Source organism: Balearica regulorum, chromosome 1 (assembly GCF_011004875.1).
Source record: "Balearica regulorum gibbericeps isolate bBalReg1 chromosome 1, bBalReg1.pri, whole genome shotgun sequence".
NCBI lineage: Eukaryota > Metazoa > Chordata > Aves > Gruiformes > Gruidae > Balearica > Balearica regulorum.
In genome coordinates, this window is record NC_046184.1 from 72319021 (window position 1) to 72895736 (window position 576716).

General features: G+C 40.2%; 4 protein-coding genes and 4 long non-coding RNA genes across 16 annotated transcripts; 6 read left to right on the forward strand and 2 right to left on the reverse strand.

Moving 5' to 3' along the window:
• Positions 1-27436: 27436 nt before the first annotated feature.
• On the forward strand, positions 27437-30560 carry LOC142600074 (uncharacterized). Its single transcript, XR_012833537.1, has 3 exons — positions 27437-27620; positions 28214-28263; positions 29459-30560. It is a non-coding gene; the product is annotated as an uncharacterized LOC142600074 (long non-coding RNA).
• Positions 30561-37471: 6911 nt separating this feature from the next.
• On the forward strand, positions 37472-56718 carry LOC142600075 (uncharacterized). The gene is made up of 4 exons (XR_012833538.1): positions 37472-37593; positions 52699-52925; positions 55799-55917; positions 56392-56718. It is a non-coding gene; the product is annotated as an uncharacterized LOC142600075 (long non-coding RNA).
• Positions 47564-97987, reverse strand: LOC142600076 (uncharacterized). Its single transcript, XR_012833539.1, has 4 exons — positions 97868-97987; positions 48480-48542; positions 48170-48284; positions 47564-47959 (listed from the first exon to the last, which is right to left on the reverse strand). It is a non-coding gene; the product is annotated as an uncharacterized LOC142600076 (long non-coding RNA).
• A 42720-nt stretch (positions 97988-140707) lies between these two features.
• On the forward strand, positions 140708-187459 carry LOC142602566 (uncharacterized). 3 transcript variants are annotated; one of them, XR_012836315.1, is made up of 9 exons: positions 140728-140795; positions 142121-142203; positions 170461-172194; positions 175489-176604; positions 179028-179179; positions 179912-179969; positions 180172-181907; positions 184491-184722; positions 186582-187459. It is a non-coding gene; the product is annotated as an uncharacterized LOC142602566 (long non-coding RNA). The 3 variants fall into 3 exon arrangements; XR_012836317.1 differs by lacking the exon at positions 142121-142203 and having other exon boundaries at positions 140708-140795; XR_012836319.1 differs by lacking the exons at positions 140728-140795; positions 142121-142203 and adding an exon at positions 165657-165774.
• A 7521-nt stretch (positions 187460-194980) lies between these two features.
• PDE3A (phosphodiesterase 3A) lies at positions 194981-469735 on the forward strand. Of its 4 annotated transcripts, none has more exons than XM_075758081.1 (16): positions 194981-195306; positions 363026-363076; positions 419638-419898; positions 422739-422893; positions 427373-427488; positions 431233-431452; positions 434789-434874; positions 435334-435503; positions 436791-436928; positions 442152-442263; positions 445698-445811; positions 447282-447481; positions 449707-449910; positions 453922-454077; positions 457930-458170; positions 462367-469735. In XM_075758081.1, exons 2-16 carry the CDS (start codon positions 363029-363031, stop codon positions 462612-462614), a joined length of 2469 nt encoding a protein of 822 aa, XP_075614196.1. In that variant the 5' UTR covers positions 194981-195306; positions 363026-363028; the 3' UTR covers positions 462615-469735. The 4 variants fall into 4 exon arrangements, with proteins under 4 accessions (XP_075614196.1, XP_075614185.1, XP_075614176.1 ...); XM_075758070.1 differs by lacking the exon at positions 194981-195306 and adding an exon at positions 195352-196568 and having other exon boundaries at positions 431338-431452; XM_075758061.1 differs by lacking the exon at positions 194981-195306 and adding an exon at positions 195353-196568.
• A 14358-nt stretch (positions 469736-484093) lies between these two features.
• SLCO1C1 (solute carrier organic anion transporter family member 1C1) lies at positions 484094-506049 on the forward strand. Of its 2 annotated transcripts, XM_075757972.1 has the most exons (14): positions 484094-484237; positions 487594-487735; positions 488554-488686; positions 489296-489417; positions 490341-490487; positions 491602-491700; positions 492483-492728; positions 493593-493757; positions 497109-497304; positions 498369-498534; positions 498971-499155; positions 503393-503457; positions 504674-504791; positions 505827-506049. In XM_075757972.1, exons 1-14 carry the CDS (start codon positions 484109-484111, stop codon positions 506047-506049), a joined length of 2136 nt encoding a protein of 711 aa, XP_075614087.1. In that variant the 5' UTR covers positions 484094-484108. The 2 variants fall into 2 exon arrangements, with proteins under 2 accessions (XP_075614087.1, XP_075614077.1); XM_075757962.1 differs by lacking the exon at positions 490341-490487 and having other exon boundaries at positions 484109-484237.
• On the forward strand, positions 504599-539926 carry LOC104642034 (solute carrier organic anion transporter family member 1C1-like). 2 transcript variants are annotated; one of them, XM_075757951.1, is made up of 15 exons: positions 504599-504791; positions 521596-521750; positions 524084-524225; positions 524314-524446; positions 526599-526714; positions 527532-527678; positions 527795-527893; positions 529136-529381; positions 530270-530434; positions 530949-531144; positions 532603-532765; positions 534776-534960; positions 536224-536288; positions 537645-537762; positions 538646-539926. In XM_075757951.1, exons 2-15 carry the CDS (start codon positions 521619-521621, stop codon positions 538860-538862), a joined length of 2124 nt encoding a protein of 707 aa, XP_075614066.1. In that variant the 5' UTR covers positions 504599-504791; positions 521596-521618; the 3' UTR covers positions 538863-539926. The 2 variants fall into 2 exon arrangements, with proteins under 2 accessions (XP_075614066.1, XP_075614057.1); XM_075757942.1 differs by lacking the exon at positions 504599-504791 and adding an exon at positions 517248-517364.
• Positions 539927-551745: 11819 nt separating this feature from the next.
• On the reverse strand, positions 551746-574279 carry LOC104632164 (solute carrier organic anion transporter family member 1C1). 2 transcript variants are annotated; one of them, XM_010297947.2, is made up of 15 exons: positions 574121-574275; positions 571749-571894; positions 570953-571094; positions 570710-570842; positions 569124-569251; positions 568755-568901; positions 564764-564862; positions 563729-563965; positions 562411-562575; positions 560690-560885; positions 558214-558379; positions 556234-556415; positions 554719-554783; positions 553432-553549; positions 551746-552675 (listed from the first exon to the last, which is right to left on the reverse strand). In XM_010297947.2, the coding sequence occupies exons 2-15, from the start codon at positions 571857-571859 to the stop codon at positions 552453-552455; spliced, it is 2112 nt and encodes a 703-aa protein (XP_010296249.1). In that variant the 5' UTR covers positions 571860-571894; positions 574121-574275; the 3' UTR covers positions 551746-552452. The 2 variants fall into 2 exon arrangements, with proteins under 2 accessions (XP_010296249.1, XP_075614311.1); XM_075758196.1 differs by lacking the exon at positions 563729-563965 and having other exon boundaries at positions 574121-574279.
• Between the last annotated feature and the right edge of the window lie 2437 nt (positions 574280-576716).

Here is a 576716-nt window from a genome sequence, read left to right on the forward strand (position 1 = left end):
AAAGTAGCATGCCCTCTGTTTACAAAAAAATACTGTGTTTATTTATATAGGAAGATATATAGTATACACACTTTGGCTGATGACATATAACACGAAGATTTGGGAGGTTATATAGTAAGTTATGTTTAATTACTCTGTGTTTTCAAGGCTGTTTCCTGCAGTTTTACTAAAGATGTTTTGAAAGTCTGTACCACTACCAGATTTCAGGAGACTTAATGTAAAATGACACCCATGCTTATGCAACAGTTTAGCCCTCTAATTTTTACAGAATATAATCCCAAATACTGAGGTTTTACAAAAATCAGCATGATTCTAGTTTTTTGCTAATTTCTATTCAGAATAAAAAATAACCTCAGAAACATACTTTTTATTAGAAACAGCAAAATTATAATATGTTTTTGTTAAATTGAATGTTACTTGTTTTAGAGTTACAGACATTGTTTTCTTAAATCCAATTTTGGTTTAGTTTTGCTTTAGGCTTTTTAAGTTCACTTGTGAAATTTCCATACAAAAAGTGAAATATTTTTCGATGTGATAGATTTTTACCTGGACTGGTAATGAAATTTAAAACTTCAGCATGCAGATACAAATTTTAACTTTTAAAACTTTCACAAAAAGAGAAATAACAGCATAATGAATTCTAAGAAAAAAGAGTATTTTTTTCCAACTGTACATATTCTAATTAGATTTTTGTAAACCCCAAGAATTGTTTCTAAAACCATGCTTTGCAAGCCATCCCACTCCTTCTGAAAGTACAGTGCTTTCAATCAAAACAGTTCAGTTTATCTTTAAAAAAATAAACACTCAAAATCTTGCAAAAAAGGAAATGTTGACAGATATTTTTAAATTACTACATCTGATTAGTCTATCATGTTAAAAACATGCAATATGGTTTGTAAGTGGATATGAACAACTTTAGGTGGATACTTTATAGTACACTTGTCACATTTCCATACAAAAAGGGAAACATTTTACAGTAATTAATTTTGATTTCATATTATAAAAAAAATAAAGCTTTGATCCTCCATTAGCACTTAGATATTATTAAGTATTAAATATTTTAGATATACACATGGTACTTCTTGATTTCAAAGGAACTACCCCTGTCTTGGAATTAGTAGGAATATTAATTCTGAATTATTTGAATTATCTTAACTGTTCGGGGATTTAAGAAAAAAAAAAAAAAGTCTAATATCTCCAAAAAAGGACAGTGTTTGTTGTGACATTCTTTGGTAGGAGAAATCATCTTCCATTAAATAAACAATAATATGTTTACTTGTAAAGATTAAAAGTTCAGAGACATCAAAAAGTTAAACACAAAGAAAAACTGATAACCCACAGCTTCAATACTCCTGAATTTCTTGGCAAGACTTTATGGCAACTTCTGAAATTCTTCTATCTTATTGTTCTTTTTAAAACATGCTTTGCATACTGCTCTATATAGATTAATCCCCAAAATTTTCATTGTCAAAGTAAAGTACAGCATTTCAAAATAGATTTTTCTTGGCACAGATAGTCAAGATGTCTTTTACACAGAAATTTCAATTCAGAGGCACTGGATAATTTCAGGTAAACATCTAGGCTGACCACCATGTTTTTACTGCAGTGCTCTCACTGGTGCAAGCTTCCACACTAGCCCTCTGCACCACTGAAGCAAATTCCCTACATCATCCATCCTCTGCCTCTTTCTGCAGTGTGCTGTGTCCTTCTCTGTGGCTTCTGTGCACCGGAACATTTTGACATTCGATCATATTTGGGTCATTCTGACTTTTGGTTGTCGTCTATGGCTAGTGTGAAAAAAAGGTTGCTGTGCACGTGCAGGTCTATCTCAAGGTGGAGTTTTGCAGATCTGCAAACTGATCTGAACGTGCACTCAGAGCCCTATCTCTGTACATTCAGAAGGCTCTCACAGATTTAACTGTCTTGCCAACAACTTCAGTTCATCAGTAAAATTGGCTGGCTCTTCCTGGCCTAGGAAAAAGAAGACAAGGTTAGAGCTGGTCCTCACTGGAAAGGGAGGCTGCAGCCCTACTGAAATGGTTAAGGCTTTTCTGTAGGTCTTAGCTGTGACTTTGAGCTGGAAGCTGCATCAAAGCTGTAAAGAATGTTGCTCTGCAAGCTGAAAGAGGAAGATTGATTAGGCAATGTACACAAAACCAAAACAATCCTTCCCTTTCTCTCCCCTCTCTCTTCGAGCCCTTTCCTTCAAATAACCTCCTATGAAAAGATAAAAAGTATTATTTAAAAATATGTGACAAGTTCTGAGGAAGATTGCTAGACTTAATTTTAATTTTGTTTTTCTTTACCTCCCTATATAACCTTTAATCTCAGAGCTCAGAAGCTGTTTTTGGCAAGAGGCAAGGGTTGTCTTAAGAGCAGAGATAGCTAGTGATATGCTTTAGTGTATCACAATACACATGCAAACACATACCTTGGGTAGCAGGTGAGAAAGAACAGAATGAACTTGGGCAATGAAAAGTGACTCTGTAGAATGTCATCATGCTCTTGATGTTGCAGTTCTTGGTTACATCACGGATATTTTTTTCTTACAAATAATTTTATTACACATGTAAGTTACTTTTGTAGTAATAGACCACACAAAGACGACTGGCGGTGAACAAATCTGTCTCTTCCATGTAAAAATGATTCAAGTAACAAGAAACTGCTGCCTCAAAAGTGTAGTTAGTGCCACGTTAGCAGTCTTTGGGTCTTCACATTTACAGTGTAATTCTCTCAGCATCACCTTCAGCCCAGTATGATGTCAATGGACGTTAGCTCCCATCAAACATTGCAAATGGCAATGACTCATGCTGAGGCATATGTAATTAGTTCCAATTGCATTTTTGATGCTGATACTTCTGTTGGCTCTTTTTATAAAAGAAATGGGAAAGAATTAGGAAAGAAGAAAAAGGGACAGCATTCTCCTTTCTGGTAGCTACATTATAAAGTATTTGTAGCTTTCAAAATAAATGACTGTTTTTTTCCAATTTTTTTGAAGGGGGAAAAAAAAAATCCTCCTGAGATGCAATCTTAAGCAAAGTACAAGAAGTTCCCAAAGGATGCTGAACACGAACAAAAACATTTCCAGCATTCTTATAATAAGGCTGTGTTTACTTTGTCAATTAATGATTCATTACCCAAAACAGCTTGTGCATTACAAATGGCTCTGCACTGTATTTATGGAGCTGCAAACTGTAAAAGGCAAAGATGGCTTTACTTTTCTTGCAACCATTTGTTTGTCTGAATACCGGAAAAGAGAGTTGCAGAGAGCATATAATTTATCATGTGTTTGTTTACTTACTCCTTTAGTGCCTTTCCTCTTTGATGAGTAGCTCCTATCCTGTAAAGTTTACTGTTGTAGGAACTACCAGATCTGGATTATCTTTATTTTCCTTTACTAAATGCTAGTAGGAAAGTAGGCAGGGCTTGCAGACTGGAGGTACAGTCTGGAGTTAGTCACCTAAGTCTAGGAGTATCAGGCAGAGGGTGCGATATAGTTTCTAGTCCTGTTTCTTTAGATCTAGAGAGCCTTAGCACAACCTCTACCACTGCCATGGGTGAACAGGGCCTTCTGTTGGCTTTATGCAAGGACACCTGGGCCACAAATAATGTCTATTTCCTTTTCAAGACGATATGTTGCCCCATTACCTGCATGGGCAGAGGGACAATGTGACCCCATTGTTGCAGTGTGTCTGGAAGGTAAAGGCACAAAGGCAATTGGTTTCCAAGAGCTATTATAAATTGGCCATGCAATTTCTGCAAGACAGGAAAGACATCAGACCAAATATTCTGTTGGTGTAAATTAGTCCAGCTTGTCACTGACTTTAATGGAATTGGTTGATTTATATCAGTTGAGAATCTGACCTATCACACACAGAGATGGAAAATGTAACGTTGTTGGCTTCAGTGGGAGTTGTGCTCCCCTGTCCAAGGCACAGTGTAGTCACGTGTATAATATAACTGAGTTCCTGCAGCTGTGGGAGATACATCTCAGATTTCTCCACTTTGGTGTTCTTAAAATTATAGCAGAGCTTTTCAATCACAGAACATTTTAATTTTATTTTATTACCATTAGGCCATCTGAGCTTGGCTAAACATGTGGTTGTAACTTTATTAGACTTTTTCTAAAATTAATTACACCCTTTGCACCCTTGATGGCTTCCACCTCAATAAATTACGTCATAAATGGACATCGGTGAAAGCTGGAATCTTCTAGCATTCATCTAAAATAACAGATTTAATGATTTTATTTTGCACATAATGGTTACAGAATTTGTTCAAAAGCCCAACATGGAGAAACTCTTGTCTTCAAAAGGACATACTAAACAGAAATTGCCATTGCTGGTGCCAAAAGGTTCAAGTTGTTTATTTGTAGTCTTATCTTCAGTACAGTTTGTTTGGCATTCAGACACAAGTCCACAGAGGGAGTTACTCAAAAAGCCTCAGACATCCGACTCTTCCGAGAGAGTCCAAGGTGCACAGACTTCATCTCTAACATCCAAAGGAAGAGTCAGTAGTTCTGCATGAATTGAAAAACACCTCGGTATTTCATACCAGCAGGTAGAGAAGATGGAGGGCAGCAAGGATCTTATATCTGAAAAGGAGGGGAAGGACACTTTGCTCAGCATCTCTAGACTATACTTCTCTCCACTTGGGATTCATGTAATGGAGCTCACTTGTGAGTTGTGAGAGACAAGAGCTTCGGATCCCCTTACAGAAGCTATCATTGCTATAAAAATAAACCTGCCATTTCCTGACTGTTGCATATTTGCACATTTGTTGAATACTAGTGTATCAACACAGTGATATTAATCAATAGTATCAGTGTCTGCAAGACATCAACTTTTTCCCCCCAGAATTATTTTTTGTTCTTATTGTTATCAGTTTTTATGAGCATTTTGTATCTTGTAAATGCTAGCTAACTAGGGTGATATAAATCTTAGAGCTGTGAGAACTCAAAAGATACTTGCAAGCAATTATGCAATAACTATATTAAAATAAAAGAAATTGGGGCCAAAGTCTAGTCATTTGCTTTTCAGTTATGTGGTTCTTATCTCTGTCATTCAGTTTCCACATGGAGGTTGTAAGTGAAGTCTCCCCACAGAAGAAATGATATAAGGTCAGCAGCAGAGTTGGCCAAACAGTACAGTTTAAACTGGTATTGTATCACTTTTCCTTATTGAGTTCATAAAAAATGTAGAGCCAAATTATGCATTATTTTCTTTGATAAGCCTTCTGTATATTTCACTAGTAGCTCTTCTGAAGTCCAAAGAACCCAGGTACAGATCCAATACCTTTTAGAAAACAGTAAAATGATGCTAGTTTCCAGCTGAGCAAAGGTTAGACTCACCTATGGAAGCTGAAGAAGGACTCTACAGGTTGGGATTCGAGTAAATTTCAGGGTATCACATGCTCTCCACTTGATGTCACACCGTCCTTTGGCAGAACCGCTCTCTTCAGGATTTCCAGAGACTTCCAGACATTTCACCAATGTGCAGTTTCAGGATGTGGAATTACTGTTATCTTCCTGGAAAGGACATATGAGGAGCTGGATGGAGGAAAGGTCATACAAAATTTAGATCTTCATTTGAAGATGATTTCCTGTGAGTATGCTGTGTGTCTTTGCACGCTCTCGTTGGTAGCCTTTAATTTCTTCTGCAGAATTTGGCTCAGTGACTTGGCTCAAGGGCTTTGCGTGAATTAACACATGTTGTAAGCAAAGAGTACCTACAGGTACAGAAAAGTCTCCAAGTAATCTTATATAGAGTAAAATGTATGCTGTGGCCCAAGAGCATGTTCAATTTGCTTATATTACCAGTCCTACAGAAGTCACTGGATATTGTCACATAAGTGAGGTTAGGACAATTTGGACTAATTGAATTTTACAGCTCTAAACCAAAATATTGTGAAGTGCTTTAGACACTGTAGAGGCGCTTCTGTTCTCAGAGCATATAGTGGAGGAAAGAGCAAAAATACTCAATCTTCCTGGAGAAAACAAAATCAAGAGAAAGAAAACAGTCTGATAGGGTTGGTACTGATCATAAGTCTGATAGGATCCAGTTGTCTGTTTTTCCTGAATACTTTTCTCTGTTTCCATGGTGTTTTGATTTATGAAGAACACTTGTGGAAGCTTCATTTTCTGGCGATGGAAATTAGACAGCCTCGGAATACAGCTGATCTATTGTTTCTTTAATGTCAGACAAATAGATAGAAGGGTGGAGAAGTCCCATGCTCATATCTTTCTTTCCAAAATCCTGCTTCCTTAGGCTACCAGAGTTACTAAGCTACAGAGGTACTAAGAAGAAAGATTAAAGCCTAGTGGCTATACAGAAGGGTTTAGGACAGGTTAGATGGCTAACACAGCCACTTTCGTGAACTTGGACTAGTGCCTTCATCTGTAGGCTATCTAGGTAAGTTTGTATTGCATTCATAGATGTCAGGGTACTCCAGTCACATATTGTGATAACTTTTTTTTTTTTTGAAAGCATATTTATAAAGTATATTATTTTTATTTAATGGTTCCTCCTTTTGAAACTCTGGATAACCATTAATGTGAAGGCACTACTGACGTTTTTTTTCTACCGAGTATTTAAGTTTTCAGTACTTGAGTTAGTTTGTTTAAAGCTACAGCAGTTTTATCTACTTGAGCTGCAGACAATTCTCTTGATCTTTTCTTTTTTGAAGGGAAATTGGAAAACAGTTCTTAAGAAAAAATAGTTTAATATGTAATAAGAAAGAGGATCATATGATAAGAGAATGGCAGGATAATTGCTCACAACACCTAACAAAGTTAGGTCTGAGGGGATTAATCATTAGGCGGTAGGTAAATTAACTTGATGTTTTGACACAAAAGGGAAATCCTTAAGATATGGTAGAAATATTGACTGTTAATATGTAAAATGAGAAGCTGTGGTTCTCATGGGTTCTTACGAATTGGCAAGTTCAATAAAGAAATGTTTTCACTGTTTCCACAAATTTTGCTGTTTTGAGAAGAGAACAGATTTGAATGTGCTCAAGCAAAACCACTACGTGCTTTTACAATTAAGTTCACAATTCCCAACTCAGTTTGCCCCCTACTTTATCAGTTTCCTCCCACCATGATTTCTTATCACAAACAGGTACTCAAGACCTACGAATAAATCACCTGCTGTCACCTCAGATGTATTGTTTTGAGGTTGTTTTCTAGCTTATTTCCACACTGAAATCTCACACTCATGTTTCTCTCTCCAGCCTCTAATATTGCTTTTCTGAGCATTGTTTCTTGAACTACTTGAGACTGTTGACAGAAAACCGTTTACTGAATAGCTCTAACACTACTCATAAGAATACCAGAGTAAAAAAGACAGAGGATACTGTCTTTATTGGTTGAAATATTTGTATCAGTAAAAATATTAATTGTCTTCTAGAACCACTTGATTTCATCCTAAATTCCTTGTTTAGCATTGAGTGAAATAATGATAGAAGTTATTTCTTCTTGGGTTATTCTTTTTTGCACTTAATTTAGGTGGGGATCAGGGCTATTGTCTTCTTTTGGAATGTTTCTCTCACTGTTACATCTCCTTCTTCCAAATTGCTCAGCTAGTGTGTTTATAATCACGATTAGTCTCCCACAAGGGCTTTTCTTTTGAATGTCTTTTTAAAGAAAGCAATTTATGCGATTACCCTGATAAAGTATGAAAATGTACTTTATTGCAAGACAGACATGGTTCAGCCTCTCTCATAACTGAACTCGAAGTGTTGGAGCCAGTGACAATCTCTTCTGGGATTTTTATTCAGTGAATTTTCCATGGGAGCTGTGTTCTGTCCAACATTCACGTAAGTGTGTGAATACAAGCAGAATAAGTGAGTGCCAGCCCAAACATTCTAAGCACCTTCTGACACAACTTCAAGAGAGGCAAATAATATTTTAAGTTTTGAACTATAGTAATTTAATAACCCACCACTGCTAAGATTGGCACTTGAGAGCTTGCATCCACTCTGATACTGGCAGATGAGGGACTTGGCATGTGTAACATTAAAAATCCTTCTCTTTGAAGTCCACGCTGTCAGTGCTGTGCTTGGATACAAAATGTGTTTTAATTTCATACCTGCCCTCCAGAGTATGGCCTGTTAGCATCTGAGGTTTTGGGTTCAGGCTCATTGCTAGTGGATGCATTGTCTCCTTTTATGAACCCCATAGAGTACTGCAATTAAACAACCTGAGCTTTTCTGAAACTCCAATACCTTCCTCTTCTCAGTCCTGGACTGAAAAAAAGGAGAAACAGCATATTTCAAACCCACTAGAAAATAACTTTTGGCATATGATAGTTAAAGCTCAAGATAGTCCCTATCTCATCCCACTGTGTATTTATAATCCCTCTTGAATTCTGGCACGTTTTGTTTTGACATTTTTCTCAAGAGTTACTGAGACAAATACAAGTAGATTTAATCTACTCCAAAACTCTGATATAAAATAAAAGACACCAAAGATTTAAATGATATAAACAGCTACGTAGTAAATACTTAACTAAGTCATGACAGGAGAGCTTAGGGACTCAGTTTCAAAATGAAGGTTTCTTCTTCAATAGCTGTTATAATGCATGAAGTCAAACCATGAAGCACAAAGTCCTGAATGTACAAGACATCTTTAAAGGTTTTATTTAACAATCAAGAGACCTATAACAAATGATCCGAGGCTTTTATGATAGGCCACCCTGCTGCAGGAGCTCTGCTAGCAGAGCAAGTGCTTTTGTGGCAGAGCCCTTTTCCTCTCTCCCCACAGCAGCCTCTGTGGGAGATCCTGCCACTCTCATCTTGGTTCAGGCTTAAAACTGAAACCAGTCTCATTATGTTTAGACTGGGGAAGATCAGCAGCTGCCCTGTTAGTGACAGTTGTCTGAAGCAACTTGGTAATTTTGCAAGATGAACCAGTATTTCCCTTCCTCCCCGCCCCTCCTCCCCTCCTCCGCCTTCTTTTGTTGTTGCTCTATCGTTCAAAACCATTCCAGAAAAACACAGACTCACTACGTAGCCAACGCATGCAGCGCTGTTTCCTGTTCACTACTTACCGTATTCCCTGCCTTTGGGGGGCTGACACTTCAAATATGGCAGAGCAAAGCAGCTGCTGCCCTAAAGTGGCTGTTGGAAAACACGCTTTTTAACTCTGTAGCTCCTCGGATCAGTGAGCACCTGGTATACTTTCCACACAGCCTAAGACCTGTGCGTACTCTGCAGTATTGCACTTCAGTCAGGTCTGCACCATGGAGACTAAAAATGTTCAATTGCATGAACAATTCTGGGATAAAATCCCTGAGTTGTCTCATCCCCCTGGACTTCTTTTCTTGTGGGAAGATGGAGAGCTGTGCCCAGTTGTCCTCACGGACAGATTTTGAAAGTATTTCAGGAGCAAGGCTGAATTGACACTTGTGGACAATCCTACTGAAATGCATTTTAGCCTTGTACAAAGTTAAACACTTGCATAAATGTCTTCAGATTTAAAGTTGTCTTAGGAAGCCTGCTTGGACATTATGCTGGGAAGTGCTTACAGTGCTCTGTTTGGAACTTGTGTAACCACACCTGAGGCACCATGTCCTGCTTAGAACCCCGCCATGTAAAAGAGGTATTAACAAACTGGAGCAAGTCTACCAGAAGACTCCTTAGACGGCTAGGGGGGCTGACACATAAAGGGCGGCTCAGGTAACGGAGTTTATTCAGTCTGGAGAAGAGAAGGTTAGGGGAATCTAGTTGCCCACTTCATCAACCTAAACATAGCAGGGTGATAGAGAAGATGAGGCCAGACTCTTCTCAGGGGTGTACAGGAGAAGGTCAAGTGACAGCTGTCACAAGTTGCAGCAAGGCAAATCCTGACTTAAATGAAAGAAGTAGGAATTTGCAATGAGGGTAGTTGAACTTTAAGCCAGGTTTCCCAGAGAGGTTGTGGACAAAGCCTTCAGGAACCTGACGTAATAGTGACATCAACTGTGTTTTGAGCAAAATGTTGGACCAGATGACCTCCGCAGGTCTCTTGCTCTTAAATGGCCCTATGATGCATTGATCCTCCCAATGCTATGTTACTGATATTTTCAATATCATTGTCAGATTATTCCTAAATTATGGTACTTTAAGTGTATAAAGAAAATGACAGCACATGGCCTATTGCTGCAGCAATTACTGCCTGAAAAAAAATTTAGGCATATGATTGCAAATAGTTGTACTTTTCACTGAAACAGGACTCAGTAGTAAAATAAGCTCTACTATTACCTGCATTCTTTGTCTTGTGCTTTAATCACAGAGGTTTGTATACATACAAATTAAAGGGACGCTATATGATGGATGAGTTGTTTCTTTTTTAAAAGTCTCCAGTTGATCAATTATCCAAAGAAAAGGCTTTCTAAAATGCAGTCCTAATTTCTAAAGTTCTGCGCTTGTCTTTTTATATTTTATTATTGAATTGAGATGTTTAGATTGCCATTTTCTACTATCATCTTGCAATTAGACCTGGCTATTGCTTTTTTATTATTTGTTTAAAGAAGTTTGAAACTGTTGTGATTTGTTTTCGTTAAATTTTGCATGATTTTACTTTGCATGATATTACTTACCTCTAGCTTGTAATGTTAGTGCTGTAGACCCTGTGAGAAATTGCACCCAAACCAAAATTACTTTAGAAGGCCAGTGCTTCTGTCACTATTACATATTTTTTTTCTATTCCTACAAAAATGTAGGATAAAATGTTCTAAATTGCATAATCCCTTCCTTTTAGGGCAGATTACAAAAGGAAGGGCTCTTCCAAAGGACTTATTATTGTTGTTTCTTATTTCTGTTACAGTCATCTGAGGCCTCAATTACGGTAGTGTTATTCTAGGCATTAGTTTAATACATAGAAGCAGTTCTTGTTCAGTTAACTTGTATTTAAGAGACAATAAAAATGGATAAAAGGAAAGAAAAAGTATTATCCACAATTTTATAAGCAATTTGAACTTTATCTTCACTGCAAAAAGGCAACACAAAAAGTGTTCCTGAATCAAGATTGCTAACTGAAATGAAAATTTTAGTGAATTGAAGGAACAAAAGTCATAGTTATCTCAAAGAACATAGCTGCAATGGCGGAGATGAGGTTGATAAGCATAAAATGTGCTGCCTAGAATTCTACTTTGACCAAAATTTCTTGACGGAAAAACATCATCCTTCTAACCCTCCCTTGTCATCCATTGTTGTTAATAATACCTTTGCAAAGGGTTTCAGTGTTGCTTATGAGGTCTTCTGTAGTGAGTAAGAATGAATCCGTGTCTCTGGAATCTTAATTCAAAGATTTACTAACTAGATCACCCTCTTTCTTAAATAAAAAATGTCATTAGGATGAGTTCTGAACTCTTGCAACTTCATATTCATTTCGTAATGTTATAGTAGGTATAGATACTGAACAGAGGTGAGAAGCAAGCTAAATGTAAATCATCATATAAAAAGGGTAAAAGTGTCTTTGTTAAGGTCTTCCTTATCCTGTGAAAAGATACTGCCTGGTTTTGGTCTATGTTTTTATGAAAATCACTATACAAAGGGAATTTGTATGAAAAATGCAATTAAGAAGATCAGTTAAGCTCTTATTCACTTTCCCTGTCTGACTGATCTTAACCACATCTCCATGTATAGTATGTCTAGTTAATTGCTATGTCCAAAGCTAAATATTGATTCTGACGTTAGCTGGCTAGATACGAGAGACTACCTTTCACAGAATATCCGTGTTCAAAACTAACTTTCTCATATAACAGGAACAAAACAAATTCATTATTCATATTCAAATTCTATTATAGGTCTTTATAATTTATTCTAATTCTATTCCATCCTGTTATGGTTCCAATGGGGTACTCTTCTTTGCTATTGCTGACCCACTTCCAATAGTGCATTAAGCTATGTGATTAACATCTGTCACATGTTGTTTGTTCTCTCATCTTCTCCCCAGGGATGTAAGTGTGTGCAGTGAAGTGTCTTGTTAATTTGTTATTTTAAATATGCATGTTGCTATGTATTTATTATCGAAGGCAAGGTCATGGAAATGGGCCTTACATTTGAACCAGAAAATGAACAGGTTTCTGATACATTTTTTCCTCAGCCCAGATGTAAAATAATGAGTAAAATTAACGTTGAGATTTCATTTTATAGGAGCAATGTGATGTCTGTCACCTGTTCTTTTTAAAGATTCTGTCAATGTTTTGATTTACTACGTTTGTTCTACAGAAACACGTCTACTTACCAGTGAATTATCCCGAGTTGAAAATGCTTTTTGGATTATTTATTATCTTTTACCTGCAGCAGTAACACTGAAGATATCATAAGCACAGTATAGTACTATCTGACAGTATTTTAACCTTAGAAGGATTAGGAATGCCAGTAAAAAAAACAAGCCTTCATCAAGAAGTGATGGGCACAGTTTTACAGCGGTTTAAATTTTTATCTTATTTTTCTCATCTGTGGTTTCTGAAGTGGTTCCTCGTGCAACTTGTCTTTGTTTTCCTTACTCATTTTTTGTCCAGTTTATTTCTGGTCATCTTCGCCTGCATAAAAGCTAGAAGCTGTGAGCCATTAGCTTTCAAAAATATGAAAAGTTGATTTTGTAGTTACTGAGCTGTTTCAGACTGAAGCGTTGGAAACAGCTGGGATGCTAATCAGTAACTTTCTGAGAAATACTAATTAATGAAAAATTTAGTGGTCTGGATTGCTTTTAGAAAAAGAGGCTCATTCCTTGTCAGGTTTCTATATCCACTGGATGTTTGCTTTGTTCTCCTAAGAGTGCTTTCTAAATGGAAAAAGGAAAGTTTGAAAAAGAATATACGATAACAGAAAATGAGAAGATTATAAATATGAACTCTGGCTTTCTTAAATGGAATGGCTAAACTTTAATTAACCTCATAGGGGCCAGGATTTCATTCTGAAGGTTTCTGATAATGTTTTTCAAGCCACAGAACGCAAGTGTGAAGAAATGCTGTTATCAGTGATATACAAAAGTGGAGCATGCCAAGAACTACAATGTATTTTATGAAATTCAGAAAGCTTTCTCTGTGTCTTTGCACTGTCACCAAACTTCCCACATGGGACTGATTTTCTCTGTCACACTTAACTCTTTGAAGCAATCACAGTTGTGAAATTTGGCATATCAGATTTCAGTACTGCCACTTATATCCCTTCTTCTTCACTCTTTGTTGCCTGGTCTAATGCAATTGTTCGTCTTGTTCTGTTTTTGCCCAGGACACCCTGCAAACTACAAAAATATCCATTAGATTTGATGAGGGTTATCTAGGTTTTCAAAGCTTAGCAAGCTGATTTAACAGTTCCTATTTCAGGTTTACATTTTTCAGCTCAAATGAGACCTCTGACCCACTGTTTATATAGCAAGGACAGCTAAGATTACAACAAGGAGAAGACCTGGGTACAGGAGAGACTATTTGCCCCGCAAAATCAATTTCATCATTTACCAAGCTAGGCTGGTAAGCTGTCATTCATTAAGCTGCTATAACAAACTACCTTTGAGTGACCCTATCCTCAGGCAAAGAGGCACAAGATTAAACCATTCTGTCAGAAGTTAAAGCAAAATAGAAGATAACCTTAAAATTGGAGAAGAATTTTCAAGATTGAAAAGAAAAATCAGTTCCTGATGTTAAGCTGAAAGGCTGTCAACACTTCAAGAGTGTACTTGAATTAATCTTTCTCTCCCATATCAGGCACGTAGGAGACCAGAATGAAAGGTCTGTTTTGTGCCATAGGCTCTCCTCAGTCTGCCCCTGGGATTTGGCTCTCTCTTCTGAATCCTCTCATGCTCTGCAGCAGTAGGAGATGATAGAAGAAGTCTTCACCTGCAAGAATTTAGTACTACAGACACCTGGGCTACCCAAAAAATCCCAGGCCTCTGTAGTCTGGGTGCTGGACTTCCAAACTTTGTGTCAGGTACTTAATCATTGAGCCAACAGGAACTTTATGACTGCACATAATACTGAGCATGAGTTACTGAAGAAGCCATTGCTTCCTGTTGAGTATTATTATAGGGGTAATTTCTCATGTAGTTAATTATGTCTAATGTCAAATTAGAATTTGACAGTGTTGATTATAATTGGTTGTGTTTTGCTGCACTTGGAAATTCTTAATGCTGCGTTGTTTAAATCATAGTTCTGGAGTAGCAGTTAAGAGGGATTCTTCGTAGTGAAGAACTGACAACTGTAATTGTGCAATAGATTAATTGAAACAGGTTAAGCAATTAAAGAATTCTATTTATAGCCAGAACACGTTTCTCATTCTTCTTCCCATCCTCCTTCTTTGTTACCTTATGTATAAGAGAAAGAAATAGCACAGCTTATGTTCCCACAGTGTTAACCAGAAATGATGAATGTTTTGCATAGGTTCAGGGGGCAGCATTGAAATCTGGATTAGACAAAGCTCAGAATTTGGGTTTCATGGCCAAGTCAGGGTCAGAGCTCAGGTTCTGATTTATATGAGTCAAAGAACTTGGCAAACTTCTTGATGAGATTTCTCATAGGAATGGGAGTGCCATCCCTTATGCTCATCTTCTGGTACAGTCCCCATCTTGAGCAATGTGGGTCAGCTGCTCCTTTGTGAAAGTTTCATCACTTGTCTCAGTCTCAGGAAAGTGACAGACTGTTCCTTAAAGATTTTGGCAATAGCTGAACTTCACTGGAAGAGGGGCCTCTGCATTGTTTGCATGGGGGCCAGGGCCAAAACCATGAATGTGGTTTCTGATTCAGAGACTGGAGTCTGAATAATGTGGAGGAATTTGTATTTGGAGTTCTGGTTTTGGCCTACTGTAACTACTTTCTTGTTTTTATTTCTTATATCTTGATGAGGTGTTTGAGCAGTATAATTCACAATGAATCAAGAAATATATGACCCAGCCTGGGGCAAAGAACATGGGGTTTTGCTTTGTCCTCCAACTGCTACCTATCCCTTGGCCTCTGTTTCAGGATCCTAGGAAGACAGGGTCCATGTTTCATGGGGAGACGATTATCACTAGCGCAGAGAAGGTTAAGAGATTGTAATGAAAGATCTAAGTCCATGGCATACAGGTGAAATAAAATTTTAGCTGCTGTAAAGCTGGTAACTCTTTAGCAGTCAGGAATTATTTCTTATGAGTTGTACTTTAGTCTGCCATTGCAATTTTGTGTCGGAGCAGGGTGCATATCACTGAAAAATCACTGTAATATCTCTCACGTCCCATTTATTTTGCTTATTTTAATTATGGTTCTAAATGATACCAAGGGTCTTCTCTTGGATCACTCTTCACATCAGATATAATTTATTTGCTGGATCATTTCTAGATCTTGGTGTTTTCATTTAAAGGTAAAATGACTCTTCTTATTGTGGCAGCAAATTCCTGTGCATTTTGTTTCATAGTGCAATTAAAGTTCTTTTCAGTTGAAAGAGATTTAAGGACTGAAATACTAGTAAGACTTGAAAATTGTTCATTGTTAACTCAATTTTTCTTCAGTAATAGATTAACATTATTTTTCAAACACTTGTATCCATTTTTAAGTTCTTAAGCTAAACATTAAGCAGAGTAAATGTTACGGTCAATTGCCAGCAGTCAAGCTAAGATCTGGCCTTACCTTCTGGCTGTTTCCAAAATGACATGAAAACTGTCCTTCCCACTCCTCTAAAATTCTAAAAAAAGAAACAAAAGCTTTTAGGTATTTCTATTTGTCTAGACATAAGCCCAGGTATTTTTTTTCCTACAGTAAAAACTTCTGCTGTTACTATTATGCTGGTATTTAGAGACTAACCAAGGACAGAGTCCCAGAGATGATTTCTGTCCCAACAATCTTATTGTTAGAGCTGGTGGAAAGCAATCTGGCAAGTCGTTTCCTCACTGTAGTCTCCCATTTTGGCAAACTTTCATGAGGAAGGCTGATTTCTGGTTTTAGACTTTAGTCTACCAAGTGGGTTTGGTCTCTAGGCTGTGTGGCCATAAGTCTCCCATCAACTCCTACGTCAGATGGGTTTCTGGGCTTCACTGGTGAGTTGCCACAAACCCAAGGTCATTAAGGTTTGACCCAAAGTAGCACTTTGCTCTGCGGGAAATATTTTTTTTTTCTGTTTTGGAGAGGAATTACTTATTTTTGTTGGTTTTCACTCCAGTGAGATAGGCATGAAACAGAAGTATTGCTGTTCCTGTGAGAAGCCCAGCTAAATTGTAGCCTCAGTAAAGAGGAGGCAAAAGCTTGGGGAGCCTTCAGTGTGCACAAGAGGGTACCCTGGCCTGTGGACCAGGTGGACTTGCTGAGGAGGCAGCCCTGTGCCCCCAGGATGCTGTGCCTCACTCTGTGGAGAGAGCAGACCAGACCTAGGTCCTCTCACTTTCTTTTTGCACGGCAGCAGCAGTTGTGGAGTTACAGGAGGGCCCTGTCTCTGTGCTGTTGGTCACATCATTGCTGGTGATAAGACAGGCTTATTTGCTACTAGCTGTACACAATACTGGGTTTCCAGGTCATGGGAAGTGTGTGGATGAGCTATAGAAATATGAGGCCATTGCCTTGAGTACAGCTGGTAAGGTTTCTGGGGGGACAAAAATTATATGGGATCTGAATGACCATTCATCTAGAACTTGATACGGCATTGATGGGGGACACGCCGAGGAGTGTGACTGAAGTCAGCCAGTATTGTGGGAATCTTAATCACGAGGACACTCATATTATCTTGGAGCAAACAAGACAGGCAATCCCGGGCAAAAATAGCTGTATAGCCAAGGTATTTGCCATTATACTGTCACTGTGGGCCTGCTGTGCTTGAGACCAAAATCATTATCTTGCTGAAGGCTTCTTTATTGTGTACACCGTTTTTCATTGTCCATATTTCAATTTCACAAATGAAAATTAGGAATCATCATTGCCTTTATTGCTGAGCTGTGTTTTGTTGGTAAGCATTTTAACTTGTGTATTTTGAGCCTAAGATCAAGACAAAGCATTTCAGTGTCATGTCTTTGCTAAATCAATCTCTGATGTTTATGATGATTGCAGACAAAAGGGCCTAACTACTGAGTCAGCCTGACTATGTGCTAATATGAGTTACGCTGAAGAAATATGAAGGTTGCCTTTCAAAATGTGAAGCATGATCTTCATCTGCCAACACACCAGAACATTATGAGCTTATGAACATAATGGTGTAGGACACAGAAGACAAGATGACCATCATCATTCCTTATATAGATTTAAAGATGCTGACTTCTATATACGAAACAAACAAACAAACAAACAAAACCCCCAAACCTATAAGACAAGTCAGTCAGTCAGATTGCCAATCAAATGCCAACAAATAGAAGCAAAAAGACCATGGCAAAAATTCTTGTCTGCAGATATCAAATCAAGAGCTATTTCCCTTGACAATGAAGTGGAGAATCTTTAGACCATTCCAAATACCCAGAGCAAGGGCTTGGAGACTCTGACATGTTTGAACTGGTGGGTGTTTTTACATGGGTGCAAACAGAAGATGATGCTCTGGGATGACTGTTGTAAGTGAAGATGCATTCTGTCACTACCCTCCTATGGCATCAAGTTGGTTACACAGTCTTGGACACTACAGTAGTTAGACTATTGACATTGTAACCAGTTATGAAAGGAAACTTTTGACAGTACCTTCTATGAAAAGTTGCCTTTCGTTATTTTAGTCATTTAATGCAAAAGCCTGTGGGTAGGAATTTGTGCATGCTCTTGGGAATCAAAATCCAAGGCATTCATTGGCAATCTTTCCAAGGTTTTCCATTACCAAATCTCTGAAACATTTTCTGGACAACTGTGAGACTGTCAGGGACTGCCAGCATTGCCCCACCTGTAAAGGCCAGGAATATCCCACCTCTATACCTGAAGAATGGGGAAGACCTTGAGACTCCTGCTGAACAGGGAGCTGTTTAACTGGTCACACACAGAGAACTCTCTACATTGACAGCAACATTTAATAAGCTTAATGGCAGTATGGGGATTTGTGGGGATCACAGGTGCTGTATGAGCAAAGCATTTAAACCATTCCTGTATCCACTATTTGCAGAAGGAAAAGTCTTTCCAGTACTGCTGCACCTTGCCTAGTGTATTAGCGAGTGATAATTGACATCAGTGATACCAGATGACTACCAATTTTTTAAGAGCTTCCTACATCAGTATCTCCAAATTGGAATTTGCACTATACCAAGAGCTTCAGGGAGTGCTTGCCAGAATTATAAGCATCATAGCATCTTTCAATAGTGTGCTGATTGTAGATGCAGCTGAGCCTAAACTTGCTAAATGAGTCAAAAAGCTCTAGGTGAATTTGAAAAATCAGGTGTTCTGAGTTAAGAAGGAAGAATATGCAACTAGATGAATCAATGTTGTTTTCTTGTGCTGTGACAACAAAATAAATGGCAAAGATGCATCTGAAGCTAAATTCAACAAAGGCAAATATAAGTCCTTCATCTAGATGGAAAAACTCCATGCAACTGTACAGGTTGGAGGCCAAATGGCTGGAATGCAGCTTCCTGTCCCCCCCCAAAAAAGACCTGTGGGTCCTAGTGGACAACAACCTGGACACAAATCAGCAGTGTGCTCTTACAAGAGAGGAGGTCAAACACATATTGAGCTGTATTGGGGAGAGTGGAAGCAGGTCAAGGGAAGTGAGCCTTCTCCTCTATTGCTCTAATCACTACTACAACAACTTTGTTTCATGAAAGTCAGCAACCATTAAAATGCCTTACTGCCTGTTAGTGAGGGAGATCCTTAGAGATTTGCCAGCATGTAGAAGCATTCAAAAATATCAAGTGACTGCTGCCCAACTCCACACTCATCCATTACAATGAACAGAGGCTGTTGCTGATTACTAGCTTTGCATCTTTTTGTGGTTTTGGAGCCATTCTCTAAGAGATGGAATTGAAGCACCTTTTTCTTTCTATTGAGGAATGCTGACACCAACTGAACAAAATACAAATTGATTAAGGGCTTGCCACTTCTAAGGATTTACTTCAAAGACAAGCCAACAGCTTCAGTCATATTGCTGTGCATGCAGCGATAGAGTTGCTTGTATGCAGTAATTGAGTGTTACACTAAGCGCTTATGATCTCACAACTTTTTGTGAGCCAGAAAAACAGATTATAAATGCCAATGTGTGGAAATGACTGCCGTTGCATATGCCAGATTGTGCTCTTCCACCTGCAGCTGAATTCTCAGTGCTGGAATTTCTCCATTGCCTTTTCAAGCCAACCATGTCATGAAAATGGCTGCCAACGATCTATCCAGAGCTTGGCATGAGTCCTTGGCTGGGTGGGGAGGAAGAGGTTGGCCAACAGAGTAACTGAATGGAGTTGAAATAATTTTTAACTCAGCAATCTGATCTGTCTGCTTATGAAGAAAGCCTTTTATTTTGCTGTTCCTACAGGAAATAAACAGAACATTATCTGTAGCAAATTCAGTTTTAGTGCACCTAAAAACATTGACTAGAACTTCCATGTGATGCTCTGGAATCAGTGTTATGATGGTCACAGTGGAATGTGTCAGCTACCAATAACTACAGTGTTTCCTTGGGATATGGTCAACAATCAATTTCACTGGCTTCTTCTTTTGAAAGAATTTCCTGAGTGTTATAGATTTCTGTACAAAATAGCTTGAACTGATTTTTATTGTCACCATTAATATTCATTTCAACAGCCTCTGCTGTTTCTAAGAATCTGTGATTCTGCTGTTTCTCAACTATCTGCACATCACAATTACTGAATATGCTGTATTTGACATTAGAACTGCCTTCAGTTCTGGTAAGTTCAAGGGCTTTCCCAAAAGCAACCTGATTTGACTGTTACTACTGCATCATGCCTCTTCCATGGAAACAGTCTGATCAACTGAGTCAGGGACGTTTAAAAAGGATTATAATAGGCTGATGACTCATTAATCAGCATAGTTACTCTTGTCCAACTATGGGAGTCAGCCCAGATGAGCTAAACTTGGGACAGGTCAAGCCAAACAACAGTCATCTCAATGCTGCTTTGTCTGAAAATTGTGATACAGGTAAAAATAAGCTGTGAAGTTGTCATTTTACTTCATTTGTATTTGCAGAGTAAACCAACTCAGAACTGCAAGAATCTGTGAAGCTGGACCAAATTAAGTTCCTTTAACACTTATTGATACAACCTTGTTAAAGCTCATTGGATACTACTTAGATGGAAGGAACACTTCCGAAGTGTCAAGCAACATACAAAAAGATCACAGCAGAAGTGAATGCACACTGACAGATGACTATATTATCTGTTATAGAACGGTTTGGGTTAGAAGGGACCTTAAAGATCACCTAGTTCCACCCCCCCCGCCATGGGCAGGGACACCCTCCACTAGACCAGATTGCCCGAGGCCCCGTCCAACCTGGCCTTGAACACTTCCAGGGATGGGACACCCACAACCTCTCTGGGCAACCTGTTCCAGTGCCTCACCACCCTCACAGTAAAGAATTTCTTTCTAATATCTGAATCTATCCTCCTTCAGCTCAAAGCCATTTCCCCTCGTCCTATTACTCCATGCCCTTGTAAACAGCTTTCAAAAAAAAAAAAAATCTGTAGGGGAAAGTTATTTGGTAATTGCACAAAGGGAGATCATAGGACAAGAGGCCATTTGTGATGCTCTGTTGGTATGCACAGGAGTGTTTTCTCTTGTTGCAGAAAAAGTTAATAAATTAATGAATGTTGTTCTTTCTTCTCTCTACTACCACAGCAGCAACTTGAAATACAGGAGAGCCTCATTCATTGGTTTTTTTTAATATATTATGTTGGTGATACCCCAAAGGTCATATTCACTTGCTCTTGACTGCATCAGTTTGTGTCATGCTTCTCAAGCATAATAGGGAGAGATAACATATAACAAGCAGAGTAATGATGTGAAAACATTGCATTATTTCAATTAATATTTAATTTATCATTTAATTCCTTCAGTAGGTTTTACAGAAGATGGGATCAATAGAAAGAGAAAGGTATTGAGAAAGATATCTGGAAGAAGAAATGAGGTTGTCAGGGCAGTCAGAACCTGGGTGGCAAGTTAAGTGTGAAAAGCATGTAATGTGAGACTAAGATGACAGACCTTTTATGTTTTGCTGTTGAGCTAACAACTGATGGAAAAAAAAAAAAAAAAAGGAGGAATTACACAGGCCTTCTAGGATCCAATTAGCTGTATAGACACATTGCTGGTTTGGTGGGACTGATACCAGCTCCTTTGCTGGTATATGTTTGTTTGCCAGACCTGCTTGAGCCCTTAAGTTCAGGCTTGTGCTAGAAGTTGGGGGAGGGAAGAAGGGTGAACTGCAATACTTCTGGGGTCTGGGCTAGTAAGAATAAAATTTTGGTGGTTCTGAGAATCCACCATCAATTGTCACTGGCCCTGTACTGACTTCTGAGGCTTCTTAAGTGTTAACCACAGTTCCTAGCATGAACTAACGTTCTTTCTCTGAACTTAGCTTGCTAAATTAGTTTTGACATAGAATATTTAACATACAAACAGTCTATAAAATGTTAATGAAAAATGGTCTCTTTTCCGTAAGATTAACAAACCCATGCAAAACTACCAAATGCTGTGCAGCTGTATCTAAGCTGAATAATATGAGCCCTTACAACAAACTTCAGTGCATAAATGAAATTTCTCTAAGAGTTTATTGATTTTTCCCATTATGACACAGTGCATATGGTTCAATTCCTTTATTAAAGTTTTATATAAAAAGAAAAATAACCTATAATTGTTCCATTAACTGCCAGAAATTAATATTACCTCTGTAGAAGGAAAGTCCCCTCAGTTTCATTCTTGACAATTCAGCCCCAGAAATCAGTAATTTATCTTCATTTCGTCTATGCACCTTAATCAAAACCAGACAATGCAACTACTTAAAATTATTTCTAATTTAATGATATGCTTTTAAAAAAGGATATTTCATATTAGTGATTTCTTATGATGGGAGGAAAAAAAAATCACTTTGTAGCCTTTCAGGAAACACAGTATACAGATAACAAATCTCTTGATCATATTTTTCTTTTCACAAAACTTCATCTATGAAGTGTTTTGAGAATTAATATGTAATCCATTCATCTGAGTAATGGCACAATGGAGGTCTGTTTTATGTAGCCTCACCATAACATGCCTATGAGTCCTCAGAAAACACTAGAAGATCCCTACCTTTGCAAACATGGGACCAAGTTATTAATGTTTTTGCTTCTAATTATAAATTAGGGGGTTTTCTTCTTTAAAGACTATAGAATTTGGACCATATGAAAGCAAGAAAAGAATAATAAAGTCATAAAGTTCACCAAGAAAGAACCATCCTGAAACTTTTTTTGTCTTTATAGGAGAAAATTGAATTAGATTTACAACTAGCTTTTTACCCTTTTTGATTTTGATGCATGTGATATAAGGTTTCCTACAATGAAGGATATTTCTATGTAAACCTTTTTTGTCCACAGTAAAACATGTATGCTGCAACTGTTTTGCTAATAGTGTGTAATACAGTATTTTTTCTCCTCTTTGTTTAATTTCCAGTAAATAGTTGCATTAACTGTTAAACAAAATGATATGAAAAATCATAAAACAAAGAAAACGCAAAAATAATCCCCCGGAATAGGTAAGTCTATGTATACCTCAGGTGAGTTTTGCACAAGAAAGATTCAAAGAATGTATGCATATCTTTGCCACTGACTCACTGGAGGTGATAAGAAGAGTAGGAGTTCAGAAACATGACTCTAAATGCCAAAGCTACTGTCCATCTGATATATCACACCAGGTTGGCCATATATCCTCACTGAAGCTCAGGAGTGCTTCATGGCTTACCCTGGGGTCCTGATGCAGTGATCATTCAGAGCAGGCTGGAGCATGCTGTATATCCATTTCGGTCCTCTCTTCTTTCTCCAAGAGTAAAGGTGTCAAGAAGGAGCTGGTATGCATCTGGATTTTATCATAATATAGGGCAATATGTTCAATGTTTTCTTTTTAAACACTTCCAGAAACAACTATTTATGTATAGCTGGTGAAGAGATAAAGAGGAGTTACAGATTGACTTTGATAAAATGAACTATTCTCATGGTATATGATGTATTCCAGCACCATAATGCTGGAAAATAGCCCAAACCAATGAGTCCTGGGAGCTGCAGTTTCATTCATTCAGCCCAATGCTGCCAGCTCCAAACCAATGCCTAATGGAGGCTATGTAAGAAAACCATTTTGTCACACTGCCCAGTTTCGTGAGTAGCATCAGAGGAGGTGGGGCAAAATTTTGTGCTGACCTTACCTCACCACCCCTGCTACTCATAGTTCAGATACTCCTATTAGATAATGTAAAATCATAAAAGCAGAGGAATCTAAACGACCTGATGATAGACTGAAAGAGATTGTCTCATCCATCTGTTTTTCTCATGTCTTGTCAAGGTTGTCTAACTTGTTCTTTAAAGACCTCCAAAGATGGGAACTTCCCAAATAGTGTTATATGTTACTTCGTGGTTTTTTCGAATACTTTTTCGTTTCTTTTTTTTTCCACTGTCATTCAAACTTGTCAGCCAGAGCAATGAAAAAACTAATCCTCTTCCTTTTTACAGCTTTTGCTATAGCTGAATATTTTTGTTATGCCTTCTCTCGGTTGTTTGGTTTTGTTCTGTTGGGTTTTTAAGTGGAGCAACTCCATTTTCTTCAGCCTTCTCTCATGTGTTATATTTTCTTCGCTTATATTTATATTTGGTGTTCTGTCCAGAGCCTCTTCACTTGGACTACTTCTTTCTTGAAATGTGGTGCCCAGCACTGAACAACTACCGCTTGCTCTAAATAGCCTGGAAAGAGAGATTGTCCTTGTGCTTTTGCTCTGATTGCACATCCTGTTACATTGCATGCCTTTTTCGCAGCAGCGTGGCCCTGTTGGCATGCAGCTTGAACGGCATGTGTCTTCTCTGCAGAATTCAGCCAGTGTTTCCTCCCTCCTGTTCACTTTTTCAACACAAGATGTGAGTCATGTAGTTACCCCTATAAAATATTGTCTTGTTTTCTTAGACTTTCAGTTATCCAATTTGCCATTCTAAATTGCCCCCTCCTCCAGAATATTGGTAAAAGTTGTCAAGATAACCTGTTCTGGAAATATTTTTTTACTCCATCATTCTACAGCTGCTTATGGTGATGATGTCCCTTTTTTGTAGCTTTGTTCAGAATTTTGAAACTGGTAATGGAACTCTTTTTTTGGAATTCACATCTTTTTTTTTTTTTTTTTAATACTGCAACTGAAAATATCCCTGTATATCCTAGAAGTCAGATAGGTGTTTAGCTGAGCTTTTGGGAGCTGATATTGCAAAGCACTACATCTTGGCAAGAAGCCTCCTTTGGAAGGTGTTAACATATGACCTGTTCTGGATTTTGGTGATGGAGAGAGAACTCTTAATTAAGAGACACCATATTGTCATAGTTGTGTAAGACACTGTCTGAATTTAGTCACATCTATATAGACAGTGGAGCCTTCAGTGCTAAGCTCGTGGGAGTCTCCGCTGACACTATGACTACCTCAGATTAGGTGCTTAAAATTAGATGTTGTAGCATTTTTCCCTCTGTGCCTCAAAGGTCCTGTGAATGTAACTCATTTCATCTAGTTTCAGCTGCCTGGGAGCTAAACGTGTCTAGTTTAAGCTACATGTCTAAAATCGCACTGTAGCCAGGGGACCCTCCAGACTATCATTCATCCTTTCTCACTTATAACTGACATCTTCCCTAGACAAGCTTATTATATTTTCTTAGGCACTGAAGGGGCCTAGATGACTCAGATTGAGACTGGTAACATTAGGATTAACATAGGCTTACATTTGAGGTTATTCATATGTGAAGCTAGATAATTAGACTTCATGAGGACATTTAAAGCCTAAACGGTGCTACTGAATGGACTCGGTTGATAATATATTTTAGAAGCGTGAAGGTAAATCATAAAAGAAAGAAGGTATGAATCTTGTACCTTTAGGCACACAAAGACTTTTTGTCTTGCTTTTGGAGATGATCCATGAAATGACAATGAACAGAAGAGCCTCCTGGTAAAATGAACAACTCGTACATTCTACTGTGCAAAAATTTGTGTTCAATTAATGGAACAATATGATATGGCTCTACAGGCTGGAGCAAGTTTTGCAAAAGTATATTAGGTGACTTTTGTTGTCTTTTCCTTTTGTGGGATTCTTCAGTCTACCAGAACAAGGTTACTTTAGCGAAATTAAGCTTTAAGCAGCTCATTTTTGTTTGTATTAGTTGAATTCTGTCCTGCATTCTGTGTGTCGGAAGATTCTTTTATCTAATTTTTTTGTTTTAAATCTGATTTAATATCTTTTAAATCAATGACTTTCAGAGAAAGTAGTAAAATAAAGCACTGGTAATTTATGGATGGTCAGAGGAGTGAGAAGAAAGTGGGACATGAAAAAAAGGAGAAATAATGAGACTAGCATCATTCCTGCTATTAGGGGTTAGCATACATACTAAGTAGTGCCAGTTATGTGGTGTTGATACTGAATTAAAAGAAAAGTTGTTTATTGAAGATCTGTGAACAAAAAGAGAGGTTTGACTGGGTTTTTTACACGGAAAAATGCTGCAACATGCAAAAAGAGCTACATAAGTTCTTATATAAATGATTGTCTTAGAACTGTCATTACTCCATCTAATAGGAGTTTTATTTTTCATATTTATTACTTTTCTGCGTAGTGGAAGATGATAAATAAATTTCTGAAATTGGGAAATAAGCTATACTTTTTATCAAATATGATTTATGAAAATATGCTTTTCTGGAGACATAGTAAAAGCGTGAACATAAAAATACCTGTTTATCTCATATTGACATGTGCAGAATAAGGTAGTCTGAGTAATCTCATCCCTATACATTATCTACATTTTTAAGAATTATTTTTTTCTTTTATGGAATTAATCCTAGCAGGTAGTGATTCCAGAAGAGAAATCAGAATCTTAAAGGAGCAGAAAAATAAAAGAACACTGATCACATGAATATTTATGAAAATTATGATTAGAGATAGCTTTTAGGTACAAAAATTAAATTACATCTTGATACAAATTTACTAAAAATGTATAGATGTTTCTCAAGATATCCCTGAGTGTTCAAAGATCTGAGTAGTCAAATATCCAAATCATTCTCTCTAACTTGGAGAGTTTGGGCTATCCCAAAGACCAACTTTTTCCTTTTTTTCCCTCCCTGCCCCCCAAAATAAAATATTTTGAAATTAATATATACCTTCTATTTCCAGTCTGTTACATCCTATGAGACAGTCATTGGCTTCTGTGCAATGAATCTAGGGTATTTCATGTGAACAAACTGGGAATAGGAATGCAAGATCAATACATTAGGTTACAATAGATAGTTGAAACTTGTGATACTGGTTTTTTGACGTTTCTTCGGTTGGGAAAGGCACCATTCACTTTCTGTGTTTATATGCCTGCTCTGATGTTTTCTCCCTTCAGAATTCCTAATCTCTTCAGTTCCTTTCCCTCTTTTTCTTTGAGAAAAAAAAAAGTCTGGCAGTTGGGATAGCAAAAGCTTCAGACACACACTGTGAATATCTGGGAAAATTGACAGTAGAGTGTTGAGTCCAGCAGCCAAGTCATTGGCCAAATCCTTTGCACTGCAATTGCTGGGTTATCTCTGTCCTTGGAGACCAACATTAAGTGTGTCTTTTTTTTAAGAGAATTGGTAGAAGTATCATCATGGAAGCATTTGCTCATCCTTTCTGACACTCTACCGAGTTCAACGAAGGCTTGGAAGAGGTTCAGAACAAACACTGTAACAGGAGACTTTTTGGTCCGTGTTCTGCCCAGCTGTGATTCTGTCCCCAGGCCTGATGTAGCGGTGGCACCAAGCACACACTGTGTTTGTTGGTCCTCAGCTGTTCTTCATTTCCCCACACAGCTGTGGCAGTAGTTCTTATGTTGGCATAATCTTTCACCAGAACTAAAACCAATTCAAATCTTCACCCTGAAGTCTGATATTTTTTGTCTGTATTTGTCCCCTTCTATATCTTTACCTGTTGGTGTTTGTTTTTTTTTTTTTTTTTTAATTATTTTCTATCAGAATCATTGCTTACCATAAAAATTGCCATTGCTCTAGTTTATCTCAGAAAGCAATCTAAGTTTATTGCCTTACAAAAAAATTGCAGATTCTGGGGGCTTAAGGCTTTCCTGAGTAGCTTGTCTTAGCACATAACACAACTAAAACCAGGCAAAACGGGGAAAAAACACAAGGCAAGGAAGATGTTTTGCTGCTTGTCTTCTACCACACCACACTGCCACCAGCATGGCTAAATGGTCAAATGAGATGAGTTTGTAGATGAAGAACAGCTGGTAATAACTAAACCAGAGGGAGACAGGAGAACACTTGCAGAAGTTTGATCCCAGGAAAGTTGTGTCTTTGCATTTGTTTATTTCTTTTCTGATTTTTGCAGGTCTTTTTACATTACCTTTCCATCAGGTTACGTAGTTGTTATCATGCAGCAAATCAGAGGCGATCACAACACTTGATTAAAAATAACAAATCTAACCATGATTTTTTGGATGTCAAAGAAGTAAAATTGAAAAGCCTACAGGGGAAACGCAAGAGCGCTGTAGAGACACCAGCAGGGAAGAACTCAGATCAAGCCACAGAAATGGCAGGTGAGCAGCCTGTCTTAGTTTCACAAAGTTTACCACACTGTACTGCAATCTGGCTTGTGTTAGGTATTTGTTAAAGCCTGCACAGTGCTGTGAGGGTGCATGCTTTATTTAGCATGGGTTGTACCCTTTGGTAGGATAATCTCTCTGCAATTTAACTGATATCAAATCTGGTTTCCATAAAATCAAAGCTATGAAAGAGAATTTAATTATTCATGTCAGGGCCCTGGGAGGCCCAACTGCCCCAGCACGCTCCCCAGGGCTCCCCCCGCCATGCGCGCAGCCCAGGACCCGCTTCAGCGCCGTCTGCCCCGTGTCCGTGGCTGCTCTGCTGGCCCAGTGTTCCCCTGCAGCCCCAGACCCCCAGGGAGCTGCCAGCCCACGCTGCACCCTGCCAATGTGCTGTTACGATTTCCCCAAAAGATAGGATTATATTTCACACACACCCCCCCCCCCCTTAAATTAATCTCAGGGAAGTATTCACAGTCTCCTATCTCTCTGAAACGTCTGTCTTACTGCATCATACTCTGAAATACAGTACCTGGAGGCACTTGATGCTTTCAAATACAGTAATGCCTCTCTTCTTCATTCCTCAGAGCTAAAGACCCAGAACCTTTAAATGTGCCCAGAATGCTCCTTTCACACAGTAAGTAAAAATACTTTTAAAAGCCTGTTTTTATGATACAGTTAGATATAGTTACAAGCAAGGATTGAAAACATTACCAAACTTAACTCTTAAATGGTGTTTTTCATTGGTGGTCTTTTTAATGGTGTCAAGAGAATAAGATAAAATTAAAAGTACAGGGAATAAAACTTCAGCTTTTTAATTTTGATAATTATAGATAAGTTTAATTGTGCTAAACTGTCTATCTATTCTGAGAGATACATCTGGAGGACTGCAACTACTGCTAAGCAGAGTGAAAATATAAAGGGAAAATTAAATAGGGGCATAAAGAAACTCTGAAGGTTCACATTATGCTGTTAGTGTGAATCGCTAAATCACAGGATATTTTAGAGGTGAAGAAAATAACACAGATTTATTAACATATTTCATACAAGTAGTAGTAGTCTCATTTACATGAATATGAGTTTTTACTGAGTGTAAATGGCAACATTCCACAAGTTCTATTTCATGTGATGCACATCTATGCCGTATTTCACAAGTACTGGTAAACATCCAGTATGTTTGCCTGGTTTTTTTTCACCTATCAGAGCATACAGATATGTTTATAGTCAGAAGTCTGTCAACCAATTATTTGGACTTTAAAAATACAAAATTTTCCATTAAAGCCTCCTAAAAACTGTCCTGGTTTAAATTAGCTCCTATGAAACCTGCAACTGGCCTCACACTCTGCTGGTTCTGTGCCCTCTGCTAAGAAACGGGCCTTCTCTCATCCCAGTTTATCCAAAAGTCTGACAGATCTGGGTGCATCAGAGAACAGATGCAGCTTTTAGGCATCTAGGGGATGCTAGTGAAAAAGCTGGATACTGCGTCCCCCTTTTATGTACCAGCAAAGCTCCAGCTCAGATGTGGTCGCCCATAGATGTGACTGTATGTAGGTTATCACCAGGGCCGAGACAAACTGACTCGTTGTGCATCTCTGCCAGCAGTCTACGAGTGCTCTGTGAATATTTCATTCAATTATTTTATTTTGAGATTTTTAGTTTGTTTTTGAAAAACTCCTTGATTGTGTCTTATAGACTGTTCTTAACAGTATACTTGACTCCTATCTCTGCAAGTGGACAACTGAAACATTTTGCTAAAGTCTCTTCTCTTTACAGTTTCTTGTTTAAGTTCTATCTTAAGAATTCCAATGCCTTTTTCTTTACTTTTTTTCCAGACTTCATACTAAAAAGCCCTCCAGCTGAGTTATGCCCCTTCGTCATGGAATTCACACCCCACCCCCTCCACTGACGCAAACTTTGGAGAGCAGCTCTATAGAGGGTAACCTAAGTGCTGCCTCCAGAGCTAAGTGTGCTGTCCTTGCTTGTTATTGTAACATTGATATACATATCTCCCTTTCCTCATTTGTTATACCCTAATGTCATTAGGACAAGCCTGCAGCAATTTTAAAAGCTGGCTGCACAACCTCTTTGACGTCATTACAGAAAGGTCTCGACTGCAGACCCTGCATATACTGTCTGTGATATAGTGTATAAAAATCCATGTCAGTGCTGGCTCTGGGGGAGCACTGGAAATGATTCAACTGTCTGGAATGGGCAGATGGCTGCTATCAAAGTTTTATTATCACCATCATTATTATTACAGTGGTTTGTGATACATATTGAACTTTCAGACTAGTGTTAAAGCTCAAGTATTTGAGCAACACTTTCTGAAATTCAAATCTTTCAAATCCTTTCCAATCTGAATCCAAAAAGAAGGAGTAAGTTTAAAGCTAATTAGACAGATTGCTTGGTTCCACTTCCAGCTTTCAGAATAATTATCTCAAAATTCTTGTTCTCGTGTAAACACAACTGTTAACTATTTTTAATTGCCTTGATTTATTGCAGAATTTAAATTCAGTACATGTTGAATGTTCATCAGGGTGGAAAAAAAAATTGAGTTAGTTAAGGGTCCATATGGATTGGATTGTCTACCATGGCCTCTGTTTGGAAAAGCTTATAGTTAACCTAGGCTAATAGATACTGCCTGCTGGAGGCATCCTCTATAACTAAGGATATTGAGGAATATAGGATTAATTGGTACAGGTTTCTTTTAAACAAATGAACTTGCAATGTGAGTAGATTTGCTGGGAATTCTCCAAGAGTGACATCTTGTTTTTATCTTGTAGCTGCTGCCTCCATTCTGTTGGGTGTATATGCATTTCACCTCTCATTATTTTCTTGTGATACATCAGCAGATGGCTGAGGCTTGTTCTGGTTCACCCTGGTAGTGGCTCAGACTGGATTGTGTTGGTTTTCTGTCACTGCTTTGTACTTGTCTTTGGTTTTGTCTCTACTGCTGTCCCGTAGCTCACCTGTGTGAGGTATGCATAAACCACCTCTGCTCGTGCCTTTGCCTTTTGTGATTCCTTTTGTGATTCCTTTTGTGATTCCTTTTGTGGTTGTATTTAGTCAACGACCTGAATGCAGTGGCGTTGGCTTTCGGATTCTTTGTTCTGGTCAAATTTCCTATTTAACTTGGTGTGCTTTTCACTCTGCAACTGGCCTGTCAGCAGATGTCCCCTCAGCAGAGGGGGCATGTTAATTCAATGGCATATTAATTTCTATTTCCAGGAAGGCCAGGATTGCTAAGAAGACATCTTCTCCTGTTTTTTTTGCCTTCACCATCAACCTCTTTTCCTCCACATAGTGGCGTCTCGGGCAAAGTATCTAGTGGGCATACTTTCATTTCTTATTGACTTAGAGCTAGTTTGTATCACAGTTATCTCCTCTTCTTAACATCATCTTCTCCAGTACCTTCATAATGCCCTGGAGTCTTTTTCAGTGTCAGGGTCAGTGTCAGAAACCCTGTCATGCACCTGAAATTGCTCTTCTAGCGTAAGTTGGGTCTGATATGCGCTTTCACAGAGACAAAGGGAAATAGAAACAGTTTTCATTCCTCCTCTTCCTAAGTCTGGGTCTATTCTGTCTTCTGTAACAGAATTTTGTATCCAGATAAGTATAACAGTAATTACATATGTCATCACACTACCCTTCCTCTATGCTACAGTGGTGAAAAAGTCCATTGCAAATAAAATAGTCCTCCTGATTTTGAAGGGGGCAAGGAAGGTAGCTCTATCACCTGACTGACTAGAGCTGCTGTGCTGTGCATTCAGCACATTCACTTATAAACGATACTGAATGAAGTTTCCCCCTAAACCAGCTTTTCCCAGGCATTGATTGCCTCCAGTGACAGAAGCTGCAATCTGTAATGGATCTAGAGGTCAGCTTCCAGTGACGCAGTTTTGAGGAACATGAACAGTCTGAGCTCCAGAAAATCAATCACAGGGAAATAGCTTCCAGTTTGTAGCCAGCAGAAGTGGTGGCAGTGGTGGGGCATTGTGGGGCACTACCCCACAGCTTGTGAGCTAAGTGTCTTTTCCAGAAGAGCAGGGTCAATCCCTCCACAGCTGTTTGGATGCTGTCACCTGTAATCAGAGATAGCTGAGCTGCTAGAAAGTTAATGTGAGGAAGGACTAGTGATTGCCGCGAATGTTTCCTTTTCCTCTGTCATAACCGTCTGGAAAGCTACTCTTCTTTATACCTGGCTTTCGGCAGAATTGGCTGTGTAACTCTCAGCGGTGCCAGAGCTCATCTCCTTCTGCTGTTCAGGGAAACTCACTGTGTCTCAGCCTCGTTCCTCCCCTTTGCTGCCTGCAGAGCATGGCTCCGTAGCGAAGGTCACAGGCACCGCACATCTCAAACTGGGAAGGAGGGAGAAGTGTGTGTTACTCACTATTCCAATGCGACTGCTCTCAGAATCATTGAACATATCTTATCGCACTACATTTAAGTGGAAAGGAATCTCCTGAGAGATTTAAAATAACCTAATCACCAAGTGAAGGCAAGTTTAGTGAGCCTACATCTGTGTTGTTTTCAATTAATATGTCTAGTGACCTTGAATGGTTGTCCAGGAAGCTGTGTCTGTATTGCCTGAAGTTTTTCTCAGACTCTACTCCCACTTGATAGCAGGCAAAAAATATATTTTGCTGACATCTTTCATATACATTCTCTTGTCTTACCCCAATAATTAACATGACAGATAGTGGCACGGAGAGATAAAATGGCCCATGTAGACTAATTTACACAGTGCTTAGGGTTCAATGGATAGCTTACTAAGATATGTGTCCTCTCTCCTACCCCTTCACCTAAAATATTCAGCCTGACTTGGATCCCTACATGACAGCTTACTTCTATGGTTGTGCAAGCATAAGCTACTTGTCAGATGTGTATCTGACCTTGCTTTCAGAGGAAAATGAGGCTGCAAGGAGATTTGCAATCAAAACCAGTCAATGATGAGATGAAACTGCATAAGAAGAATTGACTCAAAAGGATAAATGAACTCAGATTGAGTTGTGTAATGCTGCAACTGGCCTACTAACCGCACCCAAGCTAGTTCACTAGCAGCTAGTTCAGGAAACTCCTTGCTTATTTCTTGGACAACTGGCTTTTGACACACCTTCATAGGATGTGCACGGGGTGGCCAGCTTTCCACACCCTCTGAGCTGTATGCCCAAATCTTCTTATGATCAAGACCACAGACACATATTTCTTGAGCTATGAGAGGGTGATCTGGAGGAGACTTTCCCAAGCAAGAGATGATGTTAACTCCTGAGAGGTCCCAGCACTGCACTCAAGAGAAGTGTCTGGTGTGCAGCTGAGTCCCACAGCAGGCTGGCAATGTCTGCCGTGGCAGCTCCTTCTGGCCCACCTGCCCTCATAGCTGGGGATGTGGATTGCCAAAATGTGCTGCTCTTGGTGACGGCAAAGCCATGTTTAGACTGCTTGTAGACAGCATCTGCTTTGGCAGCAGTAGCTGGGTCTCCTAGAGAAAAGAGATCTCCCAGTGAATGGAGAAGTGAATGAAAAGGGAATTCTTTTCTGCAGAGGTCACATCTGTGCCAGGCAGGTTAGCTCATAGCCTAGCCATATCCAGCGAGTGGTATCACTGCGCAGGGCTCCTGAATTCCAGCCCTCACTCAGCAGCCTGTTTCTTGATTGCTCATTCATCTCCAAAGACCGCTATGGTGGGCTGGAACTGGGACAGACCATTCAGTTTAATTCGACTGTGAGCCTGGAATCTACATGGTCTGAGTTAAGTGTGTTCTTGAAATACATTTGGCCCAGATCAAAGGGAAATAAAGCAGAGTTTGCATATTTTGCTGTGGGATTAGAATCAGAGAAATCTGAACAAAAACAGAACAGGATTTTTTTTTTTATATGTTTGGATTTTTATTTTTTCATGGAAATCCTGGCAGACTGCTTCTTTCCTATTCCTTTAAAAAACGTTGGCACTTGACCTATTTTCTTCTCAGGTTTACGTACATACAGCATTTTCTGTAGCTCGGGAGAACATGTCAGCTGCAGACAAGAAGAAAAAAGCATTAGCCTCATAAAATTACAATATGGTCTCTGAGTCTGGCTGGTGACCATGGTCTAAAAGCCACAACAGTCAGGACACAGGGTCAGTCATGAGAGACACTTAATATTCTCAGACCTGCTCACATAAAGAAAATCATTCCTTTATGAACAATGAAAATGTGTGTGTATGCACACAGGTTTAGTAGTCCAGAACCAGATGTATGATAGGTGAGGTAGCATTTTAGGGAAGGGGGAGGGAGAGCAGGGGAAGGAAGGAGGGAAGGAGGGAAGGAGGGAAGGAGGGAAGGAGGGAAGGAGGGAAGGAGGGAAGGAAGGAAGGAAGGAAGGAAGGAAGGAAGGAAGGAAGGAAGGAAGGAAGGAAGGAAGGAAGGAAGGAAGGAAGGAAGGAAGGAAGGAAGGAAGGAAGGAAACAATGAGGTGAATGAGGTGCTCAGGAAGGTGGAAAACTTTCTTTCTGTAACAAAATAGTAGATGTTTAAGTTGGGGGGTCAGTATTTCATAGGTATCTAATTTCATGGATATATAGCAAACAGTATTTTTGTAGATGCTAGAAATATGTCCTTGTGTACTTTTAAAAGCCCTGCAAAACAAACAGTACTGGGATTTTAACTTATTTGATTTGCTGGAGCTTTAATGTTGAAAGAATCCCAAAGACCAAAAGATGACATGGCATTTGAAAGAGATAGATGAATGGGACATCCAGTGTATGGACATTAGTTTTCATTTGAGATTGTTTGGCTGCAGCCCTCAAAAAGAACATTTTCATCAGTTATTGCTCAATTAGAATTTAAGAGTATGGGAAAAAAAAGGGGAGGGGGGCAAAAATGACTCTGTAATACAGTCTCTAGATATAGTTAGATTTTTGGCCATCTTGGTTTCCTGGTACTCTGTATTCTACACACAGTACTGTGGCCAGAACAAGCTACTGTAGATGTGAGAAGAAAATGCACATCATCCTGATCTAAAGCACATGTCTCAACCACTCCATCTTTCCTCAGAATTTAGCCAGTGGTAACACATTAAATACTTATAAGTCCATTCAGCACAGGGCTGTGTTACATATGTATGCTGGCCTATTCATTAAAATTCATGAGTAGTAGTGCCTTAAACTTGCCTACTACAAGGATTTTTTTGTTTGGATAGTCCAGACAGGCTCATAAAATCCACCAGTGCTTTATATTCTAGATCCAACTCTGAAACAATAAAGTTCCTTAAAATCACATATATACAGAACTAAAATAAATGCCACAATATAAAGAAAACCGTCAAAGCCCCACACTGTATTCTTAAACTTTCAGGTTTATCATTCTCTGTAAGGTTAGTATCTGTGCACTGACTGAATTAAAGCAGTTCTTATATTTCATGGCTGGAGTTCCAGTAAAAGTGGAGCATGATATGAAAATATTTTCCTGTCCATTGAAGACTTTATGCATAGCCTCAAAATTAATCTGGAAAGAGATTTTTTTTGAAGAAAGGCAGCATGAATAAGTGCTTAAACTAGGCTAGTAGGATATATAATAGACTGCCACTAATCCATTTGGCTAATCCATCTCTTTTATTGTTCTCACCTGAGAAGAGGTCTTTTTTCTTCACTTCTCATGGAAGGTTTAATGTTGGATTTGCACATTCTACAAAAGACATAACCAGGTGTATAACATGACAAACGTGTAATCCTGCTGATGTGATAACCACTGTGAATGAGATTTCGGACCTTGTGGCAGAGAATCGCCTGTGACAGCTTAAGACTGAGTCTGCAGGCAGGTTTATGTCTAGAAAGGCTTTGCTTAAAATGATGATATACAGAGTACCTATTGGAACAAAGTGAAGTAACTAATTAATTAAGACAAGAATAGATTATACGAGTTTCCCAGCTAAAATAATGATTGTAAAAAATGGAAGAACCATGGAGTCCTGGATTATGGAAGAATTTCTATATTTTTTTGTATCATGTTTAACTTAAATTCTCATCCAAGATTACCTTATAAATATATACATAAATGCACATGTACATACTTTATTTTATATGTGCAGGCTATAAATTATGCCTTTTGAAGGTGACTTCTGCAACTACCTAGAGACTTTGTAGCAAACCCTGTAAGCTAGAAAATGCAGCAATGATGAGTAATCACTGGTATTTCCATATGTTTTTAATTTTTATATTTCAATTGAATTTATTTTTTAAAGTTCCCTACATTTTCACTCCTACATTTCCTCCTTTTTTTTTTCTTTTTTTTTTTTTTTTTAATCGATAATCCATAGTTTGAACAGCTCTTAGGAAGGTACACAGAGGTTAGTGAGGGAGTTTGATCTCTGGGCATCCCTGCAAGAGGAGATTTGCAGTGTTTTGCACATCAGTAGCAGTAGATGCTTGGACGATTAGTGGAAACGTGCCGAGGAGCACCTTTACTCTTTCCATCCCCTGTGAACCATGATAAGTGACTGAGTGTGTTTATGGGTCACTTGAATTTCTGGTGCTTCCCATGTGCCGTAGGTAGTCTCCACTCTCCTTTTTTTATAAGACCTACACTTTGCATGTCCTCTGTGTTTTTAAGTTTTCTGTCTATCATGCTGTAATGTTCCTGTATTCAGTGCTGCTTCAAGCTAATTAAACCCCATAGCAGTGCAAGCAATACAGTGATGGTGGTGCAAAGCTTGGTGAGTCCCAGCTGCTTCGGTACTTACCCAGCATCTCAGGCAGGCTGGGGGCTGTGTTTGAGTTCTTCATCTCTTCAGCCTCATGAAGAGCACTCTACCTGAGCTGCTGGTTTTCAAGGTGGCAGCTTTGCAGTGGTGGTTGCAGTGGTTTCCGGCAGTGCATGCCCATGGAATTTCTTCCAGATACTTCTTCAAACAGGAAATCTTAATGTGGCATGTAGCAGCTTCTGACTGTCTGCAATTTGCTTTTTGACTTATCAACATAATTTGTGATTTTTCAGTTAATATGCCGCAGACTCCAGTAGTTCAATGCATGTCCAATTCAGCCTCATCCTGGTTGGGAGGATTATGGCAACCTCTGGCAGAAGAGCAAGTGGGAGGCTGGGAGTGATGACTTCTGTAGCTGTCCCAGTGCCAAATGTGATGCAACAGGTTGAAGCTGGTTTGAGAACATCTGTGAGCTGCACTTCAGTAAATGACAATTCTGCAGGTATCTGCTTGGAAGCACAGCTAAAAGCATATTGTTCCACTGGTGGAGTCCTAAATGAGATGTGGTATCAGATTTATTGTCATATGATATTTAATAAGGTAGGCTAAAGGAAAAAAGACCCCTCATTTTTATAGCTACGTGAAACAAAAGGTAAGACAGACTCACCAAGGTTTCCCCTAGCTGTATGCTTTTCTTCTGAACCGTTTAAAAAACAAAGCAATGGACTCTGTGCGGAGATGTAACTCAAAATCCCTTTTCCCTTTCCCTTTCCTTTCCCACTTCCTGATAAAGCTGCTGGACTTTGCAAGTAGCAGAGCATTCTACAGGCAAGGAGAATGCACCACAAATTACTTCATGTGAACATAAAATATTATAAAAGCCTGGTCTTTCTGTAACTTCCTTTCATGCTGTGTAGCCAGAGAAGATGGCATAGAAAAGGTATCTCTCCCTCTGAGCTCTGTCACCTTGAGAAAACCTGGAGCCTTTCCCTTCTCACAGGTCTGGTGTTCGTTCTTCCCCATTCCCACTCTCCGTGTTTACTATGTGCTGCTTTATTGCTGCTAGCTTAGGCTTGCAATGTGAATGAATCTTTGACCGACCTTCCTCATACCTTTTGCTGTGGCATATAGCTCTCTCAGGTCTGAAGGCGTTTACGGATTTTATTTGTTTACATAGCTCCAATGCGAAGATTACTCTGTGAAAGTTCTCAGAGCATCCTGAGTGAATGCAAGAGTTCAGCCCCTCCTTCAGGACCCTTTGTAATTGATATATTTTGGAAGAAAAAAGGTAGGTTTTTTTCTTGTGGGCTATCTGGGAAAGTCTTACTTTCTCACAGTAAATATTAGAGTACCTTTCATTTTTGACCAGTCAGGCGGCTTACTGACAGGACTATGGTTTCTTGTGTATGTAGTAAACTCAGTCTGAAACTCATACCCTGTCCATCACATTGTTATTACAGGCATAAATATAAATAATATATATCTGTTTCAAATAAGTTGAATAGTTATGCTCTTGCCTTGCTTTTCTGCAGCATCTGGGATCCATCAAATTATTATACAGCTGGTTAGATGTCAAATACATTTGTGTACTCAGTGCCTGTATTTTCTGTTTCTGTGAATTGTTGCTGGTTTATTGTCTCTTTGTTTCAAATAACCAAAATTTTAATACTCTATATTTAGATGGTGCGGACAGCTTAGTTTGGTAACTTATATCATCCTAACCAAATTTCTATTATTGAGAGAATTAGGTGACATTTTATAATGTGAATCTATCATTAATTTGAGTCATTATGAGAAGCAACAGTATAACTCCTCATAGGTACAAATAGATATGCAAACACGAATTGACATTATTCTGTTTATTTGTTATTGGAAATAAATTTTAGTTATGCTTAGAAGTATGGAATCACTAGTTTTAATGTTATGGTTCAACTATGACTTGGTTTGAATGTTGTTCGGTTTTGGGTTGGTTTTTTTGGGGTTTTTTTTTTTCAAATTAGAGGAGCTAATTGGAGAGAAGAATTTGTCTCAGAATCTGAACCAGATGGTTCAGGCCAATAGGGACATGTACTCCTTTACTCTGCCTGCCCTCTTTCAGATTGAAAGCAATATCAACACTAGTAGTGCCAGCTTCCATGACCTCAGTATTCAATGATGTTTTTCTTACAGTCTCACCATTTTTTCAATCCCATAATTTTGGAGTAGCTGAGGTTAACAAAATGGATTTTCACCAGGGGTAATGACTATAGAAGGTGCCTGAAGTCCAACTTGTTTTAGGACCGTAGGAAAGGCTTTCTCGCTTTCTGCTTTTTATAATGCTGTATGCACTGACAGTCTTTCCTAGAGCAATTCAGATGTTTCAGTCAAGGGATAAAAAAACTCCTCTCTCACTGACTGCAATACCAAATATTCTACTTGTCTTTGTATTCATGAAACAATTCTGGTCGTCTCACTGCTGGTGGAAGAGTTAAGGAGTCTTTCACTGATTTTGAGCTTCATGAAACAATGCCCTGCCTGCTTTATGTCACGAACTGTCAGGTTAATACCATTGTTTCAGATCACTGTGGTAATGAAGCTTATGTAGCCTCATGATGAGGGACGCACTGGCCCTCAAGAAGAGTACATGGTTTAGGAGACTCTTAGATGAGCTTGGCAGGCAGAATCTCAACTCCTAAAGGCAGTTTGCTGTGGGATCACATGGCATTTGTGCAGTGATGTGTTTGTTGACAAATCTGACATAAAGAAATTTAGGAGGAAAAAGAAACCATATTTTCTTAAAGCATTTTAGATCACTTTGTGGTCTAACCACATGCTCAGAAACTTCCTGAGCTGGAAACAGTCTCCAGATGACCTACAGGCTTTAAAACTTACCAAACCAAAAAGTTCTCTACCACAAAAGCATTCCAATGATTGTGCTCTGGTAGAATATAATTTCTCATCATATGCTTTAATACGGAAAAATATTCTGTTTCCTTCTCACCTTTTCTTCTTCTGCATAAAACATAAACTTGTTATAGTTTAACATAGCTTTTGGCTTGAGGAATAGCTTTGTATACACAGCAATAAATTGGGGTGTACAGCAAAACTTTTCGGTAAGTTTTTCTTGGCATCAATTTCAGTAGCATTTAAACTGCATAATGCACATTTCTAACATCTCTTTTGTAGAAACAACAATTTCACTGGAAAACTTTAATCCACTGGGAATCTGGGGAATAATTGACCACCATGTCCAACAGTAATTTCAATTTAACAATCCAATTTATCCATTATTTCAGTGGGGCTTTGAGCTCGAGGGTTTATCATTGAGGCTAGCATGGGTAGAGATTTTTTTCTGATCTTTGACCTGCATGCTTTCTTTTACAAGCTCCTACACTGTGAGGGCATCAACACTTCCACCTCAAAAGACCCCATTGTACAGTTCCTTGGGATTTTGGGTTTCTTTGAACATGTTGAATTGTACAGGTTATGTTTCTCCTCTATACTGTTAAGTGTGTCTGCACTGTAGTGAGATGTAAAGGCACCTCAATTAGACTCATCCGGCTTTAAATCAAATACCTTGGAACAGATAACCTAGAGCTGTGCACAGCCTACGTAACCTGCTGAAGAAACTTGAATCTATGCTTCCAGGGCTACATTGTTATTGATACTGAAGTAGCTGGTTTAAACCCCTTTTGGGAGCGTTCCCGTGAACTATTCACACCTCTCATTACAGGGTAATGTACTTTTAACAAGTTAAATGTTTATTAAAATCCAAGCTAACATTTGGAGCCTGATTCTTTCTCTAGTCCTCTCAGTCCTATCTTGGTGGTTCAAAGGGACCTTAAATGGGATGTGTGTTACGTTTGTATGGAGCTATGCAGAATCTTAGCATGACTAACTGCTCAAAGTTTAAGGCTTCTTAGCTCAATATTGTAAAAGTATTCCCTGCATGTAAGTACACTTGTGCAACCATCTGTAAGCTTACATAGGCACAAGACTTCAAGAATTGTGGTCACTGACGAACTGCAGCCCTTCCCTCCCTCTTTCCCAGTAAGCAGCTGATCTTGACCCTGCCCATCTGAGAAAATAAACATAGGACATCCTTCAGACCAGGTCCCTCCAATTACAAGTTACATTGTATGAGTGTGTTTTTCACCAACTGACCAAGATTCAGTCTGAAAGTGTGCTCATCTGACTTCCGATCGGTAACCTTAATCATTCTGAGGATGTATCTTTACATGCATCAAAGGTCTTTAGCCACCTCGGTTTTATCTGCGGCTTCACATCCGCTCCTAAAAAGAAAATTTTTTGGAAAACCTGGAAGTTAAACTCAAATAGTTCAACAGAGTGGCTTCAGCTTTTCTGTGAAGATGACTATCAATGATCTAAAATAAAAAAAATGGTGAGTTTCAAGGTCAAAAAGGAGCTAACTTTTTCAGTCTTCTTCAACCTGCCAACTTTTAAAATTTAGGTCAATGGTGGAGATAGAAACCTGCAGAATTTAGACCAACAGTAGCATATTTTTTAATCATTTGTGACTATCTTTTATTCCTTAGAAATAGTGTGCAGACTGCCAGAGTTGAATATCATTGGGTTAGAACTCAGACTGAGAGGTCTGGTTCTTGGTGTCCATTTTGATCTCAGCAGGAGCTGACCCCTGCTTCTTGTTAGTTATATGGCCCTGTCTTTACTTTCTTTAAACTTACAGATTCCTAGAACTGGGAAACTTAGCTACCCCCTTCTAAGAGATGTTGTTAAGTATCATTATCAGAGAAACACTGGCATCTTTCAGAGTAAAAGGTTAAGTACATCATTAAAAATTAAGTAAAAGTGATTTACTTAATAAAGCAAGTAAAACTGAACTCAAGTTTTGAAAAAAAATTAGTGGTAGGACAAACTGTATCTGACCCATGTAGTTCTAACACTTGTAATTCTGCAAGATGAAGTGGCACTGTAAGTAAAGGATTCTTGTAGTGCCTTTTTAGACACTTATAAGCAAAACATCATAAGATACCTCTCCAAGTATCATTTGTTTGGGGTTTTGTTTTTGGTTTTTTTTTTTTTTTTTGAGGCAACACACATGTTCAAAATATTGCCCTGACTGTGGGAAATATATTAATCAAATTTCTATAATATATTTCAAATTTCCTTGAGCTTTATATCAGTTCTGAGCAGCTCTACTGCTATGCCCGCTAGAAGTTGGACTACAATAAGGTCTCAGGAAAGAGCATGCCTTCAGTACATGCTTACGCCTGCAGTATGAGGTCCTGCTTTCTGCTCCCAGCCTCCCTGATTTTCAGATCTATTGCGCATAACACCTCTGTGGTTCTGCTGACGTCTTTGCCTGAACTTTGTGAAGTGTTTTTTATATACTTTGTTATAGCTGAACACAATAGAGGTTTGTGTTGGTTTAGAATTAAGTGTACAATTAACTGTTCTCTCCAACAAGATAAACGGCACTGATTAACTATTTCATTCTGTATAAAGATAAATCACCATAACCAATTCCTGATTCTTTGTGCTGTGTAATACATCAGCCTGAATACTCAGTTACACAAAACAGAACAAACATGTCCACTTTCTTACTTTCCTGCTTTCCTTTTTTTTTTTTTTTTTAGTGAAAAATGTGGTAAGTAAATTAGAGACCACATTTTAAAACTTGATCTTTTTAGTGTATTATTTCACTAGGCAGATTCTATGCTATTTGGGAATAAATGAGACAAGTGTATTGACAACAACCCAGTTTGCTGGACTGGTCTTAGTAAAAATTTCTGTGCTAATTATTCTGACTCAGTGCTACAAGTTCACTTTTTCTACACAGAAATCTATAGTGTGTTATGGTCTGTTGCTTTCATCTCATCTTAGAAAATCTTCTAGGAAGATGGAAGGTGTATATCTTTCTGCATAGTTACTGTTCAGAATGGCAGTATTGCTTCAAAATCCCTCACGTGATCCAACACTTTGGGATTGCTGACATTACCTAATGAATTACCTAATGCAAACAAATAAGATCTTTGAAAAACTACTAGTTCAATTCCAGACATTTTATACTGGGAAACTACTGTGCCCTTGTGTCATTTTTTTCTGTCTTTGACAAAGCAGTGGTTCAAGTTTAGTGCTTATTTCCTTTGTGAACTGATGAGCAGTACATTTGGGTTTATATTACCTTGTGTAAATCAAATCAACATAAAACTAATGTGAAACCCCTGAACACAGTTCCCTTCTCTCCTTGTGACACATTTCCTGCACCCTGAATTTTTATACTGTGTGAAAAGTGAAGCAGATATGCAACAAACGGTGGCTTTCAGTATCACTTGAAGCAGAGGCTACAGAGTGACTGACAAAGAGCTTGCACTCGTGATCTAAAACTCTCAATAACTTGCCACGCACTGCTTCTTCTCATATGCCCGTCTGTTTGTCATACCATTCACATTCATATCAAGGAATTTCCATTGAAAAAAAAAAAATCATTTATGTCCTCTCCAATTTTTCTGCAATGTGATTGAATGCGATTTTTCTCTAATACATATGTGTTTCTTAAAAAAAATACGTATATCTCTCTTTATGTTGCTATTGATTTCAAAAGAGATAAGGCCTTTTATTGAATCCACCACAGACTTGGGACTTCTGATATATAACACACACCCTTGAGTTCACAAAGGGTCAAATACACTCCTGCGCAGAGGGTTAGCACAAATCTTATCGCTGTGTAAGTAAGTGCCTCATAAATCTTGAAAACAGGAATTTTTCTTTTTGTGGGGATAAATTTTTGCCTAACTCAGAGTATACCTTGTAGTGAATGTGGATGTTTGGAAAGGTCTTTCAACTTTCATTATAGTTAAGAATTTGAGAACAATGCAGATATCAATATTGCAATACAGTCTCTATTAATCAATGATCACAAGGTGGATTTATTCATGAAGTTCAAAAGATATAGGTATGTTTTACTAGACCAGACACTAGGTGTTCCTGAGTGCCTAGTGCAGATTTGCCATTGTTTTGTGCATAATTGTGGTGAAGCACTTTTGTAGATATGAAAAATGTACTATAGTATGCAGAAGACTATTTTCTTTGTGCCTAGCGTTGCAGCAGATATTAGTTAATGTGTCTACAGCTTTATAAGGTACAAGTAATACATAAAAGCAGCTCCTGTGGAGTTCTTTCCTGAAGGCACAGAAAGCCATGTCTACTTTGGATGAATTTTATTTTCTCCATGTCAGCGTTTTTAATCTTAAAAGGCTGGAATTCAAGCTGTGTTTATGGATTGTGACTGGTCACAATCTGGAAGACTTGTATATCCCTGACTATGCAAACCTAATTGTGATTCTGTGTTTCTAGAGAAACTACTTGTGGAAGCAAGATTTAAAATTTGTTTTCTATTAGTATTTAAGCTTGAGATTAAATTTTTCAATAATGAAATTCAGATGAGTGATTTTACTTAGAAGCCAAATATGGGAGGATCACCAAGCTGGCTGGAAAAAAAACCCTATAAAACTATCAGGCAAGTATTTACAGGAAATAATTAGACATTACTTACGTAGGTCTAACATAATTTAGAAGCAAAAGGTATTGTCGTGGATTTTATTACTCTTTCCTATCATCTGAGGGTTTTTGGTTTGTTTGTTTGTTTTCAGGCTGCATTGATTTACATTCAAGCTAATCTGGGATCATAGAGCCACAGAATCGCTAAGGTTGGAAAGGACCTCTTCAGATCATCTCACCCAAAACCCCTACTCACGTAGGGTTACCTACAGCAGGTTTCCCAGGACCATACTCAGTCAGGTTTTCAATATGTCCAAGGACAGAGACCCCACAGCCACTCTGGACGATGTATTCTAGTATTTGATCACTCTCACAGTAAAAAAGAGTTTTCTTGTATTAAGATGGAATTTCATGCGTTTGAGTTTGTGCCTGTTGCCTCTCATCCTGTAACTGCGCACTATTGAGAAGCAGTTTGGCTTAATTTTCTTCATTCCATGTACTGGTGCTTGAGGTTATTCCTCCCCAGGAGCAGGACTTGGCACTTCCCTGTATTAAACTTAATGAGATTCCTGTTGGCCTGTTTCTCCAGCCTGTCCAGGTCCCTCTGAACAGCAACACAACCATGTCGTGTATCACTCACTCTTCTACTTTTCATATCATCTGAAAACTCACTGTGGGTGTACTCTATCCCATTGCCCAGGTTATTAAAGAAGAGGTAAAATGGTAAGGACGCAGTATTGACCCCTGAGATACACCAATAGTGACTGGACTTTCTGTGTCTGATTACACTCTTCTGGGCATAGCTGTTCAGACAGTTTTTAATCCACCCACTGCCACTTATGTAACCTGTTACTTCATCAGCTTGTCTATGGATATGTTATGGGGGAGAGTGTCAAAACCCTTACTGAAGTTGAAGTAAACGCCATCCATTGCTCTCCTGTCATCCACCAAGCTAGTCAACTCATTGTACTGGTCTACCAGGTTAGTCATGCTTGATTTCCCCTTTGTAAATCCATCTGACTGCTCCTGATAACATTTATGTCCTTCATGTGTCTGAAAATGGTTTCCAGGATTATTTGCTCCATCACCTTCACAGGGATGGAGATGAGGCTGACCAGCTTGTAGTTCCTCGGATCCTCCTTCTTGCCTTTGTTGAATATAAAGATGACATTTGATTTTTTTCCATTCCTCAGGAACTTCTTCCAATCACCGTAACCTTTGAAAGATAATTGAGCAACAACACCAGCCACGTCCCTCAGCTCTCATGGCCACATCCCATTAGGTCCCACAGACTTGTGTATGCCGAGTTTGTGCTTCGCCCTCCTCAACTGAGGGCCAGTCTTTCTTGCTCCAGAAATAAGTCCCTTAAAATCAAGATAGAGCAGCATACAGCCATTAGTATCAAGCCCTTTGATTTAATATAATGGGGCATTCTGACTTTTTTTTTTTTTTTCTCCATCTGAGCAATCCTAGAAGGTGCTGAGCATCCCACATTCCTCTGGGAGTTTCTTAGCATCTCGATTCCCAATACCATTTTGTAGGTTCAGCCTCTCCAGAATTGCTCATGAATCTCATGTATAAACTTGAGAAATTAATCTTGTGATATGACATACATTTTGTTTGTTATTTTAGGCCACTTTATACTTGATCTGATCTTCTAGGTCAGTGTTCTTGTCTTTATTTTAGCATAAACAAATCCATATCCTTCTTTGACCAGGACATCACATCTTGAAAGTATGTGTGACAGAGCTGCAGTTTACATTACATCTGTTTCAACAGTTGGTTCTGATAGCCAATAGAAAAGGAGTTGGAAAGTGTTGTTCCTTGCCTGGATTTATGACTGTGCCTTCATCATTTCTATAATTCTTTATCTCAGCAACGTCCTGGAAAAGTTTTTATCTGACTAGGGTAGGTGATAGTGGTCACACCAATGTGAAAAAAAGGTAATGTTAATGTACAGTTAGCAGGGTTTGCAAGCTGTTGCTTTCCCTCCACACCCTGTTTGTGCTCTTTACCAAGAACCTTCACACTGAAGGATATTCTTATGCTATTCTAAAATTTCCATGCTAGACCTTTAACCGAAAGAATTAGTGACAGGTATCCAGGCAATTTGCATATGCCTCAATATATTTATGATGCAGGGGTTTTTTGTGATCTCTCTTCTCTCACTTTTCAGTTGGTCCATTATGACTTTCTGGAGTTTTCCCATTGCATGGTCCCCATGGACCAAAAAGTAGGCTAAAATCTTGGTCAGTAAACAGAATTTGGGGTGGGAAATGCAAAATTTTAGAAATTCCCAAAATTATAAAAACTCTGAAAATATTCACAATTTATTGTGATTCATTGTTTAAACATAGTATTTTATGTAATACAATATTATTTAAAATAGTGGTGGTGCAAAGGAATCAAAATTACAAAGTTCAAACTATGTGCTTTCTTTAGAAAAGCTAAAAAGGGATACCAAACCATAAATAATGGTAATGCTTAATTTGAACTTTTTTTTTTTTTTCCATTGAAAATATAATTGGCACATAATTTTGATTTTAGTAATTTCTCTCTGGGAAACCGATCCTTTTTTATTATCATTATTGTTTTATCAGTAGCAGCATTTACGCACATTTTTACATGATCTTTTTTGTGTTCTGATTGGGGAGCAAGAAAAGACAGGAAAAATTCTCAGTATTTAAAGGGAGTTCATCCGAACTCTGTAGTCTGTTCTTCCCCAGTTCTCTCAGCCATTTAAAAGAAATTCTAGATACATTAACGGAAGGTCATTTCTATGGGAGACTCTGCTGGGAAGAGCTGGCAATCTAACCAGAAAAGAGAAAGGGGGGGAGAAAGGCTAATGGCACCATTTTACTAATGGAGTTATGATAAACACACTGAAGTCACCGATCAAACCTGTGACAGAGCGAGAAACTGCACCCTGCGACCCACTCCCTGGCTTTAGCAAAATAATACCATCTTTTAATAAGGAGCTTTGCCATAGGTGGCAGTGGGTGAGAGGCAGTAAAAACTGACCATCTTGCTGTTTATTTTTTTGTGATGACTTATAGCTTACACCTGGAGCATTATACCATTATACGGAATAAAGCTGTTGTCTCAGCCATAATCTCTTTACCATTTAGGATAATTTTATTTCATTATTAAGGCACCCTATATGATGTAGTACTTTTTTTTTTTTTTTTTTTTTTTTCCCCCACAAATATTCCTGGTCCTGATCTGACAAAAGTAATTAATGAAACGCTGGCCCCTGCTTCACATGGTAAATAGGTTTATTTCTCTACATCAGAAAGCTACCATTGTAGTGAAGCAATGAGAACTTCCATCTATTATTTGTAAACTGCAGGAGGCTAAATAATCTATTGCATTATAAACAGCACGCACACACACAGATATTCACATACGCTGTGAAAGAATTCGTGCTTTGTCTGGAGTAAAATGAAGTCCCAGAGGTAATTTCTGTACTGTGTGGGAAATAATGTCTCCTGCAGGAAATTTATAGCCATGATTGTTTAAAAGAAATGAAAAATATAGTGTTAAATGTTTTTAACAAAAGCATTCAATTGTTTCATATTTTTCAGCTGAGTCCTACCACTGCCAATTTATAGAAGTTATAAATCCTGGGTAAAGTTTTAGGTCACTTCACAGGAACTAGTTTGACTAACTCCAATATATTGTTTTGGTCACATTATAAAATGATTTATGGAATATACATTTAATTTAAATTCATTGCTGGCCTACACTGAAAATAATAAACTTCAGATAAAGCCATTTGGGAATAACATTAGAAGATATTAGAAATAATTGTTTATTTCAGTTTATGAATGACAATAAGAATTGTCCAAGAAATAGCAGATTATTTGAATTGAGAAGACCCTTTTCCACCCTTATTTAGATGTAACTGAACGCTATAGGTATGATGACAAAACAGGCAAATCCTGTCACTACAAACCCTGAGGCATCCATTCAGTTCTGGTCCTGGGCTGACACTGCCAGCCTCCTCGTACGACGCCGCTGTGGTCGGGCGGGAGGCTTGAAGGTTATCAGATGTGATAATGGTTATATGGTCCCTTGCATGCTGTTTCCTGTAGAATCTGCTATTGGCCTAACCTAATGAGTTTTCTCATATGTTATGATGAATTTACAATACAGTTAAGCTTCATCTTCATCTGTATAGAAAAGGGGAAACTCTGAAATGAAATACAAGTTTATACTCATTCTCTTTAATCAGAACTGAGCATGATTTTTTTTTTTTCCTGAAAAGAACCAAGTGTGTTTTCCCAACCTTACTACTCTCTGAAAAAAATTAGAAATAATCCATTTGAACACGTCTTTTCCTCTGCTTATCCCAGAGTGCTTAGCACATTTTCAGGGAGGTGGATCAAAACCCACTCTCTTACCTTTACTGTCCTTTCCTTTTCCAGCTGCCCTTCCCTTCTGAGATCTCTGACATGTTTCTTCGGAGTTTTGGGTGACTATCAGCAGGTGTACAATTCCCCTTTTGCTTTAGATTCTCTGTCAGTAAAAGGAGAATGAAAACAGCTTGCTTGTTCCACAACAGCTGTGAGCCAAAGCTCATGCTTATAAAGCACATTAAGCTCAGTACATGCTAATGTCAGGTAAGGGTAGGTTAGTGATTGTTATTTCTTTGGTTTAATTGATAATAGGGATAATTCAAAGTGAAAATAAAATTTAACCCTTTAGACTTACGTAGATTTGAGAGGCTGTATTGTTTTTGTCCACTGACTTTTTCTGCTGAGGTGAATTTTATCCCTGGGGAAAAAAAAAATCCAGCAGTAACCCTAAAGAGAAATCCTGTAATATGCAGAAGAAAAAACCCAACAGTCCTACATGCCCTTTAGATCCTCTGTCCCTTTATCCTCAAGTCTGAATCCACTTTTCCTTTACATGAGACTGCCATTAAAGTATGAAAAGCTCAAGACACTTATGATCTTGCAGTCACCATTTAAGGGATGCTGGGAGTCGGAGAGCAGCACTAAATTGCTTGTCTAGTGATGAGCCAAAGCTATCATTCATTGCATGGGTTTTGGACCAGGCGAGGGGCTTATGTTAACTCTATACTTGCAGAGATTCCTCGCAGTATCTTTTCTACTGCATTTAAATCCCCTGCTGTTATCAAAGTAGCTCGCTGTGGCCCAGAAGAGGTTTTTTTTTGTTGGGCTTTGAGGAGAGCTGGGAAGTGTAGATGGATGATGCAGACACAAACAGGTATTTCCCTGCAAAATATCTATCCAACAGCTATTCAACCTCTCTTGTTTAGTTAAACTAATAATTTAAAGATAACCATCAGGCATTTTTCAGCAAACCCCTCACTGGAACAATTGCATGTTTCATAGTTTCCAAAAGCTTCCACAAAAGTCAGCAGATTTATGATTTAAAGAAAAACACCCTATCACATTCAACAGCTTGCAAAAATAAACTTCCTCCCAAATTTGACGTTCTCTGATCATGGTGTAAGCTTGTTTAAAGGGCAATTACTGCAAAAGACCTTTGTAACTGTTAAGTTGAAAACTGCTTGTTGTCTCAGTGAATTGTTCACACTGAGTATCTACTTTAGTGCTCACAGCACTAAATGCAGCTCATTGCGAATAGGTTGTGTAAAAGCTGACCTTTAGCAAAGAGGAAATAATCTTCAGCCCTTGAAGACTTAGAAACTTCCCGTATAAATTAATCATCACTTCTCTGCTAGCTCACCAGGCCTTTTGGGGTTGGACTGTGCTTTTGGGACCTAGTCCTAACCTCGCAGGGTCACAGTTCTTCCCACGCACCACTCTTGTTCTTGAGAAAAGTAACTGCGGGCAGTTCTGGAAAAGGGGCAGATTATTTTCTCTCCAGGTACCCAATCCAGTCTCTCAGGTGGAAGTATCGCCACGATACTCTAATTTTTTAACATGATGACTAAAACTGATGTGAGGAAAATTCAGCACTAGGCCCAACCCGGTATGTGGTTAAAGCTAGTGTGTAAAGTTAATAGGGTCTTCACTGTCTTCTGGCTCTTCCTTATAAAAAAGAGATGTGCTCTCTTCTTTGCATAAATAATTTTCCTTTGCCTAATGCATGTATTTTTCAGTTATGGTCCCAGTGTTTCCCTGCCCCTTAGGGAGCTAAGTCTACTTCAATCAAAAGATGGCAGCAATGTTTGAACTTGCTTATATGGACTTGGCTAAAAATAAAAGTGTGAACAAAAACGCTTTCAGTTGCTCAGCAAATCATAGCCCATAGAATGCTGCATACTACTTGGGAATATAACCACAGTAAAATCAGGAAGCTAGGAGGTCTCTCAGGAAACATAACTGGTCTCTATTTCACTTATTCTCTAAGGTTCCTTTAAACATTTAATTATGTAATAAATGTGGTCAGGAATTATCTGGTGAAATGGTTTATATGTGTGTTGGAAAGTGGTACTTCATCAGAACCACAGCTTTTTTTTTTTTTTTTTTTTTCCTGAAATATTCCAGCTTCAATAAAACTTTCAACAGCGTGGATTCTTTGAGTCCAAGGCAGAATTTGGTATAAGTGGAACTGGGGCTGGTAGCTGGGAATGCCTGCCCTAGAAAAGTTGCTAGCCCAGAGGCTACAGTGTTTGCATAAAATGTGATAACTTGTACTCGTATTCCTGGCCTGATTAAGCATCAGTGTCCTAACTACCAGCATCTTATCTAGTCTGTTACAGGCATTCATTTCTCTCTTGCATTCACTGACGTAAACAGAAACAAATGAATGTACATGGCCCATAAGTATAATTTAACTGGAAATCAAAAGACAATGTGTAACAATGCAACGGAACAGCTTTCCAATAAGAATAGCAAAAATACTAATCTGATAAGGCACAAATCCTAATTTAATTAACATAGGACTTCATAAACTTCTGTTGGTGAAAGGGATTATGTATGCATTTTCCTATAATTGCAGAGAGGGAATGAGATACGCTAGCAGGCCCATGCCAATCTCGTATTTTTAAAAAGCCTCCTAAATACTTGTCTTCATCTTGCTGCCATATAGGGACAGTTTTTGAGCTTAAGGTGAGATTGAACAATAACACTGCTCCCTTCATAAATCTATTGTATAAAGAGTTGTAAACTCAGGCTTTATACAAGCATTGAATTAGTTGCCCAAGTGGCAGCTAAGTCATAACATCTAACTTTTGTGCATTTGTGCTGTTGCAGTTGTACTTGTACTTGCATTTCTCCAAGTACTAAAGCCCAGGTACAGGGAAGATGTGACAAAGAGCTGATGTGAAAGACAGAAATTATCAACCTAAGAATCCTAAAATGCCTAGAATGTTCTTCGTTAGCATAAAAATTCTACACCTTCTCTTTTCCATCTGTTAATTCTGGTCTGAAAAACGTGTAAAATTTTAAGAAGGAATGAGTCATTTTCAGCGGGAAAAATCTGTTAAAACCTTGAAAGGCACGATTACAAGTGTAGTAAGGCAGATTATATTCTCCTTCTGTTCCTTTGAAATGACAGACAGAATTAAGAACTTGTTATTTATGTATTGTGTAATTTTACAACTTAATGAAAACAACTCAGTGTTGTTAAAAACATAAAAATTATCTTTGAAAAAGTTATGGCACACTGGGTTCCAGTGAACGTCATTGTCATCACCTGGCCAAAAGTGACTCTAAAATTAAATTTCAAGTCTATCAGTTTTAGGCTTCTAAGAGAGCATCAATTCATTTGAATCTTAAGAGAGCAATAGAAAATGGCATACACTTTGGTCTGTATTCTCAAAAAAAAAAATCTCCTGAGAAAAGAAGAGTGTGAGAACTAGATAGCCTACTCTGATAATGATTTATTATATGGACTACTTGTTTTCAAATTTACACAGGAAGACGCGAATATTTACGATTAATTAATCTAAAATATTTGCATGCACATTTTATTTGCTAAGTGGTTTGTCATTCACATTCTATAAAGCTAAATAGTTTTAGCACCTAAAATGCTAACAGAAAGAAATGTTATCTGACAAGATGTACTAACAAACGTTTATAGAAATGTACTAGATAAGGTGAATTGAGGTCTTTAACAAAATAAAGTAACTATTAATGAACTCTCATTTTTCCTTTCACTTTTGAACACATGATGATATACTGACAGGATACAAAAGAGCCCATTTCTTCTTACACGATTTATGAGAGGTCAGTTCCAGTAATATGTACTAGTTGTATCATTTTTAACTGACAGAATAAAAACGTAAGATTTTACCAAGTCTTAATTTAACTTAGTTATGTCCATAAAATATCTGGTGCCATGAACATGGCCATGTTATTCATTCCTCCCTCTTTCACAGTGCTCTCAACCAGCCCAAATCCTGTGCTAAAGCCCTGACTCAATTGCTGCTAAGCCTTGGAAGTTTGATTTTGATGGTAATTTTTCTAAGTTTTCTAATTTCTCTTCTGCAGTTCCAGAATACTGAGGCTATGAACTGGCTTCACCGTTCTTAACTTTGGCCATCTGAACATTAGGCCTCAGTCTGAGCTGGTTGTCCATGTCCAAAGTCTTCCAACTTTGTCAAGAGACCAGAGAGAAAAAAAACCCCAAGTACCAGAGGGCAAATTTCCCTTATTATTTGAGAGATGTATTTTAGGGATGGGCTCAATTTCTCCATCTCTCTCTATTAGTCACAAAAGGAGCCTAGATTAGTTGTAGGGCTTCATGTGGCAGAGGTGTGCTCCTCCCAAAGCTGTGCTACTGCTAGCTGAAACCCAAGAGAGACCTTCTAGTAGTGCAGAGCTAGCACAGCAACTGCAGCCTTTATGTTTACCTGAAAAGTCCAGTTAATGTGTGATGGAAAATGTGTGATGAGATTAAGTCACTCTGAATATTGCTCTTTTCTCACCATTGCCATTTTTTCCAACCACAGCCTCGGTTCTGGTTGTTGAGGCTGTCTTCTTGTGTCTTTTAGGAGAAACATAACCACCCTGTGCAGAATTGCAGCTCTTTCTGAGAGCTGTTTCTCTACTATTCCTAACATCGAAATAGACAGAATGAAAATCAGCAGAGTCTGACCATCATGGCTGTTGCTTTACGTGTCCTGTTACACAACCAATTTGAATTCCTTCTGCTTATTAGCTCTCTGTGAAGTCCAAGATTTAAACTGGCAATTCTCAGAATGCTCAAGGATAGATAAAGGTATGGATTCACTAAAAATCTTGTTTCCTTAGGACTCTTTAACCATCCAGTTACTTCTTGGTTTTAATTGAATTAATACCTATTTCAATAGCACTTGAAACAGATAGTTAATTTTGGATTTTTTTGTACTTTTGAAGGGGGGGTGAGGTAGGGGAAGAGGGAGGCATCCCTAAATAAAAAAGGTGGTTTACACTGTGGTTGACCAGTCACACAACCAACAGTGGTCACACTCAGAACTGAGAAGGAAAAAGGCACTACAAACATGCATTAGTATGTGGTAACATTAATCCTACTGCAGAACTTACTGGATAAGGGCAAGGCAGAAAGGTTTCCCCAGTTTGTTTTGGGCAGCTGTTTATTTTACTTTACTTTTTGTTAAACGTTGCAGAAGCCTTCATGCTGAGATGAGGAAAGGGGTGTGTTTGAGAAAAAGGGCCATCAAGAGAGGATCATCGAGCCACCACATCTGGGACTTGGAGACCTGTGCTCAATTTTCACCTCTGACAAGCTTTCTTGATTCAGTGTCAGCAATTTGCTTTTTATTGGATTGCTTCTGCACATAGAAAATGGGTCTACTCCCTGAACAGACATGTTGAAAGACTACATTAATCTTTGTGGGGTGCTCAGACATGGCACACTGAGCACCTGTATAAATGGCTGACAGCGAAGGCCAGGCAACTTATTAATTGCTTTCTTTCAGCTCAGGTTTTTGGGTTGCTTTGTGACCTGTTGTGTGGGAGGACACCAAGATACATGTTTTAACCATGAAGTATGTGACTGTAAAATATATCATCATTTATGACAGAGCCATGATATAACTGAATGACAAGTAGAAGCTTCGCTTTTCTGCTCTATTACTTTTCTTTACACAGCAGAATGAGTGTTGGTTACATGAAGACTTGAACAATACTGCAGAGGCAAAATAGGAAGGAAATTGGAGAATTCTGTCAAAAGTACTTTTCTGGGATGTGATCCCTCTCCCAAATAAAATTCATAGTGCAATGTTGTAACACATGAATTTCCTCATAAAGTAGCTGAGCCAGCTTTTGATTGCCTGCTTACTAAGATTTGCATTGAACTAGAACTGATCCTAGTATCATTTTCCTTTCAAGGAACTCTATTGTGCACATTTTCTTGACTGAGTGCCTGCTGTATTTTTGTATTTTTGTCATATGCTAGCATCTGATTTGTTTAATTAAATACCTTGTAGGAGTTACTGTTCCCCAGGAAAAAAAAAAAAAAAAAAAAAAAAAAATCCCTGAACTTCAGAGTAATACATAAATCATGCTTCTGACACAGTCATTGCATTTTTAAAAAGTAAGTGGTAACAAAACTAAAGAAACCAAAAATAGGTGGATTGCCAATTCTGGAGGTGAATTATCACAGAACTATTGATACAATATAGAAAAACAGAAAACCCATTTTGGTGCTAAATATTAAAAGCAGCAAAATAGTTACTGTTACTCTAAAATGTTGACAATGTGAATCCAGAGGTAAGTGATATACATGTTTCAACTGTTTGGGGTTCTGCCATTTCATTCTCCCACCTATAACCTGGAGATTTATGGCAGAGTAATTTTTTTAATCATAACAATCATATTTTCATTTGGAAGCTGGACCGACTGTCAATAACCATCAAAAGAACTACCTGATCTTCAGAGGACACCTGTTAAAAGAGACTGTCCACGTGTCACAGAATTGCTAGAGTAAAACATTTTTGTCGTGTTGCTTGATGGCAGTTATCACTTGGGAACCTTGCAAGTCCTCCCAGACATTGGGTAGCTGAAGACTTAAAACCTCTTTGAGGGTTTTTATGCATGCGTCTATTATTGGCATGCATTTCAGTAAGGTCTTCATCTTTTATATTAATTAGAAGTGGGGTTTAGATCTTGGTCTACAACTCCTCCAAAGACAGAGTCTTTACAAAGTTGACTGAAGTTGGCTGGTGTTGGTGAGTATGCCTCACATGCTATGGAAGCAGTCCAAAGCTCATTAAAGTCAACTGCAATCTTTCCACTGACTTCTGTGTGTTTTGCCTCACATCCTTGGGGAAAAATACTGCCGCTGTGAGTCACATGAGTATATTTTGCCCCACAATTAATTAAAATGCATTGAATTCCTGAGACTACTCAGGAGATCAAAATGGTAATCAATATGGGAGTGAGGAGTCTGCAACGAATGTTGTCGTTACCACTACATAGTCCACATTTCACATTTATCCTTTGGCTCTTGTGTTATTTTATGATCAGGAAGTAACAGTTTTATTTTGGGAGTATCCTGCCTACTCGTGTTTGTGCAGTGTGCATTTTTATAATATTTATGCACCAATGGAATTTGCGATATTTAGTTGAAGATGAAAAGTTACATCTCTTTAAATTTTAAGCAGGTTTAGTGCAGAAATCCTATGATATTGCAAAAATGTATAAAATTTAAGGCACTAGAATTACAAACATAGCATTGAATTAAGTGGCCTGAGCTTCAAAATTATTCAATCCTTTGGATACTAGGATAATCATTTAAATGTTTGTATTTGAATGCACCTATTAAAAAAGGGCTTTTGTTCAAGAAGCTTAATCATCTTGGCAAGAAATAGTTTTGGACTTGACAGGCCATGGATTTTACGTTCCATTTATGTACAGGATTTCTAGGTGCCCAGACCCTACTCTTACAGAAATTAAAGTTGCTTCTCTTTGCTGCTAGCAATACAAATACTCATGTACATCTAAATGCCCTTTTCAAAATTTTTATTGTCTAATTGTGATGTTTAAAAATAAACAGCTTAATGCAACACCAGCTGTGAAAAAAAATCAGTGGGGAATGCCACCCACGCTCCTAACACTATCTCAAGCGAAGTGCGCCTTATGTTTTCACAGACCACTTCCGAATGGCTTCTTAGACAGACCTGGTATCCTGCTTCTCAGGTGCTCCAAGTCCTTGTCATCAAGCTTACTCCTGTGGCCTTCCTACCCCGTACGCATACTCTGCCGTCAAGGTGACTCCAGCATGCGACAGTGTTCCCAGGTTTGCTTGGGTCTAGGTGCTTCACACAAGACTGGTATGATTTGCACTCCAGTGTGGGAGGTGTGTGTCTCTGGGAGTACTTGAACAACTCCGCACTCTACTCACACTCGTGTTTGCTAGCATCCATGCTGTATTCATACTTTCCGGCCGCTGCGTAGACCTGCCTGTCAGAGCGTGCCATCCAGTGAGTGTGAGCACAGCATCCAGCATCCAATAATAATATTCTATGATTTTCAACAGTCGTTCCATTTCTGGTTGTAAACAATTTGCCGCAAAACCCAAAAGTACCTACTGTCCTCAGAACTTTTTTTCCGCAAACTCATGCTTCTTTAACCTTCCTAGGATTTTTCTCAGTTTGTTTTTCAGGAGTTTATTTGATTTATGGTTTTATTAATTTTCCAAGAACTTTTGCTAGTAGCATGATTTGCCTGTGTTTTTCCAACAGGAAATGAGATCAAGAATGGTGCATGATGCCAATTTTCAAAATTTTATTAACAGCAGAGAAATGTTTCTTGGAGAAAAGTTGAGTTTTACCACCTGTGTTGTCAGTCCTGCAGATAGTTTTCTGTGAGGACCTGGGCAAATTTCTTCACAGCACTCCGCCTCAGCTTTCTTCTGCATAAAATGGGGATAACAATGCTTTATCCGGCCTAGAAAAATGTTCAAAGTGCAAACAGAAAGCCTGGTGATAGGAATGAAAGCTGTTCTATCATCTGAGCTAAATCTTGGAGCCTTGTTGAGGTTTTTACAAAGTAGGTTTTGATGTCCTGTTCATGATTCTCAAAAGTTATAAATAAATAAATAAATAAATAAATAAATAAATAAATAAATAAACAAACAAACATTAAAAGAATAAAGCCAAACTGAATTTGACAGAATCCTTCACTCACTTTTCACTTGGATAACGTAAATTTAGAATTTGCTTACGTGCATGCTGAGCAAAAACTATTAGGCCATTATTGCTGGCATCCCTAGAGGGGTGAACCATTTTTTATTGTAGTCTGTGAGAGTGTCCTCTCCGTCATCCACTGTATCGGATGAGTTGGATTGAGTTGTACAAAAGAGAAGAAAAAAGGCAACCAATACCCAAACTTAAATACCACCTTACTGAATGGAAATTTGTTTCCAAATGTTTTCAGTGTTTTCAGGGTTACCCTTGTTACAGAACAGCAGTGGCTTCTTCCAGCTGGATAGTACAAAATGTCTCCTTGTACCAAAATAATGCTAGTAAAAATCATATTTCTTTACTAAAATACGTTAGTTCTACTGTGGCTTTTTTTTTTTTTTTTTTTTTACTCCTAGCTTACAGTTACCCTTTTTAGCATTAATACCAGTTTCCTGATACAGGTAAAAGAACGGAGCTATGTCCTGTCTCCTGAATTTTGTGCCTTGAGTCATTCAAAATTCCAGGGAAAATGTAGGAGTGGTTATAATCCAATACAGCTATGGCATTGTTTGAAGCTTTGAGTGCTGTAAGAGATGGACTAGGGCCTCACAGTGATAGGACAGGTTTGTTAGCAAACTCCTCAACAGCAGTATACTGGCTTGCTTAAGATAAACTAAAGCAGATATTAATTGGAACGATCTGTATCCTTGACAAAATAAAAGAAAGAAAAGTATATTAAGGAGAGACAGAACCAAATGAGAAGATTGGGTCTAAAACATATATAATAAAATGCTGACAAGCCTGAGCAAATGCACTGGAACCTGAAATATAATCCAAACCAGCTTTAACTGAGGTTCTGAAATTGAAGACTATAAAGCATATCATGTAGTCTGACAAACAATCTGATAGCTGTTTGAGGGTTTGGCACTAAGCCATCCAAGTATTGAGTTCAGAGCAGATGGTGAGGGTGTTACAACTCTTAATCTGCTAGAAGTAATATTTAAGAAAATTGCAATAGACTAAATAATCTTAAAAACAATGTTAAAGTGATACTTTTTCTTCCTGACACCATCAGCAACAAGAAAAATATGAATGTAAGTGCTGTTTTTTTCTTCCACCACTGATCAGAGAGCTTTTCTTGTCTCTACTGGATTGGCTCACAAAATGTCTTTTTAGAACTGGTTATTTTGATTGCATTTTCTGCATATGAAACTTTCTTCTGTAAAATGTGTGTGTATTTGCATTCCTAGTTTATTATACTCCTGTTGCTGTTCTTAATGGGCCTGTAATTTTTAAAGGGTGAAGAGGGAACTTGTTTTCAGCATGATATTCTTTGTGTCATTTGATACAGAATTAGGGAAGAGTGATTTGGGTGCGAAAGTTGTGCCTGACAGGCCTGAGATAACATGCTGCTATTATATCCACAGGGAGGAAGCAGTGAGAAAGTCCTTGGAGCTCTATATAAACAAAATGAGGATTTTGATGGCAGTATATGGAAATTCACATTTGCTCTCCAGAAGTACTTTCTTTCTCTTGTAAGTTTTGGAAAAAAGCCATGCAGGTAGTAATATTTTTTTCCATACCAATGGATCCCAAAACACCTTATAAAAGCATACATATGTAGCAAAACAAATATGCCTCTGTATGGATTGCAGCATAAGCCACACAGATAACCAGTGCAGAGCAAACTTACAGACACAAGATTTTTTTTTGTCTCTCCACCCTTTTTTATCCTTATTAAAACAACCTAAATTATCAATGTACCACAGACATAACCAGAATTGTTAAGGTTTGCCAATTAGTTATGTTAAAACAACAACAAGTTAAGCATGTAACATCAGATTTGCCAGTCTGTGTTGTACACACTGGCATAACTGATGGAGTTAAAGCAGTGTAACAGAGAAATGAATTGAGCCCTTTTTTGAGCTGTTTTTTTGGTTGGGTTTTTGGGTATGGGTTTGGGGGTGGGGTTTTTTTGTTGTTTTTGTTGTTTGTTTTTTTTTAAGCAAGTTTAACTGTTATAAAATTGAATAAGACATTTGTGAATTATGAATTATGGAATTAAAAATTTTGGATCTATGTAGCTAGTACTTTAAGGGCTACCTCTGCCATTAAGTTAGAAAGAATCTCCTTGAAAAAACACATTTAAGTCTGACTAATATTTCATAGGAAGCAGAGACTGTGCCATAGGTTTTTTTATATGGAACAGAACCTATTAAGCACCTCATGATGTGGAGGCAATTCCAAATTATGTGAACAGAATTTTCTTGATTTACTGGTAATGTTATTTTTCAAAGCTACAACTAGTGGCCACCAGCATGCTTTAGAGCCAAAACAATGTTCAAGTAGTCCCACCCTGGTAATTTTCTAGCCTGGTTTTGGATGCAGTCACTTAGAATTCCATGTCTAGTAAAAAAAGCAATAACAACTTGTCTGTTCCTTCTTCACAGTTCAACAGTATTGTCTTTCTGGAAAACGTACTCTTGTAACTCAATGCTATATTAAAGGAAAATGGCCAACATAATCATCTTTTTAATCTGAATCATATCTCCTTTTAAGAATCCACTAAAAAACAGTACATGTTAATTCATTTTGGTCTCCATGACGCACGCAAGATAGGGCAGAGTTGACCAGCTGCAGTTAACCTACTGCTAAGCTCGGCCAATAGATTGCTCCATACTCCAAGCAGATGTTTCTCTTTTAGGCTAATGGAACTCTTGTAGACCATATCCCTTCCCAAGAGAAAACACCAGCACAGTTGGAAGCTGGAAGGATTCATCTCAATAACAGAAGCAAGGTGCCAAAGCATCAGCAGCATTTTAATAATAAAAATGCATGAACGGAACAGCAATTACATTTTGTTTTAGCTTGTTTTTTAAAAAAAAAACACCACCAAAACAACAGCAAAACCCACCCTTTTTCTTCTCTGCACGGCCGTCTTAGATGTAGCATTTCTTTTTGCTATAGCAATTGACTTCTGGGTGAGGGAAGAAGAAATTAATCTCTTGCTGTTAGCAGTACCGTTGCTGTGTGCCAGTCACAAAATGAAAGAGAAAACTGCGTTTATGTAAATATTCGTTGTTAAAATTCACACGTCACAGATGATAATTGATATACTGTAGCTATGTCCTTCTCTAAAATAAGGAGAACTTTATTATACTTCAAGAGCATAGACTGGATTTGAGTTGAATCTTATACCAGAAGTAGCTTTACTAATGTCAGTCAACCCATACTTGTTCGTGTCACTGCAAGAAAAGTGTAATGCTCATTATATTTGCTCTAGAGGATGAATGACAATGAACAGACCTAGGCTTCTATATTAGACTTTGAATAAGAATTGTTTCCAATTCCTGGAAACCTTCTCTTTTCTCTTGGGACTTGTACATCCGTTTTTGTCCAGTCAATGGTACTGAGAGTTACTTATGAAATGGTAATTAACGTCAGGGTTTTATATCTGATGTAAATGTGACCTGAACCAAGTTTGAAGAGCCAAGTTTCATAGAAAGGACATAAAAGACAGGGAAAATTTGGGAACAGTTTGTCTTGCTTCATTACTGTTTTCTAGAAGCAGTGGCAAAGGATTGAATATCTTATCTTGCTATGGGTGTTGGAGGAAATGTTACAAAATTCTGCAAAGTCTTTGGAACAAAAATATGTCTCTCTCTCTTTCTTTTTCTTTTTCAGTATCTAACATAGTGGGGTACAAACTCTACCTGGCTCCTACAATGCATACATTTTTACCTGGGGAGAAGTGATGGGGGGACAGGGCAGGTGTTAAGAATCTTCTCCAACAGCATGAAGACAGGAGTGAGGAGAAATAAGATGTTTGTTAGTATCAGAATACTGCTTTTCAAAGTGTTTAGAGAAGGTAGAGCACCTAAGAGAACTTCACCACAAAATGGGAACTGCTGCTCCTTCCAGCAGCCTGGAGTGGAAGCGTTGGGCAACTTGCTGCTCGTTTTCTCTTGCCATACACATTGTGTTGTGGGGCAGGTACTGCTTGTTAGCACTCAGATGTGTGGGTTCAGCCGAACAATGAGGACTACACTGTGACTACCAGCATCACTTGTAAGCCACTTTGCCCTGGTGAAACATCTGCTATCGATGTTGAGGGAAGGAGTGGGGGAATAAGTAGTTTCCATTACAGTCCAGTTGAAAGGGAATGGCAAACAACACTGTATCTCACTTTTCATTGGCTGTGTAGAAGTGTTGGCTTTTAATTACATCTTCTTAAGATTATTTATATAGTCTATTTGCCATTATCCATATCAGTTCATGCCCTTTGTGTGTTTTAGATAACATTGTTATGTTTCCTTTGACTTAACATTTAGTGTGCTGTGAACTTGCCAATAGTCAGAGTAGTTCTGGGCTGCCTCTGGTCTGTCTGATCCCTTCCATAAGCTGTTTATTAAGCAACCATTCATTATTACAGATTGTAAATTCAGCTTTCACACTGGAGGACTCTGTAGCTATACTTGCAGGTTCTCTCTGCCTGTGCTGCTTCTGGTTAATTTTATATCTGGTATTTAAATGCTGAGAAATCTTTCTGGAATGAAAGGGAAGAACTCGGGCAAAGCTCAGCATCATCTCCAATGGATTCTGGGAGATTGTGCAAGGGCCAAATCTGAAATTCCCTAAAGCTTGATCTTGTTCTGTTCTGGGATTTAGACTTGGCTTTCTCTAGAATCGGCTACCCACATCAGTTGTAATCAGATCCAAACTTCTTCTGCCTGCTATACGGCTCCCCAGCCAATTTTCATGCAGGATCCATGAAGATCCATTGAATACACTATTCAAAGCAGCCCTCTGTGCATCAGTAATACTGCCGAAGACCTAGGATGGGTCATGGGACACAATCATCTGAATCAAAAAAATGTTTGTACAAACAAGCTCAAGATACCAACCAAACACGTGGCAAAAATGAATATGAATATTGACTGGATTGGTAATGACATACTGATGCTGATTGCTAATGATTAAAAATGTAAGGAAAAGAAAGAAAGGAGGCTTTCAGGCCCTACGCAGTCTAAGTGCTTGTTATACCTGCAGAAAGAGGTTCCTGATTAGATAGGATGTAAACGATCACAGTTCTCCCTGCCTACCTAAAAGTAAATATAAAAAGTATATGCAGCAAAGACAGAAAATAGCTCTTCTCGGAGTACTTTTCCCTCATTTCTAACTCCTCAATCATTTAGGAGTCCAGCCCTTGTTACAGGATTAGTACAGTCCTTTAGGATTTGTGGGGATTAAGAAAGGTATTGTTTGTTTTGGTTTTTTTCCTTCTGGATCTGATATTGCACATGAATCTGATGGCCAAATCATAACTGTGAGACTGCGGGAATTTAACTTGTGCTGACAGCAAGGGGCATGGCATTTTGTTTGTTTGTTTGTTTTTAATTTCTAGTGTTTTTACAAAATATTCTCCAGCCTAGAGTTTAATTTGTTTTACAAGACAGCTTGCCTGTACCAGAAGAAAAACAATCTTTGATACAGAAATTCTTCCTGAGAAATGCTTCCATAAAGGAAACAAATGACTCTTCCCAGAACCTGTGCTGAGAAAGACTCAGAGCAAGCTCCCTCAGAGAGAATATCAAAGACAACATTTCTCTCTCTTTTAGGACCAGAGAAGCCAGCTAGGTTGCTCTTCCAAGAACAGGAGAAGCATCATTTGGGGCATACAAGGTCATTGCCTCCCAATAGTGACCTGGACCCAAAAAGCAGCCAGTGCCATGTACCGCAGGCAGGTTGTGTTGTGCTGACTGCCCTTTAGTCTTGCGATAAACCTGCCTGTTGCCTCTTGGTGTGCTGGAAAAAACAACAGTGTGCCACTTACCATTGCACTGGCAATACCCACCATCCAGCTGAGACAACAGCTGGAGCAGGTGGCATTGCACTAGGACTGAACCAGGGAAGCACAGGGCTAGTGACACATTGTTTGAGAAATGACACCAAGAGTGAGTGCCATCTAGCAGTTCAAATCTGGATCAGAGAACAATGTTGTTAGCAGTTGGAGATGGGCATTTGTGCCCAAACGAGGGACTCCACTAGGTCATCAAACCATGAGGGAAGTGCAACAGAGAAGGAAGGCAGTATCAAGGGCCATGGAAAGAATGATTGACTTTGGACAAGCCTACCAGGCTAGCTATCAACAGTGTTTGTGCAACAGATGACAGCTGAAAAGAGGCAAAGTTTTACTTAATGTTTGTACAAATATACAGTTGATCCATAGATGTATTTTCCCAAATCAATGCTGTGATCCTTTCCCCTTAATAAAGTTGTAGGAATACATACTGAGCTTCTGAGCTCTGTTTGTACACTCAAGAAAAGGTGTTTAGTGTTTCCTGTAGGCTGGGTAGGGTTTTGAACCAACAGTGCTGATAATTTAGAAAAGAAACATGGATGTGCAAATCAATATTTTTCCTGTCAAGTACCCTTGGCAGAAGGATTACATTTCACTGGTCTATTCACATTGACACCTTCCCACAGCTCTCTTGCAGCCCTTCTCTGGTTACACCTATGTTCTTTCACCGAACAGGAATTCCTTGTCCCCATCCTGAAGGCTCTTCACAGTTATTTCTTTGCCTGCCTCCCGACTCCTGTCCTCCATTCCTTAGGCTCCTCTACTCCTTCAGCTCATTGCTCATTGTCTGCTTTTACCACACTGTTTTGCAGTTTTATGTTCTCTCCCACTTCTTGTGCAACAACCCTGGCTCCTTCTTCAAAGTTTGCATCAAAAGTCTGTCCTGTTCTTCATTGACAGTGTCTTGATTGCTGGGGTCCTTCAGTAAGTGAGATGATGATCCTGTTGCCCAGAATAGATTTTGAGTGCTTGATACAGGAAACAACTTTGTGGTTTTATGTATTGTAAAACAACAACTCCATTTTCAGCTCTTCAGTACTAATAAATGACACGTAGCACAAAGGAGTGAGGTAAAACATGGTGTGGTGCTCCATGCTCTTGATTTCATTGAACTGGTCTGAATGTGAAGCTGAGATATGCTCTAGGGCTTTGTGATAATGGAGAGCTGGAAGAGTATTAATTCGTGGATTTCAGGACAGAGTTCACATTTACTCACTTATTAACCACTCCCATTTCCTACATCCATTCAGCAGATAAAGCTATCTAAATCAATAGCTGCTAGGCTTAACGTATTTCCTATCATAGTTCTGGAACAAAAACAATTTCATTTGTTTCAAATTGGAGTCATTCCCAGTTCTTAGTGGTAAAACAAATATATATACGTACATGTCTATGTATATGCACACGTGCACAAAGATACACGTTAAGAGTTGCTCATGCAGTAGAGTAAGACTAGATGTATAATGTGAAAAATGGAACTGGAATAAACGTTATTTATTAATGAATTTTAACGTCAACAAAAAGTATTAACCTCTAAAGGATGCTGTTTGTTCACAAAACAATTAAAAAATGAACCTTTATCTCAACAAAGTAACGCTTGACTTGTGAGACATTTGGAAGATTTATACTTTAACGTATACTTATACTACTTTACATTTTTATTTTCACTGTAGTTTAATTCAGTGCTAGAGTTAGGATTTTAAGAGCAGTGGTCAGACCTAGTTTCAGTTGAGTGTTTCAGCAACTACCGTTGCTGTTCTGCTCTTTAGCAGAGTTGTCCTGGGTGTGACTTAGATGTCACTTTCTTGCCTTTCCCCTAGAAATCTCCCACAAAAATTCTCAAGGTGTTGCATGCCTCTCCAGCATTGCATGCAATTATTATCTTATTTTTCCTTCTACTTTGTCTTCATGCCTTAATTCTGGAGGAGGACACCCAGCTTTACAGCCAGCATAATCAAGCACAGAAATCCAGACTTTCTCTTGTCAGAGTACCTGTTTAAAAAAAAACCTTCCATCTCTGCACGCCACAGTCCTTTCTCCGGAGGCTCTGAGTGTTCACTTTGCTCTTTGCTGATTCCTGTCACCTTTCTCTGGCTTCATAAACTAAACACACTTTTTCAAACTGCAATTAGTAGCATATAGCTGACTCTGCCATGCCAGTTAGACAAAGTCACTAACAACTCCACCTTTACCTGTCCTGTCTTCTGCTGTGTTTCAGTATTATACCTGTGCATTCTGATATGCCTCACATTTTTTTTCCTCTGCTAGAAAATGGTATGCCTTTCAGAGTCACTTATGCCAATCTCCATGTTAAATATACTTTGCTTTTTATCCTATCTACTCTGCTTGAAAGGCTGTTACAGGATTTCTTCTTTCCAACATTTAGTGCTGAGTGATTTATAGTCTACATTTATTTGTAGCTGGTATATACACTCACATTTCAATTTGTCCTATAGCTTTAATAGCTCTTAATAGCAAAGTATTTATAGACATATCCCTTAAAATAACTTTATGCTAGCCTAAACAATTCAAGATTTTGCTGTTTTCTTTTAAAATAGACTTTCTATTTCCTTGCTTATTCTGAAAGACTGTATCTGTTACAGTTTGAATTAATATTTACTGAACGTGAATGACCATACATGGGAATTACTACTATGCTTTAGTTTATTTATCTAGTAAATTCCAACTTCCCTTCATCCATCTTCAACTCATTTCATTTTCTTCCATAACTACTATTTCCAGGATTGTCTGTCTCAGAGTCTCTTTACTGAGCCATTCCTGGTCTGATTAGTTTCTAAATTTGCATGCTAATATCCAGGTGTTGTTTTTCTTTTTAGTCTCAATCCCTGCCTTGATCACTTTGTCTCCATTTTCATTTCTCTCTACTTATATCAAGTTTAACTCAGCAATCAAATCAGGCTGTGAGGTGGGACAACGTGGTTGCCAAAGATCCAGACCTTTCAGGTGAGGAGAATAAAGCTCAGTCAATCAGCAGCAGTGCACTCGTGTGCCCACACCTGGAAAATATCTAGTGGAGAGTGAGTCTTTAAGAAGCTGATTTAGTTAAATGAAACCAATCTCTTTTAACTTGTGTTAACTGTGAATTTTCAAATTGCTATAACCTGGCCACGTTTGGTGACTTTTCAGAGGATGAATAAAAGACCAATGTAAAGACCTGTTCTTTTTCAGTGTCAGAATTGCTGCTCCCAAGCATGAGAACATTCTCTCTTTCTTGGAAAAAGGTAAGTAAACTGTTCTTAAAAAGAATAAGTAGTCTCATTTTTTTTCTGCTGTAGTTTTTAGCAATGATTGGACTGTTTTGGCTGAAACCTTACGTCTTCCCTCCCATTTAACTAAAACAAAAAGTCAGTCTGAGACAGAAAACAAGCCTGGAAACTTTCAACCAGAACAGTTAGTTTAGTAATGTTGTAAGTAATGGGAATGTGTGTTCAGTGAACTTTAATAGTATAGGTAGTTCCTATTTTATTTATAACAAGAATTTTAGTGTGGAATGTGTGTGTATTTCATTAAATGTGGTAAGCCGAAGTCCTTACTGGTTTACTATGTAATGATTATTGTATATTTAAATCCAAGAAATGCACTGAAACTTACTGGAAATTGTGAGAGCATGCTAGCTCTCCAGGTGTTTCAGTTTAATAAGCTACTTCTGTAGGATATATTAGATAGTAAAATTGGGTGTAATTCCTGAAACAACGTGTATTTTAAAAAATAATATCTCATTAGAGCAAAAGCCTGGAGGAAAAAGAAGAATTTTAGCTTCCATTCTTGAGTTTGCTATGGGTTTCCTGTGAATCAGGACAATAATTTAGCCTTCTGCTTTCATTTGCTTTATCTTTAAACACTTCTCTATATAGAATCCTTTTTCCTCCTCTGTTTCTTAAAAATGCTTCCAGAGCCAGAATTGTTCTCTAAAAGGGCCTGTAGTAACTTGCATGCTTGCTGGTCCTACTTTTTCTCTTGACTATTGGCAGAATTTATACACCGCTGACAGCTAGTTTTTTTCAAACCTAGTCCAATTCCCCATGGCAGTGTGCTTGGCTTGAATTTTGGTTTAAAGCAGCCCATTGTTTGGGAATCACAGAAGTGATACTATATTGATTCTGGGGTCCTTCACTAGCCTGACTGGGGCAGTGTGTATTTTGTACTTGCACAGTGTTATTGACTGCTATTAGTTTGTTCCTTGCTCCCAGACAATAGACAGATATTTTGTCAATTCTCTACAGCCTCTGTAAAACTTCAGACTGAGTTGATATAATAATGTTTATTAACGTGGCTCTGTGGCATACATTCCTGGAATACTCAGCTGAGTGCTGATCCCATAAATGCATGTGTGTTACTCATTGTGAGATGCACGCTCCTGTTCAGTGTGTGCCAAGAACTACTGGGCTGGATGAAAGGGCTTCATCCAACTGTTTCACTAGTTGTTAGGTATAAGTTGTTCAATACGCTTATATACAAATCATTCAGCCCAATAGTTTCAAACAGATGCCGCGGGAATCTGAGCTCACAAGAAATGTCTTTCTGTGGTCCTTCTGTAAGGATCTGCATGTTGATTTAGCTCAACCAGAAAGTCACTACTGCATGTGTACGTGATTAAATCTCTTTGATAAACTGTTCTTTTATAGTAAAATGGAGTAAGTTACCTCTAGTAGTCTGGAGTAGATTTAGAAACCAGCAATAAGAGGGAAGATGGTGCATGGCATCTTTTTTCATTTTGACTTGTTAAACCTGAGTACTTGAACCTATTGTTGTCTGTGTCCTTACTGATGAGGCTTTCTTCAGGCAGCAAAGACTCCCATTAGGATAGCAAAATTTATGGCTTGTTGAAAAAGAGCCACGTTGACTGAGGCGCCACAACGTGATTTGATTTTTTTAGTAGACAGGTAAATTTTCTATGGGCTCAAAGTCCTGTTTAACAAAATCACCTTGTTCCAAAACCATGTACTTCAATAAAAACAAAAAAGTGTTATATTTATCTGAATGTTTCATCTGGGGCAATAGAAGCATTTAAGCTTTTCTTGCAAAAGAACTTTCCTCCTTGTCTTTCTTTCCAAGAAAAACTCAGGAATCGTTGCATGAGTGTTTTCAAGAATTATGAAAGCGGTAGAAACCAAGGGGGGCTTGCTTGGTTTATAGTAGTGCTTATACTACTAGACTGCAAGCTGGGATCTGTGTGTCTATTTCTACCTCTATCCTGCTTCATATGTTCTTTTAATTCTTCAGTCCTTTGCTTTTCCTCTCACTTTTTGTTGTTGACCAAAATGGAATAAGTCACTGTGCAGTATGTAAATGCATGGTTCGTCCACACAGTTTTGGGTAATGAGTAAATTTCTTTTTTTCATATCAAAAAGGATGTCATAGAACTGGAGTGGGTTCAAAAAAGGCAGCAGGCATGATTGATTGCACAGCATCTACATGAGGAATGACTGAGTAATTCAGATTTCTCCACCCTGAAAAAGACACAATTGCTAAGAGATAACCTAGAGGTTGACAGTAGTAGCAAGGCAGTTGATATAGCTGTTTACCATACTTTTCAATTGAGTGGACCCAACAGGCCTCCAGCTCAAAACAAAATGGGGTGGTTCCTCAGGAAATTGAGAGCAGACCTATGGAAGTCCTTGAAAAAGGATGCAAGTGTCCTGTCCCACTCAGGGGGTTAGGGTGAGGTTAACTTTTTAATTCTCTGCATGGTAATCAGGAGTAATGACAATTACTTTAGAGGTTCAAACCAATCATAAATTTACTTAAAACTCAGTGGAACTACAAAAGATAGAGGCTTGGCAAAAGCCATAACTATGCTCAAAACTTAGCAGAACTATGAAAGGTAAGGGTTTAGCAAAACGTGTGACGCTATTACCGTAATGTGCCGAAAATTAAGTTAGAGACAAAGAGAGTGGTAGAGAGGAAAAGAGAGAAAGAAAAAAGAGAAAGAAAAGATATCACCACCCTTGGATCTGGTGATGTTCTCTGCTCGTAGTTGTATTCTTCAGGTGATGGGTGCACATTGAAAACTTATGTTTCCCCTCTTTATAACTCGATGTGCCTCCCCATAGGCGGGGGTCTGTCATCACTGAACAGGCACACTATGTGCTCAGAAATGTTCTAGAAATGAGTTGGTGGGTTGTGGGGCTCCTGGGGTTCTCACTGCCCTCCCCCACCCCCCCCACCCCAGAGCTGACCAGGTGAGTGGTGATTGGTCACAGGCACATGGCACACAGGGCACAGATGGTCTTTGTTTACATGTTTCAGGAATAGAGGAGTGGTCCCACAACACAGGCTCTGTTCTTGTTCAACACTCCCCAGTCATCAGTCCATCCCTGCCCATGTCAAGATGGGTGTCTGTGACATTCACTTGTTTATCAGGGCCTTACAGCAAGTGTGAGACATTTGTGTGTCAAGGGAAACTTCCATGAGTGTTTAGAAGACTTAAATTCCATCAGGTTCAAGGTATAACCTGAGCTGAAACTCTCAGAGATAGGATACTTAGTGAAAGTGTCATACAGCTTTTCCTTTCCCTGTTCTTTCTTCATTTACTTAATGACTGCTGTTTGCCACGTGATCCAAGTTCAGTTGAACCTTTAGTATGAACCAATATGGCTATTCTTATATTAGCCTTTTTTTTCCCCCGAAGTTCAGTACTCAGAATACTTCTCTCGTATCAGAATTTATGGTCTTTTTCATAATGACAACGTTATCTTGATCACAACAGCACTGTTGTGTCAGCAGAAACCTTGGCCCTCTTATGGCAGGGGACAGCTTGGACAAAAAGCATTCTTGGAAGGCATTCTGGTCCCTCTCTCACTTATAAAAAGGCCAAAACTCAACAATTACAAGGGGCCTTCTGCTTTGTGTACTAAGTGTATGTGGAAGCACAACATTTTCAGTATTACCTTACTAACTGTTTGGTAGACAAAAAGTTAGTTCTCTAAGTACAGGTCTGAACCTTTACTTAGCCTGGGGGAGGTGGATCACAATGTACTGCTGGGAGTTACGTAGAAGTCTCGAGAGGTTTTACAGATAGCAATTGATAATATAACTTGATAATTGGTCAGGAGGTGTTCTGAGCCATATAAAAAGCAAGCTTGAGAAAACAGCCACAGGGAACTCATAAAGTCTCTGGTTAGGTTTTGAAAGCTTTTGACTATTGTGAGTGTAATCTTGGCACTGTCATCCAACAACTGCAAACTGAGATTGAAATATCCCAAGTATTTTGGTTTCTTCAGCTTTAAGAGTAAGCAGGAATTGCTGTAATATGTCCACAATCACATATTGTTGATATGTACGTGGTGGTTGGAAATCCCCCGGTGAGTGGAGTAAGCAGAAGACTGTTAGTCTCAAGCAGGTGAGCAAACTAAGAATTATTGAAATCTTTGCAACTGAGTCATGTGGCTTTAGCTAAAACTAGTCATTAAGAATGTGTCCTTTGGAGGCATCAGAGTTGATTTGCATTGGCTGTGCCAAGCTAACAAAGGTGTTTCCTGTTAGAGTAATCTCAAGAAAGCAATGCTACATGGAGATTTCTGATCACACTTCAATCATGTTGCTGTTCTTCAGGAGGAAGAAGACAAGGTTAATTTGTGGTCAGTCATCTTGGTCCTCCTTTCTTCTCATGCTTTGCTTCATAAATCTTCTTTAGGCATTTCTTCAGGGAAGCCATGAGTCTGTGTGCTTATGCATGTTTTGATACATGTAGATGAAAGTTTCCATATGCTTTTTCCCCTAATTGCTTACCTGTTGAAATATCTCTTCATTTTGAAGCAGACATTCTGGAGACAGAGCAGTTCCTGGAAAAGTTGCTTTTCTGCTATCTGTTTTTGTGGGATTTATTCCATTTTCTGGGGTGAGCTTGCTTTATGATTTTTTTACACTTGTATTAGTTTCATCTGAAGTTGCTTGTAATATGAACTAAAGCAAAATCTAGAAGCTGAAGCCTTAGTAGGTAAGTTCTCACGCAGGCAAAAAAATGGTCCCAGTTTAGAAGACCTCACAAACTAAGTGTAGGACAAAAGGTAAAAGGTGGATGTGACAAGTATATGGCAAAGTGAGAACACCTTGCTTCAGTTCAAGTAGGTAAGCTGATTTATTTGTGGCTGAAGATCTCTCCCGAGATCTTCATACGAGCTATCCCGTATGACATACAGATGCCACAGGAGGTAGTTCAGTAATGTAAGTGGGTGAGTTTGATAAGTGAGCAGTCATGGTATATCTACTAGTGAGACTAAGATAGGAGCTACCAACTTTACATAGTTTGTAATGATTGAGAGGGTACAGATATGCTGTGAACCATGTTAGAAATAAAGACTGGGATCTTGCACCTGGTGCAATTAATTTTTTTATTTGTTTTTCCAAATTTTTTTGAACATAAAATTTTACATAATTTTTGCTAAAGGTTCAAATCAAAATAATCCAAAGTTAAAGTGAACATCCTAAAATAGATTCAAAGGTACAGATGCCAGTTATACATTACATATTTCAGCAGAAATACCTTTCAGGTGTTATAAACTAAAAGCTAATTTTTCATTCTATCCTGTATCAGGAGGATGGGGACCATAGAGAGGTATTACCTTACAGTCCTGTTCTATTAAGTGACTTTTATGAAGTTTCCTTTTCTTTCCCTATAGTATTGAGTTTGAATTCCATCCACTCACAATTACCTTGGCCAAGTGATACTGCTGGTCTGAGTAAATATTTAATAAGAAAAAACTTCTTTCTATCTAGAGAAATTTTGTGTCTGTTACATCCCATAGAAGTTCTGCTACTGAGTGAGAGAAGGGATTTGGTTTTAACTAAACTGGCTCAGGGTATTGTAGTGTTTTCTAAAAAATAACTTTAGTTGTTTGTGGTTTTTCATTTGTTTGTTTCCTGATTCTAAGGCAATGCTTGCATCTGTATCAATCTTAGCCTTTAAAGCGCTTGAATCTAGGGAGCATTCAAAGCCCCTTATGGATCCAAATTTCTAGTCTGTTTCTCATTTAACTTTATTATACTTTGAGATTTGAAAGGGCTCTGAGAGCTCTGGTTGTGTGGGTTCCAGCAAAGCAGGAAGGGAGTGAGGAGCACTGATGGGCAGTGTCCTGCTGAGGCTCTGGACATAGAAAGCTGCAGAGAGATACAGAAGGTAGCGAGGCAAGCTTGGAGCTGGTACACCAGAACATCTAGATAGAACACAGCTTAGCATAGCAAAAAGAAAGAAGTTTAGTAATCAGAAGAGGGATACCCTTAGATTATAAAACATGGCTCAGGGGTGTCCTGAGTTTGTTTGCTTTTCTGTGACATTGCTCCAAGATTTCATTATTAAAAAAAAAAATATTTACTCCACTAATAGAAATTGTTGGGTTTTTCCAATTAAAAAAATTTCAGTATATGCATTTGACCAATATATATTATGACTTACTTTCTCAGGCTCCATGTCCTGGGAAGAGATTTTACCATATCTGTTTTTAAAATGACAAATAGGATTTTAATCTTGGCAGATAACTGGCAGAAAGTGGCTTACTATTTGACAGGTATGATGATGAGGAAGCTTACAGCGGTCTTACCATTATCATTGGTGACTGTCCTTTTTTGTTTGTTTCAAATATTTAAATTTCAGCTGGACAGAACTAGACCCATAAAACTAGCATTTTTGGTGTTTGGGTACGCAGAGCATATAATGAACTTTCCATAGCTTAAATTAAAATATTGAATTTATTGTAATTGAACTACACTGTAAATAGATTATGTGTTGCATATCCTACTGTGTCAAAAGAAACAAAAAATCATGTAATTTATAGCAATAAGTACAAGAAGATCTTTTAAAATATTTCTGGCTACTAAAATACACAGGTCAAGTATATAAACAGTCTGTAAATTTGCATACACTTCCAATAATGCAACACTAACTCTGTGCCTTTACAAACACACTAACTAAATGTCAGTGGTAACACCCAACTACTTGAGATACGGAGGCTCCAGTGGAAGAGCCAGAACTCAGTGTTGTGCTACTGCTACTCCTCAAGCAAACACACTCGTCCTTTTTCCATTTATTCATCTGAATGCTGGGTGCTAGAAAGCTGCCTCTTACACAAATGTCTCTGAAGGCTTCCATTTTTATATGTGTGTGTGTATATATATATAAAAGAAAGTATGATACATGAATGAAAGGTTGAGCAAGTGCTGTTGCATATTCCTTAAGCCATAGCACTCTGCAGTTGATTAGAGTTGTCAATATTGGTGGACCAGAAAACAGTTGTTTGAAAGCCAGTTTCATGCTTCATTTGTATTAGAATAAAACTAGGCATTCAAGTTTCTTAACCTTCTTAAAATCGCTGAATTAAATATTGTTGCTGTGTTTGTAAATTGGATGCACTTTATGGGACTGTTTGGCTAGTTGTCTTTGTCATATCGCTTTCTTCTTGTGATTAATGACATAAGTAGTTTTAAATTGTGCTTAATTGAAAATGTTTGAAATCAAGCCATCCAGTTTGAATAAATAAAAATACAGTATAGACAGACAACCAAAAATGAGTTGAATATAAAGTGATGACTCAGTGTTAAACGCTACATTAGTTTTAATATAATTGTACAGATATATCTATTTTTAAGCAGAATTTCTGGTGAAAATACATTATCAGCATTTATAGGAGATCCTATTTACATCTAGTGATATTACTCAATCTGAGTCGAGTGTATTCAAGCCTAATGTAAATGAACATCTGTAGCACTGACATTGCAATTAAAGTAATCACTTCAATAGTTTTCCCTCTACTTTCAAAAAGTTCTTGTAACTTTTTTCAGCCAAGACTGTTTTTTCTAACATTCTGAATATACTGTTAATAATAAATGTTGGATGTTTGGGGTTTTTTGAGTGGGCAATCATCAGATGAAATATCCCATAGTTTTGCGGGAATTTTTTTTGCTTTAATTCCCTATTCAAAATTTTCATGTTCATGATCAAACTAAAGAACTGCTTACTCTTCATCTTAATTCCTTTTAGAAATGTTCCCTTTTTTAAGGATTGAACCGTAACTTATACTGAACAGTTGGATCTATGTAGAAGGACCTTCAGAACAATGTGCATTTAACAGTTACGTTTACATAATCTTAAATTATTTTGGTGAATTTTGATAAACAATCTAATTTTCCATACTATTTACTTCTCTTTAAAATATTATTTAATGGAAGATACAGCACTTAGCCAATTATTTGTTCTTTCTTACCTAATTTACAGACTTTACTGTTTATGTTCAGTTCTAGGGCAGTAGAAATAAGATGTTCACCCATTTCCAAAGCAGCAGTGAAACCTAAGTGGGTTATTATTTTACTTTACCTTCAGCTACTCATTACAGTTCTCTTTGCTTGGATAAAGTATGAGGAGTCCCTAACTTTCATTTTCAGATGTTTTTTTGCTCAGAATAACCAAACTTAACTTAAACAGTGGGTCATTGCTAACCTGACACAGGAATGCATTGTTAACACCTTGGAATCCAGGCCGTAGTCCTGAGTTGGAATTTACTTGTTTCTATGTGATTATATTCTTATTAGTGCTGATATTTCTCCTTTTGTTGTGCCTGGGGGCACAAAAAAAGTCTGCAGGCTGCATGTAAATTACAGGCATTTATGGATCCTTCAGCAAGAAAGATATTATAGGAATGCAAATCATTATAATTACTGCTGTTATAATAATATACTACAACATGCTCCTTTTGAATGGTGATGGTGATTCAGACTACTTAGAAGAATAAATCAAAAGCCTTTTTGTCCTCTTATTCAAACACAGTACTGTGAATTTTACTCACAAGTAGTTGCTTACTATAGAAGGGTATGTACTACCACTTCTTAACATTAGTACAGCATAAGCTTCTGCTGCTCCCTATTTTGTTATTCCACAATCTGGAAACAAATTTTCAGGAAGGTTTTTAACATAATTGTGTTGGTTATTAAAATATATTCATATATGAAAATATTAAACTTTGGTTATTTACACTGTGTATCACCAATTATAACCAAATATAAGACACCTGGCCTTTATCAGAATAATCAGGCTCCTGACAGTGCCTGACCATGGCAGTGTTGTTTCTGTAAATTACCCGGCTGCTTGCAATGTCTCTGCTTCCAACAAAGACTAGCCATCTCTCAAAGATGGTTGTAAGAGAGATAATTTGTTTTCATTATCGAACTTCTCATGTAAACTGAGTGGATTCTGAATATTTGGGAATGTTTTAGCCGTGCAGAGCTCATCTATCACTAGTCTACTCAAATTAATTAATGGCTGCTGCAAACTTGCTCAAATAATTCTATTTTTGATATATTTTTTGCTCTGTAAAGTTAGGTTTTTTCCCTTTTCTGATGATCATAGAGACTATTTTGCATTTTGACATCATGTACGAGTTACAGTTTCTAAACTTCAACTGTTGAAAATAAGTATCCATCGCTTTGCCCTGGCAGAACAGAGATCTGCTCCTGAAAATATTTCTTCACTTATATTTTAATGTCATGATAAAACTTGTTCTCAAAAATGTACAGAAGTTACTCAGCCTGGTCATAGTACTGTGAATTCTTTAGATGATAATGTCTTCTGTATTTGCTTCTACATCTGGAAAATATTATATGTATCAATATTTTTTTGCTTGACTCACAATAATACCCCATTCACTTTGAGGTGAATGTTCATGCTCAATATTGTTACTTTTTTTTTCATTAAATATGCATTAGTTAAAAGAATGGAAAAACTCTCAGATTTTTCTTCATCTATGTCCAAGTATATAATCATCTGGTTTTAGATGCAGCAGTTGATTCCTGTGAAATAATAATATCAGTCATGTTCCATTTGTATCGTGCTGATTCCAGGAAAGGTGTTTTGGAGCCAGAAGGGAAACGAATGGAAGTCCCTGTAGCAGCACCATTCTTGTAACAAATGTCAAAATAGCACCTTGTTTGGTTTTGGAGAGGGTATTAGTATAGTAATAGCTGTGGTTTGGGTTTGTTTGTTTTGTGAAAACTGAAACAGGTGAATGAGATGAGAAATAATGTGCAACAATGAGTGTTTGCTTGAAATCAGGCATTTCTCAACAATTAGAGAAAGCATAGGACTTGCAAATAATTTGCCTTTTTTTTTCCTTGGTGGTCATATGCTTCAGGAGGGGCTACTGTGTTAAATAGAGGCATTTGCTGCATAAGTCTTGTGTTTTTTTTCCTCTAAATGCTTCTTTATACTCAAGGAATTGAGGACACTATTCCTTTCAGACTTAAATATGTTGAAAACTTCATGTTGTTACTGATAATTAATATCCTGACCAAAGCTACTCTCATTCTTTGTCTTGCCTGTAGGACATTCCTCAGCACCCTTATTTTTGACCTATTTACTCTTAAGCTTCCCTCAGGCTAGACCAGCTCCTGCAGTGTATATTAAACAGTTATGGCTATAGCCTCTCTTATTTTAAAGATGATGAACTTTGTGACTTGAGTCTTTCCCTCACCTAAGGTGCATGCTTCTGATGATTTTTCCACCTTTTGAGCATTATGGTTTTCCATCACAGATGCAATACAGCTGAGATGCGTAACACAGATTTTTGCAAGTTTCTAATATGATATTTAATTAGAACTAGAAAATATCTAAATGAAGCAATATGGTCAGAGTATGTATATCTCTACTGGATTTTCTTTTTTCCTTGAGTCTCTTATTCTTCCTGTCAACTTTCTGCTTCTGATGTGTTTTGGTTTGTTTTTTTTTTTTTTTGAAATGGCCAAGTGACCCTGCTTCCAGGGAGTTCCAGTTATTGAAATTGGTTTGCAGCCTTTGGGCTGTGTGTCTGAAATGCCTCCCTTTTACTGGACTATTACTAGAGTTTAAGGACTTGGTACAGGGTTATTCATTCTCTTCTAGATTTTTTTTTTTATGCAGCCTTAGGGCAGAGGATAGTGGGCATCACAAGTGGATGCAGCCTAAAGCAAGTACATTGGGAAAGCTTGTACTAACTGATAGTTTCATAGCCTAACAGATGCATCCTCCAACCATTGCACTTTGTGCAATACGTAATATCCAATCCTAAAATAAATGTGTGTGTGTGTTTAGAGGGAAGTGGAAATGCGGTGCTACTTTAGTTTAGAAGCTGTTAAGTTTATCAAATTCCTTTATGCTCTGCTTCATATTTCCTTGTAGTAATATAGCATCATTTTACAGTGGTTTACAGAAAATTGAATTAATTCTATCTTAGGGGTATTTGGGGTATTAGGAAACTTGTCTACATTTTCAGTCTGAAGGGTTGAACTTCTCTCTTTCTCCAAACTACCCTTTCTCCAAAGGGAGTAAAATGTGCACCTAAGTAACTGGGAAAGCCAGTTGCACTAACTTATACAGCCTTAGACTTGACTGAAAACCAGTGTTAAATCCATGAATCATGCATGAAAATTATTTCTTTTGGCAGAGCTCTTTATCAAAGAGTTGATGGCAAACATGCCAGATAATGGCATGATGTGAAACCAACCAAAAATAATCATACTAAACATAGGGTCTGTGATGCCAGGGAAATTCAGTAGCTCGCTATACCCTGATTATCTGAAAGCAATTGTATCAACTGATTGAGAGAGAGTAGCAAAAAGCTCTGGAATATATAATTTAAAATTTTGTGTAAAATGTACATCTCCTGTACTGTAGGTGTGGTTTCATTACCTACAAATGTTTGATTCTCTTATGAATTGTGCTTAACAGCTGGCATTAACTACATCTTGTACCAAAGAATTTAATTACTTCTGAATGTAAATTTGGACCTCCTTGGGATGGACCAAAGGTAATCTCCACTTGGGGGGGGGGGGCGGTGTGTGCAGAAAAGGGCTCTGAGTAGACTCCATCTGTCTCTATACCCTGTGTGCTTTTAACTATTGGGTACAGCTACTGTACAGCTTGTGGAGTGTAGCTGTGTATGAAATGTGCAGGATTAAAGAAGCAAAAATGTTTTGTTGTATACAAATACTGAAAGGAAAGAGTTTTCCATAACTGCTTTTGAACCTCTTTAGGCTCCTATGCTAAGATAAGCTTATATATTATTCAAACACATTATGTCCATGTTATGTCTGTGCCTATTGGGCCATGTTTCTAATAAGAATATTAGACAGCAGGTAATGGTATACAAAGCATCCCAAAAGCAGCTTTTTGGAGTAACAGTTGTACTTCACAGGTTTTAGCCCAAACAATGATAGTTACTCTTTGTCCCATTGGGCTTCAAAAGGTTAATGTAGTATGAATAAGGGAAAAGCAATATAAATCTCAGGATGGTGAGGAATGGAGGTTTATGTTGGGTCTGGTTTTTGGGTTGGTTTGTTTTGGTGTGGGTTTTTTTTAAGAAACACATGGTAAACATATATAACACCAGCTTCCATAAGTGACAATAAAGTTGATTTTTTGGGGGGATGGTTTTTTTAAAAAGTAACAAATCTGGACCAAAGCAGTTAGGGGTGCGTGGTATTAACTACTATTTGATATACAGAGTAATTAGTGCAAGACTAGTTCTATTTTTTTCTTCCACGTATTTGCTGTTTTCTTACGTCTTGGCATAAGTTTTTGAGTAACAATTTATAGACTGTAAGCTAGTGGAGATGAGTAAAATGGTCAACTAGATTCTCTTCCTGGGTACAAAATATCACTTACCAATTTGTCTAGTGAAATTGAACCTCATAGCTCTTCCCTGCAGTTAATCAATCTATTTTCTATGTTTTGAGGCAAGATAGTGAACTCTGTTCACTAGACAGAAATGGGGCAGAGCTATGGAGTGCCTGAAGTTGCAGTGAAAAATGTCCTCATAATAACTGAAGTTGACTGTGTTCTATGCCAGGATATTGGCTGTACTGTGATGCTGTCCAGGCTTAAGTTTTAAGACCCTTATTCAAACATATCAATGACTATCTCAGAATCCTAGAAATCCATGACAGCATTGTCTAACATTTTCTTAAAAAAAAAAGTGTCCTCAGTCTTTTTTGGTAATCTGGCCCTCTGCTTCAGTGTCCTTGCTGTTAAAAAGTTTTATTCTTGTGCCAATGCTTAACTGCTCTTCCCAGCAATTTAAGCTCATTACTTCTTGCCTTGTTACAAAGGAAGAAAAAAATACCTTTTTTCTGCAGTTACTTTTTGTATATTTGAAGACTGCAGTTCATCTCAAAATGTCTCTCTCGGATTCAAGTGCTTTGGTCATTCAACCTTTCCTTGGGGGCCATGTTTTCATCAGTTCCCACAGTGGCAATAAGAGCTTATTTTGCCATTTCTTCTTAGTGCTTGTACGTGCTACTAACTCGCAGGTGCATAAAGGCATTGTCAGGAAAGATTCAGTGCTCAATGTATGTGATGTGCTGACGTCAATAACCAGGCTGCAAAACAACCTTATAACCTGGAGAAAACAGAACAAGTCTATAAAAGCTGTGTGAGTAGAATCAGTTTGTTTCTCAGTGCTGCATAATCCTTCCTCAAATACAGTAACCTCCTGGCAGACCCACACAGCTTGCTCAGCCTCTAGTTAATCATACATGTTCAGACTTGAGTCTTTCTTCAAATAAGCAGATGAAATAACTGTGTTCAAAGCATGTCTTATTTCTTTGCTGAAAACCTTGTTGGATGGGTTTCCTTGCACTCCTTCAAGGCAGGGACAGGTTCATTCTCTCTGGCATGAGACAAAGGAGCACACAGTTCAGTTGCTGCCGCCTTCTGGAGGTTCTCTGATGTCCTCATGTCCACCTTGGTCTTGTGTGGCTGAGAACCCATGATCATCTTGCACAAGACAGCCCTTGAAAACAAAAGCTGTGCAGGAAGGGTTTTCCAGACCACCTAGTTCTTAAAAGCTACCTTTGTTTTTCTTTTGGAGTGCGCAGTTTCGTGTTTGCTTTAAACCCGCATCCCTGGGGCCTATCAATAAAAGGGATGGATTTCCCCATCCCTAGCCACAGATTCTCCTTTGTGTTGACCGTATCATTTGTATGGTGAACAAGATCATTGGACTGATCCAGCTGAAAATGAATTCAGCAACAAAACTAACAATGAATTTTCTACACAATATCTTCTCTGTTTTGCTGTGGGGTGGCACAAGCACTATTGGAGGAATAAGGAATAAATTGGGACTGGCATGGGGCCAAGGCAGGGCAGCAGCCCTGACTTAAATGCACTGAAGTCGCTGTGCATCACCAGTCTTGAAGGAATCTGATCTTTATTAATCTCATCCAGATCATTAAATCTCATCCTTATGCCCTCAGTAGAGTGCTGCAGTGGATTAGGCTTCCTCCTCCACCACACTTCTGTGTGACTGGTGTTCTCAATGTCATTCCCACATGCTGTCATCCTATTAAGCAGGACATCACCCTCATCTGCAGTAAGTGCAGCAGCCTGAGAGAAGGGGACACATGCACATCTTCACTTTTTCTGGGTACCAGCAAATGTCTGTATGCCAAACCAGTTCTGCTGAACTGGTTCTGAAGTGCCAGGTTTTGGCATTGCCCTGATTTCAGTGGGATAGTTAATTTTCGTCTTAGCAGCTGGTATAGTGCTGTGTTTTGGATTTAGGATGAGAAAATATTGATAACATTAGTTTTAGGACTAGGACTTTTCAGCTTCTCATACTGGCCTGTCAAGGAGAAGGTGGGGGCTGCCCAAGAAGCTGGGAGGGGACACAGCCAGGACAGCTGACCCAAATTGGCCAAAAGGATATTCCATACTATATGATGTCATACCCAGTATATAACTGGGGGGTTGAACAGGAGGTGGTGTGGCTCAGGAACTAGCTGAGCATTAGCTCTGGATGGTGAGCAATTGTGCTGTGCATCGCTTGTTTTGAATATTCTATTATTTTCCTGTTCTCTCACATAAAACTGTCTTTATCTGAACCCACAAGTTTTACCTTTTTCTTTTCAGTTATTTCCTTGATCCTGCTGCGGAGGGAGTAAGCAAATGGCTGTGTAGTTGTTTTATCTGCCTGATGGGTTAAACCACAACAGGCATAAGCATAACAGACACTGCATCCCTACGCCAACTTGGGTGCCTTGCACATTGCTTGAGTTTTAGGCGTAGGCATTCATGTGTTGTTGAATTTGGGTTTCACTGACTTACCCTTCGTAGGAGGTACGTGGCCAGAAAAGCAGGAGAGGTCACATCTAGATTTTCAGCATAGCACCCTAGACACAAGATGTTGGTTCCTTTTTGCATCTTTTTTTGTGCAGTATTGTGTTCTGAATCCTATGGGACTGTCTTTTCAGAGCCAGGTAATTTAGTTAATGTTCATGTGCTCTGCATCTAACACAATATACTGTACATCAACATGATATTTTTCATCCTTGCTTTCTAAAACATTACATTTCAAGAGTTGCCTCCTACTTGTACTGGTAACAAAACAAAACGATGCCCAAGTCTGCCACTGAATAATTTTTCTTATCAAAGTCCTTTTCCCATAAAACCTTATGTTGAAATATTCAACAACCTTAGGAAACCATGTGACACACACCACCCCCACCCCCCCATTACTGCCTGCCAGAAGTTGGCTCCCCTATTTAAAATGAGACCTTTAGACCATTTGGGGTTTATCTTATTCACAATCAGCCAACAGATGAGGTTCCTCCTTGACCCTGCAGCTGATCGTGAAACTGTCAGGAGAGAGTTATGAACTTCAAGAAAGCGTTAATCATAATTAAACCTGCAGAAGTTAGACAGGAATCAGTTGAAGGCACAAAACTGATTTAGCAGCCATTGCAGCTGCCTGTTTTGCAAATCCATCATTTGGAAAAAGACAAGCATTCAAGAAAAAACAAATGCCTTGAATACACACACTTCCAATACAGAGGTGGTTGCCTTGAAATCCAAGCTCTAAATAATTTTGGTTTTGTCAAAACATGAATTAGAGATGAAGGTGGGTGGGGTTTTTTGTTTTGGTTTTGTGGCATTTTTAAGCTTTTTTGGTTGTTTTTTTTGAGGCGTTTTGTTTTAATCATACTTAAAGTTCCCTATTCTGCCTGACCTAACAGAGATTATTGGAAGAGGTTTTCCAGACTTCTAAAATCAATTGGATATAGGATTGAGGGAGCACAGAACTGGGCTTAGAGGGGATGTGCAAAATTCAAGCCTGACTTTTCAATTTGCAGCTGAAATTCAAAGTGTAAAACTTTCTGCACTTAGAGATTTTTTTTTGTCTCATGTTAGAATTTCTGTCAAAAGTTTTTCCTGTGGTTGTTACTTAGGGACATCGAGCAAATGCAGTATTGATACAGCTGAACAAAACTACAGAAAGCAGGGCTTGGAACAAAATAATTTACTGCTTGATTGAAGGGGGGAAGGGGAGGGGATTCCATTTCCATACTTAGACAAAACTAAGCCCATTACCTTTATGTATGTATTTTATGTTAGTGGTTGTTTAAAATAAAAAAAAATTGTAGAGAGGGAGGAAGAAGAACAAGAGATCAAGAATCAGGTCTCGAACCTGAGTGTGTCTTGTGCAGGGTGAGTGCCAAGATCAACTGTACTATTAGCTTTTCTGTCATCTTTTCAAAAAATCTTTTAAAAAATCATTCCATTTTATGTAAAGAAGTATACATTGGAGAAAAGGATTTATACCTCACTGGATACAATGCCCAAGGTAAATCAATGTTCTGTTGCAAGTGGAGTGTGGGAGCATTTCACACCGAGGTCCAGTGGGTGTTAGCTGTTTATGCAGAATAAAAGATCTGCAGTAGCAGAAGGAGCAGCCTGCTAGTAAGCTCAGCCACCTGGTACGCTGGCATTAAAGTGACTTCTATGGGCACGTTTACTTTTGACCAGGAAAAGGGGAACCTGAAACTTGATCATGTTATGGAAGTGCCTTAAGCAGTGGACTTTTCTGCTATTATTTTTCTCTCTGTTCCTCTTATCCTGTCTGTGATTTTTTTTTTTGACTGGAAATCTCATTTTTCTTGATGCAACTTGCTTTGTGCCTAGTACTGTTCCATGAAAAGTTTTGCTCTTCGTATGTCAACAGCTTCTGACAAAAGAAATCATTTCATTAGAAAAACCCTTGATCAAGCTGTAATTGGCGTACTGCATCCCAGAGTGCTTGTCCTGCTTCTGTACAAAAAAGAGAGAATGCATATTGCTCTGCTCTACTCCTTATGGTCCTCAAATCTAATTAAAGATGCCTTGCCATCTGTGAAACAGTTGCAGCAAGAAATGTGAAGGCAACTCCAGTTACGGTATAACCACTTCTAGCCTAAAAGTTCCTTTAATGATTGCTCTCTTTGTCTCCAGATAGTTTGGGAATAAAATCCTTTGTGCAAACACTTTTTGGGCATGGCCGTTTCTGAAACGTCTGGGTTACTGCTCTGTGTTGTTCAGGACTTCAGACAGGATGATCATAGTGCTGCCTTCTGGTCATAGGCCCTATTTAAAATTTAGCCTTTTCCTTTCAAAGTGTGAAATGCAGACTTGATGCTATGCAAGAGTTCTGTGTGGAGCATCTCTTGTTATCCCTCCTTTTTTCTATATATTTTCAGCTAGCACTTCCCAGCAACTCTCTGGGATAACATGTGCACTGGAGGTCTACTGTCCCGGGAGAGTATGGTCAGCTACAACAGGTCTGAATTCAGTGTACTCAACTCCATTTGGAGAAAAGACCTGTAGAACTGATAAGAATGATAAAGGAAGTTGGTTAAATATTGTTAAGGTGCTACAGTTGGGTTTTTCTTTTTTTTAAACAAATAAACAAAAAACCAAACCCCAAACCAAAACCACCAAGATGTAATAAGGACTCTACTTTGCAAGAGAGATTTATTGGAGGAAAAACATCCTCTTTCATTTCAGAGGATTGTTTAAAAACTTACAGAAAAGTAGAGCTTTTCTGGGATGGTTTTCCAGCACCTGCTAGTGTCCAGCAGATGGTGCTGAGGAAAGTAAATGCTGCTTATTTACAAAAACAATAGTGGATATTATTACTGGGTATGCTTCTCCCCATTGTCCAGTGCAATCTTTACTGCAGCTGCTGCATATGTGCCAAGTGGCGTGAAGGAACCTTCCTCAACCATCAGCCACTGGATATGGAAAAATTAAAGCTCTGTTCCCCCACCAGGTATGTAACCTCCCCTGGGGAATGTTATGCTCTACACTTGATTTAGCATACAGCTATAGATTTTCATCTACTGTAAAACTACAAAGCCAGCTATAGGTATTTTGCAAAATGCATCCTATTCGCCGAGGGATAGGGGTTGGACTACACTAGCGCAGCTATGTTCCCAAAGCCATGAGTTTGACTTGCATGGATTTACCAGAAAGGTTTCTACCTTTGGCTTGTACTGACAATGATCTTATTAGCTGGCTGTACGATACATTGCAGGAAGAGCTGAACAAATAGATTAAAAATTTTCAAAGCGCTTGTGACATCAAGGGATAGATGAAATCTCCAAGACAATTGAATCATATTTGCAGCAGAAGATAACATTGCAAAATGATTAAATCCACAGGCCATTTTGGCTGCCTTGTTTATGCCCTATGCTTTAAAATATTTAGGCCAAAAATACCAGATGCCTCTGCTGCTCAAAATGCCAGCTTGAATGGTTGTCTAGGGCTATCAAGTCTCCTCTGGAAGTAAATGGTATAAAGGTTTCAGTGCGAATAAAAGTTGAGACATGAGGTGTTTACAGACCTTGTTCAATAAAGACTGATCCAAAGCACTTGGTGGAAGGGGGATGGATGATATCCCCATGTTTGCTTAACTGCTATTCTATTTGTACTTCAGCCTTGGTTAGTCCTAATGGTTAATCAACTTACTGGGTTACCCAGGTATCCGGACAGAGCACCCACGTAAGTCTCGTGTTATACCCTGAGAAAAACCAGTCCAACATGCAGTAGAACTGAAATTGCAGAGGAAAGATCAGAGGCTGTGTGAAATGAACCTGAACAACATGTGCTATGGGACTCATGGGAAAAGCTGTGAACATAAAGATGATGAGGTCTGTGGCTTCAGGAAGTAAGATGCTGCCATGGAGGACCCCAAGGAAGACAGTGGAGAAGGTGGCAGGAGGTGGCCACTGCAAACAGTGCAGGCACTTGTTTCAGAAAGATCAAGCCGTTTGAGAAAGATCAAGCCATTTGAGATCTTTCAGAAGGGCTTATATGCCTGATCTTTACTTGGATGGGAAATGTAAAGGGCAGTGTCCTGGGGTCACAACTAAGGCTGCCATGTTGTTTGGGGTTAGGGCTTATAAACCTGTGTTTAGTTCTCTTTCATGCAAATTCTTTCTGTGATAACAAGCAAACCATCTAACCTTCCTGTTTCTTGCTTCCCTATCTATAGTATGCATTACTTCAGCATGGACTTAAATTAATTAAAGAGTGGGAGGATCTGTTCCCAGCAGTAGTAGGGGATAGAAGAATATATGCTGGACATAATGGAAAAAGGATACTCCTGGAGAGAGAGAAAAAGATTGTCTTTTTAGAAAGTAAACGCAATTAGAAAGGTCTGCAAAGGAAATTATCTGATGTTTAAAGACAAAACAGATTTATATTTTTTCCTCCTCTTTGATTCCTCTTGATTATCTGGAAACTGTTTCTTTTCTGATTCAGCTGTTTACTGGTTTGGTTTAATGTCTTACCACCCTTTGTTTCTTATTTGCTTTGATATGGCTCTAAGTGATAACATCATATCCTGTGTTAATTTGACTTGAGAAGAAAAGTATTATATGGTTCTATTCTGTAATCTGCAGAATAAAATAAAATATACATACCCTTACTGGATAACCGGAACATTAAGCACCTTAATGGTGGGTTTAGCAAGCTGAAATATCAACACATACAACAACAACACATATGCAACAAAGTTCAGTGAGATTCCAAAACTAGTGCTGCCTACGTTGCACTGTACTGTGCAGGAAAACTGGCTGGAGTCCCACAAATGTGGTGGCCACAGCAGTGCAGTAGACATCTGCGCTAGTAAGTTCTACCTTGCAATTACTGCTGTGCCTGCATGATTTGTTTCAGGTAACACTGGTGACTTTCTGCGGTAGTAAATGTATGAGCACAAGGAAGCAGCGCTGTAAAGGGGGACTAAGGCTGGGATCTGATGTGCTTCAGACCTGGGCATAGGGCGCGCAGAGGTGCTGCAGGGCAGCATGGCTGGTGGGAGCCCGTGCGCTGCCATCAGTACTGCGATGCCTGTGAACCCTGCCTTGCCTGGAGAACTATAATAGGCATTTCTCCCAGAATGCAGTATTGCTACGTTACCTGGCCCGAATCTACAGCTGAAGTGTGAAGTCCTCTCCACCTATATGATCAGACCTGTTCTTTGAACACTTTGCTCGCATTTGGTTAAAAGGCTGATGACACACAAATGGAGTATTTTCTTATCCTTTAAGGTGCCTTTTCTAAAAACACTGCTTATTCAGTGGTGTTTAAACATGTATATGCCCAGCTGCTTGTACATCTAATGAAAAAGGAGTCAGTATTTTGATAAATAGCAGAAGAGCCATCTATATATTGCAAACCAAAATGACAAAATAACTTGGCATATTTTCCTAGCACGGTCACATGGTATTAAGAATGTTTTGTGGAGGAATTATTTTAAGCTATAAAATATTCTGTTTGTTTTTTCTGTCTACTGAGATAACAGCAGAATGTTTTGTCTACGCATATCCAGTCTTCATTAGCTGCTGGAAGATGTAAAACTGATTCAAACTTCTTGGAACTTCAGCTCAAAACAGCCATAATTTATAATGCTTTGGATGGGAAGTCTCTGAGAAAGGAACTTACTTTAATAATGGGGGGGGTTGTTGTTTTTTCTTTTTTTTTATGGTTGTTGGTGTTTAGACTATACTTTGCCTTAATTGCTGTTACTGATTGTGTTACTTTGGTATGGTTTCTATCTATATGGCTAGACCTCTTGCTCATAGTTGAACTGTTGGTGTTATTAATTAGCCTAATTGCTGGTGGTTATCTTTATTACAGTAAGACCTTGATGCCATTTAGGAATATAATTTTGTTTCACTAGATCCTGTATAAACAGAGTAAGACGGTCAAGGCTGAAGACTTCACAGTTTAAGTATGCCAGAGAGCAGAGCAAAGGATTATAATAAGCAAGCAGAATAAACATTACATAGGGACAGCAGGTTTATTGATTTGATTTATTTGATTTGGTTTAATTAATTTGTTTAAATTTTAAGTAGGTGGTGCTCAGTAAAAATGGAAGATCATTTGATTAGGAAAACAAACACTAGTGAAGATGTGGGAAGGGAAGCACTAAAGTGAACCCAGCAGGGAATAAGAGAAAGGGAAATAAGGCAAGTAGATACACCAAAGGCTAAAGTGAAGGGTCAAAGAGAAAGTTGGAAGAAAAGTTGAAAACTATAGTAAAATTCCTGAAGGCATCATGAACATATGGTATTTTCAGTTGGTATTGTACTGCTCAGTCTCCAGCTTAGGCATGCATTTTGTTGAGAAAGGCCTGTAAATGTTTCTAACACCAACTTGCTTCACGATGCCCGTGCAAATGCTGGTAGAGGGCTTTGGCCATTCTTGTACTGCTCGAGTAGTCCTCCTCTGCTGGACCAGTGCTTCTGGGCTCTTGGGAGTCTGCACAAGCTTTACATGTGACTGTGGGGCTTTTCTATTAAATATGAGGGACCAGACCAGCATAAACTGATCTTTACACCAGGAACACAGAAGGAGCTCAAATTCACTTCTGTAATCCTCATTGCAATTAAGGATCTTGGTGTCTGCAGTTTGCTCTGGTAAAGGAAAGTGAAGGAAGCTGTGGTCATCCGACAGTTAGATAAGAGATCTGTTTTCCATCGTGTTTCAATGCTTGCTTTCCATGCCTCCACTTATTAAAACTCTGGCAATGACAGCATGAAAACTGAACGTGTCCTTTGGCATTGGTAATGGTTCAATTAGTAGGTAGTGCCTGTATTAATACACACATGAATATTTGGATAAGTTAGTTTTTTCCATAGACTGGTTTTAGAGATGAAATCTTAATCTGGAGCCTGGTCTCTCACACTGTTGTTTTTTAATGAAGTTTAACTTGTGCTATCTGCTAGCCATACAGATTTCTTGGAGAACTTTCTTGTTGCTATTAACGTAATAGTTGATACATACTTTATGTTTTATGCTAGATAATTACCTTGAGGCATTTCTTCACTGATTCCAATGAAGATATGTTATCTTTTGCGGTAGTCACTGCATCATTGTCATTATTTTCTAACCAAAAACTTAAAAATGTTAAATACATTTCCTGTCATAAACCTGAAATTTTGAGCCAGTACCTTAAAAGGCAAGAACAAGCCATTAAAAACTGCCTACAAACATGAAACAACTGTTTTAATTTGTTGCCAGAAACAGTTTATCAAATTAAGATAGCTAACTGGCCTTCCTAATGTTTGTGCTTCAAACTTTTTCTGGCCTGTGGTTTGCTGTGTGGGATGCTTTTGTGTCACTGGTTTAAGAGTCTGACCTTTAGTTACGAGAAATAAATATTTAATTTTTTTATGACTAGAACACAAAGAAAGTATAGCTTCATTTTCACTATGCTACCTTTAACATAAAAACTAATACAGCTGAAACTACCAGATTTCTACAGTCTACAGCAGTGTTATTGAATCCTCCCTTACCTCTAGAAGGATGTTGAGTATTGGCCTGCCATGTAGAAGAGAGGGTCCATTTCTACCCCAGAGATCTAGTATCTTTAGTAATTGTTTAGCTACTCCTACGATGCTGTGAAAATGAATTTGTGTTTGCAGAGGACTCTAAGATGAACAGATGAAAGGCTCTGAATAAGTCCAAAGTATAATTATTAGCCAATGTTTAGCAAGGATTTATGATTAGCATACTGCTTGTGTAAACAGTATTTAACCTAGAGTTAGCATAGAGTGAGGGCCAGGTGCCCCACTTCACTATGTGCTACTTTTTTTACTTGTGCTGAAACTCATCTTAAAGCATTTGAGAACTTTGTCTTCAGTTTGTTGCAGCTCAGGCTAAAACCCTCAAATGAGGCTACTTTGTTGATAAAACATTGTTTACTTAAGCCTTAAAAATAGGCAGGAAAGAACCACTTGATTTCAACAGCTGCTTTTACAAGGGTGTTTTGGCAAGTAGTCATCATTTATTCAACTAGCAACGCAGAATGAACATGTTAAGGTAAAATTGAAAAGTTTCCTTAGGTTCTCTAAAGAAAATGCATATTTAAGAGCAAATCTCTGTAAGTTGGACATATTCACGTACACACTGGATGAATCTTTCTGGCTTAAATTAGCAGTTCTTGGGTTTCTGAGGAGTTTTGCTGGTTTGCAGCAACTGAGTTTTTAATTCCTAATTGCTGTTGGTATTTGACCACCCCAGGAACAGGTTATATGGCATACATCACCTGGCAGTGGTCAAATTAAAAATACTTTGGTTGAGGAGTTCTTATCCAAAGTACTATGCCAATATTTCTTGTGATTCTCAGTGCTCCAAGTATCACTGTGGATGCAATTCATGCACTTCACATTTTAGAAAGGATATTTAAGGCAATAAAAATCAGCAGGTAAGAGGTGCACTTTCAATTATATGAAGATTATGATCATGTGTGCACGTCTATTTCTATATCTCACACTGAGTTGTTGCTCACTGTATTTAAGATCTGTGCAATAGTTTTGATGGGAATAAGAACTCCATGTGTCTTTCTGCTCCCTGTCAAAATTGACACTCAGAAATTTCTGCTTAAACACCTACAAGTTCATTAGAGCTTCTCTGTAAGCTACTTAAGCTGCTTTTTACCTCATTACTTGAGAAGAAAAATATAGTTGTCTTAATACAGCTGGACAGAGGTTAAAGAGAACAATAAAATAAAAAAAAAAAATTAAAAGGGTATTTTAAAGACATAGTGTCCAAGAGAATTCTTTAGGTTTCAGTATTTCACAGCATTTACCAACTTCATCTTGTGTTTTCCTCTTTGCTTGAAACCTGTCTGATTTCCATTCAGAAGATGCAGCTGCTTCTAATGCCTTTTGTTCACTTATATGTTCAAGCAATTCCAATGTACTATAGAGGAGAAGTGAGAGGAACATCCTGACAAACCTTAAGGTTTTGTCATAGCTTATCACAAAGTTAAAGGTATATTCCTGTGAAGGTCGCCCCAAAGATGGTCAGAGCAGCAACATGTCCACTAGCTAACGCTGCCCAGAGCAGCTATAAACAGAAGTTCTTCTCTCCTAGTGCCAGCTAGATGCTAGATTTGGGATTGCTGCATTTACAGTCCAGCTCAGCTCAAAGAGATTCTGTGCCAAACAGTAGGTGGAAAAAAAAAAGGCAAGCAAGCTTCTTCAGATCTCAGCGCAGGGGATGTAGAAAATTAAATGATGAATTTGTTATAAGCACAGTCTTTGCGGCTGAAGTAAATATTACTCCTGGGTCAGGTCCCTTCCTATCTTCCCTGAAAAATGAACTGGCATCACTGAGTATATTATGAAGGCTTTATGTTTTAGTTTATTCAGACATAAACAAAGGAAAGTCATGCTTTTTTTTCACTCAGCCGAAGACCTCAAAGAATCCTAGCTTTGAGTAAGGTCTGAGGATCCAGGTCTAATTCACTAATGATTTAAAAAACATAAAAATTTAAAAAATACAGTGTTCTGCCTTTTATCAGTTTGTTTTACAATGTGCAATTTGGCGCTCTGTCTCTGTCCCCAAGAGAGAAGCAAATATTAGTAGATAACACTCAGAACAAAGAATTTGCAGCACTGAACATAAGCTGCTGATTTCCCGAGCACATCTCTTTTTTTTTTTTTTTTGAACTGGAGCACTAAAACTTTGTGAATCAATAGCTTCTTATGGTGGAGGGTGGGGTTTTTTATTTGAATTATTTTTATCAACTCAGAAGACTTCTGGCTTTGAGTGCTGAAAAAAACCCAAACCAACAAAAACCCTAGTTTTTGTGCAGGTCTGCTTAGAGACTGATGTTTAGTGGCTAAGGCAAGTGTTTGCATAGGAGATGATGGTCCTTACTCTTGTAAGCTTACAGCCCAAAGGAGAGGGGAGAACAGCAGGAAATATGACAAATGCAAGGGAAGCTCAAAGTAAGAGCAGAGCAAAAGATTCAATAAACAGCACTTCCAAAACAGCAAACATCTGTCTGTTAGCAAACCTCTGTTGCAATAGCATCTTTAGGGGAGAAAATGAAAGGCAGTCTAGAGATCTATTAGCTGTGTTTAAACAGCTGTTAAAACATTAAAACCATTCAATTTACACGATTAAAAACATGGGGGGGTTATGTGTTTATCAGTTATGATGCCTTGCCTGTGCTACCGAATTTGCTCTTGGTTACACCTGTGCTACTCCATGGCTTTTAAATAGGCATCAAGTGATTGCACTTAACTTTAAAAAAAAAAAGTATCAACAGACAAAAGGAAGCAAAGTTTACCTTGCTTTTACTAAGATTTGACTTTGTAGAACCAGCAAAAGAAAACATAATATATTCAATACCATCCATCAATGATTTGGAGTGCACACAACAGATGTGCTAAATAAATTGATGTGTTGTATAAAGCTAAGGTTAGCTTCTGCATTAGATGTAAGTATTGTCAGTAGTACCAAAACCTAATTTGAATTCTTTGAGGGCAGTACTTTAGGTCATTCAGGCAAATTTTCCTGCTTATCTAGATACTGATTTTGTATCATAAACAACAAAGTTCCAATCTTTTTAGCTTCTGAAGTAGCTTCCAAACCTGTTTGACTTTGTCAAACCTTTCTGGCTTTTGCCTCTTTGCATGGCTGTACCAACTCGTCTGAGTTGCTGCCATTTGAGGGGGCTGTTATTATATTCTAAAATGTTTTGTTGGGGTTTTTTTGGGGGGTGAGGGGCATAACTATTTTAATTTCTGTAGTGGGTTGACCCTGGCTGGGGGCCAGGTGCCCACCAGAGCTGCTCTATCACTCCCCTCCTTCTCTAGACAGGGGAGAAAAGGTGTAACTAAAAAAAAAACTTATGGGTCGAGATAAGGACAGGGAGAGGTCATTCTCTAATTATTATCACGAGCAAAACAGACCGAACTTAGAGAGGGAATTCATCTTGTTTATTACTAAGCAAAACAGAGTATAGGAATGAGAAATAAAACTAAATCTTAAAACACCTCCCCCCACCCCTCCCATCTTCCCGGGCTCAACTTCACTCCCGGCTTCAACCTCCACCCCCCCCAGTGGCACAGGGGGACGGGGAGTGGGGGTTATGGTCAGTTCATCACACGGTGTTTCTGCTGCTTCTTCATCCTCGGGGGAGGGCTCCTCTCATCGTTCCCCTGCTCCAGCGTGGGGTCCCTCTCACGGGAGACAGTCCTTCACGGCCTTCTCCAATGTGAGTCTCCTCCACGGGGTGCAGACCTTCAGGAGCAAACTGCTCCAGCGTGGGTCCCCCACGGGGTCACAAGTCCTGTCAGCAAACCTGCTCTGGCGTGGGCTCCTCTCTGCACGGATCCACAGGTCCTGCCAGGAGCTTGCTCCAGCACGGGCTTCCCACGGAGTCACAGCCTCCTTCAGGTGTCTCCACCTGCTCCGGTGTGGGGTCCTCCACAGGCTGCAGGTAGAATCGCTACACCCCCTCATCCTCCCTCCATGGGCTGCAGGGGGACAGCCTGCTTCACCATGGTCTTCACCAGGGGCTGCAGGGGAATCTTGCTCCAGCGCCTGGAGCACCTCCTCCCCCTCCTTCTTCACTGACCTTGGTGTCTGCAGATGTTCTTACATCTTCTCACTCCTCTCTCTGGCTGCAAAAGTGCTAACTGTTTTTTCTTTCTTAAATATGTTATCACAGAGGTGCTGATTGGCTTGGGCTTAGCCTTGGCCAGTGGCGGGTCCGTCTTGGAGCCAGCTGGCATTGGCCCTGTCAGACACAGGGGAAGCTTCTAGCAGCTTCTCACAGAAGCCACCCCTGTAGCCCCCCCCGCTACCAAAACCTTGCTGTGCAAAACCAACACAATTTCGTTCTGTGCGGTAAAGCAGTCATCTGTTTCCCATGGGTTAGAGAGCTGTACCTATTACAGGGTTGGGAGTGTCTACTGTCAGTGTAATGAAGTTGCACCTACAGCTGTAGTGGTTTAATGAAAGACAGGAGGTGATAATGGAGTTACCCAGCCTGCAGTATGGGGAGTTTGGGTACAGTGTGTTCCTGTAGTCTCCAGTGAAAGCTACTAATTTATACCTCAAGGGACATATGACTTGCTGTAGTGGATTAGACTGTTCTTAGCACCTTCTTAGTTTTTCTTATGGTGCTGGAGTGTTAGTACTCAGTGTTCTTTTCTTGGTTGGAAGCTAGGACTAATTGGGTCTTCCTAATTTTTTTTCTCTGAATTTCTCTGCACTTTTGATTTTTAGAGTAGCTGCTTATATTCCTGTCCAGGAGGAGCAGGATACTGGTGAGTGGTCTGCGGTTAAAATTCTGCTGAGTGTCTTAGGAGATTTAAAGGAAAGGATATATTGATAAAGGTCTTTGAATGAAACTTTAATAATAGAAATTTAGTCAATTCCTGGAAAACTGAATATTACTTCAGTGTGTTTCTAAGCTGCCAGGAGGTTTTATTTACATGGGTGAGTTTTGGGGATTTTGGGGGGCAAGGTTGTGTGGTGGTTTTCGGGGTTTTTTTGGTTGGGGGGAAGGTTGGGGGTGGCTTTTTGTGGGCTTTTTTAGTTGTGGTGGGTTTTTTCTGTTTTGGGTTGTGGTGGTTTTTGTGTGTTCTTTTTTATTTCCAATAAGAATGGAAATACAAGCAAGCCAGTGGATGAAGAGCTGTGCTTGAGTGTACCCTTGATTTCCAACCCTGGCCTCTACCAGTTAAGGAACCTTCTGTTCTCTAATTTAGGTCTTTTCTTGAGCTTAGGGGTGGGATCCAGGATAAAAAAATATACCACTTATCCATTTATAAAAAGGCTTCTTAGAGTGTCATGCTAAGAAAATTTATGAGCAGCTTCTGGTTGACTCATTAGCAGAAGTTACTTATACTGACAGTCAGTAAAGGGGATAATTGATCAACATTTGTGTCCATTTTTCTAAAACATCATTTGTTAGGTGACAGATTATTAGGCTTGGCTGAAGAAAAATTCCTGTGCAAGTAACTACAGGATCAGGTTCTTTAAGATATGATGGTATAAATCTTAAGAAAGTCTGCTGACCTGTGACAATACGGTACACTTCATACAGCCTTACACATAGTTTACAATAGTAGACGCCTTTGGGCAAACAATCTATGCTTCAAGCTTTACGCTTGTCTATCTCTCTTCTAAATTGTTTGTCTAATAAAAGGTGCTGGATTAACTAAACTGCCTTTTGTTAATTAAGCAAAGGCTCGCTCTGCAGTCATGTAGCCTTAATTGGCACAAAAGCTAGTGAAAAAACAAACACAATTACTAAACAATTGTCCAGACTATCAGAGCCTTCCCAAAAGAAAATGGTGCCAATAGTACTGTCCTTAGTTTTGTTAATTGCTTTAAAAATGTTTACAGTGAGGGCAAAGATTTTTAATATGCCAAACAAGTGGTTTATTAAAATAATCATTGTTCACATGCTTATCTGAAGGATATAGTATAACTTGCCTAAATATGAGGATGTGACAAATAAAATAAGAACATCTATCATTTATGTTCAATAGGCCCAAACTAACTGTGAGAGTCATTGATTTCCACTGTTTAATCTCTTTGCCTTAATTTTGTCAGATGGATTTTCTGTTTGTGTGGTGGTGGGTTTGTTGTGGTTTTTTTTTTAAAGATGGGCTTACAGTCAGACGTGGGATGCAGGAAGACATCATTATTTCTATTTCATAAATGAGCAGTCTCAAACATGATATCTTCTTGGGTTTTAAAATACTTTATCTTCATTTTATGCTTTGAACCCACCTCTTGTTTTCCAAAGAAAACTTTGTGTTTTGTGCCAACCAGTAGTATAGCAGAGCCACAACCAGATAACCAGGAGTTTCACCTTCCTATACCATGTTGCCAATGGCTGCTCCCAATCTGAGACATCACAGACCTTCTATCTAGTGTCTATATTTTTAATTATGGCAATGGACATTGAAAATCCTCATTCAGGACTTTCACCTCTCTTTAGGAACAGGTAGATGTCAAGTGGGGCAAAGGTAGCAGCAGCGCTCACTGGGGAAAATGACAGCAGAAGATGGGGAGGGTGAGGAGACAGACTTGTACCTGTCCCGTCTCCATCAGAACTGCATGATGAGGAATTTTAAAGCAGATTATCAGAGCTTCATACACACATCTTTGTGTGTGAAGCTACTCCATCTGCAAAGCAAGTGGCAATATAGTGGACATGGAGGTTCTAAGGTGCTTCATGAGACTTTCTGCCCGTACAGGTGCTGTTCTTGCACAGTAGGTAGAAATGGGGAAAGGCTGTGGACAAGGACCTGGTTTTGAAAGAGTGGGATCTATGTATTTTTCACCATTTTGATACTAATATACCATGGTACCTAAGGCATCTGTGAGAAGAGGCGACTGCTGGGCTGTCTGAAACAATTCCTGTGCCTGTGTGCTCTGTATTGCATATCCCAACTCTTCCAAATCCTCCTCCACCTTCTCTGGAGAAATTGTCTCCTTCATTTCCCTAAAGAGCCTCCCAGCATCCTGGCCCCATATACCGTATCTCCTTGTAGACCTCTATCAGGCACCTTCCCTAGGCTTCCCCATACTGATGCCATAAATGGCCTGCTTGCCGATGGTGTTTCTGCTTTTTAGCTCTGGACAGCATTCATACAACTGTCAATGTGAGTGCACAGCCAAGAACTGGTGTATGGGATTTGAGAAGGGACTCAAGCTTTACATTTTCTTAGGGAAAAAATCTCTTGCGGAAGGGTCTGCCTGCCAAGGCTTGGGTTCTGCAGGGCGAGGTGCTCACGCTTGGCTCAGACGTAATGGTCTGCCTGCAACCCTCCCAGTGGCTGAGGCCTAAATGCCTCTTTGTAAAGAGTGTGTTTACTTTATACAAAGTTAAGACAAGACTTTTGAAAACTTGATTTTAATAAAAGCTAAAGGTTAGCTAGATATTTAAAGGGGTACAAGGATGGTTTATTTTATCCTACTTTTAAATGTTAAGGTTAGTTGGTAGAGCAAAGACAGTGCAGAAATTAATAGAGTGTATACATAAAATGGGAATGCTGTCAGAGCCAATTTTCTCAAGCATTGTGAATAGTACTGACGTAAAACGAAAATCTTTTTTCATTGCTGTGCTGTTATGAGTGTCTGTGAACTTGTTGGCAAGTCAGAGATGAAATTCTGGGTACTTTTTGGAGGGCATGTACAACGAATAGGTGCAGATTATGTCATTTTATGTTTATAAATCACTTCAATAGTCTTGACTCAAGTTTATTGAATGTAGTGCTATCTTTCATGTAAAATAGTGTGCCTATTGTCTACAGCTTTTAAGGATCCATTTTTTTCTCAACTGTATATTGTAGAATTGTATTCTTTCCTAATACGGTGTTTGAGGGATGTTTTAACAAATTGGATTTAAATATAAATTTCAAAGGTAGGAACACATAGCTTAATATTTTGGCAAGATGTTCATCTGAGTAGTACGCAATGAAAACAAAGTTTATGAAATTTACGTTATTCAAGGAGGAGCTCAAATATTTAAGTTTTCAAGAATTTGTATATTGATATGGAAAGAGGTCAAAATAGTTGTCTGTTGAAATTGACAACAAACTCTTAGCCCTCTACAGAAATAAACCTGTGGGGTCTACACAAGTTACTTGAGCTGAGGAGCAAATGCAAATTATCTTTCCCTCACCATTTATTTAGAGGATTTTGTGAGAGAAGAACTAGAGAATAGTTATAATACAGCTGAATTTTAAGACAGTATTGGTATATTGCTCATCTTTGGCCAGTGGTATTTCAACATATTTCTTGCAGCTCCAAAAGCTCAGAAGGATTTCTGTGTCTCAATAGATACTCAATAGACACTCCATAGATTGACTTTGATTATTCTGAAGAATCAGAGTTGAAGTGTGGTTAACAGATTCTGCATGATATAACTGTTGTTCAGGTCCAGCAATGGCTTAATCTGTTCTTATCCCATTGGTTTACTTTAGAAAACCTGCTCTTCATTGGACGGACAGCTAGCCTTCAAACTGGAAAAAGACCACTGTTTTGTTCCCTTTCTTCCAGTCACAATGAACAGCTAGTGACAGAGGAGAGTTGGGGGTGGAGGGGGAAGGAACAGATCTCAAGGGATAGTTCAGTGGAAAGTATAGCCCAATGGATAGAGGAGGCAAGTTTGGCTTTTTGGTTGTGTGGTGTGGGGGTGTGTGTTCAGTGTTTTGTTTAGGGTTTTTTTGGGGGGTGGTGGTTTTTGGTTTTTGTTCTTTTAAAAAAGGACAGTACTCCAAGAAATAACAATGAAGCTCTTTAGACCAAATTATGATAGGGGTAGATCTGAGCCCAGATCATTACAGTTGCTCTGGGCTACATTGGTTTTCACTGAAAATAAAGCCTACTGAGATACTTATCAAACTTTCAATACTAAAGTGCTCCCCATGTTTCCAGTGACTGAATACTTATTCTGCAAACTCATCAAGGCAAATCCTTCAAAAGACAATTAAATTAGATATCTTACTTTCATAGGTTGTGGTTTGGGTTTTTTTTATTCAAACATTTAATGAGATATCTGTGAGATCTAATAAGATTATAGCACAAACTTCTTTAGCAATTTGAGATAAACTGGAGAGATGTCAGATAAGCTTCCATTTTAATTACAGCACCAAATCTGCACTTCTGAAGTTGTACTTGATGTTGCTGGCCATATCTACAGTGACTGAAAGGAGTGTGATTATATCCCATAGCATTTAAAGGTCAGTCTGCATCTGAGGAAATATTTTTATATGTTCAGAAAATAAAAATATTTTAGTCAAGCTTAACCTTTCTCTGTCTTACATGCATCAAGCTAATACATAAAATTTTTTTTAAAAACTATTTTCCATTAGATTTTCCAGTATAAAGAATCCAAAAAATGGTAGTTAGGATCTTTGGAAAAAGTTATTCTATAGTCTATAAATAACTTAAAATGCTGAGATCCTGCTGGATCTCAGCTATTGAATTATGACATATTGTCTACTAAAACAGAGATACTAAAGTATTTTTCCATACTCTTAATTTTTCATGTCCACAATTTAATAATTTTTAGTATTTTGTAACTTATTTTATACTTCTATGCTATAGTCTTATACCTGATATATTAAAGATGTCTTGCAAAGCTTGTGCAGTTTTCCATCGCAGTATCCCTTTTTATTACCTTGATTCCTCTTTTGCCAGTACACTTCATTGCTACGCAAGTGGTACAAATCCTGGATTAAAAACCAAAGAGTATATCCTGCATGTAGGAGAGATGTCATGAACTGTAAGGCAACTGAACTTCAGGGATCTATGGACTCTCACATCTGCCTGAAAAGCAGAGGAATTGGTTTTTGGGTTTTTTTTGGGCTGGGGGGGGGGGGGGGTGTGTGTTCCAGATTTACGTTAGTATGAGTAAAAAAGGTGGCTTGGGAGTTTTACCCAAATAACAATTGAAAATAATCTACTAATAGAAATAAAAATTCTATGCACTTGATAATCATCTAGAAACAGTTATCAACATTAAGAGAAGATAAGGAAGGAGCCGAGAGCTGCCAAATGCCAGTGTACTTTGCACGCTTCTGGTTAAGAAAATAGCCCCTTGACCCAAAAAGCATGGTAGTTGCCTGGTTTTTAGCAGTAGGAATGCTACACCCATCAGCATCTATGGCAAGCAGCAGCAAGTCTAAAATACATTTCAGTGGCAATTTCCTGTCCTGGCTTTCTAATATCAAAATTGCAAATGTCTGATTAAAGTACTTCTTAGAAATGAAATAAATGGGAACACTGGCATAATGGGTCCAATATTGTGCTGAGCCTGGTTTTAATGAGGCTTTGTCTTCAGCAGAGGTTCAAAAATAAGAGCAGCAACTGGCCCGTATTTGGAGCGTCACATTCAGAAAATGTACGCAACTGTTGGCTGCTGGTTTGTAAGAGAAACGAAGGAATTAGGAGTATGGTAGTGATAAATCAGGATAGACACTCTTGTCTCTGAGAAATCCCAAAGTAGATGTCTTAAAATGTGTTCAGTTTTGTCTTGTGACGGGTTCATTATCCCACAGAATGGAGGAGAAAACCACAAAATATGGTGCGTTGCATTTATCCATTAAATTACTTGTAGCAAAGATGTGATGGAAGGAAATAATTGAAGTTTTTTCTGCTTGTTTGCATATTCGCAGTGCCCTCCATACATCCAACTGACATGCCCTGGTTTTAGTTCAGTACCTACAGATGTACACTGGGCTATCTGCTTAGGAAAAGGAAAAAATATTTTTTTTGTTTTAAATCACAAGGCTTTTACCATCTTCATAGAAATTTCTATTTGATAAAGCACCATCATTATTCAGTATATTATCACTTTAACTTTCTAGCAACAGGTTAGTAATTCTGATATATTTTTACCCTCAACAATGAAAAAAATATTTGGAGAATCTGTAACTTGTATCCCATCTACATTTGGCTGTTTCTGTTTGTATTGTGTAAATATTTTGAATGCTTTCACTTAGTCTATTGGAGGATATTTGCAGTCTCTAAATGATATTAAAAGGCTTTTGTCTGGAGACTGCAAAGGCTCAACTGTGTCTAAATTTTATGTCAGCTTTTAGAGACTGATAATACAAAATTATGACGTAAAAAAGGGGGTTTCCACTGGCTTGTTATTTAATAGTGATATTTCTGCTGACAGGAGGAGGATTATTTTCTTGCCGAACTGTTTGCAAACTTTTTTGTGTTGAGGAGGTTTGGTGTGATAGAAAAGATATAGCAAGAAAATTGGGCATTTAATTCCCTTTAAAACCCATTACTTTAATTAGTAAGCAGACTGCAACAGGAAGATCTAATGTAGATAATGCAGCACGTAATCACCTGTGGAAAAAAATCAATCTTTCAATTAAATAGTGAAATTAATCAAGAACTTTAAGTTCTTTTCAGGGTTGGGGGGTGTTTGTTGTTTTTAAATTTCCTGTAATGATTACACTCCTTTCAAAAACCAAGGAAGGAATAAAAGCATCTATCTCTTGTTTATTACATAATCCTTTGAAAAAATCAATTTTAACCCACTTGTACCTTTCTTTAATTCAAATTTTTCAGAAGAACAACAGATACTCTGCTAGGTGGTGCGATGGTTTCCATTCAGTGTGACTTGATAATTCTTTCTGTTTGCCTGGAAAGAGAGGTCGATACCTAAATGGATTTTCATAACACTTGTGCACATCAGTGCAGTTTCATTAAAGGCAGGACAACAGTGACAGGCAAATCAACAAAATTGAGAATCATTGCTAGTATGAGTATAGAGGTAGAAGACTGACAGCAGACTAAGAGTGTGCTTTGGGTGTTCTTCCAAGAAGGATGCCAAATGGATATGCCTCACCCTGGCCAGTTCTTTCAAAAAATTAACTAAAGAACTGTTAGGAGCTTGGGGGAAAAGTAAAGGAAAGTTTACATTAACTTTGGGTAGAGAGAGAAAAAAGTGATTCTTCTTGGGTGCCAAAATGTTGTATGTTTTCAAATCATACTTAGTTTGTAGGAATTTTCAAGGTTTTAGCTGCCTTCTATCTCACTGGTCCTTTGAAAGAGATATATTGCATTGCCAAGAGCCACTTTAAAATCCATTAAACATAAGTAAAAGTGTCAAGCCCATTTCACTGCTGCTGTCTCTTCCATAATAAGCAAGAAAAAATGTTTTTAAGGTACTCACTTGCTTCCTTTGTTTTGCTGTAGCTGAGGAGCTCTGCTTCTGAAATGCACAGATTTATAACAGTTCGTATTCCGGAGTGGTAAAAAACTAACACAGTGATCCAGACAAACTAGTTTGGGTTGACTGAAGCAAGCTTGCACTCCTGGTTCCAGACCAGAAAGCTATGTTTAGAGTTGTGCATTTGTTCCTCCTGGAAAGCTATAATAACTTGAGCATTCCTTCCACTGTCCTATTTTTTTGTGGTTTCCTTCACACTCTTCTTGATATACTTCCCATGTATAGGAATGCAAGATCTGTCGAGGCTGCCCTCTCTTCTCCCGCAGAGTACACCCTTCTCTCTTCTCTCTGATGCTGCATATACTCACTGAGCATCCCTGGTATTTTGCACACTCATAGAAGAGCTATGAGAGTAGCTGAGACCAGCAAACCTCTCTAGAGCTTCTCTAAGACAGACATTCAGTTATGGCTTCTAAAACTATCATTGCAGCTTTTAAAAATTGGAATGCTGGGCCAGCTAATATGGCTCTTAATGATCCCAGCAATAGCAGATTTCAGTTTCTGCAGTTTTGTTTCTCTATATTAATGTAGTTGAGCTTATAATTCGTAGGAAACAACCTCTTTTCCTTAACACGCCATTTCTAAAAAATAGGAAAGGGTAAGGCAAACACCTTTTTTTTGCAGGAAGTTGCTTGCAGATCTGCATTCTCAGGCCTTCCCTTGTCTTGCATGGGTTATCTATCTGTTGCATCCAAATTACAGAGCAGCTGCTTGAATTTCCACTGGTCTGTTCCACTCAATGTCTTGTTAAGGGCAGAGGAAATGCACCTCATATGCAAAGTTCATTGTTAAGCTAATTAAATTTTTAACAGTCTAATCAAATACTTGTTATTAGTCAAGTTATGATGATACTAATACTTATGGTTGCAATTATATGCAGTTAACATACAAAGAAACTGTAGTATCTATCCTTTTTTTCTGATGCTATGCTTACCCTTCCTCTGCCTCTTTGGGTCCTAGGGTTAAAGGCTTCAGTATAGCAAGGGCACAGGGCTTGGTGAGTGATCAGCATCCCAAGTCCTTTATCAGGAGGAAGAGGATGTATGTTGTTTCTTTCTCCTTTTTTCAATTTCTATATGTGGCCATTTTTATGTTTGCCAGTGTGCTCTGCACCCTCCTTTTTCTTCATTGATCTGCAGTTCCATGTTGCATCCAAATTTACCGTATCTGTTTTATAGATATTGAGTAGTTGTTCTTTTTTTACCTCTTAAAATAGTGTTTGCCCAGTTCTTTGACTGTGGTAGAGTGGTTTATAGCCCTGGAATTATCCCGTACCTGTGCTCCTATCACTTTGTGCCTGTAACTCTTCCACATGGCTCCTCTTCTGCTATCATGCTGTGCCTGCGTTCCTCCAGGAAAAGTTTTTGTGCTGGGGTGATTGATACTTCATTTTTCACAAATAACTGTTTCTAGCTACTATTAGTTACAAAAAATACGTAGTTTAAGAAGAGTTTTGTCACACAACTATACAATGCTAAGCAAATGAAACAAACTAGTTTAACAGTCATTGGATTATTAGATAATTTCTCTTATAAGCAAAGCTCTAGGTGTAAGTCAAAACAAGTCCAGGCAAAGCCTCAGAAAGCCCTGAGGCCTGGGTTGTCTGGGTGATGCAAAAACCTGCTGCCTGTTACAAGCATGGCCATCACCATATCTGTTGGTCTACAAGGATTTGGGTGTTTAAGTACCTCCAGCGGCACAACTTTTTAAGTGTTTCTCTTTGTGGTACCCGAACCCGCCCCAGCTGTCAGTGATGCCTGCTGCTGCACGTGGCCCATCGCAGGGGATGTGGGGCCTCCCCTCCTGTGGAGGGCAGCTGCTCTGCCACCGACCTCCCTGGGCCTCAGCCCTCCTTCCTCTGCTCCATGCTCACAACTTTTCCTCCCGTTCATGGGTATGTTCCTTCCTAAAATTGTTTCAAGATCACTGTAGCCAAAGGATCACAGGCTTTTTTCTCTGTACTTTCATCTGGAAGGACTGGTACTCTGAGGGGAGACCATTTCATTTTGGTATAATAAGGTAGAGCCATACCATTTTAATACAGTAGGCTCTGTATGTTTGGGTATGCTTGCAGGGAGAGGTGAAGGTAAAGGGGATGCCAGAGACAACTGGCATCTGTGAAGTAATATCTCATCCCTTCCTTCTGTGTGGAGATGTGAAAATAAGGCATCCTCCTTTTTTTATCTTTTTTCTGATGATGTTATTTCCAAAGTCTGTGTTGTTTTATTAGCTATTACGTGCCTTCTATTAGGACAGCATACTTCAAAGGGGATTCTTCTGGATCCCTAAGGGTTTGGAAAGGAAATATTTGGAATAGAGCGTACGTTTGGGACAGCCAGAGGAAAAGGCTGCTGACAAAGCATACCAGTAACTGTAGCTATCAAAATTGCCAGTACTCTTGGAAGTAAGCTTCTTAAGGAAAAACCTTTTTTTAAGAAAGTATCTATTTAAATCTAGTTCCTGCTTTCAATGTTGCAGGTAATAGGTGTGCATTATTTTCAGTAGAACATAGGGCTAGTTTCTCTGGTGAAATGATTAATTATTATTTACACAAACAGCCAAAAAAGTAGGCTGTATCAATAAAGATGTGCTTGTGGCCTGTTTTTCACTTAGCTCAACTGCTACACTCACCATATACAAGCGAGATCTAATGAATAAATCAGGCAGTGGCGTTAGGTGGTGGTATGCCGGGCATGCCAGCCCAAGCATTATGTCTTGCAATTGTAACACTGATTTTTTTTTTTAACCATGTTGCTACTTGGTTTATTTTTAATGTCTTAAAATTTGACTTTTAATCTAGATACTGTCACAATGATTGCAACCTGGAGAGTAGCAGCGTATCACCTGGTTTATTCTAACTCACACAATTTTCCTAGTCTGCTGTGTTTATGCAGCCACTTCAGGGCATTCTTAGCCCAATCTGCATGAAATGATTCTTCTTATGAAATATATTTATCAGGAGCCTGAGAAATGTACTGTTTTGAGGTAAAAGGCAGTCAGCAGAGAGGCAATTGTATGAAGGAATGAAGAACAGATACCTGTCTGTAAATTTGGGGCTATGAGTCAACAGAAAAAATGGCTCCACTGAAATATTTCAGTGTAAAAAGTAATTTATAAGATTGAAATAATAATGTATCTTATGTTTTTCAAAACATAGGCAAAGGATCAAAAAATTGAGAAATGTTATGCATGCTTCAACTCAGTCCTACTTAATTTTTATTAGTAGTATAAGATTGTGGAATGCGACAGGTTATGAGGAAGTAGGCAGTGTTAGAAAGACCTTTTGAATGGTAACTTTAAACATAGTCTCTTTGCTCTTTGGTTATCAGTGTATTTAGGTGTGTTATAAATAGCAAAGATAGATTGTTAGATACTTTCAATAGGAAAGAGCAGGGGCAGAACAGGGAAGTAATAAGTTACATGAGATACTAATCATATTTCCATCAACAGAAAATGACTCATGATTCATAAAAGCCTTCTTTATACTAGAATACATTGTTTAGAATTTTGTTTAAAAATTAAACAGAACATCTAACTTTTCAACAGCTGCAACTTCCTGGCCTGATTTCCAAGGGGCATTCTATAAATAAAATATATATTTCAAAGTCTGAATTCTCTTTAGAAGAGCCTATAAGGCAGCTTCAGGGGGATATAGTTTTTCAGCACAGCCTTATTAATTTGCCAACTGAACAATGCTTTTGCAAGGAAATCAATGAGTAAGAAGTATGTTTTGAGTTGGCAAGTCAGAATAAGGCACCTTGTGAAAACAAACGTGTAAAAGAAAGATCTCTGCAAAATCCAAAGCAAAACTTATGCCCAGGTTGCTGTTTGGAATAGCAGTATACAGCAGCATGGTGAGATTTCAGTCAATTCACCACCTGTGAATAATCCTCTAAAGGAATAAATTTCACAGTAAATCCTTCTGCAAGGCTTTCAAAGCCCTCCGCATTAACACGAAAATATACAGTGCACAATTCAATATGATCTATGGGGGGAAAGGAAGGCTAGAAGATAATCCCTCTGTCACTTTCTTGTCATACAGGCTGTTTGCACTTACTGACATAAAAGAACCAGTTTCTTTCCTGGTGCCTTTGCTGAGGTACCATATGACTCCATAATACAGAGTGCATCACAGGCACTGGAGGGCAGGCCTTAACTACACACTAGAAAAAAGGAAAATTCTCTCTGAAAAGGCTTTCCCACCCTTTATTATTAAATTCTGGTGTCAAGGATGGAGGTTCACAATATTTTAGGAGCAATTGAGCTACTTGGAGCTATCAGAGGCAGAAGGTGGACACATCACACAGTGCTTGTTGGCAGGCTGTTCTAGTGTAGGGACCATGCCCCAGTGATGTTTTTCTGTATCATGGTTTAACCTCAGCCAGTAACTAAGCACCACACAGCCTATCACTCACCCCTCCCTCTCAAGGGGAGGGGGAGGAGAATGGAAAAAAACCTTGTGGGTTGAGACAAAAACAGTCTTATAGAATAACAAAGGAAGAGTATAATAATATTAACAACAACAACAATGTGATGCACAAATGTAATTGCTCACCACATGCAGAAAGAGAAAAAAACAAACAAACAAAAACCCCCAAAAACCCTGACCTGATCCCCCATGTTTCCAAGCAGCGATCCCACCTCCCGGCTCGCTTCCCCAGTTACGTGCGGAGCATGATGTTCTATGGCAGGGAATGTCCCTTTGGCCAGTCCGGGTCATCTGTCCTGGCTGTGCTCTCCCAGCTTCTTCTGCACCTGGCAGGGCCTGGGATGCCGAAGAGTCCTTGACTTAGTGTAAGCACTACAACTACCCGGCAACGACTAAAACCATCAGCATGTTATCAACGTTATTCTTGTACTAAATCTAAAACACAGCAGTATACCAGCTACTAGAAAGAAAATCAACTTTATCTTAGCTAAAACCAGGACACTCTTTGATGTGTGTGGATGTACAGTTGTCTTATTATTTGCTTGATTTAATTGTGTATACTTAGCCAGAACAATGTATGAGATCTGGTGTGTCTCCTAACTTTAATGCCTATATCTGTACTAGTTAACAGACCAGGTATGACTGCCTGGCCAAGTGGCACAACGTAGTGTGGCTTGTGTCTGAGCACTTAAACTCTCATCCTTCCTCATGCCCCCTACCTCCCGCTCCCCCAAACAGGGTGGCTACATCCAGGCTGCTAACCACGAGCAGTGCCTCGCGTGAGCTGTTCCCTGAAGCAAGGCCAAGTGCTGACTGGGAGCGTAAGTCTTCGAACGAGCCGTACCCATGCCAGGGAATGTGCCAAGATTGAGGAGGTACAGATGACTGTGGCCCAGCGCTCAGTCTGTGTTCTGGCCTTGTTTTGTTTACTGGAATAGACAGAGCACGTAGCCAAAGGGGTCAGGATGAGAGAACTGCACTGAATGTTTTTAGCGCATGAGGGATATTTGCCCTGCTGGCCTTGGCAATGGTTTCTCATGCACTAGTTCTGTGCGTATGCTCATTTCCTTCCCCTCTTTGCTTCCCCCCCGTGTGCACCCTACCTTTTCATGCATGTCTGAGATGGTCTGAGCAAAAAGCCGGTGATTATAGTTTGTCCTGATTGTGTCCTCTAGTGATTGGAAATGTTTCTTGAATTTTAATCTGCACAGCCATAGGAAGGCCAAGCACATCTGGTCCAAGGGCCCCAGTCACAGACTTGGAATGAAGGACTGAGACTCTACCACCCTTTAAAAAAATAACATTCCCAGGAACGTACAGGGCTGCAGAAAGGCTGCCTGCTGCCCTGCAAATGAGCCTGCAATAGCGTGTGTACTCCTGTGAACTTCTGCAGAAATCACGTAGTTTAATTTTTTACTTGGTTTGATTCCAAGGGAATACAGAGCTCTAGCCCAGGCCACCCTGCGTTACACATCAGTAAGTTTCCCACTGACAGGCAATGTGTGCCTCTGGGGCACAAACACAAGCTGGGGGCAAATGTAAAGAGAACCTTGTTAGAGTAGAATAATTGCTATCACAAGTAATAATACCAGAACTGAGTATTTTCTCTGTTAACGTGGCAGCAGTGTGGGTAGCAATGCCATCACAGAAATGGCAGCGGTGGAAAGGATGAATTTACTGTATGGGTGACTAAGGTGAATTCTCTCCATTTTACGTAGGTGAGTTCATGAAGTGAATAAAATGCTCCCCCAGTGATCTACGAGTTTATGCTCTGATGCCTTTCAGCAAGACAAGAGCTCCCTAGTGTCCAAAGCATTTCTCAAAATACTGTATAGGATCTTAAATCACTTGAAGTATTTGAATGCTTTCCCAACACTAAATTTATCTGTGATGATGGGAAGCCTGGTGTAGTAGGAAGAATTACTTTCAAGGTGTCCTGGGCCAAGACCTTAGAAGCTGAGAGTGCAGCTTGAATTTGGCCAGAAATCCTATGGGCACAGGTTGGTTAAGACATGCAAACCATGAGCAGCATTTAGAGGAATTGTCAGTAAAGAAGTGTGTGTGCTTGGACGCTATTTAGTTCTTTTTATAGTTAATAGAGCAATGTAACGGAAGAGAAGTTGCTGTCTTAACAGAATGTTGCTGATGAGTTGTCTTCACTTGTCAAAATCCAGAACAGGGATCTGGAGAACTAGAAAACAAAAACAGAAACATGGACATAAAACTATGCAAGGGGGAGGAGGCATGCAATTTCACAAACTCCAACATGGGAGAGCCGATCCTGTTCATGTTGACAAACTGTCTACTAGCTTTGAATCAAGAACTGGATCAAAATTAAGATTATAGGAAAATTTCCTTTTTATTTGCATCTTTTTTTTTAAGTGTTCATTATTTTGTTCATTCAAAAAATCTATTGCCTCCATTCTAAGAAAGTTTTTTTTACAGGATCAGAGGTGTCTTACATTCCTCAAGTGCAATTCATTTCCAGTAAAACACTCTGTTCCGTATCAACCCTTAACATTTCCAGATTGTAAACCTGACAGGTTTAGCAGATTTAATCTTGTTTTCTATTAGGGTGAAGCTAAGATTGTGAGGTTAACTTTAGCATGCTGTGGAGACTCAGCCACTCTTTCTGTGTCCATGACTTTGCTGTGTGATGAAACTGCCAAAATAAACTGGGAAAAGCAACTCTTTCCTGAAGTGGCTGAGGTTTCAACAATTGTAGTTTTAAGGTTCAATGCAACAAACGAAAAATGCAAAATATAAAATCTAGTAATACCCCAAAAAGCAGACATTTAACAAGAAAGTATCCCATAACTAAGTTTACTGGACAACAAATGACTACCTCAGAAAATAGAGGTAGACGAGAACTATGCAGAAAAAGCTAGGCTAGTGCAAATTGTCATTAATTCCTTTACTATGAGTTATGATACCAGGACGTAACACCATTAACCATGGACAGCAAAAGCCATGAGGGATTGCAAACCTGCTGTTCCCTGGTATTGCCAGAGGGCAGATGGAAATCTCCCATCAGTTTGTTCCTGTAACATCAAGCCACAGCGTGAAAATGATTGAGACTATCCCTTCGCTCCAGCACAGAACTGGTCAAGAACTGTATGGGAAGGCTGGGGCAGAAGGGCCACCTCGTGTGCTGACCAGGGAGAAATGAAGTCATAGAATCCTAAAATGGTTTGGGTCAGAAGGGGCCTCAAAGATCATCTAGTTCCAACCCCCCTGCCATGGGCAGGGACACCCTCCACTAGACCAGATTGCCCAAAGCCTTTCTACTTGTCAATGAGGAGCTCTGGTTGTACCTACTGAGGCATTACCTAACCCTCCCTTAAACATGCAAGTAAACAAAACTCCCTTGTTACTCAGTTCCTGGTTAGTGATTGAAACTGGTTTAAGTATTTAGAGTAAGCTGCATTTGGATTCTCAGTGGATGAACAAGCTATTTTTTGTGTAAACCTTGTGTCCATAAAACAAACACAAAATCTGATTCATTGTCCCAGCATGGGGAAAAATGCAACTTGTTATGAAAAATCACACTAAGGGCTTTTATTTATTTATTTTAAATAAACCCAAACCAACCTAGAGCTAGAAAAATAGTTGTAGGTTCATTACCAGGAACAGCAACAAAGTAACACAGAACATAGGGTTTGATACAGTGTATCGATACAATGTCAACAAACTAGCTGGTTCTGGATGTCTTAATACTTGGGCAGATAGGCTGCCGTATTTCCTGCCTAACCCCCACCACTTAAATGCCTGTTGATGCAGGAAGAACTTTAAGTCATTTTGAAAACAGATTTTAGTGCAGCTTGGCTCGTAGAGATATTTTGTTAAATTTTCTATGACACTCAAAATGTAAAGGAGTGATTATCTGATACTGGGAACAGGTAGTAGAGCTTTTTAAGAAAGTAAGAACTTGATGTTAACTTTAAGGTTAATTCAGTGCACTTAATTCTATCTCCCCAGGAATAACTGGAGAGGTGGAAAAGAAATGATAATGTGAATAGATGTGACTTAAGGAATTAAAATAAATTGCATGAAAATTCTATAGCCAGAGAAACTGACCTTTGTTGATGGAAATAATGTAGTAGAGAGATTAAAAATAGTAAGGGGCTTCAAATGGTCTCACATTTGGATCCTAAGATTGCAGCTTGGTTTCATGTCTAACATCGGAGAGGGTGGGTGCATACCATGCTCAGCCGGAGGGTTACAGTAGAAGGACCACTTTGGATGTGCACCAGTCATGATTTAAATCTTTATTTGCCTAAATAACAAATATTTATAGATTTTTTTCTTCTTATGTTTTGAGGTGACCCTAAGTGAGAAAAATATGACTCTTTTTTTTTTTTTTCCTTGTTTCCCCAGAAAGCATATAGCATGGTTTTGTATTCATCTCAGTAGAGTGTGTTTAATTGGGTTCAGCACTGTCATAAGTTAACAGTACAGACTTCTGGTCTGGAACCAGTTAATATTTACTGCAGATGTATCTCCAGACTCAGGACTGACATACTGCAGATGTATCTCAGGACTCTTAAAGGCCTGCAAAAATGGAGCTGCTGAGGGACTCTACAAAGCAATATATTTGTGTTCTTAGTGGAATAAGTAAGCTGTAATTTAGGTGTATTGGATTACTTGACATGCTTCAGAGGTCAACTCATGGATTAATGTCAGCTAAAATCTCCTGACAGTGATCTTCCATCTCTTTCTCTTTGACCAACTGGGTGAAAAAAAAAAAAAAGAGAGAATTCTGGCAACTGTAATCTTTCATATAGAGGAGGTTCTCTTCGACTTGTAGCAAACAGTTCATCACCCTTTTGTTTTCTGCTGTGTTTTTCTCATATTCATAGATTTCAAATATTTCAGTAGTTTTACTACTTTAGTAGCTAAGTCATGGATTATTCATCACATACTTTTAATATGGTTTCTTTGCCCTCAATTTAATGTGCATACTAAAACTGGTTTACCGCAATATGTGAGCATGTGTGAGAATTATGATTATTTTTTAAGTACCAGCAGCAATACTTTCAAGAATTTCAGATCCTGACTACTGCACCTAAGATGCCGAGTAGCAAAATTTCAGTGTTCAGGTTGTACAGCACCTGGAAGTAACTTTGTACAAGGCTGGTCTCACTATCTGCATTGCGTATCAGCTGAGATGCTTAAGATGCAAGATTCTTTTCATTCCTAGGAACTATTATTAATTTATCCTTTGTGTAAAAGAGCTTGAAGTGTTTTGAATGAATATGAAAAATATTGAAATAGTAAAAAGTGAACAGACAATTCTGTACTCTTATAAATGTGTTAAACGTATATGTGAAGGCGCTAAAAAAAAATTAAAAATCTTAGTATTGTGTGCAACATTTACTCAGAACAGAACCACGGGAAAACTACTTTATTTCATCTTTTTCTTTTATACAAACTGACAGCATTTTTAAACCAGCTCTTTCACGTCAGCTCTGTGCATAATTGTTCTGTTTTGTCTGGCTAGTATTATTTGCTGAAATACCACTTCTTATCTTCCATCTCTTTGCTGGCTGTTGTCCACTTCTCAGCTACTCCTCTGCATCTTCTGACTTGTTGGACTTCTTTGTGGGACAGACAATTTATAGAACTTTAGATTGTCTTTGTATGCTGCCTGCTTTTGTTAACTTTTTTTAGTAGTATGTCACACTTGTATTAGCAAGGAGCATTCAGGGGGTTTTGTGATTAACTGTGGAGGTGGCTCTCTGTTGCAACTATGTGGCAGTGATGAAGGAATAAAGTTGTTTAGTTTGGAGCCATAGTTCTTAAGACACTAATTACTTAAGATTTTCTTCTGATATGACAGAAAAGTTTCTATGCTTGCATTTCAAACTGGATGCCTTACTGTTTTCATTGTCACCATTCTATAGTTGTTCAATGACAGTAGGAACAAGAAACATCTCATACTTTCTTTTGCAGGAAATAATAGAGAAAGATGTCTCCTCATGAGGAATGATAGAAGACAGTAAGGATTTGTTGTAATTTTTCTTCTTTTATTAAAAAAAGAAAAAGAAAAACTGGTTTTAATAAGAACCTGGAATTATTTGTGTGTAGTCCATCAAGGCTTTTATGATCTTCAAAACAGGGAATGCTTTTTGTTCCAGCTGAAGTCACATACCAGAGTGATGAGAGGCAGGAAGACAGATGTCCTATAAGGTTAAATTCTTTTCTTCTCTGTGTTGACTTTTTCTGTAGAACATACCATGATGTGGCATTAACTCCAGCTCTCGCTTTTAAGAGTAAACTGAAGTTGTTATTTCAGGCCAGGTTCTTATTGTCCCTTGTTTTAATTTCCTATTTTACATGTGTTGTAAAGCTCAACAAGATGATTTCTGTTGTGAGACCTAAATACAACTTTATCATAGTGTATTAAAACCCATGATGACGGTTGTTTGGTTAGCCACCAATTTCCTTTCTCATGCTCTCAGTCTCAGATTACTAAACTATCATCTGGCATTCTCAGACATGCTAACTAATTGCCCTGTAGTAGACAAATAAAGAGCACATTTTACAAGTAATGTGTGGGACGTACACACTAATGTCAATTCATATGTTGCCTGGATACAACTTTTATTTGTGTTTAGGATTATTTAATTAACTTTTTAATTGTAAAGTACAGAGAAATGAAGCATACAGTACAAAGTCTAGTCAATGGAAAAACTCGATAGGCTGTAATGGACTTTGGCTCAGACACCTACTGCCATGGTCGTGAACTATACTGTAGTTGCAACATAAAAGAAAATTAGAAGGAGCTTAGATGAAGTTGAAGGAGGCTGTGTAGAGGAGGAGGATGTCATTAGGCATACCAGACTAATGAAAATGCATTTGTAGAGAGCATTGTTCAATATGTATCATATAGAAGGGTAAAAGAGCATTGAACAGCTGCTTAGGTGAGCATTGTTAGCCTTTCTAATAGGCTAAGTATGAAGGTCCTGTGGCAGAAGAACTATATGTGGTAACGGGTAGTGATCTCTGTCTGCTTTATATTGGCCCTTCTAATGTTTTTGGGATGCAAGTTGCAGGAAATAGTACATGTTTGATATTGGCATATACTGCTCAATTTTCAGTGAAGAAACAGAAGGAAGTACAGAGCACGTCTAGGCAATGTTTAAAAGTGAGTCATGGCTCCTTCTCTGTACACTTCTAAAAACAGAGTTGTAGAAATGGATCTGATGTCTGAGTGAGTTGAGGAAGATGGCTGGGGCAGAGGCCTCTGTGTTTAGAGATGTTGATCCAGGAAGAAGAGAACTCTTGATTCACTTGCCCTCAAGCTATGGTGAATTTCTATCCAAGAGGAGAAGGGGAAATAGAACAATATAGCAAAACTGTCAGATTTAAGGAGTCTATAACACCAGCTGGAACATGAGTGTATCAGCAAGCTGCACTAGGCTGCCTGTGCAAGATGAGATGGAGCCATATGAAATTAAAGGATCCATGTACTGCCTTGACAACCTGGAGCCAAACACAATCCCATGAGTTATGATGTGCAGAACTGTTGGACAGTAAAATTTCTACCATATTACTCTAATGGTGTGGAAGGGGGAGAGATGGCAATGGGCACTGAAACTTCGAAGGGTAATGAATGCCTGGTGCAGCTGATGGAGAGGATGCGGAGATGAGGGTCAGGAACCAACAGGCACAGAGCTGGTGGCCCCTGTTCCCTGGGACTGGATGCAGAGGCAACCCAGAGCAAAGTGAGCTTTTTCTGCTCTTCTCTGGAGGCATGACTGATGGCTTGCTGCCTTCTGTGTTCATCTGTGTAGGTGCAGAGACTTTCTCCTTGCTCAGTCTACTTTGAACCTGCAGCATGAATTAAAGCAGTGGGAAATTTATGCATGGCATGGACAGATGAGCTGCCTCATCTGAAACAGAGCCATCTTGATGGGATATAAAGTCACTGTATTAGTTTTCCAAAATATTTTTTACAGAGGTTATGGTTTACTGACTGAATACTTTCAAAGACCTGCTTAAACAAAAGCGGTGAACTTAAACCAGTCTGCTTTATTAGAAGCCAAAGGTTTGCATTTGCTGTACTGAATGGAATTTTCTACTGCCCTAATCTGACTGGAACAGAAAGTAAGATAAAATTTGCACGTTTAAAAATTAAATGAAAAAACATCTTTTTCAGTAGTTAGATAGCTATGGATATGCATACATATATACATAGGTCGAACATCGCCTCTTTCTACACTACTCCAGAATTTTGCTCTCACGCTGAATCCCTTCTGACTTGTTGCAAAAGGGAGGCTGGACTCCTCTGCAGCGATGATGTGCTGGACTTGATTCACAGCCTAGCAAACTTAAGGTGTTTCATGCACCATAACTTAATAAGAAAATAAAATTCTCAGGATGTTTATTTGAGTGTTATTTACCAAACTTTGTTTATACTGATACCAAATCCATCTAATCCACTGGATTTTTTGAGATTATGCACAGCTGAAATATTAAAGACTGAAGTATTTCAGAAAGATTTCCTTTACTTCGGTACAATCTGTCCCTAAACCAGCTTTTACAGACTATTATGGTAGCTACCTTACAGCCCATTAGTCCTTCAGAAAAGCTGATCCAAGTTTTATAATCTGTCTTCCCCCTAGTTTTATAATCTCACACACACCCCACCCCCCCGATGATTTTTCAGAAGCCAGGAGTTTCTCTCTAAAATCTCTTTCTTGCCTCATTATTTCCTGGCACTTCTGAGCTGGTTCTTGGTTTTCTATTCCAAGAGTCTGGAATGCCACAATATTTCTTATTCAATTTTTGAGGAAGAACTGTCTGGCTGTCATGTAAAAGTTTGTGTCCTGTTCCAAAAAAATCATAATAATTTTATTTAATATTTTAACACACCAGTGTTTCACTTAAAACAATAGTGTTTTTGTAACAGTGGTATAAGTAAGGTGTGTAAGCATATATTGCCTCCCCTTCTAGAATCTGCTTCTCTTAGGAGAAAAATGAAAAGAAAATTGCTTCACACAGTGGTGCCTTGTGCGGTTATCCTACAGTAACTGGAAGAATATATTTTTAATAAAATATTTTAGAAGTGCCCAGTCATTCCTGAAAGCCAGTTCCTGTCAGAAGTTCCCTCTTCACCTCTTTGTTGCCACATTCTGCCCTTCTGAGCTCATTGGGATAATGAAAAACTTGTTTCTTTTCCCTTTTTTTCATGTCTTTTTTTCCTTTTTCTTTAATTTTGTGTGAGTGGTGTCTAGCATACTGTAAGTATCAACATCAAGACACAGAAAAAAGTGGCACGTAAACCTGGAGGCCAGTATGTCCAAGACACATGTTTGCATGGGAAAGAACATGTCCCTAAACCCCCTGTCTGTCATCTAGTGCTTCAAGCAGTTACGGCAGCCAGATTGCTGACTTGTTACAAACATCTTACCATACAACCTTAAGTGTGCAGGCATGGATGGCACTCAAGGTCCACTAAATATCTAGATGAGATCAGCAAAACTGGCCTTGTTCACCATCAAATAAAATACAAAGTCCTGAATCCAATGTGGTTTAGTGTGCTAGCTGTTTTGTGGGAAGAAAAAAAAAAAAAAAAAAACAAAACACCAACACAACCAAACTCTACTTTTTTGTCATGGATTGACATAATGGAAGAGATGTTACTAGGTCTTTGCTATGAAGGAAGTTTACAATATGGAAGTGTTCCACAAGGATAGCTTTCAAGGTTCTTTTCCTCTGAGCTTTGGCCTTGAAAATCCAAATAATAAGATATTGAAAAGAATAATGCTCTAACTTGAAAAAATTGTCTAAGACATGCACTGTCTTAAAAAAAAACAAAACAACTCAAACACACCCAAACATTCTGCCTCTCACACTCTCTCCTTCAAAAAAAGCCCTCTGGACAAATCAAAGAAAATACTTTCCTCTGCCCATTTCAAGCTACAAACTAGACAACCCCTTTGCTTTTTATTTTGGTTAGCAGCTTGGACTCCCTTACTCCACAACTAACCTGAACAAATATTATGCCTTAGATCATTTCAACAGAACAAATTCCAAAACAAGCAAAGGAACAATAGAAAATAATTTCTTTCTCATGGAAAAAACAGGTACTTAATTATCCTTCTAAGAAGGATAGATAATCATTTGCAGACTTTTTTAATAAACAAAAGTAAAAATTATGTAGATTAAGTCAGGAAGAAAAAAAACCATACACAGTAGTTTTAAACTAGCTTCAGCCCTACTGTGCTGTGTACACAGTGTAATAATATCCTTAGCAAAGCAAGGAATCATTTATACAGCCTCATGTTGCATAGGAACCCTGTAAATATGGGAACTTTACATAATGTAAAAGTGTCATGCTTTATAGAAAGTATTACATACTTTTGCTACCAGGAATGATGTTTTGTGGTCAGTAAAAATATTCATCTACAGACCTGTTACTGTAGTTGAGAAATATTAATTTTTAGAATACTTGCTCAAGTTCAGACCCTTGCATATCTCCTGCTAAGCAAAATGTACAGACTGATGGCAGCACCTCCAAGTGTGTTGACCCTTTCTCATTCCTTGTGATGATCCCCTGACACAGACACAGCAAGGCCCTGCTGATTTCATGCTTCCTTTGAAAGGGAAGGGAAATAAAAGGCTGCCTTACATACCCGTAAGAGCTCTCAAAATCTGATTAAACTTTGGCTGTGGTGGGCAGTTTCCCTGGTAGCCCTGAGGCACAGCTCATGCTGTCTCTGAAGGAGGACAGAAAAGTCTCTTCCCTGAAGTCGGGAGTGCAGTCACCTGCAGGTACTGCAGTTTTTGCACAGTGATCCAGCCTGGGACTAGATAGGCCTAAGCGTTTCTTGCATGTGATGACTGTTCGTAAGTGTTTTGTGTCACTTGTTATGTTTTGAGAGCTGCTCTGGGGAGCTCCAGTCTTGTTATGTGCAATGAGGGGGAAAAGAACTCTGTGAGGAGGTAAAAAAGGTTTGCTGATCAAATTTGGTGATCCTGGCAAAGGTCAGGCTGGCAAAGAACAAGTTCAGGACTTTGCCGGATCTCCTGGATCTGCAGATCTATTGCCATGTTGGGGTATGAACTGTCTGTGGCTAAGAAATTCCTCAGGAAGGCTTGCGCTCTTTGGTTGTCTGTCATATTGTCCTTTAAAAGTCCGACTAGAAACCAAAGATTTACAGCCCCAGTACAAGGCATGGTTGTCTCCAAGTGAGTATACCTAAGTGGCAAGAAAGCTGAGGAGGAGGATTGGATCCACTTGTTTGGGGATTCAAGGTACATGCATTGCAGGACCCCCCTGTCGGAAAAGGTCCCAGGCACGAGGTTTCCATAACAAGAATGTACTTGGAGGTGTATTTACCTGGATACACGCAAGCAGTCACGCGTCCTTTTCACCCACAATTTGAGCTGTCCAGGCAGAGGCTGGCTCAGGGGGTATTTAGTTAAGCTGGTGTGTTACCGTGTAGAATACTCATTAGCTGCTGCCCATGATTGCATTAACATTGCTGGCCAATGTCGGCACAGGGATGGCTTGCCTCCAGCAGGTGCAGACAGGCAGTGTGACAAATACATGAGCACCTCACACCAACAAGAATGACTGGCCCATAGGAGAGGGAATTTGAAAGCCTGTTAAGTCTGTGAACAGCAGGGAGGCACAGATGGTCAGCACCTCTGAAAATCCTGTTACTTATTCAAGTTTCCCATATAGATCTATATGCCTCATTTGAGGCTTCCTATCCCTGCTTATGTTGTCTCTATTTCTCACCTGGGTATCTTCACTGTTTTTCCTGAGCAGATCTTTCTGTTTATCTCTTACTAGAATATTTTGCCTGATATTTAACCCAAAACAACTCTGCTATTGCAGTGGAAGATGAGAGCATCGCTGTTCCCAAGGGAATGTTCTCTTCCCATGACTGTAACAAGATTCTTCTGAGGAAAAACTCAAAATAAGCTGTGTTTTTTTAATTTGATGCAGCCTTGCATTACACTTTCCTATCTAACACCCTGTCTTATACTATTCATCTGTCTTTGCCTTCCTGCCTGCAGTGATCTGCCTCCTGTGAATTTTTGTGAAGTCTTCCCTTTCCTGACACTAAGAGTGAGATCACATGAAGTGTGAACATGACAGACAGATTGTGGAGTCTCAATGTAATGTGTTGCAAAGTGGGCACGCTCTGTTGGGTAGCTCAGTTGTGTTTTTAAAAACATAAGAAATACAGAGTTTAAATATAAAACTGAAGAAGACCCGGCTAGTTAGAAATGTAGGGCACTTTCACACAGTGCACTAGGACATGAGCACAGGAACAATGATGGTTTTTTCATCTTCCATGAGATATTTGGGACCCAGGGAGGCAGGGATAGCTATTCTGTTCTTATGCCATACTGCTGCCTTAATACGCATAAATAAGGATATATTCTGGGCTTTGGGTCTGATCCTCTAGTGTGCCAGAAATGCCAAGTGTCATCCCATTCCCACAGGGCCTGAAAGGGGGAATCTCATCACAAGGTAGTGTCTGATCTCCAGAGTTAGAGTGTTTACATCCATGTGTGACAGACTGTGCCCCTATGAATGTTTGGTTTCCACACAGCATCTTATGGCATGACAGTAGAATTAGGTCGAGTATGATGAGCTGGGGCTGATGTTATTTTTTCAGGACTGGAATGCGAATCTAAGTATGCATTCCACATTAGACTAAGAGACTCAAGTCAGTAGATGTTAGGTCCATTATTACCCTCAATTGCTGTACTACTTTGAGAATTGCTTAGTTTTTCCTTATTTTCACTATTTCAACTGCTGAATAAGAACAATATTCTCTCAGTTAAAGTGCTTTGATAGCTTCCAAATTGAATTTCTGTAAGCACACTGTGGGTTTATTATAATACTAGACTTTAGATTTTCCTCTAGGGAGAGTGGATTAATTATGTAAAGCAGTCCAAAATTTAGCAATGCTGATGGCACTCAATCTATTAAAAAAAAACCTGAGAGATGTGTTGGGACTCTGAACTTTTGAGTCGCTCTTATACTTTTGAGCTGGCTCAGAGATGACACCACAAATCTGTTCTGCTGTTCAAGTGCTGGGCTGAACATCATATGCTCTAGTTAATTGTAAAGGCGGGTAAGTGGAAACAGACTTTGTTACTCTTTGAAAAAGAGTGGGATGACAAGTCTGTGTCGGATGTGCCTGTGCTCATTTCTGTCCTTAGCCTTGTAAGCCACATGGAAAATCTGTCCTTAAATATGGGACCAAGCACCAAGTGGATCCTTCTAGCATCCCTTTGCAGTGAGATAATAAGGGGAATGTGGGCAAGCATTCAGTCTACAGCATGAACAAGCTTGAATGTCATGAGTTTCTCACTGGCACAGAACAAGGAGAAAGTATTCACTGACTCCCGCAGTCTCAGGGCTGAGGCACAGCAACCAAAGCATTGTTTCTGAGTGAGCATCTTGCAAAGATCATAGACTAGAATCCCCAGTTTGAGTGCCCAGAAGCTCTGACAAAACTTAGATCCTACACCTATGGCTCAGGTCTGTTTCTGAAACATTATCTGCCTAAGTGAACATTAAAAATCTAGGAACAGTTTCTGCTTTGCTGTTTTCCTGCATTGTGGACAAAAGCACAAAGCTCCCACAAAGATGATCTTCATTAGCAAGCTGAGATACCAGAGTTGGAAGACATGGGAAGGAATTACCATAGTCTTGAGGAGGGAAACTGACCCAGTTCCAGAAGATAGTGATGCAGAGACAGAGCATTTGGTTTCATCAAACAAGATGGGTAAATCTCTGGCAGAAGTGTTTCCAAACTTTGGAGGTCAATCCAGTTAATTTTTATTTTTGAACTTAAAACCACTTGTTTAGAACTAACATCATAAAAATCCTGTGGCCAGAGTATCTTAGGATTAGACGTTATGGGAAGTACTCACTTTTGAGCTAGAATTCTGAGGTTTTTTAACAGTAAACAGAGAAGGAGAGAGGAACGTACTTAGTACTAGGACTGCCTCATTTGATCAATTTTAGATACTTATTTAAGGATGAAATTAATCACACCTTACAAACGCTTTCCACTGAGAAGTCTAGGTGAGTGTCTCAAATGTAGGCACATATATTTGTTCAGATGTACCCCACTGCAGACTATGATTGATATGGATTTTCTGTAGTGTTTTACACAGTTCAGCTGTTCAGACAGAACTCGCTCTCTCTACTCCTCTCTCTTTCAGCTGGAGAGCTGTTTTCTGAATGTTGACTATATAATAGAACATTGCCTATAAAATCACCAGGGAAGAAAAGCAAATCAAAATCTATTTGAACAGCTCTCTAAAATCAAATGAAAATTGTGCCTTCGCAAAATGGGTTGTTTTAATGGATATTCTAAAAAGGGAACGTTTCTTGTTTAGTTTAAGCAAGTAACTTTCAACAGATTCTTCTGTAACTCTATTAACAGGAAACAAGGCAATAGAGAGTTTAGAAAGTGTATAATATGGGTGCTAGACTGCTATGTGCATTCCACATCTATGTTATAAGTAAACACAATATGGATATAATTGAAATGTGTTTTTTCTCTTTCTTTTTTTATTTTAAAATTGTCTGAAAAATACTGTCCATAACAGTATTTTCTCTGTATAAGGGAGCCACTTAAAAACCACTCTAATTTGTTGAAGCAATAGAAATTTTTAAGTGCAACATACCACACATGTACTCATTCATATTTTTCATCCACGCTAATTTATACTTCCACCTAGAAAACAGTACTTTTCCCCTCGCATACCTCAGATACCAAAGGTGATAAACTATTGAAAAATAGCGTGGGGTTGGTTTTGGTTTGTTTTGTGTTTTGTTGTGGGTTTTTTTTTTTTTTTCCTAATTGTACTTTCTTTATATGTGCATTTCCAGGATTACACCAGGACAAACTTGTTCTAAGGCAGATGTACTAACTCCGGTATGTTTCCTAACTCTTAAGTGTTTGACTTTGCATCCTTAACATTATGTAATGTCATTTCTGCATGTAATATACATCCTGCTGACAGTCTGAGTGCTTGCTGAGTAGCTCACACACACCGGTTCCTGGCCAGTGAGTGAAATGGCCACTTCTTTTTTAATGCTCGAAACTCCTTTAATCTTCCACTCCTTTCTCATCTCCCGAGGCGATGTAGCTGGCTGACAAGTAAGAGGTCTCAGCCTCCCTGCGGCATTCTCACCATCTGGGATAGGTGTGAGCAACAATTTACATTTTGTCAAAAACAGAGAGGTGATTTTATGGTGTTTTGACAAAAATGTAAAAACGTGAAGTAGTTCAGCTTTTGTTGCTTGTTGGAGCCAGGCTAAAAGCCCCACAGGCACTGCATATTGCTCTAGTAAGCGGCTGGCTCAAACTGAGGAGCATCCATCACCACCCCAGTACCAGCGCTGGGGGCTTCACCACCCTCCCAAATGGGTACACTCAGTACCTGTTTAGTCTGTGCTTGTTCACCTCTGGTTTCTTTTATTGCTCTTCCGTGCTCTTTGTGTTTCTGACAGCTGGGACATTTGTACACACATTGCTTGTTATTTGAGAAGGGGATTCAGCATGAGAGATTGTCAGTCCTGGCTGAAGGGCCTCTGTGTGGTGTCCCCACTGTGGCTGGGCTCTTGAGGGCCATGTTCCCCTTGGGAAGAGGAGGAGGAAAATGTTCTGACAGGCTGCAATGTTATCTGAGGGATGTAAGGTGTGGCAAGACTTAATCCTTTTGAGTTGAGTTTGGTTTTGGAAGGACAATTGTCCCAGACACCAAGGGGTCTGACTACCCCTGTCCATGCCTCAGGACTCCCCCTCTGCTGCTCACAGCCCAGGACCTCATGTCAGCCCTGGGGCATCCCCCAGGGCCATCAGCCCCTTCTCCAGTGATGCTGCAACAGCGCTGGTCTCCAGCTCGCTGCAGCCCTGCCCACCCACAGGCCCATGTCCCAGACTGGCCTCAAACCATCCCCATGCTCAGGGATGGGGCTGCCCTGGTGACCCCAGCTGCCCTGCTCCTGGCTGGGGTGGTGGGATGGCTTGCGTTTGCCAGCCCCTGCCTGGCCAGCCTCGGGGTACCCCCATAGCTCCCGGCCCCCAGGGAGCCACTGGTCCTTGTTGGTCCCTGATCAGCTGGCCTGGGACACCTTTTTGATGCTGGCAAATTAGCCACCATAAATGCAGGTGGGTAGGAAAATCCTCTTGACCTGAGTGCAAATAAGGGACATGCACTGCAATTCCCTCATTCACAAATCCACTTATTTTATTATCAAAGGTCAATCAGGCTGGTCAGGTATGATTTACCCTTGGTAAGTCCATGCTGTTCCCAGTTATTTTTTTCTTTTGTCTGTTCAAAAGTGGTTTCAAGAGGATTTATTCCATGATTTTTTCCAGGGACTGAAGCGAAGCTGACCAACCTCCCAAAGAGGAGTCCCCAAACGACCTTTCTTTTTTTCGAAGATGGGCATAAAGTTTGCTTTTCTCTAGTCACCAGAACTTCCTGTGATCTCCATGACTTTTCAAAAACTATAGACAGGCCTCACTATGGCACTGGCCAGCTTCCTTAGCACCCTCAGCTGCAGCCCCTTGGACTGGTATGGCTTGAGTTCTCACAATTAACCCCTGACTCCACCTGCACCCACTGCTGGGATTTCCTTTCTTCCTCCAACCTCGCCTGAGGAGACCTGGAGGACCTTGTTAGTAGAGGCTGGGACAGAGAAGGCAATGGGTATTTCTTCTCTGTCCACTGTCACAATCACCTACTCCCTTCAGTAATGGGCCCTTATTTTCCTTGTTCAGCCTTTGATTTTTGGTAACTACATTCCCCAGAGGTTTCTCAAGAAAGCTCAGGCTTTTTGAGCTAGACTGTCCTTCCGTTTTTCAGCTGGTGAAGTCTCAATGTCTTTATTTTCAGAGGTTTTTTGAGTGCATTATTTTGGAATCTCAGTGATTCCTTTAACCTACTTTTACTTTTCTGTATGTAAAGGAATTGCTATGCTGTCTCACAGCAGCATTCTGAACTGATTTAAAGGGATTTCAGAGCCATAAATGTCATGGAAGTGTTTATACTTGCAAACATTTTCTTATAGTGTACTTATTGCAGAGCCACAATCCAAATTCTGCCTGTAGAAAAAACTGTTTGATGCCTTCCAGAAAGAAGTTGTTTGTAACTATACATTTCAACGTCTACATTCAAATATAAGATCTTTTCAAAATGAAAGGTGGTTTTAGAGTTGTTTTTAAAGATGGGATGTATAGTTCTTATGTATGCACTTGGTGAAAATTATAACGTCTTGTCTTCCTGTATATTTGTACAGCACTTAACCTGATAAGCTTTTATTCCATTTAATGTCTTTGCTCCTTCCATATACCCAGAATTATCTTATTATTGTGTATGTGGGCACCTGTTACGAATTATTTCTAATGACCTTAATTAGGCTTATTTAAAATTTGTAATTATTGCTTGTCAGCCTTTATTTAGAATCAGATTCCTGTGAATTTGTCAGAAATTGCAGGAGTTGTAAACAAAGTTCAATGCATTAACAACTGCTGTAGCAGCTATAAACAATATGCCCTACTCCCATAATGTTCTTCTAAGTCATAGTAAATGCATTTCTCTGCCTGCCTCAGTGCTTTAAAAGCTTGAAGTTAAAATTTTAAATTAACCACCTTTTACTAAATCATTGCCAAAAATTAGTGTAATAAATACCTCCTTTAATGGTCAAAGAGTGCAGCCAAAACTAACAAACCTCTTCACTAAAGGAGAACATGTACTCATTGATATAAAATGTAAAAACATGTTATCAATTACTGTCTTAAATAGTCTTCTACTATCTTAAATAATCCTGGTGGGTTTTTTTACTGTCTTTAAAAATACTAGGCTGAAAGCCATCCTGTCTTTCCAATTCATGGGTAGTCGTGTGTATGACAGTGGGCACATCTGCAAAAACCTATGAAGTCCATATATGCTGACAGAAAAGAGGCATATATGAGTGACCAGAGGTACTGGTCACTCATTTCTTCAGTCTGATTCTTGTTGGTTCCCTTCTTTTTCTGCACAACTCTCTTCTTGCAGTTGACAGCATATTTGAAATGGGAATTGTGGAGGTCAAGTTTTGATCATCCGTTCAACTGAAAGGAGAACCTGCTGTAAATCGTTGCTTCTGCCTTGTCCTATATCCCATCTTTCCTGTACATCAGCCACTTTGCAGACTGTGGAAACTTAACTTTAAAGGCTAGAGACCTGCTGTGTCAGTAAAGGCCAGATCAACGCCAACAGGGCTTTATAGTCCTTCCATCCCCCTCTATGCTGCCCTGGTTTCCTTTATCCATTCCTGCTGGTGAAAGAGGAACTGAGGCCTGGCTCTGTAGGGCCCTTACTTCAGGCAGAAGGAATGTGGCCTGCAAAGTTCAGCCAAGCATGAGCTACCAAGATACAACTCTCTTAAACTGTAAACTTTCAGCCCGCAGCACCTTATTCCACACAATGCAGACCTGCTCTTTGCTGGAGAATGCAGGCAATCCTGCAGAACTACTGATAGTACTGAAAATTTACCAGAATTACGTAGCACATATCTTTTGTTACAATGCTGTGAATGACTGTGTGAGGCTGCAGATGAATGAACCAAGCTTCTTGTGTAAGCAAAACTTTCTGATAGTCAGTAGTAGTTGTATCTCCACCCTGATTAGATAAAAGTTATCTTAGTAAATGTTTCTTGTTGATTGCACCAGTTTATAATTTTGCTCAGCTAAGTATCAGACCGCTTCAATGTTTCTCTCAAGCTCATTGACGAGGAAGAATGCTGGGAAATGAAATAGGGTGGCCAGTCAAACTTTTGTGTGTTGAAGGTACTTCATATATTAGTTTCATTTGATTATCACTAGTCAGCACTCAATAGTAGGTTACATATATTTCAAATCCAAATGAGTAATTTGGAAGTAAGTTATTCTAATGGACTCTGATTTCATTTCACTTAGACATGATTGCCAAACTCCAAGAGTATAACTTGAAACCAAGAGTATTTTTATTTTTCCAGGATAGGGAATTACAGCAACTTTTCAAAATACTGCAGAAAAGTTACTACTGAGAAATTTGCTTGGGGATTAGAAATAGACTGTGGTTTTGTACATTTACTGTGGAACATGGTCAGCATCAACTTGGGGGCAGTAGTAATCCCTAGTGGAGTACCAAATATGGTTCTTTTGGTTAGCCTTCTGGTTTTATAATTCCTTTAAAAATGAATCCCCACATAGTTGCTTTCCAGGGAAGAGCAGTGTTTTACAGATAGATGTAAGAAGTTTGTTTCATAGTAGTGTTTGCTACATTTTACTTATATTTCTTGTTTCCATTTGAGTCAAGGAGGACATGTTACACAGCCTTTTGTTCAAGCTGATAGCATACGGTGATTTAACCGTCTGTATTCCAGGATTTGTGCATCTTTCCTACCATCTGACACCTACAGACCACAGTGTGCCTTTAGTTTATTCATTACAAATGTCTTTCCATTTTCATATAACATCTGTCCTTTTGGGTTTTCGGTCTTAAAAGACTGTATTTTTACATATCTGAATTTTAAACCCAAAGCGTTTATATCCTTACATCACTGCAAATTCTTAAAAACAAATGTTTCCTGTGCACATTACAGCTTAGAGAGAAAAATGACCAGGTAACTAGTATTGCCAGTAAAATATTCCATCTTTAACAAAGGCTTTCTCTAATGGTGACAGCAATTATAGTGTTAGTCAGGTATGTGCCAGGAAGCTTCAGACAAATTTCAGCTATGCTATCACTCGAGATATTTAGATTTCAGATTTTTTTTTTTGTTTGGGATGATATATCTGACCATGTATTGGACCAAGTAAATATGAGATCAAAGCATTTTGTTATCATCTGAAGATGTTGGTAAATAGCAACAGCAGCATGGTGTGGAACAGAAGGATGTTCTCACTTGCTTAGCAGGTGAGTAATTTCTCTGCAAATGGAAGGCTTTCAGCTCAGCTCTGTGGCACTGCAGCATAGTATAGTGTACAGTGCAGAATATGGCTATCTGCCTAGCTTACTGGGAAAATGGTGAAAAGGAATAACCAGTTCATGCTTAAGAAAATGATCACCTAGATGGAGGAGGAAACCAGCAAAAATATCTGAAGGTATCTGAGTTGGTGAGAAACAATGTGATGGAATATTTCTAGTAAGATTTTCACTGAGAGATATTTGACTGTGGTGCGTTGAATTTTTAGCTTACTAAATTAGTATTATTTTCAGATAATAATGTTTCACAGGAAAATGTATCCTGTTTGGAGGGGGGGGGGGGGAAAAGTCAGAATGCTTGTAAGTTTGCTCTTTTTATGAATAGTATTTGCATTGTAAATTCTGTCTGGTCTTATTTTCTTGTTTCAAATTTAATGGAGTAACAACAATCTGCCTGTGGCTTTTTTACACAGGACTTGTTACCAAAGTGATTAAACACAAGGGACTGCAGTTCAGTTTCTGCCTGTTTAATCCTTAGCCACTTAGTTGTTCTGTTACGTGTTTTGGACTAGCGATACCATAAAGCTACATAGCATCTATTAAAACTAAATTGTAAGAGACAGATAGAAAATGTCTGAAACACTAGGCAGAGTTAAGACCTGGAGTCTGTTAATGTGAATAATTACTACCTCGGGCAGGTCAAGTGTCTCTGTTCAGGCCATCGGCCACAGCTCAGCTGAAGGCCTGCAGAGCTCACGGGTAGAAAGAACTGGTCTGTAGGACACTCTTGGAAACTGCTGTACTTTTGTGAAAACTTCAGATGATGCTGTTTTCTATGTTATTTGTTGTTAAAACAAACAAGCAAATCCAAACTCCACAAATCTAGGAATAACCTGGAATATGAAAGATCAGTGGGTTCCAAAATCCCAACAAAGGAATCCAAGTTCAGGACTCAGCTGCTAAATCAGGACATATTACAATGGGCTCTGGCTATGTATTCAAAGATGTGTAAATGTATACAAGAAGTTATACTGAAAGTGAAATCTAGTGAATATTACGGTAGTAGTTATTGGGCTACACTTGTACCCAAATCTTAAAATAATTCATTATAAAAAAAATTAAATCAGACAAAAAATGATAGCGCCTTTACAGCTTCAGCAGCAGCAAAGATATTGGGCAAGGTATACAACGTATAGAATTCACGTGTGGTGAAGTGAATGCTTAGAGATGTTACGCAAGATGGACCATTTAGAAATATACAGCTTTCTCTCGTGCTGAAAGCTCTATTTGTTTCAGGACATGAGAATACGATTTAGTTTTCTCTTTTTAAAGCCTGATGATATTGGGATGGAAGTTCTGCCTTCCAGAGTGCTCCAAAAAGAAGCAAATTTTTGTTATTTTTTTTCCTATTTAGAAGGATATAACATGGAAACTTAATTTAATGGGACTATACTGATCCTTCCTCCTGAAGTGCCAACTCTTGGGACTGCAGTCCCAAGGTGGTGCGCTCAGTGGCACTGATGCCAATACTGAGCAGATATCATGTCTAGGCAGTTGGACTGTTTGCTTTGGTTGTATTTCCAAAACTTGGCCAAGAATAGCTGGCACATGTACATACATATGTGCCAAATCTACAGGAGAGTGAAAGAACTCCCTGGCAGTTTGACTGCTTTTGGAGCAGGGTTACTTTGTGGCTTTTGTTGGCTGGTTCTTCTTAATCTTCCCCCGCGCCCCCCCCCCGCCCCCCCCCCCCCCCCAACTACTCCAGCACGATAATGCTTCTATTATCAAAATCATAGAATTTGAGTGGCTGTGAACTTAGCATGAGCCCGGTACCCAAAGAGGTACCACTCAGAGTAGTTTGATGATGCCAGTAACAGGGTAAATAGCTTCTTTTAAGGAGGTGTCCAAGTATCCAAGCCCTCTCGGGAATGAAACAGCACGTATTGCTGAGGACAGACAGAGAGTCCTGTTTCCCAGCTTTCAGTCTTAAACAGAACTTTGAATTGCACTCTGGCCCCAAAGGAGTAGAAAAAGACTAATGATATAACTCTTAGAAAGAGATTTTTGGGTAAGAGCTAGATTCAAATGAGTTGTCTGTAGCTGGAGTTTTCCTTCTGAACTGAATTGAAAGGCCTAACTCCAAGGAAAGTGGAGAGGAGGGGATTGTTCATTGGGATGAGTTTCTCTATTCTTTTGTTTGTTTTCTGTAATAAAGCTTGATTGTTCAATTACAATCCATCTCATGAAGTTATTAGGCATAATGAGAAGTAAACAGAGACATGTAAACCAAGGCAGTAGGACAGAATATGGGAAAGGGCACAGTTTAAAGTTCAGAGATAAAAGAAACAGTGATAAGAGGCACCCCAAGATGCCAATGCAGAACTCTATTAAGCACATTAAAGGGCAGACTTTTTGAAATGTGACAATAAGCTCTCTAAGTGGTGTGATTTTTTTTTACAAAAGGTTGCTTAAAATATCTGTTTGATGGAGAAGACAAGAAGTACTATGAGTCTGGTACAGCCACCAGCCAGGTCAGTTCTGTATGCATTGCCTATTGGAGTTATTGTCTACAGGACAGACTTACAATTGTTGCTAAGCAGCTTAAATAAATTGAAAGTGAGGTGGCAACAGTGCCATGAAGTAGCATATGCAATAATTCTGATATGCACTACCACTTTTATGAGCCTTGTGCATAAGCTATCCAAACCAAACATAGATATTTACATAGTAAAACCATTAAGAATAAGAAATGGCTGCTGATTTCATCTGAGTTTGCTGGTACAGATTGAGGACACCAGCATCCTGGTGTCAAAAGGAGAACTAGCTAATTGTTGAGCAGGACTTTACTGGATAAGAAACCACATAATATGTGACCTAGAAAATATGATGTTTTTCCACCCAGCCTTGGAAAACATAAAAGCAGAGTTCCTAAGGCAAAGGACATTAGCTGGTGCTGCCAGAAGAAATTAGGAATATTAAAAGTGACTTCTTTATGCTTCAGCTCAGTTTGAGAAAGGATCTTGCTACGCTCTTCTTGCTGGTTTGTGGGGGGTTTTGGGTTTGGTTTGTGGTTGGGTGTTTTTTGGGGTGGTTTGGTTTTGGGAGGTTTTTTTGAGTGTACACCCCAAAACTGTTGTTAGTGGAAATACAAGGCTCAGTTTCTAAGAGAAGTAGAAACCCTGCTAAAGTCTTAATAAACTGGACTCTTGTGCTGTTTTCTGCTGCCATACTTTATTAGTTGCACAGTCATGGCAAAATTTTGAGAAATAGAAATTATATTACTGACAGATGGCATTGTTTCTGTTTAAGGACAGAAGCTTTTTATACAGCATTTATTTAAAACTATGGAATTTTTGAATGCTTGTTTATGAAAATTTAAAAGAGAAAATTAGCACTTTCTTCATAAAATATGTTTCCCTCAGTAGAATCTAGTTTTCAAGGATCTCACACACTTATGTAACATACCATATAACTAAATTAATTACGTAGCCAGTATTTTTAAGATATTCAAATGCTGTTTGGGGGAAAAAAATACTTCCTGAAATAACTCCAAAAACTCTTGGGCATTCTTTGCTTATAGATGGATAAGTCTCATCCCTTGTAATAATAAGGATTCCACAGTAAAACTTATATAATGAAAATGCATTTTTTGTTGTTCCTATAGTAAAATAGAAGAAAGGTATGGAGGAAACTCAGTCATCCTGAAGACCGAGCAACCACATATGAACTGTGGGAGAATAAATAAAATAACAATGGGAATTTATCATAGTTGTTGTCTGGGCTTCATCTCCCACAACACACTCCATACCGTGAGTCTGGTTAATGTACCTTGCAGCTTGGTCCCCTGCATCTAGATAGATTGAATTCTGGTAGACGTCAGCTCTCAGTACCAGAGCAGAAGGTAGCCAGATACAAACGCGACCTTTGAAAGTGCTGTGCTACATCAGAAAGGACACATAAGTGAAAAAAACATTTTGAGTCAACTTAAAAAAAACCCCAATGTTGTTAATTTTGGAGTTAAAAAAAAAAGTTTTCTTTTGGTTTTCTTGAAAACGTATTTTTTTTAAAAAAATTACTTTCATTGCAGAAAATTTCAGTTTTGAGGATACAATATTATTTTTGTTATGTGGCTACTCAGCAGAAAAATTCTGTCTGGCTCTTAAAATGGTATTTACCTCAAAAAGTAACTCTGTCGCTGGTAAATGAGAGGTCCAGTTGCATGTCTTAGGTAGCATAGCTAGTTGGTGTCCTTCCTGTATTAGAAGGAAGATGGGGTTTATGAACTTCATACACAAGAAACCCAAGATCAGGCTGCCAACCTGCTGGGAAATTTCAATAGAATGGGAAGGTGGTTAGGTTTTTCAAACTCCTCCTGTTTTTCTTTCTTTTGTATAAGTGTGGATTGGTACTGGTTTTTAATATAAACTACAAACCTTGGCTGGCTAAGCTTAATTTCAGTGAGAACAGATACCTCTGAGAGAAAAACCAACACCAAAAGATACTTGATTTCTAGATCTGCCTAGTAAGACCCAAACAAAGGTTAATATTAAATGAGACTTTCAGCCATGAGGTAAACAGAAATGAATATGCCTGTGTCATAGGGAACACCTTAGTTATATTTGTGAAGCCCAAGTACATATCTGCTGTAGACTGTAACTCATCTTCCAGTGACTGTCTTAAGGGTTTCAGCAGAACGTGTGGCTGAAGCCCAGTTGCAAGATGCATCATCAGAGTAATTTATAATATGTATGTAGTGTTTATAAGAATATAAATATATAAAAGATAAAACACACATACAAAAGATAAAACACAGAGACAAGTTGAGTAAGCTGTGCTGCCTGAAAGCAAAACATCTTCAAAGAGATATATTGTCAGGCAAGTAATTTCAGAACACAATAAATGATAATCGGATTTATAAAATAGTTTTGGGCGTTGCCATCTCTCATCCCATTGCATTGACTTTCACATGTCTAAGGAGCAGCTACTTTTTTATGCTGATGTAACTTCAGCAGTTTATTGGGAAACGAAGAAACACAGGTCATGTGGAAGTGAATTAAATCAATTACAAGAGGGAAAATTGAAATAACTGCATATGTGATCTTTTGATGTGTTTTCTGGGGAGAGGTGGTTTTGCTTTCTCCTTCACCTCTTCACTTCCAATTCTTTAATGCTTTATTCTTTTTAAGGAAGATAGCAGAAGGCATACTGATTTTTTTAAAGTTAATTTTGACCAATAAGCAGTGCTTAGTACAAGATAGACAAAGGTGGCTTGGCTAAATTATGAGCCTTTGGGCTTGATCCAAGCTCTGGCTCCACAGTTGCACATCCCCTGATAACAGCAGAAAAGGAAAAACCTGATATACTGATCAGCAGTCATTTCTTCCTCCTCCTTTTGGGAAACTCAAAGGAACACAGGTACAGCTATTGCTCATGATATGGTTGCAGGATGTTGACAGTCAAGTCCGGTGCCATTTTATGCCTGTATTTCCTTACTGTTCATGCTCGTGAGCAAGTTTTGTTTGAGTTACTTGCACTTCTTTGCCCCAGTAATCTGGATAGTAGTCCAGGTGCCATACAGATGGTGAGTTTAATCTCTTCATATGTGCTTTTAAAATCCTGATGGTATTATTAGAGCTGTGCTTTGTCTTACCTCTGACTTCAAGAGGACATTAATTTCTCTCTCATGACTGGGAAGAATACATAGTCAATGTGAAGTTCTTTCATTTTTTGTGCCTTGTAAGGGGGAATCTAAACGATAACGTTCAAGAGGTTGATTGGGTTTGGGGTTTTTTTAAGTCTTACTCCTCATGTATGCTCTAATCAGATCCTTCATAGAGGGTTCATTTTGTCTTCCTTTGCATTAACATATTGGGATGGCTCCAAGGCCAGTAAGAATGTTACTGAAGAGTAAGTGATTGAGATATCTTTCATCTATGGTTGAATTCATCATTTGCTTTTTCTCTCAGATGGTTATATCCCAGTCTCTCAGGGAACATCTATCTACTCTTGATAGGCTGAAAATTAGAATAAAATTGAAATTTTGTCTCTCTGATCAAGAGTATTTCCTTGCATGTGTTTGTGGCTTAGGAATACAACCACGCCTGTAGCTATCCTTGGGTGACAATGATCAAACAGTGGCCAGGACAGCTTTCTTTTATTTGAATTTGGCTGCAGTTGGCATCTGATCTTCACTTTTGGCTGCCAGATCCCCATCCCCTAATCATGCCTCCCTCATCTGAAAATCTGACTATTGTAGGCCTTTCTGCTTGGAACTATGTCTTAAATATATTTGGGAGAAGATACATAGTTATTAGCTGAAGTCTTTCCTGATCATTATATCATTAAATTGGCTAACTCTGAGATTTTGAGTGGGTTCCGAGATGTTGGTCTTGCTCTCAAAGCTTCTATATAATTTGATAATTGACTAACCTTCTGCATACCAGTTTTAGACAGAAATGCTAAAGTTGCAATTTCTTTGATTTGAGAGGGCCTATGAGCAAATGTGGGCTACGGAAAATTTCTTCTTGTCTCACAGGCTTTTTTTCACTTAAAATATCATCAGCAATAATTGAGGGGGATATTTGTTCCTGTCAGTTTACAAGAATATCAAATGTGCCCAGAGCACAGGATAAATGTTTGCATGTCTTCTCTTGAACCTGAAGAAGAGAAATAAATAGTTGTAAATGAAAATGTACAAATTATGCTTTAAAATGCTTCTTGGAGTACAGCTTTAAAATTGGAACTACGCTTAACATTCAGCTATGCAGCAGTCTCTTCTTCATTATGGAGCATATTCAATCCAGTCAATGCAAATTTTTTGTATAGGTGTCAGTGAGTTCAGTAGTACAGGATGCAGGATCCCATGAGCAGCCTTTGCTTTTCAAAGAACAGCTCTTTGTCACTTTTGACAGACAGTCTGCTTTATAAAGAACAGACTGAAAAAGTCTGTGTGGGACAAAGTGTCTTTGAAGTGTACAGCTCCAGTTTATTTTTTTCCTTTTTGTTTGCCAGTTCAACAACAAAATTCTAAATCATGTCATAATTTTCTATTCTGTTATACTGGAAAAGAAATAATGGTAATGTATTTTTTGCTGTTAATTAAAATAAGGAAAAAAATATGGTCTGAGACTGCAAGCCCAGAACTTCTGAGTTATTTGTCTGATTTCAAGTTTGCAGTTGGTCTCCACCTACAAAATGGGATAGGAAAGAACCCTAAATGTAACTCTGACCTCCAGGCCTTGTAGATGATTAGATCTGGCTCTGATTTACACAGAATTGTAAATATAAAGCCTAGTAAATATGAAGGACCTGCAACTGGATCCAGAAAACCAGTTGCATACAAAATTCAGTGGGGCTTAATTGTCAGCTTTGATCATGGGGTAGGGGCTACTTCTTTTTTTTTTTTTTTTTTTTTTTTTTTTTTTTAAATTTTCTTGAAGTCTTACATAAGTGCACTTTCAGAAACCTCACTGTCTGTGTTTTGGAACCCAGTAGGGTCCTATTTTACTTTTCAGCTGGAGTGGAATTATTTCAGGAGGACCTCTGTTCCGGTATTTGGTTTAGTTCAAGAGGCCACAAACTGAACTCAATGGCATTTCTCTGTATGTCTGTAAAACAGTAACTTCTGAACATCACATCTGACCACTTTCAAAACTTTAGGGAAAGTTACAGGTTTTGATAGCCAAAACCCTGTTGATTACACAGAAAAGCAATAAGAGAAAATAAGAGACACATGGAGCTCCTGCTTCCTCTCAAGTACAGCCAGTTTCAGTCTTTTTAAGTCAAAGACCTGGTTAATGGTTCCTGTACAGCAGAGCAGAAATGTCGTCTCCTTCTCACAGTTGTTTAATATGTTGTTATTCTGATGGACTGCCTCCTATGAAAGTGTCAGTGGTGGGAGATGGAGGGGAAAATGGAAGATACCAGAAAGTGTGGAAGAGTAGTTTGTGGGGTTAGAATATTCTGGTAAAGAGACACAACAGCTCAAATACCATCAGGGACAGAAAGAGTGAACAGGAGTATGTAGAGGCAAGGAAAGAGACTGCTGTTATTGGAGACAAATGGGTTGCACAAAAGCAAATTTCTCTGGCCCTTGTAGACCAGAAAAAATTGGAGATTTGGCTGCCAAGAAAGAAGGAATACTGGGACAAGTTCAAGGCCAGTAAGAAGGTAGTAAGAGGTGAGGTGGGGACTGGAAGGAGGGGGTCTGCAACATCAGGAGTTTCTATAAGGTACACCTGGAGGATCCTGCTATGCCGGAGATGAGGAGGTGCTGTGCTGCATGGGGAGGACTCACTGCTGTGGAATGGGACAGTGCAAGCAAATGGGGACAAATTTTGCATATTAACTGGGACAGTAGAGGAGACAAAGATGTGGAAGACCCAGCACCTCTGGGAAGGGGGAAGGAGGCTTTGTAACAAAGGTTGATTTGGACAGATGGGGAGTGTGGAGGAGAGACTCTGGAGGAAGGCAAGAAACCTCTATGTCATGCTGCAAGCTCTACTTACAGAAGCTACAGAGTGTGTGACCCTCTCGTTAACTTCATTTCACAATGTTCCCTGCATGCTTTGTGTGGCTTCCAAGTAACGCATGACATCAGCAATCTTAATAAAAAACACCTGCTTAGTACACTTTATGTTCAACTCTGTTAAACTTTCCTAGTCCAAAATATCCAGTGCTATCTGGAACAAGAGTATAATTAGTTTTCTCTAAATTTGCTGAGTTTTGTTAACTGACTTCTTTCCTTAGGGAGAAAAATGTGAATTTATATGCTTTAACTCTACATATTGGAAAATCATCTTTCAGCTGTTCAGCTTTGTACACTGATAAATACATCTGCCAAAATTAACTCCTGGTCCTTCTCTTGAACCTAGTCTACCTCTAGCCATGTTCATGACCTGTGTTTCAAGAATGAGTGAATGACCCCTATGCAGTGGGGAAGTATAGGATGTAAATGGCCATAGATCTAGTGGGAGGAATGTTCAACGCACCCCAGAAGACCTCTTTAAGCTTCAAGTTGCCTGAAGTCTTTCAAGTCAAACAAGAAGCTATGTTTATACATCCCTCAGCACAAGGAAGAAGCTGCTGTGGGCCAGAGGTAACTAATATCAGCAGTTAAACTAGCTGCTTCCAGAAAATAAGTAGCATTAGAAATAATTGCTTAGCTTTCTACTACTGTGCTCCAAAAAGTCTCAGGTTGTGGTGTCACTATCTGTTAAATATTAGCTTAATATCTCTCAATACATAACAAATATAAGAAGGATCTCTCTTTTTCTCTAGGCTACTTTGGAAAGTTTATTCCAAATTTTGTTAAGTTGTGAGACAGGTTCACTAAGTTCTCAGTACTGAGACAGGGGACTATCGCTTTTGAGGAGTCTGAGTTTTCACCGTAGAGTCACAGACAGAAGTCAGAGCTCCTCCCTTGCTCTCCTGTTCAATCCGGTATTAGTGACTGAAGAGTGCTTGCCTCCAGGTAGATTTTTCTGTTTTGAGTGAATGGAACCATTTGCAGGAATTCTTTGAACCTCTCTTTGTTTTATCAAAAAAGTCGGGCACAAGGCTGGCCTCTGCAAACTTATTTTAGGACAAGGAAAGGGGTCATGACCCTTAGGCTTTGCTGTTTAAATCAGCAGAAGTTCTTTGGAGTCTAGCTAGGATAAATGAAAGGGCATGGGCTCTGCTGGTTGTATCACAAATTTTCCAGAGTGCTTTTTCTGAACAAGCCAGAAAAAGATTTGCCTGAAGGGAATCATGAATATGGGGCACACGAACAACTTTTTAACACAGAAGTTCTGTTTTTTTAAGAGGCAAAAATAAAAGGACTAAAACACGGGTACCATAGAGACTGGTGGAGAGGAGAAGGCATGAGGTTGACCTCTGTGTGCTTGCAGTAGGATGTGCAGCATAGCAGGGAAGTAGGATGGTCTTCTGAGACCTCTGAGCCCTCCTTGAAATCTGCTGCCAAAGCTCAAAGCCTCAGGTAGTGAAGTCCTTGTGCCAAGCTTAAAACATGGGGCTCAGTCTGGAAGTAAAAAGTAGATGAGATTCTATTTCCTTGGCCTCCTTTGAACTACCTGCAGTGAGGAGACAGAAAATGTCTCTGTCTCTGAGGGAGGATTTCTTGTTCAAGTCTTTTGGAAAGAAATGGAGTAAATTGATCTTTGTTTACACTTAATAGTAATAATATACTCCTCTCCTTTGCTGCCTTCTTGCAAATGTTGGTGTCTTTCAGACTCTTTTGAGGATGGACAAAGAGGGCATTACCACACCTAGTACAAAACAAAAAAAGATTGTAAATAAATCTCTACACATAAATGCCCCAGACCTCTCTAGACACATACTTTTGAACCTATTTCTTCACCTTTCCCCCCTATTTTCACATTTAGATATGGGCAGCTGTAGTGTAAAACAGAGGTATATATTTTTGTCTGCTTAGGACATGAGAAAGGGCACAGTGCTCTCTGTTTCAGCAGCTGTTCTCAGAGGCCAGTGTGCTAACTGTATTTATTAGTGGGTTGTTTTAGTTAGGCTATTTTTTCCCCAATATAACTTGTTGCAATTCTGATGTAATCAGTGTACATGCTTTCCCTTTCTTACACCAACAAAGAGATTGGCCCAAGAGAATTTCACGGATTATTCCCTTTTGACCTCTAAATTCCTCAGGTTAAGATTTTTTCCTACATGGTTCTTTCATTATCAGCTAGTTCTGAGTGCATCCTCTTGGTAAGTGACATAGCAGAAGTATATGCCACGTGTTTTCTGAAGACATGAGCCATAGCCCTCAAATGAATTTGCTGTTTCTCTAACCCAGAAAGCCATTGAAGAAATTACATCTGGATGAATAATGAAAATATATTGCAGTTAAAGAAAAGCTGCAGATTCTTTTTGACAGCAACTGTAGTTTCTAATACTTCCTTAACTTTCACTTACATGTGTCTGAAGTGACGATTAATAAAATGTATTGTGCAAAATTGCCCATGTAAATGTGACTTTCAGAAACAGGAATTATCTTAAAGTTTGATAAAGTGTTCCAACATTCAAATCTAAACTTACTTTTGTGATGCAAATGTCACATGTATATCTTCACTTCTCAAATTTCATCCTCTTGAAAAACAGCATCTTTCTCTGCAAAGTTTTACTCATAGTAAGAGCAACTGCTTCTCCTGAACAGTAGCAGAAATGTGTTGCTTGCCTCTAGATTAAAAAAATCTCAAGCTGAAAACTGACTTCCACTCTCCCTTCCCATTCAAATTGTGAAATTGGCCTGAAAAAATAATTATTTTTTTCTTTCCTGTTGCTGAGTTATTCTGATGCTCTGTGTTATGATCAGGAGAAATGGGTCGGTATTAAAAAATGAAAATGTGAAATGCTGGTTTTCTTGATTCCAGCTGTTCAAGTCTTAAGATAAAACAAATGTCATGCATATAGCAATAAATCCTGAAAGCTAGTAACACAATGGGAAAACGTGATCAGAAGCTGTGCAGAAATGCACAGATGGAAAGAATAGCTTGAGGGCTGATAAAGTTTTTGCTGACTTTTCTTCTGGTGCCTGTCATGTGACATCTACTGCCATGGGGTGGAGAGAGCAAGGAGCCACGTATTCACCCTACAGCTGTTGGGGCCTGTTGTTACCTGACCTCCCTGGTTCTCTGCTTTTACTTCTCCAGTGATAAGTTGGGGGAGAAAAGCACAAATTAGTATATGAGTTTATACTAGATGCCAGTATATAGCCACCTGTAAAACTGTTACTTAAGCACACCAATTTTCAAGAATGTGACAGTAGCGTCTAAAATTTCTCATGAATTTTGTAGCGGTGGTCTGTGTTCTGGATTTAAGTCTGCCAAAGCAAGAGATCTTCTACCCACTGTGTATTTTTAGTAAATACAGCTATTTGGGCTCTGCTACCTCAGTATTTTTTCATAAAGGTTTGTTGCATAAAGACTTTAAAAAAAAAAAAAAAAAGAGGACAACATTCCACATAAACATTTCTGAGACAATAGACTCTGAGGTTGTAAACACATGCTTGTGACCTTATTAAGATGAAGAATTTTGGTTTGGGAAGAGGAAAAGCTGAAAAGCTTGTGATTGAGCAAATACAGTCACAATAATAAGAAAGGAAAACAGAAAATTACTGTCGGCATAATTACTTTGGAAGTCTCACTTCTCTGTCCTGCCCAATGCTGCCTCTTTGTGACACCCTTTATTTCAGGACAGAATACGTAGTGCATCCTAACTGAAATCTAGAAATGTCATAATTTTGGTAAGTAAATTTTTACTTACCGTATTATTCAAAGGAACAAAGCTGTACCAAATTAATTTTGCAATCCGGAATAGTTATGAAATGGAAGTCAGTGAAACCACTTCTGAGTATTACCAAAATGACTGTACCTTGAAGGATCACAGATAGGAAGATCATTTGTGTAACTCAGTTCCCATCAGGCTAGAAAGATACATAAAATGTGTGGTGAGGCTTTAGTAATTCAGCATCATTCCTGTTACTAATTAACCCTACAAGCAGCACGAAAGATCACTGCAAAAGTAATTTAGTGACTCCACCTCTCTAACATGGCATTTCAAATAGATGATGTGTAAATGTTTGATTGTTTATTTTCTGGCCTTTTGTTATTATCAGCATTGTGTTACTTTCCATTATACTACCTGTGATGAAGATAGCATATGTAAACAAACCTGAGAAAACATGGAGTCGGGGACAGCTTGTATATGTCAGTGGTCATTTAAGTGAATCAACCAGCTGGTCTTTCATCCCAGTTCCTTATTCTCCCTTTTTTCCTCCCAAGAGCAAGAGAGAGATTCATGCTTCCTGACTGCCCGCACGAAAAGGGTGGATTATGTCATTCTAGTGGCCAGATGGTCTGACCACAAAATCCACTATGTCAGCCTTAACAGTCTCAGAAAGGAAGCTCCCAGCCTCAGGACTGTCCCTTAAGGCCCGGCCAGTGAGGAAGCCCAGTGCTGCAGGCATTTTCAGAAGCTGACCTGAAACTTTGCAGGCAGCACTTGTTTTATAGAGCGTGCTATTCATCTGACACCTCTAGTAAGTGGCGACTTCTCCAGTGTTCCTGATATATTGGTATGAAGGAAGTGAATTACCCCAACAGTGTGCACGGCTGTTGCAGGGACACATGCAACGTTGCACTACCAGCTAAGCGTGCATGCGTGAACCCCTGCCATCCTTAGGCTGAATTTTGGATGCAAATTTTGTTTTGGCCTATCATCGGACCAGGGCTAAATTTTGTTGTAGATGGGGTTTATCTTGCCCTAACTCTTGTAATTCTTTTGCGTATATAGTGCAAGCACACCACATTAAGAAACAAAACTAAATGCAGGAATTTCTTTTAATTGAATCGGAGACACTGATGGAGAGAGAAAGTGAACAGAAATAAAGCACAGAGATGCAGTGGGAAACTGTTCTTACTATTCCTGTCCCTGTCATTTTAGCTTGTTTTCCTTAGATACTGAATTACATCTTCAGCCAGTATACAGAAACTCTGTTGCACTGACACCAGCCTTGTTCTGTTGCTGTTAACTTACAGAGGCTTAAGGTTCAGCTGCTGTATTTGTCCAGCCCTCAATTTAACAAAGGCTTTTCCTCTTTTAAAGCTCACTTGAGTGTTGGTATGAAGATGCTTTGGAAAGAAGGGCTTCTGACAGGCCTTGTTTAGTATACTGTCAAATTAGTTCTCTTTTTAAGGGAGCTTTGCAAGTTTTAATTATGGTATTTCTACAAAATCCTTGAGATAAAGTACTAGTTTTATGCATTTTCTTACTTTTCAAGAAGGAGAGAGCAGCTATGGCTCAACCACAGAACCTAAGATGTTTGTTTAAAAATATATATCGTAAGATTTCTGCAATCCAAATCCACATTTAATGAGTGTACAATATGTATTTTCTAGTCTGTTTGCATTGCTGGTGATGTGTGACAGAAGCACAGATTTGCTTAAGCTGTAAATGAAATCCATCTCCAAAAGCATAGGTGACAAGGCAGTGTTAGATTTAATTCCCATCGCATGAGTCACTTCATTTTCATGTCTCTTTACACTTGATTGGACACACTGATATTTTAAATGCATTACAAATTTAATCAAAGGCATCAAATAAGATACACAATGTTGAAATTACATCCAGAAAAACATCTGGCACTATGGAGTGGGAATTATTCTTGCATAAAAAAATAGAGATTCTATACTTTACCAGATTAATTGAATAAATAAAGGAATACTGAAGCTCCTAGGAAGTTTATACGTGAAGGTCAGCTCATGGCATTTCCCAGATTGCAAACCAATGCATTGATCTTGAATAGACGTGTATTTGAATAACTTCAAGGAAAACTCCACTTTTTTTTTTTTTTTTTTTTTCTGCAGTCTGTTGAGAGTACCCAGATGAGATCAAGATGACTGATCCTGTGTGCAGAGTCATTCAGAGTTATAAGTGTTATTGGGTTTGGGGAGCTAAAGGTTCAGCCTTGCAAATTTCATTCACGCAGGTATGTCTATTCCCCTTTGAAGAACTATAACTTAGAAAGGAACAAGCTCTTGAAGTCAGGTTGATGATAAGATTGTTGCTTTACTATCAAGATAGAATACCCTGAAGGTATCTGAAGCTATAATCTTTAGCTTCCTCTATAGTACATAAACTTACGTTTATAAAATGTACACTTTTCTTTGGAAACCAAGCTCCAAAACATTATTTATTTTCTCTTCAGATTTGCTCCATATGGAAAACATGCCAGACTATGATAACAGCAAGAAAAATCAGAAAAGATATAAGTTCAAAATTCTGTTCAGCTGACTAGATAATTTCAAATACTTCAGAAATGGCCTTCTCCACAGTCCATTCTACATTATGGATACTTTTGTACTGATTTCCACACATACACAACACACACACCCCCACCCCCACCCCATGATTTAGTCTTAAGAAGTAGAGACTGAAGAGATTAAAATCAATCAGAGCAGAATAATGAATATAAATAATTTTCTTTCTTACTGTGCGTGGAATCTACACAGTTACCTTTACACGTTAGAATACTATTAGAACAAAATTTGTAAGTTGAAAACATCACAAATCTCATCTTTGACCTTGTTTAATGAAATCTCAAGTGTGCAGTGCATGTTGAAAGATATAGATTGACTAGTTTATATAAAACAAAAGGTGGTAAAATTAATTGCAGCTGACTTTAGAAAAATTTTCATTCGTTGCTTATGAAACAGGTTATGACAGTGAAAGGGAGTTATATAAAACTTAAATATTTCTGATCAACTTCTTGAATTCTACCAAAAAACTCCCCATACTCTACTCACCCATATGTCTGACCAGGATTGTCAAGTTCTTGTGCTAGAGGCCTTTTCTTTATTTTTTGTTTTCATTATTTCAGAAATAATTTATACTATCTCAGCTTAGGTGTCAATATGTAAGTTTAAATAAGGAAACAGTAAGTATTGAACTGGTATAAATCAGTAGTAAGGGGTTTCTTGTCCCATAGTGTCCTACTCTACAGATTTCACTGCTGCAATTTGCATCCTAGGCGGTTTCAGTGAATGCCTGTGCTGTTTCTTAGTCATAGACTACTCTGGAGATACTTTAGGAAACAAAATGCCCAGATGTCTCTTTGTTTTCTTATTAGGATCAAGTTTAGGGAAAGTGAAAGAATTTAAAATTTTGGTAAATGGAAGGTTAATTCTGCAGAACAAACAGGCGAGCAATGACGTACTCTTCCATAATGTGCTGTTGAAACCAGATTACCAGAACTGAAACCAATTATGAAATCCAGGATGAAGAAATACTGTAATTTACAGGACAGTTATTCTGTAAATTCATGTTTTCTTTACCATCTTTCACATAGCAGTCTCTGAGTTGCCTTGCTCTAGCCTAAGCTGGAAGATATATTTCGAAGCAGGTCAGTCTTTCATTTAATTTGATGTAGCCATATTCAAACCTATTGTTTTCAGCTCTGATTATGTAAAGGTATCACTTTAAAAGTTGCTTATTACTTTAGCGTGATTTGTTTTGCACAGAAGAGCAAACAGAGAAAAATCCAAGATTCAGTTTTCCATCAGGTGTGGAGTATTCTGTCTTTTTTGTCTTTTTTTTTTTTAACTCAAACATGAATAGGAGTCTTCTGTGAATATTTCAACAAAATGCCCAAAAGCTGGAAAGTATTTCAAAACCAGAGATTTGAAAAATTTCTAAAAAAGTTCCGTCTCCTGCTGCTCTGATCTGCCACAAAGACTGAGCGCCAACATTTTGCCTTTCTTTCTCTTAGGTTAAGAAAAAAATGTTGAAAATTACTTTCTTCATATCTAAGGCTGGAAGGAAATTGGCCTGAATGAATAAATTGAACAGATGTGTCCTTCTATTATGCAGATAAAATAAATAGCTATGCTTTGTGAAAGCACTATCAAATTACCAACTACACAATGCCAAAATACTCCTGTAGAAATGAGCAGGTTCGTAACGCCCGTGGTAAGCTCAGTAGCTGTAAACCTGACTCTTTCTATAGTTATGTGCTGACTTTATGCCCCTTTGATACTGAACAGTTTATAAGCTCTGTCTTTGGGTTATGAATGTCTTCTAAATCTTGAGGTGTTTTTTTAGTTTAATTTTGTCTCTTATAATCTGATTGTAATGAGACAATGTAAAAAAAAAGCTGCTGTTTTCACTGTAAGAAGAAACAGAGGATCATCAGATCTGTTTGTCTGGGGTTTCTGTTTATTTTCCTGTTTTGTAGAGGATTTTTTGGCTGAGGAAGCTTGCTTTTAAAACAGGAGAAATCAGAAGCCATCCCTACATCTAGTTTAGAGAGACATGAACAATGAAAAATGGATTCATTGAAGTCTGGTTAAGGACCTGGTTAAAATTCTGGCTTTCTCTAACAGTAGGGAATGTGTTCTATTACTCACTTTCTTGGATTAGAGCTAACAAATCCGTCAAAGCAAAAATACAAGTTATTTCCTTCTTGCATTTGTAATAGAAGCTGTTTCGAAGCTCATACTGAATTTGTGCCTCAGAAAACTTTCTTGCTAGAGTTGCAGTGTTTAGGGTGATAAGAAAAACCTAAAGTCTTGTCTGTTTCTGGAAATGTAAGCATCTCATTGCATTTTTTGGTTTTGTTTTCGTTTAGGTGTGGCAGTCTTAGGGTGCAGGGAAAATTCCATCTTGGTTAATTATGTTCTGTCTTTCCAATTGTCTGCAGTTAGACACAGTCATTTCCTTTTCTTCCAGCCCTGTTTCTCACTGTGATGTTTATATGAGATGTTAAACAGCTGCTTTCTTAAGATCCAGAGGTGGATATATTTACAAGACAGGTAAAGTAATTCCTGTGAATGCTCTGTACTCTAGAAGGTTTTGTTGTGGGGTTTTTTTAACCCAGAAAACCTTAAAGTATTCCATAAGCATTTGTGACAAAATTCAACATCCTTTTGGGAAAGATGTAAACATCCTTCAGTCAGTCATGCTTTTAACCTCTGAAAAGAAAATGACCTTCAAAAGAGGCGGAAAGGTTCATTTAATAAACAGAAATTACTTTGACACCTTTTGTTAAGGAAACTATGGAATTTAAGAGCGTCACTGCTGTACGAGGTGCCTTGCTGAAAAGGGAGGAGCTGACTATGGACCATGTTAAAGTATCTAGTGTAGAGTCAGGCATTTGGAGTACATAACAGATGTAAGTAGGTTGTATACAATTGGGAATATGCATTTTATGCAAGTCTGTGCTCATTATTGCAGCATGACCTAGCTTTGACTCTGCATAGTCAATTAAAAGAAGAGATAAGTCAAGTGAAAAAGGCTGTATAGTGCATGGAGAAACTATCCATTCCTTCATTGTAGATTTTAAAATACTAACAGTAAGTGAGGTTTTAAACAAACAACCTTATTAAGCCTGCAAAATGAAGAATCCATGAAGTAATTCCCAGCCTGCACACTCCTGCCTACGCAATTTTAATTCCGAGTTTCTGCCATATATAAGGCCAGTTTTAATTATGATGCTATACTATTTTTCTGACAGGGCCCCTGCTTCATTTGGTGCACAAGAAAGATGGTGCTCATTTAATAATCTTGTACTAATTTCACTGTTTGGCAGAAGGCCTTTTCTGTACCCCATTACTAAAACCCTATCTGAAGAGAGAATTAATTATTTCTCCTTGTGCTTTTTGGCAGTGCTCATCACTGAAGGTCTGAGCACTGCATAGGCTTTCTTCTAGCTTCACACCAAACCCATTAGGTGAGGGACTGATATGGTTCCCGTTTTATTCCTAGAGAACATGAAGCCCAAGGCAGGCTTGAGTTGAAATTACGCACTAGTTTTTAATATGGGAACTCTGCATTTTTTCAGGTTCCTGGCTGTTGTATCAGGATTTTATCATTTCAGTGCCTAGCTCCTCATATGAGTTGCAGCTAGGATTTCTGCAGAATCGTACGTTTGACATCTATAAAGCCAAAGCACAGTATTAATGACTACTGCTAAAAATTATATTTTTAATGATTACTCAGGCTTTGACAGATACAGGCTTAAAATCCAAGTTTTGGTCAGCCTTCACCTACCACAAGAAAAAGGCTTTTCCTTTTCTTCCTGTAGAACTCTGTTTTAACACCGGATCCAGCCAAGAAACAATGTTTCAAATATATGAATATTTTCTTGAGCATCAGGAATCTTTTCATTCAAATCCAAGCTGACACATCTTCCCTCCACCTTTTCCCCTAGCACCCAACAACTGCTTTTTTTTGCCAATCCAAAACTCAGCAATATTTCTTTTCAGAAAGCAGAGACTGTTTCCACAGCACAAACACTTCAGTGTTTCAGAAGCAAATTATATTCTGCTCTTTCCCTGGCTCTTGGACTGAGGGATTATTGAAACACCAGAAATTCTTTCTCCTCAGTGGTCTACTCAATCACATGGAAATCCAGCCCCAGTGCCTTTTCTCCCCTTTGTCCTGGTCCTTGCCCAATCCTCTCTTTTCCTGCCCTGAAATCTCTTTTCTGTGTTGCATTCAGTGAAATGGCTACTTGCTCACAGAGCTGGAAGGTGGGGGAATGGAGGGCACAGAGGATGACCTTCACATTTGCCATTCAGGTGCCCATGCTCCAGGAGCTGGAAATGCTAGTTGTGTGCTCAGTACTGAGCTCTTTGGGGGGAGCTTTCACTGCAAAATCAAAGAAAGTTCTGCTCGGCATGTGCAAACTGTTTTTTCAAGTGTTTTTAACGTGATTGAATTAGAGCTCAGTTCAAGGGGGTGAAACAGCGTCCCTTCCTGACATACGACCACTTGCTTCCAAATGTTAATCTCAGCATTTCAAAATTTTATGAATGCTTCAAAACACTAAAATGACCTGAGAGTGCCACCTGATTTTTTTATTATTTTTTTAAACAGATGAGGAATGGAGGGACAAGTAACAACAGTTATTTCTCTGACTTTGTGCTTAGAGATGACCAAACCATTTTGGCTGAAAATGTCCAAACAAATTCAGCCTGAGGCATACCCTGAGCATGGGGAACTTTAATCTCAGTGGTTTCAGCTCTTTATGACTTTCCTGGACTTCAAACAAGGTCACATAAATCGGAAGTATCACGCACTCTTAATAATAGGCTATGTTACCAGTCTGCTCGCAACAAACCAGTCAGCATAACTGAAATTCCTAGGTGTATAGTGTGGTTATTAACAATGAGTTTTCTGTGACTTGCTGCTGGTCTTCCAGCATGTCATAAATATATTTTTTAAAAAGAATTAAAATTACATCTTTGCTCTTAAAGCTTAACCTGATTTTCTGCAACTTTCCCCAAACCATAGTGGATCATGTATTGCAAAACAAGTTTTAGTTGTACTTGGCTTCTTACTCCACCCCGTAAATGATCCCTTTCTTTCAAATGATGGCCTCTGTAAACTTGACGTTAGCAAAGATGAAACTATCAGAGACTGATTTTTCACCCAGACAAGACAACTTTGTTCTGGTTGTATAAGAAGTCTGGGGAAAAGGCCCTAGTGACTACTGTGAATAATTCAGTGATATAATCTTAGAGTTTACTATCTACAGGCATCAGTATCTAGTACTTTTTTTTTTTTTTTCCCCCTGAGGTGCAGATGGAATTCCCAAATAAAGCAGCCATTGAGATGAAGTTTGTCTTCTGAAACAAGCTTATGAATTAGCCAAAACAGGCCTCAGGCACAGATATTAAAAGCAAACTGAAAAACTGAAATAATGGCTGCGCCAGCAATAACAGGACCTGGTTTTATCTCAATACTATTAGCAGGCAACTCAAGATTGTACTGAGTTGATCTTGTGGATATATGCTGTGGTCCCAAATGACTGTTTACTTACCTTGCTATCAGCGGTGTATTTGTACTACAGATAAATGAAGGCATAGTGAACCTGTGAAACAAGTTTATTGGATTTTTAGCTAAGTAAATAGCTGAATTCAAGCTCAGATTCTCTCACAGGCTTGAATTTCTACTGAGAGCTCAGTTTAAATGACAGATTTCACTGCTGTTTAAAATTGAGGTAGCCAACCCAGGTTAAGCAACCACAAAGACAGGCGTTCCTCCAGCAAAGACAGGATATGAAGCATATTCCCGTACAGTACGATTGAAGTCTTGGAAAACTATTCATTTGGAGAATTGGTGAAAGAAGTTGCCATGACTCACAGTCTCCTCTGAAGCTATCAGAAAAATATGGTTTCAGCCCCGAACGCTGTAGGCTGATGATTTGTCTCAGCTGCTGTATTTTGTCGTCTTGTTTTCTACCATTCCAAGGGATTATCACAGTCTTTCTTTTATCATCTTCTGTTTAGTAGAGATATTCCAGGACTTTCCTTGAACATACCCGCTGTAAGAATAATAATAGACTGATTCAAAGGCAATTTTGGGAAACTTGGATGTGGGCATTTTTCAATTCATTAATCTTAACGGATGCTGAGCTTTCTAAGTTCGTTTTCAGAAACACATCCTATTTTCTTAAAGTGTTAAATTCAGTGAGGCATCTCTGGAAATTAAGAGATATGAAAAACGTTCCAGGCTCTGCCACTGATCCACTGCGAGACTTGGAGCCAGGCATCCTCTGTCTCAGTTTTCCCACTTGTAAAACATGGATAACGCTACTTTTTACCCAGCTGTGTTAAAGTACCTGGAAATCTAGATGCAAAGGATCATACTGATGATAAAATGACCCTTACTGCATAGCAAAGAAGTATGTGTTGCAATGTTTTATGTTTTATTAACAATCTTGAAATCTCTGCAAGGTACTGTTTGTAGCACTGGGAATCTATTATTACTACGTACTTATTCTGGGGGTTTTTCTTTTTGATTTTGCTGACATTTCATGTGTTGGAAACATTTGGGCATGTCTCTTTTACAGTTAGGTCCTTAAATCCACTGCTTATGAATCAAAATAAAGAAATGACGCTATTGTCACACACACACAAAAAAAGAACAGCATTTATATCATAGATTGATGGAGATTCTCAACCAATGTGGAATAACATTTTGTAAAATCACTTTCTTCTAGGTGATGACAGATTTCAGGGATTAAAGGTAAATACAAGTTATATAATTCCATTTCCACTCTTGCAATTCCTTCCATAATAATAGACTGATTACTCTTTTCATTTTAAGCTTCTTGGCCTATTTCTGAGTGGTGCTGAATATCCACTGCTTCCAAGGAAATCAGAGTTGTGCATGCTCATTACCTCTGAACTAAATGTCTAGAGCACAAAGCTTTGTGATGTAGTCATGGATTAATTATAAATCACAACAGCAAGCATGATGAATTGGTCTATGCATTTTAGTTTATTCTGATTAAGATAATTTGAACCATTTTTATGATTCTTCATTTAATACAGTCTTGTCTGTTAAGTAGCTGTACCACTGATCACCGTCTGTACAATAGGGCAGAATAGCAATGACTAAATTTTATTGTATTCCTGGTTTTTTTTCAGAATTTACACAAGCAGATGCAGTCTATTGCATTAGGCTTGAATTGAGTCTCATTTGTGGTTCTTCTGAGTGAATTTTGTAGAAGGGAGGAAACTTTTTACGTCAAGAAGTATCCTTACATCCTACTCTGCATGAAGTATTGCGAGAGATTAGCTATAAATTGCTGATAAAATGAGATTTTTAGGGTAACGGGTAGCAAGCTATTGTTATGCAAGACAGTTTGGTTTACCAAAAGTTAGTACTATTTCATGTCCAATGGCTTGACTTTATCACTTCCAGAATTGGGGTCTGAGTTACAAAGTTTTTTAACTCGAGTTGAACTTCAGTTAGAGTATAGAATACCTGGATTCTACTTATGTAATACCCTCTTTATTTTGTTTAAATCTGGTTTAAGTTTTAGACTTTTTAGAAGCAGACAAAATCAAGCAAGTTCTGCATAGATTTATTTTTCATAATTCAAGCAAATGCTCTGCATATATTACTGCTGCTGAGCTATATTGCCACGGAAGCTTTAGAAAACCACTAGAAGAATCAGCTGAACTCGTCACTGTTTCTTTATAGGTAACACTGACGTACATGGTAATTCAAAGAGTTTACTGTCTACATTAGAAAGTAAAATATTTTTCAGTTTGTATATAAATAGATAGAATCATTCTTGCATGAATAATTTAAGTTATAAGTTAAAATAATGGAAAATCAGTTCTGTGAGGGGAAGACTTTCCTTTCCAAAAAACAGCTGGAGGAAAGGTATTTGTGTACTAAAGGGTCATATGCTACTTGATGACAGAACTATCAAAAACATTTTTAAGGTCTTGGGTTTGGGGTTTTTTTTTTAGTAATCTTTTAAGAACCTTGATATTTTTCCTAGAATTGAATTAATGTCTGCACAGAGAGCAAGTGTTAAAGTCTGAAAGGCAGGACTGCTGGGAATTTGGGTAAGCAACGCAGAAGTGAAGGACCGCTATAACTGCTTCAGTCTTTAAGCAGAAAAAATGTTCAGCCAGCCACAAACTGGAGCTGTTGAGAAACAGCAAAAATTTTATGAAAATGAGGACCTCGAGTGTCCTCTGCCAATTGGGATTAATCATATTGAACAATCTGGTACCTTTGCAATTGAACTAGAAGTCTGGCCAAATTTCAAATCTATGTCCTGCCTTATGGTTTCATTTAAGTCTACAACCAAAGAGCAAACCTGTGGCTCACCTGTAACTTTTAACAGATCCCACTGTGGCTCTTTCGTCTTAACAGAAGGAGACCTTGGCACTGCACCATGGCTGTGTTCCTTTCTTGATTGTGGGGATCACTATGGAGTGCTTTGAAAAATTTAGTTCAGTTGGAAAGAGTGCTAAAGGCCATGAATTCTCACTCCTTTTCCCAAGATTGGCCACATTCTTTTCCAGGCTGCAGAAAACTGTACTACCACTTCTTGCTACAATAAATTATACTCTCTAGATTAAGAATACCTTTACTTTCTTTACAGGGTAAGTTTAGCAAAGCTGCAGTAAGAGCTCCCTGATGGTACATATTAAGGAAGGAGCCTCCCTCTAGCTGAGTCTGTGGGAGCTGCACTAGCCTTTTGTCTGCTGGAGACAGTTATTTGCACATCTGATGTGCCATTAAAATGCCAATGAAGACATTTTATATATTTTGGAGCTTTTTATTGCTATCATAACTTCACACAGAATGAATAAACGTAGTTGTAATTCTAGCTGGAGGTGAGCTCATTCAGCTGAAGTAGTGTAACCTGCAGCTTTCTTTGTTTCCAGCTTTGGAAATTCAGAACATCCATTTGGTGCTCAAAATCTGAGGATACCTCTTCCAGTGATATCTGCTTGGACTGGTGGATGCCCTGTCAGCTGTGTGCTGCTCTTCCATGCATCTGCACTTGTGCACATCACTGGTTTCACAGCATGGCACTGTGATACCGCAAATCGGGCTCATGCATCAGCATGAGAGGCTTCAGGACTCTCACTGTACTGCTTATATGGGAAAGATAATTGTTGTTAATGGTGAATTACATGAAGGGAGCAGCACAGGTTCAGCCTCTGCTGCATCCGCTGTACAATGATGGCCTAGATTAAAATGTGCAATAGCACATGGCTGTCATTAGCTATCTTGTGTTCTCAGTGTGCATATTTGCAAAACAACAGGAAAATCTCCTGCTGTGGACTAATATGCTTAATGTATGGTGGCTATTGAACTTTCACTGAATATTAACTTCTACTGCACTTTGCAAACACACTTAGCAAAAGGTGATCATACCAGCCTGAGCTATTGATTATAATGTAGCTCTACTACGCTTACTACTGCCAGTTCTTATAGAGAATGCCAGGCTAATGCTCTGATACGCTTTTCAGTGTCATGGTGATGAGGACCTGTGAACTGTTCTTTGTCTGATGTCAGGTGGTTTCATTTGCCTTCCAGGATAAAGCCATCTTTTCCTGCTAGTGGTAACTGTTAGCAACTTACAGTTGAATCTGTTTTATATTGCGCTTTTTTTTGTTTGAACTATTCTACAATGCCGATTAGATTAAGGGTCAGATTTAGCAGTCTTTTCCCATAAACTCTAGAGTAAGCCTTTCTGATATCAACAGGATTGTTTGCATGTAACTAGTGGAAGAATTGGATCCTGTACTGTTGCTCAAGAGAGAAGTCAAAAGGTCGAAGTCCACCTAAAGATTCATATTATCATCAGAAATGCAAACAAAGGAGATGGGAGTCACGAGGCTAAATGAAGGATGATGGGTCAGCATCTTGGGCACTCCCAGATGATGGCATGTGGAAATTCTGGAGGGCACTTTCAGACACTGGAATATCGTAAATTAGTTAACTCAGTAGACTAGTGAGTTAAACTAGCAGTTCTCCACAGTGTGTGAGATCACAGCAATGTGAAGTTTTATTGAAATATTTCTTGCGCTCCAGGCTGGAGAGGGCAGATGAGGCGTCCTGTATGTGTACCTGTCGTGGTTTTACCCCAGCCGGCAGCTGAGTACCACGCAGCCGCTCGTTCACTCCCCCCCATCGGGACGGGAAAGAGAATTGGAAGAGTTAAAGTGAGAAAACTCGTGGGCTGAGATAAAGACAGTTTAATAGGTAAAGCAAAAGCCGCGTGCACAAGCAAAGCAAAGCAAGGAATTCATTCCCCACTTCCCATGGGCAGGCAGGTGTTCAGCCATCTCCAGGAAAGCAGGGCTCTGTCATGTGTAACGGTTACTTGGGAAGACAAACGCCATTGCTCTGAACGCCGCCGTGCCCCCCCCCCCCCCCCCCCCCCCCCCTCTTCCTCCAAGCTCCTTATAAACTGAGCATGATGTCATATGGTATGGAATATCCCTTTGGTCAGTTTGGGTCAGCTGTCCTGTCTGTGTCTCCTCCCAACTCCTTGTGCACCCCCAGCCATCCCGCTGGCAGGGCAGCGCAAGAAGCAGAAAAGGCCTTGGCCCCGTGTAAACACTGCTCAACAATAGGTCCATAGAACAAAAACATCTCTATATTATCAATGCTGTCTCCAGCACAAATCCAAAACGTATCCCCACACTAGGAACTATGAAGAAAAATCAATCCTCTCAGCTGAAACCAGGACAGTACCCAAGAAACCTGCCATGCAAATCCTACACCCATTTCCCATGAAGTAGTTCCATTGACTGCAGTCCACTAATTTATATTTGAGCATCATTGAGCATTCAATATCATTTCATGGCATTTTATGTTGAAGAGTATTAACTCTGCAATATTGTAGGTGCAATTAATAGGTTAGACTTAATCCTCATAATGTATTAATAATAGGCATAATGTATTTCTTGATTATTTGCCTTCTCAGAGAAGCTGTGGCTTGAAATGAGTAATCTGCATTTTATTAAACTTGCAGAGATGCATTTGTAAAGAATACTTTTTAAACAACAGGGCACCTCAGTTATCTGCTTTACAATCCACTTTAGTGTGATCATGACTTTGAGGACGAGTGACGCAACCTTTGAAAGCTGGTTCACTTGGACAGCTTGTAATAAAAGGCTTTGTGTCAGTAAGCATTATATATCTGATAAGAGTCTGTGAACTGAAATATATGCAAAAGTGAAATGGTGTTTCTATTGATCATGATATGCAAGGTCAGTACAAACTACCAAAATATTAAATTGCAAAACAATACTCTCTTTGGCAGCAAAAGTCCAAACTCAGTACAGCTTGATCCTTATAGGGAAGTATAGAGCTGTGCAATAAAATTAACACTGTATTTAAAGTCAGTTTCTAAGAAAGGGTTATGAAATCTGAAGGAAGTTTAAAAGTGGTTTAGGGTTTATTTGGGTTTTTTTTAAACATTCTGAAATCCTCATTTCTGTGCCTTTATATTTGTGCACTTCACCTCAGTGACAGTAGCAGCTGAGGAAGGAAGTCCAGCTGAAGCCCAAAGGATTAATGAAAGGGAAGTAGAGGCAATTATCTTTTCTTTTTGAGTGTGTTAGTGTCTTTTCTCAACACCTAGTGATGAATGTGAAAGCAATAAAGACTAAGAAGCTAAGAGACTGGGACTTGAGAGAAAGAGCTACTTCCTATAAGGACAGTAAACACAGGAATGTGCTGTTAGTGAAAATGCTGGAAGCAAAGAATAGAGTAGAAGTTAAAAAATCACCCACATTTTTTTGTGAAGATACAGGATGATAAAAGCAGGACAGTGGACTTACAATTGGAAAAAGAAAAGAAGTGAAAGCAAGCCAGAGGCTACATCCTGTCCATAAATTTCATATGTTCTTTCAGCCATTTTAAGTGCTTTTAGCTCCAGTAAAACAATGGTCCAAAGGACTAAAGACTTTACCATATTAGTGGAAATTTCACTGAAGTTAAAAGAACTGTAGTATGAAGTTCTTGCTGAATGACTCATCATATTTGATCATTTCATTAGACCCCGAGAGGAAGGAAAAACTGTGAGTCTGTTTGTTCTCTCCTTTTTAATCCCCAAAAACGAATAGAGATTTTGCTACTTATCTAGCTCTACAAAAGATGGTGGCCATATCATGCTTCAATTTGTAACCTGAGACTCTGTTTTTTATGCTCTTATTTATATGAGTAAAAGGCACTGGCAGTGCTGCTATTCCTCTAGTTCCTGGATGTTTGCTGATTTCCTATCTGGCTGCTAAAAATGGGGCTGGGGTGGAAAACTTGATTAGTAGTATCTGTCCAGATAGCTGAAGAGACCACAACCACAAAAAAAGAGGGTGGCAGGCCTAGCCAAGCCTGGGACACACAGCAGCAGAGCTCCCTCAGCTTAGGAGCATGGGAGAGGTCTGTTCCTCCCAGAGGTGCTCCTCTCATGAGAAAGCACTGCAGTCAACCCCTGAATGGTGGTGGTTACCTTTGTTAGCAAATATGCATTAATTTTAATGGCAGTGTGTCCCAATGCCCCCAGTGAGTTGGTCCGCATAAATGACGACCGATAGGATAACCCTACAATTCTGTGTGGCAGAAGCCTGATGTGGTGGCTTCAACAGGTCCAACCTAGCTAGCGGCCCAAGGTGGAATTTGTTCTTTTTTCACCCTAAAGCGCTATGTGTCAAAAGGACATAAAAAAGGAAATAAAGCATAGGAAAACCCAATGAGAACTTAATTCCCAACCCTCTTCAGCCACAATTGCAGTGATGCTTGCACAGTAATGTTAACTGTTTTCCCTGTGCCTGCAGGCATGTCACCTCTCCCATTTACTCTTAAAGAATGAGAATTTGAGTTGACTTTGCCGAGAGATGGACTCCCAGTTCCAGGAAGGAGGCTTGATGTTCTCCCAGCCCAAAGTTTAAGGCTCTAATCCATCCCCTGGAGCTAAAACAAGACAATGATAAAACTTTCCCACTCCTTACAGAACATAATTGTTGTCAGAATATTTTGAAATGAATAAAGGTTACAGTTAAAAGTTTCCATTCACATGTCTTCCTATTGGCTTGGTTGCTGCCATTGTTCTGATTTTGAGAGTACAAAGGTTCTGTAAAAGCAACTTATTTGTCATGGCACTAAAGAATTACTGCTATTCACAGCTTGGGGAAACACCATCCTCCTCCTCCTCGGCATGGTTATAGTAGTTACTGCATTTGAACTTACTGCCAATCCTTCATCAAGATCCATCTAGGGCCACTAAAAGTGCCCCAACTACCCAACAAAGGGCAAACATTGCATGAATATGTGTATACATAAAAGTTCCTCCTGGGTTCCCTTTGTTACTTCGACTGAAAACCAAATTTATAAGGTCAATTTAAAAAAATTACAGAAGAAATTACTTTCTTCTTACATGTCATCTAAACATTGTTCCTAGCATCTCTGGACTACGATTTTATGTAAGAACTTTTCTTCCTTGTTCCTCTCTTCAAGTTTTGCTGTCTTTTATACCATGTCATGAAGGATACTGAGGAAGTTCTAGATTAGCTTAGCTGAATCAAAATCAAGTGTGGTTTGGCCATGTTCCTTTTAGGACTCTATTATCATAATGTGTCTGGCCTTTTTACATAGCTAAATTACTCTGTGGTTTGAATGGTGAGGAAAGAGTTCTGATGTGTTTGTACCGTCAAACTCTTCAACACCATGCTGTACATTTCTCATAAGAGCATACTTGGAAAGACAAATACCTTGTTGCCACATGGCTGGAACTTTTTACAAGAGCAAGCACCTTAGCAGAGCCGGAGCTGAAATTTTTTTGTCTTGAAGAATTGAATGCAGTCTCATAGGATAATTTTATTGAAATATTTAATGTAACCCTGTTAGGCTGTTAGTTGTACCACATAGTTCTATCTCCTTGTATAAACAAGTCATAGAATCACAGAATGGTTTGGGTTGGAAGGGACCTTAAAGAGCATCTAGTTCCAACCTCTCTGCCATGGGCAGGGACATCCTCCACTAGACCACGTTGACCAAAACCCGTCCAATCTGGCCTTGAACACTTCCAGGGAGGGGGGTATCTACAACCTCTCTGGGCAACCTGTTCTAGTGTTTCACCACCCTCACTGTAAAGAATTTTTTCCTTATATCTAATCTACATCTACCCTCTTTCAGTTTAAAACCATTCCCCCTTGTCCTATTGCCACATGCCTTTGTATACAGTTCCCTCTCGAAAGTGAACCTAGCATGAGCATAGCTGAGCTAAAATATGCCTATAACTTGCAACACTAAAGCCTCTTCTCACAATAGCACCTTCAAGCAAAAGCCATAAAGTTCAATCCTATAATTCTTACTGATGATTTAGCTGGTGGATTATCTAGCCTGATAATTATTGAAATCAACGTGCTTGCCAAGTTCTTATGACCTACCTCATCCACTGGTAACATTAGCAGATTTGTAAATAGCTGGACTGAACTTTTAAGGCCATTTTCTATCCTGTAGAATAAAACCTGTGAGCTAACCCCTTTAGTCAGTCAGTTAAGTTTTCAGTGTATGGGAATTCAAATACATCTTTGATCCCAAACTCTGGGGCCTGGAGAGGAAGTGAAATCCACAGTGAACCTACAGAGGAGTATCAAAGCTCCTGCATTCTCGGGCCTAGACCTGCTCATTAAGGAGATAGTAGTAGGAGATTGTAGTCTACCAAGTACTCTAATTAGTAGATCAGCAGTCTTCAAATTCCAGGGATTTGTGCATCAAACTCAAAATTGTAGTTTGGCAAAAGACACACTCATAGCAAGCCAAAACTTCTGCTGCACTTCTCCCATGCACCCATCCTGGCCTTTTTTCTGGATTTATTGGTTAACAAAGATGGAGTTTAATTTTAAACAGAAAAATGAACTACAAAGTTTTAGAAAATCAATTGAGTTGTATTCTGAATTTCTGACAAAGAAAAATCAGGCATTAATTTCTCTTGGATTTTAGCAGAGTGTTTTGCTAGCTGTGGATCTGACTGACTCAGAATCAGCCTTGAATCTTTGTGTAAAATTGCCTTTTAGGTATACTTCACCACTGTTTTATCAAAGAGATGATTTAAATACTGTGAGGTTTAGTCAAAATAATGGAAATTTTTAATATCTGTCAGTATGCAAAGGATATTTGTAGCTGTATTCTTCCAAGAGCAAGAATTGTCAATTTAAGACTCCAGATAACATGATAGCTTTTATTGAAAAAAGAATAATTAATCTAATCTTTACATAATAATACATCCAGAAGAGGAACTTCTGGGCCCTCAGTCTTGAACGTTCTAAAATATTATTGTTCCAATAAGAAGTATCACATTATCTACCTTGTCTATTTAAACACATGTTCAAAATGAAGGATTAGTGGCTATTTTGGGTGCATTTTAACTGTGGTGTTATCTTGAGTCTCATTTAACTTACGCAACAGTTTTCAAAATTATAAACATGTACTCTTTATATGCCAAACTGAATTGTGATCTCTTCTCTTTGCTCTAGTCACACTTTCAAAAGAAGTATAGTTTATACAGTTACAGAGTGTTGCATGAATATATTCTTGGTTTATTTTTATTATGTTTTACTTTATTTTTGTCAGTAAGATAAAATACTTCCAAGAAATGAGCCCAGCTTTTAATGAATTTTATGCAGGAAAACCAAGTAAAAAACCAGCTAAGAGCCTCTATAAAGTGATTATTATTGGAAGTGTGATATCTGTAGACATACTACAGTCATTTTGGTGTAGAGGAAAGATTGTGTTAACAATCACTGCAATTATCAGTCACTGCATGATTGATAACATTTGCAGATGCCAACCCTTTAATTGCAGCCTTTTTACTGTTTGCCTCACTAGTTAGCTGGATCTGAGAGATATATAATAATAGATATAGCAAGCCTTGTCCGCATCAAATAGAAACTTACGGCATGAGAAAGTTAGAGATGCATAGTTACAGGAGTAACTATGGCAGAAAGGAATCCTTGGTTAGTACCCTGATGCTTTTACATGGTAATATTCCCAGGGATCAGGTTTTGAAGGCCAGTTAGATAGCACCATTAAGAGGAGTTAGAAGCTTAAGTGCAGTTATGGATTTTGTCTTTCACCCAAAAGTAGTCTCACTGAAGTAAGAGGACAGTATTCCCTACTGAATAGCAACGTAAAATAGCAGGTTCTCTTCCTGAAGACCTTGCTGACAAATGCATCGTGTGTAGGCCAACACTTAACGTTACTATTTGGTAGGGGAATAAAAAGTAAAATAGAGGACTTGTTCAACTTAGCCAGTTTGGGTTCAGAAAGAGCTTGCTCAAAGGATGCAAACCGGTCCCCATTGCACTAACAGGGAAATCCTAAGCAGAAGCACCTTTTTTTTTTTGTCTCAAGGTTTCACTGAGAGGAGTAGTTTGAAACTGCTGCCAGGCTTCCCTTGGAGCACTTCTAGGCTGGTGCAGCGCGTCTCTTGAACAACCCCTGAGCATCTTCCCCACCAAGCGCGAACACTTTGTCGCCTGTGGCATCTGGCTCTAGGCCTTCTGGACAAATGAAACTTGCAATGAGCTTTCGTCACTTCATGATCACAAAAGACACAACCCTGCTAAGTGAATGATATAAGGCTTCAAGATTCACAGAAGCCTTTATAAGGTGCTTTGTTTTTTCATCTGAGGATTTCACAGTGTTTTATAAATCTGAAGTCTCTTCTGGAAAAGTGATAGGTTTTAAAAACTGGTTTCCTGCTGAAGGAGAACAAAAAGTACAAAGTCTGAGTATATACTATGTTGACTAGGCTACTGATAGGTGGTTAGAGGAAGTCAGACAATATATAGATAGATTTCTCCCCGCACCCCCTTTTTCCAAATTTCAGTAAAAATGGTTGCTTCTCTGGAAGCAACTCTGCTGCTAGAGTCTTGTGTGCCTGGAGAAATTCAGCACTGTATACTCCTTTGCTTTTTGACAATGTAGTCCTTAAGTATTTCTTCTGGTATGAAAGTGTTTTAATAGCAAGAGATGTGTACCTCTGTAACAGTACTTTCTGGTAAATTCTGCAGTAGCAATTAATCTTTGACACCCTCAGGAGGTCCTTTAAATTTGTAATATGCAACGATCACATGGTACACCTCTGTAGCTTAACTGCACGTATGCTATGCAGGAGCCTTTTCTAGGAAGCAAAGAAGAAGAAACAACTGAAGTTGTCAGGAGTACAGGAAGCCAGCAGCAAAGACAAAACTAGGGGGAAAAAAATCAGGAACGATCCTAATGTTGCCACATATATTATAAGTCTGTTAAGGACCACAAGAGAGCTTGAATTAGAACTTAGCCAAACCCCAAATGAAGCTGAGATCAGGTATGGCATAAGTGGGATGGCAGCGATCAGCTACAGAGTTCCTGTTCAGCCATCAAAACGCTCCTAGTAGAGAAGCGGGAGCTTAACTGCTGAGCAAGAAGCCAAGTTTGGGAGGTGTAAGGAAAAACAACAGCTGCCACAAAACTGCTAGTTTTGCAGTTATCATCTATACTGCTAACTTCTGGGCTTTAGATGAGGAACCTTTTGGGGCACCCCTACATCTGTGGGAAGGGAGCAGACAACGCAGCTGGATTTCTGTTTGGCGGCCTGAACGTGCATGTCTTCTGTGAAACTAGGGAAGGGAGTCTGTAAAAGCAGCTACTTCCACCTACGTTTATTCTGGCTCCTTTCAGTTATCCATTCCTAGATAAATTCTTTCAAACGTGGTGCCAAAACTGCAAGGTGTTGGTCAATTTTTTGCAAGCTGCCTGAATGACTCACCTCATTTCTCAGATTACTGACAAAACGGGGCAGGGGGGAGGGAGGCTAGTGGGATCGAAAGCATTTGGCAAGCCTGTACTGCCACTTTTGTGAATAGGAATGGCTCATTTATAGTATCTTTCTTTTTCTGTAGCAGTTTTTTGATAGTGGCTGTCAAGATAAATATATGGCAGGGGCTCTGCTAAGTGCAAGGGGGTGTAAAAGCAGTTAGGCCTACTGTGTTAGGGAGACAGTGTTGCTGCAGATGCTTTCCTTGTGACAATACTGTGGTGACTATGCCAGGTATACAGACAGCACAGGAGATGAGGTGTGCAACCATTTTGGAGTTTCTGGCTAAGGCTTTCAGGTGTCCCCTGATGCGGTAGGATTCAAGAGAGAATCCCAGAGAATACGAGTATGGAGTACCAGAGGCAGGTGGATCCCCTGGGAAGCCCCACTGTACCAGGGTACAATAGGGTCTGTTAACACACCCAGCAACCCTGGAGCACTCCCAGCACCCACTGTGCTACCAAGGACTGCCGGGGATTCCCAGTCAGGGTAGGGAAGCCACATTGTTTCTGTGGGATTTGAGTAGTGTTGTGAAGGGCTTTGCGAAACCCCTCCTCTGACCAGTCATTGGAAGAGCTGGGAGGTGCCTGTTTATGCCAAGCACCCTCAAATGCAGGGTTTTTTTTTTTTAAGAGAAGAGTCCTTTAGGGTGAAAGGCAGTTCAATGACACAGATCTGGTCCCCACGTGTGCTTGCTGCGGATGGCTCCCATCACTCATTTTGCAGGCACAATTATTTCTGGCTGACACAGGCCTGTGAAACACGAGGCTGAACTCATAATGGAGGCGGCTTGGGCTGAATTAGAGGGATTCAGGTTAGTGAACAAAGTCCTGTCTGTAGACATAAATGAAACAGCTGGCCTTGAGCTCCCCTGTTGCTGACTGCAGTAGCCCTTTTCTCTGAATACGTGCAGTAGAGGGCACTAGTATGTTAAGTCGTATCTAGTCACACATTTTGTCTTTAATGGGGCTCACCAACAATATAGTGAGGGCTAAAGGCTAATTAATAGTAATCGTGCATTATTAGAATATATGTTAATCTCTGTTAGAGAAATAGGTTGATTACTCATGAGTGAATAATTGATCATCATCTATGTGTGCAACCTTCTTTTGAACTTTGGGCTGAATCTCTACATGAAGTCCTGCTGAGAAATGGGGATTTCAATGAGTTTGTACGAATGCTTCAGTTACCACTTGCTTTGCTACACCAAAATGGTTGACAAGATCTCAGCAATTGGTGGGGGTACAATTTAATTAAGACAGCTGAGGGAAAGATTCTGCTAGGAAGAATGTTCCTGTATGTAATTTTACTGTGGCCCTAGAGAGCAAAACAAAGGGTAAAAGGCTACTCTATTCTTCTAGTGAGCGTGCAAAATTTAGTCGTTATCAAGGACAAAGGATGTAGCTCATGGATAAGAATTCATCGCTTGCTTGATGTACTTTTAATGAAGCATCCCAACAGAAGTCTCCAAAGCAGCAAATAGTTCAGTCAGGTTGCTTAGAAATCATGTCAGACTGCCTAAGGGAATTGAGAATATGATACAAAGCCATGAAGAGTGTGATACAGATCAGCTGTTCGCATGCGGCCCAATTCTTTGGTAGCTGGACTTTTCATTTTCTCATGATGGCTCTGGATCTTTGTGAAATAGGTTTGCTAGCCTGTTTTGTTGTAAATGTGCCTAGGTATCAACGATTCTATAATAAGCAGCATTTGCTATACAGAAATCAATGAGCAAATAAGCTAATTAAAATTTCTGCTCATAGTAAGCCTCTGTAAAGAGAGCATTCAAAAGAATTCAGACAGTTATCTCTTAACCAGATCCTTCTTGCCCACAATTGCAATACACTGCTGATCTAGGATGGGAAAACTCTTCCCTGGCTATTGTTCATTACTAAGAAATGGACAATAAATGAGCTTTAAAAACAACAGACATCAACCTGGCACCTTTCTCAGGCATTGGAATTAGCTTAGTAAAACTGGGAGGAAAAAATTAAGGTTGGCACTTGGTAAATTTATATGCAAAGAAATTAGAAAAGGGACATGCTCCCAGCTGGATTTTTCCAAGCTCTCATTGCTTTTTTTTGTTGCTTTGTTTATTGAACATTTCAGTATATTCATTTGTCTTCATAAATCTGTTGTATACATTGAAGACAATTATAGTTGCAGCAGTGTGGTTTTGGCAGAGGTTAGTGTCAGAATTGCGCAAACATTGTTCATTTTACTTCTCTGCATCATGTTATAATATTCTGGAGTCCTCCTTCCTCTGTTTGTAGCAAATTTTTGTCATGTGAAGAGATACTAGCTTAAATTCTGGGAGGAGAGGTCATTGCTGAGTGATGATTAAGCCCTTAGCTTCAGCATCCAGAATTCTACACTCTAAAGATGCATATCTGAGTTTCTTACATCGGTGTGTCTGTCCTCACATGTATGTTCTCCTTTTCTCCATAATACTCAGCAAAGAGAACTCTCATAATTCAGACTGAAAGAGGAATGATGAAAATTCCTGATCCAGATACAGATGAGAAATGAGACAAGGAATTTTCTTGTATACTGCAACCAAGAAAGACCAAACCAGCCCTCAGTTTCATTCGAATCCTTTAAATTCAGCTGTCATATCTATAACTGATACAATTTCAGGAAAAATGCTCACTGTAAAGATGGGCAAAAATTTTGTGTTAATTTTACCACATGTTCTAGATAATTCATTATCTTTGCAAAGATGATGTCATCACATACAGTAATTCAGACACTATATATAGCTGAACAGTAAGAGGGGTATCAGCATATGTCTCAGGCAGGTGTGGAAGAAGGACCCTAGTGAGGACCATTTCATGGTGTGAGGGAACAGGAAGGAGGAATGTGCAGGTGTGTAAGTGGAGGGAATGATGAAAGGTCTGTCAGCTAAAAGGTCATTTGGGGCCACCCTTTCTGGGTAATAGGCTCAATAGATTTAATATCAACTTTGAGGATGTGTTAAAAAAAAAAAAAAAAAAAAAAAGAAGGTTGGTTTTGGAAACAAAGCTAAACTTTAGGAATCCAGAATTAAAAGAATAGAGGTGGAGTACCAGGGAGAAGTTACAAAAATGTTCAACCCTTGTGTTATAATCAGGTTAACTTTGTAAACACCTTGTTCTCATCACAACTACTAGTAATTTGAGTAATTTTTATAATTAATCTATGATATGTGCATACTTTGGAATAGAAACACATTCCTGATGGTTTAACTATGTGGTTAACTGTGATTAGCTAATATTTTTTTCCTATTTATGGCCTGATTGGTTTCTTTTTACTGTATTAGTTACAAAAGTCTCCCCTCAATATACAAAACCCCAATGGACATTACAGTAAACATTGCACCGTGTCATTTTGGCTCTTGAAACAAACAAAAATAATCATGAAATAGAGGCAATAAAGAAAAGGAACAGCATAGTAATTTTGATCTGTGATTTTTGTTTCTATGACTGACTAGTATGACCACCAGAAAATCCTTTAACCTTTCTTGCTGCAGTAATAAGTCAAGCTTACATATGTCTGTACCTGTCCTGAGCTTAATTTGGCTTAATAAATTTCTAAAAAGTGCTTTGATTGGTTTATTCAAATGCAAGGCATGACTGAAGCAAGGTCTGCTCTTAATGTTATATTTTCTAGTGCTGAGATGAATGTTGATAGAACCAAAAAAAATGAGAAATACAGAAGGAACGCTACGCAATAGCCTGGAAAAAATGTTCTGTGCGTTCCCTGTATGCTTTACCTTCCTTATTTTCCCCCAAGGAAAGAAAAGTAAGATGTAATGTCAAAAAGTAGGATATTTGGCCAATTTATTATAGAGGAAGAAAGCAAACTGCCTTACTGAAAAGTAGGACAATTCTACCAAAAGTAGGACAGCTTACTGCACATTAAGTACCTTTGGATTACATATATTGTATCATGCTTACTTTACACACACAATCAGTTTCAGTGACTTCAAAGTGAGACTTCCCACATGAGCTAACTGAGGAAGATTGATCCTACGTGATAAAGCTGTGGTACCATATCAAACAGGGTCAAAATACACACCCACCAAGAAAAGAATCTGGAGAACAGCTATAACTGGTTGAGCTCATGTAAAAAAAAAAAAAAAAAAAAAAAAAAAAAAAAAAAAAAATTCATTGGCACTTAGTCTAGGGATCAAATCAAATGAGAAAAACAGAGTAGATCAACGATGCCGGAGCAGGTTACACAGATTAAAATTCTAGACCTGAGCAGCTAAATTTAATCTCAGAATAACTGTGCAAAACCTGTGAAGTTTGCGTGCCTTCAAGGTAAGCATAAGGATGAGATCATTTCACTGCTGGCAAAGGATGCAAAAGACAGCATGATGGAGAAATTTTTTTCTTAAATGCATTTTTCTCTTAATGCATTAATGGGTAAATGAATTTTTAGTGTTCCAATGGGCATTTGGAGGACAGTGTTTGCAGGAGCCCTTCTCCAGAAGTAATGGATCTGTAAGTATATCACATGCAGATTTATTATTTATATTCCATAAGATAGGGTGTTTGAGTAGTTGGGCTTTGCCCTGTCAGAGGCTGTGTGTGCATGGGCCAGGTAAATCAGGCTAGACCTACAAAGGAGCCCAGTTCCAAAGGAGAACCTAGACCTTCCACTTAGGCTACTTAGCTCCTTACACCGCACATAGGGAGTTAGTTCATACAACACAGGATTCGTAAGGACAAATAGGTATTGTCTGCACTGGAAATAGAAGCTGCCTTCAGGATAACTCCTGAGTCCTGTTCCTCTTGGGAGATTAATGCCACCCCAGTCAGCTGTGAGGTGTCCTGTCAACCTGGGATTTACAGGCTGAAACTCTCACTAGAGTGGATTCCTAAATTACTGTCAGGGAGCAGTGTGAGTGGGCTGCCCCATGAGGAGGGGACAAGCTGGGAACCAAGGGCAGCCCCTACACAGGCCATGTCCTCACTGACAAGTGCAGTCCCATAGGGCTAAACATGATGAGGGAGGGACTGGGGGCTGAGACTGGGGTCCATTGACAGCCCCAGGGATAGCAGGTGATGAAGCAGGTCTGGGTCCATCCAGGGAGTCAAAGCAGGAGCAGCAGGAAGAGGCCAAAACAGGGATGGAGACAAGGCTACATGCTGGCTGGACATATACAGGTGCTGTTGAGACTTCCAAATATAGATGAAGTCCTGGGTATAGACAGTAGCCCACAGTTAGGCACTTAAGAACTAGTGAAAATTCATGTATCTACAGACCTTTAGGCTCTTAAAGCAGTGGTTCCCATAATGTGGTCTGTGGCCTACATGATGTAGGCTGCAACTCAACCAAGAGATTTAAGATGTGACTTTCATTTCTACATGATGCTGGTTTTAATGTTGGTAAGAAGGATAAATAGAGAGCTCAGAGAGAGATAGAGTGGTTAAGTGAGAGGATTTGGAGGTTGGTAATGGTTACTTGATATAAAACCTTTGATCTACTACCTTGAAGGTTACAGCAGGCAGTGTGAAAACATCAGTCCTTGGCCCAAAGTATGCCAAAGTCCTATTTAGTTGCCAGAGCCCTTATTTGGATGTAAGCCCTATGCTCTGGGTCTCGGATCCCAATTTATAAAATACTATAGTCAACAAAGCAAAGCTATATATAGTGTTTTACACAGTACCAGGACCTGAGGGCACTAATAGACCTTAATGAGTGGCGCAGTTGGTATGCTTGAGGGAAAGGATGCCATCCAGAGGGACCTTGAGGATTGAGCCCATGTGAACCTTATGAAGTTCAACAAGGCCAAGTGCAAAATCCTGCACCTGAGGCAGGGCAATCACCAGTCTCAGTACAGACTGGGCTGTGGATGAATTGAGAGCAGCCCTACAAAGAAGAACTTGGGGATACTAGTAGATGAAAAATTAGATATGAGCCAGCAATGTGTGCATGCAGCCAATCCTACCCTGGGCTGCTCCATTCTTGTGAGACCCCACCTGGAGTACTGCATCAAGCTCTGGGGTCCCCATTACAAAAAAGACATGGACCTGTTGGAGCAGGTGCAGAGGAGGTCTATGAAAATGATCAGAGGGCTGAAATGCCTTTCCTATGAAGAAAGAATAAGAGGGTTGGGGTAGTTCAGCCTGAAGAAGAGGCTCCATTGCAGCCTTTCAATACTTTAAGGGGGGCTTGTGGAATCATAGAATGGTTGGGTTGGAAGGGACCTTAAAGATCATCTAGTTCCAACCCTGTAAGAAAGTTGGAGACTTTTTACCAGAGCTTGTAGTGACAGGACAAGGAGGAATGGTTTAAACTAAAAAAGACTCGATTTAGATTAAAGTAGGAAGTTCTTCTCTATGAGGGTGGTGAGACACTGGAACATGTTGTCCAGGGAAGTTGTGGACACCCCATCCCTGGAAGTGTTCAAGGTCAGGTTGGATGGGACTTTGAGCAACCTGATCTAGTGAAAAATGTTGCTGCTCATGGCAGGGGGGATGAATTATATGATATTTAAAGTTCCTTTCCAACCCAAACTATTCTACAATCCTATGACAATGGCCTTGACCAGTCTCATCTGGGACCAACACTGTGCCCACGGTCCCAGAAGCCCTATTTCAGCTTGGCTGTGCCATGTTGCAGGGGTGCCTGGGCCCAACCCTGCCTCTTGCTGCTCTGATTTTCTGCTAAACCTCCCTGGATGGACCCTGAGCCCATGCTGCAGGCAGCCTGCCTCTGGCCCTGACTCCGAAGTGCGCCTCAGACTTATGTGACAGGTGTTTCTGTCTCCTGGGTGGATCCCAGACCTGACTCGTTACCTTGCCTTGTCTGGGGCTGTTGATGGGACCTGCCTGTGTCACCACCCTGGCCCTGTTGAACTGCACCATCAGCATGGGTGGCCCTTGGCTCCCCTCTTGTCCCTCCTCATGGGGCAAACCCACTCCTGCAGTTCCCTGATGTGTAGGCCTTTATGCAAGGGGTCACCTGATCTATGTTGTACCAAAAATTGTCCAAGACTTTGATTTTATCTCCGGGAATTATCATTCTCTGTCATTCTCCATAGAAGGGAAAGCTTAAAGCCTACTGACCTGCCTCTTCGCTTAGAAGGACCCCTTCAAACACACCCCTCTTAGCCGTGTTTTCAGCAAATGCTTAATAAGTCTCTCTTAACACAGAAAACCTTGTGGATATTATGCATAACTTCAACTTAATCCTTAACATTATCAGTCTTGTATGTGCCAAGCAACAATATCAACCCTGGCTCCTGTGCCTCTCCTCCATGGAGACCTCCTGAGGCTTGAAGCACAGTTAGAAATTCGGCCTGATATGAAGACTGCTTTTCTGACACAACTTCTCAACCCTTTTATCTCATTCCATTTCAAAATTAGCTTACGCAGACATATCTGTGATTTTTTTAGGAGGTATGCTGAAATACGAAATGAGTGTTCCAAAAGTATGTGGGAGAGTGAAGGTGAGGGCACATTAGTATGCAGAAACTTAATATAACTCCAGTGTGCTACTCCCTTCCTTCAAAATAAAAAGATACATTTGCAAGCAGGGCCTGCTTGGCCTGTCTGTCTGAACCAGTGATCTTCTAGTTTTGTTTGTGTACAGTCAAAATGATGCTTCTACTGGTAGGAAGCAAGAGCTGGCGCTCCTTTATAAGATTATCTATATCTATAATTTTAAAGTGGAAATGTCCCTCCATCTGTGTCAGAAACAAACGTCAGCATCCAAGGCACAGAAACCATGTTTTTCTTTGATTTAAATTTGAAAGACTTAATAAAATGAGTTAAGAAAGGCAGTGGCTGTGAAGAGAAGTCTCAGAGCACGGAGGTGGGAGTCAGTAAGATCCAAAATGTAATTTACATTTGAGAAGTGGTGTAGCTAGAAATTAGGTTTCCCTTAGAGTTTTTCAGAAATTGAAAGAAAAATGTGAGTTCTCTCTCTGGAAAAAAAAAGCTGTGTCTGACCCACAAAGTGTCTAGTTGGGATTTAAGTAAAACAGAGAGAACTTCAAACATTACCATGGTTCTAAGATAATGAAAGGATTTGCTGTGGGGAGAGCCAATGTCAATTGAATGCTGAAAATTGTAATCTTTAGTATCACCTTATTTCTTCAAGGAATGAAGGCTTAGCCCAGGTTCTCCATTGACAGGGAAGCACGAATAAGATGGTTCACCAACCAAAGATACCAATCTACAGGTATCTCCAAAGACATTGAAAAATGAAATGACGACCCTTCACAATCCCCTGTGCACCAAGCCAAACCATCTTTGTCTAACAGGTAGGAAAATGGGGTAGACCTCATATTAAGTGCTGAGACTATACAGAGAAACTAAAACAGATTCACAATTTCCGGGTACTGTGCTCAAGCTACACCCAATGATTAGATTTAGGTCTTACAATATGCTCAGCTGTGCTATGTATTAATAATGGAGAATCCAAATGTTTGAAAGTCTCCATAACAATTGCATGGATCTGGTGAACACATGGGTTACCTTTTTCAATGTGAAATTTGGTACTTTAAAGGGGTAGTGAATGGAAAGCCAGGTAATTTCTAAGTCTAATTGTTCATTATAGCTCTTTGTTGACTCAGTTTTAAATTGCTGTCTCTTATTAGTTTAACAGTAGATCAAACTTAATGAACGTGCTCATTAATAAAATACTGCTGAGCCCTAAACTCATCCATTTCATATACTATTTTACTATGTACCACTGTAACAATATAGATGTTTTAAATGCCTGTTAAAAGAACAGTAACTGAACTGAGCCGGACTGCCTACAAGCAGCAGTGCTATACTGAAGGCAGAAATGGTTGACAACAGCAAACCAGATGCAAAGAGAACTGGAGTTTGCATTAAAGCCAACTAATGGGCAAAAAGTACATTTAGAAGCTCAGCTGGAGGGATGATCAGCTGCCCTTAATGTAACAAAAAGTGCTGCGGGGATGGATCTACAGTCTGTGTAGAGCTTTACAGGCTGCCGTAAACAAAGAGCCCAGTTATCACCCGCTAACTCTCTGTGGTGAAAGTAGAAAGCCAGGAGAAAAAGGGTTGGGGGCATTTTGCAAAGTGTATCATAACCCTCAAATTCTTCCTTGAATATAAAGAATCTCTCAAAGCTGTGAATTTTGACTAGTGTCTCAGGCCAGAGAGACTATTCTCTACATGTTTTTGACTCCTAAGGTTTACAATGGGGTATGTGAGACCACTCAACTGGCTTAGATGAAATCTGAGGAGCAGCATTTTATTTCCTTTGGTTTGGGGTTTGGTGGTTTGGTTTTTTTTGGCTTTCTACATTTTTGTCTGAGTTCTTCATCTTGCAATCTTAATATTGCATTATTGTTCAATACAGCTAGAATGCTAAAAGCAGCTATAGAGAGATGCTACTTTACCAACAGGCAAAATGCTTTGTAATATGGAATTGAATGGCCCTCTAGAGCTCCTAGTTGAATAAATCAAAAATTTTACTTTGAGAAAAGGATTGAGGGAGCTTAGGGGAAGTGATTTTTTTTTATTTTATTTCTGTTATATAAATTGTTTTCTAAAAAGACAAAACTAGAAATTATCATAGGCTTCTAAGTGGAAGAGTTGGAGTCTCTCCAGCAAAGAGGGAAACATTTGTCAGCTATTAGATGGACTAATCTTCAAATGTTTGAGAAAATACGATCAAGGCCAATCCTTTATTCTTCTTCCTGCCAGCCCTTGTCTGTTTAGCTGATGGGAAAGCTTCAAGGGGGTTATGCCACACAATGGAGAAGACCTATTGGTCCAAATACGGTAATATCCCAACAAAGTCAAAGTTAGCATAAATGTAATGCAACTTTCTTCTTGCCCAAACGCTGTGGCTTCCGAGACACTGGAGCAGCTTCATTTCAAGATGAGGATTCCAATAACTCAGATAACGTGCTTGTGATCTCTGAAGTGCTGTGATGACACTGAAAATATTTTCCCCAGAATTAAATTAGTTTCTTACGTAGATGTGATTTTTAGTTACAATTCTTTAAATAACCATGTTTTGATTCTGCAACTTCTCATTTGTATATAAGTAAAACTGAAAAATGTATGCATTATATAATGCCTGTATGCATCCTTCTGCAAGTGAAAGATTATTCACTATGCTATTTTATTTAAATGAACTCATTCTAACCCTTATCCTGTTACTTTCAAGTTGATTTCTAGTCACAGTACCTTACTTTTGCAACAAGTAACTTCCCACTTCTTGTGATTTTTCAAACATGAATACATTCATTACGTCTTGTCTAGTTACTAGATGATCCAGCTACAACTATTTAGTAAGGCATAATAAAAGACTCCATTTCCGAATCTCTGCAACTACATCAGTGATACGGAGTTTCACAGATGCATTGAAATGATCTCTGATTTGAGTAGAAGTTATATAAATAAAAGTTTACTTAAAAATAAGGAGTGTTTTTTCCTGCCAGCCAAAATCTCCCAGTCCCCAAATTCTGCATGATAGAAAATATCATACATACAACATTTTTTCTGCTGAGCATGATATGACTTATTACTAATGATATTCCCCTCTGAGTGATTCTTGCCTAACTTCATTGCATATAAGAACAGTAGATTTACTGCGGTCAGCAGAGATTCAGCTTTAAGGGGGTTAATGCCATAGAGAAGTTAAAGAACTGTGGTCTACAGCTCTAGTGAAGTTTTTGTCTACAGTTATTAAAATATTCACAGAAATAGGTACGTTTTTGCAAGCTGAAGTGTCAGGTATATCTAAATAAACAAATATTTAGGCTCAGACACCTCAGACTTTAAATCAAACAACATCTCATAAGGACTTTGCGACTTCTAAAGGGTACAGAATCATTTTTTTATTTTAATCTTTCCTTATTACTTTGTCCCCTCTGACCTTTGCATGATGAGGACTTTCGGGGGGGGGGGGGGGGGGGGGGGGAAGTTCAGCATGCAATTGGTGAATGAAGAGCTTTTAACTGTCATTTCAGCAATTCCATTATCTGTTTAGATATTTTTTATTAGATAATAAAGTCATGCTTTCTGTACACACTAACCCTAATGACTATGGTTGAAACAGTCATCTGCACCCTGAGAAGTCACTGAAGCCCTGAACGGATGCAATCATTTCTCTGCAACCTCTGGAAATCCTTTTTTCAGCACGTGCTTACCACCACTACTCTTCTCCGCCTTTGCGGAGAGATTATGTAACGTACGTACTACCCCTTTGCTTGCCCTTTCATAATGCACAGTTCCTTTCCAGGTTTCTGCCAGAGTTCTTTCCACTATTTTATGTGTGTCCATCCGCCTTGTAATTCTCTTCTTCCTTGATTAGCGTCTCAAAGGGATTCCTTTCTGCAGATCATAGGAGAGGTTTGCATACGTCTAAGAATAAAAACCACTGCCAAACATGCAAATTGCGAACAGGTGCCAAGATGTCTTGCTCTTTCCTAGCATAAGGGAGAGGTTCCCAGTACAGCAAAGAAAGATCATCACACAGGAGAAAAGTGGGATCTGTTGACAGAAACTACAGTTTGAGTGCCATCAAACATACCTTATTCCCTTTCCCTCCCAGTCTCTTCTCTTTCACATGACTGCTGTTCAGGATTTCACTTTCAAATAAATATTTGGCACTTGTATCCAAAACGACAAACAAATATGCAGAGAAAATTTTGCCTAAGTGAACACTCCTATTCAAAAATTCTGTGGCTAGATGAATGGATAAGTGACAACAGTGATGAATAAATAGTGCCTGGGCCTGCCAAAACCCAGCATTAGAAAGTATAAACAAAGCAGCACTGAAAACAGATGGATTCATTTTAAGTTTTATCCCTCTTCAGTCAAGAGATGCTAATGAGGCAACTTCACTTTGTACCATGACCCTGACACATTGTGCGCTAACACCAGCAAGGAGCTGGACTGACGGTGGGTCTGAGTGCCAGCACGCAGCTGCCTTTCCTCAGGACTACGTAATTATTACCAAAACTACAAAAAGCACAAATCTCCCCCCGAATAATGACAGACGTGAATTGCAATAGGCATCAGAGCTGTGTAATTCCAGTAATTTGTGAGTATTTGCACTGGATTCATTGCGGAAAGCTAAAACATGGGGATTTGATTGCTGGAGGGTGGAGAGGGGGAGGGTTGCTGAGATGAACTAGAATCTGATGAGATTTTACAGGCATGGGAACCGCTCTATCAAATCAGACCCGTTGCCTGTTTACTTTGACGATGGCCAAAACTCAGTGGGTATTGGAGGCAGGTGCAGTCTGTTTGGCAGTTGGCAGCGATATGGTATGGCGACTTTTTCCTGAGGAAATCATTCTTTTAACTGCTCCTTTTAGAATCCAAGTAACAAAGGTTATTATGAAATACGTAGGTTATAAGAGTTTCAATTTCTAACTGGTTAAACTAATTTTTAAATATATATAATGAAGTTATGCTTGAAATAAAACTCCACATTTGAAAATTATGTGTATCTGGGAAGCTCTGGTCCAAATACCCAAAATATAATAATGTGTCCGGACAAGAAGCCAAGAAAAAAACGTATCTACTTATCTGGATGTGTGGATTTGGATGCTGTTTCTGGAAGGAAAGTATAAGAGAAATAACATCTCAGAATGACAATCACTTATTCTTAAAGTTCATAGAGGAACTTTCTAGCAGTGAGTCTCAATTTTCCTGTGGTCTCATTTCCCCTAGAGACTGCTGCTGCCTGCTGCTCTTCTTCTGCCTCTTCTCTCCGCCCTGTGCTGCACCTCTGTCCCCTGTCACTTTGACACTGTTTCCTTTTGGAAAGGGCGTTGTTTACCCGTTTTGCTCTATAGGTTTCTCCTTGCACTGCTGTCAGCTCCAACAAAATAGTTTGTATTTAAAAAAGAAATTGTATTATATAGAAGTGATGTATCAAGCCTGTGCTGCTAACACGTGAAATACCTTCCGATAGAGCTACGTAAAGTTACTTTTCACACATGTTTTCCTTCCAGGTGTGAAAACTACTCCTGGCCTTTGATCCTGTTCTGGGAGGCTCACGTGTGACCCACATATAATTGTGGCCTTTGTAGCCAGCACTGGTGGGATCTGTGTTGGGACACCTGCAAGCTGGAATGTGTCTCACCTGTTGAAATAAGTATTTTATAGCTACATGAAAGGTAAAGGAAATACATAGCTGTAGAAAGTAAGATTATTTAAAAGACAAGCCAAGAGAAACCAAGCTTGTGAGTTCTCAGCCAGAAGGGAAAACAAAATGTAAAACAAAAGTATTTGAAAACAAAACCCATGAGATTCCGTGCTGATGTAACTCACTTTCAATATGCTGTTATCTCATCAGGGCTGCTGTAAAGGCAAACATTCATATACTATACATTTGAAGTATATTTTCCCTACAATATTTTTGTAGTAGTTACTGTTATTGCTAAATGAAGAATTGACCCTAATTCTTTGACTGCATTAGAGCAAGAGGGAGATCTATTGGCTTTTTTTGTGCTTAGATACATTTGCTGAAAGGAGTTTAATAACATAATAATGTTGCTGCCTTCTGCTGTCATTTCTTAGGGTATCTATCATCTAGTTGATTGGACCAAGCTCCTGAAAGATTTCTGGTATTCTAGATCATTTCCTAATCAAATATGGTGATGTTACTTATGTAATTTTCCTCATCCTACAGAAGGAAATGTTTATTATTGTTCATTCTATGGAGATTTTGAAATCAAAATCATATCATAATCCCATTTCCCATCCTTCCCTATCCTTGATTCACTTTTGTGTAGCAACTTGAAGAATGCCATCATGCTTGCACTTTCTTACCAAGGAAACTGTGTTGTCAAATATATATAATTTGTTGACCAACAGTGGGGAGATTGCAAAAAAGCTGTATAGTATATTCCCCATCGCATCTGGTAAGTTTTCTTGATTGTTGTCGCAATTTTGTTGAATTAGGTGGCTCAATGGGTTTCCATCAACAAGAAGATGATAATAGTCATATAAGGCAAGCAATTACTAAGTTTCCTGGGGACAGTCCAACCACAAGGAGTATTCCTAATTTAAAGAAGCTATAACTGCCAGAAAAAACCTTTCTAAATTTGGCTATCGAATGCAATAATAAATTGTATTCCCTGATGTTCTTGTTCAGAGACTGTGCCTAATCCTGGAATTACTGGCATCTGTATATCATTTCAATGGTAAATTACAGCTGGGATATGCTAACCCCAAAGCGTGAGTAAGAACTGTTTCTAAATGACTGGAAGCTTCTTGGCACTTTATAGTTGATTTATAGTAATTAGCTTAGTCTTCATTCTCTTTTAGTAGTTTGTGTAAAATTTGTGCTATTTTCTCAGCACTAGAGCTGATAGACCATTCTTCTGTTGAGAAAACATTCTGGTAAAAATTAGATTTCAACTAAACCTCATTTTATGTTAATTGCCTTCCCTCATTGACAACTTTTTCTCCTTCTGCCCTCCTCCCAGTATTAGCAGAGGAATGATGGAAACCTGGAATACTAATTTTTCATTAACATTTCCATGGGGAAGGTGTAATTTCCTGACCGGCTCCAAAATAATTTCAAAACTCTTTTAACTACTATTTTGACCAAAAAGTAATAAATAATATAAATATATTAATGGGTAAAATTTACTATCTCATTTACGTATCTTCTGTCTAGTTCTGTAATAATGCATTCTGTGATTGCTTAACAAGAGACTGAGCACAAGAAATACAAGAGTGTAACTCAAGAGTAAAATTTGTGCTACTTATCTCTATTGCTAGCAAATAAGATTACAGTAAGTGTTTATACATCTGTTAAAAGCTACTCTCCTTGAAAACAATAATGAATAATGACCTCAGCATTTGGAGGATGGTGGGAAACCTGGAAAGAGCTTAGAAATTGACTTTATTTCTCAAAACAGATGGCTTTCAGGGCTTATCCCCATGACATGGCTGTCCAAGGAAAAGTAAAATTAGAGCTTTATTTAGACAAGGGCTAACATTTTAAATACTAATCTAATATATATATGCAGCAGTGCATTTTTCATTTGACTGCCATATTTTGTATTGTTCAGTTGACTTGTTTCATAGTAATTATAGGATGGCTTTGTTCACCATTGGAGATGCATGTTTTCATAAATCTACACTGTTAACTGAGAGCAGGATGAAAAAAATGGGCCACAGGACAGAGAATGAGACTTTCATTGGCTTCATTAAGAGTATCATGTGCTTAATTGAGAAACCCTAATGAAATTCAGGAAATTTTTTCCAAATTCCTTTCCTCCTTGGAGATGCCTAAATTTTGAAAGTTTGGAAAGCTTCTGAAACTTCTCGACAAATGATATTTTGTAAGTATGAACTAGTGCCTGAGGAATAACAGTTAGAAGAAATAAAAAACTAGAAGCTAATTTTAGAAGACAATCCTTATTGTATCTTTATACATAAAGGACATATTGAAATCATACATCAAAAAAATAAGTCTTTCTGAAACCTGTAGGATATATTTCCATAACGTGCTGGGACGTTATGCAGACGATAGCTAAGTCAACCTCCAGTAGTTTAAGATTATATTATACATGAGTCAAAAAAATTGTTTCTTCTTATGTGACTTATTCTATTCAGTATATATGTTCTCCTGTAATGACCTTTAACTGGTTTTTAGTGTTTTTCAATAAATTATATAGCAAGAGACAGCTACAAATAGTCTTTTACCCCTACCTGAAAAATCTGAACCTCCTCTAGAGAGAGTAGCAGAAAGAATGTTAAAAAATGTGAAATATCTTTATTGTTTCTTTAAATATATGTACATTTGACTCAAGGGTCCTCTTTCCCTTTTTTCAGTTCTTTTGTTGAGTTTTTTTTCCTATACCTCCTAATATTCTTTTGTAAGGTCCCAATTATATGTAACACTTCAGAATGCGTGTCAGTTTAAGGACACTAGTAATGCTGTGTCTGCCCAGATAAATCAGTTTTGCATGCGTTTAATTCTTATATTAACTAAGTGTATTCTTATTCAGTACATGCCTGCCTAGAAAAGAGAAGACTTAAGAAAATTCAATAAGCCTGAGCACTTTGGTGGAGTCTTGATTTTAGCATAGATGTCTAGCTACACTATAATTGTATGTATTTTATCTTTCTAAAACCTACCAGAAATAACTCTAACCCTTTCCTAGCTCTGGTAATTATTCTGTGCTTACTTCTTTTTAATTTCAACTTTTGTTCACTCTCTGGGAATAATCACCAACACCAAAATTTTACAAGATTTTTATAATTAAAAGGGTTCCTCCCTTGTATATTGTAAGCTTAAACATTAATGGTAAACTGTTTCAAAATCAACTTCTGGTTGTTTCTAGGAAGATCCCTTAGTGCTATATGGAGTTCTTATGAATGGTGGACATGGGAAAAGAGTTTAATTAAAATATTCTTTCTTAATCTGAGAGTTCTCAAATGGTCTTTGAGAACTTCCCAGAAATTAGATTTTCATAGTCAGGATTCAACTTGGATTTCCCCTAAAAGCAACCATTAAAGGAACTAGTGAATATAAAATGCATATAAAGTGACGCAGAGTTTGATAACTTAGCAAGATAATTCTGTTCTAACTTAGAAGAAAACAAGAGTCCAACTTATTAATCATCTTGAAGCAGCAATAAAATTCTAAATCTCTTCACATCCTCCAAATACTCATAAACTTTAATGAAAGTTATACTAATCAATAAGTTAAACAAATAGCGCCAACTGTGAAAACAAGCCATAATAATATGTCCTTAATAATGCGAAAGATATGGTACAGCAAACCTGATCGCACGAGTCATAAATTCATTAGTTCGTTCATCCTAAAAGAGCTGGGTTCTAAATCAGAAATATGGATAATGCCAACCATCGGTGTGGTTTATTTTGGTTTGTGAAAAGTCTAAACATCCTTGCCATTCCATCTTCACTGAGGGCCCAGTTTACGCTTACTGAAATTGTAACTGGAATGAGTTTTCATATATAATCTACAAAGGCATATATATACACACATATATATGTGTATATACATACATCTATGTATATATAGGTACATAAATATTTTTAGCTTGATCCAGTCAAGTATGCAGTTCACTAAGCCTGCCCGTATGCAGAAGTTCTGTACATGTATTTGTAAGACAGGGAACTAAATATTGAAATAATAAGTTAAACATTGAATGGCATACATGATTATTGGTTTATGCTAGATTGGATTTTTGCCAGTATCTAAAAAAGCATCTGTTTTACATAAAATATTAAGAGGCAAAATAGCAACAATGGCCGTATGTCTGAAAAGCTTGTTTTATTTCAAGTAGCCAGGAGCAATATCTTTCCTCCCTCTTGTCCCCATCATTTCATTTTCAAAACTGGCTCTAAAAATAATTATTGTCAATGTCCAAAGTGTTATAATGTGAAGATACAGTTTTATATCGCTGTTGTGTAAGCTTGTTTTTATTATTACCATTAACGTAAATTTGTATGTGTTTTTAGTCAGTTACGTATCAAATATGAAAAATAAATAATGCTACAATATTGTATTTAAATGGCAATATATTTCTATTATTCATTGCCCATTGAATGAAAACAGCAGTTTTTAAAAGTAGACAGATCTTATATGATTTGGCGCTGCAGTCCATGTCAGATTGAGGAAGGCAAGATGCAGCTTTATTTTTATTTTTTTTTAGAGTCATTATTTTTCTAATGGATGTATTTGCCCCGAATAAGGCAATTCTTCCTCTGTGTCAAACATTTTCAGAATCATAAGTCTTATTTGGGGAAAAAATTTAGACACTGGATGAAAATTCCTTCCCTTTCTTTATTAAAGTTTTTAAGTAGTCTGATGAAATAATCTGTTGGAGACATATGCTCCAAATATTATGCTTAGAAACGTTTTCTTCATGAAAAGTACAGGAAAAACTGATGATTTTGTTCTGCTATAATTATATAATCTAAAGATTTTTCTGAAAGAGAGTAATTGACTTCATATCTTCAATTGATTTATCTTAACTTTGAATATTCCTTTGCAGACGCAGCTCAAGAGTAGAAATTTGTATGGAACAAGTAACTGTTCCTCTGACCACATATGTAGGATACAGCAATGTCTTGTTTTTCTTGTGTGTTATTACAGTCTAGCATCATAAGGAAATATCTCATGATGTGCTATGATGTAAGAACTATTTTTATATCCTGAATGGATTTTAATGTCTTTGGAAGAAAAGTGCTCTCTCTCTCATGTACACACACATTCTGCATGTTATCAGAATAAGATGGGAAAACATACTCAGATCCTTCTGAATATTTAATGAAGATGTGCTACTGACAACTCAAAAAAGCAAAAGAGGCTACATAGGACTATTATACCATTCTTCACTATCCTGCTCAGTATTTCAATGTACAAGTGGACTTGTTCTCTAGACTCTTTTAGATAGGCTTTCGTGTTTTGAAGTGTGCTGAGCGTGATTTTGTTAATGGTGGCATTAAACACATGGCTGGTGTTTTTGTGTTGTTTTTTTAATCTTGAAAAGCAACTTTCAATTGTAAATTTCAAAGTAAATTCCAGTTTGGTGGTTTACTGAGGATAAATTCTTCCACCAGCCAAGACACAGAGCTTGTTAGGGTTTTTGTTGTTGTTGTTGTTGTTTTGGTGGGCGTTTTTTTTGTTTTGTTTACTTCAGTATTTTCTGAAAGTAGTGCTGTTTTGGTGCCTGGAACTCTAAACTTTCAGAGTTTTCTTTTTTGCTTTTGCATTTGAAAGAAAATAAAGACCTGGGATACTATCGTAGCTGTGACTGGACTCCAGGAATATCTGTATTTCAGTCTTTAAATGATGATACCTAAGAAGTATTGGTTGGGAACCTATATGGATGTGTCCTCATCAGTATACTCCATCATGTGAATGCTAAGATTTTCTTGTTTGTTTGTTTGATTTTGTTTACCCTCTTTTTTTCACTCCCTGGGATTTCAGCTTAAGTTGATGAAGTGCTGTAAATCCCACTTTATGTTTTAAGGCACTAGGCCAGACAGTTTTAATAAGATGAACCAAGCCTGTAACAGGAAATAGAAGAAAAAAAAAAAAGAAAGAAAAAAAAAGACCCTTGAGAAGTTCTGCACTTTCTCTCCTGATGCTGGCATCATCCATGGATGTTAGAGCACGATAACGTACTGTTAGAGCACGATAAAGCACTCTCTGAGGTAGAACTCATTCTGTCTTTTTTAATTGAACTTTTGACACTTTTTTTTTTTTATTTACAACAATAATCATCTGTTCTATTACCTTTATCTTTCCAAAGCGTGTGTTCTGAAGAACAGAACGATGGTATTAGAACATATTCTGTGGAAAAAGAAAGCCTATGTAACTGGACTGAACATCCATCTTTGAAAGAAGTTAATTTCTCTGGATGTTTAAAATTAGAGATAGGTGCTCATAAAGGAAGGCAGCAGTATCCTCCTCATGAAAGGTAATGAGACTTAGATGGCAGAGGACATCTTAGACATTAGTAGATCTTTGTGGCTGAATCCCCTTTCAGAAAAGGTAGTAGTGAGATGGATTGTCCCTGGCTCTAGAGCCCCTCTGGAGGCAAGCATGACTTTTAGCCTTGATTTTGGAAACTGCATTCGAGGAGCAGTCTGCCATAAATCCTGTGTGCTCTGCTCCATTACAGTTTTATTGTCTATCAGCCAAAATAACATGGGCAACATCACCTTCAACTAGGGAGGGAGAAGGAAATGGCAATTTGAAATGCAAATCATAGCCTAGCTTTTTGCTAGTTAGTCTGGAGATTAGTCTGGAGAAAAGGAGGCTGAGGGGAAACCTTATTGCTCTCTACAACTGCCTGAAAGGAGGTTATAGCCAGGTGGGTGTTGGTCTCTTCTCCCAAGTAACAAGCGATAGGACAAGAGGAAATGGCCGCAAGTTGCACCAGGGGAGGTTTAGATTGGCTATTAGGAAAAATTTCTTCACCAAAAGAGTTATCAATTTTTGGAACAGGCTGCCTAGGGAAGCGGTTGAGCCACCATCCCTGGAGGTATTTAAAAGATGAGTAGATGTGGTGCTTATGGATGTGGTTTAGTGGTGGACTTGGCAGTCCTAGGTTAGCGGTTGGACTCGATGATCTTCAAGGTCTTTTCCAACCGAAATGGTTCTATGATTCTAGTTTTTGTTAACCAAGCCAAGCTCAGCATTGGAGATTTTCTCCACAGTAAAGGGAGGGGAGAGATGTTCCCCTAAGGGGCCATTCAGAGCAGGAGTCTGACCTAGTCGCTTCAGTGCCACCTAGAAGAACCTCTGTCTCCTCCTCCCTAAGCTTGTTGGAGGATTCACAGGAGATTAATCTTACTAGGATACAGTTATCCTTTGTGAATATCTCATGACGTGTCATCGATGAGGTGTAATCTTGCTCTTCGTGACACAGGACACTTCAGCGCTGCATAAGGCTCTGCACGCCACCCTTGGTTCACAACCTGCTATCTGACCACGTTTGTGTGACAGCAGACATGAACGTTAAAAGTTTTGCGTCTGTGTTTTATGAATGTTCCAAATCTGGGTTTAACAATATTTGCTCGGGCACTGAGAAAGTCTGGGAATTTGATCTTAGCATGCACTTGGAGCCAAAAATATAGAGCAGCAAATGGGTATATAAAAGACCTGGCCAAAATTCATCCCTGTTATCCCAAATGTCACTCTGAACATTCTCAGAGACTTTTAGACTCCCGATAGACTCAGTCTTGCCAGTGTATCTAAATGTAATGTGCTGGACGTGTTAGAAGCAAGTCTCAGTCTGCATATTAATTCGCTAGCTTTACAAATGTGATTCTTTAAAAGATTTTTGTCTTTGTAGTATAGATTTTTGGAATTTAAACTTTGAATTAACACCTACTGCGATATCTGTCTTAACAGCCTGTGTCCCATTACGCATACCTGCAAGAATGCTTAGGAATGCAAATGAATTACTGGTACTGGAGGGATATTTTAACCACCATCATTCAGTAAAACACATTCACTAAGCGGGAAACGGTGTCTAATTTCTCAATGCTCTAGCAAAGTCTCCTCAGTTGTTCCATAAGATAATACAACAACGATATCCAGAGCATGGGTGTACGCTTAATTTTTGTTTGCTCAAGTACCACGTGACACTTTAAGCTGGCCTTCAATCCACAGTAATCTTTTCATACTTTTCCTTTGCCTTTATTTTGAAAGTTATGTGCAATGATATATGGCAGTAGATGCCAAATTCATCTTGCTACACTATACCTACTCTGAGTAGTTAATAGCTTCCCGATCCACCACTGATGTGTGTTTCTTGCTTTTCAGGTAACTATCTTGTCACTTTTGAGACCAAAATATCTATTTGATTTTTTCTTTATCAATTGTGTTTAGATCAGTGTCAGTTGTTTATGAAACCTGTTTGGATTAAGATTTCTTTAGGAATTTGAAATGGCCCAGATTCATTTAAGAGATTGTCTTAAAACATCTCTGATAGACTTGGGCAATTTTTATTATGCTTCTGAGCCAGCTCCTGACTGAAGTAAAAAACATCTCACAATTCACAGTTTTGTTTGGCTTTAGGCTTAAATCCAGTGCATGGACAGGAAGGGCTGAACTCTCTACTCCAAGATTCACTCATCTCTTTTGGACGTGTAAAATACTGGAGTGAAGTTATTTTTAGCAATATCACTGAAAATGTTACTTTCCTCCTACATAAGGCCATGTTTTAAATAGTAAGTTATTCTGTAATTATTGTGGTATTGTTGTATTGCTAAAACACTCTATTCAAATATGAATGACATTGCAGTAAGTCCTCTAGGAGGAATACAGAATCATGCTACCATCATAAAAATATCACAGTCCAAAGCAACTAAATGCAGAGGAAAGGGGGGGGGGGGGGGGGGGGGGGGGGGGGGGGGGGGGGGGGGGGGGGGGGGGGGGGGGGGGGGGGGGGGGGGGGGGGGGGGGGGGGGGGGGGGGGGGGGGGGGGGGGGGGGGGGGGGGGGGGGGGGGGGGGGGGGGGGGGGAGGGGGTGGGGGGGGGGGGGGGGGGGGGGGGGGGGGGGGGGGGGGGGGCAGAGGAAGGAACTAAAATGCCAGTCCGGTTCCCAATGTAAGCCCAGATATTCTTTATGGAATTAGCCTTTGTTGAGAACTTCACAGTCATTTCACTTTGCCTAAGAGCAACTTAAATTTGTTTGATTCAATGCGTAGTTGTGTAAAGCAGATTTCATTTAAAAATACATTGTGTCTAATTTATTCTTTGACTCAAAATGCAACCTGATATTTTTTCTTCTTAAGTAATAGATAAAGCATTATTTTTTCAATGATATATATAATTTTCACTTTCTAAAAAGATACAATGTGAAAAATTCCACAAGCTCTAGTAGTGTTGATGTTCTTGTGTCTTACACTAGCACAGTTATGTTCAAAAAGTATCTAAGATGTGCTTTGTTTTCCTTTCAGAATCTGTTTCTTTTTCAGAAAGAATTTTTATTTGTAAAATCTGAGAGGCAAAAGCAAGGTGTGTCTCCTACGTTTTTAGATGTACAGATTCTTGCCAAGTTTTATTGCTGTATTTCAGTTAATACAAATATTCATGATTAGCTAGAAGAAAATAAGATGCAAAGATGAATGCTTAAAGTCAAAGTATATTAGTAAATATGTTGTGAGTGAACCCTTGATACTTTTAAAACCCAAATATAATTTTCTGATCTACATTTCAGATCTCTGGAATAGATCCATAGCCAGTGCTCAGCTCAGGTACATGGTCTAGGTGCTGAAGCTCTAGAGCTAAGAAATTGCCTGAAATGTCTTCATGCACTTGTATTATGGTTACGGAGAGGAGAGGACATTTGTGGAGTAGTGGGTCCTCTAGTCTCAGCCTTCTGACTTTTGCTGCATTCTCCTTGTGTGGATCTTCTATACGTTTTCCCAGTACTGAGTTAGGCCTTGTTGTTTGAAGTATACAACTCTAGATTTTTTTCCTATTGTACACGGTTTTGAAAATGCACATAAGTTGTTGAAGAGACTGCATTTCACCTAGGTTTAACCTGAAGTAGCAATCTTCAAATGCTGCTGTGAATGGGATTTATACAGCAGTGATAACTTAAACCTACAGTCCCCCTCAGACTGAAGGTTCTCAACATATTTTACAAACTCAAACTATAAATGGAGAACATAGAAATTAAAAAATAAAGTTGCAAAGAATACCATGCCAATACAGATATTAGGTAGACAGCATTTAACTGCTGTGGCATGGGAATTTATACTTCGTAACCAATCACAAAGACTTACAAGAGTTTTAAAAACAGCAAATGGTCAGACATTGACTATAGCTTTATCAGAAAATGGTTTTTCTATCAAAAGAATATCTAACATGACAAAAGAAAACCACCTATTCTCCACTTGTAATATTAATATTATTAATATTATTTAGTAAAGACAGACATTAACTAAATCATTGGAATACTTTACAAGGAAAAAACTATGCATCATCCATGTGATGGCCACCAAACATTGGTGAGAAAACCAATGTCTTATTTAGTGATTTTATTTTGCACTGTATTTATGAATGAGGAACTCTAATTCCCATTTCAGTCTCCTGCTAGTGTACCTTCCCTTTGAGGGAACCACACTAAATTAATCCCTTTTGTCTCTCTGCAACTTGAATTAACTAACATGTTAATGGGTTCCTGCCTTCTCTGGTTCACGTCTGTATATTCAGAACCCAAAGGCCATTCAAGTTCCTCCGTTCTAAATTATCAAGATGAGATGGGCTTCCCTGAAGTTCTAGGATGAGTGAGGATGGGTTGACTCCACAATTCACTTGGGCATGAAGGTTCGTTTAGCCTGCATTGGACTAAAATGTGGGTGGAGCCCCTGCTCATGTTGTTCTAAAACCAAGAAAAATACTACAGAAATTGAAAACAATTATTAAGGGGAAAACAACATTATTCACTCTCTTAGGGTGAGATATTGCTAATTCAAGGAGGTGCAATTAAAATTTTAGAAATGTTGTGGAAGAGTCAAAATTGATTAAAATATTTTGTGAAACTTGGCAGATGTGGTTCAGGTTCTGAGTTTGTGGCAGTCCAGGCTCTGGTTCACTTGTTTCTTGTACCTTCCACACGACATTGAGTATGTTCAGCAGCTTCCAAATTTAATGGGAATTTTTAAATAATGTAACAGTCTGTTACAGACTAAATCCCAAATTTGGGCCTGTCATTCTGCATTCAGTTTAGTTACACACTGAAATCTGCAGTCTGCAAAATCCATCATGCAGTGCATGGGAGGGAAGCATCTCTCCTGCTGGCTGAGTCAGCACAGGAGCATTGCTGCTGCCTGCCTGCTGCCAATGTCACTTCTGCACAGGAGTCGCAGTTACAGCCCAACTCCCATGTTCAGTCACCATACAAGAACTTCAGCTGGACAACTAATCTGCTCCACAAACAGGCACCAGGTAGGAGATAAACACGTTACATCTTCTAACTGTTCACAATGTTTGTTCAGAAATGGAAGATCACCCAAATCCTGAGAACCAGCTACCAGTGAGGTAAAACTGTATCCTTGCAAGACTGTGTGTGTGAAACTGAAACAAAGAAGATCCAACAAAGTGGGGCCAGTTATTTATGTCTTATTGAGAACCTCTACAGAGGTCATGAACTTATAATAAACCAAGTTTAAGGAAGGATACCTAAGTAATTTTCAGATTTTCAAGTAAGGTTAGAATATCTCCTAACTTTGTTTTGAAAATGGTTATTCAAGGAGTGCTAACTAATGAAAGGACTTCAGTCCATAGTGCATCTTTGTTGTTCCCTTATTTCACAGAAGCTTTTTCTTAATCATTCAGGCTTTTTCCCCTCTTAATCCTGAAGCAAAGAAATGGCCTTTTGTTGGTCTTTTCTACCTTCCTAAAACTTTTGATTTTGCTCTTTTTTACTTAAGAAAACAACAGCAGACAAAGACTTCTCAAAAAAACCTAGCCCACCACAACTACTAACAACAGTACTGGTAGATACCCCTTTGTTTATTTGGTTAAATTAAGCCTGTAAACAATGAAACCCAAGGTGTTTAAGGGCTTGCCTCTCTTGCTGACATCTTGTGTGCCTTCAGCTGCCCTTCGGGGCATCGCAGCCTTGCTGGAGGATCTGCAGTTTAACTGTTGACCACAGCAGCTGCCCTCAGTTAATGGCTCAGGTTCTGCAAAGTGGCTCATCAACCTCCTCCTTGAGCAGACGGAGAATCTGTTAGAGACACAAGTGACATCAGCTTGTATGGACATCCTCTAAGCCTTCCTTCAAATGTATGGAGCGAGTGATATGTCTGAGAAGTGAAGGGACATCTGAATAGGGATGTGGTGGTGTGGAGACGCTAAACATGGCTCCAGCATCAGGTATCCCACAGTCAAGATCCAAGAGGTTGCCCAAATTGGGATAGAAGGGTCTTTCTCCAGCCAAAGGCTGGATAGTTACATGTCACACAACTTGCACTGTGATCGCTTGGTGATGTTTCATTAGTTGAGAACAGAAAATAAAGAAGTACTCATCTTTCACATTATAGCGAAAAAGTGTGAACTCTGTCAGAACACATACCAACCAGACATTAACTTCCTAACAGTCTCATTTCTATGCCTATCACTGCTGCGTCATCTAGGCATTTTCATTCATTCTGAGCATTTGTTATTTTAATCTTAAAATGCCTCTCTGTGCAATTCAGTTGAGATATTCCTGTTTCAATAACACATATGCCATAATTCTTTCCTTCCTCCTTCAGACATCTCTGAAATCGAGCACTGCAGTCCACTGACATGTTGACAGTTTTGAATGAATTAATAAAAAAAGGAGTTAGAAGTGGCTGACAAAGATGTATTTATTATTATTAAGCTGTGTATACAAGTTGCTCTTCTGAAAAGAAAATTAAGAGAAAAAGGAACTGAAAAAAGCGTTCAAAATGTATGATTTAGAATATATTCTGTTCCTCAGTCTACAATGTATGATTGTAAGAATCAAAGCTGCAGTATTGAGGTGGAAATTCTTGCTCAAAATTGTAAGCAGGACTGCCTTACTGGTATTGCTTAATATGCTGAGAGGAAGTGAAAACGGATGTTTCCAACACTGGGAAGAACATAATTCCAAAGTTGGTCATTTAATAGATAGGGGCTAACTTTTATTTAGTTCCTTTTGCTTAAAAATATGAATCATCTTGGTAACAAAAGGCAAAGATACATGCCTGCTGAAAATTTTGTTATATGCTTCTTTTGATAAAAAGCTAAAATGCCTGTTTAATTCATCCAAGCACAGAACTGACACCTAATCTTTTTGAAGCAACGCACTGTGGAACGTGTTAAGTTAGTATATCCTATAAGGCTTGTACTCCCTTCATTTGCATGCGCTCCTATTTCACAACCATATTTCCTTTAACACTTCAGCCTTCCCCGTACATTCTGTATTTGGCTTTGCGCTCGCCTGGTCTGTGGTAATAACCCCAGGCAAAGAGCACAACAGCGGCCAGCTGCCAGCAGCAGAGGTCTGGCGCTGACTAGGCGAGTATTTGCGTGGCACATGCCAGCTCAAACACGGACACTTCCTTTTTCTGTTTTCCTGCCTTTAGAGGCCAGCCAACCAAAGATGAAATTTCTCCATTCCTGGAACATCTGGCTTAGACTCTCAATGCTCATAATTATCCTCCCGTTCCCAGCTCTCTGCAGGTGCAGGAAAGCGCAGGGCAGGTTCTCTGAGAACACAGCTCTACAGTGGATAAGTTCATCTATAAATCTTCAGTAAACACATGCCATATCGTTTAACATGCGTTTATATTTTTATAATTTATGCTGAGAAAGGGTCTCTCTGATAAAATGTCAGTCGGAATAATATTACATTATATGGTTATGAAACATAGGGCAAAATCTCCAACTCTTATTAAATATAGGGCTTTGTATTGCAATAAAAATCTGCATGTCAGCATTTTACACATCTTATCACTTATACCTTTACCATCTACCCCTATATCACTCATTAACTTTTTATCCCTTCTCTCAACACAGGCTTTCACTTCTCAGGCACTTACTTACCTTCATCCACTGCTCCTCCCTTGCCAGTCAACCGCTTGCTGTCCTCATCTCGCACGGTAACCCCAGGAAAATCTTCCCATGCGTTCCCTGGCAGCCAGATGCTGTTGTAGTCTATATTGGGTCTTAGACAGGCTCTGACCTGTGAATGTCGTCGGAGCTGTGACCCGACCCTTGTTCGGCTCAGCATGGCTTGCCTAAACAGATGGTGAGTAATGGCATGCAACACCTACTTATCTTTCTGTGCCTCTCTCCATATGGTTCGTGTATTAGACCTGGAAACAAATTAAAGGAGTTAGTGTGACTAGGAAATGAATTTCATTAAGCTCCACAAAGTTGCTGTTAAAAATTCTTGTGATCTTGTACTGATTCGAATGGCTGCGTTAGTTCAGATTTGAGATGGGAATATGCAGTTCCCTTGATTTTATTGGGGTTAACCCACCTGTACCATGCCTAAATCTTACTCTGTGGTGTGTGAGCCTGCAAGCCACTTGAGCATATACGTGAGTATCTCAGCTTCCCATTAAAATAATCTCATGACAGGTGTGAGATTTTGCAGCATTAGTATCTGTACATGCACATTACATAATATTTGTAAATGTTCTGATACTACACAGGAGCACACAGTCTTAGACATGGATAATGTTACTTGCTCCTTTTGGTGGTGGTAAGGGAGATAGTATTTAAACATATGAAACAACCTGATATTAAAATGGATATGTTTAGATCATCTTAGATTTAGTTATATCCTCTTTGTGCTTAAAAGGGACTGATTAAAAATGTCAAGATTTCAGGATTTAGGATAACGTTCTCAAACGGAGTCTGTAAAGGCTCATGAGTCTAGCTGTCATTACAAGACATAGCTTTCAGTGAGACTTAACCTCAAAGGCCAGAATTATTTTACAGATATCTCTGACATATTTGTTTCTCAGTTAGTCACTTGGGACCAAATCCCCAAGAGGGAGCTACAACATGAGTGATGCACAAAGCCCAAGAGACAGTGAGCAAGAAAATATGATCCTGCAGCAGCCCAGTAAAGAAGGACTACACCTGGGAGTAGGGGAAAGCAAGTCTTGGCTTCTCATACCTTCTTCAGGGTTGGCTCATGGATCTTACATTGAAACGTAACAGAAAAAACAGCAGAATCAACTGGGTTTAATTTCCTTTCCTGACCCCAGACCTCTCTTGCACTTTCACGTATCCTGCCTTAATCACTAGTCTGTAGTAAAAGCTGTGGAGGAGGCCATTTGCCCGCCCTCTTCTGAGATGAAATGGGGCCAACCTACAAGAAATAATTAAGGATTCTTTGTTTTGAAAGACAGCATGATTACCTATAAAACACTGACATGTATATGATATACTACTTAAAAAATTTGTTCCCTTAACCGTTGATGTGTGGCTAGAAGTTCTTTTCTAACTCAAGAGAAAATACTAGGGAACTCTCCCTCTTGAGAAGAGGCTCTCACAGCCCTGAACCACGTACAGCTCTTCAGCAGGTCAAGGATAGTTTCTAGGGGCATCTTGGTTGTGTAATTAGCTCTGGTGCTGTGAGTTGGGTTGTGGAGTAATCTGAATTTCTGTTTGTGGGATGGAGTCTGGCAGCCCAGGCTATTGAAAGTGATATTATTACATTTACGTGATTTAGGACCCAACTGCATCGCTCATAGAGTCTGACCCAGTAATGGGTTGGTTGAATTCCTGAAGAGCCACAATCAGCTCCTGCTGAGAACCCCTGCTTCCCTCCGCTTCCCAGCATATGAGGCATGGATGTACATTGTGGCTTCCAGCCATATGAAGGTTTGGGTGTGCAGTTCACATGGGCAAAGAAGCTGGCAACCATAAAAAGTAGGGATACTTATGAGGTAGTAGAAACACCTGTCCCTGCTCCAGTGGTTGCTTTATGTATTTTAAATATTTTTTTTATCTTATATTCAATATTTACATTATAAATCTTATATAAACCAGCCTCTGGAACAGAAGCTGGGATCCAGGTGTCTCTGTCCCTCAGTGAACGTTCCTCCCACAAGGCTGTAGAATTGTACTCGTTGCTTCTCTCTTTTACCACAGGTATTTTTTATTCATCAATGCAAAATGAAACGGATTCATCAACAAAGGTTGCAAGATTAGCAAAATATTCCATAGCCAGGAATTTAAGGCACTGCTGAAGAATGAGAAGAATTTGCTACCCAGCACTCCACAGTTTGTGACTAGCGACTTTGGGAACCCGCTACTTGTGCCTACCACGTGCCTCTGGGATACAGTTCCTCAGGCGATATAGGTGGAGGAACTGTGCTTGTGGATCCTGCTAGGCATGAATTAGACATGGAGAAGTCAGCTCTGCTGACAGTTAAAGACTCCTAGACATGCCCAGAAGTGAAACATTAGCGACCTGGTTTAACATTGGAAGCAGAGGACTGTAGAGGCAGCTGAAGAAATTTTGGATGCAGGCACCTTAAGATGACCAATGTCTTTGAAAATCCTACTTATTTGCATCTTTAGATACCTATCTAACTGCAACAATTTGATCCCAAATCAATTTAATATCTTGTGCTTCTTGCGTGTTATTGTAAGACAAATTTTACAACTCTTACAACTTTTCCACTCTAAAAGCAGTTTCTTATTGTGACTCAGAGTCATTAGTAAGTCATTAATGAGCCTGTAATTTTCTGTGCATTACATGTCAAGTGAGAATTATTTAAATGAAATTGGTTAATTTTGGCTAATCAGTAGGACAAGTACTCATTCTTAGCATCCCTTTACTCTGAGAGATTTGGTCATTTTTGCTTGGAATGCACTAGTTAAAAGTTACTTTCAGCCTGCATTTCTGTTTCTCAGCTCTTTAAGCAGAGACGCTTTTTTTTTTTTGTCTTACTAGGAAAATATCTGTCCCATTTCCTAGGGTGCCTTGTTAAGAGGTTGTATACACATTTATAAATCGCAAAACCCAGACACCCCCACCCCCCACCCCACCCCCATAAAATCTAGTGTTCATACAGAACTGTTTAAAAATGATAGTTGTTTGCCAGCATTTTTGGTAGTGTGAGCTCTGGGAGACAAGGCCGAATGGAACTGGCACCAAAGACAGTACCACACGTTAGTAAATATCACACAATTTTTCAGGGTCATCTCCCAGGTCTGTCACAAAACAGGTTATGTTAAAGAGGCAAGCTCAGCATCAGCATTGAAATTCCTGTTTGATGAACTTGTGACCTTCTTGTACCTTATGCATAGTATTTTTAAGCATCAGAAAAAACATAGGTTAAGACAAAGTCCAAGAGAATACTTGGTCTTTACAGGCCAAGTAGCTGGATACTACAGTGAAATGAAAGCCTATGGGAAATAGGGCCCCATCCTACAAACATTTACGTATCCACTTAAATTTGCTGAATGAACAGATTGTTAATAAAATCATGCATATCTAGGAGTACCTGTACGTTAATTCAAAAAAGGAATAGTGGAAGAGTCAACCTTAACCTAGCTATCAGGAAAATAAACACCATTTGAAGCATAAAATAAACAGAAGGTCCTTTTCAGATTTGAACTAAAGAGCCAAAGTATTTATAATTATTAATTTTAAAAGGATTTGAATATTTGCCTTCAAAACTAGTACTTATCAAATGATACTTCAGGCAGTTTCAAAACTATAATATACATAATTTCTTCAGTTATTTTTTCCTGAACGTACATGTATGATAGAAATATGGCATAGTTATCTAATTTTAGCAAAAATTAGCAAACCAAATTTCTGGCACAATCATTCTAATATTATTAATTCTGATTACTTTCCAAAAAAAAAAAGTGCTTGTGATCACATCACTATATAATATTTCTTTCAAAAATAACAAGACACTGCTAAAAATATTTGTGTTCTACCTACTGAAACAAGCAATACCTGTGGCAGTGTCTTAGAGAGCTAGCCTGTGTGGATGAGGTTTGGTGCGCGTCAGTGGGAACGGACTTCTTTCTGCCAAACCCTGGGGGGAGATAGGCTGTGCTCAGGGCAGGAAGGGGTTTTTTTGAAAGATTTCTGCCTGCCTGCATATACCTCCTTTTCCCATACGTCTACTTGCTCTATGACTTGTTTGTATATCTGTCGTGGTTTTACCCCAGCCGGCAGCTGAGCACCACGCAGCCGCTCGCTCACTCCCCGCCCCCCGTCAGTATGGGGGAGAGAATTGGAAGAGTGAAAGTGAGAAAACTCCTGGGTTGAGATAAAGACAGTTTAATAGGTAGAGCAAAAGATGCACACGCAAGCAAAGCAAAGCAAGGAATTCATTCCCCACTTCCCATGGGCAGGCAGGTGTTCAGCCATCTCCAGGAAAGCAGGGCTCTGTCACGCGTAATGGTTACTTGGGAAGACAAACGCCATCACTCCGAATGCTGCTGCCTCCCCCCGCCTCCATTCCTCAAGGCCCTTATAAACTGAGCATGACATCATATGGTATGGAATATCCCTTTGGTCACTTGGGTCAGCTGTCCTGGCTGTGTCCTCTCCCAGCTCCTTGTGCACCCCCAGCCCACCTGCTGGTGGGGTGGTGTGAGGAGCAGAAAAGGCCTTGGCTCTCTGTAAGCACTGCTCAGCAACACAAACATCTCTCTACTATCAACACTCTTTCCAGCACAAATCTAAAACATAGCCCCATACTAGCTACTATGAAAAAAATTAACTAACTCTCAGCTGAAGCCAGGACAACATCAAAGATAAACATGCTTTGTTCCAGGACAGTATGTTGTTAAAGTATTGTTTATATGCATAGACAAAAGCACAGGTAATTAATTTTCTGTAGACCAGCATCATGTTCAACATTGCAGTAAAAACCTATGCAAAATGTGAACTGTCAGTTGTGATAAAAATGGTATCACTCTTTGAAAATTAGTTTCCCTTCACAGGCATCATAAAATATACTGTATTTTTAATAGCTTTTTAATAGTTAATTTTAATAGCTGTAATTTTAATAGTGTAATTTTAATAGCTTTTTAATAGTTAAAATTATGTGTCAAAGATGAACATCCTGTGACTTCCCTGCAGTTGAAACTAGGTGGAGGTTTGCATTTAAAAAGAAGAAATGGAGAAGAAATGTCTGAATACATTACCCCAACCTTATAAGGAGGTTGCGTTATCTTCACTGGGAATTCACCTGAGCACAAAATTCCATATACGTGTATGGACAAAAGATACACAGACAAAAAACAATATACAAAAGATACCCTACAAAAGGCTCCAGTCACACCCTTTCCTTCCCCAAATCAGAATTTTACTCTTTTATTATAGCATGACCATTCTATAGTAAGCTAAAAGTAATCTATTTGTTTCTTAATAATAATAATATAATATTATAATAATACTTATTTTTAAATATAAAGTCTGTACTTTCTTAAATGCCCCTAAGGAAAGTATAATAGACTTTCAGAGACTGAAAAGCTCACTTCTGTACTTCAGTAAAACCTGAATCACAGCCCACTCTTCACAATGCATGAATATTGTAATTGTTTTCCTAATAGAGTAATTGTAATTCTTTCTATGTACACCACAATGAAAGGCAATGGAAATTTTCATGAATGAATAAATTTGATGAAGGTATTTGTCATCAAATGGATGCTCTCCACAATACAGGACTTCATTTTTGTTCATTACATACCTCAGTCATCCCATTATGAAGAAAACCTTGAAAATGTGAGTTAAATGAAGCAGATGCAGTGTGGGTGTTGTATGTCGGCACTCAACCCCAAAATAACATTATTTACTATTTCCCTGCTGAAAAATTGTATAAAAATTAATCTAATTCATATGGTAAATATGTTTCAATGCCACATTCACTATCAAAATCACTGAATCAGTGAGACAACTCACATGATAAAATCTTTTACTACCTAATAATCTGGATACTTACTGAGTTACGTGACAAATGTATCATTTTCAAAACTTTGAATTTAATTTCATGTGATATTCTTTGTGAAATGCCACTGAAGTCAAATAAATGCTCATGTTTATAAGTAAGCATATTTTTAAGCACTCCAGTAGACAGACACCTATAAATTTGTCATGCAACCTACTGGTCCTCACCTAAACTTCTGAGGATTTAGATGACTTAAACAGAGGTGGTGTGAATTATTCTTTAGTGTTTGTAAAATAATTTGAAATCCTAACAGAGAAAAGTGTCAATAAAGTCCAGAACATTACCATCATGTACAGGTTTTAATCACAGTGTATTTCACAAATCAGGCAAACTTAACTTTCCTTGGTAAACTAATATTCACCCAGTGGAATTATAAAAATTCATACAGAATTATCCACACACGTTGTGCAAGGTCATAAGAAGGTGAGAAAAATCTAATTACAGGGAAGAAAGAAGAGAGAAAAATTATCTAAAGGTATGTATGTATAATCACCTACAGTATAGACCAAGAGTGATACAGGTGAAACTGGATGAACAAGTCGTAGAGACCATCTCTATTTGTCTCTCCCCCTGTGGCACTCTCCAGTATGACGTGGTGTGGAATTTACTTAGTTTTGTCTATTGCTTCTTCACCCCTAGAAAAGCCTCTTCTCACTTCAGCTCGATCACAACATTTCTGCATGATTTGGGACTTTCATTTTGTTGTATTACTTTTAGGAGGACAGTCTATGTAACCTGTTATGGGATACAGCCCTGTACATGTCTATTGTGGTTTCCTAGGCCAGCTGTGGCCAGTTTACTGTGACTGCAATCCAGCTGTGGTATGAGAAAAGACTGTGGGGAAGTGTGGACAAGCCAAATAAATGGTGGTTGTTTGATCTGTATGGCTGGGCTAAGCAGTTCCCTTATAAAATCTTTCCTCCTTTCCTTAATGGTCAGGGAAAACATTTTTCCCTATTTAGATGGAGAATCAAGTGTCCTGCATGGATGCTTCATGAAAAGTCCCTTGAGTGGATTAGGTAAGAGTACAAGCTGCTGGATATAGTAACGAATAAATGGCATTTCATCTTGTCCACTAATTTACCATTTAACTTTGGAGAAAAGATGGGTTGCTTTATCAAGAAATGACAGCAGACCCCATGATTACTAAGGAAGAAGTGATTCTGAGACACACGATTATGTCTTGGGGAACTGTCAGCTGTCCAGAACCTCCCTACTTCTCCTCCTCCTTGTTGTCCATCTCCTGCTCTTCACTGTCCAGAGGAAACATTTTTCCAGGTAAATCTATTTTGACTTTCTTATTTAAGTAGACATTCACCTTTATTTTTTTCCAGACCTTTCTGTGATGGTAACCGTGAAACTTCCTGGGTTTGTCTCCTTTGAAGTCTCTAAGAAGTCTCTGCTATTACTGTGGAAGATTGCTCTCCAAAAGGAAAATAGGAAGGGTATTGCTAGGTTTTTCACTACAGCACAATCTTCTGCAAGCAGCGGTTTCTTTGGTGAATGGATGATACTGCTCCAGCACATTTATACAATGACTTTATCATATGTAACGGTTTCCATTTTCTTTGGGTTATTATAGACACCTATTCATTATAAAGAACCTGATTCTGCAAAAGCTGAAAAGCCTACGTCCCCAGAACTCCAAGGAAGTCTTGAGCTGTTCTCTATTTGCAGGGGTAGAGTCTGCCTTCCCAGAACTTCTCTGTACTAGAGAAGAAACATAGGATTTTCAGGTGCCTGTAACTACATGTTCAACATACTGTTTAAGAGGTACCTATCATCTGTAGACAGCCCAGTCTGGTGGAATCATATCCTGAAGAATAAACAAACACCAATATCCTCCTCCCCCTTCTTTTTGTGTGTCTTTGCATGGGAAGTCTCTTAAATGGTCACTATTTGTCATCTTCTGTGAAACTCACTTTGGCTCATCACCTACCACATTCTCCCAGCTGGTGTTGATTTTGATAGAGATGCTGAAAATTACATGACTGCTGCCTTTTTATTAAAGAAATTCACAACTTAAATACTTAAAACACCCTTAGATAATCAGAGACGAATAAGAGACAATTACCTTCCTTAATTCGGAAGCATGAAGTAAGTTTGATCAACTCCTACGTAGCAGAGAGCACAGCAAAGTTCAGCTTCCTGTGTACGGCTCAATATACAACCTCAGTGCTCAGAAGAATGAACTGGTAAGAGTCTGAGCCGTGCTTCTAGGAAATCTAGAGGTTATCATGTTCGTGCTAGCAGTTTTTGCGAGCCTTGACTTTCATCATGTTATCAAAAGCCCCCTGATGTGGAAAGCAAGATACCAGGAAAAAATAATCAAAATTTTATTTTCTTCTGTAAACTTCAACATAGAATCTAGGAGATGGCTTGAGGAGGTCTAGTCCATTTCATATGTGACTGGAAAGATGCTGTCTCTGGCTTAGAGTTGCCAGCTTCGGGCAAGCTCAGCCACTGATGGCTCAAGCCCTGATCCTCAGTGAAGCCTAACACTCATAACCCCCACTTTGCCAGCTGGGCTCACAGGAACCTCAGAGATCCAGGCAGGCAGAGCTCAGAAATGTGTTTCAATCATTTAATGAGTTTGAAATAATCTTGAAAAAAACCCCTTGCTATTAGGCTCAAACCACTATTGTTACAGCTATTACAAAGAGTACAAGCTTCTCTACACTAACCTAGAATCTGTCCAACCAAAAAATGCTGCTGCTTTTAATCTAAAGTGAATACTTTGTCTTTTAGCTTAAGGAATTAAAAGAATATAGACCATTATCCTCTTTGACCTATCTAAGTAATATACATTTAAAGGGGGTGTGCAGCAAAAAATAAAGGTTAAAGGTAGGGAGTGTTTATTCTACTTTTTTTTTTTTTACGTTTATGACTGTATTTAAAGTGTCAACATTTCTGATATCTGTAAATCTAATTGTAAAGTAACAAAGTGGAGATAAATTAAGATGTAAGCGATTACTACTTGGTATGAAGGATTAGGTCAAAGGTCTGATCTGTCTGAACTGCAGCAGTTGCACATGTTATCCAGTATTGCAGTATCAATTTATTTGCACTGTTTTGATGCATCTAGACTTAAAAAAATATCCAAGAGATGCACCTTATTTATAAAAAGCTGAAAAAGAGTTAGGACTCATAGGATTATTGCTATCTAGGCCCTGATTCTGCCTCTGGGATGTTGATGCTTGGGGTAGCTATGTTTTTCTAGGTGTATGAGGCAACCTGCTGATTGCTGTCTCACCAGAATAAACTGTAAACCTTTCCAGCTGTTCTTAATCTGGACCCTTAACCTTTAAAAAAACCAGAGGCTTTCCATTTCTCAGAGCCAAACTTTGCTAACAATATCTAGGTTGTTTTCAAACCAAGCTTCAAACATAAAAATGACTAATAAATCCATATTCCATAATAGGCTGGAAAAGTATTATTTAAAAACATACTCAGTTTTTATGACCCATTTCTAGTAAAAATCCCAAACGTGCTTCACTAATGCTACCATTTTGGATATCCAGATCCTGGATGATAGGCATAATATCCAGATAGATACACCAATAAATATGTAAAGGCTATAAATCTGCCTCCAATTAGCATATGTGTGAGGGGGAAGAGGGCTGGGAAATTCTGTTTTCTAAACTGTTTCCTGACTCACAATGTTCAGTAACTTCACAGCTGATGATTGCATTTTTCTGTGGCTTATATTATGATGTGCTAAATACATTACTCCATGCCCTTCGGTGGGACCGGGGGCTTTAAGAATAAGGCCCTGATCTCGCACGGGCTTTTACTCCGCACCTGAGCCGCACTGGTGCAAAGAGCCATTTTCAGCAGCCCAGGGGTCCGGGCCCCAGTCAGCCCCTAGTAGGCTGCCAGGAGCCCTCCGGCGTGAGGGCGAGGCAGGTTGGAGGAAGGAAACAGTGGGTTTTGGATGGAGCCACAGCCTAGAGATTCGTAACGTTTCGGAGGACCGTAGCCCGCTGGTTTTGGGATTCCAGTTCGGGCTTCCCATTAAAACAACAACAAAAATAGTAATAATCATTCATAAACATCCATCTTTTTGACTTTTTTACGGCCTCGTAATTGCCCCCCTCCCTGACAGGCAGATTTATGCCCCGGCCGCCAGCGCCCGGTGGCAGGGAGCTCCGCCGCCCGGGTGGCACCGCCGGCTCCTGCCGGGGGTGGGGGGGTGGTGGGGGCGTGGGGGTGCGGGGCGCTCCCCGGCCCCAGGCGGAGACGCGGCGGCCCCGCCGTGCAACTGCGGAGTCTCCTCCGCGCCGCGGGCGGGCAGGGCCGGCGCAGCCCTTCCCCAAGAGTCGGTCCGGCCGTTTTGAAAGTGGGAACCCCCAATTCCCCGGCTGCCTGCTGCTTCGTTATCGCCTCCAACACTTCCCCTCCGCTGCTCCTTTTTGGTTTGTTGTTCTGTTCGGGTTTGGGTTTGCTTCTGGGGCCTTCGGCAGCCGCCCCTCCCGGCTGGAGGGGGGCCCTCACATCACTTCATTTTTCCATGCAAAACTCAAGCACTATCCCCGCAGCGCTCAGGAGAGAAATGCTTTCCTTCTCTTTCTTCCCCTCTTACCAAGCAGCCTCCCTTCAAAGTCCCTCCCGCGGATCTCTCTCTCGCCCTCCCGGCAGGACTTCGCAACTTCTGCCCGCGGCTCCGCTGGCCTTTTTTTTTTTTTTTTCTTTTTTTTCCCTTTGGTCATTTTTCCTTCCCTGCGGTCCGCAACGACCGGGAGGCTCCTTTCCCGCGACCACGGAGCGCGGCCGGGACAACCACGGACCGGGCGCGGAGTCTCCGGCGGGCAGCGCCGCCCCCTCCTTCCCTGCCTCCGCCAGGAGCGCCCGTGAGGGAAACGATGGCCTAGAAATTAAGCAGCAGCACTTCTGAGGTGGTACATCTGCCTCTCCCCTGCCCCCCCCCCCCTTTTTTTTTCCTCACACTGTTTAGGATTTCTCCGCGTCTCACTCCCTCGCGCACTTTTTTTTAAATTTATTTTTAATTTACTACACCCCCCACACTTCCAAGCCCGAAGTGGTCGCGGAGGAGGCGAGGCGCTCCCCAGCCCTTCATGCCCGGCGCTGGGCTCTCGGGGAGGACGCAGGCGGGGGGCGAGCACCGCGCTCCGCAGGAAATGCCGGTGCCGCGGCGGGGAGCGCCCCCGGCCCGCCGCCCCCCGGCCGCCTGCCGCTGACCGCCGCCGGGGGGGTCGCTCCCGGCCCCTGCCCGGCTGGGAATAAGCCCCGGGGCGGGGGCCCGCGCTGCCGGGGGTGCGCAGGGAGGCCCGTCGCGGCCATGGGCGGCGGCGAGGCGCGGAGCCCGAGCTGCATCGGGCGCTGCCCGCCGGCGGGGCGGCAGCCCGGCACCCCGCGGGGCGGCGGCGAGGCGGAGGGGGGGCCGGCCTCCCGGGCCGCGCTGCCGCTGCCGCCGCCGCGGGAGACCTGGCGCCGCCGGAAACTTTCCTCGGCGCTGTGCGCCGGCTCCCTCTCCGTGCTGCTGGCCCTGGTGGTGAGGCTGGTGCGGGGGGAGCGCGGCCGGGACCTGGCGGCGGAGGGCGGCGCGGGGCCGCGGGGCTGGGGCTGGCTGCCCCCCGGCGCCGTGCCCCTGGGCCTGGCCGGCGCCTTCTTCGGCGCGGGCCGCTACCTGCTGCGCGGCGGCGTGCGTCCGCGGACGGCGGCGCTGCTGCTGGCCGCCTGCTGCGGGGGGGAAGCGGTGGCGCAGACGGCGCTGGCGGCGGGGGAGGATCACTTGCTCTCCCTCGCCGCCACGGGGGTGGTGCTGAGCTGCCTGGCCGCCGTGACATGGCTGGTGCTGAAGCTGAGGCAGGGCGTCCTCATGCTCGCCGTGACTAGCGCGGCCAGGACCACGTCCCTCGTCGCCTTGGAGAGGGTCCCGGCGTCCTGGCGGCCCTACCTGGCCTACCTGCTGGGGCTGCTGGGCATCCTCCTGGCCGGCTACGCCGACCGGCTCTGGCCCCCGCGGCGGGCCGCCCCGCTGACGGAGCCTCCCGCCGCCCCCCCGGCCGCGGACGAAGCCCCGGTGCTCAGGCGGCGGCGGCGGTCCAGCTCCATGATCTCCCCCGAGATGTCGGGCGGCGGCGGCAGCAGCAAGACCCACCGGCGGACCTCGCTGCCCTGCATCCCCCGGGAGCAGGTAGGGCAGGGGCTGGGGGGCGCGGGTCCCAAACTTTCTTGGTGCCGGGTGGGGGTCCCGCCGGTGCCGGAGGCGCGGGGAGCTCTGTCCTCCCGGCCGCTCCGCGGTGAAGGGGCCGAGCACGGTGCGGGCTTTTCCCCGGCGCCCCGCGGTGCGGAGAGCCCCGGGCGGCAGCCCCGGGACGGGCTGGGGCCGGGGGGAAGCGGGGCTCTCCGGACCCAGCCTGACTTGCGCCGGCTGAGGGTGACGGGGAGAGAACTTGGGGTTTTCTTTTCTTTCACAGCCATCACCGGCGCTTGCTTTTCTGAAGCCTGGCAGAAAGTTGGGGCGGATGGTACTCGCTTGGCTCTTGGAGCTGGTGGGAACCTGCCCTCAACACAGCCCTCAGGTTTCCCAGCATCACTTCCGAGCCTTGCTTTTTCAAACCTGTAGTTTCCTGGAAAGGTAGTTTAGCCTTATTTAAACTTGCTTTAAGCTTTAAAGGTCTGTGAGTGTGAGCCCAAGCAGCTTGTCCTCGGTGGGAGAAATCCCTTATCAGGGCGATAGCTTGTCCTCTGAGGCTGGCCCGCACAGTGCGGTGCTCATCTTTGCACTTTGCCTCCCCGGGGCTGTTCCTGTGCGTGTAATCAATAGCTCCTGCTCCGCTACGGTTGTGGGAAGCAGTACGAGGCACAAGCGATTTATCGCAACTTTGTTTCCTTTAAGAGGTCGTGATTTGAATGGATGAGTGAGAACTCACCGGCGATGCGTTCTTTTAAATGCACACCTTAAAAAAAAATGGAAAAAGAAACAAGCAGACACCATTATCTTTACTGCACGGCTGTATAGAGTCCTGCCATGGACACAAGGTCAGCTTAGTTCTGCGCTCAAAGCGTTTTATCAATTTTTTTGAGATTTAAGATTGCCCTGCAAAAGAACCGTTTGATGGGTCGAGCGTAAGCGAGTGTACTGAAAGTCAGTGCAACCCTCGCTGAGCAGTGGAAAGGGAAACCTGGGGGAAAATAAGTGGCAAATGGTGTTAGGCTTTCTTTTTCAATTAGTTCTGAAATTGATTCTGTGCGCTGCGGTCAACTGAAGCATATTGCCATACACCAAAGGTTTTCTTTCAGGTTGCTTGCTGGATGAGCAGCTAAGTATTTTCCAACTGATGGCATCTAACCATATGGTGTTGGTGGCTAGTTTGTTTCTGGAAATGGTTTGATTACATCCCTTTGTGGTTGGTTATGGCATTTTCTAGAAGAGGGCCTGACAACCTTATATACTTGAGGCTTATTTTACAACAAATGTACTTATTTAGCATTTTCGTTTAGATAAAATAAATATTTACCACAGTGTCCAGGCAAATACAGTGTGAAAAAGTAGAACACTGACTCAGTTCTGACTTTAATAGGAACGGAGAGGGATGTAAGAATAATTTGTAAATACAATATCTAAGGCAAGAAATTAAAACTCTTTATACTTACTTGATGATGCTAGGTGGTTTTGGTGGTTTCTTACAATAATCATTTGTAAAGTTTTAAACATATTTCCACTTACTTTTGCACTTCAAATAAAAGCAGCTTTTCAGCTAACATTTCTAAATGCAATCATTCACTAGTTTGTGATCATGGCCTTCTCTTTTCTTATGGAGGGAATTCAATCTATGTATACCTGGATGTTAAAATGGTGATGGATAACAAAGTAGATTTCACCCTACCTGCCCCCCCCTCCAAAAAAAAAAAAAAAAAAAAAAAAGTTGTTTTACTTAGGGACAGTGGTCAGCTTTGCCTCGAGCAATTCCCGCTTCCAAGTTGCGGAGCTGGACTGGAGTTGGCTGGCTGTTCAGTTTACCCACTGCAGGATTTTGGCAAATTTCTCTTTCTTTTGTTCTCACTCACTATTAATCAATAGCGAGATCTGGTATTGCTTGCGTCACTGCGTGATTAGAAATGGATGACTACTTTCGAGTTTGGGGAGGCTTTTGTCTTTCCTTTTTTTAAAGCACAATGTGGCTGTGTGTATGTGAACTTCCTAAAAGCTGTCCTCTTAAATAAACGTTAGCAAGACAGAAAAATGGAAAAGCTGAAATAAAGCTCTGCAAAGATCTTGAAGAAGTGCTGGGAGAAGTGGGACTCTCTTACAGCAAAGTTTCTGTTTATAGCAAAAATCAGTTCCCCATAGACTTAAGAAACCATAGGTAAATGTTTCTCTTTTGGATAGTTTTTAAATATAACCTGTTAAAAATAGAGATGAGAGCTTTATAAACAAAACCAGGCCTTCCCTCACCCCGTTTTTAAAAAACATGTCCTGAATGTTTCTGGTCCAAAAGATTGCTTGTTAATATGTTTGGGAGCTGCCAATAATTTTCATCAGGAAATGGATCTACTTTATTGCTTTGAAATACATGCTTTCATTTGGTGAGTAACATTAGGTGAAGTTTTAGAGATGTTTCCCATCACCTCTCATGTAATCTTTCCTAGTGCTGAGCACTTAATTAAGCTTTTTATTTTTTTAGAGTTCAATTCCCTCCCTATTTGTGATCCCTCCCTGTTTGTGATACGAGATTCCACAAACTTTGGAGTTTCTGAATTTATATTTTTTTAGTCGCAGGCATCTCAGTTGTTATCTGAATTTTTCCCTAGTAGAATAGAGAATTGAATCTATGTGGCCTTGTGATGTAAAGGACAGTTCCAGGAATTGCAAACTAAAATCACAGAGATATTAGCATATTTAAAATTAAAAGTATGCTTCTGTTTAAGCTGCTAGTAAGAGTAGCTGGAAATGTGTATGTCACTAAATTACTACTCCTGTGGAAGCATCTTGTCTAGTTGCTAATCACTTCCCAAAAGAATTTAAAAAGAAAAACTGTTTCATTAAAAAAACCCCGCCATCCAAAATAAAACCACTTTTGTTGCTAAAAGTGCTCTTTACTGGTTTTTCCTTTAATTTTATTTTTTGTGGTTGATTTTTGTATATGTTCTTGCACTTTCTCAACTTTGGCAAATTCTTTGGATTAAAAGCTTCCAGTTTGGCATGTGTGTAGATCTCATTGAGAAATGTGTGCTTTGTAATAGCCTGATCCTGCTCCCAGCTGAATGTTCTCTCCCTGTGATTTCATCAATGCCAGCTGAGGATGCTCAGCTCCTTGAGGGCTCGCTCACCCAGATTTGAAAGAGGCTGCAGAAAGAAATTGTGAATGGATGGATAAGATGGTGAATGAATGAACAAATGCGCTTTTTTTTTTTCTTTCCTGGTAAATGCATAGATACCGCCAGGGCAAGGGCTTTTGGAGTTTCTACTTCACATTTTTGCAAACATTTTGGTTTTTCCTAAAAGTGTGGAGAGGAGGTGGGGTGGTGGTGGTGGTGGCAGAAAGGTATTCTACGTCTTGGTGTTTCCTGTTAAAATATTACACGGCCTGTGTGTTCTGGAGCTTGTGCCTCTGATCTGTGTGTGTTAATCCTGACATGCAACAGTCTAAAGGGATGACTTTGCCTTGGTGGGTAAAAGGAGGTAGTAACTGGGCAATTATAAACTGTGCTGAAGAGTCCTGAATTTGCTTTTAAGCCTTGCTTGTTGTTTGTTTTGTTTGGGGGGGAATGGGAAGCTTTCAGCTAACTTGGATTTGTTACAAGTGTGTGTTAAATGAGCTCGAACAGCTGCTGCAAGTAGTTCAATTTGCTTAGCCTTTTTAGATTTCTTTTTTCCTTAATCAGAAAACTGTCACAGGTACAGCATACAGCGGGGTCTGAAGTACTTTCTAATTCCCAAACCAACGGGTGACACAACCCCATATGAGAAGGCAGAAGCGAGGTGCTGAGTCTTGCCCTGCTGAAAATCCATGCAGGAGGTAGCACCGGGATGGAGGAGTTTCTCCTGCAGCTCTGATGTCTCCAGCTGCCAGGCCGGCAGCTCCATGTGCAAACTCCTGTCCGTGTCCTCTGGCTCCTGGAGCAGAGAGGTTTTCCTTCCTTCTTTCCCTTTGCTCTTTTCCTCCATATGAGCAGTTGGAGAAGTAGAAAGCTGTTTGCCTCACTGAGGGGCATCTGAGGGTCTGTCATTTATTTTTCATCGGTTTGAGATCTTGGTAGCTGTTTCGTGCTGCCACATCTTTCCCTGCCTGTTTCTCCTTTTAAAAAGTTATTTTTTTCAGATAAATAACTTTAGTGCCAGACTCCTCTGTCTTCCTCCAGCAGCCGTGGAGCAGTTTTAGCTCGATTTGACCATTTTTTGTGGGGTTCTGGATGGTGACTCTGCCTGTTCCCAGTCTATAGCCTGGGAAAGTGGTGAGCCTCCGGGACTGTCGTTATCGCTGCCTGTCTGTGGAGTTGAGAAGACAATGCTGTAACAGTTCCCATGGTCAAAGATATCTCTTCAGCGATAAGATCTAAGAAACAGAGGAGAAAAAGAAATGTATTTGTTGGGGTTTTTTTCAAGGGAAAATTAAGGCTTTATCTGTTCTTCTCATTGTTTGACAGTGAGAGCTTTGTAAGTGCCAGGAATATGTTGCTTCCCCCCACCCCCATCCTTTCCTGGTTCTCTATCATTCTGCCCTAAAGAAAGGAAAGAGGTACCCTTATAATATAGCCAATTTTTAATATGATGTATCCTGCCCTCTGGTCTGAAAGTAGGAGAGATCAGAGTTGAACATACAGAGATTTAATATTTTGGAGAAGATGATAGATTACATTTAGATATTGAACTTTATGTCAAAGTTATGGTCTCCTATTAGCCATGCGGTGTTATATACCATATACCTCCTTCTGCTAATAAGCTTTACTGAACTGTAATTACTCTGATAAGATTTTCTGGCATTACCATTTAGGTCATAGAAACCGAGGAATACTGAGGAGTTATGTCATCTGGTGGCTTGCTGAAACACAGCCGTGTAAAATATTTAAGTAAGGCTCCAGAAAAAAATCACCCAGGGATTCCAGATGTAATACTTTATTTTTTTTTTTTGCATGGCTTCATTTACGCAAACCCGCTCTACTTAGACTTTTTTCTTTTTTCTGTCAAGCTCACAAAAATGTAAAAAACTGCTGCTGGAACTCTCATGATTGGTTTAGAATCTATTTTTGTCAATCGGTTAAATCAAGAAATGTATATTATAGCATATTGGCAAAAAAAGTAAAATACAGTAGTGACTTTCTGCTCTTTTTGCCTGAAGTGTGAAAATGCGAAGCTGGGGAACTGAAAGAAATCCTGTGTACGCTGGGTTGTCATGTTAATTAAATAAACAGCCAGAACAGTGACCCTGTGTATGAAATGTGTTTTGAGAAGCTTGTTGGGGGTTGGAGGGGAAAAACAGTGACACATGATGTTTTGGACGTTAACTGCGACATTTGTATGATTTTGTCCTAATCTGCTGTTAGTGTGCTTACGTTCCAACTCTTTTTTGCAAGAAACTGAGACATAGCTGTATTTTGCAAATTGAAAGAACATTGCTTGGGATTTTTTGTTTAAAAAGTAATATGAAAAAAATAATAATCCCAGCCTGGAAGTGGAAAGGCTGCTGGGCTCTGGTGCCTGCAAACTGCAGGGCTCGAAATGGGGGTGAACTGACTGCATCCTAAATGGTTTGAGAATAAGAACAACACTACTGCAATTAAAGCTTTGAGCCAGTTTCTGTGATTTACTTAGGTAATCTAATGGGAGATGTACAGCCTGTAGCGTACTGCTTGACGGCTAAGGAAATAAATGTAAAGATTCAGCTAACGAAGTGGAAGTCGGGTTTTTCTTTGTGCACGTTTTTTCTTCTCTGCTTGGTTTTGAAGAAGTTTCTCGATGAATTATCAAACCATTTCCTCAAAGTCTCTTCTGTGTTAGTCAGAGTGTCATTCCGAAATACATGCTATTGGACACTGTAGTTTTTCAGGTTTATTTGTTTGCTTTCCAACTTCGCTGCCTCTAATAAGCCCTGCTGCAAGTACAGTGGAAGCATCAGGAATTCTCTGCATCGGGGTAAAGATTTGAGAAATAGGAGGGGGGGGGGGGGGAGGAATGTGATGTCTGTCCAAGTTTTAACTTGTGGGGAATATCGGTGTTTTTCTTTCCGAGTTGTCTTTGGAGACGACATGAGATTGTGCGAGGAAGAACTGCTATACCCCTTTATCAAGCTTCTCCTTTTTATTCGTAATGAAGAGTTTGAGTTTCTTTTCTTCTCCTTCTGCGTGGCTGTATGGAATTGTTATAAGCCCATTGTTATTATTATCATCATCATCATCACGATGACGGTGATGCAGTCACCGGCCGCCCCGCGTGCCGAGGGTGAGCGCTGGCGGGGCCGGACCCCTAGAGGGCACGAGAGCGCCGGCACGCGCCTCCGGAGCCGGCCCCGCCAAATCAGTTAAAAACATAATAAACAAAATCTGTCCGTGGTACTTAACTCAGCCTTTATATATATATATATATATCTTTACATATTTAACATTTTCCAATCTATCCGCTGCAGTTATTGCAGTTGCGTTTCTCGCTCCTCATAGCCCTTCGCTTCGGTCTGTCAGCGGTGAGGCTGGGCGCGGGGCTGAGGACGTCAGCCGAAACGACGGACGTCAGCCTTTAGCTGAACACCTGGGGAAGAGCGATGAGGTAGGGGGCAAATCACCAAACCTGCCGTAAAAGACGACTGCGCTTCTCTAATCTGAGCTTTTTGAGTGTGCTAACAAAAAAACCCCCAAAAAACCAAACCAACCAAACAAACAAAAAATTGGAAGAGAAGCGGTAGTAGGTTTTGGCCTTCGAAAAGCCAATTATGAGCGTAATTGGAGATCGTGGTGCAAAGAAGAAGCTGCATCCTGATCTGTCAGGAATCCGGAAAAATAGACTAAATCACCATTGCTTTATGTATTGTGGCACCTCATGACTCTATTCACACATGTAACTATTTATAAATAAGATGAGAAACAGCACATGAAGAGTGCAATAGCAGGGTGTGCTGATGAGACAAATGGTCCTTCGTTACCGTTGAACACAGGAGGCAGCTGGATGGTTTCTTAATGCTGCCTTTGGGGTTGCCGAAGGAAAGGTAAACTGTTCAGCGCAGGAAAGATACTGGTTATAAGAGTTTGGTTGGTGAAATTACATTGTTAATTTTGGAACCCGTCAGGAAAAAGACTTTATGTCAGCTGGCAGTGCTGATCACCGAAAAAGTCTCTGTGTGTGAAGTATTACAGTGAAATTAGATTAGCAAAGTCCTGGTATGGAGTGCTGTATTGAGTTTTGGTCGGCCACAGGGACTGGTTGGGGCCCACTGGTAGCCCAAACCTCTGATCATCGTCTAAGGAGAGGCTGGAAAGATATATAAAAATACATCTGACCAACCAGTACCAAATAGGTATTTTCCTAAAAATGGAAGAATAGAAGGGAATTTGAAATAAAGACAAAACCACCCCCCCACCCCCAAGAAAACCATCCTTCAAACAATTCCTCACCCAACCCTTTAGTTTTAAAATGCTGGGAAGAAGTCTGGATGTGTGAGATAGAAATAGATGCTAACTGTGGAATATGTATGTCACAAGGTATGAGTGAAGCTATTTCTAAAATCCTTAGACATTTGTATTTATTATTTATTGAAGTTTAGAGGTTTCTTGTGCCAAGCAGGTTGAGGATTAGAAAGACTGGCTTTTTTTCTTTTTTTTGTAATCTGATACTAGTTAGGAAGAAATTTCCCTGTTGGATACCCTGTTGTGGTATGATTTAGTGAACTTACTGTCTTATCTATCTGAAGTGTCCACTGACCAAGACTTACTGCTTCATGACTGTGTTCATGTTTTTACTACAATTAACTACTGAAAACAATTAGGGAGAAGATATTTATGAGCATCAATATAGCTATATGCTTTCCCTCTCCTCCTGTACAAGGCTGGAAAAATACGAAGCCTCCACACATCAGAAGTAGTTCAGACCGTAGCCGAGGCTTCCTTCTCTAATGCCCCTCATCCGCCAGTGAAATATGCTGGGTTAAAGTGACTTGTTTGCATTTTGTAGATTGCTTAAGTTGTCTTTGTTTTGTAGTAAGAATTTATGCTTTGGTTTGAATTTTAAAATAAAGTAAAATTATATTCTACATCATTAAATTTTTTTAATGGGATTTGTGTGTGCATAACTGTGTAGGAATGATGCTTTTCAGACATACTCAGGATGCTTTTCTGATGGTTGCTGAACTCCTGAGACAGACCCTGATGACAGTTTAAAAGCAACCATTTCTCTTAGATTGGTTGGTCCTCTTAGAAATATCTCAGCCTCATTAAAAGCTGTGTGAAATACAATGTTGACGAGGTGCGATGGAAAGCTGTATCACTTGCTGTGTTTTGAGGATCAAGTCACTGATGGCAGTTGGATTTATTTTTTTATTTCAGAGAAGCTTCTTGTTTCTTTGAATAAGCTTGCAGACTGGTTTTCTTTGTGTAAATGATAATAGCATAGGGGAGCAATGGTTACTCCAAAACTGAACGCTACTTAACCTGAGCAGCATCCTTCTGACTGATGTTTGACTAAATTTGTCCATGAGCATGACATGGAAATGAATTCCAGAGGGGGAAGGAGTTGTGCTTGAATGCTAAAGGTTAACTATTTTTTGAATTGTTGCACTCCCAGCAGGTTGATGATACCTTGCTAGCATCTCTATATGCTGGAATTGTGGCCAAATCACCAGCAATAATCAAAGTTATTCCACACCGATACTTCTGCTAGTCTCTTACTTTTGCTATACAGTTGTAAATAAACTAATGTATGTTTTGTTACCTATGTTACGTTGCTCCTTAGTAAAAATGTACACCCCAAATTTACTTTAAAATGAGAATGTGGGGCAGCTGAAGAGGCCGGAGTGGTGGGCTGTCTGCCCTGTGGTGGCAATGAAGCCGCTCACGTGGCAGTCTGCAAAGGCACCCTCAGGAGTGTTTATGTTTGCTGTCTGACCAGCAATGGATGAAGGCAGTTGGAAAGGGTGATGAAAGGTTGAGAAGCTACGTCCAAGCAATATTTTCTTCAGTTCTGTGAGCAGTAATCCAGATATGCTTGCCCAGGCTTTTCGTTGCCTGCAGAATAAAACTTGTGAAACCTTGTCTATGTTAATGTATTAAATCTCAATTGAAATGACAGTTGTAGAAAGGTGCAGACCGCTTTGCAAAAATGTAGGTGAAAAAGGGCTGCACAACTTTGTCTTATGTGCTGTCCCCTCTCACCCCTGTTTTTGCAGTTTCAAGTGCTTTTATTAGGAGATTCTTTCTTTCTTCTTCCTATTATAGCCTGTTAGAGTTCACCAGCTAACTGATCTAACTTGGTTTTCCTTGCAGAGTAGACCGTGCTGCTTCATTTCCACCACACCTCCCCAGTGCAGACAGGGCTATTTCTGTATTGGTAATACTGAAATCCTTCCCCTGGCACTCGCTTGGTGAGTGGCAAAAAAAGTGTTGGATGCTGGTAGAGTTCTCAGGTGCGTTCCTCTTCCGTTTTACTGGTGATGCTAACCACAGGTTACTCTTGACAAGGTCTGTTCACTGTATTTTGTGTTGATAAGGAACTTAAGCGTGTTTGGGTGCCTTTATAATTGCAAGGTAACTGATAAGATATTTTACATGTGGCTGGAGTTTTAGTTTGAGTCCGTGAGTGGGATTGTTACAGGAATACCTGCGCTGAGACGTAGCTCTGCATCTGACTCTTGTGAGACAGTGAACACCTTTAACTCCTCCTGGAGGTTGTTCAGTGATATTTTAAAATTTGTATTGTGCGAGTCAAGGTTGGTTAAAAAATGCTCTTTTCTTACGTTCTTTTTGTAGTGATTACTGATAATCTCCTCCCTGCCTCCACTGACTTCAGTGGGAATTGAGAGTGCTCAGTCCTCCCAGGGAAACAGGCCGATCCTTTCAGTTGAATCATTAGTGCCAGAGGAGGGTGTGTTCCCATACACAAATCTGCAGATAGCTTTTTTTTTTTTAAATTTTATTTAAACAGCTACCTCTTCTTTTTCTTATTTTAAAGTAATCCAAAGCTGATGTTGGTTGTACTGCTCAAAATGTGACTTGAGACCTTGTAGCATGTTTTTATAGATGTGTGTTCACACACGCATATACATATAATTTATAGGTGTGTGTGTACACACGTATATACACACTCAAATTAATATTGTGTAGCCTACAGGGATGGAATTCTTCGTTTGACTCTGACAGCACAGTCTGCAGCCTGAGTTACATATGACATTGTTCTTTCTGGATGTTTAATAATACTTTCTGCCGTTTCCAGAGGTAGGCATGTTTGTTAATATGCAAGCCTCTGTAACCATTGCTTGACTTTCGATTTGTTACAGTTTTAATCTTTCCTTTTCTCTAGGAAAGAAAATTTGCAGTCTTTCTTGACTTGCAAATGTATGCCAAGTTTTGGAAAACTTTTCTTCTTTTATTTGTAAATACTTGAACAGTGATTTTGATCAACAAATAAATACTTGTGTCTTACTAATGCATGCTATTCCAGTACTCAAGCTGGATCTTGGTGCTACAACTCTGTTGTAGACCTGCAAAGCCATATAGGTGCTTTACGTGGTATCTCTGGTGCCTGGGCTGACTTGCCACTAGCTTTAGCTGTGACGTGGAGCTCGGGACTGGCTGGACAAGGGGAGCTGATAAAGGTCCCTGTGCAGCCTGAGCCAGAGTCGTTCTCGTGGGCGTAAATGGGGCTTGGTGCATTGCTCTGCTTGGTTAGAAGTGTGATAAGACCAGGTGAAATAAATAGGCAACTTAGATTTTTACAGATAAGGATGATGGGTTTTAGCCAGTGAAACTCACTCTGTTATATGTAATGGATATATTATTGCTGTGATGTACCTGTTCTCAAGGAAGCTGTGGACTAGTTCGTATTTGTTATTTATTAAGACAGTTCTGAAAATGTATTTATTACAACAGTTCCCTGAAATTGGCTACATTCCTGTTGATTCTGAATTCTGTATGAGGTGAAATGTTGCAACGTAATTCATATGCCATTACTGACTTCTTTTTTTAAGACCAGCTTAATTCATATGCAAGTCCCATTGTTAAATGCAGTCCTAATTGTCTACTGATTATACAAAACTGCAAATGAATAAACATTTTCTATTAAAGGATTTAATGCTGTACTTCCCTTGTGTTTGTGAGGAACTGAGCTGGGAGGATGACTCTGCCAGAGATTCAGAAGTTAAAAGGGGGGGTAAGGGTGGAAGGGGAGCCCTACCCTTTCCAGTAAAAGACTTCTGCTCAGAGTTGCACAGCATTCGTCTTTCCTCTGCCTTGTGGAGAAGCAAACGCATCTCGTACTGCCCAGAAGCAGGCAGGTATACCAACAGGTGTACACAATTTGATTGTTTTAGGCAGCGCTGGCTCTGTACGTGCCTCATTACAGAGACTGTCCTGAAAATCTGTTCAGCGACAAAGAGAAATATTGTCTGTGCCATACTGATACTGAAAACTGACTTCTGGGTTGCAGAATTCGAAATGCTAATTCTTACTAAGCTTGCTGTGTTTGTGTCAAGCGGTGTAATAGAGGAGCATGGGATAACAGCGCGACAATTAGATGGGTTGGGGTGCCAGCACTACAGCACATAGTCCAGCTTAAATTCCACTTGAGGATCCAAGCCTGTTGTTTCCTCTTGGCAAGGCACCTTTGGAGTCAGAGCCAGCTAATAGGAAATACTAGGCACCGGGGCTTAACTCAAGTTTAGGACATTTAAACCTAGCTCTCTGGGTGCATGTGATACAGAGAGAGATGGCAAACCCGAGTGTATCTTGGACAATTCTTGAACATTTTTAAGTGAAGTAGTAAAGATATATTGCCTATCTCCTTCCTCTTAAATCTATCTAATCTTTATTTCAGCTTTCTCTTCTACTGTGTGTGATGTATAAATCTAGTCCTAAAATGTGTGATGTTCTTATTCAGGGTTGATGGATGGTATATACTTGTGGATAACAGTGACTGAGGCATAGATTCAGTGTTTTTCATTCCAATATTTTAGCTGCCATCATCCTTGGATCTAGAAGTTTCTTTTACTTTTGTATTATACATAGACAAGAGAGAAGATCTTTAAGATTAACCTTAAGATTTCCTGACTTGGGCTGTGATCGGCCACTCCAGTAGATTTCCCCCCCCCCCCCCCCCCCCAAACTCAGAATTTTAAATTCTGTGTTCATGCCCAGACATGCTGTCGTGTTTAGATCTTTATTTTGTAGTTTTCCTTTGGGAACTGCAACTGATCTGTGATCAAAAAGGATAAAATTCTTGGCCATGAATTAGTACAACTCCTTAATGGAAGGGAATTTGTGGCTGCAAATATACATGCTTATTTCATGTTCTGATTTGCTTTATATATTGTCTCTTCTCAAGTGAAAGTGGAAACATGATGCTGAGGAAAACATTGATTTTTAAACTGAAGTCCGTGTATTGCAAAATTTACTGATATGCACTTAAAAAAAAACCCAGCCCAAAAAATCCTCAGGTAGTGGGAGCGATGACAAAACAGTTCATTTACAGTCATTCAGTGTACTCATGAGAACTTGGCCTAGGGGCCTCTGGGTCTTTTATTTGGTTAAGGTTTTTAGAACTGAGATAAAAGTAATCATCAGATTGTCTTAATCATTCATAATAGCAGGTGAAGGAGATGAGAACTTTAGGCAGCAACTTGATAGCCCAGAGAGCTGCTTTCTATCTTGCCTGTGATCTTAATGGATTGCTATCTAAAACAGCGAATCAGTGTTTGTAAGCATAATTATGTTGTACGCTATCTTTTGAATGCTTGAATTTGCAATCGCAGATGTTTTTAATGAAATTTTATATATCTAGCTTAGATGTATGTAGGTTTTTTTTCCCCCAAGTGTTTATTTAATAAAAAGCAAACTTAAAGAGAAGTGTTATGATACTGATGCCACATGCTTTGAGTTAACAGCTTCCTTAGTGCCACTCTTCTGAGATGTGATGAATGGTCAAATGTTCCTTTTCGATCTAGGAATGTTTACATCAATGAGCTGATTATTCCTGTGTCATCTTCTAGCCCGGCAAATCTAAAACCCCTTTCCTCTCTCATGGAAGACAGGCCAGAGAAGTTAAGGGTGGGCTTTGGACACTTGATTCTGCTTTCACGTGTAAGAAAGGTGGGTTAGATTTGTTTCAGACTGTGAGTGACACCCAAGAAATGCTGCAGTTTTGTCTGATGATGTATTTTTTTTTCCTTAGCTCATCTTACTTCTTTCCCTTCAACCAGATTCAAGAGCATCTGGTGATTTTGTTTGTTTGTTTGTTTTTTGGTTTTATTTATTTTGAGGGGTGGATGTTTGTTTGCTGAGCCAGAGAGATCCATCCATGGATTTGAATCTATGGAGATGTTATCTGACATTTTAAGAGATAACAGAGTTACCTGGCTCTAAATGCAAAAGCTTGAATGCAATAATTCGTTGGTGCCTTGGAGGACATTTCCACACATCGATGACATATGCTCTGGTCACAATATGGGATACAAACATGAAGGGCTTGTAAAATAAATAGAATAATAATAAAAAAAAGGCAGTTTCAGATAAGCACAGGTAAAATTTCCAGTTAGTGTGTGAAGTCTGTCTTAAGAATGTATATTAATTGCAGAAAGATGCTCACTGTTTTTTCACTTGTTAACACAAATTCAGGAAATGCATTTAGTTGACCTCCACTGTTATTTCCCCTCTCCCTCTCTTTTTTTTCCTTTTCAGAGTCTCTTAATTCTAATGATATGTATATATATTTTAAATCTTTTGCTTTCCATAGACTGCAGCGGCCTTTCACCTTTTGGGACTGTTTGTTCTGAGTGATGGCTGGAGTGATAGTGCAGCTTGTGTGACATCATAAACATTTGTGTTGGCAGTCCTTCCTCAGGGATGACTCTGAAGTCTGACAGTGGTGAAGATGACTAAGTAGAGACAGATTTATGTGGAAATCTTATTAATACCCATAAAATAGAGAATGAAGGCATAAGAAATTTGGCTCCAAATAAACAACCAAAAAATGCTCTGTTCTTAGAAGCATTTGGCACAGCTCCATCATGCCTTTTGTGGGAACTGGCTCTTTGTCTGGCCTAATCTTGACGTATTTTTTTTTTTTCTTCTTCTTTTTAAAGATTACTAAAGACTTCCACTTTTCCCAAACTTTCTCACAGTAGAATAAAATTAATTTTCACTTTGGTAATGCACAAATCAGTTAATTATTTCAAAGACAATGTAAAACAGATGTCTTGCCTTGTTTCTCCACAAAGATTTAACAGTAGCCTTGCTGTGAGATCTTTCACTGCCACTAAATGTCCCTAGATGTTATATAGTGCTCATCATCAAAGCAATTTACAAAGAAGGGGAAATATTTTTCAGCTACAGCATGTGATGGCTGGAAAGAAATTGTATCAGAGGTGTGAAATCATAATTCAATTTTCTGGTACTTGGATCGAAATTTACCCAGACTTTTTTAAAGAGGAGGTCTGAACCTCATAGCAGAGGTCTGGCTGTTCATAATGGGGCTTATGATAAGGGGTTCTGGTGGGGAGTCCCTTTTTGATTCGGCTTTCTGAAAGCAGAAAGTTAGCAACTAATTGAGCATTGTGTCTTTGTTCTGTCCTGCGTATATATTCTTTTGACCCAGCCTGTAGCTCTGAGTGTCTCACAGGATTCCCTGCCATTGCTGTCAAGGCTCCCAAGAGCAGTGCCCTGCTTGGCACACCCGGCACTCTTATTTCACATTTGCTGTTGGCAACAGAAGTCGTCCCTCTATCATACTGCTGGAAAGAAAGCCTCCTTCAGTCTTAATTCAGTTCAGCCCACAGGGTGGTGAATATTGAAATGCATGTGCAACAACAGGAGAGAGAGCTCAGCACCTGTTGGGAAAGACTTGCCAGCAGTCAGATGAAAGGGTCTTCATAGGAGTTTTGATATCGGCCTTGGGAGAGGTGCCTGTGATGCTCGGTGTGTGCTAAGACATGTGCTCATGTCTGTGCAGCTGCAGTAGGGTTTTCTGCTTAGAAAATTCATCTTGATTTTTACTATAATATATCGTATGTACAGGCAAAATTCTTTTATAAATTAAATACCTCCACGTGTTCCTTGCATGTGGGAAGAGCTTTTTGTCCTGGAAATGATTTCTAATATTCTGAACACTGTTTCTTCCCTATTCCTGTTGAATGTGTAATTGAAACAATTTCTGTTTTCCTTTAAACTGTTACTGTAATGACCTAGGCATGTAGTTCATCGAGCCATTGTGTTTTAGATCTTTAACTCATCCATGAACCAGTGAGTGTCTTGTATTTTTTCCATGTGTGTATTATTTTTCCCAGCAAGTACAATACGCCAAGCTCACTCCTGATGTGAGCACATACTGATTTGAAATAGGAGCCAATGAATTAGCTTTCAGGGTTGGCTTACGAACAAGATCTCGTTCTTTATTTGTTTACTTCTACTTCTTGAATGCATGTAGTTTTTAGGCCTGCTGTTGGCACTGTAACCATTTCAGGAGAACAAAGCAACAACAAAATGAAGAAGAAAATTGGAGAGAATCCCTGTCTGGGTGAGAAGATCATTTGTATCTTCTGTTTGCCAAGGTAAAAATCTTCACTGTGAACTGTTGCTCACAAATCTGGAGAGACAGCTCCCATGCACTGGTGTGCGCTCCCTTTTCCTCATCTGGTAGCAGTGGGAAGAACCCTGCATTGAGCAGTTGTAGGTGGGATTGATATCCTGCAAATGGCTCCTTGGCCAGGAAGTGAAGTTGTTATCTTGGATCCTAAGTCCCAGCGCTGTGCTGCTCAGGTTCCTGAGATGGCACAGTTCTTTTTATTAACTCTTGATAAGATTTCAGAACTGCCATCTCCGCCCGTCCTCTACTTCTGTTCTTGCACTTTTGCATCATTTTGGAGATGATGCAAGAAAATGTAATGTTGCAAGAAAACATGTTTCCTCAGGCCAGTAGGTTTTATTAAGTGGTTTTGTCAGATGCTTCCAAACAGAGCTGCTGGTACTGAAATCTTTCATTCCTTTGGTGTTTGAATATCAAATGACAAATTGGTGTCCCCTCTGCTAATCTGGCTTAGCATTTGTATTGTTCTCCTTACTTTTAGAAAACCCTGTAGACTTCTGGCCTGACGTTATGCGATCTATCATGTATTCAACTTGTGCTGAACTGGGTGGACAATAAGGGCATTTGGCATCTCGCAAGAATGAGTATGCTGACAGATTAATCCTGTGTTAGCTTTCATACTAAATGTTGCTGTGAAAAAGTTGTGGAAGCTAGTGTTATTTCTTGCTGGGCCAGAGACATGGTGAAAGGGTGGGTACTGAAATTGTTAGCTCTGTTTTAACGATGAGCTTCTCTGAGCTGCTGTCTTCTGAGTTAAAGGGTTGCCACGTATGTCTGTAGGTTTCTAGGAAGCTGAGAGAGGGAAAGCCTGAGAGCTCTTCCTGTTGGGTGGACTGTATCTTGTTGGCCATACTTGAAGCAATTGAAATACTAAATGGAGTGAGATGAGTTAGTGCTGTGTTCTTCTTCTGTCCCATCTAACTTCCTTGCTTCAGCTCTGTGATTTATCTGAGACCAGCCAGCCTCAGCTGGAACCAAATGAGTGCGCAGAGGGTATTTGGATAAAATTCAGTTTGAAGGGAAGCGTGGTTCTCAGTCTGCCCTTGTTTGCCATGGAGGCCAAAAGCATCGCATCCGGTCTTTGCTGGATGAAGGCTGGAAGTCCAGCGTTCTCTCTGAATTCTTCTCGTACTTTACAGCTCCTCCCTGCTTTGTATATACAAACAACATTCTTTGAGAAGACCAGAGGGCGGAAATGGCTATGAACAAAAACCATATCTTTTCTGATATGTCAGAAGATACCAGAAAAGAATAGCGTTCTCCGTGTCTGCTGGTAGCTGATTTCTTTTCATTCTATTTATTTTGTAAGAAAAGAAGGCTTGGTTGGATATTAGGGAAAATTTTTCTAACAATAATGGTAGTAAAGCACCACAGCAGGCTATCTAGGGAAATTTCATGTGTGTACATGAGAGGTTCTTTTAGAATAGCCTTTTAGATGTTTTTCCAAGTGGGTCTAGATACCTGCTTTTTCTTAGGCAAGCGTAGTTGTTGCTGGCAGTGTTTCCCCCCCAACCTGCACCTCCACCGCCTACATCTGCTTGCGGGCTGTCTCCCCCAGCTGCTGGCCAGCATCTTCATGCAGTGCCAGTTGCCCCCGCTGTCGGGATGCAGAGCCCAACTAGTAAACCCCATATATGTTCCACTTGGTGCCCAACATGCAACGTTAACGTTACTCTGGAGCCGGGAGTTTGCATTTAGGTGCCTGCCCTTAGACAGGATTACTGAAGAACACATAAGATTTCTTGCGTCTCTGCTGGTGTTGCCCTTCTCTGATTCAGGAGTTGCTATGCTGTTTGGTTTACATTATCCAGTTGTGATTGCTGCAGACTTTTTTCCCTTTTTCTTCCCCTTGAATAATAGTGTTCAGTTCCCAGGTAGGCACCTAATTGCTCTTCGTTTTGGCCAAGCTACAAGTTGATTTATTGAGTCCACTTGTTAGCTTAATGCTTTTATGGCTGCCAAAAGAGTGCGACGTGGTGTAAGTGAGATGAAGCGGCCGGGAGTTGTTGGGCTTTACATTTAGGGTGGTTTCTTAGCAGCCGGATAAGAGACAGCAGTTTGAAGGACACGATAGAGCAGCGGAGGGCCAGACCTCCCAACCCTTGCTCACATAAGTTAGCAGCGTTGGACTTAGGAGAGAGCTCCTGCAGGAGGAAGGGCCTGGGGATGAGCGCGTGTAGGGTACAGCACCTTCTCTGCATTATGCCCCGCTGCCCAGCCCGGAAGTTCTTGTCTGCTTGGTTTTTAATATGCTCATTGTCAGTTTGTGCTGTGGGTTTTTTTCTTCTTTTTCCTTTTTTGAAGTCATCTCAGTCTGAACTAACTGGATGGTTCTTAAAGGCTGTTAAAATCTCAGCATGCCAGCTGTAAAATTGCCTAATCAACTCCAAGAGATAATCTTTCCTGGGGGAGACCTTTGAATGCATTGACTGTCGGTGGGAATAGGTCAGATGCCTCCAGGTAGCTTTCTGGGAAGGGACTCTTGTTTTCAAAACTTTATCTACCTGCTTTGTTAAGAACGAAGTAACTGGTTAGTGGGACCTGTAATAAAAGTCGTCTTTTACGTTTGTGCTAAATCCTCTTGAAGAAAGCAAATAACTCTCTTCTTAATGCTGCTCACCATAGAAATAAAGCAGCTGTTGTGACTGTCAGAGGCTTTAAGAAAAACTTCAAATGGGAAAGAGTTTCTAGACTTGAGCGATTGATGAAACTCAGTGAGCTATGGCAGTGCAGTCTGGTCTGCAGTTTCTCCTTGGAGTCTGGAAAGTGTGTTGAGTTTTGGCTCGAGAACTAGTTTAGAGTTGTATTTTAAGTGAGTAGGTGACACCTGGGGGAGATAAGCTGTAATAAGAACTAAGAGTTTCATAATTCTCCTGTAAGTCAAATGATTAAAAAAAAATGTGAGTTTTGGTTTATCAAAACTGAAGAATAAATCCTTTTCTTCCTATGCTGGATTCCAAAATTCAGCAGTGGAAATACTGGAGAATGTCATTTGGAAGTGATGCTGACCATATTGGTGGCTTAAAATACCTGGTTAAAACTACTTCCAGAGACTTCTATAACTTTGAAATTGCAAAATTGAATAGCTCTGAATTATACTGAAGCTTCTTCAGATATCTCTTCTTCCTCCCCCCAGAAATGGTGAAGCAGAAGGAAAAAACCCACAACAAACAGGCAATACTGCTCAGGCTTATGCTTCTCTCGTTCTGGCACTTCCACTTGTGAGCCTGCATTGGGTGCAGGGCTGTGAGTTGAATTACCTCCTCAACGCCTCTTGGCTCTCTCCGGTGCACGAGGCTCTGTGCAGTCTAGGATGTCCTTGGGATCCTGGGCTCACAAGGGGGAGAGTGGGGTCATGCTGTGAGCTCAGTAGTGCAAATGACACATTTCAGGACCAGGGCAATGTTATATAGGGAATTTGATTGCAAAATGGAAGTGTTTATATATAGAATATGTATATATGTATCTTTTTTAATTGAAGTGTGGGTACATGTGGGCCTATTAATAGATGAAAATAAGGAGAGGGGAGAGAGGAAATAAAGCACCACAGCTGTGATTTATCAAGATTGACATGAAAACAAATATTATTCTAGTAATCAGAGGAAATTCTTTGTAAAGCATGTACAAGAAAGGTATTTTAACCCACCTCAACGATTTCCTGCCCAACTATATCTGAAGAAAATCAGCCAGACTTCCCCCCCCATCAAGGGTCACTTTTAAATTACTGTTTCTCCCCCCTCCATTTCTGTTGACATTGGGGTTTTTGTTTGCTTTAGATGTTTTTCTTTGCTCTTGTCAAATGCTTCTTAACTGATTTTGACCTGGTGTATGAAACAGCATCTAAAAAGCGCAACTGGGGGGTGGGAAAAGGATTTGGTTTGACGTTTAACTGTAAGATGTACTGAAGCTGAAGGACAGTGATACTGCCTCCACCAAGGGCCATAAGGTTGGGCAAACTTGGTACGCTTGCCTGGCGTGCTCCATGTAGTGGTGGAGGAGGTGGTGGACCTCAGTCTGTGCTGGTCAGTCGCTGCTGAGCTCACTCTGCCGCAGCTGTTTGGGTAGAGCACCGGCTTTTGTACAGCTGGTCAAAGGAGGTAGAAAGAAAAACTTTACCCTCTCTACACCGTGACTATTTCCAACTCTTAAACATCTGAACTCCTAACAATGGTATGGAAGAAAAATGGTCAGGCACCGTACCTAACCAGAGAAATAGAGATAAGTGGTTCAAGTCAACTGGCGAACGCCTGGTGAACCGAAGGGTTGAATCTGGTTCTTAAAACATTGCACATTTGTCTTGTCAAACTTTGTCTATTTGAGGGTAACACTTTGCTTAGGATCCTGCCAGTCCCTAAGCCTTTCATGAATTCAATTATTTTTATCTTTGTTATTAGAAAGGATTTTTCTAACATTCCTGCTTCAGTTGTCTGTCAAAAATCGGAATTAAGGAAATGCAGCCAAAGGCCTTTATTAGGTGAAAAAGGGAAAAAAGGAGAGAATTTAAAAAAAAAAAAAAAAAAAAAGAAAATACTACTAAAGTGGGTGCTCTACTTTCTGCTGCCCGGAGAAGCTTCCCATTTCTTGTTGGCAAAAAGACTTTGCATGCCTTGTGCTAATAAGCCTTTCCTCTCAATGTGTATCGCAAACCACAAACACACCATTTATCTGCAGGGAATGATATAAATAATTTGAAGAGTGACTAGAAATAAAAACAAATCTGGATAACATCATCCACCACCTGACTTGATTAAAAAGAATTTCCCCCTTGAAAAACTATTCAAATGCTGTTTCTGAATGAAAGTGTAGGTAATAACAGTGGCTGATAATACAAGACAGAAAAGCATTTGTAAGAAGCGTAACCTTGAGCTCCTTCTAGCCTGTACTGAGCACGTAGATTGGAAAAGAATGATAGATGAGAACTAAGCAAAAGATTTTAGGCTTGAGGCTTTTTATGTATTTCTCCTGTGATGATCTTAACATTTAAAGATGAGATCGATATTTTCAAATGTCAGTTTATCTTCTAAATATATTGCAAAAGGTTAAGTTGTGGAGAGAGGGGAAAGAATGAGGGACAACTGTTTCTGTAGTGTTGAAATGCAGCTTTGGCTCCAGCAATTAAGGAGTCAGAGGATTTTGCAGGAATCTGTAGTTGAGCGGCATTTTCTGCCGCGTCACAGGTGATCTGGTCTCATGGGGAGCCCGAGGCATTTCTTTGGGTTCTTCCTTGATAATTAAAACCATACTGCAAAGGGGCATGAAGCTATTGGGCCCCTAACCGTTATGCCCTGGATACAGCAGACCCTGCGTATGCCAGCACACCGCTCTACGTGGCTCTTGAGCCGCGTGTGTCGCGATGTGGGCAGAGTCCTAGGGAAAGCACTGTGAAAGCAGTCTTTTTGGAGCACGCTGGTTACCGAGGCTGGGTGGAAGGAGGACAGGGAGGGGAAAGAGCTCAGTCATTTGCATGTGTAGGAGTGAGAGCCAGCGTGAAGGTAAAGGAAATTGCTCTTGATGTGGGAACAGGTCAGGAAATTGCTGGCAGAGATGGAATAGCTTTGGAGAATTGCATCAGTAGGGTGCTTTTATTCAATGTCCTGCATGGTCTTGGGACTAAACTTCAGTTTGGGACTTAGATTTTACATCAGTTCTTGCCTGTTGCTCAGTTGCTTCTGGCAGGTTACGTTGAAGTATCTGTGACATTCCGTATAGATGGAATTAATGTGTCTTTTTTCCTATCTTTTGCTGTATCAGTTTGGATCTTAAGTCAACCCTGGTGTAAGAGACTTTTTGGAGGAGGATGTCAGAGGGAATGGGCACATGATAGTAGTCAACGTGTGGGTCTCTGGTCTCACAGGGAGCTTGCAGTTGCTGGAAGTTACATAAGAAAATACCTCTGGAGAGTGCCATTGCTTTACAGACCTTCAGTGAGCGAAAAAAGAGGAGAAAGGATTTAGCCCAGGTGTGGTGCAGTCTTAACAAGACCAACAGGTTTCCAGGGCCTGACTCATTATCATTGCATAATGCAGCAATATATTAGCAGGTGGGCTAGCTCACTCAGGACAGAACATAGGGATCTCTGACGTGGTGCTGCATTGCATGGTGCACAGCCTTAGAGAGACCTGGAAACTCCACCTTGTGCCAGCCTCACTCAAGACCCTTAAATTCATTCCTGATTATGTTCTGGATGCCAGAGTGAAGCAATCAACCCAAAAAGTACTGATGCTTCTAAAAGAGATAGGGAAACTTCAGCCAGATGAGGTTGCCAGCATGATGTCAGTAACTCCTGCTTGTTCCTCTTTCTGGGCTGTAACTGGGCAAACTGCAGCTAAGGCACAGAAGAATATTTTATTAAGGGACTAGTTTGTCCTAGAATTAAGTGTCTTTTGATATTCAGCTATTTATACAGATAGATACAAAGTACTATTACCTCCCTTGGTAGGCTTCCATCCATACTAGATGGATGTATGGTGAATACACTTCTTCAAGAAACTGGCTATAAGTCTAGGAGGGATTTCAGGATGTATTTTTTACAGGAAGATTGAAAGGAGTCTTTTTTTTTCCCCTTCTGCAATGCCACGCATTGTTTGAAAGAACAGCCAGAATCCTGGCTCTTCACTCCAATTGCACTCAAATATTCGTAACCTGTAGGAAATGCAAATTATGCTGGACAGGCTCACTGAGGTGAAACCAGCCTGCATCAGCACCTCGAGCGTATCGGCAGTTGTGGCTGGCAAACATACCCAGCGCATCCTCGGCAGGAGGGAGCCTACCTTCATGATGCTACCTGCAGGCAGCATCTTTCCTGAGGATACTGTTGATATGGTCCCCCTCTGCTTTATCCTACTTTGCTCACATTGTGGTTAAAACTTTCTCTGCTTGTTGTTAAACAGCAGCAAAGCCACCGCTTTTGGTCTTTATTACCATAGGTAAGTGCATGAAAATAGCTTGGAGGTGTGGCAGTAACCTTGCAGTTGACGTTTAAATCTGTCCCTTTTTTTTTCTCCAAACCCATTTTTTCTTTTCTTTCTTTTTACTAGCATAGAGGTCTGAATTATATTGTTTGACTAGTGAACACTCATCCTCTCTCCTGCCTGCAAAGATGCTGCTGAATGCTTTGGTGGAGATGTGGAGCAATTCTTAAGGGTCACCTAGGAGCTACTTGATGCTGGCGGCTTTCTTGGGGCTGCAGGAGCAGCTGGTTGAAAATGAGTTGCAACTGTTAGCTGTGCTTGCTGAGCATCAAGCTGTTGATTTCACCGCTGATGCACAAGTATCTGTTCCATGACATTTCATTTCTTGCTTTAAATTTAAAACCTTAAAATGCCCTGTCACTTGTCTCACCTTATCAGGTCAGGCATGTAACTTCTTTCTTCAATGGCAGTGGATTATCCTGCTGACACTCCTGCATTTTCCTACGTGAAGGAAATGCTTGTGTGGTTGCTTAAGGTGGTAGTGCTACAGTTGTGCTCGGGGCTGTTACAGTGCAGCTTATATTGCCGTTTCCTGAACCGCGTGCCTGAGCTGGTGGTATCCGGGTTGTTCCCAAAGGCATTAGCAGGCTGGTGTGTGGATGCTCTGGTCCGCTGGTGTGGGTGGAAGCAGGGCTCTGCGCACAAGCAGTTAACTGTGGCTCAGCTGTTCAGAGGTAACACCTAGTTCAGTCACCTCAGTTAACTTTGAAGCACATGGTCAATTTTATGAAATTAATGGGCTTGTACTCAAAACATTGCATACAAAGAAGTATTTTATGTTCCAGATGTTTTAAATTGCCTCCATGTTTATAAAAGTGATACTTAATCAAAGTAACTCTGAATAGCTTTTTGACCAAAACTGAAATTTATTTGGAATGTTTGTGTTGGGGAAAATGTTAGTAAAATTTTATTCTGCTTGATACAAATGATTTATTTCAAGAGCACTTTAATAAGCATGTTACTTTATTTTTACAGAGTTGAAATATAGGAAAAGGAAGAGGAGATACCTAGGAGTAGCCATGGTGGGGAAAAGTAGCTTGTCTACATGGAGAATAGCTGTTTTTGCTGACATGGGGAATGGTGCTGTTAGCTCAGATGGGAAATATGTATCTAACAAGCATTTAAAGGGCCTCATTTAGAAACCGTATGGTGATGTTGAGATTCCTGATGACTTTTCCTTCAAAATAAAAATAAGTTTGTGCAGTCAAGCTACAAAAAATATAGTCCTATCTTACTGAAGATAAAGAAATTCTTTGTATGTTTTGCTCTTGACATGAGGAATAAAAATAGGGTGATGAGTTTACGTGGGGAATGGAAATACGGTTTTTAAGTGCTCTAGGTCTCCCTTTTCAATCTGTGACAGATAGGCACCAACTGTCTCTACAGAGTCTGGACTTGACTGATATCCTTCACAGTGAGAAGCAATTGGGGGGAGGGCGAGATCAGCTTGTCTGCCTGGTAAGAGGTGTAGTTGGTCTTCGGCTGCCTTGCCCGGGAATGGGAAGGAATACGTAGTAATGTAAGTAGGTCCATGAAAGGGCTTAACTCCGTAAGGAAGGCTATTCTGTAAGCTGTTGATGAGTGTATTATCTGCCATGCTGGTAATTCTGCTGTCACTCGATGGTGAAGCAGAGGGTATCATGGAGACTGGCAAGATCCTGTCCACACTTCACTTGCTCAGTCCAAGTGATTGAGAAATGGGTCAGGTTGCAGGACATCTCAAGAGCCAAAATGTGAGAAGGTGCTGTGGAAGGGTCAGGACAGAAGTCCGTGAAGCTGCTGCTTCTGCTGATACAGTAATGTTCACATATGGATTTTTGGCTATGTGGACTGCTTTTTTTTTTCCTTTTTCTCTTCTATAAAGATTTTTTTTTTTTTCTTAATGATAGGCACTGTTGTCTTAGGTGGTTTAGCAGGTCTGATTTCATTTGCTGCTGAAGAGCAGTAACGTGCCATACATCTTTCCCTCATGTTATATGCCAGGGTTTGGTTTATTTTTTCTAAGCTTTCAGCCACCAAAAGACTGATGTATGAAGTTTTATGAGAAGTCAGTTTTTACAGGCAGAGCCATTTACCAGAGACAGAGGTTAAGTTTTTTTCAGTTCTTCACTGTAGCATGTTTGATGCAGCCTTCTGCTTTTTGTTCTGCACAGTGGTATAAAATCGAAGTGCAAGAAACCAGTGCAATGACCGCAATGACTTGTGCAATAGTAGGTCTGAAATCAAGCACAGCTACACTGTCTCTTAGGGTTTATTCAGCCTTTTATTCTTTCAACCTTATTTTTGGTAGTCTTTCAGTTTATGCTAGATACCGTGTTTCCTTCCCAAATAACCACAGCAGAAGCATTTAGGGCCTTTACCAATTTTATACAGACTAAAATTTTCATGAATACTTAGAGCCTAAGCAACTTTCCCCCCCTCCATTGTTTGGACAGTACTTACTTAATTCAGTTTCTTTAAGATGCAAAAATCAAGCAGCTTGTTTCTTTCTGCTGGGAGATAGCAAGAGATTGCTAACTGCTTTCTTAACTCCCATAAGAGATTCATTACTGCTGGTCTTTTCATCTTGTATTTAAAATTTAAAAATAAGAGATTAATTTACTAATTTTAGAAGGGACTCTTGTGTAATTTCAGTGTCTGCACCTTCTGAAAGTCTGTCTTGACTATTGAGTAACGCCCTAAATATGTCAAACTCTGTAATCACAAAATGGACCAACTGCTACAATGAAATGGGAAAAGGTCTAAGAAATAAATGTGATTACTGACACATTTGCTGATGATGGGAGAGTAACTATATTTTTAAAGTTGAAGAGAAAAAAAACACCAAAAGACACTTTATCAAGACTGGGCATTGGAAGATGATCATACAGAGACCAGAAGGTGGACTTTTGAACAGGAGTAGACATTGCAACTGCCAGAAAATGAACCAGCAACATCGTCTGCGTTTTTCTCAGGGTGGCAAGTTGTTTCTAGGCACTCGTATGCACTGAATATTTTTATAACAAAACTCTAGTGATCTCAGACACCCAGTTGTATAATTGTTTAATCTCTTTAGTTGGAATAAATACGCTGGTACATATATTACTTCCTTGAGCAATGCTAATTCTTAACTTCACTTGTTGATTTTAGAATTTGAGTGTTTGTTTGGGGGAGGAAGGGGATGTGCCTGGGGGCTGTCTCTTTAAAAAGAGTGTTTTTAAAGGACTGCCACGCGTGTGGATTCTGTTATAGGGAGTATTACTGTGTAGGACAGTGATTTGTTGTGCAATTAGGATGTTGTTTACTATCAAGGAAAAAGAAATTGCCTTGATCGAGTGGACAATTTGATCAAAATTTTGTAGGAATAAGGAATTCTGTCGCTGTCTCAAAACTTGTTTTTGTAATGGCTGTGTGTATGACGTAAATCCTCCACGTTTTAAAGATGGTTACTGTGCCATTGTTGTTTGATGGCCCCAAGGAAAATGATAGAAGCCTGTGTGCCCCCCACAACTGCCAAAACAGCAACATAGAGGCAGTCGTTGCCCAGCTTTTACTGGTCATTGATCCTGCGGCTTTGCATTTCCTTGTATTTCATTTCTCACAGGAAGAAATGCCTATATATAGGACACACGTTGTTTCTCAAACTGTTTTGTGATAAGGAGCAGTCACACGTGTTGCCCTCTGCATGAGGGCAGTAAATCTGTTCATTCTGCCTTTAAGCATGTGGCTGTTGATGTTTTGCTTGGTCTTGCTGCCATGTCAGTAAATGCTGGTTTACCACGGGCTAAATTAAGGCAAAAAACAGGGACCCAGTTGTTCACACCTAATTTGTTGCTGGGGAGGTCTTTGTTGCCCCTTCCAGCAGGGCAGCTCTGCGTTACAGCCATGTATTGCGCTGTTTGTGTTTATCCTGTGTTTTCTCTTGCGCAGACCAATCCATGTGGGCAGGTCTGAAAGTGCTAGGTCCAGTCTGTCCAAAGATGAATGGGTTACAGCAGTCTTGCTAAAGCAGAAGGTTGTGTAGGGTTATATTGGTAGAGAGCTCCAGGTAAAGGGGACTTTGTAACCTCATTCCCAGCCTGCACCTGGGCTGGGGGTGTGTGGGTTAGGCTGGCACATCACTCACGGGCTGCTTTTCAGCTGTGGTCCAGAAAGTTCTCCTGTAAATAGTGTGACTTGGTATCAGTTTCTCATGTGTGGTTTTGTAGCACAAAAGAAAAGATGAGTTGGCTGTTCAGGTCACCAGCCTAAGGATGTTCTGGCGGGGGTCATGTTGGAGCCTTGGGGGGCTGATACAGTGTCCCAAGAATTTTTTTAAACATTTTTTATCTTTCTTTTTCCCCAATTGGAAAACTTTTTCAATGGAAATATGTTAAATCATGGGGGTTTTTTTCTAAACATGAAACCAGTGACATTTCCTTGATTTGGCAGTGTTTGTCCCTTCCTTCCTGCTCACCTTCACCTCTTTCCATGAAGACAGATGTTGAGGTTTCTGTGAAACAGAGGGAACTGAAAAACAAATGAAAAAAACTTGTGAAAGCAAGCACTTTCTGTGAACTTGGACTAGCAGTAACTCTGTTTCTGACCTCCAGAAGGCTTGTTGTTGTGTTGTTTCATGCCTGGGATGGCTGAGGGTGGAGGTCTGTAGAGCTGCTGTGAAAGGGCTGTGCGTGAGAAGAGTGGGAGGCACAGTGTCATAATTAACACTGTCAGAAAGTGTTTTTTTAATGTGACTGGTGTTGTATTTCCAGCATATTGTATTCATTTTCCTTTTATTGTGGTCTGACAGTACACCCTGAGCTCAAACCAATTTTTTAATCCTGAAAATGCTCTCAAGTCAAATCTGGCTATGGGAGTTTAGGCCTCTAGGAGTTTAGGGTTGCTTCACAGCTGGAAAAAGTTACTTTTCCCATTAAAACAGGCATTAACTGGTTTTAAGGGACTTAGAATCTTTTTATCTTAAGAAACCTTGTCAGTAATGAGAAGAGCTTACATTTTGATGGTCTGCTAATCAAAAGTAAGATGTCCTGGTTTATGATGTTTCCATAGCATTGAGTGTAATGGAACACTATCAATGTTAACAGAAATGGGATAGAATCATAGAATTATTTTGGTTGGAAAAGGCTTTTTAGATCATCAACTGCAACCATTAACCCAGCACTGCCAAGTCCAACCACTAAACCATGTCCCTAAGCACCACATCTACACATCTTTTAAATATCTCCAGGGGTGGTGACTCCACCACTTCACTGGGCAGCCTGTTCCAATGATTGATAACTCTTTTGGTGAAGAAATTTTTCCTGATATCCAATCTAAACCTCCCCGGGTGCAACTTGAGACCATTTCCTCTTGTCCTATCACTTGTTACTTGGGAGAAGAGACCAATACCCACCTGGCTACAACCTCCTTTCAGGTGGCCGTAGAGAGCAAGAAGATGTCCCCTCAGCCTCCTTTTCTCCAGGCTAAACAACCCCAGTTCCCTCAGCTGCTCCTCATAAGATCTGTTCTCCAGACCCTGCATTAGCTTTGTTGCCTTTCTTTGGACGTGCTCCAGCACCTCAATGTCTTTCTTGTAGTGAGGGGCCCAAAACTGAACACAGTACTTGAGGTGCGGCCTCACCAGTGCCGAGTACAGGGGGACGATCACTTCTGTAGTCCTGCTGGCCACACCATTTCTGATACAAGCCAGGATGCTCTTGACCTTCGTGGCCACCTGGGCACACTGCTGGCTCATATTCAGCCGGCTGTCAACCAACATCCCCGGGCAGCTTTCCAGCCGCTCTTCCCCAAACCTGTAGCATCGCGTGGGGTTGTTGTGACCCAAGTGCAGGACCCGGCACTGAGCCTTGTTGAACCTCATACAACTGGCCTTGGCCCATCGATCCAGCCCGTCCAGACCCTTCCGTAGAGCCTTCCTACCCTCAAGCAGATCAACGCTCCTGCACAACTTGATGTCATCTGCCAACTTATTGAGGGTGCACTCGATCCCCTCATCCAGATCATTGATAAAGATACTAAGCAGAACTGGCCCCAGTACTGAGCCCTGGGGAACACCACCTGTGAACAGCTGCCAACTGGATTTAACTCCATTCGCCACAACTCTTTGGGCCCGGCCATCCAGCCAGGTTTTTACCCAGTGAAGTGTATGCCTGTCAAAGCCATGAGCAGCCAGTTTCTCCAGGAGAATGCTGTGGAAAAGTGTCAAAGGCTTACTAAAGTCCAGGCAGACAACATCCACAGCCTCTCCCTCATCCACTAAGTGGGTCACCTTGTCATAGAAGGAGATCAGATCAGTCAAGCAGGACCTGCCTTTCATGAACCCGTGCTGACTGGGCCTGATCACCTGGTTGTCCTGTACATGCTGCGTGATGGACTCGAGATGATCCACTTCATAACCTTCCCTGGCACCGAGGTCAGACTGACAGGCCTGTAGTTCCCCAGATCCTCTTTTTGGCCCTTCTTGTAGATGGACATCACACTTGCTAACTTCCAGGTAACTGGAACCTCCCTGGTCAGCCAGGACTGCTGATAAATAATGGGAAGTGGCTTGGTGAGCATTTCCACCAGCACAATCAGTACCCTTGGGTGGATCCCATCTGGCCTCATAGACTTGTGCGTGTTGAAGTGGTGTAGCAGGTTACTAACCATTTTCCCTTGGATTATGGGGGCTTCGTTCTGCTCCTTGTCCTTGTCTTCCAGCTCAAGGTGCTGGGTACCTGGAGAACAACTGTTCTTGCTATTAAAGACTGAGGCAAAGAAGGTGTTAAGTACCTCAGCCTTTTCCTCAACCTCTGTCACTATGTTTCCTCCCATATCCAACAAAGGATGGAGATTGTCCTTAGCCCTCCTTTTGGTGCTAATATATTTACAGAAACATTTTTATTGTTTTTTACGGCAGTAGCCAGAGTAACTTGTAGTTGGGCTTTGGTCCTTCTAATTTTCTTCCTGCATAACCTCATGACATCCTTGTAGTCCTCCTGAGTTGCCTACCCCTTCTTCCAAAGGTCATAAATTCATTTTTCTCCTCAGTTCCAGCCAAAGCTCTCTGTTCAGCTATGCCAGTCGTCTTCCCCACTGGCCCGTCTTTGGGCACATGGGGACGGCCTGCTCCTGTACCTTTAAGATTTCATTCTTGAAGAATGTCCAGCCTTCCTGGACTCCTTTGCCCTTCGGGACTGCCTCCCAAGGGACACTGTCAACCAGTCTCCTAAACAGGCTGAAGTCTGCCCTCTGGAAGTCCAAGGTAGCAGTTCTGCTGACCCCCCTCCTTACTTCTCTGAGAATCAAAAACTCTTATCATTTTGTGATCGCTATGCCCAAGACAGCCTCCAACCATTCACATGGCCTGCAAGTCCTTCTCTGTTTGCAGACAACAGGTCCAGTGGGCCGCCTTCCCTAGTTGGTTCGCTCACCAGCTGTGTCAGGAAGTTATCTTCCACACACTCCAGGAACCTCCTAGACTGTTTCCTCTCTGCTGTATTGTATTTCCAGCAGATATCTGGTAAGTTGAAGTCCCCCACGAGAACAAGGGCTAGCAATTGTGAGACTTCTTCCAGCTGCTTATAGAATATTTCATCTGCCTCTTCATCCTGGTTGGGTGGTCTATAACAGATTCCCTCTATGATATGTGCCTTGTTGGCTTTCCCCCTGGTTCTTACTCATAAACACTCAACCCTATCGTCACCATTGTCAAGCTCTAGAAAGCTAGATTGAAACACTCCCTAACACACAGGGCTACCCCAGTGCCTCTCCTTCCTTGCCTGTCTCTTTTGAAGAGTTTATAGCCATCCATTGCAGCACTCCAGTTGTGTGAGTCATCCCACCATGTTTCCATGATGGCAACTGTATCATAGTTTTCCTGCTGCACAATGGCTTCCAGCTCCTCTTTGTTGCCCATGCTGCATGCATTGGTGTAGATGAACTTGGGCTATTGATCCTGCCACCTTTTTGGGGGGAAGAAGGTCTAATTCCTACGTGACTATTCTCAGGTGCTTCTGTGGTTTCTAACACATCAATAACCCTGGCGTTTTTGCTGCTGCATGGATTTCCATCCCCTACCTGCACTGAGAGGGCAGACCGAAGGAACTCGCTAGCATACCATCCCTCAAACATTGGCGTGCCCCCAGGCTTATCTCTAGCAAGCCTGGTTTTATCCCTTTCTTCTTCAAATCTAATTTAAAGCTCTTTCAATGAGTCCGGCTAACTCCCATGCAAAGAGCCTTTTCTGTCTTTGAGACAGGTGTACTACCCTGTCTGTCACCAGCAGGCCTGGTGTCGTGTAGACCGACCCATGATCAAAAACATCAAAATTCTGCTGGTGACACCAGGCTCACAGCCAGGTATTTATCTGCTGGCTCTTCCTGTTTCTTCCCTCATCATTCCCTGCAAATGGAAGGATAGAGGAGGACACTACTTGTGCTCCTGATCCCTTGCCTACTTGTCTTGAGGCCCTGAAGTTTCTCTTGATTGCCCTTGGACTTCTCATTGCAACTTCGTTGCTGCCTACATGAAAAATCAACAATGGATTGTAACCTGCGGGCTGTACCAGGGTAGGAAGCTTTCTCTTCACATCTTTAACCTGGACCCCAGGGAGGCAGTAGACTTCCCTAAGAAGTGGGTCCAGTTTGCACATTGGGCCTTCTGCTCCCTTCAGAAGGCAGTGTCCTGTGACAGTGACCCATCTTTTTTTTCTTCATGGAAGCAGTTTTGATGGCAGGCGTAGGCTGACTTATCCTCGGTGACACCTCCAAGCTAGAGGAACCATCATCCTCATTATTCTTCAGTTCCACTTGCAGAGCCTCATACCTATTCTGCAAGGGCACCTGGGAAGGTGGGGTACTCACAGAGGAGACACACCTTCTGTGTCAGGCTGGAACTTGTCGCCATTGCCACCCATCCCTTAAGTCACTGTGTTCAGCCAGGCAGAGAGAGGATAGGGAATCCTCCATATCATGCGTCCTGCCTGCCTGTTGGGCCTGTCCCAGGGAAGGTAGGGTGTGATTCTGGTAGTCTTATCTCTCCGTTGCACTCCCTGATACTCCTCAACCTACTCATCTCTTCCCAGAGGAGAGGAGTCACTAAGCTGAGGAGTTCCTCCACCTGGGTGCACCTCTCACAGGTGTGCTCACTGCTGCTGTCCTGTGCTGGTGTAGGAGCAGGGCACAGCCTGCAGCCTGACACCCGGATGGCAGGATCTTCCCACCAGAGCTCTGTCTGGGAAGCTGCGTCAGCCGTGGTGGGTGCAGAGCTTTCTGTTTGGTGGATACCGTTGTGCCCTGGTTGAGCTGGCAGAGCTTCAGCGCCCTTCCTGCACACCCTTCCTGCACGAACATGCCCTTCCTGCATGAACTCAGGATTAAGGATGTGTATCCTTAATGATTCTCAATGAAAAAAATTCTGAATTAAATGCATATGTGAAAGCGTTTGAATCCTTTGGTAAGTTTTATTTATTACATGTTTTAAATTTGATTGCAACAGCAAATTGCTTGAAGGGATCGTGAGTGCAGGACTGTTTCTGCCTTTTCTGTCTACAGACTTCTGGAAGCTATGCGTACATGGGCATCAAAATAATCCTGTAGCCTTCAGGTTTGCTTTTCCTTACGAGGTTTGTTGTGTGTAACTCCCTTATGTGACATCTCAAACACCTATCCAAAAGGAGTATCCAACTGCAAGCTGATTTTGGTCTTGCAAAAGCCATAGTGAGGATGGTTAGACTTAATGCATGAAGCACGGGTATATTTGCTGCCCCGCTTACTGGATTCTCATTGCCTGTTTCTTCAGTGGTTTTTCTTCTCCTAAACAACATTTGCCAGAACACCTGTTTGCTAGGGTTTCTGGTTTTGGTTTTTTCCTCCTTCTTGGTAGAGAGAGGTTTTTGTAGCACTTGTTTTTTAAGTATAGAGGATCTAGGCACTATGAAATCCAGAAACATGTGAGGCTTCTGGTTGTAGATGTATATCCTTTTGGTTTTAGATGTATGCCCACACAATGTACTGTAATATGTACTGTGTACGCATACATATTATGTACTTTGCTGCATAGATGTGCATCCAGACATGACACACTCATACTTGGGTACTTTGATATTTGTGTGCCGTCTTTTCCTCTTTATTTGAGTTTGATTGCAGGTTACAACATTAATTCTTTGTATGGTGACAGTTGGTCAAGGACTTTGAGAGGCAGAACAGAGTGCGGTTGGATCCTTTGCACAGACTGTTATGATGAGAGGATGGATTTGTCCAGTGCGAAGCATGAAATGGTAACCCCAGAACAACTACTTAGGCATCTCCAAGTTGTACCACTAGCTCGTTATCCCTATGGAATTTTTTTGACTGCTTCAGCTGGGTGTTTGAAAGCATTGACTGCGAATCAAATGTATTCATTTTTGTTACCTCCTCACGGGAAGTTTGTAGGTCCTTATACTAAAGCATTCAGTAGCGTGAATTTTGAAGCAGGTTGGCAGTTTGTCTGTTTTAACAAGTAGCAGATTTCAGTCTGTAACTGGAGGATGCTAGTATGTAAATGTACTTGGATAGGAGGAGGATTTGTGGGTTCATTTTGGTTTTGAAGCTTAGAAGTGTATCCTTGCAATTAAGAATATGATTTTTTTTTTTTTTTATAATCGATTTGAATTACAACTTTGTTCTCTGGTGAAGAAACTCTATTCAGATCAGGAGTCAAACATCCCTCTTAATTGTTCATGGTGGCATAGCGATATTTAGAGGCCCCAAGCAGACTGAGTTCACCTTGTACCTGATGGTGTATATACATGTGTTTGAGATGGTATCCTAATCTCTTTCTTTTTAATACAGTGTAAATAAACAGTGATATAATGGGGCAAAGTCAACCTTCCTAACATGATTATTGCCTCTGGTTTCTAGCCTAGAGATATGCATACCTGCAATACTGGCAGCTGGGGGAATTGGGCCTCATATATTGTGAAGGAGAATCTACCCTCTCTTGTACGGCCGCTCCTCTCCCTGTGGCGTTGTCTGTAAGTGGGTGACTCAAACGAGTAGCGCTGAGTGGGGGGTGACAGCAGAGCCTGCTGTGGCAGCCTCTGTCGTGAGTGCCCTTTCTGGTGTGCTTCCTTTCCCTCTCCCTTCGCTGAGAAAAACAGCTGGAGCTTTCCTGCTCGATAGGAGTTGTGGATTGTTAAACCAATTCAGCTTTAACTTCACAGATGTGTTCAATTTCCTCCTCCTCTGAGGTCAGATGAGTTGTTTTTCATACTACTTGTCTTAGCACCCTGTTTGTGACATTGTTTACCTACGTCCCCTCCTCTCCGCTCCTGCAGAGGCAGGTGGAGCGGACTTTGGTGTTGCTCCACGGTGCCATGGTGCTGTGCTCACGTGCTGCCGGAGCTGCAGCCGTTCACACCAGCCAGGCCGGGGGGGTTTGCTTTGCACTGCCCTGCCCAGGGATGTCCTCCTGTATCAGTACAATGGTTCACCTATTGCAAGCATTTGTTTGTTGCAGTATTTCATTTTTATCTTGCTAGCCACCTGTATATCAATTGAGATTTGAGATTTTGGGTTTTGTCAATGTTTTGACCTCTCTGTGTGATTTCTGAACTCTGTTTTCAATTAAAAGAAGTAGTCTTTTGAAAAATAGTGAGTCGATTTAATGCTGTGTTCCTGAATATTTATTTCTTTTCTGCAATGGTAGTTGGACACCTTAATTCTTTTATTGTCCTATTCAAAGGACCTTGAATGTCATAGGATGGGAAATGAGCACTGCCTGAAAATCTAGGATCTTGTCAATATATACAAATTGGGATGGGTGGATGGATTTGAAATCATGGGCCAGCACATATACTTTTCTTCTGTCTTCCTGCTAATATTTTGATTCACGTGATACAGATTTTCAGTAAAAAGCGCTAAGTGTTTAGTCTCAACTTCATAATGTGAGGTTCTCATTCTCTACAGCTTTTATACCTGCAATATCTTTCTTGGGACAGATAAAAATGTTGGTAAAATTTTGTTTCTTGTTCCTGAGAGCTAAGTTGGTTACAGCTGCTGGACTTGCATTGTTCAAACCATGCACATGAACGGTGTTTACATCCCTGTCAAGCATACGTTTGCAGTTGGTAAGGTGTAGTTGTGTAGTTCGGTAGGACTTGTGCCCACTGATACTTTTTTCAGGTTACTTTTAATGTGCCTTTTGGTGATGAAGGTTTGGGTTGCTGGAGGTTAGTGTTGCCATTGGCACAGTCATGTTCCCTTTCCAGATGGAAACTGTCACTTGTTTATTTTCTCCTGGAGGAGGTGGGCAGGGGAGGCTTGTATGTGCCACCCAGCCTGCCCTGAGGTCATAGGAACTAAGGTCGCTCCTAGAACTTTGACGTGTGTCGCAATCAGCTTTTCAGCTGGGAAAGAAACTTGTATTTATTGCTGTTGTGCTTCTGAAACAAAGATTGAAAGCATAGAGATATCTGCAAGTGAACCTGGAAGAACGGTTGGTTTCAGGAACTGTCCCAGAAGAAGTCTATAAGCAGAAGAAGGAAGAAAACATGCACTAGCACTGGAGGAGGTTTTCAAAGATCCCAGCTTGTGTATCTACACATCGCTAGTGGCTGTGACATCTGTGAGATCTTAGACTGAGGCCCTGAGCAGCTTTTGCCAAGGGAAGAGTGGCAAAATCCCTTTGGAGCCAACCTGCTCTGCTAGGTTGCTTTGTGGGTGTTTCTCTCTCTCCCTCTTTTTCTCTTGTCCTCCCCATCCCCCCCAGTGCTGCTATGGGTTGTCCCACAGGAAGAAAAGCTCTCGATCAGAGTCAAGTCTGCTGTACTGGTCTTGTTCCTTTGATGTCAACGGAGTTGCAGGTCCTTTCCTCCATTCCGCTTTTCAGCTGTTGCTTAGCACACTTCAGATACACTAAATCCTATTGTGCATAGATATCTACGAGCTTAGCGCTCTGAAAGGTCCTGCGCTCTCTGGCTGTTGAACGTACTTTTATGCTTTTGACAAATGGGAAGAATAAGAGAATAGCAACAGAATAGCTTTTTGCTCCTTAGACATCTACCGTTGTTTTTGTCCCTCCTCTATAGAGGAAAGATATCTACTAGAGAGGAGAGAGAATGTGCTATTGATTGCCTAGATTGCTTGTGTCAGTTTTATGCTGCTGCTACTACTACTATTTAGAAAATTACTCCTCCTGGCTTTGTGTTAACCCCCCTCGTGGAGCTTACGCATATTTTTGTTCAGTGAATGTCCAGACTGTGCATTTTTACTGCCTTTGCCAAATTACTGTTTTCAGAACAGTTTCCCACACATGTACAGTAGCTGACCAAATCTGAATAGCTGTGTTAGGCATAAGTAAGGTTTGTAAAATTCAAAGTTGTAAACGTCTTTCTGTTTTTACCCCTGTAAATTCTGACTTGTCATGTACTTGAGAAACAAGAGGCCATTGAGGTATTGAAACCATGGTCATAGATGAAGTATAATAGCAAAGAAAAGGCAGGTTTCCAGCTATGCTCCTACTGACACGGACTGTTTTATTTTTCAGTATCCTGTGTATTTGCTGACAAGACATCAATTTTATGTGCACTGCAATGTAGTGGAAGATTTCATTAGCACTCATGGTTCTTACTAGTTTAAAAGCATTTTCTTCTCACCTGTTACTAAGAGAAAGAGGGATGTGGATGTTAGGGTGGCTAGTGGTGTCTGTGCCTGTGAGCTTCCACACAAAAATAATGCTAAGCAAAATGCTCTCCTGTTCCTAAAGCATCCTCCCCACACAGATCTGCTCTGATTTGTGTTTCCTGTGAAATACCAACAGCTGCATTTTCTTGCTTGCTGGGCTGTAGGACATCCCTTTTTTGCTGAATTTGCGTTCAGGGTGGTTCATTCATCTGTCTCGAATTCCCTAATGTAATATAAAGTAAGGAATTTCTGAGTAGGGAGTTGCAGTGTCTTTGTGAAACCACGGTGGCAATGCTGGAGGTGCTGGCTCTGTAGCAGGCCCATGGTTTTGGAGTCTTTTTGGAGTAGAAGACTATAATGTGTTCATCCCTGTTTTGGCCAATCAGGAGGTCCATGTATAACTCTGAATCCTGGTGTTGGTGACTCCATTTGTAATCCTCTGTTCTGGTTTCCACCTGTGAAATGTAACTGTGGCATGATTTTTTTTTTTAAGAGTCAGTCTAATATGGGTCAAGACTAACTAACTATGATTTTACCCACTGCTGATAAAAAAAAAAAAAAAGTTTACAAATGCAGGGATTTTTTTCCCCCTTAAAAACTTGCAAATGCATAAGATAAGAAATTCAAGTAGAAGATGATTTGCTTAATACAAGAATGTGGCCAGAGTTAGCCATAGTAATGTTAGTGCCAACTGATCAAAGGAGGGAGTTTGATATTCAGTAGGCAGGAGTGTAGATGAATTGACTCAGAAATGCTGTAGAGTTTATTATTTTGGATGTTACTAAGCCTTAAATTTTAGAAAATGTATGTATGGCTAACATTTGATTTGGAGAAGATTTGCTAAGTCAACCAGAAAGAAGTAAATCATATTTATAGTTGCACATGTCTTTAAGCAAGGCTGCAAGTGAGTGACAAAATAGGATGGATGTTATTGTAAGAAGAATTGGTAAATGTTTTTCTTTTTAGATACATAGTTTCCATAAAAGCTGATCTACTGGTGGAATAGGAGAAGGATGCATCCTGTCAGCTTTAGGAGCCTGCGTGTTGTATAAGTGGGTCTGGCTGAAAAACAAATGCTATGCTAGATCGAATGATGAAGCCCTTTTCAGCTTCCCAAAATGAAGATGGATTTTAAAATGCTGAGCTTTTACATGTCTGTGCGTTGTTCCTGAAATTGCTCTATTCTCTGTCTGTACTCGAGAACCCAGGTGTATGAAACAGAAGACACCTCGTTGCTTGCCCCAGCATTCCCGTGCTGTCCTCCCCATACATTCGGGTGTCGAGCCAGGCGCTGGGTCTGGGCTCCAGCTCCGGTGCTGCGTGCCAGCAGCTCTCTGAGCCAGCTGCTCACGTGCTCAGCTGGGCTGTTGAGGCTTTGCTTTGAGGGGGGCTCGTTTGGTCCCATCAGAGCATCTTTGGTATGCTCTGGAGATCTGGCTGTCAGCATCTTTGCTGTCTGCAAAATGAAGAAATTATAATGGCAGAGGAGAAAGCCTTAAGTGTTATATCTTAAAGCATGGGAGATTTTTTTTCTTAGCTGTTGTAAGCTCTCTGCATGTAAGTGTGGATTGCAACAGTTGATGGGATCCTTCTGGGAGCCTAACTAGCTTGTTGTCTTTATTTAGGCCTTCCATTTTCCATCCTTTATTTCCTCTGAGAGCTGTCCTGGCTGGCCAGACTTGCTCCAGTACCTGCTGTTGAAGTGAAGTTTTAAGCAAGCTTGCTGCAGGAAGGAAGGAAGGAAGGATGGACGAGTGTTCCTCCAGGAGCACTCCAGACTTGCCGTTGGGCTTCACACCTAGCTCTCCATGCAGCAGTGCACGCTGGCTGACTTCCAAATCAGCTGTGCTTACTCGTTTTCTTTGCCTTGGACTAGGAGCTTCAGATATCAAGGAGAAGCTACGTGACTGAAGAGAAAATAAAAAGCACTCATTTCCCACAGTTCTGTATCTGGTTTCTTTGCCAGTGGCTGTCGCGTGAGATGTTGATACCGCTACACCCAGTCCTGCACAGTTGTGCCGGTGCTGGATGTACTCCAGCTCGTTGAAGGAAATATTATTCTTTTTATCCCTTCCCTGAGGGCAAAAGTCCTTCCGTGGTCCATTTAATTACTGCAGGTTATTGTGATTGAAATTTCCACTATAACAACGGGTGCCAGGAATTGCAGTGTGGTTTCTTCTGGAGCCTGACCCTATGCTTACTGATTTTGCTGGCATATTTGGGTTGGTCAGGAAGCCATTTCCCCCCCTCCACTCTTACCAGCATAATTCTGTCAACAGAAGCCCAGGTGTAGCTGCATTTATTCCAAGCACGAAAGTCCTCTTGGTGCTGTTGCTAATCCTCCTGCAGAGTCTTCTGCCAAAGTAAGCTGCGTCTTGGCTAGGCAATGGCGTTTACTGGTATGGCAAAAGTAAGCCATCAAATCCTTTCCAAGACCCCGAAGCAGGCACCCAGCGCTTTCCTGATACGCGGATGAGATGACTGCAGAGTGAGCTCCAGCCTGGTTTGAGTTTGTTAGCTGGAGCCGTAACTTGAACAGCCCTTCCCCATTGCAGCTGGGCAAAGTGTCACGAAGGGGCTGTAAAATCCCCGTAGCTGATCTAGGGAAGATTGTGGAAGCTGCGTCGCAGCTTCCAAAAGCTCAGTTTGCATTTCCCTCACCTGGAGGAGGTTGGGAGTAGGAGAACAGTCTGCTGAGGTGGTTGTATGCCAGAGAGGTTTTGTCCTGGAGAGGTATGCCGACTCCACAGGGTTGGCAGGGTATGTTAGCCTCTGTTCAGCTTGTATTGTCACAGGCTTGCTGTTATCGGTTCCTGAGTTAGCTAGTCACGTCTAGACGGTGGTGTAACAATATACCATAAATCACGCTCAGGATCTTTCCAGCCTTGCACAGGAAACCTGGTGCTCTGCTCAAAGCAGATGTCCATAGGCATAATCACAACAAGGCTGCGTTCCCGTGTGCTGCGTTGGGTAACAAGTTCAGCACCTAGAGCACATCAGCAGGTTATTGTTTGGAAGGAAGTTGCATGGTTTTGTTTTTGCATCAAGTAAAGAACAACTTTCTGAATGCTGGGACTTGTTTTTTTACAGATGTGAATTTATAAGGGAGAAGGATGGCTTGGGGACTTCAGCACCTTCGTCCTCTACTGCAGTATTGGCATCACTCCATTTTCCAGGGCAGTGTTACAGCATGTCCCTAATTCCCAGAGAGGGATCAGGTTTGGAGCAGGTAGCCTGTGCCTGTACTGGCATTGCCATTCCTTGATCTTACTTTAACCTACAATATGGATCACAGGGCTCCTTTCCTTTCAGTACTGCATCTCTCCTTAATCTAACATCCAAGCCCAAGCTATTTAGTATTGCCAAGAGTCTTGAAAATATTTCTGAGAACAGAAATCAGTTTTCTAACATCTGTGTGTAACTTACAGCCTCTTTCACATCAAATAAGAAACAGCCTGAAGTTCTGTGAACTGAAATTTATCTTCTTTTTTAAAAGCAGTTTAGTTTTGCTTGTTTTAATTTAAAAACTTGTTTGATTTCAAACCTCAGTATTGCAGGCCCTTGAAATACTTTGTGGGTTGGAAGAGGAGAAAACTTTTGCCCAACTAATTTTCTAGTTAATAAAAGAATCTGTGATTTGGATAATATTCAAAGTAATTTCATAATTAGCGCAGATCTCCAGTGCTTTTCCTTTCTGTTTGAGTCGAAAATGCGACCATGTAATCCACCTCTGCAGGAAAAATGACATGAAACTGGGTTTTCTACTCTGAGTCATCCTCCTTTCACACATGCCTAAAAGGTTTTGAAATCTGATAACGGTTCAGGCCCTCTTTGGTAGCAGTAAACAATTGCAAATAATACAGCCATGTGTACGTGTGTTGACTTTTTATTTACTCTTCTAAGCTCTCTTTGATCTTATCATGGCTTCTGGCAAGAGAAGCGATCAGCACGTACTAGAGTGCTGTGCTTTTTTGGTGCACCCTGGCACGCCCACTTTGGCAGGAGGCTCCGCAGCATCCTTGGTGCAGGGACCACTGCAGGGAGCCAGTGCTGATACCGGCAGATGTCCAGAGACTGACATGGGAGATGCCAAGCAGGCTGTCCCAGCCATCTTTCTTCCAACATAGCTCTTTTTACCACTTCATGATTTGTTTATTTTATCTGTTTTTCTGCTAGTCTCTCTATAAAAATCTGAAACTTTGAGGAGGGTGAGTTTCTTCCAAAGCACGTAAGGGTTTTGATGAGGTGTAGGACCCTATCATCCCTTTGATGGGAATTCCAGGTGGAATTTTCAAATTTCCTGTAATCTTGTTCTCGGGAAACTCTTCTGATCTCCAACCAAAATCTGCTCTCCTTACACATACTCGTTCCTTTTCTTACTTCTGCACCACTATGCAGTCACTTCTGCACCACTATGCAGTCACTTCTGCACCACTATGCAGTCACTTCTGCTGCCCTAACACTGCCATAGGACCCTCTCATTCCCTGCTCCTTTTTGGGTTCCCTGTGCCGCACATACTTTCCTGGGGAGGCAACCTTACAGGGACAATAATGTCTCACCTTTAATCTTTGTGTGGCAAGGACTGATTAAGACATCAAGCTCTAGTGACTTGACCATGTTCCAATATTTGTACATATGGTTGCACAAGTGCAATTCTGTGTGTGTATTCCAATTTTTTTCAGTCTTCTTGGAAATAAATTATAATTGACTTTCCAAGTAAAAATGTCTACATTTTTATAATTTTTCCCCTCTTCTCTCTGCCAAGTGTATCTTGGCTCTATCCAGAGACCTGATTAAAAATGTTAAAACACACTTACCAGTGTGCAATGGCTACATTTATAGCATCTGACTTGAATGTTTGTTTCATAGTCTGGGTTGTAACAATCTGATTCTCAGACTGCTATTGACGTCAGTTTAATAGGAAAATTCAAATAGAACCTGTATTAGATTTTCACTATTAAGTTAACAATAAAAACTTTCTACAGATGCCTTACGTAGACAAGGCTGTTAACAGAAATATTACATTAATGAAAATCAGGCCTCCAGAAACACAGAGACTAGCTTATTTTTTTTTAAATAAATAATTTTGTTTTCCTAGTTCTCAAAAATATTTCCTTTTTAATAGTGCTAGTGGTTTAGAAGTTAAGTATTGGGAGGAGGCAGCTCTTGGCCATTTGCGGTCATGTTGCAAATCTCTTAGCTTTTCCAGAGTAGGAGAGCCCTTCCAAAAGTCTTCATTTGACTGATTTCATTGCTCTCAACCTCAGATTTCCCCTTCGGTTTCTGTGGCACACCATGTTTATCAGTTCTTTCTTAACCTACTCAGTCCTGGTTCTCACTCTGTTAAATGACAAGATACTGATATAACCAGAAAAACTCTGGAGGTACCAGCTCAGGTCAAGACAACATCTGTCAGGGTTTGCACTAGTTGTAGCGGTTGGTAGTCCCTGCCTTGAGGACTGTGCAGGGTACTGCAAGCGGATGGTGTAGAAAGGAAATGTTGTCCTTTTAAAGGTGGATAAATTCAGACGTAGAGCAGGTGGGTGTCTTACCTGTACTTCAATTGGGAAATCCAGGCGTGGACTTACCAAGTGAGTCGCAGAGCATTTTGCCTCTCCTGTTAGCATTAATTAGCACTTCTGTGAGAAATGGCATGATAAAACCTTATCTTGCAGTCTTTAGTAAAACAGACTATTTTCCTCATCATAGAAAATCAGCCTGGAAGGGACTTCTAAAAGTTTGTTTAGTCTTTTCTCACCTGAATGGTAGGACTGACTCTACCCAGCGTGTTCCTATCTGATGGTGGTCTCAGTTACACTGGGGAAGCTCCAGCAATGGGCATCATTTGAGGAACCTGTTCTAGCACTTCAGCGGTCTTCCTCCACCAAGGCTTTCTGCATGGTCAGCCAAAATCTCCCTACAAGCTTCTCGTGGGCATGTGGGGTTGGTTGTTTCATCTTTTTAATGTATATGAAGGCTGTTGTCATGTTTCTCCTTGGTCTCATCTTTCCTTAAAAGGTTCTTCCAGCTTTCACAGTTTTCTAGACTTATGCAATCAGTTCTTAGAATTTGCAAAGTCCTGGGAAAGTTGCTTGCAGGGTAGTACTACCTAAGTGTAGGCCATTGCATTGCTTTTTGGCACAGCCTTAGATACTGGTGAGGCCTTGACTGCGCTTCACAGCAGCAAAATGTGATAAGCAAGAAGGGTTTCTGGGCTGCAGTTCTGTGACTACTGTGCATCATCGGATTTTTGAACTGCATTTAGGGTGTGTAGGGGGAAAATGGCTTTCTCATTATTTATATGGTCTCTGACAGGGTGGTGAATCCTATTCAGAGTTAGAGCCTCAAAAGGCCTGGAGGGTTTGGCTTAGTCTTAAGGAATTGAAATTACTCCAGAAATACCCAAGTCATAGTTTATTAGCTTCACAGTTCAATTGCTGGCCAAACAAAATTAGTTATACCATCTTACCACTTAGAATATTTTGCAGAAGAACAGCTAGTTAAAATCAGATGACTTTGTTTTGGCAATTTAGGGTCCATGCAAGACTGGCCAATACTTAACATTCCTGTGTGTGAAATGATCCAGACAGGTGATGCTTATCTGGGCACCTGCTCTTTGAAAAACTGAATCTCCTGATGGCCAGAGTTTCAGTTACCTCAGTTTTTGTGTTGAACACTGCATGTGTATGGAAGCAGAGCAACGACCAGGTCTGGGCACTTCATGTAAAACATGAGCATATTTCTGTCTTTTCTCTTAAACCTTTTTAAAGAAAAATGAGTGTTTTGGGGGGAGAGGTAAAGGTGAGCAAAAAGGGTTGAAAGAAAATGAACAGAGAGGAGGCTTGGAAGAAGAGAAGATGCCTTAGGTAATGACTATGCACATGTGTCTTACTACTTTAGTGTTCTCCCTTTACCGGTAAATAACTCCCCTCTCACCAATGCATTTACTTAATGTAGATGTAATAATATCAGTGGTGATTAAGCTGCTCTTGTGCAAGGTAAGTGTATTTGTGGTAAACATCTTTTACACCAGGGCAACTGCATTTGTATGAGGTTTGTCAAGATTTAACTATTTGAAGAGAAGAATTGTACCTATAGGCAAAACATATAAGGCCAATATGTGTTTTTTCTCTCTAAGGATACATAGCCTTGATCCTACAGATAAAGCGGCTACTAAAACCGATGAGGGAGATGAATGAACATCATGTGCTAGGTTGCAGTGGCTGATGTAGCATGGTGAGATTTAAGCCATTTATTTCATGAAGTATCAGGAGAAGGGCTCACTGATGTCTCTTTTCTTTGTGGGGAGCATCACAGAGTCACAGGACACCCATTCCTGATGAACCTGATGGATCCCAAGAGCTCGCTTCCCAACAGCTTTGAGTTAATGAAGCCTCTGCACGCACTTTCCTCTCCATGGCAAGGAGAGCAAGGGAGGTGTCCTGAAGGGTCCAGTCGTGGTCCTCGTCAGGGATAGCAGGAGTCCCTGTGCCAGCATCAAGCACGCAGGTACATCGGTGCTGTTGTCCTGGGGGATAAAACTGGCCAGCATACCCAGAGTGGATGTAGACCCACTGAAGAGCCCAAGATGTCCATGTTACAAACTAACAGAGTGGTGTCATGCTGGCACCAGCTCTATTTCCGTGGTTGGCTTTGAAACTTCTCCATCCCATAACCAAAACATGGGCCCAGCCTAGTCTGCCGGCAGAGCAGAGGCTCTGTGTGCACCAGCGTATTTCTTTTTTAGTTTCATTTTGTCTTTGCCAGCTGAAATAACAAGGCTTTTAAGACACAGCTGCGTTGCGCTACTGTGGTTTGGGGATTTGTATTACTTTAGCAGTGTTAGGCAGGTACGCTGCACAAATGGCATAAAAGATGGCATTAAGGGCTTTGTCATGAACTTTCAGCATGCAGTAAGGGCAAATGAAGGGTGCTTTCTATCCGTCCTCGCTCCACCCTCTCTTGAGAGCCAGGGATTTCTTGAGGTGTGTTTTGGATGAACGTAGACTTGCATAAACACAGTTATTTTGCTTGTCTGCCACTGAGATGGCAGTGTTCCATTGAAATATTTGACAGCCTGAAGTAACCGACAATTATTTCGCATGTGCGATGTTTATCTCCATATCTCCATGTGACAGGTCGGAAGAGACACTGACATTCAGCGTGAATCTCGCTATTCCTCCCATCAGCTGTCCTGATAGCCTGCAACATTTTAAAACCACTCCCTGGTTTTTACATCCCAACAGAGGCTCTCTGTTCAAAGTCACGCTAGGTAACTTTGTGTTTCCTTACTCTTTTTCATTCCCTGGCAGGACAAAATGCAAAAGTGCATCGGGAAGAGGGGACTAGGGTTTTATACGTTAGTAAAAACTGAAACTAACATTCTTAATTTTGAACCCATTGGTGTACTGGAGATCTTGTGAAAGCTCATACATATTTATTTGAAAAGTTGGAAGGACCGACAGCATCTGTTAATGTGACTTGGGGGTAAATACAGCGTAGGTCTTTCAACACAGCCCTGCCAGAGTAGCTGATTATTGTCTTGTTCGTTTTTATTCTGTTTGCAGATTTCTGTATAACCGTGACGATCAATGTCCTAACCTAAAACGCCATGGGGCTTGAAATTGTTTTGAACCTTTGTTAAGAATGTATAATCATCCATGGTGAATCTTCTGACAGTTTCTTTTGCCTGTGTAGTTACTTAGTCAAACTCTAATTTTGCTCTGTTTGACTAGGGATGAGCATTTATCTCAGGCAGGTAACGCGTGTGTTGTGCAGGCACTTCAAATATAAACTGGCTACACAATTACTGGGGAGGCACTAAATGCTTGTTAGGAAAGTGATTAATAGTGTATTTGCTGTGAAAGGCACAAATATCGAAAGGCAGATAGTCAGTTTGATGGCAGGTGGGAAAAATTACTTTTTGTCAGTTATATTATACTTAAAACCCCACAAAACCCCCTTTCTCCTGTTTACCGCTTACAGTAAAATGCAAACTGATCTGTTTTCAAGTCAGATTGACTTTCTGATTGTCATGGTTAAGCACAGTGCTTTGCATTATAAAGTCAGAGGCAAGCTGTAATACGTTCAGTATCTCTGTTTCCTTTTACAAAGTTAATTCTTTGAATTTTTGGCAAATTGACTGTTCATTTGTCAGTGTCACCTTAATCTACAAAACAGATAGTGAGCACCTTTTTCTCCTCTTTGTTTAAAGAGATAGAAGAAAAGGTAAGCACAGTTTGATGAGCTCTTTTCTGAGTTTATCCTTATTGTCCATACTACAAACATTGTTTTCTGTATCTATAAGGTGGTATTAAGTTTTTACCGTCAAAGGAACTTATTAAGGCTGTGTAGGCATCGCCATGGTGAGATCTTCCTCTGTGCTGACATTTAGGTAGAGCACAAAATGCAGATTCTTTTATTAGTAAGCCAGATGCTTATTTTGAATGTGGCTATGGGTTTAACTTACTGTGCTTGGCATAACAGGACTCTTCTAGGTCTGAATTATTCCAAATTTTAAAAAAAAAGTTTCCTAAGAAATCTTGCAGCTATTTAGACTGAAAATTCACTTCTCTCCTATTAGCAGCTGAGATTTATTTTTCTCTTTAACTAGCTGGATCTTTTGTTCATGAGAATTGGCATCCTGCTGTGGCGTGGTATGTGTCCAGTAGTGAATGTGAACCTGCATTGTAATGTCAGGGCAGAGACGGCAGCATGATTTATTATCGGACTGGGCAACTGTTGAGCTTTGTGAAGCTCAGGCAGCCCACAGAGGTTCAGGGATGGGTGACCTTGGATTTCCCTCTCCTCCTGCAGAAGTGAAGCTTGGGGCAGAGCCAGGTTGCGGGGGGCTGTGTCATGCCCTGGTGCTGCTCTGGGCCGCCCCGGGGGTCTGGCGTGGAGCGACACGTGTGTGGCCTCGCGGCTCCGTCCGGGCTTACGTGGGCAGCTCTGGTCAAGCCCAATTTACACCATAGGTGTTTTATCAGCAAATTATTTTAATAATGGCATTTTTCTTTTGTGGTGTGGGGAATGACACAGTTGCATGTTTTTAGTATTATCTGCAGCGAGCATATTGAGAGCATTATGTTTTTCTTTTCCTAATCCAGCCGGCTGACTACAGCGCTGTTTTAGTTCAGTGCAAATAAATCTGAATTGAGGGCAATATAATTTGACAATTAAGGTCCCCCAGCTGCTGGTCACTGTGATGTACGGGCCACCTCAAAGCAGTCCGTGCTGGCTGTTGCCAGCTGCGTGCCTCTGAGCAGCGGCGTCCCGCTGGGCTGCGGTGACTTGTGCCTCTGCAGAAGCAGATTCCCCTTTGCTGTCGGCAGCTGCTGCAGAGCCCCGGACAGCGTTGGGACCCATTTTGTCTGTGCTCATGATATGGGAGCAAGGCCAAACACGTTGTCAAAAGCAACTACACATGAGCCGATGCTGTGTGGAAACTTCTGAGGAACAAAATCTATAGTACTCGGAATATTTGGGGTAACCAGAGCCTCTGTTACCCTGGGTAATTGCATTTGGATGGTAAAGTACCACCTACCATCAGGGAGATCGTTCTGCTTTATTCTCTCTTTCTCAGGATGGTAGCATGCTTGCAGTAATTCCTAGGTGGTCTCTGTATGTGTGTGGTGATGTCAGCAGCTCGGGGAATTAGCTTTGCTGAAGTTTACATCTGCTGACTCATCTGTTTAAAGAAGTTGATTCTTAATTTTCAGTGGGTAATAATTTTTCTTCCCTCATACAACAGTCGAGGAGAAAGAGATGGTTATGAGGTTTTGCAGGGGCTACCACAGTACAGGGTTTCCTTGCAGTCATTTAACTTACTGCATATTTTAATGGCTGCAATATACAGAAAGCCTCAGTTTCATGGTTCTTCTTGAACCTGGTCCAGCTTTTGCTGTGAAAGTACAATTCAGCAGAAGCCCTTTTAGAATATTTATTTATTTTTAGTATCCAAGAGTTCTGCACGTGGTATCCTGCATCCTCGTAAGAAGAGTCGTAGCATTGGTGCCTTGGCACTAATGAATGTCTTGATATCACTGTTTGGTTTTTTTCCACTGTTTTTTTCATTGGGTAACAGAAAGTAAAAGCACCCTCTGCTTTCCTGCTCTTAAAATCCAGTTTTGCTCTTCTTCCCTCCCTCCTCCCAACACCCCTTTGGGAACAAGAAGGAATGGTGTCTCTGGCAAAGAAACAGGTAGGGTTTGGTTGGTAAGTGGAACTGATTTAATTAAATCTCCTTTTCAGCCTCATAATGGATTCATTCAAGAAGGCAAAGGAGTAGGAATGTGGCTTCTGATTCTTTTTTTTTCTTTCTCTTTTCTTTTCCCCTCCCCGCAGTCAATAGGAGTAAAATGGCTTTATAACCAGAATGCTTTTTCTCCTGACACTTTAAAAAATAGGTTATGTTAAAATTTATTTTATGTCTAATTTTGCTTAACTTGTCTTTGTGCTCCTGCAAATAGTAGAGCAGCTTTACTGCATGCACAGCATTTGCTCTAGACATATGCCAGTGCAACAGTGAAGACTACAAACCTATCTAACACCACCTGAAACCTCGCAAGCATTGAGCAATACAAACTTAATACCACAGAAGTCTGTTTCCCATCCTAATTAGCTCATGGTCTTGTAGTTTTACTCTGCCAGTGCACTTTGATTTTGTTATCTTGGTGGTTGCTGACAATACTAGCGTTACTCAGAAAGCTTGGATTTGAAATTTTGTTGAAATGTTTTTTTCTTTTTGGAGCCAGAGTCTTTTGCAAGACTCATAGGTTTTGATAATTTTTGTTTTGAGAAATATGTTTGGAAGAGAGAATACTGAAGAAATTCAGAGAGAAAGTGTGTGCACGTGAGCGTGCAGATGTGTGGTAGGCAGTTAAGGGACTAGCTTGAAATGTGGAGACTTGGTTCAGCTTCCTGGCCTGGATGATACAAAGTAATGTAGGATGGAAAACTACTCTCTGACCTTTGAATTGGGTGGAGTAAAAACTCAATCAGTGGTTTCCTACTGCCAGGAGATTGCTCTGACTAATGGTTTGCTTTCTTGAACTGGAAAGCAGGGATTTTTCATTTTCAGAATGAAGTTTTCACACCGGGATCAGCTGTAAACATTAGGAAGAAAAACCTGGTCTTGCAACAGACGGGATGGCTCGTGTGAATAAATCTGAAGGAACTAAACACAGGAATAAGATAGTTGTTTATGGTGCTTATATAGTGCCAAAGAAATACGTGTGCATACTGAGACATGGGTAAATCTAAGCTGGTTTCCTTACCAGAAACAACATGACTTTGGGCAAATGAACCCAGGCTCACTCTCCAGCTATATTGTTTTAGGTGTTTGAACCAGCTCTGTACTGCACTGCATCAAGTTGAGAAGATGTAGTCTTGGGTCTTAAAGACTGTGCCCGCCTTTTGAGGTGGAAAACGGATGCCGATATCTGGTGCTGTCCTGCTTGCTGGAAAAGATGACTTCCCACTTAGTTTGCTGCTGGTTTTGTTGTTTATTGTTGCCCTGAGAAAAGAGAGAGTTGCATTGCCTATGGATTGCTCCGAGTTCAATGGAAAATTGTGCTCTCTGACTTAATGTAGTTTAAACTGAATAACCCTATGGCCATATTACGACTCTGCTCCATCAGTATGCTGGAACTCATCCATTTCCTACATATTTCCTTTGTTGGACACATTTTAATGCCAGCATAATTGTTATTTAACTTCTTGTCTTCACATCTCTGCAGGAATGGATAGGTCAACGGATTACACATACACAGAGTCAATGCGCATGCTGAACGTGGATGAGAAGTCCAGAGCAAAGTGGAACAGCTTGTTCTCTATTTTGGAATTGAGCAAGGGCAATGATTTACTCAGTGTCTGCAGTTTATAATAGTCTGTTCTCTAATCCACATAACTGCTTCAAAGAGGTAAAATTTGTTGTGCGTAGGTAGATGTATGACATGGTAAATTGAATGTTAACATTGTAAGAATCCTAACTCCAGTGTAATCATCTCCGTGCAAATCGTCTGACAGCATCAGGTTGGTTGTTTGCTTAGAACTGTTGTAGATTGCTGATTTTTTTTTTCTCAACACTAATAAGTCAATACCTATTCCCTATATGTGCATATTCCCATATAGAGCAATACAGTGCATTTCTTTCCTTGGGGAAATGGCCCTAACTATATAACTAGAGACTTTATAAATACTGTAGAACAGCTGTGCTGAAGATGACAAGGACTTTGTTTACTTCCACATTATTTATTCATGTATTCTTTTTCTTTTTCCAGTCCCCCCAAGTAATGGTGGCATGCTTTTTTTTTCTTTTCTTTTTTTTCCCTGAAACTCCTTTGGTGGAGAGCTCAGCCTTCCCTATGCTACACCACATTCAGGGGTTTCATGACTCATTTGTAGCTGGAATACCTACTGGGGCAGTATGAGGGGCTCGAATGCAATAAAATGAATCACCACGACAAGCCCTATGTAAGAGCTGTTTGGTAAATGTTCTGATACAAGAGAATGCCAAATGAAACAATTCCTTCCTTCCTTCCTTCCTTCCTTTGGTCTGGCAAGTCACTGCCCTGAAGATGAAAGCAGCTGCTCTTTAATTTCTTAGACATGTTAAAAAAAATAATAAAAAACTGAGGATGCTTCAAGAGTAGGTGCTTCTTTTTTTCCCCATACTGGTTCTTCCATTATGCTGTGGTATTGCAATCGATGTAGAAAAGGCTGGGCTTAATCACTGGCTTTAGCATTCAGGCTAAGATCTATAAATTGACAGTAAATTTTTGGGGGCAGTCATTAAGTGCTCTTGCGGGTGAAATGGAGAAGATCTTTTTCAACAACCTCTTGTAAGAGGGTTTGTACTGTTAGAAGCCAGGGCTCCGTCCCATTCTGTATCGCTTTTCCAGCTGTGGTCAGTAGCATTCGATGCTTCAGAGAAGGGAGGGGAAGCCTAGCAGCACATCTGAAAACGGCTGGATCTTTTTTTGAAGGAGCTCAGTGAAGCGAGTAGGTCCATGTCAGCCAGTCAGACTTCCTGGGACTACAGCATAAGGGCGCGATGGCAGTGTGCCCCTCAGCTCCCTTTTCTAATGGTTAACCTGTTTAGCCAGTACAGTGCTCTGAGTGAATTTTGGTAAACGTTTCAATTACTGTTATATAGCTGTAGTACATTTTAATTGGCGAGCATCATTAGAAGGTATTTTTTTAATTAACTGTATGTAATCTGTGTTTCAGTAATGGGAGTTTAACTGAAAAATTAATTTGGCCAAGCTGTGCTTATGCATAGCTTAATATAATAATACATACACGCACACATGCGCTCTCTTGCTTGCACTTTGTTCTGTCTCTCTCTCTCATCTTTATTACCGATCATCCTGTGTTGCTTGTTGGGCTTCAACTCTGTAACTCGAGACTCCTGAAGCTGGAAACTGTTCAGAAAAAAAATGTTGTTTTCATTTTCTCAATGAAAACATAAACACCTTAGAGCTGGACAAAGTATATTTCAACTTATTTCATAACAACTAGGAAGAAAAGGAGTTCTGATAACAAATCTTACTCTTCTGGTGGAGAGGATACATCTCGATGTTTTGACAGCATGCTTCATTGTACGATGCTTCTATTGTCATCTAGTGCTACCACGTAAAACACATTGCATCGTTAAGCTACTATTCTAGTTCTAAAGGGCATTTTCAAAACCAAATAAACTCCATGAACCAGGTGATGAGACTTAAAACACAGTCAGAGAATAATTTGAAATTACAATTAAAAAGTAAGAAGCAATTTTTAAGGCAATGTGTTGGCTGGTTTTTTTTTCTTGAAATTAATGGTGTTGGTATTGCAGATGAGGCATTCTAGTAAATTCCCACTCTCTGCCCATGGAGAGTCAAGTAGCTTAATTCTGTGCCCGCCCAGATGTTGGTTTATTGCTGGCGTTGATTAGGTGATAGAAATCTGAAGATCAACTGTGGCCTGATTCCTTTGTTCTGAGGCTATATAAATGTTTTGTTACCTTTTTTATATTTTATCTAAAATGTCTTGGGATAGCAGATCCATGTCTCTGCCCCTCATCACCTGCACTGTGGTCTAAACTAACCCATGAAATAGTTTTACATCTCCTTAGATGCATGGAAGAGAAATGACTTTGGACTCATCAAATGGATGATCACCTTCGGTAAAGCCACAGAAAGAATGGGCCCTATAATCCATCGCTTTCAACAGGGATAGTTTGATTCTGAAAAAAATTGCTGTTGAGGAGAAAATATTGCAGGAAGGGAAAACACCAAGGAGTTTGCAGTTAGGAAACTATCTTAAAAGAAGGCTTTTTTTAAAAAAATGGAAAGGGTTTTTTTTCTGCTCTTCTGGTTTCTGAGCCTTTAAGGAACTTCCAAGTCATGTTTTCAAGCTTTTGAAAGTTTTTATTTATTTTTATTTTTTTCTTCTCTACAAGCATGAGAACTTGAGATATCTTTTAAAATAAACAAAACAAAAATCCTACAACTGAGACCATTGGATTCTCACGGAGTCTTATGGTTACAGCAGCTGGAGCAGTAGGGAAAATACAAAGCTTGTAATAATAGTCACCCCACCCAAATGGGTTAATGTCTGGACTTCCATGGGATTACACATTTCAATTAAATGCAAGATACAGCAATGGGAGCAAGGTCATGAGCTGAGTTCCCATTACACATGCTTATTCAGACAGACAAAAATTCAATTAAGGGAGCGCAAAGGAAGTGGGCAACATGAGGATGTGTGAAGTTTGGAGAAATTCTTTCTTTGGTTGTTATCATTCCCTTCCTTTCTTCTTAGCGTCTTTTCTTTTACATCAGTGTTGCGCCTCTGTTTCATCATGTTGCATTTGCCTTTCCTTGTTTGTAGAAATAGAAAAGTGCATAGATTCCCTAGCCTCTAAACCTAAAGGATCTTTTCTTTCTTAGCTGTTCTATCTTCTGCAAATCAAGCTTGTTCTTGGGATCTTCAGAGAACTGAGGGAGTGGGGTGGGATATGATGCCAGCTATGCCAAATGGTCTGCAAAGCTAACATGGTTGGGGTGCAGAAGGAAACTGGAGAACAGTTTCTTGCTGCAGTGATGTTAGTTCCCTTGTTTGTCTTCTGAGGCAGGTATTTTGTTTCATTTGTTTCTCTTTGGGTTTTTTTGGTTTATGTCAGGAGCAGCGGGAGAACAGATTCCAAAATATCTTCTGATGAGCACACTTCTGCAGCTGAATTTCCATTCAGTTCATAACCCACAGCTCTTCTTCCTCCCTTCCAATGCCCAGGACCACCACGAGCCACTGCCATGAGGTGGCTCAGCTCTCTTGAACACATTTTGGAATAGAAGCAAGCACCTTAGGCATAACATACTTTTCAGTAAGAAATAGTCTTTAGGCCCATGTTATCTTGGGCAACAATTTGGTTAATTGTAGAGAAGCAGAACAAACCTGTTCCCAAGCACAGTATAGCATTTCTCCCTCTTTTTCTGGAGTGAGTGATTGCTGTGCTGTCAAACTTGCACTTCTCCAGTCCTTAATGAGTGACAGGTCATAGAGGCACAGATCAATGTCTAACAGTAATTCGTGAAGACTGACTTAAGCACTTGGGTTGATGGAGATTGTTCAATGGCAATGAACTGAATTATTTGGAGTTGTGTGATGGAGTTGGTAGATTTAATATCCCTTGCCATGTAGTTTGTTTGAACACATGCCAGTAACTTTGTAGTCTTTCTCTTCCTTTCACCCAGGAATTGTGTAAAGGACTTCTTTAGTATAGTGGTTGTGAGTTGCCTTGTTTTCTAAGATGTGGGAGTTCTTCCTAAAAATTGGAAGTAGCATTGTGCTTGCAATGAATGCTCAGAACATCAAAAAAATCAAGCCCAAGCAAGAAATGCTTTGCGTTTCCTACACAGATGCTGCTGCTGCAGGAAAATATCCAGGAGTCCTTCTGTCCAATCCCTCCTAGTAGTTTGGGAGTTTCTATTTTTTTGTGCATCTTTAAGTTTCTCTTTGCCCTCTACCTGTTTTGCTGGTGCATGTGATGGACACCTCCCCAATCTTTCCATCTCCCTGAGGAGCACCAGCTGCTTAGTGGTAATAGTCTTATGCATAAAGCTGGTTTTCCTTGTGGGAAAAGAATTTTCTATTGGTTTTGGTATTTTGGGGTTTTTTTGGTTTTTTTTTTTTCTTTTCAGAAGTGTTGCCTTAGCATGGAAAAAGGAAAATATTTAATATTTTGTAGTTCAGAATTGCTCCATGTTAAACCTCATAAAAGCGGTATCTCTGCCTACTCATTTTACAAAGTACTTTTGTACTTTTTAATTAAATGAACAACAAAAAAAAAAGTCTATATGTCGTCACCCAGAAATATGACATGACTAAACTTGCTGTGGATTTCTTACGAATTGCAACATGTATCAGAGCTGTAGGTTAATCAAAGGGCAGGCTGATTAGCACATCTTGTTAACCGTCTTTGATGCTCTGGGTTTGGGACATAAAATTCTTAATGCCAGCAAATAGCCCGTAGCGGTGCTCAGAAATTGTAACCAACTGTCGACCCAGTTAGCCCAATGGCAGATGGCTGAAATGGCAATTGCAGCCAGGACGTGTGGTAGAGGGCTGCGTGGTGCAGGTACTTTATTAGCACCTGTACTCCTGAGGATTGTGTCGTGGGGTCTTTAATGAACACATTAAAAATAACTGAAAGCTGATTAGCTATTTACGTAGGAGAAAAGAGCGAGTGAGCAGCAAGGGGAATGACTTGAAGAGGTGAATACTGTGCGTAAGTGTAACGTGCTTTTACTTAGTGGTGAAAGACAACCGCCAGCCTGTGATTAAAATCTGGCAGGGCAGCCCTACGGCTCCTTCCCCCACCTCCTTTGAGGCTGGCCCTGTTGCTCTGACTGTCTTGCTGGCCCTTTCACTTCCCCTGTTTTGAAGTCCTGCCAGGAATAGCACATTTTATACGATGCCAAATGTATAAATTCCTCAGACCACTTGGTCTGGGAGGAATGTACTAATGGTGTGGCTGACTGAGTTTTAATCTGGGATGTTTTTAATTTTCAGACCGTGTTAATTTATTTTAATCTGAAAATTACAAGATTAATTTCAGTTCTCCAATTTATTGCTTCTTTTAATACTTCTTATTTGCCTCTTTTTTCTTTTGAATAATTAACTCTTTCCAGTCTGCAGTCACACCTTTTTCTATCTTTGATAACTGATAAAGCAGTAGAGTGTGAAGTCCCTTGAGATGGCAACATCAATGCATGTGTATTCTGGTTGGTTTGTGTCATACATGATTTTGATTCCAGTAGCTGTTTACTAAAAGTCCAGCAGGGGACTCATCTCCAGATTGTTAGCACCTATTCAGAAATGCTTCGTTCTGTGGGATCTGATTTTGGTTTTTGTACTGTTTTATGGCCATCCTCACTGGAAAAAGAAGGTAGACTCCAAGCTGAGTGACGGAGCACCCTGTGGTATTTTTGTTTTTCATTGACATAAGGTCTAGTTTTGGAAATTTCCTTTTAGTCTGTTCAAAGATTTTTATTTTACACTAATGTCATAGGCATCACCTATTATCACTGCAGTATCTGCCTCTAGCATGAAGCAACTGACTTTACTGACCGAAACTGGTGTTTTCGGTCCTAGCTGCTTGCACAGTCTCAAAATGAATGGGAGATAATAATTGTCTAAGTGCCTCCCCCGAGCTCCCAATAAAGAATTTCCATTTCTGGAAAAGCTTTTGACCATACTGAAGGTCTGCATCCTCCTCTTACGTAGTTTTTGCCTCATTTCACACAAACGTATTTGCTTTTTAATTATGGTTTCTTCCCAGTAGCTGTCTTTTCTTCCTGACTGCTGTAACAGGAAAGTATGACTGTGACAAAACTTCCACTGTGATGCCATTAGCAGGTCTATGATGCAACTGCACCAGTCAAGAACAAACAGTGCATCAGACAGCACATTTATTAAGGAAACTGCAAACCTGGACCCACAGACTGCATTGGTCCGTGCCCTCCCAAGTGCAGGCTGAACGGCCCCACTGCTCCGGCAGCCGCAGTGGCATAGTCAGGAACTGGGAGTTGCAATCTGAATGTCAGGGCTGGCTGTAGCAATATGTGCAGCAATCAACCCAGAAATATGGGCACCAGTAAATTTATTGTTTGCTTCAAGGGGTGGTGCCAGCACAGCCAGTCAATACCTGGAATTAGGAGAGGCTTCTACAGTAGCTGTAAGTCAAGGAGCTTCGCAGAAGGGAGATGAATAAATCTTTGCTTCCTGCATGTCAGTTGGATTTTTGTGCTGTCTTAGTTTTATCGCACATGTAGTTGATGGGGTCTTTTTTTTTTTCCCCCCTCTTCTTTTTCAATAGGCCCTTTTCCAGCTCTAGATATAATCTCAGCTCTGTTTAAATTCTTTCTTAGAAACGAGAAGATCTTTTGCTGTTTTTAGCCTTCACAGACTACTGACTAGTTGTTGATGTAGAGACTGCCTGCTGGGTGCCAGTACGGGTTTCATATTGGCTGGTGGAGAGAGACAAGCTCTGCTTTGTTCCGTGCTTTTTCAAACCTTACCACCAATATGGTGGGCAGATGGCAGAAACATGAGCCCTGTGTAAATGAAACCACGGTGCTTGCTGTGAGAAGGGTTGAGGGATGGAGAGCCGATGGCCTGTGAGAAGGAATGGCTTGCTGAAGGGCAGCGAAAGCCTGGCGTCCTGAACTCTACCGCAAAGTACGGGGGAGTAAAATTTTTAACGTTTTCTGAAAGCAGCTAATTGTGACAGAAACTTTGACCAAAACCATCACGAATCTGTTGAATGTAATGAAAAGCAGGGCCACCACCATGCCTCCAGTTACGCTGGGGGAGGACAAAATTTATATTACTTTTCTCTCTAATCACATATCCTGTTCTTGTAATGATGCTCTTGATGAGGCCACTATAGTACGTGAGCAAAACAATGTTGCCTGTGCTTTTGTCCTGCAGAAATTGCGCATTTACAATACAGGGAAGATTTAGTACAGCACGTTGTGACCTTGCACGTTAGGTAATTATGTAAATGCCTCCGTGGCGCCTGTTTAAATGCATTTCTGTGCTGTTTGAGTTCTGTGGATGGACTAATTCATTCTAGTCTTCATCAGATGACAATTTAAAGGGAGAAACACACTGTTGGCAGTAGGGCAGGACAGCCAGTACATTTGGAAAAACTCTTCAGCTGTATGCTCATCTCTGTTATGGTCGTCCCTCTGCCAGGTTGTACCATTTGCAGGGTGAGGAAGGCTTTCGTGTCATTTTTCTCTCTGGAGAAAGATGACTTGTCCACGTATATTGTTTTTGTGTATAAATACATAAACATTGGAGCAGTGGTGGTGAGGAGGAGTATACAAGTTGTAGCTTTTGCTTTTTTTTTTTTTTTTTTTTTGTCTCAGAGACCTCAGGCCAACCCTTTGCCTCTGGAGGCTTGGAGCATATGTGTCTCAAGAATTGGCTCAAGTAAAGCTAAGACTAAATTGCTTGAGTGCTTGCTATAGCACTCGTGAAAATCAGCATCACTCAACTAACAATACTGCATTAAAGCAATACCAGTCTTAAAAGTTTACATGTTAGAAAAAAGCCGGTAAGATTTTATGTGGCAGAGCTGCCTGATAACCCCCCTTGGGACAGGCCATTGCCCTTCTAAACTGGGAAATGGGAGTAGAGGGATTTTTATCCCAGACCCTTAAGCTGTTGGTGCCCAAGTCACGGTATGCTGCCCTAGGGCAAATTCCTTGTCATCCAGGAGCAGGGTAATGTGGTTGAAGCTGTACTGATATGTGCTGTACAAACAACTGTTTTGACTGTGTAACTTTTGTTTCTGGCTCTTCCTCTCTGTTTAGGCAGCTAGACACAAAAGCTGAAACTGGAACAAGGTCACAGGGTTAACAAAGCCTAAGTCAATTACTTTTTTTTGTTGTACCACCATCTTTGTTATTTTTTTTTCTCCTTAACCTGGTTAGATCAAGGTGAAATCGAAGAGGAAAAGGTGCTGTTGTAATTTGTTATCTTCTTAAGACAAGCATGGAATACTCCTATCCCACTCTCCCTATGCTCACAAAAAAAGAGAAAAGAAAACAGAAAGGGTTGGGTCAAGTTAGCAGGATTGTTTTACCTCTTCCATTGTGTGTGCTCCTCTGGATGGAACTTCATGCTGTATTACAGCAATTTACACTGTGACAGAAAATGTTCAGAAGCCCTGTTTTGAGTAAATGTTTAACTTTTGATAAATGCTGTATTGTTCTAGCCAAACAGCGGTACAAACATGTCACCATTTGGTGCCTTTCCAGCGTGCACGCCTTGTTCTTCTGTGATGCTTTTGCTAAACTTGAATGAAATCAAGGTACATTAGGTACTCATCTGAAAGATAGACATGGAATTCAGCCAGCACTCTTCATAGTCAGGTTCCTCCTTGGTATAAGATTTTCACTGCCCATGGAGGAGTGAACTTTTCCTGTTACACGTCTCTTCTTGCTAGCTGTGTTTGAGAACAGGCCCGTTTTTCCGCACATGGTCCCATTGGTCCAGGACCATCTCTCTTGTCCATAAATTTGTGATGAGTAGAGATACCATCATATTGTTTTCTCTTCTGTCCAGATAAGACCAGAAGAAGGTGGAGTGTCTAGGTGATACTACTCACTGAAATACTGCTTTTGTAGTCAAAAGCTGAGATGGGCTGTTTGGAATCATGAGTGTCCCTGAAGGTGTGGGGAAGAGCTCGGATCAAGCAGATCAGCAGAACTGAGTTGCATTTGGAGGGTAAGACAGGGAAAGTAAGGATGCTTCAACAGAGCTACTATTTCAGGAAAGGGAGAACGTTTGGTCTAGCCAGTGGTTGCCTCTAAAAATACTTTAAATATCATCCGAGTCAAAAACAAAAGACAGGCTATATGCATATTTACCAAAAGGAGAAAATTAACCACCAGGCATCTTGCCTTTCAGAACATTTCACTGTAGGTGGAAAACATTGTTATCCTCCATGTCTGTCAAAATTTCCCATGACAAACTTAATTAGAATAAGTCAGCAACTGTGAGCTCAAAAGTACATTCTAGACCTGGCAGCAAATGTGTGAGAATAGCTGTCATACAGAGGTTTCTGCCGCCGTCCTTCCCTTTCTGCTGTCGGGCTGTTGCTTCCTATTTTCTGGAAGGAGATCAGGAACAAAGCATGTTCATGGGCAGAAGTCATAGTAACCCTTAGAGCAAATATCTTGATCATGAGGCACAAAAATGAGTACTCATAAAAATGGACAGATCTATGCTTTAAGCCAAAGCTATTTGGTATCTTTAAGCAATGCCCCTGAATATGGAAAAAACTGTATTTCTGACTGACCGTTGTGCACTAATGACAGAATTGAGCTCTCCCCAAAAGAGGGCTGGACTTGCTGAAAAAAAGACAGTAAAGCCGAGAACCTGCAGCATACTCACCCAGTACAAACAAGTATTGTAGAGAAAATAATTATGGAAATTCTATCAAAAACATGTCTTAGTAACTTATTTTTGTATTACTGAATGTTTTTTCTTTGAACCAATGAAACAGTGATTCAAGGGTGATTTTTTTTTTTTAAAGGTAGTAAGTGTGGTTTTTGTAAAATGCAAATTTCAGCAGCATCAAAACATTTTTAAACAAGACTGCAAAGTTGTCTAGAAGAGATTTACCTTTTGCTCATGAAGTTAAAGCAAGTAAAACCTATTACAGTTTGCATTTTTCCGGGAACTTGGTGGTGAATAATCCATGTTAGTAATCCAAACTTTACACTTCTGCAGCAGTGTAAATACAACCAGAACAGGGTACTCTTAAGTTAGGACATTTTTATTTTAGTCTTTTTTTCTCCTCATGAAAGCAGGGCTGTGTAAGCATCGGTAACACACATATGATTACGGTATAATGAAAAATTTCTCATGCTCCTTGCTGTTCTTAAGTCAGCTGGTGGAGGTTGGATGGGGGAGTGGATTCATGCAGCTCTTGCATCACCAGGATGTGGCTAGTGCATGCGTAACTTACTCTTGAGTGCACAGTCTTGAATGCGTTTTGCATCTGAATTTATTTAGTGATTTGCTGAGGGCTTGAGGTACTGCAAGCTTTCTTTCTAATGTAATAAATCAATATGTTGTTTGATTCTCATTGATGATCCTCTCTTTCTTAGTGTGTTGGGTGCTTTCTATGCTTCGATTTTGCTTCTATAGGAAAAAATCTTTTTAAACATGCTTTTAGGTTTGATCAAATGAGCATCTGGTATTGCTTAAAGAAAAAGCCCAGCCCCCAACCTTATCCTCACTCCTTTTTTTCAAATATTGATGTACTAGTGTATTATCCATTTCAGAATTGCTTTTTCTTTTTCTTTAGAAGCAAAAGATCACCATCAGATGATGAGGCTTCTCAATATAAAATCATCTTTATAATGCACTACATAATGAACAAACTACATCTTAAAATAATCTGGGACCCTCTGGTAACTTGAACAGTATGCAAACAGATCAACATCTTCATGAAAACCTCAAAAACAGCCATTCAAAACCACAGGGGCTATATATCTGAAAGAAAATGTTTCATTAGGAAAAAAAGTATTATACGCTGAAGCTTAAGGTGATAAACTTGCGTGTGTATTTCCCAGTCCAAATGAGTATGCGTCTGGCCGTCCAGGCCTGGATCACAGTGACAGCTTTCACTGTTTGGGAATTCCCAACAAGACAAGCTCCTCAGTCCCATGCCCAAGTAACAGAAACCAGCCTTGGTTTTGTTGTGGGAGTGCACCTATGGATGTGTAAAGAAGGGTGTGTATGTGTGAAAGACAGTTATGGCTCAAATCTGGGGAAGACGCCCCCAGTAACTTGAGATGTATTACCTGCTAGTCTTCCCCTTACTGCAAATTCTAGGTGTGACTCTTTGGTCTTAAATAAAAGTGCTATCTACCTACACCTAATCAACAACCAAGGCACTTGACCATTCCCGCGACAGAAACCCACTTGAGCAAACAGAGCAAATTGCCTGTGCCCATTCACCCTCTCTGAGGAGAGGGCTGGACAACAGGAACCAGCAGTGATGGTTTTGCTGCCTTAACACACTTGTGGGAAGCACTCGGGTGATGAACCTGGTCTTGGAGCCCATGTTTCTTAAACTTGCCTTTATTCTACTTTAAAACTATTGATATTTTTAATTTTTTACTGTATTTCACTGTCTCTGAAAGTTTTATGCTGTTCTACTGTACGGCCTGGTAAGCATGTTTTCGGGCAAGCAGGACTGGGCCTTTAATATTTTTTTTCTAGCTGGAAGAGCAACAGTGAAACCGAGCTGCAGCTTCGCATACGTGGTTTCTGCAATTAAGGGCTGCAGCTGTTCTACTTTTTTTTGTCTCTGTGACGCAAATCAAAGCACAGCAATGGTATTGCCTGAGGGAAGAGAGAAAGCTACTTGCTTGCTTCCCCATGCTGATAACTAAGCAGTGATGACAAGAAACTGGAGCAAAGGAAAGTTCAAAAGCAGAATCTGAATATTATAAATGACTGGAGAAATGCAGGTGCCTCCTCTTCAGTGCAAAAGGGAAATAAAACTGTGTGAATGTCAGAAGAAATAATCAGCTACCCAAAGGAAAATATGTAGGGCTGTAAATTTTCTGTCACTCAAAGGAATTCTGAGATGTACGGTAGTTGGAGTCTGTATATTATCAAATACGTTACAGTCAGCCCCGTTTAAACATGATTAATTTTTACCTAGTGACTTCAACCTTAAGAAACTTGATTTTCTCACTTTCCTATGTGGATCCCTTTTTCACATGTATTTCAATGTCAGCCTGAACGATGAGATCCTCTTCAGTATCCTTGTGTTCTTCTTTCATGCATAGCTCTCAAAATGCCCTCTGCGGGAGGAAATCGTAAGGAAACAGACGCACTGAGAGCACCAGTGGTGTTACTTGTCTGACGTCACGAAGCAAGTAGAGGAGAGAGTTCAGATGTCCCGATGTCTTGAATCACAACCTATTTATTGCTTTCTTTGCTAACTTCTAAATTGATTTGCGTGACCATGCCGTGTTTGTGGATTTGTTTGCATGTGTTGTCTAAGCTGAACTTCATAGGTATTTTATTAAAGATAAATTTTGCAGGTTTGATACGGAAATAAAATGAAGCTAGAGCTTTGTTCAGGCATCAAAGGTGCCTAAACAGTGAATGCAAACTTCTGCCAGGTGAGCTAGTGAAGACAGTTCTGCTGGTCATTGCTTTCTACAAGCCCCAACCCTGGCATGGCAGTGGGAGGGGAGGAGTTGCAGGAGTAAGGCATCCAAAGCTCTGCTCAGGCTCTCCTCCTCTGCTCTCATGTCTCACATGAACTCTGTCCATCCCTACTTCATTGCTAGCCACCACTGCCTCTCATTTCTGCTCCCTCACCCTGAGCAAGTGGGGACAGAAGTCTGGTTTTCTGTCCTTGGCCATCGTACTCCTCCTGAATGATGCCAGAGCTCCCTATCACATCTGTGTTTGTGCCTCATTTCTTTTATTTATCTCCTGTGTTCTCAGTCCTATTCCTCCTCCTCTATGGTATCTTGCGGTATCCATCCTTCTTTTGCCTTGCAGTGATTCTCCTGTCTTTGTTTCTGTGTCCTTCTCTTTAGGCTTTTCCCACCACTTTCTCCCAGATAAAGAAAAAGGTTGTCCGTTTAGGTGCTTTCCATAACTGACTGGTAAGTGCTCAGGATGGAGAGGGAAGCAAACTCTGTTTTAATGTGTAGTCCAAGATTTACCTTGCCCACCAAAGCTTTAATCTTTTGAGGCACCTCTTGTAGCTTAATTCCATGTTCTGGAGCAAGTCAGATCTGGGTGAAATCTTAGCAGCAGTGTTGAATGTTTTAATGGGTCTCTCTAGTAATAATTTTGAAGTACTATACTTTCGTTATCTTATAACTTGGCCAGTTTGGGGGAGTTTGTGAGAGGGACAGCAAATGGCATGTCTCTGATATCGTAGCCCCCTCCAAATTCGCAAACTCATGAGCTGAAACAAGATTTACGAGAAAGTAGACTCTGTTTTTCACATACGTAAAATAATGTGTTTCTCTGTCATCCTGCACAGTGAGCATTCAGCCATCCATATACATAATCTCAGGTCAAATAATGAAGAATCAAATGTTGCAGACGCACTTAAAATGAGCTGTATCATGGAAAGTGTTGGGCCACTTGACAGCTGATGCCGCTAGCCCTGCCTGTACCACCGTTGCCTGTGAGTAAAGTACAGAATTGAGTCAAAGCTTTTTCTTCCGGTGGTAGTTGCATCAGCAAAACACACACGCTATAATAGAAAACAAATCCACGTTTATTTATTGCAAGGCTGGGATTTAAGATTTTTTTTTTTTTTTTTTTTTTTTTTTTTTTAGTTCCAGCTTTATTCTTTCAGCCAAGGCAAAAATAGTTTTTAGGGTTGAATAATTACCATCAATCTAACTAGTTTACAGTGCTTGACTTAAAATAAGGAAATAGTTTAGAAATATGTTTATATGTTTGCTACTAACAATTTTATTGGTAATAAAGAGGCTTGTTGACTCCTTTGCTGGAAACTGGATTTATGTCTTGGTTTTCATGGCTGGAGGCTAGGGGAGTACAAGTGCTTGGTAGCGGTACATTTTGGGCAAGATCCGCAAAGGTACTCAGGAGCTTTTCAGTCATCTGGATGTTATTGGGTAGCCCACAAATGACCTACCCACACTTGTAGTTATTCTTCCGTCCTAAAGTGTCATAAGTTTTTACCTATAGGATCCTTTCTCTGTAAACGTGCTTTCCTCAGGCTGATGCAAAAAGGCTTTCTGAATTCTGCAGTTTATTATTTTGATAGGCAGCAGCTCGGCTTAATGTGTTGTCATACGAGCGTATTTTCATGAATCCTGTCTTTTAATGTAATCTTTATACTCGTGTGTAGTTTAGGGTGATAAGGAAACATTCCTTTCTATTTGATCCAGTTGTTACTATAATGGCAAGTAGGACTAGAGTTCAGACATTTTTAGGACTCCTTTCCGTAGCGAGAAGGTAGACCTTCAAAATCTGGTGTATAGTGAGTATTTATTAACAATATGTTATAATATTTGTTTTCCATCAGCTCTACTGGCTTCAAATTAATAAAGTAATTGAATGCTCATTAACCTTATTATGGCAAATCAATATCAAGCCTAATAGTTCCTGCTGTAAAATGCTTTAATATGAACTTCAAAAGCAATATGAAAATTTATTAGTCATTCCTTAAAGCTGATTGATATGCTAGGGAGTCTCATAGAAGAAAATACTTAGATGGGATGCATGCACTGCTAGCCTGATTTCAATAAATTTTAAAACATTTTCCTGCTGTTTATAGTTATGATAATTGAGTGTTAAAGACTTTCTACTGAGTCTAGTGCTGACTCTCCTTCTTTATTACTTCCTGCTTCTAATCACCCTTGAACTGGATTCATCTCCGCCACAGATATATTATTTAGCACGAAAAAACCTTGCCACTATTTTAGGATTTTCCAGGGCTTTGGTACCGATTCATCAGTGGGCAAACTGCGGTTCTATTTTTTTGCAGTCAGCATTGTTAAATGTGACTGAATGTGGAGTTCTGAAAGGACACATGTGCTTTCCATTTCTTTGCGAAGACTAGGTTGTTGCTGTCTCAGTCACAATCCCGCTTTTCTCTGGTAGTGCTGTCCATGTGCAGCTTTCAACTTCATCTCTGTGATATTCTAGAGCTGCACAAATAATAGACTGCTATCGGGATCTGCACCTTGTCTTGTGGGAGATCTGTTGTTGTTGTTGTTATTATTATTATTATTATTGTTAAACTATTTCCAATGTGTCTGGAGTGCCACTGAAGCGTGAAGCCATGGTTTCTAGCTGTGCAGGCACCATGTGCATCAGCACCTGGCTGGGCTGCTGGAGCTGGGCTGTGGCACATTTGTCCTCTGCGAAGCTGCTCTATGGAATATTAGCAGAACTTGGTAAAACTACTTGGTCCGGCTCAGTAAAATGAGTGGATTAAATTCATTCAAGACCTTGAGAAATGTTTAAGGGAAAAAATAAAGTATACTAAAGTGCAGGAAGCATAAGCGGTTTCATAAGTTGTCTAGCCACAGGTATTTGTAGTCCTTCCACTTTGTATTCAGCTTTATGTAAAGCTCTCTCTATTTTGTTAACATTAAAAGAATAAATACTTTTTTACCCAGTCTTGCAACAATATTTAGGATAGATATCCTCATTCTGCAAACCTATACAATTACATTTGGAGTTTGCAAGTGATTTACCCATTTTTTGAAGGTCTTCTAAATAACTTTGAAATGTTGCTCCAAAGCCTTTTCCGATGCATGAGTAAAGCCTTGAACAAATCGAGCTTTGTCCACCAGTTGAGAAAATGTTTGATCTACATCCAGGCTGTAATCTGGTCCCCTGGGTCACTTATGGGAGAAGGTAAGGTCTTAGATTTGTGGAAGAAATGTTCCTATGCTTGAAGCTCAGATTTGCTCTAAACAAATATAAAAAGACATTTTAATTTAATTTTCTGAGACATTATGAATTGCAAATGTATAATGAAATCTGTGATAATTTGATGAGGTTTTAGATAAATTCTAGTGGCCTACTGAAAGAAAAAGTTTCTTGCCTTCCTGCCCCCTCCCTCTTGCTTCCTCCTCCTCTGACAGGTTCCCCACTCTGTCTGAACGATGCCTGTAAATATATAGTAAAATTGTTCCCGTAACTTCCAAAGAAGAGGAAGTGTCCTATTATGGCTTTCAACATCACTGAAACTTATATTTATTAGACTATCGAATGTAGTTGTGATTGTCATCAGTGTTACCTTTTGGCATTTGAGTCGTGGTCAGGTACAGCTTTATGACATGGCAGTTAGACAACTGCATCAAACACTGCTAAACAGCATAAGCTGCTTGCGAGATGCCGTCCTCTAGTAGAGGTGACAACAGTTGAAAAGAAAATGCTATAGAAGATGTCATTGCAGCCTCCCAGTTACCTGGCAGGTATTTTTTTATAGGCTTATTTCAGCTTTGTTGTGAGCCTATGAGGAGACCTGGCTTAAGGCGTCCCAGTTCTCTGTGTTTGCGCCCCTGTAATCTCACATTTGGAATGCAGCACTGATACCCCGATTTGATTTTTATGGGATGCCATGAGAATCACTTTCAGATTTATACATTTAGTACTGAAGAAGAGGGTGTGGAAGAGGGAAGAAGACTGCCTTGCAAATGTACCCCCTTAAAAAGAAATCTAGGAAAGAAGAGAGTAGTTAAGTCCTGTTCTTAGTGGTTGAAAAATGTTAGCATTTCTGTTCGGTCCAGTTGTAGGCTGGGGCACTGAGTAGAGGAGAATTAGCAGTGAAGCACTGGAAATAACCAAATCAGTCTGTGAAGATATTTTATTTAGGTGTGGGATACTTTTTTGTTCAGGTTTATATGTGATAACTGAGCACAATGTACATCTTACATACTGTAAGTAATGTTACCTCTGTTGTGTTGATATGTTTTCATCACCAAGGGCTTGGTTGTGAATGCTATTGCTAATTGTAATGGGGATTTGGGACAGTCTTTGCACCTTGCGGCAAAAGCAATTGGTCTTAGTCCTGGCTGTGATATCTTCTCTTTGGAAATTCAAGCAGTTGCATTAGCCAGCACAAACGATTACTTGTGTACTTGCATGTTGGGCGTTTGCATAGAATTTTTCCAGATTCAGGCCTTTAAATACTCAGCATCTCTTCAAGTTCAGTCTAATAGAAGGGAGGATTTGAATGCTAAAATGTCCCATTTTCTAAATCTAAATCTGTTCATGTATGTTTTCAAAATAACTACACTTTTCTTCTTCCTCTGTTTTTATGTGAACTGCAGTTCAACTTTTTTCCCCCATTACTTTCAATATTTGGTTTTTAACTTTCTAGGGGTTTGTTTGCTTGCTTGCTTTTTCCTCTTGGATAAACTCATGGGCAAGAACTTACAGTTCCACTCCATTCTTAATGTAAAGTGTTAAATACTGTCATAGAAGTAACCAGCATTATTTTCTACCCATACTTATTGTTTGACCACTTAAAACTTAGGATTCTTGGCCTTTCAGCCTCTCTAACAAAATGGCTTGGTGGACTGGTGAATTCTTACCTGCCTATGTGAGACTGGTTTTTGAGGTGGCTGGAATGGAAAGAGAGGAAGCAGGCAGGAATCATAACTACTTCAGTTTTTTTAATTATTAATGTATTACATCTTGCGTAAACACTGAGCATAGAAGGGAAGATGTTTCAGCTGAAATGGGTTTTTTCCCTCCTAGTGACAGCCCTTTCTTGGCCTAAGGGGATTTAAAAAATACTGTTATTCTATTCTATATTCATATTAATGTAGTTCTCATTGGTCCTTACAAAGTAGTATTAAATATACCCAACTGTATTCAGAAAGTAGCTCTTGGGAAGCATTCTACAATTGCTTTGCACAGGTTTGGTGACTTTTGAAGACCCAGGCCACCAAATCTAGAGATACAGGCACACCTTGTCTTGGTGTTGCAATCAGTCACCAGTATGAGGGGCCTTAGTTGGCCCCCCTGTTTAATTTCTGTGGCCTTCAAAGAAAGGTACTTAGGAGAGCAGATGCAGAGGGCCTTCCAATAGGACTCCACATCTCTACTGAGAAGAATATTTCTATGTTTTAGTGAGCATAACACCTTCTTTCACCTTCTAATCTTTTCCTCCTCCATTATTTGATTTCTCTTTTCCATTGATGTTGTCAGTAACAAGGGAGATTGTTTTGGTTTAGGGGCAATGTTAAATGCATCTTTGAAGTAATTTTACAGCTGGATGTACTCCATTTTCCCGTGTCAACCGCACTACTTGTATTTGTATGTAGCTGAAAGGAAATTGGTTTTGTAAAGGTATAGATTAAGATAAACAAGAAATACAAAACCTGTATTTTATGAGCTTCACTAGGATATTACTGCAAGATTTTCGTGCTGCTTAAATGCAACAGCCGAAACATTCATCTCTGGCTTGGGTGTCTCTATTAAGCTCAAAATAAATGAAGCAGTAGATATATTAAGCTCAAAATAAGAGAGGCAGTCAAAAGGGACAATGGTGTAGAAAACATGATGTGGTGTATTATTTTTTTCCCCTAAACGTGTTGATTTTAAATTCATTCGTAGAGCTACATAGCTTATTTGCAGTTCCTCATAATTATCAAATGATCTCTGCATAGGAGCAGACAATGATAATCAGACAGACGATTATTTACTAGTTCCTCTGCTTGCATTTGCATCAATTTTCATTTGCAGTATTACAAGAAATTTGAGAGGACTCACAAAGCACGAAAGTAAAATGAGAGGTGAGGATTTCGTTTGGCTTTCATTTTTCATTGCCTCCAATAAAGTTCTTTTAATGTTTGCTCCCAGATGTACGTATGCAGGTGGGGAGAGAGAGGCGGGTATGCAGAATTTCTTCTGGTGATTTCCACCTAAAGAAAAAACTTGGTGTGCAACAAAGCGCTCAGCATGGAAAAAGCTTTGGAGTGCACTGACAGTTTTATTGACTGTCCCTTTCGTAGTGACACGCCGGCCCCCTTTGAATTGGTAGTTAACAGAAATGAGTGAATACACATGGCTTTTGTAATACAGTGATAAATTGGTGGACAGTTGGACCATGATGGCTTCAGGAGTTACGTGTTCACCATCAGTGCCCCGAGGCCATTTATGTTCTGTGTCAGTGGGGTGCATCTGAATACCATATGTCACAAAGACTAATGTCCTCGCTCTTCCTTCTAATGGGCATGGCAGACATCGCGCGCTTGGAAATTTCCGTGCCTGCCTCCGAGATAAACAGTAACAGGGCCAGCTAATTGTGTATATTGTTAAACACCAGAGCTGCTTACTTGAAAGGTGGACCCTGGCAATTAATGAGAGCCATTAAGGGAGTGAACAGCAAAAAAAGAAAACAAAATCCATTTTTTTCCTGACGCGGAGCTTCGTGCTAGCAAATTAGATGGGCTCTTGTCCAGACCTATTGCTGCTTCGCTCTTAGGAGAGAGGAATAGACAGGGGCTGGAGTAAGAATACTAGATTATACTTTAGATGCTTGTTTGTAGAGGCCAGTGCAAGAAAACACTTGAGACAATGAAATTTCCCTCTTAAGTGGGACTGAGAAACTGATTTGTTAAAAATATATAATCAACCAGTATAGTGTGCAAAATTCACGCTTGGCAAGAAGTCAGGTTGCAGTGTGCGTGCTTTGAAGACGAGGGGCCCTGGTGCAATATGTGTATGAGTAAGCAAAATGTTCTGGAGCGAGGCTTTTGGGCAAGCACTGTGTCGTCGCACGTGCAGGGTGGAGTTGATTACAGGGATATGCTCCAGATTTAGTGAATTTTGGAATGAATTAATCTCTGAATTGACAATAAAGTTAAGTGCTGCATTTCTACAGGCTTTCCCTTGCTTCCAGTCTTGTTTAGTGTAGTAGATTTAATGGAGTTTAACGTAAAGGGAGCTGTTCCATACTTTATTTCAGACACTGGATGTTCTGGGAAGGCCTATGGCGAACGGTTGAATGACCAGCATTCTAAATCACAAAAAAAAAATGGCAACAATGCAAAGAATAAAACACATTGATTGCTTTTCATCTGTCTTTTTGTAAGAGTCATGAAAAGGCTATCCATACAGTAACTGCTAAGACCATGGCTCTCTAACATTTTTAGAAGCGCCAAAATGACACTGTGGCATAGATGAGATGTTTGTCTGTTGATGCTCATCCTTCCATTCAAATGTATTGCTAAATAAAAGGGAGTGTGTGTAGGTTTCTGGAGCAGAGAATGACTGGTATTTGTACTATAACCAGAGAAGCTAAAAGCTGGGAGGGCAGGGCATTGTCCGTGTAAATGGAAAGAACAGAAACCAGCTGGAAAAAGAGGTGTTCGTTTCCAAACCAGGTCAAATGTACAAAAGCTCATGTTACATAGTCTTATGTATTTGCTTGTCTGTGCTAAACCATTTAGGATTTTTAGGGCATATTTGGCATGCAGGAGAGGGGTTCCCACGTTCAATACCTGCATTTGCTGAATGCTTGAGCAAATAATCACAAAGAATTAGTAGGAATGGCCAAAAATGCATGTATTTTAGAGAAGCTAGAATTAAAACCTTAATGAATCTGGAAGATTTGAACACTGTTATAAATGTACATTTGTTATAAAACTTTGCATTTTTGGGGACAATGTTTTCCTTGGGATGTAAACTCACTGTTTAGTGAACTTAATTTTCAGAGCATCCCAGCAATGCAATATGATGTGGTAGAATATGAGTCCACTTGTTTCGCTGCCTCTTAGAAAGCTGACTTTCAAATCTTATCTTTTTTTTTTTTGTTCTTAAAGACAAATATTTTATTATATAGCAGCTGATTCACTACCATGCATTTATGCTTTGTATTGTTTCTGTTGCTTTCTTAATCTTCAAAGCATCCTTTAGCTTTAAAGAAGCTTCTTCAGACCTCAAGTGATGTAGATCTTCATCCTGCCATTACAGCTGATTAAAACAAAGGAAGAGATTAAATGACCTGGTCAGGGTTATGCAGTGAATCACTGCTGCAATTAGGAATGGGAGAGAGAGGGGCATTTCCCATAAATTTGTTTTAACCATTAGGCTGATGATGGTGAGCTATGGAATGAGACGCTACAATCAAAAGCGTGTCCCTGGTATTTTTGTTTTGTTTTTGTTTTTCCTTTCTGCCTTTAATGATGGGTGCTTTTGCATTCCTAGTGCGTGGCTTCTTAATCCCCAGATCAGTTTTAGGGAGCTAAAGATAAGCTGTGGTGCCAAGCTGGACAGCAGAAGTGAATAATGAAAGGGAAGAAGGTGGCAGAAGGCTAAGGTCTCCACTACAGTGTGGGTCCAAAGTGGAGGCTCTAGAGCATGAGGCAAAAAGCTTTCCTATTTTAATACCAGGTGCTAGTAATGTTTTTGCTCGTATGTGTGATCTTGTATTTGAGCTAGTCATCTTATGGGGGTAAGTAGTATGTGCTAGAAAGCTTTGCTGGTGGTTGCAGCCCAGCAAAGCTGGAGTGAAGAATTTATGGTTGATGGCCAGGATGTGGCCCACGACTTATAGAACCTATGGCCACATTTCAGTCCTTTTCCCTGCTGTTCGATTTTGCTGTGGGGTGTGTACGTGAATGTGTGGCTCACCAAGCACATTCGAAGAGCCCAGGCAGCCCTGAGCCTGTGACCTTCCTTGAAGAGATGTGAGGAGCAGAAGGGGGTGTGATGTGCCAAAACTGATTGCGGATCTGGAGAGTAAACCCCTCATCCGCCCGGGTTGCTGAGAAACCAACTTTTTACAGTGTGTAATGAATTTGTGTGTTTTCACAGGAGCCCTGAAGTAGGAGGCTGATACTGAAGGCTGCATAAAGCACACTCCTTGTCTCTTCTAGGGAGTGTGTCATCTTATTCTCAAACCTTCTGGCTTAAACTGGGAAAAAAATTGATATAAAGATCCCTGAATTCTAGTCTTCCAATTATTCTCAACATTTCATACCTGATGATGCTTCAGGTTGAAAATATCATTGTCTGAAATAATACATTGCCTGATTTTAATTAATTTTTTTTTGAGGGACAGTCGGTTTTGTTTCCTTGATTCAGTCTAATCATGCTTCCTGTGATAAATGGTTTTTCATGTAATGGGTTCACTGATTACTCCATGGCACACATCTGCTAAAGGATGCCTTTGAAAGTCAGGCTAATTTGTTGGGTAAGTGGCAGATTACTGATTGCAATCTCCTTTCAATACAGAAGATGATTTAAGCAAGACAATAATCCTCTCTTTTTGTTGTTTTTTGGAGGGGATTGGGTTGGGGTTTTTTTTCCAAACCTTGGATTTGGGGTTTTTTCCATTTCTGTCTTCATCCCCCATTCTAATTTTTTGTGCTCTCTAGGTACACTTTAGTTTCTATCTCTTCATAAACAGTTATCAAACATGATTACTAGCAACTTTGATGTAGTACAGTTTACACATAACGTTGACACATTTATGAACTCAAAAGCTTCACTACATGCAATTATAGAATTATGTAGTCTACTCTGGCTTCAAAACACAAATGATCTATACTAGATTCTAAAATCCACGTAGAAATGGCAATTTTGGAAATAGCTGTCAAAGAAATGCCTTGCTGAATTTTTGAATTATTACTGGAAAGGTACATGTGGAAAAGCGTGTCCTATCTCTCTGGGTGTTATGCCTGTATCTCTGTGTTGAATGTGTGCATAAGGGCAGAGAGACTCAGTATGACACAGACTCGGTATGACATGATTGTATTCTCTAATAAATGTCAAATGTTAAGCCCTCCCTCCCCCTATTTTTTTCTTAATAAACAAGACACAAAATGTTTTAATAGCTCTTAGGTCAATTCTGTGCTACAAACTTACAGAATTTAGGGAGTGAACTTTTTCTCCTTTATTAATGCTAGCAAGCCTCTGAATACGTATGGCTGTTACAGCTAAAACTGCTTTTATTTAACATAGCCTGTGTCACTGCACAAACCGGTCATAAACTGCATGAACAAACCACCTAATGGTGCCTGGGAGCTGCACTAGAAGGCTTGGCTGGTACAGTCGGAGCATCAGATCCCACCTGGTCTTTCTTAGCACTTTGCAAGCCTCATTTTTAAAGCCGGTAGGTATGGGGAGTTCTACTTCGGGGATGCATGAACTGAGAGAGGAGATAACTTATTCACGTTTCAGTATATATAAATGATGTTGCTCAAAATGAAAGCTGGGTATTCTAGCTCTGTCTTATGCTGTGACCACTATATCACACAGCCTTCATATATAAATTTATCTGTATTTTATGTATATATACATAAAGTATATAAAATGCTTCCTCCTAAGATCTGCTTAACTGGAGAAAACTATTGCTGTCTATGGGTACAGAGAAATAGGATTGACAATAAAGTGGACTGAATACTGGGCAAAGCTTCCCATCTTTACTTTTGCAAATCTACAGTAGCCATTGGGATGTTCTTTTTGGCCTGATACAGCGTGTGCTCTGCCAGTGACGCAGCGCGGATTTCAGACACAGCTGCATTGAGGAGAAGAGGCCTCTGAGGATACCTCTTCACTCTTACTGGTGCGTTAGTTAGTGCTGAGATGGGGTGTCTGGCAGGGGGGAATAACTGTCTGTATGAAACATGGATACAGCTAGGTTAAATTGATCTCTTTCTTGCTTATTGGAAGAGCTACGGATGGAGAAAATGTTGAGATTTTTGTAAACTCTGCTTTTTCTTTTTGACATCTAGCAATCTGTTTGTTAAAGAAGAGCTACTTAGAATATATAGTTGATCAGGTACTTGTATTTCCTCGTTCCTGGTCGCTTCATGAAGAACAAGTTGAAAGCTCTGTAGTAATCTTTGTACTTTCTTAGGGGTTTATTTTGACGGGTTTTTTCCATTGTACTTCTATTTTTTTCCTTTTTCCCATAATAAAGTTTGAATTTGGAAGTGTGTGCGAATTTGAAGTAGCAGAGTTAATGATCGTCTCATCTGGCTTTCTAAAATAGTGCAAGGCACTGAGTCACTTCTTGCCACTAATAAGTTGCGTCATTTTGCCAGGATCAGAATGTTCCAGTCTCAAAGCAAATAGTTTTAACAGTAAAAAACCAGTTGTTACCATATATATGTGTTTGCGTGCATATATATACACACACACACACACACTCATGCTCTCTGTCTCTCTCTCCAATATGTATTCTTATCCAAAGATGATGATTGATCCTACTATGTGGGGGACAGTGAATTAATAATCATAATTTCTTTCTACTTTACCTTAGCCTTCAGTTTCAACAAGGGAGGAGATAAAAAACCACATTCACACCGTGGTGTTTTTAAAGGTGATGTTTATAAGCACGAATGAGGAAAAATGTGAGGAGATTCTATGAGGGGAAAAAAAAAAAGGTAAAGGGAATACTAAACTGGTCATTAACTTTTTATTGTGGTTTTATTTCCAACATGTTGGATGTATCATCTTTTATATCCAGTCTTGAAGTGATTTCTGTCATATTTGTGAGTTCTGTTGCAATGCTCTAAGGTAAATTCTGCAAAAAGCCACGTGTGTTCCTCCTCCTGGTTGTGTGCAGATGTTTGCTGTGCTGAGCATTTGATATGTTGATTTTGCAGACTTTATCAAACAGGAATGAAAAGCACCATTTTTACGCTGATTATTTTATGTCTGTTTATCTTCTCATGCTTTGCCAGCAAACCTGGTCTGTTTTGCCATCAGGATTTCATCAGGCTAAGTCAATGTTAATGTTTTAATGGCCCCACTGGTAGGAAATTCCCCTCAGATGGGAAAAGCAGACCGCAGGGGGAAGCCAGCGGAGTGGTACGTGTGCAGACAGTGCAGATGTGCAGGGACCCACGGCCAGAGAGGCTCAGGTGCTGGGAGAAGCAGCTGGGGCTAAGGCAGGGGCAAGCCTTGGCGATTGCCCAGAGATGGGTCTGTTTTTTTCCCAATAATCATGCTCAGCCCCTGGCAGGGAACTGTAAGTGCCAGCACACTGAATCTCATCTGAGAGGAATCAATTTGTAGGGCTTTGGAAGCCTGGATCTCATTGCACTGAAGCAGTCAGACCCCAGGACTTCTGTGGCTTCGTTCCCTGCATCTTTGGCAATGCTGATGTGAGCCTTATTCTGTTTCCACTTTTTGCCCCTGACTGAACAGAAAATTCAAATGGTCTGTGTACAGGAGAAAAACACCAAACTGTGATGCTGAGATAATTGCTAAAAACAAATGAAGGAGGTTTTTTTATTTGCTGTTTCAATCATCTTAACAACTGATGGGTTATGATTATTAATGAATTAGCAGGAAAGTCTCCAATAGCTATTCTCATGATAGCACTGAGAGAGGTTGAATGTTCAGAAATTAATGGAGCAACAGGTTGCAGAAGATGTCGATAGCAGCTTTGGAGAATAGAAGCTGAGCAAGAGGGCAGAGATGACATTTGTGAGGTTACTGAAAGCCCTGTGCCATTGAGATAGTTTTAGTTTTCATGCTGACAAGTTCTGTAGCTGCCATTGGTGTACTTTCTACTTACGGAGGCTCTTTAAAAAAAAAAAAACAAACCCTAAGAAGGCATCTGACCTATATAGCAGGATCTAGCAGAGTCACTAGTGACCCGCTCCTTTAAGAAGATAGTCTAAATGCTGGATTTCTAAGGAGGGTAAGGTGGTAATCGGTACATTTAGTATGAAAGTGAAAAGAATCCAGATATCTTTTTTTTTTTTTTCCCCTCCTGTAATAGTTCCATAAGATTAAAATAGTGAGCAATGGGTTTAAAAACCTCTCAATTTAGATAGAGACTTACTATGTGATAAAGTTCCATGGCCACAGAGTGCATGACAGCAGGTAAGGAGCAATGCTTTTATTTCAACATCCTTGCTGTCTTATCTTAGCTCATATGGTGTTTGCCTGACACTCATGCAAGCTGTCTGCACAAAGCTTATAAGGAAACACCCCCTGCCCCTATTTTTTCCAGCCTAGCATGGACTACCTGCACCTGTAATCTGTGCATGGGAAAGTAATTTAATGGTACATTTCTTGACTGTGATGTCTTGAACAGCTGAGCTGCCTGGATCAGCAACAAATTGCCATGCTTTGTGGATCAAGGTAAGAAGTCCAAAGGGAATGTGGCTTCTGAGGTGCAGGGCTTGCGCAAGTATTTTTGGTCATTAGAGGTCATACATGCCTGACGTCTTCTAGCAGAACATCATCGTGCCATCCACAGGAGCTAGAAGACGTTTGATCTGTCCCATCATGACTGGTGTTTTGCATTGATGCTCTGTGTATGGGTCTTATAAAAGTCTTCAACGGTAACAAAGGATTTTGAGGAGAATAAGTCAGCCTCTCCTAGTAGAGCTGTTGAAACCCTAAAGACTTGACAGATAGATTCAGGTTAGATATGCAACGTATATTTTGCATGGTTGTTTGATCAGGCACATTTTCCAGCTGCCTCAGCTGGAAAAATTGGGCAGCAAATCTCAAAACAAACACAAAAAGTTTTGATAGAAAAGAAATACAGCTCCACTTTTCCAGCCAAATATGTTATGAATTATAGTGATAGTCACCTGAATGAGCCATGTCATCCCCAAGTTATAAAAACACAGAAAAAACCCTATCTGTTAGGGTGTATATACCTATTAATATTAAGCAGTGTGTATATATTGTTTTTATTTGCCTTTTGGGGGAAGTTTTTTTTGTTTTTCTGGTCTCAAGCTTTTCCTAGCCTATTGTCACTGGAAACTTTCTTTTAAAATGAAAGCAAATGCTTCCCCATTGTTACCTTGCAGTAGGCATCAAAACTTCTAGGGGAAAATAGGAGTTATCAAGAGATTTGGGTAGGACTGTGACACCTGGCCACACTTTGAGTGGTTCTGTGCAGAAATACAGAACCCAAACCATGTTTTGAATTATCTAATAAAATGGAAATGTGTAGTATTTATTTGTAGTTATTTACGTGATCTGACAAATGATAGATACAAATTCTGCATAATTTGTGTGCATTGTGGTATCTTTCTAGTGAATTTTGTTGGTGGCCTTCCTTGTATGGCAAAACACATTTTATGATAAAGAACCATGAAGTATTTATTTTTAGCTGAGTTTCTTGCAGTCACACAAATCCCGTTTTCTTACTGTTTGTATAAATGTGTGGTTTGCCATGTCTTTTAAGACCTTTTGAGCCCATTGACTATTTGCAGCCAAATTTCTCAGAGGATGTAGACATGTAAAAGGAACTTATTTCCTACAAATTATGTGAAAAAGGTGGCTGGGTAAAGGAGAGAGAAAGGGACTTGGTTCAGTTCCCTCCCTTTCGCAACTGAAAGGAAAAACCTAAGATGACCTCAACTTGAATTTCACATGAGAACATCGGCGTGGGGCAGGGATGTACGTGTACTGTGGTCACGGAGTGAAGATTGGGCTTTACTGCTGGCAGAGATAGGTACAAGAGGTTGGAGACAGGTTTCCCTAGGGAAGCATGCTCTTTTAGCGCTGGGGGAAACTACTTGCCCAGCCTGAAGTGGTATGATGTGAAGTAGAAAACTGGGTCCTGATTCTGATGCAGAACAATGTTGGGAAACAGTGAAGTTGTGTAGAATCCCATGTGGCTGTTGCTGAGTTAGCAGCAAGTACTCATTGTGTTATCATTATATTTGATATACACACTTGACCTCAAAATACTTGTTTTCAGAGAGTATCCTTTCTGTGTGTTTGTGGCAAAGTGCAGGAAGTTATTTATTGTACAGCTGGTTTAAATTGAAACTTTTGAGGATAATGGGACAACTCTCATCACCTCCCATCCCCCTCCTTAAGCTTTCATGCAAGAGCACATTTTCCGTGACTCCATTATTGTTTGAACATCAGGATATTGCATACACCTCTCTTGGGGAAAATAGAATATGCAGAAGCAGAAAATGACCTATGCCCACCCACAAGGGCTATTAAATGCAGCTTCGCATATAGTGTCAATAACGAAGAACATTAGAGGGGAAAAAAGTGTGGTCATTTGAATGTTTTAATTAGTGGGGGCGGCAGAATTCAGATCTAGGTTCTCACGCTACTTTCCGTGATGACTATCTGCATGACCGTGGGTATATCTCCTAACCGCTCTGTTCCTCTTTCTCCTGCTTTGAAATCGAGCTTTCCTTTCTCCTCATGGTAAAATGCAGTGAGCAGGGGACGAGAGGATAGGGGAGTGCAATTCAGGGTTTGGTTTTTTTTGTTGTTTAGTTTCTTTTATTCCTTTGCCTATAGAATCTTAGATGAAGAAGTCATTAAAGAAAAATGTAAATAAACAAGCTCAGCTATTAGACAGCTTGTGCAAATTACACAGTTTACTTTGGAAAAGTAGCTTAGGTGGCAATATCATATGACAGGCTTCATCCTAGACAAGAAAAGATTAATGCTTGGTAAATTTACGTAACTGCTACCGAGGGCAAGTGTTCTGGGTCACCCCGCATTCTTGTCAAATTAATCTGGAGTTTTGAGGGTTGCACAAATTGAGGAAATGAAGTCCTGTGCTCTGTGATCTCCGGTTCAGTGTTGCGGTTGAAGTCAGTGGCCTGGTTCATTTGAATGTCAAGACAAATACCTTAGGGTTTTTCAGGATCAGGGATTAAATTTGTGAAGTATTTTACAGACTGCTTGTGCTTAATTTCCCCCTCACTGCCTGAAAAGCCACCATCTCTGGGTTGAATGAAACAATTCTCAAAGAGCCAGTAGCAGTGCTGGAGCTGCGCAGAACAGGACGAGAAGGCTGTGGCCTCTGATCTCAGCATGGCCAGACCATTGGAGAAGGTGAAAAAAGAGACATGCGCTTTTCATGTAGAAGGGCACATGTGTTGAATCCCTAAGAGAGAAAATGGTACCTCTGCTACTTGCTCATAAATGTGGAATTAGCCTCTCGCGTGTCTTACATGGTTTCACATCAGTAGGGCGTGAAGGTGGAGCTGCCTCTGTATCCTGTTGGAAGCAGAAAGGTGGTGGTGGAGGGGAGCTGCAGTTTAGTTTGGTCTTTTCTGTCAGGAAACCAAATCCTATGGGCAATGAGAGGTCTTTTAGTTTTCTCTCTTATCCCCTGTCTTTGTCACTCTTCTGGAGAGCAGTGAGAAGTCTGTTGGCCCATGGAGCAAAAGAGGAGCACATTGTATCCTTTATAACCCTCAAAATAGAAAAGAGAGAGGGGGGTGACAAATAAACACAGAGATGATTGCACTCCAAAGGCTCATTTCTTTTCAAGTGCAAATGAAGGGGATCCGTTACCCAGTAAGCCCTGACACCTGCACAGCACTGAAAAGGCGTATTTACACCATCGTGCAAATCAGAACAGATAGTGAAGTATCAACAGGCACTTCATTTATTTTGTGTCTAGGTGCAGGAGGGAAAACAGACCTATTAAAAGTCAATGTCTGTTTGCAACATTATCATATCATATCCTATTGAAGAATGTCAGTTGACAAATTGAGGGAAGATTGTCTCTTTCCCCTTTTCGAAGGGTATCTCTTAAGGGAAGGATAGTGTGACTATATGGGGCAGAGAGAGGAGCAGCCCTGACAGAAACTGGTACTATAAATCATTTACTTGAGATAAAATTCTGATAAGCATTATGGGGAAATCACCTCACTGTTTTATTATGCCAGTTAATGTGAGCTGGCACTCTGTGTTTATTGCGCCTGAAGTTAAAGTTTATGGAAGGTCCTCAAAAGGATGCCCTTGAATCTGGGACTTAATGACTGCTCCCTCTACTGGTATTACAGCTTCTAACTGGAGCAGCTTAGATTAATTTCACTTTTATTGTATGAATAGTCACATACAAGCTGCAGGTATCAGACCTCAAATCTACTGCTACAAAACTACAGTGTTAAAAGCCAAAAAACTCTAAGCCAATGTCACATCTTAAAGCTCAGGAGAGAAATTTGAAAATCACATGATAATAAATGTTCTGAGGTTATTTATTTCATTTAAGTAAATACACCTATTAAAAAAAAAAAAATCTTCAAGGTTTGTGTGTTTCAAGTTCTCTTCGCACATGTCCCTCACAGGGCTAGGGCCTAGTGTTTTTGGTTTGGTTTGGTTTGGTTTGTTTTTTTCCTCCTCCAAGTGAAAGGGAAGATCTTGATGTAGTTTTGAGATTGCCACTGATGAGTATTTTTGAGAGAACCTCTGCTATTGTAAGACTTGTTGTAGACTTGCAAGCGCTGAAATTTTCAGCTTGATCTCGGGTTGCATTTTGGGACCAAGGAGTTGCAGACCTGAGTTTCATTGGAGTGGTGGTTGTTCGAAGAACGGAGCAGATCTTCGTGAGACCTGTCTGCACCCGTACGAAATGGAAAGCGCCTCATTTCAAATGGCAGCAGGTCAGGAAGTTGACGGTTTTAAAACAAATTGTGTCCTGCTTCATTCAACCTGCACAAGGTTCATAAATGTGAGCGAAGCCTTAAAAAATCTGAAATAAATTGAAGATCTTCCGTTATGAAACAGCCACAAAAGAAGTGTGAACGCTGGCATGTCTGTCTTTAGGCACTGGTTGAATTTTTAAAGGTGTAGAGCCTGTGGCAATCTCTGTGAGGGTCATACAAAAGTGCACGTATGCTGTGCTTCTGGAGATCATTGCGTGTGCAGCTGGCAGAGTTCCCTTCCCAATCTGCTCTAACGAAGTTTGCTTGGCATACTGTGGTTCTGGTCTTGCTTTTATTCTGGATTTTGTTAATATTGCCAGAAACAAAGAATGAATTACTACAGCTTCTTTTTGCTTCTCCTTATATTTCTGCTGAGGTCTTAGTCTTGTGTTAAGGCAGGGCTCAAAAATTTGCTAATTTTATTTCCCATTTTTCCTTTTTTTTAACTGCTTTGATAGTAAGCTTTTATGGGGCACACTAAGTCTTTATCTCTGACAAACACATGGTGTACACCTTGTACACTAGTGAGAATCATTAACTTGCAAACATTGTAAAAAAGGTTATCTTCAACACAGATAGGTGAGTAGTCAGAAGGATGGAAGCACTGCAAAAGAATGTTTTAAGTAGGTCATTGATAATCCTTTTTATGGACATGATTGAGTAAAACACTGAATACTTTGGCCTTGAACCAGAAGAGCTCTTAAGTGTGAGTGTCAAGCCCAAAAGTAAAAAGTGAAGACCTGCAGTGATTTCAGTGAGGTTTGTTTCCTTGCTGACATTTAAGCACCTACTTGCATGGCTTTGTGGAATGTGGCCCCTCTTGGGTAGAGCCCGTGGAGGTGTAGGATGGGAAATTGCAAGCCCCTCCTCAGCTGTTAGCTCTGTTTGCCTTTCTGACATTTGGTTGTCCTCTGTTTTGCATATCCTAAATGGACTTCTTGCTTTGTCCTCATGTCCTAACTTGAATGAATCAGTTCGGGAACTGGTGAAAGAGTTTGGTGTTTGCAGACAGGGGACTCGTTCCTGGTCATGCTTCAGTGGAGTTCCAGAAAAGGGTGAAGTTGCGCCAGATGTTTTCTAACATGTCCTTCTGGTAGGTCAGGGGAATCTTCCTGTGTGCTCAATCTGTACCGAAGTTACTTGTTCCTAGATGCTTTCTTAACAGCATTCCTGTCATTTGTGACCTCATACCTGCCTATATTTATTTTCTTAGTTTAAAAACACAGGAGATTGAACATTTAGGTTTTGCCACTTATTCTTCCTTGAAAAATAAATTACTTTGCCATAATGTGTACTAGTTGGCTCATTGAAAAGAAATAACTTAGATTCCTATGGTGGACTTGCGAGTTGGTTTGTTATAATAGCATATGATTTGTATCATTGTGCATAAAAATAAGTAAAAATTAAATATGGAGTTTCTTAGTCCAGGAATAAATGGACTCAGAAGTATCCAGAGGATTGAAATTTAATGGGAGACAAAGAAACAAATACAGTAGGCTACAGAAAAAAACCTCCTTCCTGTTTTCATAATTTTATTATTTGTTCAGTAATGGAAACACGATGTGGGTAAGTTTCCCAGAAAATCTCCAATTTCCTCATAGACTTTCTGTGAGGTAACTCATAGACTTGTCAAAATCTGACCTATTTTCGCGCTGCTGTTTACGTGTAGTCCTAAGTTTCTTCTCAGCAAAAGAAGTTATTTGACTTTAAAACCTGATGAATTGAAAAAAAGAAATAAAGTTGGACTTCCTAACTTCATTGCTTGAGTAAAGTAAACCTATCATGGACAGCATGCTGTCTGGTTTTATTTTTGTTTGTGTACAAAACAGATATAAGAAACAATTATAACTTAGTTACCTCTTTTTCAATTAAGTACTTTAGCCAACCAAAGAATTTGATGACTTAAAAGAAAAATTACTTAGTTTGGGGTAGTTCTTCGTGGCTTAGTGACAGTAATTCATAATATGGGGGGAAAGTATGAAGTGTCTTAACTCTAAAGCTACAGTTTTCTAAGAGAAGACAGAGGCACTCAGTGGAAAAGAGGAGAAAAGACTAAATCACTTAGTGAACAACTGGTAATTTATCTAAGTTTTCTCCTCAGTAACCATTTGATATTTTTCCATAGCCATGAGTTGGCACTCTCAGGTCTGACTGTACCAAACATTTTTCAACATGCTGAACACAACACATGGCAGGGTGCAGAACTGGCAGCCTCTAGCTGGGATTCTGCCGGCATGCGAGGCAAACAATAGTTTCCACTGAAAAATGTGGGCAAACCAAAGGTGAGAAAAATAGACAAAGAACAGATTTTGTTGCTGTTGGAAGCTTATGAAATTTGGTGTTTAACTCCTTTGGTCAGGCTTGTGTTCATTTGATTGTAGGGAGTTGATGCTGATTATGTGAATGGATTTAGGATTAGAGTCAGCTGCTCTAGAATCAGTCTGGTGTTTATTGTAACTACGTACAGGAGGTTGGACAAGATGTTCTCCTGAGGTCCCTTCCAACCTGAATTATTTTGTGATCCTATGAGCTCCTAATTGCTTGTATGCTTGTATTTGAAGCTACAGAACCTTTGCAAGCATTGAGAAGGTCTTTTGGTGGTTGCTAAAAAAGGTAAATAGGACTGTTTCCTGGCTTTTTCATTATAGTGAGACACTTGAAAGTTGTCTGCCTTCCCTGTTAGTACCTCTGTGCTGCAAGTGTTACTACTTTGTGACTGGTTAGTTATGTTTCAGTAGGCCACTGCTGGATTTGTCTCTAGATCTCAGACCTACTTGCTAGTTAGTGTCAGCTTTAGTCTGCCAAGAGAACCTGCTCCTCTTGCTTAGGAGAATAATACAGAGAGAATGTGTTACAGGCATCTATGTCACAAAACTTGCTTGCGAAAACCACTGCAGCTTCTTGTTTTACTGCAAATCAGAAGTTCTCTAGAAAAGGTAGTTTGAGGGTGTATCTTCTACAGTGTGCTGTGAGTCAGTGGAGAATACAAAGAAATAAAAGTAGAATGAAAGTTCTAGTTGTTTTGAAGACAATTGATACTGCAATCAATGGTTTTGTTTTTTCCATGACTAAAATACGTACTCTTAGGGCTGTCGTATAAACATGTGATATGAGGGAGTCTGTAAGCTATGTCTGTTAGATCCAGAGGCTCAGAAAGGCAGAACTGGTAATTGATTTTGCATGTGTTTTTATTTTTTTTGGAAGGCAGGGCTGAAATAGCTCCCTCAGCTCTTTGTACGTAGGTTAAATGTGTTTGAGTGGCTCCCTGAGCTCTTTTGTGCTTGCCAGTGATTTTGCAGAACATTATGAAAATAGGAGAGCCAGTTGTGTGAATTAAGGCTTAAATGAAGAGCAGGGATAAGAGAGACATTCTTGTTATCATGACAATTACTTCTTACAAATGGACTCCAGTGATGTCAAGTAATAAATTCTGGGAGCTTTTCCTCCACTCAGTGTTGATGCTGCTTGATGAATAGACAACATAAGGGGAACATAACAGGAAAGTCACCTAGCAGATTACAGTAGTATTTGTGGACACTAAAGCTGTCCTATGTCATGATTTCCTGGGAGTGATGAGTTCTCCTGTCCTTCCTCCTTGTGCTTTATCTAATCTGAATTGAAATAAAATCAGAGGTGTGAAATCTGCACTGTTTTCTGTAAACTCTGAAAGCCTTTCCCTAAACTGTCCAGGTGGTGTTTTGGTCTGACACTTCTCAGCCTTACTGGTGTCCCTGGCTCACGTGCCCATTTCAGGATACAGCCACACGAAAGGAAAGACAATATATGTTCCTTGAAGAAAAGCTGAAAAAAACCCCTGTATTTCTAAGTATCTGGTGAGATTACTAGAAACAGTTGAACACAATTTTTAAATAGGCTTGATAGCGTACTTGTAAACCACAGATTTGAAGTATTGTTGCTTCATATTGGACAACTGGAGATCTGGCAAAATAAATGCCCAAGAGAACAAATTGGCCAAGACTGTGAGATCTGATCAACATTTGATAATTTATTCTTTATACCACAAGGATGCTTGTCTTTACAATTTTTTTAAGCTGTTCATATAAATAAGAATTCTTGCAATGCATGAAGTATATCATCTTTATGCTGGACTCATTTTTCCTCTGCCTATAGATATAAATAGAATAATGACGTCTTACTCTCTGGGCTCTGTGCATCATTCATACAGTACATCTCCTTTCTAGGTCACAAAGCTTCCTCCACACACTTTTTTGTTAAACACTGACAATGCTCAAGAACACAGAATTTTTTGCAGCTGAAAGCAGTGGCTCATTGCAGGATACAAAATAATGAAAATAGGAATTTTCAGAATTGTAAGATATTCTAATTTTCGTAAAAATATGCTTACTCTTAGGAGTGACTCATAGATAGATGATGGTGAGTGTGAGGGGGCTATTTAATTTTATTTTTCCCTGTGGTGGTTCTTGGGAAGTTTTACTAAAGGGTGTGGTAGATATTGCACAACAGCAATGAGTATTTGGTAGAGTTGTGCTCAAAGTGAATTTTCATGAGGAAATCATGGTAATAACTTTAATTTCATACAATAAGAACACAAATATGGTCATGTGATTTCAGAGCAGTTGGTGGGATTTTGGTAGCTGAGAACTGGATTTGCCGATGGGTATCTACCAGTTGTATCCTGGTGGGTCTCCCCATTGACCAAAGACAAAGGTCTGTGGTTTCCTGGCCCTTCCTGTGTGTTGGCTGCTCCATATCCAGCAGAAATAGTCAGATTTCTAGTAGTCTGTAGGCATTTCTCCAAGTGAGAGATCAAATCAGTCCAAGACCTCTTTTTGAGTGTACTTTGTAGTAAAGTTGTTTCAGTATGAATGCTTCCTCCTATATTTCACATTGACATCCAATTCTTCTTAGAGTAGGGTGTTGGACTGGATGACCTCCAGAGGCCCCTTCCGATCAAAATTATTCTGTGAGGCTTTTGTATAGGCAAACTAGTGATGTCCACATAGGGTGGGAGCACTATGTGTACCTTAAGCACTTATGTACAAAGCACGGTGATGCAGAAGTTTATGTTCCAGGACTGAAAGCTTAGAATCTTATTCAGTCATGTGGTCCACATCTTTAAGGAAGGTAAATAGGAGTTGGTTTTAACCATGAGTTAGAGCCAGCTGAGGGCCAGGCTGTTCTGCTGCATCTGCTGAAAGGAGTTTGGAGTAGTGGTGGGATTTCAAAGGCATCAGTTTTACATGACAAGTGTTGCTTTCAGTAGTGTGGTGCCACTTTGGTACATGATTTAGACATTACTTTTCAGCCCAGAATATTTTCCTGTGCCACAGTACACTTGAAAAGTGATTTATAACTTGGTAAGTACTTGTAGCCTTGTAATTTTTTTTAAAAAAAATGACTCTCACTTTCCCAAAGAAGCCATTTTTAGCTATCAGCATTTTTAGTAGTTGATTTTTATTTTTTTTTAATCTCTCCCCCACCCGCCCATGCTAGCTGCAGGGGAAAGTAATTTAATCGTGGTTTCTGAATAGATATACTTGGAAAAAAATTTGGCCAGAAATAACACATCAAAAGGCAGTTGCTGTTTTGTTATGAGTTTATTAGGTAGCGTCATTTTCCCTTTCCTGCCCCTCATTTGTTATCTGAAAACTTCTTCAGGTCTCCTTTGAGAGGTGTGCCATTTTGGGCAACCAGCGGAGAAAAGAAAGAAAAGTTGTGCATGTCTCGTTTCCTTTTTTAGCGGGAAATCAATGTGAATATACATTAGCCTAAGTAAACAAGCAGCTGTTCTAAAGCAAGGTCTTGACACACAAACATTGTAATGACGTACGAAGACTAATATATGTACAAACAGAGAAATGTCCGGTTTTTTGTTGTTGTTTTTTTTTTTTTCCCTCCGGGTCTAGAGGAAAAAAGATCCTGCTTGTTACCATGGTCACTGTTTATAATGATCACATTTGCCAAAAGTTACCACACTGCACTTCCTTTAGCTTGATGCTGCAAAGCCCTCTCTGCCTTTTAACTGCTGTTAAGGTTTTGCACCAAAAGAGATAAGATATGAAGGGTTTGGTTTGCATTTTTTCTAACAACCATCAAAAGCAATAACAGAACTTTTCTATTTTAGTGATGTAGGATCATAATCTGAGCTCACGCTTTATTCATAAGAGGAAACCATTGTGGTAATTTGCTGGCAAATACTTACTCTAAGGCAATCGGCAAAGTACTCTTATGATTTCTGCTAACCCAAAGGAAACCACAAGCCAGTCTGTCTTGGGTAGTTCCTTTTTTTTTTTTTCTTCTTCCTGTGATGCTACAGCTGCTTCACTTGGGCAGCTTCGTGCCTGTAAGCCAAGCATTCATGTTGACTTACGTGAGAAGCCAGTCTCTGCAGATACTTTTTGGTGTGTTGTAAAGTTATCTGATCCTTGGCTTTCCATCTTCCTCAGTAAATCTACAGGTCACATTTGTTCCTTTTTTTTTTTTAACTGTATTTGCATAGACTTGAAGACTGGTGGCATTTCCAGAGATTCAGAAGCTGCAGCTTGCATTATTTTGTTTAATCTTATCTCTGCAGGTTTTAATATTATTTCTTTTAGCAACACTTAGGGTATTTAATATAAAGCTGCTTAGGCTTTGTATTACTGTGTTATGGTACTGTCTTGTTTAATACAGGCATCCAAATATATGACCAGTGTAGATGGCTGGATTTTATTGCCTAATACAAGATATTTTCCAGATGGCTTTGATGGTCTGGGCAATTTGCACATTAAGGGATGATTTGAACTGCATTTCGGAGAGTTTGCGCGTGCTGGCGATTCTAGCTGTGGTAAAAGATGAGCCACTCATTTTGTTGATGAAGCTGCTCTGTGCCATCCAGAGTTGAAACACCTGGGAGATTCAGCCACTGCTGCGAAGCTAAAAAAAGCAGCTCTTCACTTGTAGAATTGATTGCTGATGTTTTGTTCTTCCTCTTGAGTGCCACACCAAGGGTAGTAGTGTTTAATTTGGGGACTTATTAATTCTCAGTCTTTCCATGCACCCCTCTCCATCTAGAAAAACCCTTGTTGTCAGGAATACACAAGTGGCTTGGCTTTCACTGAGTGGCAGTCCTGGTTTTGGGGTTTTACTGTTTTCCTTGTGAAGTACACTGGAAGGATGGATTATTTAACTGTTTTTATTCACCCATGCTGAGTTTGAAGGCAGGCAAAAATCCCTTCATCTTCCTCCTTTGGAAGTGCTTTGGCCGTCTATTTTCTTTTCTCTCCCAGAATAGGGATTTTTCTGCTTACAAACTGGATTTCACAATCACTGAATCCATTTTCCAGATGTTCAAGTATACTCTTTCCTAATGCTTCGAGTGCATTAACAAAAAAACAGTGCACTTTGGAGAGCCTGTTACAAAGAGATTCACCTTAACTCATCTATAGATTATTATGTCTGCATTGTAATACAAGCAAGCCATTTTTTCTTTTAAAAAGGAATTTCTTTGTTACTTAATCAATTTCTAATTTTTCCAGCCAATGGAGAAACTGTATGACTTCCTTTTATTTTGGAGGATGAGAATAATTTTGAAAGCTGCATGGATTATTAGATAAAACGCTGCAGTGAAGGGAAGTAGAATTGACTTTGCTACTGATACTTTGTTTATACAGAAATGTGAGGCTTTGTTTGTAACAAAATAAGAGACGAATATCTTCTTTTTCCCAAATGAAGATAACTTGCTGCTTCATTCCCTTACCAGTTTGTGGTGGTGTTTGGTGTTTTTTTTGTTTTGGGCTTTTTTTTGCCCCCTCCAACCGCAGTACAGCTCTCTTGGACAAAATACCTAGAAACTGAGTTTCTGAAACCATGATTTTCAGAGTGCTTAACTGGCTGTGGTTTCATAGTTTAAGTTAATCTTGTTAAGTTCAGATGGCTGCTGATGGAGGAATACTGCTTCCTCACCGTTTTTCTCCATTTTATACCAGCACTGCTATTAAATCAGTTGCACAGTAAGCTGTCAGAAACTGCTCCTGCTGCAAACATAGAGATTTTTATTATTATTATTATTTTATTTTTCCCCTTGATTGGTTTAATCTTTGTCACCAGCCTGAAATGGAGTTGGATTTATATACTCACAAGACAGCACATGTATTCATTTGGGCACATTTTATCATTACAGTATGTCAGCAGACTCTGCCTGTTGATAGACAGGCAACAGCAAAATGTTTAGTGATAGACCACTGACTTGCCCCCATGGCCTTTATATTTAAGGCTTCTGCCTTGGTTTTTATGTAATTCCTTGAATTTGAGAGGAATCTGAAATTCTTTCAAGGAGGTATTTTTCATCTAGATCATCTTAAATCATAACAATTGAGTTTTCATCATGGCTCTACAAAGAGTTGTACATTGGCAGAGTGGAAAGGAGAGCTGATACACTGCAGTGAGAAGACTAGACTGAGGGTTAGGAGTCCCCTAAATGAGGGGTTTTTTCATGGAAGAAAATGCACTCCATGCTGTTGGTACACATGGTGCTAATGGGCAACTAGTGGCTGTGTTCACTTTCTTTTCTTCACCCTCCTCAGTCTTCACCTCTCCCACTGGGTTTCTGGGAGCTAATGGGTACTATTGGGTGCTCAGCATTCATGAGAACTGGCTTGCCTATGCTCTAATGATACTTAATTTTAATATGCTGCAGGTCAAATTTTGGATGTCATGATGTGCACTGTTTCTCTAACCGAAGTCCATGGGCATTCAGAAAACTTGTATAAATACTGGGTTTAGCGCCTTTACCTTTCATGTTTGGACCTCAGGGGGTCCCATTTTTATTTCTGCCCATTACTTTTAATTTTCTTTCCTTTGGCTGAAGTCCCTTGTTTATGACTGAAATGGAAAAAACAACAAATGTAAAATCCTGTATCCTGCTGGTACTGCTTTCCTGTTGCAGTAGCGTCACGTAAAGGCTTATGTTTAGATTTTCATGCCTACTGCTTCCTGACCATCATACTCGGCTTGATTCTTTTAATCTTTCATGAACCTGGAATTTCAGGCTATTAAGGGTAAAAATCCTGCTCTGTGGAGTGTTTGAAAGCAAAGTAGCAACATGAAGGCAGCACCACGAACAGTGTGGAAAAGCATGGTTAGAATCACTGGTCTAACTTGTTGCTGAATCAAGCCTGATACTCTTTTTTTTCCATTTGGCTGTTGCATTCACCCCTTGTAATCATGGTATTTTATAGAAGATTTGCAAAGATGTAGTCTTGGAAACTCCCAAAGAAATCTAGACAGTCAAGAGTTATCCTAAGAAAGCGCATGAGAAAGTGTGAATTAAGCAATGTGAGATGAGATGCTTTTTGTCTCCCTATTTACTGTCCTAAAGAGAGCACTTGAGTGTTGATGTATTCAAGACTGATTTGCCATGTCATGACTCAGTTACTGCACTAGAACTTGGCTCGGTGGTTGCAGGAAACTGCTCTGTTTGTTTCTATTTTAGCAAGACCCAGCGAGTCGTCTAGATGTCACTACTGTATTTAGAAGTGGGTGGCCAATGGAAGATGAACTTTTCTTGGTCCAGTTCACTAATACTACGGAGTATTTATAATTGGGTGCAAAAGGTGGGAACCTGTACTCCTGCTGCAGCCAGTGTGACCCTTCCCAGGGAGCGTCGGTTTCGGCCGGGCTCCTGGGAAGAGCCATGCACTCCCAGGCGGCAGTCTGGTGAGAGAGAGAGACCTCTGCCAAGCCAAAAGAGTAAGTAGAAGCAGCTGTGAAGCCTTGTCCTGTCAGCCACTTCTGCCAGCCACTCAGCTCTTACTGGGCTCCCACCACAGTGTCTGCATACAGAGAGCCATATGAGACAAGGAGAGCAAACTAGTTTGTTTTTCTGCAAGAAAACAAGCCCATTTTTGTTTCTCCAGGCATCTCTTCTCCTGAACCAGCTATCTTACCAGAAGAAAATGGTTTTTATTTCTCCCTGAAAATGCAGAGAGAGGTTTGATAACTAAATAAAGGGTAAGGCTTGAATGGCTGTCCCTCAACTTTTGTTGCGTACTCTTCCCTTTTTGGTGGGCAGAAGATTTTTCCTGCCTTTCCAGGTAGGACACACAAACGATGATATGTTACTCTAAAATCTTTCCAACCTCTGGGATACTGAAGTGTAACCCAGATGTGGTTGAATCCTGAAGAAAAAGGCAGATACAAAACAAGATGTAGACTTGAGTCTCCCCTTGTCAGCTCCTGAATAGAGCAGCTATTTCTGCATTCAGGAAGAGCCGCAACTGCCATGTCCCACCTCACTTTGATGCTGGTTGCTTTGACTAACTTAACGGCAGTGAAACAAGAGATATTTTTGTTGTAGATGAAGGAAGAAAAAGGTTTTCTCTTACTCTTACCCATGTTATCCAGATTCTTTTCCGTACCTTGCTCCAAGGGATAACATGGATTACATCACAGTACGAAAGAGGTCCATCAATTAGGGGTTCATAGCATTTTAGTATTTCATGCGTTCTCAAGATACTACAGTTTCAAATGTATAATCTTTAACTGCTTGTTGTTGTAAAAAAAAAATCTGATCATAGAATACGGTATTAAGGAAAAACAATAAAAATGTATCAATAAATCTTTACAGAATTAATTAATGTCAATTACTGAATATTTTGCTCAAAACAATGAAACTTGATAGTTCGTCTTCAGCAACTAGGCCCAAATATGGAGGAACTTCCTGCTTTTTAATTTCAATATTTTTATTCTTTGAAACTAGATAAACACATCCAGGTTAATTACTAAATTTTCTTAGTCACGAGCATATTTACTTTCTGTTCTGCTCTGGAAAATACAGCTTAAAGGAAAAAAAAAATCACCTTTTTATGGTAGCTAAATAGCAAACATTCTTCTGAGTGTGAACATAAGTCTCCTGTTCATAGCTACTAATTGCATGATGGCTTGAGTGTTCCAGGTAGAGACATCCAGGAGACCCAACTAGTGTTGTTAGAAAATACTATGGGTATTTACATTAGGCTGTTAGGAAACAGTGTCAATAGCATTAACAGCTGTTAAATAGACCTTGTCTATTAGTTTATTAATTTCTAAAATTATGCTAATTCTGTTATCTTTCTTTATCTACAGAAATAGAAGTAGGATTTTATTTGGTCAAGATAAACAAGATTGAAAGTTTGAGGTGAGTTCTGGTTTGAACTGGACGAACCTTGATAGCAGGGAGCTACCGTAATCTGACTCAGTGCCTGTGTTTGTATTTTATTCAGGTGTATTTTTGTTTGGTATAGTAGCAACAATAAAACCAGCAAAAGCACAGAAAAAACAAAACTGAGCTTATTTTGGCTTGGGGTTCACTAGACATTTACTGTAGCTGAATTTTTTATCTGACTCTGCCAGCTTTAAGTTCACCAGTGAACAAGGGTCTGTAATTGTTTTAAGCTGTGACTTGATGGATGTGTTTGTTTAAAAGAAATACTCAAACTTCTGCTACTTAGTGTATATAAATCAACTAGAATGTTGTTCTTTGTGATTGTTACAACAAAAAAAGGCCAAGAAATGCAGGTTTCTGCTAGAACCTGTTCTTTTTTTTTTTTTTTTTTGGTAGGACATGACTTACTAGATTTCAGTATTCTATGCCTACTTTGTATTTTCTTCAATGTTTTTCCTGGTTTTTTTTTACATCCTGAGGAATGTAAAATAATTCCAATGTATCCAAAAATACATACATTTAAATAAAAAATGGTTTATGCTTTTAAACATTGTGCTGAAATCAGATCAGGAAAACATTTGTGTTAGTGGATCTGGTTTTCTAGAGGATCCAGATCTGTAGCCATTAAGTGGTACACTCATATTCTTAGGTCTGAGCCAGCGTTACATGAGAAAATAGTATCACATTACACTCTTATGTTCTTTTAGGCATGTGAGGGTATTTTAAAGAATTCTGTATTAAAACAGATTCCAAAAAAGTGCTTTTCATGGAAGTAGACATCAACACACCATTGTTTTATCTTTTGACTTACTAGCCTTGTTAAAATACAACTTCCTAATGGTCAAAAGTACTGTACTTCATTTTATGTCTTTACTGTAAACAATGGGACATCTTCCAAATCAATACCTGATAAATAAGCAAGCTTGTGAGTAATATTTCACCTTAGGGAAAACCTGTACAGAAGAATTTTCCATTGTATAGCTAGAAGGTACTTTGGGGAGGTTAAATCAACCAGATTTTTGTGAAGTATATTTTAAAGTTGTTCTTGATTTCTTGTATTTTAGCAGTAATTTTTGTCTTAGGGCAGGTATTTAAAAGAAATCAATTTTCCTGCCAGTAAGCAGTAAACGAGTTTGTTCATGTAAGCTTTACCACCGTTGTCTTCATTAAAGTGAATATGATGGCTCTTTCAATGCTCATTCTTGAGTACTCTGTTAATATGTACATATATTACAATACAGACAGAATATTAACACCACATCTGTAAAATTCAGGCTTATGTAACTATCAGCGTATTGTATTTCTGGTAGTTAAAGCTCTTTAAGAAAGATAAGCAATTGAATGGTATAGATAAAGACAAAGCTAAATGTTGAATTACCAGAAGGTTAAACGTGTTTAGGTTATCTATTTAAAACGTACGTTCTTATATAGCGACAGTAAGGGTTTGGTAACCTTTAGCAGAGTGTTACGTGTCTCTTGCGCTGCTTTTTGACATTGTCATCCTGGTTACCCTCTTACCGACTTTTTAATTAGTTTGTGTGTATGTGCTGCTGTTATACCTGGTTGTTCAGAACACTGCGTAAACCTTGGTGACCTCCAAGGGAATGACTTGCTGAACCAGGCAGCATAGCTGGTGCTCGGTGATACCACTCACCATTTTGTGCTCTTTCCCAGTGGGATCACAGCAGGGCTGCAGAGACCTTTTCGTTGCCCTAATAATACCGCTGTTTGTATGCTTTCTCCTAGAAGAAAACAATTGAAGAAGCAATGAATCATCTTACAATGTTAAATGCTGCTCTTTTTTGGCAGTTTGCCTTCTCAGGCCATAGGCCCTGAAGAGAAGTGCAAGCAAGGTTTGGTGAATGCTTTCCTAGCTTGAATGAAGAGATCCCAGCAGATCCCCAACGACGTGTGTAGGCAAGGCAGGTTTTGTGAGGTTTGTGCTTTGCAAATTAAGCTAACAGGCGAGTTGACCAGCTACAGGTTTCTTTGTACGTGATGCAGAAGGTGAGTTTTAGTGCTCAGCAGCACCACTTTACCCATTTGTTTTCCTGATCTAGCAGAGTTAAGATTCACGGTCTGGAAGCCCACTAGTGTTGGACTCCACTTGGCTGCATCTGTAGGGCCAGAAGAGATGCGTCATCTTGCTAGTTTGAAGAGTTAAATTCATTTCTAAACTTAACTTCTAGTGCACATCCAACTTGTTAACTATTTTGTACTCTGCAACCATGAAATGCAGAGAGGAGAGCAACTTTTCCTCAGCACCAATCCTTTGTTTTTCCTGTCAAGGCTTTTGCTTGTGGTGTTTGTTTGGCATCAGAGTTTTTGTTCTGACCTTAAATCCAGAAGCCGGTGCTGCTGTGCAGGGTTGCGGTGAGGAGCTGAGGCTGTTTGCGTGGGGCTGGGAAGCTCTGGGAGGGCAGTTCTGTGCTTCCACAGCTCAGTGGCTGTGAAACGCGCTCCTCTCTGACAACCACATCAGAACTTTTCCTTTTTCATCTTTGCTAAATAAAAAACTTTAGCCTCCTGCTGGTTTCAGGCAGCCTTCGGCACGCTGGACTGCTTTTTGTTTGTGGCTTTATGCTGGTTCTTAGTGGGTGCTCTTTATTGCTGTGTAATAACTACAGTATTGCTGTGTAAGAACTACAATATTCAAATTTCAATCAAATTTCAATTTGTTCTGTACGCAAATGCTTATGGCACAAGACAAATTTTCTATATCTGTGAATAGAAATATGTTGTTTTCCTTTCTTTCTTAAATATTTGGGATGATTTTCCATATCTTCAAATTTGAATGGTTCAAATATGTACTCTGTGTGTATGTGTTGATTCATTTTATCTTTTTGGTTGCCATAAATAATATTTCTGTGTGTCTAGCACCACTTAGCAATGACAAACATGGTTTTGTTTTGGTTTAAACTCCCTTTTGTTCTTAAAAGAGAAGTTATAAAACCCACTTTCAAATCCTGAGGTAGAGAACGGTGATTATAAAAGAAAATGTGATATTGTAAAGAGGCTGATGAGGTAAAGGCTATATGTGTATTAGGAAAGTATTGCAGCACATAATACTTTTTTCCTGTGAGGTCTACGCTCTAAATCAGAAAAGGTGGTATCTTCCATGATGTCTCTTGATTTTAAGTGAAAATGTGGATCCTCACTGCATGTCTTTTGATATAGAAAGGAATTAATATTTTCTGGCTTAAAGACTGGGACACATTTAGGTCCCCAATTTGCAAAGACTGTTACACTGGCACGCAGCACATTGCTCCGTTAAGTCAGGAGGAATTGTTTGCAGTAAGAAGAGGTGTGCGTGTGAAATGGTTGCTGCAGGAGCAGCACTTGGAAGGGAAATTGCTGTATGCAACTCTGCAAGTTCACCAGAGCACTCTTCAGGACAGGGGATCAAAAAAGCATTTTCTGTCTGCAAAATGCTGTAACGCCGTATACTTCTATCCTCTTGGATAATCCCACCTTTAGCAGGAGCGGCTGGAGTAAGCAGTGGCATTTTAAAAACATTTGTAGGATGTGGATCTTATTTCAGGATCAATAAGGGTTGATATTTTTATAGCTTTTTGCAGATTTTGCAAACCATATTTTGCAGGATTGGGGAAAGATTGTGAAATTGCTTAGAAAGAATACGCTCAAAGTAAACAGCGCAACACACTTGGGTTATACACATTAATAGAAATATTTAACTGATTGAAAAGACCTCAGCATTGTGTAATAGCAATGATATGTTACATTCCAAGATCCTAAGGCGTGTTACAGTCATTAATTAACTGGGAACAATAACTTCCTTTGATGACAAGTAGTGTTTCCTCCTGATGAGGCACAGAGGATTAGATGCCTATCTAAAAGCAAAAACATACTGTTCTTGAAAGATACTTTTTAAAGTGCCTATTTTTTTCCCTTTTTTTATTCACTTTAAGGATGTATATCACATCACCTCTCTGTCTGCTTAATTGCATCCTACTTGTCCTCTGCTTTGGTGATAGCAGAGGAGTAAAGAACTTTGCTAAGAGGACAGAAAAATATTCTGTTCGTGTGAATGAAAATTCAGTGTGGTGTTGTTTTAATGAGAAATTGAAAGCGGACAATTTTAGGGACTGTATTTTCATGGAAAATGCAATTTTTCTCTTATAAGAATGGTTATAAAGTTCTTTTTATATATATTTTTTTTTTCATTGGCATATAGTGGCTTTTAGCCTAAAGGAAGGATGTCAGCTAAAGTGGAAGAAGGTGGTGTAACATAAAAAAAAACCCCACCCCAACTGATGAAGGTTTTGTTGGGAAAAGAAAGATGATGTCCTTTCTCCCAGCATACTGTTATGCTGTCTTTTGTCCCATGTAGCCCCAGATCTAGTTCTTCTTTCTGTGCAACTTAAAGTTTAACTAAACAGACAAAATGTTGTACATTGGATGTAGGCACTCAGTTCTCAGGATAGCAGGGGCTAGTCTCACAACCAGGAAGGGATCAACACTGTGCAGCAAGAAGGAAACCCACTGCTGTTCCCCATTCCCTCTTCTCTGCAGAGGACAGATGGTTCTCGTGATTTACTTATTTTAATAGCCCTTCATGGGATGCTGAAGGAATGTTCCAGCTGAGGAAAGCCAGTGTAGTAACACCATGAATCAGTGTGCCAGACTGATTCCTTTGCTTCCCAGGAAAAAGAAAAAAAGGCACTCAGTAAGTTGTTCTGGTTTAGGCTGGATAAAACAACGGCTGCTCCAGGGGCTGATAAAGTTTGGAGGCCTCTTTAATAAGGCCTGTTTGAAAATCTGTTTTCTCAAATTATGTCCAAGTACTCCCTGTGAGCTCCCAGTCCCACCCTTTTGTCCGGTGCTGAGCCCTGCGCAGTTATGCAATGCGGCTTTTGGAAACTGCCTTCACGCTGTTCTAGCAGCCATCAACCTGGATGTCAGAGGGCCAGGGTGTTGTTGCTTTTCCCATCCTTGTAGCTGTTTGTGAACAAATCCCTCTGAAAATTGCCTGTTCTATGGGGGATTAATATGAAGGATTTCTAGTTGTTGTTACTGGCTTGCTTTTTTTTTTTTCTTCTCTCTAATCAGAACCAATCAGTAAGCGCTCTGTTTTGATTCAGGATTTCATGAGAACTGGTAATTGTCATGTGTTGGTCTTAATAAGGGATGCCTTTGCTAAATAGGCTGATGCCAACTGACTTGTTCATCAGAGGAAAAATGAGTGAGGTACTAGATACATTGAGTGATCCATCTCACACCACATTGATGTTAACACATGCTAACAGAGGAATTAAATTTGCAAAGCTGAGTTACTAGCTACTGACGTAGATAGTTAGCTTAGTAAAAACAAAGACCAAACCACTTGTACTCCATGAAAACAAATAAAATTCAATGATCTCTCTCCTGGCGATCAGGAATTAATTTAGTTGACTGTAACTTTAGGAGGAAGTCCAAAGTCAGGTCCAAAGCTAATATGGTGATCCTAAAACCCCTCACAGAGGTTATATTGCATTTTCAGCTCTTTTCAAAGCTGTTTGTAGTGAGCAGGGAGTTTATCCAGGTCCTGTACACCTCTCTTCTCCAGAGATTTGAGTTGGTTAGTGACCTCTCCTCACAGAAAGGATACTGTTTCCTCTCTTCTGTGGCACTTCCCATATTTGACAAACCAAATTCCAGAAGAGGTGGAAGAGATGTCCAGTCTGAACTGCTCTGGTTTCCATTCATGTCTGTTGTCTCTCAACCTCTGGCCATGCTTCACTGTGAAGAACTTGGCTTTGTTTTCTTGATAACCTCCTTGTAGGTACAGGTGGGCTGACCATAGGGCCCCCAAAGCCATCTCCTCCTCTCCAGGCCAAACCAGCCCAGCTCCCTCAGCTTCTCCTCACAGGGCAGGTACTCCAGCCCCCGACCACCTTGGTGGCCCTCTCCTGAATTTGTGACCATTGCCACCAATGTCCTCCTCCTTTCCGGGGGCAACAAAACTGAACACAGTCTTCCAGAGACGATCTGACAAGTGCTGAGCAGAGGGATGGTCCCTCTCTTCCCGCGAGCTACTGGCCATGTCCCCGTTGGTACGGCCCACTGGCCGCCTCTGCTGCCAAGGCCCCGCTGGCTCGTACCAGCTCGCTGCCCACCAGCCCCGCTGGGCAGAGCTGCTCCCCAGGCAGGCAGGGCCCAGCCGCGGTGGCTGCCGGGGCTCGGCCTCCCCAGGGCAGGGCTCTGCCTTCGGCCCTGCTGATTGTCACTGGGCTCCCGGTGGCCCCTTCCTCCAGCCTGGCTGGGTCCCTCTGGATGGTGACAACCCCTGCCCTCAAGTGTATGGAAACACCTTCCCCCATCTCACCCCCCCAAATTGGTGTCATCTGCAAACTTGATCATGCCCTCTGTAATTGCCTTCAGGTGATGGGTAAAGAGATATCAGTCCTACCACTCCTCCCTAGTTATGAGCAAGTTAGCCCTGCCCTTTAGGGAATCTGAAGGCAACTGAACCTGAGCTTTCATAAGCACAATAGAAAAAGAGGCAGAGCAGATTGGAAATTAGCCTTTCAGGTTAGTAAATTGTCCTTTTTTTGTATTCTCTAATACACTAGTTACTTCCCTGCACATACATACTAAGAATTGCAATGAATATGTATATCCTAAAAACCAGAGTAGGATGGGAAGAATTGCGTACTGAGACTTGTTTGCTTTTGGGTTCTGCCCTGGACTTGCTATAGGCATATGGAAAAGCATGCAATGTAATGATTAGAACAGTGAAACTGAGACCGTAGAACAAGTCTCCGGAAATAAATGAGTTTGAAATTAATATTATCACAACATAAAACTATCAACCCTTTGTAGTCATTAATTTTTATTCCTGAGTGTTATTGTTTATAGCCTTTGGGTTAAATGTTACAGGTATAGTAATTGAGTTGATATTGGGGTAGCCAGGTATATTGCATTTCTGACTCTTTTGAAAAAAAAAATTATGAGGATGGGGGGTCTGAATAGGATCAGTGGACTGTAGCTGTGTGCTGCTGCAGTGCACTTATTTCAATACTCTGTAGATTTAGGACTGATTTAACAAACGATAAAGGGAATTACCAGCTAGTGGAATTTGAATCAATGATGGCTTTGTAGGTACTGTGAGCCAAACCTGTAGCAGCAGGAGACACGTCTGCTTGGGATTGTGCTGGGGGGGGTGTTTGGAAAAGAAACTTAGAGAAGCAATCGGAAATAGATGTGTGTTGGGGGAAATACACTGTTATCTCCTCTTTGGGACTCTAAAATGAAGTGTTTCAGTTTCAGCTCTGACCCTGGGAGTTCACATTATAAAATCTTTACATATAATTTAGCACATGAATCGGGAGCTTCTGGCTCATGAAGGTTTGACTTGGCTGGGACTGGATCATTCTGTCCCCTGGAGAGACCATACTTGCTCTGTATCAAGGGTGAGGTAACTGGGGAATGTTATGGCAGGTTTGCAAGCTGGCAGTGCAATTTAACGTTTGTATTTGTTTTCATGCAATACGTTACCTTTATAAAAACGACAAAGCCTTTACTTCCTTTTTTCCCTCACATGTCTGTCTCGTACAAGCATTAGTTCTTTTATTTTTATGGAGAAAAATATAAAAAAAGCCTCCTAGGCACAGAATGGAGAGGGAGAAGGCTGAGAGGCAGGCATGAATACTACTCCAGAAACTAATGACCTGTTCTTTTCCTTGGAGGTTTTTAAGGAGAACATGCATGTGTCTTGACTTCTAGTTTCTGGAGAACACGACTGGGACTGGGGACATCTGGTTTGTTTTCAGCCCTGGCAAGACATTGGTGCGACAGTGGGCAAGATGTTCAGGATGAGATTCACAGGGGTGCTGAAATGCTTTGTAGATAGGTCTATAGACATTACTGGGCTCTCCACAAAGGGCTTGCTCTTAGCATGCCTTAGGTGTTTCTGTTGCCTGAAAGTGTTCTTATATTTTTGTCTGAAGGACCTGTTACCCTTAAAGTGATTTCTTCTTGCTGTGCTCCAAATGGCTTCCCAGGAGCTTTTTAGCTCCCTTTCCATTTAGTGATCTATCTTCAGCGTTGAAATATTGAGCACCATCATAGTTTTTGTGGCTTTCTCTTTAGTCCCCACAGTTAAATCTGTTCCTCATCATAAATGCCTGCTTTGCATGTGAGAGACTAGAACCTGCTGAACTCCCTGAAGTTGTTTTATGACTTAGGCTTTAGCACGTAGCTTGCTCTTTCGGGTGATTAGACAGAAGGAGCTGCATCATTACCTACTACTGTTTGCTCATGTAGCTATTTCCTGACTTTCTGTATGCTTCTTTTAAGCTGCCTTGATCTTCAAAATCCTCCCTTGCGACTTCTTATCCAATAAAAGCTCTGCTTCCTTTCTCTTTTCTACCAAGAGATGTTTCTACCCTTTTCCTATCACTTCTGGCTTGCTATCTGAAAATTTTCCTGCACAAGGTTATCTCCATGCTTAACTTACATGGTTGCTGATTTGTCCTTTCCAATGTGGGGGTCCTATTGAGGTATATAATCTATTAGCCTCTTTTCCCAATAGCAACCTGTCTTGTCATGATGATGACTGAGAGATGAAGTGTTCGAATTGCAGAGAAATGAGACAAGTTATCTAGTCAAAAGGCAAAAGCCATCATGAAGATGATGTATATAAAGTTTCTACATATGAAGATTTAAAATACTCTTTTTCTTCGATTTAATTTGCCCAACATCTTTTTAGTTAAACTTTATTTAAAAAATAATGCTAATTTTAGACTCCTAAATACTTATTAGGAATGGGAGTGATACAATCCTTTTCATTTCAGACTTTAAAAGATGATTGCTTGGGTCTCTTGCTTGAAAAGAAGTTTTATGTGTAACTTTGGAGGATTTTAAAATTTATATTCATGCTTACTTTTTTGTCTTGAGTTCTCGAGAATGGGGAATATGTGAACACATGAATTTGGAAGCTTAAAAAAAGGGTAGGTGAACTTAAATGAAGGGCCAGTACAAAACGAGAGTCAACACCTAAGGGAGTGAGCATTTAGCAGCTCTTGCTGATGTTAACCTGAGTTCACAGACTCAAGTAAAACTATTTGGCATCAGTGTGTCCTTTCTTTGCTGCTGGAGTCCTGTCCCCCGCTTCCAAATCCTTTACCTAAGCCTAGACTTAAATGCAAAAAGTTTGGGTCCTTATTCTTGACTCCTGAATCTTAAACATGAACATGAAGTATCTTCATGAGTCACCAGTCTCTATTTTCCAGATGCATTCTGTAATTGGTTGGGCTTGTTTTTATCCTCCTCTTCACATGTACACAGCCAACCCATTCTACGGCATTTTGATGCTTTCTAAGTAAATCACAGTGAAATTTGTCAGATCTGTGGGTTTTAAATTGATCTATATATATTAGTGAGCATTTTCTTATAAATTTTTGATTGATTAGTTGAAGTATTTAAAATCTGTTTTGAAATAAAGGCTGCAGATATTTGTATGATTGGTGATAAGATAAAGAAAGCTGTAAGACATAAATGTGCTGGTTATGGGTTGTCTGCGTTATTTTCAACTGAGATTATTATGCTGATGTGGGAGAGCAGACATATATCTAAGTAGTGGAGTATTCCATAACAGGTTTCGGATGTAATGGAGCAGTTTTGCAAAACTGTCTTTGCTGGTCTGAAGGGGAAAGAACTGTGCTGTAATATAATGGAAGAAATACACTATTATTTATCCTATCCTGGTTTCTCGCTGAAGTCCATTTCTGAAGTATATTCTTAGATTCTTTTGGGATGGAAAATTCTTCCATTCCTCTGTGTTATGAGGAACAGATCACTTGGAAGTCTACTTTAAAAAAATATTTCTATACCTAGACTTGTTCTATCATTTCCTTATTCTGCAATTTAAGGGCATTGCTCCATTCTCACGCGATTATGATCTTACTGCAGCCCCTTTGCACCTTCAGCTCTTTGCTTGTGTTTCAGAATGTCTGTTAATTTGTTTTTCTGTAACATGGAGAAATAGTTGCTGTAAGATGCACCCACCCACATTTATCTTCCGTAATGCATTAGTTGTTGGCTCAGTTTGACTTGAGACTCAAGGTGTCGTGAGAGGTTGCAACCAATGATGTGTTACTCCACTTGCGCTTTCTAAAGATAAACCTTTTGTCTTAAAAAAATAATAGAAATAATATTTTAAAAGACAGCAAATTCATGTAGAAGATCAAAAGTGCATAGCAATCAAGGGCTGCTGCATTTACTTATGGATTAGCTTTAGTAGAGTTTAAGTGTCTTGCACGTAAGGCAGAAGTATAGTTGGGGATGAAGTCCAAGAGGCCTAAATCAAGTTCTTGTTCCTCCCATCTCAGAAACAGGTATTCCTCCCCTCTCTCCCCTATTCTAATCAAGTGACCCACCATCTGGCAACTGCATGGGCATGCCTGTCGGTCTTACTTGTACTTAAGCCCACATTATGCTCATATCCAAACCGCTTTGTCTTTAGTTAAGCACAAAAGCACAGGAAGGAAGGAAGATCTGAACTTCGGTGTGGTTTCCTTGCTTCCTCACCTTCTGTATAGACAGACTGGTAGAGCCATTTGATGGCCCATCTGAGTCTTGCATTTTGCATCCATACGTAATTCTGGTGTTGGATGTGTAGCAGTGACAGATGCTGAGCAAACAAATCAGCACGACTCCTTCCTACAAAAGCCTGACGATGCGTGCTCAAAGGCATTGTGAAATTCGTGGTTGTGCAGATCCGTGTCAGGGAGGCCACTGCAGCTCAGTCTGATCTCAAGCCTCTTGCACTAATGGACAGAAGCAATGTAAGTAGACCTTGATTCCTGTGATGTTAACCCTTCCTTTTGATCAGTTGTTGGTAATTCTGGCTAAATCTCTGAAATGTGTACTGCTGAATGCTCTACCTCCCTAACAGCAGATTTATTTTTAAATTGTAGTGTTACTAGTGATTTATCTAATCAACTAAATGGTGAAAAAAATTAATTTTAGAGTAAGTAACAAAGTGGCTTGAAGAACCTCCATGCAACATATTTTCTAGACTGCTTTTCCCCATGTACTCTAACTTAAAGGAGGGAAAGAAGACTCAAAGGCTTAGCTTGGCCTCAGGAGCAAAAGTGGATCTTACACTGCTCTGAGTTATTCCTAAATTGCTATATACATGTTCATTTGATCTCTGTCTGCTTGACTTAATTAAAACACTGGAATGTTTGTTCAGTAGATAAGAACATTTCTGGGAGTTATTTAAATTAGCAAGTATTCTGCTTACTGTCATTAAATGTCTTTCTCCCAGCCCTCCTCCTCTACTCCTCACAGTATGTAGCAATAAGTGATATATGACTATAAAATAATAACAGTTAAGTCACAGATGGTTGAAGATAAAACCTTTAAATGAATGCTGAATCTCTTTGCTGTTCATGTTGAAGGTTTTGGTGTGGGGGTGTATCTTTAGGTTTTGTGGGTTTTTGTTGTTTTGGTTTTTTTTAAACCGCTTTCTAATTAAAAATACTGTTGGTTTTACTTTTTTGTTCCGTTTTATACGGTTTTCATTCTGATCACATTTTTAAGAGTAGCCATGACTATACGTCCTGCTGCCTGCTTTTCCTCTTTCCCTTGTGGCAGTATTTGCAGCAAGAACAACTGCACAGTAGCCGTGTCATGGGCTGTTTTAGTCATCCTGTTTGCCAGGAGCGATTCTGCTTCGGTGAGGTGCTACATGTTTAGGGGTTAACATTCACATCTCTAATGCAAACACTGAGAGAGATTTTCAGTCTTCCTTATTTGAGAGCACAACCTCCTTCCATGCCACTCCTTTCTACAATTTTCTAACAATTTAAATAGTATTTAAACCTGACTGATGCCATATTCAATCGTCTTCATATTCTCATTCCCCATTGAACTGGTGTTTTTGCCTTGCCTTCTGAATTGCTCTCGTATTTTTAACAATAACAAGACTTTGGCTTTAGAAAGGTTATAACTTTTCTCTCGTTTGTCAGAAACTTTGGATCTTGACACAAGCAAGACAATTTTTTTTTTTTTTTTTTGAAAGTCACATGAACTGGAATGACACAAACAGTTCCCCACTACCCAGCTAGCAAGAACAGTGTATTTGCTTGACTGAGTTAGCTTCGGTTCTCCTGGCCATCATGAGAACATTTGCTTAAGCTTAGGGCTTCTGGATGTTTATAGGTTCTTGCAAGATCAAGGTCTTGGTGGTGTGTTTGTGCTGCAGGGCGGATGGCAGTCGGGTGAGGTGTGTGTTGTAGTGTTCACTGAGGGAATTCATTTCACCTCATTTTAGCTGTGGTGGTGTTGATTGTCTAAAAAACTTATTTCAATATAGTAATAGCAACTGGAATAGGCTGAATAATGTTAAAATGTTTAATCAAGTATTTTGATTATTGTATGTTACCATTTGCTTTCCAGAGTATATTTTCATTTGATTTTTTTCCACCCCCTTTATTTGAAATATTCAGCAAGTGTTTATATTTTTCCATTTCTCAGATTTTACTATTGCAGCTGTGGAATTTATTTTGGTCTTTTAGATCTGAATGTCTTGATGTTTTACCTGTCCTAAAACATCCAATTGCTCAACCTCTGTGAAGCAAAACATTGTTTAATGTATCCTGATCACCACGTGAATATCAAGTGTGAAGGGAAAAGACTGCTGTATCACTTTCTTTCATTTTGTTAGTTATTATTTTTTAATTTAATTTGAAAGAAAAAACATGGATTGGAAAGGTTTCCTACATGCCATAAGTGATCCTTTGTGTCAAGAGGTTAATAGGCTTATGGAAATGCCTGCTGCTTACAAAATATGCAGGGCCTAGTGACCGCATATTTAAGGTTTCTGCCATTCTTTTCATACCTGGTGGTTTGGAATAAACCAGAGGCTACAATTTATTTTGTTGGTGTGAGTTTTGTGAATTCAAAGCTAATTTGTAAAAATCCACTGTTCTTACTGAGGTTGGTTGTCTAAAGTGTTTCATAATCTAGATGTTTTCTGGAAGGCATGTTTTTATTAATCTATATTGCTGTGTAGTGAAAAGCATCTCAACAGCTGGGAAATACAGATTTGTTCTGAGTAGGCAGAACTGGAGGGATGTTTCTCAACGTTTTCCATTAGTTTTCTCTTTGAAATGTTCAAGATCAGTACATTTACGTGATCAGGTACCTCAACTGGGTTCCTCAGGTGTTTGCTGAGTTTGCTGTGTGCCCCTCACTTTTGCAGCTTATTCCGTACTGTCAGATCACCATTACTTGGTCCATTATTTCATATTCTCCAGTAACACTGGCTCCCTTAGGAAGGACTTAAGATGAACTAGATCTTTTTTTTCCACTAATAATGTTTTGATGAACAGAGGTGAGAGGTTTGAAGTGGCTCATTACGTGTCTGTGTAAGAGAATTATCTCCCCAAAATTTCACTGTTACTTTGTAGTGTATATGGATGACTAAGTGTAAGTAGTGGTTGTCATGTACTGCCCTACGGATAATTTCTGTTGAATCTCTTCATTTAGCAAATGCAGAGGGTTACAAGATGCTGTAGGAAAAATGAACAATACTGTATTATTTGAGGAATGGTACATGATATTTACACAAACCTGATTCTGAGGAGTGTAATTCTGGCTGTCACTGATTTGCTTAATTGTGCAACTTTAGCATTGTCCTAATATATTTAACTAAAATGTAACTACCACTGGTTTAATTACCCCCTAAAAAAAAAAAAAAAAATCATTATTTTCCTTAAAGTACAAAGAATTATCATTGCTCTTTAGAAAGTACATGGTCTAGGAGTGGCTTTGCTAGGCAGTGCTAAAATACGTTGTCCTATCTCACAAGAAATTGTTAGCAGGGAGAGTTATTAACAAAGGGGTAATCTCATCTATGGATGAGGGGAAGTGCAAAGCTTTCTTCTTGTGCTTCAAGCTTGACCTAAGCATGGTGTGACTGTTGCTCAAAAGGCAGGGTGCTCTCCATTGCCCATGTAGTCCTCAACAAATCACTCATCTGAGTGGCCAACTAGATTTGGTCAGTGAGCAGTAAATATGGTGGCACACGTGTAGAGTGACAGCTATATCATTTTTAAACGTGAGCAAGAAGCAGGATGGCCTTGTACCAGGCTGTTTGGGCAGCCAGTCACCATTTAAAAAAAAATAAAATCTCCTGTATTACATATACAGACTACTTTCCTGGTATTTAAATGGTGTATTTATCTAGTGAAAGTTTCTAAGGGTCTTTTCTGAAATGATATGCAGAGCCCAGCAGGATAACAAGCATTGAGCAGTGCGGATTAATGCAGCAGCCTCTGCATCTGGTAAGGACTTTCAGCTGGCTCATTTCTCAGCTTTTTCTCATTCTGAAAGTTGCATGGACTCATGCTTTCATCCTTGTATTTTTCCTGTTCAGTCATTTCTACGTACAGCTGTGTATGGTGGATAATACCACATTGTTTCCAATGGCTTTATTTTCACTGAAGGTTTTCTTCTTGGTTTGAATTGTGTTTCAAAACTGCAAAGCTGTGTGATACCATTCATGAAGTGGAATAATTGGAGACGGGGAGGACGAGGGAGGAGAAGAGCTGTACAGGTGTAGATATCCAGGAAGATTACTCCAGATAGCAAGAACTGCAGAGGAGTTGGCTTGCGTAGCAGAAGTGCTGAGGTTATGTGGAGAGCAGAGAAGGCAGCCAGCTTGAGATGAGTGCAAGTTTGTAGCGGGGGAATAGAAAGAGAGCAGATCTACAAGATATGTTGGATGAAGTCCATAGGGAGCTTTACAAACCAAGAAAGATATTACTTATGCTGGGTCAGGTTTCTTTCCACACAGATGTTGTGTTAGCTCTTGCATTGTCATTATCTTGGACCTTTTCAGTGTGACTAATATTGCACAACTTTCAGATCTTCTTTTCGTCTTCATGCATGCTCAAATGCAAGGAATAAACCTTGAAAAGCTTTCTCTATTGCTTGTCCTTCCACTACCCTGTAGTAAAGCTTTGAAATAATTTCTTGTACTGGATTTTAAAACACTAAATAGGGAGTGAGTATACTTTCATTTACAAATCAAAACCAATGATATGCTTTGCAGTTCCAAATACAGAACTGCAAAAATCAAGATGGTTTTTATGCTTCATTGTATGATAAGAATAAGGAAAGTGATTTCTGAATGTCCTTGGTGTTTGTCTCTGATAGCTTCTTTAACTTTGCTATGAGTTAAAGGGACTGTGGCTGGGAAGAGGCTGTGGACATGACTGTATAAACTCTATGATAATGCTTCATAATTACCAGCCCTGTGAAGAAACCCCAATGTTTCTGTTTTCTTTGAAAAACTTAGTCTGGTTCATTTTGGTTCATGTTCCATTCCTGTGTTTCTCTGTCGTTCCTTTCTCTCCTAGCAACAGCTAATTTGGGAAGTGGCTTTTGATGCTGTGTGGTATTTAGACAATCAAACCTGGCTTAGCCAGAGTTGCAAGCATATGGTAATGTCCGTAAGGAATTAAGCTAAAGCCTTGAGGACTGGGCAAAGAGTCTTTCCAGAAGAGCAAGGATCTGTCAGCAGAATTGTAGCCCATATGTAATTCCTACAAATCTGTGAGTGGGAAATGCCAATGCTTATTAGACCATGCATTAAATATCATTGAACAGATGTTCAGAGAGCCTTTCATTCATAGTGCTGTTAGCAATGAATGAGGTATTATATTCCCATTCTACATTTTTAAGTGAAGTGTAAAGATATGTTTGAAAAGGAGAAGTAGTGTAAAGTGCACCCTGCTGCCATTCGTGTTCTAAGACAGTTTTTTGTTCTCCAGTATCCAAAATTAATTACACTAGAAATAAGTATTTAACAATACTGTCTCAAGTTGTACAGAATATGAAATTACACAGTGAGTATTGTTTGTTTTCAATAAAATATACATACATCTCTCATGGCAGGGAGAATTTTTCAGAAACAATAGTTCTTGAGATCTGGCCTTACCATTTCCTTAGGGCCGTATTATCTTTGTTCTCGGGGTTCCTTCAATATATGTGTGGGTTTTATCATGTTGCTTTTAAGGTGTTTAGAAGGCTGCAGGGAAGATTAGGTCCTATTCGGAAAACTTCTATTAGTCTCCTCCACCTTCTTTTCCTCTCAATTGTCTCCCTGTTTTACACTAATGTGAATTATGTTCTAGAGTTTCCTGTCTCTCTCTCTACTGATTATGTAAGAGTATTGGCTGTCTGACTTAATCTAATCCTGATGCTTAGTCAGCTCAACTTGTACGAAAGGAGCCCACTTGAGATTCCTGTTCAAGGTCACACAGGAGGACTGTGATTTTCCTGTGGGTCACTCGCAGGCATGGTGCACTGACAGAAGCCCAGGTGGATGCATCTCAGACTTCAGGCTATTTGTACCTTTGTTGACCTTATGATGTACAGATAAATTTATCATGTTATGTGTTAGCTTCCTGGTCTCTCTCAACTACGGTGGTCTGAGTTTAACAAGACAAAATAATGTTTAGTTTAAAAAAAAAAAGGCAAAAAAAAAAAAAAAAGAAGGCAAAAGAGTCTTGGAAAGGAATACGAAACAGCATTCTTGAGAACTACATCCAAACTCCCAGGGCTCAGGAAAAAGACTTTCCCGGAGGCTAGAGTGCTGTATCTGCCTGTCAGGGAGCTCTTGCACCATCGTCTTAGATGTCTGATACCAGCTGGGTGAGGGACACTGAACTGAAACACTAAGGAACTGTTGTTCAGTGTCTTGCCAATGCCAGAAGTGTGGCTTCCAGAGGCTCCCGAAGTGGAGGATCTTAGCATTTAAAGATATTCCTTTTTTTGGTTTATCAGTTGCCGAACAGTGGTGTAAAATGTCTGCATTTTGGACCTCAGCAGAGTGAAAAAAATACATTAAGAGGAAACGGTAATTTTAAGGCACCTTCTTTCATCTGCCACCATCTTCTATTCCTGTCTAGGTTCTATATCATGCCTCCTCTTGGACTTTAAAGGGAGAGTGTTAAATCAACAGCAGGTATCCTAGAAGGCACTTAAGAGGGTTTGTGGTTTATTTCTTTTTTTGTTTAATTTGGTGGACATGAGTGCTATGGTTTTATGCAAGTCACAAAGACTTTTGATATCCCTTTGTAAATTATTATGGTTGTGCTTATTCTTCTTTTCTCTTTGAAAGAAAAGTATGAGAAAAACATGAAGTCTTCCAATCTAGAGTTATTGTATGGTTATAAAATATTTTAATTGAATATTCATGTTTTCTTTTGAGCTTCTGTAGTTTCCCCATGCAGCACTTTTGCATGAAGCCATTTTGGAACACAAGATGAGCTGTCTTTTCTTGTTCCTCTGTTTTTTGTACATTGGCATCATCAGCTGCATGTGCATAGTTCTGGGAGTGAAGTCTTTAAGACTCCTGTGTCACCTTAGTAGCATTTGCTGACTTGTCCAAAGAGAAGTATGGTCCGTGCAGTAGCACATCCCTTCTGTTACCCTGTCAAACCAACCCATTTCTTTGTTCTGTAAAATAGATCTGTAGTTCAAAGTAGCAAATTCTCAGAAGCTTCCTAAATTCTGCTTCCGTACATGTAAGTTCAGTACTTCATATTATGTTCTGTGACACAGAAATGTTAGTTACCACCAAGTGGCACATTCATTATGAAAACACCCCCTTAATGGGGAGCAAAGATTCAAGTAAGAGGACTAACGTGAATCCAATAGTTTCAGCCAAAGAATTAAAGATGACAATAGGAGGAATTCTAGAAATATCAAACTAAGCTAGTTAAAGAATTTGTCAGACCCTGTTTCTGAACAGAATTTGTTCTTTGTGCTTAGATGTTAAATTATGTTTCAGTTTTTAAAGATCAATAAAAAAAATTTATGCTAACCAAAAATGACATGAAGAACTTTGTTTTGAGATGAACCTACTCTTGGAGTTAATTTGAAATGTTGCTGTTTCTTCACCTAAGGTGATTTCTGCTCCCCCACTTTCCTTCTTTATTTTAACTGAGCCACCAAGCCAGAGAATTTCATTACTCAGTTCTGCTTTCAAGCTCTTAACATGCTTATGTTAACCATATAATTGGGCATTTCAGAATGCTAAGCAGATTAATTGATCACTAAAAATACTATTCTGTTTCACCAACAAATTACATCAAACTTAGAGCTCTGAAATAATGTACTGTTTTCTGAGACCACGTTTCATTTTGAGATTGAAAGAAGAATAGAAACTGGGAGAAAATACACTAGATTGGGAAGGAAAGGAGGAATCGTGAGAGCAGGAGAGCAGGCTGACAACCATCTGGATCATCTTGCTTTCAGCATCCAGTCATCTTAAAGTCTTAGGGCTGGAAAGGACATATGCTGTGATCTGTTCCAATTCTTCCCTATCATGGTCAAGCATGTTATGCATTCCTCTTCATAAACCAAACAAGTTTTTAATTCCTGACTTACTGAAAAAACGTGGAACTCTGCAAGCTTTGCAATGCTTTCAGTGTTTGCTTGAAACTTTCCTTGAAACTTCATTTCTTTTAGCTTCAATAAAATTTTTATCTGGCAATGGTTAGTCTTTATCTTTTCATCTGTGTATGGTTAATTCTTTGGTGGGAGGTACTCATCAGGCTATGTGTTAAATTCCACTAATTTGTCTTATGCCAATAGAAATTACTATGGCTTTGTCTGTTTGTTATTATTTCAGAGTAATTACTTTTTTTTAAGGTCTGTTTTATGTTCATTCTGTTGCAAATTCAATGGAAAGAATGTCTCAGGGCAAAGGGAAAACATGTCAAATAGCAAGAATAATGGAGTACGTAGTCTCAGATTGTAACATTGGTGGTCTCAAACGTGACTAACAGCTTTTTGCTTTTATTTTGATAAAAACCATTAAAAAGTCAGTCCTGTTCCAAAACGACACCAAAAAACGGCAGCTGACCGGGTTGTCCTTGAAATGCGTGAATGTGCCGGTGCAGGTTTCGGCTGTTTGCCTCTCTCCGGACGGTGAGAGTGCTTTCCCTGCCGGCTCTCCAGCCGAGCCTCTGGCAGCCGCTTGCAACAGGAGTGACCCCGTGCCAGACTCCGTCGAGTCCCCAGAGTGCCAAAGCCTTGAAGATTGAATTTAAACAACCACCCCCCAAGTAAATGTAACAAAGAGAGCTTGAAAATCTTCCCTAGGAGTTTTCAAATGGCTCATGTACTGGTCCAAATGCACTGTTGATGCAATTTTATTAGAATTGGGAATTTTAAACCTTCAGGGGATTGCTACCACTGCTTGTAAAAGATGTGTGTTGGATAAAGTGGGCTGATGATCAAGGTCCACACCCTTTTTATGTTGCTAGGGATGAGTGAATCCAGTTCTACCTATGTGGAGCTGTGGTGTAGAAAAATTTATTTTTAAACGTAGAATGTCCTTAAGAGAGAATTTTATCCTAGAGTCAGTAGACAAAGATGACAAAAAATTTCATATATAATGTAATGGTTTTTGTCTGTTCACTGACTCAGAGAGTTAGATGAGGTTGAATATAATATACATTTTACTGTTTACTTCTTAACTCCCTTGTTCTCCCTGGTTTTAGATTCCTCCTAGATCCCTCTTCAAGGCAAAGACTATTTCTTAGTGCTTGTCTTCATAAAAAGAATTTCATCTTTGTTCAAGAACTCTAGCCTCTAGCTCATTCCTCACAGTCCTATTGCAATACACATTTTTTGCAGTATGTGTACAATTGCTGTTGACCTGACACGCTGATTTTTGTCCTAGGACAAACCACATTCCATTTTGAATAATAAAGTTATTGATTAGATAAGCAGTGATTTGGAGTATACATGCCATCTATCTATCCAGTCTCTAGTCTCAGCATTTCAGTTGTAAGTTGTTGGATTTTTATTTGGCAAATGGAGTTCATTTAATTTACAAAGGTAGCAAATGCATTTAGAGTGGATTTGTGTGTTTGAAAGAGATCCCAAAGTGGTTGGAGAAGTAGCTATGGTGATCTAAGTATGGAAAAGAACTTGTGTGTCCTTATCATGAGCCCAATTTGTAGGCTTGCTTGTTTCTTTATTCAACACCTGCACTGCATCAGACCATCCAATTAAAAAAGTGTGTATCATCTCCTATCTCTGTATCTGGAGCACTGTGGAAGTGGTACGCTTCTGAAAGTTGGTAATGATGTGTGTTGGAAAAGCAGTTTTGAAACCTCTTGTGGTACCTTGTCGTATGAAGAATGCTTTAAAAAGTTAACTAGTTCTTATATTTGCATGTCTGACTTACTGCCTTGTGTTTTCAAAAAGGAGGAAAAGAAAAATGAGGAGATCCATTTCTGAGGTCTGTGGGCTGAACTTGGGGAATATTTGAACTAAGCCCAATAATGTGAGCCTTAAGTTTGTAACCAACACCTTCTTCCGGCAGCTCGGAGTAGGAAAATACAGAACTGTTATTCTGTGTGCTGTCTGTGCAGTTCTGATATAGCTGTTTTAGTGGAAAGCAAGTTGTTCATTTCACCCTTGAGTCCAGAAAGGGCTCTGTATAACATCAAGTTTGCATGCATCTTCGGCATATTTATTAGTGAATCTTCTGCAGCTAGCTACTGCTGCTCTGGTGTGTAAAAGCAGTAGCTCATTTCGCAACGTAATGATGTGTACCTACGTACTAGAGAACAGAATTAAGCTCAGACTTGACATTGAGCCCTGGTTTTAGTCACTTGTGCTCCCCCAACCCACCTTATCTCTTCTCTTCTAGGACTTCACTTGTGGTGCTTTTGGGTTCCCCTGTTCTCAGACAACTTGATCACCTGGTTTGGGCAGGTTTATGCACAATTTTTTGTATGGTTCTGAGTAAACACAGACAATTTTTGCTCTAGCCTTTGTTCCTGAGACATGTTTGGGGGAGGATTGTTTAAAACAAAAAACAAAACAAAAGGATTGTTTTTACTGATATTCACTATAACTCTTAATAATTTCGAGGCTTTAATTTGGGGCCAAATGTGAGCACATCTTGTATTTATTTTTTGGCTAGCAGGGCAAAGTGTGTGTTTGGAAAAGGCTTCAGATTACACAGAGGCTGCTTGGACCACTGGCTTCAGCAGATGGAACTGCTTAACAGATACTCACCCCTGCTCTGTGTTCCTGCTTATAAGGTTTTTGCATACAAATGGCCAGCATTTAGATAGCAATATTTTAAATCTCTTGTGTAGACTTGAGAAATAATACAGCAGATATTATAATCTGCATCGCCTTCCTCCACCCTTCTGCAATAATGTTGATTGTAAAACCAAAAAGCTATTCATTGATAAAATCTTTCATGAGCAAGGGTCAGTTGTCCGTTTCCTGAGCCGTGCACAGCTCTGAGAATGCTATTTTTCTCAGGAACAATCCTTCCTTTTTGTAATCTCTGTTCTATTTTCCATATGCTGTCCCTGGATTATTTCCAGGGAAGAAAAGAAACCACGAAAAAGACTCCAACCAAACCAAAACCACCTAATCTCACCCCAGCTTTGGTGCTGTTGCAGCATCTGTTCTCAGACTCATATGTAAGTACCTTTAAATGGGGTGATTGTCATGCAGTTTGCATACACTGACAAGTCAAAGCTCCAGTTTCTTCCTCTTGTAAACCGCCTTAGACTTGCAAGTAGTTTTAGGGTCAGCTTGCTTGCTTAAGGACAGCAGAATTTGGTCTTGGCTTGTGCTTGTGCATCTGTAACTTTTAATCTGGAAATGTATTTTAGAGTGTAGTCTTGCAAACAAATATTTTACCTCCATCACTTACAAGGTTTATTTGAAGTAAGTTCTGTTACAACAAATGATAAACAGTACTTCTGCATACCTTTTATCTTATGATAGCAAAGCACTTTACAAACCTCAAATTCTCAAGTTTTTATTTCTTAGAATTACTGTACTCGAAAGCTAGAAAACGGTGAAGCATGGTTTGAAATCTTTATCTAATTATATGCAAAGCTGACATTCATGCTGCTCTACCGTCAGCAGGATAGTCAGCCTGGAGTCTGAGAAAGAATAATGCTGGAGAGATAAGTCATGTTTAGGGGAATGGGAGGATGCTGAGAAACAGGATATGACACGGAGGCCATGGGAAAAAGTTAAGTCTCCTCCTTTGTCACAAACCCAGATGCTCGTGCTAAAGCCAGGCTTTCAGGCTGCAGCATCGAGGCCTTGGTGAGGTGTGCTCCATTTAGGTATAAGAGTAGCTGGCATTTGCGGGCCTCAGCATGCTCACGTGTATGGTCAACACTTAGTATATGATAAACTTGAATGCAGATGCTTATTATTGATGTTTGGCAAAACCAGCTGCTTGTAGAAGCCGGGACAGTCACAAAAATGAGTAGTTTTATGCTGAGAGAAGATTTGAGCCTGGAACAAAACACAGGGGATCAAAGGAGGAGCCCTTAGTGTTGCTGATAAATACCCACATAGGCAGATTTGTCACCCATGTTTCTGAAAGTTTTGTGGCTGGATGAAAAGAATGTGCTTTTATTTCTTGAGCAGCTGTGCATTTAAATGGGTGCAGCTGTACCACAGTGTCCATTGACACCAATTGCTTCATGATTTAGTGTATTGGTTGTAGTGGGTAAGTGTAGTCAATCAAGCAGAGAGGGGTTGGGGGTTTTTTTTGTTACTGGGAAGTGAGGAAAATCTTGTGAAATAGCTGAAGTTTGTTAGACTGGAGCAGGCACAACTGCAGCGTATCTGTGACGCTACTGCGAAAGCTTTTGAGGGATATGGAAGTCGATTATCGTCCGCTGTTAGCCAAAGCACAGCTTTGCCGGAGCGGTCTCTGTTCCAGGGAGGGCATGACCTGCCACATGCAACGTGGAAGTCGTTTGAAAGATTTCCTATGGCAAGAACAACACTGCAGTTATGTAATGAAGTTTTTTTGTTAGAAATATGTGAAAACAGGAGCTGTGAACTTGCAGGCAATTCAGAGCTGAAATTTTTCCTTATTCTCACTCCAGAAGGTTTTTTTTGGAAAGTTTAATGGAATGCTGTTTGGCATTTTTTGATGTGAGTGAGTGTGCATGTCTCTTTTGAAGGAGGCTTTTTTTTTTTTTTTTTAACCATCCCATTCTAACAGTGAATTTCCTAAATTCACAGCATTAAGAGAGTGAAAGTTTTAATCTTGGCTCTGCTGATGATTTGCTGAGTAGGCTTGGAAAAGGCCTTCTTTTTCCTGTTGTAGGGATAAATTATTAAAAGTCTACAAAAAATTTTTTTCGGTATATGCATAATTTTTTTATAGGTAATTTTGGAGATTCGAATCCGCATCTTAAGGACTTTTTGCAAAAGTAGAAATCAGGAAGACTGATCAAACTGAGGTGAAATATCAGGAGGTGAAGTTTGTTGAAGGAGGTTGCTTTTTTATATAAATGACCATAATTTCTAGAAGATAAGTAACTCTTCTAATTATGCATGTCAACTATTTTGTGTACTATTTTAAAATATCTAATTTTCTGTGTAAATAATAGAAATGATGCAACTCCAATTAAAGTCATACCATTGCGCTGTTTTCCTTGTATGAAGATGCTCAGATATTTTCCCTTTCCTCATCAAAAGGGGAAAAAAAAGCCTATCTTTTAATCTGTTAGGCAGTTTTAGTTGCCCTGGAGAGAATGGTAAAGGTCTTAAATTTCTAACAGTTTCCTTAATCTAGGTGGCCAGGTAGAGGAGGGAAATACACATTATGTTTGGAGACAGCGGAGAAGGAGGAGCATTAGGAGCGTACTGCTTATCAAACAGCAGAGAATCCACAGGCGAGTGGTGTTTTAAATGGCCCTGTGGCACAAACTTCAGTAAGCGCTTGGATTACCCTGGGCAGCGCAGGCAACATGTTCTTGTGAGCCAAGTGCAAGGGGAACCCGTCTTCCTCGTTCAGTGGGACCCTGCCAGGTTTGACCTGTGATTGCACTTTGTGAGGCGTCGGGCTTTCTAGCTCCAGTGCTTCATTAAAAAATGTTTAAGCTCATAATTTTCTGACAGAAGCAGCTTGCTGCATTGCTCAGGTGCTTTGAGATGCTGCCTTATTTATTTGGGTTCAGGAAATGCTACAGCTGCTCAGTGGTTTTTTTGATGTCTTTGTTTTCGTTTGGTTTGGGTTGTTTGTTTTGGTGGTTTTTCTTTTTATCACACTTGTGTCCGACTAAAGTTTAAGTTAGATTAGATTTAGATGTTTGACTCTGCTTTGGAGAGTCACGTTGAACAAAAGTGTGAACCAAATGCTAGACTGCTTTACGTTGTTCATTCTCACAGGGATTTTGACTGATAGATGTATTTTTAAAGAAGAAAAATTAACTACACCCTGATTTGTTGTCTAGGCTGTCGCTTAGTCATGAGTGCTGGAACTGACAAACCTTTGGTTTATTGTGGCCCTGAGAGAGGCTTTTGAGATGTCACTGCATAGCAACTGCCAGCAGCATAACATTGCCACTGCTTTTGGTAGCTGAGAAATCATCTCGTGTCCAGTAACATTTACTGTCGCAGCCACACAGATTTTAGTACTGGAAAAACCTGATCAGACACTTGCAGTACATTGTCTCTTTTCCACTGAAGGCTCTTCCTAGGTGGTTTGGTTTGGTTTTTTGTTTCTTTTGTGTGTGTGTGTGTTGGGGGTTGGTTTTTTGGTTTTTTCAGTATTTGAAGTTGCTTTTTTGTATTCCCTTAGACCTCGCTTTTGGGAAGTTGGGCGGGGGGAAGGGGGGGGGCTGTTGGTTCATTTTGTCTGGGTTTGTTTAAATATTCTGACTTTTATTTAAGTGCTAATTGGAATAACATGTATGAAATTTCTTGTACTGGACTAGGACTTGGCAAGCTGCTTACTGATGGACTAATATAGATATGTTGATTAAAAATTCATTGTAAACCACTGACGCCAACTGGAGTTACTTTTACTTGTTACAGGGCAATGTCTGCGCTGCTGTGGTTCAATGGGTAGAAAACACAGCAATCCTTTCGGGACAAGTCTGTTTTTCCCCTCAGCAGTTAATGCTTAACTTACCAAAAAATCCCAGGAATTACTTGTCTAGTGATTTAAATTCTACTCAGAATTATAAAAGCTGGAAATCTTGAGGTCTGCTTGCTTTTTTGATTGCATTTATAATAAAGTAGAAGCTTTCCCTTACACAAATATCCCTTCTCCATGAAGAGAACTCCCACTAATTCAAATTTGAAATAGCAATACTTTTCTAATAATTTCAAAAAACATTTGATGTTTTTGTGACCAACAGCATATTCATGAGCATGCCTTAAAAACCGACACTATTTTAGGGTACCTTATACTTTAAAAGAGTGCAACACCTGGAAGGCAGAGGCTTTCAATTAATTTGATATGCCTATCAAGAGAATATACTGTTTCAATGTCTTCATGAGCATCCCAGTATGACTTGGGCTGTTTCATTGTTTCCTTTTTTCTAACATTATGTAAACTGGTATGGTACATACCTTTGGGTTGTTTCATTGTTTCCTTTTTTCCAACATGGCTTAAACTAGGATCCTACTACCTTTGAATACAGTATATTGAGTGCATATTGAGAATGTAAGCAATACACAGTCAGGTTGGTAAATGTGAGTAAATACAACATATACTTCCTCCATAAGCTACTGCAGTGTTGAGATCCATAGAAAGCCTATAGACTGGGGACAAAGATATTTCAATAGTGTAAAGGTAGACTGTGCATGCTGCTGTTGGAGGCTTATTGTAGAAAATACAAAGCTGTACCATATTTATTATTTTCTGGTTGTCTGGCTATTAGGGACCATTTAAAACAAGTATGTATCTAATTATTTTAGGCAGGGAGGGAGTTTGGTAGACCTGAAACTTTTCCTGAAGTCAGTGGAGTGGTATGTAACATAATTACAACCATCCATTTTCAGAGCACTGCTTTGATTTTATCATTGCAGTATTAATAGATTATTCCAGGTTAAATCTAATCATGTGATATTTATCAGGCATCTAGTTCATCTCATTTTTACTCTGGCCATAACTAACAGGGTCTTGGGTCCCACCATATGCAAGAGCTTCTGGCTCCCAAACCAGCATTTAGATAATTTCTTTCTGCTCTCCTATGAAATGATTGAAACAGATGTCCTCCTTCAGCTGCTTTCCCTATTCCCCTACGCCTTTTTTTTTTCTTTCCCTTCTTACGAAGCAGCTATGGAATTTACTACTTTTCTGTTTAGTCCTGTATTCTTCTGAATATTTATCCTTCTGCTGCAGTCTCACCCAAAACTTTGTATAATTGTTTCAAGTCCCTACAGATGCTCTTCAGAGGTGACTCTATCTGAAGCCCATGTTCTGTGTGAGCAATCAGGCATTTTTTTTAGAATGTTTTTTATTATTGCTTTGTGTTGAGCAGCTGAGTCTGGTACCTTGCCAGTCCTTTACAATAAATGTTTTTGATCCACTGACATCACTAGTGGATTATAGCAGCCCCCGTTCAGCTGCACACCAGCTTTTGCACAGTAACAGCATGTGTTTGTGTTAAACAGGTAAGCCTATATAAACGCAGAAAAAGAGTTCACCGTGTTATTCTTTCTCTTCATAGATGCGCACCAGTGTCTGGCATTCGAATGTTGGATTAGTTTCTGCTCTTTCTTGTGGGGATGGATGCCACTTGGTTGCTTCTGTTCCTGGCCCTGTTTCAATGCCGTCTGTTTTGCAGTGTATGGGAGGGCATGTGTTTTGTTGGCGCACAAGGAAACAAAGAAGGCTCCAAGGTTTCGGGGTAGGGTGCCTTGAAACGTGCTTGCTATCTATGGGTTAATGTCAAATACATTAAATAGTCAAAAAATAAAATTTCTAAGAAAAGAAAACAACTTGTAATTAAATTCCATAAACGAATAATAATTCCAAGCATTACACATGCTTTAATTCACTGGTCTGACTGTAAATCATTTCAGCTGCAGCTTGAAGTCTGTGGAAACTACCTGAATTGTGGCCTAGGGAATATTTGTGACTTGGGGAGAACATTTTCAGCCTGTTTCATTTGGTAATATAGAATATTCCCTACTTTTTAGTTGTTGGATCACCGAGTGGGTCCATATCGTAAACAACATATGCTGCTATCATTAATGGTATTTTAGGCAGAAAGCTGTATTGGAAACTTTTCACTTTAGAGAGGGGACAAGAGTGGGAGCCTGGAGGAAACACTGCTGGGCCAGTTGTATGTGGGTTTAAAAAACAAAACAATCCCAGAGCCCCCCCACCCCCCTGCCCTGACCTCTTCAATACGTTATATCACCACGTATCTGTTTATTTCTAATGGCTCTTTTAAATGACAGCTTCATAAACTGAAGTATCCAAAACAAAGGCCATGAAGTTTACTTTGGCCATCTCAAGTAAATTTTCCTAATCTAAACATCAGCAGTGCCTTTCATAAATCAGTCCAATGACGTCATCTTTTCAATTAGTGAAGTCGGTATTTGTGCTCTGGCCTCAAAAGCTATTTGACCAGTTAATGTGTTCAGGTTTTGTAGTAGTGCAGACTTCTCACCAGCCGCACTTCTCGGTAATGTGCTCGAAGTGGGAACACATTTATCAATAATTGCCACTTTTTAAGTGCAGATAGCAGACAGTGATTAATTGCTATCCTTCTTTATTGTCTACTAGGAATAACAAGCATCATCCGTAGACTTTGAAATTGTTCATAATACGTCTTGTGCTTTTTGTTGTTGAGGGATACAGACGTCTACATTTGACTAAGTATTAGCTGGGCTTCTGGGAGGAGGGAAAGAAGAAAAAAATATTGGGTGGGTTGTGTTTCCAGGAAAGGTAAAACAAGGTAGTGTTAGAGCTGGGAGTGAATCATCTGTTCGCCTGAGTGTACTAGTTTGTTTTGTTTCCCAATAAGTATTTGAACTTGAGGTAAAGGGCTACTTCAAAGGGATTCAGCTTTGGTCTTCCTTTCCTCTCCTGCGTGCAGATTAAAGGGATCAAGCCCATGCTGACAGGGAGGTTACCTGTAATGTTGGGGTGGGGAACGATTCAGTTACAGGATATCTTTTTCTGTAGATGAAAATGCTTCCACTGCATGCCACAGAAGCAAGAGACGGGTTTATTCTGATAAGGTTTTTAGCAAAATCCACCAACTGCCAAGAAACAGTCAAGCAGAGCAACAGTATTCTTTCTCTTAATCACACCTCTCCCTATGTGGAAATAACAATAAGGGCTGACATGAGCTGAAAAAAGCCAGGAAATTTAGAGCCGAGGCTTAACTCCTATCCTTAGCTCACCCTAGCAACACATCTAGGCGTTGCGACACAGATGCTATGTCAGGTCACCTACTAGCAGCTCTGAAGTGTCAACTATGATTGAATTCCCTTAAAGAGAAACCAAAAATTATCTTAAACACACAAACTATTCCATATGTGTGTGTATGATGTATGGTTTTGTTTATGTTAATGAAGAGACTTGCACCAGTGCGTGGTTACGTGCTTGGCTCGAAATGTGCAAATGCTTGAAACCTCACTCAGTGAATCACTTTCTTTCACTGTCCTTTGAAACAACCTGAGCTTGGGTTCCCATGATACTATTTCTGTTCTTTAGCTTTCTACACACAGCGGTCTTTCACCAGACCTCCTGCGACTTGTCATTGCTATGGTTCAGCTTGTTGATAGCAGGAATGGGAGCTTTGTGAACTAGACAGACCTTTTTCCATTTGTTTTACCCCCTAACTTATTTCTGAGACAGGTTAGAAGCCACAATATTAACAGTGCCGCTGGCCTGCAGCAGAGGCTGAAGATGCAGCATCAGAAAACACTGAAGCCTGAGTGTAATTTTAAGATGTAATGTAATTTTAAGATGTGTAATGTTAGGATAAGTAATGTTGTAAGACACCTGGAACGAGTTCAGGAAATGCAGGAAAACTCCACCACCTTTACTGGTGAGATACTTGCTGGTGTCAGCGTATTTCAATGGTATGCTTTTTGCTTCCTGCTTGCCCATTAACGTGTGGCCCTCACTATAAAGGCTTAGCTGTGACTTGACCACAGAGTTGCTTCAGAATATGGAAACTTTCCCTTAATGTTCTGTAGGAAATCTTCTAAGTCCTAGGGCTCATGCTTAAATTGCTGAACTGATCATCTTGCCCTTTGGTTTACCTTCAAGCAAGTGAGCAGAGAATTGGGAATGGGAGACATGGGGGTGGGCATCACATCCATTGCTGAAACTCACGAGTAGAGTGTGAGGGCTCCTTCTTCATAGTAAAATAAAGCAATTTCCTGTCATCTTGAGAAAGAAAGAGAAACACACTTGAGCTGGAAATATCTGCTAGTCTCGTTGAGACACTTGTGCAGCATCTCTCTTGCACTAAGTTTTTTGCCTTACCTCGTTGATGGGGTTGTGCTGTAAGTCACAATTTAGCCCTGACCAAAGGGGCTTAATGGTTATTTTTCTATGGGTTGTGGGGTTGTTTTTTGTGATTTTTGCAGTCGACCGGGTGAGCTCCTTTTTTGGAGGTGTGAGAGGGGTGGATTTGTGAGGGAGTTAGTAGAAAGACAGTTGGAGGGGGCAGAGGATCATTTTAAGGTGCCTGTCTATTTTAGTTACTTTTTCAAGAATATTCCTGGTAGGGATATTCTAGAAGGCAAAATGAAACTTATTTAAAAACAATTTGATGAAATAAAATTCGTTTTCCCGAAGTACTTCAAACACTTGATTACGGTATCTTAATTCAGTGAAGACAATTTCCCATCATAGGATTATGCCCCAAGTCTGTCTTGTGAACAGTTTTTTCATCAGATGTTGCATGGTACAATCTCTAGTTTGGTAAAATAAAAGATTATATTGCTTAGCAATGGTTTGTTCCAGGGAGTTTTTATCTGCTGAATTGTATGATGATCTCAGCCAAGGGATACTGTTGTGGAAATATTAATTTGGTGGTTTGGTCCATGAAGAGAATCTGCATTCCTTGTATAACTTGTTCAAGATTACTGGGCTGCAGAGATGTTAGTCATCTTGAGAGAAGGCCGGGGTGAGTGCTTGCTGATAACCTAATGGTAGCAAGTCATTGTCCAAAGCTTGGTGAGTATTTAAGCAAACAGAAGACTGAATGATTTCTGGAGCGTGTTAAATTCAACAGAGAGCCTGCATATTTTTCTAAGAGGCTGAAAGACTGGATTCATGTATTATCTGGAAACTTTAGTAGATAGCAGGTTTATCGGTTGCACTAGTACGGATTCTGTCTGACCATGCCCTTATCTCTCTAGTGCTACCGGTTGCAGGGCAAGCACCTTTTTTCATCCTTTATGCGGCGGCTTCTCGCATGTCTGAAAGGAAAGCTTTCTCCTTTCACTTGGGTCACTTGAGCATGCCAAGGTCAGCACGTGGGAGGAGCAGAGTCTGAGTGTTGAGGTTTTCTTCATGCAAATAGAAAGAGGCAGCAATGGGGAAGCTGTGTCTCTAGAGACCAGTATTAAAAACATTCCATGGGGTATTTTTACAAGTTAAATCAAATAATTAAAAAAGAACACAAAAAGTAACTTAAGCTTAGGAAGCTGATGAGGTGGAATTTGTTTGGGGTTTGCTACCTGAGTCTGGGATGAAAGTGGATAAATTGGCCCTCATACAGATGAGGCAAGGTAGCCTGGAATAACTGCATTCCAGCAAAACAGAACAAAGATACCTTTTCAGCACAGAAAAGCAAAACTAGAGACAAATTCATGAGATATATGATTTTCCTTGAGCTCTGTTGTTGAGAGGAAATGACTGACATGGCCAGCACTGATTTCCCACCCTTACTGTGAACGCTGTGGTGGTGGATACATCCGCCTGTCTCGTGTTGTGCTGAGATTACTCAAGTTACAAACCCAAACCTGAATTATAAACCTTAAAGGGAATCACCTCTGCCACCTCTAGCTGTTGTGTGTACGAGGTGAAACCACACAGAAAGGGAGTTCCTGGGAAAGTCTGGGACTGATCCTAAAACCAGAACGCACAAGACCACGGCACACAAAGATGCTTTGATGTGTAAAAGTGAAGGTGGCCACGGTCTGGATGATTCTTACATCTAAGGGAATCTTCATCTGCATGTGTCCTGGAAGGAGTGAAGGAGTTGACAGTTGACTTAGGGAGATACAGGAAGGCGTGATATGTGTGTGTGTTTTGGTAATTCAGCAACAACCACAGACTGAGAAAGCTGAATGAAGTGAAATGAAATAGTTTATGGCTAACTCCTGGCTAAAAGTAGATAGCGTAGGCTGTATCTTCAGGGAACAAATTTTCTTTTTCATCAGTCTGATTTATGCGCTTAATTAAACATGGATATTTTTTCAAGAAAGTAATCTGAGCCAATCTAATCATACAGTTTTTGATAAAACTATGACTTCTGAGTGGTGCTCTGGGGTGATTTTTTTGGAAATCCATTTTATCTAAATAAACTAGGGACTTTTTAAAAAATCCTTTCAAGAGGCTGAAGGAGACCTAAATCTTATTTTTAATTGTATGCATTGTAATCGGCCTTGAGCCACACATAATAGGTTGAGCAGTTTCTAGGGACTACAATTTTGATGAATGAGAATAATTGCTTATGCCTAGCTTCAGGAACGCAACTTTTTAACGGTTACAAAAGAAACCGCATTTCTGAGACTCCTGTGGTAGCATGAGCATATTTGCCATGTGTCATGTGCCGTGTTCTTCCTTTTCTGCGGCACTATCAGGAGAACTACCAGTAGCAGTACCATCTGTCGGCATGTGTAAGAGTAGCCAGTAGGTCCGATGGAGCTTAGTATATCTAGGCGTAGCCTTCTAGGAAGTTTGCGACCAGTGATAAATATGGCAATTAGACTGGCTTCTAGTAGCAAAGTGTCTTTATTTAACATCTGGAAAAAAAAGTCTGAAAGCAGAAGGTCTTATTTAGACCTTATATATCCTACTTGAAGCTTATTCTCCTTATGTAAGCTTATGCAATAATTTTACCTAGCAGAAACAAGAGTTCATGTGTGCAGGAGATAAAAGGCAGCTTATCAGCAACAACTTCCTTTTCCTCCAGACTTTTTAGCTTTGTACTTGGTTGGGAATTCTTTTAAGTTGCAGTTTCTCTGACTTGTGCTATCCAAAGCCATTTTCAGTATACCTGGAGGTTTTTTAAGCACTTCCAGGAGTACACTGCTGCGTTGGTGCCTTGTGACAGCCCCTAAGGACAACGTAGAAGAGAACATGGATGTCCTATCTAGAGCCTTTGTTCCATCTTCTTTTTTTTATTTTTTTTTCAACTGCCCAATGCAGTTCATGCAGTAAACATCCCAGTACCCAGTGCTGGTTGAAGGGGACAGCCAATTCTCCATTGCTGGGTGTGATGAGGGGTGGGAGGCTGGGGAAATGGGGCTGGTAGCAAGAACTTGACCTGGACATGCCTGTTGGGTTGCCCAGGGACGTGGTGAGGGCCAGGCGGACACAGTGCAGAAGGCGTGGGCAGAACAGTGCCTGTACCCTGCTCCTGTGCACCCACCAGCTGAGCTCCCACACCTTGATGGCTTCAGAGGTCCTAGTGCCCTGTGCTGGGTGCAGGAGCAGCTCCAGGTGAACTCAGCTCAAATCTATAGTGTTTACTGACTCAGGCTTCAACCTTATGGAGGGCTGTGCTACCTGTTGCTCAAGTGTGGACCCCGAAAAGCAGCTCTGGGTCTGCCTAGCAAATAATTCTGTTGGATTATTCAGGGGACAGCTTTGTGAAGAGCCATCTCTAGTGTTCCTCCATCTGAGGCACTGCCACCTGAAGCCCAGATAAAGCCTCCAAAGGATGGCTGAAACTTTGTATCCCTCACATGTCAGTGAATGGATGGTATGGTCCCCTTTGATGCCAGTTCGGTTTGGTTTAGGCATGAGTTACCTTAATCAAACCTTAGAAGAGAATTACATTCCATGAAGTTAAATATTTTTCAAACATGTCTCTGTCTTACTTTTCAAGTGTTATATAAACCAAAAAACCCACCTTTGTAAGCTTGCTTGACCGGGTGTTTGTTTTGCCTTTTTAAACCGTATCCACTAAATTCATGTAGCTCTTCACAAAAGAAACTTTAAATCTTGTTACCCCCATGCATGTGAACATGAAAGTATGACAGTATGGGGGGAGGTTTAAGTGGTTCATTCCTGAACTGCCAATTAATGTTTTATAAAAAAAACAAACAACAAACAAACAAAAAAAACCTGTGGGGAACTGGTAGTGATTTTCCTTTCTTTTCTTCCTTTGTTCACATCAGCAGCTATGTTGTTTAGCATATATGTTACCCAACTCTGGTAGAACATACAGCGTTCAAGTTTCAAATTGACAGTTGGGGGCTTAAAATTGCTCTAGAAATGGAAATATGTTCTAATTACAGATTATACTTTGGGCAAACGTTAGCAAGATTCATGTTAGAAAATGTATAAGTTCACAATAGTACAGGAAAAAAGCTTTACCTCATCATGTTGTGAAAGTGAACGTAGTCTTATTTCAGAGTGTATTCTGTTTTGAAGGGATAGTATTGAATGTATGCATACCTATTAATGTTAAAGTGCTATATAACAAGTATGTAACACGTTAGCAGTCTTATTCATTGATAAAGTAGCTATGTCAGTGCCCTTTATGATACTTAATTTGTTGTACCATTCAGTTCATTTTTCCATTCTTGGATTAAGCTGTTTAACCTTATTAATTTGCCTTTCCCTTTTTCTGACAGCTGGGCAATCCTGTTCTCATTTTCATTGGCATTAGAATCGTCAGTGCCACAAGCAGGGCAGCTGGGGAGCCCCTAGAGCTCAGGGAATGCTCTTTAAAAGGATGGCTTGTCATGGCTGTGCCTCTCAGATCCAAGAGTTCTCAAATGTGTTTCCCATGGCATGCGCAATTGTTTTTGAAATACTGAGGAAGGAGAAAGTAGGTCTGAATAGGTGCAAAAGAGAAGTATGGAAAAGAAATAGAAATATTTCTGTGATAAAACTCAGGAAATGTTACGTGCTGTGCATTTCTGTTGAGAAAATAAGTTTTCCGTTGAATTTAAAGGTGAAATACTGCAATATTGCCTTGGCCATGCTTTTGTCACATAGCCACATAAGTGAAAGGAGAGGTGTTTAAGGCTCTGAGGAATGCAAAATTGATCTGAAACTCATGTTTTGCATCTGTGGACGTTGTCTGCAAGAGTACAAAGTCTTGCTACATCTTTAGGTTGAATTCTGGAGTGATTTAATCTTTGTATTAAATTTGAGATCACAGTGTGTGGTAGTGTGATTGTTAACTGAAATAAGACAGAGTTTCTGCTGAACCAGGAAATTTGCAGGTGATGTATTTACTCTCAACGATTCTCTAGATAATGTCCTCCCATTTTCACTTCTCTAAAATAATATTAAGTAAGATAATCTGCCTCACCACCCCCAGTCTCACTGTTCTAGGAAACAGGTTTTAACCTGCCCTCTGGGCAAACAGGCTTTAACGCTGCAGAATGAGGGAGGGGGCATAGTTGGTCACCAAAGAACAGGCACTGTTGACACCTTTATTTCTTTTAAGCAATAGTACTAATGAACTTTGACTGCAATCAGTCCAACTTGTTGAGTATTTATTATGTTAGCTGGTCATCAGCTTTTGGGTTCAAAACCTAAAGATCTTTTCTCTCTTTCCTCCCATGATGATAAAGGTCTATATTTTTACAAAATGCTGATGGGGAATTACCATTTTCTTGTCTGAGACTTTAAGAGTTCAATTTAATTTCATACTTTTTTGGAGTTATTTTGTTGTTGTGGGTTTTTTTGTGTGAATGACTCTTTTCCATTCAGGAAAATTGGATTTGTGTCTGGATAGCTAATGATTTATTTGAGGCAGAAGCTATAGGGAACTGTTAGCATTATTAAACTCAGTGATGGGGATCTCTGAAATTGCTGTGTTAAGGGACTTGTGTGCATAGTTGGTCATCGTCTTTCTCTGTAGGAGGCTTTTAAATTTATAATCTAATTTCTCAAGCATTCATAACAATCTATTTACACATAATTTAGAGGTCTGTCAGATCTCTAGAATTACCCTATTAAATTATTGCAGATAACTTTTAATGCTGGTCATAATGAGTTACTTGTTCCAGTGGGGAATTAAAATCAAGCTGTTAGCCTGTACATCTTCATTGAAGAACAAAAAGCTGTGGCTAATTATTCTGATGGTGTGGGACTGCTGACTGACTCATGATGCAGGAAGGGAACTATTTGAAATATAATCTCTTAGGAGCAGAGCTGTGTATTGCATCCATGTTATGGGCTTAACAGAAAACGATGATGCCTTCCTGGTCTGGAGTTACAGTCAATTGTTTTTCAGGTCATAGACTCTACACTGATACCTATGTGGTAATTTAAAATTGCATGCCATTTTACCTCCTGTTTCTTGAAAGCTATGGTGTAGTAGAATGTAATATAAACTAGATCCTACAGGAAGAAGAGCCATTAGTGAGATACTGAGAACAATAGGGACATGGATAATTCAGAAGCTTCAATCTTTCCCAACTTAAATTTGCTTTATAAAAAGCAGAATGTTACAGTGAAATCTCAAAGGCATTATATTGGCCCTTTCCAAACTGCTGCAGTTAACAGGTTTTACAGTTGACTTGTAATCCTATTGATGATATAGGCAGTGCTCGTCATTGCTATAGAGAATAGAACAAGAGATTCGCTGTTATGAGTGTTTATCTGCATGTCTGACTTCTCTTCTGGTACGTTCTTCTCTTCTCTCATTGTCTTCCTTCTCTGTAGCCTCTTGATTTCATTTCTTCACTGCACACTGTCTGTAGCACTTACTTATCAATCCGTTTCTAACTTTGAAATAATTTCTCATGAAGATAAGGAAGAGGAATCGTTTTAACCAAGGTTCCTAGATGAGCTCTGACCTGTTGGACAAAAATTAAGTGTGTATTTCAATCTTAAAGAAAAAAAAGAGAAAATGGGGAGGGGGGATATGGGGACACAGGAGAGAAACAGGAAGAGAGAAAAACTGGAAGAGTTGCTTTGCACATGAGCGTATTAATATAATGAGAGGAGGTACTGCAAAAGAAACCATGAATGACTATAAGCAATATTGCCTGGGACTGGCACCTGACCTAGTGAGTAATTTTAACAGAATATTAATATTGAAGTGGTTATTTGGATCAAGTAGAGCAAGCAGAGAGTAGGGCTACATCCTTGTATAACCAATTATGTACTTGTTCTGAGATCCTGTGTATAGGGGGAGGGTCTTTACCCAAAGTCTTTATGTGACAGCTAAAGAAAAGAATGTAGACTATATTATGATGAATGCCAGCTCTGTTTTGCCTAGGTGCATGAGGGGACACGCAAGCAGTTGAAGTGGCTTTTATTTCAGGAGATGGAGAACATAACTAGAAGAGAAACTTCTCAAATTTGACTCCAACTGATAGGAAGAAATGGGTTGAGTTTTCTAGGTGGATAAGCAACATGAGTGAAAACGAATGATAGCAAAGTAAAAGTGTTGAATTTTGTCTGTATGCGTATGTACATATGTACACATGCACAAATACAGGACATGGAAACTGAGTCAAGGAGCTAAGGACATATAGGGGAATGTACTAGAAGTACCCTTGGGCAAAACCAGAAAAGCTAAGCCAAAATGTAAGAGGAAGTGAGCAAGATACACCCAAAATAACAAGGAGTCATCGTATGTAAGTGTTCAGAGGAACATTAAAGAGTCAATCCACTTCTTCATGGAATGGGAGAGTATATGATAGACGCCAATGTTTTTGAAATTTACTCTTGACTGTCTAGTAGCTGTCTATGAAATAGGTCAGTTGTGTGGAAGATGGCTGACAATTTATGTATTGAGACCACAGATGACAGCATTATATGAGGAAGGTTAGAGAACATTCAAATGTTTTGGGGTAATCTTGACTTGATGAATTTCATGTCAGGACATGTAAAGAGATGGTGGCTAACATCTTGGAGCTGTTAGTAGCCATATTCAAGAGCACATGTGAGATAGACCTGTAGATTAGGGTTAGAATCTATGTTTGAAGAGGGGGAAAGTAGATGAGGTAGGAAATTTTAGATGTTTGGTTCTCAAAGAAACACTGAAGCAAAGTAGTCAAATTATGTTTAAGCACCTAGAAGAAAGAAGAAAATAGCTGATGTTTGTGTTTAGTATTTTAACTAGCAATCTGAATGATGGATTTCAGGGAATGTTCATCAAATATGAAGACCCCACAGAGCTAAGAGAAACTGTCACTACTTTGCAGAACAGGTTTAAATTTCAAAATTTATCTGGGCAAGTTACAGCTGCAATATGGGAAATTGAACTGCAGCTCAGTTTGATAAATACAGATTACTGTAGCTAGACAGTCCTAAGGAGGACAGGGAACAACAAGGACAGGGAACAACTTGCTTGGAGCAGCTATTTAGAAATAGATCTGGGTTTGTTGTGGATCACAGCCCACACTTGGAAAAAAAATGTTATGTGGTTGTGAAAAAGGTTAGTGCCATAATGAATACCTAAACTATTGTGTCAGCAGGACGACTCACATAACCTTTCTACTTTGCTCTGAAATTCTTTGGCTTCAGATTGGGCTATTTCTAATTTTGGGCCCCACACTCCAGGAAAGATATGAACCCAAGTCCAGAGGAGAGCACTTAAAATGACTGGAGATAAAGAAAACATGACCTCTGAAAAAAGATTGACAGAGTTTAGGCTGAGTCAAAAAAAGTGGAGGAGTAACATGAGTCTTTAAAAGGCCTTCACAAAGAGGGAGTAATCATCTATTGCGTAAATTAGTAGAGAATAGGATTACTTGCACTGGCACTGGAACCAGTGCTGTCAAACAAGGCTAACTGGGTGTCTGTCAGGAACGTCACCACCATAAGTGATCCTGACTCAAGGCAGGGGTATGACCTTAGTTAATTTAGAGATTCCTTCCAGTCTTCATTTGATTCAGCAGTGACCATACTCTGACCCCCAGCATAATAGCATAACTTTTGGCAATCATGACCACTGAATCTGATTCCAGATGATAGGTTGTAACTTGCTTCTTTTCTTTTCAATTCATAAATGGATCTTAAGTTTTGCTAGAGAAATATGCAGAGCAGGAAAGAGTGGTTGAGAGAAGAATGATGACAGCCTTGTGCTTGAAATGAACCTGCTACTTTCCACTTCTACATTTACTGGCAATTTATAACTTACTTTGGTCTCTTGCAATAATTATGCACATAGATGTTTTGGTGACCAAAGTCTAAAATTCTTTATATTGGGATTTCACTCTCCAGATCAAAGCTAATTTGGGAAGAATACACCCATACGTACACATGCAACTCATCAAATTCATAAGTGTACTTTATTTTGTCTTTCTTTTTGATCACATCAGTGCAAATGATTTGTAGTTTGACCCTTTTGAAGTTTGCTTTAGGATGAAGTTTGCTGTAACAGTTGCGTTAAGAAGCGCAAAGATGGATGTTTTCATTTTAATTAGAACTTGATGGAGGAAGAAACCACTCTCTGCAGTGGAGCTGAAAATTGGGAAGAGGGATGCAAACCATTCAAAAAAAAACACCACCAAAACCCAAACAACCAAAATACCCCAAAAAACTCCAACCCAAAACAACCAGGTGAAGTTTTAGAAGCAGCTGTTCAAGAAACAAAGGGAGAAAAATACCGTAGGAATGCTGGGAGATGAGAATATAACTAGCATTTGTGATTAAAACTTCTGAAACACTGGTCCCTCCCAAGCTTCTATTGGATCCTTCCTTCTTTCACTCTCTCTTTTTTTTTTCTCCTGCACCTTTTTTTCTGCTTTGTTTCTATCACATTGACCATTAGCTATGTATTTATTTTCATTTAGATAGAATTCTGAAGCTGTGAATGCAAAAGTGAGTAATTTCATTGAGACTAGGAGCCATAAGTATGTTTAAAATGATAGCTCAATACCTTACAAAAATTTAAAGGTGTGCTATGATTTTAAATTCCTTATAGAAAACAATCATTAAAATATGGCTACAATATGTATTGATTTTTAGGCTTTAATGTAGAAATGCCCTTCTATTATTAGGGCAGGAGACATCATTACTGTCTGACTTGCTGTGCTCATCATTTGGAATGATGTTGGGGTTTTTACTGGTTTTAGAGAGCATCAGATGTGATATTTTTTTAATGGCATAAATATGTGCTTTTTCTTTGAGTGTCTTCTTGATCCTTGTTATTAAGAAAAGTGCCACAAGACACTGAGGCATAAGGTTGTCATCTGTTGCTTTACTTCACAGCTCAGTAGAGCGAGCAAATGTTCTGCAGTTTTTTGGGCTTGTTAGTTGAAATGGTCAGCACTGTATTCATTACCACATTTGCTTTACCAACAGAAAGTAGAAGGAAAATGGTGCTTTGTTTTGAAATCCAGCTTATAATAATTTGGCCAGAATAGAGCATGAACAGTGCTCTGCTACCAGTTATGTACCGTGACGTTCGGTTTCTTACCAAATTAACGGTTGACAGAGGAGTTATTTTTCTCATGTGGGTATCACACTACATAGGTTAACAGAAAGTGCCTGAGACACTCCTGTACACCCACAGTATCACCAGCTATTGTGTGTCTTTTACAATGTAAAGTGAAACAGTAACATTCTTTTAAAATTTGCAGCGTGAAAGTTAGCAGGACTCTCATGTTACTTAGGAGGTCTACCCATCACCAGAGAGCTGCATGGATAGCAGCACAGACCTGCTTGCAGTGAGACCAAGGAAGTCTGAGCAAGTTTGTACAACTGCATTTTCATCACTCTGTCCTATGCTTGTTGGGCAGAGGGCATTTTTGGGAAGTATCACAGGTTGAGTTCCTGTCTGCTTTGTCCTCAGCATCTCTGCTCGGGTCAGGGCTCCCAATTAGAGGTGGTGTGAGTGCAGTGAGGGCTTTTACTGATCTGGAGACCTCTCTGTTCCGAGCTGCACAGGGCTGGCAGGGAGTCCTGGCTTTGAATGGGCTGGTGTGTCTAGACGGCGAAGTGCCGTGCAGGAGCACAGCTGTGGTCTTGGAAGCAGTGTGGCCGTGCCCCAGGTAGCCGCTAATTATCCTGGACACTGTACCACACTGACGTGGTGAGAGGCAGCTTCCCGTACCTGAGCTGGCTCCCGTAGCCTTGCACAGTGTTGTAATTCTGTGGTGTAGACTCACCTAACTTGTTTTGCAGAAGCCGCCAAACAGTTATCAGACAGGTAATGATTTTGGCTGCTCTTGATCTGAGGTAGATTTGACTTTATATGTGTGAGCTGACAAGTTCCACATCCCATTTCCAGAGGTTTTGCATTCTTTGATGTACAGTGTAATAGTTATTATGAATTTATTTGATTACTAATACAGTGTCTGAGCCTTTTATTAAAAGTGACAAACCTTTTGAGACTTGTAGGATTTAATGTTCTTGACTGGCTCAGTCTTTCAGGGTAGCTGTTTCTTCTGCATTTGTAATAACTGGCAGATCTCCTTATTAAATTCAATAAGAGAAAAAACATATTTCCATTGAAATTAATACTTCAGGAATGAATTCTGGTTTAGTGGGAAGTGTTCCACTCTGTCTGTGCTTTTATTTTGCTCACCATATGAGTCCTTCCATATATTTTACTGTATTTGTTTTTGCACTTATTTGCAATACCATATAACAGGGCCATATATAGGTATGAGTGCTTTTCTGTTCCCAAGCCTCTGCTAGTCCATATGTGCTTGTCCATGAATATGCACACACAGTCTGAGCCCTCTGACCATCTAGCTGTGCGCAGTAAGATCAGTAAAATCCTGATGGATGTTTCTGTTAAAGCACTTCTTTATTTTCTTTGTGATGTAATACAACTTATCCACCAAATCTTTGATACTGCAGTTTGTTGACACTACAGACCACTATTAAGATGTCACTTTAAAAAATTGCTCATTTTCTAGCTTTTCTTTATCCCTTATAGGCTAGACTTCTAGGACAGTTGGTTTCTCTTGGCCTTATTTAGAAGAATCATAGAATGGTTTGGGTTGGAAGGGACCTCAAAAAGTCATCTAGTTCCAACCCCCCTGCCATGGGCAGGGACACCCTCCACTAGACCACGTTGCCCAAAGCCTCCTCCAACCTGGTCTTAAACACTCCCAGGGATGGGGCCTCCACAACTTCTCTGGGCAACCTGTTCCAGTGCCTCACCACTCTCACAGTAAAGAATTTCTTTCTAACATCTAATCTAAATCGACCCTCCTTCAGCTTAAACCCATTACCCCTTGTCCTGTCACTACACTCCCTGATAAACAGTCCCTCACCGTCTTTCCTGTAGGCCCCCTTCAGGTACTGGTAAGCTGCAATTAGATCTCCCCGGAGCTGCCTTTTCTCTGGGCTGAGCAATCCCAACTCTCTCAGCCTGTCCTCACAGGAGAGGTGCTCCAGTCCTCTGATCAGCTTTGTGGCCCTCCTCTGGACTCACTCCAACAGCTCCATGTCTCTCCTGTACTGGGGCCCCCAGAACTGGACACAGGACTCCAGGTGGGGTCTCACCAGAGCGCAGTAGACGGGCAGGATCACCTCCCTCGACCTGCTGGTCACTCCTCTTTTGATGCAGCCCAGGGCACGGTTGGCTTTCTGGGCTGCAAGCACACACTGCCGGCTCATGTTGAGCTTCTCATCGATCAAAACCCCCAAGTCCTTCTCCTCGGGGCTGCTTTCAATCCATTCCTCACCCAGCCTATAGCCGTGCTTGGGATTGCGCTGACCCACGTGCAGGACCTTGCACTTGGCCTTGTTGCACTTCATGCGGTTCACACAGGCCCACCTCTCCAGCCTGTCAAGGTCCCTCTGGATGACATCCCTTCCCTCCAGCGTGTCGACCACACCACACAGCTTGGTGTTGTCAGTAAACTTGCTGAGGGTGCACTCGATCCCACTGTCCATGTCGCCGACAAAGATGTTAAACAGTGCCGGTCCCAGTACCCACCCCTGAGGAACGCCGCTCGTCACCGTTCTCCACTTGGACGTTGAGCCGTTGACCACAACTCTTTGAGTGTGACCATCCAGAACTGCTGTATTTGTGGGCATGTCAGTACTGGAAATACAGCATACTGAGTCCTTATGGCTGCCTGTCAGATACATCTATCTGTCACTGCATATTAAGTATCAGCAACAGCTTCATCAGTTATGGGACAACCCTTACCTGGCCAGCTACAAGCTATATGCTATTCCAAACAATAGATTGAATCATTTAGTAACTGTAGAGTAACCGCATATTTACTTCAGTGTTAAGTATATCAACATGATGTTCTCAGATGCTATCAGAAAGGGAAAGTAGCAGTGACCCATAGAATGTGCAAAACAGATTTGAGCCACCTCCAGAGGAGTGACTGGCTCCCTGCTTCCCACCTGCCTTCACCCCCCTGCACCTCCCACCCCAAAATAAAGAAGACGTTGTTAAAGAGCTCTGTCTCTGCTAGTAGCCTCACTGCTATCAATTTCCTTTCTGGTAGTCTTCAGCATTTGTCTTAAGCTGGTTGGTGAGTTAGTCTGCCAAAATAGAGTCTAACTTCATCTGTATGTACAGAAGTAGAGATGGATCTACCTAGCATGCTCTGCTTATCATTTGTAGCAAGCAAACAGTAGGGAGTTGGCCTGATCCTGGGATGACATCTGCTAAGGAAAAAGAGTAACTGGTCAGTGTTAAAGATGAATGTGGCACAGGTTGTGCTGTAGACAGGGAAAGACTCTTGAAAAGGGTTTTATAGGCAAGGCATATCCCCGTTTGGTTGCAAGCACATGTCCATAATAGTTCAGTTCCAGCGGTGGTTCTGGATATCTTGTTGTGATTGTAAAGATGGGATTTGTCTGGCAAAATGAACTGCATTTGAGCTGTCGGCTAAGGTGTACATCATGGTCGATGGAGAGACAAGGCATTTCTATCAAGAAAGACTCATGACCTGCTCTGTGACATGCTTCATCTCACTATTAGAGATGGCATGGAAACATGTCTGATGCTTTCTATTACGCCTATGAAGGCAACATCTCAAGAAGTAGCTTGCATCTGGATGTCTATGCCATACATGTCTATGGATAGGAAAAATTAACTCCTCCCTGTGTTACATGAATAAGCATGTTTAAATAACATGTCATCTCCTAATGACTGGAAGTTCCTCTGGTCTCATCTGGTCACATCATAATCTGGCTTCAGTTTTTCACTCCCTGACCTCTCAGATGCACCATAATGCTGCAGTTAATCTTGGAAACAAAATTTCTTACGTTTTGGAAAGTTTAAATGGTTCAAATGATTACAGTCCATCTCGTCAGCCACATAGAGTGCCATAAAGGCATTAGACTTTTTTTACCCTGTCCTGGTTTCAGCTGAGAGAGAATTAATTTTCTTCATAGTAGCTAGTATGGGGCCATATTTTGGATTTGTGCTGGAAACAGTGTTAATAATATAGAGATGTTTTTTGTTCTACAGAGATGTTTTTGTTGTTTAGCAGGGCTTACAGAGAGCCAAGGCCTTTTCTGCTTCTCGCACCACCCCACCAGCAGGATGGCTGGGGGTGCACAAGAAGTTGGGAGGGGACACAGCCAGGACAGCTGACCCCAACTGACCAAAGGGATATTCCATACCATATGACAGTATAAGGCTTATCAGGGGCTTGGGGAAGAGGATGGATGGGGGGGCGGCAGTGTTCGGAGTGATGGTGTTTGTCCTGCTTTCCTGGAGATGGCTGAACGCCTGCCTGCCCATGGGAAGTGGTGAATGAATTCCTTGTTCTGCTTTGCTTGCACGCATGGCTTTTGCTTTACCTATTAAACTGTCTTTATCTCAACCATGAGTTTTCTCACTTTCGTTCTTCTGATTCTCCTCCCCATCCCGCTGGGGGGGGGAGTAACCAAGCAGCTGCATGGTGCTTAGCTGCCAGCTGGGGTAAAACCACAACATACCCTCTTTACGCTGGCTTTCAATGGAGCATTGAATCAGAGTATTGCTCTTAATATCCAAGATGATAATTGATTTGGGTTTGGAGTACCTAAAATGCTTCAAAATCTTAGCTGGGTGTTACTGCTGGCCTGTTGAACCTTCCTGCAAGAAAGATAATGTGAATCTGTGCTGAGAGCAAATTCCTGTTGGTATTTAGACTGACAGTAGAATAAATTTCTGGATGACCATATCAGTGATGATTTCTGTTTTACTTGAAGTAGAAAGTATACTACATTGCCTATGTTGATTCCAGGATATTGAGTTGCATATGATATATTTTTTTAAAAAAAAATCTATACTAAAATATTGGGTGTACCGTCATGATGTCACACATTGTATTTAAAAACTACAGTGGCATCACAAAAAAAAGCTTTACGAAATATTAGAGATTCTTGGCATACAGGTTTCAATGAATAATTTCAGAAGCTCTATTTGTTTTGTTCAGTATGGAGAAAGAACTTATTTATCAGGTCCTATTTCTACATGATGTATAAGAAAGCAATTTTATACAGAAGACTCGGGGGAAAAAATCTGGTAAGTGGAATTTGAGTTTAGGAGAAAAGTGCAAAGGAATAAACATCCATGCGACATGGTCTGAGGGCATGGTAGGCTTAGGAGATATCCATGTTGCCATTGCTTAAAGTAAATCATCAGTTCTTTCTCTTAAGATTGCCAGGTGTTTCACTATGTAAGATGAAGAATGTTGATATGCTTGCAGGTGCCCACCTTTCTCTGTCTTTTGCAGAAGGAATCCAGCCGACCATCAGACTGTGCCTGACTTAAATTGAGTTGACCTTTCTCATGTGGATTTCACCATTTTGAGGAGCTGCTTTACATGAGTCATGCAGCTCAGTGGTATCCACCATGTGCTTCTCTTTACTAGCCAGTCCAGAAGACCAAATACTAATTGGCTACCAAAGGTGTTCAGGAGTTTTTTGAGATTGGGACATAGTGTCACGTTTTGCTCACTGTTTAGTGATACCAGTTTAAAAAGTTACCACCACTGGGCTGTTCCTCATTTCTCCCTCAACTGAGTCACAAAGTGTCAGAAAGCTCCCATTTCATTTTAGTGTGAGGAAAACAAGATTGATTTAAGCCACCTTTTTACTTTGGTTTGACATTACACTAAACTAAACTGCATTTGTCTTTCCTTTGCCTTGAGGCATGAGCAAAGTAGCTTGTATCTGTCTGCAAAACATCATTTTAGCTTCTTATAGTCTTCTATTTGATGACCGGCCAATGATTTTATTGGATGTTAAATCGTCTATATCTCACTGAGGCTTGGAAAGTAGTCCATACCAAGAAAGCCATGGATAGTCACTTGGCTTGGATTGTGCCAAGGAGAGATCCAGACAGATAGGTTGTTTTTCTTCTGTTGGTAGGTAGGATTTGAAAGGTATTGCTTATAGCTGATATCAGGCAATGTAGGAATAAAAAACTGGATGAAATGTAGCTGGAGTAGATTTCATGGAAAATGCCTAGAATAATAACTTGACATACACAAAGAAAACTTCACCTGTATTGTATCAATGTGGAAATGGTGGGCCATTTTTATCCTACAAGTGTCTCTGCGTGCAACGCTGTATGTAAAAAACCAGCAGCAATAGGCTGTAGCTCAAGCATTTGCCTTGGAAAAAAAACCCAAAACAACAGCATTTCTCTTCTTATATTATGACCTTTTTTCCTGTGTCAGACTGAGATATTTTCTATATAATTATTGGAGGAAAGAAAGGAAAGACCTTCTCTTTAACCTCATTAGTTGTTTGTTTTTTCCTGTACCACCTTTCTAAGGGAGCACTTAGTTAAATATTTTTGGCAGAACCTCAAAAGATTGTTGGCATGCTGGAGAGAAGGACTTAAACAATTAAGATAATGTTATACTGTACCTGCTTTAAGAGAGGATTCTTTAGGGGGGCATGCAGAAGCCTTGGATGCACGTTCTCTACATAGCGCACACAGATACTCCCTTGGGTGCTACTAGAGCCATACAGCTGTATTCTCAGAAGAAACACCTGGGAGCATAAATGCATTACAATTTGTTCTGCAAGTTGGGCGTGCTTTGGAAGCGAGGAAGGTAGATGGAGCTGTGATGCCAGCAGATTGAACACTTGCCTTCTTACTTTACTATAATTGCATTTTCGCTTCAAATTAAAGTATTTTCTCCTGATTCATGGCATAACAAGTCCAAAACTGTGGTTGAGTGCAGAGTTGAGGGCTGTATGCTGGAAATTAGGTGTTTTGATGAATAGTTGCTATGTTTTTCTTGTTTTATTGCAGGGAATAAGAAGGAAAGATTTTTTTTGAGGATGCTGGTTGTCTTTTGCTTTGTAGTACTAAGAAACTTTAATTTTAAAGGATAGATTTTCATAGGACTATGGCCTTAGCCCAATATCCATTAAACAAGTGTCATCAGCCTTACGACTGCCTGTTCTTCCATGCAAAGTCTTTTTTGTTGTATAGGTGACACTGTTAAGCCAGATACTGATGCCTTTTTTTTTTTTTTTTTTTTTTTTGTCTTTTCAAGAAAATTAATTCTTTGACAGCTGTCACAAATACAGCATCAGTCAGTCCTGGTGCACTCAGTCAAAGCACTCCAGTGTTAGCAGTAGGCAGAATACTGTGAATCATGATACATTAATGAGGACAAAAGTAGCAACTTACCCTTTTCAGCAGTCCATTAGCACTCTTGACTGATTAGCTGAAAAGGCAACCATAGTTCCAGGGAAATGAGTCAGCAACGAGTCAGGCCAGACCCTGAGTCAGCACTGCACCCGCCCAGCCGTGGGGGCTCACCATGAGCCTGCTGCCCTTGCAAGAGTGTAGCTGGTCAGCTGATGGAAGTGATCCTTCCCTCCAGGGATCCTAAGGCATCCTGTGACATGCTGTGTGTGTTTTACTCCTGTGCCAAGCAGGAGTAAGTTGAGTGGAGGTGCCACCAAGGGTGGGAGGAGAGGCTGAGGAGCTGGCTGTGATCTCTTTGCTCTCTTCAGGCTACCTTAAAGGGGATTATAGGGAAGATGGAGCCAGGTTTCTCTCAAAGATGCATATTGTAAGGTCCAGAGGCAATCATAGAGCAAGAGAAAGTCAAATTAAATAGAGGAATTTTTCACAGCGAGGGTAGATAAACACCAGAATGGTGTCCAGAGAGGCTGTGGGACATCTACCCTGGGGATAGAAAACTCACCTGAACCAACACGCTGAGTTAATCTAACATTGATGTAAGCCTTACTTTGAGCAGGCACTTGGACTAGATGACCTTCAGAGGTCCTTTTCAACCTTAATTATTCATCATTGAAAAAATTATATGTTTAAGTGGATTCTCAGTCAGAGTTTAGTAACCACATAATTAATTCAAACTGAGATTTACCCATAGTGTTTTAATTGTACTGGTTTCTTAAAGAACTCTAGGCTTTCTAAGCTTGATGGCTTCTTCCCTAGATTTGGAGGTCAAGATTTTTCTTTGGAAAATAGAACTAAATTTGCAAGAAGTGAGACTGTAGAAGTGTGAATCATGCGGGTTTGGGCTTTGGCTTCAAACTGTGAGCAAATGCTGTGATGTTTGTTCCTTAGGGAGCAACCTAAGTTGCAACCTCAGTGTTGATCTGTGCAGTCATGTACCAGCTTCTCTTCTAGCCTTTGTCATCATGCATATTTGCCCCAAATTCGTAGGTAGCCCTGTGGGCCTTTGTGGCTGCATGGGGTTTTTGTAGTGGTGGCGATGTACTCTCTGAAAGGCCAACATAGCAAGGGAATAGCTCTGTGTCTTTCCAGGATGTTTGTTACTGCAATAACACAACTGATAAAATGTATTAGACAAATGTATCGACTTTCTCAGGCTCTATGAAACTAGGAAGAATAACTTTTTTTTTTTTTTTTCATCTCAGGTGCCATTATGTACTCCCAGGCTTTTTTCTCATGGATCCCTGATGTTCCTTCTGTTCATAATTAAAAAGTGTACTACTTTTGGGGTTCTTTTTTCTTTTTTTGTTACTTATTTCCCTAGGAAGTAGTATTTAAAGGCACTACTTGAGTAATCTAGAAATTCACAGACATATTTGCTTGCTTGCAAGAAAGACAATGTTGTCATGAGTTTGTCCTCTTTTGTGAGGTTGGTAGTCTTGCCGCTCCCAAGTTTCCCCTTCATTTTTCTTTCAGGGACTTCATTCTTTTACCCTTGACATTTCTTGAAGTGAATATTGAGTTTTTGTTTTTCCTGTCATTAGGCTGACCTACCTCAAGGAAAAGTTCAGGCCCTTCCAGGGAGAGGATCAAAGAGGTCAATTATAAATGAAAGGTAGGGGAAGGAGGGATATTTTCCTGTCTTGCTTCATCGTTTTCACCGATGGAGTCTGCAGAAGCAGAACAGTCTGGTGCTTGTAATATTTGGGGATGGCTCCATGTTTTCTGAGCTCATTATGGAAAGGAGCCAGCGAGAGAGCTGGAGAAGTGAACAGGCTGCCCACATGTTTAGAACAGGCTGGGAAGCTGCTTCAGGTTCCTATTTCCCAATCCCTGCCCATTAAAAGGAGTTCTTTTGTGGAGGGGGCAAAAAAAGAGAAAGGAATGAAAAATGGAAAATGAGAGGGGGATGGGAAGAATCTGCCTTTTTCCTGCCTCTCAGGGGACTGGTGCTAGATGGAGCATTTGAGGAAGAAAATGCCATGTTTGGATTTTCAAATACTTGAATTTCAACTGTGCTGTTGGCCTCAGAAACTTGTAAGAAAGTCCAAAAGAAACAGTCTTCCTCTCCAAAGAGGTTTAGCTTGCATCATGTAGGCTCTTTTGCCTGTAGAATCATATTTAGTGATGTAATGAAAAAAAAAGTGGAAGTGGTGTCTTTCAAATCTTGCTCTCAACCAACTTCAAGCCCAGACAAAAGAAATTAAGGACTTTATATAGCACGTAGTTATCACTGTGTAGATGGAAGTAAAAAATATTCAGCTTTATCTTAGTTCGGTTTGTAAACACTTGATAAATTCTCTTTTGCCCCCCAAAACCAGAGAGGGAAGAAAAATGTTGACTTTGGAAGGTATAACCTCTTCTCACAGGAGAGGTACTGATGTGCGGTTGGCTGCTTTGGATTCTTTTCTGGGTTTTTGGTGGTTTGGGGTTTTTTCTCCCCCCCCCCAGCACAAGGCAATTCATTGGGAAAAATCTTAAAACACTATTTAGATTACTGCAGTGGCAGCCCTGCAGTACTCGCCTATCTACTGCAGCCTCTCCTGCGGGTCTGTTGCAGGAAAATAAAATGCTGTGTGCCTTCAGCATGGAGAGATTTTCCTACCTTTAAGAGTTTCAATGTTTCTCCAGCAAATTCATAATTATCAGGAGTCAAGACCTTTTGTATGTTTTACACAGTCTTGTCATTGCCCCATGTAAGGAAATAATTCTGAGTGGCCTCTCCTGAACAAGTTTGCAAGTTTTTCATATTGTAGAATTTACTGCAATTTACGTTAAAATATGCAAGCTGACCGTGACAACTTCTGTGGCATCACCCTGCCCATGGCAGTAGTCAAAAAATACTGCTTAATTTATTTTTACTACCTCAAGCTGTCCAAAGCAGAGTGGAAAGCAAGCTGGAGCTTTAAATACCATTGTAGCAAAAGGTGAGATATTAATTCACTGTTCCCATTCTCAGCTTTGTGCTAGAATTTGGCCCAGGTGGGGGCAGAGGAGGGACAGGCAGGACAGATTTCTGCCCGATCTCTCCACTGCCTTTCCTCACCTTTCAAGATGAGGCACAGGGGCTTCTGCTCTGGCTTCAGCCACGAGAGGGGAGTTGGAGGCAGCAGTGAGGAGCGAGCGGTTGGCTTGGCCAGCCATTCCCCAGCTCCCTGACTCAAAAGCAGACCTTCCTCACTCTCCTTGTGGATATTTTTCTCTGTTCCCCATGAAGGCCACAGCTCAGATGAGGCAAGTGACCTTCCTCCTTGTGGTTGTCGGCTCATCTGGGGAAGTGTCAAAGAGCCGCCAAAGGACATCCTGAAATCAGGAAAAGGTGCTGTCTGTTCCCCAGGCTCCTCACGTGGAGCTTGCTGTCCTTTGTCCAGATGTAGCATTTCTCCTCGTTTTCTTATTCCTTTGGGAGAAAGAGGTGGGGACACAACTGGAATTTGAACATGGGTCCCCCTTATGCGTAGAAAAAGAGAAAGCAATCTTGTTTTGGACTTTATGAGTCTTCCTTAGTCAGATGTTTGTATCTACAAGGTGATCATATGTGTGGTTGTTCCTGCAGTAAACCATGTTTGATGTGTCCCCTTCTGGTCTAAAAAGCAATTATTACTGTCGTTGTGACACTTGTCTTTCTCGTACGGGTTTTCTGATTTTTAAATCTAACCTCTTTATTTATTGATACTACTTGAAGTTTTGTGCACTCCTGAGTTTGAGACCTGCCAACTTAGGTAGACCTGAACGCAATGACTTTAGTACCTTCTGCCTCAAAGGAACTGCGACGGTGCAGTAGAGTTGTTGTGCTTGTGGTGCTGAGGAGGAGCTGTGTGCTGAGCAGCTCAGGAGGGATGCTGGCCTGCGACCAGAGGGAGTGCTAAGTTAGAGCCAGCACCCGTGGGCTGCCTGAGTCCCTTTTGCTGAGGAGCAGACTGATTCAGTATGGAGCACTGATGTTGCTGTATTTACAGTCTTGAGCAAGCCAGCAAAATTATATGGAGTTTAATTTAAATATTTTGTTTTAGAGGAGAGCAAGGTTTGTTTGATTTTTTGGGTTGGGTTTTTTAAAGCTGAATTTTTTAATAGAATTTAAATTTTTAGGCAGAGGTAATTCTGGGCACAAAAGCATATGTAGCCAAAGATCTGTATGTTTCTGAAGAAGCCTAGGGTTTTTTGCTTATACTAAGCATATATTGTATGCTAAATGTATGCGTAGATATATACAATTAGTCTTTGAAACCCAGTACAAAGTAAAACCTGGTTTAAATTGAAGTCCAAGAGCTTTTTATGATAAGGTGGTGGTGGGGGGGGAAGATAATGAAATGTCTTATATGTTAATAAAGTAGATTTCTTCATCTTGACCAGGTCACTAGAGCTATTGTAAGTAGGGCTGTTGTAGGAAGGTTTTGTGTTTCAATATAAAGATCCTTTGTAATTAGTTATTTTGATATTTTGCAGCTTTCCTTCTTGGAACTCAGAGTATGTAAATATCCAGCCTTACAGACTTGTTTGCTAGAGGAAATAAAAAAAATTAAAAAACCCCACTCTGTGAATGAGGGGGGAAAAGTCACTTGTCTGAGAGCTTAAAAAGCAAATTGATTTTGAGACCTCTCTTGTTTTTACAGTCCCTACAAACTCAGCTAATTGCTGCTGTACCCACTGGACTTTAAATGTTCATTCCTTTTGTCTTTCCCCTGACCTGAGCACAAACATGAACATCCATTAAATTCGATATCTGATAAAGAAGCAGCCTAAAATGCAAGCGCCCATTCATCCTTAGTCAGGGTTCATTGTAATGTTGTTTCTGGCTTTTTTTTTCTTTCCTCTAAAATGAAGTAAATTACATAGAATCACCAATAACTAAAGAACAGTGCATGTCAAAAAATGTATCTGGAAGAACAGTATTGAAAGCTCCAGTTTACAAATTTTTAGGTTAAAGAAAAAAGTCCTAGGAAAATAGATTGTTAGCAAAGCAATATTGGTCTTAAATGAAGAATACATTTAGAAGCTAGGATAGGTGGTTAACTTTTTTTTTCTTCATAAAGACAGCATGTGGTTACCCAAGCTTATGATTGAAGGGTTGGTTTCTTCTTTCAGATAGACTGAATGTTTCTACTGAATCAGGTAAATGGAAGCTGTCTTGTGAAACTGAAAAAAATAAATCTGAGCCTAAAAGATTTTTGATTATACTTTAACGAGACACAATTTCTGAGCCCGTTCATACTGGATGATTTCACTTGCTGCATCTTTTAAATATTCATGAAACTTGAAGCAGAGATGAAGACAGGTCTCACTTTTCCCACTGTATACCTCATAAACCTCCACTGAAAAACATTGTAAAAGGATTTATTGAGCTTTCAGAAATAAGGAGAAAGCTAAAATTATGGTAGCCTGCATGAGCTTAACTAGCCTACATCCCATTATTCATGTTCACCTCTTGTCCTAAGCCTTTAAAATAATATACGTTTATTACACATCTCTGCATATTTCCTTTCCTATAGGTTCCTTGATCCAGTCATTTCACAGAACAAACCTGTGCTGGGTGTAAATCTGTGCTCTCTACAGAGGGAAACAGTATTTTCTTAGATCACATTTTTGAGGATGCCAGAATGTATTTAGAGAATGAGTCAGGAGCTTGCAGAAGGAAAAATTTCAGGGTTAAGATAGGTGAATGATGCCCTAGAGTGCTGACTTTTTGTGCAGTACTAGGCAATTTGTTTAAACATCAGATTCTTAGAAGTGAGTTCCTGTTTTTATGACTGCTTGCCTCCTTATCTTATTTACTGAATGCTTCCAGAGATCAATGGGAACTGTTTTGAATATGGAAAGTGTTATATAATATGAAAAATTCTCAGAAACAGGCCTCGATTTTCTCATACCGTACCTTTCAAATTAGTAGATGTATTTGACCTGACACTCTTTGTCTTAGCTCTCTCTTCCTTAAGGAAGTCTTATTCAAATAAATATTTCTGAAGCTTTCAGATACTATGGTGATGAATGTGAAAAGCTCCAAGACAAAAAGAACAGACAGGAGAATTTCCATAGCTTGGAGTTAAGAAATTTTAGGGCTATATATGCTGAAGAAAATGCAGCTGCTCACTCAAAAGCATTTGTAGGCAGCACCCATTCTGTGTGCCAAATGAGATAGGACCCTGCAGTGAAATACTTTGTAGCCACTTCATTAAGCTCCATGCTGTGCTATAGAAGAAAGAGTGAAGTAAAATTGGACTTTTGAGTTAAAGATCTCTCTGTGGATTTTTTGTTTGTTTGCAGCCTTTTTTTTTTTTCTTTATTCATAAGGTTTTCATTATTCAGGTGAACCAGTAATTCATAGGGATTGGATATCCAACTACCTTCTAAGAAGGCTATGAGGATTGTGTGTCCTAGCCCAAGTTTAAAATGTGTGTGTGCTCTGTTGGGTGGGTGCTTTGGCACACTTCTCCCAAGTCTCGCTGCTCTTAACACATTTTGCAAGTATCTTCCCTGGCTCAGATTTGTAATCTTTGTTCATGGTCCCTGGCCTCTTCTCACCATTAGGGACTTTCTTGACGATCCCAGTCTACGTGTCCTTACTCCATCCTGTTGTCACCCTCTGTACCCTGCTGGCTCCCCATGCCTTTCACTCCATCGATTCCCACCATGGCCCGGCTAATCCCAGCTCCTTGCCAAGTCCCACAACAGATCTCTAACTCCCCCATGCACCTATTCATTGATACTGCAGATTTCTTCCCAGGATCATTCCCCCTTCCCTCCAGTTCCCCATGACCTTGTCACTTTGCAGTCAGTTGCAGTGGATGTAGTGTGACCCTGGAGCTAAGGCACTCAGGCTTTTTTCCTGGCGGTTACTCTCAGTTTTCACAGCAGAAGACAGCAGGAATTTTTACCCCTCTGTTTCCTTATTTTACGAAGGAGATAAGGTTGTTTAGTCTCCTTCTGAAAAATATTTAAAAGTTTGTGAAGAAGCAGTTCAGCAGTCTGTAAGTTCAAAGCGCCACTGTTAATGAATGAAATGAGCTAAAACTGAAGTGGAGTTCATAGTGGTGGGCTGAGGCAAATGCTCAGGCAATTTTCTGCCAAAGTGCAGGGAGTCTTTCAAGCCTTTTTAGTGCTGAGCATCACCACAGAAATCTAGCAGTTCTTTTCTTTGATGTGTTGGCCCCCGAAAATAGACATCATAGGCTTTGAGGAAGTCAATTCAACCTCAGTTTGGTGTCTCCCAACATTTGTTTTCCTCACTGGAAGATGCAGTACTGTGCGTTCCCAGCCCCGCAGAACCTGTGCGCATTGCCATCTGCCTCTGCTGCCATCTGCTCCCCTGAGCTTGCTGCAGCCAGAGACTGTACGTGCCCTTTCCGATGGCTGAGGCGTAGCAACAGGAAGATTGATTATCTATCCTAATACCAGGGTAGCGTTTCTCTGGAGGAGCAGGGGGGAAGGTGGAGGTTTTCTGGTTTTAGCATACTTCCATGGCTCTCTGGCGCTTGCAGCATTTGAGGGTCATCTTACTGCAATTTGGCTGCCTCGCGTACTGCATGGAAAAGGCCTTGTAGCAGAGACAGCAGGTGCTGCATATGCAAGGTGATTTTTGTTTTTCTTACTGGCATATCTTTTATTTTGAATTTAACAGCTCTTCCTTTTTCCAATCTTATCAGCAAGATTCTTTGACACCTGGCTGCGGAACCTTGCTTGATTACATAGCAGTGATTCTTCAAAAGGGTTGGGGTTTTTTTGGGTTGCTTTTTGGTTTTCTTACCTTGGTCATCTGAGTAGGACTTCAGAGCTGCATGAGGTCATGCCCCGTTTTTTCCAGGTCTTTATTTTTATCTTGATAAATAATATATAAATGAAAATTGGAGTTATATGTAAGTAGGCAATAGTGTGCACCCACAATTTCTTAAGCTATCATTAGCTCACTCTGTGTGTGTGTATGTGTATATATATAAAAAATTTTATCATTCATCTATATAATGCAAACTCCTTGAAGAATCTCTTCAAAAACAGTGCTAGGCAGTTTTTGCTGCAAGAGTTAAACATTTGAAGAATAAGAGTCCCATGCATGGTTCTCATGGGCCTATTTTTAGTTTGTCTTATGGGAAGAATGGTAAAAAATAGACTAGGACCGTGACTTTGGATTTAGTGCACATAATGTTTATAGGTTATTTGACAGGAGCATGTGTATGTGCCACGGGACTTCAGTACTACACTTCCTGTACATTCATTAACAGGACTCCCGGCAGAGCTACTGTAGTTTCAGTGCTCATAATACTAATTTTAACATGCTGCTATAAAATGCGTCATAGCTCTGAAGTGCTATTTTCAGCCTTGATTAGGGATTACTGACCTGAAAGATCTGTATTTCTACAGTGAGAGGCTTTCTTGAATTCATAAACGTCTCTCTGGATTTGCCCAGAGTGTTTTGCTCTCTCCCCTCCTACAGAAGCTGTGGATGGGGGAGATGCACAGGGTTTTGTTGCACTTATGCAGATGGTGCTTTTATAGCCTGAAAATAGCAGTGCTGCATCTTTTAGATGTACATGATTTTGAACCAAGAAAATTATTTAAGAGTCTTTCAGAATCTTTGGTTATTGCTTTCACCTTCTGCTGTCCTTGCTGATTTTCTAAGTTTTGTTTGGTGTGATGTGCTCAGTCTAGATGGCTAGTATTTCCAAAGTATAAATTGCAGTTCTTGTGTGGCTATGTGATTCCAAGACTTGGTGCTCTTAAAGCAGACTATATTCTGATGGGCATTTTCAAATCATGGCTGCATAGGGATCAGGTGAGAGGCAGGGACATAGAAACCTGCTGTCTTGTCTGAAAAAAAAAGAAAATCAAACCCAGAAACATTTAATTGTTGAAAATTTTAGCAAGCTGACTGTTGTAGCTATTAAATTTTCCATGGAAATACCTGCCTCATGTTTTCCAAGTCACTTTCCATTGCAGCTGTTTCCTTACTAAATAAAATGTCCTGCTTTGTTGGTGACTTGCTAGCATTTAAAAAAAAAAAAAAGAAAAGGTGAGCATCTGACCTTCCTGTGGACTTCACACTTGCACAGAGCTTGAAACCTTTAACAGGATGGTTAATACTGAAGTAAAAAGCTTCCTAACCCCTGAGTCAGGCAGAAAGGAAAACAAGAGCCCTGACTTAATGAAGTGGAGCAAGAATTGAAAATGTTTCAAGAGTTCCCCTTCCTCTTTCAGTTTTACACCTACAAAATTACCTGCACTTAAAAATCCTTGAAGTGTTGACTCAACTGGAAACAAACAATTAAAAGATCCAGCCTTTGTTCTTCATCACTTATTGGGCAATTGCATGGCAACCTTGCTGCCTACAGTGCATGGATTTGTTGGCACGGCTCTGAATTGGGTGTGCAGGACCAGATTGTTCAATGCTCAGGTCATTGGCCATTGAATGAGCAAATTACTCCAGCAGCAAAAAAAGCAAATTTCTACCTTGCTCTCTTTTTTCCACCCATCTCTGTCATTCTCTGTTTCTGGGAAAGGGAGTGAGGAGGAAAGGCAAATACTTCCCTGCCTCCAGGATTGCAGGCAGAGGGAAGAGGCGCGCTGGTCATTCCAGTCACAGTTCCAGGTTTGGTCCTTTGCCTTTTTAGATTTCACTGGAGTGAGTGTTTCTCTCTTGTACGTGGTTCCAGCATCGTAATAACATGCAGATTTGAAAAGTCATTTTCCCTACAATTAGTGAACACTGATTCAAAAAGAAAACACAAAACCACTATGGAGACCCAGATTGGGATGATAAAGTGTGAGGGTGGGGTAGCAGTTTTTCTTTTAAAAAAACCTGACTTCATCAGGCAGCTAGCTTCATTTCTGCTCAGAAAAATGCCTACAGCCTCTGCATTGCATGCATGGCGTGTCTTTCATTTGCATTTTATAAATGCATGAAATATTCAAAATAATTTGCAAAAATTGATGGTTGGTCTGTTAGAACTGCAGAGTTATGAGACGCAGAACAAGAGTAGGGGTAATAAAATCTTTCAGCGGTCTTCATCTAAATACGTGTATTTAATTTCCCCTCTTCTCCTAAGTGTAAAAACAGCAGGAAGGCCCCAGAGCCCCTCGGAGCAGAAGAGCAAGTTAGAAAGCCCGGCTTTCAGCACACCGGTGAGGAGATGAAATCGCAGAGCTCTGAGCGTGATGCGCTGTTTCCTCTTGCCCCCCTCCTCTCCCCTCCGCCAGCCTACATTTCTTGGCTCCCGCCAGCTTCGAGGCTGTTGGGGTTGTGACGTAAATGACTCACAGCGAGTGACCCCCGTGGCAAACCTGTAAAACATTATACGGCATGAATAAGAAGTCTCTTATTAGGTCTGCAGCTGGCGAGATGCAGACATATGGCAGCAAGGATGTTTTGGAAGAAAGGCACGGCTTGACAAAGAACCCAGTCTCCCGATAAAGGTTTATACTGGCACTTTCCTGTGTTTATAATACCATATGCCAGGGGCATGGCCTCTTTTTTCATCATATTGTTGTTTAAGGGGTTTTTTTTAAATCTAATCAGCCTTTCAGTTGAGGAGTCTGAGAAGCAGAAACTTGATATCGATATTATTTTTTCCTTAGATTTCTCCGACTGGAGTTATTCTGTTGTAACTGCCTAGACTCAAATCTGTTTCATGTATAAAGTGAAGTGAGTTTGTCAGGACCAATTGTTTCTGTTATGAGAAGGAAGTTTTATTTTTGAGAACATTCTCAGAATAGACTCAGTATTGCCTGGGTTTTTTGGTTGGTTTTTTCTCATGTAGATATTCAAGCTCATTTGCTTGCTTACTTTTCCCTATGTTAGTTTATTATTACAGGATAGTATAAGCATGGTTGTTTTCAAGGAGGCTTGCTGTTTGAGTGTGTTTTTAAAACCTCTTTCCCTTGCAGCCTAACAGTCTCAATGATAATCTTTTCCTAGATCTAGGCATCTAGTCTCTGGTTTAAGACCTGCACAATCATGCTGTTCCTCTATAAGTTACTGTGATAACTGGTACTTTAAATGATCAGCCTTGACCTTTACTAGTCTTTCAGGCTGATTGATTAGTTAAATCCATATTTACAGTGGTAGCCAGAGAGATTTTTAGTTGAGTGTAACTGCTGGTTTGGGGTTTTGTTATTTACAGGACAGTAGCCCTTAGGATTTCCAGTTGGGGATCTGGTCCCGTTGTTCTAGAAGCTGCATAAACCAGGGCAGAAAGATGCTTTCTTCTGCCCCAGAGAACTTGCAGTCAAACTGAGTTTTGGCTTGAGGAAAGTTTGACCTTGAACTGTTTCAATACCACTCTGCCCCTGTATGATATGCAGAGTATAAGAGCATAGCTCTCACGTTGGGAAATTCATATTCTAAAATACAACGAGTTATTTTTCCGGCTTTTTGCAACGGCATTCAGTGACAAAGTGGCTCTGGTTGCTGTTGGTGCTGTACTGACTGTGTCCATATAAAAAGTCTCCAGCAGTACATAGTCACCTTGGTGCAACTTTTTAGCAGTAAAGAGTTTCTTGGGCAATCCACTGTGTGAGGTAAAAACTGAAAATAAATGCTTGTAGCTGAGGAAAGATGCTAATAAAATTCAAAACGGGCAAGAGCTAAAAGAAGTCTGGGGTCTTCTTTTCACTTTTTTTTTTCTGACTCCTCAAGATACAAATTAACCTCTTGTCTCATACCTCCTCCATATCTCACATTCCTGTAGGTAAATCTACGGCTGTCTGAAATACGCACTCCAAAAATCTGTGTTCAGAAAAATTCTTGGCAATACAATAGCTTCTTTTTGTATTATCATATTTTAGTTTCCTTAGCTTTATCTGCCCTGTGGTAGAAACAGCTTGCATAATGACAAAGGACTTAATAGTTTTCAAGTTGTGTTAAAACTACTTTGTTCCTCTGTGCTTGGTGATGAAATCGCTGAGTTATTGTGTATATTATTTCAAATCCTAGTGTCATCCCGAGTGACACACAGGGTGCTTTTTATCTTTGTTCTGTTGAAGCGGATGGGTTCCCTACACAAGCAACGGAGCACCCAGAGTGAAAGGCAGAACAGCTGGGTGCGTGGAGCGTGGGCAATGCCTTGCGCACCCTGTGAACCAACAGGTGACTGTGTACAACTGAGTCACTGCAAATGTTTCTTGGAATTTTTCTTAACAGAGTCATTTTTATCTTGTTGAATTAAGGAGCCATTACTGTCTTCAAGCTAGTTTCTATCCTGTAAGTGGAACAGGCTTTTTTCTTCTGATCTCAGCCAGGATCTGCCAAAAATCATGAATTAATTCCACCCTGGTACAGCTAGTCCCGTGGCTCTGTCCTCCTCTGAAGTGAAGTTTCTGCTTACTGTTGTTCCCACGGGGACTTGGGGACAATTAGAGGAGATTGGTGAAGAAGAATGGAGCAGCTAAATTGGCCAATTAATCGCTGTCTTTTGCTTGCTTGCTTAATTTAGGGATGGACTTTGCATCCCTTGGTAGCAGTGTGGCCTTCTTAAAACAAAGAAACAAAAAAACCCAGTAAACGCTTTCTGTTCACTGAGCAGTTAGGTATATCAAGTAGACAAAAGGGTGAGCTGTGTGCCCTGTGCCTCATATTTTCTTGACTTCTTTGGAGCAAAAGCAAAAGCCTCCCCAAGGCCTGGCATGCCCAGTGTTATCCCTGTTGGATCATGGAGATTTGGTTGAGCCTGAGGTTTTCCATAAGTATTATTTAGTAATCATCTCTTTCTGAAGAGATGCCCTCCATTGTGATTTAATGCAGATTGGTATCTGTAAGATACGTATTAATTAGTCATTCAAGAGTCAGAAGACTTTCCATGCTCTTATTAGGAGCTGGAGAGGAAATGAGCTTCCTCCCTGGTAAGTCTACCTCCCTGCCCCAATGCTTCATCCCCCTGCCCCACCTTAATCAGGGCGGGAGTCCGTGCTTTTATGTTGGACAAGCCTTTACAGCGCAGCCTTCATCTCCACGTTTGCGTTAGAGCCGTCGTTGTGTCCAACCAGGCGGAGCACGCACAGCTGCATGGGGTGGGCTGGCACTGAGCAGAATAGCCAGGGTATCAAAAGCGTGTGATGTACGCAGGATGTGTTTGGCTCAAAGTCGGTGTATAAGTGGCATTAGAAAGGCTTTCTGCTGATATCTGTAAAAGCTATATTCCTCCCCGGTATGAAATCCTGGACCTATGACTCCCCCACACGCAGCAAAACAAAAACAGCCATCTGCTTGCCATGTTCTTAGCACATTTCTGGTTTGGGTTTGTTGTTTGGTTGGGATTTTTTCCTTCTTTTTTCCAAGAAGGTTGACATCCTGCTTCCAACCTCCTCCTACTAGGAAATTAACTTAAATGGTAATGAAAATTAAAGGATCCTCCAGGAATAAATGCAGCTATATTCTGCTCTGTCCCAGCTGTGAAGATGAAAAGGAAGGAATCTATTTTAGACCTGCGTCCCCAAGCAGAGGTGAGTCTGTGCACAGCAGGACGTGCAGCTCATGCCGTCCTGACAGAAGATGGCTGGCAAGGTGGGAATCACAAATAGGAGAATGTGCAGCCGTAATTCCAAAGTTGTTTTGCACCACATTCTTGCTATGCATCAGGCAATGCCAGCTAGTGAGCTGAAGTGCTTGTGCTGCAGTTTAGAATGGTTTAAGTTTGTATCCCTGGTCTAGCCTGCTGTTAAGCGTGCATTACATGGTGGTTGTATGAGCTCCAAGGATATTCCCTCTTCTCCCTCTGCCTCCCATTAAGTAACAACATTACAGCAAATTGTTGGCCTAGATATAGCTTGTTGTGCTCCCCAGGTTGTAGATCAGACTCTGACCTCATTCTGTCTTTGCTCTCTGACGTCTACATCCTGTGAAATCTGCTTCATCCTTATGACTTTGCTCTTTATGTTTCTTTACCATTCTGCACCCAGAGAGCCATTTTGCTGGGCACGAGCAGTGCCATAAGCATGGCTCTTGAGCAGCTCACAAGGAGCTTGAGTTGCTCCTGTGTACGAAGTCCCTGGGACGTCTGGGCTACTTTGGGGTGATCCAGACCTGAAAGCAGGGGGAGAAGGAAACCAAGCTTCAGTGTTGTGAATTTTCCTGGAGCCTGAGCACTCGCAGCCTTGTGGGACGTCCCCCAGCAGAGCACCAGGCTGCCTGGTGAGCTGCTGTCGGCTCCTGCTTGTGAACCTCTGCTGGCTCCCTCTCCACTGCGTTCTCCCGTGCGTGCATCCTGTGCCTCTTGACCTTAGAAAGATTGACTGGCCTGTAACGTCAGAAAATTTGGCCACCCTTTCTAAATTGAGAGCCACCCAATGACCAGATTTGCAAGGAGCACTGTGGAGGCATTTCAGAAAAGATTTCCAAATGTAGCTTTTTTTTTTTTTTTCCAAGCAGAAGCAGCCTGAATATTTTGAGAAACTCCGTGAATGAAGTTTCTTTACAACAACAGCGGAAAAGCTGATTTGGGTCAGTAAACCCTTTAGAGCTTGAAGCAATATTGGGAATTTTTTCCCTAGGCTTTGTTTTTTTTCTTCCTTTTAAAAATTTAATTTCAACACTCAGTAGTAAAACAAAACTGAAATGCTGTTGTTCCTAGATACTGAAACAGCAGGTTCTGGTGTCTTAGATCCTTTTTCTTAGAATCTTCTTTCTCCCTTCCAGTACTTGCATCCAAAACAAAATCTTCAGTGAATCTAGTTTGTGAAGCATTTCAGCTTTGAAGAAACATTGTTTTAATTGTTGCAGTCAGCTCAACTGGTTATTTGCTTACATGCAGGTGCTCTTTGAATTCTGGGAATGAGGAATTAGTCTGTACCTTTATACCTCCATAGTCTACTGCTTCATATCCATCTGAAAGCACTTTTTTATAAATAATCAGAAGTCTACTTCATTGACTAAAAAAAAAACAAAAACCACAAAACCCTTGTGTATTAGTATGTGGAGGACATTAGAGCTATGGTATCCAAGTAGTGCATTTTTAACTCTCATGCTCTTCAAATAAAGACTTAGCATTTATTTGCTCAGCAAGGCAGTAGAATTTTTCATGCTAGTCTGTACTGTTGCAATAGCAGATATTTAGGCAGTGGATAAGCTACTGGGTAAATTTTCACATGCTTTCTGACCTTTCTGGTGCTGGCATTGCCTAGTCCTCTCAAGTAGCAACTGAGATAATTTGGCCCTTGAGATAAAGAAGGAGAGATAAAGTTATTTTTAGCGATCGCTTGCTTTAGTTCTGGCATTTTGTTCTGTCCTGCACATCCTCCTCACCGAGTGGAAGGATGCAGCTTGTTTATTATGTTTTACCGTATCTACTATGCTGGCTTTTGATACCAGGCAGAGCTGAGGTTTGCCCTTCGGCAGCTTTCCCACCAATGCAAGGGCAGCCCTCTGCATTCTGGAGATCACAAATCAGCCACGAATCTTCAGTTTTCAATCTTGTATTTAATTTCCACCCCCCTCCACAGTCCTGGTAGTCAGAAGCCTCCTTTCTCTCTTAGAGGAAATTATTTCTTTTCTTTTCCTACAATTCTGATTCCAGGAACTGGAATTTCTAAGAAAACTTGAAATGCTGTGGGAAATATTGTCACTGCAGATATAATCTGTACAACTGTAGAAAATCAGCATGTGTGTCTTCTGTATGCTACAGTAAGAGTATTTCATAGTGTTGTCTTAAGAGGTTCCAAATGTTTTCAGCTTATCATTAGCTCTGTGTGTGGGCACTACCTGTATTTCCATCCCTTTATGTCTTGATGCTGTGTATTTGATATCATGGAAGATGTTGGTAGCATTACGCGTATGGAGGCTGAACGCCGCTTTTAAGTCATAGGGCCAACAACATGTGGCATTACAAGCTCTCAGTGAGGTGTTGCCTGGGAGCCCCTGTTCTCCTCTGCAGCCGTCTCTTCCTCAGTGGGACATTCCACACTGCCACTGACAATATTCGCTTTTGTGTGGCTCCGCAGTAAGAACTGAACTTCCTCTCATCAGACTGGCTGCACGTAGGCAGCTCCTCAGTCCACCTTGAACTTTCTGACTTTCTCATTAATCAGCATGGGTGTTTTAACGTGAACTGTCTTTCCCCGAAAACAAATGAAAACGCCGGTTCCAGGACCACACTGCATGTGTTGGGGAGAGAGAGGCGGATGTTTGGGAAGAAAAGTATTAGGTTAGAAAAAACATTTAGGATTTAGGATATATACATTTTTATTTATGTTCTATATTTAGGTATGAGAAGGGAAGTTGTTTGGTTTGTTTTTTTTTTTTCTTCTGCAGTTCTCTCAAGTTCATAAAGCATCTGTTTCTCAGCCTCTGTCGCTCTTGCATGAACTGAGGTTGTTAGTGGTCCTGGTTCCCCTTCAAGGAGGCTTTGTCCTGCTAAAGGCACCCATTGAGAGGGTCAAAGGCATGCAGGCACAGGCACCTGACATTCAACATGCAAGTGCTTATCTCCTGACAACGTATTTGTGGAAATACAGGTCTTGATAGTAATAAAATAGGTAAACTGCAATTATCTGTGATTTCGCTTTCTGAAAAAGGAATTGCACAGAAAAATGGAAAATGGAAGAGACAAAACACTATCCGATTCACGGAGCTTTTGTGGTGAACACTTCCGTGCCAGAAATGCCTCATGCCTCTCAATTACTTGATCTTGACGAATAAATCGGAAGGCTTCATGAGAACACTTTTTCTCTCCTGGTGTTTCGGGTCTTCATCCCTTCCTCTCGCTGGTCATCTCTGCATCCACGTGCAGAGCTGAACTGGACTCAATGTCTTTAAAGCTTGGGGAAGGTTCAGTTTAGGTCTAGGGCACAGTTGTTGGTTTTTCACTTTGTTCACGTCATCTTCTCTAGCGAAAGTCCTTCTAACTGAGTAAAGAGGCTTGCGGGATGTCTGGGTGTTCTGCCATAGATACCGGGGAAAAACTTTCACTATTTTTGATCATTTGAGGTTACCTATATTTCCTGTTTCACTTTAGTGCTTTCTTAAAAAGGAAGGTTGTTGATATTTGAAGCCTGTCTTATTTCTGATATTTAGAGGGCTGAACGGTTTTCAGAAAGTGCGATAAGATCTTCTGGCAGCTGAAAATGTGAATAATTCTGTTCCCTAGTGTATGCCCTCAACTCCCCCAAAAAAGAACTTGGACATAAATAGTTGATCAAAATGAAGCCTATGGTCTGATCCCATGCACTGAAGATATTTAGTTTCTATTCTGTTTTGCAGTACTGTGCTGGGTAAATGCCTCACTTCTCCATCTGTGAAATGGAGATAAATCAGATTTTTTTTTTCTGACAAAGGTCCTGTCTGAGTTAATAAGTTTGTGTGGCGGTCTGGAAATAAATGCTTTAGAAGTGGTTGCTACTGAGATTTTCCTGATTTGCAGCTGATATACAATAGCAGGGAGAGACTTAAAGCCGTCTTACGGAGACTCAGACTAATTGTGTTTAACTGTGTCTCCCGGAAGACCAGGCTGGTGCCCAGGCGTAAAAGGAAAAACAAAGGACGGCATTCAGGCCATGCTGAATTGATGAAAATGTTGTTGTTAGCACTAGGGGATCAGGACTGTATCTGTAATCAGTACAGATCTGGAGATGTCTTTTTTCATAGTCATAGGACCAGATCCGCACAGCTGTTTAGCACTTAGCAGTGCTTTTTCTTCTTCCCCCTGCCCACCCCCCACCCCCACCCCTTTTTTGTTGTTGTTGTAGCTAGAAATATAAATTCCTTTCCATCTGGACTCTCCTTGTTAAGGTAAAGTGATGTATACTTGTGTCTACTAACGTAACACTTCTGCTGAATCAAAATAGCATTTTTACACAAGTTGAACACAAGAAGATGAAATAAAACTATTCAGGACACAGGAAAAAGGAACTTAAGTTACCTTTTCAGTAAAAAAAGGAGGGGGCTGAAAACATTGTAATGAGATTAATAGAAGGGAAAGCTTGTATTTCTGAGGGAGGGCTGAACAGCTTGTCTAAAGAAGAGGAATTACTACTTTTTTTGATCAACTTTGTTTTAAAAGCAACAATATGCAAAGTTAGATTATGCAAGGAATAAAATTTGGGGGGGAAAAAAGACCAATGGTGGAGGGGGAAGTAGTTTCTCACTTAAAGCAAATTTCAGAATTTTCTATTTTGAATAGATGGACCTTTTTGACACGCAACTTTTTTTCTTTAACCACAGAAATGCTACTTAATTTTCTTGAAGCCTGTTTCTGAAAGGCAGATTAGTCAAAATGACATATTTGCAGTGGAAGATTCTTCCGCCAAAGAATATTTCAGCAGCTCTTGTGTGACTGGGTTTAACTGAACCAAAACCAGGGTCCTAAAACAGAGGGGACAGGACAGCTGCACATCTCTCAAGCCCATTCCTTCAAGGTCAGCCCTTCCAGAACGGGCTCCTCTCCCCTCTGCCCTGCTCTACCTTTCCCTTTCTCACTCTGAAGCGCCACCTGATATATCCGTTTGCGCTGTGACACCCCTGAATAGCACATATTCTGTGCATCCTTTACACCATGATAGAGACTGCACCATTTGTGGGCTCTGGTTTTGCTGTTAGCAGTCCTGTGACGCTATGGAAATATGGCTTGGGTGACCACATGGAATTAAATGTTGGCAGACAACCTTGCAGGGGAATGTATTTTATGATATCCGTCTAAGACAACACGCGTGGTTTTATTACTTTAAAAATAAAATCTCAGAAGCACAGCTTTTAGAGTCATACTGGTTGGAAAGACAGGATTTCAAATCATGGAAAAACCTGCAGACATTGTGAAAAATCTGGTTTTACTTTGACTTCTAGAAATCTCCACTGAAATTACTCCCGTTAGAGGGGATGAGGCTGACTGCCGATTCCTCCCCTGTACAGCACAAGCCCGGTATTCATCTTCCTGGCTTTTGCCTGTTTATATCCAGTATCTCTGCAATCCAGATGGGGAAAAAGCACATGTGACAGCGTGTGTGTGTGATTTGGAGCAGCAGATGGGTGCGAATGACAAACTGTTGCCTGTGTAGGCACCTACCTAGAGATTACTCAGAGTCCTGCCTCTGTGTGTTGTTGTTCTGTTCCTATGCACCCTTATCGAAGAGGGCACTGTCAGGGCTCCCGCATCTGAAGCTTTACCTAACTTGACAGGGATCCTCTGCAGGCATCCACGTTTCAGTACCTTTCAGTACTGATGTCCATTCGTGATGTGCCTTCCGTCTAAGGAAGCACTGACCGTACTAAAAATTGTATAGGGGGAAAAGCAAGGTGGGATTGACTTTATACTCAAACTCCCTAGTCAAGAGAGATCCCGCTTCGGTGTCTTTTTGTTCCCCGAGTGGACCTGTCACCCTGCATTTCTTGCCTTATTTGAGTTGTCCTTCCCTTTTCTGCCCTTGCTCTGAATGTGTTCTGCATAAAGAGAAAAGTGATGGAAAGTGAAGTGCACTGAGAGAGGAGAGGTCGGTGTTTCTGTTGCGGTCCTACACCTGCAGATTTTGATATTCTCCCTGCACGGGCACGCCATTGTCAGCTGGTACAGAATTTCATGCATTGTCCGACAGCATGACTGCAATGAAAATGCTGCCGTTTCCAACGGTGGGGAAATTTATGGCCCAAATGTATCTTTGAATGCATTTCTGCTGGACTGTCACTTAAAATTGTAGGACAGGGAAGTCTAAACTACATGTGTTAATAGCTTCCATGAACTGGTCCTTTTCGAGCCAACAGGGTCACTGATGCTGCGGTCGTGCATGCACATGTACTTGCTGGGTTAGAAATGCAGTTAGCACAAGTTTTGGTGTCTGACTCATGGCAGTGATTTAAAATCCACAAATTCTGTAATTTCTCTACATGTTAGTCCTGCCAGCTCTGCTGTAAGGCCTGACTGGGGTACCAAAGGGGAAGCCTCGCTCTGCCAGTGCTCTGAGCTCTGCTCGTTTCATAGAGCCGGCGAAGCACTGAAGTTTGGTGCCTGTGGTCCCATAAATTTGAGGTGGGTGATCAAATTCTACTGCTAACTGGCTGAAACATGTATTCTGTGGCCAGGAATTTGCATGTAAATGTCAGTGTGAAATTATCATGGTGAATTTTCTGTGACAGTTGTTTCTTCTTTATTTTAAACCACGTGGTTGCAAAGATGAGTAGAAAAGATCCCTGGTTTGCTGCTGGATAGACATCTGAGCCCCATGTGAGCACCCTGCTGAGGACAGTTGGAGGAGATGCGGGAACTGGATTGCTTGGGGAAGGGGTGGGTGAAATGTGTCGGGCTGGAAGAAGATCATTGAACTGATTTAATTAGTTCTGTTTCAGAGGATTCATTTTTGCTCGGGTCACTGCTACGTTCATCTATTTGCTTTTTTCCCCCCTCTTAGCAATAGACAAATGCAGGGTGATAATTAATTTGGCAGGTTGATTGAGATTGGGTGGCAGAGAGGGGAGTTTTCCTGGATGAGTGATGAAGCGTTGCTGGTTGAGCTTAAAGTGAATAGTCTGAAATAGAAAGTAGTTAGTATAAAATCCCCCCAAGGGTGTGTTTAAATTGAATGTACTTTGAGTTTTGACATTGAGGATTTTTAGTAAGCTACCAGTCTCTACAGTGTAATTTTAGGACATTAGCTAGCTGGGACCTAGCTGTTGAAATGTCAGTGCTATCCTCCTGCATTGTGAAACCTCCAAAACGAGAAAATGGGGTGTTCATGAAACAAGCAGCTTATTTGTGTGGGTGTCAGGCTGGAACAAGCTTTGGCAGTGTGATGTTCTTTTCTTGTCCAGAGCAACCCTGGAAGCTGAGGCTTCACCTGACCAGACACAGTGTTGCTCTTACGGTGGGAGAAGGCACAGTCTGCTCTGTGCACTAGCTTGAAGGAGGCCAAATTCTCCGTATCTTTAAAATTTTCATTACTAAATCTCAGCTGTCCCTCAGTGTGCTACCCTTAAAGTTAATGTATTTCAGGAAAATGAGCTGTTGAAACTGTAAGAAATTATGTTTCTGGCTTTCTGCCTCACTGTATTTTAGCCTCACCAGGGGCTGATTTCTGTAATCACTGTGTTTTGTGTTTCACACCAGGTGGACATTAAGTTGCCATATTAAAAAAAGCAAAGTTTGTTTTTTTCCTTTTCAGTAAAAGCATATGCTAGCAGAAGAGATCTGATTTGTTCAAGCTGCTGGATTCAGTTGCTTACAGAATTTCCAGTTTTTGGGGACAGTGGCACTGCAATCTTTATTTGACTTCTCTGACCAAGTGGTTAGGGTTTAGAGGTTTGTTCTCTCACTTTCTACCCCCTTCCTTTTTGTAAGTGGCTCTTTGCTCTGGTGAGAGGTTTTGGGTTGATGGCTATGATGGAACGCCATCCTGCACGCAGGAGGGAAGTGCAACCAGGACACAAGCAAGTGACGCTTGTCCCTACCCCCACCGCTGTGGCTCAGCTCCCTTGCAGAGGAACCACTCCTGAAGGTTAAATGTCTGGGGAAACCTCCACACTTACTCAGTCCTAAGGGGTTTTTTCTGCTGAGGCTGCCAGTAAGGATGTCAATTTGACAAGGTTTTGTTTTTTGGTTTGGGGTTAGTTTTTTTTTTTTTTTCCCTGTGAGGTAGACACTTACCCACAGGGAATTGAATTGGGAAATTCCTACTTTTATGCAGACTACCAGAGAGTGGTCAGCTGTTAGATTAATGCACTTACGAAACTAATTGGACTAAGTTGCCTTCCATATGACCTTTCATGTTTTGTGTTAGCGTTGTGGGTGATTCAACTAACATCAGAGCTGGACTGAAAAATCCCTTATAAAGTTTTCCTGCTCTTTCAGTGGGGTTTTTAATTGCTGTGCGAAAAGACATCCCCTGTATCTTCAAGGAACTGATTTATTTGGAAGAAGAGACCCTAGCATGAAGTGATAACCAGCCAAAAAGAGCGTGTGTCATCTTTGAGGTTTGTGTTGAGTAACAACAGAAAATGCAAGTACCATATATGAAATGTGAATCTGTGAAAAGACGGAAAGTGAGAGGGTGAAAAAAACTACACGCTAAAGAGAAAATGATATTAGTAGCATACATTGCAGAGCATATTTTTTTTTGTGCAAGTCTTTAGCCTCCTTTAAAAAATAACTAGTAGGCTTTAGATAACCCAAATGTGCTTTCAGACTGTGCTGACTTTGCTGCAGTAGCTAGCTGGTTTATCAAGCCTGTGCCAGGCTTGGTATTGTGACTGGGGTTCTTAATGTATAGTTAATGATTCCTAATGGAAAAAAAGTAAGCAAGCTTTCTGGCTTTTTCTAGGAACTTAATTACACCAGAATGGACTTGACTGTATAGCTTGGAAATCTAGGAACTTAATGTGTCTACTTTGAATAGCAAGCAAGGTTTAAATAGTAATTTTCTTCTTTTTAACAATCTATTTTTGTTCTTTTGTCAGCTCTTTAGGAGTCTTGATATTGCTGTGTTGCCCTGGCATCCCCATACCAAGAATTTTCTTCTCTAGGTTACTGTCTGTACTGTCTGTAAATTATGGCCATGGCTAAGGTGGGAGGATATCAGAGTATCTGTGCCAGCATTTTTTATCTCACCAGTATGGATATTTTTTCTATAGCTTTGGTTTTCATGATTGTGCTCAGAATGGGAAAGTGAGTATATGGAAAATTTGGTGAACGCTTTTGCTTGTTGAATGCTAGTCCACCAGATCAACATGCCTATTATTAATCCACCAGATCAGTTTAAGGACATAAGAAATCTACGATCAGTTTGTTTTATTAATTTATTCTGGAAATCTTTTAAATATGCAGATGGAGATAAGACTATTAACTTAGGAAGCCTTTGCTAAAAGAAATCTGCAAGTAGCTCTTTGTGTGGCATCCAACCTTGGAGATCACTAAAGAAGAGTTGCTTTTCTTTAAAAAACAAAACAAAAAAATCAGTCTTTTTCTGTATTTTACTACATCTCTGCCTCCAAAACCCATTGTTTAAAATCCTGTTTGATGTGTGAAAGATTAATAGGGACCTGAGAAATTCGATAGTAGGACTGAAAATAATAGAAACCTGTACGGATTTGGTTTACTACTGTCATCTGTTTAAATAGTTGTGACAAAAATTTATACAAATCCAGATACAGGGTGTGGAGGTGGATATTCTCCTGCCTTTTCTTTTTCCCACCTACCCTTTTTTTATTTCATAGCACCTTCACACTATCTAAACTTGCTCATTTCAAGAAGTGGCATGGAGCAAGGGGCATGACAGTTGTCCACGAACCCACCACTGCCAGGTTGCCATGTCATACGTCTTCATGCCTCCTGCCCCCGTGCAAAGGAGCCAGAATCCCTGAAGAAGTCAGATGCAGTTTATTTTCTGGAAATATTCTAAAAAGGTCATATGCTGCCATGAGAAAAGTTCTCAAAAATGTAGTTTCTCTCTTGCTGTCTCGCCCAGCGCCAGATATGATCTCATTCCTTTTATTCCTTTGGAGCCGAGTCCCTGGATAAGCGCTTGGGACGATTTCTTCGCTGTGCCTGCGGGACAGTCACTGCTGGTGCCTTTTGGGTTGTCCTCCTGTGCTGCAGTGCCCGTTTGCCTCTCCTCGGCCTTACCTCACCAAGGGCCCTATTTTCTCTGTTCCCTTCTACCACAGCAGCTCAGTATCACGCTCCCTGTCTCGACAAAGTATCTCTCTGATAGATATATTTTTCCTGTTTTGTGTAACCTCTGGCTGTGCTGCCAGCCAGGCTGTGAGAGAGCTGTAGGGGTCGAGGAGGCAGATCCCTCCGGGGCTTCCAGCTCCACCAGGGTACCAGCTTCAGAGGGTTTAAACTCCATCCCCACACGGGGCTTATCCTGCGGGGAGGCCGTTTGCTGCAGCTCCTCTCCAGACCCGTTGTGCTACCTCGCTGCCTCTGCCCCCAGTTCAAAACAATGCCAAGTGTCAAAGCATTTCTGCCTGTGCCTCGGTTTGAAAATTTTATCTCTGCTTCCAGCTGGTGTCCAGCAGCCCACAAACCTTTGAACCAACTTATTTGATTAGTATGCGGCTGAAAGGCTCTTACACCCCCACGCACACCCCACCCAATATATTCAGTTAGTTTATTGTGGTGGTGGGGCGTTGTTTTGGGTTTTTAACCAGTCTCAAAATGGGGGCTGACCTTGATTCACAGGGCTCTAACGCGTTGGGAGCATTTGGGTGGAGAGTTTCCTCCCCACTAATTGCACAGCCAGAAGCTGGGATGGGGCGAGCATGCAGCTCACATATCTGGCTGAACAGCGCAGCTCTGACATCTCGTGCTTTAAGCTGACCCTGGGAGTTGGCGAGTGGTTGTGGAAAAGGGATTGTTTTTCCAAATATTGGAGCGTTTTGCTATCTGTGTGTCATAGCCTACACGTGCCTGTGTATGATCACACTCACCACACAGCGAGGAAGACATCTCTGACTCTTTGGGTGCCCAGAGGGCAAGCTGCAGCTGTGCCATTTGATGGAGAAGATGGTCAGTGCAGCCGTGCAGTTGCTCCCCCGTTACGTTATCGGGATCTGGCAGTGCTGAATCTCTGCAGCTACAGCCCACTTAGCTTCTCCTGCTGATGGTGCCCACACCAAAACTGCACTCCCTAAGTCAGTTGTGTCAGTAAATCACCTCGTTTATCTTGATTACCATGAAAGTGCAGGGAACAGTCTATCGAATAGAAGGAATCCTACTCAAAATAGCATGCGCAAAAAAACCTGTTAGTTTCTGTATGACCTGATTCCTGCATATTTGTAAAAATAAATGTTTCTTCTAATATGTAATCAGAGAAATAATTTGTGCTTTTTTGTTACTGAAAAAGAAATTTATCGGGAACATTTTGTGCCGACATGCTGGTAACAAACAGTTTCTTTTTACCAGTGGAAATACGACCCTGACTTGAAGCATAGTTAATACCCATTCAGTCAGAGAATATGTATCATACTGTGCCCCATTCAGCACAAGCTGTAAGGAGGCAGTGTCAAAGAACTCAACAGTGAGACACTGTTCCACATCCACATCAACATGCCCATTCAACAAAATCTCTTCCAAAGAGGGAAGATGTTATGCTCGTGTTTATGAGCTCTGCTATTTTGGTGAAGATTGAAACCAGGTGCCAGCCAGATTGGATGCTCCTATCTAGCTCTCCTGGACACTGATTCCCAAATATAAGCAACTCTTAAAACTGCTGGCTACCACCAAGCTCAAACTTCTCAGAATCTCATTGGTAATTAATTTTTGCTGCTACTAAATGCTCTAAATCCTTGCAGGGGTGGCAAAAAAAGCATTTTTACAGGTTATCAGCTGTTTGGGGGAGCTCAGGATATCCTGTTCATGTATTGCAGCCAGTTCAACAGAGAATATCGGCTGCTAAGTGTTTGACTCCCAGTCACAGATGGGGCAGAGGTGCAATTTCTCTAGCATTCCTGTGTTTTGCTTTGTGCTCGCCTTTCGTTTATTCACTAGAAGAGAGCAGGGCTCTCTAATGTTCACTGTAATGAAAACATAGTGCCCAGCCATGGTCTGAAATCTTTAAAGTCCAAGGAAAGAAGCCAGTGAGTTGGGGCAAGATCCTGACACGTGCATTTGGGCTTATGTGATCCTGCTTCAGTTTGTTTGAATCCCGTTTGCTAGCTTTCATGAGTTATGGCTGATTTAGCTCACCTTTGTCGTCACCATCTAATTATTTTTATAACTGTAAAAGTGTTGTGTATATGTAAATATATATCTAAATAAAATTCCAGAGTAGTAGACTGTAATCTGAACAGAATTAGAATAGGCTCTGAATTGATTTAAAGTCTTTTATTAAACGCTGAGTATAACTGCTTCATTGGTCCTTTTAAGTACTTACTATGAAAAGATCTGCTCATTTCCTCTAATGAAACTGCGCTGATCATTGTATTTGGTTAAATAAAAAAAACCAACCCTGCGGTTTCAAAATGCTGTTGCATTCTGCTACTGAGGACTGCCTCCCCTTCCTAAGAATATACATGGGACCGCTCAGATTCTAAATGTTGGGGGGGGGTTTCCCACTTGTGTCCATTTGCGGAGATCCTTATAATTAGATTATGCCTTTTCTATTTCTGTGAGTTGTTTTTCGGGCTGGATTTGTCGTGGGGTTTCTTTTTCAGCCATGGTATAGTTAGCAGTATTGCTGGTTCAGGGGTGCCAAAATCAAAAACCTAGGCCAGAAAAGATAATTTAAGGGAAAAACAAGACCTAGAAACAGCTAAAAAGGTTTGAATTGTCATTCTTTACTTTCTGTGTTTTTATTTATTTAGATCTTTTACGATATGTGTGGGTCACATTTTCCTGCGTTTCTTTAATATTAAGGAGGCTTAGAATAACGGTTTATGAGTTTTAATGAAAGTTGAGATTATTATGTAATCACATGCTGGCGTTTTAATTAAATTACCAAATAGGAGAAGAATGGCATTTAAAGAGGTGAGAGCTGATTATGCTAATTTTTAAATGCCTTTGTTCTACTTTGGCATGGGTATCTCAGATACCTAATGCAGACAGTCCCTTATACCATTCTTTACTCCTTTGCAGGTATCATTGCATTAGTGAGCATCTGGTTTACATTTAAAATTTGATTTTACAACCACAAGGCCTAGAGACTTCATAGCGTTTATAGGAAAACCCTGAGTTTTAGAGCACAGGCTACCACCCTACATGTTCAGAGCGAGCTAGTCTCGTTTCACTTCTCTTTTTCTCTCTGTGACTGTGATTTTGGTATTAGGGTCTTCTGAATTCTCGCCTCCTCTTCCATTCACGGTCCTCACACTCAGCTGGGCTGAGGGAGGCTCTTTTGCCTGGAGACCTGTTAGTCAATTAGTAGGGTAGAGCGAGCCAGTCGGCTTTCACGAAGCCCATGTTTTTGTGCATTCTTGAACATGCAAGAGTTGTCCTTGTTGCTGAAAGCTGCCTTCATCTTTAAGTGTTAAAACTGTCAGAGCTGGGTTTCCAGGACAGTTTTAGATGAAATGTAAAGTAAATACTTTCCTTCTGAGAAAGACTGCACGCATATAAGCCGTGTGGGAGCTTGATTTTGGTTTTATCCCTCCTTTGCTGCTGCTGGTACGCTCAGCCTCCGCAGCCTGGTCAGGAAGAATGAAAAAGAAAAGTAATTGGATGGTGTGAGGCTGTTTACCATCACTCTGGACCAAGTTGATTCATAATAATTTTTAGAGAAGGTGGTGCGGTCTAGAACAAACCCTTCTGTTAGTGATAAACATAAATCTCTCTACTTCCAAATGCATTTTTGTATCTGTATCTCTTTTTTTCATGCAAGCACCAATTAAACAACTTTTTTTTCCTATTTTCTGATTTCAGAAGATTGACTCAGACTCAAGTGGATTTATGCATACTCTCTATATTTCTGAGTGTGTTTTTTAAATACTGTTTTCTTCATCTTTTGATTTCTATAACGCTTGTGGAAATTGTGATTTCCAAGTAGCCCAATAGATCAGGCATACTTGCTTTCCTCCTTTTCCTTTTTTTTTCCCCTCCAGTGTCGTACTGCAGCACTTAGCTTCCCCATTCAAAGAATATCTTTCCCAGATTAGAAGTAACCTAGCACAGCATGGCTTGTTGAGCTAAAGTGCGTCATACCGAGGCAATCATCCCTCTGTAGGATGTTGGCCTGGCAGAGGTTTTGTTACAACTGCTCTACCTGTTTATTTGTTTTGTTTTCTGTCTTCTGTCCTAAAGCCTGAGGCCCTTTTGTAATTGTGATATACTTTTTATATCCCTTATCATGCTGGGAATCGCAGGTGGTTAGACTCATGCTAAATTAGATTTTTCTTTAGCCAAGCAAATTAAGAAAGCAGGCACCACTTCCCCACAAGGCATAGGGAGTGAGGAGTTAAAATTGAAGAGGTTTTCTTGGTCCAGAGTAGCAGGAGCCAGGGAGGAAGCACAAGTATGAGGGTTTTGGCAGAGGTTCTGTGAAGCACATAACCTTTGGTAGAGGCATCTCTTGGTAGCATTTGCATGCCGGTTATTTACTGAGAGGCCAGCTTTCATAAACATCAAAGCTCGGTTTCATACAGTAATGAGCAAACATAACAGTATGGAGAAACAAACAGGGAAACCTGGCACAGCCAGTGTTTCCACCAACAGTATATGGAAAAAGGAAATGATTACAGTAAAAGGAGGGGGTCAGTCATGTGTCTGTATCAGGTAAAAAAAAATGGTGTGACATTTCTGATCTTTGATGCCTGTCTGCCTGTGAGGTTTGTCTCCAATTATTACTTACAGTTACCTACCCCTATAAATTAAAGGAAGGGGCCCTTGGAGAAGGAAAGGATAAGTAGGAACAGTTGATGGAGAAGATAATTTTTTCATACGAGACGTGTGTGGCTTTCCTCATTTTTCAAAGTAGTTTTAATCTCTTGTCCTGGGATGAGCGTTTCAAAGGCATGTTCTGCAATAAGCATAGGTTATAAATCTCGTTGCCTTCCTCTGACCTGGGAGAAGGCATTTCCTTTGGGAAAGAATGTTGGGGAAAAAAGAGCAAGAAAATGTTCGTGACTGTATGTCGTCACGTGTCACGTTAACCCTCCTATCTTTCATTCACATATTTTTATATTTACTTTAAGCTGTGCTTGTGTGAGTAAGAAAAAGCATTACCCAGAAGAGATCCCTGAGTAGCTGTAAAAAAAGCCAGCTCCCAGGCTGGAACACATGCTGGCTGAGCACTTAGAGGCAGGATTAGCAGCGGCAGCCGCCTTGTGTGCTGCACAGCTTGGGCTCCACCAGAGCCGTGCCTGGGCATTCCCTGGAGCTTTCCAGGGCTTCTTAGGCAGGTGCAAGGATAGCTTTATTGCCAGCAGGTCACATTTGCCTGTAATCTTCAGATACATAAAGCAGTAATAAAGCCTACTGGGTATTCTCTCTCCTCTTTTTTTGTCCCCCACCATGACACACAATTTGCACACAGCAACTCTTTCCATGTATGTTGCTTAAAGAAAGAGAGTGTGCAGCTGTGTTAGCATACAGTTATGAAGTACAGTAGAAAAAAAGATTGAGAAGACAATTTATTTTTCTGGAGTCCATCTGTACCATCCAATGTCTGACTGCTGGTCTCACAACACCATCTTCTGTAGAGTTGCACAGAAGATTAGAGAGCTGAATTTGGGCTATAGTTAATGCTTGCCTTCTTTTTAACTTGAGGAGCTGTATACCATCACAAATCTTAATTTCCACAAGAACCCATCATATCTAAACTCTCTCTCTTTGCTTTCCTCTGCAATGTAATGCCCCCACCTGTTTTCCTTTAGAGGGCATACCTCTACTTTTTTATTACATTGAGAATAATTCAGTGATGAGACAGAATTAACGCTGTTGTAAACTTTCATGCCTGGTATGAAACATGTATTGCTATTAATCAAATGTCCCCTGGTTTTGGTAATCTCCTTGTTGATATATTAGCTCTCTTTTTGTCCGATCAGTATTAAACATTTGGCTAAAGCTGAATCCATGGCAGTGTGAATTTTATTGGCATGAGCAGTGTTGTGATGCTAGATGTGTTTTGGCCCTGAATGTAAAGGTACAAAGTTATAGTAACAACTCCCAAGTCTTCTCACCCTCGTTATGAAGCTAAAAGCTGCGTGAAATAAATCATAAAAGCAAACCTGTTTTCTCAAAGAAAATGTGTAATGGATATAAAAGTGTGAATGTTTCAGTTAAAGCTAATGAGTGCAATTTTTCACTTACTGGTGCTTTTCTTTGTTTTTCAGCTCATGGGGCATTCTGAATGGGATCACAAACGAGGACCCAGAGGCTCACAGGTCAGTTGCTCAGTATTTTGTGTTTGATTTTGGCTTTTTGTAAGTTTGAGGTGTTCAAGCAAGTTTTCCATCTGAGATTGGCAAAGTTGTTAATTTTGTTAATATTTGCAAGATTGAATAAATGGAAAAAAACAGAAAACCATGACAGCCCTCGTTAATATAATTTTTGAACTGTAATCCAAACAGTTGATCCAGACAGAGCTGAGTCATGCAACAGAAAGTTTCTTTCAGTAGCAGAAAGATGGATTAGATGTATTGATAAAGCATTTCTTACTCAGCTGTCTCCATCAGGAGATCAGACTGCAATTTCAAATAATGCATATATGGGGTTTTGGTGTTGGTTTGTTGTTTTGTTTTTTTTTTTAAAACCTGACAAACTTATAAAACTTGGATGGCCCTCTCACCTTGTTCAATGATAAAGGGATCAGTGGTATTAGAACTGTGCAGGGAGGTGCTAGAAAGCCACGTGTAACTACTGGTTTGCTTTTGACACATCACTGAAAGGAAGCTATGCTAGTAGTGTTAATGGCATCATGCTGATACATTTTCAAATTATCTATAGAATTACAGTTGCTACAAATAAGATATTGCTGCCAATATTGAAGTTCAGGAATTTTTCTGCTTGGGTAAAGCAATCTTTCCTGTCCGATGTTGAAATTATATAAATACATTATTAAGGCTTTGGTATTTTGGAATTGCTTTTCCTTCAGGTAAAGAATTTTTATATGACTATGAACATCTATGTCTAAATCTCTAATAAACAGGATCTGCTGCTGTGGGACTATGTGTTTGCAAGCTTAATCTCAGTAGGGCAGTTCCTAGCCTAACCTTCATAATGCCCCTTGTAAAAGTCACTGGAGTACCTGCCTTTTTAATGATAAAATTTCATATGTTAATCAGGAAGCTGCTACTTATTTTAATACACAATATTTACTATTCAAATTGCAAAATTAATTTACTAAGTTTTTCTTCTTTGCCCTTACTGTTGTAGAATTCTACATTTTTTTTCTGGAATTTTCTGAGCTTCTGTCTTGCGTCTCATTTCAAAACCATCTACAAAATTGTGGGAAATTTGGTATTTCATTAAACAGTTTTAGATGGCTTGCAGATCCGATTTTTTCAGATGACAGTCTGTCATTTCAAAAAAAGATTAAAAAAAAAAAAAAAACAACAGTAGGTAAGGTAGTTTTCAGTGGAAACTGAGGAATTCCAGAAACTAGGGAAATCCTATCCCACCGGGTGAGACCTGCTCAACATGTAATCTCTCTTGCCTCATCTGATGTGCTAGTTGATCATGTTGTGCTCTTCTGGTCCAAAGAGTGGAAGGTAAATTGGACTCCTCCAACTACTGTTGAGAGGAGGCAGTCACTTGAAGGACTCTTCCGGTGTCTAAGACTTCTTAAACTTTTCTAGCATTATTGCAAACCTCCATCTAATTTTTGTATGCATGTGAAAATGTCAGTAACCTTTTATATGCTCTGAACCATGCCCTGCAAGTCCTAATGTTTTGCCTATGGCAGCAAAATATTTAGAGACTGCTGACTGGAGTGCGTCTGAAGTCTGTGCTGGTGTTGCATCAGAGACGGAGCCCTAAGTCCTGTCTAATTCCTCATACCCAATACATCCTGTTGGCTGTGTGCCTCCATGCTTGAAGGATTTTTTTGTTGGCGGCTAGACATTTTTGAAGGTTTTGAAGCTAGCCAATAAGAAATGTTAGAGAAAGGGATTTAGGTGGAAGGTAAGTGGCATCAATCTGGTCCAAATAGATTTTTAAATTCAAAGGTAAGACAGATCAAGTTGACTAACAAAAATGTATCTTGCTGCAGGAAACTGGACTTGGGCTGTTTAATAGATCCCTTTTGAGTTTTCTGAAAAGGTGAACTCACAGGATGAAATAGTTGCCAAAGAATTTTTTAATTATTTGTTCTCAAGAGGCTAGGGTTTCTTCCAAGGAGGGTTCCAAAGAAATGAATATATTGCCTGATTTCTCTCTTTCTCCCCTACCCGTAAATAAGGAGGGCTTGCATGGCATGGCCTAATTTCAAAGGAAGAGGTCTTGTGGGCATTAACTCAGTTGTTGCAAATGCCTATCTGTATGGTGTGCGAGTAAAACCATTTCTTGGGTACTGTTAGGGAAGGTTGTAGTTGGGCAAGTAACTGGTTACTAAACCATATAGATGAAGTTTTCTGTTGGTTTCAGTAGAGGCTGAGAAAGAGATAATTGTGAGAAGATAACTCCATAAAAATATCCTCTATCTTTCTGACAACAATTTTGTTCCTTCCTTGTGTGATGTTTTAGGTACTCCACCACCATTTTGTATTTAAAAAAAAAAAGGGGGGGGGGGGGGGGGAGAAGTTCAGTGGAATTCTCTGCAGGTCAGCCTGCAGTTGTTTGAACCTTTTCTGAAGGATATTGTTGAATTATTAAAAATTCTAGTAAACTCTATCAGGTTTTCATGTAGAAGACTGCTGCTGATTATTTTTCTTAGGCAGAATGCCTTTTATTTTTCGAACAAAATAAGCAAAAATACTTCATCCCTGAAAGTGCATTCCTTCAAAACAGGATAAAGTCTGCATATGTAGGGTTTCCTTGACAGAGCAGTGAGGTATTTCCTTCTAAATCCATCTAAAAAGAAGTGCATCATTTTAATAATTTCATCCTGTAAGCACTCTTATTTCATTTGTGCTGTGTATAGGTGTTCTGCAAAACTTCTAGAAAGGTAATTGTTCTAAAATCTTGGAAGAACCTTGTAAAACTAACAATCAGTATGTACCACAGAAGTGTTAAAGTATCTTGAATAGGCTGGGAAAAGAAAATGACCCAAGCTCTCTGGTTACTCTGTGGTATCCTAGTGCCCAGTCACAAGAAGCAAGGAAGAAAAGTTTCATTAGGGAGAAGAAAATAAGCCTGTTATTCCACTGCAGCCTCAGACTCTCTCTTTTACATGAATCTGAAAACTTTCTTTGATAGGAATAGTGTTAAACTTAATTTAACTAGTTCCTTGAAAGGTTAAGAGAAATTTAGGAGGTTCAATTTTTGCACGTAATATGAAAGAACTGTTTTATCCTTTTGTGATTCAGTTGCATTGTTGCCAATTTGCATCCTTAATAAATGTACCCTTTCTTAAACGAGATCTTGCTTAAAAATTAGGATGAGTAGTCTGTTAGATTTACTTCTCCTGCAAATCTAACACATCAGGTGTTTAAAGATGGACTGGAAATTGCTGCGGGATCTGCCACAAGGTTGCTTATGGTGTTTTACTAGGTCTGTGGGGCTTGGGAGAAGAGTTCTCTCCTAGCCAGTGGTAGCCTGTACTGCTTGGACAAGCAGCGAGAGAAAAGGAAGGGGTTTAAACTTTTATTATGGGGAGCCATTTTTTTAGTCTTCCATGATCTTTTAATTCTTACGGAGTAAAGTGAAGAAAGTAGGAAAGATAGATCTTAGGAAGCCACCTGCGTGTGAGTGTCACTTATGAGAAAAGGAAATGAAACCACTGGTTTACCATAATATAAACTAAATTCCACATATAAACTCATAAAATTATTCTACTATTGTGGTTTAGCCCCAACAAGCAGCTAAGCAACATGCCGCCACTTGCTCACTGCACCACCACCCCACACCCCCCTTCCCCTGGTAGGATTGGGAGGGCAGTTGAAGGAAAAAGGTAAAACTCATGGGTTGGGATAAAGAGTTTAGAAAGACAGCAAAGGAAGAAGAAAATAACAACAACAATACTTATAAAAGAATATACAAGGTAGGTGATACACAGTGCAATTTGCTCACCACTCCAAAACCCGATGTTCAGCCTGTCCCTGAGCAGCAATCAAACCCTCCTCCCTGGCCAGCCCCAGAGTGAAGTTCCAAACAATTGGAGGTGACAAGTTCTCTAGATATCTGCCCATGTTCTCCCACATGCCATGCCACCAATGACTGTCCAGCCTTAGGGAGATCTTTGGGTGGTATTCTTAAAACAATTTTTTGTAACCCTAAACAGGACCTGAAACACATCCCAAGGGTATTCAAAATTCTCAAAAGCTGTTGTAACTAGCCTGAAGGAAAAGGGGAGGTGAAAGAGGAGGATAAAGAATTCCTTCTCCCCCCCCATCTTCCCCATAGAATGGGTGCAATTATTAATAAATTCAGAGAGATGTTGTCCGAAGTATGGGCACAACAGCAATGCCACATACAAACACCACCTTAACCTCATGACCAGTGATGTTATCATAGCATAAGTTGATCTTACACAGTACAGCAAAATGAGAATCCTGACCCCTCTCAGAGGTGATAAACAGCGCCGCAAGGAATACATACAGCAACTACGGGTTTACGTAACACAGCCATGTGAACAAATAAAACACCCTTGTGACCAGCAACTGTTAAACTAGTGTAATAAATGTGTATAACAACTTTAACATGCTCTGGTCAGATCTGTCATTATCTCAACCCTTTGTGCCCCACGTTGGACGCCAAAAAGGACTGTCCTGGTTTAGCCCCAGCCGGCAGCTGAGTGCCACGTGGCTGCTCGCTCCTTCCCTCCCCCAGGTGGGATGGGGAGGAGAATCAGAGGAAAAAGGTAAAACTCTTGGGTTGGGATAAGGACAGTTTACTACCACAGCAGAGGAAGAGGAAAATGATGATACTTATGAAAAAATATACAAAGCAGGTGATACACAGTGCAATTTGCTCACCACCTGGAACGTGATGCTCAGCCTGTCGCTGAGCAGTGACTCCTCCTTCCTAGCCAGCCTTCTTTATATACTGAACATGACATCATATGGTATGGAATACCACTTTGGCTGGTTTGGGTCAGCTGTCCTGGCTGTGTCCCTTCCCAGCTTCTTGTGAAAATTAACTCCATCCCAGGCAAAAACCAGGACATTTACCAAGACAAAACTCTAATTCTGTTAAGATGGATTTTTTTAAGAACTAGTAGGTTTTCTATGATATGTGTTGAAACATGAGAGGAAACTACTACAGTGAGTGTCATACTTCTTAATGACACACTTGGAAAATATATTCCTTTTCTGCATGTGGGAGTTAAATGCAACGTGATGTAGTTACAGGTAGTGATGGATGTCAAATGAAGTACACTGAGGCTTATGGGAATTTCTGTTTGCAGGAGTTTGTCTACTGATAAGCATCTGCAATTCAATAGAATGTAAATGGGACAAGTAAACAGTTGTCTTTACAATATATCTTGCTACTGACTTCCATACCAACACCACACTCATTTTCTTATAGGTTACACATACATACATGTATATGTATGTATCTTGTAGGATTTCTTTTCTTTTAGAATAATTATACTATTAAGGCTACGGTAATTAGAGTGAATTATAGGTTGCCTTACAAAGAGCGATGAGTTCCTGGCCACCTACTTCTTTCCCCCCTCCCCACCCCCCCTTTTTTTTTTGTCATCTCTGAAGATAACACTTCCTGCTGTGAATGGTTCATGCAGACAACTTGCACTCTGGATTTTAAATTATTCAGAAAGTGCAAAGTGAATTTCATTATGTTTCATGCTTAATTTTTAAAATTAATACAGGTTAGGATTTAGGCATGGAACTTCGAAATTGAGTTGCAAGTTAAAGAAATTCCTACATGTTTAGGAATGTTTAACCCACCTAAAGAAATCTCTCTCAAATATACACCTGCAGTTTGTAAAAATGACATCATCTCTCTGATTTGAAGGGAAAATATTCCTACCCCTTTCTAATATGGGTACATGCTACAAGAAGATGTGACTAGCAGAATTCATCCTTGGCATATTATCCCTCTGCATAAAAAATATGCTAACTGTATTTTAGTTATTCTACTAAAACATGATACTTCTAAGATATTTCAGGTGGGACCCACGGCACGCTTTGTGCACACGTTTCTATGAGGAACCTAGATTGTGTGGGAGTTATTTGTTTCTCTGTCATGAAGACTTGTTTGGCTTGCTGAAGATGTAGGCGTAGCCGCAGGAGTCAGTGGAATTGAGCGATCATTCCTCCAACATTATAAAAGGATGATAACCGGGAGAGAAACACAGAGGTCCAGTGTTTTTAATTCTCTTTAAATATAAAAGCACTCAATTATATATCTGAGGTGCTGCATTTTACCCCTCCAGTTCCTAAGCAACAGCTATTTTCAGATTGAGTGCGTCTGGTGTTGTCTACCTACTTCATGCTTTTGTGAGGTAATTCGTCAGTGAAAGCTAGGCTTTTCAGTATCTCGCCCGATTCCCTTTGTTGTGGCACTATCAGGAGACGGATGCTTTAGAGAAACGGGAGAAGCTTGTCTGTAACCGGTCTCAACCTTACAGCTTGCAAAAACTTGTGTACGTCGGGGAGCTCTGCCGTCTACAGCAATGAAGCACAGGAGTCAGAAATAAGGTTCTTGACACTGGTCTGAGAGCAGCCTTTTTCTCACGTGTGGGAAAAACCTCTAGAGCAGATTCAAAATCATGAGCCGGAAATCTCTGTACTTGCTGAAGCGTAGATGGGAGTCGATTCCCGCTACTGACCAGGTACTGTGCTCTGGTGAATCTGTCGTGTCACTGTCTTCCCCTGCAATGCCACTGTAAAGAGATTTATGGTGATTTAATGGTGGTGGTTGGGGTCCTCTGCATACAGTGAGAACCAGCTGATCATTGCTTGTTGTTTCCATGTTGAATAGTGCAAAATGTCGGTAAAGCTGATTTTGCAAAAGCATGTGATTGTGAATGTGGAGGTGCCATGACAGACCAGTAATGCAGACTTAAGTAACCGATAGAATCTCCCTGTCTCAAAAATGAGACCTTTCTAAAGGTTTTAGGACTATTTTAAAGTGAGTGGCTAAGGAAAAGTGTAGTCTACTGCTGATGGGTTCCTCGGTGCATGTCTTTGTTGCATTTTATATCTTACATGTGTGTATGTATGTATGAAATCACTGATTACAAGTACATACAATGCATTGGCAGAACCTCAGCTTTTTTCACCATCATCTTGGTTGATGCATCTTTTCAAGTATGTTAACAAGGCTGAGAGTAAAGCAGATGTAAATGATATAGACCAGATGTAGCATAAAAATTGTGGGATGCTGTTTGGAGGAAGGGTCGTCACTGTAAGTAGGACTAAGATGTGATGAATGGGAGTACAAGTAGTACATTTCCTGCTTCTTGCTCCAGGCACTCCAGGGTTCTGTGAATTTTTTTTCAATATCTTACTTGGGATGTAAAGACACTAAAAGAAATAATTCTAGAAATGATATTGAAAGGAAAGTGGACGTAGGAGCTTATTACATGTTCCAACTCAGTTTTCTCTTTATAAAGCAGTTGACTATGAAGGGATGCCTTTGTCAATGGGAAAGAGGCAATTCAGGAGAAATTTCTTCAACAGAAAGAAGGATGGACTACAGAAATACTTCCCAGTGTTTGAGGAGGGTCCTCCTGTACCCTTTTCATTGAGAGGGGGAAGGGAAGGGCAGATTAGATGACATATTTTATGGACTTGTAGATGTTTAAAACCAGATTGGACCACTGTGAACATCTAGAGATCTCAGACATACTAGTCAAAAAATACCATGCTGTTACATCCTGTCACATCGGGCCTATGTTTTCTTGTTAAATAACAATGTATCTTATATATATGTATATCAAGTCCTAATTTAAAAGCTTTAAGTGAATAGTAATCCACCATATTCTCTGATGAAGTTTTTGTATTTTTAATATGTTGTCTTTTTTAACATAATGCCTTCTCATTTGACTTTTTCTAATTTAAATCTCCTACCATATTAGTTTGCTACACTTATGTATGCCAAATTTAAACAGCTCTCTTTCAGAAAAATCTTTTTTCCTGAACAGATACCTAGATTACCTAGATTATTCTTTTCCTTTTTCTATCATTTAAACTAGCTGAAATACTAAATTTCAAAAGAATCAGATTCTCTGGTAATTTGCAATAAAAAATTCACAATAAAAATAATAAGGCATTGTTGATGAATACAATTTCATTGTTTTGAAATAGAATTGAATTGATTCAGTTCAATCAGGCATTCTTAAATCTCCTGGTAAAAGAGGGGTAAAGAAATGCTCTGTTACGAAGTGGGTCATTTGTCATCTTGTTTCTGTTAAAAAGATGTAGGGAGACTAGTGTCGTTCAAAGGCAAGCTGTATTTCAGCCTCTTGGCTTCCTTCCTCTGACATAAATGCAGATCCTTGGCTTATTATGAACAAATATTTGACCAGTAAGGGATCCCTGGTTTTGCATTTAGATTGCTAATCAGTTCGCTTTTCCAGTGCTGGCTTTTCCTTTTAATCACTCTATCCCTCAGTATGTTGCATTGCATCATACTGTGTTACGGCATGATGTATCTGGGAAAAATAAGTATTCCTTACCTAGGTATGAGGTGTGCTTGGCTGCACTGAGCTGTGTATCCTTTCCATCATCAGCCCCTCAATGCCTTTGGAGGGTTTTAAAAGAGAAAAGTAAATTTCCCTGACCAATCTACCACTTTGGGAGAAGTGAGACTCTGTAAGCGATGCACGTAGATGGAGTTAACTTGAGCATTGTGTAAATCTGTAAGGATTGTTTGCAGGTGAACTAAGGGAGGGAAGATGATGTTCAGCTTCCAACACATAGATATTTCTCTGGCTGTTCCTACTGCTCCTGACGCTGGGTGGCACAGGTGGGGGTGCTTTGCTTGTTCTCCCCCTTGCTCAATAGTGCCTCATAGGAAAATGTGGTTACTCTGCAAGATGACAACCACAAAGAGACACCTTCTTAAGCATTTCAGGCTGATCCTGTTCGTAGGATCATATAAAAATAATAGGTCTGCCTTTTGGTGCAAATTCATTATTTAGTCCTTAAAGGGATGCAGTAGCTTACGATGTTCTAGGTGAACCTTGAGGAAAGGGTATTATATTTTGATAGTAAGTAGTAACATTGTAGGTTATTTCTCTGTTCAGAGGATATGAAAGATATTTATGTTAACAAATGACAAAACCTCTCCAAACTGGTTTACTGTATTACTGCTTTTTTTCTTTTTCTTTTTTTTAATTTTTTTTTTAAGATTAAAGGAAGAAAATAAAATGGAATTCTGAAAGTGGGAATTTTGGCTTGATCTTGTTTCTAGTTTAAAATAATATAGCAGGTCTGACTTTTAAGGACATGGAAGCTGTAAGTCCACAGTGAAGTCTGATACTATATTTGAACATATTCTGTGTCTTTTAAAAGTCATTAAGTGCTTTTTATTCCTCATCTTACATACTTTACATCAAATTGAATGAAACCCACAACCACAAGCAGGCTGAGAAGTAGAGGTGAATTAAAAACAAGAGTAGTTACGATGGCTATAGACAATCTTGTTGGGGGGGGGGTGTAGTTTTTGTGGGTTTTTTTGAGGGGGAGGAGGGTACTGTATAATTTTTTGATCTTTTGAGCATTATTTATGCTCACAGACACCACAGCACATAATTTTCCATGGTTTCTGGGGTCTGGTATGACAAGGGAATTTTTTGGTTGTTTGTTGGCTTTTTGTGTGTGAAAGAGTAAGAAAGGTGGGTTTGAGTGTGAACCCTAAATTAGATCTTTTTGATTTTGGTTGATGAGAAATGTCTTACCTAGCTATACATTTTTATATGTGGGAGAGCCTGATCCTGTGGGTCTTTTGCATGGGTAAATTTAAGCAAAATGGTGATGAATTATACATTATGTATTAGCCTCTATTCAACAAACTGTAGTACCTCTTAGGGCTTGAATCTAGAATGTCTTTCTGTCTTTCAGTAGTTTCAGAAGGAACTACCTTTATATATCTAAGGAAAGAATTTATAAATGCTTTTCTTTCTTGTCCATCCAGCAGTTTGGATTGCCTGAAAGTCTTTCTTGAAGTTTCAATACAGGTTTGGGGGGGAATTCTCTGTTGGTTTCATTTGTTGTATGTGCCTGAGGATCTTGTTTCTTGGACTGATCCTAATTTTTTATTCCTGATAGCTACAACTGAGAATGATTTCACGGAATGGATATGCATTTAAAATGTTTTGGTAACCAAATGAGCCACAGGTGATGAGGTGTTAAATATTTTCTCTAATGATGTTGAGTATTTCCGTCTGCCTGGAATTCCCTGTAGATTTCATGAGCCATAGTCTTTGAACGTAAGCTGTATTTGATAGCAGTTCTAAGACAGAAAAAATCTTCATACATTAGCCTGTGATGTAAACTTCTAATTGTTTCATTGATGACTGTGAATTTAAAAACAGGAGCTAGATTTATATAACAATATAAAAGCCAAATAACCCAATACTTGATATACAGCTTTATATAGGTATAGATTGTTCAAAGGAATGTACTGTGCAGGCAAACAAGTCCATTAGTAATAGTTCTTTAGCTAGAAATGCATGCTTATAGCATTTAGATTTTGATGGATTTGTGTAAATCCCATGAAGTGATGCCTCTCTTACCTGCCAGGGATTTACAGCACAGCTATGCCTAAGGCAGTTTGCATGTATGCCGCAATATCCTGTTCCTTACCACTGATCTGGTAGACAGGAGAAGCTCCCATAGCCTACAACCTATGCAGGGTGCTAAACAGCAAATAAAGTGATCCCAATATAATTCTGTGAAATGATAAATCCAGGGATTTTCCGAGAGAGAGCTTGATACGGTGTTACATCATGCAGACACCATATTTTCATTGTGTTCATGTATGAAGTAATTCTGATGGATTAAAGCTGCTGTGAAGAAATGGAAGAGGTTCACTTTGTCAGGATTGGGAACTGTATTTTCACTTTTTTTTTTTTTTTCTTTCTTAATTAATGGGTCGCTCAGCCACAGACTTTTTTGCTATTTGCATCTTCCCTTTCTGCTCTGAATGGTCTTCACTCGTAACCTCTACACATCTGTGAGGATGGATACATTATATCTGATATCTTTATGAGAAGGCTGGTGCTCCTGTGCTTTATTTTTCTCTCAGATGTTCATTAAATTCAGACTTTTCTTTGCTGCTGTCCAGCTGGCCCTGCATCCAGCAGCCTGACAGCAGTACGGCACTGCAGATTGTTTTCAGCCAGAACCAGTGTCACTGGGAACTTCATGCTATAGAAGCACAAGCCTCTGCAAGGCAGCAGTTCTTGCATCTCAACAGCAGGCATAAATGCATCAGTGTTCATGAAGCAGATATGTTCGTATAGGGGACAGCCTGGCTTACAAGCTGGACAGTATCAGGGACCTGGATGCAAACCTTCAGTGCAGCAAGGATTCTTGGTATGTGCCTTCTTTCTGTGCAAAGGTCATGAAGCTCTTCATAAAGATGGGGATGAAGCATTGGTTATGGGCGAGAAGGTCTCAGAGCAGTCAGTGTGGGGCTGGCTCACAGATTGCCTAAGGATTAGGAAAATGTGCAATAGAGCCATGGTCGGCTGGCACCAAGAAGCTCCTTTTCCTTTCAAGTGCCCAGTCAGTTGTACCTGGTTATTCCTTTTGCACATCCTGTGTCCCAGGTAGGCTGCAGCATGTGGTGGGAGCCATGCTTGCTGTGGCACTGCAACCACCACAGCACATGGTCTCTTTAGCAGGTTTCAGTGGCAGCAGAATAATAAAACCACACAACTGTGGAGAGGCAATGCAAGCCAAGGTAGAGGTTAATGTGCTATCTTATAGAATCATGGAATGGTTTGGGTTGGAAGGGACCTTAAAGATCACATAGTTCCAACCCCCCTGCTATTGGCAGGGACACCCTCCACTAGACCACATTGCCCAAAGCCCCATCCAAGCTGGGGGCACTTGAACACTTCCAGGGAGGGGACATCTACAACTTCTCTGGGAAACCTGTTCCAGTGCCTCACCACCCTCCTAGTGAAGAATCTTTTCCTAATATCTAATCTAAATATACTCTCCTTTGGCTTAAAGCCATCGCTTCTTGTCCTGTCACTACATGCTCTTGTAAACAGTCCCTCCCCAGATTTCTATATCATTGCATTTACTTAGAAGTGTGTGCCAGCAGCCAGTCACTGCTGCAGGAGCAGCAGTGCAAGTCACCACAGGAGCTCAGCAGAAGCCCCCAACTCCCCTTGTATCTCCAGCTTATTCAAATCCATGCACCTAGGTGTTCCAGCCTTTTCATTCATAGCTCATCTCTCCCCCCATCTTTGCATTAGAAAGGCCCATGGGGAATACATACCTGAAGCAGAGTTCCTGCTGTGACACATCACAACAGTGATCCTTGTATCTAACCCAGTCCCTCTTATTATACCTGAAAACAGTTTAAAAAAAAAAATCCTGTTAAGTATGTTTTTGGTTTTTTCCACAGTTATTCATTGTTAATAAAACCTTACATTATCCTTTCATTCAGCAGACAAGTTTTCAAAGCTTTAGTGGCAGAGCAGAGATTTGTGGAGTTTGGGATGTTATGAGAAAGAGGCCTCATGGGAGGGTTGTGGGTTGGTTAGAATATGGAGTTGGGTCTGGGGGAGGAGAGTTGCTTTTGCACAGCAGGAAAGGTGCAGAAAGCTGAGACTGGGATTAAGAAATGATCTATAAAATACTTCCTTGCTTTCTAATGCAGCAAACGGATGATGTAATGCAGAGTGCTATCTCAAAGAAATAGTCTGCCTCAGATTTCACCTTGCTTCTCTTCGAAGAGAGGAGTTGAGGTACAGGCACTAGCTGTGATTGTGGGGCCGTTTCTGTTTGTCCCCCAGGCTTTCTACCCTGCTGCTCTAATGAATGTACAGGAGGGGAATGGAGTGGTAATGAGCTTGGCACCTGAGACCACTCTTACATGCTGATGTACCACTACCACCACTCAGGAGATGACCAGAGAGGTTCTGCGGGTAGTCAGGATTGTCAGGATGTGCATTTAGGCCAGGGAGCCAATATTTCCAGAGTACAACAGAGACTAGTTTATTTCAGAAGGGTCAGCACCAGAAATATACTTGTCATCTTGCATGGCTTTGGCCAAGTAAGAGCTGAGGGCAAGTCTTGGCACTATACATCCTTCCTTGTCTACCTAGACTTTAGTAAAGCCTTTGACACTGTTTCCCACAGAATCCTCCTGGAGAAACTGGGTGCTCATGGCTTAGATGGGTGTACGCGTTGCTGGGTAAAAACCTGGATGGCCGGGCCCAAAGAGTTGTGGCGAATGGAGTTAAATCCAGTTGGCAGCTGTTCACAAGTGGTGTTCCCCAGGGCTCCCAGTTCTGCTTAGTATCTTTATCAATGATCTGGATGAGGGGATCGAGTGCACCCTCAATAAGTTGGCAGATGACATCAAGTTGTGCAGGAGCGTTGATCTGCTTGAGGGTAGGAAGGCTCTACGGAAGGGTCTGGACGGGCTGGATCGATGGGCCAAGGCCAGTTGTATGAGGTTCAACAAGGCTCAGTGCCGGGTCCTGCACTTGGGTCACAACAACCCCACGCGATGCTACAGGTTTGGGGAAGAGTGTCTGGAAAGCTGCCCGGGGACGTTGGTTGACAGCCGGCTGAATATGAGCCAGCAGTGTGCCCAGGTGGCCACGAAGGTCAACAGCATCCTGGCTTGTATCAGAAATGGTGTGGCCAGTAGGACTACAGAAGTGATCGTCCCCCTGTACTCGGCACTGGTGAGGCCGCACCTCAAGTACTGTGTTCAGTTTTGGACCCCTCACTACAAGAAAGACATTGAGGTGCTGGAGCACGTCCAAAGAAGGGCAACAAAGCTAATGCAGGGTCTGGAGAACAGATCTTATGAGGAGCAGCTGGGGGAACTGGGGTTGTTTAGCCTGGAGAAAAGGAGGCTGAGGGGACATCTTCTTGCTCTCTACGGCCACCTGAAAGGAGCTTGTAGCCAGGTGGGTATTGGTCTCTTCTCCCAAGTAACAAGTGATAGGACAAGAGGAAATGGTCTCAAGTTGCACCAGGGGAGGTTTAGATTGGATATCAGGAAAAATTTCTTCACCAAAAGAGTTATCAATCATTGGAACAGGCTGCCCAGTGAAGTGGTGGAGTCACCACCCCTGGAGATATTTAAAAGATGTGTAGATGTGGTGCTTAGGGACACGGTTTAGTGGTTGGACTTGGCAGTGCTGGGTTAATGGTTGCAGTTGATGATCTAAAAAGCCTTTTCCAACCAAAATGATTCTATTCTATGATTCCATGCTGGCAAATGACAATAAAATGTTCATAGTGATTCACAAGACCCTGAAGTGTGATAGAGAAATTGCACTTAGTGTTGATGCAGAGTTGTAAGAAGCTAGGAGCTGGCAGGACAAAAGGCAGGATATGTCTCACTGGCAGTTGTGACACAGATGGTGCAGGCAAACCTCCTGCAACCTCCCATATCCATCACTTCTAAGGTGGAGAAAAACTTTTTAAATGGTGTCAGCCGCTGTGTGAGTCATCTTTTCTGTCAGCTGCTCTATCCCAAAATGATTGGCAGTGGGATAGGAGGAGTGGATTGGAAGCTTGATAATGACAGCCCTCTTCTTAAGATTGTCAGTCTGTTATGTCAATATTCTTCATAGTTAAGCAGAAGCTCAACACATTTCCAGACATACTACCTTTCTTCTTGAAAATCTCTCTCTACTGTTAATCCTTCCAGGTTTGTAGTGCAAGTCTTGCTGCTAGTCAGGCAGTCCAGTTGAGTGGAACAGAACAGAAGCTTGCTGATGATACTCGACTTAAATTGTATTTTACTTTGTTCAGTGAACAAGTTCCGGTTCAGGAAAGTTGCAATTTGTAGGATCGTAGCCATGCTGCAGTTCAGTGCAGTTTGTGAAAGGAATCAGCACTGAAATGCAAACAGCAATCTGAAGTGGTATCCTGGTGAAATGATTCCTTGAAGCAGCATGTTGAGAGAATAAGCAGTTAGGAAGCATGACATTTGACTTAGTATTTTGAAAAGCAGAGGTAGTGGAAGAAGCTGATATGCTGTCTTCTTTTCCCCCTAAGCATTGCTTTAGACTGCAGAGTGCATATCTACTTCTGTGGTGCAGATATAGCTGGATTATGGTAATTGAACTGAGAGGACAAGATTGTCAACTGTTGTCATTTGGAGCAGAGCAAGTGGATCTTTTTCTCTCTGGGGTGATCACACTGCTGAAATACCCCTTTATCTCCCTGCATTTCTCTCATCATCACAGTGTATCTTTCTAGTGCAGCGGTTTTCACAATTTTTTTCACTTGTTTGTTTTCAAATCCTTGGTTTTTATACAATGTAAGTTTACAGCTGGTATTTCTCAATTGCTTCTTTGTAAATTTCTTTGAAGTAGTTCAGATGCTTATGATCTTCGTGTTAAAAAAACATCAGTTAAGAGATTTTGCTCATGCGCACTTTTGCTTTTTCAGTTTTCCGGATGCAAACTGTCAAGAAAAATGCTCAGGTGCATCAGCTATACTTACTTGTTGGGTTTAAGGGGAATTGAAATGTATTGGCGTCTGACAAAGTTGCTGGTTACCTTTAAGTACCCATAGAGAAACTTGTAGACTTTCAGAGAGTTTAATCTGCTGAAATTCAAGTTCTCTGCTTTAGCACTAGCTAAAGCCATCTGCATGTTTTAAGATTTCAAATTCTTCAAATTGCCAAAATTTGGGCATCCATATGCCAATCTCTGAAACAAAAACTACACTGAAGATGTTCTGAGTCCAGAGTGGCACACCTCAAAGAGTTTAGTAGTTAATGATGAGTAAAACAGTGTCCCTTAGTCTTCTGGAAATGGCTATGCTGGATAAAATTTTCCAAATACAGGCTGACAGTTGCAAGGGCGAACATCGGTGCAAATGTTTAAAGTTTCGCAAAAGTATAAGCAACTGAAAAAAGGGTCTTATGAAGGGAAGCGATGGCCAACATAGCAATGGGCGATGCACCTAGCTTCCTTGTAATGAAAAAAACAAAAAACAAACAAAAAACCCCACAGATTAAAATTTTGTAGCACTATGGCTTTTGTGATGACAAAAGACCAAATTTGGGCTCCTCACAACTGTTAGAGTTGTGCCAAAGGTGTTCTTTTCATTTGCAATAACATCTTAAATTTCACTTATTGCATATCTGTGTTTCAGGTATTTGTCACCTTCCTGAACAAATTGTTGAACACAATAATTTTAAATTTTTGGCTTCCTGTTTTCAGAGATGAACCCAGTTATGGAATGAACATGATTAATGTAGTTATTATTTTACTGAGCAGTGATTATGCAGTCTTCAGCCAGGATGCTTCCACTGATGTGTTAATAGCAGCATTGCTAGAGGACATGGGCTGCTCTAACCTTCCACAATGCCGTTAGTGTCAGAAGATGTCCTCAATAATGAGGACAAAGTGAACTGACTGATTTCACTCCACAATGGAAACTTTGGTTTAAAAGCATTTTTATTAATACTGTTTTAATTTTTTTCCCCCTGTGCTTTGTGTCCATACTGGGGAAGACATGTATGCTGTAATTGCTGCTCTCTGGGATAGTTTTAAAGAATAAATAAGTGAAAGTATTTCCTATTGTTCCTTCCTTACAAGAACACATGCTGAACTCGCTAGTAGCTCATTTTATGAGTTTCCCAGTGGAAAAGCTCACAGCTGATCGGCTCTGTTCTCAGCAGCAGATGTTCTTTTTCTGCTTGATTTTAGTAGTGAGCCATAATTTTGTTCTGTGTCTGATGGATCAGTGTTCAAAATTTCAAAATGAATTATTGGAGCAGCCTTCTGAGATTTTTGAATAAGCCAGAGCTGGAGTAAATCTTAAATTCAAGTCATAAAAAAGAAAATTTCATGTTGGGTTGGATTTTACAGATCAAAGGTTCATTGTGTAATGGGTCTGCATTGCTCAATTTTCAATTCCTGAATAACCTTGAATGTTACAAGAGCAATATGAATTCTTACAGTCCATAAAGGAAGTCTGGAGATTCAGACCTGAATCTAGAGTTCATAATTATTGAGTTATTGGGCTTTATGTAAAAGTAGTAAATGTAGTAAAAAAGCTACTTCTTACAGTGAATAGATGAGCCCCTAGAGAAGTAAAGGCATCACTTATTGAACTGCAAAAAGTAAAAAAAAAAAAAAAAAAAGAATTCAGAACAAAAAGGTATCTTTAATGACCTGGATGATGGACAGAGTGTGCTCCCAGCAAATGTGCAGATGATACAGAACTGGGAGGAGTGGCTGCTACACCAGATGTTTGTGCTGCCATTCAGAGGGACCTTGACAGGCTGCAGAAGTGGGCCAAGAGGAATCTTAGGAAGGTCCACAGAGGGAAACACTAAGTTCTCCCACACCTGGGGAGAATTAACTGCAGGCATCAGTACAGACTAGGGACTGACCGACTGGGGAGCACCTTAGCAGAGAAGGATCTTGGGGGTCCCGGTGGACGCTAGGTTGAACATTGGCCAGCAATGTGTCCTTGTGGCAAAGAAAGCCAACAATATCCTGGACTGCATTGGGCAGAGCATTGCCAGCAGCTTGAGAGAGGTGATCCTTCTCCTCAGCTCAGCACTGGTGAGACGCATCTGGAGTGCTGGGTACAGGTCTGTGCTTCCCAGTACAAGAGAAAGACAGAAATACTTGAGTGTGTCCAACAAAAGGCCACAAAGGTGATTGAGGGACTGAAGCATCTGAGATATGAGGAGATGCTTACAGAGCTGGGACAGTTCAGCATGGAAAAGGGAAGGCTCAGGGGGATCTTATCAATATGTATAAATACTTGATGGGATTGTAAAGGAGATGGAGTGAAACTCTTCTCCGTTGTGCCCAGTGACTGGACAAGAGGCAATGGGTACAAAAAGGAATACAGGAATTCCCACTTAAAAATAAGAAAGAACTTGTTCACTGTGAGGGTGACCGAGCTCTGTTACCTGGAGAGGTTGTGGAGCCTTCATCGTAGGAGATATTCAAAACCCAGCTGGATAGAGTCCTGAGCAACTGGCTTTAACTTACACTGCTTTGATCAGGGGAGTTGGACTGGATGATCTCCAGAGGTCCCTTCCTACCCTCAACCCTTCTGTGGTTCTGTGTTCTGTGTTGTCATGAAGATAGGCTTCCATGAGGCATTGTTTTTTTCCCCTAAACTACAGGAAGCTTTATGTCCACTAAATTTAGCAGCCCATTTTTAAGAAGGGTAAAAAGGAAGACCCAGGGAACTACAGGCCAGTCAGTCTCACCTCTGTGCCTGGCAAGATCATGGAGCAGCCCCTCCTGGAGACTATGCTCAGGCACATGGAAAATAAGGAGGTGATTGGTGACAGCCAACACGGCTTCACAAAGGGCAAATAGTGCCTGACAAGCTTGGTGGCCTTCTATGATGGGGTTACAGCGTCCGTGGACAAGGGAAGGGCAACTGATGTCATCTACCTGGACTTGTGCAAGGCATTTGACACTGTCCAGCATGACATCCTTGTCTCTAAATTGGAGAGACATGGGTTCGAGGGATGGACCACTCGGTGGATAAGGAATTGGCTGGGTGGTCGCACTCAAAGAGTTGTGGTCAATGGCTCAATGTCCAAGTGGAGAACAGTGACGAGTGGTGTTCCTCAGGGGTCGGTACTGGGACCGGCACTGTTTAACATCTTTGTTGGCGACATGGACAGTGGGATTGAGTGCACCCTCAGCAAGTTTGCTGACGACACCAAGCTGTGTGGTGTGGTCGACATGCTGGAGGGAAGGGATGCCATCCAGAGGGATCTGGACAGGCTGGAGAGGTGGGCCTGTGCGAACCGCATGAAGTGCAGCAAGGCCAAGTGTAAGGCCCTGCATGTGGGTCGGCACAATCCCAAGCACGACTATAGGCTGGGTGAGGAATGGATTGAAAGCAGCCCCGAGGAGAAGGACTTGGGGGTATTGATTGATGAGAAGCTCAACATGAGCCAGCACTGTGCGCTTGCAGCCCAGAAAGCCAACTGTGTCCTGGGCTGCATCAAAAGAAGTGTGACCAGCAGGTCGAGGGAGGTGATCCTGCCCCTCTACTCCACTCTTGTGAGACCCCACCTGGAGTCCTGCGTCCAGCTCTGGGGGGCCCAGTACAGGAGAGACATGGAGCTGTTGGAGAGAGTCGAGAGGAGGGCCACGAAGCTGATCAGAGGGCTGGAGCACCTCTCCTGTGAGGACAGGCTGAGAGAGAGTTGGGATTGTTCAGCCTGGAGAAGAGAAGGCTCCGGGGAGATCTAATTGCGGCTTACCAGTACCTAAAGGGGGCCTACAGGAAAGCTGGGGAGGGACTCTTTATCAGGGAGTGTAGTGACAGGACAAGGGGTAATGGGTTTAAGCTGAAGGAGGGTTGATTTAGATTAGATGTTAGAAAGAAATTCTTTACTGTGAGAGTGGTGAGGCACTGGAACAGGTTGCCCAGAGAGGTTGTGGAGGCCCCATCCCTGGAAGTGTTTAAGACCAGGTTGGATGAGGCTTTGGGCAACGTGGTGTAGTGGAGGGTGTCCCTGCCCATGGCAGGGGGGTTGGAACTAGATGATCTTTGAGGTCCCTTCCAACCCTAACCATTCTATGATTCTGTGAAAGCTGTGATGAGTGCTACCAGATACTTGTCTCCTCTAATATTAATATATTTTCTGCTAAGCAGAATTGCCAAGAAGGTCCTGCTAAGAGTGTGATGCTACAGTCTACCATTCTGTGGCACTTGCAGATCATAATGCATTAACTGGTGTCCTCATTTCTGGATGATGCTGGTAAAAGAGATGGAAAAAGTCCAGAGAGGAGGTGAATGGAATCTTTTTTCTACTAATTATTTGCAGCTCAGAGAGTGAAGGATACAGTGTTGGTGATCCTATCCTGCTTGTTGAGGTGTGGAAGCAGAAGGTGAACTTGTAGAGTTCTGAAGACTTATCCTCTCTACCTCTCAGCCCCATCCGGTAGCTGGAAAGATACGTGGCAGTAGCAGATGTTTGCCTTTTAATTTTCCCTACACCTCCACTGCCACACGCACACGAAAATTGGAAGGAGGGAAAAAAAGCTGTAGATGGAGAAGGGGAGCCAGAAAAAAAATCTTTCCAAACAGAGCTGGAGCTTTACTAAAATCTGGCTACCAAGGTAGTGATTTAAAACATGTAATCCCTTTTCAGACTACATGGATAGTATTTCAGTAGAAACCCAGATAACCTTTCTTTCTGTTTCCAGTAACTTTGCTTCTGAAGCGCAAGAGCTCACTTCTCTAAAAATGAGCTCTAAAAATGAGAAAATGTCATTTGTTACTACTGTATATTATTCATCTGGTATCCGACAGACAAAGAATGTGAAATTTTCTGTCATGTACAAAGTTCATATGCTCTTCTCACATATATGCCCTCAGCTTCAGAGTAAACCTTGCACATATCTTATTTTCAGTTTTCACATCCAGGACAGGGGGACCTGAATCTTCAAAGTGAGGTGATGGATAGAATAGAAATGTGGAATAGCACATTTTTGTGTGTCATATTATCACAGACCAATTTTTATAGGTGTCTAAAAATAAAAACTCTCTGCATATAGAGATTGTGTTTTAGGACTCCTGGAGGGTTTTATGTGCTTGCTTCTTTTAAATTAACAGTTGGAGTTGAGTGAACAATCTGCGAATAATTATTTTATATTAAATTCTTCATTAAGATGCGGACAAGGAAAGGGGGTAGCTAACAAGGGAAGCTGCAGTAGTACTTTCTATTCCTTACAACTCTGTGGGGTGTGAACGTGATGAATAGCTGAAGTCCATGATTAGGATCTTAAAAGATCAACACTGCCTTTGAGACAGTGCTGCCTCAGAATGGCTATTGTTTCTGGGATTTTGAGGTGGTTGCAGTCTCCTAACAGAAAGAGCCCCTGGACAAAATCACACTGTAGATTTTGACTCATTTCTGTCCAGATAGGAGTTGTTAAAAAGTATGATTGTACGTGTGGTTTCTGCGCGTAGCTGCCACCTCCTAACTTATAAACAGAGACTAGCTTTCTTTTGTGAGCTATTACTAATATTGGCATCGATGATGGGTACAGCTTGATGTTGTTGGAGAAGCAACACAAGGCACAATGTCAAAGGACACAGTGCAGATGGACAGTGGTACATCAGTATCTCAGTGGTGATAATCCCCCCAGCATGCTTAGGCTATAGCAGAAGAGGACATGCTGTGCAGTGTGTTATTTACTGAAGAGCAAGTAGAGCATGGAAGAGGAGGAAAAGTAGAAACTGAAATGGAAGTGCCTTAAGAGGGGTGTGCATCAGTAAGACACACTATCTTGTCCTGTACCAGACACATTTTCTGGAGTAACTCTTATAATCTCTTGACATGGGGTATCCTTTTGGCTTTGGGACTGCATAGATAGCACCTTTCTGTCAAGATTGTGATGCTACTTCTCCACCCTCCCCAACACTGAGTTTTAGAGTTGGGAAGAAGAAACTGGAAAAGTTATGCAACTGGGCGGTGGATTCCTGAGATGCTCAAGGTCCTAGGGATGTGCTATTTTTGTTGCTGCTGGCATTTTAAAAAAGTACTTCCAACATTTTGTTTTGGAATTATTGCTGGAGTTCTGAAGTCCAGGAATTTTTAGCAAGTCCTCACCATGGGAGCAGAAAGAAACAAATCCAAGATATTTTAATATGGCACACATAGTTCTGTTGTTGCCAAAGGGAAGTGCTCTACTTAAATGTCAAGGCAATGTTAGCAACAGCTGACTTGAGAGAAAAGATCCAGTGATCCTAGTCCAGTTTCTAATGGTCAACTGTATTTCACTGGAAAACTCTACCTCAGTCGTTCAATGCTTGGGAGGCATTTATTGTGTAATGGATATGTAATCTGCACTCGGCTTGTTTCTCCAAGTTGGGTTTTTCAAAGTCCTTGTAGTAGGGTAGATGAACCTTCCTTTGTCAACATCTTGTTTTGTGCTGTAGCGGGAACCACTTGAGGTGACAGTCACATAAAGGCACAGAACAATGTCTAGGTCAGACTTTTCTTCTTCTGCTATTTGGAAGTTCACCTCCTATCTCTCTTTAATTAGAAATTGATGTCTCTTGATCTCATCTGCCTTTGCTAGAGAGATAAGTAAGCAGTACTATTTTGACTGGTATGGGTTTTCCCATCATGGCACTTGATCTCATTTGGAGTACTTTTCTGTTTTCCTCTCACTTACCTGATCCCCCCTCCCGGTATGAAGCTAACTAGTTAGAGCCTGTCCCACTCATATCCCCTGCCATGTTGGACTAGCACTGATGACATCAAAAGACCTTTATGGCCATTACCATGAAGTTTGGAATTTAACTTAGTCTTGCCTGTAAGTTTCTCACACTGCCATAAAATCTTTTATGCATATTGATCCTGGGCCTGTTTTAAATGCAATTTTTTAGCTCAGTAATACATGATTGTTATTTTTCCATATATTGCTTCAGGGACCCTAGCCTGACGACTACTCCCATTCAACTGTAATGCCTGCCCAGTGCTTTATGAAAATTGCTGTGTAATACTGGCATCCCAGACACATGCTTTCAGCTGACCAGAGTGCATGTCAGGATTTAGTAACTTTTTTTCACCTTTACATTTGATGATATTCTTCTGTATGCTTAATTTACTGTATTAGGGCCTGTATCCCTTTTCTTTTCCCTTCAGAAAAGTTTGAATGCCTCTTAACTTTACTTTTTGATTCATCAGAAGCCTAGTATACAGACCTCAGACCTATGCTTCCTCCTAATTCCCTACTAGATTCCTCTCAGGCCTCCTTTGTATCATCTTTGGCTCTGTGTAAGCCCTTGAATCCAAGCAAATTGCCTCAGCCTTGCCAACCTTTTGTTCCTTTTGCAACATTTCTAATATGGAACTTTTCCCATTCACAAAATGTGGTCTGGGTTCTCAGTATTTAAACCTTAATCCCTGCGATGTCCATTGCTTTGATCTTTAAAAAAATGCCTTTTTCATTTAAGGACAAAATCTTCAAATTGTGCTTGTTATTCCTGTCCATCTGTTACTACTTCTAATGATTTGATCTGCTTACATCAAAGCCTATCTATACCTCTTAGTTTTTATCCTATATCTAAACTTAACTCTTTCCATTTGACAGTATCATAACTTAGTGACTCTGTCTAAACCAGGAAAACAAAAGATGACTCTCTCAAACTTCTTTACAGCTTCATTTTCTTTCTGCTGATCTGTAGTGTCTGTTGTGGTTTTTTCCTATTCAGAACATTTTTTCGTTTCTGTTGCTATTATGTTTTATAAGCCAAATCCTATGGCCTTTATTATACTACAAGACCTATGTCTTACATGAGAATATTGATAATTAACAGACTAAAAATTGGCTCTCCTAGTACTATAACTTATTTTTTAAAAATTTTTTTTTTTTTTTTCCATCTCTGCAACAGTGCTTTCACAGAAACATCATAATAGATGATGTGACCATGTTTTTACTGTTTTCTGCATTTTTTTGGCTGGCCACCCAGAGAACAAAGTGAATTTGGCATTGCTATTTCAGTTTATAAAAATACATTCTCTGTCTATTTAATGTAATTTGACTTTATTTTATTTGCTTTTTTTCTGTTAAAGTCACTAATTGGTGAATATTTTATTTTATCATGATCAATTAATGAGGATGAACAATTTAAAAGTAGTGGGAGGGGATGCAATTATAAATAGGAATAGATGGTGAAAACTGAAAATCTGAGGTAGGATTGCCACTGTGTCGAGGGAGATGGAATAGGCTGCCCTGTGTATAATGTGCTCTGGATGCCTTAGCAGGGTGTAACCTGATTTCCAAATTCCTGGCAGCCGGAAATATTGCTCACTGAGAATTGCCATCCAGGTGATGCCTTAATTTGTTATGTCTGTGTGAGGATATTATATTAACATCAAGTGACATTTTTTTGCGTATGTGCAAGAAAATGACTCACTGCCTTGTACTTTTTGCCAGCATCTAGAATATGGTCGGTACCAATGTATCCAGAGTTCTTTGCTGCACTGAATATGCTGTGGGGGTATTGTGGGGATAGCGCCCAGTTTGTGGGTTTCTGCTGCCGCGAGGACACCGGAGCACTTGCTGCGTACTCAGTTTTCAAAATAAAACTTGGCAGAAATCTGCCCCGTCCTGTGTCAGTGAATTCATCTCTTCAGCTGCTACTGTTGCACGCAGGTTTGCCTTCTGGCCTCAGTAATTGTCAGAAGACTTCTCAATTATTTAATGTGGATCAGCGTGTTATGAGACCTTGACGTCATCATTTGCCTCATGTTGTCCACTTCATGACTCTGTGGTTAAAGTTTTGAGGCCACATGCAAAGCTCTTGCTAGTTTTCTCCTGTACTAGCTTTCCTGCTGCAAGAGACAAGACTTTTTCCCATGGTCCATGTTTGATGCACCGTTGAAGGAAGAAACAGAAGGGAATCGGCAGTATTTACATTTGAGTTAATGAGCAAGGGCAATTCTTCTGATGCTGCTTCCTGCTAGCAAGAGAGTACTACGTAATCCTTTCATAAACCTAATTCAAGCTCTATCTTACTATTACTTCACTTCTGTTTCTTTTTCCACTCCCCAAATTCTCTTTCTGGTGCTAAGGAACAGTCTTCTAATTACCTACTTATATTTACATCCATCCCGTTTGTTACAGTCCAACATTATCCTGTAGTATAAACCAGCCCCCTCTCTAGAGTATCTTAAAGAGCAAGCATATCCCCTCTCAGCCATCAGCCTGCTACCTTAGACAGGTTTTGCTTTTTCTAGTCTGCCCGTAGGTTATTTTCTTCCTTCCTCTAAAAGCTCTTTTCTGCATTTGCTGCAGTTAGCTAGAATTCAACATTCTGCATAAATTGGATAGGAATTAGAGTCCGCCTAGGTATCTGATTAAAGGAAAGTATAAATCTTAAATCAAGTATAAATCTTATTTTTTATCCTCTTGTAAAGCATGAGACATTTAGTTCAACTTAGAGCATTAATTTTTTTCCTCTATGTGGTATTCCAAGAGATGTCTAATCTGAGCATCTGTTCAATGGCATAAAACTTCCCTACACCTAGCAAAAAGGCTTTTTTGTGTTTTATCTATTATGTTTTACTTTTGTGACTGCATTGCATCATTACCTTGTATTTTTTCGTGAATTGAATAGTGAACATGATCTTGACCATCTAAAAATGGAGAATTTTTGAATTTGGGCTGATGGAAAGTTCTTGTTGCTAGTCCCCAGGCGTATAGCCTTTAGTTGCACTACTGAGTTGTCTCCATTTCCATCACACCACCTCTCATGCAGTTTTTTGTTATGATGTCCCAGTTCTCTGTTGTGTGGGCAGTGTCTTCAAATGCTGTCGTCAGCACGTGTCGTTTGCTGACTATATTTCTTGTGAAGTCTCACTGATAAGAATATTAATTATGATCTTTCCTAAGACTGACCTGGCCTTTGAGAAATTAATTTTTGTTACTAATTACTCAGAATTTTTGTTACTAATAGCTTCAGCAGCAGCAGCCAGACTAACAGTTTCTCATCTGATATAGGTAACAGAAGCACCACAACTGTGAAAAAACAGTGTGTGTGATGTCAGTGGGGAAGAGGATGAGAGGATTCTGACGCCGAGTCTGTCTCTGCTGTCTGGAGGACTGTAGTGCTAGAAGCAAATGTCATGCAACTGCATATAGGTTAAGTTCTTCAGGGACAGATGATAGAAATGTACAGTCTAACCTGTGTACGATGAGCAAAGAGCAAGGCAGAGATTGAGCAAAGTGTTTTTAGTGAATAATTTGTATAGTTGCACAAAGGGAAAGAAAAACAGAAGCCTTCTCCAGAGCTGTAGGAGATGGAGTAAATTGCCAGTCATCTGTTTCTCTCCCCTGTATTACCTGATATATTGGAGCCATTGGAGGAATCTACTGCTTAAATGCAATCAAGAATTGCATTTTGTTGGTTTATTTTTCTTATTACAACTTTGGTGTCGGTCTTGTAATCAAGCACTTACCCTGATGCTTTGCTAAGATATTCTTTCATTTCTCCATCTAGTGTTTAAAGGGAAGGCAGGTGACACTTTCAAGTCTCAACTGGTGAGTGGCACAAATGATGGCTGCAGTCAAATAATTGTAGTGCCTTGTAACACAGAACAAGTCGGGAACCTGCATTAAGTGGTGTTTCTTAGAGGCTTAGCAAGAGACTGACAGCACATTATGCCTGTGATGTCAGATGACCTCATATCATAACAGCCCATAACAAACACTTTATGTATCTGGAAAAGGTGTTAGATCCCATCCCTTTCTCAGATGCGTGGGTTATCAGATATTGTGGGACAAATCTAGCGGTTAGGTGCAGATTTTCTTCTTCTCTGCTGTCAAATGAGTTTCTTCAGATTTGCAGGTTTTGTGAAAAATGTTTAATATATTTTCCATAGGTACATGAATAGACCATATATGTAGGTGTGTGGAAGGGATGTGGGTGTATGCCACATTTAAAAAGTCATCTTATATAATGCAAAAAAAAATATAATCAAAACATGAGAAAATGTATCATGTCTTTGTCACAAAAATCTTATTTCTGTTATTATTTGGGTCTGATATATCAGACAAATCTGCTCTGGAGAACCAATTACAACTTTGGTGCGTGTTATGCTGGGTTGTTTGGATCCAGGACTGGCCATGGAGAAAGCAGAAGCAGCATTTGTGCAGAACCTGTATTTTCAGCTCTGGAAATTACTTCCTGACCATGAAACATGTCTGTACTGCAGGATTTTAAAACAAATTCACATTTGTTGTTTGCTCCGTGATAATCAGTCCTTTGGAGAAGTTCAGATAGGTCTGCAGCTCCAGGTCTTCTGGCTTTCCAGCTAGTTCCATGACTCATTTCTTAGTTTGAGGAGTTTTCTGAGAAGTAATGGCTTTAAAAAAAAAATAATTAAGTGATTAATTTTCTGTTGATTGAAACATTTTATTATCTTTTAGAAGGCAAGGCAGAAAGTATTAATCCTAGGAAAGAAAAACTGTTTGCTTTTGGAGCACGGAGTGAGTATTGATGAAGGAGAGAGAACAGCTAGGCAGCGCTCCTAGTGTAAATGTAATCATTTAGGTTTAGATGGCTTGCAATTACAGCTTAACCTAAATGGGTTGCTCTGCAGGCAGAAAATCTAATTAAACCTAATTAGTCAGAAATTTATGTTTCACATCCCGTATATACCCCAATTCCCTAATCTCTATCACTACTGTAAATCCAGTAAGAGTCAGCTGGACGAGAGAGGGCAGGGGTGGGCTGGCCAGGCCAGGTAACTACTGACCTCCTATGGAAGCCTTTCCCTCTCCACTTTGAAAGGCATACTAAGCATTACCTCTCATGAAAACTGATGGTCATGTAAAGGAGTCTTGCCAGAACTGAAATACATTTGGCTTTTATTTTGCTATCAGACTTGGTTCAGAGCAACCAAGGGTTTTCAGCTGTTCCAGTAGAAGGCTTCTGAGGGATGGACAGGAAGAGAGGTACCATGTTATTAGCTTTATTTTGGTAAAATACCACCAATGTATAAAAAGAGAAGGTTGTATGCTGGACATTTTGTATCTATTAGACTGTTATGAATAACTGATGATATTTCCAGCCAAAGATACTTTGTTGAGACTAGAGCATTTCTTAGCCTGTTTCTGTAATTCTTTTTTGGTTGCCGTGTGTTGGAGTTTGTTGACATATGTAGGAGCGTACAATACTTCCAAGAGTCCTCATTAATTGTGGATTAGCACGTATGTGTAATTATTGTCCTGATTACTTCCCTGATTGAGTGTAAAATGAATAATATACTGGGTAGCATGCATGTAAAATACACAAATTAAAGAACAGGATCTTAGGTCTTTCAGAAGTTTTGCACTTCCTGGCAGGAAGACGACTGAAAGAATACGTTTCTTTTCTTTGATGTAGACACATCATTAGTTGCTGCCACAGCAGATAAAAATTTCCTTTGACATTCCCACTGAAATTAGATCACCTTTCCTCCCTCTGTTTTCAGATAAAATTAATACAATTACATTAACATTAAAAAGAACAAAAGGCACTTATGACCACAGCAAGAGGCAAAACATATTTCAAAGCAGATACCATCTTTTGTGCTGCTTAAATGCTGCTGGAATCCATGGAAGCCCAAAATTGGGTATTGAATCATAATATAAAGCATAAGTCTACATATCTAAATAATTTTATTGGAAATTGGAGTGATTTTTTTAAACTGTTTTCAAAGAGAGTTTGTGATCTGGCAGAGGTTCTGAGTGCTTAGATATCCACTGTCGTTGTGCGGTGTGTTGGTTTTTGGGGGAGGCGGAGGAGGGCATTGTAAAGTTTTCCTGCATAGAATACATGTAGTACAGAAGAATCTGTTCCTCTGCCTCAATTTTGATGTCTCCCATCTCTGATTTGCTTAGCCTACCTACAAATCATAGAACTGTAGAATCATAGAATCGTGTGGGTTGAAAGGGACCTTTAAAGGTCATCTAGTCTATCCCCCCTGCAATGAACAGGGACATCTTCACCTAGATCAGGTTGCTCAGAGCCCCTTCCAACCTGACCTTGAATGTTTTCAGGGATGGGGCAGCTACCACCTCTCTGGGCAGCCTGTTCCAGTGTTTCACCACCCTCATTGTAAAAGATTTCTTCCTTGTATCTAGTCTGAATCTACCCTCCTTTAGTTTAAAAACATTTCCCATTGTCCTATTGCAACAGACCCTGTTAAAAAGTCTGTCCTCATCTTTCTCATAAGCACCTTTAAGTACTGAAAGGCCGCAATAAGGTCTTCCTGGAGCCTTCTCTTCTCCAGGCTGAACCACCTCCCTTGACCTGCTGGTCGCACTGCTTTTGATGAAGCTCAGGATACAGTTGGCTTTCTGGGCTGTGAGTGCACATTGCTGGCTCAGCTTTTCACGCACCAATACCTCCAGGTCCTTCTCTGCAGGGCTGCTCTCAATCCTTTCATCCCTCAGCCTGTATTGATACTGAGGATTGCTGTGACTGAGGTGCAGGACCTTGCAGTTGGCCTTGTTGAACCTCATGAGGTTCGCATGGGCCCACTTCTCAAGATTGTCCAGGTCCCTCTGGATGGCATTCTGTCCCTCAGGTGTGTCAACTGCACCACTCAGCTTGGTGTCGTTTGCAAACTTGCTGAAGGTGCACTTGATCTCCCTATGTCATTGATGAAGATATTAAACAGTACTGGTCCCAGTACAGGCCCTTGAGGGACACCACTTGTCACTGGTCTCCATCTGGACATTGAGCTGTTGACCACTACCCTCCGGATGCAACCATCCAATGATGTGCCTAGTCACTACCTGAGTTTCGGTGTGTGGGTTTCTGAAGTCTGGGGAGGATTTTTGTTGGTAATGACTTCCAAACAGTATAAAATTTCGTGGTGAACATAACTAAAGAATATAGAGGAGAAGGTGCAAAACAAATGTCTTTGAATTGAGCTAGCACACTAGTAATTGTAAGATTAAAGGGTTCTTCTATTGTGGTATCTCTGTTTTCCTTCCAAACTTATCAAAGCCAACCTGTTTTGGAAAGACTATAGATTTTGGCTATACACTGATCTATAGATATAAGCAAATTAGCTTTGATCTTGGGAATAGTTCAGCCAATACTGAAGGAGGCAGATATCTTCAGTAACATATCCTGTTTCTCAGCTCACCTGGCTTGTGTGCTTCTAGTAACTGAGAGATCTTTCCTGGTTAGCTTTGGTATCCCTGTACCACGCTACATCACTCCATAAGCATTGCAATTAAACCACCCAGCATCTGTGTTTTATGGCAAGTGTCAGTGGCCTTGATGATCTGTAACTGCTCAACTGTTTACTTGCTTTTGGGTTTTGAGGGTTTTTTTTCCCCCTTGTCTCTGAGACAGTTGGAAGAAGATTACTAAAATTCAACTGTTTTGATGTGAGGGAGACCCTAGGTGCAGTGGATATAGTTCAGAGAAGATAGAGCAAATTCCATCTGAAAAACAAACAAAAAACCCCCTCCACGCAGCTAAAATCAAAAAAGCAGCACAGTTTGGCAGGGTAAGTGCAGAGGCCTCAAGTTACAGAGAGACGAGGCTGTTTCTGTCGTGCCACATGAAGAACAAAGCACTTGTGTGAGCTCCTGAGCAGCTGGGGTAGCAGGGAGACGAGGGGAGGTGGCGGCAAGTCCGCTCAGACGAGTAAACCTGCCCCAGCACCTCGAGCCCAGGATTGGGGCACTGTGGAAACTCCATCCTTGTGCTGATTGACATAAACACTTTCCCTCTTGCTTGAGATCAAAGCGTCTTGTCTTGGCACTGTAATGAAATAGTTCGATACTGTACAATGTGGAAACTCCACGTCTCTAAACACCCTCTGCAGAAAACTGCACCGGGCGGATTGCTTTTCTGCTCTGCTGCAGTGTCAGCTACTGTCTCAGCATTAGCTAAATGTGCAGCTCATGTCAGAGGAGTGACTGACGGCTCCTTGAAAAGCGCTCCTAACCCAACTGGCCTGCTTTCTCCTTCTGTGTTCTCTTGCATGGACACAAAAAACTCCTCTGGATGAGTGAGCCAGATTTAGTCCTGCCTGTAAACTATTACCAATGCTGCCTCCGTAGCCAGCTGCAGAGTGTTTATCACCGATGAAGCTGTGGGAGCAGAAAGAAAGCTGCCTTTGATTTACCAGTCTCAGATGACGTAGCAAAGATGTCAGGAAAATCATTTAAGGACCTCTTAACTGACCAGAGTTATTGAGTTTGTAGCAAACTAGGAATGGTATGATGTCGTTTTGGCACTGCTCCTTTTCCCATGGTACATGTGTTGTAACCCTGTTTGGAAAGCGTCTGTGTTTTGCATGTCAACGTGCTAATCAAGTTTTAGGGAAGCGAAGACACGAAAGACTTAGTCAGTGCTTCAGTACTTTTCTCAAAAAGCTCAATTCCAGCTGCAGGCACAAATATTTTTCTTGTATATAAATCTTCTTTACCATAACAGAATTTGTGAAGCACAAAATAATTTTCCTTATGTTGTTTGTTTGGATTTTTTTTTTCTGCATTATTTCTGAGGAGGAGGAATGCCAAAGAGTTTGCGTGCTTGCATGTGTATGAGTCAGTGACTGAATGCATGTTTTATTCATCTCCTCATTTTCAGACTGGAGCTATTGCGGCACCCGGCAGGCATGACTCAGGTGAATCTGTGCCACTGACAAAGTAATCTGGTGTTTCTTACCAAACCCTTTGCCCCATCTGACTGCACTTGTGGCTGAAGTCACTGTGTAGCTTGTTTTTTTAAAAATGTTTATGTTATTTCTGGAGCTTCCCCTGCACCCCAAAAAAATAAATTTAAAAAAAAAGGCTGAAATAGAAAGCAACCAAGACCAAGGAGGAGGTAATGCTGAGACAGGAAACTCTTTTCCAGAGGAGCCTCAACAGAAATGGAAGAGGAAAAAGAATTACAATATCTCTCCACCTCATCTTCCCGCCAGTTTGAGATTCGTCTGTGTGAGTTATCCTGTGCCACCCTCCAGTGAGACAGCAGTGAAAGTGAGTGGTGTAGCTGTCAGATGTCTTCCACCCCCTTCTTCTTCTCTTACCTTGGATTTAAATATTTTGAAGGTTAATACACTTAAATTCACGCACTGATTTTAACAGGAAACCTGAGTTTGTGGGCTTCAATATAAATCATTAGAATGCCAAATAACTGAGGTTAAATTTTTGAATGGTTGTTTATGCCAACAATTTATAAGAGTGGAGGAAATAAACCTTTTCTGAACAGCTTTCCTAACAGAAAGTGTGACTTAAGCCAACAGAAATGTGCAAATATATAGCTTAGTGCCAAAACTGCCTTACATGAATTAGATTTATTATACACCAGACAGAAAGAAATTCAAACATTCGCTTCAGCCCTCGTTCTGTGTGGAGATTTGAGTATTGGGGGGAGGGGGTGCAATCTTTGCAAGATAAACTGCTTGGGAAATTAAACTTTGTAAGAACCCCCCCACCCGTGACATTTTTTGCAGTCAGGCTCATGATCTTCTGTCATTAGAGTGCAAGTGAACTTCCCGAACCCTGACATTGCAACTCTGCTCAGTGTCACAGCTACAGTATGTCAAGCTCGCAACAAAATAAACCTTCCACCGGAAATGACTTCTCTTTGAAGTTCTGAAAGTTGCTCTAGTCTCGGTTTTAAAAAAGCAATCTCATATATCAAATACACTGAAAAGTTATTTCAAGCTACTTTTCTATGATAAAGCACTATGGTTTGGCCACTGCTGTAAGTGAAGATGTATTCATTGCATTCCAGGCTTTGCCAGTGCTTTATTTTATTTATGGCTTGCTCCCTTCTTTTTTTATTTTTAATAAGTGTTGGTAAAATTTGTCACATTGCTCCATGCCAAAGACTTCCATACAGTGGTAAGTTAAATTTAAAACTCTTCACAATGGTATATGTGCTAGATTGGCTAGCACAACGGAGAACATAGGGGTTCGCAAAAAAGCAAGTTCACAAATGTGAATTAGGTATCCTTTGTCAGAAATAATTTTGTCTTGATGAACTTGGAAAATTAAAGCGGTAGTGGCAGAGCTCAGCTACAGCGTGTTTCTGCACAAGCTAACGCTGGACACGATGACAGAGCCCTCACTTGCAGTGGGCCCAATTTAGTGAGATACTTGACTGTAAGCACGGTTATAGTTTGGAGTCTGCACGTGGCTTCTCGGTGGTTTCCCATTTACCTTGAAATCCTTTCTCTCTCGCTGTGGTGATAGCGAAAATGTGGCTAAAACAGAGGTTTGGTTATCTTATTGAGGTACACTGCCAGCAGTGAAAAGTGTGTTCCCTTGAAAAAATTATGATGGTGCACACTATGCTCAGGTCTCTGAAGGCTGCTATAAAGGTGTTAAAAGACCTTAGCATGAGAACCAAATTTGGTAATACCATTATGAATTAACTCACTAATGAAGTAAACACCTGCTTTAAAAAACTTGCTGGACTGGAACTTGTGTAACTCATTTTTTCCTCCTTGGCATCTTTTTGAAGAGGGTAAGGTGATGGTCCCTCAGTGATCCACAACTTTGCATGGCTATTAATGTCAGTAAAGTGATCGAATGACCTGTAATTTCTTACTGTCATTCATCCTAGTACAAAGATATTACCAGGAGCCTTTGTCATTTTTATTCTTCCCAGGATATTAACATTTTTGCATTTTTAGTCTAGTGGAAAAGTTTTGTTGGCTTGTTTGCTAATGGCCTTTAAAAATGCGAGCATAGCACCTGCATTGTAAACCTTTGGTTGAGTTTCTGACTGTGCTTTATAGTGGTGTCATAAAACTTTGCAAAACTGTCCTTGGATGAGGTTGCCCATCCTTCGGAGGAAGCCAGCGAGGGCTCCACGGGACCCATGCATGCACTTGATAAGCATGGTGCTCTCTGCTTCACGAGTGTGATAAAAGGGGACCTTGCAAACGTTTTAAGCATCAGTGCGTGCGGCCAGGATTTCCATATTTTGCCTTCCCTCGCTGGGTCTACAGCGGCTGCCCGGATTGTGTCAAGGCCACATTGTTTCCACTGCCAGAGGTGTTTACGGTGCTATCAGCTGTGAATTGGGAAACGCAGAGCTCTCAGCAATGGGCTGGCACGCAAACAGGAAGGGAGAAATCATCTCAAATGGCATGACCGCATGGATGTCCTTGGGTTTATATTAATTTTTTGATGAGCACCTCGGTATTCAATTCAGGAGTCTAAAAACATTTTAAAAGCCTTTCAGGTAAGGCATGATTCAGAGTTTACAAAGACCAGACTGACGCAGGTTAAACGAGCCTGGCTCCCCACCACCTCACAGAGGCTACCTAAGAAATGAAAACAATTAATGTAAAATTGGGTCTGTGTTTGTATGCTGTTATCAGAAGATCAACTGAATTACTCCCCATGAGTCCACCTAGCTTATAGAGGCCCTTCAGGGCAGCCGGTCACTTGCCAACCTGCCGTGTTGGATTTGTTCCAGTGATGGCTGAACTGAAACTTCCTGGCCCTGGCTGGGCCTCTGTGGGTTTTGGCTTGCTCAGCTCTAGTCTCCAAACTGAAATACAGAAGAATCTCCAAGAAAGAGCAACCTCTGGGAGGGCAGTGAAGAGACAACTGACATCCTCAAGGCTTTGAGTATTTACTTCACGTTGGGAGGCCACTAGTTTTGCGTGTTGCATTAGTTGGAACAGTAGATGAATTGGCCCAAATAAAGTTTCAGGTGTTCCTGGCAGGGAAATGTGTAACATTGAAGAGAGAGAGAGAGATGACTTGCTTGAAAAGCAGAACGGTGCAACTGGAAAATGGGAAATGGCAATAGGAAATGCCATCTGTACAAGAATAAACAAATATTTGTAGATGAGAATCTGCAAGTGGCACTGGTTTCCTCCCACACTACTTACTGTTGTCAAAGTAACGGCCTCCCTTTGAGTAAGTTACGTTTAACACATGCATATTACAGTGAACATCAGTGTCTGAATAATCCTCACAAACCTTGAAAATGAGATGCATTTCAGAATCCTGAATTTTTGGCTCTCTGTCTGGACTTTGTGTTAATTAGGAGCTGAAAGTTCATTAGAGTGGAGCTTCTGAGGGTCTCCCTGGGAAGTGTCACAACAGCCATTTCTTCTCTTAGCTGAGGAGCTCCACGATTTGCAACAGCTTCAGAAGGTGAAGCTCATGCACTTCTCATGTGGACATGGGGAGGCTGGCTTGCTTTAGTTAAAGATTGGAATGGATGGAGAGGCATCCTGCTGCTTTTGAAGATAACACAATCCTCTGGATGACCATTTAGGTACAGCGGTTTTATTTCTCAGGAGTTCATTGAAGTATTAGCCTGGGACCAGTGAAAGAAGGCATGAAAATTTCTTATTTATTGCTGAAAGTCAGCTCTACTGGAGATTGCTCTAAGCAGAATCACTGAGTGGGATTTAGTTGTGAAGCCTGAAAACTGTTTATATTTAAAACAGACGTGACATGATGCAGACCTGAGAGATAGGAGGAGAATTCAGAAAATCTCTGTCTCGTCTGTCACCTTTGTAGCTTTAAGTTTATTCTCCTACAGCTTCAAGTGGAGGCTTAATACCCATAAAATTCTGGAAGGATGTTTTTGTTGTTTATGTACTTTATGAAGTCAATAAAGAAATGTTAAGCAGAAGTGATTATACCTGAAATGGCAGCAGGGAAATAGCTATATCTCTTCTCCATCCTCTGATTCATTCCTATGTCAGGATTTACGACTAACTCAATTAAACACACACTTTGCTCGTAATTGCCCGTGTGCTAGCAGAAAGTAGTCAGTTGTTAGGGGTTTTGTTCATTTCTGGGTTGGCTGCCTGAGAACATAAGGATTTGGGGAGAAACTGTGGAATTACCCATAAATTTTCTTAATTGAATTGAGCATAAGCTTTCAAGCTTAAGATGTGAACAAGGAAAACTCCAGTTTCCAGGCACAGCTGTCTCATTGCAGTTATTTACACAGTGCTGCTTTGACTTGCTGTTAAAAAATTACACTGAGGCAGAGATTAGGAAGAGTGGTTTTGTAAGCAAAAATGCCTTGTATTCATTCAGGAAGAGGAGATGTGGTAAAGGAGAGAGAAAGAGGAGGGGGGAAAGCAGGGGAAAGAAAAAGGACTTTTACTTCAGGCAGGCTTGCATATGTCACTCAGTGAGACCTTGATCCTGTAGAGCCTTAGGAATATACTTTATGGTACACCACTTCAGAGAGACAATTTAGAGCATCTAACATATGTGGCCCTAGCTGGCACCTCCCTTTGTGGTTCATCTTGCATGGTTCTGGGTCCTCATCTGTTGAGAAATAGTATTGCAGGGGATTGAGTTTCTTTCTCAGAGCTACTATAAAATTTCTCATCCCTTGTTAAAAGTAACTCAGAAGGTCCTCATTTCAGGGTTTAAATGTGGCACATGGAGGACACGTCCGTCGTTTTAATGTTTGTTTTAAAGTGGCGTATTGTTGCCCTTTTCTGCATTTTGATGTGAATTGTTAACAGAGATCAGAAATAATGGAAGAAGTCTTTGCTAACAGCAAAATGTGCTTTAATACAAAAAGATGCCTGCTTCGTCTGCATGCATGTGCTTTGATAGTACTATTTTAGCTCATCATGGAAAAGGCAACTTACATTACAGACTTAAAATGTTGGCATTTTACGTGAATATTTGGGGTTTTTTTCCTGTGTCCAGTGGCATGTAACGCACAGCAGCAATATTGTGCCTTCTATTAAACATAATATAAAATTAGTAGTTGCAGCTTATAATATTATCCCTTCAGTATTTGAACATCATTTTTACATGTCATTTCTCTCTTGTCATCATGAAATATTTATGTGAGATTTTACTTAAAATAGTACAGAACTTCTTTCATTGTGTTCCAAATCAATGTGCAAGAAATCTAGTCAAAGTAGCCCAAATGAGTGGTGCATCTTCCGTACTCTGTAAAGTTACTGATGTGTTGCTGGAAGTTTTCTAGATTCCCTGTAGTCTACACCAAGATTTGTTCCTCGCGTACAAACTTTCAGCAACCTGACAAGGCAAAATAATGGAGAGGATATACTGCGTGTTGCTTGATGCTTGGTAGCAGTCTCTGAAACCGGGGTGCAAGGGAACCCATGGCTGGTCAGCGGTATAAAATAGAGGCAAGAGATTATAGTTGCCTTCTCTGTGTGCTTCAGGACTCGTCGATGGAGAGAGTACCACAAGGTGACAGACTCCTGCTTTCTGCCAAATCAGGGATTAGATGCACTAATGTTCTTCCTTACCCCGTGTGCTCACAACTGTTCCCTTCCCTGAAAACTTTGGAGACTTAAGCGGTTGTTTTGGAAACCTTCAGTAGCTTAAGGAGAGCAAGAGACCCCTTTTTTCAAGGAAGCCTGCATAGGCAGGAGAGGGAGAAGACGGTGCGTTTGCCTGTACTTCTTCCTGCAGAATTACGAGTCTGTGGGCTGACAGCGCTGTTGCAGGTTTTTAGGAAGACCAGCCTGAAGTGCACACGCACCGTGGCAGGCTGCATTCCTCCCCCTCCCGCCCAAGGCTTTTGCTTTTTTGGGGGAGGTGGTGGTTGTTTTTCTGCGCCTGCTGACGTCAACAAAATTGCCAGATGGCATTTCAATGCTTTGCAAAGAGACAGGAGCCTTTTATTACCGGGGTCACGTGGATCCCATTCATTTGCATTCCCAGAAGTGGTCTAAAGCTTTTGCTCACTGTATAGGCAAAGAGTGCTCAGCACCTCCCCGAGACCCAGAGGGCCTTCTCTGGGATGTTGTTACCTCAAGTGAATCCTGTAAGACTTATGCATAGATGAAGGTTTTGCTACACATTCATTTGGCTACCAAATATTGAAAGCTTTGCATAGGTTTTGTGGGTTTCTTTTTAAAATGACAAAGGAATACTTCTGTGAACTTAGGGTAGTAAACAGACCTACAGCTTAGCTCTGAGAAGGTTACTTGTAGTCTCTCAGGTCCAGGTGACTCAGTAGTTTGCAGAACAAACGTGGAAGTCCAATGCTGTGATAAATATTAACAGAGAAAAGGAGCTATCTGGGTTTGGATTTGGAAGCTTTCAGGCTCTAACAGTAGAGCTGGACTGTGACATGATCAATGCTTTGAAATTAAATGTAGTCCCTTTATACCCCGAACAGATGAGTGGGAACTTGGTACCAGATGCACAAGATTAAACCAATTTACTTTGCTGTGCTTGAGCCATCCCTGCAGCAGCTGGGCAGGCAACATGGCAATGCTCAAAGGCCAGAACAATCTCCTACTGACATGGTAACTCCAACAGTAGCCCTTCTCTAGCAGCTAACCCAGAAGAGAAAGAGCTTGTGATTAGATTTTCAGTGGACTGAGACCTTGGAGAAGTGATCCTGGATGAACCTGCAAAGCCCACAGGGGAACACACGGATGCTGGAGTGGGAAAAGCCAGATATAGTTTGGGGAGCACAAGGCAGTGGAAACCTTCTGTTTCTTGCAGGTTATGAAGCTAGTCCTTGGACTAGTTTCTCAGGTCAAAGAGGAGAGAAATGCATTTCTGTCTGAGAATGCAAGGCAGGAGCACTCTTTATTTTTCCTTGAAGCAAACACAAGGTACCTTGGCTGGAACACATGGGCTCTGTGGTGATGCAAAAAGGAGGCAAAGTAGTCTGGTTTTGACTCCTACATCACATTTAAAACTAAAGCTCCCTAAACCTATTACTACAGGCTCCAGAATGAGAAATAATCTTGGCTCACAAACCAGCTTAGATTTCTACCAATTTCAGCTTTCAAATGTGCCCCCGTGGTGCCTCCTTGCTCAGAGTGCACTGCAGTGACAAAGATGTGCGTAAGTTACCAAGGGCCATCTGTCTGAAAAAAAATATGGGGCAACGTAACCCTATGATCTTTCCAAGTGTGAATATTTTATGGCTTAACAAAGTGCTATTGAAAGGCATGAAACAAGCAGCATCACATACTCCCCTTTCCTGCTTGATAAGCCATGTGTTAATATTGCTTACCCTTGTCTTACCAATTTTCCAGCTGTATGACACGCACTAAGTTCTGGTGATTTATCATGGTATTCTGTGTATGTTAAGCATTGCTGCAATTCACATGGTGTTAAGTGGTTACAGAAGAACACACAAATAAATATAATGAATTATTGGACTCTTTAAATTTGGTACCATTATATTCATGACTAGGAAGTGGAGAAATTATTTTAAGCTGGCTTAGAGCAGACTGGTTGATGTTACAGAGTACGAAGAGTAATAACCAACTTGACCCTGCTTTCATAACTTCATTCTTCAGCTGGGGGAAGAAAGAGTACAGTTTCTTTAGGGCTGGCGTCTTAGGGAAACTTATTGCTCACGCTGTGCTCCGATACCTAATTTAATTTCACAGGGGAGCAGCGATTGGCGTTCACATCGTGATTCACAGATCATGGAACAGGAAGCAGCTTGTCAACTTCTAGGGAGCTGAAAGGGGGGAGAGCTGCTTAGAGAAAAACAAAAATCTGTTTTGTGAGGGAATTCAGCTCGTGAGCACAGCAGGCAGACTTCAGTTTTGCTCTGACTCCTACTGAAGTTAGAGTCGTCACTCTGCAGATTAATTTGCCCCTCAGTTTCTCAATTCGTAGAGGCTTGAGTGCAGATGAGTCCTTTGGTGGATTAAGAAAAGAAAAAAAAAAAAAAAAACAAACAAAAGAAACCAAATAGCACTCTTTCCTAATCTATGATGAGAGTCTTTTGAGACTTCAATTTGAATGTGCCTCTTCTGTACTTCCATCCCAAATTGGCTGTATTCTAGATTTGCTTCCATAGCCTCTGTAGCTTTGTACCTAATTGCAAATGGGTTGCTGAATACTTTGTATCCTTTTTGCAAATCACATCAACAAACCGAAAGAAAACATGCTTACACCGATATGCACGTGTAAACATTGTCTTTGTGTGTGTGTGCTGATGTTTCATTATTAGCATTTTTTGCAATATTCTCTCATTTTCTCTCTTCCATTATTATTTGTATGTGGATACTCTCAGCAGATTTATTAAAAAAAAATGTACAATAATCTTCAACCAAATTTAAGGAATACTTTCATATGAAACACTGCACAATTGTAGATGGAATTTAGCATCTTCAGCAGCTCTGGTAGCAGACAGAAATAAAAAATGCGGAAGAGGGGCATGTATGTGATAACCTTGTATGTTTGACTTATTTCTCTGAAAGAAATTCTGCTTTCTTAATGCAGTTGTCAAGTGCTACATGTATTGCTGGGGAGCTTTGTGTTCCTACAGAAATGTCTGTTCTGCTGTGGAATATTTTAGTATGAGGGTCAGTTCAAAATGTTATGAGACTCGCTCCACCTCCCCCAGATGCAGTAATTTCTTTGTTGTTTGTACAAGATTTCAAGATCATTGGAAAGAATGCAAACAGTGAGAGACTACTGGGCTAATATATAAAAAATATGGATGAAGATCTTTTTCCTCCCAAACTGATGGTAGCATTTCATGTGCACAGCAGTGTTACAGCTTCGATTTGAAGGAAGAATAGTGCCATCTGGTGATCCCGGGGAAAGCTTTTCAGCACCTAAAGCTGCAGGATCGTAATGCGCTGCATTAAAAGTTCTGCTCAGTTGTACGATTGCTGTTATGTTATACCCTTTCCTGAAGCACTGAGTCACTTTAAGCAGTTTCCTAGCATTAGGTATCCTAGGTAGTGTGCTCATTTGTGGAAGTATTTGTGCTCAAGACATGAATATGTGTTTGGACTAGCCATTCTGTAATTTTCTCACTAGCATCCCCTGCTATGAAGCTCTCATCCCCTTTTCCTGTTGTGATTTTCACTTCTGCAGCTGGATGTCCTCATAGCTGTGCTGTGTACACCCCTCTCCTGCCCTCTTCCCTCTTCCTGTGCCGTTGACCCCATGAGACACTAGCAGACCATCTGGGAGGCAGTAACCCTTAGAAAGATGAGTGGTATTTTGGGCTTTCTTGCTCCATCCTGCTGGGAACACCCAGCCTGCATCGCTTGGTCTATAAGCGAGGAGGTGGCTCCATTCCAGCAGAAGACCTGTGCTCTGATCTTTCTTATTATGTTCTCGTCTGTAATGAAGGGCTGGCATCCCCATCATCACCGATGCTGCCGCTGCCCGAGGGGAAGCAGAGTGCAGCCCGCTGCTCTGGAGCCATGTGGGGTTTTGCATGGCTGTCAGCTTGGTGCAGGGAGAAAAGGTTGTGTTATGTTAAAGGTGGATTCGTAAATTGTTTATAAAGAGCTAAACAGACATCATTTTACAAGCACAAATAGTTATGCGTGTGGTTAAAAGTCTGCCAATGAACAGGTTTTATTTAAAATAATTTATTGCGTGCACTTGGTGAAGTGTCCTTTAACTGGTTCTCATTTAGGCTGATCACACAAGCAAGCCCTTAAAGCAGAGTAGAAACCCCTAAATTATATGTAGAGTCAGAACATGATTTCATCTTTTTTGACTGGTTACTAAGTACACCCAATTCCACACAGATCAGGCTTCAGAGTTAAATATGAAGTCCTATTTGTAACTTGTCTGTTTGTTTTTAGCTGGCACGGGCTCATATGGTTCTCTTTATACACAAAGGATTAGCTAGTCTTTAGAGACAGCTTTTGATTTGCATTTTCTTCTCTGTTTAAAAAAAGGCCAACTAAATGTTAATTCCTTTCTTTCCAATTAACTCCTCCCCCCCCCCCCCCCCCATTTAAACTAGGCTATTAACATTTTTAAGTGAGGTATATTACTATGGCTCTGTATAGAATTGGATCGGTATCTAGTTAGTTATGGCTTAAAGGCATATTGGTATCATGTCAGAGAAATCCCATCCTAATTGAAGGCATCTTTCCTAAAAAACAGAACAAAGTGGGACCTCATCACGCTGCTTTCTTGTGCCACCTTGATTTTATTGACAGGAAATCCAACGCATTTCTTTGATCTGCCAGTGAAGATAAAAAGGGCAAGTGGATAAAGTGTTGTGCGTGTTTAATTTGGTCGGGTATTTCATTTTGTTGTAATATCATGTAGAAGGTTTCAGCTTTACTCTCTACAGAATTGTAGCTTGCATTAAAAGAGGAAATGGATACAAATAAATATGTAGTCAGATAAAGGGTAGTCTTCACATTACTGGCAAAATGCCAGTGTGTAGCACAGAGTGAGAATTACCCATATACATTTTCTGCTCTGTGTTAGCGTTTTGCTAGGAATGACAGTAATTAAAAGAACAAATAATTTAACTGAAGTAATTCTTCTTTCTAAGATTGCTTCCTAATGTTGTTGCCAAAAATCTCACCAAATGCATTAGGAGCAGAACAGGGATATATAGAGAGAATGGATGAGTAAATTTCATTTATTTAGTTATTACTTTAGTAGGTTAAATAGGGTATCTGGGGCCACTTGTAACATTCAGATAGAAGCAGTCAGGGAGACAATACAGAAGTAGGACGACTGAACCCATATGCTTCATCAGCTGATTTGTCAGAGCACCTTATGGCAAACAATTTTGCTTGTGGTTTGTTTCAATTTGTTAACAAATATGTTTACATAAAACATTGCAATGAGAGATGTGTGTGACTCTTCAACAAGGTTAGTGGTATGAAGCCAAGCATTTTCTTGTGATTAAAGTGGTCTTTTATCTTTGTTATTCTGAGTTTAACCTCCCAAAGCTAAAGTGACTATGGGGGGAGACCTTTAACTTCAATACCCTGCATTAGGTCATCAGTGTTAGCAAACCCGAATATTGAAGTCATCTCCAAAGTCTAATCCATTATAGATCAGTCCTATTTAAGTCAACAATGAGCCTCTGACCGTGAGAGACACACTAAGCCTCTGCAGAAGTCTGATGCAGCAAAAAATGCAAATGTGGGCACCAGGCTGTTCTGCAGGACAAGAAGTCACAACCTTTTTGAAAAAAATGAGTAACTTTGTTTCAGCATTTTCGAAGTGAAGGTTTAAGTTTTGCAAAGTTGACATGACTTCTTGTTCCTATCTTTTAATAAAAATTCTTTAAAATTGCTGAACCAAAGCCAAAAGAAGCCCTTTCAGTTGCCAGAAATTCCAAACCCAATAATTTTTCCGTCAGACTACAAAATATTTTTGGTGTTCGGCTAAAGTTCTCAATACACTGGGAATCCTTGAAGGCAGGGAAGGCACAGAGGTATTGAGCTGCCTAGTTTGAACCGCTGTTTCTTGTTTGTGAGGACACCGCTGTTCTCTGCGTGAGAGCGCTCTATGGCCAATTCATGTGATTAGAAGTGAAGTGTCATCAGCAAATAGCTCAATACTATATCCGCTGATTCCTCCTGAGTTAAAATACCAAGGTTTTGTACAGATGTATCTTTGAAAGTGGTGGATTTTCAGTGTTAAAAGAGAGATTTGTATGTTGATACTGCTCTTCTATACCTTCTTTTAAAAACTCAGAAGCGCCTTTTAACCATCTGCCAGGAAATGTAAACGTCTGTATTGTTTTAATGCACCATTTCCAGCTGGTTTGAAACTGGCCCTCATTGTGTCCACCTTGATTTCAGCTTGTCAGTACATCTTTCTCTTCTTCTCCAAACTCTGGTCCTGCCTTTCTGCATTCTCCATACATTTCCATACTCCTCCGTGCTTCCATACATCTACATACTTCTCTGTGTCTTTCTTGCCTTCAAGGACAGCTCAAACCCTGTGCTGATACTGGTAGCGCCTGGTGGTGGCTGGGTTGTGCACTGGACCTCTCTTCTGACACTGACGGACTTGACCCCTCGGGAGCTGGTGGCAGAGTTGCACATGGCATGCTGCTGGCTGGGCAGTGTAGGACACTCTGTGCATTGTTGACCCTCTTGGCAGAGATTACCCAGTCTGTCATTGATTATTTTGTTGTTGAAGAAATGAAATGCTTAGTTATTTGTATACCTGCATGTGCACACATCCAGGCAGAGGTACCTTATTACGTGTCTGAAAAGTAATAACGTTCAGTGCTGCGGGTGACTTACCCATCATACATTGCTGCTTATTTTGCGTTGATCCTGTAGTCATGTAGGACTTCATAGCTATTTTATGGCAGCACTGTCGCAGCACGTGTTTCTTAATTGTCAGCCGAGGTAGTAGCACTTTGGGCCTTTACCTTTAGAAGGCAAGAGTGTCAGTACCGATGCTGTGTCTGCTGCGTCACATGGTTTGTGTGCTAAGAAAGAAGTGATTATTTAAGTGGGCTGCATTCACTTGTTCTCTTTTAAATGTGATTTCAGTATTCCTCTTGTGACAGTTCAGTAACAGTCCTAGTGACAGAGTTTCAGTGGGTCATCTTGTCCCTCCAAATTCAGCTTACCTACTCCACTCAGCAGTAGTAAGGGCTTCTGTTGCACTCACTGGTAGATCATCACTTATCTCTTACCGGAGTAGATTCAGATGAACAAATGAAGTTCAGCTTCACAAGGGGATTTAACATTTTAAAACAGCATGTGTAACCTACACTTGATTTTTTTCTTAATACCTACATCCAAGCAGAAAACATAAGTCAGTGTAGAAATAGAAATCATTTTCTAGTTGGGTTGCCAGCATAAGCACCAATGCTTCACGATCTGTGTATGTTTTTTTTGTCTCTATGGTTCTGTTGCCTTTTATAAATGAGAAGCCAATGCTGTTAAATTTAGATGTGAATTTGAATCCAAGCTTTCCAAAAACACAGAAGTGTTTGGCCCTCATCAAAAAGTGCAGACCCTGAGCCAGATGGTCAAAGTTCAGTATGGTCAGATACTTGTGATGCAGAAGCACAGATTGGATCGATCTCTCATTAGAATTGAGAAGCAGACAGCATATCATAATTACAGATATTGTATGCATTTTCTTTTTTCTTTTTCTAAAATGCAAGTCAAGAACTGCTTACAACCTAAAAGCCACAAGTTGAAAGCAGGACTTTTCTTAGATTCGAACTGTACACAGGACAAATCAGTCATCAGCTTCATGAAGGAAATTAGTGATTGCTGAGTTTGCTTAGAAAGTCCTAGAGCCTTTAGCATCTGGTTCGTAGATTGTAGGCCAGAACAGTAGTGGCCTATATCTCAGCAGGCAAACGTTTTTTCTCATTTGTGACAACTATTGGCAAAATAAGCCTATAGTATAAACTAACCTAGCATGTCTTTAAGTTGATCCTTGCAGGTCAAGGATGAAGTAGGTTGGAAGCAGTCCTCAGGGCTTGCCAGTCTGTCAGTTTATATCTGTGCTGAGTGAAAAAAATCATGTTAATATCATAGGAGACATGTAGATGATAGTGCTTTATTTTTCTTGCATAGGAATTACTGTTTCTCTCTGTTCTGATCTTCATTGAAGTGTCTGCCTACAAGTAATCTAGGAGAGGTGGAGGATTTTCACGTAAGTTGCATGCTTAGTGCGTTTTTTGCAGGTCCTGGCTTTAGATGTTGAAGTAGCTTGTACTTTAGAGAAGTTACAGCTCTGCAGCACTGACGATGAAGGATTTGGGGGCTGCAAGTCCCTAAGGCTACAGTTGCTTTCTTGAATGAGTCATAATATAAGAATCCAAAGCCAAGTCTTAAAGAAGAATGATTAATTCTTTTCACAAAGGAGTTCATTAGTGACATAAAGTCATGAGAAAGAGGCATCTCTTAACACTAGATGGTTATTAACTGGTATTGGTTTGAGCGCTTTAAATCGGGAGAAGAAAAGTGTTAAAATTTGACCAATTTGATTGCAGTGAGGCAATCACTTGACTTTTATGAGAACAGGATTTATCCTTTTCCAAAGGTGCAGAATATCTCTGCCTGCCTTTGGCTTCAGCTGAAGCATGTTCTAAAAAATGGGCCACTAAATGTCATTAGTGTTCTTGGTTGCCTGGAGTTTCATGAGATCTTCCTGCCTCTGTTGCTACGGCATATGCAAAACACGACCCAAGATATACATCTGGCTCCTGCTGTCATTTCCAAATCCCTGTCCTAATTTCAATAAGAACAGACTGAACTTTAAAGATGTTTCACTGATGATTATTTCCTAGTTTCTGATTTTCTTGTTATTCTGTTTTTTAACACTCAGTGCACAGTTCTTAAAACCTCACTGAGTTGGCTTTTTTCAGTTTATCCCGCTGATGGCAACTCCTTTTTAGTATTTAAAAATACATTTGACACAGTCTGTAGCAATTCTTTATCTTCCTCCTCCCCCCAATATTTTGTCTTAATTTAGAGGCTGCATTTATTTGCATTATGTTTTTAATGATATTTATTAATGCTGTTCTGCTTAATACTCTTAAACAGTCCTTAGTGAAGGACTGAGGTGGATGTGAATCTTTAGATGGGATAATTTTCATATGTATTTCTGCAACTTGCTACTAATTGTGATGTCGCTTCTCAAATTGCATCCCAAAAGTGTCTGAGAGATTTTGCGAGGAGAAAATATGTCAGTATATGGCTCCTTTGGCTTTGTTCTAGTGTAACTGACACTGTCAAGTTGAAAATGTGGGAGGATTAGTTAGTACGCAGGAGGCAGGATCGTGATTATTGCTTTCAATGGATCTTTTTTTAACTCATGCTGTGTATTTGGCTGCTCTGTTTTAGTTCACCGTAGAATTAAAATAACTTCCCGTGCTAAGCTGGCAGTTGGGATATTAGAGCTGTAAACTCAAATGGGTAAGATCACCAGGTATTAATAGATGGCATATCTTCCGCTGTGCGTGCACCCAGTGTCCCAGTCCTGCTGGGTCCCAGCTGGTGTTACTGCATCTCAAGTTGAGACTGAAGACAGTTGTCACTGCTTTCTTCGCATGAACGCAAACTATCAGCTTCAAGCTACCAATTTGCAGCCATCTGATGTACAAATTGAAGAACAATAATGTAAGACAATTGAGGACAGTCTCTGAAGTACGGAATTGTTTTCCTCAGTCTCTGTTATTCAAAGCAGATTTGAGCCCCATTTAGAATTTAATTTTTCCCATCTGTTGTGTTTTAAAGAAAATTAATAATTTTTAAAGTTCTGAGTTTAGTTGGAGCAGTGTCTACTTTTTGAATAATAAACCCTGACTGTTTGTGACTGACTCTGTGATCTGCTCTACGTCATCAAGTAGTTCTTCAGGCTGGGATAGTCATGATCGTTTTAAGGCTTTTAGGCAGCCAAATCGCACGGAAAGTCCCTTGGAATTGGGTGACTGAGTCCCAAGGCTCTGCCGAGAACATCAAAACTCAGCGTCAGAGTTTCCACAAGGTTTCCAAGCTGTGACCAGCGGCTCTTAGCCAGTCGTGTTCTTCGTGCTCTCGCCTCCTTCCAGGAGCTGCTTTCTCTGGATTCTCCTCGCAGGATGCCTGATGCGGGAGGTCACCAAAGCTCTCTGAGTATTTTCATTTGAGCTAGGATTTCCCTAGGAGCCCAAGGCAGACCATGTGTACGGCTGGTTCCAGCTTGCCTCTCGCCCTTGTTATGTGCTGCGGAGTGGTGGTCATGCTACCCATGGCATGCACTCTGGACAACAACCCTCTGCCCCTTTCCTTTATGCCTTGTGTGATTTTCCAGCAGCAGCTGAGATACTTGTGCTCTACTGTGGCAGGAGGGCATGTGGAAAATTAGGTACTATATATGTCAGTATCAGTGGAGTTAGTTAATTTGACGTGCTTTCTGTCAGATGTAAATGGTGGGGAATTCTGTTGCACTGGGTTATGTCCAGTACTTGCATCCACATGGGTGCAGACTTTCCTAGTCTGTAGGTCTTGGATCTTACCAAATCTAGTCATCCCACTCCTTGAGATGATTTCTGCATCTATCTTTTGGGGTTTCGTTGTTTGCTTGCCAACAACCACAAAGAGATTTTCTTTTGGTGCATGTTACAAATCTGGGAAAGCTTTTGCTAGGTGACCTGAAAGCTAGAACTGATAGTTTCCCTTGGAAGTTACAGATGGCACCAAAACTGCTTAGGACTAAAATGTATTCTCTGTTTCTCTCTCTCTCTCTTTGGTTTGGTTTTTTGTTTGGTTTTTTTAAATTCATAATGCTTATCTGTGAAAACTTTGAAGCCATGCTTTCCTGAGGGCATGCTGGTTTGTATATTGAGTATGACATGCAAAAGAATCTCCTACATAATTTTTTTTTTAAATGTAGATGTCTTTGCTAAAGCTGTGAGACAGACTTCTCTCTAAGGTGTGGCCCATCCAGGGGGATGCTCACCCAAGCCTGGGCATTCAAGAGAGGAACATTCCTCGTGGTGTTATCAGTGCTAACAATTACTGTGACATCATCACTCAACAAGAGGGAAGAATAATTGAGGTGTAAGTCTGAGTTGCAGACTGCCAGTGCGATTTGGATTAAATGTGATCCTTTGCCCCCCGGGATGTTGAGCACGGTGCACGAGACCACATGGGCAGTGCGTGGAGGGGTGTGCACTTAGGACAGGCAGCATACTCAGGCAGTTTGGTGGCTGGTTTCTGACAACCCACAGAGGTTACACAAGGCTAGCTTTGGGTTTGTTTTTCCCATATATGGCCATTCCCTAAAACATTTTCCCAAACTTTTTAGGATTTTTTAGTTTGCATCCTACATCTGGACATATCAGGACAGGGAAAGCAAAAGGCCTTACTGCACCTTCAGTGCCTGCTGCTCATTAAATGGTATCATTTTACTAAGAATTTTTAGCATGGATAAAACACTCCAACAGTGTTCTTGTAAAGATCTGAACAGTTTTTCTCAAACACTGAAATATTTTACCCCAGACAAATACCTGGCAGTATATGTTTCAGTCTGAGCTCTTTGGCCGACAAAGCTATCATGAACTGAAAGGTCCTGTAATGGAAGAAGTTTAGTCAGCTGTAGCTATGAGCTTTGTGAATGGTGTCACCTAAGGTAGAGGTGCAGGATGTGGCGATGGCAACTGCAGCCCCAGACAAAGTGTGCTATAAACAGTGATACGTTCCAGAGGTCTTATAAGAAAGAAGAAAAAGTATTTCCTTCTCAAACCAGTGCCTCTTTCTTAAAGGCTCCAAATTCAATATTTGCAAAGATTGTGATTACTCTGAATAGGTTAAATGTTAGAGCCATTTAAGAATGATGTTGTTTGTGTCCTGGTTTTCTAAAGAAAGTAGGCTTACGTGATCATGCTGTCCGACGGTTTCAAGGACGTGTGGCAGATGGGAGGAAGCATCAGAGATGATTGTCTTCCTAGAAATTTTATGACAACCTGTGATGGGATACCAGAGGAAGGTCCAAATTAGTAGCTTTGCCTTGATGACTGGCAGTTTAACACAGTGCATGGTTATAGAGAAAGCCTCACATAAATAAGCCTGCTCAGCAGCATGCACGTAGCCCCAAGCACGGCTGCCTCCTGCTGACTGTGTGGCCACAGGGCTGTTGCTGAGGAAAGGGGTCATTGCAATACAGTGAGTGCTGAGGGGACGAAAAATATCACTCTTTAGTGCGCCCCACTTCATTAGATCTCTGTTTGCAGAACCACTTTCAAAAATTTCCTCTGGCTGCGCTGCGATACTTGGACTCTGGCATCATGGTGGCGAGTGCTCAGGCTACAGACACACTGCATGTGGCAGTCATGACATTTTCTGCTCTGCAGATCAGTTCAGTGTAATTGCTACCAGGAACGTCTGCTTTGTTACAGTGGTGCCATCCCAAGCGCCATATAACCAGGGTCAAAACTGTAATCGTTATGGCTCACACAAGGTCTAGACTCTTCCCTCATTACAGGCTCATCTTTTGTGCGTCAGTATCTGGTTTACGGTTATGTGGCTCTGGGTGCTTTGAAGAATCAGCAGCAAAATCAGTGATTACATTGATGATTAGGAAAGGTTTCCTTTTATCAATGTGATGAGGCAATGGGAACATGCTATATTCAGTCCTACCAAAGAATATGCCTTACAGAGCTTGTGGTTGGTCCACCTCCAACAAGCAGTGGAAATGCTGTGCTTCATTAAGGTGGAGAAAGATTCTCATAAATGTCCTGTTTGCTCACCAGAGAAGAGAAAACCTGAAATCTCGTGTCAGTACAAAATAAGAGTAAAATAAAAATAAGAAGTCGTCTGGGTAAGACTCCAGTACTGCAGCTTTTAAACACAGAAAAGTAGAATGTCAAAGAATTGTGTGCACACTTTTCTCCTTAGTCATTCAGTGGAAGGTGGAGTAGTTAAGTCTGTGGCGCCTTTAAAATGATTCATTATTTCCATAGAAGCCAATTCATGTTTATCCTTCAAATCGCTCTGTGGACATTAAAATAATGGAGAATTATATTTGCTTTTAATTTTATTTCCAGACAGCTTGGCCTGAGTATTCATGATGTGACTTGGAAACTATATCAAATTGTGATTTATTGTTGCTCGTAATTGTGTGAAGATTGAAGATATGCTGGATGCTGCTTTTTTTCCCTTTTTTCCTCCTTGCCTCCCCCATTCTTTCTTACAAAGTGTTCTTGAATGTAACATGGTGAAAGGCCAGCATCTCTGCCTTCAATGCTTTTCCTTGTACAAGCCACAGCAGCAAATGAAGATTTTATTTTTTCCCCAACATGAGGCTGCGTGAAATGAATTGTGGTTTGTGTTTGATAACTAGGTCCTTCCTTCCTTCCTTTCTTCTTTCTATTTTTTTATTATGGTTAAATTTTGACTGGTTTTGTGTTGTCATGTTAATCATCCTTTCTTGTAGGATGGAGAACGAGCAGTATTTTTTAGTTAAGCTGGTTGAGTTCAGTTTTAAGAGAATCATGGGCGAAACACCAATGGAGGGGGAGACTTTTATTTGCAGTGAGGCATCTGTTACGTATAAGGATGTCAAATCTGCTTCACAGGTGGGTCAGCTGTTTCTTGACCAGGAACAATTCATAAACTAAATTTAGCTATCAGGTCTTATGGATAAAGGAATTTGTTTTTCCTATTTTCCTAAAATTGTTTTTCCTACACAGTTTTATCTGCTCTTTCCCCTAGTGAGTAAAACATTATTCTTAGATTTTTATGCATAATATAATTTAATAGAAGAAAACAAATGGGATTTTGTGAAATGTAATAAAAAAGTCTACAGAAGGTTATGCAAATTTTGAAAGTTTTTTTTCCTAGCCACGTTACAGAATCTGAAACAAACTATTCAAACTTAAAAATTCAAAGTGATCATTAAAATTCACCAGGATATTGTTGTCGTATCGCATTTAAGAATTTTCCATGAAGATAAGTTTCCTGCTCTGACAAAAATTGTCTGTGTGACAGCGGGACATGATACTTGTGATACGGTCCTGCAGTTGCAGCAGTATGTGCGCTTTTTGGTACATGAAAGTTTTCTTGCAAATTCCCAGAAAGCCCCCACCCATGCAAACTTAGGTGATTGCACAGTCGGTACTGTGAATTATGCATGTCTGTCCCCGGTCTCTAAGGCATCCTACTGTGATCTGGCCATCTTATTTTACATATAAGTTCTTCAGGGGAAAACCCTTTCTTTTATTTCTGTACTTAAAAAGATGCCCCAAAACATACAGCAAGTGCATTTGGGCCCAGTTAGGTATTCCAGGTGGTACCACAGCCTAAAACAGCCTGGATGCCAGTTTAAAAACACAAAGGGGGGTGGGGGCCGGGGGAGGAGAAAGCACAAAACCAACTGTTTTACAGCTTTGTAAGGAAATTATTTTGCTCTTTACCTTAGTTATCAATGAGAGTATTTAGTTGATCTGGTTTTGCTTTTGTTTCCAGCCTGTTTGCTTTCTCATTCTCATGCCCTCAAGCATTTCAGTTTTAGTCACTGCATGACATCGCTTAAATCAGAGGAGTGAAGTCACAAAGTGAACAGTAAGCCAATCTTCTCTGAAATTCATGGGAGGAAACTGCATTTACAATTATTCGCATAGATTTGTAAATGAATACTAACCAGTGTGAAATTAAATTCACCTTAGCTTAGCTCTTTGCTTGTTTTTTTGTTTTGTTTTGTTTTATCAAGTTAGTTGTTTGTGTTGATTGCAAACATGTTATTCATTCCTCTATTCCCCAGTATCCGGCCTTTGAGTTTCGATGAGTAAAGTGGTTTGGAAAGAATCCAGATCAGTTCATGCAGAGGCTATGCACATTAGTAGAAAACTGCTTACAAAGTCTGAGCATAGATTTTCTATGCACTTTCACCCTAAAAGGACTGTCTGTGTGTATATGTGTGCACGTGTGTGTATGTGAATATATACAATCTAAAATTTTCAGCAATTTCCTGTCTTGCATAAATCTTTATATTGTTTCACATCATGAGATGTATTTTATAAAAAATTCCAGGTTTTCTTGTGCTTTAGGGAAAGACATTTTAGTTTATTTTCTGAGTAATGGTTTGCAAAACATGCCCAATTCTCTAATATTTTGTAGTAGAGAATCTAAAAAAAAAAATATTTTAAAATGTTTTTGTGCATCCAATTTGTAACTGTTTTTAGAAAATAATAATTTAAATACCTGTAATTTTATCTAGTCAGACTAGTCTGATAGTAGTCTAAATTCATCCTGAGATAGGTGAAATACTCAAACTGCTCAAAAAAGAAACTGTTTTTCTGTGTACAAGTTCTATGCAATTAAATTACAACATATAAACTGTACCAATTTAGGATGTGGTGTTAATGTATTGAAATCAGTGGATTATATCAGTGTTTACCCTCTTCTGCGCCTTTCTTCAAGAGGAATTTAAGCTTGGTCTGTTCTTTTACGTATTCTCTCATTCTAAGCATTATAAGTAGTTCAAACAATACTGTAACTGTGCTATATATATATGTGTGTGTGTGCCATTTAAAGCAGCTCACTACGATACAGTGATGTCTTTGCAATTCTGTGCAGTGTTTTCACTTTGAAGTATTGTGCAATGCAGTATGTCATGTTGCACAAATTGGTAACTGTTGATGTTTTATGGTGACCCTGACAAGGCTATGCTCGCAGGATATACGTCTCATTTCAGCCATGGTGAGGGACACCCTGTGCGCACCTCCTTGTAGGCATGGAGCTGACCTCTCTGGGCATGCTCCTTGTAGATGGACCAGGTGGATGGCCACATGGGTTCTATGTGAGGTGTCAGTTGAAAGGGTCAGATCTGCAGGTCAAAAATGAAAAATGTCCTGCCACCTTGCTTTATGAAAAGCACATTGTGTAGAGGGTGAGGTGGTATTGTATGTGCTATTGCCAAGCTCCAAAGCCTTTCCCAGGTTCAAGGCACACTTCCAAAGAAAGAATCGCTTTGTTTCCACTCATTTGTTCTGCCGGGGCATGGGCTGCAGCAGTGTTACTGTGCGTTACGTGTGTAAGTACCTAACTCGATTTGAGTGCAGACTGTCCTTCGCAGTAAGGTGCAGGCACGGCTCAGGAGGGAGGATGCAGACCCAATGTGTGGCATCCCTCTTCCTGGGCCATACAGCCTCAGCACCAGCTCCATGCATAGCTCAGTACAGCCTGGTGTTTCAGTCAGAGAAATCTGCTGGGTCCCAGAGTAAAGGCAGGGGTCACCAAGATGTGACAAGGGCTCCCCGCATATCAGAGACCATGTGGCAGAAATTCACCATGGAGAAGAGAAGGTCTCTCCCTCTCCCCACTTGGTACTAATCACGAAGAACAATGCTGGCTGCTTAGCAAAATGTTAGTACTGCTGTACAAAATCTGGCCTCTGCTTATGGCCCGCTGAGTCAGACTTGTTTACTTCACTGAAGTATTAATCTCTGTCTCTGATTGGCAGTCAACAACTCCAGGCTCCAGGCTTAATAGAGTTTCAAACTGTAGATTATGCAGTTTTGCTGAAAATATGAGGCTTCTATCGTACTTTGAATGATGTATTCTCCCTCACTCCCCTTTGGTCTGTTTTTCAGGGCCGAGGTTGAGATAGATAATTAATTCCTCCCATCCCAAGCCTTGTCTTTTAATTTAAGAATTTTCTTTAGCATCTGCCAGGATCTTCTGTGTGCAGTCCTGAGAGGATAAGCAATGAAAGAGCCATTAAATTAACTTCAGCCATTAATTTTTTTCAGTAGGATGAAATAGCACTTCAGTATATCAAGCAGCTTCTGGTTTATTTTATTTCGTATCATGACAAAGAAAAGAAATGTGGGAAGAAGAGGCTAGTTTTCTGGTTGCGTGAGAGGATGGTGAGTGAGGAGGCCTGTCTTCTGGTCCTCTGGCTTACCTCTGTGTTAGCAAGAAGTAGGACACGAGGAGTGGAGTGAAACAGCTATTGCCAAGGACCTGATGTCCACACTACACAGCTGGGAAGATAGTGGGGAGAAGTTTAGCTATACTTCATTAATATTGTATCACTTCCCTCAGAAATACTTTGCTATTGCCTATAAAGCCTTTTGTGAGAACGAAGCAGTGTTAAGCTCTGTCGCACTGTTCTTTGATGTGTTGTGAGGTCCATAAATGTTATCACTGGTGAGTCACTCCTGTCCGGGGTTCTGATCACTCTTCTCCTAAGCAGTCTGCCCAGTTCTCCATGCTATGTACTTGCCACTCCAAGAAACCTGTATGTTCTTTTCAGAGGCATAACTTCTCCATTTGGAAAACTGTGTATCTTAGATTTTTCTAAGAAATACATGAAAATAAATTAGTACAAAATATCCTGGAATGGTCTCTCTGGCAAACTGCATGTACACCTGCTGAAAAGTCCCAAACAGTAGCAGCAGGATTGAACTTACATGTCAGAAACACAGCAAAGGAAAATGGTCGGTCTTGGAGTGTCTTGAATTAGTGATTCCATGCAGAATTTATGATGATTTATAGTGCACCAGCTAGTGAAGCTGAAATGTCATTGCTGCATTGAAAGTTCATATGCCTCCTGCCTTTCTAGTTGTTCTATTTCTATGTGCATCCAGTCTCACTGTTCTTCTAGTAGATTTTAAAGATCCTCAGTCTTTTGCACTTGTATCATATTGCTGTCAATTGACAGCCTTGACAGCTTTCCTGCTTTTGGCAATAGACTGTTTCTTTTAGTGCCAATATATTGCCCTACTGGTAGTTGGACCTGCCAAATGTCAGGAAGTTCTGGAGAAACTCAAAGATGCATTTGTGGATCAACTCTCTTGTGCGTGCACTGGAACCCCAGTGCTACAGCTGTCTTACATCACCTGCGTGCGTGATGGATGGACTACACATATGAACACAGTTTGCCTGGGTCACAGTTGGTTTGCAGTGCGTCATTTACAGATCAATTATATACATGTACTGGGTAGAGTGTGTCAGATTTGCCAGTGATGTGAGCTGCTCCTTGGTATGATTTCTGCTTATGCATCAATTTAGTGAATAGTTCTTCATAAATGATAAATGTAAAGTAGGAAAATACTTCAAACCCAAGAGGAAGTAAGGACCATCTGAATCAGTCGTACAAGTCTGTAGAGTAACTATTCTCATCACTTCTGTCTGAATAAAATAAGGATTAAAAAATCCACTTTTTACTCCACTTCATTTTTGGTATAGCTGCTGAATATACAATGGCTTGGAGAAGAATGTTGTTGCCACTGTACCAGAATGCTATATTTTAATAGTGTGGAGATATTTTAAAGATCTCAGCATATGCTTGGGATTCATTTTGTTCATCTAAGCATAAGCGTTGAACATTAGTTGTTCTAGATGCCTCTGTAGTTAGTAGAAAGGCATCTCTCAAGAGATTCATAGAATCGTAGAATGGTTAGGGTTGGAAGGGACCTCAAAGATCATCTAGTTCCAACCCCCCTGCCATGGGCAGGGACACCCTTCACTAGACCACATTGCCCAAAGCCTCATCCAACCTGGTCTTAAACACTTCCAGGGATGGGGCCTCCACAACCTCTCTGGGCAACCTGTTCCAGGGCCTCACCACTCTCACAGTAAAGAATTTCTTCCTAACATCTAATCTAAATCGACCCTCCTTCAGCTTAAACCCATTACCGCTTGTCCTGTCACTACACTCCCTGATAAACAGTCCCTCCCCAGCTTTCCTGTAGGCCCCCTTCAGGCCGTAATTAGATCTCCCCAGAGCCTTCTCTTCTCCAGGCTGAACAATCCCAACTCTCTCTCAGCCTGTCCTCATAGGAGAGGTGCTCCAGCCCTCTGATCAGTCCTTCTCCTCGGGGCTGCTTTCAATCCATTCCTCACCCAGCCTATAGTCGTGCTTGGGATTGTGCCGACCCACATGCAGGGCCTTGCACTTGGCCTTGTTGCACTTCATGCAGTTTGCACAGGCCCACCTCTCCAGCCTGTCCAGATCCCTCTGGATGGCATCCCTTCCCTCCAGCATGTCGACCACACCACACAGCTTGGTGTCGTCGGCAAACTTGCTGAGGGTGCACTCAATCCCACTGTTCATGTCACCGACAAAGATTTTGAATAGTGCCGGTCCCAGTACTGACCCATGAGGGACGCCACTCATCACCGTTCTCCACTTGGACATTGAGCCGTTGACCACAACTCTTTGAGTGCGACCATCCAGCCAGTTCCTTATCCACTGGGTGGTCCATCCATCGAATCCGTGTCTCCAATTTAGAGACAAGGATGTCGTGTGGGACAGTGTCAAATGCCTTGCACAAGCCCAGGTAGATGACATCAGTTGCCCTTCCCTTGTCCACGGACGCTGTAACCCCATCATAGAAGGCCACCAAGCTTGTCAGGCACTATTTGCCCTTTGTGAAGCCGTGTTGGCTGTCACCAATCACCTCCTTATTTTCCATGTGCCTGAGCATAGTCTCCAGGAGGGTCTGCTCCATGATCTTGCCAGGCATGGAGGTGAGGCTGACCGGCCTGTAGTTCCCTGGGTCTTCCTTTTTTCCCTTCTTAAAAATGGGGTTATATTCCCCCTCTTCCACTTGGCAGGAACTTCGCTGGACTGCCAGGACTTCTCAAATATGATGGAGAGTGGCCTGGCCACTTCATCCGCCAGTTTCCTGAAGACCCGCAGATGCAACTCCTCAGGTCCCATGGACTTGTGCACCTTCAGGTTCCTTAGATATTCTCGAACCTGATCTTCCCATCCCAAGCTATATCTCCAAAATTATTTGTGTGCTCCTGGCCATTGACTATATCTCTGTAGGGAGCCTGAACAACTCATTCACATGGGTTACATCAGCTGCAGATGGTGAAAGCTGTGAAATCAGATATGATGAAATTCCAAAGTCTTTGCGGTCTGTGAGCATTATGCCTGATGATTGATCTATTCAGCATGATTCTCCTTATTTAAAGAATTAATTCATGTTATTATTTTTCCCCTTGTGGGTAACTGCTTTAAGAAAAGTTGCAGAGCATTCACCACAACTTTAGATACTGCTCACGTCTATTGCTTTACATGTATTATTTTTGTCTTCTTTAGTCTTCTGGTACCAGTATCACAGTGGATATCGCTGTCATGGGAGAAGCACATGGGCTCATTACAGACCTTCTGGCAGATCCTTCACTGCCCCCCAACGTGTGTACTTCACTGAGAACAGTGAGCAACCTGCTCAATACGCAGTTAACCTTCCAGGCCATCCACAAGCCAAGGGTGAACCCTTTGGTCTCCTTCAGTGAGAACTACACCTGCTCTGACTCTGAGGAATGTCCAGAGAAAGGAGAGAAACTAGCTATTCCCAAGGTGAGTACTGGACCCCACCTATCATCTTGTAACTTGGCTCTGCCTAAAGGGACAGCACTGGACTAGTGGGAGATGTTACAGGGCTTTTTGCTTGTTGGCTTCAGATTAACATCTTATGCACTGATGATGCTCTACTATAAAAGGACAGCTAAGTAGATGTTGGTTTCATAGTAAGACAGTTCCTGTGTATCCTTCAGCTCATGGCCAGGTTAACTTTGGTTCAGGCATCTTTAGAAGATTATGTTTGACACAAGATAGCTCACATGGGCAGTGTGCGTATTTCCTCGTAGGTGTTGGCTGGAGCTTGAGAGAAGAAATGATAGGGAGCAGAGCAAGCAAAAGCCTTTCAGCATACAGACTCACAAGTCCACCTCATTACTTCTCACAGGGAAATTCTCCTCCCACTCACAAGATTTGAGACACTGCATGTGGGTTGGCTATCCTAGTCAGTGAGCAGTGGGAAATTAAGTAGTAATGTGAGGGACCTTTTTGCTCACTTTGAGGACTGGAATTTGAAATTCTGTATGAATTTCAGTCTCTTCTTCCTTCCCTTAGCTAGAGATGTGAAACCTATTGAAGTCAATGAAAAAGTCTCTATTGATGACCTCCAGGTGCTTTGGATCAAGTTTAAAATGTTGGATACCAAACAGACAAAAAACCAAAAAAGATCACCACAATACTTAGTGTGACAAATATTGTGAGCTCATGAGAAGCAGGCTTGAGAAGAAAAAGAAGACTGAACCAAAGAAAAAATAATATATTACTGCCTTGACAGATGGCTTTATGAATGCTAAGGAATCTGACAGGAAATAATCAGTGTTAGCCACCCACATTTAGTAAATGAACAACTAGAAAGAACGCATCCAGCTTTGAAGTAGTTTGAATTATAGGTTCGTTGCTAATTAGCTGTCCTGCAAGGCTGACATTTCACTTTTGAAACTAAACCAAAGTACTTTTGTACTGCAATCTCCCTTGTAAAATTAAATATAGGCAGAGTACGTTGCGCAGGCGAATGCTTTTAAGTTTTAACAGTTTAAATGGCAGAGCCAGCATTCATTCCAACATTTCCCAGCATCTGAATTGCAACACTTGTGATTCTTTTTTAATTTATTTTAGTGTGATGATAATTATTACCCTATTTGCCTATGTAGCAGCTGTATATAAAATGGATGTTCACAGGTTTCTAAGCACATTTTCTAGTTTATTTTAGTGTACATGTCTATAATAGCTGTACTCTAGGCTCTGAGGGGAAAATTTAAGTGGGAGAACACTGCCATCACATGAGCAAACACAGTGAACAGATTCCAGTTTGCTGTTGCATAATACCAAGTGAGAAGAGAAATGAAGGATGAAGTGAGCTAATGCTACAGAGAACTAATTTGAGTGAAGAATTCACTGACCTAAATGTATTATGGTTCATAAAACTAATAGTTTGCAGTCCTTTATTTAAATGTCTAAATATAGATTTAGGGTCTTTAACTTAAGAATCTGATGCCGAGCATTTTGGGTAAGGAGATAGTATGCTAACATATTTATCTTCAAGTTTCAGCTTCAGAACCACAAGTATCTTCCATCTCTTATCTCTTAACCCTCTGGCAAAGTCAAAGCTCTCCATCACAGAGACATATTTATTTTAGTTGTTAACTATAAACACTTCACGAGAACTACAAGAGAAACATCTTACAAAATTATAGCATCTACAACACAAATCTGGATCCCCAGAAACTCTCTATCATCATCCTTTATTACCTCTGCCTTCAAAAATTTGGAAAAACAACGTGAGTCCTATTAGTGGAGAAAAGGAAGAGTCAAGTGAAAGAAAAATGCAAGGTTGTCAAGAAAAATCTGCTGTAAACAGTGATGCTTTCTCTAAGCTTTTCAGGAGATGTCATATCCCAGAGCATGAAAGTTTTATTTCAGTGGATGGTCTTTGGATTGGGTAGATATAGCAGGAAGAAAAGTTGGAACTCCCTTTCCTTATTTTTCCTACAGCCTTTCTTGCCTTGAATCTCTCATTCTGAGCATTCATGACAGTTTAAATCACAGTTGAGGTTAATCTGGAGATCGTCTAGTCCAGTCCCTCAGCTCAAACAAATTAAGCCTGGAGCAGGTTTCTCTAGGCTCAACCTAGAGCAGATTTCTCAGGAGGATGTCCGGTTGGGTTTTGAGTATCTCCATGGATGTAGACTCCACAGCCTCCCTGGGCAACTTCTTTCAGTGTTTAGTCATCCTCACAGTAAAAAATATTTTCTTACATTTAAATGGAATTTCATGTATTTCAATTTGTGTCCCATTGCCTCTTGTCCTGTCACTGGACACCACTGGAAAGAGCCTGGCTCCATCTTCCTTACACCCTCCCATAAAGTATTTATATGCATTGGTAGGATCTCCCCTGTGCCTTCTCTTCTTCAGGTTGAACAATCCCAGCTCTCTCAGCCTCTCCTTTTATGACAGATGCTCCAATCCCTTGTTCACCTTTATGGCCCTGATGACTTGTTTAAGTGCCTTTGGCCGCATCATGTAAGACCAAAATTTTTGAAGACCACAACCAACGTTGGCTGACTCCAGTGAGAGCTCTGAGTGTTCAACATCTGTGGCTATGGATATATACCTTTTTTTAAACTTGAAATGGGGAGGGTGGTCCAGACCCTCAAACATTTAAAGCACCAGCTGTGTTGATTTGACTAGAAGGTAGGCACCATAATATCTAGGAGAATCCGGATTTAAGGTACCTCACTAGGGGTTGTCAGGCAGAATTAACCAAATGGAAATGTTTTTCTTCTGCATGTTTAAAGTTTTTGTAAGCCTGTATAAACTCTAAACAACTGATTTCTCTCTAGCGCTTACGAAGAAGTTTGCCTCCAGGACTGCTGAGACGAGTGTCCTCAACTTGGACCACAACAACATCAGCCACAGGACTACCTACACTGGAGCCAGCTCCAGTGAGAAGGGATCGCAGTGCCAGCATCAAACCTCATGAATCATCTTCATCCAGGTTACAAATTACCTCCTCTCTCTTTTATGTCTCTCTGTGGGCAAATTTCTGTGTGATGTATCCCTCATTTAAAAATGCTGACTTGAAAGTGTATTAGAACTAGTTCATCATGATACACTAAACTGGATTGCCAAAGAAGTGGCATTCCAAATTGTAGTCAGATTATGCCAAAACTATTCCTATTATTGGGAAGCAAAATTTTTTTTAAAAATTATTTATGCTAGTGAAGTGCAGAATTGCACAATAAAATTGAAAACAAGGCAAGATACCTGGTTAAAGATTTCTTGACAGGCAGTGGTTTCCTCCACGGGTATTGCCCAGCCAAGAAAAAATTCTAACAAGTAAGCTAGCTGCTGAACATCACTTCTAAGAACACACCTAGTGATGTGGTCCTGTCATTAAACCAGATCATAAAGCACTTGTCCATCCTCCAGATACTAACTTCCAGAACACAAACCCTGATTTTAAGTGGACCTTCCTAAAATACACAATTTTGTGGTTTTCTGCCCATGGAGATGAGTATCATCAGACCATACAGCACTGTGCATGCCCTGCATCCAATGTACGCACATAATTCCAGAATACAAGAAGTGCTTAGGGCTTTCTGAATGAACTCATACAAATACAATACCAGCAATAGATGGTAAATAAAAACTATTGAGTTAAGTAAGTTAAAAAGTGATTTAGCAAAGAGAAGAAAATAGATTTGTTACCATTGGGGAAAAAAAAAAAGGTATAATCTAGGAGAAAAATTACAAAGGAAGATTTGCTAGTAGAGGTTGAAAGCAAAGCTGAAAATGAAATGGGCAGTGTAGTTTTCTTGCAGGATGATTGCTGTACTTTCCCTAATTTTAAGCACTGCAGTGGAACACTTCTTTCCCATTGACCACAGAGTTTAGCTTCTGGGATTCAGAATCCTGGCTGTCCCATCCTTAATCCCAACTGTCTCATCTAGTTAAAAGGCTTTTCCTAATTTGCCACAAGAAGCAAATACACACAGCTGTTTTGTTGGGTGCAGACTGAGTGCCTGCTTCTATTTTTGATGCATTTATTTACTTATTCATTTAAGAAGCCCCATATTTTCAAGGGTTCTGTAAGCAGGCTGTAATTATTAAAACGTTGAAATTAATTTCAGCAAAATCATTGGAGAAATTGTACATGATTTGTTTCTCTTGCCTGGAAAAAGAGTTCTGGATTCAATCATGACACATACACTTCAAGGTTGTGTTTATATAGTGCATTGTAGAAACACAGTATTAGATCTGCCAAGAGATTTGCATAGGCTGAGGTACCTATCTACTCCATTTTGTGCCCAAACCAAAATTTAGTTCCAGTTTCCTAAAGCATATCCCTGAAAGTCTTTCAGAGTTACCCAGAAGTGCACTAGTTCTCCCTATTCTAAAGAGATGGGTTTTTATCTTACAGCTATAGTCCCTCATGACTGACTATATCAGTTAGGTATTCCTTGCTCACTCTTGCTCATTCTCTGTTTCTCAGGGCCTGAGGCAGTATCATAAAAAACAAGTCCTCCCATGAAATGGAGAGAGAGAAGTTGTGTCCGCTCAGCTGCTGACTGGTTTAGGGCATTCACAGAGGACTACCCTAATAAAGTTGCTTCTCTGCCTGAGGGCATTCAGACCTAGGTACCTTGCATTTTGGGACTTTTGTGCTATCAGATAGCCTGAGGTGAGCTACATTTAACCCTCTGCAAGGGCTGTGGCAGATAATCCAGTAGCAGCCAGTGAAGGAAGGAGTTGAATGGATGTCAGTCTTGTGGGAATGGCACTTGTTTGTGAGAAAAGAGGGTTGGGTCCCAGGTGCTGTTAACTATGATATGTTGCATAGCTATTTCAACAGGATTTCCTCCTTTCTGGCTCTAGAAATACTTTTGTATTCTAGACAGAAAGGAGCAGAGCCTTCAAAGGAAAGACAGAGGGCAGTCAGTCATGCAGCCACGGTGCCACTCTGTGAGAATAAAGTTCAGGTCCCCTCTCCACATCTTCAAGGGCTATCATCTTGGAGCTGGTGGATGAGGAGAGAGTGTGGAGACATGCTTTGCTATGGCGAAAGGAAGAGCAGAGCAAAAGCACCAAATTCAAGAAGAGAATTCAGAGTGCTGACATCAGAAGACTCATGTGTTTTTCTGCAGTTTGAAATTTGGTACCGGTAGTGGAGAAAAAGATAGGACCTGAGAAGGATCAACATCACTAGCGTTTCCTGTTGGATAGCTTGAGTGAATGCAGCCCCAGAAAGCTGCTTTGATCAGCCTTTTTTCCAGATACTTAAACCTTTCCCATAGAGGAAGCTTTCATGAAGGGCGCCTAGGTGCTCAAGGCAGCCTGCAGAGTACACTGCATGTCTGGTGCAAGAAAAATACGTGGTTAGCCAAAGTTCCCTTTCTGAGGAGTCCCATGTATCTCAGTAAAAGTAAATATAAAGAAGCTATAACCAAATGGAAATGTTCTTGAGTCACCGGCCTGTGGTTCCCAGGGTGCATTTGATTTATACTGTTGATCCCAGACTCTCACGTAGTATGTAAGCATCCTAAGATGGGAATCAGAGGGAGAAGGAGAGCAATTAAATATTATTGTTGGTCCTTTTCTACAGTTGTTATATAACTCTGCATGATGAGCCAACTAAGCGTGCTATCAATTCTTCCTACGTTTAATGTCGCCAATTGTATAATTACAGCTCTGTCAAACCTCCCAGCCTACTGTTTTCAGTTCTTCTTTTACAGTAGGAGAAACAACGTGTATTCCAGAAAGGGGAAAAATGAATCCTATAAGTCTAGCTTTAAAAATTTTGGCAGACCAATACAGATTTGCTTTCAAGGAAAAGAATGTTGAACTGAAGAGGTAAAAAAATCTTGATTATCTGCCACTTCCCCTGTACCAAATTCAAGCACGCCACAGGTCACAGAGAAAGAAACATTTTGTGGTTTGAGGGGTTGCGGCAGATTCTGTATTTACAAAATCTGCAACTTGTTCGTCACAGTCTGGGACATCACCTCTAGATTTCTATAGTCATATATTTGCAAAAATCCCCCTTAAATCTCTGTTTGAGAGTAGTAATCCTGTATTCTTCCAATCCCATGTCACTAAACTGGTAGGACATGGTCCTCTTACAGCTTCAAATGATAGGGGAAAAATAACAGAGCTTCTACCTGCCTTCCCTCAGTCACTTCTATATCCAATGCTTCTCCCTTAAGAAGTCAAAGAATGTGGTTTGGGGGTTTTTGTTTTGATTTGTTTTTTCTTTACAGTGGGTCAGTGCGTTGTAGTCTTCCTGTCAGTTAAAAAACAAAACCACGAAACAAAACAAAAAAAACCCCAAACCAACAAACAGCTGGATTCTTTTTTCATCTTACTTTATCACAGATTATGGGAATTTGGGCCAAAAAACAACCTGCAAATATTTTTGTAGGTAGTGCTCGCTCTTCCAAAACGATAAGGTATTTGTAGAGTTAAGTTGATGTTACATGCTTTGTTCTTTCAGAACACTTTTTTTTTTTTTTCCCCAAGTTGAATTTTTCAAGTTCAGCTGGGACTAGGCTGCTTTACAAGGCTTCTTCTCTCATCGCTTGGATGTGAGGCTGAGAGGCCTCACGGATAGAGGTCGTAGGCCTCATGATAAGAGCCAGTGCTACCTCCCTGCAAGCAGCTGACATTTGATGAGTGTCATTCAGGAAGACAATGACAAATACAATTCTCTTGCTTTACAGAAGTATTTGGCCTCATCTGGTACATAGCCTGAAGGCTGAAAGGACAAACTTATCCTGTTGTAGGAGACCAGCATTTGTTCCACACACACACAGACTCATTCACCCTATTCTCCTCCAGTGAGTTCCTCTTGGATCAGTGACCAATGCCTTCAGGGTCTGTCAGTAGGATTTCTTTTGAGATGCAGCATGCGTTTCAGTTGGCTATAGCATGAAGTGCTTCACCCAGAGAAGAGGCCCACCGCTAGCAACAGCAATGCAGGGCTCTTCCAAGCCTCTTCCAGCCTCCTGAGGAGCTCCTCCAGTGCCCGAAGGGTTACTGGGTATCTGCCTTGGCAGTTGCAGCAGAGGAGTCAAGGAGACGGATTTTTCATTTACACTGAGACCTTCTGGCACTTCTGGCTCTTGTAAGGAGGCGTTAAAAGAGAATATAAATTTAACTTATTTCAAGTCAACTTTTAAGCCTCTTTCTACTGTCAGAACAATATAATGAAGACATCTTTGCATAAATAAAGTGAATAGGCCTCAGCACTGAAGGAAGCCCAGCTTTAGAGCATCTGCAGTGTAAATATTTTTGCTGAATACAATACTGAGCGCCTCACAAATAGCAGTTCAGCCAGCAGATAGACGCTGTTTTCCTCGTCAGTTTTTGTGCTATCATAGTATCGCATACATCTTGCTGTGGCTCCTGACTTCTTAAGATCTGCCATTTGGGCCTTTTACTGTTTCAAACGATGCTTGTTTGTGCTCTGGTTTTGCAGTGCTGACTCCTGGAACAGCTCAATTCTGATGACACTCACGAAGAGCAGGTCCTTCTCCACCTCTTACACCATGTCCTCTACCAACCACCTGAATGCCAAAAGGCAGAGCCGGCAAGGTGAGTGGGCATCTGTCAGGCTTGCTTAGCTGCTTCACTGTGACTAGCACGTGCAGCTGCTTTTGGTCTCTGTCCAATCTGTGTCTTTTCTTATTTTTCCATCAATATAAATATAGTTATTTTCTTTATTAAAGAAAAAAAAAAGCAACAACAGTGCCTTAAAATATTATAGCTCATGGTGATGCCATTGTAAATGTTTTGACTTTTATGATTTACAGAGGTTAGTCATGACATGATGTGGCAAGTGTGATACTAAATCATGTTGTGATTTATATCCATGTAATTCCCTTGACTGCAACAGGGCTGAGAACAGAATGTTTTCTATGACATTTGTCAAATTAACTGTCTGTGTATATTGCCTGACTGAGATTGCTTGAAGTACAATCTACATAAAGCCATTCAGAGCTGTAGGCAGCAACTGACCTGTCTTATGCAAACATATCCAAGATACAGCCATTATAACTCAGAGGTCTATCTCTGTATGTTCGTCACTGAGAAAGTCCAAGTAGTTCCTGCTGATTTTTAGAGATGAGAAATATGTGAGTTTTTACTCAGCATTTAGGGCCTTTAAAAAATGACTCCTGTTTTAACTGAAGAAATTGAGAAGGTGACTTCTTAACTGATAATGAAATATACAGTATGACAGCCGTGAATCAGTCTTAATCCATAGTAAAATGGATTTTTTTGTAGAAAGGCAGGATAAAGTAATGTTTCCCCATGCTTTAACATGTAATTCAAAATGATCACAAGGCCTTCCTTTTTTAAATCAGCCGTTTATTTTTTTTTTCCCCAGACATGGAATAATGTTGAAACAATGTTATTCAGAGATACAGGCCACCCAGACATCAGATGGAAATTGATAGGTGCCTGAGGCCTGACATCAGAAAAGTCAGAGAACCCAAACTTAGAGATGGGTTTGAAGATATGGCTGCACAATTATTCTGCATATCTAGCACTGTCACATTGCATCTCCTTTTCAAACTGAAGAGTTTGTTTAATCTCCTCTTGTACAGAAGCTGCTTTGTTATACCACAGTGAAGATTAAGTAACACAATATTATCTTAGAAGATAGTAAGCACATAGGCAAATGAATAAAATTTAAACTGGAAAATAATGGAGGTATAGTACAAAGAATCCAGGAATTTGTTTTAGAACAAAACAAATCCAACTTGGACTTGCAATTTTCAGTGATGAACCTATTAACTTGAAAGGGGGGCAGTCTCTGTGTGGGTAATATTTTATACATTGAAAATGAGACTTACTGACCCCATCAGTCAGTTTTACATTTAGCCTCTTCTACTTCCAGAAAGTGTTAAGTCATTTCTGTTGCCCAACGACACAAGCTGCCCGGTGATGGAGGGAGAGCTCCGTTCCATCACAAGCAATTTTGGGTCAATGTTTTATGTAGAAGACCAATATTTTGATGTTTTAGACTGTTTGTAATCATGCACTTTTAGTTATAATTTGGTTTTGTGTTCCAACTAAAGAATTGGTTCAATTTGCACTAGTTAATACAAATTAGACTTTTATATATTAACGCCATTGGCAATATATAATAATTCATGGTATAAATTGATCTAGATAAATTTGTAAATCTGTTAATTTACAAAATGTGTTTTTATGCGTGAAAACATTAGCATTTTAAAATACTGCAAGCTATACCTATTTTGGCAAAATTCACAGGTAAACTCAAGTGTTTTCATTTGTAATTTCACATGACATTCAAGTTAACTGTTTTATTTCTTCAGTACTGCACATGTGTAAAAGTTCTGGTGGACCTAAGCAGATGGAGGTACTTAAAAAAGTTCTCCCTGTATTGTTCATCTTATGTTGATTGGTCAGAGTTCCTTGCTGTAGCAAGATATGTTTTCTCTTACTTTTGCCAATAAATGGTTAAATGTTGGCTTATTGAAAGCAGGTCTGCATTTTTCTGGTAAATTTATTCATTTTTGGTTACCTATCCTGGCAAATTACTGTTTTAAAAACAAAAACAGAAACAAAAACAACCAAACATATTTCAAGAGACAGGAGCCCAGACCAGCAGTAGAAAGCCGGCTATGATGAGAAACATTATTGTGAAAATTACTATTTAAATTCCCAGGACTTGCTTTAAGTTGTTGAAAGATGACCACATATATTGTATTCTCTAACAGTCATGAAGATTACCTGGGAACATGTAGCTCAAATATAGATAATAATGCAACTCAATCCCCTGTGCAACTAACAGGCTGTGAAATGTTTTTAAAGACATAGTTTTGTTGGATGGAAAGCAGATATCTCCAAGGATTAGTAAATGTGAAACCGAGGCTTTCTGTATTTTAAAGCAATATCCATATATCATGGCCATCTGATAACCTTTTAATTGGTCTGTAGGCTGTAGGTTTCTGATCTCAAGACTAGCGTAATATCCTAGTTGCAATCATTGAATTAAGGCAGTAATACATACCACATGTTTGCTGAAGAAATACCCTAATCAAAACTTAGATGTTGGATATCTCAAAATTACAGTTTAGTAACTGCCAGAGATTATTTTTAAGTCTTGGACTGTCAACAGTAAATCATATTTTAACCTCGTATCACAGTAAGTTGTTATCAGGAAAAACCACTGGAACTGCACACAAACATCCTGCAAGATTACTATTTCATAAACTTAGATCAGCATATTGCCTTACTCTAAGATATTTTTTTGTGTCTGGAACACATTTAGATAGTGGGCACAATTCAAACATAAACCCAGTTAAAGTTCTCAAGCTCTTTGTATCATTTGGCTTTGAAGATGAATATGGTGAATGAACTGGGGCTGAGTTCTTACAAACTTTAGAACAAAGCTCAGGAGGTTAAGTCAATTTACATGCGTTTCCTTTTAAGATAGATTATCTTTGCTCCCCTGCACTTTCTTGTGAATGGGACCTTTTTGTCTGAGACTAGAAAATCTAAAGTGGATTTGAAGAGAAGTCTCAAACACTGGATTGGCAGATGCCAGTTTTCTTCTTTGCAGTGGTGCTTCCATAGAATAGGGGACAGAGAGAATGACATCTTGCTAGTGTTCGCACATGTGGACATTGGCAGTTTCTGATACACTAGCTCAGGAGTACAATACCGTGTGGTTAAGGTAATGGTCACAAGTCTCCCATAGTGAGCAACAGATACTGAAAAATAAACTCAAGCTGTACAAGATCATGGCTCAATTCTGTGAGGAATGTGGAAATGGCACCATAAGTGCAATATTTTATACTCATAAACGTATGACTACTAAATATAGGTTTTTTCATTTATTGCTAGTCTTCACACACGTAGAAATTCATATTTGGTGGGACTGTGTGTAAGCCTTTCTTGTCCCTGCTTTACAGATGGAGACAGTGAAGCAGAGAAATTGCAGATGGGTCTGGGAGCTGCCTATTTGGAGCTAGTATCTCTGTCGCCAGAACATGTTGATACCAATAGTCGTGCCACTAAGGCATGCCTTTCATTTCATGCCTGCCAGTTAGTGCATCCTACTCAACAGGGAGAATATGCTTCGTATTTTGAGCCAGATCTTCAGCATGTAGAAGTGACTGATATTAATGGAGCTTCATCTTTCTGTGACAGCCATGGGCTTGGCTCAGAGTGGAGAAGGGTTTTCTCTTTCTGTTTGGAAGCTATGCTGGTACCTGCACATCTCAAGAGGAGTATTTCTGCATGGTGAACTCATACAACCATCTGCCACTTCTATTAATTGACAAGACTCCTCTTTCCTCTTGCCAGGTATCCCACCGAATATCTCACCTCTCTCCTCCCCATGCCATTCACCAATTCAGGGGACGCCTGCCACAAGTCCTACTGGAAAAACCTCTTCTGTGTCATTTCCAGACTCTACAGATACTGACACCAAGCAAGGCTTAAAGCCACACAAAGTCTTAACCTCTACTCAGAGTGCACCTAGCCTGTCAGACCCTATTATCAGCCCCTCTGTCATTTGCAGCAGGTAAGATAGTAATTTGACATGCATTGGAATCATTTCACATTGTTTTTGCGAACAAGGTCTTTTGGCCTACATACAAGTTTTTGCGATTTGCTGCAGTATTGTGTATTGATATTTCACCATATCTAAGCAGTTCTTTGTATATGAGTAGTTGTGTAGGTTCATGCTCCAAAGTGCTTTTAAAGTACAAGACGGTTAGTTAAATTTACAGCTTTTACTCATGTCAGATGCACAGTCTGGTTCATAAATAAATTCTTTATCAATAACTTGCAGATCCCAAAGTTGGATTTCATGTTAACAATTTGTGTTTCTCATGCCATGCCTTTAACACTATCAGGTCACAGGCCAAGTCTTTCACAACAGGCACCTGATGTTTGATAGAAAAATCTGACTACTAGAGATTAAAAGCTGCTGGCCTGTAGCCTTCTGATAAAGGTGTTCCAACAATGCCTGAAGACTGCGTCATTTTGAGCGCTCTCTCAGGAGTGGATCCTACCCTCCCTAGGGCAGAGTCAGATTATGTAGCATTGGGATTTTTTTCAGAAATCAGCTGCAGCTGAGTTCGTCCTACTGCTGAGAGTTACGTTAATACAGGTTAATTTCACACTTTAAAGTAGCCCATTATTAGATTATGCAGACTGCTCTGCAAAATCAGCATTTCAGAAAAAAAGTTGTTCTGCTTATCTTCTCAAAAATGATTCAGTTGCTGAGTTAGATTACTGGAGCTTGCAATGTGTCCCAATTCAGAATAGTGAGAACCACTGGTATTTAGAAGCCTTCTTCCTTGAACGAAATATATTTTCTTGATATATGTAGACTTTGATTTCAACGTATTCATTGGTAAAATGCTCATTAGCTTTTATGTGGCTACTGTCTTATGTGATCTGTGTAGGTTGCATAGCATATTTAGGTTCTTAATTTCCTTCTTTTCAAATGCTTAGGCTGTGTAAGCATTACAAATAGTTACATTGCTGGCATAGGCTTTGCTGTTCATTATTTGAAACAAACACATTATTTAAAATATTATGATGTAGTAACTGCTAAAAGAATTGGCATCCACTATTACTAATAGTCACTGTTGCTTTAATGTCCATTAAAAAATCATAAGCGCTGTCACATTTCTAGCCATTAGTATATAGAGATGTCATATCCACAGATACAAGCTGAACCAACAGCACATAAATAATGCACCCATTAGTAATGTAAGCACAATTAAAAAAACCCCAACAGCAAAACGTAACAAATACCCCAAAACAAAACAAAACAAAAAAACCAAAAAAAACCCCAAAGACATTAAATGGCTAAGACAAGCTGAGAGAGTTAAATTAACAAACACTAGAAATAAATCTTTTAATTTTTGAGCTTTCAGATTGTAGATTGCTAGTCTTCATGGTATGCAATCCCCTACTTTTACTGCCAAAAAAACTGCCTTGCTAGGAAATAATACCAAGTCAGCAAACCTCTGCCACCACCAAACCAATCCCTCCCCCAACGACAACAAAAGGGGAAATGAATTGATGGGTTCAGTGCTTTAAATCAGTTCCACCCAGGCAGTGGCATCAAGACAGCAGTTTTAATGGTTTTTTTTTTTTTTTTTTTTTTACTTACAAAGTGAAATGTGGTAGGACAGCAGAGTTTGAAAACTGCATTAAACAAGAACATATAACAGGCAATGCTGTTAAAATAACTTGTGAGTAATCATTTTTAATTCTGCTTAGTGGATGAGGCAGGAATCCTGTGGAAAAAATATTAAACAATCTTGTGATTAAGAAGTATATTACAATGCCTGTGCATGAAGGAGGTTAAGTTAAAGTTGCATGGGCACGTTTACTTCTGATATAAAGCAGATTTTAAATGTTCTACTAGTTGGCTCGGTAATATTTTTTTTTTTTTTAATATAGTGTTTTATGTAGACCATACATGTTCAATCACTGTGAGTTTGCATATGTTCTGGAAATAAAGAGGTACACTCATAATGACGCAAAAGCCTTGTAGCATTACAACCAATCAAGGGCACTCTTTCTCTTTTACATTTTGGCTTATTAGCATTGACCTTATGGAAACCACAACAAACGTGGTAGAGTGTAATTAATACATTTTTTTCATCTTTTTCATAAACCTGAGTGATCGAAGATTTATTTGCTTGGCTGTGCACTGCAAGTATAATTGTATACAGATTTGCATTTTTATTTTAAATTCTTTCAGGGATTCATTATGTTTGCAGGGCATACCGAGCTCCAGAATATGTTTTGGATCACACAGTCAAAAGTCATCTGGCATAGGATTTCAGCCATTTTTACATGGTGAACTTACACTGGTAAAAAGTTTCTAGGACAAAGTTTGACCAATCAAAATAATTTTGTAATAGTTGCTTTACAAAGACTGTTATATGTGAGATATGCCACAAAATACTGACTGGAACCAGAGAAAGAAATGTTAAAATGTCAGTTTTTCATGGACAGACTTGATATAATGCTGCTAAATGAGGCTTCAAATTTATTAAGTTCTCTCTTGTTGTCATGATATATCATTGTTCCTTCAGGTCCTAGCCTCAATCTTACTGGGACATTGTAATTTGAAATGTTCCAGCTGGTATTGAACTCACATTTAGGGCTTAAAGGGAATCACACACAAGGAATAAAGCATTTTAGTGGAAGGGAAGGGACAGTCATTTGGAAAGGCCATGATATTGTGATCCCTCCTACAATGTCTTTCTGTTCTGGGAATGATGAAGCAAACTCTGTCTTCTAGTTTCATTGCTAAATGTCTCGATGCCAGATCACTCACCTCATGTTCTGTCCAAAATGCCCCCTTTGTTCTGATGTACTTGGTATGTTGTCACTTAAGTAATGGTAAAATACCTTTTTCCTCCTTAAAGGAACATATTCAAGTTTTAAGCAAGAAAAGGAGAGTAAAGCCACATCATGACTGCATCCAAATTGAATAGTATAAGATTGTATGGCACACTGGCACATTTTCATCATTTTAGTTCATGTTTATAGGGCAGCTGTAGTAGTAAACCAGGTGATTTTTTTGTACTGATAAACTTAGAGAATAAAAAGATTTATTTTAAAAAAATATCAGATGGTGTAGGCTTATTGCAACAAATTTAATGGTGGTAGCCAGTTAATCCAAGGTCTTTTTGTATTTTGTCTTTTTACATTCCTGACTTCCAATAAAACTTCAGCTTGCTCTGGTAATTTTCACTGGAGAATGCACCCTGTACCATAGCTTATACTGTACGACATGATCTTACACTGTCAGCAAGAAATCATTTTACATAAGACTGTCTGATGCGCATAGTTCTTTATATTGTGGATGTTTCTTGATGTATTTCAGCTGTGGCAGACCCTATAATCAAATAGAAGCTGGTGATGGGACACTAGATAGAAATGATGGTACCACACACACCCTGAACAGAACAGGTAATTCTTTGTCCATCAAAAACTCCTCATCCGTTAAAATTCAATAATCATTCACTGAAAGGGCAGATATGCCTGTCTGTCATAAAAGGAGAACATACGTAGGTGAGACCATACACATTGTCTTTGACATTCCTTTCCCTTTTGTATGTACAAAATATGCAAAACACTAATGAAGAATGGAGTTAAAATATAAAGGAAATAGTTTCCCTCATGTAACCTAGTCAGCTCAAATAATGGTCCTCAAAATTTTTCTCACTTTTCAATCCCCGATCCCATTTTTTACACTCTGCAGGGTATATGCTTTAATGCCTTTGGACAGATTGTCCAACTTTGGACCCAGCCAAGCAGCACATATGTATTATGAGTCAGAGATCCTGTTGCTATTATTCAGAAGGTCACAGGATGACTTTCATGCAATCCTTGCTGTTCACACAACAAGCTTTGTGATTTGTGTTGTAGATGATCCTGCGCAAGCCACTTCTGACTATGAGACCAACAACAGTGATAGCAGCGATATCGTACAAAACGACGATGAGACAGATTGCTCCAAAGAGCAGACGCGGAAGGGATCCGTCTGTAGGACGTACACACCCGAGACCATCATTCTGCATCCCTTGATACCACCTGAGGTAGCTTGTTGAAGGTCCACTCACACAATTACTGAGTGTATACTGACACTAGGAGGGGTGGGAAACACCACAAAAAAACCTCCTAGGGCCGTGTACAGATCATGACCATGGTTTTAAGCAATTGCAGCAGGCTCCTACCTTGCAGTAGGAGGACTGACTTTCAGGAACTGAAAGGAACCATTGAAATGTGTGAGAGCTGCTAAGCACCGGCCACTTGGGAAACACTAACCATCTATTTTGATGAATAAATATAAGTTTATGGATCTGGCATTAGGCATTTCTAAAATGTTTGGCTTCTGTGTTAGCATTGCCTTTAAAGGCAATTGGATTGGAGGGAAGAGAAATTATCTTCTCAGACCGCTAGCATGATATATAGTCTTCCTGTTCGGCCACTTCAGCTTCTCAATGGCCTTGCAATCTTGGCTGACATATAGAATGGTCCTTATTTTAAAATAATTTAACATTTGTCTGAGGGTGCTGCATGAAATTATTGTTGGTGTATGTCTTGAACATAAAAACATTGCAGTATGGAGAACAAGTGCTGATCTTCTCATAACTACTGTATTCAGCTGTAAGCTTGATTGAGATGTAGAGGGAAAGCTTTGTTTAGTTAAATTTTCCACAGTCTGTTTTACAATTGAATTAATAAATTTAAGTTGGCATGAGCTCTTGAAAAATTTGTTGTAATCTGTTGAATTGGAGTTGGACATGCTGAGAGAAGACATTTTTCTTGAGATATTTTGGCATGTATTCCTCTACAGTTTCTTAGTAATAATGAAATTCAAGGAAATATACAGGAAGAAATGTGAAAGGAGGGGCACAACCCATCTTTTATTTGCAGACCTTGAAAAACAGGGAGGTTTCAGTTTAAGAAGTACAAGTCTTCACTTGGACAGAGCTCCATTAGCCACATTAGATTGTAATGAATGGATACTGATGCGGAAGTAGAAATTGAGTGCTTTTCTCTCTGTACTGCAGCAAATTTTACAATGAAAAAGACTCCCTTGGAAATGAATGAACAATTCCCATGAATGAACCAATGAATGTGTCTCATGGATAAGTTCAGAGACGGATGTTTCATATACAGAATTTCCTATTCATTCAAGTGAAACAAATTATGAAGGAGAGCTGCAGGGCTGATAGAAACAGGGACATCTCTGCTGAGCTGAATAAAGTACCATTGACTTACAGATGATGCTAATGTGACTGTAGTTTTTAAGAGCATAAATTTTTGCATGAGATGCTTCACAGAACTAAAATTCCTCTTTATTCTGATTTCTGGCATAGGACAAGCCTGTACTTGCTCCTGAGCCTCTGGTTATGGACAACCTGGATCCCCTGATGGAGCAGCTAAATAGTTGGAACTTCCCAATCTTTGACTTGGTGGAAAAAATCGGAAAGAAATGTGGTCGGATTCTCAGTCAGGTGAGAAGGATATCTTGTCTGCAGTGACCGGCTAGATTATTGACAGATTTAGACCAAGTAGTGTTAAGACCCATTGTCCTTACAAGCTGGTCATCCAATGAGTTGTGATCCCTGCCACCTAATTCAAAGCTGACAACATGAACTTTGTCTCATTATATTCCTTACTTTTAAATGTCTATATTTTAAAATTTAAAAATGTGAAAGAAAAAACCACACGCCTGTTTTTCCTGCTGCTCTCTACCAGTGAGTTTACATAAACCTTTCTAAATATTCTATCTGCAGGAGGTGCTGCCACCTCTTACTGAGCTCTTTGTGAAAGGCTCTCACATGGGGTTCAGCATGGGAGGGCTAAACAGTAAATACATTCAGTTGATGCAGGAAATACAGAACTTTGGTGATTTTTAATACTGGAGGTTTCAGTCAGGCTGTGCAAGAAGCAAGGTTCCAGGAAGTGGGGGGAAAAGTAGTCCTTGCTATATTCTATCACCCTTAAAGAGTCAGCACTTTGATAGTAAATTCATATCATTATTACATAGGGAAGTCTAATTTACTGTGAATCAGGGTGTGAGCTTACTAGTCTTTCTTTCAACTATCAGTTTTTCATTCCCTCCTGTAAGTTGAATGCAGGTCCTGACACAGCCTGTCTCTCCCCAGCACGGTTAATGTCACTTCCATAATCACTTCCTTGACTGAACATTTCTCTCTGTTATGCCCTTTTTCCTGGCACACTGACAAATTAGCCATTTTTCCTTACGGAAGTATTGAGGTTTATTAAACAGGAAAGGCAAGTAATTATTATTATTTAGGGATGGAAGGGAAAAAACCCCAAGAGAATCTGTCTGATCTAGTATCACTTTGCAAGGCATTATGTAGTGATGAGTGCTGGAAAGAAGAGATTATGTTAATTGGTATAATGTGAGACAATTAACACCACCCACAAACACAGAGGTTAGTGTGTCAGGCAGATCTCAGTGCAACGAGCTCCAGAGAATGCTGTATCAAATCTTGGTCCCATGGTGGTTCACTATTATTCAGCTAGATTCAATTATCCAGTGGTCAACCAGGAAAACCACGGCATGAATTCAAGTTTATTCTGTGGTCTGCCTTTTATTGTTCTGTAGCTTGGCGAGTAACATAGGTTTTAAGCACTTTGCCAAGCTGCATGCAGTTCTGTACCACTCAGGACAATTCCCCTGTGCCTCCCTCAATTTGCACTAAATCTCCACGCTGTTTCTCAACATCTGTTTTTTGCACAGTTTCTGAGCATGTTATCTGCTTTGCAGTGCCACAAAATGAGGCCTGTGAAATAAAATAAGGAAGGTTTAATAAATAATATTTGTGATCAAAATTCAGCATTTTCTGTAACGGCTGTTTGTAATAACTCCCACTCCCTAAGAGCAGAATGTAGCAAGTTCAACCTTGTTCATAAAATATAGATCTTTTAGTTCTTTCCCCCACCTACTCAGATGTTCCTAACAAAATTATTTTCAGAAATATGAGAACTAAAATTAATAAGTCTTTTTCTCCAGCCAAAAGTATTATCTTTTTCTTGTATAATTTTTAAATCCTGGGATATTATAAACAAAGGAAAACAAAGGCTCTAATGATTTATTCTGTGTGTTTTACCATTAAATGGACTCATCCATTAAAAATAAGTAAATTAACAAGCTGAATTAACTATGTTTGCCTTGCTAGGTTAAATTTATGAGATGGAACAAAGCGGAGTTGACACGTGCCTCTAGGGAAGCATTCGGTTTAGAAAGCAAATGCTGGCTTAGCATCTTTAAAGCTGCTTGAGATCTCTGTTTCTTCTTTTGGGAATGTTAAATTGATTTAGACATATAAAAAGACCCCAACTAGTCAGTGGCCATAAAAGCATCTGTGCAAAGTACAGTGGCAAGCACTCTAAATGTGGCACTAACAAATAGGCATGATAGAGGTTAGAGAGGAATTTACATACCAGTCTTATTTCAGAAAGGAACAGCAGACCTCTCCAACTGAGTTGATGCTTCAAAACAGGCCATAAAGTTAAGATAATGTCATCACTCACGCTTAACACTCTTATTACAGCTCCTATAAAACTAAAACCTGTGGAAGAGAAACTTATTTGCCTTGGAAAGCAAATTAAATGAAAAAAAATAGGCTAAAGTCAAGGTCTCTCTAAAGCTTTTATTACTAGGCCCATAGAGACAAGAAATGCTGGTGGTGATCCTCTGCTCTCAGTGCACAAGCAGCATCGAGGCAGGGTGGCATCATTGCAGTGCCTGAGAGTTGGTCCCTGGGTGGTGCCAAGTGGAATGTTTGGTCATCTCGTCATCACGCATGGCTTCTGCAGAGAGAAAATGCAGCTGCTATATGAAGGAACGAGGGAAGTCAGTCACTGAGGGATGGAATATTCCCGGGATCATCACGGCGGCCTTTGTGAGGTGTTGTGTTTGTCAGAGCCAAAGACTGGGTGCCGACAGCTTAAAAGAAACAGGTTTGAAGAAAGCCAGTACAAGAGACAAAAAAGGAGTGCAAGAGGGTTGCCTGCAAACAACAAGGAGGGAACTGCTAACCTAAACTTTGCACATGTCCTCCAACGAGAGCCATTTATGTGTGCCTGCAACACCCAGGAGAGGAGCAACACGTGAATAACAATCTCCATTTGCAAAACAGCTTCCATTAGGAATCATCTGGGAGAAGTTCTTGTCCTTCTTCAGGCAGCACTGCCAGAAGTATCCAAGCTATAAATGATTCATTCAAGTGTTAGCAATCATTGCAGAAACAAGCAGAAAAGGGAGGCTGGAGGGAAGAGGCAGTGTGGAGCACCCACTGCCAAGCACCTGGCAGCCGTTGGAGTTTCCCTGGGCTTGTCCCTGGCAGTGGGGACCGCACTGTGGCTGCAGGGATGCCATGCTCAGCCCATGGGATTCTAACTACCAGGGAGCTCATGCAGCAGCATGCAGCTTGGGCAGGAAGGATTTTAAAAAACAGAAGCATTTAAAAATGGTTAATCCAGAGCAATGAATAAACAAAACTGCACAGTTTTCCTTTTTTTTTTTTTTTGGTTTTTTTTTGTTTGTTTGGTTTTGTTTTTGTTTAAATAAAAGAATTTAGTTAGTTGACTTTCTGGAAGACATCAATGCCCTTTTTTCCTTTCTGACCTGCCTTTATCCCTTCCTCCTCTCCATTTGCTAAGAAAGAAAGAAAACATTACAAAAATGTCCAGATGACTTGCTTGGCTGTTTATGTTTTCTAATGACCACAGAGAATAATGCCATTTTACTCCAAGTCATGGGCAAGAGTAATCATTCATATCCATCACAGTCAGGTTTGCTTCTTTTCAACTGCTGTGGAATTTCCTGGCCCTCAAAATCCAAGGGGAGGAAAAACATATTTTTATGACATGCTTTATTTAAGATACCTGTCCAATATTGGTAGTGTAGACCAGTAAGGTTTGGTCCTGCAGAATAATATTTCTTTATGCTTCCTCTTTTATACAGAGATATTTTACTGGAAATATGAAGCTTACCATTCAGTGATCTAAGATTAGAGTGTTAAATACCTTATCTCTCTGTAGGTAAAAATTTGGATCCTGGCTGATTTACTTCAGCCATGATTCCAGATAGATAAACAGAATTCTGTGCAATTTCTAATCCAAATTATGCATAAAGTCAGCCTCTTCACTCTGCCTTGGTACAGGAGGATCCCATGAGATTTTCAGCGAGTAAAGTTTTGCCTTCTACAGGCCCTGCCTTTCATTCTAAGCTCCTGTCTTCCAGAGCACTGTAATTCTGTAGTTCCTTAGCTCCTTTGCTATAAAGAACTTTTCACTTTATGGCCTACAGCCATTGTCACAAAGAGCAATTAAGCATCAGCAGTGATTCTTCTGACTGCGTTGCCAGTGGCACTTATACGGTTATGGTAGGAACAGAAGTAAGAGCTGGGGCCACCAGCAGAACCCCAGCTGTCAGATATGTGTCATTAGAGGGGCATGCCGGATGGTGTCAGGCACCACACTCTACCTGTCTCTGCATCGTCACTGCCTGTTGCAATGCTTTGCCAGAGTTCGTTCACATGCAGATTTTTCCTGGTAGGGAATGACTAGGAGGGGAGGTGGGGATCATTAATGCTGCAAATCCCTGTCCTTTTTTATTATCCTTACAGTGGCAGGACATTTGAAGTTTATGTTCATTAAACTTTGGGTGCAGCTCACAGGTCCCAATTTATATACACAATATACAGAAAGAAATGGGTGTGGATAGCTGTTTGGTTTACGTTCAGGTGTAAAATACAAAACATAATTTGTAACAATTTCTTATCAGTATAGCACTCATCATTCTAAATGTGCTTCGAATTGCTTAGCTCTAGGCAGATCATTACCAGACAGATGGCATCAAAAGAACAGAATTTAGCTAACAGCAGTAAATAAATAAAGAAGCTGAAAGGCTTTAGGGTCCAATTTGTGAAAGAAGTGTAAAAGGCAGTAATTTTACTGTGTTTGCTCTGTATGTCAAGTTCAAACTTGTCTTCTAAAGTGTCCATTTTGCAGCAGCTTCTGTCTACCTTTCTGAGCACTTGTCTCTCCTGAACACCCCCTCACACATCTATCCCATTCTCCCTTTCCACATATCCTCTCCTGGATGTCCACAGTCATCTTTCTGTGCAGGAGCAGTTGGAGCAGCTCTGCTTCCTTGCTGCCTCTGAAATCCTGTTAGAGAAGTCACTTTTGCCATTTCACTTCCAAAATGGGGGAGAGGGAAAGGAGATAATGCATAGGACCTAAATGGTTCTGTCCTTTTGTCATTCCTTCACATGTCCCCCCTTTTTCTGGGAATTGATTAGACTCATGGATGCTCCTTGGAGAAGTTTGCAGAGAAATTTTTCCCAAGACACTAAAGACCTTTGGATATCTTCCTTTACGTCTGTATGTTTCTGAGGTGCTTGCTAAATTTTAGGGATTCATATGCCTGAAAGGAAGAGAACATCATCTGGAAGGGTGTAATGAAGGAATGAGGAGGACTCTTTGGTACTAATAGCTTGCCTGTTTAGCTATGTAGCCACATCCCTGTGGAAATGCAAATAACTACAGCTATAGCTGGATCAGATGTGCTTGAGAAAATACTACCAGGAAAGTAGGTTTTCATGGGGTAATTCAACAGAATGATTTTTATATCTAATTTTTAGTGTTTTTCTGGTCTATTTAGCAGCATGGTTGTTTTGGGTTTTTTTTTTTTTCAGGTATCATACAGGCTTTTTGAAGATATGGGGCTGTTTGAAACCTTTAAAATACCAGTGAGGGAATTTATGAACTACTTTCATGCCTTGGAATGTGGATACCGAGAGATACCCTGTAAGTAAAAATTCCCAGAAGATAACAATGCTTCCTTAAAGTTTTGGGTGTTTTCTGTGCACTTTGTTAATGAAACCTTTCTTCTGTCATTATAACAACTACTTTTTTTCTTCTGCTACATCACAACCAAATGGATGGCGCTCTAGTCAGAAGCTGGTGCTGTACCACAGCCTCTCATCTTTTTTTTCATTGCATTTAATGTTTCATATTGTTTCATAATAATTCATGGCAAATTCTGTGCAAACTTGAAGCTATATAAAGCTACTATAGGTACAAAGTACTGTTTCCTGATGATGCAAGTGTACGCCAGTGCCCCAATTGAAGTTTATCGAAACATTTGTACCCCATAAGCAACTTGGATTTTTACACAGTAGCAGTGCTATGCTACCAAAGGAGATGAGCTTTGTAAAGCAGAAAAAATGTGCCAAGTAGGCGAGTGCATCCTGTTCTTCTGCAGCAACAGCTCAGCTGATATTTTTCAGTGTGAATCATTTATTCACTGATAAAAAAAACCCCACCTGCTTTTAGTTCATCCCCAAAGTATTTACTAATTCAAATCAAATTTATCAAACCACTTCAACTGCAAAAGTCTGTTTTTTCCAGGAGGAGAGAGGGACTTATTACCCCCTTTAGCTGGCAGATAACCCCAGTGTTGATGAATATAGGATGCTCTGCTTTCTCCCACCTCCCAGAAAAATGTCTGAAACATTGTTTTAATAAGTCATACAGTCTCTCTTTCAAAATATTAAATACCAGTTGGAACAGCTGCAGTGGGAGGGATTGAAGGAAAGCAACCTCAAAATGCCTTACAGCCAGGTGGTTTGGATTCTCTTCTGGGAAAGTGAGACACCAAATTTCAAATCTTTCCTTGTGTTCGAAGCTGATCAGGGATTTGAAGCAGCATATTATAGCCTGAGGGGGTTATAGGTGAATGCTCCACAGTCTGTCTGTCCTATTGGTGCCAGTCCTCTTTGTTTAAAACATTTAACTATTCGTAGAGTCTCAGGAATTTTTGTGAATCTAGCCCTTCATTTCCTTGTTTTTTCTTAAGTGTGTTCTGCTTTAGTGAAGCAGAATATTTTGTCTAATACAAAATTAATTTAACTTCCAGTTTTTCATTTTTGTGAAAGGGTAAAAACCAAACCAACTTGTTTGGGCTTAACCACTCCTTTCTTCTGGTTGCTGAACTGAAAAAGGGATTATTCACACAAAACTAATGGCGACTATCCCAGTTGGATTAAATCAGCACAAGTTTCACAAGAGGCTAATCCAGCCTTTACTCCTGAGAAAAGCATTAGACCCCTATGCAGGGCCATCCTCTAGGTTTTGCATGAGGAGATTAGTGTCTTAGGAGAGATGTTCTTAGTACTTCGAGGAAGGCAGGGGAGAGGAGACTCCTTCCTTATTTTACTTTCTTCTTTCCAAAAATAACCATTCCTATGCTGCTTACTGTTTTGCTGTTAAAAATTTCAGCTAGCGGTCGCTAATAAGTATTTAAAGGGAAGGTCACAGGAAAGATAAAGGAGAGCAAGAAAGGAAACCAAGGGCTAAATAAAAGGGCTAAGTGGCATGACATCATGCTCGCTTTTAGTGAGTAAGAAAAATGATTGCAAATTGTGAATATAATAAACCCTTCTGTGTTGCACCCATCTGCCCTTGGCAGACAGGATACTGCTGATTTTAGGCATAGACAAAGTAGGTGGTTGCCTCCAGCACAGGAGTGTAGGGTCAGCAAGACGGTGAGCCCCACTCTGCCAGAGCCAGGAGAATGCAGGCTGGTGGCAGAGGCTGGCTATGGCAGAGAGGGGCTCAGCAGTGCTGCTCTGAGGGGGGCAGGTGGCTGTTCCCAGCAGGAGCAGGCATTATCCATCCCCGAGCAGTGGCTAGAGGCCAAACGTGGCTCTCCGTGGTGCTTTCTCCATCCCAAGTCTTCTCTTTCCTTCCTCTTCTCCCATAGAAGAAGAGTGAACTTCAGTGCTGAGAAACCCTCCATCAGCTGCACACTGCCTATCTTTAAGATGCAGCAGGTGTAAAACCAGCTTGCTTAGACATCTTGCTGCCAGTCCCTTCTACTCCCCTAGAGTACAGAGGGGTTTTCACTCCTAATGGATCCAACTTTATTTATTGGTTCTTAGAGAGGGCTTCTGGACGTGCATGTTGGTAATTTTTCCTAAGGAAGGATACATATCATCTCCAGTGTTATCCTGATTCTTGATTGTTATCTTTTCAGCATAACCTAGTTATGTTCACCTGTTCTCATTAAGTCTGTTCCAGTAGTTGGTTTGCCAACGAGAGACCCAGGACTGATTGGCATTACCAAGGTGTCTCCAACTAAGATGGCTGATTACCTGGAGATGTAGCCATTTACTGTGAGTTTTACAGATGGAGGTGACCCAGCACTGGAGTCTGACATTTTTGTGCTTTGTCTGCTGAAATGCATCTTTCCAGAGCTGCAGCAGCAGTAAAGTAGTCACAGGTTATCATTCAAATTAGCAAATTTGTTTTTGTTTAGCTAGTCACTGTAGAAGATACCCATGCTCTGCCCAAAATTAGCCTACATCACAAACTGAAATGCTTGTCCTTCAGTGGTTTAACCCCAGATTTAACCTTCAGTCCTGGTGCAACAAAGTGTTACTCCTCTTTCAGCATCATGGTTGCTTTTTGTTCCTGGATGCATAGATGATACCGTATGCTGATTCTTTTTCAGCCAGTTGTGTTGATTGTGGGACAGTTTATCTGGCCTTGAAGGATTTGGTGGTATGAGCCTCAGGCTGACTTTTATCTCTTATTTCTGCAAAGAGAGCTTGTGTAAGCCAGATTACAGGATCCAGGGCCTGAACTCTTCTCTCCGGTCAGAAAACTGCAGAAAGAACCCGGTTTAACTGTGCAGTGTACACATATCCTGAGATTGATTTTTTTAAAGTGCAGCTGCTAGCACAGCACCTAAATTTGCTCAGGTAGAGTCAGGTAAGTATTACCTGCCATGTGTTTAGAAGCTAGATGAAATCTGGTTACTGAAGTGGATGAGATTTTCCCACTGATTTAATTTGAATCAGAGGTTAACAGTGCATATTTACGTGATGGCATTTAACTAGCTAAAGGCAACCACTGGAGTAAAGGATTGGATCTGGTAGCACAAGTCAGCTTCCTTGTTTGACACATTTTTTGCAAAGTTTCCTATATTGCAGATCCCGCTGCTTCTCTGCTGTTTTCTGTTTCTTGACTGGTGTAGGACATACCATTGAATGTGCTTCAACTTTAGTAAAAGAAAAAATGAGCGTTTAGGGAATACAGCTTTTTTTCATGCTTGTGATGATGTTTGATTTGTCTCTGCTTGATTGACTGCCACACGGTACCCACTAGATGGTGCTGATTTCCTTCTCTTGGAAATATCCTTCATGTTTAATAGCAGGGTCATTTGCTTTGTATCACAGATCACAACCGAATCCATGCAACTGATGTTCTACATGCCGTTTGGTATCTTACTACTCAGCCCATCCCAGGACTCCCAACTGTGATTAATGATCACGGGTCAGCAAGCGATTCAGGTATATTTAAATGTGCAAGTATATATGTTGTATTTTTAAAGTTTTTGTCATGAAATTTGCGGTAAGAAAGCCAACAATTGAGGATTGCATGCAGTACTTGTTATTAGATAGACTTTTAAGTTCAGCGGCACATTGGATGTTGAAGGTGTTAAGGCATGTTTGTGTAACTTTGAAGAAAATGGAATTGGTCCTCCAAAACCTAATACTTTACATTTAACAATGTGTAAATGGAAGCCTTTGTGGTCACCCATAACAGATGCTTGTTACCATTTGATTTTTACAATAGCTTTTTTTCTAGGAAAACTGTATTAGTAGTGCTTTTCAGCACTGCTCCAGAAGCAGCGTAGAACTTTTAAATCCTCATTCTCTATATTGGTTTGCTATTACAAAACCACTGGGGCACGCAGTACCATGCACTTGCTGCTGCTTGGCTGTCACAAAATGTTCCTTTGCCTTTCTTCACTGTCTCCAAAGAGACTTGTTACCATTTTGCAACCACTCGTCTGCTGTTTTATGATTGCTCCTTACAGGATGCTGTTCCTATTGCATCTTTATATTAACTTCTCCAGATTCATTTGTAGGAACTAGAGGACCTGCCTGTATTTTGTAGGAGTTCTGAGGGAGTTACAGGAAAAGCAAGAGTTTGTTCCGCAGAAACCACTTCCACTTCTGCTTTTTTTTAGTGGTGTTTGTGTGGCATGTATATATCATTTGTGAAACTCTTCAGGATGGTTTGGTGGGGCGGGAAACATTTTTATTCCAGGAAAATTTTATTAGCAAGGGTCGTTGGAGGCTTTGTAGGTGAGATGAAATGGGTGGAATGAAAGGGGTTGACTTTTGGGGCTTTTTGATGTTTGTTATTTGAAAGACATTGTTAAGCTGCACGTAAGCTTGATCCATTCAAGCAGATTTAATTAGCAGAGCATCTCACTTAGTATCTGCCTCTGACAGGCATGTTCAAGCTCCTTCAAAAAGAGGCTGTTGAGAGAATTATCAGCAAAGATCCAAAGTCTAGACCTTTGGAGTGGAAAGCATGCACCATAATTGAATTAATAAATGCTAGTCCATTGCTTTAAGGAGTCTTAGCGTCTTATAGACTAATGTATATGGTGAATCTATTAGAGGAAGTAGTAGGAAAATCAAGAAATCAAGTTACCCACAAAGCTCCAGCATGGCCATGAATCCATGGCTCATTGCTAGTATATTGCATAGTTTGAGAACAGGCTCTGCTGGATGGCTGGAAGATCCCCAGGTGGGATCAGAATTTCTTCCTTTCCAATTGTGTACCTTATCGCACTAGATCATGTGCAAAGTATCAGAAAGCACTGGGGTCAGGTTGTGTTTATTCTTCTGTTATGTATTGTAAATTTTCTCCTTATTTTCCTACTTTGTTGCTTCTGTCTGTTTCAGTAAGTCACTGAAAAAGTGGTAAGGATTTTTTTTTTTTTTCATTTCTTTATTTCTGCTCAGATTCTGACAGTGGAATCACTCATGGCCATATGGGTTATGTGTTTTCGAAGACATACACACCTACAGATGACAGCTACGGATGCCTAGCGGGTAACATCCCTGCCCTTGAATTGATGGCTCTTTATGTAGCTGCAGCCATGCATGATTATGATCACCCAGGAAGGACCAATGCCTTTTTGGTAGCAACGAGTGCTCCTCAGGTAAATAAAACTGCAGCAGCATTGCTGTTAAGTTTGGAAGGTCTTTGGTAACTGATTCTCCTTGCCAGTGGTGCCTATGGCTGCTGTTGAGCACAAGTCTACCAAATATTTTGAAACAGCTTATCCAAGTGACAGAAATAATAACTTCACTTGGGGATTACCCATAAGAGTCTTCTTACATACCCTCACCACCCTCAGTAAGTAGAGCTGGTCAGAAAGGTATTGATAAAATGTCTCAGTAAAGAACAAGCTAATGCTCTGCTAACTGATAGAAAACCTGTAACTGTGAAATTAGGGAAGAATTATTCTACCCAGTAAGGCCAAAAAGATTAAAATAAAATTAAAAATCACCTGTATAGTTGACAGTGTACCATGCAAGTTAATTTGTGCATGACCATAACAAATTTTCTAGTGTTCCTATGGAATATGAGCAGTTGCAGCCTTTTATGAATGTATTTTTACATTATGCATCTACCGGGACAGGGGTGTGTGTGGAAAATAATCTCAGTTTTATAAATGAAGAATTGAGATTTACCTAAGGTTACACAGAAGTTGATGCCAATGCTGGGAGTTGAATTTAGCAATTCTGAATCCCTGTTTATTGGCTTAATTATGAGATCATCTTTCCTTACTTTACATAAGCTGACCTGCCTGGCTTCAGCATACTGTGCTGAAAAATATTTCTATGGACAAGGAAAGAAAAAATGATAGCTTAATGGTGAGAAGTTGGGTAGAGATGCAGGTATTCTAGGTTTACTCCCCAACTTGGATCCAGACCTCCTCTCTCACCAATAGCAAGTCACCTGAACTTGCTCTGTATCGGTTTCTTTCTATAAACTGATAGTAATACTTCTCATCCTTGCAACAACTTTCTGTGATCAAGAACCTCGATCCTCTGGCCACTTAAATAGATTGATAGAAGATGTATGCTATCCTTAAATCTATTTTTAAGAAATAAATGTTACAGCTCTGTGATTATAAAAATCAATAAAGAAAGTCAGATGATTAGCCTTAATATATTGTCCCTAGTTTGAAAATAAATTAATGGGAAAAAGTCAAATTATTCTTGTTATTTTGAGGGGTTTTGGTTTGTTGTTTGGTTTTAGTTGTGGGGTTTTTTAAGTCTGATATCACTTGAAATTTGCAGAACTTCTATTTGGCATCTAAGTTTTTTTCTTCTTTTTCACAACAAGCAGTATCAGCTTCCAGTAATGACAAAGTGCTGCTGTATTAAATACTGCCCTCAGGAGTTGGGCCTGGGTAGCAGAATGTATCTATTATCTCAAATGCTTACTGTGCAGTTTAGGCAAGAGAGGCTGTAAAGCTGAATTGCTTCAGCAACCTGTTCTCTGGGGTAGAGAATAGATTCTATACTTTAGGCTATGATTAAATTTTTTCATCTCTAGATGACAGAAAAAGTATAATTGAAGTGAAAAGCCACTGGAATGTATGTGTATATATTTGTCTAAAAAGTTACAAAACTTGTATCTGTTTTACATAGAAGCAAATTTCCAAAAGCTTTTCTTTCCATAAACCAAATTGTCAAAAGACTGAATGTTGCTAAAGTGGAGAGATTTCCTGGATGGTTGTTGTCCCCTGAAATCCATTTTCTAAATCTTTCCTTAGTTTCTGAATGGAATTGCCATCACTATGAGAGTTATGCATACGTTAAGTTATGCATTTTGGTAAAGATTTAACCAAGTTTGGATTTTAGCATTGAGAAATCTGTCAATCTGGGTGTGTGTTGTCAGACTGCAAAGTAGAATTTCACTTGTTTCTGTGTTTGGAATCAGTACAATATGGACAGAATTGCCAGGTACAAACACTAAAGACAATAATCCCTGTTAAGTGAGGTTAGTTTTGAGAAACAGGGAAGCACACACCTATATTATGTTAGTCATTAATTTGTTGCCTGAAACAAAATAAACTATTGTCATATGATGCAGTTCAGTCAGGAACCAAAAACCCTTGTGCATGAAAGACCCAGATTTTTCAGATCAATCTTCCAATAAATCTTCACCATTACAACAATTCAGGTGTCTGCTATTAGTTCTGCCAAAATCACATCTTCAAACCTTGAGAAGTTCTTTTAAAAAAAACCCCACAAACCAATCAACCAAATCTGAACCTCCCTCATGCATCATCCCCATCATTCTCATTTCTCCGTTGGTGTTTCTTTTGCTAAGAGGTTTCTCAGCTTTCAGCTGCCCGCATTGCTTTCACAGGCAGTGCTGTACAATGACCGCTCCGTCCTGGAGAACCACCACGCTGCTGCTGCCTGGAACCTTTTCATGTCGAGGCCAGAGTACAACTTCCTGGTCAACCTCGACCACGTTGAGTTCAAGCATTTCCGCTTCCTCGTCATTGAGGCAATTTTGGCTACTGACCTGAAGAAACACTTTGATTTTGTTGCCAAATTCAATGCCAAGGTAAGAACATTGGTTTGGGTTTCTGGTGGATGGTCTGAAAAGATTATGGGGCTTGGTAGCATCACAGTGAAAAGGCTAGAAAGGCTGTTGTGTTGCTCTTTGTTCTGAATGTCCTTTTGGCTGCTGTAAAACATTCTGTTGAATAGTAATCTGGCACTTCTGTTATTTTTTACTTATTTAAATTTACTGGCATAGCTTCTTTTCTTATATATGTTTAGTTTTTTCAGAAAGTGGTTTAAGGCTAAGGATATTATGGACTATTTGAATGCAAATCCCACTTACATCCTACTTTTCAACATTGTTTTCTTGTTCACTGGCACTTTAGACCTATTAGCAAAGCACTCAAGGGAAAAAAAAAATCAAAGGTGTTACCGAGTTTCCATAATGACTAAATGCTTAATGTGAATTTTCATTGGTTTCATTGTTCTATTATCAAAGCACAGAAAGTATAACAATTTTGAAATTCTAATTTCAAATGCAGTGAAGCCATGATCTTTCTTTCCTACTTTGTTTCAAATGGCTAAACCCCAGAGAAAGGTCACTAAAGATCTTATCTACATGCTGCATTCAGTGAGTATAAATTCGCAACCGTGGGAAACCATTCTTAAAAATTATTGTACAGTTTCAACCTAACTTACTGTAAATTGCCACCTCTCAAGTTACTTTAATAAATTCCACTATCCATCAAAGCTGTTGGCATGTTACCTAGATGATACCTGATTTGGAGCTGGTACTGCCTTCTTGTTCCTTGTGAGAAACACACCAAGCACAGTGTGTTTCTCATCCAGGACTAGAACCGCCTAAATAAAATCTTTTCTTGTGGTATTGCTTAGGATGGACCTGTATCCTGAAATTTGGACGCCTCCATATGTATGACTGGTTTTGTTTTCATTTCCCTGTAACATCTCTCTCTTTGTTGGGCTTTAAGAGGCTGTAAAGAAAGGCCTTAAATTATTGTCCAGGGTAGACAGAGAACTGATCTTTAGATCTGTAAAAGTCTGAACTCCTTCTGTACCCTTGTTAGTCATGGCCCAAAACCTCTGGTAACATTGGGCGGGGGGGGGTGGGGGTGGGGGGGGGGGGGAGTGTTCTGTAGGTCTTAATTTTAAACTCTGGGATCATTCAGTGTGCACCTGCAGCCCAGACAGCCAACCGTGTCCTGAGCTGCATCAAAAGAGGTGTGACCAGCAGCTCAAGGGAGGTGATCCTGCCCCTCTACTCCGCTCTTGTGAGACCCCACCTGGAGTCCTGCGTCCAGCTCTGGGGGCCCCAGTACAGGAGAGACATGGAGCTGTTGGAGCGAGTCCAGAGGAGGGCCACGAAGCTGATCAGAGGGCTGGAGCACCTCTCCTGTGAGGACAGGCTGAGAGAGAGTTGGGGTTGTTCAGCCTGGAGAAGAGAAGGCTCCGGGGAGATCTAATTGCAGCTTACCAGTACCTGAAGGGGCCTACAGGAAAGCTGGAGAGGGACTGTTTACAAGGGCATGGAGTGATAGGACGAGAGAGTAATGGGTTTAAGCTGAAGGAGGGTCGATTTAGATTAGATGTTAGGAAGAAATTCTTTACTGTGAGGGTGATGAGGCACTGGAACAGGTTGCCCAGAGAGGTTGTGGAGGCCCCATCCCTGGAAGTGTTCAAGGCCAGGCTGGATGAGGCTTTGGGCAACGTGGTCTAGTGAAGGGTGTCCCTGCCCATGGCAGGGGGCTTGGAACTAAATGATCATTAAGGTCCCTTCCAACGCAAACCATTCTAGGATTCTATGATTTTCACCAGCCTAATTTCCTCATAAAATATTTAACAGTACTGACAGATTCTCATCTGTCAGGGCTACAAACAATAAAGCACAGGGAATTTAGCCTGAATACATCCTTTGAATTTGACAGTTTGGAGGAAAACCTTCACTTCTGTGAACATAAGTAAGGACTAAAAAAGACAGGCTAAACCAGTGATTACTGTGGCTTTGTCACAGAGATTAACTGTCTTAACTGTGGAAGAGGACAAGCTTGACCAAAGTACTAGGTGTAAATTGTGGACATTGAAAACTAAATTTGTCTTAAATCTATCAGGATGGACAACGGTAGGTGTAACCACTGTTGTAACCAAGCAAGGTGATACCTGAGGCACTGCAGATAAATAGAACAGTCTAATGTATCACGTCCTGCCATGTCGCTATAGATTTGTAAGGACATCTGTTAACCTCCTTCTCTCTCCTTAATGCTTAAATAGTCAAATGGTCATGCATGGAATAGAAGGTGGAGGAGAAGGTGGACATATTAGTCAGTGCTTGTGGCTGAGCCTGCCTTTCCTCGAGTAATTGCTGCATTTAAAAAGAGATTATTTATGTTTAGTTGGCAAAAACTCTTTTGTACCAGAGTAGTCTCAAAGAGCAGACCTGACATGTTTCTATATGAGTGGAGGTCCTGTAACTGATAAAATTAGCTCTAAATGATCACATTATTGATTGGGTGCTGCACTGTAGTTTAGGATATTGAAGCTCTCTTTATCTGTACTGAAGTCAGTGTAAACACACATAAGCATCCTCCCCCAGAAAACTTGCAGTCTGGAAAGTACCAACAAGAAATAATGAAGGAAACTCACTGTCTGACACTTTGATGATATCAATGCATTGGAGCATTTACTGTTCTGACATTAGTTATGTTGGATCATGTACATCAAAAGCAAAGCCCTCACCATGTAGCCCACTGCTGTATGGGGCAGGGGACCTGCTGACAGAGGACGTGGAAGTTTGATCTAGTCATAGCACAACAACTTTCTATCCATTTTCAACTATTGCAAGCTTGACAAAGCTGTGTTTCAAGCAGGGATTTGAATTTTGAAAATTAAGTGGATAGTAGAAGACAGCCCCTCCCACACTAGGAGATATTATAGCAGAAAAGGTTGAGATGGGAAAATATGGCTAATGGCAGTAAAGATTGGTAACGCTGACCATTTGGAGATGTAAAAGGCCAAAGTCCTCAATGCCTTTTCAGCCTCAGTCTTTGTGGCTAAGACCTGGCTTCAGGAATCTCAGGGCCCTGAGGCGTGAGAGAAGGTCTGAAGTGGTAAAGACTTATCCTCAGTGAATGGCATCAGGTTAGGGAACACTTAAACAAACTGGACATACACAAGTCCATGGGACCTGATGGTATACAGCCGTGTATAAATACCCATTGGGGAGAGTAAAGCAGATGGAGCCAGACTCTTCTCAGTGGTATCTGGTGACAGGACAAGAGACAATGGCCACAAGCTGAAATACAGGAATCCCCATTTAAAAATAAGAAAGAACATGTTTACTGTGACGGGGGTTGTACATTGGAAGATGTTGCCCAGAGAGGTGTAGAGTTTCCCTCCTTGGAGATATTCAAAACTAAACTGGACACCATCCTGAGCAGCCTGCTCAAGCTGGCCCTGCCTTTAGCAGGGGGGGTTGGCCTAGATGGTCTCCAAAGGTGCCTTCTGACCTCAACCTTTCTGTGATTCTTTAAGGTGACACTTTTATTTTAGAACAGTTGATGGTATATATGACTTTTTATTGTGGGAAGTATGGGAAAAATAGAGAAAAGGAAAAAGATAGGGACTACTTTCAGACATACTTAGATCAAATAGGGAAATAAGCTTTTTACATGCATCTTCACACTGCGATTAAATCAGCATGGCATTTCATGGGAATTTGTCTTTGTACACCAATTAGGTAGTAACTTCTTGGAAAATGTCATGGTAAGATTGCATTTGTTTGTTTTCCTAGCAAACGCTTTCAAACAGGCGCATCATTTGCTAAATATTAATTTCTCATAATTTATCTCAATGTTCATTGTTTCTTACTTATTTTTCTTTTTACATGTTGCTCTACAGCTGATTGTAAATTCCAGCCTTGGGTTAGCTCATCTGCTTACGCTTGTGATTTTGTTAAATAGCTAAATATACTGTAAGATATCACAGGGTAGAACATCCTCTGTGGATGCATTCTTTTACCTATGATTACTGTCATGGTTTTCCTTTTTCTGTCTACTAGGTGAATGATGATGTTGGAATTGACTGGACTAATGAGAACGACCGTTTGCTAGTTTGCCAAATGTGCATCAAACTGGCTGACATAAATGGGCCTGCAAAATGCAAAGATTTGCATCTGCAGTGGACAGAAGGCATTGTCAATGAGTTTTATGAACAGGTAGATAAATGCATGTCCGAAGTGGTATCTGCTGGTTGCATGTCTTGTGTTAAACAGTCCTGCAGCATGCTAGTGCTGGTGGTGAGTGAATATCACAGAGAATGGGGGTGAAGGGGATGGCTAGAGTTACACTAGTTCGTTGTTTTGCTGGATCAGTGAAAGTCCGTTTGTCACTGAAACTTCTGATGTGTCCTCAAAGACCTGTGATGATGGGGTTTCTGCAGGCTTAACTGTTCCAGTCTGTCAATATCTTTACAGTGGACATGGCGAACAAGTGTTCCTTTCCTCTTTTTTTTCCTGTTGGCAGTTGTCATGTCTCCCTGTCAGTCTTCTTTAGTGCAAACTATCTTTTCGTCCTTCGTTCTATGTCTTTTTTGAGACATCAGCTGGTTCTCATTGTTCTCCTCTGCAGTCATTCCAGGTGGCTCACACTTTTATTGACATGTGGTCTCCAAAACTGGACACAACGTCTTTGCTGAGATGATCTAAACAGAGCAGAGGAATTCTTTTCCCTGTGGGCCATGTCTCTGTTCACACACAGAAGACCTTTAAGTACTGATCATGACTGTAACGCTGACTTTCAATGTGCCACAGACTAACCATATCTGTTCCCTACATGTTGATCCTGACTCATACTTTAGTTTTTAAGACACCACTTTCAGCTTTCAGAAGGTTTGTCGGTACAATTGCACTAATTATGCAAGGCTCAGCTGGTAGCATGAGGAAGGAGGACAGCTACAAATTGATTTATGAAGACCTGGGAATACAGTCAGGCACTGGTCCTCTCCTGCCAGGTGTAAGGGAGCCCTTAATTGAACCTTTTCTCATTATAACCTATTTAGCCCTGCCAAGTGCAAGAGACAGGGCTGTTCCCACACTATTCCTCATTTTTCTGAGTGGGAACATATTTTGAATGTGCTGGTTAGACTAAACTCCACATCCTGTCTTTTCAAGCAGGCTAAATCACTGAACCAGACACCCCACAGACTTCTCAGGGAGGCTGTGCAGTAACTTGAAGTCACAGAATAATGCCTTTTAAAGCCTTTTCATATTCCCTTAAATTTAGTGTACTTACAATCTGGAAAAAAACAGGATTTGCTGCTGCCTTCTGGAGTATGTAAAGAAATGGGAAAAGGGACAAAATTCAGACACTGACCTGCAGCTCCTTCATGTATTTCAGATCTCCTGATAAAAAGAAAGAACAGTAACCCTTACATATATATTACATATATAGTTGGTTGAATTTTTCTTTTCATTTTTTCTCAGAGAAAGAGAGCGAGTCCCTTCATCTCCCAAATTTTCTTTCAGGAAACACTTTTCTTCATATTTATCTGTTTTCATTACAACTCTCCCAACAAATTGTACTTCACTTAGTTGTGGCAATGATCATAGCTCATGTGGGTGACTACTGCACGCAGACAAAACCTGTTAATCAGATACATGATATGACTCACCTTTGATCCAACATAACTAATGTCAGAGGGCAGTAAGTGCTCCAGTGCATTAGTATCATCAAAGTGTTGGATAGTAAGCTCTGAATCAAGCTTGGGAGGAACACTTGTGGGAGAATTCTGTTATCATCTATTCCACAGTAGGAATCTGGGTTATTTTCCATCAGTCAGAAAGGTGTGATACTAGTGTTTTCATGCTCTTGGAAGCTGCTCCAAAGCACTGTTGGAGATTATATTTTTTTATAATCTTGTAATTAAAAAAAAAATAAAAAATTTGAGATTTATCCTCTCTGCAAAATTTGATTCAGAATAACACATATGTTACCTTTGTTAATGGCATCCCTTTTAGCATGGGGATTGTGGGCAAATGTATTTGAACTCTTGACTTGCAAATTCCAAGAGATCAGGTAGGCAGTAAGATATTAGGGATTTGGGGGGTTGTTTTTGTTTTAATAGAAGATGTGTATTCACTGTATCGAGAAATCAATAATTCCCAGTGGGTTTCCTGTTTTGGTTTTTTTGCATGGCATGAGTTGCCATGCTGACAAGATACTGATGGTATTGAAAACAGAGAACGTTTTCTTCCTAGGCCTTACTTTTGGCATTAAGTAGGATAAGCTAAATTCTCAATTTATTTAACCTAGGTTAAAATCTGTTTTTCTTTAATATGCTATGAGAGGTGTATCAAACCATCTTCACCCTGCTTTTGATCATCAGATTTTTTTTTGAGAAGGGAAAAGTTTTCATTTTCTCATTTCTAAAAAGGAGAATTTTATGAGGAGTTTGAATTTCCCTAGAATTCTTATCAAAAAGCATACATAAGTACATTCAACCTATGCTGTGAAAATAATGAAATATCATTTTTTAATTTCCTTTAATAAACACTTTGAAGAATTTAATTCCCATATAAATAAAAACTTATTAAAAATGTGTTGCATAGAAACATTCAAAATCTTGTGTCATATTGTTACAGTGTGTTTCGTTTTCTTCCCTCCACATGCTCAGCATACTTACTTGAAGACATGAGGTTAGACATATTAAAAAGAATCAAAAAGACACTGCAAGATGTTTCACATAATAAATCATGTTTTACTGGAACATGAAAAAAAGAACTTGTAAACATTTCAATAGTCAACTTTCTTCCCACTACTGACAGCTGACAACCAGGAAATCTCAGATGTATTTCTGTAAAGAAGAGCGAGTTGCCACCTCTTCTTAATTTGCTTGCTATTTCAAGAATGGATGTTTCAGTGTTTTGTTAACACTAATATTTTGCATTTAATGATCAAACATAACATTTTGGTGTAGGTTATTATAAAAGTAACAAAACAAAGCACAAGGAAATGAGACATTTGTCGTACAAAATTTATCTCTCATTCATTGGCCTTCCCAGATATCAACAGGATGTTGACCAGATACATTGTCCGTGACTTTTGGAAAATTTAGGTTACAAGGAGATAAATTTGGGCAATCTGTAACATAATGGAAACTGAAAACGTCCCTCCAAATTCCAATCTATATTCTCAAATATAGATCTCTCTATTGTATTAAAACATTAATTTGCATATCAGGCTTGATTAGGCAGATTGGATTTTTTTCTTGGGGAGGTGGCATCCAGTCTTGATATGTCTACTCAGCTGAAAACTCACTGATGTCACTAGAAACTTCTCTGTGATATATCAGACTTGGTTCTGCAAGAAAGTTTTACCTTCTTTTACATCATGAGAGGAGGGAGAAAAAAGTCTTCCTATACCTCCCCTCTACCCTTTCTCTCCAAGAAAAACTAGCAAAAGCTTTATGGGAAATATTTACTGCTGCTGAGTAATCCCTGTTTTCATAGGGATCATTCTGATAGTCCCAGGAAACAAATACTTATGACCCAAAGCCAAGAGGATATCTCCATGTTATGTATAGTAAGAACAAAATTAATAAGAAAACTAGTTCAATGAGATAGCCCTTGCTTGTAGAATTTCAGTCTTGTTCCCTGCAAGCAGGTGAATGATTACAAGGTAGTTGTGACCTAACAAACAAAATCAGAAGGGATTTTTTGAAAATAATGTGAAGTAAGAAAGAAAATTATTATTTTCAAATTTTCACACTCACAATGTAAAGTACAGGACAAGGGCGGTGGGCATCATTGTGCGCAGTCATCAACTAATATCCTTGTTAAATTCACACTATCAGTAATGGGTCCTCTTACAAGAAAAGAGCTGTAAATTCAATTACCCATTTGACGTGATAGCACTGTAGTAATGTCATGCTGGCATGCTATGGAAGTAGCATTAGAGTTGAATTATTTTTCTTTCATCACTTTTAATTTGTTTGATGTGCATTACTCCTTTTCGTGACATGGCTTTGTTTCGTTTACTTCAGAGAAATTACCGCTATTTTTCATCTCCAGGGTGATGAAGAGGCTAGCCTGGGCTTGCCAATCAGTCCTTTCATGGATCGCTCTGCTCCTCAGCTGGCACACCTCCAGGAATCTTTCATCACTCACATTGTGGGACCACTATGTAACTCCTATGACTCAGCGGGGCTGATGCCAGGAAAATGGATAGAAGATAATGATGAATCAGGAGACACTGATGAGCACGAAGAGGAAGAAACAGCAGAAATGGAAACTTGTGAAAATACTGAATCTAGTAAGTTGTTCACACGTATTTTTCAACACAGCAAGTTCCTACTGTGACCAAAAGCTTAAGCAGCCATATTGTAAAAGCATAGAGACCATGAGCTAGTCAGGTTCAACGTGGGCCTCTCCAGAGTTACAGTGATTCCGTGCTGTCCTTGGTGAAGCTGGCATGTAGCCAGTTACGCTGGTAATGGAGACGCTCCACAGTTTCAGAACTGATATGCATTGCTGTTCTTATCTACTATTCATTGCTCCCTTCATTTGAGGTTTATGGTCGTGGATCACCCACCTGTGCATGAGGGCTTTTTAGACTACTTCAGCACTGATGTTAGTAGACTGCAACAATTTCAGTTGAAGAAAGGATGGTTGGGAGAAGATTTTTTGAGGAAAGCACTCATTTCCATGAGTTAGCATGATGTACAGTTATAACAGAATGAGACTCTGAGATGCTGATGCAGTAAAAGAGTTTTTAGCAATGGAAGTATTTTAATGCAAATCTCTTCAAGGTAATCTGTGGAGGAGTGGAGAGGGAATCAGCACTGAGCATTGCTGTGTTGTGTGCTGGGAGCTGTGTCACTTGGCCTTTCTGGCTAATCAGTAACTAAAGCAGATGATAGTCTCCTGCCTCTCCTCCAGAAGGGTAACAGTGCCGATATTTGTCATACTGAAAGGAAAACTTTGTACCTTGAAAGAAGATCTGAGGAACTTGTTGGAAGTGATTTTTAAGAGAAAAGGCTGCAACTGTAGACCTGTTTCTTTTACCACTTTAATTCTGTATGCATTACCTTTTCCTCTCTTCGTGTTCCTCCTCCCTCTGAATTTCGCACTATTGTTCTTTTATTTCCTTCCTCTGGGTCATCTTTCTCTCCCTCGATGATATATCTAATCCTTCTAGAAAGCACCAGCCTTAAGTGCACTAGTGAAATACTGACACATAGCTTTCGATCTCAACAGCCTCACTTTTTCTGTTCTTTCCCACACACTTTCATGCCCTACTGAGTATCATCCCTATTTTTTGTTGGGGAAGCTGAGAAGTGGAAAGATTTGATGATTGCAATAAGTCACATAAGGACATGGAACTAAAATCTACATCTCTTGATGTTCAGAATTGACCTTTTATACCTAGTAAGATCCAGGGATATATGGTTTGTATTTAAGAAATCATTACTGCTGTTCACACACACATGCTTGTACATATTTCAAGTTTAGCAGGTTCACATGCACTAAAAATGTTGTTGAGAACAGCAACTATTAACTAATATAGCACAGACAGGTTTATTTTAGCACCTTGTGATCTATCAGCTGTGTAATAGCAGGTGGAACCACATGTTTCTGTGCCAGAACGGCATTTATGGAATTGCCTACCAAGGGGAAAGCATATGCAATTGGTAACCAACATAGACCCCAAAGCCTGAAAGTGTTATTACTGTATTAAAAAGAAAGATGAAGGATGTTCTCATTTATCCACTGGAGTGTCTTACCTTACTTTGAAATCCTTGGTTTCCTTTCACCTCATTTCTGTATTCACTTATCTTCTGTATCACTGCTAGTGAAGTCCAACAATGCTGCTTTCAGGTTAAAAGCACAGACCATTAATAACCCTTGTCACATAGAAAACAGACCATTTTTTAGTTTTTTTCTCTTTTCTTTTTCACATTCTACTCCATGACAGTACTTTACTATTCAACCTGGTGCTTATAGGCTCTTTATGTTTTCCAAAACCTTAGAAATGAATGTATCAGAAGTTTTGAAATATCCAAACAAATTCTTCCTACTTCCTTCTTACCAAATGTGAGGTGCTCATCTTCTCGATCATACCAACACGTTACAAACTGTTTTCTTCTGGTTCCCTAAATTCTCTGTGACTGTGTGGATCTGTATCAGGAATTTATGGCATCTTTTGTGTTGATATAGGGGTCTTACAGGTCGTTAGAAATTTATACCTATGATCAACACAATTTTGGATGTTCTAAACTTTCTCAGTGAAACAAAATAAAAGGTTGAGATGTCAGATGCATAGATACTAAGGGCTGTGTAGGTGTTGGTGAAGATCTTTTTCTTGGTGGAAATGCCTTTTAGGCATTTCACCTAAGTCCTGATAATTCACTAAAGCAGTAGAGATAAATTTAAGAGTTATAGAACCTTAAGGCAGCTTAAAATCAGTTTTGTTATTATACAGGAGCGTGTAATTCCCCCAAAGTTCTGATGCAAGTATAAGAATTAAACAGGCTCAGTCTTTAGTGATTCAGACAAATTTTAACACCACAGCAAGTGCTCGCTGGTGTCTGCAGAGAGCAGCAAAATGTGGGGTCACCAGGGAAACCCAGGAGAGAATGTCCTGCTGAGGCATTGGCAGGGTAGGGACTTCTTATTAGTGCTAAACCTGAAGGTTTCCTACAGGGAACCAAGGGCTTTCTAATGAAGGATTGAGTTGGATTTGGTCTGTGCTCAGTGAAAAGCTCTTTGTTTCCAGTTCAAAAGCTTCAAGGGCTAAACGTTTTGGATCCTGACACAGCCATACTTTAGGCAACCTGCAAGTACTAATCCACGCAAATTTATTTGCTACAAAACATTCCTCTACGTCACCTTCTTTAAAAAAGAAATCAGCAGTTGTCTTTGGAGGGGTTGTTATTTCAGTTCTGTGACTGCCATTGGCACTGTTAATGACCAGGAAAAATTTTCAAGCTTTGTACTGTTAAGGAGTTAACAATCTGTGTTGGACAGGCTATATTGACACAGAAAAAAACACACTTCAGACAGCAAAACACTTGTAGTGCAGCTGTGTCAGGAGCCATGAGAACTCAGAGGCAAAAACATTTTATAGGTTAAAAGCAGGGGACTGATGCTTCAAAGCCAAAGACAAACAAGCTCCCTGATAGTGTTTGGCTATATGACTGCTTCTTCAGTGGTCAGACTCCATTGCTGAAGCAATGTTGTGCAAGGGCTTTAAGTTCGTCTCTACTGTGATGGCGGAGTGCAAAATCTCTGACTTTGAAAAGTGAATATAGGAATGGGTTCCCTCCTTTGATTACTAGTGCTTACTCATTCATTATCCTTCTACAACTCAGATCAGAGGTAAAATGTGAGGAAAACAAAATGAGGATTTTTTTTTTTATGGCAGTCAGCAGGGATCCATTGCGAGTGGGCACAGAAATTGATATAGAATCATAGAATCCTAGAATTGTTTGGGTTGGAAGGGACCTTAAAGATCATCTAGTTCCAAGCCCCCTGCCATGGGCAGGGACACCCTTCACTAGACCACGTTGCCCAAAGCCTCATCCAACCTGGTCTTAAACACTTCCAGGGATGGGGCCTCCACAACCTCTCTGGGCAACCTGTTCCAGTGCCTCATCACCCTCACAGTAAAGAATTTCTTCCTAACATCTAATCTAAATCGACCCTCCTTCAGCTTAAACCCATTACTCTCTCGTCCTATCACTCCATGCCCTTGTAAACAGTCCCTCTCCAGCTTTCCTGTAGGCCCCCTTCAGGTACTGGTAAGCTGCAATTAGATCTCCCCGGAGCCTTCTCTTCTCCAGGCTGAACAACCCCAACTCTCTCTCAGCCTGTCCTCACAGGAGAGGTGCTCCAGCCCTCTGATCAGCTTCGTGGCCCTCCTCTGGACTCAATCCAACAGCTCAATGTCTCTCCTGTACTGGGGCCCCCAGAGCTGGACGCAGGACTCCAGGTGGGGTCTCACAAGAGCGGAGTAGAGGAGCAGGATCGCCTCCCTTGAGCTGCTGGTCACACCTCTTTTGATGCAGCTCAGGACACAGTTGGCTTTCTGGGCTGCAAGCACACACTGCCTGCTCATGTCTGTTATCCAGTAGGTTGATCAGAGTCTTTAAGTACTTTTTGTGTACTTTAAGTGCATAAAAAAATGAGCAGAAACAGCTCAGCAACATGTTTTATGCATAATCATTCGAGCACTAGATGTCTCTGTAAGCTGCATAGTCAGGGACAGCACGCAGCCGATGATAGGATGAAGCTGGGGCTCAAACTGTGCAGGAAACCAGTGTGCTTTCCCAGAGATCTGGAGAGGCATAGCTTTCTGAATTTTAAGACTGTTTAAGTTTGAGGTTTTAGAAATCTGTTGATGCAGTTCATATATGTGATAGTACGCCTTGTCTACTTCCTATACCTTCAGTCCCTTTTCCTTCTTCTCTCACAGAAAACAGTACGTTAACGTCACACGGTATTTTACAGGAAAGAAGAAGTTCAAGAGGAGGAAAATCTACTGTCAGATCACTCAACACCTGCTTCAGAACCATAAAATGTGGAAGAAAGTAATTGAGGACGAGGAGAGGTTAGCCGGGACAGAGAAGCAAGGCGCAGACCAATCCACGCTGCACCAATCTTCAGAACAAATCCAGGCCATCAGGGAAGAGGAGGAGGAGAAAGGGAAGCCTAAGAGGGATGAAGAGGAGAATACAACTGTAGAACCAAACCAATGACAATATTTACAGCAGTATTTTAAGACAGATTGACTCGTGCACAGACTCTTTCTCAAGCCAGCACAGCATTTTAGACACAACACTGTAGAAGTATGGGATAATGCGCCTACAGCTGTTTAATTTGTTTCTCTTTCCTTTTTATGGTGAGGTACATTGTTTAAACTCCTATGCTCAAGGAAGCTTTCACACTGCGACACCGGCTTTTACAGACTTTCTTTAAAGATATTTGGGAGTGGGTGGAATTATATAAATATATATATATAGCCAGGGTTATTGGCTGCGCACTTCAGCAAAATACATTTAATGATATATTATGGTCACTGTGATATTTACAGAAGAAAGTTATCTAAGGAAATGCTGCTTCTGAAGCACATTTGCAGTTAACAGTAAGGTACCAGTTAAGTAGCTTTTGATCTTAATGCTGAGGGATAAAAGTTCCAAAGCTTTATATGAATGCTGATATATCCTGCCAGCATATATGTGTGCGTGAGGGGGTGTTTGCAAGTGTGAGTGGATGTAATGTAATATAGCATAGTTTGAGTTCTTATTACACTAGCTGTAGCACATGTCCCAGTACATGACAACAAGCAGAAGGCCTGAATTTTAGAGAATTTGTTCCCATAAGAGAATCAGAGAGCATTTTGAGGAGCTTGGCGTTCCCCAAGTCCCAGTTTGCACTCCAGCTGCAGGTAGCAGCCTTTTGGCAGGGGCCGCGGTGGCCCGGGGTTGCTGGTCTGGCCCCAGCTGACTGTGCGGGCTGTGCCTCCTCCTCTTCCTCCTCCTCCTTGGCATTTCCTACACTGCTGGCGAAAGGGATGTGCCAGGAAATTTCTTTTCCAAAGGGGGTTACAAGGGACTGTGTGGCATGCTGGTCTGTTCCTCTCGAGGGAACCTGGCCCTCTGTATACTTCTGAGCGCGTGAATGGTTGCGTGGGGCAGCGTGTGTATTTGGGCAGGAGAGGGCAGAGAGCAAATGTGTGTATGTAGTCGGAAACCAGAGGCACGCTGTCATCTTTCTACCCTAACCTTATGCCTCCGTGCATCAGTGGCCAAATATATCATTTAAGAACAAAGCTAAGCTACATCTCTTGAGAGCAAAAGAAGGGGGGGTGAGGGCCATGCCCTTCCTCAGAATAAAAGGCAAACGGTGCATTAGGAGCAGCGTGGGGGACAGGTGCCAGTCCTGCGTCGGCCGAACGCTCGTATGTCTCAGCAACCACTCACATGAGCTTCAGAGAACTTGTTTTTTCAGTGTGAGGTGCTGGATGGGAGCAGTTTGTTGCTGGCATTCTCCTTAGAAGCAGCATGTTCGATCCCACCAATATACTTTTTTTTCTTTTTTCTTTTTTTTTTTCTTTTATTTTTAAGGGAAAGGAAAAGATTGGGCCTGTAAGAAGAGCAGATATTTTTTTTGTTTGTTCTGTTTATTTGTTTTCTCTGTTGTTTATGCTGTGAGCCAAATGTCTATTTAAAAGGTTGGATATTCACTTTCAATATTTTATTTCACGATATTATATTTGTCAATGATTAGCTATCTAGATGTAAATATGGAAAAATTTTTATGGGTTCCTGTAGATAATGATATCTTTAAGAAAAAAAAAAGAAAAAGAAAAAAAGGGAAAATTTTTTTGTAAAGCTAATTTTTTTAAAAAATAAATACAAAAACATTTTTATACAGTGTAGCCATTTCCAAACCCAACAAACAAATGAAGTCTTGAGTAATTTATATAGACCCTTCTGGGAAGCCAGTGGTCTACCGGATCAAGGCTTGAAAATATTAATGCTCTTTGGGACTGGCAGCACTAACCAGTACCACACAGTTTAGAGTTTTGTTCCCACAAAAAGAATGATACATATAAAGTTCAGTATTTCTCAAAAATCATTTGACTACGTATGCTTTTTATATTTTGATCCTGCAGCCCCTTGCCAAGAAGAGGATTGCTTGTGTGAGCAAGAATGCTTGTGAAAGGAAGAGTTTGTAGGAGAAGTCCTTTCTATGTTAAATTTCTGACTTTGCATCCGTTACTTTTTTTGCTATTGTTACACATTCACTGTATTTCATGATCCTACTGATATCTCCCAAAAAATGTTGGAAAACATTCTCTATCAAAGCCAGTCAGCATGTGTGTTATCACTTCAGAATTTCTTTCTGCTTTGCATTTCCGACAGTGAGCTTTTGCTGGAAAACAGGATTTTGGTTTCTTACAGGTTGCGTTTGCCTGATATCATCCCATCTTACTCTTACCAGTAGAGAAGGCATTAGCCTTTTGACAGAGTGGCTCTAGAGCATGGCTCTGAATCAGCAGAAATATGTAGTGTTTGTCAATGGAATCAAAAAAAGAAAGATCCAAATTGCACGATTATTTTAAAGGATATAGCAGAATTTATTCAAAAGGAAAAAAAGGTGTCTCCAAGATCTCAGCAAGTCTCCTCCAACTCCAGCTTGCGCTGTTTTCACACCTCTTTGGTCACTTTGATTAATCACTTCATTTGGGGTTTTCTTGTACAAGTGAAATGCATACCGTATAGTATGAGAAGAATTTAATATGCCTCATTCTGTCCGTTAAAAATTAAACTTACAGAGATGCTTTAAAAAGTCACATCTCCAAGCACTTTTTTCTCCATTTTCAGTGCATGATCACTAGGACTGGATTTTTTATATTGATTTTTATCAATTGCCTTTGCTAGAAGAAGAAGAGAAGAAGTTATTGCAGAAAGCGTTAGTGGGTGCCCAGTTGGTAAAATTACAAAGAGGCATTCAAGAATGAGGTGAAATCCTGCAAGTGGAGTTCCATGTACCCCTCTAAGCAGGCATGCACAGCGTTGGACTAAGAAAAATTATCCTAAAAATGTGCCAAAATGGAATTATTATATTTTTCCTTGTCATAATTTTTTGTTGCCATTAGCTAAAATAAGTGTAAGCTTCTAATTTGTAAATATTTCTTTCTGTATTGCCAGTGCAACTGTCAGAAATTGTTACTGCATTGCTATGCAAGCCTGTTTGTAGGTACGGTTTGGTTAACTCAGGTCTTTTACAGTGAAGGAATTGCTGACAGGCTGAAAGTCAGAATGATTGTAGATTTTATCCAGACTGGAAGGGAATACCCAGCAAAGAAGCTGAAGTATCTAGGAGTGGTTGATTTGGTAAGGGGTAACTTTATTTTGCATTCCAAATAGTTACTAATAGAATCCAGTTTCTGCAGGTGTCCACTCCTTATGAATCTGATTTTCAGTCTTTGCAGTGCATTTCTGGCAGGCAGCGATCAGGAAATTTCCCAGGCTGGCTTAAATATAACACAAAAGAAAATACCAGAGATATTTTATATCAAACACGTGAATACTATTTTATTTTTTTTTGCTTTGGGGGGTTTTTTAGTAGGTAATGAAGCAGGTAATATTTTAGGGGGGTTTGTAATAGTTTCTACTCCAAAGAAGGCAAAACATTTGACCTGCAGTTGCACCAACCTGTTGGAGGCTAGACCTTGATGGTTTTTCGCTTTGCACAGTCCTTTGGTGTTGCAAACCCCAGATAAACCGCAGCTTGTACAATATTTTGTGGGAAAAAAATAAAAGAAAAATAATTATATTCTATTAGCAAAGTCCTCAGATTTCAGGTGGGATGTTTACAATATTGATATAGGTTTCCGGTGTATACAGTAGGCAAAGAGGTTTGTTATATACTAGAGAAAGCAAGCCCCTTTCAAACAGTGTTTTGCAGTAACAAAAGATTTATGTATTTTAGTTTTCAGTTCTTTAAAAACAGGAAGAGAAAGATTTGACTATTTTTTCTGATTGGATATTTTGTCTTCTCCACTGTAATGTCACTTGGTGACTGATCTGGTTCCCTTCTAGTCAAGGAGAAGTTTGCTGTTCCCTTAAAGGGAAAAAGAAAAGCATTCACGTATAAATCCTTTTGCCCCCATATTCCCAGTTTCCTTGATAGTCTTATGCTGTTCACTGTGAAATATAACTTCTCTCATTATGCTTGTGTCGCAGAAGGAACACAAGGAAGTAGAGAGTGTGAAAGCCCCAAACTATTTATTTTATTACTTTTTCTTTTAGGAGTCTGAGACTTTAGTTCCCAAGAACCCAAAAATGCCTGTGTCTAAAAGTGTTCAAAGTGCCATAGTTTACTATTTATGCTCTAATTCCTGAGGGAACCTGGCGTTCCTTGATTTGTTTTGAGCTAAGGTACAGAGTGTGTTGACACTCATCTCTGAAAATCATCTGCCTCCTCCAGTAGAAGGATGGTGTTTGATGCAATGTTGCAAGCCATACATCAGAAGTGAGATGCAGGAATCTACTAGGAAAAAGGGTTTCTACTGTGCTCTTGGCAGCATTTTAAACTCCCTTCCTCCGTGAGTGAAATCCTTTACAGAAAGCTGGGGAAATGGCTGTGTGTCACCAGTGGCCTCCCCGTGACCTTGTGCAGGGTGCTGGCTCTCATAGCAAATGATGGTCACGTACTGGCAGTAAGTGGTTCCCAGGGCAGATGTAATTTGAGAATGCATTTGTTAACAATGCAAGGATAGTTGTTCATCAGTTTTTACCCTGGCATCGTGTGTGAACGTGTCTCTGCGTTCATCAAGTTAAAATCCAAGATTGCAATTTCTCAGCACCTTTTGAGTGGATGCATTTGGGACTTCTACCCTTAGTGTTCTACTGTTAGAAGTTCTTAGGATCCTGATGGTCTGAATTTAGAAGGAAGTTAAGTCTGTAAAGGTTCAGTTAAATGCTTTCTAAAGCAAATTCTGTACCCAAGTCCCTTTTTATGCTATCCATGCTGGACATTAAGTTCATTTGTTTTCTTTATAAAGTTCTCCTAAATGTCTGTCTGCTTTTTAGGTACAAAAAAATTTATGAAATTCTGCCTCCATCTTTCGTCCTTCAGAAATGACTCAGAAAGTAGAAAGCAGCGTGGAGAAGCCAAGGATCTTGCCAGACTGAGCACCAGTCAGTGGTACAGTCCATGAGGATTGCCCACCCCGTGCCCCAGTCCGGGTGCATTCGCACCCAGTGCCGTGCCCGTGCTGCTGAGCTGTGAGCTGAGCAATTGTGGGGCAGCTGCCAGTTTGGGTACTCGGCAGCCAGAGCCCCACCAGCTTTTAGTGGGACTTGGCATCTTACAGAATTTTGTCCGTTTCCAAAATGAACCTTAGGCACTTTTGAAAATTTTGCCATTAGTATAATGGAGCTAAAGGTTTGCGGTCAGTCCCAGGTGTTAACAAAGAACTTGTGCAAAGTCTCATTAATTATCTGGCACATCCTGCTTGGTCTGTGTGATGTGATCCTGTGTTGGTGATGGGGAGGGCTTTGCTGTCGATGAAGGTGGTTGCAGGTTTGAGCCCACCCTCTCACTGACGTTCCATAGCCGCAGCCAGATGCGCCAGATGCTGGGCCAGGCAGCCCAGCAAACCCAGCTGTGCCCGGGACCGCCATCCACAGAAGGCACAAGGAGCTTGACCAGGGAGTACCCCAAGGAGATGCACCAGCCGATTCAAGTGTGGGAGAGGCAGCGCAGATGTGCTGTGGTTCATTCTAGAGCTGAGCCATAGTGCTCAATAGGTTGGGAGGGCAGCAATGACAGTTTGTGGCTTTTCTTTCTCTGAAAGAACAGGCTCTTGAATGTGGAAAAACCTGTAATTCATAAAAATGCATAACATTTGCTATTATTTTTGCAATGAGTTGTGGTTGAGATGTTCCAGCATTATGCGTTTAAGGAAGAAAGGTTTCAATTTAAGGATGAGTATGAGAATTTCTTAAGCGTCCTACAGCCTCATGAGTGGAAGATTAGATGGAGGCAGGTGCCCAGAGCGGAGAACATGCCTCTCCCAGGTCTGCTGCAGGCACCACGTCTGGGAGGGTGGCACGGATGGTTGCTTGCTCTTTCCAGTCTCAGACCTGGACGTTGGCCTGAGAACTTGGGTATTCCTCAGCTGGCAGCACAGCGCTGGTGTAATTAGTCCTCCAGTTGATGGGGTTGTAGATGTACAAGGAAAAAGTCAAACTGGCAATTTGTAGGGAAGAGAAAAGGAAATTGTAGTCCAGTATGAAAAAGACTTTATGCCACACAATTTTCCTTTTCTTTCAAAATCAAATGTAATCCCACTGGAATGAAGTAACCATGGAATTTCTGGGGGTTTAATTACTGTTTGATGTGGCAGCATTAGTCAAAATGGTGGCAGCATTAAAGAGAGGATAATTGTTCCCATTAAGTAGGATGGAGGAATATTTTTTTTTTTTTTTTTTTTAGGTGAATCAACAGATAAGAGTGTCCAGGCCTCCTGAAGAAAATGCATCTTAAGTGTTCTTGAACAGGTGGGGGAACAATTGAAATTAGGTGACAGCTGTCTTAAGCAATCATTGGAAGAACTGGCAAAAAATATTGATTATCGGAGGCAAACATTGAATTAGAGCAAAATAGGACCAGTACTTTTGGGAGCAACTTAGTATGATAAAACTTTCTTTGAATTTCATCACTTTCATTTAGCAAAACAACATTCCTCTGGAGATAAATCAAAGCAGGGTTTTAGCCCCTGCTGTGGTAGTTATTGAATCCCAGTGTTGGAGGGAGCAGCGCGAGAGTTATCCTCCATTTACATCATAATTATGATTTATTCAGAGGCCATTAATAGGATTTTCCTGGCAGGCAGGTGTTCTCTCGATGAAAAATACATCGCGCCTCCTCAGTAGGATGCAGATGTCACCCATGTGAGCACCTGCCGCAATTTTTAGGACCATACAAGCTCCTCGGGAGCCTGCAGACAGAAGAGCGCGGGTGTATTTCTAGAGGGTCCATTTTCATGAAGACAAAGGTGGGCAAAAGCTCGAGCTAGTTAACAATATTACTTTGATAAAACCAAAACAACAATAAGCATTGTGCAGTTTGAAAGCTTGCCAACGTCACTTGAGGTGTATGCAAAAATTTCCCCGAGTGCTTGCACATGTAAAACTATTCCTTCTGGAAGGTGGTGAGTTCAGGTAAAACCAACTGGCCTTGGCCGTGGTCTGTCGAGCTGAAGGGTATAGTAAACCAAGAAGAATTTTTCACTGAAGTAGTTTAATTCTCCCTCATTAAAGAAAACTTTGCTTGGTGCTAGAGGAGGAAAAAAAAAACAAAACCACCCAGCTTATTTCAGTTGAGCTTTTCGGGTGGCTAGTCCATGCCAGTTGTTTCTTACTTCCAAAGCTGTGCTTGCAGTATGTCCAAGGTGTGGAAGTGGGACAGCAGATGAGACTCGTTCTGCTGTGGATGGCTTAGGGGATCTGCGTGCACCAAAGAGCACCACTGAAATCTGCAGGTGTGGAAAGTGGTGTGTCTGGGCAGCGAATGAGAGGGGGAAACCCAAATATTTCTGTTTTCTGTCTGTGCGGGAGCGTAACAGCAGGTATAAAGGACTTTGCCACAGCTGCGGACCATGTATCCTTTTACGATTGAATGCTCTTCTCCTGATTCAAAAAACGTAGAAATCAGATCAAATAAGCAAAACACAGCGGGTGCTGCGGCCCCGGCGAGGCGGGTGTGCGTTAGCTTGCTTTTCCTTGGGCTCGCGCAGGGAGCTGCGCTTGCACCGTTGGCCTGCAAATGGCATGGGGTCCCGCGCAGCACGGCACGGCGCGGGGGGAGGAGCTGGTGAGAGGTAAAGAACAAATGCTGAATTTCTAATTTCAGAGGGCTGTTGTTGAAGTACCTGGAGAAATACCTTAGTGTAATGTAATCCAACTCTATACCCACCTCAACATGGTTTGCTCGCAGCGATAGCCCTGAGGCAGTGGGCTTCGAGGCTCTGGTTTTCAACGCTGTCTTCCTTTACCACAGCGAACACTTACAAACAATTAATGTGAATTAGCAATTGCTCTTTGCTTTTAAATATTTATTTAAAGGAGATTGAGGTTTTTGGGTTTTGTTGTTGGTTGGTTGTTTTTTTTTCTTCCTCAACACTAGTCATTTTGCCCTCATGCTTTCATAAAAAGGGGGGAAAAAATGGTCTGTAGTCTGATCAGAGAGAAAACAGGGGTTTGCCACGTGTGTACATACTACTTTAGGTAAAAAGCCCGTCGTCTGTTAAAGCTATCTTTCCTCTTCAAAGTTCCTGCCTGATTCTGACACACGATGAAAATCTGTATTTAAATGCAAAATTTTCATTTGTAGATGTTTGTAAACCTTAATTCAGTACTGCAGACGATATCCTAAAAGAACAAAGACAGCGTTAATAACTGCTCTGTGGTGTTGATGATATTTTTAATATTTCAATCATGTCAGCATATATTTGGTCATTACTTTTCTAAAGTTAAGTCGTCTTTTCTTGAGTAATCGATATAAGATGTTTGCATGACGGAAAGTAATTTAAGTTCACTTTTTAAAACGACGTGATTCATACTGTAGGTTATGTTTGTTTAACAGATTAACATTTTCACTGATGGGTGGCAGTTTTTTTTTTCTTTTTAGTGCTTTTGATAGAAGAACATCTCGGACATTTTCCAACAGAAACACATTTTGTAATCTTTGCCTCCAGTTGTGGAAGTAGTACCTATCAAAAATAATTGTTTTCCAATATGGTTTGGCTATCTGGGTAACAATATGCAAGAATGTATATGACGTACAAGATATGATTAAAAAAATAATAATCCCATTTTGGTGAAAGTAATCATGAAATTAATCCAACAAGGTCAAAACCCCTTTCTAAGTGAAAATTTTGGATGTGTCGATATAATTGAAGCACTTGACCACCCACAAGATTTTGGGGCCAGATCATACAAATTTGCTATTTTCAAATTCACAAATGGGCAACCAATGTTTTTTTACTTCAGAAAACATTGAGGAATTTGGTCATCTTACATCCTATCCTATGAAGTCTGACTCCTGGCCTGCTACCTGGGGGCACTGCACCTCAGACACGATTATTTCATGATGCTCATTGAGACTCGGCTCTAGTAGCAAGTTTCCGCAATCCACACGTGTACTTCAAAATTAATCCCTCCTTGATTTTTTTCACTTCAAACGGTGAGAGAAAGGGGGGAAATGTAATTTTATATGGCTCTATTTGAAAAGGGTTTTGTGTACCTTTATAATTCTTTTGAAGCAATATTTTAAAAAATAACTGCCAGCCAAAGTGGCAATGCAGAAAAGTGCCATCTTGTTCAGGATTTGTACACGCCAGTTTTTAACACAGTGTTCTTTTCACTAAGTACTACATACGTTAATTTATATTTATATATTGTCAATATTGTTGTAACCAAGCTTCTCCTTTTTAAACACTTCAGGAACAAGGCCTTGTATTTTTAGGTGATTTTCATAAACAGAATAATTCTTTTCCTTTCACTAGTATCTTGCACTCGATACATGTAGCAATACTTAATATATTCTCTTCACAAGTATTTGTTAAGTGATTTAGTTAATGGCTGATAAATGTTTTGTACAAAATAGATTCTGTACAGGAAAAAAAAGTCTTTTAGATAAACATTATTTATTTTTACTGTTTTATAAGTTAGACACTATAATGAAGCTCCTTTTCGCCAGAATTACTGGAAGTGCCTCTTGGTAAAGTGTATTATACAGTAAATATCTATTCAAAATTATTAGAAATACTTGTCACAAAATGAACAATGTGGATGTTGCAATGTGAAGACAAATGTACAACATAAATATAATTCTGTGGTATCCTGTTTGCTGTGTTTCTTTTTCCTTTATTGAACAAATTTGCTTTCGGTGCCCAGCTTTCAGTTTAAGTGCCAGACTGCAAATGTGCCAGCTTCTTCAAACTCTGATTGCAACCCAGTAAGGCTGGTATATATTGAATTACCATTTTATCTGATGGTCCTGCTTGGTATGTGTTAGTGACCCATGCTCATGTTTATTGGTATCCCACTATCTGCAACTTTTAGCAGCTAAACTCTGCACTTTATTTCAGATCACTAATAAATCCCGTGTTAAATGCTGTGTGACTCAACCAGTCTGTGGAAGGCCTCATTATAAACATCCTTCTTTCATGATGACCAATATTTCAACATCCGTCATCTGTGAACTTTTCAATCCAATTAATACGGACCATGCTGATTGAATGTGGTCTGTATTACGTGGCACTATTCAGCCATAGCAAAGCAGAGTGACTAATGCTTCCAGAGAAAACGAAATGTGTTACCTTAACAGTGTTTTCCTTATTTATCACAGAAGTAATCTGCTAAAGTGGGATATCAGTAAGTGAAATCAATTTTCTTGCAATTATATTGGTAAGTATGCTGTCATTCTTCACCGAAAGGTTTTGCTAGTCCATTATGTGGGCTAGTATTGACATCTAGCTACTTTCTTTGCTCACTATTTATAGTTTTAAAAAATGGGGAAAACTTTAGACAGCTGTATGATCCTTTTTAAAGTTTTATTACCTACTTTCATCAAAGATCTGGAGAGCTCTTCAGCCAACTCACTTGAAATGGCTGCATACAACATCTGGATCAACTCTGTATTCAAAGCCTCTTTACCTATAGCTTAAAAATTAACAGATTTCAAAATACGGAAAAGCATCAGCCACATATCTAGCTGTCAGTTTTGAAGTCCCACCAGTTTATTTGTCCTCTGGCTTAAATTCTGAATGGCAAAAATGTAAGGAAATTTGCAGCAGGCAGTGATTAGGAAGGTATTAGTCGGGGTCATTGCCAGTATGAAAACAAAATATGGTTATACCTATTTGAAGGGAACTGCTCATAAGCCTGTAGCTAGTCTGTCCCAAACACTTAAGAAGTATGGAATTATTTGATCCAGAGATTCACAGCTACCCATACAAAAGCATACAACTCGAGTAATGAAGAAAACCTCTTTTCCTTCAGTACCCCTTGTTACAAAGAGTAGCTGCTACCAAGGTAAAGAATGCACTTGTCTCTGAAAATCGCCAAACTCTCTCTGGAGCTCTTCAGACAGCCCAAGGTTCCCATGGGAAGAGAAGAGGAATAAAACACGGAGCAGAAGCAGTCAATCTGCTAATGAGACTGCACATGAGCATGCCTCTCCTGGGGTTCTGGTAAAACATAAAGGAGGCCATGACGCACAGTCAGTAGCAGCTCAATTAAATGTTGCATTTTCCAGGTGTTCAAATTACTCTCAATTGCAAATCCACTTGCCGAAAACCACTTAAAATGTTTCACTGAAAATAGAAATCTCAGAGAACTCTTGGCACTCTGTTTAGAAATGCTTTCTTTAGCGTATCTTCAATTATCTCACCAAAATCCTGTGGAAATCGACATTATCCTTCATGCCACCATGGACTCCCTAGATATCGTTGGTGATTCGTGTATGGGTAGAACAGCAAACAACTTTGACGGTCAAATGTGTAACTTCCAGGTGCTGCTCTGACTGATGGGGTCTGTAGCTCTGCGATAGCCATCTCACACAGCCCAAGGGAGATTTTCAACCACTCCACGCTGGGATCCCAAAAATCTGGCATGCAGAGAAAGAAACTGTCAAAGCCAGCTACTTTGTTCAACAGCTTCACAGCCAAAGGGTGATACTAACATTCATGAGCCATGGGAGAAAATGTGCAATTTTAAAGTTTTACCTAAGGTTTTGATGGCATGTGTCACACTCAATCCAGATTGCTAGTTACAGTCTCTAAATAACCTGGGATTGATGCGGTTGTAATGGTTTGGAAGTCTGACACTCATAAAAAGTTGCTGCAACATCTGCTTGTCTGCAGCCAGGAAATACAAAGCAGAAGGTTCCTGTTTGATCTGCGTGATGGCTTCATTTACAGTGACTTTTGTTGTTGTTGCTGGTAAATTACTTCCCCTCGCAATCCTTTGCACATGTCAATTGTTTATTACTGTGTTTGCCAAAGGCATCATATTCTACAAATTCAACACCTCCTGTATAATAAACTCTACTGTTAAATTCTTTACACCTTCTCTTTCCACATTTCTAGCCAAAATCCTTGGGTTTAAACCTAGTTCAAAGAACTTATCTGTATTACAGAAAGTGCTATGGGATTTTATTAAGATTAATGGTATTAATCCCTAGTGGCTGGACAAATTCCAGTTTCTTTTATTACGTTCTTCTAAATTAAAATTCTCCCCAAAGCTCCAGTGGGTACAAATGCTTCCTGCCCTGAAGAGATGTGTCATGTCACTGGATCTCTTGTTCGTCCTTCTTGTTCTACCCCCTCAGAGCTGGATTTCACAGGGCCCATGGGTATCTTTGCAAAGTGTGGTGCTGTATAAGTACACGTTACTTCCCTTCTCTTCTCATGAAAAGTCTAGTCAAAATCTGTCTAGGTCTGTAATTTGGGTTCGTTTTTTTTTTTTTACTCATCATTCAGGAAGGACCTCCTAGGGCTTTTACCCTAGGAGGTAAAAAAAAGTTTTGTTACCTTCTGCAGGTGCTTTCAAGGTGATCTACAGCCTTTCTACATGCTCCTCTAGGTTACCTGAGGCACCCAGCATGGGGAACATATATATAAAAGCTGGTATTGTTCTATGGTCGGGTGCAGTACATGCTAAATTTGCTGCAACTGCTATTTTTGAAAGTTCTTCTTCCTGAGGTCTCATGAAAGGGGCTGAAAATTTGAATAAGTTGATGAGCACCTCAGGGTAATGAGACTTCTCAGAAGGACTTGTGGATATCCTAATAACAAGTTAGTCAGGCCCAAAAAATAATTAGACAAGTTTTCTAGTGCTTTTGCTGTTCTTTGATAAGAAAACTGTTCTTTGAGGCTAGACCTGGAAGTCCTTAGTTGGGCAAAGAAGTACTATCTTTAAGCCTGAAATTTTCACTGCAATCCCTGAGTGCTTCCATCAGCCAAAGCGTATTGTTTGTCTCTGGTTCTTTGATGTGGAATGGATACGCAAGGTTTGTTCTGACGGTGGGTTTCCTGCTCGTTTATGTTCTTAGCAAGCATTTTCTTAGGACTAGCAACAAAAAGAAGAGGAAGATTAAGGTCAAGAAATAATGTACCCATATCAATAGAGGAGTACAGCTAAAGCAATTAAAATTATATGGGCAGTGAAACTGGATTGCTTTGTTAGTCAACTGTAAATGGCTTCACTTTATCTGCTTGTTGTATTTACCCAGGAATCACAGCAAGTAGAAACATTTTTTTTTTATAATTTATAAAAGTTAGATTGTTCCAAACTTTAAATACTTGGGTACTTTTCTTTGAAAGAAACAGCTGCTTGCAGGCCATCATGCTTTCTAAGTTGCCTTGATTCTGGCAGCTGCATTTCCAGACTCCATAGTGGTGTGATGCCTTGAGCTTCCTGCTTTCTGGACAAGGATTCAAGAGATCTGGATCTGTTGGAGTTTTTCCTGATCTCAGCACAGAGTTCCTGCATGACCTTCAGCAAACATGAACAGTTTCAAAGCCTCTCCATCAGACGCAAATATTACTCATTATTTAGCCAGCTCTCTCGGTCTTGTCTGCTGCATCTCGGCTCCTGCGCTGAGCTCTCCAGAGGTTGAGGAGATCACTGCAGTAGGAGAAGTCTGGGCCACAAGCAGTTGCTGCCACAACTGGCTCTCCTTCTCTGCAAGTCATTCCAGGCACAGCAAGGTGGCTCAGAGTTGGAGTATTTATGTGCTAGCATAAATAAAATAATAAAGGAGCATTTGGCCAAGTGTCAATCTGAGTAGCTGAGGACTCATTCTACCAAGAGTTTCTATGTAGCTTGGCTTTGCAATGCAGTATTAAGGTTTGGGGATGTGTTCTCTTTCGGACAGTAGAAATTATGTAAATTCAGATTTGAAGGTGACGTGGTGTAGCAAAATCCCATTTATACATTTTGGTTTTCTTCTTTTAAAAAGTCATTCTTTTCGTTCTATCAGATAAATGTTTCTTTGCAGTTGTTATGTGTGTATTCAGATTTCAGTGGAAAGTCTATCTTTACAAGCAAGCCCTTATGATTTAAATAAGTCTGTTGGAATATGTTTTAGCACAATGTCTTTTACAAAGGAAAAAGTTTTATGCTCCTGAATGCTGGGGAGTTTTTTGAGACTTTACAAGATTAGTATTTGCTCACGAAATGTGCTTGAAGAAGAAACAGCCAGATTTGTTGTTGTTGGATGGTTTGAAGACTGACCCACAAACCTTCTGTGTTGTTAGTGCATTGATACCTCTATGAATCAAGATTACTCTTGTCACAGCTATTCACTATGGCTAGACTAGGCTTTGTAAATGTAATTAATTTAACCCTGCGCTTTAGAAATGAAGGTGGTCTGGCTTCTAATTTCCTGTAACTAATACAAAGTAGGAATGCAAAGAAAAGAGAAACAGACCTCGAGGAGTAAGATTTAGTCTGGTTCTTTGTCACGTAGCTGCTTTAAAGGCTTTGTGGTAATAGAATAAGTATATATAAGTAAACAATTTCTTTTAGGACTATGGGAAAGCAAAACCTTTCTTGTCTGATTGACTGCCTAGCAAGCTTCCAATGAGTTTTGTGCCATTGTTCTTGGGAAATGCTCTGCTGTGGGAGGCACTGAAAAGTGACACACAAGAGGTGTCATGTCCTGTATCAGAACTGGCAGTGATTCATTCCCCATCTCTGTTCCTGGTAGTAGATTGTAGTAAGTGATCTACTGCATCCCCTTCCCATGTGATATCCATGGCCTGGGAGGCCCGAGAGACTAATAAATTCCTACCTGGATGACACTTTTCTTCTCTGCCAGATGAACTCACTGAGTTTTAGTGAGGAGCTTGTATTCATTTACTCTGAACATCTGGAAAAGTATTGTAGAGGACATAAATATGACTGTTTCTGAGGAACTGCTATAATTAGCTCATAAAGGAATGGTGATGCTCTTTTGGAAGGTGTAAGAAAACTTTCCATAATGGAAAATACCTCCCCCAGGGTGGTTTTGATAAATTTCCAGTTAAGTTATTATCTACACCTATAAAGAAGTCAGAGAAGGCTCTATAAAGAAATTCCAGGAAAAGCCCAACTGTGATAGAAAGCTGATGCTGAAGTTTTACAATGAACCAAAAATCCAGGAAAGATGAGAAGGTTGCATTAAATCTTGTGGGTCTCATTCTTCAAAGCATTGCTTCGTCCTAAACTACATACAACTATTCTTCAGGTATTTTTCTGTAAGGGTAGAGGACCATGCCCTGGTGTTCATCGATACGATTTGTAGCATAATGGAGGATTATAGGAAAGAAGAGAAAGAATTGGTGATTCTGAACATGACCCTCACCTTTTTTAAGGGACAGTGTGGTGAAGGCTACCAGCGGCAAAAAAACTGGAGTCTGTGTCAGAAATCATTGGAGAAGACAAGGTCAGCAATAAAGTTTAAAGGTCAGGCAAAACTAGTACAGATCCCACATTGTCTAAACTCAGTTTTCCTAATAATTGAAGGAAACAGGCTGGAAGCTGTTCTCTGAAAGAGGCTGAAAGAACTCATAATCACTAATTCTCCTAATCACTAATTCCTGTAGACTATTAGGCACCCTGATATCTCTTAGAAAAGAGGAAAAGAGATTTCCAAGCTTCCAAACCTGCCAAGTAAGGATATAAGACACATTAAAGTACAAAATGTGAATTACGTGCAGTGTAATAAAATTCCAGCTGCATTAAGAACCAAAAATGGAGATATAATGAAGGACCGGATAGTAATTTGTGTTAAATCTAGGTAAGTAGAAGCCTGCTCCAAGGCTCTGCATTTGGCACCGCACCGTTTTGAGTGTCAGTGAGGTTTTAGCTGCCGTGGCAACATACCCCACTGCAGAGGGTGGGAGAGAGCAGGAAAGGGAAAGGAAGAAGAATTTATAGCGTTACTAACTTCTCTGTTTGTATAATTAAAGCTCACAGGTTAGCAGAAGACACAGGATTTATAGCCTCTGTCAACTCAAGCAACTACACTGGGAACTAGTCACATTCTTCACCTTTACACAAACTTGCAAATAAATGCCGTTTCAGTAGCCGTGACTTTGTGAGAGGAGAAACAGAGGGTGGGAGCGAAGTGTGCAAAATTTTCCTTTTGTTGTGGCAAAGGACTTGACTCACTCTCCTGTGCAACTCTATCCTCTCCTTTAATGGTTCTTTTCATTCTGGTTTTACATCACATTGACAAGGACTTTGTTCTGAGGCTTTTGTGGAGCAAGGTGTACTGGACATACCAGGAAGGACCAGTGTCTGAATGGGAAAGCTTTGTGAATCACCTGTTCACCCTAGATCCTATCTCCCCCTACACCCCTTCTTTTTTTCTTTTTTTTTTTTTTTTTTTTTTCTGGTCCATTCCCTCTTAAAGTCTTTCATGGGAATGAGCAATTGAAAAGATCAGGATTTATTTTTTTTTTCTCTCCACAAAGCTTTGCCACGTGCCCCATCAAACTTACAGCAAGTTACAAACAAAAATGCCCCAGGGAGGGGTTTAGATGCTCTTCAGCATTTCCAGCTTGGGCGCCCGGCATCTTTGCTTTGCCCGTGTGCCCAGTGTCCTGAAGTTGAAAGGAGGGGAGAAAGAAAGAAAGAAGTGAGGAGGTGGGGTGGAGGATGGGGGGGAGGGAGATGAATACCAAGTGCTCAGGCAAAACAAGAGACAAAACAAATTCCCCCCACCCCTATGCTTTTTCCTTTCTCTACCTCCAGTATAAGATGTACCGTCCCTAGGGAGGCTAATTTCTAAGAAGTGGTTTCCCCTCCAATTTTTCCCACTTCTAAGCCGGGACCAGTGCCCGCGCGTGCACGTATGGGTATGCATAAGCAATAGAGGGAGCTTACCTAGAAAAACTGGTAGGCAAACTGGTAGGCACCATCTCTGGGGATTTCTGCTGCCAGGTAAGATTTGGCTTTTCTTCTCTTTGTTGAGTCACCTTTTAGAGAAGATGTCCTTTAGCTGGGTTCATGGGTAAACAGTCTCTGTACCGGGCTCCCACGTCCACCTATTCTAGCAAATGCAGTTCCTATGCCTGCAGGCTGACACACTATAAAGGCATGTCTAAGGAGGCTTACTGCAAAGCGGAGGAGTTTCCAGTGGGGGGAAGGACTTTTTTCGTTGCCTGGAGTTTGAATGAGTGGAGGGGCACTTTGGGAACTGCTTGGAGGTGTCTTAGCCCACCGCATGTATGCTGAGGAACGGGCTCATCCTTGCACCTGACCGTCGGGCACAGCCCCACATGTCAGCCCTTGGGACTGCCACCCGAGCTGTGTCACAGGTGAGTTATCAGGCATGCTTGTGGTGGGATAGAAAGCAGAGCCGCCAGAGAGAGCTCCCACACCCCAGGCAGCGGGAGCCAGGAATGCAAGGAGGGGTTGGAGCCCCAGCTGTGAGTCCCGGTGACAGGCAGGGAGAAGGTGCGAGCGTGGCCAGCAGCTGTCCTTCGGGCAGGGTGTCACCCATCTGGACTTACTCAGTTGTCCTATGTGTGATGAAGTTTGTAAGGATCTCTTTGCTTCAGGGCACCCACTTCAGTGTCTTTCCTTCCTGACAGAATGACTGCTGATGAAATTCTACCCACTATTTATTTCAGCACTCCCACAAATGGCAACTTTACTGTGGAACTTAGAATCATAGAAGGTTTGGGTTGGAAGGGACCTCAAAGATCACCTAGTTCCAACCCCCCTGCCATGGGCAGGGACACCCTCAACTAGACCACGTTGCCCAAAGCCCCATCCAACCTGGCCTTGAACACTTCCAGGGATCAGACCTCCACAACCTCTCTGGGCAACCTGTTCCAGTGCCTCATCACCCTCATAGTGAAGAATTTTTTCCTAATATCTAATCTAAATCTACTCTCCTTCAGCTTAAGGCCATTACCCCTTGTCCTGTCACTGTAAACAGTCCCTCTCCAGCTTTCTCGATTTGATTCTTCCTAAGTGTGGTGGTAAACTACCATGTTCTTCCCTCTTTTAGCTTCACAGAGACTAAAAGGTCTCTGGGTTTGATGGCTTCTGCTTTAGTCCCGTCCAAGACAACCTCTCTTCTGTGCATCTGTTTTGCGGATGATAGTACAGAATACATTAACAGAATGAGACTGTTTTCACTTATATACCTACTCTTCCTTGACTATCATGGAGTAGAGCAGCTTTTTTAGGACAGAAAACTGCCTTACACAGTGCTTTCTTCAATGACTTGCTTGCTTAATCTCTGGTAAGAGTTATAAAAATGATTTAGAAGAACTAATCCATGAAAACTCCATTGATTAAATGTCTTCAGAGATCCTTGAAGATTTCAGAGTGCTCTGCAAGCTTCTGAAGATGATACCTGTAATTGGCAAATACTGCTTAGACGGTATTTGGTTGAAGGAAGAGAAAATGCATTGTCTATGCATACACATTTAACTGTTTACGCTTTGGTACACTTGGTTTTGTTCTCCCCATATGGCTATTTGCTTATGTAAAAGCTGAGTACCTTTACTGCCAGAAAACCTGCATTTTTGAAGAATATGTGCAGGTTTAATAATAAAACCAATGACTATATTTTTATCATTGCAAGTATTATGTGGTAAATATACATACTTAAAACAACAAGCAAATCTAAATCTTGTGCCAAGGTAATTGTTGTCTTATTTTTAAAGTGTTAGTGAATAGAGAGAAGGCACTTTTGCCATGTAATAATTTCCTTTCAGTTAGGAGATGGTCTTCCAATTGATCTAGCTTTAAGCAATTTGTGTGTGTGTGTGTGTGCATATGCATCCAAGCATAGACACTTCTGTAGTCATATATGTGTTAAATCACGTAAAGAATGCATTATTTTATGCATCTCAATTATGTGCACACACACGTGCACGCATGCGCATATATATACAGGGAGAAATGAAAGGAGGCTGCTAGATACACAAGGCTTGGATTTAGCACTGCAACCATGAGAGGGTTGAATTTGGCTCAGAGTGTTTCAGTGGTGATGAGGTGACTGCATTTATGTCATCTTTTTAAAGCACAAGATAGAAAATAGAGGACAAACCCGAACTTTCTTAAAGAAGCAGAGTGCCGCAGACTGATTCTTTCCTGTTGTCAACCAAACTGGTCCAGTTACCTGACCTCTGTGAAATGTGCCACTACTCAGGATTACGTTTTGCTGGCACTTCTGCCACGTCTGGGAAGGAAGAGCTGACCCAGGCTATCTGTCCTCACATTTGCACTGGAGAATTACGGTATCCAAGACAGGACCAAAACCCAAGGCTGTCCCTATACCCAAGTCAGTAACAGACCAGCCTTAGCAGCCGGGTATCTGCTTCGATAAAAACAGCTATCTCTGACCTTCCAGTGCTGTTGGCAGCGTATTAAAAATACTCCCAGTATAATAACAATGGCACTAAAAAGTATTTGAATGGCATAGGGCAAGTTTGTGGTTAGAATGAAACGCATTTGTGCTGGTTGCGCAAAAGAGGAAAGATTAAAGGTAATGTTGCGGTGGGCTGTGGTACCACTGGGCACGCTGCTTTGCTCTCTGTCTTGTGTTGAGTTTCCCTCAGAGGCATTGTGAGGGCAACTGAACTGATGCTATGAGAGAGATGGTTTTAGGTTGCTCTGGGCCAGAAAACTACTGACCTCCTTAGAGCTGTGCCATAGGAACAACTGGGGATGTATTAAAGCCTGTAAAACTTGTACGGCTGTCAGTCCTTCCTAGTATGCTTCCATTTGACATCCAAGGTCAGATAATAAATGGTAATAATTTTTATAATGTAATAATTTGTTATACTGCCAAGCATAAATTTTGTTTAAGTACCTCTGTCCATTTGAGAATTGTACCAACTCAGAGTGGCATGAACTTATATGCTGTTGTTAAGCATCGGTCATATTCTACCCCCACACCTTCACGGCATTTCAATTTTTGTTTTGGTCAACCATGCATCATGCGTATGGGGTGCAGTGGAGAAGACTGTGTATGCCTCCTGCTCCTCTGCTGGACCTTCGCTGGGTGAATGCTGCCTTGCTCAGAGATAAGGATAATTCACTTAGCTGTGTTTCAGATGTTTTTCTTTTTCAATTTTTTTTTTCATTCTGAGATTGCTGTAGTAGTAATATGCAAGGCATTTCAAATCTTTAGCTAAAGGCTATTTGATGTGCTTACATGGAAACATACATTATGTGAGTGTCATGCCCACGCTCACAAGTTGGAATGAATTTATTATACTCACGTGAGTGCTGTGAGGTACACGCTGTTATTCCCTGTTCTACAAGTTCGGAAGTGGGGCATAGAGAGACAACGTGACTTTTCCCAAGGTCGCAAGAATGTCAGAAGCAGAGCAGGAATAGGTTATAAGTTTTCTGCAGCAAGCACAAACTATTCTTATTTTGCTATTGTTATTTAAAAAAAAAAAATCTGTATGCTCATTAGTGCTGACAAGGAAACACATTACCATCCTTGTTAGGGCAGTGTCAAATGCAAATATTTCTCTCATATGTATTAAGTAGCTCTTATTTCATCTAATGTGATGGAGAGATCTTAGTGGAAATGTTGGTATCACAGCCACAGTCTTGTTGCCTTGTCTGTGTATGAACAGTGCCTAGGGAAGCATTTGCATGAGCAAATCTTAGCAGTTAGATATTCTTTTGTTATTTTCACTTACATTTGTGGAAGCACAAGTACCTACTGCACAGATCTTCGGGAAGCCATGAAAACACATGGATGTACATGTATATATACATATATATAAAACCATATATATTTTTGTACTTATGTAAGGTCTGTGTGTTTAGACAAACATAAAAGAATAGGAGCGTCTCCTATTTGTATTTTCAGCCAGAAATTCTATAAAACATAGTGCTGCTTAAAAGTGAACACAGAAACTGATTTCATAAATATTTTCAGATCTGATTTAGAGATTGAAATTAAGAACAAAGTACTGCAGTATGTAAGTAGAGATTTAAGAATTACTGATATCTTTTGTTCTCAAAGTGCAGTATTTAGGTTTTCTTTACTTCTTTGTATTTACCTGCAAAGAAGCAAATTCACATTTTTCCTGTAACAATTGACCACTGAGCCCTAAGGCTCTATCTAAAATGGTAAAGGGAACTAAACCTCTTTATTCTTGTGTAACTCATTAGCTAACATCAGACGATTAGAGCTAATGTTTCAATCTAAAACAATTCAAGTCCCTCATTAACAGGGCTAGATTTCCTTTGATCTAATTACTTGATGTCCCAGATATATGGGAAATTCAGAGATCAGCTCTGAGAAATCTCTGCAGACATGGTCACGTCTAGAAATGAGGACTTACATATAGGCTTCAGAACTGTTGTTTAAATTGTTAACAAGCCTCATTTAGTCTCCCGGTAATGCTTGGTCAAATGTTCAATGAAATCCCATTGATGTTAGCTAGAGAATGAAGCTGATGACTGTTTGCTGAGTATGATTTAATCTTCATTATTATGGGCAAGTGGATTGCAAATTTCCATAATTAAACATCCAGTGCACTGGTCAGATTCTGTTGTAAAGTTCTATAATTACTGTTGTAGGGAAAACAGTACAGCGGGGTGTTGCTGTCACATGACGAGCTTTTGAGGCTGAGCTAATAGGATGCCCTTTTAAAACGTTCTCCATCTTTTCTGGTTTAGAGGCAGGGGATATCATCATGGAGATTTCATCAAAAGAAAATACTCAGTTTTTCTCAAACAACACAATCCTGCCTGTTGATCGATCTTCGTTCAAATCTGAATCTTCTGCATCCAAGGAAAAACAGTCATGTTGTGGAGGTATAAAGGTAGAGTAAGAGTTTTTGAATATTCCAGTAGGGACTTAGAAAACCTCTTCTTTTTTTTTTTTTTTTTTTCCGTGAATTGTCCCTTTTTCAGCTCTGATTATGTCTTGCTGAGTCAGTATGAAATTATTCAAGATATTTCTACATGACAAAAAAAGTCTGCGTCAGATCTGTATTTGCCTAACGTTTGGCAATGTTCAAACATAACATGTTGGTTGAGGCTTGCATGTTATGAGATCTTCAAGGGTCATCCTGAAAGGTCACTATATCTTCCTTATTGCACCACCTTATTTTCCTGAAGTTGAGAACAGAGTATCGGCAGACAGGTACCACAGGCAGCTGTTAGTACAGATTCCTTTTTTTAAGATCGTAGCCATGGTAGTCTTCTGGGCTCTGAAAAATAATAGTTGTATTATGATCCACGTGTCTGGAGGGCTATATAATTAAAGTGTTGTTTTAATATTCCTGATTTGAGAGAACTCTGCATGAGATGACTTTGAAACAGAACTGCAGAAGCATCGCCGCTGTATCTGCATTCATCTCACCCATGAGAGGTACTTTCTCAAGGCAAGGGAAGCTGCCTGCTTTAAGCCTCGTAACGTAGCTGTACCTGACGGTAGGACCACTGCACCTTGGAGGAGCGTTCCTCCCAGTATGGCACACCGGGGTACAGGAGGCTGCATGACGCTTTGTCTGCTGTCTCTACCTGCTTTCCAAAGCCAAGGCTGTAAAATGCTGACACTCTCTTTGGTGAGGTCTCAGTAAATCACCGTAAAACAAACGGTGAGATGAGATGATTTGAGTTATACAGAAAATGAGTCTTTGGCCTTGTCCAGTTCTTTTCATCTTGCACAGTCTTTATTTCTGCTGTTTTTTTTCACTCACACACACGTGCATCTACTTTCAGATATTAATCCATCTCCCAATACAGTCAATGACTTCAGCAATAGCTGACCTGAAGTCTATAAATTATACAAACCAGTTAAGATATTGCGGGATCAATTGTCTGATGACTACTATAAAAATATTTTGATTCCTGAATATTCTCCTCGATTTCTTCTGATCCGGTAAAGGCCCATAAATGGGGTCCTGTTTTGAAATAGAAGATGAGTTGTATTAATTAAATTTGTAGCATAATAGTAATTCTATCATTGTTCCTCCATTTGCTGCAACAATAATCCGATTCCCTTATTGAATAAACCTTCAGTCACAGATTAGTCAGTCAGGAATCAGCTTATTAGCTCCAAAAATAGAAAAGCAATAATATTTCAGCTCAGTGTCTTTCTGTTAAAAAATTTTGGTCTTCTGGAAACCCAAACAAATATGATTAACTTATTCCAGCAGGGACTTAGAAAAACCTCTTTTTTTGGTGAACTAACCCTTTTTCAGCTCTGATTATGTCTTGCTGAGTCAGTATGAAATTATTCAAGATATTTCTAAGTCACCAAAATGTCTGCTTCAGATCTGTATTTGCCTAACGTTACCAAAACAATACACAGATTCAGCAAGTGGTTTTTACCAATTATCAGCCTTCCCACATGTTAAAAATGCCTTTATTAACCAGAAGGATGTGGTGAAATATTTACTTACTGTCATTGACAAACCAGAGAAGTATGTGAAATCATGTGCACCTTTCTGTCCCAGCTCTGAATCGGGAGTGGTTTCCCACTGCTGCACGCAGTCTCCATCTTCCTCCCGGGACAGCTGCAAACCCAGCAGAAAGATTTGTGCCAAAGAGAGACAGAGGTGTTTGAAGTCATAGTTTGACCTATACTATTTCTCTGTGAAAAAAACGATTTGCTTTCACATTGCTATTTAAAACCCAAGGGGATAAACACACAGAAAATGTAAAATATTATGGCAATATTTTTACTAGAGAGCTCTTTGAGAGCCCTCACTGTGGGAAATAAGAACCAGACACTGTTTATTTACCCACAAGTGTTTCTGAAGGAGGAATAGCCAGCACTGCATCAAGTAGTATGTTGAATGTGACACAGAGATATATTTGAACCTTAACATAAGAATTTGCATTCAGCAGTGATGCCAGTGTTATTACCAACGTGCCTTGTCAAATGAGATGCTGTAAGGAGTATTGCACTGGAGGTGAGTACATCGCTTCAGAGCACCCGCTTACTGGAAGCGATTGCTCAGAGAGCAGGCCTGCGGAGTAGTAGGACAAGTGTCTAGACCTTTCTTTACATGCAACTTTACTTTTAATTTCTGGTTTAGGGTTCAGGTTTTGGGGTTTTTTTTAAGACCTTTTACAAAGAGCATCCCTATGTATTCAGTCAGCACAACCTGTATCTGAAGGTAGAAAGCAATGCTATGGTTTCCATGACCGATTGTGCAGTGTATGAGTATCCATGGAGCTTGTAAACTCAGTAAAGCTGGGTTCAGAGAAGGCAAATTTAGGCAATAGCTCTGCAGGAGTGAAACAGTTGGTGCTAAGGACCCTGCGCTGCCACTGTACGCATTTCAGGGTGGGGGGGTTACTTCAGAGGAGCTCTCGTCTTGTCCCAGAGACTGAAGAGCCATGAGCTGTTGAAGTGAACGTAGTGTCCTTCTGCAGCACATCTGCCAGTTTAATTTTGTGTAAAAGAGATTCAGTCTGCATGTTTGCAGAATGTACCAAAGCGCAGCGAAGAGGGTGGGAGTCTCATTTCCAAAGCCCACTCCTGATTGAGACTAACACACTGAAACAAATGCAGTGACAACTAAGAGAAAATAACTGCCTCTGCAAAACAAAAGGTTGTCCCCCAGCAAAATGCAGTGTGCACTCAAAAGAAAATGTGTGTATGAGAGCTTGCAAGAGATCTGGTGCGGAAAGGACGAGCCTAGAGGAGACTTGCCTGGCAGGTCACTGTTCAACTCATGGAGCCACGTAGCAGGAGGTAGAGGCTTCTCCCTCCTGGCTGCCCACAGCTTCAGTGGGAACAGCTTACCAGAACTGGACTCTCAAATCCAGCCGATTGCAAAAACCTATATTAGAAAATTCGCAAACAATAACTCACTTCCCCACCAATCCACACTTAACATTTACCCTCATCGTTATTGTGTAAGTAAGTTAGCCCCTCCTTAGAGAGATCAGGAGGGTGATATATGTCTCCATCTTTCAAAGCATCAGTAGCTTTGGCATCTACCTGAAACCAGCAGTGGCTGATAGCAAGTTCTGTTTATATCATTATTGCTCATAAGAAATGGACAAATTGGCAATCTAGCATTTCATAAAAAGTAGGAGAAATATTGGTGTGGTTATTTGGGAAGAGAAGAGGTGGGAACATAAGAATTGTTAAAAAAAAAATCATAAAGTAAAGCCTTCTGTACTGCCTGATTTTAATCACTGTCAATTTCTTTCACAGATATTTCTTGGTGCATTGTCTTTTGTTTATTTTGCTAAAGCACTATCAGGAAGTTATCTAAAAAGTACTATCACACAAATAGAAAGAAGATTTGATATCCCTTCCTCTTTGGTTGGCGTTATTGATGGCAGTTTTGAAATTGGTATGTACTGTAGAAACTCATTTTTGTTTTCAGAAAAAAACAATGATTCAATTTGTTGTGAAAAATGATTGTTTGAATCTTCTCGACTCATTAAAACTGAGCAAGATTCACTTAGTAAAAATCAGCATGACTGTCTGTATGATTATGTTGGATAGGATAGGGTTGTTAATACAAGCAATTCAACATAGTCCTAAATATTTTGTAATTCGATAAGCATAGTGTCTGGCTAATTAATACTAATAGAAATTTTGACTGTTGAATGAGAATTTACCTGCACAGATTTCTACTTTCTCTCTCTTTTTCGCAGTAATCCACCTTCCCCACAAGCATTTGCCCTTTGTGATTTATTCAGCAGCAAGAGTACAAACCTCTAACTGTAATCTACCTTCATTGTCCAGTCCATCGCCTTCCCTCTTGCACTAAGGTTTCTGGCATGACATTGTCTTGTACAATTTCAGATCACTCAATTTATCTCATGGGTGTTCAGTGGACTATGATAGTCATATTCAATGAAATCTTAGCCTAAGTATACAAAGCTCTGGTTTATTCCCTCTTTTCCTGTTTTCCTGGTTATTTGTTCTCTTCAGCTGGCACAGTCCTCTTCTTTTCCAGCTGCTTATCCAAAAGTTTATGGTTTTCTTATGACGGAAGGCATTGGGCTCCTGTAAGAATGCTTGGAAAGAGGGAGAAACACCAACCCCACACGCTCAGCTCTCTCCCCCGAAATCACTGCCTATACCACACACTAGGAATCGTTATTTTAGGGCACCTCTTATCACTAAGCCATAAAACTCAGTTTTCCTTTTGTACTCTCAAAGGGAACCTCCTAGTCATAATTCTTGTAAGCTACTTTGGAGCAAAGCTTCACAGGCCAAGAATAATCGGAGCAGGCTGCTTAATTATGTCAGCTGGAACATTCCTAATTGCGATGCCCCAGTTCTTCATGGGACGGTAAGTGCAAAGTGATCGGTATTTTCCAACTGAAAACTGAATGTTAGCTCACTAAAATATTTAGGCATTGATTGTGAAGAGACCCATAGAAATAGATATATGTGGATGTGGTTACTCAATTTAATATTTGTTATGAAAAGACATTACAACAGAGTAAATAATTTAACACATATGCTATTCTTGATTTATCATTTTATTAGTCTGTGGTCTTGATTGGCTACATTTTGATACAGTTTAAGAATTGTTGAAGCTTCAGTGATGAAGTGATGACTGAACTCAAGAAGACAATCTGAGTATCAAACAAAAGCCAGAGGATACACTGACCATCTGATAATCTTTTAGTAGAGATTCACGTGTAATAGCAGAGCAAAGCGCCTGTTAAACTGAAATGCATCACTGTGACACAGAGAGAACCGAAGGGACAATTTTCATGTATTACCACTGTATAAACCAAGTTCCATTTATCGCCTGTAAGCCATCACGGGCAACACTGGATGCAGATGAACTTTGCATTTAAGTGCTATGGACCTATCTCCCATGGTAGTAACAGATCTGCTTGCTTTTTCTTGTAAGTTGGGACAGTAAAAACCAACTTTGATTTACAAACAGGTATCGGTATGAAAGATTCCCTTCCACCATCAATTCAACTGTTAGCATCTCTCCATGTCTGCAGGATAAAAGCCAAACTCCACTCTCAGCCTTGGAAAAATCTCAAGCAAAAATAAATGCAGGTGAGAACAATCTCTGTTAAATGTTGTGATAAGCACACTAAAATGCATCAAAAGGCTCCCAAACTCTCATGCAATAATTTATTAGAATGCAAAAAAAAAAAAAAAAAAAAAAAGGCAATCAGACATATCTTTCCCACAGAAAAGCCAGATCTACTGGCTGAGGCAAATTTATTGAAAATAAATATATAATTGCCACTGACCACTGCCAAGATTTTTTCAGGCTGCAACATTTCCTCCAGCCTTGCCGTATCCTCCAGCAACTTTCTGCAGCTTTGTGGCTTGCAGAAACACCAGACAAGCTCCCATGGGAACCTTGGAAAGTCATGGTCCTCTTTCTACGGGGAAATGTTCTTTAGATCCTTGCCCCAGTGGAAATAGCTGCTTGGGTCTCCCAGCCTACAGACCCCTCTTCTTGTTTCTCACTGTTTTGCACATCACAAAGCTGTCTCCCCTCTGGGTGCATTGAGGTCCTTGTGGGCAAGGAGCCTTCCTCCCTGATGCCTGGCCATGAAGCTGTGGATGATCAAATCAAACCCCATCTGTCACAAAATATGTGTGTGTTTGCATCCTCATGCCTGTGGATTAGATGTGACTGGTAGTGCTCACTATCATCGATGTTTCCTAAATCCTTCCATCAGGAGATCCCAATTTTGGTTAGAAGGAAGTGAAAAAGTTTTCTGGAATGGGAAGCGGCAACAAATTTATAAAACTGGCCAACTAATATCTTTGGCTGAAGCAGTTCATGCTAAATGTGTGTCTACCTCAAGCTAACCGGGTTAAAATTGCCATCCCCACATCCCACGAAACATTATTCATAGTTTTCACACTGGTTTTCCCACATTAGAAGTATTTTAGAAGTCCTGTGCATTCAGTGGCAAAATGTTATGAAAAACACATCATTGTCTCTCTTGTGATGTGCCCAGGATGTGAGAAAGAAGCAGGCTCTTCCATGTGGATCTATGTTTTGCTGGGGAATCTTTTGCGTGGAATAGGTGAAACTCCTATCCAGCCTCTGGGAATTACATACATTGATGATTATGCCATTGAAGAGAATGCTGCCTTATACATTGGTAAAATAAATATTTTTTTTTTATCCTAATAAAAATATCCCCAGAAGAAACTGAGTCATTCTAAATAGTGGAATGAGTATTATTGACTTAACTTGCCCTGATTGTTTTGTTTGCATCATTCCAATATTAAAGTTTATTTAACAGTCATGTACACTCAAAGGACCAAGTTCCCCTTTAATTATACCAGCACAGTTCCATTATCTTAATTTGAGGAAAGAATTTGACCTTAGGTTCCTGCTGTTACCCTAATCTTCCTAATTCTTCTGGATGTGGACTGCTGAGCCTCTGTGCACATTCAGTTCTCTGGAAAGTGATAAAAAAACATGTACTTTTTTAAGCACTTAAAATAGAATTTCAGCAGGCACTCAAAACATTCCCTCCAGATTCAGGTAGAATTATAAACAATAGTGCTGAGGCTCTAAAAAGTTGGTATTACTGTTTTCTTGTTGTGTTCATTGTGTGAAGTCCTATTCACCTGAGATATTACCAAAAAAATCCTTCCCCATCAGCATCTCATCTCGACAAATTTCCAGCCTGGCAAAAGGCAAAAACTCAGATTCTGTCTGCAAAAGATTCAGTCTTCCCAGATTTGCAGATCAATTTTGAAAATTAAAAATATGTAGAAAGTTTGACTGAGGGTTTATTGAAACATGTTAATATGCGGTACCAAACCAAAGTGATCTTTCAGCCCATTCAGGGCCCACCCCAATTCAAAGTGATCCATGAACTTAAATAATTGACATTTACTTTCCCATTACTTTAAGCTAGTCAGCTAAAGAGTTTCTAGCAATTGTAGATTGGTGCTACTATTGAGTTTGGGCCATTAAGTTCCCTGACGTTCTTCTCCTTTGGCCTGAATTTAATTCTTTAATTGAATCATAACAAGAGGAAGTTGAAGTGTCAATCTAGTAGGGGAAATTTTATTGTCGGGTTTTTTTCTTCTTGAAAATGTTCTAACTTGTGTCACTGATGTGCCAGAGACCAAAGGTTGGCTCCGTATTTGAAGTCTGTATCACTTGTTACCCATCACGTGTCCTACTTTGTTCTTAGGTGCAGCAAGAACCAATGCTCTTTCTAACTCAGAAGCGTAACAATCCCATGTTTTCTATTGCAGGCTGCGTACAGACGGTTGCAATTATAGGGCCGATATTTGGCTTTCTTCTAGGATCCCTGTGTGCCAAACTTTATGTTGACATTGGCTTTGTAGATCTGGGTAAGTCAGAAAACTCAGGTTTTAAAAATTCAGTCAGGTTCCAATGTACCTATTTTAGGCCAAGAACTATGTGGTTAACTTCTAGGCATAAGGGGCTAGCGGGGGTAGAGCAGGCACTTTATGAAACAAAAAGGATGATAGCAATGCAGTGTCCTGTGCAGAAAAGTCTAGAAAGAAAGATGGGTATGGAGGAAGTAGGAGGCCTGACTCTTCCTCAGCCCCAGCAGATCGACGGCTGGTGCCCCCCAGGAGATAGCCGGGTGAGGAGGAGCTGGAGGGACAGCAGGCACCAGGAGGAGGCAGGGCTGAGGCTCAGGATCCTGCGGAGAGCTGTCTGCATGCGTTTTGTAGTACAGTGCCATTGCCTAGGAAAGCCGTCTTCCAACAGGTGCCGGGGCTCCTGACCGCATTCCTCCTGAGAAAACACCTTCCACCACGTTTTTCCCTGGCACTTTTTGTGCAGAACAGCCTGGCTCAAGCAAGTGCGTGGCCACCTGGACTACCCCATGTGCTGGGCCTTGCAGCCTCTCTGGGGACCCTCAAGTGGCACGGCTGGGGACCCCATGGTGTCAGGGGAAGGCTGCTGCTGTGTCACGGGAGTCAGCAAGTCGTTATCGCCACCCCAAAATTGCTCCTGTAACACTGAGAGAGACACACGGCACAGCTAAACCTGGCGGGGGGGGAGCGTGGACACCTTTGGAGAAAGTTCCTGCAAATTTATTTTCATTTATTTGTTTGGCTTTTTTTGTTTTGTTGGTTTTTTTTTTTTAAACTTTCTCCAGACAGTATAACAATAACTCACAAGGACGTGCAGTGGGTTGGAGCCTGGTGGCTGGGTTACTTAATAGCGGGTGTGATTAGTGTTCTGGCTGGCATCCCCTTCTGGTTCCTGCCAAAGCACCTGCCAAAACCAGAGAGCAGAAAGGACTCCAGTACCTCTTCTGAGCAGTCAAAGTTCATCACTGAGGATAACAAGGAGCAATACAAATCTTATCAACAGCAAGTGAAGATTGCTGAGATGGCAAAAGGCAAGTCACTAGAGTTATTCTCCTGACTGTTGAGTCTCTCTCTTACTAGCTTTTATACTTTATACCTTCTTTATAGCATCTTTAAATGGCCTCAGAATTACTTTTTTCCCTCAGGTGTCACTCTCCACCTAACTAGCAAGCCCAAAAAGGATCTTGTCATCGTTCCCTGGACCTGCTCTCGCATGCAGAAATTTTCCAGCTGAGATTTGTACATTTATACTAGTGGCCCAGCAAATATCATGAAACTCTGCAAAAAATTTTCATTCACAGATGTTGACTGTGTTGCAGAAGTGGGGATCAAAAATATGACAATCTCAGTTTCCGCTAGACCTTTTTCTTTAAGGTCATTCATTAGAAAAAACCATACAATACGTAATCAGAATAAGGATGGGCACAGATGATACAGTATTTTAGGGGCTGTCCAGATTTAGACACGAGCTGTTTTGCATAATTACATTTCTTTCGCCCTACTTTGCCAAAAGCATTTTCCCTCAGTGCTTGAATCTGTAACTCACTATGTCTGTGCTTACTGTCAGCTGTGCTCAGCTCCCTCTGCCCCCAAATTAAACTAAAATGTTCTGTGGCTGTTGAGGACACATAGAAATCAAATCAGTCCTGTTTTATGATTGAAAGAAGATATCTAAAATAAGATGGCTCTTCTGGAATATCGATGCTTAGTATTTTGCTCTACCGTTCCCGCATCCAGAAATGAGGGAGCTCTTAGGATCATCATGGGACTTCATGGATTCCTTCTGAAATGTTCTGCAGTCCTTCTTCGGAACATGCAAACGTGTTGCAAAGCATTATTCACAGCAGTTATTCTCTCTCTGGCCTGATCGTCGTATCTGCTATTTTGTCTTGCAGACTTCTTGCCATCACTGAAGAACCTCTTTGGGAATCCAGTTTACATTCTGTATTTGTGTGCAAGTATCATTCAGTTCAATTCTTTAATTGGCATGGTGACATATAAGCCAAAGTACATTGAACAACAGTATGGGCAAACATCTTCAAAAACTAATTTCGTTATAGGTAATGCTATATCTGTTTCTTGATATCTTTAAAATGGACATTTTAAGAATGGCATATACATACACATAGGGAAAAATGGATTTTTTTTAGCATATGTTTGTTTCTTCTCTTTTCCTTTTCTGGCTTTAAGTAGTAGCTCACAGAAGGTAAGTTATTTCATTTCTGCTTTAGCACGAGTTAGCTCTGAGTTTATCTATGCCAGAATTACTGCAAAAGATTACATTCTTTGATAATTTATTTCCCATTTTACTGGAAATTTGAAAAATAATGTATGTGCAGCACAAGAGAATAATTGAAAAGAGAATTAATTTTAAAATACTTTACATAAATTTGTCATCAGACAGATCTGTTCCCTTGCTGGCTTCCCATTTATTTCAACGAAATGAAGATCAGCTCAGTGAGTGCTAAAGAACTGACCATAACATAGCTGTGATATTGCCAGTGATTTCTTACTTTCTGAAGAGGCTGGTGTTAAATAAAAGGAAGTCAATGTCATAACAGTGACCACACAACACACGTGTTAAAAACCTAATATTATCTCAGTGCAAGGCTGGTGAAGGAAAAATAGGTATTTCTGTCCTAACTTTACCTAGGAGCCTTTCTCTGTTGTGATGTTTGTCTCCCAAGCCCTCCCGTCCAGCATGAGAGACGCTGCCTCTGCCTTTGGGTACCAGAGTGGCCATTTTTGGAGATGTCTTCAGGATGGAGATTTCACCGCCCAGTTGCTGAACCTGCACGCAGGCTTGGGCTCAGTTCCTGAGGTCCAGGGATTCAATAGCATTAGACAGCAAAGAGGTTTACATCTATCCAATACAGAGGGAACTGCCTTGTTTCACAGCAGCATTAGTTGCACAGCAACGGAAGTATATATATGCAGAAAAGCTGTATTGATCCATTGTGCTATGTTAATTCCTTAAAGATAGAAGCTGGAATTTCCTGGCACGAAACTCCTCAAAGCAAGGAGAAATCTTCAAGCATAGTCAATAGCCAGTGAAAGTCCAGAAAACAATCCCTACATTCAGTACAGTACTTCTCATTGTATTTAAAGATTTTCTGGAGTTAAGCTTTCAGGTATGTGCAAACTGAGTGAGGATTAAGATCCATCTGATTTCACAAAGCATAGGGACTATATCCAACAGAGAATGTGCAATGGCTTGGCTGGGGAAGGATCCTGGCTGAGTGGCCGTCCCTGCAATAAGGTGGTTTTCCTTTCTCTCTCAATCCACCCTTGCTAAGAAAGCTGAGGGCTGACTAGAACTAAAAGGGTCTATTTCCCTTTCTCTACCTCTTTTCCTATTTCTTCTTCTTTTTTTTTTTTTAAAACAATTTGTATCACCATCTTTCTGAGAGATACCAAAATTCCCAGAGCAATTTGAAGCACTATTTAAAAAAAAAAAAAAATCAGCTGGAAGTCATAAGAGGGTATTTCTCAGTAGTCACAACCCAAGGAATGTGCAAGAAAGTAAAATGACTCCTGCTGTGTTTGTATGATTTTCCTTAAATATACACACTTTGCTTCCCCCCCACCTCATGATGCCAGTGTCAAGCAATGGAGTTATCCATAAGGCTACAAGACAAAGGCATGAACAAAAGGGGGGCGTAGGAATGGGCAGGCAGAGTGCAGGTGCATCACACAGCTCCCAGTCCCAATCCCAGCCCCCTCGTCCAAGCAAAAGAGACCAGGAAAACCAGAAAAAACTGTTCATGTGTGACATTTTGCATGCTGCTTCTAAATCCCCTGAAGTACAAATTTCGTGTATGTGCAGAGTGAAAAATGCAACCCCCGTGAAGCTTCCTGAACCTCGTCAGTAACTGACCTGGGCTCATGTACTCTGCCAAGATACTGACTCCTGAGTTTGCTAGATAGACTAAGGATCTTTCCCAACACCAAACGTACCTACTAGCATCTCTTCTGAGCACTGATTTTTTTCCACGTGTACAGGTGGATCAAACGCTGACTCGAGCCAGAAATGTAAAGGTTCCAGTGCACATTCTAGCAGGCAGATTAGACTCTAACAATGTAAACTGGTGTTTTACACCAAATCATTTGAAATCATATTATAATACCCCCAGTCCCCTGAAAAAATTTCTGAAACTTTATCTGCTATATAAATGCATGTATGCTTTGGTACTTGCTTGTGTTTTGTAGGCTCGCTCAGCTCAGCACTGCTAAGTGTGTCAGCATGAAATAAAAGCTGCAAAGCGCATGTGCAGCCTTGTGCGAGGGGGGAATTCAATGTGCTGCAACTGGCTGGTAAAGCTGGGAAATAATTTTCAGTAACAATGAAATCCAGCATAGGGCACCCTGCTTGACTGTGTAGTATCATTTATGTCAGTCTTCATTTTCATCTTTTTTTGCATGTACTGATTGGAATGTTTTGGGGTCTTGTTGTCCATGTCTGTCAATATGGACACTGCTTTGAGCAAAGCTGTCCAGGTAAGGATTAATGGTCACCCAATGTTACGTTTCCTTCAGTGCTCTTCCACTTGATTGCCTGAAGGCTGATACGAGAGAGCCCATGGGGTATCCCTGTCTTTCTGCTGTTCCAACACTCACCTAAGGGAGCGTTTCAATAACCAAAACCAGAGAAATTCCCCCACTTTCCCAGGCACGCAGGCGATGACATACCACTGGCTTTCTCCCTCTCGGAGACTTCTCTGGGGCGTTACCACTTTCATGGCCGAATCAAAACAGAAAAAAAGCAGGTCTTGCTCTGGATTTCATAACACCATAGGCAAAACTGAACTTGCCCTCTAGGAACGAGCAGTTCAGGCTCCTCCTGTCAGTGGGAAAGGGAAGGACAGGAGCTGCCCTGGAAAGCCAGAGCAGGGCAGCTCCAGAGAGTGGCCCCTGTTGCTCCTACTGTTGCTATAAGGGTGAAGGACACAGGGAAGGTCTATAGCAAAGCCCCAAACTGTGCAGTGGGACGGTGGCTGCCTTGGCTGCCCTAAGCAGCACGATACCCCAGGCAACTTCTCTGTGCCCAGAGCAGCTCTTGTGAGAAACAGCACTAAAAGTATTTGAATTAATGCTACAATGATCCCTCCGCTGACAAGCTAACAGTGGAGAAAACCACCTACCTTAAGAAATTGGAACATCATTGTCTAAACCTTATGCATAATCTGTCTGTCAAAGAACTAGCAAAGAAACATTTCCCTGGGAGCAAGTTTTTAAAAGCAGTCCCAGCGACTTCGTAGGAACAATCCAAGTCTGGACAAATAAAACACCACGACTGACGATTTTTCATGTTTTATTGCTTCATCTTATTGCTGCTGCTGTTTTTGTGGCTGAGGAGGATAGTCCATTGAACTGAGGTTTTCATTAATACAGATTCTTCTGTTTGATTGCAGGTCTTATCAACATTCCTGCTGTGGCCTTTGGCATATTCTCTGGGGGACTGATCATGAAAAAATTCAGAATCAATGTTTTAGGGGCCGCAAAACTCTCCCTGGGATCATCTTTCTTTGGTTACCTTTTGCTCCTCTCATTATTTGCAATGGGCTGTGAGAACTCTGATGTGGCCGGACTGACCGTGTCATACCATGGGTATGCTGGGAAGGGCACACTTCAGCATAAAATGCTATTGCAAACCAAATTCCTTCCTCATTTTACTCCACAAAGTATATATTTTTGAAAAGAGAATGACTGACCTAAATATGCTTCCCAGAAACTTGATTCAAAGCAGTGGAAACTGCTCCATCTACTCCAGCAGGCATTGTGTCAGAACCCTTTTGTGATTGTTGCCTTCAGCCCAGAAGGGTTTATGCCACTAGTGCAGATTATTTTTCTGATTACTTTTTAATTATTATTGCCATGGGACCCATCCTTTGAGCCTAGAGATTTCTGGAAATGTGAGGAGCTCAGTAGGGGGGGTGAGATTCAATTAATTGTTCCTTGCCTCTGTGTGCTGCTGAACAACCCATGGCATTTAATAGCCTCTGAACCCAAAACCTAAGGATTGATGGATTAACCATGAGTGAGCCATGACGTTAACTGTGAGGTACACCTGAGGCTCCCACTTTTTGGTCACGTTTGCCCACGCTATTACTCCGTAAAGCTCACTTTTGGGAGGAGTTTCCAGCACCGACTCCACAGCAGCCCCAGGAGCTGCTCCACTGGTGACTTCAGCAGCGGCTGGCTGAAGTTGGTGGATAGCTCTCGTGCAAGGTATCAGACCCTCAGTTTGGATGAATCCCATTCTGATAATTTCTTCACTAACTTCTACAGCGACCATTTCCCATGAGTAACTCAATCCCCTTTTTGTCACTGGAGTCATCAAACTTTTTTGTCCAGTTTTGTTAATAGTGCATTGATAACTAGATAACTAAAATCTTAGAAAAATCTGAGAAAATGCATGAATAGAAATTGTTAGCTGTCCCCCTTAATAAAGTAGCTACTAGTAGGTGGTATGATATTGTGAAAACCTTTTGATAACAGAGAAATAAGAATTTACACTGCTGCATGGATGTGAAGAGACAACACCTTAATGGACTACAGACCGAAGGTCTGGCCAGGTGCACCTGGCAGAGAGCATAACTCACAATTTGATAATGATTTCTTCTACATCTGCTAGAAAACATCATTGTAATTTCTCTTTTTTTTTCCCCCAGAACTAAATGGACAACTGATTACGAGCAAGCCCTGTTTTCGGAATGCAACTCGGGCTGCTCATGTTCCAAGAATGACTGGGACCCCATCTGCGGGGCAAATGGAGTCACCTACATTTCTGCTTGTCTCGCCGGCTGCCAAGCATCCAACGGCAGTGGGAAAAACACCGTAAGACAATCTTTCATTTCCATGTGTGATGTGGCAGTTTTCCTAATACAACCAGTTCTCTCAGAGTAAGTGGATTAAAAGTAAGGCATGTCCTCTCCGGCCCTAAAGTCCTCAGATATTTTTAGCAATCTGCCACCCACATTTAAAACTTTCTCAATTGGACTTTCCAGCAAAAATCCCAAGCAGAGAATGTAGGAAGGGTTTTTCTTATCTGTTGATTACCAACCCTGTTTAAAACACACACTAAACACATTCATCAACAGTAGGTACTTTCTTTATAAATTTCTCCTTCAGTGAACAAGCCTTTTCCTTTTGAAAAACATTTTCCTGTTTGGATTTAAACTTTTGGCTACCCAGAAAAGCATAATGTGCAATTCCTGCACATCCACGTCTCCGCTGTTTAGGTTATTATACATTTTTGCCTGCTGTCTTCCAGGTATTTCTTAACTGCAGCTGTGTGGGAACCTTGGAGTCTCCTTCACGAAGCTCCTCAGCTGTGGTGGGACCATGTCAAAAAGGAAATGAGTGTCCAAAAATGTTTCTGTATTTTCTAGTAATATCGGTTATCACTTCATATACTTTGTCAGTAGGTGGCACACCTGGATACATACTGCTTCTAAGGTAAGAAATCATTTCTGCTAGCATTGCCAAATGTTTTCAAGGTGTTTTGACATTTGTAACTGGGTCTCGCTCCCCCCCCTTGTACTGTGAAATGTTTTCAGATATGCAAGGTGGCTTTTAAAATGTTTGGGGTTTTTGGGGGTTTTTTTGCTATTGAAAGGCTTCTTCATAATTTGACAATGAGTTTTCTACCATTGAAGCAACAATGTGCTTATGATTACCTCTACCAGCAATACGTTTCTGGTTATAAACATGATATAGGAGGCCTGGTTATCATTTATACCAAATTCCACTTCCCTTAATGCCTTTTAGATTACCAGAAGGGTGTTAAATGGCCTCCATGCAAATGGAAATTAGATCTGCACATGCCAGTGTGTGCACATGTATGCTTATAGGTAGCCAGTTTTCCTCATTTGCTATGGATACCGATGCACAGCTACACAGAGGTGATCTAACCCAACCCTCTATATACACTCAAATCTTCTCCTCTAGTCCATTTTATTATCCCACATAATTGTTCTGTCCCAGGTTTCTCTCTTCAAAACAAAGATAGATTTAGCATGAGATGTGGGGTTTTTTTCTGTAGTAATAATCACGGGTTTATTAAATGCTTGTCCCAAGGGATTGTTCCAGTATTTAACTGCTGGAACTATTTGTCCATCACTGAGTGTAACCTTTTAAGCTAATTTTAGAAAGTGCAAAAGAAATATAATACTTCCAGCGATTAATCTGGATTTTTGTCAGCTTCTTGCAATTTTTGGATTCTAAGTGCTGCTCCGCTCTGTTTTGGAAAGCTTTCTTTCTCAGTTCCTCTTTCCAAATTATTTCCAGATGGGTACATTCTACTTCTCAAACAAAACAATGGTAAATACAGTTTAATTAATCTTTGTTTTTGTTATGTTTTCTTACCTCAAAATTCTCTTTGCTTTTGAATGAAATTTTCTGGAACAGGCTCTGTCTCATTGCCAGTGTCTTTGTATCACATGGAAAAAGCCAGTGCTAGAACTGGCCGAATATAGGCTATATGGAAAAAAACTAAAGAAAGAAATGTAACTCCAGCTATGGTTCCAGCACAGTCCTTGAACCAAAAGTAATATTCACACAGACTTTCAGAAATGGTTGAGGTGAGGATCCTTCTCCACTGCCCTCCACAAACACTGCCAGTGAGGTATATGACTTAAACCATATAAGCTGCATAGCTTTCCCCACCCACCTTATAGGGTTACCATTGAGCACTGCAAGAACACACAGCATCTCTCTCTCTCTCTCTCCTCCTCTCCAAGGAGTCACTCCAAGAAGAACAATCATATTATAATTCATTTTAGACAATTTTTACTGAACCTTATGCACCACTGAAACTGTCCATGCACCAAGAGGAGGATGATTCACGAGCTGAGAGCTGGTAGCAAAGCCTTTGGGATTTCCACCAGATCGCCCTCTCTGGTTGCTTCTGACACAGGGGGATGTTTTGTTGTATAAATATGGGCATAGGGATATGTAGGGATGCAGTTTCTTTCCCCTTTCCCTCCACATGATGTCCCATTTCTAACCATAAAACCTATGGTAGAAAATGTACAGATACGGTACCCCACATGGCCTTGACACAATCGCTGTGCTCAACCTCCTGCTTTCCATCTTGTCTCCACTGCAGAAGTGTCTCGGAGGAGATGTTCATAACTGAGCACCTACGAGCTTAAATCATACAGAGTTGCTTGCACTTCTCAACCCTAAGAACTTGCTCTCAGGGGACTTAATGCATAATGGATTTATTTAGAAAAGCTTAGAGAGGTTTTCAGTAACGATACTAAAACATTTTGTTACATGAAATCAGCAAAACAACTTTATTGGTTCTGCTCCAGAGCTTTTATTTCTGTTGAAAAATCATTTTACTTTGAGAGACATTTAATTGAAAATGAGAAGTTATATGTTTTTCTGCTGGATTGAAGGCACCCAAATCTGAAGTGCAGCTAAGTAAAACATGTTTCAGTAAGTTAAATCCTTTTTTTTTTTTTCTCTGCAAATGCCCTGTGGGCACAATTCCACTTTAAGCTCACGCTTGCTTTTCTGAAATCCATCGATGATTGGCTTTCCCTAAAAAATCTGTCTGAACTGAAAGTGTGCTTCTGTTCCCAGAAAGAAAATAAATGCTCTTTGAAAACAAATAGTCTCAAGGTCAGGTTGCAGACTTCATTAAGTATTTTTTTTTTTCCAATTATCTGTTTTTAAAATCATTCAGTATTCAGTCAGCTCTGATAAGATTCCAGCACTTAAGCAAGCTGATGTTTTCAGATGAGCAAATATCGTTGCACCTGCCATGGAGCACAAATACAGCTAAATCCCTAAAAGCCTATAAGATTTAGTGACATTTACTTCAAGGGTGTACATGACTGAAATCATTGACATATGCTTACAGCTAGTGACTGAGTCATTTGCTGAAATGTCTTTTTAGTGGTATTAGACTAATTACAATTGCCAAGGAACTTGGGAAAGCCCTGAATTTTTGGAGAAAAAAATCCCTGCAATTCAGATAGCTGTTGTTCAAGAACAGGCTATTAATAGCAGGTGATTAGGCAGTGAAAAGGAAGTCTCAGATCCCCCTGAGAGGTTTGGCTCTCACTCAGGATCTTAAAGAACTTGTGTTTCCGTGCAAATACAATATAAATGCTCAAACAATTTTTTTCCATCTGAAAAAGATTTTTTTTTTTTTTTTGCAGGATATAAATCCTATGAAACACATAATAAATATTCAGTAATTGGTTTTGTTTTCCACTTTTTGTTTTCTAAGCTCTCGCATTTGGTTGAAAGGACTTCTAGGCTGCGGCTTGATTGTGTAACATGTATCTGATAGGAGGGCAAAACACTTCTTCCAGCTGAAAATTGTATTGCATTCATGCCTGCATAGATGGCAGCGACTATATAAGCCACAATATAACAGATTGTATGATGATAATCCATGATCAGGGCATTAGAAAATAAAGCGCTCAGATTGCAAAATGAGATGCATGCAATGATTTTTTGACCATGGTGCTTTGTTGTTGTTTCCCATATATGTCCTTCATGTCCTTTTCCATTTTCACTAAATTAAGGGAAGATGACCTGAATATCATTTACAATATGGGTTCTTAATGCTGGTTTGGCAGTTATATTGGGAAATAATAAAACATCACTGGTGTGGAAGAAAAAAGCTAGTTCTGCAATGTCTTTATTATTTTTAAATGATATTCCCAATTATATGAATTTCTGCAGAAGCTGAGTCCGTCCTAGTTCAGAGCGCATAGAATGGACCTCCAAAGTGCTATGTTTATCCATAGTGACAACTGAATTTCAGTCCTTTTTTTTTTTTTCCCCTTCTTTTTGTATTCAATAGAAAGACTGTGACAACAGGGAGTTTTATCAATTGCCATAATGATACACATGTGTTGCTCACCCCACATATCAAGCACGTCCCAATTTAATCCTGTGACTGGGACTACTCATGCTAAAAGTAAAGCATGTACTCAGCTTCTTGCTGGATTAGGTATTGTAATAGGCAGTCTGATACGTGCTGGGTGAAACCGCACGCTTGAGCAGCTGGTGAGGTTAGCAGCAGATGAGTCCTACTGATTTGAGTGGCTCCACGTGCACACCGCTGCTAGCGTGGATGTGAAAGGCAGCTGTTTTCCTTCCCACCACCTCCACCCTCCTAGAAGAGCCAGGACGCTGAGGCTGGAGCAGGGCTGATCTGGAGCCAGAAGGACTGATGTCTGTGCTGGCCCCCCTGCTGCAAGCTCAGGAAAGTCCAAATGCAAATGGTGTGTTCTGTCAGAGAGTGGTTTGGAGGATGTACCTTTACGGGAGGTGTGATCCTGATCTAGATACAGTGCGATGAAAATTGAGTCCCTAAATGCCTTGTACTAGCCTGGGTCATGATCCACAATTTCAGAGTGTTTAGCTGAATAAGACTATCCAATGATGCATGATTTCACAGCCAATTTTCTTGCCCTGCATTAGTAACTCCTAAGTGCTGGTATTATCTGAAAATTCACCACCTTCTTAAAATGTGATATTGAACATAGAAGTTCAGAATTCCTATATACTGTTCTGATTTTATCACATAGTTCTGTAATTCTATTAAAGTCAGTGTCAGTAAGGAGGAAAAAGTTACATTTCTTTCCTTCCTCTTGCTTTCTATTTGTGTTCAAATTATCCACAATCAATTCTTTATTTCTATTTAACACCATTTTTTAATTATTTTTAGATGCATTAAACCACATTTGAAATCATTTGCACTTGGTATCTATACCCTGGCAATAAGAGTACTTGGTAAGTCCATTTGTACTCTTGGGTCTCTTTTAATATACTCCTCACTAATTGTTTATCCTAGAATTAAACTTCAGTTGTTGGAAAGAACAATGTCTAAATGACAAGTTAATATTAAATGATTTTTTTAAAAAAAACAACTAGGAAAAGAATTGGAAAAAGGAAGCAACTTTGTATGTCATAAATCGTATAACTGTGTCTTAGGTGTAATAAAAACACACATAACTTCCATAGAGGTGACAAGTCATCCTTTGGGCTATGAAGCTAACATCAAAATTACTTCTTGTCTCTCCTTATTCAACAACAAGCACAATAGAACAGCTACGGCTCAGAATTATTCTAAGTACAGGCATGCCTGAGGGCAGGGTTCACTGCAGCCTTGTGGTAGAGCCACCTATAAGTTCTCTCTAAAATCAAGGGTACCATGAGATATCAATGAACTGGAAACTCTAAAATGCTCTAGGTCTTCATAAAAAAGGTAAGAATTAGCAAGAAGCAAGTCACTTATTTAAATAGAGCAGACTTAGATGAGCTGGATGAGGCCAATGAAATGATGTCAGTACAAGCTGTTGGCTGCTTTCTCACAGCTTTGCAGGCCAGGAGTTTTCCTCCACACTTACTTTCTTCTCCAGCAACCATGGCTGGCTCTCCAGGTTGCACAAAGTCCACGATGTCCCCATTAGCACCTGAAGTAAGGCTTTTCCTTTCTATCACCCACAAGCACTGCAGCAGGTTTGCCCCTGCCACGGCAGGATCTCAGGATACTTGCAGGATACTTGTAGCCCCACTGCAGGCTCCCAACCCCGCCGTCTCTCTCCCTCCTCACCCATGCCACCCAACACACAGGACACTCCCCACCACCCAAGCTGAACAGGCTCCATCGCTCTCAAGAAAGGAGACGTATCTCCTTGATTTTTTTTCTCAGAGAGGTCCTGCAGGGTGAGCAAACCAAGCCATGGCCAGCAATCCTTCCGCTGACTTCCACAGGCTTTTTATGTTCAGCTGCATTTCCTCCCCACCCCAGTTCCCCGCAGGGAGGAAAGGGCGGTGTATGCCCGGGCAGCACAAGGCAGGACTTCTCAAACCAGCAAACAGTATGGAAGTGTCATTGCTCTTCAAAAGATTTATTTAATGTTCTACATGAACATGTCTCTAGATCAGAACTGATCACCCTGGAAAGTAACCTTCTTGCCTCTATTTATTTGTTAAATACACCCAGCGGGAATTCCAGCCCCAGTGTATTTTGGAGTGGCCATAGATACCACTTGCCTGAAATGGGGAAGCAAAAGATGTGGGGGAAGAGGAGCGTGCAGACTCTACAACTCCAGTGCACTCAGGTAACAGCTCTTCTCCATTCATTCTTTAACTTGTGTTCTTTAAGTACAGCTACACCTGGCACTGGTAGAAGAATTTCTGTCAGAAAATTTGAGTGAAAGATTTGATGCCAAATAAAAGAGTCTGACTAGCATTATTAACAATAATGCTCAGGTTTTAGCATTCTCTTTTGGTTTAGTCTCTCTTTTTGGGAGGTCTTCTTATTTCAATATCACCTAGAAATATTTAGGTCACTTGATTTTTTTTCCAAAAAAAATGTTAAGATCTCGATTTTATGCTAAAGCTTCCCCCACTTTTTAAAAACTCTGCTGTGAAAGTGTGTGTGTGTAAGTAAATAAGTAAAAGGATTGTTAAACGTCATCATTGCTCCATGTTGGAGCTGGACCACAAAAAGAAAGGGTGCCACAAAGCATGCTTGGCTTATTTAGAGGCTTAAGCACAGTGTGGTCTTTATCAATTTATTGCTAGAGGAGAGTAATTATCTGAGCTGCATTCATGAAAAGCATTACCAGAAATGGAGAAGGGAGTAGCAATGGTAAAAGGAAAATGAGACAATACATTGCCACCTCCGGGAAAAAACATGAAGGGAGGGTACATCTTGTTTTGAAAATTTGAAGAAAAGAACAAAAGCTCAGTTAGGACTCATTACTAACAAAGCATAATGATGTTATTGTTGCTACTGTTGTTGTTACTGTCATTATGCCTGCAAAGGAAAAATACCATCAAATGGTCTTGGTATCATTAGTACTGTTTATGACGCAACCAAAAAATAGACTACTTGCCCTAGAAATATCAGTGTTATCCTCATTGAAGCACATTGGGGTGGAGGAGGTCAATCAATGCCTGAGATGCTTTTTTGGCCACACACAGCACAATACCTGACCTGGGTGAACTGGCAAACTCATCTCCAGGGTCATCACCTTGCTTGAACATCTTTCTTACTCAGTCTTACCGCATGAAAATATGAATGTCTCCTCAATGCCTTCTAGTCGTATGTTGCCTTTGAAATAGGCTCTGATCAATCATTTCTCTCTCAGGTACGTGTACCTGGGGCTGACTTTGGTGTTGGGCACAGTGTCCATTTTCTTCAGTGTTGCTGTCCTTTGGGTTCTCCGGAAAAGGTCTTCTCCACAAGATGAGACCCTCTCAGCCAACGGGGAGAGAGGCGCCTGTGGGACAAAGAGTAGGAAAGATAATTTTGTCAATAACGACTGTTTAATTCAGACAACTTACTGGCCAGAAAAGGAGACTAGACTTTAGGAAGACTGAGATCTCCATCGTGACTTTACCCAGTGAGTGGTGTTCCAGGCAAAAATTTATCATCAGTGAAGAGGTATCTTAGTAGCCACCCTGAAAGCATTCACCTTCATGTAATTTTCACTGTAAACACCAAAAGCAAAGATAACCATTTCAGCATATGTACAGCTCTGAAAACACTGCTCACCATTTGTCCTCCTGAGTCAGTGCCACTCAAGTGAGGGGATTTGTTACAACTGGGGAGGTGCAGCTTGCTCTCTTGTCAAGAAGCCAGTTTTATGGCCCCCCTCAGCTCCATCCCTCCTTGTCAAGCTGCAACAGCCGCTGATGCCCCCCTCGGCTTTCTTCTGCGTGTGAGGGGTAGGGGGGAGGCTGCAATGCAGACCTCTCCACCATGGTACCAGCCCAAGAGGACCTGGTGCACAAAACCCAATGTGGCAACCTGGAAGGTGCAGGGGTATTCTGCACATAGCCCGCTCTTGTAAGTAGTGCAGAACGGGGCAGGAGGAAGGTGGAAGGAGAAATCAGCTACACGCTCTGGGCATCTTGTGAATTCAACCCATAACTCTTAGGGCATGAAATGTTGTGGTTAGGGATTCTTTTTCAAGTAGCTCTGTTATAGCACAACTCTAACAGCAATAAAACTTGTCATTACAGTCAAAGAGACCACAAGAGTATCGTCCAAAGGAAACTGGAATAAAAATACAGCTTTTTTAGGTTTCCAGCAGTTTCTCAGCACTTGCTAGTACTCAGTGTACTGAATAATTCCATGCATTTTGTGCAATGTAATAACACCATGATACAAGATATATATGATTTATTTTGTAAAAAGCTATGACAAGACAGCTTGGGAACAATAAAATGAATTCAAAGACGAGGTGATTTGGGGCTTTTCCTTCTAATTTATTGTATTTGCTAGCTGAAACTAAGACATGTATCATAGTATCATTTTATATATCATTTTTGAAGTTTGGAAATATTTGGTAGTAAATAAATTTGGGATGGGGAGTACAATGGAGAGCAGTTTAACATGGAATGAAATCTGAAGAATGCTTGCACTGAAAAATATGACAGCACCACTACAAATGATGTCCTTTAAAGGAACTAGAATTTTAAAGCACATGATGAAAGGTAGCCTTCACCTTTCATCATAGTATTGGCAAAACAATCTCATATCACATTGCTTGCATCTCAACAGTGACTGTAGATAGTCTGCTGCCTGGCAGCTGTGAAGCTTCTCCTGTGGGACACATGACAAGGGGCAGATGTATAAGAATGGGGTTTACTGAGCTTTGTGGATGATAAATGCTTACAGTGTGCCATTAGGGAACTACTTAATCCATTCAACAGGAATACCAAGAATAAGGATGTTGCTTAAGCACCACGTATCTGCAGAAGGTAAGGGTTTAAAGCCATCACTTGGGAAAATGCTGTTGTCAGAGGAAGGACCAATGCCACCCAACATTTTCCACATGGATGAGTGTTTAGGCAGTGGCCTAGATATGGGAGACCCGGTTCCCTGTCCCAGCTCTTTGTCCTCCCAGGTGAGCGTCAGAGACTACAGGCAACGGGGTACTGGAGAGCTGTCACTATTCACTTTGCCTTGTACAACTGTGTATTGAACTAAATTTACAAAATTAAAATAATGAGAAGGTTTGTGAATATGGGACTAACTGAAGCATTATGGCTAGAGTGAATCACAAATATTGGCACTCCAGTCTCAGGTCTCATTCATCCTACATCATCATAAAAACAGCAAAAAATGCCAAATTGTATCAGCATCCAGGAGTAAGAGAGACGCTTGGAGCCTTCCATAGCCTCCTTGGGAGGGCACTCTTCATAGCAATGAGCTGTTAGATGCACTGAGAGAAAGGGACAACCCAACTTAAGTACACACAGGAATAAAAAAGGAGGGATATCTGCATTTCACTCAATGCTTGATGTTGTACATGTGTCAAATAAATGGGGATGATTCCTCATTTGCAAATCAGTCCCGGCAGGGTTTATGGCAGGGACGCTGCTGCTCAGCAATGCTGAAGCTGTCACAGAGGCAGTTCTGCACATGCCCGGCAACAAGATGGCCAGGAAAATTCACTGGCTTACAGGACAAAGAGATAAATTAAGAGAAATAAATATATCCTACTCTAATTCAGAAAGAAACAGGGGGAAAAAAAACCCCACAATTTCTTGGGTTATCTCCTAAGCTTATGTAAGTAAGCTTGTACTTAGTGAATAATTCTTTTAAAGCATGGACTTTCCTTCCATAACTCATTTTCTTTACACATGGAAGGAAGAGGTATACTATAAAACAATTTGTTTCAGTAAGTCTTATTTTCATTATGGTTTAAAATTTGCATGGTTTTCCTCTCATCCTCTGGCAATGATAATACTGTAAGTTACCAAGTAGATATACTCCATTCCCACTTCAAAATAGTTTCAAGTCTGCTACTTTATTTTAATACTTCAAGTTGTAGTGTGGATGCATAGATGACTGACTATAGTCTGACTAGAGATACACATTCTGGATTTGTTATACTAGATGAACAAATGATTTCAGCATTATTGGGATTTGGACCTGTCAGGTTCTTCCTACCAGAATTCTTTGTCTTAAACTAAATCTGCAACTGGCAATGTCTCACAAAGGTCAAAAAAATTGGATTTTTTTTGTTTTGTTTTGTTTTTAGAATTAGAAATATTAAACCACAATTGAGAGACTGCAAAGAAGCAAATGTCTTTCATTTTCAAAGGTGAAATTGTTAAAAGAATTGGCTGAGGAGATTTCCCAACCATTGATGTCAGCCTTTGAGGCCAGAGTGGGACTCACAATCTTGTTAAGAAGTACCCATGGGCTGTATGCCATGTAAAAACAATATTCATACATTTTCATCTTATACCAAGGACCCTAATTAGCACATACGGAAGAAGGCAAGGGTACCTGGCCATGTCACATGATGGGATCTGCAACTACACCTGGGGCACGTAGGCCAGTGCACATTTTCTTTTCTACCTCCCAGCAAAGAAATGCAACTCTCAAATGACATAATATGTCTTACGCATAGGCACATCATTTCTAAGCACGTCAGAAGGGAAATATCAAAGAATTCTAACACATGGAGTCAAAAAGATGAGGTCAGTAGACTGTGGGAACAATGCATTTGATCTATAGGTCGTGCCCTCCAAGCATTGGAAGTAAGCATCAGTATAGGATGAAGTATCTTTAGGTCACAGGACATAGAACAGTTACCCTATCCTTGTGCCACTTTTTAATTGCTATATATGATCCTATAATCTGAGAGAATTGCCAAAAGGCAGATGGTGTGAATGTATCAAAAAGAATAGTGAATAATGATAGGTTGCCTCCTTGATGTCCTCAAAATAATAAGATTGATGTATGAAACAACTATTGTAATATCTTTAAATAGCAGGATGATTATTATCATTTGAGAGAAAACATTGACATTACCACTTTGACTGGTTTGACTGTTGATGAGACAACACAGTTTAAGTGTTTGAAATATGCAACTTAATTCTGCACAACATTGAAAGAAAAAAAGTTACTCCTTCCTAGAAACTACGAAGTGCATAGGATATAGACTCGCAAGTAACTGTCACAGGAGTATTTTAAAAGTATTTGTAAATAGAGAACTATTATTTATGATCTTGGGAAATATGAAGAAAGTGAGATCACTTGTTTAACAGAGGAGCACAGGAGGATATTGAAAACTAGCAAGTACAGCATAAATGAACAGAGGTAATGTTTCATCTCACCAATAGTAGATTATGTGGATAGAAGTTTACACAGATTTAAATAGTCACTAGTTGAAAAGGAAAAAATGTATTGTAGGCTCTTTAAAGTTTAAAGATGACCTCAGAAAATCCTAGCACCCCCCCCCCCCAAAAAAAAACCCTACAAAAAAAACAACAAACAAAAAAACCCCACCCCTGGAGAGTGAAAGAGCATATGAGAAAGCATGTTATGTATAAGACTACAGGGATGACCAATAGCAAGAGAGATTAGGGCTGGTTAGTGTGGAAAAAAGAACTGTAAGTGGCATGGGAAGTATTGCTAGGGATCAGCTGCTCACCATTTCTTCCATTACAAGTACTAGGGAGCACCAAACTGAAATAGCAAAGGAGTTGGCTTTTCTCACAACAGATGTGAGACTTGAGAAATCCTCACGAAGAAATTTTGTATACATAGGTTCCAAGGGAGACAGGGTAGTTACAGAAAAGAAAATGCCCTGTGGGTCATTAGGTACCTGCCTTTGCCTCCTGCTTCTGCTCGAGACTTCTATTGTATTTTGAAACTAATTGGCTATTGGGAAAGTAGTAGACATATCATACGTAGTGCTGATTCTCACTTTCCCTAAGCATTTTCCCTCGGCTACTGCCTGTCAGGGCTTTGAGGGCACTGATGGCTCTAACCTGCTGTCCTAGTTTCAGCAGGGATAGAGTTAATTTTCTTCCCAGCAGCTGGTATAGTGCTGTGGTTTGGATTTAGGATGAGAATAACACTGATAACACACTGATAATTTTAGTTGTTGCCAAGCAGTCAAGGACTTTTCAGCGTCTCATACCGGCCTGCCAACAAGAAGGCAGGGGGTGCACAAGAAGCTGGGAGGAGACACAGCCAGGGCAGCCGACCCAAACCAGCCAAAGGGATATTCCATACCATATGACCTCATGCTCAGTATACAGGTGAGGGGTGGGCCGGGAGGCAGATCAGCTCAGGGGTCTTGTGGAGCATTGTCATCAGGTGGTGAGAAATTGTGCTGTTCATCACTGGTATTATTATCATCAACATCTTCTTTTTATGTCCTATTAAACTGTCTTTATCTCAACCCACAGGTTTTACTTTTTTCTTTCATTTTACTTTTTCTTTAATTTTCAGTTGTCTCCCCCATTTCCACCGGGAGCAGGGCGGGGGGGGGGGGGGTGGGGGTGTGAGTGAACAGCTGTGTGGTTTAGCTGCCAACTGGGTTAAACCAGGACACCTGCCTCCCCTGGGACCCACCTCTACCTCTGCCCATGGGCCCCAGAGCCCCATTTCAGCTCCAGCCTGTGCATGCAGTCTGAGCCGTTTGGGAGGTTTGCATGTGCTGAGTCCTCTCCTTTGCTCTTCCTGAATTATTGTCTGGGTTTCTGGGATTGTCCTAGGGCCTGACTTCTTTACTTGCCTTTGGCTGATGGTCACTGGCCCAAGGCTGGGACCAGTGGCTGTTGCTGCATTGGCTCTGCTCACCCTGATCAGGTGTTAGGTGTACAGCCGACACTGGGTTGGCCCTCAGCTACCAAATTGTTCCCCCTCATAGAGCAGCCCCTGGAAGCAAGAGCCTTTGGGCTAGAGGGATCACAGGTCTGGCTCAGGCTGGTTGTCTCTTCTTGCACCCTGGAGCATCACTAAGCAAGCGCTGCATGAGACAGTTCTTCATGCAGTGTTAATCAATCTTTGGAAGAAAGAAAGCCCATAGTTGCCGTAAAAAATATGAGAGCAATTTAAAGATAGAGCCCTTTAAAGGTGATTTAGAGAGCTCATTAAAATGGCCTTACTTAAGCAACATGTGGTTAATATCATCAGGAGGTTGGTTAACTAACAGATTAATACAGTTCATTTAATTTTGAAGAGAATAAATAAGGATGTAGTCGAGAGCAAGCAGAGCACATTCTGACAGCATGATGGTGACCAGGTCAAGGAACTTTCTCTCATGGCTGTTGAGCAAGGTAATTTTGAAAGACTGTTGTACATGGTGCTAACCAGAACCCTCTCCTTGATTCGTGATGTTGGCACTTCTAAAAGAATATGCTAAGACATAGGGACTGTTTTAGAAAAAAGTCCTGTGAAAGTGCTATGCAGTCAGCAAAAATCTGTTTATTTAATTCTGCAGACAAAGGTAGACTATGTTCCTGTGCCTGGAAATCAAATGGGACAAAACTGTATTGGAAATAAGATACATTTTTTTTTTTTCCACTAGAACTACTGTCTTTGGGATGTTATAAATTATTCTGTCATGTGTAGTTTTTAAATCAAGACTTGACCATTCTTGTAAAAGATCTGCGCTTAGTGTAACAATACAGGCGAACAGCTTAGTGAAGTTATATAATGCCAGGTATTCAATAGCTTGAACCATAATATTTTTTTCAGTCCTTACATCTCAGGTAATAACCCAGATCATGCGAAGGTGATGGGGGTTTTGCCCTGGGGATTTCACCTGAAGGATGCGTGGTTTTCATTGCTGTTATGCTATGATGCAGCACACATTCGGACTAGCTCCTACAAAGATCTAAGTACTGTCACCTGCCAACGACTTGCACATTTTCAATTTTGTGTCTGTAATAACAACTCCAAACCAAGCTGCTGATTAAGAATGAATTCAGAGAAAAGCTGTATAATCTGCATTAAAGACTACCCTTTGTATTTTGAATAGAAAAATAATAAATATCATTAAAACAGCACTTTCTGGTCTACTTTTGCATTGATGCAAACCAATGACAAAACTATCAATGAGTTCTTATGAAAGACAAAAGCTCCACTGAGCTAGGGAAGGAACCAGTCACTAGCTAAGATGGCGACACCAAATCAGCTTGTCAGCATGCTTTTCTTTCTTGTTAGCTCTGCAGCAAGAAGCTGAAACCAGATGCACTGAAATGGGAGCACCAAGAAACCTTTTCCATTATTGTAAAGGTTTTTCATGTTCTCAAGATTCCTGTAATAGCTTAACATTTGCTTAGCTGTACAGCTTCCCTTTTACTTAGTTCATTAACTAAGAGTTAAATTTTGGAATATATTGATTTTCTTTATTTAGGGATTAGTGTCCCGAGAATAAAAAGGGCTCTAATCAAAGCTGCCTACTGCAGTTGGCCTCTGCCTGACCGACTGCTTCGTGCTACTAGTGCTGGCTCAGTCCTTGCAAATTGGTGCCCTGGCAGCCACTTCTTCTGGTGGGAGTCTGCTGCCACCCTCTGCCTGGAGGAGTCTGCAACCAGCTCCTGCGGTAAAGGTGATTATCTTAGTGTGGCTTTTGCAAGGTTTGTTTTTATTCTCAGGAGTAATCAGCAATTACTGATTCTTATTAAGGGGATTTTTGCTATCATCATCCAATTTTTTTCCCATGAGTGTAAGTTACAGTCGTACGGGAGAGCTTGGATGAAAAAAAGGATGAGCTATGTCTATTTTCAGATGTGAGACCATAGTCTTTGATTTGACTTCAGTAGTTTCCCATTTCTCATTCTGGTACTTTTGGTCAACAGTTCTTGGTTCAAGAAGTCAATTTTGAATGAGAACGCTTCCAGAGACAGCTTGGACGACAGCAATCTGAATATAGAAAAATTCTTCTCAGCCATACAGAAAGCAAAGTATAAAAGATATTTTAATTCCTAAAGACTTATAAATTAATAGTATATACAGGACTAGAAAAAAAATGGGGAGAAAATGTTGTGCATTCATATGTTGCAATGAGGAACAAAAGGAATGCTGTTTCCCCTTTTACTACATGAAAAAGAAAGTGGTACTTTTTCTACAGGTTCTGCTACTTCCAAATTGCAGAGTACATTTAGATCCATGCCTTTCCATATTTTTAGGATCAAAAGGCAAAAAAACCCCCACTTGGGTAAGTCTGCTAATACATCTGAAGACAACCTTTAAATGAAACCTAGGGAACTCAAGGCTCCACTGAAAAACCTTGCAAACCAAGAGCGAATACTTATCTTGACACAGTCAGAGCATAATAGTGGAGCTTGTGACACACCTTTAAAGAAGGATGACGTGGAATATCAGTAACCACACAGATTAGCAGAAGTATGGTATGCCATCCTGTAATAAAGAGCAATAGACAAGAGCCAAGATGCCTATCTGGTGACTGGAATGTGTCAATCGTGGTATAAGAAGCCTGCTGGAAGTGGATGGTTGACGCTTTGTGCCACAACAGAATGTGAATAATACCCACCACTGAGAAGAGACTCACATCTGTTGTAGGACCATGAATTTTGACTTCTTGTATGTAGTTAATGCTAAGTACATAATCATCTGAATATGAGGATATGCGTGACTCTTTTAGAGAAATTACAGGGGGCAGCAGTGTTGTTTTTTTTAATTCAGACCTAAATCTGATCAATGCAATCATAATGTAACAGCATGTTTCTTCTCTGCAACAATGAATGAAGCTGCCCTTCACCATGTTATTGATCACTTAGTCATGGAAAATTAAAAATAGTTACAAAAAGTTACAAATAAAAGGAATCAATAAAATGCCAAGGGAGGTTTATGGAAGATTACAGAACAAGATATTCTTGAAACCATTATTAGGCAGACAATGGACTGGTGACTGGGAACAGCCAGCATGCATTTATCAAGGGCAAATCAAGCCCTGACCAAGCTGGTTGCCTTCTATGATGGGACAACTGGTCTGGTGGACAAGGGCAGAGCAGTACATGTTGTTTACTGGGACTTCAGAAAGACCTTTGGCACACTCTCTTGACAGCACCAGGCTCTCCCCTATGCACAGGTGATGCACAGCAAAAAGATGAGATGCAATAGATAAAAGTTGCAGCAAAGGAGATTCCAATTATAAACACATATACATCTACATATACGAGTTAGTTATTGTGAGAGCGGTTAGACACTGGACCAGATATCAAGGGAGGCTATGGAAGCTCCTTCCTTTGAGATTTCCATCCAAAACTCAACTTGGTGAGACCTGAGCAACACCAACAAACTTTGAAGTTAGTGTTGCTTTTAGTGCAGAGGATTGGTCCAGATGAACTCCAGAGCTTCCTTCCACTCTAAATGATGCTGTGATTCTAAGACCTTCTCTAACATTGCTTCCTTTTGGGAGGCATCCCAACCTTTGATGAAGCCAGCAGTTAAGACCCATCTATTTTAGGTTTCTCAGCTAGGCACCAGTCTGTCTCTTGAGTTTTCATTACTGTTATTAGTTTTCTAAATATATTATGCACAACATTCCAGCTTCACTTTTTGAAATAACAGTAAAGGCACAAAGTTGGATGGAATGGTTAAACAGAGAAGAGTCTGGATATCATATGGGGGGGGGGAGGGAAGAATGAACCTGAGAATGGTAAAATAGGAGTGGAATACAATGTTAAATAGAAAGTTTATGAAGACAGGCTGAGAAAGTTGAAGTTGTTCAGCCTGGAGAAGAGAGGGCTCTGGAGAGACCTTATAGCAGTCTTCCAGTACCTGAAGGGGCCTACAGGAAAGATGGAGAGGGACTGTTTACAAGGGCATGGAGTGATAGGACGAGAGAGTAATGGCTTTAAGCTGAAGGAGGGTAGATTTAGATTAGATGTTAGGAAGAAATTCTTTACTGTGAGGGTGATGAGGGACTGGAACAGGTTGCCCAGAGAAGTTGTGGATGCCCCATCCCTGGAACTGTTCAAGGCCAGGTTGGATGGGGCTTTGGACAACCTGGTCTAGTGGAGGGTGTCCCTGCCTATGGCAGGGGGGTTGGAACTAGATGATCTTTAAGGTCCCTTCCAACCCAAACCATTCTATGATTCTATGATTTGATGATTCTAAGTTGCACAGTTGATGGCCAATAACAGGAATTTCTGCTCCAGGTTAGGAGCTCCTTAACAGAAAATTTTTGAGAAGACCCTGAGTGTACCGGTTAATTGTAGATAACTAGAAACCACCCTTAAAAAGATGCTTTTCTGAAAATACTATTTGCAATCTTAGAACATATCAGACAAGGCTGGAGATCTAGAGATAAGGAATAGTTAATATTTCAAGATGTGGCACTGGTAAGATTGCACCTTTAATATTATATACATTTTTAGCCATGTGCATTGATGAAATATGAATCCAGATAGAAAGCACTGTAGCCCAGGGCTCCAAGGATGTGCTGCAGAATCAAGAGACCCTATTTTTCAAGTAATTATTAAGCAAAATTAGCTTGTTTACCTATGAAAACAGGTTGAAAAATTGTGTTTTCTTCATTTATGATCAAGATTGAATCCTTGATCAGATTGAGAGGAAGAGATTTAAAGCTAAAGGGTCCTGTCTGTTCAAAACCAGAATATAGTTTGATCCTGACTGAAAATTAAAAGAAGGTTCCTATGAATCAGAAGACCAATCTTTTGCAGTAGAGTTAGAAGTGGATGGAGTGGGACAGAGTGCAAGTCTTATTGTTCTCAAGTCAAGGCTTGGCCTTTTCACAAAGATGCTTTTGAGTTCGCAGATTGGCTTTGTGATCTGGATTCCTCCTGCATTCTTATTTTATAATTTTACTAAAACTTGCAGTTGAATTGCCCTGTTGTAGCAATGAAGTGACTCCCATTTTCTTGATGATCATGTTTCTTGTTTCTAGGAAGCTAAAGGGAACTGTCTGGTTGAGAGTTGGAAAAGCCACGAGCAGTGCAAGGTATTGCCAATAACAGCATTGAAGGCAAAATTTATCAAGATTATCCAAAGGTCAGCGTTATTAAGAAGGCTGTAATTGTTCATTGAAAGTAAAAGAATGGGCGTGGTGACAGTGGTGGCAGGGAAGGGTGCACAAACTACAGGGAATGGCACATTTTGGTGTGACATCCAGGCAGACAGTAGTCATTGTTCACATGCTTAAAGAATGACATCTCTTTTAACTACAATTGCTCTCAGGAATCAGGCATAATGCACAACAATGGCACAAACAAACAAAATACTTGTCAGGAAACCAGTTCAGGTAGAGCTGTAAGTAGGTAAAGGGCTGCTCCAAAGTACACATAGCCCCAATATCCTTTCACATTGGGTTTGTCTGTGCTGTTAATAGCACTGAGCTATAAATCTGAACAGTCTTCTAAGCATGAGTGATTCTTGAACACACAGTTTCTTCAATATACCCAAAGCATTATATTTTTTCTTCCTGCAAGTCCTTGGCTGGCTCTAGCAGGTTTAGTTGAATGAACTTTAGCAATAGACTATGAAAATAAAACTTCATATCAAAATACATTTTAGCTATCAATAACCATGGAACACCTGTAAAGGTAGAACACTTCATTTTTAAATGCCAGGAAGTTATGAACTAGTATAATCTTGACAAGCTCAGGAAAAATGGTGTTTCACAAGAGCGTACAAAAGTAACACACTTGCACATTTTCTACCTAATTAATTTTTGACCACTGTGGATAAACATGTATTTTGGGACCTTTAACAGAGGGCAGAACTGGGAGGAGACAAGATTAAAACTGCCTAAACCATAGTTTGTGTTAGAAGTTAATGATTCTTCTACCAAGTACGAGCACAGCTTTGCTTAAGGAGAGAATACTCTGACTTTTGAGCATGTGTGTGGTAGTATAACTGCTGTTGTTGTGGATACAGAATCTAGGTAGGAACCTTTTTAATATTCTTTTTGTTTGTCTTAACCTTAAAATGTTGTCATTTAGTGTTTGCAGCTAATGAACATTACCTGTGTAGTACTAATTGCATTTCCTGGACCAGTCACACCAGTAACATTCTTATTGTAAATGTCAATGCTTTAATGGCATCACACATTTGTATGTGTATTTCTGAACTGTAAGCATCATATGTCTTCAATAATGCAAGCAGCACTAAGGCCTGCACAGCGCTGTGATATTCATTTTTCTTATTAGGTTAACTTAAAAGGTCTTATTATGATTCCTTAATGTGTTTAAAAATCAGTAACACAATTGGATTAGCACTGCAGTTTGTGTAAATCAATACAGTTCCATAAATTACTGGATGAAGTGTGGCTCTAGATTTGTGATTTGTTAGTCGACTCAATGGTGGTGTAGCCCCTGAGTGTGCAACTGTGGTGAGAAACAGCCCAAGGACTTACACTGTCTTTGCTTGATTCTGAAAATTCCTCAAACATCATTGTATTTTTCTTTCATAATAATCTACAAAACCTATAGCAAACTATTGTCTTGACCTTTGTAAACTAATTATCTGTTATTCATGGTAAGGTGTTTAAATTGGTATTCTTATTCATTATAATCTGCATAGAAGTAGGGGATAGAAAACCAAGCTTGAATTTTATTAATACTCACTAAGCAATAGATCTACCTAACAGGCACAGAGTCAATCCATGGCCCCTATAAGGTCATATACTCCAAAGCACTGAAGAAGTCTGCGGCTGTCCTTTGCAAGACTGGCTACTGTGTTCTGGAGTGATCTCGCAAGGTGCCACATGCTTCCCATGATGCTGTGAAAGCTCTCAGCTCCCAGCAACAAAAATGATCCACACTGGTTATTAGTTAAGACCCTTAATCTTCCCCACCCAAAGTGTTTCTCAAAAGAGGTTGTACTGAGCGCACGATCAAATGAGTTTGTCAGCTGTTCCCTGGGTATGATGCAAAAGTGACCTGGAAGAATGTTAACTTCCATTCTCACAGTATGGCTTAGGATTGTTTCGTGGGTTGTTTTTTTTCCTTATGCTTGCTTTTGGGGAGAGAATTGTTTTCTTCCCTCAGGAAGGAAGTCAGGGTGATTTTTGTTTAGGTTGATTGACTACCTAAACAATGCCAATATGTTATTTGACTGATCTCTTCTTTCTGCAAATGCAACTACTTCAGGTCATTACTACAGCAGAATGGCTTGTACAGGCAAAGTGTAAGATTTTTAGAGAAGTCACGTTAGTGAAAGGACACATTTGGTGCAGAAAGCTTCATACTTTTCCTTTACTTGTAACTCAAATCTTGCTTTATTAAACATGGGGAAAAAATGCTAGTGAAATGTCTAAAATAGCAACTTTATCAATATTTGAACTTGTTAGGCTCAACAGCTAGTGTATGTTGACATCAATTGTGAATCGACCTTTTACCTTTTTTTCTAATCTTCTCGTGGCATGGCATTTCCCCAGCCTTGATCTTTTCTGTCTCCAGCAGATTTCCACGTAGGTCAGGGTCAACTGAGGATGCAAGGAGATGCTGCCAGCAGCTCCAACAGTTGATCCTTGCACATAGCTCGCTCCAACATTTCTCCAGCACAGTTGCATCACCTTTTCACTTCCTTCCCCCGTCTTAGCGTTCCCCAGCAAAAGTAGCACCATCTTTGCAAAGCAACAATAAGACATGTGTTATCCACCACTGACAGGAGCTGGTCACCCTTGTTCTTGCCTGAGAGTCCTTCCTCTGGACCAATGGAGGAGCTGAGTACTGACAGTGCAGAGCCAACTAACTTCCACCTTCTAGATGGCTTCACACTTTTCTGTGTGCACCAGAAAGCTTTTGCCCCACAAAGATGTATTTTACTTTATTTTTCTTCTCTTTTTTTTTATCCTTAATCTTGCCTGGTACCCTAACCTCTACCTCTAGATACTTTTTTCACTATTGTCCTTTAACTGCTTAACCTGCTCTTGATACATACTGCCCATACTTTTCAATCTTATTGTCCTCCCTTCTTGTGCCTTCAGTCTTTCTCTGAAATATTTACTGGGATAACCTCCTAATATCTAAACTTCTTCAGTTACATGTATGGATACCTGACTGCCTTTCTCTTTTCTTTACTTTGCCTCTTATTTCTATCTTCATGTTTCTCCACCTTCACTCCTTCTTTCCTTATATTGAGATTTTAAGTCATGTTGTACCTTCAAACTCCCAAAAAAGCCATTTCTTTAGTCCTACAACTCCAATGACATGCTACCTCAGCATCTTATTGTAGTCATTAATGTATCATGATAACAGGGAGAAGCTAATATCTTCAGATTACACAGGGACAGATAAATTTCAGAGGACCAGATGCTCAAAAGTATTTGTGTACTAACTTTTCCTGAGTACCAAGAATCTCATTTCATAAGCGTTTCTGTTGGTAGTGGTGCAGACTTGAGGGAATCCCTTCCTTAACTTCCTGTTCCTATCTGTCTGAGGAGCCAAGGGGAAGAAAAAAACCTAAATTTTTTTGTCCAGATTTGTATTCTGACCCAGACTTACAGCACAGCCACAGAAGCAGTGATACTCACATGAGTCAAGAGTTTGGGAAGCAGATTTGAGCAGTGGAAAAGGAAAGGAGTTGTTCATGCCAGCAATAGTACCTAAGGACATGCTCATGAACTTAAGCCCAAGAAACTCCAAGTTAACTCCGACTTTAGTTGTTTAAATCTATGTTTGCGTATTTGTCTTAAACATCCTTAGATATTAATCCTCCTCCATCTGAGTGAAGAAAAATCTTCACCATCATGCATTAGAGCAATGCCTACTCTTTAAATGCTCTGACAAGTGTTACTCTGCCATATGCCCTGTAGCAGAGCAATTTGCAATTGCCGATGGACTTTTTCCAGCATTGGAAAAGTTCATCCAACTTTTTTCAGCTCCATTGAAGCATGGAAAACCTCTCTTTGTGTTATTTTTCCCCTCTCTCTCTTCTCTCTTTTCTTCACCCTTTTCTCAAATGAGGAGACTACTGTGAAAGGTGAAATAAACCAGTTCCTGTGAGCTACAATTTCTGAGCTCTGACTTGGGGACACTAGTTTCAATACTCCTATCTCCCCTGTGTGTCACGATCTGCAGATCTGAAGAGGGTTTGTTTCAAGTGACCCATTTTTTCCGAGGGGCTCTGCAGTGGCATCTGGATCTTCCTTCAGAAATCTGTTCTGTTTGTAGCTGGAGTTGCACAAACGGGCAAGTGTTTTCATTCTTTAAATAAACTTTGCAAATAGATACATAGACTTCCCTTACAGCTTTTCACTGAAGTATTCTTTTTAATTGCTTACCCATTTCTCACATATAGAGTTTTTAAAAACTGAGAAAAGAAAAAGGTGAAGAATTGCACTGTTTATTGCATAAAACCAAATTCAACAAGGCATTCAATAATAATAATTAAAAAAAGTGTTATATCAAAGGAGAGTAAAGATTTGTCTTCTGTGGCTACAGGGTATGCTCTTCCCAGGAGAACTGGAGCAGTTCTGCTGAACTGCTGAGTTGCAGATGATTTCATGCATCAGGGGATATAGACCGCACTCTGCAAACAGAAGGGGATTAGGGATACCTTGTATACTATTGCATGAAGAAAAAACATATAATCTCCTTACAGGAGGTCAGGTAGCTAAAATAATCAATTATTTTTCTTCCAACGTGCCAGTGTGAAGGAATAAGTCGTATGGCACGATGTTACTACAGATATCTTACCAAAACAATGATTGAGTCCTAAGCAGCGTGGCCTGCAAATTCAGTGTTTCACTAGGACTCCCTGTGATTCAGCACTGATGCTTTGTTGACCCTTGTTTATTTTTGAACAGAATCTTTGTGTCCTACTCTTTTGTGGAAATTGTCTTTTTAGTATTGAAAATTGTTCTCAACTAAAAAGGGGGTGGGGTGAAGGGGGAGCAGTGGGGAGAGTGAAGACCATTTCACTTGAAAAGAAAGATGTAAAAAAAAAACCCAAAAAACTAACTTCAGAATTTAAACAAATATACACTTTGAAACACCCAAGTCATTGAGCCAAATCCTTTCCAATGAAAAGATTCAGTTTCAACATCTTAACATTTTCTTGTAACTACTGTTTCATCTGAAAAGTCCTTAAGCAGCTCTATTTTGGCATATGGGCTTTTGTATTTATTATTGTTTTCTCTTGGATTTATTATTGTTTTCTCTTGGGCTCAGATCACTCAGTGAAAAAATCAACCATGACGGTGGAAACTGAATCCAGCAATATTGACGACTCAAATCAGGAAATAGAACCTGCCCAGCTTTTGGATGATGAAACAAACAAAAATCTCCCAGTCAAAAAGAAGACTTCCTGCTGCACTGGCTTGAAGGTTTGGTGCCTTATCAATATCACCACAAATTACTGTTGCTATAGGTTAAGAAATATTGTTCAAGATACAACATGCCAGATTACTTCATTCCAGTTCCCCCTATCTTTTCTGGAACTGGATATATACTGGAGGTACAGGGACCAGTTAGATCTTATCTTTGTCCTAAAGAAAATAGAAATTCCTGATAGCATACTTACTCTCAAGTTACTCATAGGCGGATCCCCTTTTTGGTCACTTGAGAGAGGCAGAAACTTCCAGTGGAAAGCTTGAAGCAGCCTAAAATAGGTGGCTACAATACAGTTGTCTAGAGGTTGCTATCACCACCCATTCTTTTAGGGTGAAAATAGAGTGAAGTGAATCATATTCCAGGACATTTATCTAGTCCAGAGCTGTAGGTCAAGCAGTCCACTGATTCCTACAAACACACAAGCTTTCAGGAGTGCATAAGAAGAATTGACTTAGCAAGAATACTGATGAGAATTTTGCTTTCATGTTAAAGCCTTAGTATTTATTGCTTCTGGCTGAGCTGCAAATACTGCAAAGGCAAAATTTCTTTTGACCCTGATGTGTTTGGGTTTATGTTTTGACTACTTCTTCAGCCAGCTTCATCTCAGGTTAAATTCCATAGGCTCAGTGGAGCAGCAATCAGGGACACATTTCTCTCTATAAAAAGGTCTGTAAAATGAAATATTAATGGAAAAACTAGGTAATTGCAAGCTCTTCAAACATCCAAAAAAGTTGGGCTCAAGTATCAGGCAAAGGTTGTTATATTTCTCATTTTATCTGACTCACATTTGCCACCTATATACACCTGTAAAAATAGAATCTGATCTCTCTGGGAGACTCAGCACTAAATTTACGATCATATACACAGGTAATGCTGCAAAACTGTGGATCTATGCCTAACTTTATGGCAATTAGATTTTAATGGACACAACACCTTGGAGGTAATGAAAGACAAACTGTTATTCTCCCTCATCTTCCATCAAATGTTTTGTGGTTTACCTGGGGATTGCATTTTTAAACCCAAAATACCCAGGTCATTTTGGTTTGTGTTTTCATGCTTATCAGCAGTTTGTGATTTCAGCCAAACCCCTGAGAGCACTTCTGGCATAAGGCAAGAGAGGTGGTTCTCACAGAGTTTTTTCCAGTCGAGCTCAGGAAATATAAAACATATCAGGACGAAGCCCACATTTGTGAGATTTTTCTCGTCATTCCTGAAAAAAGAGAGTAAATATACCTATGTTCAAGCTTTTACTTCCTGGATTGGCTTAATTTCTTACAGTTGATAGTGTTGCAAAGTCTAAATCTATATTTACTTTTGTTTACTTACCCAATGTTGTGTTGTATTGGAACATTTACCCACTGAGCAATAAGTCTATTTGGTTTTTAGATCATGTTGAAATAGTTGGATAATATTTAAACAAACTTAGTTTAACTTTTTATCAAATACATCTTTATTTGCAAAAGCCACAATGTATGTTAGTGGAAGCAACTATAAAATTATAAAGAATAGTAAGTTTTCCCTTATGAGGTATATGGTATACAGGCAACACAGTGATAATCCACACATTTCAAAATATATCATCTGAGACAGAGATGAACTCAATCAGTTTGTACCACCTTCCCCATACTGAGATATCATAAAAACTTGAATAAAGCCTTTTATTTGATGCCATAGCTATCTATATGTTTGAGTTAGAACCAGCTATGAACTGGCCTACAATAAGTGACGTGCAGCCCAAGTAGAAGATAATTGGGGCCACAATTAATTTTAGGTTGGACTAGTATCAGTAAAGCTATACTGATTAGGTATTTTGCCTCTGGCAAATTTTACATTTCTGCAATATCTATAAATCTCACCATTTAGGCTGCCCAACACTGGGCCTCAGCTTTTTTGATAAATTAAACCATAGGATCTCAATAAGGTAAGTAGTTCCTGGTGAGTTGTTCAGCAAATTTAAATTTCACAGCCTGTAGGATTTCTTCTTTGGAAAACCTCTGGCCAGCATTGCAGGGAAGATCAGAGTTTCTGGTCATTAAGATGGCTATTGCAAACCTGAGCCCTAAAGCAAACAGCTGCTCATAGTGCAGCACCTCGCACCACCCTCCTCAGCAAGGAAATCCAGAGCAGGGAGCAAACAGTGCTGAGAGACCACCCTGGCACTCCGTAGCGTAAGAAAAATGTGTGAAGATTCACACACAGCCTTGTCACTGCAATTTGAGTAACATATACCATGATGATTGCTCCACACAGTTTTAAACATATTTGATCCTTCTGTGACCAGTTTCCCTGCCTCTACCTCCCATTTTCTGTCTTTATCTTTCCTCAGGCATTTCTCACTGCTTTATCATTCAGCTACTTGAGTAAAACGTTTTCTGGTACAATTATGAAAAGCTCCATCACTCAGATTGAACGAAGGTTTGACCTGACATCCTCTACTGTTGGTTTCGTCGATGGGAGCTTTGAGATGGGTAATTGATATTCTGTAACATGCAGAAAACTGTTCAGAGAAATACAAGGCACAGCATCTGGCATTAATTTTGGTCCATTACCTTCCAGGTAACTTGCTGGTGATTGCATTTGTAAGCTACTTTGGAGCTAAACTTCATAGGCCCAAACTAATAGCTGTTGGATGCTTTACTATGGCTTTGGGAAGTTTTTTAACAGCAATGCCTCATTTCTTCATGGGATAGTAAGTACTAATCAAAATGAATTTAGTTAACATTGGAATTGGATACTGCTTTCTGGTTTTTGAATAAAATTCGGTGCATATCAAGTCTCAGATTTCCAAAGGCCTGTAGAGCCTCACCTCAACGTGCAATGAATCAAGCTTGACACACACATCGCTACCCATTGTATCTGGTTGGAAAAATATGGCTCCTCTGAAGTAAAAGTTCAACTTCTCAAAGAAATAGGAAAATCACAATGCTTTAGTTTTCAGTCAGACTTGTTCAGAAAAGAGGCAAAGAAGGAAATAATTTTACAAAATCATTAGAATTTATTTTTTTTCAGGAGGAAACATTTATCTATGAAAATCTTGTGAAAATTCAATTTTCAAACAAAATATATTGTTCCTTGAAAAATCTTCAACCTTGCTACTATGCCGGTGCTATTGCTTTAATGAAATATGTACTCTTCCTGAATGGCTAACTGTAAGAATGCATTATTGGGAAAACCAGTGTTAACCTAAGAATGGGACATCATTACTTGCTAATAGAAATGTCAGGATCATGTAGGCAGGAAAGTCAAACCATTATGAAGGACAATAAAATTATGAAGGATATAGATTCCACCAATACGATTTCCAGAATGAGTTGAATCTTGGGCTGTTTTGAACAGGACCTCAAATTTCTGAGCTGGTAACATCATATTGAGTGACATCTCTACCTGAAATACGACTTTATTTATAGTAACAGGTAACTCTCATGTAAAATCAGGGATTCAGAGCTTACTTGTTGAAGAAACCAACCTACAAATGTGCTCATTCAAAGAAATCCTGCTCCTTGAAAGAGGAAACCAGAGCCTTATCGTGTAAGAAGGCGTATTTTGCTCTCCTGTGGCGAACAGCTGCTCCTCACGCAAAGCAGCCTCTCAGCTTCACGCAGAGCCTGCAGATGGATCAGTGCTGGTAGAACTGGTACCAGGGGTTTTCTTGTTCCAAGTGCACATGGCTGGTTAAACTGATTTTCTGTGACTGGTTAAGCTAATTTTTATTCATCTTATCCAGGCTCAGAGAATTACTGCATGTTGCTTCTGTGTGATAATGTTTCTAGCCATAGCTTTGATACAGTGATAGCATAGAGTAAGATATATTTCAGTTGCTCTCTTAAATGTATTAGAATAATTTTAGGTATAGTGCTGCAAAAAGAAAACTGAGGAATACTGTTTGTCACGATGGTGGATGTTGCACAAGAGTCAGACTTGTGTTTTTCCTCTGCTTAAGCCAAACTATGTATCTTGCTCATCTACACCGGGAAACTCATGCAGTTTCTCATGCACCTGTGCCTGAATTTTTATGAGGAAACTGTTCTTCACTGTCTCTTCTGATGAATGCTCTTTGTTTCAACCTGAAAAATAAGCCTGCCTGGCCTAACAGAGCCAGCCCAGTTCCTAGAAGCAGGACGTGTGCTTTGCCATGTTGTTCTGCTTAAGCTAATTGTACTTTGCACCTTGACAGGGCTTGTATATGGGAGAAGGATCACACTAAAGCAGCCAAACAGCTTCCAGCACCTGAGCTGCTCAGCTGCCGCCCTGCAGCGGTGCTCTGCTCCCTCTAAATACAGCTAAAGAGTGTCTTTTAGCCACTAATTTTATTCACCCACCGCTACACAACAGCTCTTTCTAAAGCCAATGCCAATTATCAGGCAAACAGTTACCCACTGAGGATGACTTCTGCCTTCCTCACTCCCCTCCTCCACCCAGCCCCAAAATACATATCAACGATGAAAAGGGGAACTCACTCACACAAGACATTCTTCTTTTTCTCCTTGACTGTGGGGTGAGCACAGGCAGGGAGCTTACTAGGACTTGACCCTAAATTTTTATACAATAGTTCAATCCTACCTGATTTACTTTCAAAAGTCCTTTTGAATGTTACAGCTGAAAATGTTATGTCTTCTAGAAAGGTGATTCTAACTTTCATTTGTTCTTCATTTTAGTGTCTTGGTTTTCCAAAATGTGCTTAAATAATCTTCTTTTTTGCTCCTTTAGTAGCACTTTGGATTGATATTTAAACAAAGATACCTTTCTTTTTACGGAAACAGCAGTGAATTGATTCCTGCCCTAAACCACTAATATTTCCCTAGTGAACACTGCTTCTAAACCTGCCTATTGTGTGTTTTCAGTTATAAGTATGAGACAGCATCGCATAGAGTTTATTCAGCCAACTTAAATTCAAGCATGAATCCCTGTTCCCTGCATCAAGAAGTGAACGAAACCTTGTTGGAAGCCTCCCAGTCAGGTAAGGAACTGGAAGTGTAAGTACAAATAGAGGAGCTAGTTCTGTCCTTGGTTGCAAGTGGACTAGATCTTTGCCCCATGCAAGATGCTCAGTTAAGATTTCTAACTTCAGCCTCTACCTGTCTGGGAATGTTACCAGCACTTAAATGCACTTTGTGTGTTTTATTTGGAGAAGAAACATACAGCAAACACAACTTACTAGGATCCAGATCCCCAGTTTTCTATGTTGACACTTCCAAATTACAGCAAAATCACCCTAACACTGAAGGGGATGCTGAGATTGTGTGCGAAGAAATTTCTGAAGAGATTCAATTACCCAGGATGTGGAGTTGGGGAGGTGGAAGAGACAGCATGAAAGGGCATGAAACTGCAAAGTTAGCTGGAAATAAATGGAGATGTCTATGATTTTGTTTACTATATGGAATACAGCTGGTTTACATGTTGCTTTGCATGTGACACAGGTAGAGAAAGAGCCAAGCTGTGCCGCAGAAGCCATCTCAAACTTAAGTTAAAAATATAAGTTATATGCCAGATAATATGTTTATGACAATATCAATCTGCCATTTTTTTACACGGGCATTTCTGATGTGTGATACTGATCTGTATTTCTAGAAACCAAATACAACGCAGGTGGAGGAAAGTATTATTAAAAGATTATTAAAAGGTTGACAGCTTTTCATTAATCTTCCACAAAGATAATGCTGTTAATACCTTTAATACTAAACTATAATAATTTCATGTGCTGAATTTCTTGTGATTTGTCACTGTTTTCTATTCAACTCTTCTATTACAAAGACGTAAGCTCTCATTATCTGCAGGTTGTGAGAAGGAACCATCATCATATATGTGGATATATATCTTACTGGGAAACATGTTACGTGGAATTGGTGAGACACCAATAACACCACTGGGAATCTCTTATCTTGATGATTTTGCTAAAGAAGAGGATGTTCCTGTGTATGTAGGTAATCTCAGAATGAAGTAAACTGAGAGATTTGTAGTGTGAAAGGTTGGTCATCTCCTGCAGAAGAAAACATTCAGCCTTTAAAATGTACTAGCATCTGTTTCATTATATTTTCAGCATGTTTGCACACAATAGCCATGCTGGGCCCAATGTTTGGTTTCCTGTTGGGATCTTTATGTGCAAAACTGTACGTGGATATTGGATTTGTGGATTTAGGTAAGGAAAATGGAGGTAAAGTGAAAGTAAGCTAATACCTGTTGGCAACAGGTTCCTCTGCACATTTGCATGAGTTTATATTATATTAATTATATGAATATAATTTATCTTTAATTTATATTGATTTCATTAATTTTATTTTATACTTTATTACAACTTTTAAATTACTGGAAGCTTTTAGGGTAAAGGCAGAATTAGACAGGAAACATATTTTAGAATTGTGTTTTAGGACTGAAGGATTAAAATACATGTTTAACTAAAAGTTATTATCAAGAACTCTCACAGACCCAAGATGTTTTGCTGAACTGGGATCTTAACGAAAGGATTCTGCTAGCATAGCAGTTTCAGAGTTTTGGTGGATTATCCACCCTTTCAGCTGAGCATTTTACATTATTTACAATCCATGTAATGTTTGCAATACATTATATATTTTTTTGCCAGCCCTTGCTTATTCAGGTGAAAAGAAAACACATGTGGCCAACCCAGCTCCCCACCCACCAGACCAGCCTAATGGGGAATTCGGCAGTGCGGACCTGTGGCAGCCTTTTTCAGGAAAAGGCCCAGTGTAGCAGCAGCAGTGGGTGGTCCTCTTTTACTAGCAGGACAGACAAGTTTTCATATCTTCAGGATCCAGTAGTTCGATAGATGAACTATTTCGCCTTTGCTCCTTTGTTAAGCCAATGTTTGATGTTGCTTAAGCATAAGGACAGAGAGCCAATTCTAGTCACGCAGTGAAAAGTCTTACAATGCTGGTCCACCACCAAACATGCCAGCATGTAACAATCATAAAATACAACCAACTACTCTTCCTTGAAATAGAAAGTTTAAAATCATGGTTAATCTTGCCAATGCCACAGAGAATGCCCATACGCTTAACAGTAACCAACACAATTCAGTTTAGCAGAGGATGGTCTCAGTAGAAATGTGTCCGGCCTGAAAAGACCCCATGCTTGAGGCCTGTCTGCCGCCCATTTTGGTTTCCTGTGTGTTGGATAAGAACAGCTGTGTTGCCGTGTATGCCACAAAACGGCAGTCAGCATATCATGCAGAAAGACGGATAAAACGTAACACTGTACAGGGTATGATTCCTGATGGCTTCACTACATGCACAGCCTCTCATTAGATGATTATCGTTACCACTGAAAGTCAGGCATTGTAAAATGTAGCTGTTTTAACAGATAAAGGGTGGGAAGGTTCAATTTCTTCATTTAGGTAACTTGTATCTGTTTCCCTCAATTCTAGGAAGCATCACTATCACTCCCCAGGATTCCCGCTGGGTGGGCGCATGGTGGCTTGGTTTTTTAATAAGTGGAGTAACCAGTTTCCTAGCTGCTATTCCATTTTGCTTCCTGCCAAAGAGTCTGAAAAAGCCAGAGGAAATCAATAATGACAAAACTTCATCTGGTCTCTTGGAAAGCATGGGTACCGCGAGGAAGACACTTCCTCCTGCAAAACCTAAGCCGAGGCAGTGGTCGGTAATACTGAAAGGCAAGTGTTTCACAAGTTGTATAAATGTGAAAAGCAATAGGCATAACGTACAGTGGGAATGTCATAGTTCTGCAGAATATTTTGCCTCCCCTGCACTTTGGTCTAAACCAGTTAGCCACACCCAGGAAAGGAGGGGTCCGCTAAAGATTATTAGATGTCAAAGAGCTTCTTCAAGACTGTGATGTTCTGCACGCATCACCTGCAATGCATCATCGCCTGAGTGGCACTTACCTCTAAAATTTTGTGCTAGAAGATATTTGAGTAGTGCAAAAATTGTTTCAGTATGAGGACCAAAAGAAAATATTAGAAGGTTCCTTTCTTAATATGGAAAGGCAAATTATTTATCTGGTGATCACAGAGCTCATGGAGACTCTGAAGCACATTGCTGCCTGAGGAAAATACAGCAGGCTTGAATATCAGCTCTGCCAGTGCAGTCGTTAGGCTAAGAAAGGGGTGGGAAGGTGTGGGAAAGAGATGAGTTTGCATTATTAGTCAAATTCTCCTGTCTTTGTTCTGATCCCAGTGGAAAACTTTGGGCATGTCCACAAAGGCACCTCTCACTTAACCTTCAACCTGTGATGATACTCATGTAAGCTGAAGGAAGTCTTTGCTGTGTGGAGCCCTTCAGTCTCCATGCACAGATCTCACTAGAGCACCCAGGCCTTAACCCAAACTTCTGTCTTCTTTTAGGAGTCTTTTCCTATGTCTTAAGCTCTGGTGTTTTTCAGGAAACTGATTTTGCTTTCAGATACTCGCATGCAAATGAAGACCAGTATGACTTGCACTTGGACAGCTGAGAGAAGGATTTTTTCCTAAATTTTGCAGATTACTCACCAGTAATTATGCCATGCATCGTTCAAAGCCAACTCATATATCCCTTTCTTTCAGATTTCTATACCTCCCTGAAAAAAGTATTGAGTAATCGAATGTACTTTACATTTTTGTGTTGCTCACTGTTACAGTTCAGTAGCTTTATTGGTTTCTTGACTTACAAACCAAAGTACATGGAACAGCAGTATGGACAATCTACATCTAAATCGAACTTTTTAATAGGTGAGTTACACTGCAATGACTGCTTCTGCTATAAGCAGTGCATGGGGAGAAGTTCTGGCATGCTTTTTCTGGGACTGAATTCCTTGCATAACAGGCTGATGTAAACGTCGATCTCTCCTGGACTTGAATTATATAAAGGCAGCATACAAACTACAGGTTTGGTGCCTATGAGACCAGAATAAATTATCATGTCATGTCATATTATATTATATTACATTATATATGTTATTTTATATTTATTATAGTATAGCAAGGGAACCCCAAATATGCAACAAATGTGGTGTGGGGGTTTTAAATGCTGCAACATGTGACTAATGTATTGCAATGGAAGTGGGTTTTGAGGGTTAGGTATTTCAAAAATATGTTACACCAGGTTAGGCTGAGCACAAAGCCACCTAGAGTCATCATAACACAACATAAAGCTGCCAGGGATATTACGCTGCAGACAGAGTTTGGCTCTTAAACCCAGTGTAATTCTTTTATTTTAACATTCCCCTTCTATAATCTCTTTCAGGATTGACATCCTTACCTCCTGTAGGTATTGGGATTTTCCTAGGAGGGCTCATAATGAAAAAGTACAAAATGAGCATCATTGGAGCAACCAAGTTTGCATTTACTATGTCATTTTTGGCCTATTCCTTCACTCTCTTGCACTTTTTTGTCGGCTGTGAGAATCATGTGGTAGCAGGAATGACAGTGTCCTATGAAGGGTGAGTATAAAAGGAAGAAGAATATGTTTTTCTCCATGGCAGCAATAGTTGAAAAAATGTACTATGACATCAAGGCTAAAAGAGAAACATGCTTTTGCAATGCTTAAGAGAAAGTGAACACTACACGTGTCATTGTGATAGTTTTGTTGGTCAGCAGAGTGTCAGCCTGGCAAAGCACGACACTGGTTAAAGATTAATTAGAAATATATTAGCAAAATTGCATCATTACTGATATAGGTTGTTTGGCTGTGTGAGGTGGTATTGCTGTTTCACACAGTGCTATCTCTACACCAGAAGCAACTTTCTAGCAAAGTGTGTTCAGAAAAAGAATGAAGCAAATATAACAGAGAGCATTGGTAGTATGTCCTACACAGAGACGGAAAGACTGCAACATGCTAGGCTCTCAGCCTGCTGTAAACCAAAATGAAACTTTTATGCCTAGTGAAGATGCTCTCTCCTCTCAAGAGGGAACCAGGATTTAAAAGTGAGTAAAGACACCAGTACAGGGGATGCGTGCTGGGATATGACTGTCCAAGGGGCCCAGCGACACGCCAGCATATGGGTTGTCACTGCCTCGTGTCCAGCCTGCTCGGAGTACCTCGTGGCTAGTGTGAACCTGTTTGCATCTCCCTGAAGGCTTACCCACACACAGTTCAAAAACTTGTCACTAGAGGTCATTTATCAAGCCATACTGGTTCACAGCTGAAAAGGTGGAACTAGACAGGCAGGATGCTAAGGATGTTTATTTTTGTCGGAACCTGAGGACTAATGGTCTCTTGCTTGTCCTGTACCCTGCAATGCTTTCACCAACAATGCAAATGGTGGACCAGGGAATATGATTAGCAAGCGCTGAAATGAAAGAGACGGCAAGCACATAAGCTTAATTAACCCAGAAAGGAAAGATGAAGGAAGACATCCCTCTTTGTTGCAGATCTCAATACCCAAAGGATGTCTGAAAGCAAAAGGCAATACTGCATTCTCCATATCCTCTAGGAAGAATTAGGCTAGGCTTTAAGAGAAGAGTATTTTTAATTATGGAGACCAGGAAATGTAGTTTCTATAATTGGTGCGGTTTTACCAACAGGTAAAGATATACGTAATAAGGCTGTGTTAACCATTGCTAGCTTTACATACAATTAGGGTATAGCCTAGCTGACCTCTGAAAGCATTTCAGCTTTTCCTTTTTCTTTTTTTGTGTACACCTGCCAGCTAAAATTAATAGCAACATTTTTAATTGTTTTAAAATTCTCTATAATCTAGTAATCACTTAAATATCAGTGCAAGTAGGATGGAATTCCAAGCAAGGAGATCAATACTGTATAGACTCAGCTATGGAAAATGTATGTCCTGGGCAAATAAGGTGGGTTTCAGGACAGCAACACTGTCACACGGAAGGGACTACATTGCCATCACCACTTAATTAAAAGTTCTTACACCTGTCTGATCTTAACTTCCAAGCAAACCCATTCCGTACCATGAAAATGCCATATTTTCTGAGTGCAACTCTGACTGCAAATGTGCCTCCAATGTGTGGGATCCTGTGTGTGGAGACAACGGACTCACGTATGTTTCAGCATGTCTAGCTGGGTGTACAACTTCGGTGGGACATGGAAAGAACACAGTAAGACCCTGCTTCAATTTCTGAGGTTTTTTACTAGCTTATTTTCCATGTAACACCAGGGATTTAGTAGTATAATGCATTTAAGGGAAAACAAAGTTACTGGGGATCAGTCAGTAAAGTATTTACGATTTCTGGCTACAAACAACACATAAGACATAGAGATTTCTCTGAGATACTGCACATTAAGCAAAAAGCCTTAACTCCTTGTTGTAGATCATAGCTTTCATCTTTTGTAGATTGAACAAGAGGAGGAAACAAACAGTTCAAAGTGGTTACACATTGCCTGAAGGTTGTCCATGGCTCTCCTTTCATAAACCTCATTCTGGCTGCCCTGAGGTTTTCAGCCAACAGTGAAGTACAGTAAGATAGTGTAGTATCTTCCCTGATATTGATCATTAACATGCAAGTATGGAGAATGATTTGAGGGGAGGCAGATTGTTTCCTCTATGTGAGACTCTGGGATGGCAGGATACCACTTATTTTTCTAGCTGACTGATTTCTTCTCAGTACAGAGTGCTGGAAACAATACACAGAGTCCCAGAGAGGAAGCGCCAGTCCATGGACATAAGCCTTCATTGGACTGTGTCATTCCCCTGTTTTCTGATGCCAGATGATCACTCCATAAGATACATGGTCTGGAGATGTCTCTAGCACTCAGACAGAATTTTCTCCCCAACAGATTTTTCTTTGTGTCTGGTTTCTCTCTGATGTCTACAGTCATCTCCAACAGACATTTTTTGCTTAAAATCTTAAGGTGGGAGGCAGGGGAGAAGGGCTCAACTGTATCCATGACTAGCACTAGTACTAGTAGTCCCACTAGCAGTGGGACTACTGCCTCCCACACAAGTCTGTCTCCATAGAGGTTAATGTTTGTGGCTCACAGTTCCCCTTACCTCAGCAGATCCTTAAGCCCCTCAAGCCCTGGTTAAAAGCTATTGCTCCTAAGCTATCAGTACACCTACTGCTGATGTCAGGGCTCTGCATGAGCTGTGACTTGACAGGTAGCTGCTGCTTACAGCTGTGAGGTACCTCTGGTGGATCAGCATTAGCAGAGAGGGACCTGTGAACCAGGTGCTTTTCATAGAGACAAGTCAGCTAATAGCTCCCTGAACATCAGTTTTCCCCTTTAACTGCCCTCCAGGGACACAAAGCTCAGGCCAACCTCAGAGATACTGCAGGTACTCCAAACATCTTCCAAAAAGGGGTGCTGTGTCCACTGATAAAAACATCCTGGTACAGAACATCCCTTCCAACTGAGCACTCTTTGTAGGAAAGAAAAGAAGCAGCTGCTGCCCATTGCCTAAAGAAAGGCAAATAAGATAGGAACAGGATGCTTAGGAAGGCTTCAGGCTCTGCCCTTGTCTGAAGGCAGGATTCCCCGCTGTATGAGCAATGTCCTACCGAGTGTGGCCAGCAGGTCAAGACAGGTGGTTCTCCACCTCTACTCTGCTCTGGTGACACCCCACCTCGAGTACTGCATCCCACTCTGGAGTCTTCAGTACCAGAAAGACACAGACCTGTTGGAGCGAGTCCAGAGGAGGGCCACAAAGCTGATCAGAGGGCTGGAGCACCTCTCCTGTGGAGACAGGCTGAGAGAACTGGGGTTGTTCAGCCTGGAGAAGAGAGGGGTCTGGAGAGACCTTATAGCAGCCTTCCAGTACCTGAAGGGGGCCTACAGGAAAGATGGGGAGGGACTGTTTATCAGGGAGTGTAGTCATAGGACAAGGGGTAATGGGTTTAAGCTGAAGGAGGGTCGATTTAGATCAGATGTTAGAAAGAAATTCTTTACTGTGAGAGTGGTGAGGCCCTGGAACAGGTTGCCCAGAGAGGTTGTGGATGCCCCATCCCTGGAAGTGTTTAAGACCAGGTTGGATGAGGCTTTGGGCAACGTGGTCTAGTGGAGGGTGTCCCTGCCCACAGCAGGGGGGTTGGAACTAGATGATCTTTAAGGTCCCTTCCAACCCAAACTATTCTATGATTCTATGATTCTAAATCTACATTGTCTTCCAGGTCTTCCATAACTGCAGCTGTATTGAAGCCAGCAGTTCATGGCCAGGAAATAATTCTGCCACCTTGGGACAATGCCCAAAAAGTGAGGATTGTTCAATGAAGTTTATTTATTATACAGTAATACAAGTCATAAGTGGCTTTTGCTATGCATTGGGAGGCACTCCAGCATACATGATTATGTTTAGGTAAGTAAAACTAGCTGTGTACCAATGGTTGAGGCTTTCCAATGAGGAGATCAAGGTTGTGTTTAGATTTTTCTCCTTCCCTTGGAAGAAAAGACTCTCTTGCAGTACAACATGCTTTCTTTAATGCGTTTTGTCTCTTCCCATTTGATTGTAGCTGTTCACATCAAACCTTACTTTGCTGCTGTCTGTAAGTTGGTTCTAGTGTGTTGCTTCTAACAACTACTGCATAATGGTTTCTCTTATGCCTGTCATATGCCCATGTTTTCCAGAACATGTCCTCTTTCTCTGCTTGCATATTTTGGCTGTATGGATTTTGAAAATGCCATGCATTTGTCAGGATTTCTGGGTGTGGGGTTGCCCTAATAGATTGCACTTATCAGATGTCTGGAAACTCAGGACATCTGAGGGCTCAGTCTGAGGCTCTTATGGCTCATGTCTGTTGGGGTATACAGGTGCAAATATACCAGGATGTGATTTGGAACCATGTATGCAAATGAGCATAGACTTTTCAGTAACTTAAAGAGAAACCTCAATGCATAGAAAAATACATCAGTGGCAAATTTAATGGTAGTCCTAAAAGCATTAAGTAATCCTAAATGAGCACGGAAAACAGAATGCAAACTCTCCCTCCCTTCCTCATCACTGCGAGACATCTTTCTGAGTGCAGACCATGTTAATATTTGTAAGGAGATGGCTGAGGCTGGATACATAATGGATTCAAGATTAGAGCCTGTTTCTGATGCTTAGAGTGCGGTTCCCCATGAAACAGATGGGCATATTGCCAGATGGCTTTGCGTAGTTCAAGATGTGGTGTTGTACAGAGCAATGTCATTCGAGAATAGAACGATGCCACACTAATGCAGCTACTTGTAACATTTTTCTCTTAGGGCACTGTGCTATTTCCCATCAAGTGAGTAAGATATTTCCCAACAAGCGAGGAAAATGTAGGCCATGGAGTTAAAGCAGTTGGAGAGTCCATTTCAATAAGAATGGGATAGACTGTGATTATGACTTTAAAATTTCACTTCTTTAATTATGCTTAGTGAATGGACTTCCCAGGAGATATATGATGGAAAACAATAGATTGATTCACCTTTTTCATACCACTTAACGTACTTGCAGCAGATGTAGGAAGCACTCTCCTTCCAAAGCTTGGCTTTCTGTCATTAAGACTATTAAATTCAGGGTAATTAACAGCAGTTAGGTACTTATGTCTAAGCACTAGGTAGGCAAATGCTTCATACTTATCCCTCTTTCTTTCAGATGCGTTCAGCCAGAGTTGAAATCTCTTGCGGTTGGTCTATACACACTCATTATGAGAGTGCTAGGTAAGAGAAATCATTCTGAATAACTAAGATGCTTGCTTGAATGGCTTTAAATGGTACCAACGCCTCCACCATTTCTAAACCAGGTGTATCCTTGAAATAGCTGTTAGACCTGGGCTGTTCCTGTTTTTTCCTGAAGGTCCAACATTCAGTTAAGAATTCATTGGGAAATCAGCTAACACAATTTTGAAAATCTGTGACCTAATGATTAAATGGTGTTGCAGTTTGGAAGCCTGGTGTTTCAAAATGGGAAGAGTTTCCAAGCAAAATTAAATTCTTATCTCGAATTTCTAAACACTATAAGTTTTCAAACTTACGATTCAACTGATGGCTCACTGAGATACAATGCTGCAAGTATGATCGAAAAGACATGCTCTAGTAGGACTTCATTCAACACTAATACAGCTCTGCTCATAGCAGAGTATTTTCTCCATGTTGAAACTCCACTTTCCTGGAAGACGATAGCTTAGATTTCAATCCCTTTGAGCATGTTGCAATGCTCTTTTTTTCCTTTTTTATTTGAAAGTTGCTAATGAGATGGTTAAGACACCTAGGCAGGCAAGAAAACACGTCTCTGTTTCCTTTTGTTCATTTTGCCAATGGTATAGAAATACCTGCATCTCAGAAATGTGGAGAAATTTGTGTGAAGAGACAAGCCACATGGCTTTGCTATAAAGCCTAAAAAATCAACAGCCACTTACAAATATACTTGTTTTATATTTCCTATATAAGAATGCAGGATGCACCTGTGGAAACAAAGCTAATGTGAAACATGGTCCTGTACATGCTGAAACCTGGATTCCTCTGAAGTTAATACTTACCTTTACTTCAGCAACGCTAGGATTTTGACCCATATCTGGCATGTTTTGCAATAAAGCATAAGCTCATATCTGTCCAAGTCACACTAAGGATTTCAGTTGCTCTACCCTCATTCGGGCAGAAGGGATTATCAGCCAGTATGGATAATTCAGGCCATGCACAGAAGAGGGAACTAGGCAGCAGTTCAGTGCTCCAAATGCACAACCGGCCCAGCTGTCCCTTGCAGGAGCTTAGCACACACTGGAAGCCAGCAGTGGCCCTCAGAGTCGTGCTTGAGAAACCAATGTGCATGACTACAAGCCTGGCCAAACCCATCAGACCACATTTCCTGGGGACTGATGATCCCACTGTACAGGCAGGGTGTCCCAGTTTACAGTTACTCTGAAAAAGGAAAAAAAAAACTCCCCATAGTCCAATCCACCTATTGCCACTATTGCAGCATGTAACTTACCATTAAGAAAATATAAAGCTGATTTCTAAAAAAAACCCACATGTCTTTTCCTGTGATATCTCGTGACATTTTTGCTTGTTTCCTTGCAGCTGGGATTCCAGCGCCAGTTTATTTCGGTGCACTGATTGACAAGACATGCCTGAAATGGGGAAGCACAGGCTGTGGGCAGCGAGGGGCTTGCAGGCTGTACGACTCCAACGCATACAGGTAAGGCAAATCAAGGCACAAAAAAGCTTCGTGCATTTCCTCTCCGCAGATAGACATGTTTTGTTCTGTTATATTGTAGTGTGGTCAAATACTAACTCTGAACTCAGATTGAAGTCAGTCCAGAATTACTGAAATTGAGAAATCTTAAGACTAAATCTTGTATTCTTAATTTTTTAGTCAGTTTTTATGTTGTGCAAAAATAATTCAATATAAATGACAGAGATTTCTGGAATGAATTATGTATTTTTAATATCCTTTGAGTCAATTTAAAATACTTAGGATTGTATGATTTACCATCAAGAGGAAAGTTACCCAAATTTACCTTATTTGAAGGTAGTTTGATCATACTAGCAAGAATGTTAACTTTGTGCCTTGGCCACATTTGAGAGAAAAAAAAATGAAAGAAAATCACACTGAGCACCCAAAGGTATTGGTTAAACACAAACACTATTGGTCTCCAGGAGGAATATTCCAGAGATTTTTCTCTGTTTCACCCAAAACCTTGGCCACTTCTGATGTGTTGTTTTTTGGTTTTTTTTTATTTTTACATACAATAGCCCAGTCTGGCAATCTCAATATATTTCTAGCCCTAGAAAGTCTAAGGTCTTAAAGTGATCCAAAAATTTTCAGAAACAAAGGCAAGATGATGGAAGTTTTGCTTTGCAACTATCTTCATAAGCAAAAAGAATATTATCAAATCTTTAATAGAAGTTTTTGCAAGCAAAATTGTCCAGTTTGTGGTACTATCCACAAAGAATGAGTTTTAATGTTTTCCCCTGAGTTTTTTGGTACATATGTGATCCTTAAAAGCCATTAAAGTTATTTTCTTTAGTGTCTTTGAAACTTCAATGCCTGGCACTATCTTCTATGCTCTATCCCACAGGTATGTCTACCTTGGTTTATCAGCGGTGTTAAGAGGTCCTTCCTACTTGATTGCAATCTTATTTTATATATTGATAAAGAAACACTTTCAAAATAAGAACTCTAGCCCTGTAGAGAATGGAGGAAGAGAAGATGTTCCTATGAATAAGGAAGATAATTGCAAGATCAAAGAACGTTTGCCAGGTTTCTCTGATGGAGAGAATGAATCGTGTATTTAGAAAGCCATTTAGACTAGTGTCACATGAATCAGGACAGCTTCTCTTAGAAACAACTTTCACAGTGTTATGACGAACTAAATAATAAATAATAACACCATTCAGAAAGTAAAACTATATAGCAAACTTGCAATCAACAAGAAGAAAAACTAACATACCTATACCTGGTTAGCAATAACAGACAGAACAAGTTACAGGAACTGAACCAAATTCTCAACAGATATAGAAAAAACTGCCTTGGCATTTCCAATAGACCCAGTCTGCAATTTTTAATGGGGTCAAAGATGACTCTTGGCAGAACAGCCACATGCCAAAGGCCCGCAAAACGTGGCACTGATCCTGTATGCAGGTCCATGGGGTAGACTGCCATGGGAATGACAAGCTCAAGGCTAACAGCAGTGTTCTGATTTCACCAAATTCAGTCCGAATTCACAATAAAAACAAAGCCTTTAAGCAAAACATTTCACTTTATCTAAACGAATCATTGTAACAATTTTCCATCGCAAAATTGACAAAAGCGGTATTTTTCCAAGAAGCCTTTTATCTTAGCTCAGCTGAAAATTTTTTGCCTGCTTAAAACTACAAATAGCTTGCCATAAAGGAAATAATTTTTTCTTAAAAACTTAGACTTGTAGCATTTATTAAAAACTAATTATTTTTTTTAGTTAAGTTACTATGAAACATAAGGAATAATCTGAATTTTGTAGCGATGTCGTTTTCTAAGCAAAATCCACCCAAGATATGCTGGTGGCTTTATTGCTATGCCATGTGCTGTCCAGCAGAGGACACTCAAACAATAACGTTACTCCTATGACTACTGCAAATACTCGATAGATTTCTCATGTTCAGTCTTTATTGTTCTGGGAGAAGTTCATCATCAGGCAGGCAAAACACTCACCTGTGTTTGCACGCACCTTAAAACTTCCTCAGCGCAAGCCTTTAGCTCATATATTCAGAGTTGCTTTTCTGTATTTGTTGGTTTGTGTTCATCATATTTGCGTCACTTGGAGCTTGATAACTGTTGTTACTTTAAATAAAAAGATGTGTACTTGCGTACCATTTCACAACAGTGATTGAATTTGCTGGTTGATACTTTAAAATAGATGCTCAAGGCTCAGTGGGGTATGGTTAAAAGACGTGCCAGATGATAAAAAAAAAAGTACAATGAACAAAATGCTGAGTTGTTCTGAAATAAGTTGTGTCTCATGACAGTCACTTAGTACTGATTGCAGTAGCTGAAGGAAAAAGAATGGGACTTCTTTTTTTCCAAATGAAAACACTTGAGGCAGAGATTCTTCATCTAGCAAAACTGCTATAGCTCTGCTTGGCCTTGTCTTACGATTGCATTTGCAAATATTTTGATATATCCATAGAATGACCTGTGGGACATAAAGGAATGAACCACCTTACCTAACTATTGAACTTGGGAGTGAGTTTTGGCAGGGAAACTAATTGCAACTGCCCAGTTCTGCTTGTCTTTCAGCTGCTTTGTACAGATGATACTTTTTTTTAACACGTCTTGGTTGCATATATAATTTCCTATGGTGTCTTTAAAGCCAGGGGTTTGGCTGAGATATTTTTTCTCAAAAATCTCTAACCTTTGAAAACATATTTTATGTGACAAAATATACCAGTTTTAATGGAGAACAAGAGCTAATTCCAGCTGACAGAATATGAGAATTATGCATGAGGAATCAATGATGTCAAAAGAAATTGTTATGGCCTGCAGCAGATTTAGGAAGCTATTACTCCAGGCTCATGAGGTCAAGGAGGTGTCAATAAACTGGTGTCTCGGGATACAGAGAGGAAAGGCTGGCACAAGAAGGTCATAACCTGCTTATCGAGGGATTTCTTTCCCCTTTCTTGCGGAAAAAATGGTTCCAGCCAGAGTCAGGGTACAAAGCCCAGCTGCCTTTGGGTGCCACAGCAGCTCAGCACCTGAGAGAGAAAGAAAGAAAGAGAAAGCAACACTTTAATTTGTGCTACTGGTGTGTCCTGAGAGCCCTTGCTGCAAAAGAAGCACTGTGCACACATGTGAACACCCCTGTGCAAGCACATGCACATACCTGCACAGCCATGTGCCTGCACACACACAAAATGGCAATCTCTGCTGCAAGATGCATGCATTTGAGGTAGGGCAAGATATATATTGCCAAGCAGGAAATCACTAAGAAATAACAAGGACTGCAGCTAAGCATGTTCAGGAGAGATTTGGAGAAATCTAGAGAGGTAATTTTGAGCATCTTTACAGTTCTGGGAGGAAAGCCTAGACACTTTTTTCATTGTTGTTTCTGAGGGGAGAACAATTACTTGGTGGAAAGATACACATGGAAGTGTTTCAGCAATAATCTGTCAAGGCAGCCACAATTTTTACACACTGAGTAAGTAAAATTAAATGCCTACATCTACTCTTTTATCCACTGCTGTAAATATACCCATAGCTCCCTTTGCTCAACACTTTGGAAAGGCAGGCCAGTTTTATTTGGGTGCCTCCCTTCAGGTACTGAGGTTTTGAACATTAAGGCCAGTGCCTCTAAACCCAGAGAGACGGAATTTACAAGTGAGAAAGCTGGAAGTTGTAGCAGCACCTTTTCTGGGGGGTGGGTGGGTGAGCATTGGTTTTCTTTGTGTGGGTTTTTTTTATTTTTTTCCTGGGCAGGTGGGTTTTCTTGACAAACAACGTGAGAAAAAAGTTTTTCTCTTTCACACTTAAAATGCCTAAGCCCGACCTCTCTTTATACTGCGGCTTCAGCCCAAGCCAGGCCCGGCAGGCCCCCTGCAGAGCCAGCCTCAGCAGCAGCACAGATACCTGTGGAACACACCCCTCCCTCCGTTTCCAGAACTGAGAGCTTACCAGCAACATAAGTTTCTTGCAAACGTTCAGGTCTGAGCTTCGTAAAAAGAGCGTGAAAAGGGAGGAAAATTATAAATAGTGCTTTTTCGGAGTAGAATGGATGGAAACAAAGAAAAAGAAAAGCTGAAAGCATTTGCAGTATTAGCTCTGGGAGAGCAAATAAAAATTTGATGAAAAGTTCAAGAAATTATCTTCCCCTCCTAAAAAAACACTGCAGCAAAGCTGACATGCTACAGACTGCAAAAGAAATTTACTGTGTTCAGTGCTGTGTGCCATGGGTGAGTGAAAAAAAAGCACAAAAAGAAGAAAAACCTCTTCCTATTTTGCCACTTTCTGTGCCTAAAGCAGACCAGGGAATTATTTTTGTCTTTCCTGTTAGCGCACAGGAAAGTAACTATATTGAATCTTTCCCACTTATTAAAAAGTACCTGATATCCAAAACCAATATAGAAATACTTTGGAGATAAGCATGCTTTGCTTAAGGTGCTTTTAGGTTTGTGTCTACATCTCAAGACAAAGCTGAAATACATACAAGAAGTGTTTGTCCAAGGCTCTGTGTGATGCCATCAGCTTTATGTCTGAATCAATGCAAAGCATGAGAAAGGCTCATTTGTCTTTTATGTAGTATATACTACACCATGGATGTTACCCTAGTTTTATTCTGAAGCAAGGTCTACATGCAATAAAATACATCACAGACACAATACAAAGACAAAAACTTAATCTGCCAGCTATATTTTGGTGACAGGTTATCTACTGGTGCAAATCCATCCATGTGAATAACTTCACTTGCCTGTGCAAGCTGGCAACTGGGCTCATTAGTGTTCAACTGAAACAGTGGTAAAGATTAGCTCTTTTCTCCTATTTCAGAATTTATAAAATTGATTTCTTTGCAAAATGGTCATCTTAAACATATGAATTTGCTTTTCCAATAAAATTCTTGGAATTAAAAAAAAAATGCCATTAATTTAATGTACCAGTGTGAAATATTCTGGAGTAATGTCAAAACACAAGGGAAGCTACAGGACTGTGCAAGATTTACGCATATGCCCTGTTGGATTATGGATGCAGACCTGACCAGGGATGGATCACCGATGTATTCTACTCACTTCAAGGGTAGATGTCTCATATGCAGTCAGATCTCTCAAGTCTTTCAAAATATTCATCTGAAACCTTAGCAGCTACTCATTATTTTTAAAAGATACTTGCTAGTGGTCAGTAATAGCACTAGTTAGTTTTCTTAGTGCACCTTCTCATGCATGCTTTCTGGAATTCCTTACTTCCACACGCTCTAAGTACCTGCAAGTATTTACTTGCAAAAGCTCCTTAGTTTCCAATTATTCATACTTTTTTTTTTTTTCTTGAAAACAGATTTTGAAAGAGAGTTCAATAGCTGACTCATTTCTGAATCATCATTAATTTCAGCCCACTAGTCTTTTTTTAATCCTCATTTTAATACATGGGATTTAAAGTTGTTTGTTGTTTTCATTGACTTTAGGAATGCATTGAATTTATTGAAAAGAAGCATTATGGAGGGTAAGAAATGCTTTTGCCATCCAGGTCTCATAACTGCCCTTATTCCAGCCCTGTTGTTAGACAAATCCTCCTGGTCTGTAAGAAATTCAACAGCTAGTTCTTAAGGTTGTCCAAACATTAGCAGGTGTGGAGTTGTCATTTTCTCTACATTGATGACACCACTCAACAAGGGATGCACTTTGCTAGCTTGCAGTCATTTTTGACTTGCAATAAATGCCAACGTTGGCATTCATAGGCATTCATTGGAAAGCAACAGCAGACAATGCGTTGAACAAGTGGATTCCTGTTGTTCCTAAAAAGCTTCAAGAGGACTGAAGGTTTCAACAAATGTAAGATTGCAGAACAAAACTGCCTTAGCAGCAGGTACTTATGGATGGAAACTTATGAATTCAGAATGAAAATGTATGAAATCAATGTACTACTAAAATTATTTTATCTCCCAAACCAGCTGATTTAGTGAAAACAGTTGTCATAATACAGTGCAGAGAGTAACTATAGGAAGCCTTTGCAAGAGAGCAGCTCTTAAGTGTTATTTTGCAAGTTGAATTAAGGGGGAAAAGAGAAAACACATGGGAATACAGGGAACAGGATTGATTACAGTAACCAGACTAAATTGTCTGGTACAACTTCTGGCATTAACAAAGAAAGTCTGCAAATAATCCAGCCCATTTAATCCAAAAAGGTGACCTTTGGGTAGGGACTGCATGCAGGGCTAGGATTGTTTGTGTTGACACAGGACTGAATCTTTGCTCTGTGCAATTTTGAGTTGAATAAGGAGAAAATAATGTGTTAAGGAGTTACTCTCCTATTTGCAATCACCTCTTTCCAAGTTGCTGGAACCTATCTTCTATAGTGAGAGCTCAATGACCAGCATTAGATATCTTTGTTCCCTTCCTGCTCTTCAGTTTTCCTCTCAGATGGTGTCTTCTGAGATCTACAGAAACTAATGGAAATCTTGATATTTCCTTTATGGTTTTTCATTAGTATCTTCAGATCTTAGATCAGTCTCTATCAATGCTATGTAGTCATAGGAGAATGGATGGCAACTGAGCTAGAAATAACTATTATATTACACATAAAGATTTGAATGGTCTGATATGAGAAGGAGTGTTGTCTATCATCTTCCAAAATTTCAGTAGAGGATCTGTTACACTCACACATGAACTCAAGGTGGACATTTTTTGACACACTGAAGTTGAACAGACTACTTTGGGGTTTGGGATGTCTGCATTCAATTCCTTGCTCTGTTACAGCCTTATTTCCTTGGTCAAGAAAAGCAAGCTGGGGAATCATAGATAAAATAGCATTTTCCAAACCACTTCTAAGCCAAATTTATAAGCCAAACCACTAAGTCTAAATTTTGTCTTTCAGATTACTTTATAATGGCATCTCAATGGATGCAAGCTCCAAAAAGCTTACCTCACTTTCAATAATGTAACTGAGGACCATATAAGTGCTTTGGAAAATTCCATTTGAATGACTTCGATCACAGTAAACATAAAAGAATGGCAGTGCTTCAGGAGATATTCCCTATTCCAAAAAGATATAGCCCCAAAAACTGGAATGTTATAATTTTTGTTAATAATTATTGAGTTGCTTCCTCATTCTGGATGAGCTTTCTGAGTCTGGAAAATATATTGTAGCTTATAAGTGTTTCGCAAACATTTTATCTGAAGTCCTCAACAGTAATTTTTGCCTGGAGATAACAGCTCTATCACTGGAAGTTTAGATTTAATTCTTCTAGTCTTGAATGACAGTAGTTATGAACACATCTTAGCTTCCCAGCTTTCAGCACAGGTTTTTGGCTTTCAATCCAAACACTTTCACAGAAACTGTGGTGGGTTTGTAAAGCCCATGCAAAGGTGTCTTCTTCACCACCGTAATGGGTGGCAGCTGGATTCTGTAGGTTAAGTTCACTCAGCTGTGATTATACCTTTGACTGCAGCATAAATCTACTCCTTTTTTGTATCTTACTGATTTTTGACTTTATGACCTAGACATTTTACTGATCAAAATAAGGTCATGCATTTGCAGGCTAAAGCCAGTTCGGGATTGGTAAACATCCATTGTCTTCAGAGGGGTTGAACCTTTTTATGTGCTGGCTCTGAAATTACACTTAAAATATTCCTAAAAAATTATAAATTCAAGTGTTTTTGAGATGTCCTGATTCATTTTTTTCTAAGAAATGCATTATTCAGCATGCCCGGTACTAGATTTTTCAAGAATGCTGAGTACTAATACTTTTAAACTCAAAATTGTTACCTAAATTACATAAATAAGGACACCCAAAAAATGGAACTCTTCCTCTAAACTCATTATCATCTTTTGAATACACAATTCAATATTTTCAGCATTCGTAGCACACTTCTTTACAGTCTCCTAAAGTCATATTTAATCAATTCTTCTTTGTGCTTGCTATCTTATTCATGGGCTGACGTATTCCTCTTTCCAAATGAGGTATCCCAATGAGCCATTCTCCAATTGATATAATATTATAATTGGCCGTAATAATCTTATATGATTCATACCTTCTGCTGGCTATGAAGAAAAAAATTCTATATAGAAATCTATTTATCTGTTATGTTGAGGAGGTGATTTTCTCACCCATGCGCCTGCAGCTTTAGAAAAGGTTGAAGCAATCAATACATAAAACACAGCAGGTCCTGTTAGATATTTCAGGTCACGCCATCATTGTTACTACTATAACCTCTTATTAGTACTGGAGTAATATTTCAGGTTTCCTTGGTCTTGTCAGGATGTCAGGACTCACCACAAACTCTATGATTGTATATATTGCTAACATATATTGGTCCTTGCTCTCGTCTAAGGAGAGACCAAGAGTGTCTTTCTAGGGAAGGCCACTCCAGCAGAGATGGAGCCAGCTCACCCTGAAGCTATGCTCAGAAAGGCTATGCGGATACAACCAACTCAAGCCGTGACTCACAGCTGTGGCAGGGTGACTCCTGTGCTGGCAGGTGTAGCCCATGGGATGCAGGGAAGAGGACCATCGTGTTCAGGCAGAGCTGTGCTCTCCCACCATTCAGTATGAATCAGCACCCCATGTAGGGCCACCTCACAGCAGCACATCAGGCTCCAACGTCCCTGTGTAAATAAGCCAGTTACTTTTGAGGCAGGGGTTAGCTTCCACCGATGTAGGTGGAACAAAGGAACCACCCAGAAAGACTGGAAAGCCCAAGAGGTTGAAGCTGATGGTTAAGCAAGAGCTTCCTACACAGCCACTTTTGTTATCAGGGAGACACATCCCCAGGGACTCGATCAGTAGGGCCACCAGCAGTTGCAGGGGACAAGCCACAGCTCTCTCCCACAGGGCTGCGCATGGATCCTCTGTAGGGAAGCTCAACAGCCGTGACTGAAGGTATATTGAGCCACCTAAAAGCAGGCCATTCTTGGAGGATGCCTTCTGGTCTCATCTGAAACTACATTAATACGTCTCCTGTGAAAATGCCATCTGAGCTATGGGAGTGGCAGAACTCAGTAGATGTATGAGAAATCCAAGTCTGAGACCTAGTTTTAGAGATATGAGCATCAGTGTTCCATCAATGAGAAGATAATAAAATAAATATACATTCAAATGAGATTAAGCCATTTACTATATTTGTAGATAACAGGAACAGCACTCATTTATTTATACAGTAATATGTCTTACTGAGAAACACAAAACTATTCTAATGATTTCTTACCTGGTGATTTTAGAGGAGAAGAAAATGCTGTATTTTTATATAAATGCCTTATAGTGTAACTGAGATGAAGAGATGAATTATTTAGGTATGACAGTCACTGACTCAGAATATCTCTGGTTTAAAATGCAGATCTGTTATAATATTTTTAGAAATACTTCTCAGATTTTTTTCCCTGCATCACATAAGTCTTATTCTGACCAAATCTTGAGGATTCCATAAGAATACTTTGTCTCCACCTGTATTTCCCTTGTAACAATTTCTGTATAGCCTCTGTGTTGGTTTTGCGTGGCAAGGTTTTGGTAGCGGGGGGGCTACAGGGGTGGCTTCTGTGAGAAGCTGCTAGAAGCTTCCCCTGTGTCTGACAGAGCCAATGCCAGCCGGCTCCAAGACGGACCCGCCGCTGGCCAAGGCCAAGCCAATCAGCGCCTCTGTGATCACATATTTAAGAAAGAGAAAAAAAACAGTTAGAGAGCGCTTTTGCAGCCAGAGAGAGGAGTGAGAAGATGTAAGAGCATCTGCAGACACCGAGGTCAGTGAAGAAGGAGGGGGAGGAGGTGCTCCAGGCGCCGGAGCAAGATTCCCCTGCAGCCCATGGTGAAGACCATGGTGAAGCAGGCTGTCCCCCTGCAGCCCATGGAGGGAGGATGAGGGGGTGTAGCGATTCTACCTGCAGCCCGTGGAGGACCCCACGCCGGAGCAGGTGGAGACACCTGAAGGAGGCTGTGACCCCGTGGGAAGCCCGCGCTGGAGCAAGCTCCTGGCAGGACCTGTGGATCCGTGGAGAGAGGAGCCCATGCCAGAGCAGGTTTGCTGACAGGACTTGTGACCCCGTGGGGGACCCACGCTGGAGCAGTCTGCTCCTGAAGGTCTGCACCCCGTGGAGGAGACTCACGTTGGAGAAGGTCGTGAAGGACTGTCTCCCGTGAGAGGAACTCCATGTTGGAGCAGGGGAATGATGAGAGGAGTCCTCCCCCTGAGGATGAAGAAGCGGCAGAAACACCGCGTGATGAACTGACCGTAACCCCCACTCCCCGTCCCCCTGTGCCGCTGGGGGGGGCGGAGGTTGAAGCCGGGAGTGAAGTTGAGCCCAGGAAGATGGGAGGGGTGGGGGGAGGTGTTTTTAAGATTTGGCTTTATTTCTCATTCCTCTACTCTGTTTTGCTTAGTAATAAATAAGATGAATTCCCTCTCTAAGTTCGGTCTGTTTTGCTCGTGATAATAATTAGAGAATGATCTCTCCCTGTCCTTATCTCGACCCGTAAGTTTTTTTTTCATTGTACCTTTTCTCCCCTGTCTAATGAAACAGGGGAGTGATAGAGCGGCTCTGGTGGGCTCCTGGCCCTCAGCCAGGGTCAACCCACCACAGCCTCTCTTGTAAGTTTAATCCACTGATCTACCAAAATCTGCTGGCCTGTTGCTTCCCGGTAGTCTTGATCACTCAGGACTTTTTACTTCTTTTTTCACTAAATGTGATAATCACTTTACAGCACCTTTAGAAGACTTAAGGAAAAGAGCAGAGCTTCAGTCCCATTGGAAAACAATCCCAAGCTTTCTGCTTCCAGTCCCATACCACAACCACTAGGTTATGTACCAGAGACACCCAAAAAGCAGCCTGTGTCCAACAGGTGGGTCAGGCAGGAGCTCTGCCAGCACGGGGCATGGGTGAGTGGCTATGTAGGAAGCTCTTGCTTAACCATCAGCTTCAACCTCTTGGGCTTTCCAGTCTTTCTGGGTGGTTCCTTTGTTCCACCTACACCGGTGGAAGTCAACCCCTGCCTCAATCAGCTCATCCCATGGAGGAGGCACAAGTCCCAGGAACTAAAGTGGGACCATAAGTGCGGTGACACCACAGCTGGTCTCAGAGGAGACCAAATTTACCACACATGCAACACACAGCCTGTCCAAACCCACACGGTAACTCCACTGTGCTGTGCTTGGTTGTGCCGTGGATGCCATGCCCAGAGGTTTTTTGATGCTTAAAAGAGTCCTGACTGAACAAGGGAGAAACTGTGTCCCCACTTTCTTAACCTGAGACTGCAATACAGGGGTTTCGGACCTAAGCTAACGGCTGCCATCTCCTGCAGGGTGCTGCTGGTGCATTAAGCAGGCTCAAGAGTCCACCCTGTCAATAATGTAGATACGGCCAAAGAGATGGACAAACACCTTAGGACATACACAGCATGCTTGTGCATTTCCCATGATCACTCCACTCTCCACATCCATGGCCATACACAAACAAATAATTTACCTTCTCTAAGACCACTTCAATATTAGTACAGAGGGGTCTCATGAAGGAACCTGCTCGGCCTCAAAATTCAGGTCCAGCTGCAGGACTTTTTTTTTTGTTTTCTTCTTGGCTGACTTGAACTGTGATTAAGTTATGTTTTAGTAGCTTAGAATAAAAATATGAATTAATTAGAAAGCAAGATATATAAGTAACACTGGAGAAAATAACATGTGATTCACACCTATACTAACAGTTTGAGCTAGAAAGAACTTTGACTGTATTCCAAACTAGAGGCAGGCAAAGTGACAATATATTCCACAGTGAAAAATCAGTAGACTAAATCTAATGTTACCTTTCTACTATATTGTTAAAATATTTGAAGCGTTTTACATTTAATTTGACAGCCTGAAGTATTTTCTCTTTATTCCGCAACAGCTAGTAGTCTACTCCCACTTTATTTTTGTGCCAGCATAGACAGGACCTGTTGTTTATGGGGACACAAAACCCATACGAAGGCTTGGTCTTTATTGGGTACATGATCCTAATGCATACAGAAAACTGCATTTAGGGCTGCTGGTTTTTTTTTTCTTTGATAAACAACTAGAAAATATCATAAAAATAGGTCGTCATAGGTCATTATGTCTGCTTGATTATATATCGAAAAGTAAAGAAATGCCAAATAACTACACTGTCTTCTGGGATAAGGCTCTGTCTTCCATAGTTATCCTGACAGAAGGGCTTTGATAATGCCATTAAAGGGCTTTTTGATAGCTTCAAACAAGAGTTGGGTAAACACAAGGCTCACGCCCTTAAACCTCCCACAGTCTGATAAAATTCACTGGTTTGGCTGTGTCTTCATTGGTTTCAGTGGAATTACCATGATTTACGGCCCACCAAGCTGTCTGTAATGATCCATCATCTTTATTCAAAAGCATGACTGACTTGGTGTAGTTGCAAATTTGCCTCCAAAATAGCTTTCCTGGTTAATAATTTCTCTTACCACCTTAGAATACAAGAGGTTTCTCTTCCTTTCCAGAGAATCTTCCCAGTGATGGTGCTCAGAGGCACCAGAGCTAGCCCCGAGCATGCTGACACAGCTATCGCACAGGACAAAGATACCAGTTTTGATCCTAGAATCAGTAATGTGGCTTTGTAATCAAACCAGAGTCCCAGGGGCCTCTCTCTTTGGTGAAACCTTGCCTTTGGAGCAGGAGGAATTAAAAGGGAGAATGTCCTTATTTCTTCTCTATTGTGAGAGGCAAAGGGATGAAAAACTTTTGGAAAATGCCACTCATATATTTGACAGCCTACTTTTTGTATATTCTGTGCTAGTTACATGTTGAAGAACAAATTATTCCCTTGAAGAAACTTCTACCTGCTGTTCTCAGGAGAATGCTTAGACTTGCACACAAGAAACAGTGCACGTTGTAAACACAGGCAAATGATATAGCCTTGGAGTTGGGAGTATACTGAGCCAGAGACTCATTTAATACCACCTGTGGCAGCGCTTACGCTATTATTGATTTGGTACTGTTATGAAGAATGATGTTAAGTCTTATTTGTTTGAAAAAGATCGCTTAACCAAGTTGCATCTGGGGTAAATATCTGGACATGAATCATCAAATCTGACTAGAATCTCATTTCTAGTCTGACATCAATTATCAACACACCTTTGATAAAACATTACCTCCTGGGAAAATCAAGCAATAGGTGCAAGAGATGCTCCCATCAAAAAACCTGTAATATAAAGAACAATGTACAGAAATAAATACACAAACAACATAAGTAAAAGGGAAATGATGTTAGTATGAGTCACCTGACTGAGTCTATACGTCTAGCGCAGATCAGGAGTGTTTCTAGAACTGCCAATATATTTATTCAAGGTTAAAACACTGTTTGCAGAAGGAGAAAGACACCATGATTTTCTCTGTGTAAAATTCCTGGGGTTTCTAGAACTTGCATTTTCCTTTAATTATTTCCAGACCTAGATGCAATAGTGGTATCATCTGTACTAGAGAAGCTTGTTGTAAAAGACATCTAAAGGTGCTGGTCACTGTCTTTAAGCAATAAAACATAAACAACTCCATCCCCAAGGCCAGGATATGAAGAACTTGCTTTCACAGAGTACCGCATCAACCCTTTTCCCATTCCTGTTCTTACACATACATGGGGCAGATGGCTTGTGTCCAGGACCACAGGGAGCAGAGACACCCTTCAGAAAAGAAAGCAAAATGGCTGTGATGATGCAGACAAACCTACAGTGATCTTACGAGGCATGTTTGCTCCCATTGCGAAGGTACGTCATGAAGGCTTCCAATGAAATACCACACTTCGAGAATTTTTAGAGACTTTTTTTCCCAGTAATGACTGTTGGAAGCATCTTTTATTTAAGTTTCTCTCTGGACTAGACTGTCTGTAGAAAACTGTAAATTTGCAAGTTTTCAGTACCGTATTTCAAGGCTTACTGGAGGTTCCTTAAACAAGGAAGGAAATCTATACACATGGCACAAATGCAGTGGTCAGTAGGATAAAAATGCCCATACACACATAACAAAAAAAAAAATCAAAGAAACTTAAACACCTATCACTTTATTGCATCAGTTCAGAGTAATTTTACCCAAACTCTATACTGAGATGTGCTGCAAAGTTAATACACCATTTCCTTTTGTTTAAAATCCATTTTGATTGTTTATTATGTTCAAGCCAAACCCTAGAGTTGCTGTGTTCAGAAAATGCTCACTGACAGCCCTGAGCATTGGGCCATGGGACCCAGTCTTGTCATGGGACAAAGAGCTCTGATCATGAACCACACAGCAGAGGCCATCAGAACAACTGGACAAGTGTAACTCAATTAGCCATTTAGAGCTGTAGGACTAAATACAGAGGAAGAGGACTTGAAATAAAGTTGGCGAGCAATGGAAAAGAAGCTTATTGTGGATTTCTCCTTTTTAATTTTTAATATTTAAATCATAGTAAAATATATGACACTTGAAAAAATTTGGCTAGTCTTACTGTTGGTCTAGAAATGGACTGAGAGCAAAAGGATGGGAGAGTTCCCCCAAATTTTGAAAACCTTTTCCCCCTATTCTTTGAGATAAGGAGAGAAAGAGGATAAGATAAAGCAAATTAGAAGTCAATGTTTCAGATGTTTTTTTCTGAACCCCCAAAATGTAAACTAGGTGTTGAAGTCAGTAATTAGATCCCTGCTGTGCTTAGAAAAACCAAAGCATAGGCAGAGTTAGGAAAAGGCCTTGGTTTTTTGTTGTTTTTTTTTTTTACATATAAGTTTCTTCATTTTCCTCTGAGGTTCTTGCACCAGGAAGAATTTCTTTTTTGTTGGCAGTAGCTGGTTCTTTGCTGGTTGATATTTCTGTATTTTTAATATTTGTCATCTCTTTGCCATCTGGTTTGAAGCGTTTCATTATTAAAACAGAGAGCACTATGTATAAGAGACAGCATCCTGCCCGTAGTCCTGCAATGAGGCCAAGATAGACATTTCTAGAAAAAAAAAGGTGACAAAATATGTTTACATTAATAAAGCTTGCCACTTCTAAGCAGAACCAAATCAGGTATCAAATACACTTTGGCAAAACCGTCTATTCTCAGCCAGATAGATATTGCTCCACATTTTGAGAAATAACAAACAGAAAGCAAACAATCTCATGTTTTTTAGCCCCAGGCAGGTTCTAATCTACTCCTAGCAGAAAAGCCTCCTCATTCAGCAGACCATATTTTAGGGCTGGGACAGGAGGAGCTGCACCAGCTGGTGCTTGGACTGTTGTCCCAGCCTTCCCCCAGCCCCTTGCTGGCAGCACTCAGCGCTCCTGGCCACAGCTCTCCACACACAGCAGTCATTTGGGTCCCCTCTCCAAGCGGATTTTGTGAGCTCTCTTATACTTTAGGAAGCAGAGGAATGAGGGATGAGGAAGAGTGTCTTCAGTACCACACTTAACTCCGTGGTTGTTCAGTCTCCCACAAAGCCAAAGCATCGCAGTTTTTCAGTGCACTAAGGCTCAATAAAGGAACTTATACTGGTGATGTAAGACTGCACTGCAATGTCACATGTCAGATTGAATCAAAATTATTTGGCTTATTTTATCTATTAAGGCCTAGTCAAAATGAAAACTTTTGGTGGTTTTAGGATCCTAATCAGTTTATTGACAATCGTCATAGGCAAAGTATACCTTGATCCTTGGTGCCCAAAGCTGCCTCGTAAGGCAAGTTCCCAACCCTTTACCAAAGATTTCAGTTTACCTGAATGCTTTTGTGTCATATACCCGGCAAGATCCAGATCCTCCACAGTTTTTTGTCCCCCATTTCAAGCAGGTCTCATCTATCAAGGCACCAAAATAAATAGGGGCTGGAAGTCCTCCTGCAAAGAAAATTCTTATTACATGATCTCAGACATGAAGATTTCAGCATTTAATATAATGATAAAGAAATGATGAAATGAATCTCAGGGTTTCTGAATTGTGGCTGCATAAAATGGGACTAAACATCCAGCTCCAGCTTTGAGATTCCAAGATTTGTGAAAATATTTAAGCAAGTGCCTAAAGGGAGTTGAAAGGATGGAAGATTATAGCATTATTATATTCAGTGAGGGAACTGTTAGTAATTCTACTTTAATGGCATTTTTATTAGAATTATAACTTCTGCTGTTTAAAGAAATAATATAACCAAGATTTCTTTTGCAGTCCCTAGTGTGGAATTATGTGCCATGCCATATTAATATTTATGTATACTAATGTATCTGTTCAGGTATTACGCAACAGTTTACCATTAAAAATGGTTAGCTGAGTGCAAAGGGCTGAAATTAAGCACTTGCTCAAAACCAACCAGGTAATAAGTGTATTACTTATGTAGTACTGAAAGAATTCCTTTTAGACAGCCATAGCGCTTTAATATAATCAGTAAGCTGTTTCAGGGATAATGTGTGGTTTTGTGAAGAAAACTATTTCATAAAAGCACAAGATTGATTCTTTGCAGCATTCAGCTAAAATATGGAGATTAGGAGAGAGATCCAAACGACTACTTGGGCTTGTCTGTGTGGGGAAGATCTCAAAAATCAGCAAGAAAGTCAAGATAAGGCAAGGTTTGTTAGAGGTAGGGCACACTACATATCTGAAGACTGGAATAATTATTTATTGCAGATAAACACAAGAAAGAAAATAATTGGCAGAGTACATGGTAGCTTTAAGTGAAAAATGGTGAGCAAAAAGGAGCACAGGCGATAAGGATATCCAAACTGATCAAGCTCAGGTAATTGTGACCACAAATAAAAAAACCACCCTAAGTTTCCTTCCTTTGCCTGATTCCTTTGCTGCATAGAAAAAAATCCAAAGAGAAAATCATAATATGTAATTACATATCAGGAAGCATGTCGCAAGCTCCTACAAAAATTTTTAAATGCATAGTCTGCTTACAAAGAAAAATTTCAGAAAATTTCTTTTGTTGTTATCTGGAGCAAGGACATTGCACTGGCTAGCTTTGGTCTGTCTCTTTGACTACCTACTTGAATCTCACAAAGAAATGAAATTTTACCTAGTACTCTACCACCTAAAGTTTCAATCCCAACAGCAAAGGATTTCAGGTCTGGTGAAACAGATCTGAAAAGGAAACAAAAACAGTACATTGTTTTGGGGAACAATAGAATAATGTAGCTATAGCCATCCTGTGAACATCATCACGTGTCCCATTGCAAGAGTGTTGTGGCTTACCTAGCATACCTCATTCAAGCCCTAACTGAAAACATACATCAAAGGTAAAGTTCAGATATAGAGCCTCCTTCCATTTACTGGAAGTCAATGGATGAAGTCTCATTGAAATAAACAGGAGAACCTACAGAAACTGATCTTGAACCCAAGGAAAACAGATTGTAAAGACTTTTGTGAGAGGATGCATGGGAAAATTACAGTGAACCAACTAAAAGCAGGCACTTCATGTCCACAAGTTAAGCTCCAGGGAGCTGCCTTGCTTTAGAAGGGGCTGTCCTGTGCAGTGGTGAACAGAGGGAACAAGGGTGTGCAGTCCTTGCTAGCTACATGCAGGTCAAACCCACCTCTGCCTCTAGCACTTTAGAGAGAGACAGCAAATGTGAGTTACCTGGCTACAAAAGGACCTCATTCCTACCAGTGGAGAAACAGCCTGTGTCCATCAGATGAACTGCAAGCATTCACAAAAAGCAGAGGGGAGTACTGAGCAGGCACAGGGGCAGGAGGGAGACTTGCTATGGCCAGCCTGTTTCCTGGACTGGAGTTTATACAACAGTGTATTGTCTTTTCAGCTTTAACATGAAAGTTTTCTCATTATACACATTAGTATTCTGAAAACTTTGCCCAGCAAAGTTAGCCTTGTCCATAATCCAGGCGTGCGGTAAGAATGGCTACACTTAGGAACATTGCAGAAGAATCAGCAGCTTAGCAAAGAGAGTTATCTAATCGTGCACACTAACTACCAAGGATTGCAATTCACCCATCAGCATGAGGGGAAAGAAACTTCCATGCGAAAGGCACAGAACATTGTCTTTTCTTCCGAGTAAAAAATAGCAGTGCTGCTTTACAACTGAAGGAATAAAAATTAAAAAATTATTGCTGCTGACATAGTTCTGTTTATACCAGCTTGACAAAAAATGGCAATATCAGACTTCTCACAACACAGAAAACGTTCTGAGGCAACATGGCTTAGCAAAGGTGAATGTTTTTCTCCTCAGTAATGTGAACAGCATCAACTTGGATATGGCTTAGCATCGACTGCATCTTATTTCAAGTGCATTGCTCTGTTAAAAACATCCCTGTCATTGGAAGTGAAAACTAATGTTCAGGATCAGCATAAGGCCCACCCATTTCATCACCAAAGTATCTACTCAATTGGAATAAAATTGGTGGACAGGCATTTTGCTGTGCCTCTGAACAGAGCTGGATTTCAGAGTACAGGCAAAGACTCAGGGGCCCGATTTCATCAGTATGACATTCCTCATAATAGGAATGAAATAGTAGATACCATATTCTGTTTCTCTTTCCCCAAGCTTTATGGTCAAGGTAAGGTAAAGTATTTCACCTAAACATAATCATGTATGTAGGAGTGCCTCCTAAGGCTAAAATAAATGCACATGCAGTCTGTAATGCTAAAAAATAGGGAAATGCTTTGGTACAGCTTTCTCTTTGGCATTGTCCTAGAACTGCAGAGGAATTGCCAAGTCCATGCACTTGTCCTTCCACACAGCTGCAATTGTGAAACACCTGAAAGGAGAAGATAAGAAGAGGAATTTATTTAATCAGAATTCAGTGGCACGAAACTATTTTAGTAGCTAGATTTTTCAGTCCCCATAACAGGCAGGCTGTTGTTTACACTGAAAGAACCTCCCTAATCATCTTTGCAGACTGATGGCCAAGTTCATTGGTATGCTCTAGCCACTCTGAGCTGCTCCAGAGACACAAAGGAACTGTGACTCTAATTTCAGCCATGCTATTGCTAGGACAGAAGGTGCTCTGTGTATGCTTAAAATGGGTCAAAGCTACAAAATTCTGAACTGTTATCCAGCCATTCTATTCAGGAATCCTATGAAATAGATGAGTAACAATAAAAATATAGATGTGGACCCAACAATGCAGTCATGCTTATCTATCATTATGCATCTAAAACAGCATTTGGTGCTGGATTGAGAAATTCATAGCCTTTGAAGTGAACAAGAAACATGGGTTTGAAAGCCCATTCACCTGAAGCAAAGCAAGAGAATATTGCTAGGATATATGGACATAAGCCTGAAAATGTTGCTTGTCTTTTTCAGTATTATTACATGAAGACAGTTCTGCTTCTGCCAGAAGACATGACCATTTGCATACACTTCTGCAAACCTACTGGTTTTAATCATCTTGCCCAGATAGGATTGTCTGAAGTCCTGGAAATGGCTTTGCTACTGATACGCTGAACAAAATGGCCAGATGTATATTTATGGGACCTCTTGGCTTCACAATTTAGAGTTATGACTTGCTTTCCTGAGCTATGGCAGCTCAAGAGAGCAGGCAATTCCAGTATGATCTGTAACAGTTTGTGAAACCAGCAGTCACAATTTTATACACATCTGCTGCACATATAGTCAACACTATGGAATTTTGCTAGTATAACAACCAGACTAATAAAGGTCTCCAAAAGCAAACCCCTCTTAGCTGTGCTGTACCTATGCAGTAAGAGACCCACTGAGAAACTTAAAGCCAAATTTGTGGTCATCTTACAGAGATAGAATGACGTGGGTTGGAAGGGACTTCAAAGATCATCTAGTTTCAACCCCCCCTGCCATGGGCAGGGACACCCTCCACTAGACCAGGTTGCCCAAAGCCCCATCCAACCTGGCCTTGAACACTTCCAGGAAGGGGGCAGCCACAACCTCTCTGGGCAACCTGTTCCAGGGCCTCACCACTTTCACAGTAAAGAATTTCTTCCTTATATCTAGTCTGAATCTACCTTCTTTTAGTTTAAAACCATTACCCCTTGTCCTGTCACTACACTCCCTGATAAACAGTCCCTCCCCAGCTTTCCTGTAGGCCCCTTCAGGTACTGGAAGGCTGCTATAAGGTCTCCCCGGAGCCTTCTCTTCTCCAGGCTGAACAACCCCAACTCTTTCAGCCTGTCCTCATAGGAGAGGTGCTCCAGCCCTCTGATCAGCTTTGTGGCCCTCCTCTGGACTTGCTCCAACAGCTCAATGTCCTTCTTGTACTGGGGACCCCAGAGCTGGATGCAGTACTCCAGGTGGGTCTTGCTGAGAAGAAAATAAATTACAAAAAAATCTAAATAAAAGCATTCAAGAAATGTAAGTCAAGAGTCTGAGGTTTTCATGTCTTTCCTGAATAGTGTGCTTACCTCACCCCAACTGTTTTAAAACCCTCCCTGCAACCTTCCACTCACTCATTTTCTACTACAAGGTTAAACCGTACAGAATAGACATTTGTTTCTACAGGATTTCTTAATCACAAAGCCAAAAAAATAATAGATGGAGAAATCTAGCTATATCTATAATCATCTATCCACCTAGATATTTACCATATTCTTTCCTGTCCCGGTTGATGATTTACACCCCGCGAAGCAGGCTGTCATGTAAGTGATCCCGTTATCCCCACATACAGGGTCCCACTGATCCAGCTTGCAGCCACAGTCAGCATTGCAACTGGCCATGAAGTTGTTTTTAGGGGAAGAAAGATGTTTTAATCTGGAGGAAAACAGAAAGAAATAAAATAATTATTTAGTTGAATTATGTAGTCAAACAAAGTATCAGGAAGCAGGCATGAAAAACATGGAGAAAGTGAAGCAATCAACATGGACCGGTATCTGCTGCCATCCAATAGACTGTGAGGTTATCATATGGAGACTAAGCTAATTTCAGCTAAACCAAAGCTCTCTTGATATTTTTCATCAAGCATTAACATTTTTATGGATTGTTGCTGAAAAGGCAAGGAACTCACAAGCTGGGTATTCTTGGCCGGGAGGGAATATTTGGTATTATTTTTTTCATTTGAAAGCTCAACCCAAGAAAAAGAAAATCATACCTAAAATCGCTTATTACCTGCGGTGTGGCCATGGTTTTCCTTAGCAGTAGATATCATACCATATCTGGGTGCTAAAAGTAGTGATATAAAACTACATACAACTACAGTAATAAGATGTACTCGATATTTTTTTCACTGGATCAGAGCCGGTTAGTGGCAATGAAAGTTGCACGAGTCTGAGTGGGACATGCTGCTTCCACCTCAGCTCTGACAGTATTCAGCAGCAGCCCTGCACCTGAGACAGGCTTGAGCCCCATTGCTTATCAAATCTCATTTCTCATTGTATATTATCATGGACCTTCATAGCTTCCACCTTTACCAACATTTCTGTAAGAAACATCAAACTCAGGCCCCAGTGAGCTAAACTAAGCAGAGGACACCTGCACTGAGAATTTAAAAAGAGGCCAGCAACTCTGAGGGCATGGTAGCAGGGCTCGATTTTCAGAAACTGGTAGGAATCCACCATCTACAAATCACCCGTGTTTTGAAGTCACTTGCAATATAAAGTGTTCAAAATTTGCCTTTTCTTCCTCCCTTCTGCTCAATCCAAAGCACATCTCAAGGGGGCTACATTTCTCCTATGTCTTTCAGAAGGGAAAATAACTGGTGGGTTTAGCCCTCTTTAGGCTGTTGCTCGTCTTCAAACTACAAATTGTTAAACAGGTAAAACAGTATCTGACTTCCTTAACCAGAACAATCCTAGCACATGCTAAATTCTCCAGTCTCAGTTCTCCTGCTGGAACTGTAACTGCTCTTTCAGTATTTGCTGTCTTGATATTTCTGCTTATTTTTCATTCACTCTACAGTATCAGATGTTGCGCTCTAACCAGTTACCTCCACTGCACAAACCTCTGACATCATTTATGTAACTAACCTGGAAACTGAACTGGGTGTCAGGTTTGCCAAGACAACTTAGATATTTCCCTGAACATAGGCTCAGTTTCAAAAAACAGAGGACTGATTTTCTGTCTGAACTGAGAATCTAGCAAGCCCTGCTGGATTCAGTTTAATCCTTTAAGATCCCTTGAAATTTGTTGGACCAGACTGAGCTAAATTTAAACTGTAGGCAATTGTGGCATTCTGCTGGGCTCAGCAAAATGTTCTTAAGAAAGTATGACTATGGTCCTGGTTTGGGCAGCACACACTCCTGACATGACCACTTTCTACCTCACAGCTGAGAAAATGGACCCGAGCAGGTCGGCAGCTCCAGAAACCAAGGCAGGCTGGTAACTCTCCATGCAGGTTGATAACTACCGATCTAGAAGATTGTCCCTTCTAGAGGCAAAGCCACTGGGGGACTATAAGGAAGCCACTTCCAACACTCTTTTTACTTTCCACTCCCTACATGGTAGCAGAACCACTTTAAATTAAAACGTTGAAATAGAATATAAAAATTTCAATTGCTTGTGGTAATTTTTGTATTAATTAGTGATGTGCCAGAATACAGAGGTATATTCTCAATATTCAGCAATAAGCAATTTAGAAAAAGAAATGTCCAGTTTAACAAAATTTGAAAACCAAAATTGAGATATTCTGCCCATCCCCTACACCAGGTATCAAATCAGCCTGACAAGTCTGTCTCAAAATCTAGAGTTTTCTTGTGTGTATATCAGCACCAAGGGAGCAGTAAAATTATATAATCACAGTAGCTCCACTGTAGCTGAAACAGTGACACTAGCAGATGACCTAATATACACCAGTTTCAACAAAAAATTGTTGTCTTTAAACAGACACATATAGATTTTTTTTATGCAAAAGGTATAGCGATATGCTACTGTAAATAGAGAAGCAATGTTTCAGAACTCATCCAAATTAAAATCAAAATGTTTCCTAGAATGGAAGTTTGTAGTAGATGAGATAACAAATCCAGATCAGACTGCAAGTAGAGGAATACAGGTGCGTGCACCACGATCTGCGCAGAGCAGGAAGCAACCACAACAAATGACACAACACAAACCCCAGGGGATACAAACCCAGAGTAGGGCGCTGTCAAACCAGCCACCTGGAGCACCTCACAACTGCACATGAAGTACAAGAGATTTAACAAATATGCTACGATAAAGGTGATGCATGCAAACTTTGCCATTTCAGTTATGTGAAGTTTGAATTTCTTGATGAGAAAGCCTCCTAGGAACATCCCCAGGATTGTGATGGGTAAAAGTATCACACCTGCAAATAGAAGGTAACAAAAATGTTAACTGCTGTCACTTGCATTGACCCTTTCTGGAATAAATATCTGATTCTAGTATTTTCCAAAATATCAGATACTGACCTTTTTTTCAGACTGATCCTTTGAGGTTCTAAGAATTTTTATTACCTTTATGTAATTTTGCTTACTTCCTCATTTTCTTTGAACTCATGACTTTAAAAATCTTAGTTCCTGAATATTCCCTACCTTTTTATTATCATGGAATCATAGAATCATGGAACGGTTTGGGTTGGAATGGACCTTCAAGATCATCTAGTTCCAAAACTCTGCCACAGGCAAGGACACCCCCCACTAGACCAGGCTGCTCAAAGCCCCGTCCAACCTGACCTGTTGTTTGTATGTGTACTGATGTAAGAAAACCTAAACAGGTGCCTGTTAGAAACTGGAGTATATGAGATAAATCTCTCAGCTCATGGGTGCTTCTTCATGTAAAGTAAAACATTAAACTTTCTGAAAGTTACAAAAAAAAAAAAAAAAAATCTCCAAAATGGAATATGAAAGGAAGCAGCGGCTGGTTTTGCATTGGACTCCATTTTACTCTGAGAGTGAATCATGGAAAGATTTGCATTTAGATTTAATCTGTTCAGTATTTCACAAACTCCAGCCCTAATACTTACATGCTAAATAGAGAGCTTTTACAAGGTTTTATTGTGAAGAGTTTGCCTTTTTCTGCGTGGTGTTTTGTTTGTGTGGGGTTTTTTTGGCCATGTTGTTTTTGTAAAACTTTCCCTGCATCCAAAAAAAGATAGGAAAAAGAAAGTTCTTCCCACATTTGTACCTGGCCCACAGCAATGGGCCCACAGCCCATTGTACCTGCCTTCAGATTAAAGTCATGGAATATCAGTTCTGCAATGTCTTCAAACACCCTGGTTTTCTTGCCAGGTTATGAGACCATATTAATCACTGTAAGATTAATATAATTTCAGCATTCTTTTTTTGTAGAACACTACAAAGAACTTATTTTTGAGGGAACTGGCAAATAGAAAAAGAGCTTTGAGCTGAATAAAATTACTCAAAATTTTACATTTTGTTTTCTTATTGCTTATAAAATTTGTATTTGTAATCAAACTTGAAGAACATTCATACTGCGATGTTATTCTGAAAAGGAAAATCACACATTTCATTAGACATTTTCTAAATTAAATGGTTTTTTCTTTTAGTTATTACTTAGTTGAGGTTTGTGTGTGATTTTTGTTCACAAATCCAGACATATTCGTAACTCAAATCTCACTCTGAAAAATAACTTCAGCCAAAATCCACCCAGTTCTAATAATCCTCTGGCTCACTAAATTAGGAACACATGGAAAATTAACACTAAAATTAACATCCATTTTCAAAATACAGTAAGAAAATTAATAAACCACTACTTTTTTTTTTTTTAAACCAAAAAAGTTCACAGAAGCTTCTCCTAAAAAGGAAGGCAAAATAACATAGAAAATCTTTCTTTTTTTGACACTGGAATTTAAAAGAAGGATGGGTGCCTACCAATTAGAAAGATGGCTCTTGCCACTGATACATTAAATTGCTGCTCCATAAACTTTGTTTCGTAGGTTATCAGCCCAACAAGAGAATTGTACTGCAGAATAGTGAGGAAGATGTACACCAGGAAAACTGGATTTCCAAACAGCTTCTTCAGAGCTGGGAGGAAATCTGCAATAGAGAGGTAGATGCTGTACACCCTGCTAAACATAGAGAAGATTTTTTTTGACATCCTTTAGATAATAAAACTAACTTTGATTTAACTACTGGCTCTATTGCAAGCTACAATTCTTTGCCTATCAAAACATACGCTTGCCAAAGTGAGAGTTTTCCTCGTTGCCAACACATGACTTACAGAAGCAGGAAGGCTGAATGGCACGGTGGATGCTGGATTTGGAATCAGAAATCCTTTTATTATTTTCTTGTGCACGACACAGGACTATTCATCAAAAGCATTAAGGCTTGCAACACTGATCCTCAACGCCTGGACAGGAGAGGGCCCCTGGGGGGCCATTAAGACTCTATAATGTACCAAGTGAAAATTTTGGTGCCTAAAGCAGGAGCCTTCACAAACTACACAAGAGCCCTGCATGAGGGTGATATTCAGACAAAGGGAGCACCTGACCCAGCAAAAGGCTGGAACCTTTCCTGAGACCCTTGATTAGAGTATCTAAGTCCATAAAATTAAAGTGAAGACAAAAGCCTGCATTTAGCCTGCAGTCTGGCTGTTAACACACTTACCTGAAAGATGAGAGTTCGAAACACTTTTCTGGGAAGTGCCCTAGTCACTATGGATAGCACATGCACACATACACAAATAAAACCCTTGGGGAACTGAGTCCAGCAATGGGTCGTTGGGTCTGATATTGCCTATACGAGGTTAATTTAGCATTAGTGAGCCATGAATTCAGTGAAACCCCTGCAACAGCTCTTGTAGTACTTGGTCCCATGTTTCCCTGCCATATGTTGTCCACAGTGAAACAGTAACCTGCCAGCTGTGGATTGGCATTAATGAGAGATGGGATGTTTTCCCCCTCTTCCTTCATAACCACGTGATAACACAACATATGACAACTACCATGTTGAAGTGAGAATCTCTAGTGCTCAAAGCAACAGCATGAGCTTTTTCCAGCTGTCTGACTAAAGAGAGGACTTAAACACACCCTTAGCATGTAATTATAATACGACAAATTAGAGCATTTTTGTCCATCATTTGCACTGCAGTAATGTGCATTTTGCTGAGAGTTGTGCAAATCCATGCTCAGTTCAGAGTGAACCCATGAGAGAGAATTAACATGCAAACATTTGGGCAATAGTCTTTCACCTTTTATGGCCTCTGAGAACTTTAACTGTGGCTGAACCTGTGAGTCTATTTTACAGTGATCTCCTTGAACAGACAAATGACTAATCTTCAGTTTTTCATTATCTCCTTCTTTTGGTAAGGAGTAAGGCAGAAACCAGAAAGGCAATGAAGCAATGAAGTTGACTGCTCCACAGATGAGCAATCCAAGCCACCAGGCACCAACCCAACGGGTATCCTTAGGATTTATGCTGATAGCATCTATAAAATACAAAAAGACAGGCAAATAGATTAAATATCATGCAGAGTAATTAATTTAACTAAGGATACTGTAAGTATCTTTATAGGCATTATTTAAAGACCAGAACAGAGGTGATTTATGTTTCACATGAAGAATTGAAATTTAGCTTGTATCAAATTAGTCCCATGCAGTCAAAAACAAATGTCTCCATTTAGACCCATGGTGGCATTTCCTTGTCACAATCTTCCAACACTTTCTGTGGGAATGAGTAACAGCAAGAGGACCCTTCACCAGCAAAACCCAACTTCTTTTTCTCAATTTCCCACTGTCTCCTCACTGTTCAATCCCCACACTGACTAGTTTTTCCTTGAAGTTTCTCAATTTTTCCCTGTATTAGAGACCTGAAAGTGTGAGTTTTGATATTAATCTCTGCTCCATGCTTTTTAAGAGAACATAATTTTTGACAAGTGTTGAAAGTGTCCATGAGCAAAGGCCGTTCACTGTTCCCTCAACATGGGGATGGCCTTTTATTCGCTCATTTGTTCTCTGCTGTACAACAAGGGTGTAACAAATGTGCATGTACAAGCACAAAAGGAGGTACAAAACATTTCTGCAGTGGGGGTAGGGGTCTTGCATCAAGGGTGATTTGCAGTCACACTACAGGGCTGCAAATATTAAAAGGTAAATAACACCAGCTTTTCAGTAGGAAAAACTCTCTAGAGAGACTCCCTTTTTAGAGTAGTAAGCTGGGAAGGTGTTTCTTAGCATGTAGGTTCCTGCTGACATCTCAGTTAATGCACTACCCCATGGTCTCTTACCAATATCCACAATGCCAATATCAACCCAGAGGCTGGCACAGAAAGATCCAAGCAGGAAGCCCAGGGTCGGCCCAAACATGCCTGAAGATCTCACCAAACCTGTAAGAGAAGGAAAGCAGCAGGGGAGAACGAGCAAAACGCTACGGGGACAAGCACGCCTGCTCTCTGAGGGCAAGGAAAGGAGAGAGTAAGGAGGAGACAGAGGAGGGGCGCAGGCTGTTGGGGGATGTCTAGTGGGAAGCTTCTGAGCAGCAAGAAAATTAGCTGTAAGCTGGCAATGCCGCTAGGCATGATGGGGAAGTAGGCTCCTTCGCCCACACAGGGCTTTGCCAAAGCAAGCGCAGTCTCGCATGGACCCCCCACATGCATTTCATTAACAAAACTGGTGTCTTGGAGGGAATAGGAAGAAAAAGAGTAAGATTGCAATGATTTTTATCCCTTCTCCTCCCTACTTCTCTCCCCAGATTTTTGTAGTTGCATCCTTGAGCTTGCAGCGGTTAACTAATGAACATACAACTCTAGGCCTGTTGGAGGTATCATAAATCTACCTGCAACTCTATTTACAGCTTGCATGATCTTCTGTGATTGTAGAAGTTAGGACTTTTCCCTGTACTGTGTGCTCAGGTCCCTAATTTAATTTTAAGTAGCAGTAGTTGATCTGATGATGTGCATATAAGAAGGCACACCTTTGCAGTTTGGAGTCATGTTAGAATGACAGGCACAATAGAAGTGTGTGGACATGGAATATTTTCAGTAAACAAGGAGATGTGCCCCTGTGTGATCAGAGTCCATTAGACAGAATCTTTGTTGATTCATTCAGCACCAGAATGAGCAAATCAGCTAACTGTTGTGTTAATAAGTACTTCTGTGGCTGTAAAAAAAAAAAAAAAATTAAAAAAAAAAATCAAGAAATCTAGTGATCAAGTAATGGCCTCTAAAATCAGCATTCAGATTTGCTACTGGCGTCACCGAGGCTTCCATTTCCTGCTCTGTTTCTACTTACAAAGGAGATAGCATGGGATCAGAAGAAGGTCAGATGTCCCTAAAAGCAAATTAATAAGCTGTGAAGGCTAGCAGAAATCTAGGAAGCTAAGACTGCATTTTATTAACTGAATATGTAAATACAGCACAATTTGATTTTAGTGATCACTGCTGGCAATCAACATAAAATAAAAGTATCCTCAAAATAATGCAATATTGAATTCAAAAACCTCACTTTCCTTTGTGAGGGTCCACACTCTCCCTTGTCACTTGTGTTGATCTGTTGAAGTTTAGTTGTAGGAGGTAAAAGTTTCAAAAAAAGTTCAGCAATTCAGATTTCTAAATCCTAGCATGCAACTGCCACTTGGGAGCTGTTTGAAGTTGCAGAAGGCTTTGCTAGAAAAAAAGGAACTCTCGATCAAGTGCCTGTCAGTTCTTGCCCATGTTCAGCCCTATGGTCTGTAAATCCTACTGTGTTGTTCTATTGCAGAGAATTTTCTCCTGTTAGTTTTGCACACTCTCTTCTGAATACAGTAATCGCTTAGCTTATGATCAAGGACTTCTATAATAAATTCTTAGAGCATATTTTAACCATATGATTTTTCAGTTTTGCTTCATTGCTCCAACTGCATCTTGCTTTCATTTAGTTTTCTCATTTTACTTCATTGGACGATCTGGCCTTTTAGATCAAATTCTGATGCTTCCAAAGTGACTGACTTCTGCAGAGTCAGGATTTTGACCCTAGAAGCCAGAAATTAGCTCTTTATGTTTATCACTGAGTCTAAAGCAGAACTTAATCCACAGAACTGTGCAAGCTCATCTCCAAATTTCAAGTACTTGGTGGCAAATTTGTAAAATAAACAGATAAAAACCAGCACACCCATCTCAATGGCCTTGTATATTGTATGCAGTATATTTCTTTGAGATAGCATAAGCTATCAGATAAACTAAGAAGCATTTATGTGCAATAATTTTGCATATATAGTTTTTAAATTTCACACTTGCATACTCTTTAAATTCAAGAATAACTTCACTATGATAATATGCCTGTATTGTAATAAAACAAAACCAAATAAGTTCACTGTGATATTTTCTTCTATTTTCCTTTGTAATATTTATTGTTTGTAATTAAACAGACTAAACTGCAAACAGTAAATCATGCAGACTTATCAGTTAATCAGCTGCTGCATATTGACATAGCTCAGCCAACCCTTGTATTAATGAGTAATTTAGCATGTAAGAGGTATTAAAGTTTACAACATACATTGGCCTCAGATATGTTTCCGTTGAAGCCATGGTTTCAATAGTTACAAGACTATATGCTAGTGCTCAACTCAGTGATGAAATTTCATTCAATCAAATTAGCCACTACAGCAAAGCTACCATCCTCTATTAAATTCTGTAAAATAGCTTAAAAAATAGGCTAATTTTTCCTTTTCTGCTCCTTCCTATGCAACTCCAGTTTTATTGCTGTCAAAAGGATTTTAATGCTGTATTCCATTGACACTCAATAAAAATTTGTCTCAGCCTCAAAAGAAGTTACATCCTTACTCAACAAAACATCTAAGGGCAGGAGAAAAATGAGAGACGGAGATGAAACTTCTTGCTCAGGGTCAAATAATGAGATCAGTAGTTGAAATAATTGAACAGCAAGGCTTCACTGAAGTTTTTCCATTATAGGACTGTTTTTGTATTTTACAAAAATGGTGATCATAAATTGATTCAGTTGATTGATAAAGAAAATCAGATATAGAAAAGTATAAAGTTGGTCAAGAAAAGGAATTTCAGCTCTATGGAAAAGACTGTATTTCAACATTCACTTTTTTTGCAAATTGGGTCAGTCCATCAAAGTATCAAAAATATTTTAATGGAATAAGAGAGTGAAAATTACTATTCAGAATGTTAAAATTAAATATTTTAATACTCTGTAAATGAAATACTTTGTTTCAGTTGCATGACCCAAACAAATTTTCATTTTGGTTGAATCCACACTATTCTGTATGCCAACTTTATATTTTTAATCTCACTTCCCCAGTAGCTCCCAACCCATCACAATCTCTCCCAGCTCAGATTCTGACAAGAAAAAAATTCAGCTGAACTTTTTAAAATGCCTTTAATCAGAAGCTCAGAGGCGATTACAAATATTTTGGATAACTGCTAAGTAGAACTTTTGTTTTTGTCAGCTCCCTTCACAATACTTCCATTTTCTTCAACCTGCAGATTTCCTCATCCCTAAATGAAGACATTTGCAATGGCCTTACCCTGTAGCATTACTCACTGAGTTCTTCGTGAAACTGTGTCTTACTATCTCTATGACCAGTTCAACTTCACCGAGTTTACTTCAGGCAGCAGTTTTGAGCTTCCTCAACCACACAAACACCTCATGCTATTAAATCAGTTTGGCAATAAATTAATTAGCTGGGGTGTACGTCTGTCTGTCTTGGGCAATAGGCTATCTATCTTCCATCAAAACAACGCCACCACCAAAATACCATTTGGAAGGGATTTGTTACAACACCCTGGCAAGGGTTTGGTTTTCCCTTCGGTAACTAGTGAGTTTAAAAAGCTTTCATTAGGAAGTGTGCTGCATGTAAAATTCAAAAAGTCAGGTAAAAGCTGCTGTAACATGTTTACATTACTGTGATTAAGGATAATTCTCTTATCTGTGGAACAGTGATTAGGAAGAATTCATTGTCTGAAGCTATAGTACTGAAGATGATATGCCAGATAAGAGAGACATGACTTCTCACTTTGGAGAAATGAGTATTTGATTATGCATCTCTTCATGACAGAGAAAACTGGCACCTGTAGCAGAAGCCACTTGGGGAAAGCAAAAGGAGCATCTGGGAAATATCCTTTGAAAATAAACATGCAATCTCTTTTATATTGCTTTTTTGTCTCTGTCCACCTAAAAATTATCCAGAATAAAGCAGATATAGATTTTTTGTATGTGCTACAGAAATGTTAAATAAAAGAATGTGTAGCATAAAATAACTCATTTGCATATTACCTATGTAAAATGCTGAATTTTCTTCTTTAGAAAAATCGTCAATATATGAAACCCCCAGTGGCATAACTGGTGCTTCCCCAATTCCGCGTAAAAGGTTCCCCATCAATACAAAGAGCCACAGATAGGAATTTGTTGTTTTCTCACATCCTGCAGGCCATAAACATTTACATTTCTGTGAACATAATTCTGACAATACTTTATTGCAACAGAAAGAAAACATTAATTTTTTTTTTAAATTGTTATAAGGTAGGTTTGTATATATCACAGTTTCTAACTGCTTTCTGGTAAAAGAAGGTGTATAAAATGGGGACAGCATACTGTGTGGGGACAAGCAGAAGAAGGGAACCCAGCATCAGAGCTTTTGCTTACCAAAATTTTTCATTGCACTGGGTGTTTCTGTAGCATCTGTGACTGGACGGCCCACAGACGATGGTGGGGAGCAAGCTGATACACTCGTAGAGTTGTCCACAGTAACAGTTATCCTTTCATAATTATAACTGGAAAACAGCTATGTAAAATACGACTGACACATGAAAGACTCTGCTTTTCAGGAAGTGTGTATGAGCCTTGTGTTCATTCCTGTTACATGAAGGCAAAGTGGAGGGACAACCCTTTTCCAGTGCATTTACTTAAAAAAAGATAGGCATCTTCATACCTTTTTCAAAATGTTCTGACCATTCTAATCCAAATATTTTCTTAAGCTAAAGAGCAAAAAAGCTGCTTCCAGATCTTAAGAGATCATTATTTGGACTGCAGGACAGAGGCAGAGTCCATCTACATCTGTCTACATACAACAATGCTGAGGCATTGTCATACTGGCATCGGTTTCTTACCTGTGACAGACATGTAACAGAGATTGCTGTGTTAGTTTAAAATTAGCTAGCTAAGGATCTAGTAGTAACCTCTCTGTGTCTATAAAGAGATCAATGCAGGCTGCAAAACACATGTGCCAGTTTGTCTGTATTTAGGCAGACAGGTACTACAGCAAGTCTGCTAAGTAAATTGAAGCCAGCTTGAGTACCTTTATGATATATAGGGATAAATGAAGAGCAGATACTCCCTCTGACTGTGCAATCGAGTGGTAACCTTTAATATTGTGATGGATGACGGTGAGGTCCCCATGGCCACTGGGTTTTGCTCAGTGTTGTGGAGAATGGGTAATCTTCAGTATTTGGCTGTGAATTTGGGTTAAATCAGAGATTTCCATAGCTCTGCTTCTGGCTTGTGCTGTCCCCTGCGGTGGAGGTTTCCTACTATGTCACAAGCAGAGCAGTGACTGTGGCCTCTTTCCATACCACAGTCCCCAGATATAATTCTTTCCATACCCTCCTTATCACAGGTATTGGTCTTAGAACTACAGAAGATGCACAAATAAATTTTAATTTTTGAGGAAGAGAGGGGGGTTATTTTCAATTACTACTCTGTAAGGATGCCAAAGGATTGGAGAGGTATGAACTGCTTCCGGCAGCTATGTAAGCACTAAAGCTTAGATGTGAAGGGTTACTTAGATATTTCACTCTCCCCAAGTTCGGTGGAGATAGATATGTATCTTGATAATTTTAAAGAGCTTAGCATGAATAGCCACTATTGAGAATGAAAACTCCTCCATCAAGATCTCCTTGCAGTTCATTTAAGTATAAAAAAAGGACAACAGCTAAAAAAAGTAAATACATGTGTGTATATATATCCATCCCAGGCAAAAAATTCAACCCACTTTATCCCTAATTATGTATAAGTTCTATAGAAATATTAGGTTTCTCTTTTACTACCTGTGGAAAGAGTTAAGCTTTCAGAGAGGAAATGAAAAAGTCAGTACTAAAGATTCACCTATTAAAACCTTCCTGTTATCTGGAAGAAACTACTATTGTCAAGCTTTTAACTCAGGTGTATGATTAAAAAACACTTCATATGGTCAAGTTCAATTAATGCACAATGTGAAAACTCTCCATATTTACCGTCCCATTAGGAACTGAGGCATCACAGACAAAAATGCTCCTAAGGACATGATGAGACATCCAACAGCAATTACTTTTGGTCGATGAACTCTTGATCCAAGGTAGCTCACCAACACCATTACCATTAAGTTACCTGCATCAACAGGAAAGAGAACCAGTAAGATTAGAAAAAGATTTTTTTTTTTTAGGGGCAAAATGTATTAAGAAGCAGTATTTATCCACTTTCAAAGAAAGTACACATACCTATCTCAAAGCTGCCATCAATAATGCCAACAATTGATGATGAGATTTCAAATCTCCTTTCAATTTGACTAGACATGCTCTTCATGTAGCTTCCAGAAAATCCTTTGGCAAAAAAGGAAAAAGCTAGAGCTCCAAGAAATATCTGAAGAGAGAAAATAATTGAGTTTGCAAAGAAACAATTTTTTCTTCACGACTGGATGCTTGAGCAACCTACTCAAGAAACATAAAAATCAAATGCTTTGCTTTCTAATTGTCTGTGAAGAGATTTTGCTTTCTAATTGTCTGTGAAGAGATTCTTCCTATTGTTTTCATTAAAACAGAAGATTTTATTTTGTCTTTCAGGATGGCCTCCAAAGCCTCTTCTACTGCAAAGAAAAAGAAAGTTGACATTGACTATGTGCACCTTCTACCTTTCTACCACATACTGGTTTAGCTGTTTCCTTCCTTAGGGAAAGCATGCAGCATAAAGTTGTTCATTACTGGTACTATTATTACAGCAAGTGTTATTACTCCTACTTCTACTGTTCTAAAACACATGGATAAAAAGATACAGCTGCAACTACGACTATGACTATAGCACACTTCTAAATGATTTGTTAGCAAAATATGGCCTCACTTTTTAACTGCTGAACACGTTTATTGACTTCTGTGTGCTTGGAATCACCACCTAGAGCATTGATTCCAACACATGTAGTGTCAAACAGTGTCATACAGAACTAACTGAATTTTGATAAAACTTCAGATTGTAATTTCCATTATTCCAGAGAAAATATATGGTGAGGGCTCCTCTCCATACCTTTAGCTTTGAACAATTATGGCACACACTCTTGGCAGGAGCTGTGTTGCCATCGCTGTCCTGGAAGAGTGACTTTTCTTTAAGTTGGCCAGCAGTGATTGGCTTATCCATGGTATTCCTCCTCCCAACCTGATATGTAGGTTTTCCTGTCTGGAAAATATCACTATGATTAACTATTATTTGCAGAAGCGTAAAGGTTCCAATGTTTTTCAGACATACTAGATTGTGAGACATTGCTTGAGATATCTACATATTGACACCTTTTCTCAGGAAGGATGTTAAACAGTGCTCAAAGTGTCATTGTAATGAGTGAAGGATTGGTGTGCCTGCTTTGTGAAACCTGCATTCTAAAAGAGTTGAGGACCTTCTTGGACAGATGAAAAATTTGGAGGCAACTTGCAAGGTTTTTAAAAATCCTTGTAGAGAAGGAAAGTCCCTAGGCAGCTGGAGGCTAGGAGAGTGTGTTAGATAAACACGTTCACCATGCTTGAACCAATTCTTATATTCTCTTTTAAATATCCTCTTTGGATCACTGTTCCAGGCTGAATGGACCTTTGGTATGATCCAGTAGGCTCCTGATATTGTATTTATGAGGACTTTCTCTAACTGCGTAATCTATGAATTTGCAGAAATACTGAACACTACTCTGTATTATTCCGTCAACATACCTATAAGTAACATTATTTATTGGGTAAATGTTTGTAGAATCAGACCACAAATGATGACTGAAGAGAAAAATAGGGTAAGAGATATAGTAGGTAAAGATGTATTAGGGAAAAAAGAGGGCATTGATTAAAAGAAATGAATAATGACTGTCTTTAAGTCCTCAAGTCTTCACAAGTTCCTGCAAGACAGATGATAAATGTAGCTATGTTAATGAGACTGCCAAAGTATTCGTTTGAAAATTGGCTCTGATATAAGGAGTCGTCTTAGCTACGTTGGTTGATGTAGATTAAGCTGATCAGGGGAAACTAGCTAATACAGAGAGATCTGGAATGATGGTAAGTCAAAAAGAACAATTGCCAAGTTCCTCTGTTGGAAAACTGGTGCAGTAGTACCAAAATCAATTAGTTAGCTCCAATATACATTGGCACATGTATTAGAGGAATATAGAGGAACATAGGCCAAAAAATTGGCCTGTAACAATTCCCCCCCAAGACACTGGGATCTTAGATATCCCACTCTGTTTAACTCCTCTGGGAACTTCTCAAAATTCCCTCCCCTTCAGGCGCCAGAGGCCATCTGACTCCTGACAGAGGCCATTTAAGTGTCCTGAGGGATTTTTGACACTGGGGTGGTAGGGCTGTGGCAGGGTCCCAGGCTAACCTGCAAAGGTCACACTGTTCCTCTGGAGAGCTCAGTTGTCCCAGCAAGATGCCCAGGAGCAACCTGGACTCCCCGAGAAATGTCCACCCATGCCCAGAAAGGACAACATTCTCTTAGCAACCCAATAGCCCCCCTAAAAGTTATTCCTAATGATTGTGAATAGGCACTAATGTCTATTAAAGAGATATAAAGCCTCATAAGCACTCTAACTTAAATTTTGCAGTTGTTTTTAGTTCCAAATCCTACTCCACTAGGATCCACCAAAAGTGAGCATGACACATGTATATTTCAATGATCCACATACATACAAAAGTTCTAAAAGGACCTACCTTCCTTAGACTATCTTTAGCAGCTCACAAATAAAAAAAAATTTGAAAAAAGAAGTTATAGATAATTAAAGTATGGTGAATTCAGATTTACCCCAATCTTTACAGCATGGGAGCTGAAAGACAAAGTTCTCTAAAGCAAATACATTCTTTATTGATTTGTATTTTGCTGATGATTAACTTTGTGAAACATCTGACTGTTAAATAGACAGTATTTAAATCAGTGACATGGTTTTATTTTCACAATATTTAATGTTATGCTGCCATCCTAATAATCTACTTTAAACTTACAGAAAATGTTAAACTGTATAAACACTTCTCTTATGTCTAATGAAACAATAACATTTTCCATAACCACTCTATAAAAATCTGAACTTTGGAAAACCAGTGAATCATTGACACCAGTGGTATTTAAAATTAAATGAAGTAAGAAAAGTACAAGATTTAATTTAAGACAATTTAAAAGATGAATTAATGGTAATAAATAGTTTTTGTACGGAGGGATAAAACATCCCACTGTCCACAGTGCTTATCCTTTAAAAAAGTATCTAACTTGCAAAGTTGTACCTTTGCACTTTACATAATCTCTTTCAAGTTTAGCGACACTGAGATGTACAAAAAACCTAGTCTGTCCTGCACTAGTACCTAACAAACAAACAAACAAACAAACGGAAAGAAACAAGAAGGAAGGGTGGCGAGAGACAGTGAGAGAGAACTTACTTTGTGTCACTGCGCTGTCGGGTTGTTTCTTTCCTGTGCCCTAGGGCTTTCAGGCTTGAAGCCAGTGCGACGTCACAGCAAAAGTGCTGCCTACTTCAAGAAGTGGAACACTCCACCGGATTTTTTTTAAACCTTGGATTTCCTTCTTACAGTGATTGCAAAACATTCCCACAATCACTGACAAAAAAGTTTTGTAAAAGACATCAGGTTTCTTGTGCTGTCATAACTTTGGCAGCCTACCTGCCAGCACACTAGTTGTGCCAGCCTCTCCTGGGAGGAACAACTTGTTTTCTTCACTACTTTTTTTTCCAATAGTCTAAACACTAAAGCTGCTTTAAGCACTTCTCCAAAGCAGACTCCCTACAATCCACCCAACAGCCATGGAGTGGCTCAGCTCCTGTACAAGAGCTCTGAGAGAGCAGGCTGTTTTTCCAAGCATCCTATCTGCAGCCTCAGTAACTTGCACTTCTTGGTGCCTTGGACAAGGGTCAGCAAAGATACTAAGGGATGACCTAGTTCCTCAACGGGCATGAATTGTGTATTGACATCTGACAGTATGGGCCCTCTGAGTCACAACCCCAATGCAGAGGCGCAAGAGGGCTACCCTCATGGACACCTAAAAAGAAGCAGACGCCCTCAAGAAATCACAGCCTCTGTCAGATCCCCTGCCTGTTATAAAAATCAGGATTACTTAATACAATCACAAACAGTTCCTGCAGGTGCCAATAGGAGATCTGGGATGACCAGCTGACTACACTGGCAAAACAAAAAGAGTGAGTGTACTACCCACAGCTGGCCCAGCTCTCGCATCCTAACCAACCACAAGCAGTAAATCACCTCTCACGACTAACAGAGCGCATACAGAGTGCAAACCCACCTAATCCATGTCTTCTCTAGAGCAGAACTCTCCAGCACAAGCAAAGATTCTGACCCAGAAGTCATTCCAGGCGTTATCAGCAGAGTCTCAAGAAATGGTTTTTGGTCATCTGGTTGCATGTAACAGCATGGTGCTTGTTTTTGCAGAAACTTGAATTACAAAATCAGATTCACATTTAATTAAAGGTCCATTCTAGTTATTTCTAAATATAGAAAAAAGAGTTTTATCACTCCAAAAACTTCAGGAACCCTGGAAGGAAAAAGCATTTTCCCACCATCCCCTTTCTTTCCAGCAAAAGGTAAACTCCTGAAAAACAAACTTTGACAAAGTTTGTATGAAAAGCCTTGATTAGCTTTTTCTGTCTAAAAATACAGTAAGAGATTTGCTAAAGATTAAATTAACTCAATGAAATACATGGAAATGTATTATTTAGTCATGAAAGAAATAATCAACTTGCTAAGTCCATAAATATGCAAGTTCTCACTTTCCCCTGAAGCTTGGTAGGTAACTGCAGACAATCATTTTATCTGCCATATTTCCACTTGCTATTGGATTTTGCTTGATAGAATTTTACACATTTTACTGTGATGATTATATATTTATTGATTTATTATGGGTCTTCATTTAAAGCTTCATTTTTTCTATTTTGCCAGCAGGACTCTATGCTGTCACCAGTTACTCAGTGAGCAGATCAAAACACAGCTCATTTCTACCATTTAGTAAGAATATATACAACACAGAAAAATATCATTTTATATAATGGTTTTAATTGCAGTGTTCATGCATTAGTCTTTAAATGATAACTTCTTGTTTAATTAATTTAGTTTCAATACAAGGGAAGAATGTACATATTGAAAGTTTCTCTTAACTCAGAATACAGGAAATGCAATCAAACCTATTCTTCAAATAAACTGATCTATTCTCATACTTTTAATCAGGTGAAGAAGAGTTATCTTTTCCTAGTTCTTAACATCTTAATTATTATTTTTTAAAAAAATCTTTAAAATGCTTTGATTCATTCACCAGAACATCACTAGAATAAATCAGAATTTGCTTCATCTGATAATTTCAAATTCATGTATATTACAGCCTGCATTTGTACTGCTTTTAACCACAATGATATTGCAAAGTTTGAGGAAAAACATACATGAACATTGACAATGGGTGCCCTATTTATCATTGCTGTCAGCCTGCAGTCAGGTGGACGAACAGAAGTCTGTTGGAAAGGTAACTGCAAGCCCATTGTCTATCAGGAGAGGAGGTACAGTTCTCAAAATGGGACACCCAGAAAAATCCCATTAGCGCTGCGATAAATGTATTTTAAAGTTGAATACAAAGAAGTTTATCCCTAGACGGCATGACACTTGTGATTGTCTCACACAGATGGTAGGATCCACTTATGAGGCAGCACTGCATGGATTCAATGCAGATAGTTCCAGATGAGCCCCTCAGTTTCTCTTTATAGTCAGAGGAGGAAGAAGAAGAATTTCCAAAGGTGTGAGTTTTCTATCTATCTGGTCTATTTTAGATAATTTTAGATACTTACTGTAAGTATGAGATGAAATGAACTCCAGATATGGCTGGGAAAGAAGGCTAGACAGCAAGATCAGCTTTTGACAATGGAAAGTCAGGAGAGATGAATCCCACCATAAAAGACCTCAGCACTCCCATAGAAATAGTCTTCCGTAGCCTTTGAAAACTGAGCTTCAGTGTCTGTGA

Bases quoted from the DNA above. Each gene is read 5' to 3' on its own strand.
- LOC104632164 (XM_010297947.2), bottom strand. From the start codon at position 571,859: ATGGATAAGCCAATCACTGCTGGCCAACTTAAAGAAAAGTCACTCTTC. The intron at 568,902-569,123 runs GTAAGCAAAAGC...TATGGCCTGCAG, and splicing joins CAGTGCAATGAAAAATTTTG to GATGTGAGAAAACAACAAAT. The intron at 562,576-563,728 runs GTGAAAGACTAT...TCTCTATTGCAG, and splicing joins GTTCTCAGAGGCCATAAAAG to ATTTCCTCCCAGCTCTGAAG.
- LOC104642034 (XM_075757951.1), top strand. From the start codon at position 521,619: ATGACGGTGGAAACTGAATCCAGCAATATTGACGACTCAAATCAGGAA. The intron at 527,894-529,135 runs GTAAGGAAAATG...CCTCAATTCTAG, and splicing joins TATTGGATTTGTGGATTTAG to GAAGCATCACTATCACTCCC. The intron at 536,289-537,644 runs GTAAGAGAAATC...GTTTCCTTGCAG, and splicing joins ACTCATTATGAGAGTGCTAG to CTGGGATTCCAGCGCCAGTT.
- SLCO1C1 (XM_075757972.1), top strand. From the start codon at position 484,109: ATGGAGATTTCATCAAAAGAAAATACTCAGTTTTTCTCAAACAACACA. The intron at 488,687-489,295 runs GTAAGTGCAAAG...ATTTACAAACAG, and splicing joins CCCCAGTTCTTCATGGGACG to GTATCGGTATGAAAGATTCC. The intron at 503,458-504,673 runs GTAAGTCCATTT...AAATACACCCAG, and splicing joins CCTGGCAATAAGAGTACTTG to CGGGAATTCCAGCCCCAGTG.
- PDE3A (XM_075758061.1), top strand. From the start codon at position 195,711: ATGGGCGGCGGCGAGGCGCGGAGCCCGAGCTGCATCGGGCGCTGCCCG. The intron at 435,504-436,790 runs GTAGCTTGTTGA...TTTCTGGCATAG, and splicing joins ATCCCTTGATACCACCTGAG to GACAAGCCTGTACTTGCTCC. The intron at 449,911-453,921 runs GTAAGAACATTG...TCTGTCTACTAG, and splicing joins TTGCCAAATTCAATGCCAAG to GTGAATGATGATGTTGGAAT.